Raw genomic sequence first — 438,755 nt, forward strand, 5'->3', positions numbered from 1 at the left:
TGAAAGGGAAGACGTTACAACTGCACCTCAGATACACAATGGAGCCTAAGAGAGTACCACAATTAATTAGATGCCAACAAATCAGATAACTCAAATGAACAAATTCCCAGAAACATACAACCTTCCAGGACTGAATCATGAAAAAAACAGGAAATGTGAATAGTCTAATCACTAGTAAGGACCAGGTAGCTTCACTGGTGAATTCTACCAAGCGTTCAAAGTGGAACTAACAACAAACCTTCTCAAAGTCTTCCAGAAATAGAAAAGGAAGGAACACTTACAAACTCATTTTACAAGGCCAGCATTACTCTCATACCAAAACCAGACAACAGGTCAATATTCCTGACAAAGAGGCAAAAATCTTGAACAAAGTATCAGTAGACTGAATTCAACAGCACATTAAAAGGTTTACACACCATGATCAAGTGGAATTTAGTACAAGGATTCAAGAGTGGTTCCGTATCCACAGATCAATGTTATATACTACGTTAACAAGATGAAAGATAACAAAGATAATCATCTCAACAGATACAGAAAGAGTATTTGACAAAATTCAGCATTCATTTATGATAAATGGCTATAGAGGAAATGTACCTCAACATAAAAGCCATAGATGAGAAGTCCACAGCTAGCATCTTATTCAACAATGAACACTGGAAAACTTTGAGCAGGAAAAGAAACAACTGACCAGGGTTCAGTCCTTGGTCAGGGAACTATTTAATAAGATCCTGCAAGCTGCACAACACAGCCAGAAATAAGACAAGGATATTAAGAGAATCCGTGTGCACTGCTGGTGAGAATGTAAATTGAAATAGCCACTGTGGACAACAGTATGGAGGTTCCTCAAAAAGTTAAAAATAGAACTACCATATGATCCAGCAGTTCCACTTCTGGGTATTTATATGAAAAAAAAAAACCACTAATTTGAAATCCCATATTCACTGCAGCATTATATATAATAGCCAAGATACAGAAATGAGTATCCATCAATGGATGCATGGATAAAGAGGATGATGTATATATACACAATACTATTCTGCCATAAGAATGAATGAAATCTTGCCACTTGTGGCAATATGCATAGATCCTAAGGGCCTTATGTTAAGTAAGACAAAGAACGACAAATACCTCATGATCTCACTAGTATGTAGAATTTAAAAAATAATAATGAACAGTTACAACAGGAAAGAAAACCACGCTTATCGCTATGGAGAACAAATGTGGTGGTTGCCAGAGGTGGGGGTTGGGGAGTAGCACATACAGATGAAGGGGGTCCAAAGGTACCAACTTCCGGTTATAAAACCAGCCATGGGGATGTAACGTACAGCACAGTGACTGCAGTGCTGTATCACATATTTGAAATTTGCTAAGAGTACATGTTAAACATCCTCCTCATAAGGAAAAAAATACTTTTGTAACCGTGAATGGCAATGTATAACTAACATAATGACCAAACCTAATTTACCAAGAGAAAATGGGACAAACCTTTAGCCAAAACCTATAAAACGGTAGGTACCTGGAACAGGGCACAGCTGCCCAGTGGTAGAGGCTCAACTTGTCTCCAAAGACAGAAGAATATCTTCTGCACATTATATAACTGAAAAGTATAAATACCAGTATACAGCTATAACTACCAAAATCTAGTAGAAGCTTCTTTATATGGTTGCTAAAGTATTGTTCTCAGCACATGCTGGAAAACATTTTAATGGACTCTCGGCTGGCAGGCCCCAGACAGAAGTCCAAGCCTTCCCTCCAGAGGGTCTCTATTACCCACAGAAGTTGGTGCGTGGGAGAGCCCAGCGCAGGGGCGGAGCTGCTCTTTCAGCAGCTGCTGCAGGCCAAGCTCCTGGCTTGGCTTCTGAGGCACCTGTTGTCCAAATCAAGACCATCAGACGCTACTCCTTTGCCTCGTCCTAATGCTAGGAAAGTAGCTCAGAAATATAGCTGCTTCTGCTTAAGCCCTGAAGAAAAGTGGCTTCCCTATGTCCTTTTCTTCCCCAGGCCTCCCGTGTTTTCCAGCTCCTCCGAGATCACATGAGTAGCAACGTTATTAGACCTGACATCAACACAAGAACTTGGATCCTTTCAGCAGTCTGGAATGAGGGACCACTTACTGAGTCATCTATCAGGCAGCCTTCAGCCAGTGACTGCACTTTTATGGATGATTCCATAGAAAGTGAAGCCTGGGATGCTGAGTCTGGTCTTCTGTACCGCAGGGGAACACAAAAACAGGGGGTCTCGGTCATCCCACCCCCTTTCTCCCAGTATTGCCACTTAGGGCCCTGGTGAAGGGTTCGGCCGGGGATGAACACTGACTTTACAAGGAGAGGCAGGAAGCCTTGCAGAACAGCCCCATTCCTTCTCCAAGCTGCCCAAGTGGCTGTTTCCAGACACGATGAAATGTTTAGTCCCACAGATGATATGCCCCCCAGCTCAGAGAGCTGACATGAGCTGAAGACATGCCCCAGCCCCCACAGAGATTGCTATCTGGGGTGAGAATTCACACACATGACAACACCAGTCGAGAAACAAAGGCCACGGCCTCCAGATGACACCCACATGTGGCCCTCTGGTCTGGATCGTTCAGCACCCACAGGAACATGACGGCGGGCAGCCCTGGGCCCCGCAGCTCTGAGCCTTATGGGTCTAACTCGTCAGAGAAGACAGACAACGCCCTGCCATTATATTTATGGGGGCTACACGGAAAGGCACTGAATGTAGATTTCTTGGTCTGTTAATTGCCCTGGATCTTGAGTGTTTTGCCTTCCCTAAGCATGAGTTTAGAAAAAAACAAAAAATTTCACTTTAAAAAAAATGTCCCTCTTGGAAATTACATCCTAGGTGATGCTTCTTAGACGAATGTCAGTGTCAACATGATATGTAAACGTCCTGGCCCAGCAGTAAGGCAGCCATACCACCACTACAGGAAGAATTTGAAAAATAGTACCACCTTACACTACATCAAGCTTTACAGGGTGTAGAGTGCCTTGACCTTCATTATCTTATTTGGTCCTCATGAGTCTGATGAAGAAAGCAAACATGATGCCCTCTCCACTTTACAGGGGGGTAACACAGCTGGTCCAGGGCAACTGCTACTGTAAATTTTAACTGCCCCTGCCAAAGATGAACTCAGAACCCACGGAGAATTATCTGTGAGTTCCTTTCTCGTAACAGGAAAGACAGCAAGAGTGATGCCAATATAACACACTACCCAAAGAAAGGCTTGAGAAACCAGTGGCTATTACGTAGAAAATTTTCCTGTAAATCATAAATTCTGCCAGGTAACTCCGACTCATCCTTAAAAATCTTAGCTCTAGATCACGCCCTCTAGGAAGCCTTCTCTAAAAGCCTAAAGTAATAAACTCTCACAGCGCTCTGTATTTCATCTTGGTGAGACTTGCCGGTTTTCATTACACGTGGAAACTGATGCAAACCAGTTTCAGTGAAGACAGGACCATGATGTTTTCTCTCACCATAACTGACACAGTCCTAACATCCTCGGGTAACAAAATACTTGCTGAATAAAAGAAGGTAAAACACTTGGTGTTCTACTTAAGTTTCTTTTTGTGTGAAGAACAGAAAAAAAATTAGAAGTGAAAAGTTATTTAAAAAATATAAAAAGGATTGTTGTAAGAATATAGGTATCACAGAACCCAACAGTAAAACAGACACACTCATTCCTCAAATATGATTACAATTAGTCCTAAGCTGTTTGAAGAAAAAGGAGGGAGGGAGGGGAATAAGAGGGGGAGGATGGAAAAGAGGGAAGAAACTACAATAATTCACATTTTAATAAGCAGAAATCTTACTGTATTTCTAATAATATGAAAGTAACCTTAAAATATTAAGTTAGAATAGTATTGATCATGTGCATTAAAGTTATAATACTGTAAGTAACTGTGGGAGGGAACCAAACAGTTGATGGTACCAGTAACATCAGCATTTGTCACTTGGCAGATTTTTCAAAACTAGGCAAAATTAGGAATGTGTAGAACTCACCTTGTTTTTGTTTTTCCAAAAAATAACACTAATTTTTAAGGACACATTGCAATGCAAGGACCTAAAATATGAACTATCCGTAGTGATGTCACCACTCCTGTTGCCGAGAGTGGTGTTAATAATTTGCGTCCTCTCTTTCTGGCCTGGTCAGTATGGTTAGAGAATTATCAACTCTACTGATCTCTTAAGAACATACTTTTGGTTTCGCTGATTTTGTTTGTTGCTGTTTCATTTGTTACCACTCTTTATCCCTTCCTTTCTTCTGCTTACTTTGGGTTTGCTTTTCTTTTTAAGAGGAGGCTGAGGTCATTCGTTTGAGCCCTTTCATCTTTTCTAAAAGGCATTTAGTACCATAAATTTCCCTCTGTTTCCACTCTTGACCCCGTAGTAGAAATGGGCACATGAGTACAGAGCTCATGTAAACAAAGATGATTCCTTTCTGAGGGAAGAGGGTACCAGGAGAAATTCAACAGCTAACAAGTATCAGGTAGGTTCTGCATTTACTCTCTTCACCTTCCAGAGGCCGCACAGACTCTCCTCTTGGCTTCTTGCTGCCCCATTCTGCCTTCTCTGTAGTCTCTCTCTGCTCCTGACACAAGGCTCAATGGTGGGTTCAGTCCCCTGGCTCGTGAGTACCCATCACAGACTGACTACGATTCCTCTGTTTCTTTATTTAGAATTTTAAGAAAGTCTAATTGATCAACAGTCTTGTATCCAAGGCCTAACTAAAGCCCAGTTAGCCATGGCTGGGCCACAGGGTGACAGTATACAGAGGACTACCCTTTCCAGGGCTAAGTGAGGCACGACAGGGCGTCTCTGCAGGCTGGCCGTCGCTCTCAGTGTGGACGTAACCTGTTTAAAGAGAACTATGCACCTGGATAGATCCCTTCAACCTATGAAATACTCTGCAGAGCTCTAAGATTTATACTTAGTGTTTGGGAAAAAACATGGGGTGCTTGTTAAAGTAGAAGATTCTCAGGGCTTAGTGTTAGCTTTGGGGTAGGGTATAGAAATACCTGCCTTTTAAAAATCCGCACCTGTAGGCAGTCCATAAAGAAACCGAGTAACAACCTCATTTTTGTCTTGAAAGCTCATCTAACAGATCTTAAACACTACCCTTTCCCAACTACTAGCTTCATAACAACTTTTTCCGCGAGAACTATAGTGCCTCTGGCTTAGCTCACCTTACTTGGAATAGAACAAAAATTTGAAAAGCAAGCCGGGAGCAGAAGGTGCCACGAGGGACAGGAACATCATTTCCGGCCTCACCCACATCCTGCCCACTAGCTCCGTGTCTTCCCTGACACACAGACCCTTCCCCAGCACACAAACTCCTGCAGAAAGTTTATCTGGAACTAAGGCAATGAGGCTTCAGCTTTTCTGAAGGCTGATAGCCAAGTTTTCGATTTCTAAGGCTGCTGTGTATTCTCAGACAAGGTTCTTTTATTGATCAGGCATTTAATAACATGCTCAGTTTTACCTAAAAGTCATGGACTTGGAACATTTTCCTTGAGCGATCACACATGCATGAAAAAGATGTGAGTTTAAGCTGTCACCTCCCAGCCCATTATTCAAGGATTCTAACTTGTGGTAAGATACCTCAGGGTGCTGCTCCAGAATGACTAGAACTTTAGCAAACTTTCTCTCATTTGAAAATCAGAACATCCTCTGGATCAGAGTCCCCTAGAACTCCAGAGGAAAGGAGCTGCGCAGAGTTTAGTTAACCTCCTGTGTCCACACAGGGTGGCTAAGCGAGGGGAGGGTGCACACACGGCCACAGGCAGACCTGTGGCTGCTGAAGACGGGAGCAGTCACGGTAAGCCTCCTTGCTTAGAAAGATCAGAACCAGCTCTCCTGGATCAAGGAACTCCCTCCCAGACACAAAGCCAAAACCCAACTTCCCTGAAGTGTACAGAGAGTCCTGATACTTTCTGTTTGTGTGCCAACATTTAAAAAGGCCACTACTCACCTTTCTCAGAAAGGGGAAGAGGAGCCTTCTGAGTTCAGCTGCCACCAAGTGGGTCACCAGCGACTTTGGAAACTAATACGAAGATCAGAAGGTCTGTCATTTGCCCAGTCAGTCTCACCTTATAAAGAGAAAGATCTGCCAACAAACAAACCCAAAATGAAACCCCAAACTACCAACCTCTAAAAATCCAAAAACCAGGAAAAATTTAAAAACCAAAAAATCCTACAGATGGAATTAATACATTCAACTGACAGCTATTTAATCTGTCCACTCCTTTCCACCACCACCCCTTAGCCCCATTTCTCACCCCATCCTTATACAAACCTGTTTTCTTTTTTTTTTTCAGTGTGTTTTGTCATACATTGATACGAATCAGCCATAGAGTTACATGTTTTCCCCATCCCGGTCCCCCATCCCACCTCCCTCTCCACCCGATTCCTCTGGGTCTTCCCAGCCCACCAGGCCTGAGCACTTGACTCATGCATCCCACCTGGGGTGGTGCAAACCTGTTTTCTTAATTAAGCACTTAATTAAGCAAGTAGTGATTCACACCAGGCAAATATATACTTCCAAGAATTTGCATACTTAGTTTCCCGTGTTTCTTTGGAGAGGCTCATCCTTAATCAGGAAGCAAAACTCCAGCCTCCATGAAGTATTTAGTGGTTCCTAAGAACTGTGACTTCTTGAAGCTATTCTTCTAGTGGATCCAGGGAATTATCTTACTAATTGCAGTGAGAACACGAGGTTTGGTGACCTACCTTGTCAGCTTCTTGCATGCAACAGAACCTGTAAATGAAAACACAAGTAGGCATCTCCTCTGTAACTTAGTAAAACCACTTAAATGGAATGCTAAGTGAACAACGATAGGATGATAGAGCGCTCTGACATCAAGCCTGTCGCCTTCCATTTCCCACAAATCCCAACTCTACTAACAGGCCTGATTTCAGTTGAACTGCCCACTACAGACATTCCGATGGGCCCTTACTGGGCAGTTTTACTGAAAACCAGGGTAAAGCTTACAGGGAAAACTGGTGCACAGGAGGGCCATCGTTTATTCACTCACAGAGCGGCCATGGGCAAGCTGCTGGACTTCAGTGGGTTTCTGTCTCCTCATCTGTAAAATGAGAGTGTTGACAATACCTGTCTCATGGCGGGGATCTGAGGTAATACATATTAAACTCATTAGAATGATGCCTAGAACATGGTAAGCACTGTGTCTGAATTTGCTATTACAGTACAGAAGGTCCCCAACTTAACAACAGTTTGACTAATCGTTTCTTGACTTTACGATGGTGTGAAAGTGGTATGCATTCACTAGAAAATGTACTTGGGATTTTGAATTGTGATCTTTTCCCAGGCTAGTGATATTTTTTTTTGTTGTTTATGAAGGTAAACAACCAATATACTTATAACATTCTGGGGAAAAAAAAAAACATTCCGTACCCAGACAACCATTCTGTTTTCCACTTTCAGGACAGTATTCAATAAATTACATGAGATATTCAACACTTAACACACTTTGTGTCAGATGACTTTGGCTGACTGTAGGCTAATAATGCATGTGTCCTGGGGAGGTTTAAGGTATGCTAAGCAGAACTATGATGTTTGGCAGGTGATGTGTATGGAATGCATTTTTGACTTACTATATATTTCCAACTTATGATGGGTTTATCAGAACATAACCCCACGGTCAATGAATAAAAATCTGTATATGATGCTTCCCTGATGGCTCAGTGGCAAAGAATCCACCTGAAAATGCAGAAGACACAGGTTCGATCCCTGATCTGGGAAGATCCCACACCAAGCCCATGTGCCGCAACCATTCAGCCTGTGCTCCAGAGCCCAGGAGCTGCGACCAGAGGCCTATGCACCCTGCCTCCTGCGCTCCACAGCAAGAGAAGCCTCTGCAGTGAGAAACCCGAACCCCACAGCTGGTGAGTCGCCCTTGCTCAACACAACTCGAGAAAAGCCTGTGCAGCAACAAAGACCCAGTACAGCCAAAAATAAGTAAATAAAAATTATATATATAATAGGTATTTTAATATGTATTATATATTTAATATATTTATATATTAATAATATATACATATATAAAATATATATTTTAATAATATATATTATATATATAAACACACATATATAAAAGATCTGTATATAGACTCCTCCTTTCATTCAAAAACAGAAAAATTCCTAATTAGCATCACCTGACAAAGTCCCAAAACAGTGTACAAATCCTTGAGAACTAACTTTGCAACATAAGAATATTCATTTAATTATCAACTGATGACAAATTCCTTGGGCAAGAAGCAAACTCCCTTAAAGGGATAAAAATTCCCAAACATTCCCAACTGCACCTTGGGTAAGTAAACCCAGGCTGAACTTCTAAACTAGATTCTTCTGGATATTTTTGTGAAAAAGACCGATGTTGAGCCATCATGTCTATCATAATATTTTCACTTACAAAGCAGCTATGGCACTTAGATGTTCTCCCCTCCACCAGTGGGTACAGCTTTGCACCTACTCCCCCACCTCCTCTAAGGGTTGGTGCATTAGTAAAATCACTCGTCCCCACCAGGCTTGGAAGCCTATGAAGAGAAGCAGTTGTGTACCCAATCCTGTGAGAGAAGTCACAGTGACTCAAGAAAATACAGATAATTTAACGTTGAAAGTGGTCTAGTTTTAAGAGTGGGAGGGGACCTCCCTGGTGGTCCAGGGGTTAGGAATCCGCCTGCCAATCCAAGGCACATGGGTCTGATCCCTGGTCTGGGAAGACCCCACATGCGGAGGGACGACTAAGCCTGTGCGCTGCAACTACCGAGCCCACGCGCTGCAACAAGGGAGGCCACCCCAATGGGAGCCCGCCCGCCACAGCTAGAGAAAGCCTGCACACAGCAACAAAGCCCCAGCGCAGCCAACAGATGCATTTTCTAGGTGGGAGGCCTCAGGAAAGGGCGAGGTGGTGGAGGAGACTTGCTGAGGAGGGACAATGGTCTATCTTGGCCGTGGTCACAGGGCAGCCACTTCATAGTAATTCTTTACTCACATGCTTCACACACTTGTGTGTATACACTTCATACACCTCTAAATATATGTATATTTCACAAAACAACTGTTTCAGGAATGTGGGCAGATACTCACCTCCAGTTATCTTCCCCAGATGGTAAGGCAAAGGAAAGTGACATTTGGAAGAACAAACGTGAACCATGCAAACCTACTGAAAACTGTCACATTTCAGCCCATGTCCACAATTGCCTTCAAGAGCAGTTCCTCCCACTCCCATGACCTTCTTTTATCCAGTATATTGCCATAAATAAAAACACACAAACATGAACTAACAACTTCAACTTTTAATAATGGAAACAATTTGCCATTCCAGAAACAATTTTAGGGGGAAAAAAAAACTCTTTCCCCATAAAAATAAACTTACACTCATGAAAATTATAAATATTATAATTTTTTTTTTTACTTCTGTGATTTAAAATGCTCCCCTGCAATACCACCCCTTCATTTAACCTCGTTCCTGTACCATCACATACTGAAGAGAAAACAGTATCACAGCAAAGCTTAGATAGTTTAATTTAACATAAGAATTTGTACAATAACTTTTTAAAATCTGTGGCCTCAGTGGCCTCTTACACATTAAAAATGCTGCAGTCACCAGTGTTTGGGAGAGACCATTGGTCTTCAAGAATCATGAACCGACAGGACTTCAACACAGTAAGTTTTCCAAGTTGAAACTTGTAGTGCAGATGACAATGAGCGAGGTCCCGGATCATACAGACGAGGATGCCTAATTTAGACAATCTACTTCAAGTAAAAAAAAAAAAAAATTTTTCACAGATACCCATCAGGTAACTACTTTAAGGTTCGAACAGTGTCTTAATCTGAGAAACAACGGCTTCACAAAATATGAGCTTACTGGGATGGGTAATTAAAAGACCAGGTGGTTGATAACAGTACACTCACACCAAAGCCATAGTCTGAATAGTAAAACCAGTATAAAAATCATGAAGGCATTCCCTGAACAATGAAGGTAAAGAATTGGTTGACAATGTCACTAAAACCTCATTGAGGCACTAAAAGGAACTTACATGCAAAATTAAACAAGATGTGCCATACATATTTTATAGCTAGTTCTACCTTTTTTTTGTTTCTTTCCAACTTTCCTTAAAAAGCTTAGGAAGATATGATTGTCTCAGCAACGTGTGTGGCATAGCAGAAGCGACACATCTGCCTCCAACAAGACGGGTGTTCTCTGAAAAGCCAGAAAAGCCACCAAGAAGGGAACAGAAATGCAGTTCTTAAAAAAGGCACAGTTCACTTAGGAGGCAAAGAACTGAAGCACCGTGGAATTTCAAAAAGAATCCATTAGGTGTCACCAAAGTGTTAACAATTCCTTGGGAATTTATAAACAATATCTAGACTACGAATAGACTGGAAGGCCCCTGTGGAAGCACAACACACCTTTCCTGTTGTTTTCAGATGACCTACTGCGTAAAATGAGACTCTCTAAGCTGTTTTAAGGAAGGCTCCTATTGCACATGCACTTCTTTGGTCTGCAGGAACATGCACTTTGGTTAAAAATCTAAGAAGCCCCCTCCTCTGTGGTCCGCTGGGAGTGGACGCTGCCCCCCGCCCTCACTTCACACTCACCCTTGGGAACTGAGGACCTGATGGTCGTCCTGGGCCTCCTCAATCCACACCCCTGTTCTACGTCAGTCTACTTCAGTTTATGAGACGGGAGGAGAAGGGAGGGCAGTGAGGGGCGGGAAGGAGGAAGAAGGGAGGGGAAGGCTAGACGGAAAGGAGGGAGTGATGGTCAAACAAGAGTGCTGAGAGCCCCTCGCTCTACAAACCGCTCAACAAGTCCCAGTTGGGCGGAGCGGCTTTGGGGGGCTGGGGGGTACACTGCCTCCTCCCGAACTCCTTTTCCGCTTTGAAAAGCAACCTCAGGGGGAAACTGTAACATCACAGGGGTCAGTGCTGGCGCTCACCGCCCGGCCGGCCCAGAGAGGCTGCACCCATCAGACCTTCCGCCCCGGAAGGGCGGGGAGGGCGCCAGCTCACCAAGATGGCGCCAGCTCACCAAGATGGCGCCAGCTCACCAAGATGGCGCCAGCTCACCAAGATGGCGCCAGCTCACCAAGATGGCGCCAGCTCACCAAGATGGCGCCAGCTCACCAAGATGGCGCCAGCTCACCAAGATGGCGCCAGCTCACCAAGATGGCGCCAGCTCACCAAGATGGCGCCAGCTCACCAAGATGGCGGCTCCCCCTGCCTCCCCGGCCTGGCGGCCATCCTCCTCTGGGTCTAGCTCCTGCTTTCTTTGGTTTCCGTTCCCACGTTGTACTCACCAGGAAATCAAGCACTATGACAATGGATTTAATGTCTCTAAACTGAAAGCTTTTAGCCCCTCAACAAGCAAGTTCACCTCCTCCTCCACCATCCACTTACCCAAACCACCTTCCCTCAGGGCTCCCCACCTCTACCCTCCAACTTCTTCCATCCTTCCTCTTCCCTCTCTCTGTCAGACTCCTCCAAAATCCTTCACCAACTCCTCAGCGCCCCTAGCTTCCTGTGCCCTTCAATTCACATGAATTGTTTCCTCTGACATTAAAAACAAAACAAAAAAACCCCCAGTAACAGACAGGTAGTTTCAACGTAAGACAAGTATTCAGAAAGAGTCCTTGTTAAGCTTTTAAAAAATCATTTGCACACCCTTAAGCTTAACATCATCATATACTCAACTAAAAGAAAATAAGGGGAAAAAAACACCTCAAAGTCCATGCTTCCAAGCACTCTAGAATGCTCCAGACGAGACCACAGGTTCACAGCTTGCCAAGAGGTAACACCGGGGTGCGGTTAACAACGAGCTTGCGGAATCCCTGACAGAGGACACCCAAGCTGCAGGACGTGCGTGACCAGTTTGGGGGAACTAGATCTAGAGATGTGTAAAAAGGAGAGGCCCTAGCATCATAGGGCAAGAAAACCGCCCTCCGACAAGAGAGGCCCTGGCTGCCGGTGCACGCGCAGGTCCCGCGCCGTCCCTGAGGGGCAGGGAGCCCCGCACTTTACCCCGGTTTCCACGCCTGGCTGAGGGCTTCTTCCAGCTTGTGTCTGTAGGCCGCATAGCGCTCCTTCAGGTTCTGTAGCTGCTCGTCTTCTTCCTTGTCCAAGATCCTCAAGAAATTCTGTAGCTCTGGCAGGCTGAAGGCTTCCCACTGTGAAGGGAACACAAAAATGAGAAACGCCAGGTGTTTATTGATTCAAGACTTAGGAATGAGGAGGGCGGGGAGCACAGGGGAGAGTGATTGCCTCCCCCTCCTGACTCACACTGCCCCATGCTGCCCGGCCTCCTCAGAAGGCCTGGCGGACAAGAGCTGAGCCTCCTGACCAGCCTTGCATCCCCACCTCGGCTCACTCCCACTGCCCGCCGCTCCCCTCCTCCCAGCCTCCTCCGAAAGGGCTCTAAGAGCAAACACCTAATCCATTAGACACTAACCCTCAGAAGCATGAAATGGAACGCCACACTCCCTCCTCCCTCCCTCTCCGTGGGTTCCTCATTGTCACTGCCTTCTTCCCCAGTTCCCATGATCAATCTCACCCCCTCCTATCCGCCACCATCTTCCACTCCAACCCTGGGATAGCCTCCTAGCTCCACTTTTCCATTCCCTAATCTGTTCCCCCAAACAGCCAGCCTGAATACTCTCGCTTAAATGCCAATCGAGGCATGACCGCCCATGTCTGGAATCATTCAGTGGCTTCCTGTGGTTGTTTCTGCTAAGTCTGAAAGACTGTCCCCTCTCCAGTCCCACCTCTGTCCCTGCGCCCCTCACTCGTTGCCCTCTGTGGCTCTGCACACGCTTTCCCCTCCTCCACTCTGCCGGTGAACTCCTCCTCAACCTTCAAGTCCCAGATTCCATGCCACTGTCTTTTAAGAAGCCTTCCATGATTTCCTTCCCTTCTTGCTCAGTCAGGATTATATCTTTTAGAAACTTTCACTGAGCACTGGAAGCCCTGATCACAGCCTGATCACAAAAGACCTAAACAGTATTATAATTATTTGGTTAGTATTTCTCTTGTCTGCACTGCATCTGTTGTACTTCCAACTATGTGGGCTTTGTCTTTGGCCCTTGAGCTTCTGACTTCATTTTCCCTAATAGCACCTGGTACTCGGCAGGCACAAAATGTTTATGGAATTTTTCTTTAAAAAAAAATTTTTTTTTTTAAGCAGTAAATATCAAGAAGGGTGTGTGGCATCACCTGGGAGGTTTCTTTCCAAACTACACCTCCTCCCCTCCCAAAAGGAGGTCCTCAGTCCTGGGCTGAGCACCACTATCTCGGCCAGGAGCAATGTCTGATGGGGGGACTCCCGGGGGATGGGAAAAAACAGGATAACCTATTACAAGTGCCGAGAGAGGAGACAGAATAAAATCACCAAATGGATCGATGACTGAAAGAAATTGGCTCTTGGAGACTGGCTGAGCTAGTTACTAAAGAAAGTGAGAGGTGAAGCGGGAGAACGAAACTGTCTACATTAGAATACTCAGTTAATTTGAAAATTAACAACTTATGTTTCACATAAGTTCTCCAAAATAAAGACATTATAAATTAGCATCTCCCTCCCACTCTCTGACAGCTATGGAAAGTTTCTTCTCTCAATTCAGTTAACCTCAAAAACTTGAGACACAGGCATACCATAGAGAGGTCAGAAAAGCAATCCAGAACATTAGAACACAATGTAAAGTGAATTTCAAAACTAAGCCAACATAATTCCCTCCCAGACAATGCAGCTCCAATTACACTAACTAAACTATGTGCAACACTCAGAAACTAGGACCAAGAAAGATAAGATGCTGACAAGACTATGCTGATATGACTGACTTGTTTGCAGAGGGCAGACTATCAGTGCAGTTCAGTTCAGTCACTCAGTCATGTCCGACTCTTTGCGATCCCATGAACCACAGCACGCCAGGCCTCCCTGTCCATCACCAACCCCCGGAGTCTACCCAAACCCATGTCCATCGAGTTGGTGATGCCATCCAGCCATCTCATCCTCTGTCGTCCCCTTCTCCTCCTGCCCTCAATCCCTCCCAGCATCAGGGTCTTTTCCAATGAGTCAACTCTTCACATGAGGTGGCCAAATTACTGGAGTTTCAGCTTCAGCATCAGTCCTTCCAATGAACACCCAGGACTGATCTCCTTTAGGATGGACTGGTTGGATCTCCTCGCAGTCCAAGGGACTCTCAAGATCCTTCTCCAACACCACAGTTCAAAAGCATCAATTCTTCGGTGCTCAGCTTTCTTCACTGTCCAACTCTCACATCCATACATGACCACTGGAAAAACCATAGCCTTGACTAGATGGACTGTTGTTGGCAAAGTAATGTCTCTGCTTTTAAATATGGTATCCAGGTTGGTCATAACTTTCCTTCCAAGGAGCAAGCGTCTTTTAATTTCATGGCTGCAATCACCATCTGCAGTGATTTTGGAGCCCCAAAAAAATATAGTCTGATACTGTTTCCACTGTTTCCCCATCTATTTGCCATGAAGTGATGGGACCAGATGCCATGATCTTAGTTTTCTGAATGTTGAGCTTTAAGCCAACTTTTTCACTCTCCTCTTTCACTTTCATCAAGAGGCTTTTTAGTTCCTCTTTCTGCCATAAGGGTGGTGGTATCTGCATATCTGAGATTATTGATGTTTCTCCTGGCAATCTTGATTCCAGCTTGTGCTTCATCCAGCCCAGCATTTCTCATGATGTACTCTGCATATAAGTTAAATAAGCAGGGTGACAATATACAGCCTTGACGTGCTCCTTTTCCTATTTGGAACCAGTCTGTTGTTCCATGTCCAGTTCTAACTATTGCTTCCTGACCTGCATACAGGTTTCTCAAGAGACAAGTCAGATGGTCTGGTGTTCCCATCTCTTTAAGAATTTTCCACAGTTTATTGTGATCCACACAGTCAAAGGATTTGGCATAGTCAATAAAACAGAAATAGATGTTTTTCTGGAACTCTCTTGTTTTTTCAATGATCCAGCAGATGTTGGCAATTTGATCTCTTGTTCCTCTGCTTTTCTAAAACCAGCTTGAATATCTGGAAGTTCATGGTTCACGTATTGCTGAAATCTGGCTTGGAGAACTCTGAGCATTACGTTACTAGTATGTGAGATGAGTGCAATTGTGTGGTAGTTCGAGCATTCTTTGGCATTGCCTTTCTTTGGGATTGGAATGAAAACTGACCTTTTCCAGTCTTGTGGCCACTGCTGAGTTTTCCAAATTTGCTGGCATATTTAGTGCAGCACTTTCACAGCATCATCTTTCAGGATTTATAACAGCTCAACTGGAATTCCATCACCTCCACTAGCTTTGTTCATAGTGATGCTTTCTAAGGCCCACTTGACTTCACATTCCAGGATGTCTGGCTCTAGGTGAGTGATCACACCATTGCGATTATCTGGGTTGTGAAAATCTTTTTCATATAGTTCTTCTGTGTATTCTTGCCACCTCTTCTTAATATCTTCTGCTTCTGTTAGGTCAATACCATTTCTGTCCTTTACTGAGCCCATCTTTGCATGAAATGTTCCCTTGGTATCTCTAATATTCTTAAAGAGATCTCTAGTCTTTCCCATTCTGTTGTTTTCCTCTATTTCTTTGCACTGATCACTGAGGAAGGCTTTTTATCTCTATTGCTATTCTTTGGAACTCTGCATTCAGATGGGAATATCTTTCCTTTTCTCCTTTGCTTTTTGCTTCCCTTCTTTTCGCAGCTATTTGGAAGGCCTTCTGAGACAGCCATTTTGCTTTTTTGCACTTCTTTTCCATGGGGATGGTCTTAATCCCTGTCTCCTGTACAGTGTTACAAACCTCCATCCATAGTTCATCAGGCACTCTGTCTATCAGATCTAGTCCCTTAAATCTATTTCTCATTTCCACTGTATAGTCATAAGGGATTTGATTTCGGTCATACCTGAATGGTCTAGTGGTTTTCCCTACTTTCTTCAATTTAAGTCTGAATTTGGCAATAAGGAGTTCATGGTCTGAGCCACAGTCAGCTCCCAGTCTTGTTTATGCTGACTGTATAGAGCCTCTCCATCTTTGGCTGCAAGAATATAATCAATCTGATTTCGGTGTTGACCATCTGGTGATGTCCATGTGTAGAGTCTTCTCTTGTGTTGTTGGAAGAGGGTGTTTGCTATGACCAGTGCATTCTCTTGGCAAAACTCGATTAGCCTTTGCCCTGCTTCATTCTGTACTCCAAGGCCAAATTTCCCTGTTACTCCAGGTGTTTCCTGACTTCCTACTTTTGCATTCCAGTCCCCTATAAAAAGACATCTTTTTGGGGTGTTCTAAAAGGTCTTGTAGGTCTTCGTAGAACCGTTCAACTTCAGCTTCTTCAGTGTTACTGGTTGGGGCATAGGCTTGGATTACCATGATACTGAATGGTTTGCCTTGGAAACGAACAGACTATCAAGTGCCAGCCAAAACCTCAAATTTTAGACTTTTGTACCAAGCTATCTCTTCAAAGTGAGAGTGGATTTTAAAGATTTCAAAACATAAAATCAAAAGAAACTTCCAAAATGTCCCAAATCACTGTCTTCCTAAAACTCCCCTAAATAAACTTCCAATTTACGCTGACATATAAACATACTCTTTACCAAGCATGTTTACATACATTTCTAATTTGTGACTCAAAACCACCTTTTCAAGTTTGTAGTCCCACTTTACAGATTTTAAAACTGAGGACTGAAAAGAGCAGATTTACCCAATGTTGTGCTCCTAATTTGGCAAAAGCGATGGCAGGAAGCAGAGTCTTGGTTTCTTAACTTTTAACCTAGAAACTATTCTCACTGCATCACAAAATGCTCTACATGGAAAATTCGTGCCATTTCCAATTCTAGACAAAAGGCTGAGACCCAGAGCTTGAGAGATTTACTCAACTGACACTTGATCTAGAAGGACAGTCTAAAGTGCCTTTTCCTTCAACTGAACTGACCTAAATACAATCCTTCTTGGAGAGAAAATGGCAAATAACGCACGTATAGACATAAATTCTTAAATTATCCGGGCAAAGAGGAAAGAAAGAGTCTAGAAAGTTAAATGGCTTTCATAGTAAAGAGACTGTATTTCCCTTTATTCCCTTTAGAGCGAAGGAGCCTGGAGACTTTGATTACCAGCAAACATATGGAGAGTGTCAACTTTCAAAGCGCAGCTGGATTAGAGTAATTTGGAGGTGGAAGGGGTGAAAATGAGTCTGGGAGGTGATAAAGTTTAAAAAAAAGTGTATATCCTCCCACCTCTGAAAATTACAGACCCAAATAATGAGTGTTATGAGAAAATTATACTGTAGAGTAACTCTGGGTTCATTTCTGACAATTCAGAAACGCCCTGCCTCCACAGGACCACCTCTCCTCCCATGACAAGCAGACACACACATTCCCTCTCCCCTCCCCACCCCTCCTCCTGCGCAGTCAGTGGTAGAGTCACTGGACCAGAGCGAAAACAGGACCAGCTGGTCTGCAGAGTTCAAAGCAAGAATGAACAGTCACTTACCTCTCCAATTTCATGTTCGCGAAGAACAAAACTGAGTGTGTCTGTTCTGGGACCTGCTACCAGACGCAGGTAGAGTGGATGTTCCCGGTCCGAGAGCTTGCAGGCGTAGACTGGTGAGAAGGAGACGCATCTCACAAATACTGTAACACGACATCATTGCCCTCCCCATCCCCAGATCAACGCAACAGTGTGATTGCCTCAGCCACCTGGGCACCACCCTCCTCATCTTGTCACCAACAAATAGCCCACAGTGGAATGAATTCTATACTACTTCCATTCTATCTGCATCATGTAAACTGGGCCTTGATTTAAAAAGGAAATCATTCTTGAGAATGAATTGAAATGAGTATCACTCTCAAAATGGGCTTATAATTCATCCCGTTCCTCCTTTTAGAAAGCAAGATAAACCTAAAACAGGATCTGCAATCCCTGAAACAATAAAAATATACCTTCCCAAGAACATGAAATCAGAACTCTAGAAGCAAATTTTCCTACAGATTAATTTAGATTCAGCAGGCACAAACAAAGCAGTCTGTCTGAACACAAGCTCTGCACACACTCTCCCCCCCTTCCCCTCTCCCCGCCTCCCCCTGTCTCCCCCTCCCCCTCTCCTTCCCTCCCCCTCCCCTTCTCCCTCCCCCCCCTCTCTCCCTCCCTCTCCATATCTCTCTCTCCCTCTCTCCCTCCCTTGTAGGGTTGAAAGATTTGCCTTGTGGGTAATATGTCAGTAGATGCTATTACTGTTAGATTATGCAGCTAAAGACCAGGTGGGGCACGCAAAGAAGGTGGCAAGACAAAATGCCATCTGAATTGATCTGTATTATTTTCTCCCTTTCGGAGACCACTGCATTATACACTATATATACATCTCCCCTGGAAATGTAAACTTCCCCCCACTCTGAGCCTGTGGCCTCTGAAGGAGGGGAACCTCGGCCTATTTAGCCCTGTATTCTGCAGGCTCGGCCCACAGTACGTGTTGAAGAACCGTGAGCATACTCAGCATCTAGCTGGGTTTCATCCCCAGGCAACCAAGGGACTTTCCCATCATGCCAAGGTGAGTGGGTTTTCTGCCACAGCTGCTACAGGCTCAACCCAGAAAAACTAGGGAAGGCACAAATGTTCACATATATACACCATTTTCAAATCAACACTCAGTGAATCACTAAATCCCTGTTGTCCACCATCAGTATCAATTTCTGTTCAACGATGACCTGACCTGGAATATCTTATTCAGTAATTTAAGATTCTTTTTAATCCACTGATGGTGGGCATTAAGTTCAGACAGGTAGACCTCAGATCAAAATGTTATTCATCTGCTGCATGTGCCTCTGGGGAGGGGTGGAGGATGGGGGGGTCAGGGTGCCAACCCATCGCAGGGTCACATCTAGCATGAGACAGGCTAAGGGAAAAGGAGAGCCCAGGACTGTGCCATGGACAGAAGCCTGCATGTTGACCAATGACATCCAACGTCAATGTGCTACTGAAAACTTATAAGCACAAAGCACTCTTCCTTGTGCTGGGTGGGGTGGTGGGGGCGGGGGGAGGGAGGCTATCCGACAAATCCTCCATAAATACCCATCACATACTTCACATACAGATACCTCTGGGCTCTCAGACCGAGAGTTGTCCACCTGAAAAACACAGCCGGCCAGGATGCATTCACCATTTATTCCAGAATACGTCCCCGGGCTCTGACATAACTGACACAGGTACACCCACCAGTCTTCCATGAATGAGGTCAAAAGACAGAAACAAAAGCAGGGACCATTTTCATTTTAAGCATGGTACCTTGATCTTCCCGGTGACACCGCTTATAAAGTGCAAACTTGGTAGGGCTCTCGGTCACAAGAAACTTCTTAAGCAGGGCCTCGATCACTTCGCCAACGGTGTTCGTGCTGCTGATGTGAAGGGTGTTCATACAGCCATTGCTACTGAGAGCAGGTTTTCCAGCAGTCTGTGAAGGTTTGCAGAGTTCCATCTGTACTTTAATGAAGCCAGTGTAAATCCCATTTGAATTCTGAGGCAGGAAGAGGAACACACACGTGAGCTGAGCATTTTAGGGCAGGAGCGTATCAAAACAACAACAGAAAAGGAAGGTGAAACACTCCCTCCCTTGTTCTCTTCTTTTATGGCTCCGGGGCAGAGGCTCACTCAAGACGGCCCCTCGGGAGATGACCTCGGAAAGGTTAACACACTCCAGGAAAGGGCTTCTCAGGCAAGGTCTGCAGGGCAGATGTGGGGACCAAAGCCTGCGAAGCTGCATGTGAAAGGTCGGGGCCCACGGGTGAGCCTGCCATCCCCTGGCACAGATGCTGGCCAACCCACAAGGCTCGTTAAAGCTTGGGGCCATGTGCAGGCTAACTGCTCAAAGGAAACAACATCTCCAACTGATGACCAGCTATTACACAAAAAAGGAAAGTCACAATTAGGACTCTGAAATACTCAAGTAACAAGGAGCAGACGGGAAGAAAACAAGCTATTTTCATTCCTAGTGGCTAGCCTATGTACCCGACATTACCAACTTTGCTTAAACTATTTTATATAGTGTAGGATCCCCCCTAGCGTGGATACACAATGAGGCACTTCAGACACCTCAAGCAGCAATATTTTTACAACAAATTCAAGTTACAATGTAAACCATAGACATTATTATACAAACACTTGTGTTTTCTTTTGTTTTTTTGTTTGGCCAGGCCACGCAGCATGCAGGGTCCTAATACCTAACCAGGGCCTCCTGCAGTGGAGTCCTAACCACTGGACCACAGGGGAAATCCCCTGCACTTGTCTTAATTGGTGGTAGAATATTTCAGTTGCTAAAAATAGTTATAATGGTCTGGTCTTTACCTTTAACTTCTAGTATATTCAGAAAAAAACAAACAAACATTGTAATGCTTTATTTAAATAAGCCTTCAGGTTAAGTTATATATAAATGACAGTTAACACAGAACATGAAAAATCTCCTTTATGGGCCATTGCTTTTCTTCCTTTCCACAAGATCAATTTATAATACTAATTCACTCATTATTCTTGTGGAAAGTATTATACAACATTTCACTTTTTCTTTTTAATCTTTGAAATGACATGGAAATTTGCATCTGTTTTAATCTCCAAGGGGGAGAGAATGTTCTGCTTTGATAAAAACCATGTTTGAAAAAGGAGAAGTAAGACTGGTGGAATAAAGAGGAATAATCTTGAGATTATCTGCTGTCTCTCTTTTTGGGTGGAGTCCCACCAGATAGGGATCCTTTCTCACAAGGGTTTATATTTAAAAGCTCCTCCCCAAGGGTCACAGAATTCAGTCGGACCTGTTCTAACCAGGTCGTCCCATCCTTTGCTGAACTCTTGTCAGTTCAGGGTCGCTAGACGGCCAGGCAGGGCTTCAAGGGCCCTGGACACTGGCCCCGAGGGGTGGCAGGTGCCTCGAGGAAGGTCACCCCGGGCGGGGCAAGGCCAGGCCAGCCAGAGGAACCCGCAGCGGGCTCTGCTGTGGGCTTCCCTCCTGTGTCACCAAGCCTGGGCTTTGCCCTTCTGCACCCCTGCTCCCCGCTGAGCTTCGGACAGCTCCAGCACAAAGCTGTAGAAAAGGCAAAGTTGAAACAACAGTGTAGGAAGCTGAGCGTTACTAACACACGCTCCGTCTTACACCCACAACCAGCTGAGAAAACTCTGAGCTCAACTACATCCCAATCCGTGGTCACAAAATCCTTTTCCTGACACTTCCAGATTTATTTGCATAAGGTAAAACTTATCTAAGGCCTTGTTAGAATCTGAGTTACCGCCCCTGTGTTAAACAGGCAAGGATTACACGCAGTGCTAAGAACCCTTTGGAGGTCATAACATCTTTCAAAATAAAATTTAAGGAAGTGTTGACTGATTTTGAGATAAAGGTACTTCAAAATACAGCTCTCATTTGAAAGATGCAGAAATATCTGGTTTTCTGGTCCTGTATACCTTAATCTTTAAATTTCTGCAAGCGTGATTCAGAGATTTTAAAACATACAGACTGTGGTACCAACAACTTATAGTTGTCCTTTGACATTGTCCAGCTAAACAGTATTATTAGCATGGGTGCTCACCAAGGTCATCTTCAACTTGTCTGTGACTGCTAAGTTGTATTTCTGAACTTTCTCTTTGATTTCCTCTTTGCTGAGGTAATTGTGGGTTTCCTTCTCTTTCTCCACATCCTAGAAGAAAAATATGCCAAACCATCCATGAGCAATCACAGAAAAAAATGAAGAAAAGCCAGGATTCTTTTCACATGCCGCATAACGACAGCTATGGAGCACTTTGCCTTCTCTCTTTCTCTCTCTCTCTCTCTCTCTCTCTCTCTCACACACACACACACACACACACACATCCTATGAACTTTACAGTCTTTATCAGCAAAAAGTATGGTAGTTAATGAGTGTTAAACTGGCACTAATCACTTACCTGTCAAATTCCACACAACTGCCAGAAGGTCATTTAATCTTCCAAACAAAGATACAGGTAGCCAGACCTCCTAGACCCACCCACTCTCAACCCCCACCCCTCCGGTCTCTCCCCACACTCTGCAGGGGAGGATTTTAGTGAAATCCTCTCTTGACTGTGAAAAATTCACCAACTGTTTTGTCTAAAGAGCTCAAGCAGTGCATGACGTCATGTGACAGCTGATGTCAATCGCCGATGGCCACACTCCAGAGTCCTGTGGCCCCTGAAGCCGGGCACGCCAGGCAACTGACTTACCCAACAACCTAACCAAGCAGGCATTTTTACTTCCGTTTCTAGATGAGATCAAGTTCTAAGAAGTAAACTAATCTCCCAATAAAAACTGCTCTGTGGAAGTGTTGGCACTTACCTGAGAAACCTGGTCCCAAAGCCCACCCACCCTCAGTAACCCCAAGTACTTGCACCTGGGGTCCTCATTTTAATCTTCGTCAGCATCCCCCCGTTACAGAGACACGGAGGCTAACAGAGGTCAAGTGGCTTGCCGGGGACAACCCAAATGGTTAAGATACCAAGCTCAATTTTAATCCAGGTCCCCTGTGTTGTTTCCACTAAATAGGCCCCCACCATTCCTGTGTAGGTGTTTGAAAACTTAAAAAAAGGCTGCATAATCAGATTCAAACTTGAGAAACAAACTCAAAAAAGAAGAAGGGTCCGAATAACCTTCAAGATAGAGAGGAGACTGGATGATTTAATAACCCCCTAAATAAAACCTTTGAAAAGTACCTCTTTTCCAGCCAGATACATCACCCCATCCTCGCAGCTGCAGGCTATCGGAGTAGGCATTTGCTCCCACCAGGCACTGGGAGCTAGTGTGATGAACACACCCCCACCAGCGAGGAAAGAACCTGCATGCCGGAGCTCTTTAAGGGCATCAAATCCATTCAGGTCTCCCGTTTCCTTGCCTGGAGACCCAGAGAGGGCTGTGCTGACTGTAAGTCATCTCAGGAACTGTTCGATTCCAGTCCTGTCCCAGTGAGGTCGGCGGGTCAGTGTTGGGAGGCCAGCGCGGTCACTGCCCAGCTTCAGAAGAAAACCTCAAGTCCCTTGGGGAGCATTCTATCTACCAGTGTCAAGTCCCAGAGCAATCTTATTTTTGGTGTCAATGGTTAGGGGAGGAAAAAGCTGTAGATTAAAGTAACTTTTCAGGAGCTTCAGTGACTATTTCTAAGGAAATTTAAAACATGTCTCTCACATCTCTCTGCCTGACCCACTCTTTCCAGTCCACAATTACCAGCACCAGGTCATGGCTGGAGCAGAAAATGAGAGTCTTACAGCATTCATTATTCACCATAAACTATTCAAAGACTCTTCAAAGCACACCCTAAAAAGTATACAATAAGAGGGGGCAGGGATAAACTAGGAATTTGGGATTCACAGATACACACTACTAAATATTAAAGATAAACAAGGACCTACTGTATAGTACAGGGAACTATATTCAATATCTTCTAACAACTTATAATGGAAAAGAACCTGAAGAAGAATCTATCGGAAACAGAACCACTTTCCTGTACATCTGAAACACAGTAAGTCAACTACACCTCAATTGGAAAAAAAAAAAAAAGAGAGAGAAAATAATTATAAGATATAATACATGGTACTTCCCTGGACATCCAAGGGTTAAGACTGCGTTTCCATTACTGGGGATGAGCATTCAACCCCTGGTTGGGAATCCCAACTAAGACCCCACATGCCACACACTGCAGCCAAAAAAAAGGTTTCATTAAACAAAATATATATATGTAACTTTTTTTAAAACAAAAGTATACAAGGAGAGACTTTCCATTTCATGGGTGTGGGATGTGATGTTGGCAGGGCAAAGGGTGCTGGGAAAGTGGCCCATTCCAGCCAGACCTGGGACTCAGCCAGGTCACCGAAACTAATGCTGAGCCCTGGGCTACCAACCCGAGTCTGCTCTCTCGTTTCCTATCAGATAAGAAATGATACTGGAGTCGACATCTCCAAAGTGTTTCCCTGCTTTCCGTTTGCAAAAATGTGCTTCCACTAGTGCGACCAATGGGACAGGATGGCTCCACTCAAGGAATCAAGGAAACCAAAGGCTCGCCATTAAAAATGCACAAAAATAGTAAGCTGTCTGAATACTGGAGCGTACATGCACTCTAGGGGCTTACTACTTGAAGAAAGAAGAAAAGGAGGAAGGCTGAGGGGAGTGCAGAAGAGCAACGGGCAGGTGGTCAGATCGTTTCGGTCAGTCCTTGATCACAGGTTTTGCTGACGACACTGGACTTGGCACCCATCCTGAGGCCTCCTCGGGTCAGCATTCCCAGGAGCTTCAGTCAAAGGAGCAGGCCAGTCTGGGAAGAGAAACTTGCCCTGGGTCATCCACACATGCATAACTGAGACATGCCTGTGTAAACCACTCAGCCGACTTCCTCAGAGATTAAAAACCCAGCAAACCATAGGAAGCAACAACAGAAAAGAGATGGATCCAAAGATCTCCAAGATCTCTTCCAAACCTAAAATCTCATTATTAAAAGATCAACTGCAAAGCAAATCTCAGAGAAGCAACTAAACCCTAAAGGGCTGTGAGCCTGTATTTTCTTTAAATACCTATGAAAAGAAAGTGAAAGCGAAGTCACTCAGTCGTGTCCGACTCTTTGCGACCCCATGGACTGTAGCCCACCAGGCTCCTCTGTCCACGGGATTTTCCAGGCAAGAATACTGGAGTGGGTTGCCAGTTCCTTCTCCAGGAGATCTTCCCGACCCAGGGATTGAACCTGGGTCTCCCACATTGTAGGCAGACGCTTTACCATCTGAGCCACCAGGGAAGTCCTTAAATACCTATATATACTTGTAAATCAAGTATAATTGATGTACAATGTTATAATAGTTTAAGGTATATAACATAGTAGGCTTCCAGCTGGTGCTAGTGGTAGAGAACCTGCCTGCCAATGCAGGAGACACAGAAGACTCGGGTTCGATCCCTGGTTCAGGAAGATCCCCTGGAGGAGGGCATGGCAAGCCACTCCAATATTCTTGCCTGGAGAATCCCTTGGACAGAGAAGCCTGGCGGGTTACAGTTTATAGGGTCGCAAAGAGTTGGACACGACTGAAGCGACTTTGACATGTAACATCCTGTTTGTTTCAGGTGTACAACATAATGATTTTATATGTACATAAAAATGGTCACCAAAGTAAGTTCAGTTTACATTCATCACCACCCAGTTAATTTTTTTTTTCCTTCTGATAAGAATGTCTAAGATCTACACTCTTCTTCTGTGATCTTGCATTTTTCAGTCAACTGAGGCAGCAACTGTTCAGCAAGGCCTAGTCACTCAGCAAATATTTTCTGAACAGAAGCTGTGGGCCAGGCATGCCCCGTGTGGGGACATCACACAGCACCTCCACCTTCATGGCGCTTCCTGTCCGACGCAGGTGTGAGTGAAGAGACTTCCAGGAGGTTAACTAAGCTCAGTTCCTCCGAGGAGAGGAGTCTGGCAGCCAAGGGAGAGGCCTAGGAACCATACCTGAGGCCCTGGCGCGGAAGACACTGGTTTCTCTTAGTGTCGGAACTGGAGAAAGTCTCCTGATTTGGGAAACTTCCAGATTGTTTAACCCTTTAAAAGAGGACACCCTGGCCCTTCCTCTCACACCAGGAAGAATCCTCCTGCATGTCCTCCAAACACAATGCATGCCTACAGGCTTCCCTGGTGGTTCAGATGGTAAAGAATCTGCCTGCAAATGCAAGAGACCTAGGTTCGATCCCTGAGTCGGGAGGATCCCCTGGAGAGAAGGGCATGGCAACCCACTCCAGTATTCTCGCCTGGAGAATGCCACGGACAGAGGAGCCTGGCGGGTTACAGTCCATGGGTCTCAAAGAGTCGGGCACGAGTGAGCTCCCAACACTGCTACTACACTAGCAGGACAGAGCCCAGAAGGGAGAAGGCAGATTCCCTGAGTACAAAGGCAAGGAGGTTAAAAAAAACAAACCACGTGGTGGGCGTGGGGCAGACAGCATGGAGCATAAACATTCATCTGCAATTGCATGGTGAGGAGGAAATGGCATGGTGGCCCGAGTCTGTGAACGCTGTTGTTCTTGGCAGCAGGGGAGGGTATGGTGCCACGCCTGAGAGTGTCTGTTTGGGAAGTTACCAGTCAGCTTTTTTATAAGCCATTTTTCTTTTACATTCCCCAAACCCTCCAGTTTCTCAAAGGGCAAGCTCTTCCATGCAAAACTATAAACCCTAGACTCTTTGCTCATGTTTACACCTAGCAAATCTCTGGAAGGCTGCTCTTGGGTTTGCCTCAGTTCCTGGGTGAGGTCACATTGCTGTTTTTACACCGGTGAACTTTCATAAGGGGCACGCCCTACCTCCCAGACACACAGGAATCCCAGGCAGCGTGGCTCAGACTGTGTGAAGGGAGCGTGGCCCGGCTCCAGGCTGGAGGGGCTCACAACCCCACTCTCCAAGAATATACAGACCCCTGCGAACCTGGACACTGCTTACACCCTTCCTGCCATTTTTTTTGTAATTCTGAAATCATATCACAATTAAAGTTTTTTTCTTCCAGTTTTATCGAGATATAATTGACAACAACACTGTATAAAATACAGCATAATTTCTTAAGTTAAAAATATAACAATTAAAAAAACCTAAACAAGTATAAAGCATCTGAGGGTAACTACGAGGGGGGAGCAGGGAGAAAGGGAGAGAGATGGGAGGGCAGAGGGAGGGAGAAGGAGAAGATGAATAAGGCCCTACCGCTCCCTCTGTCTGAGCCTAGTGAAGGCAGGTGGTCTAAGGCTTAGGCATACTTAGGTCTGAATCACGGCTCTGCCGCATTCCAGCTATGTGACCGAAGGTGAGTTACTTAACCTGAGCCTCAGTTTTCTCATCTTTTTAAAATGTACGGAACAATATGAACTTTATAGAACTGTTATGAAAATAACAGCCACGTCTGACTCTTTGTGACCCATGGACAATACAACCCATTATTCAACAATTACTTATTACATGCCTACTGCTGCCCAGCTCCGCACCGAGCACTTAAAGCCCGGAGAGCCCGCTCTGGTCCCAGTCTTCCTGCCTTTTCTCGGTTCTCAGCTCAGTCAATCTGTCTTACTCCCTGCCCCATCCCCTTGCATGTGCGACACTGTTTTCTTTGCATCACAGACCTCTCCAAGAAACAAAACAATCGACTCTTTAAAAAATGCAAATAGCACAGATTCCTAGATGGAGTAGACAGTACATATCTGCATCATGCCATGACAGGAGTGAAGAGTGTCATCCCCTCCCCACTGGTGGTCCTGCGGCTCTCATGGGGAGCAGTTCTGACTCCTGACCAGTTTGGGGTCCAGCTTCTCTCAGTGGAGGATAAACTTATCAAGTCAACAGGTGAGATTCCATTCCAAACTCATGAATTCCTACTTTTCATCTCCTCTCCAGCGGAAGAAACAGGCAGTGACCTACTGACGTCCCTAAAAGACGGGGATGCTGGGCACAATTACAGCTGGAAAAGGTGCCAGCCTTGTACCGTGTAGAGGATAAAACATCAAGCACCCTCCTTCCTAAAACTACACTTCCCTGGGCCAGCTGGCCACGCTGCAAATGGAATTCACAGGTAGCTTTGAGAGAAATGTAGTCTAGGTAAAGACTTCACACGTCTTCCTACCAGGTTCTGTTCCAACAAAGACATCATATAAAGTATCGTGGACCTAAGCAAAATAGAAAAATCTCCTCCAGGAGAGATTCTTCTACTGCAATCAAGGAGGAACCCATAAGCAAACCAAAGCAAGTCTGCACATAAAAGCACAGGATGAAGCAGTGATTTCCAGGAACTCGTGAGCAAGCCATTTGTGGGGCTCAAAAGACACTTTCAAAAAACAAAACAAAACAAAACTTTCAGCAAGTCAGGTGCGATGCTCCTGAATTGTATTTTAAAGCACTAGATTAGCAGGTAGGAAAACACTGTCCCGAGATGTCCTTTTTACATGAGCAAAGGGGAAATCCTGTGATGAATACAGAAACGCTGTCACACAAAACTAAGCCTGCAAAGTCCCAAGAGGGTCAATTCAGGAGCTGCAGGAGCCTGAGGTTCGATCCCTGGGTCCAGGAGATCCCCTGCAGGAGGAAATGGCAACCCACTCCTGTGCTCTTGCCTGGAAAGTCCCATGGGCAGAGGACCCTGGCAGGCTACGGTCCAAAGGGCTGCAAAGAGTTGGGCGCAAATGAGCAGACACACAACATGCCTTGCTCAACCCTGATGAATGGTCGTAAGAAAGTCCGTGGGGGGCAGCTTCATATTGATAGTCAGCATCTGTCAGACATTCCTCGCTTGCGGTACCACAGCCTCTAAGTGTTAAAGCAGGCAGAGGCGTTGCGGGAACTCGGAAAGTTCCATCCAACACCATGATCTGAAATGATGGAAATGTTCTATATCTGCATTGTCCAAAATAGAACAAGCCGCACGTGGCGCCTGAGAGTTTGAAATGGGGAACTGACTTTTAAATTTTATTTCATTTAAGATAATTTAAGTATACACAGCCCCAGGCAGCCAGTGGAACTCCAGTGGACAGTGTGAAGCTGAACTGTGATGTGGGCAGGTGTGATGATCGAGGGAGGAAAACCCACAAGAAAGCAAAGCAAAATACATTACGGTAAAAAGACAATTGTTCTGGAATAGTGAAAGTGTTACTCACTCAGTCGTGTCCAACTCTTTCTGACCCCATGGACTGAAGTCCACCGGGCTCGTCTGTCCATGGGACTTCCCAGGCAAGAACACTGGAGTGGGTAGCCATTCCCTTCTCCAAGGAATCTTCCCAAATCAGGGATCAAACCCAGGTCTCCTGCTTTGCAGGCAGATTCTGGAGTAAGGAAGAGTCTATTCCTGAAGGAAAGAACCAGAACACTTGTTTCTGGAATGTTGGGTGCTGCTGGCTTTTGTTTTCTGTTTGTCTCTTTTGTTTAATTGGGTTTTTTGGCTGCATGATGGGGCAGGCGGGATCTTAGTTCTTAGCTCCCCGACCAGGGATGGAACCTGTACCCGCTGCGGTGGAAGCACAGAGTGTTCAGCACTGGAGCACCAGGGAAGTCCCAGGTGCTGTTCTGACCTTAAAAGCACAGCGTGCTGCTTGCTGCCTCATTCTCATGGCACCAGGGTTGACGGGTGCCATGGCGAGAGATGTCTGGCCATGGCATACTCATCCATTCTGGCCACTCTCGGGTGGTATCCCCACCACACAGAAAGATTTTTTTTTTTAGTAGCAGGATATAGAGCTAGGGCTCTATTTCCATTTATATGAGGATTCGGGGACTTGTCTTGACCAAATTTAGTTCAGTTTATAGTCTATGCAGCCATCTGTTTGCTGCTCCAAAAGCAAAGAAAAAGGAAGCAGGGATGTAAAAGCCCCCTCAACTTCCTTGGTTCAAGAGATGCGTCACCATTGTCTTAAGGCGGGAAAAGTAAATGGACCAAGTGGAGGGCGGCCGAGGGAGCAAGGGCAACGCACAAAACACTGTCAAACGGTAGCTAATCCTCCAAGATGTCCTGTGGACAGCAAGGGCCGTCCGCCTCCTCCTCCACCAGCGCCCTCACTGATTCCCAAAGACCTTCAGAATGCTGACGTCTCGGAGGAGTCCTGCAGGTGGAAACCGGCATGTGTCCACACGCAGCAAGCAGACTTGAAGAGGACAGATCTTTAATAATGTTCTAAGTGTCACATTCATCAATCATGAGCAAATGGGTACATTATACAGGAACAGATATTTCTTTTCTCGTCCATTATTCACTGAGCGGCTAGATTGTGTATTCATCCGAGGATGTTCGCATACCCAAACCACATCTGCTGAACTCAACAATTTCAAACCACCTCTTTGTCCCCAAGGCTATTTGTAAAACAACAGCAAAGAGTACAGCAGAAGGGAATCGAGATGGGTATTTTAGAGGACTTCTGGAAAAAAAAAAGGGGGGGGTGGCAAAACCCGAACTGGGCAGCAGCCTTATAAGGATGCAGCACTGCCCGAGCTTCCCTCACACGCACGTGTCAAACACAGACACGGATAGATCAAAGTGAGCCTTCTATAGGTCAGCCTCAGCCCTGACCACTGCACCACCTACCCCCCATGAGTGCCCCCCACTCCCAGCCCTCACCCTGTGACCCTCCTATCAAGGCCACCCCACCCAGGAAGCCATTCTAACCACGGCAGCCTCAGGAACCCCTGCACCACCCCATCGATTCAGATTTCTCATCACAGCACCTTCTCTGGTCTGGTGTTTCCTGTGTTTTCCTCTTGCCTCCCAACAACTCATGTTTTCAAAGCTTTCGCTCCAGAGCTGTCACGAGCCGGATGCTGAGCACCAAGGAGGAGGCTCCCTCCCTTTTCAGCTGATTCTGTCTGGTCCCAGAGCCCACAGCTACAAGACCACATTGAAAACCCACCTTCTTTTGTACATCTTATCAATCTGCATCAAGTTTTGTTTGCTTCTCAAAATGGAATGCATCTGCTCGGGCACGCAAAAGGCCTTTCTGGTACCAGATACAAAGTCTGATACGCTTCTGTTATCCATCTGCACCATCAAAGAAGGCAGTCCTTCAAAGCATGCCCTTCCAGTACCCCTGAACACCCGGGGCAGGGCGAGCGGCCCCAGCCCAGCGTGTTAATAAGATTAATTGCAGTTGTGATACACACATTAAAAGTGTTTCATCTGGGCCTTCCATGACCTCGCTCTTTCAACCACCCCCCTCTCTGTTACTAGTCTGCCATACCCTATATGGTTGTACTTTTAAAACCGGGTCGCGTGCCAATCGTCAAACACTCACTCATTTGTTTGGAGCCAGAAAACAAACTTGGAGGTGGACCAGTCTCCCCAGGGTGCCCCAGCTGGAGGTCTCAACCTCAGGGCATACCAGATTACACGGTATACTTAAAAAATCCCAGTATGACATGTTTTCAAAGGGAGTCAATTAAGATGCTATCCCTTTCTGAAAGGTGATACATTTCACAACTGGCTTAACTTTCTTTAAATTCTAAGGCAACAAAAAAAGGAGCGATTATGAGAAGCCTTCAGAGCCAAGCACAACCAAATCCCGCTAATCAGCTGTGATCATTAGAAAAAGAATGTGGCCCTAGGTCAGCCAGCACTCCTGCCCTGGCCCAATCCACTGGGGAGCCCTTTTCGCTGAGGTCTCCATCAGAAGGGACTCGGGTTTCCAAAAGAAGGCGTGGCCTCAAAAACTCAGTTTCTTTGATGATTAAGAGAGCACTGCATCATGGGCCCTTTCAGCAGTAACTTTTCTAAGATTGTGTACCATCTACACCACCATCCTAATCAAATACAATGCTTACAAAGTCCCCTGGGCAGTAGGAAAATTAATGAGAAAAATACATATAAGAGGTGGCCAGGAAACCAAGAGGGAAAAGAGACAAGACGTTACAATGGGGAACGTGACAGGGCATCCGGTCCTAAATTTTAGATTAAAACCTGTCACTGCTCAAGGCTCTAGAGGTCATCTGACAGCCGTCCATCTCCTTCAACAGCAATTACAGTTGTGGCCACAGTCCCCTGATTGAAATTACCCCAAGGATACCAGAGACTCTTTCAAAGGTCAGAGTTTGGAGGTCAGGTCTGGTGACCACCATATCCTTGATGAAACCTTTGAACCCTGGCAATAAGGGGAGGTTCCGGAGAAAGGCAATGAGCAGGCTCATTTGGAGGGGCATGAGGCATGTGGGATCTCAGTTCCCCAACCAGCGACTGAACCCGTGCCCCTTGCAATGGAAATGCAGAGTCTTGACCACTGCACACTGCACCACCAAGGAATCCCCCAGACTCGGAACAATTCTCCAACAGACTAAGTTGAAAGTCTGAAGGAGCCCATGAGGAGTTAAGCTGTTTTATATCACCCATCCTCCTATTAATTCAATCCACTGCCTTGGCCTGAATTCTCCCCTCCACGCTCCACTGCACTGAAGATGGTTCTTGTGATTAAGCTTCTTCATAGCCCTTAAAAGGCACGGCTGAAGTACCAAGTGTACGAGGCCTCATTCTTCTCTGTGTATTCTTCACGAGCAATACATGACGCCCTCCACCCTCAGAAGGACAGTGATCTGTGCAGAAAACGGGCACATGCTCTAGAGTGCGGGCTCAGTACTTGCAGACCATGGGCTTCCAGGCCCTGCAGCATGCGGCATCTGCCCAGACCAGGGATCAAAACCACGGTCCCTATTTGCAGGAGGATTCTTAACCTCTGGACTACCAAGGGAAGTTCCAGCAATTTCTAAAGATACTCTTTTGCTCAGGAATCGCTCCTTGCCCTCCTGCTTGGTTATAGACAAGCTGAGAAACATGAAAGTCATCACGAGAACCTCAAGGCTTGGGGTGAGTTGGGAGACACCAACAGAACGACCAGAAGAGGAGAGACCAGGAAGGCAGACCCCTGCCAGGAGAACAGGCAAGGGCCTGGGGACCCTGGCCCCCACTTCCCACCCCACGAGCCCAGCCAGGGATCCCAGACACCCTGCTCGAAGCGTTCAGGCAATGCTGAAACAAACACTTGAACTTTATACTGGGAGTATGAAAGTCACTCAGTCGTGTCCAACTCTTTGCAACCCCCCGAACTATAAAGTTCATGGAATTCTCCAGGCCGGAATACTGGAGTGGGTTAGACTTTCCCTTCTCCAGGGGATCTTCCGCACCCAGGAATCGAACCAGGGTCTCTTGCATTGTAGGTGGATTCTTTACCAACTGAGCTCTCAGGGAAGCCCTTATAAAGCTGCTGCTAAGTCGCGTCAGTCGTGTCCGGCCCTGTGCGATCCCATAGACCGCAGCCCACCAGGCTCCCCCGTCCCTGGGATTCTCCAGGTAAGAACACTGGAGTGGGTTGCCATTTCTTTCTCCAATGCATGAAAGAGAAAAGTGAAAGTGAGGTCGCTCAGTCATGTCTGAACCCCATGGACTGCAGCCTACCAGGGATCTTCCAGGCAAGAATACTGGAGTGGGATGTCACTGCCTTCTCCACACCCTTATAGTGAGAACGGGAAGAAAATCTTCTCAATATACCTCCCCCATTTTGCTTCGCTATCCTCTCTGCTCTTAGTCCAAAACCCGATGGGCAAAAACCTGAAGCCCTGGAAGGCTGCTGGAGGTGGCGGCAGCTGCGTCACCCAGGTCAGAACCCCACCACCACACCCTTCACACCCGACTCAGAACTCATCTATGATTTGTTTTGAGGAATCACTCTTACCCCTACTCTGCAAATAGGAAAATGGAGGTTTGGAAGAATTCACATGGCGAGGGCATGCAGTTCGTGCAGGGGCTGAGCTCACAGTAGGTCTGTCTGACTCAAAGCCCATTCAGCCAGGAAAGGAAGAGGAGGAGGGAAGGGACGCTGGAGGAGGTGAAAGCTCGTGGACAGACCATCAGGTTTGTGCATCACTGGCTTCCAGAGGGTGAGGCGGCTGATACACAACCTATTTTGGAGGATGAGGTACTAACACAACTAGCAATTACCTGCCAGGGGCACTGGTCACCTGGCTGAGTCTACAGAGAATTAGCTAAAAATCACAAACTATTTGCTCAGTGTTAGGGAAATGGCTAAATGCACTCATCTACCTTAAGAGGGAACCATACAGAAGGTCTTAACATGATGCTTACAGAGAGAGATTAATGGAAGACAAAACAAAACAAAAAAATCAGGAGAAACTGCCCAGCCAACGTAACTATGTGCCTGCAGACAAGAGGAAATATTTCAAAACGTTAAGTGTTTATGTTCGGGAAGATCTGAGGCTTTAATTCTCTTTCTGTACAAAATTTTGACAAAATGTTCAAAATCTTCTCTGGTCTGTATGCCTGTTAATTGGGGCGGAAAGCGCGTTGAGATGTTAGTTGCCCCATCGTGCTCTTTGTGACCCCATGGACTACAGAGCCCGTCAGGCTCCTCCATCCATGGGATTCTTCCAGGGGTGGAGGTAGGGAGGAACATCTAGTGACGGGGCGGGGAGACGTTCATGTATTTAAAAGAATTTTTAAAAACAGCCAAGGAAACAGTAAACAGCAAGGGGCAGCCTGGCAGAGTAACTGAACAGACTTTGATGTGCCGGCCACTCCTGGCAGGCGAGCCACCCCCCGGAAACGACTCTGATGCTGAGAACAGAAAGCATCCGGGCATCCGAGCTCACGCCTGCAGCAAAGGCACTCACAGAGGCCAACGTGTGGAAGTTGCCAGAAGACAGCAAACTAGAGATCTAGGGGAAAATAAGGCACTGCGGTCTGGGAGGAAAAAAGAAGGCTTCTTCTAGCTGTTTAAAACAAAACAAAACAAAACCTGCTATTGCAAAGGACTGAGGAAAGGAAAGGAAAACCAGCTTTCTAAACATCACCCCGTTAGTCCACCCATTTATAAATAAAAGCTCCATTCCAGTCGCCCTGGACACTGAATGGCCATTGGCAGTGGGGGGTGATTTACAAGCAACTGGGATCTGCTTTGTTGTGCAGGAATGCTTCTGTCACTTGCAGGACCTGAGGGCTCACACGCCCTCTGGCTCTGCTTTCCTCCGAGCCACCACAGGAAGCCCGAGGCCTGGAGGAAGCGCCCTCCCGCCCCACCTTTCCTCAGCGCTAGGGGTCAGCGGACTGGCCGCCCAGCCACCCCCACACCCGGGGCCGGATGGGGGAGGCGAGGGCGGGTGGGGGCGCTGCCCCGCTAGGAGGTGTGGACTATAAAGCAAAAGGCTTCGAAGGGAAGAAAGGAGGGAAACTGAATGTAATCAATGTGTTGGCCTTAGGGGTCTGATACAAACAAGTGGATCAAAGTTGAGTGGACCTCACCAAACTGAAGATCTGGACAGGAAGCAAATAGCAGACACTCAGAGTGGAGAGTCAACGCCAGTATTCAACACAGGATATGAGCCACTCAGAGCTGCATCCTTGTCCCCACGTGGGGCACCGCCTGAAACAACAGTGTCCCCGAGGGCAAGGGGGCTGCTTCATCCAGTACATCTAAGGAAACGGGAAGACGGAGACCAACCACATCACCATGTACAGGCTCCAGGCCAGATCCCCGGCACAGAGATGGCTTCACCTTTCCACGCCTTCACTTGGGCCGCTGATGCGTGCATCACCCCCCAACCCATCCCCAACACCGAACAAAACAAAACTCTTCAAACAGCTACTCAAAGAAAGTCCGAGAAAAGAAATGTGAATATTTAGATTTGAAAGACGTCAGCGGAATGCCCTGGAGGTCCAGTGGTTAGGACTCCATGCTTTCACTGCTAAGAGTCCGGGTTCAATCCCTGATTGGGGAACTAAAATCTCACAAGCCATGCGGTGCAGCCAAAGTAAAGACGTTGGCTTCCCAAAGTTAAATAGGACACTTTCAACTCCTGACTATATCTAAAGTCAATTCTAGGTATGAAGCAAGTTTTTCTAGGGTGAGTGGGACATGTATATTTCTTTCAATTTAGGACATAAGGAAGTTAGGGACATTTTTTTTTTCCTTCTAAAACATCAAAATCCCCCAATCACTAAGTTTCCTGAGGCTCCTCGCCAGATTTAAAAAAGAAAAAAAAGAACTGGAGCATTGATAAATGACCCAGTCTTGCAGGGTGATGCGTGTGATGCTCATTTAAAGAAACAGAACACTAGCCCAGCTTACTTAACATGGGATAGAGCTCATGGAACCCTCGAAAGCCCTGAGATAGAAAGTTTAACCCCACTGTACAGATGCATAAACCCAGGCAAAGGTCGCAGAGGTAGCTTGTGGACACAAATCCTGGCCAGTTCCCAAACCATGTCCTTTCTATGCGTACCAAATGACCTCTAGAGTCCAGGAGAAAAATCTGTTGCCAACTACCTGGGTGACTTTAAGAAAGTACAGAACCTTTCCAGGTGTCATTTTCTTATCACTTAAAAGGGAGAGAAGGCGTCCTCTCTCCACCCCATCAGAAGCAGGGGCAGCGAGTCTGGAAGGAGAAAGTGGGCGTGTGTGCACAGTCGGCCCCTCCCTCTGTCCTCGTGGGGGCCAGCATCCTGCTCTTGACCCTGTGGGGGGCCTTCACCAATATAGCACAGGTCAGCCTCAGGAAAGCCCCTTGCCCACAAGGATAAGCCACATTCTCCGTATCGGCTCCAAACCAGCAGTAAAGGTAAATTTTGGTCTCTATCCTCCTCAATCTGGTCTTCTCAATTGATTCAGAACTCAGACAGCTCAATGGGATGAAGTCTGGACCTGTAAAATGGGAACATGTCTAAGACAGAAATTCTACTGGTCTAAAATAGAAGTTATAACCCCCTTGTCTCAAGGAACTGTGCTGTGCTTAGTCACTGGTGTCACTGACTCTTTGCAACCCCACAGACTACAGCCCTTTTCATACTGTTCATGGCGTTCTCAGTATGAGAAGGGCTATAATCCATGGGATTGCAAAGAGTTGGACACAAGTCTCATTGTCTCATTGGAAGGACGGATGCTGAAGCTGAAACTCTAATACTTTGGCCACCTGATGTGAAGAACTGACTCACTGGAAAAGACCCTGATGCTGGGAAAGACTGAAGGCAGGAGGAAAAGGGGACGACAGAGGATGAGACGGTTGGATGGCATCACCGACTCGATGGACATGAGTTTGAGTAAACTCCGGGAGTTGGTGATGGACAGGGAAGCGTGTCTTGTTGCAGTCCATGGGGTTGCAAAGATTCAGACACAACTGAGCAACTGAACTGAACTGGACTACAGCCCACCAGGCTCCTCTGTCCATGGGGACTTTCTCCAGGCAAGAACACTGGAGTGGGTTGCCATAGCCTCCTCCAGGGGAATCTTCCCAATCCAGGGATTGAACCCAGGTCTCCTGCATTGCAGGCAGATTCTTTACTGTCTGAGCCACCAGGGAAGCCCCTCAAGGAACTAGCGATAGGAAATACACACACACCCCACACCCCAACTAAAAAACATTTCCAGATACTTAACAAATAGAATCTGTTTACTGAGTACACATACTTTCATAAAAATGTCATTTCCCAATCAGAGGAGGTAAATGGTATTTTTGAAAGCACATTGTTTTAAAAACAAAACACACCTCACAACTGTCCAAAGCCATCTAGAGGGCTCAGGCAGAGGATGGACAAGTAGTAGCTGTCTCTGCCACACCCCCCTTCCAGGCAAAGGGCTTCTCCCACCACATCCTGACCTTGTCAACATTTTTGAGCCACTCCCCTTGCAACTAGTTTCTCTCCCACTTTCTTTTCTGTCCCCACTTCCTTCTTGATAAGACTCTTTGTCAACACTGCCAACAAATACTTTCCTTTCTATATGCTTAGTCAATGGACCAATTTTAGCATTCAACAAACATTTGTTCAGCACCTAAATATTTGAGAGCCTACTGGTGGCTCAGACAGTAAAGAATCTGCCTGCAATGCAAGAGACCTGGGTTCAGTCCCTGAGTTGGGGAAGATCCCCTAGAGAAGGGAATAGCTACCCACTCCAGTATTCTTGCCTGGAGAATTCCATTGACAGAGGAGGCTGGTGGGCTTCTGTCCATGGGTCACAAAGAACTAGACATGACTGAGCAACTAACACTTTCACTAAATATTTAGCCAACAGCTGTGTGAGGCACTGATGACAGTTAGCAGAGCACAGGGTGTGTCCTTCAGGACAGGGTTGGTCATGAAAAGTGGTACTAGCGGAGGTTACAGTGTCAGAGCGGTCAGAAATGAGTGGAGGAGAGAAAAATCTCAGGAGGGCTTCCTGGAGGAGGTGAGATCTAAGCCAGAACCTGCCTCAGGAGTTTGTAAATTCTGCTTCCCCATCAAACATGTTATGGAGAGCTCTTGAAACCAGGGAGGAGGAGCTGGAGAATCTAACGGAACGCTTTTTGAAAACCAGAGCGCCCAGCTCGAATCAGCTAATTTTAGACAAAGAGAAAATACTTTAGCATGCTGCTAAAGAGTATTTTTAGAGTCTGTTTCAGCTAACTACTCTAATTTCTCAGTAGTTACAGAAAGAAGAAAAATAGATTTCAAATTTGTAACAAGTAAAAAGTTGTTTTCCCTCTTTTGGGTCCCATTTCTTTCATCCTAAAACAGAAAATACACAATTGACATTAGGCATTCTGTAACTAATTCCATTCAATGCCTAAATACCACAAGTATGTGCTTAGTACTTGGGGAAGAAAGACTATGGCCTGAATTTTCTCACTGCCTATCTTGAGAAAACACTGAACAATGTAAATTCATATGAGCAACAGACAATCAATCTGGGCAGAATGCTAAGTTTTCCTTCCATTCTCAATACCACCCAACAAGGGGCTTAAATGCATTTCAATACCTGAGAGCAGCCGTAGGTTTACCCTAGGCTCTTAAACTTAAAAACTAGCCCAGCCTAAGACCAAATCAAATTTCAAAGTTAAGGATGGGACGTTCCAAAAAGCTCAGCTTTCATGATGCACAATGGCACCTGCTTATTTTCTGCAGAGCCTCACTTCCCTGAAAACAACCCCCAAGAACCAGACAGATTTCCCCCTCATCCTTACATTTCTGTAGGTCCGCAAGTCTGCAAGGAAAAAGTAACCCACTTTCAGGTGGCCACTGCTATTCTTACTAGTTCAGCATTTTTCCCATTCCTTCAAGAGAGATTAATGAGAGCCAGCTCTGTGCAAGGTGCTTGGGGGAAGATTCAGTTGGGAGAAGGGACAGAGGTGGCTGGCTGCGCAGGCTGGTTTCTCTGTAATGAATTCCCACTTGGCAAATACTTACTGTGCAGTTACATGTTCAGATACTGCTTCTGGTGCAGGCCCTGCTCTCGGTGAGTTTAACCTCACCCCTGTGTGTAGGGAGTGAGCTTTACGTTTTGCAGAATCATCTCAAAACTGCGGACATGATGACCTCCTACCCCTTCATACTTAAGCATGAATCTCTTAAGAATAAGGCCATTCTGCTGCATAATCAAAACATCCTTATTATCATACCTAAGAATATCAATAATTTCATATCATCATCTAGAATCAATTCCATATCCAGAGTTCCTTATTTGTCCCACAAATATCGTTTATAGCTGTTTTTGATCCAATCAAGGTTCTTATCTTGGGTTTGTCATGTCCATTTGGACTTATTTTCCTAACACTCTGAGGTCAATACAACTTCCCTGTGAATTCACTAAAATGCCGGCATCCAAACAGAGAAATAAGCACAAGTATAAGCATGAGGGGAGAATGCCACATTCTAGAACTTTATATTTTTCATTTGTGGGTCGCTGGAGTATGGAGACTATTGAGAGTTCTAAATTTAATGACCGGCAACTGCTGATTCACCAGAATTCCCAGCTGCCTGGTGAGCCTCAGCATCAGAAATCCCACAGGAAGAGACAGAGTGACAGAAATCATGCACATTTCAGGGCTTCCCTGGTGGCTCGGCGGTAAGACACCCACCTGCCAATGCAGCTTCGATCCCTGATCCGGGAAGATGCCAAGGAGCAAGGAAGCACCACGACTACTGAGGCTGTGTTCTAGAGCCTGGGAGCTGCAACTGCTGAAGCCTGAGAGCTCCGGAGGCCATGCTCCAAAGCAAAAAAGGCCACCACATGAGAAGCCTGAGCGCCGTAACTAGAGATCACCCTCTACTCATCGCAGCTAGAGAAAAAGGCCGCAGAGTAATAAAGACCCAGCGCAGCCAAAGATAAATAAATAAAAATTAGGAAAAAGAAATCAAGCTCCGTTCAGCTTGATCACCAGACACCCTGGGCAGACCTATCTGTTGTGGTTTTCCAACTATTTCCTTCCCTGCAAAACAGAGATTTCAGGCTGAACTCTCATTCCAGTGGGAACTGAGAGTAATCAGCAGTAATCCAGTTATTTCCCAGGTGAATGGATCTGTTGACAGCCAAGTAAAGTTACACACTTCCTGGGAATTTTTAGGAAGACGATGTCAATACACCAGACCTTTAGGATTCCATTCATTCGGATTTCAAACAGCCCACAGTACTTATGCATGAAACGAACAATGGTTCCATGTGACAGCCACAGGAGGTCTGGGCTTCTGCCCTGCAAAAGGCTGAGTTGCTTCCAAATGCTGTCTTATGTAAGCAACCTCCCATGACTTTTCAACTCAGATGTTATCTTAATCAATAAAAAGTGATCTTTCAAGGTAACATTTTTCTTTCTTTACTTTCTAAATCTCTTAACCTTACAAGACCTCAGTCTCTTGTCGGCAAAACGAACATAACACAAATACTTGCTCTCAAGTAGCCCCTGTTCCGAGTAACCAAAATAACACACACAAAGCACCTTATAATGATGGCCGGTTCCCATCATCATCATCATCATTACTATTACTATTAGTTAGTGCTTAATTATTACATTAAGGGAAAATCTAACATTAAAAAGTAATGTTCGTCAATCGGACCGTCTGACTGAGGGCTCTCAAAATCAGTATTTTAATCGATTCCCTGGTCAGGGAACTAGATCCTACAGCTAGGAGTTCGTATCCCACAACTAAAGACCACAGATCCCAAGTGCTGCAAGTAAGACCCAGCACCGCAAAATAAACAAACACTTAAACATTTTTTAAAAACCCGTCAACAAGTCCATCCTAAAGGAGATCAGTCCTGGGTGTTCACTGGAAGGGCTGATGCTGAAGCTGAAACTCCAATACTTTGGCCACCTGATGCAAAGAACTGACTCATTGGAAATGACCCTGATGCTGGGAAAGATTGAGGGCAGGAGGAGAAGGGGACGACAGAGGATGAGATGGCTGGATGGCATCACCGACTCGATGGACATGGGTTTGGGTGGACTCCGGGAGTTGGTGATGGACAGGGACGCCTGGCGTGCTGCGGTTCATGGGGTTGCAAAGAGTCGGACATGACTGAGCGACTGAACTGAACTGAGCATCTACTTTGTGCCAAACACATATATTAGTCCATTTAATCACCATAACAACAACTCTGTGAGATAATAATAATTTCACATGTGAGAAAACCGAGATGCAGAGACTAATCTGCCCAAATCATTACATAACTGGTTGAAAGAGGAGCTGATATTCCAACCCAGATCCATGCAAATTCTAAACTTTCCACAATACTTTGTTGCTTTTCTGATTTTGGAAGATAGTTTAGGCCACAAAATACCTTAACCAACAGCGAGCCCTGTACCTTTTAATTCTGGATCTCTGATTTTTTAAGCAGGGGTGGTCTCTAGTATTTTCAGTGGAGGCCGACTTTTTTTTTTAATTTTTGGCTGCGCTGGGCCTTTGTTGCTGCACTTGGGCATTCTCTAGTTGTGCTGTGCAGGCGTCTCATTGCAGTGGCTTCTCTTCTTGCAGAAGACAGGCTCCAGGGTGCATGGGCTTCGGCAGCTGCGGCTCACGGGGTCTAGGGCACAGCTTCAGCAGTCGTGGGTCACGGGTTTAGCTGCTTCCGGGCCAGAGATCGAACCTGCTTTCCCCTGCACTGGCAGGCAGATTCTCGTCCACGGCACCACCAGGGAAGTCTGGCGGTTTAGTCGTAAGTCGTGTCCGACTCTTGCGACCCCATGGATTGTAGCCCGCCAGGCACTTCTGTCCATGAGATTTCCCAGGTAAGAATATTGGAGTGGGTTGCCATTTTCTTCTCCAGGGGAACTTCCCGACTCAGGGATCGAACCCAGGTCTCCTGAACTGCAGGCAGATTCTTTGCTGACTGAAGTACCAGGGAAGCCCAGAGAAGTCTGAGCCCTACTATTAAAATGTCTTGGTGACCACTGTTAATACTGAGGTACCCACACTGCACAGAAAATTCAAATAATTAGGAGGAGCCGTCAATAAAGTTTCTGAAGTATAAGTTTTAAAACCAGTAATGGAATCCATATTTCTTAAACTAAAAAGCATCGCTGAGAAGTAATGAGAAATTGCCGGTACAAACCACACTGAACAAGCTCACACTTCGGAATGGAGTTCCGTAGTTTCTAAGACCCACACTCAGCCACTCAACAAGATATGGCCAGGGTTTGGGAAAGCTATGTTTGTTTTTTAATCAATCAGCACACACCACATCTTTAGCAGACTTCTTATCCTCTTCCCTTTATCCATGTACATTTTTAGAAACCTGATTATTCTTTGAAAAGCTTCTTCCTTTTGCCTATTGATTCAGCAGACTATCACACAAGGTGGCCTTTGTGCTAACTGTAGTTCGTGCCTTAAAAATTTAATTCTCCAAAATGGCCTCAAGGGATGAAAGAAGGAGAAGGATAGAATACGCAGTATGTGAAAAAGAGAAGTACCAGTGTGGGAAAGATTTGGGGGCGGGGGGGGGGGGGTGTCTACATTACGTGTCTGCTCCAAATCTGGCACTTACGTAATTACTGCTTCTAGCACTGGGCACTTTTTCCAAGAAAGTGGTCCCTCCAGTTTCTATTTAAAACTTTGAGTTTTATAACAGAAACACACACACACACCCCTCTCAAACCTTGTTGTGGGGCCCTCACTTCCAGCCAGGCAATATCCAGAGCCCACATCCTCCCAGAAACAGCATGCCAGGAACAGCGAGGAAGCCCTACTCAACAGAGGGGTGAGTACTTGCCTCCAGCTGGGGCGTAAAGATGCATTACGAGGCTTCCCTGGTGGTTCATCTGTAAAGACCCTGCCTGCCAATGCAGGCGACACCGGCTGGATCCTTGATCCTGGAAGATCCCACATGCCAGGGAACAACTAAGCCTGGTGCCGAGACTATTGAGGCCGTGCTCCGCAAGAGAAGCCCTTGCACCGCAACCAGAGAGCCGCTCCTGCTCTCTCCAACCACAGAAAAACCCACACAGCGACGAAGACCCAGCAGAGCCAAATGCACGCAAATAAGTAAAGGAAAAAATGTTAAAGACTCCTTACATACTGAAATTATACATAGCTACGTTACAAGCTAAATAAGTCAATGTTCCTTCTCTACCAGGGTTCACACACGCACACACCCTCTATCTCCCTTTGCACGCTTTCCTCCTTAGCACGTACCACTATTTAAAATATTGAAATATATTCAGTCATCTTATTTATTACTGTCTCCTGGGTCAGGAAGTTTTCCTGGAGGAGGGCATGGTAACCCACTCCAGTATTCTTACCTGGAGAATCCCATGGACAGAGGAGCCTGGCAGGCTAAACAGTTCATAGTGTCCCAGAGTCGGACATGACTGAAGCGACTTAGCACCTCCCCCACAAAAATCTGAGCTCCCTGAAGAAAAGGATTTTTCTGTTGTGGGATCCATTCCTAAGGGCATGTACACTGGTGGTGCTCAGTAAACATTTCTGAATGAAAGAAACAAAAAGGTTTTGGTGGGCATAACATCCATGGAAAGAATTCTAAGAACTTGCTATGTATCAGATAAATCGGATAATTTGATATAAAAAATTTTGTTACCACTGTGGAGGAAGAATTTGTCTGCCATATCAGTAAACAAAGTATGTTGTGGCCAGCCACCCTTAGTGGTGTACCCTGAGGGGACTCAGGATGGGAAAGAACAGGATACTGCTTCTAGTATCCTATTCATATTTGATATGCTGAGGTGCCTATCAAAGGAAGGATGTCAGCGAGCCCAGATTCTTCCATCTTCTCATACACAGAAAAGTGCTAAATTCATTAACTTGAGGTGTCTGGTTTTCTTTAATTAACAGTAATCTTTTTTTATTTTTGTTTATTTTTGGCTGCGGTGAATCTTCATTGCTGCACACAGATTTTCTCTAGTTGCGGCAAGTGAGGGCTACTCTCTAGCTGCAGTGAGCAGCTTATTGGGGTGGCGTCTCTCGTTGCAGCCTGTGGGTGCTAGACTGCAGGTTCAGTAGTCGTGCAGGGGCTTAGCGGCTCCGCAGCACGTGGGGTCTTGTTGGATCAAGGACTGAACCTGTGTCCCAGGCGCTGGAAGGTGGATTCTTAAAACACTGGAACCAGGGAAGTCTCAAGAGGAACCTTTTGGTGTTCTGACTACCTGGGTTTGTTTGGTTTTTTTTTTTGCCTTTGCAAAACCTCCTACATATCCTGGTCCCTCCCTTACCTCTCCAGAGCAGTCCCACAGGGCTATTCTGAGAGGCTGCCTCCCAGGCTTAAGTCCTCAGAATATCACCAAATAAAACATAATTCTCAATTTTCAAGTTGTGCAATTTTTTCAGCAGCAGCTACAGTTCGGCTGAGAGCAGCTACACTGCTGGTTCCGATGGTAAAGAATCTGCCTGCGATGCAGGAGACCCAGGTTCCATCACTGGGTCAGGAAGATCCCCTGGAGAAGGGAATGGCAACCTACTCTGGCATTCTTGCCTGGAGAATTCCGTAGACAGAGGAGCCTGGGGAGCTACAGTCCCCGCGGTCGCAAAGAGTCGGACACGACTGAGTGACTCTCACACCACACACAGTTCAGCTGCGAAGTGGGCCAGAGTCTGGACCCAGTGCCTCCTGCACGAGGGGTCTTTTCCTCAGCAAGATGCGTCCTGATTGTCAAGCCTCAGTCTCAGACACAAGCCTTGGTGACACATGTTCCCAAGTATGGGGCCACCAAGGATGTTCTGTTCACCAGTTTACGGATTTCAGCGTTTAACAATTTGAAAGACAGAACCTGGGTGGGTGAGAAAGCCATGTGACTGCCTTCCAAGCCCTCAAAACTCAAGAGATCAGACTGGAGGCAGAAAGGACAGCTGTGTCCTTGACAAGCCCTCCACGAAGGAGATTCCAAACCAGAAAGATCTTCTGGGATGAGAAAAAGGCAAGTCAGCAGGAACACAGCTTGCTCAAAATAAAGTCAATCGTTTCCCTGAAAGGGAGAGGTTTTCCAGAAACTTCTCCATTTTTTTCTACTTCCAAGTTGTCTGCATTGAGTATATGTTATTTTAGTCATTGGGGGAAATCTATTTTAAAAAGAAATTCCCTAGCCTTTATGAGGAATAACAAATGATAATGTCACCACCTGTTTTTAAAATACACATTTATTTATGACCTACTCCTTAAAGGTCAAGAAAGCAGAATAATGACAAAGTATTAGCCTTTGTCCCCTAGAGCTGACAGCACCAAGCCAGGTTCAAGCAGCAGTTTTCTCACAATACAGGCCAACACAAACTCTTCAGTATTCACAACTTTAAAGAAAATGAGATAGCACTCTATTAGTTTCCTTTAAAATGCCTATTACAGGGTCCTCCTTGCTGGTTCAAGGGTTAAGACTTCGCCTTCCAACGCAGGGGACAGAGTTTCAGTCCCTGCCCAGGGAGCCAAGACCCCACACGCCTGGGGGGTCAATAAAACCAGAAACATAAAACAGAAGCAATACTGTAAGAAATTCAATAAAGACTTTAAAAAATGGTTCACATTTTTTTAAATCAAAAAAAAATTAAGAAAAATTAAAGTGAAAATGTGAAACTGTCAGTCACTTAGTCCTGTCCAACTCTTTGGGACCCCATGAACCAGAGCCTGCCAGGCTCCGCTGTCCATGGAATTTTCCAGGCAAGAACACTGAAGTGGGTTGCAATTTCCTTCTCCAGGGGAACTTCCCGACCCAGGGATTGAACCTAGACCTCCAGCATTGCAGGCAGATTCTTTACCCTCTGAGCTACCAGGGATAAATTCCAAAAATGCTTACCACAATGACTTCTAAATGTAACTGGTTAACAAGAATGGAATGTGAGCATGTAGAAAAAAGAGGTATCACTAATCTAATTATTTTCTAGTTTTCTTTTCCTGGAAGAAAAAAAAAAAAAAGGCAGAGGACTTATTTCCAGCCACATTAGGATAATAATTCTTAGTATTTGATTTTTCTAAACTTCCTTTTAAATTTTGCTATACTCTGAATTGTTGCAAACCGCTCCCTCACCCTGCCACACGTACACAGTTGAAAACTGACAGGAAAATAAAAACTATGACTTACTTTTACTGTGAAATTCACAACAAATCTCAAATCAAAACCAGGTACTCTAAGGAATTTGAGGTCAGCAGATGCAAAGCAGTAGGCAGAGAATGGATAAGCAACAAGGTCCTACTGTTCAGCCCAGGGAACTATATCCAATATTCTGTGATAAACCATGGTGGATAAGAATATTAAAAAGAATGGATGTACATGAATAAGTGAATCACTTTGCTGTGCAACAGAAATTAACACAATATTGTATATCAACTATACTTCAATTTTTAAGTTTTTAAGAAAAAAAAATATGGTATTCCACAAAAACAGAGTCCCTCCCTTATCCCAAAGCCAACTCTTTTCAAGTGTGCTCAGGAGACACCGCAGAACTGAGCACAACAGCTGGGAAGCCAGATCGTCCCAGCTTCTCCACTTTTGACTTTTTCATTAGTAAGAGCATGACCACACCGCAGATTTAATTTAGGAGGAAATTAATCTTATCAGGAAGTTACTTAGTATCTCAAACTGTTCCAAAAATATCACATCCTTGCCCCACTTCACCTCTACTCCGCCTCCTCCCTAGTAAAGAATCTATTTAACAGATGAGGGCTGCCTCTGCAACCCATCTCTCTCTAAAAACATTAAATGTGTTTTGAAACTGGATTTTCCTAGCTGGAGGTTGTGGTCCCTGACCCACCTGTCTTTCATCCTTCTTCTCTTGTTGCTGCTGCTAAGTCGCTTCAGTCGTGTCCGATTCTGTATGACCCTAGAGATGGTACCCACCAGCTAATTTGTCCTTAATAAATTAATCATCACTTACTTATATACTGTTCTGTACTAGATTGATTGCATCTTCCCAAGGTTCCTATGTTGAAGTCCTAATCTCCAAAGTGATGATATTAGGAGGTAGAGCGCTGGAGAAGCTGTTGGCTAATCATGAGGCCCTTATAAAAGACACCCCTAGACAGCTCCCTCACCCCTTCTGCAATATGAGGGCACAACAAAAATACTGTTGTGAACCAGGAAGTGGGCTCTACCAGACACGGAATTTGCTGGCACCTCGATCTTGGGACTTCCAAGCCTCCAGAATTGTAAGAAGTAAACTTCTGTGGCTCACACGTCATCCAGTCGACAGTATTTTGTTATAGCGCATGAACGGACTAAGACACTCTGTAAGTAGGATCTGCTTCACGTTTGTACTTTAGTCTCCTCCACAGTTCCTTAAGAAATTAGCTGTCTTTCTTCTGCTGCCTCAAGAAACAGTAGCCATCAAATAGACTGTCTCATCCTTATCCTGGGGGCTCCTCTAGCACCATAAGGAATTCTTTCTTCCATAAAGAATTTTTAAGTTATAAGACAAAGTCCTATTACTCTTCTTGAGAAACTGTTTTTTCAAAGAGTTCACCTGCAAGTATTAACTTTCAGTCACATGTTGATCTGACTACTTTAAATTAGGTTTCCAGGCATCTCACTGTCACTCCCGCCCATCCTATCCGCCAGCCCCAGTAACACCTAAATAGTGCCATCCACGCTTCCAACCACAGGTGACCGCAACCCAATGTCACACTCTTTTTTTGAAACAAGCAAATGCATCTCTCCCAACCTCCTACAGTATAAATGCCTCTTTCCCCAGCGCCCAGCCCAGTTTCTGGAACACAGGCAATGCTCCATGAGTGACTGGTGGAAGGACGGGAAAGAAGGTGGAGCAGGTCCGAGGCCTCACGAAGCACTCTGGCTGTCTCTCACACACAGCAGCAGAGGCAAGGCCACCAAAAAAGTGTCCTGTCTAGCGAAGCATCCAATACCCTGTCCCCTTATTCCTCTACGTAATTTTACGTTTACTTTATTATTTTTTTTTATTGTGGTAGACATTACATTGAACTCCTAACATTATAACATTTTTTTTTTTGGTAGGAAGGCAGGGAGCTGTGTGGCATGTGGAATCTTAGTTCCCCGACCAGGGATCACACCCATGGCCCCTGCATTGGAAGGGTGGAGTCTTCATCACTGGACCACCAGGGAAGTTTCCACTCTCACCATTTTTAAATGGTCCGTGGAATTATGCACATTCACATTGTTGTGTAACCATCATCACCATCCATCTCCCCACAATTTCTTCATCTTGAAACTCTGTACTTAGTAAATAATGACTCCCCAGGCCCTGGCAACCACTGTTCTACTTGCTGTGTCTATGAATTTCACAACTCTAGGTACCTCATGGAGGTGGAGTCACATTGTATCTGACCTTCTGTGACTGGCATATTTCACTTAGTGGTGGTGTTGAGTCGCTAAGTCACGTCCAACTCTCTGCAACCCCATGAACGGCAGCACGCCAGGCTTCCCTGTCCTTTACTATCTCCCAGAGTTCACGCAAACCCATGTCCATTGAGTTGGTGATGCTATCTAACCATTTCATTCCCTGCTGCCCCCTTCTCCCCTTGCCCTCAATCAAACCCAGCATCAGGGTCGTTTCCAATGAGCCATCTTTTCACATCAAATGGCTAAAGTACTGGAGCTTCAGCATCAGTCTTTCCAATGAATATTCAGAACTGATTTCCTTTAGGATTGACTATTTGATCTCCTTGCAGTCCAAGGGACTCTCAAGAGTCTTTTCCAACACCACAGTTCAAAAGCATCAATTCTTTGGCGTTCAGCCTTCTTTATGGCCCAACTCTCACATCCATACATGACCACTGGAAAAACCATAGCTTTGACTATGGACCTTAGACAGCAAAGTGATGTCTCTGCTTTTTATTTTTAATATGCTGTCTAGGTTTGTCATAGCTTTTCTTCCAAGGAGCAAATGTCTTTTCATTTCATGGCTGCAATCACTGTCCACAGTAATTTTGGAGCCCAAGAAAATAAAATAAAATCTGTCCCTGACTGCACTTTTTTCCCCATGTATTTGTCATGAAGTGATGGGACCGGATGCCATGATCTTAGTTTTCTGAATGCTGAATTTTAAGCCAGCTTTTTCACTCTTCTTTCACCTTCATCAAGAGGCTCTTCAGCTCCTCTTCACTTTCTGCCATTGGGGTGATGTCATCTGTGTATCCGAGGTTGTTGATATTTCTGCGGGTAACCAGGTCCCTCCATGTTGCTGCCTGAGCCACGATCTCACTGGGACTTTGCACTATTACTTAGCTGTCAGCCTAGCTTTGTCCACAAATTACCGGACCGAGCTTCAGGAAATCTCCGATTTCCCAGGGAGCAGACAGGCCCATCTCTCCGGTCAGTTTTCACCTGAGTGGGCCTTCGGCCTGGTTTTTCTTACCTCTGGGCTTTTACAGCCTCAAAGCTTGTGTAAACAACTTTCCCTGTTCAGGTCTGGGGCCACTCACTCACATGTCCCCACCACAGAAGGGAAGAGAGTTTGGTCTGCTTTATCTTTCATTTCAACTACTTTTGGAGAGCTGGAGAATGGAAAAAGGAAAGCAGGAAATCAAAGGCAATTCTGGAATCTTCACTGTGAAATCTTCTTTGAAAACACCCTTATTAAGATATAACTCACACACCATAAAATTCATCCATTTGAAGCATACAAGTCAATGATGTTAGTACATTCACGAGGCTGTACAACCATCCCCAGGATCCAGATTTACAGTCTCATCAACCCTAGAAGAAACCCTGTCCCCATTAGAGCGGTACCTTACCCCTTCCTATACGATCTTAACCTCTGTATCTAGTTGATAGTCTTATACTCCTCCCGCCGGCATCTCCCAAACTACTCAGCAGGTACTTGAAATTCCCATAAACCTATCTACGACCATACATATGTAAATCACCATTAACCTCAAAAATAACTCCCTCCAGTAAACACTGTGTCAGAAATTTTGTTGCTAGACATACCCCAAGACCTCTTCCTCCCCCAGTAACTTGAGATTCTAGGTAAGAATAAAGGAATTTATATATATATTTTTTTTTTGGAATTTATATTCTTAAAAGGTATATTCCTAAGGAAGTAGCTTTTGTTTTGTTTACAATTAAATAGTTTTAAAGCAGTAACAGGCGGCACTAGTGGTAAAGAATCTGCCTAGCAGCGCAGAGACGCAAGAGATGTGGGTTCGACCCCTGGGTCAGGAAGATCCCCTGAAGTAGGAAATGGCAGCCCCCTCCAGTATTCTTGTCCGGAAAATTCCACCAACAGAGGAGCCTGGTGGGCTACAGTCCATGGGGTCGCAAAGAATCGGACACAAATGAGCAGACAGAAAGCAGTGATGGGGCTAAGATGCGCACTTCAGGAGAGGATTCTGCTCTGCGGGACATCCCGCGCTCTTCTCCGGCCCTGCCTTACCAGCACAACGGAAGACTACATATGCCCTCTGTTCTATGGAGAATCCAGCCTCTTCTCCATCAACAACAACAATACAGCTTATGAAATGACACTTCAGTTAGCCATGCGTTTTAAAACTCTGATGCTGCATCCTCTTAAATAAAACAGTATCACTATCACAGCTTTAAAAAAAAAGGCAAACTACGTGCTCAAATAGTTACAGATAAACAAAATACTAAAAAAACTTGTGAGCATTTTGTGAATTTCAAAACCTTCTATGATCTACAACTGAGCTACTTAGAGGAAAGCCTGGGCTTTCTCTATGAACCAGTTTTGAATTTAAAATCCCCTCACCCTCATTTTTCTTGGGACCTGATTTCTCCTAGGACAGGTACTGTGTGTCCTTCGTTCTCGACAGCCAATAAGTCATAGCATACAAGAAATGTTTTAAAATAGCCTTCCCTGAAGTTAATGCTCTAACAAAGGAGACCACAATGTTTACTGAAATCATTTACTTGGAAGGAAGAGAAGGCAGTCTCAGTAAATTCATTCCAGGTGAAATATAGCACGTTAATTAAAAATTAGTCAGACTGGGACTTCCCTGGTGATCCAGTGGTTAAGAATACCCCTGCCAATGCAGGGGACATGGGTTCGATCCCTGGTTGAGGAAGATCCCAGTTGCCCACGGGGCTCCTAAGCCCGTGCACCACAACTTCGGAGCCGCTGCTCTAGAGCCTGAGTGCCTCAACTACTGAGACCGCCTCACGCAACTACTGAAGCCTTCGTGCCCGAGAGCTTGCGCTTTGCAACAAGAGAAGCCGCCACAATTACAAGCCCAGGCACCGCAACTAGAGAAAGCTGGAGCGCAGCAACAAAGCCCCAGTGCAACCATAAAAAAATAATCTATTGTATGTCTATGTACTAGCAATAAAAAAAAATTCTAAAAAAAAAAAATTAGACTATTGGCAAGATCCAGCTGTGCCAAGGTAGAAATGAGTCCTCCCAGTGCTACCAACTGATAGAGGAAAACTGCCATCTGTCCATGGAGCAGCCAGATCCTCTCCCAAAATGAACCTGCTCACGACCCAGAAAAGCAGCTGCACTGAGCCGCCCCCCGCCAGCCTGGCGATGCCTGGGTCAACCTGAGCCGGCTCCACGGCGGTCCTCTCAGACGTCACTCCGCAGGCATGCTTCAGGGGGTCGCTGAAGATGCCGGGACGTCAAGGCTAAGAGAACTATATACTCGGGTTCTCCAAACACCACATAACTCAATAAAGGAAGTCTGTGATCACTACGGTAACCCTGACAGAATTCCATCACGCATTCACCAGGACCTCTCCTGGAGTAAGAGGCAGCAGAACACTAAAGCGAATGGCGTAAAGGCCTCATTCACCTCAGTCCCGGATGGGCCCTGAATCCGAGGGCCGCTCAAGCACTGGCCCAGGCAAGTAAGCTAATGTTTTCTCTGAAAAATGAACATAAAGCCCATAACTCATGGGATGTATGTCTTAAAAATAGTCTGAACACCTGCCATGAAGAATAACACTCCGCTCTATATATAGCACACAGTGGAAGATGAGTGTTAGTAGCTCAGGCGTGTCTGACTCTTGGCAGCCCCGTGGACTGGAGCCCGCCAGGCTCCTCCGTCCATGGGATTCTCCAGGCGAGAATACTGGAGTGGGCTGCCATGCCCTCCCCCAGGGGATCTTCCCGACCCAGGAAATGACCTCGTGTTCCCTGCATTGCATCAGCTTGATGGACCTGAGTTTGAGCAAACTCCAGGAGGTAGTGGATGACAGGGAAGCCTGGAGTGCTGCAGTCCCTGGAGTCCCAGAGTCGGACAGGACTGAGTGGCCGAATAACTCCTGCACCGCCGCAGATTCTTTACCATCTAAGCCGCCAGGGAAGTCCCAGGGAAAGATACAGAAGTTTTAAAATATACAAGGGTTAAAAATGGACAGCGTCTTTAAGGAAGTCACAAATCAGGTTCTATAAAGCAAAATAAAAATACACTATTCAGAAAGTTACATCATTCGAGAAATCGTAAGATTACAATGTTTATTCTGCTTATTCCTCTAATTTTTTTTTTTCTTATTCCTCTAATTTATAGCTAAGATACCATCCTTCCTCAACTCTATTCAACAAGTGAAGAAAAGGAAATTGCTGATACACTGAAAAGCCTGCTAATCTTTTATCTAATCAATTAGTTTTTTGTAGCAATCTTCAAAACTACTGCTTTTGCACTTCCAATAATTCAAAGCAAGAATGTTTAGTAATTTATACATAATAATCACATCTATGATTAAACATTAAATGGTACCTTAAAAACAACCCTCAATATATGCATCCTAAGGCACCATGGTCATTGTCATTTTTATTGCCTCTCCAAATATCCTGGGTTTTCAATTAGGTAAGCTGCTGCCAAAGCTCCTAACATTTAGTCAGCAGTTTAAAAAAATAAAATAAAATTGAAGGCTCATCAAAGAGAGGCACAGCCTGTCAAAAGACTGCTTTTTCTATTATTAGATTTCAGTGTCTGAAATGCAATAACACACCCTTAGTAAGTTAGCTCTGTATATGGTTATAGGGCACTTTCCAGCGCAGACTTGAAATGTATTTATATCAAATGCAGCCAAGCATATATAGCAAATACCTCTGGGACACTATTCTAAAAGCAGGTAAGAAATCAGTGTCAACAGCAGTAGAGGCAGAAGACCTAGCCGTATAAACAATCTTACACGCCCAAGTCATAAAGTTTGTAGAACAGTATGACTAAAAGTAAACACCCAGTGCGGGGACTTTCCAATGCTCGTAATACATCTGAAGCGGACGTCTAAGAATCTATACAAAACACCCACAACAGCAAATCTCTAGTGCAACTGCTTCTTTAAGATGTAGGAAAAGACCCCCAAAACTCCTCTCCAGTAAACATCTCCTGGGGTGCAAAGGCCATTTTTTTTTTTTAATGTGAACATCCCGAGGACAACTCATTAGTCAGTATTGATTAAATATTAGAATTTGATCTGCCAACTCCTAACTGAACTTACTAAGTGGGTCATGAGATAAAGACACCCAGGAGAGGCTTCCTCAGCCTGGCTTTGAGGCCTGCCTCCTCTTCTGCTGGGAGAGGATCACATTTGCTTACCAAATTGCAAAATAATAGCTGGGAGGGTGGGCCAGCTAACACAATTAAGGTCCACAGGCTCAAAGAGTAGGATGAGTCCAAGATGAGTCAAAGGTATATATAAGGTCTATAACTTGGGATCCCTCCATTCCTTCCAAAAAAAACTGCAGAAGTGTTCTCTCTATTTAACAAGACAGGAACAAACGGTCCCACTCTATCTGATGCAGGTCAAAATGTGTGGATGGGGGAGGTCTTATTTGAAAACCAATAGTGGATTTCCCAGGTGGTCCTGTGGTTAAGACTTTGCCTTCCAATGTAGAGGGTGCAAGTTCGATCCCTGGTTGGGGAGCTAAGATCCTCCATGCTTCTAGGCCAAAAAACCAAAATACAAACCAGAAGCCAGCTTGTAACAAATTCAGTAAAGACCTTTAAAATGATCCACAGCCAAAAAAGGAAAAAAAGAAAGCTTAGAAAAGAAAAGCAATAGTGACAAAGAGGAAGAGTTCAAAGAACATAATAAAGGCTCTGAAAACAATACGAGGGTACACTGGAGGTGTTTCAGTTGGGAAAAAGGAAAACTGGGGAAATGTGAAAACTGGCTTTAAAACCATCAAGAGTATCACATGGAGACAGCACCAGCCCTGTGCTCCCTGCAAGGAAGGCCCACCCCGGGAAAGCTATACAAGGAGACACTTTGGCTTACTTCACAGAAAAGCTTTTCTGATCCTCCAAATTGTCCAAAAACGGCAGCCTGGGAAGTTGGCAAGCTCTTGGCTCTGGAAATCTTTGAGCAGGAACGATGTGCCCACTTTGGAAACAAGACCTTTTTGGAGATGTTTAACGTTGCTCCCTTGACCATCGAGACAGGAAACTCTCGTCTGACTCTCCTGCCCCTAAGATGTGAGTGGGTCCTAGAAGCGTCCCCATTTTCCTCACTGACTCTAAACTGCAGGATGGGGAGGGAAAATGCATTAGAATAAGCAGAGGCTCCTATTAAAATCCATCCCAGAATCCATCCAATCAGAAGCTCCGAGGTCGGTCCAGGCCTGTGTATCTTGAAGAGTTTTTATAAGCAATTCTGGTTAACTCCACTCCTCTAGGGAGGGACTTCCCAGGTGGTGCTAGTGGTAAAGAACCGACCTGCCAGTGCAGGAGACACAAGAGACGCTGGTTTGGATCCCTGAGTCAGGAAGATCCCCTGGAGGAGGACATGGCAGCCCACTCCAATATTCTTACTTGGAGAATCCCACGGACAGAGGAGCCTGGCAGGCTACAGTCCATAGGGTCGCAAAGACTCAGACACTAGGGACACTAGTGAAGTGCCCTGAAGACACTAGGGCGCTAGCCAGAGGCCTCCATCCACTCACACAGCTCCTAGAACCAGTTCTGCGTGCGTTTCCTGCAGCCCAGGCCTCCCTGCTGACCTTGCATCCCACATGGCCAGCATCCTACTGCAAACTTTCCAGGGGCTTCTCCACCTCCACCTGCTGCCATGGTGCTGCCCATTTTCCCAAAGCAGGAAAGACCTCGAAAGGCTTCATAGCCAGACATTCAAGAGCCTCCTCGACCTGATCAGGATCTGGTGGGGCCACGACTGGCCAAGCATATATGCCTGACACATACCTCATGTCCCACCAAACACGAGTATCTGCAACTGGGAGGCGGGAGAGCACAGATTCCATCCCATCGTCCCTGGCCCAGCCTCTAGAGCCCACAAGTCCAAAGTCCAGTCGCTTCAAAGCACAGGGCAGATATCTCCGGCACAAAGCCTGTCCTCGACAGTCACAGGTCTTCATCCATGGTATGCGCTTTCTAGCTCACGCCAGCCACGTGCATCTCTCATCGTGGGGACCACATACAGCACTGCGGAAGACTGACTGGATCCGTTTCCCATTCATTGTGTTCTATATATTCCTCAGAGGGTCAAAAATCAATCTTGGGGAAAAACAAATATGGGCTTCATTCACCTTCTGACAGTATGGGGATGAGGAGGGGAAAATTCAATTAAAAAGAAATTGAATTAGTAAATCATAACTATGTAGAGATCTATCACTTACTTAATGATTAAAAACTAGTAATGATAAGGAGGGAGCCTAATTTTGCTCTTTGTCAGCTAGACAGACTTGAAATTTCAGCTTCTTACCACTGGATAAATCTGGGTAAACTCCTTAACCTCTCAGGGCTTTAGTTTCCTCACCTATAAAATGGGAATAATAACAGGAACTATACCTCACTGGGTTGTGATAAAGGATAAAGAAGCTAGGGAATATAAATCACTCAGCACAGGGCCTGACCTAGAGAAGGCCCTCAATGAAAGCTGTAATAAGTGTTATTATATCAACAAATTGTACTTAGACATTGTTTTTCCTGGGTCTCTTGCTCCATTTTAACAGAAGAAATATGTGCCGGAGAAGGGGAAAATCAAACATTGATTCCTTCTGAAGTGTGAGGTTTCCTATAGGAATTTTTGGAGATTTTTAAAAAATATTTCAACATGAAAACTAGAGAGGAAATGATGAGTCTCTTATCCTGAAAAAATATAAGCATCATCGAGCTAGAATTTTGACGAAGTTGGCTTAAATAAAAAGTGGATGGGTGGGGTCCAACCAACTATTTTTCAGTTGCCACTGAAATAACCACTATGTCTGAAAAAATTGCTGAGCAAAATTTTATGGCTGATTGTATATTGTTAATTTATCTTCATCCTATCCAAGCTGCAGCAATCAACAACATTCTCCCAAGCTCCCTACTTGAAGATGCAGCAAAAATTCAAATGTCTAAAAAGAAAAAAAAAAAAAACTGTTGGCAAGGCAATGCAGCAAAGGGAATTCTCATATGTTGCTGATGGGCATGTACATTGGTCTAATCACATTGGAGCATATCTACTAAAGTCAAACACTAACCCCGCGATGTAGCAGTTCCACTCCTAGGTATATACCCAAGAGAAATGAGGACCCATGTCCATCAAAAGATATGTACCACAATAATGCTCATCAAAGAAGCTGAAGACAATCCCAGCGTTCATCAGGAAAACAGGTACCCCATGGCACATTCATACAATGGGATGACACACAGCAACAAGGAGCTGCTGACACATGCAACAACATGGATCAATGACATGACACTGTACTGGGCAGAAGGCTGCAGAGTGAGCGCATGGTTTCATTCATACGAAGTTGAAGACGAGGCAAAGTTAATTTACAGTGATCAAAGTCAGAATACGGGTTTTAGCCAAGGGGTAAGGAGCTCCCTGACTGGCACTAGACACAAAGGCATCTCCTGGGGCGCCAGAATGTACTGTACTGATTTGGGGGATGGTGTTGGGGAGAGAAAGGGGCAGAGACAGCGTCACCCGCTAAACTGTGCCATTACCATTTCATACCGGCTATATCTCCATTTTTAACCTTTAGCTATCTACCCCAGTACAGATGAAGCTTCTGTGTCTGAAGACACATTATACTCCATTGTTAACCTCAGGAATAAAATTTTTTTCTGACAGACGGCAGGAGATAGGATTAGTAATAACAACTGTTATAAAATAGAAGATATACCAAAAGTACATAAACACTTTCAAGATGAAAATATTTTTTAAGAAAGGATAAATCCTTCCCTAATGTACTCCCTCCTATAAGTGAAGATGATAACAGTACCAGTCTTACGGGATTACGTATAGGGTGATGATGGTTCACTGATAATACAATTAAGCATCCAATACAGTGCCTTTTCTTACTTAGTAATTCACTCATTCAGTACATATTCATTAATACAGTACACAGTATTCATCACTTAATAATTGTTTCCCTAAATTATTTGTCCATTACTGTCACTCTTTTTTGGCCCAACCCACAAAAATTCTCAACACAGTGAGTGTTCAATATTTGTTGAATAAACTCACAGAAGCTCTCTCAAAGCACGCAAACCATCAATAATTCCACCTGAATCCGTAAGAAAATACTCAAGTTCTGTGGGCCTTGCGTCTCATTCCAGCATCTACACAAGCCTCCAGGGGATCCGAAGTACACCAGAAAGTCGAAACAAATATGGCACATATGCCAGAGGCAACGTGACTTAAAATGGAAAAAAAAATGTACTGATGTTTCAACAGGTATCAAGGGACTTCCCTGGCAGACCAGTGGTTAGAACTCCGTGCTTCCACTGCAGAGGCCACGGGTTCGATCTCCGCCCAGGGAATTAGGATCCGCAAGCTGCCAGTGCAGCCATATAAATAAATTAAAATGTATGGTAAAAGACAGTAAACAAAAACTGCATTTGCTAAAATAAACATGACCCTGCTGAGAAACCTTGCTGTTTCCCTCTCTTCACCTCTAGTAGCAGCGTTGACGACATGGGCCCAGGGAATAGACTGTTCTTCGCTCTCTTTGTTGATGTTGTTCAGCTGCAAAGTCGAGTCTGACTCTAGGATCCCCCGGACTGCACGTCAGGCTCCGCTGTCCTTCACCATCTCCAAGAGTTTGCTCAACTGAGTCGGTGACACTATCTAACCATCTCATCCCCTGCTGCCCCCTTCTCCTTTTGCCTCCAATCTCTCCCAGCATGAGGGTCTTTTTGTCCAGAGTCGGCTCTTCTACCGTATCTAATCAAAGTACACCTGGCCTTTTATGCAATTTCAACTGAAGTCGGTTTCCGCTATTTCCTTGAATTATAAACACCACCCCATCTCACTTACAAACTCTGCAGACCAAAATATTTATTTTCAGCAATGTCGACATGAAAAATCAAAAGAACAGGAAACTATAGTTAAGAAAAACAAAATACCACAATAAGATTAACAAACTATACACAAATTTAAGTATACCCTTAAGGAAGTTGCCTTTGTATGAAAACCTGTTTTTGACACAACTGTAGGCACGCCACAATGAACCTGAACTTTATTTAAACAATTAGTCAATCAAGGGGAACAAATGAAACTCTGAGATCAAGTGAAAAATAAAATTGTCCTTTTTAGATTAGCTTGCCAGTAACCTCCGGGTGTTTTTACCCAAAGACTCCGGAATAAAATTTGCATGCGATTTTTTTTTCTATTACAAAAGAAAAACAGGGTAATTATAAGACGGGGGAAAAAAGGACAGAAGCAAGACGAGCCTTTTCCTATCACCCAGAGGAGATAAGAGTCTGCCAGTGAAAATCTTTTCCATTTTAAAAAATTCTGTATCTGGGTATTGAATACTTTAACAATAGCTGTTTGTTGGTCAAAGGGTACAAAGTTATAGTTATGCAGGATGAGTAAGTCTAGAGAACTAATGTACAGCATGACTACAGTTAATAATATTGTCCTAAATACAGGAAATCTGCTAAGAATAGATTTCTGGTCCTCTCATATCACACACCGAAAAAATGGCACCTATGTAAGGAAACCATGCTAATTAGCTTAACTGAGTAACCATTTCACCATGCATATGAAATCATTATAGTGTATGCCTTATATAGAATCTTTGTTTTTAAAACAAGAATATATATATACCCCTGGAGAAGGAAATAGCAACCCAGTCCAGTATTCTTGCCTGGAAAATGCCACAAACAGAGGAACCTGGCAGGCTACAGTCTATGGGGTTGCAAAAGAGTTGGACATGACTTAGTGGCTAAAAACAACAAATACCCATATATATGTACACACTCACACATTTTATTTTTATATGAAAATACAATAGCTAATGTTTACTGAATATTTACTCTATGACAGTCTAGGGGGTTTCCCTGCTGGCTCAGATGGTAAAGAACCTGCCTGTAAGACAAGAGATCTGGGTTCGATCCTTGGATCAGGAACATCCCCTGCAGAAGGGAATGGCTACCCACTCCAGTATTTTTGCCTGGAGAATCGCAAGGAGAGAGGAGCCTGGCAGACTATAATCCATGGGGTCGCAAAGAGTTGGACATGACTAAGCGACTTTCACTTCACTTGACTTCAGGCAGTCTACTCCTTTAACTTCTTTGATACCCAAAATAACCCAAAGAAAGCTGTTAACTGTTACAAAGATGAATTCCATTGACTACAAGGCAAGGTGAATGCACTTCTTCTCACTTAAATGTATGCCTGAAGGGGATTAAAATGGTAAATTTTATGCTATGTATATTTTACAATTCAAAAAATTTAATAAAAGAAACTTGCCCAAGGTCACAGAGCTCTAAGTAACAACACTAGAATTAGAATGTATACAGTCTAGATCCAGAACCTGTCCTTTTAATTACTATATAAATAATTTTAAATAGTTGAATGTTAATATACCTGAGAGGTTTGGTGTTGGGTCTTTAAGTTGTGTCCAAATTTTTCACTGTTAAAAACGAAACTGTGATGAGACTTCTCGTAAGAGATCTTTCCATAGGTTTGTTGTTTTGTTTTGTTTTTAGGATAAACTTTAGTTGAAGTACTAGGTCAGAGGATAAAGCAAACAATTTAAATAACCAAGTCAGCTGATCAACTTACAAGGAAACCTCAAAAGATAATTTGCAACAAATAATTATAATTAGATGGTTCCAGGTATAGGAATAAGAATCAGTATGTACTTTACATGACTAACGAAATGCAGGTGTTCAAGAACAGATGAACTGCATAAATACCCCTTGGAGTCAGTTACTTCTCAAACCCAGCATCAACAATTGCACAGATTCACAGGATCCCACATCCACAGGATTTCCCATTTGTTATCAGCTTTGACCGTCATTCACTTGCAAGTTCCAAGTCCAAACCAGCAAGACAGTGGAGGAGAATATAAAAGGCCCTCAAAAGATCAGATGAAATCAGTCGAGATTTACATTAAATCCATAAATACAACGTTTACCCCTCATTTCTTCATCACAAAAATAACATCATCCATGTTGCTCAAAAGGTTGCTGTCAATAACGACACATTACAATTTGTGGCCAAGAGTTATGAGAAGTACCTCTCGTATTGATTCCTGCCAGAAGAAATAAATATTTGGAGAAACAACTAAACCATAACAGGACATGGTTTTAGGATCTTATTGAAAAGAGTTACAAAGAAGTTCTAAAAAATAAGACATGGAAGGACTTCTCTGGTGATCCAGTGCAGGGAAAGCGAATTCGATCTCTGGTCGGGAAATTAAGATCCCACATGTTGTGTGGTGCAGCCAAAAATAAATATATTCTTTTAAAAAAAAGATGTGGAAGAAAACATGAAGGAAGTGATATTATCAGCCTAAAGCCAGTCCAACGGGTATCTTGTAAGCCACAAATTCCACATAGGCAGCTTGAGCAGGAAGAGGAAATGATAAGAAAACAGAACCCTCTTTCACCCAAAGAGAGGACACCAGGTCATTTCAAAGAGATTCTGTCATGACTTACGCCATTCTTCATAATTCAGGCACCTGCTCCCTCCTACCTGATCACCCTGAGAGATAACAAGGATTTAAAAAGAGATTTTCAGGACAGCATGGTGACACTAATTAATGCTGTATTGCATACCTGAAAGTTGCTAAGAGAATAAATCTTAACTTCTCATTGCAAGAGGGAAAAAAATTCTGTAACTATGGTGAAAAATGTTAACCAGACTACTGTGGTGGTCATTTTGTAATAAATACAAATATTGAATCATGATGTTTGTACACTGAAACTAATATAATGAATGCCGCATGTCAATTATGCCTCAATAGGATGCTTTTAATTTAAAGAGACTTTCAAGTAAACTGAAGAAAACTTAAACACCAGCAAAAAACGTTATTTTCTATTCAAACGTCTCCCTTGTCCTGTCAAGTCTAACTTCACCTGAGTATGTACTGGTAATCAAAGAAATAGAGTTGAAATTTTTCTTTTTTTTAAAATAGATCCTAGGTGAAGATACGCAACCATGCATTTTTCAGTTAAATGGAACTTCATATAAATCACCAATAAATTAACGCATAACAAATAGTACCTATTCTGTACTCTTTTCCCCAAACCACAAGCTTCAGAGGCTCATTATGATTATTTTAAAAAATCACTACACAAGTTAAAAAGAGATAATGTTTTAATTCTCAAGCTTCCATTTCAAAGAAGGGACTAAGGAACGATTACCCAAAGGACAGAAAGATGCATTCCCTTCCCTATAACTAAGCAGGTCCACTCCTGAGATTACAACCTACGCAAAGTCTCACGCACATGAAAGGAGACACGTAAAACTGTGTATTGCAATATCATTTGTATTAGAGAAAAATGGGAGGAAATCATAATTAAATGTTCATCAACAGGGAAATGGATACACTATGGTGTGTTGAGCAGTTAAAAAGAATGAACTAGAGCTGAAAAAGTTCTCAAAAACAGGGCAGAACAATAGCAGTGAGCGATGGACAGAAACATGTACTACAACACCGCTGCTACAATCTTTAAAAGCAGGTGAAATAGCACCATTGATGATGAGTGTTTACACAGACACCCATGGAAAAAATATAAAATACATGGGTGGCAGTAATTAAGAAGAAAAGAAAAAAAACTGGAGAGAAAGGAAGGGAGAGAGAAAATGAGGCCAGAAGTGAGACCCAGACAGAGGCTTCAATTCTTATCTGCAGTGTCTTATCTTTTAGGCTGGATGGCAATTACAAAGGTATTCCTACTCCTTTTATATAATTACTGTAATCAGAATTATTTTACAATAGTAAAAAGAAAAACACGCTTTCCTAGCATTTCTACCTGTCTCAAGAAACTGACATTTACTTTGACAATATAACAATTAAAAAATAATTTCCTTTTGTACTATAACCCTGGATTCTCTGGCAGAAATATCTGATTTAACAATTATGGAAAAAGAGCAGGAAGAAACATCCCCATTTAAGATTGATTCCAATCGCTAGACTCTGCAATGTTTCTAGAAAGTACTCACTATACACCTATCCCCAGAGATAACCTCTATTAGAGGCACACAAGGTATTTCTGAAAATAAGTTTATAAAACTCATAATGTTTTGGAGACAATCTAAACATTTTCAAAATACACACTATTGCTTTTTCTACAGAAAAGTAAAAGACACACCCACTCCATCAACTGCTTGAGCTTTTATCTTTCCAACACTCAAATCCAAATAAAGTTTTACAACCTTCAGGAGGTATTCCTAATTAGGTCTGCCCTTTTCTCTGTTCTGCCTCCTGGCACCCCCATACTTATCAAGAGTTTCACAAATGAATAGATCAGGGGTGGTATTATAACGTGTTTATTTTAAATGTCTCCTCAATGTACCTGGGCTTCCCAGGTGGCTCAATGGGTAAAGAATCCACCTGCCAAGCAGATGAGAGTTTGATCCTTGGATCAGGAAGATCCGCTGGAGGAGGGCATGGCAACCCACTCCAATATTCTTGCCTGGAGAATCCCACGGACAGAGGAGCCTGGCAGGGTACAGTCCATAGGGCTGCAAAGAGTCAGACATGACTGAAGTGACTGAGCACACACACAAATGTATTTATTTTAATCCCCTCTCCTCTATATTCGTTTATACAGCTGCTGTTACTGTTCACAAACTGCATCCTATTATGTGGGTCTCCCCATGCAACCCCAGACTTCCTTAAAGGGAGGGAGCAGCACTCTTTCACAGTGACCCAGTTACGTACAGTACTAAGCTCTGCGCACGGTCTGTTCTCAGTAATCCTTACTGCAAACATCGAGCGATCTCAGCGTGCCAATAAGGGCGAGTAGCCGACTTTAACTCCTGGAACCCACCCAAGATCCTTTAAATTTTCTTTCTGATCTGAGAGGAAAACAAACACGCAGCAATATACAACTAGCCTCTTGAGGGCCTTCCTCTCCCACTCCTTGAAACAAATTTCCAAAGTTTGCTAATTACAGACTGCTCTCTAAATCACCATAAACCACGCAGAAACCCCCAACTTCTCTGGAGTTGCAAGAGACAATCATTATAATCACTGTAACTTCCACCCATGTGGTACAAGCAGCATATTTTTTTTTAGCCGGTAATGAGTACAACTGGGATGAAAATAAGAATGCTATAAATTCAAACAGCGTCTGCTGAATGTCCACAGTAAATGTGCCACAGACATGAAACTATATTCTTAGGAATTTCATGGTAAATGACGTAAAAGGAGACACTGCCTGTTTTCACAGTCTGGGTCCCTCCCCCTCTCTACCATCACCTTGAGTCCATCGGGCTTAATTCAACCTTAACCTTATGATCTCTCCTCTCACCATTCCCCAACCCCCAGCCCAAGCTCCACACGCTCCTCCCACCCTAACTAACTTCCCCTACTCCCTTCACGACTTTTTCTGTTTTTAACTGTTTATCTTTTCTGTTCTCCTTAGTCCCTTTTGGTCCCCACCCTGCAGCGCCTTAGTTCCCCAGCCAGGGATGGAACTCATGCTCTCTGAGGTGGAAGCCCAGAGTCCTAACCACTGGACCACCAGGGAAGCCCCTTCACCACTTTCTTGGAGTGGGTTCTCACAGCAGACGGCCCAGTTTCTCTTCCTGGTTCCCCTACTCACCAGTTACCAGTGAACCTCCAGTGTACAAAGAGAATGACGACGCCTATGCACCGGGCTGGCATGAGGATGAACTGAAGCAATCACGGAAAAAGGCACTATGATTGGGCCATAAACAGGAGCCACCACGGTTCCCAATGGTCAGCAGCCACAGCGGTCTCTGAAAGGAAAACTTTTCCTGCACTCTCTGCTCCACGGCTCACAACACTGCACTTCTGACTCCCGCCTCGTGGGGCTTTCCCCCGCTACCAAGCAGATCTCTGCAGACACCACCTGGGTACCCTACACTAACTCAACTCTCGAGCTACCTCCCTGGGTAAGCAGACCCCCTGGCTGCAGAGGTCATGACCACACAGCTTCCTCCCCACTCTGGATCTCAATGGCAAGTCCAGGCTGTCACCTGCGCTCCTACCCACCCAGCTGTAAATCGAGGGTTTCCACGATCCCTTATCCGGATTTGATAATTTGCTAGAGTGGCTCATACAACTCACGAAAGCTCCTGACTTACTATTCCCTGTTTATCACAAGGACACAGCTCAGGAACAGGCAAATGGAAGAGAGGCGTAGGACAGGGTACACGGGAAGAGGCTCAGACTGCCCGCGGCCCCCCATGGGCGCCACCTCCCAGCCCCGTCCTTGGTGACCAGCCAGGGGGCTCTGCAAACCCCTGCATGTAAGTTTTTATGAAGGCTTTATTACATAGGCATGACTGATTAACTCACTGGCCACTGGTGACTGAACCCAATCTCCAGCCCCCTCCCCATCCTAAACCCTCAATCCCCTGCTTGGTCCCGCTGGCAACCAGCCCCTCAAAGCTTAGGGGCTTCTCAGACTTCACCTCCCTAACAGAAAACTCTAGTTGGTTGAGAGAAGCTCTTTGTCGTTCAGTCCGATCTGCGACCCCATGGACTGCACCACACCAGGCTTCCCTGACCTTCACCATCTCCTGGAGCTTGCTCAAACTCAGGTCCATTGAGTCGGTGATGCCATCCAACCACCTCATCTTCTGTTGTCTCTTCCTCCTCCGGCCCTCAATCTTTCCCAGAATCTGGGTCTCTTTGCCTCAGAGTGGCCAAAGTATTGGAGCTTCAGCATTGGTTCTTCCAATGAATATTCAGGGTTGATTTTCTTTAGAATTGACCAATTTGATCCCCTTGCTTATTATTATTATGAATAATAAAAGACACTCCTTTCACTTTTATCATCTTAACACTTAGGACATTCCAAGGGCTTTTAGAATTTTTGCACCAAATACATATTTCTTTTTATGTCACAAAATCACAACAGCTCTTTATGATTTTCCACTGGACTGAGCTGTTGAGGGAAGGAATACTGACTTATTCTTCTCTGAGTCCATCCTCAGAGCCAAGCATAGCTCTGGGTGTAAGGCAGGAACTCAGTATATGTTTGTTGATACCATAAAAGCAGGCAGACTCATCTCTCTTTTGAAGCATTAAATCAAAAGGGAAGTAGTAGAGATAATTCGACAGAGAGCAGCTGGGGTTGGGAAGAATAACCACTCACATCCTTCCACAAATTCTAGAACGCCCACCACACTGCTGGACATTCCAGAGATTTAAAGAATCTACTTCTGTGTAATTAACATTTCCACAGAACAGCAATATTACCAGCTTATACGTTTTCCAAAGGAAAGCAGGAAAACATAGATTTTCTGGGAGACCATCCCAGGGCAAGACTCTCCAAGTCAGCATTTAGCTAAACGCAAACTGCAATCAGCCTATTTCCTGAAAAGAAGTATAAACCACTTTAGTTGCTTTCTCCTTAAATCCATCCCTGGACACTGCGTTAGATCATCTCATTATTAAGTATCCACTGTTGCCAAACCCAGAGAATAAAATGCAATAATACCACACTTAAAACAGTATATTTCACCTTCAAAGACTTTTCAAAAACACAACCAGCTAGCTAGTCCCCATGAGTCTTCCAATGCCTATCTCATCAAAAAGAAAAAACAAAAGGATTGAAGAAACAGATTTTAACAGCAGAAGAAAAAACTATCAAGATAACAGCATTTCTAGTGAAACTTCTTATTTCCTAACATCTTATCTTCTTGTCATGTTAATTTCGAGGTATTTGGGGGGCAGGTCCACATTCCAGTCATCAAAGGCCTTATTCTAAGAAAGATAAAAATATACTGCAGTGGTCTGAGAAGTTTACATTTACAGTTCCACATCAAGATTTATTTTTCTCTTGTTCCTTCAAATAAATCTTAACCACCTCTAACTCAAGGATGATGGCTTCATGCTGCCAAGTCTTTGCCTGTTGCCTTGACCTCCCTCCAGAGCTCCAGAGCCCTGGTACCGGTGGTCGGCTGGATGCTCCGTAGATGTTTTGTAAATGTGCCTAAAACTGAACTGTGCCGCCTCCACGCTAGACCTGTGCTATTTGCACAACAACGCTGTCAGCTCTCAGCCACTTTTCACACCTCCTTCTCCTTTTTCCTCCCCGCTTCCTCTCCCTCCCTCACCTGATCAGGCAGGTGCCAATCTACTCACTCAACTTCTGGACTCCTCCTCTCGCCCACCGCACCTGTCCTATTTCTGGCCCTAACGATGTCCACCCAGGTTACGACAATAGCCTCCCAGAGGACGGCCCCGCCTCTCTCTCAACTCTGCCATAAACTGCTATTGGTCTCAAAGCCAGAGACCACATTATTCCTCCCTAAATGGCACCTCCTTACCCAGAAAACAAAGTCCAAAGTCCTCAGTCTGGCAAGCAAGCTTGTTCAGAACCAGTCAGCCTTCCTCTTCCAGGCGTGGCTCTCCCCGCCCCGCAGGGTGAGACTGGCTGCCATGCCCACACACCAGTCAGTCGTCCAGGTAGACCAGCACTCCCTCTTCCTGCCTCTGAGGGTTTCCACCCATGTCTGCCTTGAACCTGTGCAAACCTCCTCCCTCTTCCACCCAAATCCATCTGCCACCAACTCAAGTTTCTAGTCATCTCCTGTCGTATCTGCTGTATCACGTGCGTTATTTCCAGACTTCACTGCCCCAGACCCCGTTCTCCGTCTGTCTAAGCAGTCCCTTCCACTCCGGTCCAAATACAGTCCTTTCCTCTGGGGAGACAGACACCCCCTTCAACAATCCCCTCATCCTCCCGGCTCGTGTAATCTTCCTACAGGTCTCCAGAGACCTCCTACTGGCCCCGCTCCAGTCCTTCTGTGCTTTTCTGCAGTACTTGTCCTACTGACCAAGCTCTTGTTCTTTTTATTTTTTCTTTTCAAAGTCGTTCTTTTTTTAAATTGTAGTTGATATAGAATATTACACAAATTAAAGGCATACAATACAGTGATTCACAATTTTTAAAAGTTATACTCCGTATTTAAAGCTACTCCAGTTACTATAAAACACTGGCTATATTCAATGTTGTACAATATATCCTTGCAGCTTATTTTATACCTAGTAGTTTGCACTCCTTACTCATCTACCCCTATACTGCCCCTCTCCCCATTGGTAACCAGTAACTCGTTCTCTATATCTTGAGTCAGCTTCTTTTTTGTTAAATTCACTAGTTTGTGGTATTTTTAAGACTCCTGATATAAGTGGTATATACAGTATTTGTCTTTCTCTGACTTATATCACTTAGCATGATGCGCTCCAAGGACATCCATGTTGCTACAAATGGCATTATTTCATTTATTTTGCATCTGAGTAGTATTTCATCGTATGTATGTACCACTCTTCTTTCTCCATTCATCTGCTGATGGACACTTAGGTTGCTTCCACATCTTGGCTATTGAAAACAGTGCTGCTATGAACACTGGGGTACATGTATCTTTTCAAATTACTGTTTTTATTTTTGTCAGATATCTATCCAGGAGTAGCACTTCTGGGTCATATGGAGTTCTATTTTTAAGTTTTTGAGGAACCTCCACACTGTTCTCCACGGCAGCTACACCAACTTACATTCCCACCAACAATGTGGTAGGGTTCTCTTTTCCCCACATCCTTGCCAACATTTACTGCTTTGTGTTTTTTGATGACAGTCCTCTGACAGGTGTGAGGTGATAGCTCACAGTGGCTTTGATCTGTATTTCCCCGATGATTAGCAATGCTGAGTATCTTTAAATGCCAAGTCTTGTTCTTGAGGCAGGCCCTTACCTTGGTTCCCAGGACACCTGCTCTCTCTGGGTTCTCTTCCCTCCCCTCCAGCCACTCCTTCTTGATCCATTTCCATGAACACCCTCTGCTCTGACTGCCCCTTAGACCCTGGAATCCTCCACGCTTCTGGCTGAAGACCCCATGTGCATGCTAAGTTGCTTCAGTTGTGCCCGACTCTCTGCCACCCCAGGGACTGTAGCCCGCTAGGCTCCTCTGTCCAAGGGATTCTCCAGGCAAGAATACTGGAAAGGGTTACCACTCCCTTCTCCAGGGGATCTTCCCAACCCAGACATCAAAACCAGGTCACCTGCATTGCAGACAGATTCTTTACTGTCTGAGCCACCACGGAAGAATGGAGTCAATATACTATCTGAACTTACCCTCCCTCCCAAATCTGATCTTTCTGCTATATTCCCTTTCTTGGTAAGTGATAGCATCATCTTCCGGTCACCCGAGCCAGAAACTCATGAATTCCTCTCTGATTCCCTTCTGTCACTGCCCCAACACATTCAACACAACCAAATCCTCCCAAATCAGCAGTATCTCCAATCTCTCCTTCACTTTATCTCTACTCTCACTCAACAGCCACTGGGGACTAGAACTGACTCCTGAGGCAGACACAACTGGATGTAACATGTTCTGACAGTCATAAAGAATGGTTTGGCATTTCCAAGCAGCTTTTTCTTTTTTTCTTTTTCTTTCTTTCTTGCAGCACCAGGTCTTAGTTGCGGCACATTCGATCTTTTAGCTGCAGCATGCAAAATTCTTAGATGCGACATGTGGGATCCAGTTCCCTGACCAGGGATTGAACCTGGGCCCCCTGCACTGGGAGCGTGGAGTCTTAGCCACTGGACCACCAAGGAAGGCCCTCCAAGTAGCTTTTGAACTTTATATTTCCATCTTTTTTGAGATATATATTTTACATCTGGGGAAATCTATTACTTTATAGTTCAGCCCACACTTTGCCTTTTGATCACTAATTGTTAAAGATCAGTGAGTGTCTAAATGAATGGAATGTCTTATGTAAATTCAAAGATACTTCAAATAATGCTTAATGACTATAACATATAGAATCTGGAGACTCGGTGCTTTACTTGCCACAAGATGCTAACATTTTAGTTCACATAAACTATTATGACACAATATTCATTTTTATGAGGCCAACACTTCGAATTAAAACAAACACAAAATGTGAGCAGTTAACTAAATCAGTCATCTCTTCTGTTTATCACATTGCACATTTTCCAACCCGAAAATGCACTACAAAACTTCAGGGATACTATGGTATGTTTAATGAAAAGAACAGCTGTTGCTAGAAAAATAATTTTCAATGATTTCCATGACTGAAAGCAAACCCTGATGTAATGAAACATTAAGCATATTCCTTCTAGCTAAAATAATAGCCAAAAACCTCAGACTCCTCAGGTTAAAAAGACCAGTCCACCTAGATTTACATTGTTCTAAATTATCAATAATCCCTCAAATATTTAAAAACCAATTTTAAGGAAATACCTTCCCTCTCAGGTTCTTGAAGAAACACCCCCTGAAGTATATATGAAATTAGAAACATATGAGAGCCAAATTCTAAATAAACTGCCCAGATTAAAAATAATTCTCGGGAATTCCTGGCAGTCCAGTGGTTAGGACGCTGGTGTTCTCACTGGCCAGGGACTGGGTTCAATACCTGGTCAGGGAATTAAGATCCCACAAGCTGTGCAGCACAGCCACTAAAAAAAACAAAACAAACAAAAAATTCTCTGGAAAGACAGTGTCTCAGTAATGAACCAAGTTAATCATCACATTCATAAATCATTCGACACGGCCTCTATAGCAAAAATCCTCAGCCCCCAATTTTCATTCTCATCAGGACAGCCATATTTAAAAACACATAAAGCAATCAGAGGACAAGAGATTCTAAAAAATGAGCCTTAAACTGAGTATTTTAGGAGCAGTGAATGGAGAGGCTGGTTAAGGCACTCAACACGGAATGTGGGCAAGAGGATAGGTGCCTCTAGAAGCCTGGCATTTGGGATGCTGTAGCCAAATTTCAGAGACAACAGACTCTGAAATGTTTATAGTAGGTTTTACTTGCTAAAAGTTTTCAAGGAACATTGACCAGGCAAGAGTATGTGCAATTGGAATAAAGGAGATATTAGAAACAAAAGAAAAAATTTAATTTTCCAAAGGAAATGTATATACTTCCTCACTCCCAAATGCCACACCAACCCACAAGAATGCACCCTCAGCAAGCACAGTGGCTCCTGGACTCACGTTCTCAGCAAGCAGAGGACTCTCAAACATTTATCCTGCCCTGTCTTTGAGGAATGTGGCACTGCTGGTGGGTTCTTTCCTAAGTAGCTCTTGACACTATATTTATAACTCCAGCAATACAGAAGTTCAGAACAATTAAGTGTTCCCTTCAGCTTGCATGACACCCATTCTTGTTGGCACTATATATGGATGAATTAAATACATCTCAAGAACTTCTCTGATTCTTTCCCAAGCTGTTCCCTCTTCAGAAGAAATAATTCTACATATTCTAGTCATTTCTCAAAAAGCAATGACTAATCAATACACTTAAATTCAACCCCATCCAACCAGATAAGACTTCAGATAGCTGTTTCCAAGCTAATTCATTTGGCATCTCAATACATTTCACTGAGTCCCTTTCAAGACTTATCTGTTACTTTCCCTCCAATATGGAATGCAGCTCTAGTATAAATAAACTATTTGTCCCAGAACTGGACAGGACCATCGAGGAACAAACTGAAGCCCAAAGTGGCTAAGTAATTCCCGAAGTTATCTTCGCTATTTAACAAAGAGCAAGGCTAGGTCTCCATGGATCTCTTGTGGCTCAGTCAGTTAAGAGTCTGCCTGCAATGCAGGAGACCTGGGTTTGACCCCCGGGTCAGAAAAGATTCCCTGGAGGAGGAAATGGCAGCCCACTCCAGTATTCTTGCCTAGGAGCTCCCATGGACAGGGAAGCATGGCAGGCCACGGTCCACGGGGTTGCAAGAGTCAGACATGACTTCGCAATTAAACCTACCTACCTAGGAGGTCTCTACCATCCCCAGTCCAAAATACTTTCCATTTCACCGAAAAGTCTCACTTTCACTTGATAGAGAATCTATTGTCGTTGCTTACTATTACTATTCTTGAAACCAAAAGAAATCTATTCCACTAGGTCACCCAACTTCTTTTTCTTGATTATAATTCTGATGTGAGTCTGATCAAACAACAACCAGATGGCCAATCAACAAAAATCAACAGCCCCCCTCTGTGCCCTGAGCCAAGTACCACATTAACAACGAAGATACAGTGGTGAACAGCACAGAAGTGGCTCTCCCTTGTAAAACTTCTTTTTGTTCAGTCAGTCATGTCTGACTCCGCATCCCCATGGACTACAGCACACTAGGCTTCGCTGTCCTTACCATCTCCCGGAGTTTGCTCAAACCCATGTCCATTGAGTCGGTGATGCCATCCAACCATCTCATCCTCTGTTGTCTCCCCTTCTCCTCCTGCCTTCAATCTTTTCCAGCATCAGAGTCATGAAGTTTACAGACAGGATAATCTGGAAGGCTTAAAACTAATGAAATTTACTTGGGTCCCTGATTCATCTGACAATGAACTAGAATGTTTTTTCCCCAAAGTATCTGAGTGCTTCCTAAGTATCACAATCCATTAATAAAGTAATTAAAACTTGCTTAGATGTAACTATTCAAACACAAATCACCACTTTGCAGATAGACACACATGAATGAGACGGAGGAATAAATTCATTTTTCAACAACTATTTGTTAAGTGTCACCTCTAATACCATGATAAGCTGAGAATATGTAATCAATTTATAAGAGACAAGATATATATTAAAAATAAAAACTTTTATAGTCTCTAAACACACCTGTGATGTTGTCATATTTACAATTATGTTACAATCTATAATCTAAGAATTATAACACACATTTTCTCATTTAACCCCTCTATGAAAATTTGTTGTAAAGATTACCAAAATGATACTCAAGGAAGTTAAGGAACCTGCTGCAGCTCTCAAAACTGACAGATGACAGATCCAAAAGCAAGAGCTTCCTAATTCCAGATTCCAAGACTTTTCTACTGAACCAAACTGTCTCAGTAAGAAGGTGTTAGTCACTCAGTCACGTCCAACTCTTTCCAACTCCATGGACTGTAGCCTGCCAGGTTCTTCTGTCCCTGGCATTCTCCAGGCAAGAATACTGGAGTGGGTAACCATTCCCTTCTCCAGGGGATCTTCCTGACCCAGGGACCGAACCCGGGTCTCCTGGATTGCAGGCAGATTTTTTTACCATCTGAGCCACCAGTCTGAATAAAAGTTCCTACCAAACTCTTTTAAACTGATAATGCTAATAATGCTAATACCAGTAGAAATAATACTAGTTAATATTAGTGTATTAAACATGCACTCACATACCAGATACTGTTGAAAGTCTTTTACACAAATTGATGATATTATTTATAACAGGACTTCAGTAGGGACTTTCCTGGTAGTCCAGTGGCTAAGATCCTGTGCTCCCAATGCAGGGGGCCCAGGTTTGATCCTCACTCAGGGAATGAGAGTCCCACATGCCACAACTAAGACCCAGTGCAGCCAAACAAATAATTTTCATTTGTTTAAAAAAGTGCTTCAGTAATACTACAGCTCAGTCGATTAGAAGTTTTTAAAGCGATTAAAATTCTTCACAACGGTATTCAGAATTAATATAAAGCCAGTTTCAGACAACCAACTAATTATAAAAAAACATACAACCAAAGAGAGGGATGGTTGAGAGCAGAGAGGGAATAGCAACAAACCCCAGGAGACTCATGTGACCCAGAGGAAGAGGTTTCCCACCATACTATGAAACTAATGCCACTTTCACAGAGCATAAGTGACCTCTGAAGGGTTAGCCAAACGGATCACATGACTCATCGAGCTTCCTCCATGCCTACATTCAAATTCTGCAAAAGCAAGCTTGTCTGCAAGCTGCGGATGTGTTCAGCAACACAGAAATGCCTTAGAGAGGAGATAGACTCTCTGTGGGTGGGAGGCCAGCCACAGCCCGTGGAACCAGGACGCTAACCACAGCGCCCCCCCTGCAGCGTGTTACAAAGTTCATGTGAATTACCTCATTCGGCCTGACCTTAAGAAAACCAGAAAGAAGGCAGTGACTAAGTCCCTAAACGCCGCGCGCAAGGCGATTGAGACCTTCTGGAGGAAACGGAAAGCCCCAGGAAGAAATGGAATTTGTCACCGGGTCAAGCCAGCAGCCTCCAGCAAAACTGCAACTCAAACCCTGCACTCTGAGGCAGATAAAATTGGGAGAACAGACAAGGATGAAGAGAAAAACGCTTTCATGCTATGTGTTAACTTTTACATAAAGGCTTGGGCAAAAGAACCCCACTCGCATATGCCTGTTCTCTCTCTTTCCAATGGAATGGCTTGCTAAAGAAGAAAGAAGTGGGTGAAGGCTTTGAAGGGTGGCCTCAGGCTTGGTCAGGAGGAATCAGCCCTTTTACCAAAAAACAAAGACACCACAGTGATACAGAAGGAGGAAAAAGAAGAAGAAAATTAAGCCTCTGGGAATGACTGGAGTGCCTTCCCGATCAATTACATTAAGAGTCCCAATTTACTTTGGTCCATAAAGCCAAAGAGAGACAACCTAATTTCCTGCTGTCTTTTATTCTCCAGCTAGATTATTAGGTTCAAATCTCTCAACCACCGTCAGTTCTCTATTCAACCTAGCAAACTCAAAGTACATAATCATATACAAGAGAACCTTCCACAAATAGCAATGACTAATATTTGTTACTGCTTATTATATGCCAGGCATGCACGTAATACACAGATGAAGAAACTGAGGCTTAAAAAGGTGCAATGACTTGCCCACAACAACACTGATTTAACTCAGGCTGCCTCACACCACTGATTGCAGTTAGTCTAGAAGAACGCCATCCTTTTAGCCCGTAACAAAATCCAGTCCCTTTTTTAAAAAATAGTAATAGCTTCACCTGAAAAGATCAAGATCCATTTTTTCTTCTTAAAAATATTGATTTACTCTTCAATTGAAGTATAGCTGATGTACAATATTCTGTAAGTTACAGGTGTATAATACAGTGATTCAAAATTTTTAAAGGTTATACCTCATTTGTAGTTATTATAAAATAGAAGCTATATTCCCTATACTGTACAGTATATCCTTGTAACTTATTTGATATGTAACAGTTTGTACTTCTCAACCCCCGATCCTCATCTTGCTTCTCCCTGCTAAGATCCATTGTAATTAAAACTGCACAGAACTATGTGCAGTGAGAATGACATTCAAGTTAATTTGCTGATACTGGTGCTAGATTTGCCTTTTTAAAAAATACTCATTCTACACAACCTACCTCCAAACCCTCTCCACCAAATGTCAGGTACAATTATGCTTTGGGTACAGTTCACAAAACAAATTCCCTCTAGCTGAGACCCACAGGACAGCGAGGATCCAACCCCACACCTCAGCAGGGCAGAGCCATCACCCTCACGCCGGCCGACTGGGCTGCGTGTCCCACACAGGTCATTAGGAAAAGCAAGAAAGGAATTCTTAAACTTCAGAAAGCTCTGAAAGGGCAGCACTTCCCCTCAAAGGAAAACTGGCAAGAAAAAGCAATCCACAAGCCCGTTTAAACAAACAGAAACAGGCTTAAACAGACAAAAGTAATATTATTGTTTCTTTAAGCCACCTACATAATATTTACATTTTCCCATAGCTGGGAAATCACTGACTACAGTCGAGTAACCCCTGAATTCACCTCTGCCATGCCATTAAACCTGGATCTGCTTAAGGCCTAAACCAATAAAACTTCTGTTTAACTTATCATCTCAAAGCTCTGCTGAAATTAAAGCCCAAATAAACCAAATGAATCTTAATTCCCTTGGAAAGCTCCTTTAACTGTACAACGTTATGAAATGTTAACTTCATTTTAGGATTGCTATTTTTTTTTTCTCCAACGCAGTGCACCTAGTTATGCTTTCTGTTTTCAAAAAAAAAGAAGTTTGGTTTTTGTTTGTTTTGCTATTGGAGAACTATGTCAGACACACATAAATTTCTATGATCTTACTGGCAAAATATCAAAAAATATTCCTCGAAACAAGCATCTGTGGGAAGTTTTCAGGGTAAATTTGAATTGTCTAAGAATATGAGGATTGAGAAGGGTTCATCATCTATCTAAAGTCAGAAATAACTCTCCACAGCCTTTTAAAAGATTAACTTACTTAAAATATTCTGAAAGAAGGAAAAAATTAAATGAGAGCAAAACAATCAGATTATAAAACATTAAGCAACAATTTTGGACACAGGAGAACCTTAAAGTGGACTATGGGGTCAGATTCTATCTAATTGCAATTTTTCAACCAAAGACAATACGCTTATAAGTAAATGGTATAAAAACCCTCTTTCGAAGGTGGGGTTTTTACTAGTTTGTCCTAAACTTTTTTCAGTTCCCAGTACATTTATAAGATAACTTCAATTCCTCCAAATTCTACCACAGTGGTTGGAAAGCTCATGCTAAACTTACTGAAATTCAAAGATAAACAGGCACTCCTAGTCACCCTTTCTCACACGATTAGTAAAAGACACATCACCCAGCTCCCCGCCCTCTATATTCTGCAGTGTATCCACAGGACGCTGATGCTGTCTTAGCAATGCTTTTCCTGTGCCGTAATTATAGGAGTAAAAAGTATTTTGCTCTGAGTTTCAGTGATGTCAGCCTGAAACACACTCTAATGTATTTCAAAAGGACACAATATGCAACCACCCTTTGGTACAAAGTCAAAAATAACCTGAAGTTCAGCTGACCACAAAAAAGGGGAAGAAGCATTTACCCTGCTAAACAGACAGGAGACGCAAAGAGCAATGCTCTCCAGACTTCCACCTACCTAATGGTCAAAGGCATGAACACTGCACACACCAAGAGGAAGATCCACGCAAAAGCACCACAAAATATTAAATCCACTGGGTGCTCACTGCGGCACGCGGCTTCTGCAGTTGTGGCACTCGGGCTGAGCTGCCCCATGGCATGTGGGGTCCTGGTCCCCCCACCAAGGGTCCAACCTGTGCCCCCTGCGGGGCAAGCGGAGCCCTAACCACTGGGCCACCAGGGAGGTCCCTACACTCACCATTAACCAAGGGGATGCAAAGTAAATAACAATGAGGTGACTTTGCAACGATTTTCCTCTCTTAGTGACTGCATCCAGTGCAGCTGAGGGTGCAATGAAACCAGATTAAAAATAGTCTTAAACTGACAATAAATAACTACTCATAAAAATGGTTACACCCTCATGCTCAGTAAATTCTATTTTGTATATCTATCCTAAAAAACATCCATAAATGGTAAAGGTTTCTTGCTCTTGTTCACTACAGTGTTATGTATAGTAGCAAAAATTAGAAGCATCCATGTTTGTCCTATTTTGGGAATGAGAGCCTATTCAATAAAATACAATACAGACATCAAAATGATAGCTGAAGTCACACAGCTATATCTCATAATTCTAAGTTTAAATAGCAGGAAATCTATCAGTACAATATTTCTCAACAAATTACCAGTAGAATTATATGATTCAGCAGTGTCACTTCTGGGTACATACCTGAAATAATAGCAAAGTTTCTAAGCAATAATAATAATAATTTAAAAAGCAAGGTCTCTAAGAGATATCTGTACACTCCTGTTCACAACAGCAGTATTCACAAAAGCCAAAAGGTGGAAGCAGCCAAATGTCCACTGGCTGAGTAAATGGATAAACAAAATGAGGTATACATATACAATGGAATATTACTCAGACTTAAAAAGGAAGGAAATCTTGACACATGGATGAACCTCAAGGATATTATGCTAAGTGAAATAAGACAGTCACAAAAAGACAGATATTGTATGATACCACTTAAGAGAGATATCAAACAGCCAAAGAGAAACAAAAAGTAGGGGCTGGCCGGGAGGAGGAAAGGGGAACTGTACTGTAATTTAGTGAGGACAGAGTTTCAGTTCCCAAGAAAAAGTTCTGGCAACTGAATACACAACAATGTAAATACACTTAACACTGCTGAACGCTGGAAAATGGTTTTGCTGGCAAATGTTACCTGTATTAAACTACAATTTATTTGTTTTTTCCTTGGTGGGGCCACACAGTTTGTGGGATCTTAGTTCCCTGACCAGGGATCGAACCTGGGCCCTCTGCAGTAAAAGCACAAAGTTCTAACCACTGGATTGCCAGGGAATTCCCAAATCACAATTTTTAAAAGTAACAGTACAGTAAGATTATATATGTGCAAAACAAAAAAGCCTAGAAAAATAATTCTGCAAAATATTTATGTATTAGTATCATCCGTGCTGTGATTTTTATATCACTATTTTAAAAAATTTAAAAATATTGCTCTAGCTAACCCACAAAATCTTAAAATCTTTCCAGTGCAAATGATACACATATGAGAAATTACTCATTTTTTCAGCATATATATAATAAACATGGAACCAAAGTTTGAACTAAGATTGTGCTCTTTACCATGGATAAGAATTGATCTAACTAAACTCCATGAGAGCAGGTTTCAATCTGTTCACTGAATCCCCAGCAGCAGTCTAGCCCATTGTGAATATTCATAAACACTTGGAAAATGAATTTAGAAAGCTCCTTTCACAATCCACACACACACTTTGGCCAACTGGCATTAATTTCCAAGATCTTCTAAATCTATTCTTCTGGCTTCCAATCTCCCACCTCACCCTTTTTCCTCCTCTAATTATCTCACTTTGTTTAGTATCTGGAAAAAGAACTGAGTGTTGCAATATATAATTAGTAAATTATCTTAGCTGATGGAATCATATGTAGCAGCACTGGGCAATTACCGTCTATAAAATGCAGATTACTCTGGCTGTTTTAATACTCTGTGAAAGATGAGCCCTTGCCTCTGTACACTGAAGGCAGATTTGAAGCTAGAATGCTACTAGGATGGTTTTATCCTTCCAGTTCTTAAAGTGAAAAAAAGGAAAGTCCCATATACACCAGTTTCACAACCTCAAAACGCTCATTTAGCTCATATGTGTGACTCGAGCTAAGCTGAGAAGAAACTATTCCAAACAGCAAAGGGCACGTTTCCTGTCACAAAGAAAAATCCTCCCAGTGGGCTTGGCTGGTACCCAATCCATCCACCTGCAGCCATCCAGAGGATGGAGATTCACACCCTTGGCAAGAGTCCGCAGCTCTGCTTTTGCAAACAGCACTGTCCAACAAAGGTGTGACACAGCCACTAACTTCACTATTTACTGGCTGTGCCGGGTTTTCAGCGCTGCACAGGGGCTTTCTGCAGTTGCTGGCACGGGCTTCTCACTGCAGGGGCTTCTGCTGCAGGGCTCGGGCTCCCGGGCGCTCAGGCTTCCCAGGTGTGGCGCACGAGCTTCGCTGCTCCTCCACATGTGGGGTCTTCCCAGACGGGGATCGAAACCGTGTCCCCTGCACTGGGAGGCGGACTCTTAACCACTGCATTTACCAGGGAAGTCAGGTATTTTAGGAAGTCACTAATTTAACATTTTCCAATAGTCATGTTAAAAAACAAACATATAAAAATTAATTTTATGGAACTCAATATACTCAGAGTATTATTTCAACATGTAAACCAACAAAAACAAGTATTGTGATGTATTTCCTCTTTCCTTTATCTTGGAAATTCAGGACGTATTTCAGACTTGACAGCAGCTCTCAAATCAGGCTAGCCACATTTCAAGTATTCAACAGTCATACCTGACTAGTAACTGCCCTACGCGGGCAGCACACTTTTAGAATGATGGTCACTTCCATTGTGTGACATGTTTACATTCATTTCACATGCTAATTTTTCAATAGGCTCTGATAATCTCTCTCCTGGTGTGTAACTGGGCCTTCTCCATTAAAAATGTTTGTATATGTGTGTGTGTGTATATATATACAAGTAAGCAAAAACCATTTCAACTAGTCACTGACAGCCAAGCCAACACTAACTATAGGATGATTATATATTACAGTCCTCTACAATTTTAGGACAGATGTCAACAGAGAAATGTGGCTTGTTTTACAGGGATATACATCTCAGCCAACATTTCTATCTAAATAGACATAATAGCCTTACCAGACTTTGCACAACAGGGGTATTCCTGAAAAAACTAAACAGTTAAAAGGCTTCCTTTTATCAAAGAAGTAAGCTCTTTAAAGAAAAATGAGAGATGCTTTAATTTATGTATTTGATAAGCTTTTTTTTTTTAAAATTATTGCTAAATGAGGTTAGGGACATTGTTTTTTCATTGCTCTATTCCTAGAGCCAGTGGAGGTGGTCACATTTTTCTCCTTACAGTTCACCTTTTCAGAGAAGTCCTTCTGAATCACTGATCTGAAGCAGCCCTCTGCTCTTTCCCTTCATAGCAAAAATAAACTCAGTTGTTGCATAAATGAATGAATGATTGAAGCTTAAAATAAGGAAAAATAAAGTGAGCTAAACCAGCAGTAACGGTTACCACCAATATTACTCATTTTTAAATGACTACCCTCTATAAGATGCAGTGGAGGCTTATGGTCTAGTTGTAAGAGAGGAAATTGTGTACTTGTGTTCAAAGGAAAACTCATAGTACCTAGTACTGGGACTTTCATTCAAAATGATGCGTAGGCTTTCACTTACTCAAGCACCTACCAAGTGCCAGGCATTTATTTCAGACCCTGGGTAAACACGCTAGTATCTGTTCTAAACAAACTATAACAAGAGATTACAACTTTCGCTATGAAGGGAAAGAGCAGAGTACCTTAAGAGGGAAGGGTGTCTAGTTTGGATTGGTGGTTCAGGAAGACTTCTCTGAGAAGGTGGCATGTGAATTGACAAGGGAAGAACTAAGACAAAAGCATTTCCAGGCCCAGGTTCTGTGATGGGGACCAACTTGAATCCTGAAGGGAACTGAAGAAGCCTAATAAGACCAGACTGCTAGTTATAGACTCTTAGTTAAAGTTGTTGCATCAGGGACTTTGCTGCTGGTCCAGTGGCTACGACTCTGCATTCCCAATGCAGGGAGCCTGGGTTCGATTCCTGGTGGAGGAACTAGATCCCACATGCCACAACTAAAGATCCCGTGTGCTGCAACTAAGATTGGGCACAGCCAAATAAGTAAATAAATAAAAATAAATATTTTTTTTAAAGTTGTTGCAACAGAGAACAAACAATGAGCTAGGCCTTCTCATATACAAAATATATAATAACAGGCAAGGCTTTGCGTGCTCATTCACTCAGCTGTGTCTGACTCTCTGCGACCCACGGACTGTAGGACTATAGCCTGCCTGCTTAACCAGAATAATAGCCTCCTACAAGGCAACATATATCAGCTCTTCAACGAGACAAGGACAAAAATGGGCCAAGTTAGTCAAGATGTATCTTTGCAAACATTTACCTTATTATACCCTAACTGTCTCTCACCATCCATTCCAAAGAGGGTCCTGGCTGGCCAATGACCCTGGGACAAATTAGAAGCCAAAAGCAAGCCTCCAACTGGGGTCTTTATCAAAAGGCAGCAGTTTATCTGGAAAGCTAAGAGTAAACAAGAGTTGATGCTCTAGGCGAGGAGCTGGTACACGAGAAAGCATTCGGCCAGTCTCACTTTTTTGTCCAAAAACGAATATTTACAGTACAGCACGCACTGACCGCCAAAGGAAATCTAAGAAGAATAACCACATCACTGGATGCGTTTAGCTTTCCTTTTTGTAAATGTTTGTGTCACTGCTTTCCAAATAATTCTAACTCTTGCACGTTAGCCAGAAAAAGAAATGGGGTAGAGTGTGTATTGTTCATGCTTGCTGGTATATGACTGGTGACTAATTTTCTTCTGAAATTCAGTTAAAGGAATGTGTTTCTGTGAGTCCTGCTCACACAAACACAAAATTCCATTGGATTAACACTGCGTAAGAACAGAATATATCAGACATGATGACGAGATGTGCAAATAACCGTACACTGGGCAAAAGAACTGCTGGGAATGTTTATATTCAGTAGTACAGGGACTCTGTCAGTAGAGGAAGTTTAAGCAAAATACCTTTGATGCTATAAATTAGCGCTCTATCACCAAAACTTCTAATGGAAACACTGAATAAAACAGTGCAACTCATTACTGTTGATTCTAGATGTAAGATGCAGAGCCAGGGAACTACAAAATGTTTAAATTATAACAAGGAAAAAACCTATGGGCGAACTTAAGATCTGTTACATGGAGTCTAACAGGCTTGCCTTATTAACCCATTCTTCAGCAGAACTTCTTAAAAAGTGTGGATGGTTCAGAAGACAATTTCAAGCTTCTAAATAAGACTTCTTTATCTTTTTAAGAATTTTTTATTAACTCCCTTTTATTATAATTGCTTCTTAATTATTCTACTTCTAAAGCAAACAGAGTCATTTCTTTTTCCTATTATGTACCCAAGGCTCAGGAAGAAAAGTGACCACCTTGGTTTAGAGAAGAAGCAGAATATGCTCTGATAGATTAATGATTTTAGTCCATTTCTACTCTTGGAAGCCTGAATATGTAGAAAAGGAAAATTATGAGTTAACACACTGTTAACATTCTTGCTTCTGCACAAAGCATAACAGTACATTCATAAGGATGACTTATGAACACTGTAATGAAGATATATGAAAGTTAGGGTGTCAAAATGTTAAGAAACTCCTAAATTATAGATATCCATTTTGCAAAAGTAAACTGGAATATTAAAATTATTTTTATAGCCAAGAAGCAGTGAAAAGCAGACAGGAATTTTGAGTCGGGAAAACTTGAGTACTGCCTTTTCCCTACCTAAGTGTGGGTCTTTAGCAAATCACTTAACGAGGCCCAACCTTTCATTAGGTTAATGCCGCAGAGGATTCTTGGGAGAATCATAAGACAGGGTACACTGAAAACCCATAAAGAGCCAACAATTATCAAACCAAGAAAACATTCATTCATTCAACTAATACTCACTGATGGAAGCCCTGGGGATACAGCAGTAAGCATAGCATTCAAACTCCTAGAAAAAGGCCACAATTTCTTTCCTTTGTATTTTTCAGACAAGTTTTTAAGCCTTTTCCTTTTTTTTTTCTTAAAGAGGACACCAATATAAAATAAGAAAGAAAAAGTTGGACCATGTTCCTTTGCCTGGCAAGAGAAGAAAGAAATTTCTCACCCTCTCCCCCCCTTTCTCACCATCCTGCATTTACCACAGACATCTTGTTTTCCCTGGATATTTTCAAGAGTTCTAGAAACCACGTTTTCCTGGCCTTTCCACCAGGTGGTATAGCACTTTTACAAAATCACTATTATCCATAATAGATCCTTCTGGCAACACTTCTCTTTCCACCTCTTTAGAGAAAACATAAATTTCACTTCTAAACTATATGTCAGAGGTGCCTACCTAATTCTTACAATCACTGGCATAAAGAAGGAAAAAAGATTTATCTAACCTTAGGTAAAAGACATGTTCTGTATTAAGAGTGCCTTGTTTTAAATTTACGGTTAAGTTTGACTTCCTTAAGTCATAAATCTTATCAGGAATTTAACAGATTCACTCTTTAGATAAACCAAAATGCCCACAAATTTCAGCTGGAACACCTTCTCCAACTGGTAAATAAGTCCTCTAACTCAGCACCCAGTAAGTGTTATGTTAGAAGGGGAAATACACAGGCAATAAAGTTTCAGAATATACTTTGAAGCTCTTTAAGCAAAGATCTAAGACTTACTGTTCTGATTCTCACTCAGCACAATCTTCAAAATATATATTGATGGTAGGACAGGCCTAAACACTAAATAAGTATCATTAAATGAGTATGTTATATATACTAGATGAATATTATGTAAGTTAATGAGTATAACATAGACACTGTAAGTGTATAAACCCTGAAAAAAAATTATTACTTTTTAAAGCACTAAAACTTTTTCATACAAGCTCAACCTGGATACCTTGGCCCTCATAAAGGAGCATCTCAGGCCTGGAGAATTCAACACCAACTAGTTTTCTGCAGCTACTACCAGCCTCTGGGATAGACTTCAAATGAGCACAACCATCTCTGACAATCTCTACTCAAAAGTGTCAAATGATGACAGTGACATAAATGGAAAAACACACACACACACACACAAAGTAGAGAAGAGAAAGGAAGTAGAGCCCAAGAAAGAGAAAAGCAAAGTGAAGAAAAAAAAAAAAGCACAAGGAAATCCAATTCTTCAATGCACTGACTGGAGCGGCAGGCATTCCTGACTTCAAAACCTTACAGCAAACTCATGACATCAGAATACACTTCACTAAAAATAAGATTTCACTTGCTATGAACTGTTTGCCTCTGCCCCCCCACCCCTCAATTCATATGATGAAACTCTACTGTGATAAGATTTGGAGGTGGGGCCTTTGGGAGGTAATCAGGTCTTCAGAGTGGCCGACAGGATGGGATGAGTGGCTGGGATGAGTGGCCTTATAAGAAGGTGATAGGTGGCCCTTTCCCTGGAGTGAGGGCACGGCCAGATAGCCATCAGCTGTCTAGAGCCCGGAAGGGGCCCTCACCAGAACACAACATGCTGGGACTTCCCTGGTGGTCCAATGGTCAAGACTCCTGGCTCCCACTCCCTGGGGGCAAGTGTTTGATCCCTGATTGGGGGGATACCCTGCATGCCCCTAAGGGCCAAAAAAAAAAAAAAAAAAGAAGAACCCAACATCATGCTGGCACCCACACCTCGGACATCTAGCCTCTAGAACTTTCAGAAATACATGCTTTGTTGTTGAAGTCACCTAGCATATGTTATAGCAGCCTCAGGTTAAAGTGACTAAGCCTTAGAACAATCAAAAGCCGGGGACTATTGACTCGGAACTTCACTTGGGATCATCAGCTACTGAGTAAGGGCACCTGACTCTTGCCCTTCCCTACCCTTCGCCCCTTCTTCAGGTTTGGGAAGTTGAGAGGTTCAAAAGACTAAAACTTCCGAAACTTAAAAAGAAATTTGACCTCCTAAAGTGGCTAAGTAAACTTAAAAGGTCTGGCAAGGAAATCCTGACACATTACTCCGTCCCATAAGTCATCATCCTGCCCTGATTTTCCTTGCCTCTAGTCTCCAGAAAGAAGTCTGATGGCAATGTTGGGCGCGCGCCTGCTGTTTTTTAAGAAGCAATCGATTTGTTCCATTCCAGCCTTCTCTAATCGGATACCAGCGCGGCTGCGTTGGCAGGACTTCCCCGCTGAGGCTCCCAGGGCCAGGAGGCCGCGGGGTTCAAGCACCGGACTCAGACATCAGCCCAAGCGTCCCGTTCCGGGGGAGCCTCCCTGAAACACACAATCCTGGTCGGCGAAACCAACCCGAGTTCCCTTCCAATCTTTTCCCAAGTCATGCTTTCCACTGCACGCTTCCTCCAAAAAAGGAAGAAACCGACCGAAGGCTCAGCTCTCGCCGGCTGCGCCTACCTAGGGCCGGAACTTGTTTGCAAAACATTGGAGGCACCTATAAACTTGACTTTATGGAAACGCACCACCGTGACTCCTGCCACCCAGATTTAATGAGCGCCTGCTCTGGCGAGGCCCCCCACCCGCCACGAGAGGCGCACTGACCGAGAAGGTAGGGGAGGCTGGGTCCCCACGTCCACCCCTGGCCGTTACACGGCCCCCAAACACTCCGGGGGCCACAGGCCAATGAACGGACTAACAGAGGGGCCGCCACGAGGAGGACCGCGAGGGGGCGAAGGGCGTCCCGGGCACAGGGGGAACGTGGGGAGTGGCCCGGGGACGACTCCGGGCTCTCTGAACGGCTCCCCAGCCGCCGGCCGCCCGAGGCGGAGTCACAGAGGCCATCTGGCGCGGCAGGCGCGAGCGGGCCGTCCGCCTCCCCGCCCTTCCTCCGGCTTCCCTCCCCCGGTGCGCCCAGCGCAAGCCCGCAGGCTCCAGCTCGAGGCACTACTCCGGGACTCGAAAAGACAGAAGCCCCTTCTCGATGGCCTCCTCCTCCTTCCTCGCGAGCATCCCTCGTGCACCCCGCGGAGACACGTGGAGTTGGGGTCCTGCCGCCCCGGGGTTCCCGGGAGCGACTGGGCGCCGGCTACCGCGCCCACCGGGCACACCACTCACTTGCTGGCCGGTGCGGAGCTTGCCCTGGGGCGCTCTCCTGAAGAAGGAGGTCCTGGCGGTGAAGAAGAAGTCCTCGGAGTCCTCCTCCAGGCTGCTGTAGCCGCTGCTCATGCTGCTGGTCCCGTCGTGCGCGGGCCGCCTCCCCGGGGCGCTGGCGGCCAGGCAGGGGGTGCCGCGCCCGCCCGCCCCGCGAGGTTCCCGGCGCGCGGCCCCAAGCCGCCGGCGGGCCGTCCTGCTGCAGCTGCGGCCGCCGCTCAACCCGGCCGTCCCGGCCCCTCCCGCCGCCTCCCGGCTTCCCGGCCCGGCTCCCGGCGCGGCGGGGGCCCCAGAAACGCCCGGCGGCCCCGCCCCCTGGGCCGCGGCCCCGCCCCGGCCCCGCCCCGCGCCCCGCGGGCCCCGCCCCGAGAGGCCCGGGAGTGGGGGCGGTGTAGCTGGGCTGATCTACCAGCGCTGCTCTCCCCGAGCAGTATTTGGGGAACCCCCCGGAACCCTGCTTAGACGGCTGCGTCTGTGCTCCGGGTCGCTGCCCCAGCCTCCCGGAAACTGCCAATTCCTCGGAGGTCAGTCCCCCCGCCCGGTAGCTCGGGTTTGGGGGAGGGCCCAAGCAGAGCCGGAAACTTTGTCCGCCGTCTCGGCCCTGCTCGCCTGCTCCCGGGGGTCCAGCGGGCGAAGGCTGCAGGGCGCAGGGACCCCCCACCCCCGAGACCCTCAGGAGCTCTGCAGTCTCGCCCCGAAGAGAGCTCTGGCAACCCGGCCCTCCAAGGAGGGTTAAAACTTAGCTGAGAGGCGTGGGGAAGTAACGACTGGGTGGTTTATTCAAATAAAAACATCCTTTCCGGAAATTCAGTTGAGCATCGGTCTTTCTCTCTCGCCCTCCTTTCTAGTGAGGATTCATTCTGAAATAAGGACGGCCAAGGTCATCATGATCTTTGAGGCCACTTGGTGCGAAGCAGGGTGAACGAGTTCTGCAGTTCGAGTGCTTATTAATTAAAAGTGCTTTTTAAATCTTCCCTTCCAAAATCCGCTTTACCTACAAGGCACGGTTTCAATCTTGGGGTGAAGGGTTCAGGGAACTCTATTCACCTTCCTCAAAAAACAAACAAGTTCCGTATTTTCTGAATCCTTCCAGTCAGCTAATCCTCTTTTAAAATGCAAAGTTTTTCTCCAGGCCACCTGTGGGTGATAGTCATTTACATCTTGGTGTTATTAAATTGATTTAAACCATGCTAATTCCCTTGCTGAGATCCTGACTGAAAGGTGGTTTTGAAGTTTTCATCTCTGCTGTGGTAAGCCGGCTTTAGGAGAGGTTATATTAGGAGGGAAAGAGAGGGTTAGAAAACAAAATTTTCAGCCATTATAGCTAAACTTCCTTGCATTATCTCCTTTAGTCCTGAAAACAACTGCATAAGATAGTTAGCAGGCTTCCCTGGTGACCCTACAATAAACAGTCTGCCTGCAATGCAGGAGACCCGGGGTTCGATCCCTAGGTGGGAGAGATCCCTTGGAGAAGAGATTGGCACCCACTCCAGAATTCTTGCCTGGAGACTTCCATGGACAGAGGAGGCTGGGGGGCTACAATCTGGGGGGGTCACAGAGAATCGGACAGGACTGAGCAACTGCAGGGTAGTTAGTACTATTTTATGCTCATTTTACGTGAAAATTTAAAGGAACAGGAGCTATTAATTCCCTGTAACAGTCCATGCAATACTCCTATTTTGGGTGTAAAAAAGTCAAATGATAATTGGAGACTTGTTTTAAGATATACACCTAATCCTTATACTTTATTGTCTGAAATTCCTGAAGAGGCCAATATGTTTCAGTCATGGATTTGAAGGATGCTTTCTAGAGATAGCTTCCCTTGTGGCTTAGCGGGTAAATCTGCCTGCAGTGTGGGAGAGCTGGGTTCCATCCCTGGGTTGGGAAGATCCCCTGAAGAAGGGAAAAGCTACTCACTTCAGCATTCTGGCCTGAAGAAATCCATGGAGTGTACAGTCCATGGGGTAGCAAAGAGCTGGACATGACTGAGCGACTTTCACTTCACTACATCTAGAGCAACTGAGGCTTAAAGAGAGGAGGGGAGCTGTAAGGATTGGGACCGTTGTGATCTGAAGAGCTTCAGATGCCCTTCTAGTTTCTCTCCTCAGCCATGTGGCATAGTTGGGAGGGAGAACTGACCCAGAGATGACAAGGATAGAATTGCAGTCATTCTCTCCTCAGACAGGAAGAAGGCTTGCACGCCTTCAGGCTTCCTCACATCCAGTTTGCAAAGTTGTGTATTAACTCAAGGGAGTCTCAGTCAGCCTAGGCAGCAGGCCTTGGAGTTACAGCCAGTCCACTTTAAAGATCTTGCAATATTGAGGCCTTTCCAGCCTCACAGCCATTGAATAATTAAAAACCAGATATTCTATGTTGTTTCACCCAATCTAAGCTGACCCTGTGTGAAAATGTTAGTCACCCGGTCATGTTCCACTCTTTTGTGACTCCATGGACTGTCGTCTACCAGCAGGCTCCTCTGTGTATGGAATTCTCCAGGCCAGAATACTGGAGTGGGTAGCCTTTCCCTTCTCCAGGGGATCTTCCCAACCCAGGGATCAAACCCAGGTCTCCTGCATTGCAGGCAGATTTTTCACCGTCTGAGCCATAGGGAAGCCCAACCCCTGTGTGTGCCATGCACATAAACTGATGTAAGGAAATCAGATGATCTACTTACTTTATGATAGACTTTTGTCATTTGCTTTCCATTATTTCATAAACACAATCCTGACTAATTGCGCTTCCCTGGTGGGATACTCCAATTTAAATACTTAAGTACTCCAATTTAAGGGTCATGTGTACCTTAGAGAATTTATATAACTTGTTTGATTGTAAATGGAAAGAAGGAAATAACCCCACCCAGAACAAATTGTTTTGCACAATTCCTGAATACTCTGAAGAAAGATATTAAAAGAAAAAATACATTAAAGTGCTTTGTGAGCCACCATACCATAAATAGGATATTTTCCTGGTATTCTTTTTAAGTTCCAAAGGACAGAATTAATTTTTATATTTGTCAGCGCATCACCAGAATTGGGTGTAACAAAAACGCATAACTGAATAATGAAGTAGAAGCACTGCTTTAAACAACAAAAAGCAATAAGTAAATAAAGGAAAGAAAAATTGGTATTCTGTTTCCTAAATCAGCATAGTAGTCATATATCCATATTTTTCTGATAGTATTTTTTTAAAACACTTGGGCAAACTTTAGTATGCTTTTTTTTTTTTACCATGCCATGTGGCTTGTGGGATTTTAGTTCCTGACCAAGAATTGAACCTCTGCAATGAGAGCGCAGAGCCCTAACCACTGAACTGCCAGGGAATTCCTGATAGTATTCCTGATTAAAAAAAAAAATCACAGATTTAAAATTTGGTTCATGAAATTGGTGCGTGCTTGATCACTTAGTCAAGTCTGACTCCTTTTGACCCCATGGGCTGTAGCCTGCCAGGCTCCTCTGTGCATGAAACTTTTCAGGCAGGAATACTGGAGTGGATTGCCATTTCCTCCAGGGGATCTTCCCAACCCAGGGATCGAAACTGTATCTCCTGCATTGGCAGGCAGGTTCTTTACTGCTGAGCCACCTGGGAAGTCACATAAAACTGGAACTTATCTGTAAAAAAATGAAAATGTCATATCAAGCAACTAGACTTTTTAACATTTAAAATTCAAGCAAGGGGAGTAAATAAAATGTATGGAACCAAGTTCAATTTTGAATGGACTTACTATCAAATACAGAGTAGAATTTGTTAAGTGGACTCTGTTATCATAAATGTCCCACTGACACAAGATCCTAATGATTGAAATTTATAGCCTAGTGACCTTCTATCTCTATGCTAAATGGGGAATATACTGAAAACAATAAATACATGTAAATATTATAAACACACACAAGTATTTCATAATTTTAATCATCCTGTACCATAAACCATTTTCCTTGAATTAATGCAGAAGAGGAGGCTCTTGGAACAGTTTTTACCTTTCTTGCTCACCAAATAAACCACCCAGGAGAAAAATAAATGTGATTACAAATCACAATGTTTAAATCAGATTCTTTAAGTAGTATATGTCCACAAATAGTAGAAACTCAAATATAATAAATGTAGAAAAAATTTAGACCACTCACGCTTTGACTAAGTACGCATGCATGTGCACTAAGTCCTTTAGTTCTGTCCAACTCTTTGTGAGCCCATGGACTGAACAATTATAGGGAATTTGATTTTGCTTTTCACTCCGAGTTGAGAAACCCCTAGAGGTTTGAGACAGATAAATGACATGATTTGACTTAACCTTTTTATTTATTTATTTTTTATTTTTGTTTATTTATTTTTTTTGACTTAACCTTTTTAAAGGAATCCTTTGGTTGCTGGGCATAAACAAACCACTAAGGCTTCTGAAACTCCTACAAATGAAAACAGCAAGGTACATTTTTCACTCACGAGATTAGCAAGTATTTTCTAAAGCAGGTCATGAAACAGCATGTATGCCGTGATTACATTTGTGTAACCATAATTGTCGGTAGTATTCTTAGGATATGCTAAAGACCCAGATAATTTATCGAGGAGATTTATAATAAAGGTCACATTGAAAAACAACCGCTTTTTGGATACCTTTGTCATATGGAAGGAGCATGACCATGGAGGTTAGTCTGACAGGAATTTGAATAACACTGTCACTCTTGTGTGATCTTTAATAATTTAATTAGCCTCTCTGCCTCAGGTTCATCATGAGTAAAATGGAAATCTTTAACCATGTCCCTGTTTAGCTCCTTTAGTTTACTTTAAGGATGAAACAAGAGAATCCACGTAAAGCCCTTGGCATAAAACAAGGCCAAGCAAATATTAGCCTTTCTTGCCCTAAACATTAGACTTTGTTACATACTCAACATCCATGACTCACTTCGTTGTTAACCAAACAAGGGCTTTAGTTCAGGAATCCTCCCCTCCCAGGGAAGGTGGTCCAATCCCAGCTCAGAAGGAAGGCCTGATTTTCAGTCAGGTGTGGTGCCCCATGAGGCTTCCCAGGTGGCGCAGCAGTAAAGAATTAGCCTGCCAATGCCAGAGCCACAGGAGACGTGGGTTCAAGCCCTGGGTGGGGAAGAGTCCCTGGAGGAGGAAATGGTGACCCGCTCCAGTATTTTTGCCTGGACAGTCCCATGGACAGAGAGCCCGGTGGGCTACAGTCCACGGGGTCACAAAGCGTCAGACACAACAGAGCGACTGAACAGGCGTGCACGTGGTGTCCCATGGCTCTTGCAATCAGCTCCTTTAGGTGTGAGCAGGTCCCTACAGACCTGGTCGTTGAGACTTTGAGGCCTGAGGGAATGTTCGCTGGTGGCTTTGGGGGAAAGTTTCCTCACCTTGTAAAGAGACTCCCCAAAAGAAGACTCTCTCCTTCCCCTGGGTCTTGTCATGCCTGAATGCGGTACCTGGGAATTCTGTAGCCATTTTGGAGACAAACATTACAGACTAAAGGTGGCAAAAGCAGAATGATGCAAAGAACTGGCAGGGGTCCTTGAATTAACCAACTCTGAAGCTGCCCTAATTAGGACTCCTTGCTATGTGAGATAATGTTTTTTAAATTGTTTAAGCCAGTTAAGTCAGCCATATTATCATGAGATAGTCCCATCATATCTTTTTCTTTTTTTTTCCTTGCCAGAAAAGTCCCTCTCATCATGTTTCTGCCAAGTTCTGTTCTCTGTTGACGCTGGGTGGAATCAATAGAGACACAGAATCAGAAATAAGACTTTCAAAATGATGACTTGTTCCCCTGAAAATAATTTAGAAAGGTCATTCTCTCACATTGAAACAGAACTCTTCCTAAAGGACTGGTCTTTAAAATGGCTTTAAGGTATTTCCCAGTGGCTGAGACTCTGTGCTCCAAATGCAAGGAGTACAGACTCGATCCCTGGTTGGGGAACAAAGATCCCACATGCTGCACAGAGAGGCCTAAAATAATAATACTTTTTAAAAAATAAAATGTCTTTTAAAAAGGAAAAGAGATATGCTAAAATTTGTCTCAAAAATTCTATGACACTCAGATTCAAAGGTGATGGAAGTTGGCTACCTCAGGGCTGATATTTAGAGGATATGCACTGGGGTAGCTAAACTGGTACAATCAGTATCTCTTCTATTTCAACACCAGCAGGGCCTGTGGTATCAATGATCACTCTTGTTACTCCAGTTTTTTTCATGACAACAGAAATAAAAATATAATAGCTGGAAGGCTGTGTGTTTGGTAGTAAGTGGGCTTGGAAATCAGACTGCCTGGGTTGAAATGTAGCCTGAGATCACGTACCCAGCAGCACATTGTCTAACCTGGTTAAGCTTTGGTTCCATCTTTGGAAAATGGGGGAGAGTAGTACTTATCTTGATGAGTTCTTACAGGAAATAGACAAAGTGAGTGTCGTAATACACTGTGCCTGGCACATAATAACAACTCAGTTAGTGTTAGCTAATATGATTATAGTTAAGTATAGTATCTCCACGTTTGGGCCTATCTCCAGTACCCAAGAAAATGATACACTCACTACCTATTATCATGAAGGTTACCTAGGTGTATGGGACATGTTGGAAGAAAAGTCAAATGGTCCTTCCCATCCCTAGATTTGCCAATCCAACTAGGACCTACTAGAACAAGCCAAAATATTTCATGCGAAGGACACTACGTGGCATGAATATTCCAGAGTTAACCCCACGTTTGGTGTCTATATCCAAGTAGATTTCATCTTGCTGTGTTGCGCTTAGTCATATCTGACTCTCTGCAACCCAACGGACTGTAGCCCGCCAGGCTCCTCTGTCCATGGGGACTCTCCAGACAAGAATACTAGAGTGGATTGACATGCCCTCCTCCAGGGGATCTTCCTAATCCAAGGATTGAACCCAGGTCTCCCACACTGCAGGTGGATTCTTTACTGTGTGAAGCCCAAGAATATCGGAGTGGGTAGCCCATCCCTTCTCCAGGGGTCCTTCCTGGCCCAGGAATCGAACCCAGGTCTCCTGCATCGCAGGCCGGTTCTTTACAAGTTTAGCTCCCTGAACTACCAGGGAAGCCCAGATTTCATCTTAGGCTTTTGCATTTCCTCATTATTTGGATAAGAACAGGCCAAGGGAAAGCACATATCTGATGAAAAATCCCTTCATCATTATGATACTTAATCATGTTATCTTCTTTCTTTGGACCCTCAAAGCCATAGACATTAACAGGAACTCTTAAGTGATAATTACTTGTCTCCATTAAAAGACAGACAAAAGAGAGATGAGAAGGTTATGCCCCAAATATGAGAGAATGAAGGGAAGAAGAATGGGGAGCAATCTCTATCTGTAGTTGTGGCATTTATTTCTTAGAGACAAAAAACTAAAACAAATATGTTAAATTTTAATAAATAGTTTATTAATATCTAGATATTGAAGAGAGTTTTTATGGTATTGTCTGTACTTTTTGTATGCCTGGAATATTCCTTAGCTTTATAAAATCAAATGAAACTAAAAAATAATAGCTGCAACGTTTTAAACAATTGAGTTTCAACGCTACAAGGAACTTTTCCCACAGATTATGGAATGGAAGAAGGGGGCCTCAGTCCTAAAACCTCTGAAAAGTTAAGTCGTAATAGTAAAATAGGCTCTCAATAATAACTCTGTGAAAAATATTTCATTTTAAAAAGGCAATAACTACAAGTATAGTTTCAGTAAGCCTGAAAAACGTTGAAAGTGTTAGCTGCTCAGTCTTGGCCAACTCTGTGACCCCATGTACTGCAGTGCACCAGGCCCCTCTGTCCTTGGGATTTCCCAGGCAAGAGTGCTGGGGTGAGTAGCCATTCCCTTCTCCAGGGGATCCTCCCAACCCAGGGATCGAATGCCCAAGTCTCGGGCATCGCAGGCAGATTCTTCACCATCTGAGCCCCAGGGAAGGCCCTGCTGATGCTGCTAGGTCGGTTCAGTTATGTCCAACTCTGTGCAACACCGCCCCCCCGACCCCACGGATGGCAGCCCACTGGGCTCCTCCGTCCCTGGGATTCTCCGGGCAAGAACACTGCCGTGGGGTGCCATTTCCCTCTCCAAGGGAAGCCTCTAGATAGATAAAAATCTAATATGATCTTGGTTTAGACACTCTGGGGGTTGGTGAGGGTGGTAAGAGAAAATTATGAAGACTCGAAGAAAAACATTTAGCACTTCTACACCTAAACATTTCTTTTCTCATGCAAATCTCAAAAGAAAACAAGCAAAAGTAGTCCAGGGTAAAAAGTAGTTTAAGATTGAAAAATCAAATGTACTTAACAATTTAACAAATAAAACAGTAAACTTTTGTTTGTTATAGCTTCATAAATTGTAAAGACCCAACACCACACAAAACCACCATGGGAGTCTATGATGTTCATTGGTATTTTCCACATACCATTAACTACATATGAATCAGTTGAAATTTTTTATAAGTCAAGCTAAAAAGATGGATGTATATGTATTGAATGAAAATTTTAGAATGAAAACTCTAGTTGCCCTCAAAGAAGCAAAACAAAAAACAAAACATTAAAAACACAGTTGAATCATTTTGGCAAAGATACAGGACTTCCAAAGGACATTTGAAGCTAAAACTTAATTAGGTGGATTGTTCCTCAAATAGTTGGGAGTTTTACTGAATAGACATACTTGTTTGCTTTCATTAAAGTACTAGTTAAGTCACATTCAATGAAAGAAATCCTATAGAAAAAAATCATGACACTATTGGTATCTCATTTTTAACTTCCAAGATATTATTATCAGAAAGAATCCCTCAGACAGAGGCAAAAAATAAATATAAATAAGGACCAACTGTATAGCACAGGGAACTACATTCCATATCTTATAATAATTCATAATGGAAAAGAATCTAAAAAAAAAACCACCCAACAACACACCAAGCTACACTTGTCAATATGTTGTCAATAAAAATCCAAAGAAAACTAAAAAGAAAAACAAAGCCCAAACATTCATAATGGAAAAGAATCTGGGAAAAAAACACACACACACACACACATGAATCACTTTGCTGTGTACCGGAAACAACATTGTAAAGCAACTATCCTTCAATTAAAAATAAATAAAATTCATCGGACATTTATTGATCTACCACTATGTGCCAGGCAGTATTCTGAATGCTTGGTTTGTATTAGCTCATTTAATCCCCAGAAGCCCCATCATTGTCCCCTGATAAAAAAGAAACGGGGTAACTCTAACCGCTGCTCTGGGTGAAGCAGTAGTAACTCCTATATCCACCTTCCTTACCACTGTATAGCCTTTGAGACTTAACCAGAAATGATTTGCAGTGAACTGATTTGAAACGCGTTATAACAGAATGCATTTGTGTAAAAAATATATATATATTTGCTATTTGGAGTTTTTAAATGAGAGAAATGATTATTCTTATTGACTGGGACTCTGAACTTTCCAATATTTATTTTCACCTGTCCTTCCAAGTAATTTAAGTCTCCACCCTATTCCCACACTTCTGCCAAGGGCTTTTTAGCTCTGAGTCCTTTATTTTGAACACAGGTAGAAAGAACCTGCACTCATTCACCACGGAATAGTCATCCTTATTATGGCCCATTTACACTGGCATCAGAGTAGGAAATGTCAACCCACTCCTGGCAGGCTACAGTCCACGGGGTCACAAAGAGTCAGACAGAACTGAGCATACACACACACCTGCATTGTCTCTTGCAGTGGTCTCTGAAAGCAGAGCTGTGACTGGGAGATTAAAAGAAAGGAATCAAGGACTTCCCTGGTGGTCCACTGGCCAAGACTTCATGCACCCAATGCAGGGGGGCCTGGGTTCCATCCCTGATCAGGGAACTAGATCCCACATGCTACAACTAAGATCAAAGATTCTGTGTGCCTTGACTAAGACCTGGAGCAGCCAAATAGATAAATAAATAAAAAGAAAGAAGTCAATCAAGCAGGCCACTGCTGGGCCTACTTGTCAAGTGATGTACTCTCTGCGGACATGCTCATTTTATAACCTATGAAGAATAAAAAGACATTTTCTGCCATTTTTGCTTGAGATTTAATTAATCTCAAGGGGCTTGGAGCTGGAGGGAGGAATGGAGACTTGGGACAGTTCTGTGGTGAAGGGGTTCAAGGCAAACCTCCCCAAAATGTGCCACTTTGGCATGTGGCTTATTTTGAGCTAAAGGCAATCAGGACTCTGTGAGCTGGAGAGAAATTTCTGCCTCTGCCTTAACTAGCAAAAAGAATTTAAATTGAGTGCCTTTCCCAAAATGAGAATGATTACCAGAGATAAATTTATCTAAGTGACTTCACATGCACAGCAAACGTCTCCCAAATGTCTGCTCTCCTTCTGATTGTCCTGTGACTTGTCTTCCTCCATGTGAAGACTCAGGCTCCTTTCCCATTCCTTAGCTCAGGGTGGCATATATACCTCATTTTACCTTCTGTCTTCCAACTGCTCCTGTCTGTGTGGTTCTCATACGTATGGAATTCAATTTGCTTTATGGGACTTTCTTGCTGGTCTGTTGGCTAAGGTTCATTACTCCCAGTGCCCGGGGGCCTGGATTCGATCCCTGGTCAGGGAACTAGGTCCCACAGGTCGCAACTAAGATCGAGGATTCTGTGTGCTGCAGCTAAGAACCCGGTGCAGCCAAATAAATAAGTAAATTTTTTAAAAAAGCAAACAAACAAATGTGGACATTAAATAAATAAATGCATTTGCCTTTCTCCTGTTTATCTGTCTGATGTCAATGTGATTATTAAACCAGTCAAAAGAACCTTTGAAGGATAGAGGAAGATACTCCTCAACAGGGGCTGACTATGGAACATTTATCACAAACACAAGACAGCGGTCTGAGGACTGTTTTTCAGTAAATGGCACCTATTCCCAGAGCTCAAAATATCTGACTTTGAAGTCTGTGTTTTAAGATAACTGCTTTAGCTAGATATTAATGCTTTTTTTTGGTCTAGGAAAGGCTCATGGTGGCTTCAGAATTTCTATGAAGGAAGCCTTAAGGGCAGCACATAAATTGTCCTGGGCTACATAAACTACATACAAAAACTACATAAAACACGCTTACTCCTTGGAAGGAAAGTTATGACCAACCTAGACAGCATATTAAAAAGCAGAGACATTACTTTTTCAACAAAGGTCCATCTAGTCAAGGTTATGGTTTTCCAGTGGTCATGTATGGATGTGAGAGTTGGACTATAAGGTAAGCTGAGCACAGAAGAATTGATGCTCTTGAACTGTGGTGTTGGAGAAGACTTTTGAGAGTCCCTTGGACTGCAAGGAGATTCAACCAGTCCATCCTAAGGGAAATCAGTCCTAGGTGTTCATCGGAAGGACTGATGTTAAAGCTGAAACTCCAGTATTTTGGCCACCTGATGGGAAGAGGTAACTCATTTGAAAAGACCCTGATGCTGGGAAAGATTGAAGGCAGGAGGAGAAGGGGACAAAAGAGGATGAGATGGTTGGATGACATCACCGACTCGATGGACGTAAGTTTGAGTAACTCCGGGAGTTGGTGATGGACAGGGAGGCCTGGCGTGCTGCGGTTCATGGGGTCGCAAGGAGTCAGACACGACTGAGTGACTGAACTGAACATAAACTGGGCTACATAAAATTGTCAGCATAGAAGGGAAGAACTGGTCATGGGGATAGACTTCCAGAGCTGAGTTAAAGCTCTCCCCTGCTGTCCTCTGGTGCTCTGCCATCTCCATTCTTTCGTTATGTTAAGTAAGAATTCAGATCTCACGTTTCTCTGGTTTCTCAGCATCAGAGAAGCCAGATAAAGTATAAAAGAAGTGACAGAGGGGCTTCCCGGTGGCTCAGTGGTAAAGAATTCGCCTGCCAATGCAGGAGACGTGACCATCCCTGATCTGGGAAGATCCCACATGCTGCAGAGCAAATAAGCCCAGGGGTCACAACTGTTGAGCCTACGCTGCAGAACCGGGAGCTGCAGGGACTGAGTCCACAGGCCCTCGAGGCCGTGCTCCACCCCAAGAAAAGCCATTGCAAGGAGAAGCCTGCACGCCATGAGAGTGGCCCCGGCTCACAGCAGCTCGAGAAAGGCAGCAGCAAAGACCCAGTCCAGCCAAACATAAATATATAAAAGTTACTTTTTTAAAAAAAAGTGGTAGTTTCCCTGTCCTCCAAAATCTTACAGTTTAGTGAAGAAAACGATAAAATCTTATATTTGGTGAGGAAAACATACCCAAAGAAACAATGACCTACTAGTGACAGATAGACAGTGGCAAGGCCCTCTCTGAAGAATATGTGAAAACATGAACCGAAGATCAGAAAATGGGAAGATTTGGTGAGTCATAAAGGAGAGAGACAGGCAGAGAATAGAGTAGGAATTTCAGGGACGAGAGAAAAGGTCACTAGCAAAAACTGAAGCACAGCCTATTTGATGGCTGAATCAAACACTCGGAGATGAGAAGAAAAGTTGAGCTGAGCAGATGAGGGGCAAGGTGTAGAAACATAAGCCAAGGAGGTAAGACTTCATCTGCCAGGAATTCACAAACTACCAGCCTGGGTTTGACATGAAGGAGAGTGTTGGGGCCGGTGGAGGGGGGTGCCGGGCAGGCAAGGCCACGGGGCTTGTGTTGTAACACCAAGCAGACAAGAGAGGACAAACAAGCGGACCATCTCTTGTGAAACTTCCTGTGGTTTGGTTAGGGACTCACACAGTGTGAGCCCTGGTTTTGCATTGTGAGACAGGACTTCAAATCCTTGAACTTTGTATCACTGACTGCTCTTGTCAAAAACAACCTAGCAAAACTCAATCTCCTGCTAAACTCAAAAAATGCAAGTGATGAGGATAGTGCAATGAATTTTGACAATTGTATACAACTGTGTAACCCACGATGACCATAATCTATATATATATATATATTTTTTTTTCCATAATCTATATTTAGGACAGTTTCCATCATGTATCTTTGACTACTGTATTCTATTTTACCATGATTTTGTCTCTCTCCTTTTTTTTTTTTTTTTTTTTTAATGTAAATAGGTTTCTTTCAACAAATTTCTCATGATTCTCTTCTGGATTTTAAACAATCATTATACAGCCTAAATGCACATTCTACACAGGGAGGTAATAGGGGGAGGAAGAAATTTTTCCTCTGTTTTCTTAGGTCCAGGTTTGAAGGTCCTACAAATTAAGCTGACAAAAGGATTAACAGGAGAAAAGGATTTGTTAGTAGAAGAAAATATTTGTTATATGGGGGCTTCCTAGGTGGCTCGGTGGTAAAGAATCCTCCTGCCTATGCAGGAGATGCAGGTTCGATCCCTGGGTCTGGAAGATCCTCTGGAATAGGAAATGGCAACCCACTCCAGTATTCTTGCCTGGGAAATCCCGTGGACAGAGGAGGCTGGCAGGCTACAGTCCATGGGGTTGCAAAGAGTTGACATGACTTAGCGACTGAACACGCACATACGTTTGTTACATAGGCATAAGGGAGCTTTCCAGAAAAGGACTGAAATCCCAGGGCTTAAATATCTTCATGTCAGTGTGAAGGGAATTTTGGCCTATGGCAAGGGAGGAGGGGGAGGTTGTAGGATGGTCATCAAGTAAATAAGGGTTGTTAAGTAAGATTAGTTAAGCAGACTCAAGTCATCTTAGATAAGAGTCGCTGCTCATTCTCTTTCTACAGGAGAGCAAGACGTGTACAAATGTAAATTTCCTTTATAAAAATGTAAATTTCCTTTGCAAAAGGGAAATTTACACTCTGGTTTTAGAGTTTTTCTGGAGTTGGCTGTTCCTCAGTTGCTTTTGACTCAAAACAATCTTTTATGTTAGAGTGGTGTATTTTGGGGTGGTGTATCCTGATCCCTCTAAGTAGCATGTTGGAAATAGCAACACTACCAAAGGTCCTTTAAAGGCTGCCATAGTTCTTTTTGTACCTTCAACTTACTGCTTGCCCCACAGCACCTCAAATGAAAAAGAGCAATTCTATTCAGTTTTGCTTTAACAACTTTAACAGAAAAAAAAAAAATGCATTTTATTAGTTATATGTGTCCTCACCTCCCCAGGTGGAAGGTACCTTTAGGCTATGTAATGTTTGTTTAAAACTCAGAAAAAAATTATGAGATATTCACTGAAAGAAACAGCTTACATTAAGTCATGGCTGTAGTAGCTAAAAAAATAAAAAGTACCAAATCAAGGCAAAATAGAACACAATGGGCAGAGTCAAAGATAAATGACAGGAGCTATTCTAAATCCTGATTGTGGTCATGGTGGGTTGCACAATTGTATACATTTGTCAAAACTTGTTGAACTGTGCTCTATAAAGGGTGAGTTTCATTGTGTATAAATTATGCCCTAATTTTTTAAATAAGGAGAAGAGTAATTAACAAACCAGGAAAAAATAATGAAAATTTTGTCAAAAACGGAAAATATCCATAATCTAAAAAACACTCCTAAACATCAAGAAGAGCAGGAACCCAACAGAAAAGTGGGCAAAAGATAAGTTGGTTCACAGAAAAAAGAAAATAGCCCTTAAATCTACTTAAAAAGAAGTGCACCCTCACAATAGAAATGCAAATTGGGGGTAGCAGAGGGGCAATTGGTTGAAGGCAATCAAAAGTTATAAACTTCCATGGCTGATTCATGTCAATGTATGGCAAAAACCACTACAATTAAAAAAAAAGTTATAAACTTCCAATTATAAGACAAGTACTAAGGATATGATGTACTCGATAAAGAAAATTAACACTGCTGTGTGTTATATGATGAAAGTTAAAAGAGTAAGTCCTAAGAGTTCTCATCACAAGGCAAAAACTTTTTTTCTGCTTCTTTAACTTTCTATCTGTATAAGATGATGGATGCTCACTAATCTTATTGTGGTAATCATTTCAGGTATGTGTAAATCAAATCATTATACCAATACACCTTAAACATATACAATGAAAGTGAAAGCCGCTCAGTCGTGTCCAACTCTTTGTGGCCCCATGGACTACAGGGTCCATGGAATTCTCCAGGCCAGAATACTGGAGTAGGTAGCCTTTCCCTTCTCCAGGGGATCTTCCCAACCCAGGGACTGAACCCAGCTCTCCCATATTTCAGGCAGATTCTTTACCAGCTGAGCCACAAGGGAAACCTGAGGGAAGCCACAAGGGAAACCTATGCAGTACTGTGTGTCAATTATATCTCAATAAAAGTAGAAGGGGGGAAAAAAGCAAAACTACTGCAAAATACAGCTTCTTTCCTATCAAACTGGCAAAAACCCCAAAAAAGTTAGGCAACTTTGTTACTGAGGTCGCAAGGAAGCAGACATTCTCACATATGATTGCTTTTTGTTTTGATTTTTTTTCAGCTATATAAAAAGAGATTTATTATGAAGAATTGGTTTACAAGATTATGGAGGTTGAGAAGTCCCATGATCTGGTCTGCCAGCCAGAGGCTTAGGACAGCCAGTGGTCTAGTCCCAATCCAAGCTTGACAACCTTGGAACCAGGGTAGCCAATGATGTATGCAGTCCCAATCTGAGTCTGATGGCCCAAGAACCAGGAATGCTGATGTTCGAAGGCAGAAGATAAACGTCCCCACTCAAGAAGAGAGAGCTAACCGACCCTCTGTTCTATCTGTGCTCTCACTGGATTGGGTGATGCCCACCCTCACTCATGAAGGGCTTCTTTACTGTGTGTGCAGACTCAGATGCTAATCTTCTCCAGAAATGTTCAAAGACATTAAGAAATAATGTTCTGGGGACTTCCCTGGTGGTCCAGTGGTTGAGAGTCTGCCTTGAGGTGCAGCAGACTTGGGTTCGATCCCTGGTCAGGGAGCTAAGATCCCACATGCTATAGAGCAACTGGGCCCATGCACCACAACTAAGAGTCTGTGGGCTGCAGTGAAGAATCCCACGTGCTGCAAGACCCGACACAGCTGAATAAATAAATAAATAAATATTTTTTTAAAAAAAAGAAAGAAAGAATTTTGTACCAACTATCTGGGAATCCCTCAGCCCAGTCAAGTTGATGCATAAAATTAACCACCACAGTGACTACTGTTTTATTTTTTTATCATGAGATTATTTTACTCAATTACTTGATTTACTCTTTTACTCGATTCTTGTTATATTGCATTTTCAATTATACAATCCTCTTTTAAAATTTATTTATTTATTTGAAGGATCTTAGTTTAACCAACCAGGGACTGAACCCAGGGCCCCAGCAATAAAAGCACTGAGTCCTAACCACTGGACCATCAAGGGATTCTCTCTCTCTCTTTTTTAAATTGCAGTATAGTTTCATTCACATTATGTTAGTTTTAGGTATGCAGCACAGTTTCAATATTTTTATAGACTAAATTCCATTTAAAGTTATTATAAAATAAAGGCTATATTTCCCTGTGATGTACATTCACCTATAGTTGTTTGAACACAAAGTGGGTACAACTCCAGCTCCAGGGGAAGATAGTCTAGCAATACCTAGCAAAATTACATATTTATTTCCTCTTGTGGGAAACAATGTCAAAGTCACAGGACAAAAATATAAAATGTTTCATGGTCAAGGTTATGACTGTATATCATTATTTATGATAATTTAAGAAGTGGAAATAACCCAACTATCCACCAACTGGACAATGGGCTAAATAATAAATATGCTGTAGCCCTGAAAAGAAATGAGAACAATCTCAGCACACTGTTATGGAATTATCTCCAGGATTAACCATTCCATTAGAACAGTGTAGAACAGTTTATCATATGCTATCTACTTGGAGAATATTTTTTAAAAGAAGCAACAGAAGATAAACAAAAAATAAAAAATAAAATTAGTTACTTTTTAGAGAGTTAGAGGGAACCAGTGGGGACACAGGGAATAGAATCACAACTATGTGAACGTATCTTGGTATATGATTTGGATTTTGGAATTGTGTAAATGTCTACATACTTAAAATTTAGGTTTTATCAGAAGGAGGGAAAGGCGACCCCCCTACAAATTGAAAATACATTAAGATAAATGAAACTAAGTATTTAGTATCAAAGACACACACACACAAAAATTGTTCTCAATGTCTTTAAAATAGTATTTTGTCTGAATGTCCCTTAGTGTGAGATGTTCTAAGTACATAAAATATTTACTAAATAATCTTAATCTCCAAAAGTGTTATAATGGCATTATTTTTAAATGATTATAGGAATATTTGTAGGATAAAGTAATTAAGTGATAATGACAGCATTGGTTTTGTTTTCTTTCTTTTTTTTTTTTTTTTGGTTTTGTTTTTATGTTTGTTTTAGCCATGCCACAAAGCATGTGGGATCTTAGTTCCCCAATCAGGGATCAAACCCATGCCCACTGCCTTGAAAGCACAGAGTGTTAACCACTGGACCCCCAGGGAACTCCCTAAAATATGCATTATTTACTCACAATCATTATTTTTCATGTGCATATTTCTTAGAAATGTATTTAGAAAGATGTATGGATGAAATGATATGCTGTCAGGGAATTGAGCAAAAGGGAAAAGATAAAACAAGGGTGGCAAAATCTTGAATGTTCCTGATGGGTATGTGAGAGTTCATTAGACAATTCGTTCTCATATTAAGTTTTTTAATAAAAAATTTTTAAAGATGTTAATTTTAGTAACTCCATGTGAATACAATCACTAACTCTCTTACACTATTTAAAAATAAATTCAACTGGGACCAGATCTGCACTCCTATGAAGAAATTTCTTAGCACTCTTTCATCTTCAAAGCTGTTTAAAAACCTTAAAGATATTGAGTTTCCTTGTGTCATTGAGGAGTATTTCAGTTAATTGCTATATTTCTACTTGGAGAAATCAAACAACAGGAGTATAATAATAACAGCTTGATGTATCTTGGTCCATAGTTTTGTAAATGCTCGTGGCATTTTCTCACAAAGTTATCTCATATTCTCCTAAAGGCTCTGTAATTACTGTCACTTCACAGGTGGGAAACTGAGTCTTAGAGAGTTTTAGCCGAACTGACACTAGGACTCAGATTTCTTACCAGCTTCTTCAGCTATTTGATAAAGACTACAGAGGAAATGAACATCAAGTGATGAGATTAAAATTCATGTTATTTTAGCTTTTACTTGAGCTCTTTGGTTAAATAGTATACACATTATAAATATAAACATCACCTTAAAACCCTAAATTTCGTCTATAAAGAATAAACTAGTTAAAACCTTGCTATACATTTAGGCTTTTCCTTCGTGTGTCTGAGTGTTTGTCCACCTGCTTTCCTCCTGAACACTACTGTGAAATTAAGGGTGTCCCTTCCCCTTTATTTGAAAGTCAGTTTCATGGGTTCACATCTACAAAGTAATCATAGTAGAACACGGTGGTTATTTAACGTGTTTGTGCTATTTTGGCCCCTTTCCTGTATATAATATGGAAGAATTGGGCTAATAAATTAATGGTCATCAAATTGTCACAGAAAACATTGCTACCAGGCAAGTCTAGGTCTGGAAGACCTTTTCCTTTATGGAGAGAAAAAGGATGTTGATTTAAATTGCCTCTAAAAGGCAAACCTCTAAACGGTTTAAAATTATGCTCATGTTTATTGAAGCAATACTGGCCCTATGGGAAAGCCCTAACTACAGGACGGCTGCTTTGGTCTTTAATTAGAGAGTATCATCTTGAACTGTTCAATGATTCTGACACTTTGAATGCGAAAAAGAGAATTAACTTCCAACCATGTTGGCATTGGCATGTTGCCCTTGTTCTTTGACTTATGTAACAGATTTGGTATTATCTAAATACTCTGTTTTACTCTTTTCCAAAAGACAAGTGTAATTATTTCTAATTTTTCCTTCAGTTTTTTAATTTTTTAAAATTATTTTTACTTTAACAAATTTAACTAAGGTATAACTGATGTACAATATCGTATGTTTCAGGTGCATAATATAGTGACTCACAATTTTTAAAGGTTATATCCCATCTATAGTTATTATAAAATACTGGCTATATTTCACCTATTGTAACCTGCTGTCTTTTTTAAAAAATATTTGATCATAGCAACATTTTACACATAAAAATTAAAAAGAAGTCATGGAAAAATTAAAGGAATTAAAAGGTATGTAATTGTATCCCATTAAAAATATTCAATCACATTAGAAGTTACATAAAACAGGTTTTTACATATGTACATTATATAGACATTAAAATCATCTTATTTAATATCATGGAGAAATAGTCATGATTTAATATCAAATAAAAAAATATATGATACAAAACTAAATAGTTAACATGATCCCAATTTTGTCTAAAAATAATTTATGCATAGAAAAAAGATTAAAAGGATAGAATATTTGTTTTATTTTTTAAATTTTTAAAATTTACTGGCCACAGCACACGGCATGTAGAAACTTAATTTCCCAACCAGGGTTTGAACCCAGGCCCCCTGCAGTGGAAGCCCAGAGTCTTAGTCACTGGGCCACCAGGGAAATACCAGAAGGCTAAGATATTCATAAATATCATCTTAATCTGGAGGAATTATCAATAATTTTTAGTTTTTTTTCTGTTTTCTACATTTAATGGATTTTCTATAATTGATATGTATTGCTTTTATCATAAGAAAAAATATTTTTAAATACATATAGTTTCTATGCTGGATTTTAATCTACAAGAATGAATACTTTAAATAGTGATATACACAGCTCCCACCAACTCTATGACGTGTAGAAGTGGATACATCATGTACAGTTGACTGGGCAGTTCATAATTCACTGTCCTGATTTTCCACCCATCACAGCAGATATAAAGAAATATTCCCCTGTGACGTTTTACTCTATTCCTTTTCTTTATTCTCAGTAACCACGTGAATAAAACTATAAAACGTGGGATAGCTTGCTCTTCCTTGATGTACTAGTTTAGCAAATGGATTTTGATAAATATAGAAACCTAAAGATGCAGTGGGGTAGGGCGGGGGAGGCGGAGCGGTGTATTTGTGTGTGTGTGTGGCTGTTTATTTAATTAATACCATGAGAAAACCAAATATCATGGTCTTGAAAAAATATTGGGTTGAGATACCATTGTCTATGTTGGGATATTTTCAGCTACAGCTAAAGCAGAACTGTTACAGTTTCCATTTTCTTCAAACAGTTACATGTTGTAAGCAGTTGGAATGATAAAAACCAACCAGGACCTTGCCTCCTAGTATAGAAGCCACAACTGTAGAAGCTCAAGTGCCCGGCAAATACCAGCAGACTACCACCACCCTCTGAACTAGAAGCATCTGTCCCTTATCCCACGTGTGAGACGGAGGGCGGAGGAGTGGGGGGTGGAGTGGGGCTGGGGCAGTGGGGAGGTTAGGGGGAGTGGGGGGTGACACCACCAGGCTTCAGGAACATTAATCCTCTGGAGTCCTCTGGATGGTGACCCACCATCAAAACCCACTCCACCATCATCACCCACCAGGGAAGGCCACCAACACCCAGTCCTTTAAAATTAAATTATAAACACAACATTATAAATCAACTATACTTCAATAAAATATTTTTTTAAAAAATAAGTAACATTAAGAACCCATGACATTGTAAATAACTATATTTCAATAAAATATAGTTTAAAAAATAAAAACATTAAAGTGAAAGTCGATCAGTCGTGTCCAACTCTTTGAGACCCCATGGACTACATAGTCCATGGAATTCTCCAAGCCTGAATGCTGGAGTGGGTAGCCTTTCCCTTCTCCAGGGGATCTTCCCATCCCAGAGATCAAACCCAGGTCTCCTGCCCTGCAGGTGGATTCTTTACCAGCTGAGCCACAAGGGAAGCCCAAGATACTAGAGTGGGTAACCTCTCTCTTCTCCAGTGGATCTTCCTGATCCAGGAATTGAACCGGGATCTCCTGCATTACAGGCAGATTCTTTACCAATTGAGCTATCAGGGAAGCCAAACTAAATACTATATTTTACATTTCACCTAGCAATACCCTGGCCAGGCAGCATGACAGTGTTGTAGATAAAACAGCCACATTAGGTTATTCTCAAACTATTAGCCATTTTTTCCTTTGTCAGTCAGTTCAGTCTCTCAGCTGTGTCCGACTCTTTGCGACCCCATGGACTGCAGCATGCCAGGCTTCCCTGTCCATCGCCAGCTCCAGGAGCTTGCTCAAACTCATGTCCATCGAGTGGGAAAAATTTTTTTTTTTTTTTTTTTTTTTTTTTTGGGAAAAATTTTTAAATAGGAAAAAGGCAAAGACACAATCACTATCACTCCACAAAAACAGAGGAGAGGGTATGGAAAATAAACATAAAAAAGCATACAAATTTGGAGATAGAACATTTGGCTTTGGGTAAATTATTTTACTTCTCTTGAATCTTGGTTTTCTCACCTGTAAAATGAGGATGATAATACTATTTAAAATATGTATCAGTGATTATCTCTCAAGAATAAGTTTATGCATGATCTTCACTTTCTAATTTTTAAGAGTGTGAAAAATGCCTATTTCACAAGGTTCTAAAGAGGATCAAGTGAGACAGTGAAGGTCTCTAATACCCTTTCACGACGACTGCTAAAGACACATCTCCAAAACTCAGCAAGAGTTAGAGTATTGATCAAGCATTGGGGAAAGAAATATCTAATTTTTACCCCTCTTCATTTACTGGCATCTGAGTTAGGAACTATTCTGTCAAATCTTAGTGCTTAAAGCACTAGAACCCCAGTATAATCTCCCCAGCCTGATGCTCAGAGAAAGAACTCTTTATAGTCTTAAGACTTTTCAGTGGTTACCCAAGAGATCCTCAGTGGTGTCTCTAGACTTAGAGTGGTAGCTCCATCCAGCACCAGAGCCTGAATCTGAAGAACCTTTTGAGCTTTTCCAGAGGGCTTGCTCCTATAGAATAATACTGCAATGGACATAGTGTAACTAGCTACACTCCAGCCAACCAAATCTTTCCTCCTTCCCAGGCATTTGCTAAGGATATAATGCTTTGCATTAGAAATCAGTTCTCAGACCATAGTCACGCTGGGGGAGGGAGGGCTGAATTGAGACAATAGTATTGAAACCTACACGTTACCGTATGTAACGTAGATAGCCAGTGGGAATTTGCTATAGGAGGCAGGGAACCCAAAGCCGGTGCTCGGTGATAACTTGGAGGGGTGGGAGTTGGAGGGAGATGGGAGGGAGGTTTAAGAGGGAAGGGACATATGTATACCTATGGTTGATTCATGCTCATGTATGGCAGAACCCATCACAATGTTATAAAGTAATTATCTTCCAGTTAAAAATAAAATTGAATTTAAAAAAAGAAATCAATTCTCTGGAAGGACTTTTCTTTCTAATGTTTATTTTATATTGGACTGTGGTTGATTTATAATGTTGTGTTAGTTTCAGATGTACAGCAAAACGGTTCAGTTATACATATACATATATCTATTCCTTTTCAAATTCTTTTCCTGAAGGATTTTTTTCTTATAACTTCTCACCTCCGTCTCCCAAGGATGACAGTATGACTTTCTTGGCCCCTTTGGTTAAGTGTATTTATTGTGTGCGTTTCCCCCGGAATTGATAGGAAAGGTCACAATCATAAGGATTCAAGAATTTTGAAGAGAAAGAAAGAAGGTAAGAAATGAATAACTTGCTTTGGGGTTTTCTTGTTGCTTTTGGATCTCGTTAGTCGAAGGCAGCAAGACCTCTGAGGGGATGGAAAGCTGGCAGGAAAGGTCAAAAAAGAGATCTGGACTGCAGAGGAGACATGAGCTCTTCACAACCAACTTTACCTCATAATTTTGTCTGACTCTGGCTCCATAAACAGAAGGTTCCTCTGCCCCTCTGGGCAAAAGAGGCAATCAGAATAATTAAATGTTCAGGGTTTGTTAGATGTTAAGAACCTGCATTTCAGCTGAGGAAAGAACTCGTGCATCAAGTGGGGATCTCTCTGTTCAGAACTGCCCTGCAGGAATCAAGCTGGCACGAAGACCGCTCCGTTTCCCTCTGAGCTGTGCTGCAGCCCGTAAGTTATCATCAGAGGAAGGAAACGCCCGAGAGATCTGAAGGTTTTAATCGTTGCCGAGCGCAGATGGCTCGGATTACTGCAGAGCAACGCAGCTCAAGGTCAGGGTCTCTGGCTTCAATCAGCTGCCTGAATACATGGTTTTAGTTGGACAGCAGGATTTCTGGGCAAGAGCTGCAAGCAACACCGGAGCGAGATCAGCGCCTGGAACGTGGAGGGACAAAGGACGAAATGTATGCTTCTCGGAAATTGATGGCACAGATAAACCCACCACGTTTTCCATGCAGAATAAGGTCTTGCCAGTGAGGTTCAAAAGAAAATAGGAGGGACTTCTCCAGTGGCACCGTGGATAAGATCCGCCTGCCAATGCAGCGGACACGGATTCCATCCCTGGTCCAGGGAGATCCCACATGCCACAGAGCAATGAAGCCCATGCAGCCCAACTGGGGGGCCCGCGCTCCAGAGCCTAGGAGCCTGACCCACGAGCCCACTGCTGCAGCCACAGCTCCTGAAGTCTGCGCGTCCCAGAGCCCATGTCCCGCCACCAGAGAAGCCCTGGCAATAGGAGGCCCTCCCGCCGCAGCTGGAGAGTAGCCCCGGCTCGCCACAAATCCCAGCATCGCAGTGAAGAGCCAGCACAGCCTAAGCAAATAAATAAATAAAGTTTAAAAAAAAAAACAGCAAGACATCTGGGGGAAAGGGACAGGATTGGGGGTCAGGAAGCCAAGGAGACTCCACGCAGAAGCCTTGGTCACCTCTGTAATGGTTTAGCACGATGAAGGCTGTCAGGATGGCCTGAGGGATGGGGGACGTGCGTGCTGTCAGCAGACATTACGTGGATGGCTGAAATACAAGTCTGACTTCCCCTAACCTAACTCAGGACCCTTGAGCTCTTTACCCCACTGTTGGTTCAGTTGCTCAGGCAGATCCAACTCTTTTGTGACCCCACGGACTGTAGCCTGCCAGGCTCCTCTGTCCATGGGGTTGCCCAGGCAAGAGTCCTGGAGTGGGTTGCTATTTCCTTCTCCAGGGGATCCTCCCGACCTCAGGGATAGAACTTAAATCTCCTTCAGGCAGACGGATTCTTTACCACTGAGCCCATAAACAGCAAGTAATTAAAGGGATTATTTTTAATTTTAGAAAAAGCCCAAACAATGCAGCTGCATTAACTATGCCAAAGGGTGGAGACCTTTTTTTTTCCCACTTGAGACAAAGGCTCAATACTTTGTGCTGTGTGTATGTTCCCAAGTGCCTCCTGTTGCCTTGGGTAGGGAGTGGAGTGGAGGTAGGCTAAAGGAAATCTCTGGAGGTCTGAAAACTGCTCATGCTGAAAGCAAAAAGAAAGTAGGGGGGACTTCCCTGGTCGTCCAGCGATTAGGAATCTGCTTGGCAATGCAGGGGACAGGGGATCAATCCCTGGTTGGGAAACTAAGATCCCACAGGCCACGGAGCAACTAAGCCAGTTAGCCACAACTACTGAGCCCATTTGCCACAACTGGAGACTCCATGCATCGCAACAAAAAATCCCATGTGCTGCAACTAAGACCCGAGCAGCCAAATTAATTATGTTACTGTATACTAGCATGGATCAAGCCCTTCAAAAACGAGTGGTAGCTCAAAGTTCCTCTGTATAGTCAGCCTTCCCTGGTAAAGATGAGAAAATAAATGAGCATACAAGTGTGAAAGTGTTAGTCGCTCAGTCGTGTCTGACTCTTTGCAACCCTATGGACTGTAGCCCACCAGGCTGCTCTGTCCATGGGATTCTCCAGGCAAGAATACCGGAGTGGATTGCCAGGCCCTCCTCCAGGGGATCTTCCTGACCCAGGAATCCCAGCCTTCCCATGGAGAGCTACCAGCATACAAACTGGTAGGGAAATCACTGGCAGGGCCACATCAAAACTCTGGTTTAACCCTCAGTGGTTTTCCTGTCCTGGGGTCCCCAGAGCACAACCAGGAGCCACCAGTGACCCAGGTCTGACTCCAGGGCAGGTGTGAAGGTGGGTGTCGGGGGGGAGGTTGTTTCAGAACGAGATATTTTCAAACTCCATACCGTCTTTCCTTCTAAAATGTAGCCCCACACCACCCCGCTAAGTCCCACTCCTCCAAGAATCTCGGCAGGGTGATGAGTTGTCATTGATAGGACTATTTGCAGCTTTAATGTCTCAGGGACAAAAAAGGATTGTTACCTGGAGTGTCCTTAAGATCTAACAATGATCTTCTATGAATCAAATGGTAAAGCTTTTAATGTAGAAATAGACACAATGATTTATTTAGACATTACCTAAGGAAAGGTCAGACTAGGTAAACTTTTCAGGACAAAGCCTTTTCATTAGAAAGAGCAGACGGGTGCGGGCCGCCAGGTGTCTAAGTAGAGGAGGAAAAGATGGTGAATTTCAGAGAGCTGGGCAGGGTGGTGGCAACACGCTGAGAGATCTGTAAAGGTAAGGCTTCACAGTTTTACAGCAGACCTAGATCTGTTGGTTGGGGAGCCTTTAACCTAGTTCATTTTCTCTGTCTTCTACAATAAAAAGTATCTTGATCTCCTCTGAATAAGCCTTTCAGAGTTTAAAAGATGCATCTTTCTTCGAGCTTTGGCAATGAGATCTTCCTTATATGTAACATTTAAAACTCGCCTCTAAAATTGGTTTTTGTGTATATAGGGCCACACCACACAGCTCATGGGGCTCCCCTGGTAGCTCCGCTGGTAAAGAATCTGCCTGCAATGCAGGAGACCCCTGTTTGATTCCTGGGTTGGGAAAAATCCCCTAGAGAAAAGCTACCCACTCCACTCCAGTATTCTTGGGCTTCCCTTGTGGCTCAGACAATGATGAATCCGCCTCCAACTCAGGCAACCTGGGTTTGATTCCTGGGATGGCAAGATCCCCTGGAGGAGGGCATGGCAACCCACTCCAGTATTCTTGCCTGGAGAATCCCCATGGACAGGGAAGCCTGGTGGGCTACCATCTATGGGGTCGCAGAGTCAGACACGACTGAGCAACTAACCACAGTACACAGCTTAGGGGAATCTTAGTTCCCTGATCAGGGATTGAACCCAGGCCCTCGGCAGTGAAAGTGCCAAGTTTTAACCACTGGACCATTGGGGAGCTCCCAAAACTGATTTTAAATTTTTTTCCATCACTAAATGTGACTGCTTTCTGGTACTATACTTTTATATAACAATGCTAATTATTATTCTATGGAAGCTGTTGTTCACTTGCTCAGTCCTGTATATTGTTGTTGTTGTCAATTATTATTTCCATATTATACTTTGTTCTGAAAGAGCACATTATCTGTAACCACTGCTACCAAAAAACCTAACCTGATGGTTCAAGGTGCTCTGTTAGATCTCGTATTAGCTGTGTATACAATCCTAATAAGTTCTTCCCTGATAAAAGCACTGTCAACAATCAGGATTGTCCATAGACCCACAGGGTAAGTACTGAGGTGCTCAGCCACCTTTGATGGGCTCCATGTGGACCCTAGGACTATTGTCAATATATTACAGAAAAGTCAAGAACTGGATGACTGGTTAGATTAAACAGTGTTTATTGAGCTGTTTCTTTTTTAATCACGACTAATATTAAGTACATTTAACACTGTGACTCAGCACACAGGCTTTAAATATATATGATTGCTTTAGATTAAACCATGTCCACTCCCCCACTCCCGCCAAAGATATATTGAAGTTGGAACCCGAAGTAGCTGTGAAGGTGACTTTATTTGGAAATAGGGTATTGTATATGTAATCAAGTTAAGATGAAGTCATTAGGGTGGGCCTTATCCAGTATGACTGATGTCCTCAGGAGAACAGGGGAGTTTGGATACAGGCATGGGTACAAACACACAGAGAGAACGCCATGTGACCCCAGAAGCAAAGATGAGTGATGCAGCTGTAAGCCAAGGAATGCTAAGGGTTTCTCGCTAACATGGGAAACTAGCAAAATGAAAGGAAGCCTTCTACCCAGAGTTTCAGAGGGAACATGGCCTTACTGACACCTTAAATTTGGACTTCCAGTTTCTAAAACTGTGAGAATAAATTTCTCCCATCCTAGTACTAACCAAGCCCGACCCTGCTTAGCTTCCAAGATCAGATGAGATTGGGTGCGTTCAGGGTGGCAGGGACATCGATAAGAATAAATTTCTGTTGCTTTAAGTCTTCCAGTTTGTAGTACTTGATTATGGTAGCCCTATGCAACCAATATAATAATTAAAACACGGGCTTCCCTGGTGGCTCAGATGGAAAAGAAATCACCTGCAATGCAGGAGATTCAACAAATCTCCTGCAATGCAGGTTTGAACCCAGGGTTGGGAAGATCCCCTGGAGAAGGAAATGGCAACCCACTCCAGTATTAAAACAAGTTTTTTCTAAATAATACTTATCTTTACCATGAGCAACTTTATTCTAGCCTGCTTTACTTGTTGAAAATGCTTGTCATAACCTAGTCCATTGATTTCACAACCCACAGTATGAAAAACACTGGACTAGACATGACCTTTAGGCTCTTTTAAAACACTAGAGTCTAACTCTATGGTGAACTAGGGTATAGATCAGAAGAACCAGAAGACAAAAACCTAGTTTTGTACTCCATTCACAACATAATCAAAATTTACCCTATAATTCTTTACAGATCCTGGAAAAAAATTTAATCTTGAACAAGACCAAGTTATAACACTAAGAAGAGTTTTGTTTTCTTTTTTTTTTTTTTTAACATTTTGCTATGACTCATGACCCTCTTCCCCAAATAACATATTAAAACACCTAATTGTAACTTAAATGCTATGATTTTATCACAATATTCTAGATCACAATTCCAGAGCTGTTGGTCAATGGATATGAACTTTCAGTTAGAATCATTGGAAGACTGCAAGCTCCCTGAAGGCTTGATTCAGACATCCTTTATTCCACTGAATAACTGACACAATACCTTGCACAGGGCAGTTGTGCAATAATATTGGTGAAGGAATTCACTTCTGACACCACTCCTACTGTTTCTTTCTCCTTCATAAATATCGCCGATTTCTCAAAGGAAGACTAATCTGATATGCCACAATGAACTTTATGGGCATTAAATGTACCTCATTAATGTAAATGGCAGCAGCAAGTGGAACTGTTCTCAGCTTCAAAGATGGGAAAAACTTAAAGGACCTGCGTGAACTCCATCATCTGTCTGTCAGCAAGGCTGAAAATAGAAGCTAGCATTCCTGACCACACAACCCCTAAGGGATAGACTAGTCCTTTTTAAAGAAACTCATCAGAGTAGACCTTTACAAACTACAGCGCATTTCTTGGGGGAATGGGACTTCTCAAAGAGAAGAAAGGCTTTCCTTTTTTTTTCTTTTTTTAATTAAAAAAAAAAAACAAACATTTTGGCTGCGCCACAAGGCATGTGGGATCATAGTTTCCTGACCAGTGATCAAACCCACGCCCCTGCATTGGAAGCATGGAATCTTAACCACTATACCGCCAGGGAAGTCCCCTTCCCTTCTTTTAATGTATCATTCATAGAAAGACCATGCAACAAATTTAGGAATTGGTTGGGGAAAAGAAAAAAATTATCACTACCAACTATTTTTGCTTTTGCAAAATACTTTTCAGTCCTTGGTCAGAGGCATGCACAGTTTACATATCTGTCATCATAGCCTGTACACCTCCATGCACCCTGCATCCTTTACTTTGAAAAAAGCCATGCATCTTTTTCCAGGTTCCTACACTTCATCAGAAATATTATTATTATTTTGGCCATGCTGTATGGCTTGCAATTCCTCAGCCAAGGGTTAAACCAAGGTCAAGGCAGTGAAAGTGTGAAATCCTAACTACTAGATCACCAAGGAACTCCCTTGATTAGGAATTTCTTGATCTTGATTTCCCTAACACTGTTGAGCACATTTTAACATATGTGTTAACCAGCAGTCCAGTGGTTAGTTCCAGCAGTCCCTGGCAGTCCAGTGGTTAGAACTCTATGCTTCTACTGCAGGGGAGAAGGATTGAATTCCTGGTTAGGGAACTAAGATTCTGCAAGTCCACATCAGTTCAGTTCAGTCACTCAGTCGTGTCCGACTCTTTGAGACCCCAGGAACTGCAGCACACCAGGCCTCCCTGTCCATCACCAACTCCCGGAGTTCACCCAGACTCATGTCCATTGAGTCGGTGATGCCATCCAACCATCTCATCCTCTGTCCCCTTCTCCTGCCCTCAACCTTTCCCAGCATCAGGGTCTTTTCAAATGAGTCAGCTCTTCGCATCAGGTGGCCAAGTATTGGAGTTTCAGCTTCAGCATCAGTCCTTCCAATGAATACCCAGGACTGATTTTCTTTAGATGGACTGGTTGGATCTCCTTGCGGTCCAAGGGACTCTCAAGAGTCTTCTCCAACACCACATTTCAAAAGCATCAATTCTCTGGTGCTCAGCTTTCTTTATAGTCCAACTCTCACATCCATACATGACCACTGGAAAAACCATAGCCTTGACTAGACGGACCTTTGTTGGCAAAGTAATGTCTCTGCTTTTTAATATGCTGTCTAGGTTGGTCATAACTTTTCTTCCAAAAAGCAAGTGTCTTTTAATTTCAAGGCTGCAATCACCATCTGCAGTGATTTTGGAGCCCCCCCCAAATAAAGTCTGTCACTGTTTCTGCTGTTGCCCCATCTATTTGCCATGAAGGGATGAGACTGGATTCCATGATCTTAGTTTTCTGAATGTTCAGCTTTAAGCCAACTTTTTCACTCTCCTGTTTCACTTTCATCAAGAGGCTCTTTAGTTCTTCACTTTCTGCCATAAGAATGGTGACATCTGTATATCTGAGGTTATTGATATTTCTCCTGGCAATCTTTTATTTTTTTTATTTTTTAAAAAATATTTATTTACTATGTGGCTGTGTTGGATCTGAGCTGTGTCATGGGGGATCTTTCATTACGGCACACGGATTCTCTACTTGCATTGCAAGGGCTCAGGAGTTGTAGCACACAGGCTGAGTTGCTCTGTGGCATGTGGGATCTTAGTTCCCCGACCACGGATCAAACCCATGTCCTTTGCATTGCAAGGCAGATTCTTAACCACTGGACCATCAGGGAAGTCCCTGTCCTGGCAATCTTGATTCCAGCTTGTGCTTCCTCCAGCCCAGCGCTTCTCATGATGTGCTCTGCATATAAGTTAAATAAGCAGGGTGACAATATACATCCTTGACGTACTCCTTTTCCTATTTGGAACCAGTCTGTTGTTCCATGTCCAGTTCTAACTGTTGCTTCCTGACCTACATACAGATTTCTCAAAAGGGAGGTCAGGTGGTCTGGTATTCCCATCTCTTTCAGAATTTTCCACAGTTTTTTGTGATCCACAGTCAAATGCTTTGGCATATTCAATAAAGCAGAAATAGACGTTTGTTTTGGAACTCTCTTGCTTCTTTGATGGTCCATCAAGCCCCCATAGGTGGCCAAAAAAAAAGATGTGTTGGCCATTCTTCTTTTGCGAGATAAGTACCTAGTCATCTCTTTATCCCATTTTTCTATTGAGCTTTTTTATTATTAATTTCTTGGCATGCAGTATACATTTTAGATAGGAGACCTTTATCAGTTATATATGTTTTTCCCACTCTGAGACTTGCCTTTTTATCTTCTTAGTGATGCTCTTCAATGACCTGAAATTCCTAATTTTAATTTAGTCTAATTCAGGGGTTGGCAAACTTTTTCTGAAAGGAGCCACATAGTAAATATTTTAGGCTTTGTGGGCCATTAGATCTCTTACACAACCACTCAGGTCTGCCATTGTATCATGAAAGCAGCCCTAGATAATATGTAAATGGCTGGGCATAGCTGTCTGCCAGTAAAACTTTATTTATAAAACAAGTGGCCAGATTTGACCTGTGGGCTGCAGTTTACCAGCCTTTATTTATTTATCAATTATTTCCTTTCCAGTTAATGTTTTTTTCTTACATCTTATTTAACAAATCTTTACCTACCCCCAAATCCTGGGGTCATCTTTGATACCTTCTAGAAACATTATTGTTTTAGTGTTCACATTTAGATCAGCAACCTAACTGGAATTTATTTTTTGTGTAACACTAAAATAGGAGTCCAGCTACTTTTTCTTTTTTCAAACAGATAGCCAACTGATCCAGAAATATTTATCTTAAAGACTGTTCAGAGCCTCACATTTGTCCTAAATTAAATATCCAAAAATGTGTGACTCTGTTTCTGGGCTCTCAATTTTGTTTCATTGGTTTATTTGCTTATGCTTAAGCCAAAAAGCCACACAGCCTTAATTATATTGATTTTTCTGAGGAAAAAAAAAAGTTTCCATGTTGTTTTCTTCAAGATGGTTTTAGCTATTCTTGGCCTTTTGTATATCCAAATAAATTTTGAAATCGATATGTAAATTTTCACAAAAGTCCTGTTGAGAATTCTATTGGGATTGCACTGGGGAGATCAATTTGGAGGTAACTGACGTATTTACGATGTTGAGTCTTCCAATCCATGAAAACAACATAGTCTTCCTTTTTTCTTTTATTGTAGTTTCTTTAATTTCTCTCAATAGTCTCTGTACAGAGATGCTGAAAATCTTTTGTTTTATTGCTGGCATATAGAAATACAATTGTTTCTGTATATCGACTTTGAATCTAGTGACCTAGATAAATTCACTTACTAATTCTGATCATTGATCTGGAGATTCTTTTGGATTGTATGTGTACATAGTCAGATCATCTGCAAATTAGGACAACTATTTTTTTCTTTCTATTCTTCTTTTATTTCTGTTTCTTGTTTTTTGGCACTGGTGAAAATGCCCAGAACCAAATTAAAAAGAAGTATGAATTGCAGTCAAACTTAAGAAATTTCTAGTCTCAGAGGAAAACTTTTAACATATCAACTCTAAAGCTGATATCTGCTGATGGTAGCTTTATAGATAACCTGTATAAGTCAGCTTTTACTGCGTAACAAAAGAACCACAAAAACCCAGTGACACATAACAATTGACACTTCTTACAGATTCGTGGTCGTCAGCTGACCTGAGCTGAGCTTCACTGGATTGTTGGGCTGGTCTTGGATGGGCTCTGTTCTCACCTGGGTTTGACTGCCTACTTTAGCTGGGGTAGCTGCATTCCACCTGTTTCTCATCCCCTTATGGAGCCAGTGGACTAGCCTGCTTAGGTCCCTCTCCTGGTGAGTTGTAGAAGAATGAAAGAGCAAACCCCAATAGGCAGTCTCATTTCAGAACTCCACTGGCATCACATCTGTTAATATGCCAAATATTTTAATGGCAGTATATGGATTGCCAAAGTGAATCATATGGCTGAGTACAGAGTCCACAATAATCTCGCCCATGATGGGAGGGTGTGGTACAGGAAGGGTGAGGAAGTCAGGGTATTAACGCAATCTATCACATGTTTTTATCAGAATAAGACCAGTCACTTTCATTTTTTGCTCTTGTCATCAGTGGTGTCACATTTTATCAAATACTTGTTTTTTTTTTAAATCTATTGAGGTGATCATACTTTTCTTCTTTGTTATATTAATGTGGTTAATACACTAATTTTGGGTTATTAAACTAACCTTGCTGTGGTTGGCAGATTCTAGGATGACCTGTCATCCCTGCCTCCTGTTATTCACACCCTTGTGTAATACTCTGTCATTGAGTGTGGGCTGGACCTAATGGCTCACTACTAATGAATAGAAAATGATGGGACTTGCCCAGTGGTCCAGTGGTTAAGACTCTGCTCCCACTGCAGGGGGCCTGGGCTCAATCCCTGGTCAGGGAACTAGATCATACATGTGACATCAAAAAAGTTTCATAGACTTGAACAAACCATTTACCTTCTGTATCTTCATCTATTGATTGATGGCACTAGACTTACTCTCCATGATTTCTCTAAGCTCCATTCATTAATTCATCCATCCATTCATTTACTTGTTCACTCATTTAATAAATATTGATTGGACTCCAACCACAAGCCCTTCTCTGTGTTTAGGGCTGGGAGTCAATCATGAGGAGAGCAGATGTGACTCATGCTCTCATAAAGTTGACAGTCTAATGAGAGGAAAACATAAATAATCACACCCACACAGATCTAGTCACAAACTGTGATAGGAGCTGTGAAAGAAAATTTCAGGGAGTCATGGGAGAAATCCAGCGGGGAACTGGGCCTAATTTAGGGTAAGAGGAAGTTTATAAGCATCATAAACTACGAAGTCTGAGCTTGGTAGGAGGACATTTGCCCTTTGCCTATCAGAAAGGATAGAGTGAGTGACTCTAGCACCAACAGAATCTCGAAACTCACTCTGCTTGCCCCCACCATCCTCACCAGCATGCCTTGGTTTGTGTGCGCAGCCATTCATGGCCAGGCTGGCCAGCATGTGGGACCTGACAAGAAGAGAGGATAGACCACATGAACAGAATTCATCTCCCAATTTTAACGAATGCCTTGAAACCATAAGGGTTTCCCTTGTGTCTCAGCTGATAAAGAATCCACCTGCAATGCTGGAGACCTGTACGGAACCATGTAAAGAAAAATGCCACAAATCTCTCCACAGAACATCTGAGATGGGAAGATAATTGCTGGAAAGAGCCTCTGTGATGCTGTGAACACTAGATCTGAGAAGGTTGCCAACAGCTTGGCTTCTCTCCCTGCTCAGGGTAGCCAAAAAACACAGGTGTCTGAAAGAAAGTGCAGCAGAAAGTGTTGAATGATCCAGAGACATTAAGCCTGAAGCCCGAGCCCATCTCCAGGCAGAGCTCAGGGCAGCGCGTTCTCCTCCATCGCCAGGTAAGACTGAGGCTGCAGAGCCGCCTTCAGGATGGAAGGCCTGTGTTCTCATTTCCGGTTACTGGTTGGCCTCCCAGGCTTCTGAAGCCGTTGTCTTGAAGAGCTGACAGCCTTTCTGCTCTGTGTCGGAGGTCAGGGCCCGGTATCTGCAGCGCGTCATTATAAAGCACAGAGCCAGACAGACAGTGATGACATTCCCCAGACGCCTCTTCCACAGGCCGGTTAACATCTGGAGCCTGACTTTCAGGAACTGCCTGTTTCACACCCACCCTGCCTCTCTATTCCTGTAGCCCTTTTCCTGTTACGGGTTATTCTTGTTGCTGGAATTAAAAATTTTCTTATTGCTTAGGTAAAACCCGGTCTCCCCTCAGAGCGGCTCGTGAGTTAGGGTTTACCTCCGCAGCACTCACACTGGTGTACGCCTTTCTGGAGTCAGAGTCCCTCGAGGTACAAATATTTGCATGTTTCAGGAAAATGCTTCCAGATGAAGCCACTGCCAACTCCTTGACCCTATCCTGTGTAGTGTCTAAGGAGCCGAGAAGCAGGCAGATTAAAAGGACAAAACCTTGAGCGAGGTTTCCGGAGGCATCTTAACCTGGAGGCTAGCTTGGCAGATGCTTTGAGACCCTCTGAAGACCACCCCCCCTTGGCAGGCTCCCTTAAGACCCAGGCTTCAAGGTGCAGTGATGACCCACGCTGCAATCACAGAGCCCCCACTTTTTCAGCGCTCAACAGACCACTGTGAGAAGTGCCATGACTGACGTTAATACAAAAGCAGCTGGATTCTTGCGGGGGTTGTTCACATAGGACAGGGCGTGGGACAGTGGGGGCATGGAAATGCGGGCAGCTAAACAGCTCTTTGTTTCTGCTACCAGCTAGAAGTGTGTTTCAGTTTTCTAGTCAGCAAGTTAAGCCAGAGGCGCACATGGTGTCTTGACAAGAAAGAGGCCAGTATGAAAGGATATTAAAATTCAAAGCACTTCAGAGACAGCTTTCTGCTCAAACTGCATGTCTGTCCCTTGGTATTAATATGATGCCCAGATGAGAAATGCCCAGGATAAAAGGCTAAGGTAAAACTCCTAACCTCCTAGCCCAGCAGCTACTAAACCTCAGCTTTAGGCTGGCACCCAGCAAGCATTCCAAGAGGAGACATGCTCTCAGCATCTGTCAGAGATGCTCATCAGCATCTGTCCACTTTTTAAAAACTCTTTATTTATTGGTGGCTGCGCTGGGCTCTCACTGCCGCGCACAGGCGTTCTCTAGTTTTGGCGAGTGGTGGCTACTCTTCGTTGCAGCGTGCGGGCTTCTCCTTGCAGCAGCTTCTCTTGTTGCAGAGCACAGGCTCAGTAGGTGCACAGGCTTAGTCACCCCGAGGCAACGTGGACTCTCCCTGGACCAGGGATCGTGTCCCCTGCGTTGCAGGCAGATCCTTAACCACTGGACCACCAGGGAAGCCCTGTCCACTTTTGAATTAAATCAATCACATACAAAGACACCTCCTGTGCTTGGGGTTCAAGTTACAAAGGAGCTCCTACCACCAGAAGCCTGTTCTCCAAAGCTTGCACAATTTGTGGAGCAGAGCCTGAGAGCCACAGTCAAATCGGAGCCAGGTAAGGCCAAAGTAAGTCAGCCGAAGCTGTTCACGAGCCTGAGGGTGAGAAGAAGAAAGTGCCTGCGTTACAGGTCCTGTGCTTCTCGTGGGCAGATTGTCCCCCAAAGGCTTATTTTTTTAAGGCCAAGGTGGCATTAGTGGTAAAGAACCTGCCTGCCAATGCAGGAGACATAAGAGACGCGGGTTCGATCCCTGGGTCAGGAAGATCCCCTGTAGGGGGCATGGCAACCCATTCCAGTATTCTTGCCTGGGAAATCCCGTAGACAGAGGAGCCTGGCAGACGATGGTCCGTGGGGTCACGAAGAGTCTGACTCAGCTGAAGCGACTTAGCTCGCAACTTTTTATTTTTTGGGCGTGCCATGTGACTTGTGGGATCTTGGACTCATGGCAGTGAAAGTCTTCGACCAGAGAATTCCCTGCTTCTCGTAGTTTTGACGGTTACAAAGTCCAAGATCAAGGTGTCTGCTGATTTAGGTCTGGTGAGGGTCTGCTAAGATTTATTTCTAAGTTGATAGTTGGAAAAGACCGAGGGATACATTTCCCCATAGGAACAATGGTGTCAAGGTAGCAGTGTTCTCTGATCAGTCCACAGCCTTCTGCTTGGCACAGTGTGACTAAAATCACCTCTGGCTACCTTAAAATCCCCAAGCCTGTGCCTCTGAGCCCCTAGGGTGACAGTGATGAGCTGGAGGAGGGAGACACTCGTTATTTAAGACTCCTGGTGGAACTTCTCAGGCAATTCAGTGGTTAGGACTCAGTACTTTCACTGCCAGGCCCAAGGTTTGACCCCTGGTAGGGGGAAGTAAGATCCCACATTCGGCACAGTACAACCAAAAAACAATAATAAAAGTAGAAAATATAACTCGTGGCAATGTTTGGGGGAAGACTCCAACAGCCAGGTGGAAGGATCCGGTGGAACACTGTACAAAGGTCCAGGCTGAAGCCAGGCAGAGGCTGGGATCCAGCCCGCCCTCTACCAGCCAAGCTGGGGCACCTGTGGCTGCCAGAGGAGGAGCCTTGTTCTAATTATTGCTAAAAATCGATGCCCCAGAGGAACTCTGGAGGCTTCAAAAGCAACAGTGCAAGACAGCTTTTCTAGAAGGCGTATCAAGAGTGGGAAGAAATTTGGGCAGAAGAGGACATCACTGGGGGAGGAGCAAGAGAGAAACTGCCCCCCACACAGACAGTTCTGTGTCTGGGTCGCTGAATGTTGGGGTGGGTATGAACATGTCCTAACCAGAAGCTGTTCTGGGAGCAACACTTGGGCCTCATCAACTGTCCTCACATTCCACTGTGAGACTTCCTGACTACTCCAGGGAGGGCCTGGTGGGCTGGTGCTATGGGATGAATGAAAATGATGGACCTTGGGATTTTCTACACAATGGGACACCCAAAGAGGTGAGAAAATGCGTGCCTGTAGCTCCTGCTGAGGTGGAGTCCAGAGGCTGTTTTGGAAACAGGGGAGGGTTAGGAGGAACGGCCTGGAGAAGGCAATGGCACCCCACTCCAGTCCTCTTGCCTGGAGAATCCCATGGACGGAGGAGCCTGGTAGGGTACAGTCCATGGGGTCGTGAAGAGTCGGACACGCCTGAGCGACTTCACTTTCACTTTTCACTTTCATGCATTGGAGAAGGAAATGGCAACCCACTCCAGTGTTTTTGCCTGGAAAATCCCATAGGTGAAGAAGCCTGGTATGCTACGGTCCATGGGGTCTCGAAGAGTCAGACATGACTGAGGAACTTCACTTTCACTTTTCACTTTCATGCATTGGAGAAGGAAATGGAAACCCACTCCAGTGTTCTTGCCTGGAGAATCCCAGGGACGGGGGAGCCTGGTGGGCTGCCGTCTGTGGGGTCGCACAGAGTCGGACACGACTGAAGTGACTTAGCAGCAGCAGGAGGAACGGCCACTCTGTGTTGGGGGTCGTGTGAGGAAAAGTGGTGTGATAAAGGACCCCATCCCAACTCCACCAGGGAGCAGTGACCCTTCCGAAGGCCTAGAGCCCTCCCTCTGTTGTAACAGCAAGAAGAAAAACAAGCAAGACTGGTTAAAATGGCAAATTTTATATCCTGATTCATGAAGTGTTTAGGGGCCTTATGTTATTTTACGTAGTTAAATAACCAGAGGTTCATTGTTTCATATTAGGTAAAGCCTAGATATTTCTGGAAAGAAAGGTAGAATATCAAATATGTGTGTGTGTAACTTTTTTTAACTTTCTATTTTTCTGTTGGACTATAGTCTTTTGACAATGCTGTGATAGATTCAGGTGGACAGCAAAGGGACTCAGCCATGCGTATACCTGTGTCCATTCTGCCCCAAACTCCCCTCCCCTAGAGGCTGCCATGTGATATTGAGCAGAGTTCCCTGTGTAAAATAGCGAATTTTATGTTATACACACACACACGCACAAACCCAAAAAACCAAGCAAACACACAGAGAGACATATACAGAGACATACTTGGGCACAGCCCAGGTTGTGAGGGGAAAGGCAAGAGGGTCTATCCAAAGACTCTTCCAGCATCAGCTCGAGCTGCAATCTGGGAAGCCGGCTCGCAAGTGGAGGCCAGGAAGCCCTGTGGAACCAGCATGCAGAGGGCCAGTGTCTGGTGTATGGAGACCCAACTCCTAGACCAGCAGCTCCCTCAGTGAGACTTTGTGAGACTTTCAGGGAACAGGGTTTTCAGCAGATGCAGTTCCAGAAGGGTGTTACTCAGGTTATGTTAACTATCATGCATGCGTGTGTGTTCATTCGCTCAGTCATGTCTGACTCTTTGAGACCCCATGGACTGTAGCCCACCAGGCTCCTCTGTCCATGGCATTCTCCAGGCAAGAGCACTGGATGGGTTGCTATTTCCTATTCTAAGAGTTCTTCCTGACCAGGGATTGAAACTGCATCTCCTGCCTTTCCTGCACTGGCAGGAGGATTCTTTTACCACTGAGCCACCTGGGAATAGTAGTTAGCTGTCATAGGGAACCCCCAAATCCTAGTTCTCCTGCCTATGGATGGGCAGTCATTCAGGGGCCCAGGTTCCTGCCACTCCTGGTTCCAGCATCCCTGGGTTTCCCAAAGTCCTCTCTATTCAGCCAGCGGATGAGCAGTGAGGGCTGGTTGCAAGTGGGGCCAGGCCCGACCGCAGCCAACGGCATGGCCACCACATTTCCTGGGCAGGAGCTCAGGTATCTGGGAAATGAAGGCAGCTGCGTGTCTGGGAAGAAGGCCAGGGCGTGGACACGTGAGTGTGGCTGGTCCCTGTCTCTCTGCACAGAGGACGTTCTAGCTTGTGGGCCGTGGTGAGGCTGGGAGGTGTGCCTTTCATTTCTCTACACTTGCACCTGTTCAAGCAAGAGAGTTGCTGCTGCCGCTGTGACTGATCAAGGCAGGACCAAGAACCAGGGTGTGACCGTCACCCTCTCAGCCTCAGGTGAAATGTCACCCAGGTTCCTCCCCTGGGCATTGCACCCAAGCCTTTGTCTCCAGCCCAGCTCCTGCCACAGCTTCTGCTCCCTACTCCTCACTTGAAATTGATCTGCCACAACAGTTGCAAACCCCAGCTGCTCTCTTACTCCTTGACTAGTAGCAAGAGGATCAATTATCACCGCCCTCAGCAAACTGCAGCATCTGCTGATCTGCCCGGGGGTAGGATTCAAGGTCTCAGCCTCCGCCCATAAAGCTGCACTTAATCTGGACCTAATCACTCCAACAACTGCTTTTTATCCTGGTCCCCACCTGGCAACAAGAAAACAGCACCTCAGACTTTCAAGAGCCGAGGATCCCCAGCCCTTAGGGAGGAGGGGGCAGGTCCTTGTTACAGATGCCACCTCCACAGAAGGCTTAGAAAAGCAAAGTCCTCTTTGTCAGCAGCAAACTGGCTGCCATCTTGATATTGAGGTCTCACTACGGGCTTCCAGCAGCAATAGCCTGTGGTCTATTGATCTCTGTCTGGGAACATTCCCGGTGCCTGCACGTGGAAGCCTCAATTCACATTTGATTAGAGTTCTCATTATTGCCATTTTAGGATGTGTTTACTACCATCTCCGTCCCCTCCACTTCCACCTACCCTCTTGGTAGTTTCGGCAATGAACTCATGAATGAGTCACTGGGAATTGGGGCTCTGTCTCCCTTCAGGACCCTCTCCGGACGTCTGGCCTGGTTAATATGCTGAAGCTGAAGCTCTAGTACTTTGGCCACCTGATGCGAAGAGCTGGCTTTTTAGAAAAGACCCCGATGCTGGGAAAGATTGAGGGCAGAAGGAGAAGGGGGCGACAGAGGATGAGATGGTTGGATGGCATCACTGACTCAATGGACATGAGTCTGAAACTCTAGGAGATGGTGAAGGACAGGGAAGCCTGGCATGCTGCAGTCCATGGGATTGCAAAGAGTTGGACACGACTGAGCAACAACACAACATGCTTACTGAGCGCTCCCTGAGTGCCAGGCACTGCTGGACCCTGAACTGTGAGGCCAGTGTCCCTACTTCCGATGAGTTCTGCTTTGGAATGTGTTTTTCAGTTGTTCTGCAACAGTGCCATGCAAATGGATTAAATGATAAAATAAAAAATGTAAAACAAGATAGTTCACATTCCTCGGGGGGAAAAACACGAGAAATGTCTAGGATGGCGAGCATTCTTAGAGAAGCTTCTCTCCTCTCTTATTCTGGATAGAGTTCCAGCAGTAAGACTTCAGTCCTTTGGGGATTGGTGACAAGTACAAAAAGAGGTTCCTCCAGTGTTCTAACACACACACCATATTGAAGCAAGAAGACTTTCTCTGCTTATGAACCAGATTTTTCTGGCTTTTGCAGGATAGTTGTCGTTTACCTTCCTCCATGCATGCAGAATTTAGTTTTGAGGTTGTTAAAAATGTCTGAAAGGGAATCCCCTGGTGGTCCAGTGGTTAGGTTTCACTGTTGAGGGCCCAGGTTCAATCCCTGGCAGGGGAACTAAGATCCCCCAAGCCACGTGGTATAGCTCCCCCAGAAAAGAAAAAAAAATGTATGGAAATATATTGAGGGAGGACCAATCATGTATTTCTAAAACATGATTGTTTCTCTCTTAGAGATGGCAACTTGTAGAAACGTGATGAGGAAGAGGAGGCATTTACTATACTTAGGGCCTGCAATGGAGGAGACTCTGGTTTGATTCCTGGGTCAGGAAGACCCACTGGAGAAGGGATAGGCTACCCTCTGCAGTATTCTTGGGTTCCCTGGTGGCTCAGCTGGTAAAGAATCTGTCTGCCATACAGGAGACCCGGGTTCGATCCTTGGCTTGGGAAGATCCCCTGGAGAAGGGAATAGCTACCCACTCCATTATTCTAGTATTCTGAGCTGGAGAATCCCATGGACTGCGTAGTCCATGGGGTCGCAAAGGGTCAGAGGAGGCTAAGCAACTTTCACTTTTGCCCAAGATTTAGCCTCCAACCTAAAAAGACACCACAGAAGTTATTAGAGGGCAAGGGCTCCTCACTTGTTCATCTATAAAAAATTGTTTTGAAATTACACATGTTCCAGAGTCAAATAGCCAATATTGTCTGTCAGTTGAAAGTTGAAGTCAACGCTGACAATTGGCAGGGCTTAACACAACAACCCCGCCATTTGGGGAGGTGTATATGTCGAAAGTCAAAAGGTCTAGTCAGTTGACTGGAATCGATGACTGTGTACATCCAAGGCATTACTGACATTTTTGAGAACACAATCTGCGCAGGATGAGATAGGCACAAGGGATGAATCCATGAATAAAACAGACAGAGTCCCTCCTCTCATGAAGCTTACATCCTACAACGGAGAGGCAGAACTAAACAAAGTAAAGTCAGATGATGGCATGTGACTCGAAGGAAATAAAACAAGGTAATATGCTATAGTGCAATGGGGGGGGGGAATGCTTTATTTAGCTTGAGGGGTTCAGTAAGGCCTCACTGAGAAAGTGACATTTGATCTGAGTCCTAGATCAAGGAGCCAGTTGGGACATACCTGGGGGGAAATATTCTAGGCAGAAAGAACAGCAGAGGAACTGAGGACTGAACTTGGGCCATTTAAGAGATGGAGCACGAGTCGGGGAGCTAGTATACAGTCGCTGAGTGAGGCAGTGGTATGAGCCATGTCAGCATAGGAGGTAGGGGCTAGGTCACAGACCACAGAGGACCTTGTAAATATGGTTAAGAGTGCAAATTTTAGGGACTTCCCTGGTAGTCCAGTGGTTAAGACTGTGCTTCCACTGCAGAGGGCATGAGTTTGGGGCAACTAAGATCCCGTCCAAAAAAAAAAAGAATGTATATCTGATTCTAAGGTATTTAACAGATATGCTAAACAGATATGTGTTTAAATAGGTGTTTAAACAGATACGTGATATAATCTAGGTTATATTTATAAGACCAGATACTGAAAAACTTTTAGAGAAAAACTTACAGAGAAAAACTTACACAGAACACTCTTTGACATAAGTTGCAGCAAAATCTTTTTGGATTCACCTCCTAGAGAAATAACAATAAAAACAGAAACAAATGGGACCTAAGTAAACTTATTTAATTAAACTTTTTTAATTTAAAAGACCTAATCTATTGCACAGCAAAGGAAACCATAAACAAAATAAAAAGACAACCCACAGGAGAAAGTTTTTGCAAACGAAGATACCAACAACAGATTAGTCTCCAAATATACAAAAACTTATGCAGCTCAATATCCAAAACCAAACAACCCAGTCAAAAAATGGGCAAAAGATCTAAAGAGCCATTTCTTCAAACGAAACATGCAGGTGGCCAAAAAGCCCATGAAAATATGTTCAATATTGCTAATTATGAGAGAAATGCAAATCAAAATTATGAGGTATCACTTCACACCAGTCAGAATGGCCATCATCAAAAAAATCTACAAGCAATAAATGCTGGAGATGGTGTAGAGAAAAGGGAACCCTGCTACACTGTTGGTGGGAATGTAAATTGGTACAACCACTATGGAGAACAGTTATGGAGGTTCCTTAAAAACTAAAAACAACCATATGATCCAGCGATCCCATTTCTGGGAATATATCCAGAGAAAACCATAATTTAAAAACATACATGCCCCCCAATGTTCATTGCAACACTGTTTACAATAGCCAAGACGATGGAAGCAACCTAAATGTCCATCAGATAAGGAAGATGTGGTACATATGCACAATGAAATATGACTCAACTGTGAAAGAGGATGAAATAATTCCATTTGCAACAATATGGATGGACCCAGATACTATTATTCTAAGTGAAATACCTCAGACAGAGCAAGACAAATACCACAGGACATCACTTATATGTGAAATCTTAAAAAAAAAAAAAGATACAAATGAACTTATTCACAAAACAGAAACAGACTCGCACATGGAGAAAATAAACTTAATGGCTACCAAAGGGGAAAGGTTGGGAGGGGGGAAGATAAATTAGAAGTTTGGAATTAACATAAATGTACTACTATATATAAAACAGATTGATTAACAAGGACCTAGTGTATAGCACAGGGAATTCTACTCAATATTCTGCAATAACCTCCATGGGGAAAGAATCTAAAAGAGAATGGATATATGTGCAACTGGATCACTGTTGTTTACCTGAAACTAACATAACATTGTAAATAAGATATACTCCAAATTAAGGAAAATTTTAATTAAGAATAAACCTGGTTAGCATTTTGAAAGATACTCTCAGGCTGCCCTGTTCCCCAGCAGGGAACACAGGAGGTATCATCGTGCTGCAAAACAGATGATGCTGTTTTGGACAGGGTGGCGGCAGGGCACGTAGAGGAGAGTAGATGGACATTTGTTACGTTCCGGACACAGAGCCAATTGCATCTGTTCTTTGGATGTGGGGAGAAAGAGAAGAATTGAGGAAGGTGGCCAGGTTTTTAACTTGAGCAACTAGCTGCCGGGAGGTGTCACACAGTTAGAAGGGAAAGAGGAGGGGAGAGGTCAGAAGGAAGGAGCCTTATGGGGGAAGGATGGAAAAGTCACGGTTTGGTTCTGAGATACTTTTCACCCATTTGTGAAGCAATAGGAAGAATGCAAGTTGAACTAAGCACCGCATTGCCTAGAGTGGTCCTCCTCACCAGCAAGTCTAAGGAGCATTTATGTAAAAGACAAATGCTATCAAGGTTTCCTTGGTGGCTCGGTGGTAAAAAAATGGCCTGCAATGCAGGAGATGCAGGTTCAATCCCTGGGTCAGGAAGATTTCCTGGAGAAAGAATGGGCAACCTGCTACAACAGTCTTGCCTGGGAAATCCTTTGGACAGAGGAGCCTGGCAGGCTGCAGTCCATGGGGTTGCAAAAGTGTCAGACATGACTTAGCAACTAAACCACCACCTTAAAATGCCATGGAGATGCAGAAGCAGGAATGGGGGAGGCTCCTTGGGGCATTTTTTGTTACATATGCTCTTGGTGTCACAGAAGTGCATTGTGTAGTGGTCTTATCTGCATAATAATTCTGTCTTGGGTATCAAGTATCAATAATGAGTTGTTCAATGGTACATCTTGGGACTAAACTGCCTCCAAGGAGCTTATAGAAAAGGAAAGAGCAGTTTTACTTGTCAGGATGGGGAGTCAATTGGCATCCAGTCTCTGGGGCCAGGATGGCCTTCATACAAGAACAAATGTCCAGTCCAAAATTTCTGTACCTTGGGAATATTTATTTAAAATTGCTGCCTCTCTCTTTCTTCATCTTTATTTTTGGAGGTGGCGGAGCCATGCTGCCTGGCATGCAGAATCTTAGTTCCCTGACCAAGGATTGAACCTGCATCCCCCTTGAATTGGAGTCTTAACCACTGGACCACCAGGGAAGTCCCTCTTTCTTTCTTCATCTTTAAAATGAAGACATTAGATGAAGCCATTTCTGAGGTTAGAGACAGCTTCCTTATTCAGTGACTCACAAGACACATGAGCAATAGTGGTGTAAGCAGGCTTTAAGGGACTCGGTGGGAGGTTGCGGTGGCCACGACAATGCGCTGCTCAGCTTGCCGGCAGTGGGGCGCTTGCAGGGCTGAGAGCCGGAGCCGCTAACATGCTGAATCGCAGCCCCTCTTCCCACTGGCTGCTTCCAGTCAATGACCGAGCAAAGACGAGGGACTAATGTGGGCCCATTCCTGCAAGATGCAAACTCCTTTCAGGATCAATTTTTTTTTCAAGTCACCATCCTTTACATTTGTTTAAAAACCACTATTGAGGTATGATTGACATATTAAAAAGTTGCATAGGGACTTCCCTGGAGGTCCAATGGTTAAGACTTCACCTTCCAATGCAGGAGGTGTGGGTTTAATCCCTGGCCAGGGAATTAAGATCCCACATGCCTCATGGCCAAAACCCAAAGCATAAAACAGAAACAAGATTGCTGCAAATTCAATAAAGACTTTAAAAACAGTCCACATCAGAAGAAAAAAAAGAAAGTTGCATATATTGAAGTTATACAACTGGATGAGTTTGGAGGTAAGTATATACCTGTGAAACTACACCACAATCTATGCCCAATCATAACTATCACCTCCAAAATTTTCCTCTTTATTATTATTTTTTGATGTACACACCTAACATAAAATCTAGTCTTTTGGCAAAATTTTAATCCCTTATAGCTCAGTTGGTATAGAATCCACCTGCAATGCAGGAGACCCTGGTTCGATTCCTGGCCCGGGAAGATCCACCAGGGAAGGGACAGGCTACCCACTCCAGTATTCTTGGGCTTCCCTTGTGGCTCAGATGGTAAAGAATCTGCCTGCAATATGGGAGACCTGGGTTCTCTCCCTGGGTTGGGAAGATCCCCTGGAGAAGCGAAAGGCTACCCACTCCAGTATTCTGGCCTGGAGAATTCCATGGACTGTATAGTCCATGGGGTCGCAAAGAGTTGGACACGATTGAGCAACTTTAACTTTCACCTAAGTGTCCATGTGTTAGTCGCTCAGTCGTGTCCGATTCTTTGCAACCCCATGCACTGTAGCCTGCCAGGCTCCTCTCTGTACATGGAATTCTCCAGGCAAGAATACTGGAGTGGGTTGCCATTACCTTTTCCAGGGGATCTTCCCAACCCAGGGATAGAGCCCAGGTCTCCTGCACTGCAGGCAGATGCGTTACCATCTGAGCCACCAGGGAAGTCCAAACAGTGTTGTTAACAACAGGCATTCTACTGTACCTAGATCTCTAACTTAGTCACCTTGCATAACTGAAGCTCTCTGCCCTTTGGCTAATACCTCCCCACTTCCCCACCCTCCAGTCCATGACAACCACTTTTACACTCTTTGCTTCTATGAGTCTGTCTATTTTACAACCCTTATACAAGTGGAATCACGCAGTTTCTCCTCCCGTGTCTGGTTTATTTCATTTAGCATAACGTCATCCAGGTTAACTTCATCCATGTTGTCACAAAGGGCAAGATTTTTTTAGTCCATTTTAAAAATGGACTCAAGGTTCCTCCACTCAAGGATTTTTCAGAACTGCTGCAGCCTCCGACTCTTCTACCCAAGATCTTTCCTTCTTCCTATTCAAGTGTCAGACCTGTTGCTGCCTGGAGTCTCTCCTCACTTTCCCTGGCTCCCTCTCCTTCACCCATTGCAGATGGACTCACAGTCAATCTCTTACCTGGATAATCCCACCCTGACGTCTGCTTCTTTAAGTTCTAAACTAACACAGGAGCATATCATGAAATCTCATTAATCTACTTTAAGATGGAGACTTTTGAAGGTATAACGAAGATAGTCTTATCAAAGAGCTCAGTTAAGTCGCTCAGTCGTGTCCGACTCTTTGCCACCCCATGAATCGCAGCACGCCAGGCCTCCCTGTCCATCACAAACTCCCAGAGTTTACTCAAACTCATGTCCATTGAGTTGGTGATGCCATCCAACCATCTCATCCTCTGTGGTCCCCTTCTCCTCCTGCCCCCAATCCCTCCCAGCATCAGGATCTTTCCCAATGAGTCAACTCTTCGCATCAGGTGGCCAAAGTATTGAAGTTTCAGCTTCAGCATCAGTCCTTCCAATGAACACCCAGGACTGATCTCCTTTAGGGTGGACTGGCTGGATCTCCTTGCTGTCCAAGGGACTCTCAAGAGTCTTCTCCAACACCACAGTTCAAAAGCATCAATTTTTCAGCGCTCAGCTTTCTTCACAGAGTTAAAGAGATATAAATCTGTTGTTTAAAACTTTGAGGGCCAGATTCTTAGTTTTCAATTATAGTTGTAGCACACCAAAATTCATTATTCATTCATCCAAGAAATATTCACTGAGCCTCCACCATGTGCCCCACACTGAGATCACAGGGATGGGGAGGACAAAGACCTGCCCATGATGGAATGAAAGTCTACAGCTTCCTGTAAGGAGGCAGATGTGAGCGCATCGGGGATACACCAAACCCCACCTCCCTCCCTTACATGCTAGTGGAGGAGACAGCCTCTCCTGCTCAACTGTTTATGTCTCACTTGGCCTCCCCGTCTCAACTGGTGGAAAGCCCATCCTTCCAGTGGCTCATTAGAGTCAGCCACACCTTCCAGCTCCGTGAGTGTGAGTCTGACGTTCCAGAATCAGACCCCATCTTCGCTCTTTTACTGTTGCGCGGTCTGAGCCCCCACAGACTCCTGCTGGAGTTTCTGCAATAACCTCTCAGCGAGTCTCCTCAACTCTACCCCTGCCCCCACCTACAATTTATTCTGAACCCAGAAACCCCAGTGATCCCCTTAAAAGAAATTAGAACACATCACACTCTACTCAAAGCCGTGAGCTGTCTCTTCATTTCACTCAGAATAAAAATCAAAATCTGTGGAGGGGCTACTCAAGTGCCCACCATCACCTGCACCTCCGCCCTTACTTGGCCTCCTCACTCACCCCGGCTTTCAACAAACCAGGCCCACTCCTGCCCAGGGCCTTTGTGCCAACATCTGGGATGCTCTTTCCGCCGTTATCTGTAAGGCTCGCTCTGCATCTTCTTCAAGTTTTTCTAGACGGCTCCTTCTCAGTGACACCCACTCTGACCACACTAAAACATTTTTTAAACAACTTTAAAAATATTTACTTATTAATTTGTCTGTGTTGGGTCTTAATTGTGACGTGAGAGAGCTTCGTTGCGGTGCACGGCTTCTCTAGCTGCTCCATGGCATGTTAATTCTTAATGCCCTGACCAGGGATCAAACCTGTGTCCCCTGCAACGGAAGGCAGATTCTCAACTACTGGACCACCAGGGAATTCCGTAAAACATTTTCTAAAATATTTATTTTTGTTTATTTATTTAGTTGTGCCAGGTCTTAGCTGTGATGCAAAGGATCTTTAGTCATGGCATGCGGGATCTAGTTCCCTGACCGGGGATCAAACCCATGTCTCCTGCATTGGAGCACGGAGTTTTAGCCACTGGACCACCAGGTAAATTCTCAAACCAAAACATTTGAAAACAGCTTACCCCTTGGCGCTCCAGATTCCCTTATCTTTTTTTTTTTTCTACCTTTTCTTTTTCCAAAGCACTTATCAGCATTTATTATACTATGTAGTTATACGTTTTGCTTACTATTGATGGTTTCTTTTTTCCCACCAGAATGTAAGCTGCACAAAGGTAGGTATTATTGTCTATTTTGTTTACATGGTTGGTATTCAGTGAATATTTCCTGAGTGAAGACAATCCTGCCTTGAAGACGGAGACGGGATTGCTCCCTGGACCATAAGCGCCTTGAAGATAGGGCCATGTTGGCATCAGTGTCCTGCTCAGAGTGGAGACGCAATGAATACTTGCTGAATCTCCTTAGTTGAATTGAGCCAGAGACAAAACGAGGCATCTCCTTAGGATGGTCCTAAAGGAACCGACCATTTATTGGCTCCTCTTACCACTTACTTGGTCATGATACCTCCATGAATCTGCTCATGTCTGTTTCTCTACCTGCCAGAGTTTCACTCTTAAGAAAACCTTTACACCAGATCCCTCTGCATTCTGACAGCACTGGCCCTGAACCTCTGCAGTCACATGTTAAGGGAAACAAGGACCCAGAAAACAGGGATAGGCTCAGAAGTCTGAAAAGAGAAGAAGGATATGTTCTGTATTGTTCCTTGGATCAGAGCTCCGGCCAACGGACTGCCCCTGGTGGATGACTAAGACTCCATGCTTCCAGTGCAGGGGGCCTGGGTTTGATCCCTGGTCAGGGAACTAGATCCCACATACAACAACTAAAGCCAGGTGCAGCTAAATAAATTAATTAAAAAAAATTTTTTTAATTCTTAAAAAAAATTGGGCCAACGTGCTAAAACTGAAGGGAGACATATTATGTTCAGCATGAAGAAGCCTAAAGCCCTGACCGTGTAGAAGATGACTTCTTAAATTAGCAAGCATCTCTTTAAGGGAAATGTTTAAGCAGAGACTAGATAGATAGCTGGCTTAAACCTGGCTGGGAAGGCTATCAGGCGTATTGCACCCCAGGTCCAGTCTCCCTCAGAGGTGTGGTGGTTCTGTGGCGCTGAGAGAGCATCAGATATTTGTGTCCTTAGGTAGTATATTCCTCTTTGGGAAGGACGTATCACCAGGGTCCATTTTACTGTAATTCTTCTTTAAATTTATTTTTTGGCCAAGCCACATGGCACATGGGATCTTAACTCCCTGACCAGGGATTGAACCCGTGGCCCCTGCATTGGAGGCGTAGAGTCTTCACCCTCAGACCACCAGGGAAGTCCCCTCATCATCATCATGTAGTCACTCACTCCTGCCCCATTCTTTGTGACCCCATGGACTATAGCCCACCAGGCTCCTCTGTCCATGGGACTCTCCAGGCAAGAACACTGGAGTGGTGTGCCATGACCTCCTCCAGGGGATCTTCCCAACTCAGGAATTGAACCCAGGTCTCCCACAATGCAGGCAGATTGGGAATCCCCCAAAGGGCAATGACTGTCCCCATATTTTACTGTAATTCTTGATTAAAAGTGCAAATTTCCTGGCAGTACCTTACCAGCACCACAGTGCTTATAAACACTGTCCTATCCGCCCTCCCTAACCCAAGGTCAGGGCCATTTAACACCCTGGTCTACTCTCGCGGCCTGGTGGTAGCTCTGTGCCTCAGAATCATTAGACATACAGCTTGCTTACTTCCTATTTATTGCTCACCCAGTTGTGATCTACAAAAGGAACTTACCTCTTCTCTTCAGTTACGGACTGAACCTGGTGTCATTATTGAGTAGCCCTTTAAAGAGTATAATAAAGTTGTTGGGAGGAAAAAAGTGAATATCTTTTACACCTTTAACACTGATCCTGAGAATATAAAGCATTGTGTGATATCTTTTTTTTTTTTTTTTGATGGAATTGTGTGATATCTAAAAGAGAACGTGGAAAGATCTGCAAGATAAAGGCAGAAAGAATATATTCACGTCATAGGACTCAGAGGTAGAATCCAAGTTGCTCATTTTGGGAAGAGAGGACAATGAAGCCCAGGGCTCAGCGTTCTTGTTCAGGGTCTTCTGAGCCTCAGTTCTCTGTGTTCCCACCACAGTTTATTTCTCTTTCTCCCTCTGCCTTCTACCTAGCTCCCCAGCCTCCAAAATTATATTCTCCCACACCCTTTTAAGGAGCATCCCTGTTGGCTCAGATGGTAAACAATCTGCCTGCAATGCGGGAGACCTGGATTCGATCCCTGGGTTGGGAAGATCCCCTGGAGAAGGGAATGGCCACCCACTCCAGTATTCTAGCCTGGAGAAGTCCATGGAGAAGTCCATGAGGTCGCAGAGAACCAGACACAACTGAACAACTAACACTTTCACATCCTTTTAACCACAATCAAAGCATAAAGAAAAAGTTAACTGTTCAGAGAATCATATTACAATGTTTAAATTAGATCCATTTCAAGGTTCCCCTAAATTTGGGGTGTCGTTTCCCTATTAAGCAACACCAGGGATTTTCCGAAGGCTGTTGGAAGGCCTTAAGCACTTGTGTAAGGCGTGCATCTTGTGCACATGTGATAAGGTGCACATGTGAAAATGATATTGCTCAGTCTCGCCTGCTGAAAAACTGAAAACAATGAAAAAAATTTTGAAAGTACTTTATAGTTGTAATACTAGCTGTGGACCTTTGGCAAGTCACTTAGCCCCTGGGGAACTCAAATTTCCTCTTCTATAAACCACAAGAACTCAAAGAATCATGGTCTAAGGCAGGTTCTCTGAGAAATGCCAACCTTATAGGATTGTTGGGAGAATTAAATAAAAGAGCAATATTCAGTTCAGTCGCTCAGTCATGTCTGACTCTTTGCAACCCCATGGACTGCAGCACGCCAGACTTCCCTGTCCATCACCAACTCCCGGGGCTTACTCAAACTCATGTCCATTGAGTCGGTGATATCACCGAACCAGCTCACCCTCTGTTGTCCCCTTCTCCTCCCACCTTCAATCTTCCCCAGCATCAGGGACTTTTCCAGTGAGTCAGTTCTTCGCATCAGGTGGCCAAAGTATTGGAGTTTCAGCTTGAGCATCAGTCCTTCCAATGACTATTCAGGACTGATTTCCTTTAGGATGGACTGGTTGGATCTCCTTGCAGTCCAAGGGACTCTCAGGAGTCTTCTCCAACACCACAGTTCAAAAGCATCAATTCTTCGACATTCAGCTTTCTTTAAAGTCCAACTCTCACATCCATACATGACTACTGGAAAAATCATAGCTTTGACTAGACAGAGCTTTGTCGGCAACATTCATTAAATCAGTTCCTGCCAAGCACTGGGCTAAGTGTTTTCCTATGCACTGTTTAAATCTCTACAACATCCCTAAGAATAAGATATTACTACATTTTTTACATACAATTTTTTGGCAACATTACATGACTTGGTAACCAGGCCACCCAGCTAGCAGGGGGCTGCATGATGATCTCCTTGCCCTTGGTCGCTAAGGGCTATTGAAGTAGAGCTGCTATCTTTGAGGGTGTGGAGGTTTGTAACATTCTCCTCTTGTCTGCTCCTACTGCTTGAATTCAAAGAAGGGTGAAACCAAGATCAAATAGTCTTCTAGGGCAAGCTGGGGGGCGGGGAGAGTCCTCGAAATAGCAGACTGAGAGATTTGTGGGAGCAGGGCGGTCCTGGGCGGGATACTGTGTCCTGCTTTGCAGGCAGTCCGGACGGGAGAGCTCACTGACCTACGGGACACGAGCTTCTGCTTCTTTGTCTTTCTCTCCCTCTCTGGCTTCTTCTTTATTTATTTAACAACTTTTTAATTTTTAAAATTAAAAACAGTTTTAAAAAAATTGAAGCATAACTGATTCTTTTTTCTTTTAAAGAAAGAATTTTTAAAAAGGAAAAAACAGGATGGAGAAGCAAGACTTTTATCAGCTAGCTGAGCCTCTAGATAAAATCTAGTTTTCTCATTTGTAAAATCACTCAACGCCTGTAAGCCTTGATCTCCCCACCTGTAAAAGCGAAAATATCTTGCTGATGGAATTGTAGTAACCATAAAATCAAATATGTGATAAGCACACAGACGCTTAACTAATGTTAGCAATAAACACAATGGTGATGTATCTAAACCTTACTTCTGTCCATGCGTGCTCTATAAACGCCGTCTTGGTGTATTTATTGCTTTTTTCATCGGTGGTGGTGGTGGTGATTTAGTCGCCAAGTCGTGCGGACTCTTGCCATCCCGAGGACGGTAGCCCCCAGGCGCCTGTGTCCACGGCAAACGCGCGGACACACGGTAGCCAGTGTTAGCGCGCCCTCTGGCGGCCCTGAGATCACAAGCGAACCCCACCATCCCGACCCTGGCCTCGCAGGGCCGGGACGGGAGGCTCTGCCTGCCTTGCGGTTGACCCGCCTGCAGGCCCCGCAGGGAGGGGAGCTCGGCGGAGGCCAGGCTGCCGCAGGTGCTCCCGTTAGAAACGGTACCATTTTAGATCCTGCAACATTACTGTGTTCACTGATTAGCGCTAATAATTTTCCGGTAGAGTCTTTAGGGTTTTCTATGTAGAGGATCATGTCGCCTGCAAACTGAGTTTTACTTCTTCTTTTCCTATCTGGATTCCTTTTATTTCTTTTTCTGCTCTGATTGCTGTGGTCAACACTTAAAAAAAAAAAAAAAAAAAAAGTTACCATCTGCGCATAATCATTAAGAATAATTCCCTTAGTCTGAGTTTGAACCTTATGAAATTAGCTGCTATTCAGCCATTTATAATCTACAAAAATGTCGATTTCCTGTGACTGCACCTGATCATTACTGCTAGATAGGGAGTATGCAGATCAAGAAGCAACAGTTAGAACTGGACATGGAATAAGGGACTGGTTCCGAATTGGGCAAGGAGTACATCAAGGCTGTAAATTGCCACTCTGCTTATTTAACTTATATGCAGAATACCTCATGTGAAACTCGAGACTGGGTGACTCGCAAGCTGGAATCAAGATTGCCAGCAGAAATATCAACAACCTCAGATATGCAGATGAAACCACTTTAAAGGCAGAAAGTGAAGAGGAACTAAAGAGCCTCTTTTCTTTTTTTCTTCCAAATATTTATTTGGCTGCACTGGGTCTTCACTGCACCATGCAGAATCTAGTTTCTGACCAGGGATCAACCCTAGCCCCCCACCATGGGAGCTCAAAGTTTTAGCTGCTGGACCACCAGAGAAGTCCCTAAAGAGCCTCTTGATGAAGATGAAAGAGGAGAGTGAAAAAATTGGCTTAAAACTCAACATTCAAAAAGCAAAGATCATGGCATCCAGTCCCATCAGTTCAGTTCAGTCGCTCAGTCATGTCTGACTCTTTGTGACCCCATGGACTGCAGCACACCAGGCTTCCCTGTCCATCACCAAATCCCAGGGCTTACTCAAACTCATGTCCATTGAGTTGGTGATGTCATAGAACCATCTCATCCTCTGTCATCCCCTTTTTCTCCTGCCCTCAATCTTTCCCAGCATCAGGGTCTTTTCCAATGACTCAGTTCTTCGCATCAGGTGGCCAAAGTATTGGAGTTTCAGCTTGAGTATCAGTCCTTCCAATGACTATTCAGGACTGATTTCCTTTAGGATGGACTGGTTGGATCTCCTTGCAGTCCAAGGGACTCTCAGGAGTCTTCTCCAACACCACAGTTCAAAAGCATCAATTCTTCGACATTCAGCTTTCTTTAAAGTCCAACTCTCACATCTATACATGACTACTGGAAAAATCATAGCTTTGACTGGACAGACCTTTGTTAGTAAAGTAATGTCTTTGCTTTTTAATATGCTGTCTAGGTTGCTCATAGCTTTTCCTCCAAGAAGCAAGCGTGTTTTAATTTCTTGGCTGCAGTGATTTTGGCCACCAAAAAATAAAGTCTCTCACCATTTCCATTGTTTCCCCATCTATTTGTCATAAAGTGATGGGACTGGATGGCATGATCTTAGTTTTCTAAACGTTGAGTTTTAAGCCAGCTTTTTCACTCTTCTCTTTCACTTTCATCAAGAGGCTCTTTAGTTCTTCTTTACTTTCTGCTTTAAGGGTGGTGTCATCTGCATATCTGAGGTTATTGATATTTCTCCTGGCAGTCTTGATTCCAGCTCGTGCTTCTTCCAGCCCAGCATTTCTCATGATGTACTCTGCATATAAGTTAAATAAGCAGGGTGACAATATACAGCCTTGTTGTATGCCTTTCCCGATAGTCCCATTACTTCATGACAAATAGATGGGGAAAAATGGAAGCAGTGACAGATTTTATTTTCTTGGGCTCCAAAATCACTGCAGATGGTGAGTGCAGCCATGAAATTAAAAGACTCTTGCTCTTTGGAAAAAAAGTTATGACAAACCTCAACAGTGTATTAAAAAGCAGAGACATCACTTTGGTGACAAAGGTCCGTATAGTCAAAGCTATGGTCTTTCTAGTGGTCATGTATGGATGTGAGAGCTGGACCACAAAGAAGACTGAACACTGAATTGGTGCTTTTGAACTGTGGTGTTGGAGAAGACTCTTGAAAGTCCCTTGGGCTGCAAGGAGATCCAACCAGTCCATCCTAAAGGAGATCAGTCCTGAATATTCAATGGAAGGACATTGTCCACCCAATGGGAAGAGCCACTCATTGGAAAAGACCCCGATGCTGGGACAGATGGAGGGCAGGAGGAGAAGGGGATGACAGAGGATGAGATGGTTGGATGGCATCACCAACTCGATGGACATGGGTTTGAGGAAACTCAGGGAGATAGTGAAGGACAGGGAGGCCTGGCGTGCTGCAATCAATGGGGTCACAAAGAGTGGATACAACTTAGTGACTGAGCAACAGATGGGGAGTAATTCAAAATCAGAGTGTATCACTTAGAATGCTGGAAACGGAGGAGATAAGACACAACTTACAGAATGACATTATGGCCTGTGGAAGCCAGAACTGAAGGAGGAACAGACAACCTCTCCTCAGAGATTTTTATAATGGGCTGTTTCACTGAAGCCCTAAAAATTTTCTAGCATTGTTCATTCTTCAATCCCGTCCTTACCTACATCAGAAGCACAGGTGGGGGTGGGCTTCTGTACCCCCACTTTTCTGCTAGCTCACTCAGACCTTGCATTTCTTCCCCTACTTTGGGAAAAGATACACTTTCAGAGCCTCAAGAGGACAAATAACTGTGAAGCCTACATCTTCTGTGTAACCTTCTGAGAATGACCAGATATCAGGGGTAGGAGATCACAGAATCACCAACCTCTCTGAGTCCTGACTTTACTAATTACAATTTTGGAAAACTGGAAGAGGTTCAACCATTCAATCATTTCCCCAAGTCACTCACCAAATCTTAAACTTCTATGTAGTCTCCTGCACATTGTACTGCATTCAAAACTTGGTGGTGGTGTTTTTAAAGGCTTAATCCCTTAAGATTTGGTGAGTGAGATGGAAAAATGATTGTGTGGTTGGGTCTATTCCATCCACCATCTTTCAAAGCCCTCAGCATATCAAGAAGCAGTTGCAAGATAAGAGTGAGTGAGAGAAAAATTGTATTGGTTCTTGGTATTTCTAGTTGGGGTCATTCTTACTTTAATATAGAGAAATTTTATACTTAGGCTGTTGGGAAGCCATTTTTCACATCTTCTGCTTTGGCTCTATCCAGCAAACCAAATTGGGAACTCCCCAGAACATCAACTTTTAAATCTTAAATTCTACAGTTTAAAAATAAGTGAATTAGGGACTTCCCTAGCAGTCCAGTGGTTAAGACTTTATCTTCCAATGCCGTGGCGCAGGTTTGATTCCTGGTTGGGGAGCTAAGATCTCACATGCTTTATGGCCGAAAACCCAAAAATATAAAACAGAAACAATATTGTAACAAATTCAATAGAGACTTTAAAACTGGTCCACAAAAAAAAAATTTAAATTAAACTAAAATCAAATATCAAATTACTTTATAATTATGAAAAACTTTTAGAACCACATAAGATTGCTCAGTGTTACTTTTAAAAAATGTATATAAGAAATATATGAATTATTCAGCATTGGTAGTTCAGATACCTTTTGAGAAACTTCCTAAAGAATTTGTTTAAACCCTACACTTGAACTCTACATTTTTTTTTTCAAGCCGAACAAGTATATATTTGTTCTCCCTAGAGCCTCTCACAATACCTCTATTATTCTCTCTGCTCACTCCAAAGTCATCCTATTAAATTACAAACTGCCTCCCTAATCCAAGCTTTTCTTTTGGAGATGAAGGCATTTTCTGAAATTAGTTTTAAAGCTGGTACAACTCTGCAGGAACTCCATCGACTCCTGTTGTAAAAGTCCCATCAGTCCCTAGTTAAAATGAAGCCATCAGTTTGCCAGACAAGCTATTATTCATGCCCTTTACTGACTCCCCATTCATTCCTTATGCCCCTGCCAAGTGTAATTAAATTGAACGGAAATTTAACAGATGTGAGGCCCACACATGCTGAACAAACTCATCACAGAAGCCATGCCTGCTCTGACCAAGAGTTAACTTTGTTAGGGGAAAAGCAAGTGGCAAAAATCACCCATCTGGTCTTTGGTGCTCAGCATTGGTCAGGGGGCTGTACAGAATCTGTCTCTTGGCCCCAGACTGAATAATAACTTCAGACACACGTAAAGGAAAGATGTATATTGTTGCATGATTTCAGTAGTTCTATTCAGACATGAAAATGAGCTCCCAGAAATCAACAAGACACTCAAGGATCATTTAATGCCACTGCCCCCAACTTTCTGGGGTGGGGAGAAAAGATGACTTTTAAAGAAAAATCTTGAAAGGTCAGGAGAGAAGATGCTAGAAATAGTCAAGGTAGCAGAGGAGTAGGCTTCACTACTGGTGGTACCCCCTTTCTTCTGGAAATCTCAACAAACCAGGGAAAACAGTGAGGAGGGAGGTCTGCCAGAAACCAGGCTGAGGACCTATCAAAAGTAGATCTCGACCAACTAGTTGGAGACCCTGGCTTTAACGGAACCAGTAAAAAATGATGGATTCCTGAAGAGAGTGTTCACGCTGAGGCTCTTCATCAGATGTAGAAACAACCAACACACTCATTCAAAGTTCAAGTCCCATTGTCAGTTGGCAGTGAGTACACCTGTCAGTCACACCTCATCCTAAACGTGGACTAACAATGGTACAGACTGACGCCTTGTATCTTTTCCAAAATCTGTTGGATAAACTATTCGCACATTCTCTCCTATTATTTCTAGGATCACAACCCATGGTTAAGCTTCCGATGCAACAGAAGAAAGGAGTAACGGCAAAGAATAAACACGAGCTAGCACTTGTGAAGACACACAGGTCAGCCATGGGGTAAGGAGCCCATTCTGTTGGCATCAGGTGACGGCGCAGCCCCCAGTTCGGAACACTGCAAGCAGTCTGCGGCACCCACCTGCGGGCTGTCTCGGCTTGAGTGTCTTACTTCACACATGGGCACGCCGCTTGGTACTTTCCCATTTTGTGGGTAATCCAGATGTACCAGGTCTTGGCAGTAAGAATGGCATATGTATTTACCCTCTGAAAGAGAAAGGGCAGGAGCTTCTTGGTTAGAGGTACATGAATCTCTGTCCATCTGATGGGCAGAGGGAAATTTAAGCCTCCAAACCAAAACCCAGTGTCTGATGTGGAGTAATAGAGACACATGTTTGTGTAGGGCCTATTCTTTCATAGCGGTATGCTGAGCCATTTATAAAAACCTGGTCTTCTCTGAAATCCAAACATGATACCAGTGAATACATTTCGCAAAGACAGATTAGACTACTATCAATGTCATTTTCGCAATTTAAAAATTGAGATAAAATTCACATAATATAAAATTCACCATTTATGGCTTAAAGAATTAAATATATGTATAATAAGACATGACACCATAAAACTCATAGAAGAGAACATAAGCAAAACATTCACTGAACATAGGCAAAACATAAATTGTAGCAATGTTTTCTTAGTTTAATCTCCCAAGGCAACAGAAATAAAAGCAGAAATAAACAAATGGGGCCTAAGCAAACTTACCAGTTTATGCGCACGAAGGAAACTGTCAGGAAAATGAAAAGACATCCCTACTGACTCAGAAAAAATTGGCAAATGATGTCAGTAGACAAGGGCTTAATTTCCAAAATATACAAATAGCTCATAAAACCCAACAACAAAAAATAAACAACCCAACCAAAAAGCGGGCAGAAGATCTAAAGAGACATTTCTCCAAAGAAGACCTACGTAGAGATGGCCGTTAAGCACTCAGAGAACTGCAAACCAGAACTCCAATGAGGGTCACCTCACAGGTCAGAATGGCCATCAGTGAAAGTCTAGTCTCCAGATAATAAATGCTGGAGAGGTTGTGGAGCAAAGGGAATGCTTTTCTTATTTGCTTATACTGTTGGTGGGAATGTAAATTGGTGCAGCCCCTATGGAGAGAAGTATGGAAATTCCTCAAAAAACTAAAACCAGAGTTGCTCTATGGTCCAGCGATCTCACTCCCGGGCTTCTGCCCAGATGCAACTCTAATTTGAAAAGATACCTGCATCCCTATGTTTGCAGGAGTGCTATTTACAATAACCAAGAAATGGAAATAACTTAAATGTCCACTGGTGGATGAATGGGTACGGGAAATGTGGTATAAAAATACAACGGAATATTACTCAGCCAGAAAAAATAATGAAACCATTCCGTCTGCAGCAGCGTGGCTGGATCTAGAGATGATCAGACCAAGTCAAGTCAGCCAGAGACACAAAGACAAATTCCATATTATATCATTTATATCTGGAATCTAAAATACAACACAAACGAACATATCTGCAAAAGAGACACAGACTTGCAGACACAGAGAGCAGACTTGGGATTGCCTGTGGAGGAGGGGAGTGAGGGAGGGAAGGATTGGGAGTTTGGGGTTAGCAGATACAGACTATTATATATTGGGTGGATAAACAAGGGCTTATTGTATAGCACAGGGGACTATATTCAACATCCCGTGATACACTATTGATATAATGGGGAAGAATATGAAAAAGAATATATATGTACAACTGAATCACTTTGCAAACACTTTGCTGTGTTTGCTGTAACACAACATTGTAAATTAACTATATGTCAATAAAAATTCGCCATTTTAAAGAGTAGAAAGTTCAGGGAACTTCATGGAGCTCAAGTGGTTAGACTTGGTGCTCTAAATGCTGAGGGCCCAGGTTCTATCCCTGGTTGGGGAATTATGATCCCATAAGCTGCATGGTGTGGCCAAAAAAATAAATACAAATTAAAACATAAAATTAAATGATTTTTAGTATAATCATAATGTTGTACAGTAATCACTATTATCTAATTCCAGAACATTGCCATCATCCCAAGAACAGGCCCTCTATCTGTTAGCACCCACTGCCCATTTCCTTCTTCCTCTAGCCCCTGGAAATCACTAATCTACTTTCTGTTCCTACAGATTTGTCTATTTTGGACATTTTGTTTCAACAGAATCATATAATATGTGGCCTTTCATGTCTAGCTCCTTTCAAGGTCTATGTATCAGAACGTTCCTTATTGTTGAATATTTCACTGGCTGGAAGCGCCACATTTTATCTTTTCATCACTTGATGGACATTGGATTGTTTCCATTCCTAGGAGAGGAGTTGCTGGGATATATGGTAGTTCTGTATAGTTTTCTGAGCAACTGCCAAACTGTTTTCCAGTGTAAATCTCTCTAAAAGGTCTCTTTCAGCCAGATCACAACACATAGATAAGAACTTCTACAACTCTATTCACCAGCTAATAGACTTCTCTAAACAGTAGTCTAGTAATGAAACACATTCAAGAGGCATCTTACATGATGAAATACATAAGGGGCCTTATTATGAAGTAACTTTATCTATGAAAGTGGTGTCCAGGCAAGAAGAACCTGGAGGAAAATGTTGAGTGGGGCTCTACAGGTAGTTCTTCTAGCCAAGGATACAGCAGCCTACATCATCATTATAAAAAATGTTTTGTCTGCTGATGCCAGGATTAAACCTACTGGAGAATAACAGGGACTTAGCTTTCCTAATGGCATCCAGAGGTGACCTAGAAGCCAGTTTCTAGAGTCAGAGTCAGCTAATTTGCAGGGACTTTCTCTGCATGCTTGTCCACATTCTTATATCCATGCAAGAAATGTTCATGCCTACTTCATTCCCCAGGCCTGTTGGACAGTTCAGTACACAGTCACAGAGGGCCAGTCTCTGCCCTCAGTGTGAGAAACGGTTAAGAAATGAACCACACAATACAGTGTGGCAAATGCAACAACAGAACGGAGTGGGGGCTCAAGACAGATGCCTAAGTCAGCCTCTGAAAGCCAAGGAAAGCTCCTAGAGGAGGTGATACTTGAGGCGATGTGGTCTAGGAATTAGGCAATTGGCATTGGAGGAGGTGAGAGAGAACAACTCAAAGCAGAAGAAGCATCATATCTATGCAAGTGATGGAGGCTGGACGGAGAAAGTGCTGCTGGCCCTGGGACTGCCTTTAGGAAAACTGCGAGGTGGGATGAATTCAGGAGTAGGAGATCCTGAAAAACCAAACCAGAGGAAAACAACGGAAATATTTTAAAGCACAAGTGTGATAAAATCAGGTCTATATTTAAAAAACAAAATCCTTCTGGTAGCAGTATGGAGACTGGATGGGGAACCAGCAGGATTAAAGGAGGGAGATGGATTAAATACTCAGATCATCAGCTTATATAATTCCTATGGTGAAGTCTTTACCGTTTTGAACCTACTCTGCTGTCAGTTAAAAAAAAAAGAGAGAGGGGAAATTGAATGCATGTCTCTAATGCATGCAGGGTAAGCAATATATTTATTTATCATTGTATACATACATTACTGCATTAATACATTACATATACAATAAAATGTATTAAAATAGAAAATTTTGAGGATAATACTGATAGAATGTCTAAATCTTTTCAGTCTCTAGTGGATTACCTCGCACACTGGCAGGTACTCATATAGTATTGCCTAGATGCCTGTCTTGGCCTCCCTCTGGCCACGCTCTCCCCACGGAGCTCACAGAACACGCCCACCTAGAACCAACATGGCCAGCTTCTGGGTATCACTTGCTGGGTGCCCAGGCCTCAGGGTTTCTCTGCCCAAATGGGCTCCAGCCTGCTCCCAGGGCCCATGCAGTCTCCTTGCCTGGGTCCTCCTTCAACAGGGGATGCCAGCGTGATCACCCTGAAGCCCGAGAGTTGGTCAGGAGCAATAGCGTTGGTTGGGATCGGTCAGGGCCGCTTGTGCAAGGCCTTTTGTGCTCCAGGACAGAACTGAAGGCTGGGGAGAAGGAGGGGTGGGCTGCAGGCTGAGCGCTCAGGTTTTCGGAGAGTGAGAACTGGCCTGCGAGCTAACTCTGTTTTGGAGACTACTACAGAAACGAACTCACTGGAAGGAAGCTGGCCCTGTCATCACCCACTGAAAACCGAGAACATTTCAGCTAGAAAATTAGCACACACGTGGTGCTGGTGAGAATGCGGAGAATCTGATACTTTCAGGCAGTGCTGGCTGGAGTCCGAACTGAAACAGCCTTTTGGGGAAGGCAATTTGTGAACATATATATCAAAAATCTTCAAACTGGACTAACATTTGGACCCAATAACACTGCTTCTAAGAACTTATCCTAAGGAAATAATCATGATGTGAGGAAAGACTTACGATGGGGGATCTTCACTGTAATCGTAGACATGCAGAAGCAACGGGAAGTCAGTTAATATGTTACATCCGTGTGATGGAATACTGTGACATGATAAATAAGTGATGTTGGAGAATAACATTCACTGGCATGAGAAATTGTTAAATCATACTGTCAAATTACTAAGGAGAATCTATGTTATGATTCAGTGTTTAAAATACGTATGCATAAAAATAAAATAAAATATATATGCTTAGAAAAAAGGTCTGAGAGGGAGAGTGGCCTGCTGGAAGGAGTGTGGCTTGCTGGTTGGACCGTCCGGGTTTGAACTCTGCCTCTGCCTCACTGTAAACTCCGCACAAGTTAGTAGCCCATCTGAAGCCACAGTGACCCGCTGCGAGCAGAGGGCATCTCGGAGCCTCGCCGCGCTGCGGGGAGCCTTCAAATGATGTAGTGTGTTAAGGCCGAGAACGCTCTGGAATAGGAGCTCACACCAAGTGGCAGCTATTCCACAGTAAGAACTGGGAGGAGGAAAGCTCACCGATGCTGAAGGGGTTGCTGTGAGGAAGACAGAAGTAAAATTCTGAGAGGCAAGAGGAGAAAGATGCAAGAGTGTGGAAAAGGAAGCCGAGACAGGAGAAGGTTTCAGGAAGACAGCTGGGTCGGCCCTGGCGCGTGTCCCCGAGAAGCCGGGAAGACAGGCGTGGGGCATCGGGCAGAGAGGCGCTCCAGTCCCTTATTCCGTGGCTTTCCTTTCCAAGGTGTGCACCATCTTTTTTTTTTTTTTTTTAAGAGCTCCATCGCTCTCCTTTCTTATCTGGGAACTGGACTGACACTGTTATTATTTATATATGTTGATGTTCTAATAAACCCAACATAGGCCAATTGAATTAGAGAGATGTGTGATAGTCAAATATTCTACAAGCTCTTCAAGGTTTACTAAGGATATTAGGAAACATATTCTCTTTTGATGTATTTTTGTCCCTCATTCATAATTAATTTTAATCTCTTTCACTGGAATGTCAAGCCTACAGCAGGCCCACTATTTCCTTTTATGAAAAGCATACTTTGAAAAAGAGAAAGCAAAACCCAATTTGGGAAAGTTTTATCTACTTCTTGTAAACAAAGTTTTAATGGGATGGGGATACTTTTATGAGGAAGCACTGTTTTACAAGACTAAAAGGAACTTTGGAAGGCTGTCTACCAAATTTCATCTATTCTAAAGGCACTTTTAAAAAACATGCTGGGATTTCCCTGGTGGTCCAGTGGTTAGGATTCCATGCTTTCAATGCAGGGGGCATGGGTTCCATTCCTGGTCTGGAAACAAAATCCCACATACCACAACTAGCCAAATAAATAAATAAAAATATTTTAAAAACATGTAAACATCTCTGAAGTGAATTGTCTTACAATGAATGATGTATCATCTAATTGACAACATTTTCCTTTCTTTTTTTCCTTTCCTTTTTTAAAGGTTTTTAAAAAAAATCAGTTTACATTTATTTACTTACTGATTGCTCCACTTGGCATGTGTGATCTCAGTTCCCTGACCAGGGATTGAGCCCACGACCCCTGCAGTGGAAGCACGGAGTCTTAACCACTGGACCACCAGGGAAGTCCAGCATTTTCCTTTCTTTGTGGTTCATAAAGCATCACAATCGACAGTGTCTTAGATGTGATCAAACATGACAATGATTTGCCTGAGGACAAGGCAAGCAATTCTAGAAACACAACCACTTATTGGTTTCGTAAGAACCTCTAGACAATAGTAATAATACGGTCATGTGGCAGACACACACCCCTGGTGGCATTTTCCACTGCTTAGCATTAAGACCAGCATCTTGCTACTCACACCAAGAAACAAGACAGCTGATGGCTTAAAACCAGGTAGAGTTCCTCTCTGGGTCCATCCCAGCCCCTGTCACCTTCTCACTCTAAATACACACATACACACAACAGCGCCACCGCCTGCTCCCCCACAACGTTGCAGAGGCCTCTTACCATCCTCAGGATGGGTAATCTATCCGTCACTGGCAAGAGAAAAGTGGGAGGATACCCCTCTTTTACTTAATCTCTGTTAAACCCTCATGTTGATTTTGTTGCTAATGAAGATCTACCGACAGCTGAAGCTATTAGAAACTCCCCTGATTATACTGGTGCCCCATCACCAGATAGCTCCCATCACCTCCTGCCTACACCGTGAGCCCAAAGGCAATTTCTTTTGCTTCTCAGGAAAGATTTGGGAGCGGAGGACTAATGCCTGGAGGTCCTTGAATCCTTTTAGGCAGAATCTAGCCAGCAAAACACATGTCTTTGATATTTATAACTGGTCAAAATAATGCTGGAGTTACTGTTCCATCTGTTATGGAAAATTAAACCTCTGGGCTGTCCTGTAATAGAAAGAAGCTGCAGGGCTTTGCTGTCAACACCCTTTGTTTAACTCAGGCAACATTTGAAAGCACATTGGTCTACAAGAAAATAAAGCTTACTTGTGAGCTGGCTTATAAACGAACTCAGATGACAAGAAACCCAAACAGCAGTCCCCATTGAAGCTTTTATCCCCAGCCCTGAAGGCCAGCTGGGTCCCTCTGTGACATCAAAGGCACGAACGACTGAACCAACGTTCAGACGGTCCTCCCAGTGGCCCGGTTGCCGTCAGATAGTCAGAAACCAGGGGGAACCTACCGGGTATGTGGGTTTTCTTCACCCGAAAGTTGATTTTGCCTGAGAGCTTATAGATCGCAGTTCCCATCTCTGAGCCCTGGCTCCGCGTGCAGCAGAGAGAGACAGCTGAGGGTGACAGGCTGAGTGGGCCAGCTCCTGCTGACCTATGTGCTCAGAGCCCACCAGGCGGCCGGGCCCCCTTCCACTCCCTGGCTTCGCGTGTTTTTCCAACTGGCCACCAGCGTGCTCAGTGGCCCTGCTCATCAGAGCTGTCAGACGCTCACAGCCAGGCCTATAAATCAGGCCAGAAGAGGGCAAGGGCTTCCCAGTCCACGGTCTGAACTGCAGATGCCTGCGTTGTGGTTAGGAAGGCCTCTGGATACAGATGGTCGAGGTGAGCTGTGTGGCTTTTGGCAATCTGTTTACCCTCTCTGTGCCTCCAGTACGTCTTCTGTAAGATAGTCCGCACTGCACTGGCTTTTCATAAGGACTTAAAGGAGTTCCAGCGTGGTCCAGCAGTTAAGATGCCCCTCTTCAAATATAAGGGGCATGGGTTCAATCCCTGGCTGGGGAACTAAGATCCCACATGCAGAGTGGTGTGGCAAAAAAAGAAAAAAACTGCTTAGAATGATGCCCAGCATCATAGTCAGTCTCTCCAGACAGTTATCCCCTGATACTATAACTGCTGTTGAAGGAAGCCCTGTGCTTTTCCTATTAAGAAAATGTGCATTTATGAGCACGGCTGTTAATTGATTGGGCAACAGGTTTTAACGACTTCCAAGGATACTAGGAAAGTATCATGCACTGAGTCAGGCCACGAGTCCCACTGTCTGGGGAAAAGGAGCCCCTTACAACAGCAGTGAAGAATTAGAAGCGAGGCTGCCTTCTTCGGGCAGGTCCGTCAGTGGGACTGTTTCATCTTTGCTCTGAAAACCCGAAGTTCCTGAGAGCACAAGCTGCTGTTTGGCGTCGCTCCCGCCTCCTGTGAGAACTGTGGGCTCCCCTCCCGAGTGGCTGTGCTGTTCTGACCCTGATCACGCCCTGTTGTCAACTTTGAGGCCCTTTTATCCCTTGGTTAAACTCAGGTGAGTCCTGTGAGGGTGGTGGTCGGCCTGCTTCACTTTTCTGGTGCCTGGAGGCAGAGAGGGGAGCTGATTTCCCCAAAGCCGGATCTCATAGAGGGAAGTGGCCAGGATTTGGTACAAAACCCTGAGGAGCCCCAAAATAGCCTTTCTTATTTCTCAGCTGGCTCTGTCATTTACCAGTGTGTGATCTGGGCTCTCAGTTTTCGCATCTGTAAAACGAAGGGGCGCGCCTAGGTGACCTGTGAGGTCTCTGTAGTTCTGACTTCCCCTGAGTTGGGGTTTGCACAAACAGGGAGGGAGGCATGCCGTGGAACCCTCCTAAAGCTAAAGGCTAATATGGCTCATCTTCCTGAAGCATCAACATTGCTTTTTACATTAAAATAAAACTGGGAGTGTGATGGAATGCAGTTCAAAATTTCCAAGTTTTTTTCAAGGAAAAAGTGATATTTTAAATATGTTCACTTTTTCAGTGGAAAAAGTAGTGATGATGGTTGAACATTGTGAATTAATGCCACCCAACTGTATATGTAAAAATGGTTAAAATAGCAACATTTCTGTTATATATATTTTTACCACATTAAAAAAAAAAAACAATAGTATTCGGGTAGAGAGTCCAGCAATAAACCCACATGTACTTGGTCAGCTGATTTTCAATGAAGAACAACATTCAGTGGAGAAAGGATAATCTTTTTAACAAATGGTGCTGGGGCAATTGGACATGCATATGTTTTTTGCATATTTTAAAATAAACTTCATACCTTTCATGATGTATAAGAATTTACTCAAAATGTATCACAGATCTAAATGGAAGGCCCAAAACTATACAATTTCTAGAAGAACACATAGGAGGAAATCTTTATGACTTTGGGTTAAGCAATGATTTCTTAGATAAGATACCAAAAGCATAATTAATAAAAGAAAAATTGCAAATCAGATTTTATCAAAATTAAGAACCTCTTCTCTTCAAAAGACTCTTCTCTTGAAAACACAAACCACAGGCTGAGAGTCAGTATTTGCAAATCTGATACAGAAAAATATAATGAATCTCAAAACTTAACATCCAGAAAGTAAACAGTCAATATAAAAAATGGACCAGGACTTCCTTGGTGGTCCAGGGGTTAAGAATCCGGCTGCAAGTGCAGGGGACACGGGAGGATTCCACATGTCAAAAGGCAGCTAAGCCTGCGTGCCACAACTCCCGAGCCCGTGCTCTGAGCCCATGAGCTACAACAAGAGAAGCCACTGAACTGAGAAGCCCACGCACCCACAGCTGGGGCACAGCCCCACTCGCCAGAGCCAAAGAAAGCCCATGCTCAGCAATGAAGATCCAGCACAGTCAAAAGTAAACATACAATAAAAAATAGATTTTAAAAAAGGGCCAAAGATTTGAACAGACTTCATCAAAAAAACAGAAGATAATAACACAGATAGCAAATAAGTACATGAAAAGATGCCAGATATTATTAGTCACTAGAGAAATGCGAGTGAGAAATACAACGCGATCCTGCTAGACACCTATCAGAACGGCTAAAATGGAACAGAGACCACAGCACGTGCTGGGGAGGACCTGCTGGAACTTTCTCACATGCTGCTGATGCAGAGGTGAAGCGGTAGGACTACTTTGGAAGAATACTTGGAGAGTGTCTTAGAAAATTAAATATACAGCTACCATATGACCCAGCCATACCACTCCTCTGTATTTACCCAAGAGAAAGGGAAGGCTTTGTTCATACAAAACCTTGTCCAAAAATATCACAGCAGCTTTATTTTTTAATAGTCCTAAACTTAGAACTCAAATGTCTATGAGCAAACAAACAGATAAACACATTATGGCACATTGAAATACTGTTCACTGATTTTAAAAAGAAACTATATTGATGTACCCAACAATATAAATGAATTTCAAAATAATTATACTGAGTGAAAGAAACCAGGCCCTCCCCAAAAAAGAGTACATGTTGTAAGAATCCATTTATAGAATATTCCAGAAGGTGAAAACTAATGTACAGCAACAGAAAGTGGATGTGGTGGGGGCAAGAGGGGTGAAAGGATGATAAAGGGGCATGAGGGAGTTTTGGGGAGTGATGGATGTGTTCATTATCTTGCCTGTGGTGAGTCCCAAGTTACGGGGTTAAGCTCTTAGATGGGAGTAGCTTTGGTAGAAAAGCGTATAGGGTCCCAGGGAGCAGGGCGTGTGCATAGAACTTGAATGGAAATGTCTCACCCAGCTTGATTGCCATAAGATACGAAAATTGAGCCCCTCGAGATTTATCTCTTCTCTTCACTTGTCATAGCAATAATTTGAGTGAACAATCTGTTGGTTAGGCTTCCCTGTATCTTTGCAGACAAATGATATTGCCTCTAAGTGCAATGATACATTAGATTCAGGCGTGGCTGGATCCAGTGATCAAACGAGATCCCTGGCCCTTGTTGTATCTCCATCTCTTCGTTCTCCTGTCTGTGATGGCTCCATCTTCAAGAAGGTCTTCTCTAAGGGTGGCAAGATGACTGTCAGCAACTCCTGGCATGCATCTAGCAGACAGAGTGCCTCTGGATTTCTTAAGTTCCATCAAAAGATCCAGGACTGACTCTGGTTGGATGGACTCACATGTCTATGTCTAGGTGTTAAAAAATGCTGACTGGCCAGGCTTGGGTCATGTCTTCACCCTTGGCTCAACTCCAAGTAGGAAATGAATGGTTTCTCAAAGAAAACCAGAGACCCACTGCACCTTCAACATGAACCCCTGCAAAGAACTACAATTAGATTAACATAGTGCTTGATTGCACTCCCTGAATGCTTGACTGTGGGGGAGTAGCTGCATTCTGTATTAAAGATACATAGAATTATGAACTCACTTGATTGGGAAAGACACTAAAGTTCTAACCATTCAGTGTAGCAGATTTTCTATACCTTATTCCTTTCAAGCTCTGACTTCAAAGCTAATTGTCTTTCTTTGCATATGATCATTCAGTCTAGGAAAACACACAAGAGACTTCCCTGGTGATCCAGTGATGAAGAATCTGCCTTCCAGTGCTGGAGACGTGGGTTCAATCCCTGGTCGGGGAACTAAGATCCCACATGACTTGGGGCAACTAAGCCACAACTAGAGAAGCCCGTATGTGCCACAAAGACCCAGTACAGCCAAAAAAAGGAAAAAAGAAAAGCACCCCACCCCTGCTGTAGTAAGCATTTTCTCTAGATGGTGCTTAAAATTTCCTACAGTCCTATGAGAATATTACAGACAGGTCCAGAAAGGTTGAGTAACCTAGGTGAGGTCAAGCTTGTGAGGGGGAGGAGAGCCTGCCCTGGGCTGCCCCCCTGCAGGTGGAGGCCTGTCTGCCCCGTTACCAGGAGCCCCAGACGCACAGTCCGTCCCAGAAGCTTGGCTTCAGCCTCACCTGTCCTGTGTGGTATTCTCCAACACCCGCTAAGAGGCTATTAGGGATAAAATGAGATGAACCTGCACTTTCAATGTCTTCTTCTCAAGGCGAAAGAGAGCTTTCCTTTGTAGCCAATTTAATGTATAAGGGTATTTTCCGTTTACTGACATCAGACTCAGGAAGGAATGTTCTATTTTCAGTACATTTCAATGTGTCTTTTAAGAACACTGCAGAAGCACCAGGTTGATGTGGAGGAAGGAGCATTGCCCTAGTTAGAAGGAGACCTGAATTCCTCTAGTTCTGCCTTTACCCACCACTCCCTGTATGACTTCTGAAAATCCACTTAACCTGAGTTTCAATTTTCTGAACTGTTGGATTTGATCAGGGTTTCCTGCTGCATGGTAGGTAGACTTACCATGGTGGTACCCGAAATGAACACTTTACATTTTCCTAAATCATATACACATTTTAATATGTAAAAATATAATAGTACACCAAGCCAATTATTTTCCAGGTATTTCTTCTTAGGATGATGCTAAGTAAAATGGGTATATTATGTAGTAATATATATATATGTATTAAGTAAATTCTAGTAGAGGTTTATGCAAATATGACAAAAAATTGCAACAAAGGCCTATGAATGATGGAAGTTTAGGAATTCCTGGATTGGGAAATGGAGCTACAATTTACCAAGCCAGGAACCTGGCACTTTGTAAGCTTAATTCTTACAATCCTAAGCAATAAGTACTGTTATTATCATCTTTATATTATCAAAGAAGATGCTGTGGCAGAGAGAGGGGACGTTGCTTCTTATCAACATGTGGCCGAGCCAGGGTCTGACCTCAATCCATGTTCTCGGTCCCGGTGCTCTGATGGCAACCGTGGACGGCGGTGCAGCGTGGAGGATTTACTGGGACCCGAAGGCAGGGGTGTGTGATTCAGCAGGCCCGGGATGAAGGCAGTATGGGCATCACCTGGGGAGCTTGTTAAAGCTGCAGCCCCTCCTCCAGAAATACGGGTCCTTCGGCTGGAGGGCCGGGGAGGTGAGGTTTTAACAATCACCCCAGGACATTCTGAAGTAGGAGGGCCTGTGGTCTCACATCGAGAAGTGGCTGTAGTCCTCAGAATAATGAGAATAGTGAGTAGCTGTGGGGATATGAGCTCATTACTAACTTCTCTCCCTCCCTGTTCACCTGGCTTGTCTACTTGCGGCCGTTTGCAGCCTGTGGGCCAGAAGTAACGAGCTGACATCATGTCTCTTTCAACTGTTCCTTTTACACATCACAGTGGCAGCAAGGAATCAATTGATCTGTATTCTCAAGTCGGTTCTGACAGCAGATCTCTATGTTCCAGATCACCCTACCAGAAGAAAAGAAACTCCAGAACAGATAACAGTAGAAAAGTAAGCTTTGAAAAAATTCAGTGCAGACTCAAATAAATTCTAGGTCTGCAGAATCTCACCCACACTCACTGATGCCCCCTGCCAGCCTGTTTTCCCCCTTCCACAGTCGAAGCTCATTATGATCGCATGTAGGCTGAGTATGCGGGGCTTTAAAAGGCTGAAAAATAGTGGAAGAATGTGTATGTCTCTTCCAAAGAGACAATGAGGACAAGAGACGCCTGTGCTCCAGGACAGCTTTGCTAGTCAGGTGTGCCAAAAAGTGAGAGAGAAAAAAGGAGGAGAAAGAGGAGAGGATGCTTTCAGAGCTTCTGAAAAGGAGGACGTGGACTTTTGGTTAGTCCCTCTCAGATCAACAGTTTAGAAAAGAGGTGAGAAATGTACACAAACAATGACAAAGTACAAGATGGTAACAGGCACCGTAAAAGAAGTTCAAATCTCTTGAAACAGGTATAAAGTTTGATGAGCAGATGAACAAAAAGGGTTCTGAAACTCTAAGACCTGATGCCCAACAACTGGATGAACAGGATGAAGCTGGAACCCGAGCTCTTCAGGTTGCCAGAATCCCCCCCATTTCCGATTTTTCTTACACCCGACACCTTTCCTTTTGGTTAATGAAAGTGTTAGTCGTTCAGTTGAGTCCTACTCTTTGCAACCCCATGGACTGTAGCCCGCCAGGCTCCTCTGTCCATGGAATTCTCCAGGCAAGAATACTGGAGTGGGTAATCATTCCCTTCTCTAGGGGATCTTCCTAGCCCAGGGACTGAACCCAGGTCTCCCGCACTGCAGGAGGATTCTTTACCAGCTGAGCCACAAGGGAAGCCTCTGCTTTTGGTTAAGTCACACCTGGAGTTCTGTGGGCATCTGAGTTTGTGTATCAGCACGATGGACACTGATGTAGTTACTGCAGAGGATGCGATGCAGGAAGGATGTGGAGATGGGGCTGGCCGTGTGGGCTGGATTGAGCTGGGCCTTGGACGGCATACAAAGGAGTCAGTCGGTACCTTAAGAGTCAGCGGATCTCAAATAGAGCATTGGTGCCCTCTTTAGACCCCGCACCTTGACACCATGGAGCATCATGAGAGGTGTTCTGGGCGTGAGTGGTGCAGGAGAACGAGAAAAAAACCCCAAACTGTAAGCAACAGGGAGCTACAACGCAGTGTGTGACTCAGGAGGGACAGTGACGGGAGAACACACATGCTTTAGAAACCACTCCGGCGGAAGCTGGGAGCATGATGGAAGGAAGGAAGGGAAGAAGGAAGAATGACTGAAGCCAGAAGAACAGCTAGCAAGTGACAAGAGTAATCCGATGGGACTCGGGCCCTCCCTCCCACCACTGCTTTCCAGCCCCTCCCTGGTCAACTGACCCACTCAGGAACCGGGTTATGGGCAGATGAGCCCGAGGTGAAGGCCACTTTGTTAAAAACATCTGTGCTTGTTGCAGTTTGCTTTTTCCATCCCCAAATTCAGAGACTTTGGTCTTATGCTAGAAGTGACTCTGGATCATATACAAATTTGGGAGCTGGTCTTTACAGAGGGCTCCTGCTGAAGCCTGGCAGACCTGGGGGGCAAAGAGGGGTTTTCTGGGCCCACAGAGGACGTTTTTATCTACACAGTAGCGTCCAAACAAGGAAGCCCATGTGGTTTTAAGCAAATGAACAGAGAAGTGATCGCAGAGAAAAAAACGTGGGCATCTTTCTTTCCCCTGGAATCAATCAATGCTCAGCTCCTATCCCTTCACACCACATCCCTGTGCCTGACACCTTGGGTTTGGAAAATGTAGCTGCTCTAGAAGCAACACTAATCTGGATTCCCAGAGGGGTTCAGCAGCCCAAAGCAGTGGGAGGGGACAGAGTTGAGGAAATCCTTGCTCTTCTTTCTTTCCCAGGGAATCAGATTCTCGGGATTTGTTCTGTAAATGTTTTGTTACATCTTAAACCCGTCCTGGGACAGAGAAACTGTGGAATCCCCAGCTTCCTTAGCTGAAACCAAGTAGGTGGATGGCTATAGAAATCATAGCCAAATAGTTTGGGGGGTGGGAGAGGGGGACACTTCTGGCCCCTTAACTTCTTGGTTTGGCACTCCTGGTACACTCCTGGTCGTTATCATGAATGAGTTCTCAATCCTCTTGGCAAATCATCCAAATCATTTGATGGTGACCAGTCCTAAAATTGCTGTTGACAAAAGACTTGATTACAATGCTGTGTGTATGTATGCATAACATGTTTGTGTTCTTTTGTGTGCCTTCTGGGCCAGGTGAGAGGGTGGGATGAAGAATTAATACATCTTAACCACACATTTCATCAATAGCACTGAGCATGTCCTACCATGGGTCTATCACCGTGCTGGGGTTTTGGTGACTAAAAGAAGCTAAGGGCGGGTCCTTGCCAATTTCTCCCTATGTCCTCCAGCAGGAGCTGAGATGAAAAATAATAGACTTGACATCTGGGAAACAGAAGCTTTGTTGTGGTTTCTATTATTACTTTATATGCTCTCAAAAAAAGAAAGTTTTGAGCCTAGAGAAGATTCATTCTGTAACCAGGCTTTTTGGTATTTTCAAAGGTGTTCTACTTTGAACTTTGCAGATCCGTCTAGAACACCATGTCACAGGAAACACTGCATTTCCAAAAGTACTTGCTTTCATGCCTCCTGGTGTTCCAAAAGGTCTGCTGTTTCTAAAGCACTTAGAAGTATGGAATTAAAAATTTGAAGCTTCACAAGTTGAACTTCTCGTAGTTTCAGACTCTCCCTCTCTTCTAGAGATGAGATCAACGCAGCAAGAAGGGCTATGTTCTCACTATTTGGGGGAACAGATCCAGGAGCGCACTGAAGGGGGGTGAAGAGCTCAAACTCAGGCAAAACAAAGAGGAAGCCAAAATTCACTTCCCCTGACTATGCCACTTCTCAGCTGCGTGTCTTGGGCAAATTATTAAGCTTCTTTAAGAAATCCCACTTGTTTATAATTTTGCATTTGTTCTTGGGCTCACAGACATTTAAGGTCCGTCTATTCTAAGACTTTAATGTACCCAGAGACTACATCAACACCCCCAATTTCAATCATTTTGTTGTTATTGTTTTTTTTCTTTTCAGTGTTCTCTTTTCAGTAATGACCTCAATACTTCTTAGCTAGCAGGAATAGTAACAGGAATCCAGAGGAGTGAAACACCACATTCATATTTAACACATGTATCTAGGCTCCCATTTGAGAACCTACACTTTTTTTTTCTTGCTTTCAAGGATCAAAAATTAGCTTTGTTGAATGCACTGTTAGGACTAGAAATAGAAGCTGACATCTATTCAGAACTTGTGTGGCAGGTTTTGATCTAAATGTGCTATTTCCATCAACATGCTTAATAATTATTGATATAATAATTTCTAATTTAGATTAACTTCCTTGCAATATAATTCACATAAACTGCATAGACTTTCAGTTGGATAAGTTTTGATGCACACCCCTCAAGTAGTCATCACCCCAATGAAGATATCACACATTTCCATCAACTCTCACGTTGTCCGATTTATACATTCACATTCTCTGATGTTTACAAACCATAGCACTGTGAACTGGTAAAAGGCACAGTGGACAAACATGATTTAGGATAAAGTTCTGGTTCTTCCCATGAAACGGTATTGGAAGTTAAGATATTTAACTTTGGGGGGGCAGTTCACTCACCTTTAAAATGAAGGGATTGGAGAAGATGATGTTTCTAAGTTGCCTTGGGGCTCTAACATCCCCAGTTATACTATTCCATATCTGAGGGCATGCATGCACACACACACACAACCCCTCACACACACACACACCCACACACACACACACACCCACCCATCCCCTGAGAGTTTTAAACTATTAAGATAGATTATACATATTTTGATAGTGAAAAAGAATGGAAGTATCAATTTAAGGAAAAAGAGATGACTGAAATGTGCTAGGCCCTATATTTTGTAAAGTTCTTAATCAGATACCCACAGTCATTTCTGTATCAGTTGAAGGAAGATGTGGTGGTGGGTCTTCTATCATATCATCAGATTATGCTGGATTACCTACCAGACAAAGGGTAAAAGCTAAGCTCTTATGTATCACGCAGAGCTACACGGGTGTCAAGAAGCTCCAAGTTTTTAGTCAACAGCAAGATGGGCCACTGTGAAGGAAGAGCATCCGCTCACCTCGCTCCCGGGGGCGTGTCCAGACGGCCTCCCGGACGCAGAGGAGGAGGATGAGAGCTGGGCTCTGCAGAAGGTGTCAGGGACCCCTTCCCGCAATCCCCCGTCCTAGGACCACTCATATTCCAGCCAGGCAGGACTAGACGGAAATGGAGCGGTACACTTAAGGTGCTTTAAAATCTTACCTTAAAGCTTGACTAAAACAAGCTGTATAAACTGACCCAAAGAAATAAAATGGTCCATTGACTTTTAAAATTTTCTATGAGAAGGGGAATGCATTTGATTATTCTTTTTCGCTTATTCTAAGGTATTTTAATTCCACAAGCAAATTGAGATTCATTGATAATAAGAGCTACTTTTTTCTTTTTCTTTTTAAAAAGGCTAAACATTCTCCCTCTCTCTTTAGAAAACTTCTCCGAACCCAAATGCCTATAGAGCATAAACTGGATTATAAGATGTTAATGGCTTTAAAAAAAAAAAAAAAAAAAAAAAGGCTTTTAATATCTCACCTTCAAATTGCTTTCTCTTAATTTTCCCTCAGAAAACCATGTCAAATAACTTTTTAAAGGTTTTAAGACCTTTATTTTTTCTCCTTACTTGAGAGAGGCTCCATTTAAGTAACAGAAAAAAAATGTATTTCAAATGAAGCGTTAGCCTCAGATAACTTACCTCGCCCCTGGCTCCAGAGCAACTTGGATTTCCGGTTCTTCGAGCAGGTTAGTGACTTGGGGAACGAGTAGAAGAGCCGGGCTATTCTTCTGACTGTCCTGCTAAAGTCACTTTTGACGGCCATAGCCAGCACTACCGAGTGTTTCAGAGCAGCCCTCCACCAGCGTGGACGAGGAAAACACAGTGAGACCCGCATGTGACACTTTAGCTGTGAACTCTTCCAGCCAATACGTCTGGGGACCACCTGTCAGCCCTAAATCCCCTTCCCCTGTCATCCCTCTGGTCTGTTCTTTGGACCTTAGCCCTCGTAACTAGAAACTGTATTAACAGACGTTCTTTCTAAACCAAGAGTTTTAAGCTTCAGAAACTCTAACCTAATGCAACACTTGGTAACTTTTAAGTATAGACGCCACCCCTGCCCACCTCCTCCAAAGAATCACAATTACTTTCACACAGCGACAAAGTCACCAGTATCCACTAACACAGCATCCAACGGAATCGTCAACGGCAGTCTGCAGGACCTGCTGGTGTTTAACCAAGCTACCTCTATAAGCCATAGCCTTGATCCCATTTGTTTTGTACGTTTTTTTTTTGTTTGTTTTGTACATTTTTTATTGGAAAAATGAAATGTATTTTAAACCTTGGCAGGAATCTATCACAGAAAGAAAGAATTTGACTGATTCTTACAAGTGAAGAAGTAAATAAAAGACAAAGACCCATCATCACTCCTAGAACTACAACTAACAACTGATCTTTGTGCATTCTGTTCATGTCAAAAGAAATAAACTTATTCATACATTATTCCTTAAAACAGCCTGATGTAATGTTTGGACAGGCTTTTTTTATGGGACACACTACGCTTTTGGAGCTGATTTATACACACCCATAAAAGGAAACTATTTTATTACCAGTTTCTGTTTCCAAGTCAGATGTTTTGGTTTCCTACTCTACTTCCGTGAGTTCTTATGAATTTGCTTAGGAGTCTGCTTCTAAGTGACAAGTGGGGGAGAAAGTCCAATTAAAACCATAGTGTAAGACTTTCTGATACTCTCCTCTTCCTAAAAATAGGATGTAGCCTGGTGGATCTTGCCCAAAATGACAGCATTAAGACTTCTTTATGTTTTCAGTGTCTGCCCCCGCACATTTTAAATGTTTGAGTAACTGTAAATTTTCTACAGCACTTCCTCAAAGACAAAAAGTGCAATGTGAAAAATGCCCTTCTGGGTGGAGTGAAGTCAAAGATAAAAAGACTAGCTCTGGTTGTGGTTGTGATTCTGAAGGGACAATAAAAGTTCTGACGTTTCAATTGAGACTGTTTGTTCCTACTGATAATTCATAATTCCTTTCTTAATTCCAAATAACAAACCTCTTTTAGCATAGAACACCACAAAAAGCAAACTTCATCGCTTAAAAAAGAACTCAGAAAAACAAACAAAAACACATTCTGGATAACTTACTGATGCAGGTATTATATTTTTAAAGGAATATTTTGAGGAAAAGATCTTTTTATATCTAATAAGAGACACTCTGACAGTGTAACAAGGGCTATAAACCACTTACACAGTATTTGGTCATTTCCAAAATAATCAAAATGGGACCTTTAGAAGACATGATGGGATTATTTTCCACATTTCTTCCCTAGCCTCTAATTTTTTATTTACTAAAAGACATCTCTGTTTTTCCCACATAATTTACATTCACTTATTTCATTTTTGATTATTTCTTCTATCAGAACCATAATCTCTTTTTTACATTAAGAATTAAATCCTACCTCACACCTGTCAGAATGGCTATCATCAAAAAGAACACAGATAACACATGTTGGTGAGGATGTGGAGAAAGGAAACCCGTGCACACTGCTGGTGCGAACGTAAACTGATGCAGTCACTGTAAGAAACTAAAGCAGAGCTAAAAGGAGAGCTATCGTATGACAGCAATCTACGCTGAGGTATACACCCAAAAAAACCCAAAAACGCTAACTTGAAAAGATATGTGCACCCCAATGCTCACAGCAGTATCATTTACAGTTGCCAAGATACAGAAGCAATCTAAGTGTGCATCGACAGATGCATGGATAAAGATGTGCTGTCTGCACACATGATGGGCTGCTACTCAGTCATTAAAAGGAATGAGATTTTACCGTCTGCAACAATGTGGATGGACTTGGAGGGTATTATGCTAACTGAAATAAGTCAGAAAAAGACAGATACAGTGCGATATCACTTGTATGTGGAATCTAAAAAATACAACACATTAGTGAATATAAGGAAAGAAACAGGGTCCCAGATAAAGAGAACAAACTAGTACTTACCAGTGTGGAGAGAGAAGCAGAGAGGGGCAATATAGGGTAGGGGATTTAGAGCTACAAACTACTATGTATAAAATAAGCTAAAAGTATACATTGTTCAAGAAGGAATATAGCCACTATTCTATGACTATACATGGAGTATAACCTTTAAAATTGTGAATCCATACTGTGCATCTGTAACATATAATATTGTATATTACTGTACATTAGTTTTAAAAAACTACCAAAAAAAAAGAAAGAAGAATTAAATTCATCGACTCTTTCACTTGTTACATTTAATATTTTTAATCCCCGTCTTTTGGAAATATATCCAAATACTAAAAAAAAAAAGTTACTAAACTAGAGATGTAACTTATTTTAAAGCTAATTTTACTTACATAGTAACTCTGAAAATTTGGTTAGCAGACCAATGTCACTATGCATTTATTGACATAAGGTGTTCTGAATGAACATGCATTCTTGACAGTAGTCTAGTGAAAGCAAGTGTGCTTGATTTACACGCTGCCGTAACGAGGAGCAGAGCAGTAAGTCTCACCCCCTCTAGCGTGGCTCAGCGCCGATCTCACCAGGACAACCTACACAAGTTACACAAACACAGTCCCCACAACAAGGGTGTGTTTACTGGTGTTCTTTTCTAGAGGGCTTGAATAAAAATGAAATTCGCAAATATATTAACTGACCATATAACTTAGGTAAAATTTTTACCTAGTATTCAGTGAAATAAACTTTTAAACTACACAATTAAAGACATTCATGTGAGATGGTCAAATGGAAAATTAAAATTATAAGAGATTAAACACCCCCTTGCCCCACACATTCTCTGACTAAACAGTTTTTGATGATGATCACTGTCACAATCAAAGTAATGTCAAAGTAAAGTAACGTCATTTACCCATGTATTTATTTCTACAATGTGTACATGACACTTAAAATTCCCCACCACAATAAAGTATCAGTTTGAGATTTCAAATAACATCCTAATCCGTTTTCAGTTTTCCAATGTCCATGGGGGCCAAAATTTATTTACTCTTTAGAACATGGTCTCTTCATGATATACAGGTTGTACACGGTCATACTTCAATCATCTAAGAAATCAGAAACCAAAACCAAAACCTAATCTTCAGGGATAAAATAATTTCGTACTGAGCACAATTCTTTTGTCTAGAACCTTGGGTACATTTTTCAAAGAGAAGGCTCTCTTGAATTTGTACAGTGTATGTTTATGAAAGAACTTCTACTAAATTTGGAATCAATGGTTTAGAAAAGACACTGAATTGCCCCTCATCCAATTTCTGAGGTTAATTGACCATTACCACCCACATTATTTTTCAAAAGATAACTTTTGTTTCTCAAACTGTTGTACACAGAAAAAATACAAACTGTTACATTAAAATCAAGAAATTTATTGATATTTCTTCATGAAATAGTAAGCAGAATTAAAGTAAAGAAGAAATGTACAGCCTAAAACAGTTGAAATGATCCTAAAATTTTTATCACAATTATACATTTATGGCCAAAATAAAAAATGAACAGTTTTTAATAATTCATCACTTTAAAAATTTTGCTCAGTAATTTACCTGAAATTAAAGATAGGAGGATAACTGGGATAATGCCACTTTATCCTTCTCAAAAAAACTGGGATCCTAGTACAACAGTGGTTCGGTTCTGCTCTCCACTCACAAAAGCTATCTCACCATTCTGTCACTTACAAACGTGTCAACAATCAGCCTGTACTGATTTGTAAGGATGCCAATTTTGGTTCCACCTGAAAATGTTTTCAGCAGGCAGTCGGAGATACATGACTTAATTGGCCTTACTCAGAAAAGTCGACCATCAGTATCTCAGAATACAGGTCATGGCTTTCTTCTAAGTGCTAACTGAGGTCAAAGTCCTCATATAATTATGAATGTTAAAAGGTAAAATTACATCTTAACAGCAGCCAAAAATTTATATATTTTTATGTATTTACAATATTATACATATTTACATGACCACATCAAACAGTGAAATATAGAAACAAGAGACCACCTATACAGGCATTCATTTAATGCCTCGACATTACTTTCTTGTGCAAACCGAAACTTGCCTCGAACTTCTTATAAAGCTAAAGACAGTCAACATTGCGAAGGCCACCGTCCATGGTTAATGAGCCAAACCTAAAACACAAAAGAAAAAAAGGCAATCTCACAAGATTCATTTATTTGACCTCTAATATTTTAAAGAATATAAAACACTTCTTAGATGAACAAACTATTCTTTTTAAAGAGTTAACCAACCATAATTTGCTCTATTTTGAAAATAGAGCAAAATAAACTTGCTCTAATTTGAAACACAGTGGTATTATTATAAATATTTGAAGAAATACAACTCAATGGCTTGGGAAGACTTCTTAAGAGAAAACGAGGAGTGACATAATCTAGAAAGCATTAGGAAGAGTTGGGTAATTTCTTCGGGATGGGATTTATAAACACAGATGTGGAGCTGGGAGTCAGGGACAGTGAGAAATGGAATCTTGCTAGAACAGAATGTTATTTGGAGGAATAAAATTGGATGATTAGGCTGGCATCAGACTATTATATTCTTTGAATTCAGTACAAATTTATACTTGACTTTTTAGGTAGCAGGAATTTAGAAATTTTTGAGTCAAAGGAGTGGTATGATCAGATTAGATCAGTGTTTGGGAAGATTAGTTTGGCTGTAAAACCCATGACAGATGAGAAGGGCTGGTTAAGCATATAGGTGGGAGACTAGCCAATGGCTCACGAGGGCGGGGGAGAGGAGACCTAGATGAGGTTGATGAGGGCAACAGGGGAACATTTTCAAGGAAGACTACCAAATATGATGAGAGGAGGTAAAAAAAGAGTTAGTGTCTAAAATAATTTATGTTCATGGAAGGAGAAAAAAGGGGAAGAAGATGAGGAAATTACAGGGGAAACTGAGTTGGGAAGGATGATCATTGATTTTAGATACAAAAAAATCTGAAGTGACAGATATCTATGTGGAGACAGTGCACAAGACTTGGTTTCTATTACCTGTTCTGGCACAAATCCTTAAGTGGTCACTCAGACACTTAAGTCATGATTCTGCCATGTCTGGTTACCCGTGAATTGTCAAGCCAGCAAATAAAACATGACTTAGTGGACATGCTTTGGGAAGTGGGGATTTTCTTTCACAAAACAGAAGTGATTCAATATATCAATAAAATTTTGTTAAAAAATTTTAATAATCTTTTCTACTTGCTAATCTTTAGCCTTTCAGGATAAATTAAGAATTTAGCTCAAGTTGTGAAGAAACTAGTTTGAATAAATTTATGAAGTTATAAAGAGATAATTACTATGTAGATGCTATAAACCAATAGGAAAAGACTTTAAAACCTAACATAATTCACAGGAAAAAAATAAAAGAAGGAACATGTGAAAAGACGTCTGACATTACTATTAACTGAAGAAATGCAAACTAAAATAAGATACCAGCTTCTACTAAACAAATTGGCATTTGAAAAAGTGGTAACATTCAGTGTTGACAATGGGACAACAAGCAAGTCTTTTAGAGAACTAACAAAGCTGATTCAAAATTTAAATGTGCATAACCTTAGACCCAACAATTCCGTATCTAGAAACGTCAAGAAATCAACCCTTCAAAAATTCTTACACAAGCACATGAAGAGGTATGTGAACATGTGTGTTCACTGAAGTATGGTTTGTAACTGTGAAAAATTAGAAACAATTTAAATACCCAATAAATAGGGATGCACTAAATAGGTATGGTAGATGAATACGCTAGAATACCAGGCAACTGCTGAAAATGAGAAAACTAAAGCTATAGGTATGGATGTGAAAAAGTGTTCTTGTTATATAGCCTTAAGTGAAAAAAGACTAAACTAGTGTGAACAGAATGATTCCATTCTTATAAAATAGACATGCACAACAAACTATTAATACTGATTACTTCTATGGGGGTGGAGAAGTATGAGAAAATAGATGAAGAATTTTGTTTCAATTTTTACAATTACATATGGCTAAAAGTTGATTTACCAATTCATTAAATTCATTAAGAAGGCTGATGATACTACAGAAGTGTCTGATAACTTTCTGCATGTAGCTCGAATATCATGTGATTTCCTGACATTTAATCTTTTCAAGCCTTAGGAAGCTGTGTGGTCTTTTATTTGAGAGAACAGGGCTAGTAGGGGGAAGATGATGTAAGATAGGAGGCTGGGTTCCAGCTCCAGTTCATCTTCTCAGGTATGAACGTCACATCTGTGGAACACTGACAAAGACTATCTGCTAGACCCTGGAATGCAAGGCTGGAATGCACGCTTAGAGAGGCCATACAGCATGCAAGTGCCCTTCAAGTGTACAAAACACCCATGATGTCCTTGCATTAACATCCTGGTGGTGAGAGGACCTCTGGAGAAACACCTAAGGGCTGGAAAAAGAAGGCTTTTCCTTCATGAGCCAAATATGACTTCACTTCTCTGAGAAACACAGACAAGGAATCTCAGGAAAACAGCCAATAAAGTGGCTTTATTGGCTCTGTATGTTTTCCAACTTTTTCTCCTTGATCTATTAGGATTCTGGAGATAAGCAGACACTCAGCTCCTAAAGAACTCAATGAACAGATGATGCTCAGGTGCAAGGAGGTGTGCAGAGGGTTCTGTGACTTACACTCTCAGAGAGCTGTCATCTCCTAAGCAGCTCTGATTTCAGAATTGAAAATGACGATTCTAATGAGAAAATGTTTGGAAAAATGATATGCAAAGCATTTTTGTTTTTGCAGACTGATTCAAAGAATTCTATTAGGTTGCTGCAAAATTGTGGTTTTACACTGTTGAAATTTGCCATTTGATACTGGAATACATTCTTAGATAAATGTGGTTATGTTGTCAGACATCATATTAATGTGCATTTCTCACTTTATGTGTTTTTGCTAATTACTTATTACTTGCTGTTTATTTTATATTTATTTTAGACTATGGAAATGTTAGACAAAAAGCAAATTTGAGCGATTCTCTTATTTGAGTTCAAAATGGGTCATAAAGCAGAGCAGACAGCTTGCAACATAAACAAAACATCTGGCCCAAGAACTGCTAACGAACATACAGTGCAGTGGTGGTTCAAGAAGTTTTGAAAGGAGATGAGAGCCTTGAAAATGAGAAGTGTGGTGGTTGGCCATTGGACATTGACAATGACCAATCGAGAGAATCATCAAAGCTGATCCTCTTACAAATACACAAGAAGTTGGCAAAGAAGTCAACGTCAAGCATTCGATGGTCATCCACCATCTCGAGCAAACCGGCAAGGCGAAAAAGCTCGGTAAGCCGGTACTCATGTGCGTGCGTGGTCAGTCACTTCAGCTGTGTCTGACTCTTTGAGACTCCATGGACCGGAGCCCACCAGGTTCCTCTGTCCATGGGATTCTCCAAGCAAGAATACTGGGGTGGGTTGCCATGCCCTCTTCTAGGGGATCTTCCTAACTCAGGGGGATTGAACACATCTCTTAAGTCTCCTGCACTGGCAGGCAGGTGACACATGAGCTGACCACAAATAAAAAAAACTGTCGTTTTGAAGTGTCATCTTCTCTTAATCTACGCAACAACAACAAACTATTTCTCGATTGGTTGTGATGTGTGACAGAAAAATGGATTTTATATAAACAACCAGTGATGACGACCAGGTCTGTGTCTGGACCAAGAAGCAGCTCCAAAGCACTTCCCAAAGCCAAACTTACACTCAAAAAAAGTCATGGTCACTGTCTGATGGTCTGCTGCCCAACTGATCCACTACAGACTTCGGAGTCCTGGCGAAGCCATTACCTCTGAGAGAAGTATGTTCAGCAAATCGATGAGATGCACAGAAAGCTGCAACAGCTGCAGCCAGCACTGGTTAGCAGAAAGGGCCCAATTCTCCACGACAACACCCAACAGCATGGCACACAACCAACATTTAAAAGCTGAACAAACTGGGCTATGACGTTTTGCCTCATCCGCCATATTCACCTGACCTCTTGCCAACCGACTACCACTTCTTCAAGCATCTAGACAACTTTTTGCAGGGAAAATGCTTCCAGTAGGAAGCAGAAAATTCTTTCCAAGAGTTCGTCAAATCCTGAAGCATGGATTTTTATGCTATAGGAATAAACACACTTATCTCTCATTGGCAAATATTTGTTGATTTTAACAGTGCTTATTTTGACTAATAAAGATGTGGTTGAGCCTAGTTATAATGATTTAACATTCAAGATCCAAAACTGCAATTACATTTGCACCAACCTAATATTAACCAGTGCTTCTATAAAATGAAATCAATCACAATTGACTTTTCTTTATCCAAACAACCCCAAACATTAACAGGCATCATGAAATTCACAAAACCTAAGGGTTCTGACTTAATACTCCTTTCTCACTGCTTAACCTATTGATACAGGAAGACAGACAGATACAAGTATAGATATATATGTACGCACTCAATTGCGTAATCACCAGGAAGAATGATTTTTTTAATTACTCACCTTTCTAAAATATGATTATTTTCAGCAAGTTCTTTAACTACCCCTTCCATTTCTTCCTTTAATTTCTTCATACTATATTCAAAATAAAGATAAAAGTATCTCTGCTTAAAGAAAGTAAGCAAATGTTCTATGATTATATTTACAGTATGTTTAGTTCTCTAGATTGATCTAAGCCACTAAATAACATTAGCAAATGTATTCCTAACAAATATAAAGCATTTAAAATAAAAGAGCAAGTAAAACAAAATAAAAACAAATAGAAACATTACAGCTACCAAATAATAAATTTCTTACCCAAGAGTCATTTCTACTAATGTGTTAGAACACGGATAAATTGGGGTCATGGTATGTTTGATTCCACTGGAGGCTGCAAACATTTTCTGTGGCAAAGTTTCTTGTAACTAAAACATCAGAAACAAACAAAAAAGCCCACATCAATCACAGAACAGAATACTTACTACAGATCTTGGAACAAATGTTACAGGTTTTAATAAGCCCATTATAGCCTTATGCTTAATTTCAAAACTATCAATAATACAACACTTCAACCAAAACTATTCTTAAAAAAACTTTTTAGATGATAAAAAATGATCTACTAGATGTTTTATAATTAAAAACATCTAAGTTCTTGAAACCTGGCTCAAAGAACGTGTCACACAGACTTCCCTGGTGGTCCGCTGGTTAACAATCCACTGTGCGGTGCAGGGGGCCTGACTTCTGGTTGGGAACTCATAATCCCACCTGCTGTGGAGCGGCCGTAACCACTCAGCCCACTCGCTCGAGAGACTGCACCACGAGAAAGCCCGAGTGCCAGAACTAGAGTCTGTTCACCGCAACAGACGATGCCTGTGCGACACTGTGGCCAGACACAGGCGCGTGAGTACGCGTGCGTGTCGGCCGCTCCGTCACGCGCACCTCCCTGCCGCCCATGGACTGCAGACCGCCAGGGTCCTCTGTGCATGGGCTCCTCCAGGCAAGAATACTGGAGGGGATGCCATGCCCTTCTCCAGGGGGTCTTCCTGACTGAGGGGTAGAACCCGGGTCTGCTGCGTCACAGGCAGACTCTTTACTGTCTGAGCCACCAGCGAAGACTAAATAAGCAAATAAATATCTTTAAAAAGGATTTCAATGGTAAATGTTACACTGTGTACATTAAAAAAATACATATCACAAATGAGCAAGTGGAACTGAATACAGGCGTATTATATCCTATTTCTCTCTTTTCAATCATTATCAGATATAAACTGAGAAGAATTTTAATTTTTCCTAATAGGAAAAAGACTTTTTTTCTAGATAATTTTGAAGCTATACCTCATTAGTATAGTCTTGATACTTTGATACTTCTTCTTCAATATCAAAACACTGATTAGTTAGGGATAATAACTGTTTCCTAAGGTGAAGCATCTTTCTGAAAACCAAAAAGAATCAATTAATAAGCAGTCTAAGGAAATATTACCCTTACTTAAAATATGTAATATAGATTAGATTGTATATTGTGCAGCCAACCACTAATCACCCCCCAAAAGTTTACTTACCTCATCCATTCTTCTGACTTATCCAAAAAAGTCTCATACTTTTTAACACATTCATCCGTAAAGTGGGTCATAGCTTTTGTTGCATGATAATACAGCTTTTGCCTGTAATTTAGAAATGATCAGACTTAAAGCAATGTCACTGTCTCTATTTCCAATATTAAAGACTCTTAAAATATATGAAATTTATTTCCTGTAACGACTGTTGTGGGTTTAGGATATTTACAGTAGAAAGCGCCTAAGGTTGCTAAGACAGACATTAGAGCAGCAAGAGAAGAAAAAGAAGGTTCATAGTGGAGAATGGTCAAAATCTATTTACTGAATGAGGTGAAGGTCAAAGAGGTGGTTAGGTGTGCCCTCGCCTATGTTCTCTACTGTCTGTCCTTCTGTAGTCAGAGGACAGGGGGCAGAAGACTGTCCCCCGTATCCTCCTCTCTGCAACCTCTGAACCAGGGAGCCAGGTGAGTAGGCCTCAAATATGTGCACGAGTCACAGTTCTATATGAGGCCAATATTAAGATGTACTTTTTATGTGATTAATCACAACTTTAAGAAGAATCTCATTAACAATATAACCAAAAATAATTATTAAACATAATCTGAGAGGAAGGAGAGGGTGAGATGAATGGAGTGAGTAGCATGCAAGCACATAAACTAATACATCAAACGGCTGGCCAGTGGAAATTTGCCATGACTCAGGGAACTCAAACTGGGGCCCTGTCACAACCTAGAGGGGTGGGAAAAGGTGGGAGATGGGAGGTGGGAAGGAGGCTTAAGAGGGAGGAGACAGATGTGCACCTATGGCTAATTCAGGCTGATGTATGGCAGAAATCAAACCAATATTGTAAAGCAGTCATCAACTAAAAATAAGTAATTAAAAACCATAATCTGAACACTTACTTATCAAATTTGTGGATTTGTTCTTCATTATAAGCTAGTCCTAAAAATAAAAATTTATATTACTTTTATAAAAGTAGAATCATAAAATCACATGCAATTGTTTTCTGAGATTATTACTTCAAAAAGCCTAAGAGCTTAAAGCAGATGTTACAAATTTGTGACCCACAGGTAGATATAACCCACAAATTCTTTTACTTGGTCTATATAGTCCTAACATTAAAAAAGAATTGTTGAAAAAAAAACTGTCAGCATTTAAAAATCAGGGTATTTCTAGTAAAGTCTGTTTCTAGCTTCTCGTGAGATCCAGGAAGACTGGAAAGACACTAGGTGACCTGAGCACTGGCTCCCCCCGGGGGGCAGGGCCGGAGGGGCTCCTCTCTGGCTCCCCGCGTCCCCACTGCGAATCTCGCTCCTTTGCTTTACGTGCATGGCCCCCAGAGGTTTGAGAGACCATGATCCCTGACTTGAAATACTCAAAAGGTTGAATTTTTAATACATTCAACCTCTTTCCTGACAGAAATCAAGTCTCTGAAATAAATCATTTACGTAAACATCTTTACTAAATATAGCAAATAATTCAACTGAATTACAACTAGCAGGACTGACTCATTAGATTAACAAATGGGAAATTTTACTTACTACGTTCTGCCTTGTCTTTTTTGAATTGATAGTAAATCTCTGTGATGCAATTTAACAGGACCTGTAGCTTTTCTACACTGTTTTAGGAAGAAAAATCCAAATAAATTAACAGAGTCAATGTGAAAAAGGATATTTAATAATAAGAGCAGAAACTACCAATGCACTTATAACCTACTGTCTATCCTTGGGATGAGTGCCTTCTTGATGGGTCCATGTATCGGCAAGTAATCCACCTGGAGACAATTTGCTTTCAATATCCTGGAGACTGGTTTCTATTGTTCCCTGAGAACTGGAAAGCTAAATAAAACCAAAGTGTTTAGATTCAGGTTACCAAATATCAGAAATGAAAATTACAGTGCCAATGGAGCTGAATGTCTGAATAGTATTTCTTTTGTAGATTATTTCAAGGTCAGAATAATTATCTTTACCTTTAAATTCAAGGACAATTTCTTAGGTTGTATTCAATATGATAATGACAATTATCATATGACAATGTGATAATAAAACATGAGTATGAATACATTTTATAAACACTGCTTACATCAAATATTCTTTTTTAAAAAACACACAAAATACTTGTAATCATTCAATTAAGCTTCTGTTTCTTTAGTTACAAAGTATGTGTTAGTACTCTATCTCATGAAAATCAAACAGGGGAACAACTAGCATAACCCCAAGTATAAATGCAGGTATGCAAAATCGTGCTCTCTTTGTTTAGAGATTAAAAAAAGGAAGTCCTCATAAAACCAAAAAATGCAAAGAAACCTCATCTAAGACCCTGTTCATTTTAAGCCTAATAAATTTATCACTTATCTACCAAAGATCTGAGCATTTGTATAACTTAAAAAGAAAAGATGGTTAGACTTAAAGGATAAATATATTTGAATATTTTACATGTCCTGATACATATTATTGTTTTTCAAATAAAGTTTTAAGCGATGGTTTAGGCAGCTACTAGCAACGAACAAACGTGCCCTTTCCACTCCACTCTGTTAGCATTGGTATTATACGTTTTTTTCTTTAATACAGTTTTGATATTTACTTATTTGCCTGCCTGCTTACTGTGCTGTGTGCTTTCTGGGATCTTAGTTACTGCGCCAGGGACTGAACCTGTAACTCTCGGCAGTGAAAGCATGGAGTCCTAACCACTGAACTGCCAGAGAATTCCAGTATATCATTTTAGAGGGCACAATCCAGCCCATAACATCACGCATAGCAAGGAAAAGGAGATAAAGCCTTAAGCCAGTTTAGGATAGGAAGTCAGAACTGAATATTTCACAAACATCCGTAACTCAAGGAGGGCAGGGATCTTAGTCACCGTGGCTATTCTGCTGCCTGGAACAGGCCCGGCCCAGAGTTATGTGTGTGCTCATTTGTTTAAATGGACAGAAAAATAAATAGACACGGAGTGAAAAGAGGCAGGAAAAGACTGAGGGGAGGTTGGAGAGCAGGGATAATTTTTAAAGCCTTGTTAATTTGAAAGACAAAATGGTATCTTACTGTTACCCTAATAGGCAATTTTCTATTACTATTGGGGTTGAACTTTTTCCCCAGGAATTTCACTTGCATCTACTCGTTTTTAAATCACTTCTCAATGTTCTATGTGCACTTACTGCAGATTCAGTGTTTTCCTTACGCATTTGTCAGGGAAAATTCCCTGGCGGCTCAGTCGGGAAAGCGTCTGCCTGCAATGCAGGAGACCCAGGTTCAATCCCCAGGTTGGGAAGATCCCCTAGAGAAGGAAATGGCAACCCACTCCAGTATTCTTGCCTGGAAAATTCCATGGATGGAGGAACCTGGTGGCTATAGTCCACAGGTTCACAAAAAGTCAGACACGACTGAGTAACTTCACTTTATGCATTTGTATGAGCTGTGTTTATTAAAAAACAACAACAACAAAAAACCCTTTATCTTATTTTCTCAATCTATTTGTTTTTTAACTTTTTTTTTTCTTTTAACATATATGGATCTTGAGAATTCCATGGCACTCCACGCTTTCACTGCCAATGGCCAGGGTTCAATCCCTGGTCAGGGAACTAAGATCCCACAAGCCATGTGGAACAGACCAAAGGAAAACAAAAGATTTTAAATTCTTACATAGTCAAATACATATCTTGCTTTTCATGTTTTATATCTTTCTTAACACTAATGTTAAGAATGTGTTACCTTATAGTTCTAAAATATGGAAAATTGTTTACGGACAAAGTTATTTTTTTATAGCACAAAAGTGTGTGAAATAGCAAGCAACCTGAAGGACCAACATTAGGGGGGTAATAAATAAAACTAATAAATCAATTGGCTGCAATATTATTAAATGTCTATTTAAAAAGTAGTGGGACTCTTGGGCCGTCCAGCAGTTAAGACTGCACTTCCAATGCAGTTGATGTGGGTCTGATCCCTGGTTGGGGAACTAAGATCCCACATGCTGAAGTACAGTCAAAAACAATAAAAAGTAGTATTACCAACAAAACAAAACTGGAAAATGCTTTTACTATAATGTCATACAAAAAAAAAATTGTGTGTTCACAGGGAAAAAATCATTTAATTATGTATATAAAAAGACAACCACTGATTGACAAAATTTTAGCAGCATCGGAATCATTTGGAGAGCCTGCAACACTGATTGCTGGGCCCTACCATCAGCTCCTGACTCAACAGGCGGGGCCCCAAATGTGCATTTTCTAAGAAGCTCTCATGTGAGGTGACGCTGCTGCTCTAAGAATTTCTCTGAGAATCACTGCTGCAGGACACTGAACCGAACTTCTAATCATCATTTTTGACTGGTGTATATATACATAACCTTTTCTAACTTATATATCTTACTTTTATGGTGGGAAAAAATTTTGAGGTCTCCATTAGGAAAGGAGCCACAACAACTCAACATGTATGAGGAAAAACACTGAAATCTGGTGAAAAATAAATGGCCTGAAGTTAAAGCTCTGACTTTGTAAGACTCCGTGAATATAAGCTATTTAACCATCCATGCTTTGATTCTCCTAGGAAATCTAAATCCTCACAAAAATGTCATAAAAATGAGAAACATTTTGGACTCCATGAAAGAAAACATACAATTTCAATTCAAAGTGCTGAAATGACACTGGCACTTGAAAGTGTCATGAGGTCTATGAGCTGGTAAGTCAAGTTCTAAAACAAAAGCAGAAAAAAAATAGAAAACATTTACAACAATATGACTGCCTGTATTTTAATATGGACAAATACTGGGGAAAACTACTTCCTGTTTCTCTGACTTTTCATGTCTATTCTATTTTTCAAACTTTTTTGATCATGACCTATAGAAAGAATTTCACTTTGTTTTAACCCAGTATCAAAGTATAAACAGTAAAACTGAACAGAAAGTTTCATGGACTAGAAATATCCTTATATGTGATGCATTCTGACTTTCTATTTCATTTTTAAAACATTGCTGGTTGCAACACATTAAACTTTACAACTACTAGTTGTTCATGGCTCAGATTTTGAAAACCACTGTTTCAGATCTAATACTGAGGAAAAGAAATAACTAAAAATCAGCCTAAGCTTGGAAAGAGAAAAGGAGTATAATAGCAAGTTCTAAAACTTTTAACATCCATTTCATGAAAGAATAATTAAAATACTAAAAGCTTGCAGGAGTATATATAGCATTTTTATTTATCTCATTTAATTGGTACAATAACCTGTGAGGTAAGCAGAGTAAGAAACTACCCATTTTAAAGAAGAAAAAAGCGAGAATGCAAAGAATTGAAGGCCTTGCTTAAGTAGCCAGGCAGGAATTGCTGGGTAAACAGGGACATGTCTAGGATTAGGAGTCAGTTCTCAGTACATAATTTCATGCTCTTCTACCACACATTTTAATAAGAGATTCAGAGATTACCTGAAATACTATTGCATTTTTCAGCAGAGATTTTGTCCTAATTTCTTTTTTAGTTACAGAAACAAATCATTGCCTTGAGAAACTCAAATCTTTCCTTACTTTTTATTTTAGAAAAGACTGGGTATTTTCCTAACTTGCATCTATTTCTAAACAAGTTTATACATTTTGCATGTCAAATTACATGAACTTGCTATAACTTCCACAAAAGCAACACAAGAGCACTGTGAATTCTAAAGACAGAGAGGGAGAGAAGAGAAGAGAGAGAGAGAAATGGGCTTAAAGCAAAGAAGGCATTTGGAAATATCATGAAGAACTTCATGGCAGTAAAGGGTATTTAAACAATTATAAATAGTTTTCTACAGTGGGAAAAGGCTACTATTTCTCCTGGGATCTTTAGGTACATCATCTCTCCAGGAAAGTTCATTTCTAATCTTGTCACCAAAGGAACAGACTATGAACCTACAATTGTCATAATTTTGTAAACACTTACTCTCAACAGCTTGGTGTGTATGTCTGAAATTTCACCTAACTCTGCTGCTTCTAGGTTGATCTTCATCAACTTTTCATATCTGTACAAAAACAAGTACAGAAAAATTAAATGACCATAGATTTTAAAAGATGTTTCATAAATTATATTTGACCTATTATCATAACCATTTAAGAACAGAATATTGAATGCAAAGCCTATAATCAACAATTCCAAGAAAACTTGATGTCTCTGTAAAAATGAAATTTTATATATTTGTATTTATAAATGTGCAGATTAAGTGATAAACTATAAAAGACAACTTTACTTCAGTCTTATGCCAGGATAATTGTCAAAATACTAGATTTCTGATTTAATGGAGGTCAACAGTATATACAGGTTCAGTTATTATATTTCCTATGCAGTACAAGTAGTATAGCCTAGGAACAGGGCAGTTTAAAATATCGCTGTGTTTCAAAAGGCATTCTCAGGGATAAGTAAGAGGAAACTAAACAATAGTAAGTAAGAGTAAACTAAGTAACAGTAGGTAAGAGTAAACTAAAGAGTAAACTAAATAATAATAAGTAAGAGTCAATTAAATACTAATGTAAGTAAGAATAAACTTATTAATATAGCGCTGAAGAATATGCTTTTGAACTGTGGTGTTGGACAAGACTCTTGAGAGTTCCTTGGACTGCAAGGAGATCCAACCAATCAATCCTAAAGGAAATCAGTCCTAAAGGAAATATTCATTGGAGGGACTGATGCTGAAGCTGAAGCTCCAATACTTTGGCCACCTGATGCAAAGAACTGACTCATTGGTAAAGACCCTGATAATGGGAAAGACAGAAGGCAAGAGAAGAAGGGGACAACAGAGGATGAGAAGGTTGGATGGCATCACCGCTTCGAGGAACATGAGTTTCAGCAAGCTCCGGGAGTTGGTGATGGACAAGGAGGCCTGGCCTGCTGCAATTATGGAGTTGCAAAGAGATGAACACGACTGAGCGACTGAACTGAAGAATAAACTGGAAGTAATCCCAAAATTCTAAAAATACTTTTGAAATACAGTTTTAGAATAGCTTCCTACTTCCTTTGATTACAGGTTTTATATTTCCTATGCAGAACTGTCTGTTTAGCAAGGTAAAAAATTGAAATGTTTCTATTTCAGATTCCTTTTCCTTTTCAAAGGGAAAGAGAAAATGCTACCAAAGAGATGGCATTCATTTCTTACTGAGACAACTGTATTTCTGCCCTTGTGAGGAAATGACTTAATCTAACAGAAAGACTTGCATGGCATGCTATATCATGTTAACAATAACTAAACAAATTAAACAGAAATGGAATAATATTTAACATTTTAACCATTACCAGTAAGACAGCAATCTACTCACACTTTCACAGTTTTTTCAATGTTTCTGATGCAGAAATCCAATGTGATCACAACTTCTGTCTTTTTGTGAACAGCTTCATTATAGTCATCTTTAACTAATTCTCTAAAAAATAATAATATTCTCATTAGTTTATCCAGGGAATTATTTATTTGCGGTTGTCTTTCACTAATTACACTGCTGTACTACCGTCTGTTCAAACAAACTTCTTAACAGTCTTGATATATTATGAAAGTCAGTTATCTTTTTATTACTGAAAGCATCTCTGTAATACTTATTCAGAGCACAAACCATTACCAGGTCAATAGTTTGGAAATCTAAGGTTAAAATTACATTAAGGACAAAAATTAACCTTCAGCCACACAAATAAGCTGAACAGCATTACATTTTATACCACCAGAATTAATTTTTACTGTTCACAGTAGACTACTGATTTATACTTTAAATCAGTTAATATGATCTCTAAGGAAACATATAATGAGATAGTATATAATATAACTGAAGAGCTTTTGATCTGTATCAAGTCAGCAAACTAAGGCCTGATGCTTGTTTCTGCCAAAAGGAGTATCTACATTTTTAAAGTTTGTATAAACAAAATGAAAACAAAGAGAACTTGTGGTCCACAAAGTCTAAAATATTTACCATTTGAAAAAATTTGCCAACAGTGGTCTACATGAAAAACTATTTTCTTATGACTTACTGAACTAAAAACTAATAAGTAAAGAAAAGCTTCATAGAGCTGTGACTTGGACAGAAAAAAGCAAGAGAAAACAAGAGCTGCTAGTAGCAATGCTATGATACTGAATGAAGTCAACATTCAGATTTTTCCAGAAACCATTTAGTAAAAACAAACAGGCTTCTTAATGGAAAGAGAAAAGCACAGGTTTACAAATTGGCTATCTGTGGCACAGATGGTAAAGCATCTGCCTACAATGCGGGAGACCCAGGTTTGACACCTGGGTCAGGAAGACCCCCTGGAGAAGGAAATGGCAACCCACTCCAGTACTCTTGCCTGGAAAATCCCATGGACGGAGCAGCATGGTAGGCTACAGTCCATGGGGTTGCAAAAAGTCAGACATGACTGAGCGACTTCACTCACTTTATGTGAACACATAAAAAATATTAAAAGCATAAATGACAGGTTTAAGATAAAGGTGACAGAAAAAAAAAGAGCCTTATACTTTTTTCTTCTTAGAAAAAGCAGCAGAACAAGAATGATGAAACGCTTCATGTATGTTTTTGCGAGAAGGGAAGGACAGGTGTGAGGTGGGTATACATAAATTGTCACAAGCATTAAAGCATGAGTCCATTATTATGTGTCTATAAAATCCAAAAGCTTCAAATGACGTTGTCTAGAACTAGAGGCATGATTTTTAAAAGAGACCATTCATTCTCCACTTCTGTGAGGACATATATACTCATCCACAAAACATTTCTTTGGGTTATGGGACCATGGCAGTGAAAGCATGAAACCTAATTACTGGACCACTGGGGAAGTCCCATTGTCTCCTGATTTGTTTTAAAATTTAATTAAAAAAATTTTTTTAAATTCAGATACTATTTGTCCTGTCTTATATTTTGTAGAATAAAATTAAAGAAAAAAAAAAGCTGCTAAATATTTTGTAAACTAAATGTGAAACAAATATACTACAGTAAAAGTCACCCAGGTGACCCTACCTAGTCGAAGAGGTAAAGTACCCATGAAGAGATCATCAGTTATTTAGTGAGGCCTATGTGAAGATCAATTTTCAAATTTCAATCCATTACTTACATCAACCATCGTATCCCCTTTCGCATTAATTCCTGATAAAGCAGCAAGGTACTGGCAATTCTACAGGCATAACACACAACTCCTGTCATCGCCTAATGAAGAAATACAAAGTGTTAATATTTGGTGCTAAACTGTGGTATAGGGTAAGAAAAACTTTCACATAAAAATTTTCAAACATGCCTATTTTTATCATTGAAAACAGGATAAGCTACTAGTTCCTAAAAGCTAAGGACAGATATAACTGCAATAAACATTTCATCCTTAATATAATAATGGTAAACATGCATTGTCTCAATGGAGAACATTTTCTTGTGAGTTCAAGAAAAGATATAAAGAGAGAACATGAAACAATTTGTAATGGATAACAATCTAAATGAATAATTTCCTAAGCTATACAGGTGTATATAAAGATACACTTTTTATTGCTCCCACTATTGATAATTTTAATTCAGATGTTTAAATAGTAATTTAACTAAATACTAACCTTAGCCATGCTGGCATCCCCATCCAAATCATAACGTGGATGTACTTTAGGGAGGGAAACTGAAATATGAAATAAAATAGTTAAAATCATAAATAAAAAATGCATTATTTTATCTTTTATATATCAACCTCCAAATTAAACATTAACCTTTAAATTACCTTTAAATTAAACATTAATGATAAAACTCTTTAATGTTCCTTCCCTGGTTAAAAAAAAAAGCTCATTCCTTAACAAATTACTACCTGGACTATTTCTAAGAAGTTTCACCTCTTTTTCTTAACTATATTCCAACATAACAAGTTCAATGCTTTTCTTTAAATCTAAATCAAATCCCAAAGGCCTAAATAGATATGTAAACATCCAGGTAATTTTTTGTTACCATCAGAATTAATAATTTAAAAGATTCCAAAATACAGATCTAATTATTCTTAGATTCCAAAGCTTGGCAAAGGGTCCTATTCACCCTGGAGACAATAGACATTTGTTGCAATTTATGATACAAAAGGTTTTTCTGAGGATTAGTAAAATACTAAAAGCAGAGAGCTACAGTAAAACATGTATGACAAAGTATTTTACCATTTTATAAACAAAATATCTAATGTCAAATCTTGTTACTGATGAGGATTTTAAATTTTACTACTCCTCTCAACTAACTTACAAATTTTAACATTTATAAAAGTTCCACATTAATGTCATCACTAATCAAGTTTATGAAGATGACAATCATTTTTATAGCTTTTTCCCCCTTTGGCTGCGCTGTGTGTCTTGTGGGATCTTATTTCCCCAACCAGAGACAGAGTCCAGGCCCTCAGCGGTGAGTGTGGAGTTGTGACCACTAGACCACCAGGGAATTCCCAGTTTATTGTTGTTTTTTAACAACAATAAAAAATAAGAACAACAAGAAAAATCCCAACTTAAAAAAAAATAAAAGAAAAACCCCAGCTTACTTTTTTCATATGTCAATCCTACGGTACTCAGAGGGTCCCGGCTGACCACAAAGATGGGGTTTTCCTCAGAAGTCTTAGGGAAATGCTGGGCTAGTCTTCCAGGTTCGAGAACTAAACGTCGTCCTTCATATACAAGCTCTTGATTTGAAGAAATAATTTTGGTTTGTTTATACACCAGTTCATGAAATACAGTAGCACTGTGTGAGAAAAATCGAAAAGGACAACAAAATTGGGATAAAATGAGAGGTAAAATCTTTTTTTTTTAAACCAGTGCCACGACATCCACTTCTCAGTAAAACTTTAGATCATGTCCAGTCCACAGAAACGCTGCTTTGTTGATGTGGACACTATAGAGTCTACTAAACTGAAAATTCCACATAGTCTGCTGATATGGCAGCCAATTCCAAGACATTTTTATGTCTGGACACCTATACTGGATATGTGCAATTCACAGGAGTCTTAATATTTCAATAAATGGGAGCCAGTGCAGAAGACAGTTTAAGGTCACTGACTGGAGTCAGAGTAGCTGGGTTCAGATTTCAGTTTGTTTGCTTTCCACTTACTCAGACCTTAAACTACTTAACTTCTCTGTGCTGTTTCTTTATCTACAGAATGGGAATAACAGTCCTCACCTCACAGAACTGTCGTGAGGACTAAATGACTTAAATATATAAAGAACTGAGAATATCACTTACAACATGAGTATATAATATGTGTTAAATAAGCTAATAAAATCAGGTATTTTCAAAATGATGTTTTGGGGGAAAAGGCAGATTCTCCCTAAACAAATCCATGAAAAAAAGAAACAAACCAACATTCCAGCAGCAATGTTGTGATTTTTCTCTGCCAAAAGTCTCTGCTGTGATTTCTGGCTTGGGCTCAGGTGGGCTTTCTATGTACACTATACTTTTACAATGAAATAGTGGCCAACACCTAACTAAGTTACATTTCTATTCAGGCTATTAAGCACCAAAATACAGATGATGATTAATGTATTTTAGACAGCATATTAAAAAGCAGAGACATTACTTTGCCAACAAAGGTCCGCCTAGTCAAGGCTATGGTTTTTCCAGTAGTCATGTATGGATGTGAGTTTTCGACTCTAAAGAAAGCTGAGCGCCAAAGAATTGATGCTTTTGAAGTGTGGTGTTGGAGAAGACTCAAGAGTCCCTTGGACTGCAAGAAGATCCAACTAGTCCATCCTAAAGGAGATCAGTCCTGGGTGTTCATTGGGAGGACTGATGTTGAAGCTGAAACTCCAATACTTTGGCCACCTGATGCACAGAACTGACTCATTTGAAAAGACCCTGATGCTGGAAAAGATTGAAGGCAGGAGGAGAAGGGGACGGTAAAGGATGAGGTGGTTGGATGGCATCACCGACTCAATGGACATGAGTTTGGGTAAACTCTAGGAGCTGGTGATGGACAGGGAGGCTTGGGGTGCTGTGGTCCATGGGGTTGCAAACAGTCAGATACGACTGAGCGACTGAACTGAACTGAACCTAATGTTATATTATTTTATTCACTCTATTTATATTATTTGCAATGTTTATAATATTGTAATGTTAGTTGGTGTTAGTCACTTAGTTGTGTCTGACTCTTTGCAACCCCATAGACTACAGACCGCCAGCCTTCTCTGTCTATGAAATTCTCCAGGCAAGAATACTGGAGTGGGTAGCCACTGCCTTCTCCAGGGGATCTTCCCGACCCAGGGATCAAACCCGGATCTCCGGCATTGCAGGCAGATTCTTTACCATATGAACCACCAGGGAAGCGCCTTATTGGATAGAGATATTAGACAAAGTGTCAAAAGTATTATTCCATCGAATTGATTTTATTTGTTAATAAATAACCAGTGAAAGTTTCTTTTTTAATTTCATGAGGCATCAAAATGGCTACCCGAGTCTTGTTAAAATAGAAACTAAGGCATGTAGAATGGGTGTAATGCTTTCCCCTTTCATTAAAAAAAAAAAAAATTTTATTTTGAGATCACTGTAGGTTCATGTGCAGTTGAAATAATTTGTATAGACACTAAATAGTCTTTACTCAGTTTCCCCCCAGTGGTAACATCTTGCGTAAGTATAGTACACTATTACAATCAGGACCTTGATACTGATATAATCCACCTATCTTATTTAGATTTCCCTAGTTCCACATGTTAAGGGTGTGTGTGATTTAGTTGTATGTAGTTTTATCACATGGGTAGATTTTTATCACGTAGGTATAATCTATTTTTTTAAGATAAAAGGAACAGCACTCAAGGGCTTTAGGCCACATATGCAAATAATTACATGAACTATCTTTAAGACTTATGCTTTAATATTTTTAAGTGACAGGACAATACTCTTAATAAAACATGGCTCATTTATTAAAAATGCTAATTGTAGTTATGTGGTTATGTAATTTGAGAGAAGGCACATAAAGGAAAATAGTCTTGTAAAATTTGTAGTTTAAGAACAAGTTAATTTACCTGTAAATTTTAGAAAATTAATCCTTTTACTTCCAAGATAAGTGAAAAGTAATTTACTAAGCACTCAAACATTTTCTAACACTTTCTACCCAGAAATGGGTACATCTGATGAAGATGAATTATCTTTTCTGTTTCTTCTCCTGATTTGTGAAGATATGTAACTATTATATAACACAATATCATGATATAGGAAAAAATATAAAGAGGTACTTACGTATTATATCCATGAATATAAATTTTATGAGCTGTCATTTGTTGTAGTGAAAAAACATGAACTATCATCCGGTGAAGTATATCACTAGTTTCTGCAAAAAACTGGTCAAAACCCCAACACTTTTCCTGATCTGCCTCAAGGATGTTTGCAAGAACAGGAGTAAGTAGAACTTGAAGACCCCTAAAATAGTATTGAAAAGAGTTACATGAAGAGTGAATGTGTTACATTCTAAGTACAAAATCATAACCTTTACCAACAAATCAAAGGAACTGCTATTACTATTATCAGATAAGATTAATTTAAAATTGCAAAAAATCTGCCAACTTTTTGGAAAGCCAGGTAACCTTGATTTAATATTACTTGTGAATGAACCAGGGCTTATGGTATTTTTATGTTGACTTTTACATTTTATTTTCTTTGATTCTCTCCTTCCCAAGTTTCCTCACTTTTCCAAACATCCTAACATTGTATACAACACGGCTATCCAGGTGAGATCAGTTGACTGGAACCCTGTGGTCATTGAGGATAATGGTTTAACTTCAGGGTCACTAATGTCCTTTTAACATGTCACTCCAACACCTAATTTTTTATGCTGAATTCATATGCCTTTTGTAGCATACTTCTTCAAGAAGGAAAATCACTATAACCATTTAGCAATCTATTAATGCCAATTAAACTAGGAATAATCTTTGACTCTGTTAGTCGCTTAGTCTTGTCCGACTCTGTGACCCCATGGATTATAGCCCGCTAGACTCCTCTGTCCATAGAATTCTCAAGGCAAGCATACTGGAGTGGGTTGCCATTTCCTTCTCCAGAGAATCTTCCTGACCCAGGGACTGAACCTGGGATCTCTTGCATTGCAAGTAGATGATTTACCGTCTGAGCTACTAGGGAAGCCCCCAATCTTTGACTAATAAACTTAAATACTTAAAAAAAAAAATGAATGGAAGGAACTTAATTCTCATGCACTACCTGAATTTTAAAATATGTTTAAATAGACTCAATTATGGAATTTCAAGTCATCTTAAAAATATATTCTTGACTACATGGCAGACACTGAAATAACTGTTAACAGGTTTTAAGGTATGTGTACGCAGCATGTGCATGCTCAGTCCTGTCCGACTCTGCGACTCCACAGACTGTAGCCCACCACTCTGTCCATGGAATTTTCCAGGCAAGAATACTCAAGTGGGTTGCCATTTCCTTCTCTGGGGAATTTCTCTGACCCAGGAACCAAACCCAGGTCTCTCACTCTATTTCCTGCATCACAGGTGGATTCTTTACTGCTGAGCCACCAAGGGAAGCCCACCAAGCCTTGATGACAATCTGAATCTGAGGATTCGGTGGAGCTCTGAGTTACATACACACATAAACTCTGAATTACAACGTCAATCCATTTTTCACTCATATCTGTCTTCACTCACAGCTGAGTTAGGTTTGTCTCACTGGCTATCTAGTCTTGACTAATTAATACGTATAAGAAAGAAGATGGTTATCTTTTTTCTGTAGTTCTTACATTTTTGGTAGTTGTTTTCATTGCTGATTTTGAGTACTTAAAGTCCTTAGTATTTAAAAAAATTATATAACATACTTTGATACCTAAGCAATTTTTATAAAAAAATTCATACTTTAGTGTACTAAAGAATAATTAGACAGATAAGGCCTGCTACCCTCCTGAGACATGCAATCCATAGTTCAGACTGACAAAACGCTGTGTGAATGTCGGCAATGCAGTTAGACACTAAATAGCAACTGCTCATTTCCTGACCCTTTTAAATTTTATCAGTTTTGCCCAAGATTTCCAAAATGGGTACTTTTCTAAATCAAAATTTTACAAAGATCACTATTATAACATTGAATTTCTGCTCTCCAATAAAGTGACTTTCTCTTGGTAATTCTAGTTGCATGACACAATTTAGTTTTGGAGACTTTTAACATACAAAAATGAAATTGTCAGGCCAGTGGTTTTCAAAAATCATTTCGGCACAGGTTTAAATGAGTTTTCACAGATATTAATACATAAAATTATAGGACATATTTCATTAACTTGTGGTATATGTATTATAAATGTACAGTCTAAATAAATATTTTGAATAAACATATTTATTTACTTATATCACAGATATTAATACATAAAATTATAGGACATATTTCATTAACTTGTGGTATATGTATTATAAACGTACAGTCTAAATAAATATTTTGAATAAACATATTTATTTACTTATATGTTGAAAGTAATACAAAAAGCACCCACAGATTTTAAAAGGCATTAAACCAATAAAACATAACCTATATATGTTCACTTGTGGATTATACAATCCCCACACTCAAGAAAAATGGAAAGTAATTCAGTAATTACAAATTCTAAATACTGATGATTGCCTTGGCTTTACTTCCAGAGTAAAACCTAAAATAATTTACTCCCAAATTAGCACAACTTTGTAAATCAAATATACGTCAATAAAAAAAGATATACAACAGAAAAAAAATTTACTCTCTACTTTTAATTTCCTTTACCTTAAATCTCTCTCTGTGATAACAGGATTCATGTATAATTTGAGTTCTGGCTGCTATATTAAGACCCATATGAACTTTTGAAATGCTGGAAAAAGCAGTAGAAAACTGTTATTTCTCACCTTTTGAATAATATGATTACTTTTTGAAAATGAGGGTAATATTAGACTTCTTCAATGTTTGTTTCTTAGAACTCTAGTTATTCCTATCTGTACCACTATCTGTGCTCTGCTATAATGAAGGTCAGCACAAGAGACACCAAAGTCCCAAGCTGGACACAATTCTAAGATAAGTGATTAGCAATCTGAAGAATGTATGTATGCTCTATGTCTTAAAAGAGATCTGGCAAAATTATTTACATAGACCCAAATCAATCTTTACATTGCCACAAAGACGAAAATTACAAATCAAGGCATGCTTTAATAACACCTACTGAAAAATTAAGAACAAAACTACACTTAAGTATTGGTGACTTTAATCAACAAAGGTCCCAACACCAAAAAGAACAGGGTACATATGCTACACTTACCGAGAAAGACTACAAGAAACAGGCATGTCTCCACTCCAGTCAATTGGTCCATTTTCTGCTTTCTGTACTCCAGATATTGCACCAGAAGGCTTTCCAGTAATTATTTTATACCTTGGGAGGAATAAAAGTAGATTAAAATAAGCAGCTTGTTACTGCATATCCTATCAAAGGGCTCTGCAAAAATATTTCCTCAGTTGCACCTACAATTATCTACTATACAAAACTTTGTGACTGATGTTCACAGGATCCATAAAACAATCAAAATACTTTGAATCTGACTGACTGAAGTAGAATTGTGGCTGTACGATTATTTTACATAGGCCATAATTAATTTTCATTTGGGCTCTCAGACTGCCATATAACAGCATCTTGATGTCCACAACAAAAATATTCATTTTTCCATCTGAAAAAATTGAGCAAACACAAAAAAAGTTATGTTACAGAATGTCTCTAGACCATAAAAAAGCATCTCATCACTCTTACCCACATTATCCAAAGGCACAGTCAACTGGACCATGAAATTACTATAGAATAAACAATAGCTTTCTTTAAAAAAAAAAAAAAGATAAAACTATACATAGCACAGTATCAGAAAGTTTTTGCATATTGAGAAAATATACATACATGACAGGATTAGATGCGTGTACCAAAATTAAAAGCCAAGCTTAATCTGTTTCTTGATGATGGTGATAAAAATAAAGACAAATTCAAGAAAGAGATGAATGAAGAAGTGAAAGAATACTAATAATGATGGAGGCGGGGCAATAAAAGCAGCTTTACAAGTGTCAGCCCTTTCTAAAACAAAACTTGAAACTAGGAGAGAAATAAGAGGTTCATGCCTTCAAGATGAAAATGTAAATCATAACACATCAGAATCTTATATAAGTTTATAGATAGTATTTCTGACATAATTTTTCGATTTGTTTAATGGCTACATAAATGTGCTCTGAGCAGATTAACAAACTATTTAAAAAAGTAAAAGAAACCAGAACAGCTGATCTGAGCTGCTTGCTGCTTCTTCAGTAGAGGCAGCCAGGATTTGTGCACTAAGAGATTTTTCAAAGAAGGAAATTAATGTGAAAAATATAAGTTGCATTCATGTGAGAAGGATCAGATTGTGGAGAAATAAGTAGAAATACGTGACATTAATGCAAGAAGAGAAGTGAATAGAATGAATGGCAGAATTCTTAATTAAGGTAATGCTTATAAACTCTTGAAAAAACTTATTTTGTTAAGATACATATCTAAATACATTTATTAATATGTAAATAAGATTCTGAGGGATCAATACTCCTATAATGTGAGATGAATACATTACTCAATAGTCAAGCACAACAATCCTTATTATTTCTTTTTTTTTTTTTTAGTTCTACCACTTTATTGCTACCAACCCATCTCCCTCCACCCTCATGCACACATGCTCAGTCATGTAACCCTATGGACTGCAGCCCGCCAGGCTCCTCTGTCCATGGACTTTTCCAGGCAAGAATACTGGAGTGGGTTGCCATTTCCTTCTCCATCCTTATTATTTCTTAAAGCACTTCTGAACAGTCATTAGCATCAATGTTCATAAACAGTTTAGTTTCTGTGCAAACAAAGAAAAAAATTCTTCCAATGGTATTATCTGTCTATATGGTGGGCAGATAAAAACATCAGGTATTCCCACTTGTTTATGAGTCATGTTTCCTTTATTACAGAGCACCACACTTCTATTTAACCCATTCTCAGTGCAGCGATGCGTGCTGATACTGCTTTAAAACGCCTATGACAGCAAAGCATGATTAACTGTTGGGCGCACTTTATGTTTAATGAGGAAAGACAGTAACTGACTCTCAGCCTTCATTAATGAAGAGATTTTATAAAAAGGACACTGCTGTAAAGTGGGTTCAAGATGATGCTATACCAAAATCAGTACACTAATAGATAACTTCTTCCCACAAATATGTATGCTCTCCTTGCTGGAAAACATTTAGATACTCAGGTTTCAGCAAAAGTCATGGTATCAGTTGAACTAGTTTTACCTCCTCAAACAAACAAAAGAAAAAATACGCTTCTCCTAACTTTCTGAGATGAGATTAAAGATTGTATGTTTACATTTGTGATTATTACTTATAAAGTGTTAGTCAGTCATGTCCGACTCTTTGTGACCCCATGGACTGTAGCCCACCAGACTCCCCTGTCCATGGAATTTTTCAGGCAAGAGCACTGGAGTGGGTGGCCATTTCCTCCTCCAGGGAATTTTCCCCACACAGGGACTGAATCTGGGTCTCCTCATTGCAGGCAGATCCTTTCCATCTGAGCCACCAGGGAAGTCCCACTTATAAAAGGCGGGGTCAAATATATAAAGATCTGAGATCTAAAAAAACAGCTGAACACGTTAAGGCTGTCAAGTGAGTTACCTCACTGAACTGAACAACATTCATAACCTCACCTTATAGTTTTATGTGTACAGAGGTTGGTATTTCCCATGAGGCAAGGTCAACCACTAACTTCTTTCAAAACAGAAAGATGTGTGGTCAATGTACAGATGAGTTTTATAATAAATTTCACATCTAACAACCCATCCCTCTTTTCTTCCATTATTTGGTTTATAACAGTGACTTCATACATAGTAATTATTTCCTAGTAACTATGGCAGTTGCATAAATGTATAATGTACTAGTAAAATGCATTCAGCAAAATGTTTTCGACTGAAACAGCAACACTAGAAAAATATTACATTAAATGTTATTTTTCAAAAGGTTAAAGAAATCAGGTCAGTTCATATTTCTTTTTGATCCACTAATGGTTCTATTACTTCATGAAAGTACTTTTTTATTTTTTTAGTTATATGGAGGGAAAAAACTAATAAGCACACAAAAAGAACTAAATAGTGCTGAAATAAATTTCAGAAGGCACAATATTTTTAATATGGACCAAAGACTGGATGGACCAAATTTGGATGCCATTTATACTTTGTACGTAAGATAGTTAAACACAGTATGAAACATTATCTCTACGCATTTTATAAGGTTGTACTCTTACTAAAAAATCAAATAGTTTAAAATATCAGAAATGATGGCTAGATCAATATTCAGTAGTGTACCTGATGAAATAAAGATAGATACACATTGAAAAAAAATTATTTCTAATTTTAGATGGAGAAATCACTTACATCACTTCCTTATTCCTACGTGGCCCTTCAAATGGTCTAAATGGCAGTGATCCAGTAGCTGCGTGGTAAAATGTTACCCCAATGCTCCAAAGATCCACAGTTGCTCCGTATTTCTTCTGATGATCTTTTCTTAGCACTGCTCTCTCATACATATCAGGATGCTTTAAAAAGAAAAGAAAAAGCTACTAACTTGTATTCTATGAAATACACTACACAAAAATGGGTATTCAATAATGTCTGCAAATTCTATTTTCCTAATAATTTTACTTTTCCAATCTGAAAAGACCATTTCATATCTTCCTCTCTCTCCTCAAACCTTCAACACCACCTCCTTCGACCCTCAGTTTTGATGACCTCACTTCATACTACAGTGAGAAAATGGAAGCAGAGATTAACTCTCCTTTGTATCCTTTACCAAAAGCCAACCTACCTGAATCTGTGTTCAGAACCAGTTACAATGGGACGGCTCTTATCAAAGGCTTAACTTTCCCACCTGTGATGTACCAAGTTGCTTCAGTCGTGTCTCTCTGCACTCCCGTGGACTGCAGACCTCCAGGTTCCTCTGTGCATGGGATTCTCCAGTCAAGAATTCTGGAGTGGGTTGCCATTTCCTTCTCCAGGGGATCTTCCCAATCCAGGGATTACACCTGCTTCTCTTATGTCTCTTGCACCGGCAGGCAGGTTGTCTACCACTAGCGCCACATCTGTGCTGTGGGGCCCATCATATCATCTCACCAATTCTAGAAATCATTTCCTGAAACTACCCTTTTAATTTTATGCATCATTTCCCCCCTTTCTATTGGCTCATTTCTTTCAACTTACACACATGCTTTCATATCTCCCATTAAAAAAGCCCCTAAATTGACCTTACAATCACTTTGACCTATCATTCAATTTTCTGCTTCCCTCCATAGCAAAACTCAAAACAGCCATCCACACTTAACAACTGCCTTATTTTTTCATCTCCCATTCAGGCCTATGGCATTAAGTGTTACCTATATCCTTTAACTTTCCAAACCATTTCTTGTCCTGAGTTCTGGATTCACATAGCTTACTGTTTTCTCAAATGTCTAACAGGTAGCTTAAACTTAAGGTATCAAAAACAGACTCCTGGTCTTCTGACTCAAACCTGTTTCCTTCTAATCGTTACCCTTTAAGTAAATGGTTTCATCATCTACCCAGTTGCTCATATCCAAAACATATCAGGCAGCCTCAATTCCTTTCCCTCATACCATGCAACCCATGTGAGCAAGTCATAAGGGCTCTGAGATGAAAACTAGTTTTCTAGAATGAATTCGGAGGACTAGCCTGATTGGGTATGTTGGAGGATACAGCAACTCAACTAAGTAGCTGGTCTGATGTTCACCACACGGTCCTTAAGCACAGAAGACACTACCATACAGCTGTGAAGAACGATGGAATTTATAGGGCATGGCTTAGGAGCTTACAGGTCCAGACAGAGACTCTTATGGACATTAAGCTCTGCAAAGGACAGCCAGGGGTCATACATGCTTAGCCTCCGTGACACTGTCTTTATGTAAATTATGTGCTTTAACGCCAAGGTTTTTGGTAGATAAACCTATCAGAGTGTACTCTGGACCAGAGCAGAGTCATCTCCCAAATGATCCCAAACTAAAACAATGCCTTATGACACTGTGGTATACGGCAGTGGCCCAATGGACTGGGAACCAACACAGATAACAGTGCTGGGAGGGTGTCTCTACTGTAAATGATGCAGTTTATGAATTCATCTCTCAAAGGGTCACAAGCACTGGATTATTTCTGGGGGGAGGGATGGGACTTTTTTGGGAAATACATTTTAATGAGGAATCAGAAGAGGTGACAAGCCTGAGGGGCTTAAGACGTGTGTCCAAACATGGCTACCAGATGCACAGGGTCTGAGTGGTTTTGCGGATTCTGTGGCATAGTACGTAAGGCATTATTGTCTAAAGAGGCATGAGCCAGACCTCTGTCCTAGCAGAAGGTTCTTACTTTATCAATGGCACTGTGAAGAGGCCAAGAGTACCTGGACATGCCTGATATCTCCAAAGAACATGAGGCCGCCAACCTGGGAAGAGCAGATACAGCGATTCTAGAAGACAAAGCAGGACCTCCTCAACAGGTGCACTAACATACCCCCTAAATAGTGCAGCTGGAAGGCCTTCCCTAGGCTGAGAATGATTAGCTGAGAATGGCCTGATGCATGCTGGTCTGACATATCTGGGCCCACAGGCTCTCTCCTGAACGTGCTACTTATATTTGCATAGGGATTAGTATTACTGCTCCCGGGCCCCTGCATCTGGGACAGGAGCTTAAGGACAAACCTACTGTAAGTTCTCAGGTTAAATCGGGTTGGCCAGAAAGTTCCTTTGAGTTTTCCTGCACTATCTTATGGAAAAACCCCAATGAACTTTTTGGGTAATTCATATTAAGAAAGCCATCATACTAAAAACAGAAGAAGAAAAAATGCTGGTGCTTCCTTTGGTCTTCAACACATAAAAAAGAGAAGATTCAACATCTGGTCCAGGAATTCCAAAATGAGGAGAGCTTTCATTTAAATACAGAAATATTTCTCGACTACTGAGTTTCATAACTGCTGGTGTAATTTATTAGAAAATAGAGTTGGGAATAACCTGAAATAGGAAAACAGACTACAGTAAAATTTCAGCCAAGAGAACAGCATGGACTTGGAAGTTTATTTATTTAATGTGTGTTCTTTCCATTTTACTAATCTGTTAGTAGTGGAGGCTAAATTGTGGTCTTTGGAGACTATGAGAAAGCTGACAGTCGGTAAGAGGGATCACCCTCACAAAGGCTAGTATGGTACTGCCGTTGTTTCTTTCGATCACCACAGTCATTGAGAAGGGCTACTGGAATTTAGTGGGCAGAGACCAGAGATGAGAGACATCCTGCTGAAAACGAAACAGCTCTGAAAAAGAAGCTTCTGACTTTCTGCACGACTTTTAAATATCCTGCCAGATATTTGTGCACCTAAGAAGTCTGTTTATAATGATCTCACTTCATTTTATATGTAAACAGTGTATTTTTGAATATAAAGTAAACAGTATTTTTGTAGCTATAGGAATGCAGTATACATAAATCTACTTTGTTAAGTTAGAAACTTTATCAGGAATTCTTCAGTGCTTTGGAAAATGATGTCAGTAACAACACAAGACTTATGGTATATGACTCACCAATTCAATATACAGGTTATCACTGCACTGGAGGCAACGTTATACACAGGTCAGCACCTAATTATTTCAGTTGTTTGCTAGTGAAATTGACAGGAAACTTTTACATACTAAACATCTATGATTTTATTATATTTCCCTTTATATTATCATTAAGATACTATGCTCTTCCTTTAATTAGGTATGCTGGTTGATTATATTATCTAAGAATTCCATTTCAAGATACTGAAAAGAATATTGTAAAACATTTATTATTAACAGGGGGTGATCATACAGGGTAGAAACCACTAGTCCGTATGCTCTGGTTGGCTTCTGCTTACTTCTTCAATTCTTATCACCTGCCTTTTCACTCACTAAGTCCAGCTATTCTGTCATCCTTTCTGTTTCTCAAACATCTAAGGTCATTTCTGTTTTTAGGCCTTTGTTCAGTTCAATTCAGTCACTCAGTCATGTCAGACTCTTTGCGACCCCGTGAACCGCAGCACGCTAGGCCTCCCTGTCCATCACCAACTCCCGGAGTTTACTCAAACTCATGTCCACCGAGTTGGTGATGCCGTCCAGTCATCTCATCCTCTGTCGTCCCCTTCTGCTCCTGCCCCCAAGCTTTCCTTTGTAGTTGCTTGTAATGCTCCTTTCTCCCCAAATCTTTGCATGACTTGCTTGTTTTCATCATTAAAGAATCAGTTGACTTAAGAGTGAAAGGAAGCTTTCCCTAGCTATCTTTCTTCTGCTTTGTTACCTTATTGTCTTTCCAACACTTTAATTATCTGAATTTATCTTATTTACTTGTCTACTGTCCTCACTAGACTGAGGGTTCCATAGGAGCAGAAATCATGTATTTCTGGTCCACCAAAGAAGTCTCAATTCCTACAACAATGCTTGGTACATAGATAGCTGTTGGATGAATATAACCCGTTTTTAGGTGTGTGTGGGTTTTTTTTTACCACACTGCACAGCAGGATCTTAATTCCCTAACTAGGGACTAAATCTGTGCCCCCACACTCTAAGTGTGAAGTCTTAACCACTAGACTGTCAGAGAAGTCCCCATATTTAAGTACTCTTAATAAAAGATTATCCAAATACAACTGCAGATTAATTAGTGGTTTCATATTGATAGGACAAGTTAAGATACCTTAATTCATGCCAGGGTTAGAATAATCTGAATAAAGCTATAGGGGCACCTTGACTTCATTCAAATTATAAAATTACAACCACAGAATCCAACTGGAAAAAAAGTCACAGAATTTAAGACTTCTAAAATAAAACTCAGAGCCATAACCAATCAGTGACAGCTATATATTATAAACTTTCTGATTACATGTTAAATGTACTTATTTTTAAGTGCCTTTCTTAAAAGTTTCAAATGTTTACTAACTTCACACAAACACATCTATATAAACTGTTTCAACCATGGAGCTTTTCTAGTTTTCTAGTATTTCAAGTTAGATCTTTTAGAGGCATTTCATTTTTTGTGTGTGTTTCTAACAATGGTTCTTTTCATCTTTCAGTAACCAGCCTCCCTGAAGAGAGTCTTCTGCTTCAGAATTATAATGAAGTCTGCTCTACAGGGAACAGTATTATAACAAGCTTGTAAATATATTAACTGCTCTGATCCAAATAAGGAAGTCTTTACTAGCTAGATGCTTCTGGAGTGTACAGATAGTTCTTTCTTTTAACAAAGATGCATAACATTAGTAAAATTATTTAAGAGTATTATAAAACTTACAAGAATTTTTTTAACAGAAAGCAACACCCTTAGAAGCCAATATCTAATTCCACATTACATACCATATTCATTAGAATAGAAAATTAAATTTTTGCCATAAGAGTTAAGACATTTTATAGAGTGATCTGGTTGATCAACTACCCATATTTATAATATATCCAGCTTCTTAAAATAAAATGATGAGTGACGCATGACTTACCAAATATTCTTCTGTGCCATACAGAGAAACAAACTGCTCATCATCTTCTAGTTCTCTAGCTGCACCAAAATCTGTGAGTTTGTACACAGACTGTCCGTCTTCCCCTATCACACGCATGATATTTCCTGGCTTGATATCACGGTGAACTATGCCATTCTCTCGGAGATGATTCATTCCACCCACTTCAACAATAAATATAAAACAAAGGAAATCATAAGTGGTATGTGTGTGTGCATCAGATTCACTAATGAACATTAATTCATTCTTATTCACTCAATGTAAGTTTTTACATAAGTTGGTCCAGTCATTTTAATCAAAGAAGTAATAGATTATACTTAAGATTTTGTATTTCATGCTTGAGTAATGAGAAATTTTAGAAGGACAGGGATCAATATGGTCTAAGGAAGAGTCTCTCTTAAATACTGTCAAGAAAATGGAACACAATGATCCTAAGCCTATGACTTCCTGATTACTTTTTGTTATATACCTGTGGGCCATCTACCTAAACCCAAGAATACAGATTCCCAAGAAAAATAATCTTTAACCATAATTTAAATTTTTACTTTGGGGAAAAAATTCCACAAAATAGTAAACTGAACTCAATACACAATATAGTAAAAAAAAAAAAAACATTAATAGCAACTGCTGAAATTAAGCTGTTTGGGCTAACTGACATGCAGTGTCAAAGAATGATAGTCTGAACCATTTGTGTGACAGCTGATAGGTGAATGTCCAAGCATGACATATAAACATAAGTTTAAAGATATCAACATTCAATTACGGAAACTCAGGACTACCAGTGTACTTAGGAAGGGGTCAGTTATCTGCCTCTTCTATGTGACTTCACAGGCTGTAGCACATACGGCTTCTCTTTCATTTTACCCTCACCTATGTAGTCTCTACAGCTTCCAGTATCAATTTCAAGAATTCCCACTAACGTCATACTTCGTAACACTGGGCTTCTCCTATTCTTCAAATAATGATTCATTTCTTTCCAAGAAGATATTATTCCCTGTGACTGCCATATCCTTTTTTTTTAATAACAGGTTTACTGAGATAAAATTCACATATCATAAAACTCATTTTTTTAAAGTATACAATTCAGCAGTTTTTAGTACAGAGCCACAGAGTATACAAACCATCACCACCAATCTCAGAACAGTTCCATTATACAAAAAGAACCCCTGTATTTATTAGCAGTCACTCCTTGGCTCCACTCTCCTCTCAGGGCCTTGACTACCATTACTCTGCTTTCTGTCGCTAGGGATCTGCCTATTCTGAACATTTCACATAAATGAAATCATACAAATATTGTTGCCTTTTGTGTCTGGGGTTTTTCACTAAGCATAATTTTTCAAGGTGCATCCATGTTACAGCATGTATCACTACTTCATTCTTGTTACAAACAAATAATACTCCACTGTAGGTACCCCATTTATCTATTCACCCGTTGGTGAATACTGGGCTTCCTTTTTTTGTTGTTGCCATTATTATAAATACTGGTATACAAGGTTTTGTGTGGAAATATTTTAAATTCTTTTAGATAAACACCTAGTAATGGAATTGATAAGTCATATAGTAATTGTTTAACTTTTTGAAGAACTGTCAGTCTACTGTACAAAGTGCCTGCACTTTTTTTTTGCATGCACTTTTTTTTGTAATACCACCAATAGTATATGAGGGTTTCAATTTCTCTATATCCTTACCAACACTTGTTTTGTCTTTTTGATGTTAGCCATCCTAGTGGGTATGCAGTGGCATCTCTTTACGGTTTTGATCTGCATTTCGCTAATGCCTAATGATCTTTTTATATATTAGTTGGGGACCTGCATATCTTCTTTGGAGAAATGTCTACCAAATCCTTTACTAATTTTTAAATCGGGTTGTCTCTTTGTTGTTGACTTGTTGGGATAAAAATTCCTTATCAGACATCTGATTTGCAAATATTTTCTCTCCTTCTACGAGTTGTCTTTTTACTTGACGCTTCCTTCGGACACATACAAGTTAACGATAAAATTTATCTACTTTTTCCTTATTGTACTTGTGCTTTTGATATCATATCTAAGAAAGCACTCCATAAAGGTCTTTAGCTTTGAATATAAGAAATTTATGTTTAAAAATTCTTATGTCATTAAATTATATTTACACACATATATAATCATATAAACAAATAAACATACCCACATCTCGCAAAACAATCAGAAACTCAGACTCTGGTAGTCCGTAAGCATTAGATGGTTCTTCTAAAACAGTGTATAAACTTCCACATGGACAGAATTCCATAATAAGTACTTTATGTCTTGTTGTTGTCTGGGAAAAAAAATCACTGACATTGACTCAATCTAAAAAATAAATTTTTAATATATGCCAATACTCATCTGGTTTCATTTAAAAGTTGGATTTGCTACAATAATGAAGGTACTTTGAACTGCTTTTTACCTAGGGTTTGTTAAATATTTGTTGACTGTACAGATGAGAGTTAACATTTTTCAAAATTAACATTAAAATTAGATTTGTTTTTAAAGACAAACCACAGTAAAAGCTGGCTAAATCTAATTAGAAAATCACTGCTACAATGTTATAATGGATTTTTCAAAATTGTTTAATTTCTAACACATAATAGTACATTTAGGATATTAGTTTTGTAATGAAACTCTTAAAACACTTGAATTCTTCTTGTGACAAACACTTTCACTGCTTTTACTTCAAAGAATGGAGTTTCAGCGTTTTTTTTTTTGGCAGTACAATGTGGCATGTGGGATCTTAGTTTGCCGATCAGGGACTCAACCTGTGCTCCATGCAATGGAAGCCCAGAGCCCTAACCACTGGACTGCTGGAGAGTTCCCAGAGTTTTAGCCTTAAAAACAAATAGGTAGAATAACTGAGTGGTCCCCTTGGAGCGAAGTTCTAGTTAGCTCAGGAATCTGAGCTGCTAATCTGTTTTAAACCATGATTTTAATGTACCATTGATTATAAGATACACCATCAATTTAACAATAGCTTTATAGAGGAATAAAAGAAGTATTACCAAATTACAATACACATTGATTATAAGGCCCATTTCAGAAACTTGAAAATGTGATTGAGTCTTAAATACAGTAGTCATTATCATTTTTTACTCTTTCTTCCTTTTATAATTTTTTTCTATATATCCCCAAAATAAATCTATAAAATATATTAAAAACTTCTTTACTATTGGGTGGTATGAAAGAAGTAATTTTAAAAGAAAAAAACTGTTGCTTTTAAATAATGAAATAACTTGAGTTTTGAGGAGTTGAAAATTTGAGAAATACCTCTAATTTCATCACCAAGATAACTATGTTTATATTTGGTGTGTTTCCTTTCAGTCTTTTTTCTATGTAATGAATCACATTATAGACACGTAACACTTTGTATACCATACTATATTTATCAAGATCATACTGCATAAATATTTTTAATACTGATTTTCTCACAAAACATTATATGTAAGCATGCTCCCAGGTGATGAAATTTTGTTAAATATTTCTTTTTATTACTGCTTAACCACTGTGCAGTACAGAATTAATTTTAGCCAGAGAGGTCTAGCACTTGCCCTTGGCTACTAGGAGCTGATTCAATAGACCTCTAGAATGTCCTATCTGCTAAAAGTGTCTCTGTCCGGGGGTTTTGGCCAAGTGGCAGTCTAAAAATGTGATTTATGATGGGGATCTTAGGACGTGCACTTCCGTTTCGACTTCCCGAGGCTGAGGAATCAGCCAGAACCCACAGGAAGGGCTGGAGACAACTCTGGCCATGCAGACAGTATGTGATCGAGCCTCAGTAAAAACTGCACACCAAAGGCGTGGGTAAGCTTCCAGGGCTGACAATGCTCTGCGCGTACTGTCACAGCGAGCATCAGTGCCAGGAGGATAAGGTATCCTTGTGGAAAGGAAGATTTGTGTTCGGAACCCTCGTATATTCTGTCCTATGGCCCTATGGATCTCTTCCTCTGCTTAGTTCTAATTTATAACCTTCTGCTTTGCTATGATACTAACTTGTAAGTAGAGTCGACCCTTGAACAAAGCAGGGGTTAAGGGTGCTGCCCTTCCATGCATTCGAAAATCTACATGTAACTACAGTCACCCCCCTGTATCTGTGGTTCCGTATCTGCAGATTCAACCAATCTCAGATTATGTAGTACTATAGTTCATATTTAGTGGAAAAAAATTCACAGTATTATTGGTGGACCCGTGCAGTTCGAGGGCCCACTGTATAGCGCTTTCCTGAGTGCTGTGAGTCATTCAGCATTCGAGTAAATTACCAAATCTGAGGGCAGTCATGGGAAGCTCCAAATCTGTAGCCAGCTGGTCTTAAGGGAAGATGGCCCTGAGGACTCCTGAGCTTGCAGCTCATGTCTGAATGAGCAGTCTGATGAGGACTTCTCCAACTGCAGTTTGCGAAACTCCTCTGTGGCTCGTCTAAGAAGTCTTGAACAGACTTGGTAGTTCAGAGGGCTATGCTTTTAATCTTCAGTATAGCTAACTCTGGGTAACAATCCATCAAACATTCTAACTTATTTAACCATTCTTTATTATAAATAGGACAGCAACGAACATCTTTGTGCATAAAATTATAGTTTACATTTCTGATTACTTTCTAAGAAGTAATCACTAAAAATGAAATCACTGATAGAAGGAGTATAAACTGCCAAATTGGTTTTCAAAAGGTGTGATTTGATTACCCATACTAATGAGATTTCTATTTTTCTAATAACATTTTTATTTTCACTGTTTCCCACTAAAACCAATTCTGTCTTTGACAATTGGATTCATATATCACTCTCTGGATTCCTCAGATTTTTATTCTTTATAAAGCCTTCCTTACATTGTTTGATATTCTCTTTATGTAATTATGTCAATTTAACTTCACTTAGCTTTTGCTTTCAGTAATAATACTGGTAACCACATTGTATATTCTTTTATTACTTATACTACTTTTTCTGATTCCATGAGTTTCCATTGTTATATATCTGTTTTTGAGAATAATTAGCTGATTGTATGAGTCCTAATTTTCAGCATTAAAAAAAACCCACTCTTTATAAAACAATTTTTATGTCAGATTATTTCTCCTGAATTGTATTAACAACAATAAACATGACAGGATTAACTAAAGCTTGACGACTTACCTCCTCTTCAATAGCAAATAATTTGACAATGTTTTTGTGATTGAGTTTTTTTAACACTTCAAATTCTCTCATTTGAACATCCACTGGACGAAGGAAGCTTATGTTATTAAATACTTTGATAGCAAATAAGTCACCAGTTTTCTAAGAAAAGGAGAGAAAGCTTTTATTTACTTATAATATAAAGAAAATAAAAAAGGTAGCATTAGAACTAGATACAGCAATTTATTTTTTTTTGTAGAACACCCTGAATATTTTTAAGCATTGGTAGTTTGCACTAGGACTCCTGATCTTTTTTTAAAAAAAGTTAAAATACGTCAATCAACTGCTCAATATTTATTTCAAATTGTATGCTTTGGAATGTAGAAAAGGCTACTTTCTTTCATATTATAAATAAAGCTTCCATTGTGATACATGTGGCAAAGACAGTCAACAGTAGTAAAGGTCAACATGTATTTTGAATGAGAAATGGAAAGTGAAATTCACAAGGTTTCTCTGGGAACTAATCATTTTAAACTAATCAAAGCAGGAAGAGAAAGATTACAGATTATATTCCACATATGAAATTTTTAGTAAGAATCTCAAAGTAAGGCAATTAGCTTTTAAGATTCCCTAGCTGGATAAAATGTGTACGCATGTGCATGTGGAAGTAGAGGAGTTGAAAGAGTAAGGTTAGAGCAGACCCTTCTTGCTGGACTGCTCCATGGCTGCTGCTGGGAGCTTTCTGCAACTTCACCTAGATGACTAGGGCAGCTTGCTGCTTCCCACATCATTTCCGAAGGATCAAAGACATTTCCTTTCCTCCACCAAAGCAGCTGCAGTAGCCCAACTCTCACTCTCCCAGGGCACACGGAAGTACATCAAACACAGAATTACAAAGCACAGCCGAAACTGGGAAGGTATCTTAGAAGTACAAAACACATGCTTCATTCCAGGTAAACATCACATTCTCACGTTCTTCACAGAATTAACCTTAAAGGCTCTCCTGCAGACCCTCTCACGTCTTTCCAATCGCTCAGGCCAGATTCTCTGAGTTTAACCTTACTTTTCCCACAACCCAAGGCTGAACCCGCCTAGAGTTAGTGGAAAGCTCGTTTCCTCTATGAGCCTGGGGTTCAAGCATGCCTTAAGTAAAGCTTTCTCGTGGCTGTCTTTGAGGACCCTGCGCTTTTCCTGCTTTGAAGCCCTCTCTATAGCTTCTCACACAGATTAACCACCTACAGCTCGTCACCCTCCTCCCCTCACGTTAGAATTTCATGATCTTCTTCTTAAGACCATTTAGCTGTCTCACAAGCTCAGTCTAACTGCACTCTGGACACCATTATCTGTGTGATGAGACCACTCCTCCCTTTCTCCCGTGCTCCCTCCACACCAGATACACGTATATTCTTTACAGAGGAAGAGACCCACTGACTGTTTTCAGACAGAATGAAAATGGAACAATTTAACCAAGGCTCAATCATACTGTTTTACCATTTGATCAGCAGGATAAGAACACTGTCAAATCTATTACCAGCCAAGAGAGATTTTTCTTGAGGACGCTTGTCTTAAGCTTAGCCTGAAATGAGGAGAATCCTAAAAGAGGAGCAAGCAGGGGAAATAACACAGGGCTGCAGTGTATTCACTGTGACCGAGGCCAGTATTTTCCACTCTTCTGTGGTCTACAACATAGCCGTGAGTTCACTGGGACATGTGACACCATGTCCCAGTTTCCCTCTATTCAACTGCACAGTCACCTGTCGGTCACTGTCCTTAAGTCAAAGCACCACGAATACCATCTAGAGACTCACCAGCACACATACATACAACGTGCAGGTCAGCATGTCCTTCCTACAGCTCTCCACCTTTAACTCCACCTAGTTATGACATGCATATACACCCATCCACACATGGGAGAAGCTCCAGGCAACTTAATGAAAAAGAGACAAATTGAGTAGGTAATAAAACTTGGCATGGGGCTTCCCTGGTGACTCAGACAGGAAAGAATCTGCCCGCAATGCAGGAGACCTGCGTTCGATCCCGAAGCTGGGAAGATTCCCTGGAGAAGGGAATGGCTACCCTCTCCAGTATTCTAGCCCGGAGGATCCCACGGATAGAGGAGCCTGGCGGGCTACAGTCCATGGGGTCGCAAAGAGTCAGACACGACTGAGCAACTAACACTTTCACTTTCATATTTTGTACAGGGCTTCCTGGTGGCTCCGTGGTAAAGACTCTACCTGCCAATGCAGGGGACATGAGTTCAATCCCTGGATTGGGAAGATCCCCTGGAGAAGGAAATGGCAACCCACTCCAGTATTCTTGCCTAGGAAATCTCACGGAGAGAGGAGCTTGGTGGGTTACAGTCCATGAGGTCATAAACAGTTGGACACGAATTAGCAACTAATCAATAACAACAACAAATGGTAAACTTAGGGACCTGGTCACTCCCAGCAATAACATAAAAAGGGTTTAGCTAATACAATGAAAGATCCTTAAACAAGCAGTAATTAAGGGCAAGCAGGATTTTGGGGGTATAGTCCTAAACCCTTGAAACTGATGTCACTGAGAACAAATGTGGTTTCTCAAAACACGTTTTGAATACTAAACTAGGTGTTGGCAATATTATAAGTCAATTCTTATGCCTCTCAAATTCTTATTTGAGATTTTTGAACTCTACTGGATAAAGAACATTTTTACTTCCTTTGAAGAACTTCAGGCCATGTTAGGGTAGTCTACTGTACTTTGTCCTCATTCATTCATTTATTCTTTCAGTCATCAAGGATTTATACCACCTACTAAATCTAAGTACTACCATGAAGGACACTGGATATCTACGTAAGGAAAGGCACTGGTCAATAGAGATCTTTACTAGCCTCAGGCACTTTAAATATGCCTTCCTCAGCTCCTGTCACTACTGACTACCTGTCACTCCCTCAGTTTCTAGTTGACGTTCCTTCCAATGCCACCTTGCTGCTAAACCCAAAACTCTTCATGCACAGGAGTTGTACTTTATCTGTGGTTAAAATCACTAGGTCCACTCATAGTGTTTGACATATACCAGATGATTATTAAAGTCTGATAAGTTAATTTGGGTCGCAGGAAGACAGAGGGTCAGATGTGTCTCACTGCTAAAATTCAGTGCTGCCACCCATTTTCTCTTCTTGGCACACTGCACAGAACAAAAACAATTTCGAGGACAGGAATATATCCAAGGCTGATCACTATCAATCTGACCAAGGACCGGAACTTGTGGATAATTCTAGAAATTGGTGGTGAAAAAAAGCTAAAAACGGTATGACACTTCGGATTCACTCCCTAAGATCCACAGAGGAAATAGCACCCGTCTATGAATATTTATTTCACTGTCACAGACAGAACCGACTGGTGGTCTCAGGGCTACAGAAAAATATATAGAAACTCCTCCTTACTAAAGTGTTTTGAGCTCCTGGGCTGAATTCTTAGTGCTGAAAAACAGTGGCTGATTATTTGCAACATAAAAGGATGTTTTTATTTTATTATTTTTCCAGCTTCCTTCCCAGAACAGAAATTTTAATGATTTTAACTTTCTTCATTTTTAAATGACTTTATCTTTCATTTCATTCTCCAGTATAGAAGCTGACACAGAGTCCTTTTGGTTCCTGAATTGCCTCTGGGATTAGCCCTTTTATTCTATTCTGCCTTGCCACTAACACGTTCTGATTACCTCATACCAAGATATAGCCTTTGAAACCTGGGCTCCTTGTTGGTACCTTCACTTCACACCAATCTACTCTGCAGAATGTTGGTTTACTTCAGGGGCAGGACGCCTTACTACAGCAGAGCAGAATCATCCGTGGGTTTCCCTCCAAAGTTCCCATTCTGCTCCTCACCACGCCCCCCTCTCCTGCCTCCTACCCCAAATCACCGATGCACTGAACGGTCAGTGAGCTCACTGTCTACCGCAGGAGGACCAGGTGGAGGAAAGAACCAAAAAAAAGGCCAACATGAATTTTCCCTAGTTCCTTTTTTCATACAACCTTCTGTTTTCTCCTTTCCCCAGCACATGACCTCTGCCACCACCAGGTAGATAACACTGCCTCTGACACAAGCAATACCTTAAATAACCACAAAAACACATACTCTCTTTAGACAAAATAAGCAAACCCACCACGTGTAAGCGTACATCTCAGAAAACTGCACATACAGAGCTTTCACAGAACTCTCCACACCAACCTTATGTCTTCCACGAAAGACATTTGCAGTAGCTCCTTGGCCTAAAATATCAGATAAAAGCCACAGATGATTAGAAGTGCTCTGCATCTCGGTGTAATCAGGCGATCCTCCTGTTATACTAAGAGAAAAGAAAAAAAAATTGCATGCTTGTTTTAAGAGAATAATACATTTAAGAAGCAAATGTTAGCTACTTTTAGTCTCAAGAAAGAGCACCTATAATTTACTGCTAAATTGAAGTGTATAAACAGTCCAATAAAAATCTAACTTTCTAGCAATATTAAAGACTAAAATGCTGCGTGGGCTCTAAAAAACCTTTAACCAATGACATCTTATATGTTTTAGTTTAATTCACTTATTCACAGGGCTGAAAAAAATATCTATTTTCCTTCTAATTTTTTCTCTGTCAATGAAAGTGATATTTACCTCCTTAAAATGTTTTGAAAGATTAATCACTGATGCATCATATTTTAAAGTGTTTTAAATAAAATAAGGTAAAATACAACAGAATATAGGAAAAAGTAACTTTGTTTCTTTCAGGTGCAAGGCAACACTAACAAAAGCAATTGTTGCCACTACATAACACTTTCCTAATTTAAAATTTCATCTACTCAGAGCCTGACAACCAGGATTCAAAGGAGACCTTTCAGTCACAAATTCTGAAATTAACTTAAGGATAGTTTTTCCAACCTCTAAATACATAAATACACACATATGAAGTGTATATTAACAAGTCTTAAAAAATAAGCAGGGGAGACTACGTACGTTTAGAGGCAGAAGTATATGGAAAAATCTCTGTACCTTTTGCTCAATTTTGCAGTGAACTTAAAACTGCTCTAAAAAAATAGTCTATTAAAAAAAAACAATACCCCCACCTTTGTCCTTCAATATTGTAAAGCTGTGTATCTAGAAGGATACTGTGAATATTTGTGCTCCATGATGGAGTAAAAATGAGGTATGCTAAATAGCATAAACATTTGTTCCACCATGCCAATATAAACTTGATGTAATGTCACATTTAATCTTAACATCCTTTCACAGTAAGTTAGAAGTAGATATTCAGGAATGAATTAATGAATGCCAATATTCCAAGTAGGGTTAAGAACACAAAGAATGGGCAGGGTCCAAACTTCAACAATCTTTGATATATTAAGATACACGAATATAATTTTACCCCCATCTAATTCAGATGAATAATTTTATATACAGCAATTTATGGGAAATAAGCAGTAAAAATAAGATTCTGTTTTCAAAATATGGAATACACATTTATCAGCTACCGATATAATAAAATTCTCAAATACCTTTTCAATAGTATCTTCAAGTATTTCTCAAGAATGAAAAGCTTCCCTAATTAATGTAACTTTGCTGCTTGAGCTAACCATAACTGACAAATAATGTCATTAGCTACCTACGTACATCCAATGGGTAATATAAAACACATTGATCAGCTAAGATACGGTGCTCTCTATATGCTGATATTAAACTACAGTGTCACAATGATTGGGGAAATGCCTTTTCAAACTATCTACCAATTACCCCACAACAACAGCTTGCTAAAACATGACTCAGCACACCTAGAAGGTGCTTGCTATATAAATCTTTCCGAAATGTTGACACAATATAAGCAGGCACTCAACAAGTACGAGATTGGTGATCCTGCCTTAAGTCTACTTCCTTTTACCGTCCAAAATGAAAGTTACCATTTGTCCATAGATGAAAACCGGCCTGGTGACGCCGCATATGGACAAAGTTCCAGGATTTCTAAACTCTACCACTACGTGAATCATTTATTAAACAAAATATTCAGCGTTCCACAGCGAAAAAAGCCGGGTTTCGGTTACGCACTGACAATTACTGGGGAGAACTTGTTTTGAGGACACCAATTGAAAACACCTGGGAAACGGACTGGAAAATACACTCAAGTCATTTCCCAAAGGAAACGCTTGGGAATTTGCATTACATGTATGTACATTATAAACGTCTTCGGCTTCCAGCTTCCGGTGAGCCAACCCTTGCTGTTTTCATTAAAACCCTAATGACATGTCTTCTTAGCCATCTGAAAAATCAAAGGACCGCATTCGCGCTCGGGAAGACGGGAGAAAGCAGCCAGTCTAACTCCAAGGGAAAGCGGCATCGATGCGCGCCTGCCCGGGCGGCCAGGGCCCAACCCCGGTAACGGTACATCCTCTTTCTCGGTGCCCAGCGACACCAGACCCGAGAGGGCCGGGTCAAAGGGCCGGCCACGGGCGAGGAGTCCAGGCGCAGCGGACCGGCCCGCGCGACCATTCCGGCCGGCTGCGCACGCCCCGGGCACCCGGGAGGCGGTATCCGCCCAGCCAGGGTCGCGGAGGGCTCGGCCTCGGGTCCCGCTAGGCTCCTCGGGTCGCTCGCCCCGCCTCCGCCCTGACTCAGCACCCCAGTTTCCCACGCGGGCGGGACTGCTTCTCGCGGGCCGTGCCTGGCTCCGCGGCCCGTGCCCCAGGCGTCCGCAGCCCCTCCGCCCGAGCCTGCCCGGCTTACCTCGCCCGGCCTCCGCCGCTCCACCGCCAGCGGGCTCCCGCGGCCTCCCTGCGCCTCAGGCCACTTCCGGCTTCGCAAGCTCGGACAGAGGCCACGTGACCGGCGGCCGGCGCGCGTGCGCGCGTGCGCACTGCCGCCGGACCGGCCTGGGCCTCAGCCTCCGCCGCCGAGGCTGCTCGCGCGGCTGGGTCCGCGACTTTCTGCGACTGGGAACCAGGAGGCTGGGTGGGTGTCTGAGTCCGACCCAGTCCACATCCGCCGCCTGCCTCCCGCTTACTCAGAGGGTAAAGCCGGAGAGCCCTGCGCGGTGAGCGCCAGAATTCAGATTCCCACGCGGCAAATTCTGCCGCGTCCCCCAGTGCAGCGATAGTGGGGCAGACAGATAGGGACCGATGATTACAAACACATAATAATCACAGCTGTGCAGAATACTGACACGTGCGGGGCCATCGCTGCAGGGATAGAGTCGTCCGTCTTTTAAAGTCCACGTTGGCTGCAGGGGAGCCCGATTATCGAGTGTAAACAAGCTCATTTAATTCCCGCTCTTTAGATGGTATTTTGGGCTTCCCTGGTGGCTCAGATGGTAAAGTGTCTACCTGCAACTAGGGAGACGCAGGTTCGATCCCTGGATGGGGAAGATCCCCTAGAGAAGGAAATGACAACCCACTCCAGTACTCTTGCTTTGGAAAATGACAATATTGGAGAATCTAGGGGCTAAAATCACGTGCCCTGCAATATTTGTGCCTCTGAGAGTTCAACCAGCTATCCCCCAGAGATCCCTCTGGCCCACTGACAGCACTGCAGCCTTTCTCAGCTAGAGGCTAAAGAGACTTCTGCTGCTGAGGGATAAATAAAAAATCTGCTGAGGGAAGGAGGAAGGCGGGAGGCCTTCCCAGGTGAGAACTACAGGAGCCCGGAGTGAAAGAAGGAAACTGGCAGAGTGGTTTAAGAGCAGAGGCTCTCGAATGGAGCTGACCTGGATTGCAGTCCCAGCGCTTTTTCCTAAATGCTCATGTGCTGCGGTTCACGGGGTTGCAGAGTCGGACACGACTGAGCGACTAAGATGAGCTGACTTTAGACAATTTGTTTTTTAACCTAAGCCGTTTTTTAGGGCCTCCTCGGTAGCTCAGAAGGTAAAGAATCTCCCTGAAATGCGGCACACCTGGGTTCGATCCCGGGGTGGGGAAGACCCCCTGGAGGAGGAAATGGCACCACACTCCAGTGTTCTTGGCTGGGAAAATCCCATGAACAGAAGAACCTGTCTGGTTACAGTCCATGGAGTCGCAGAGTCGGACACGACTCAGCAACTAACACTTAAGTCCTTAAGCGTGTTTTTATCATATATCATAGGAACAAAACAGAGATAACAAAAGTCCACTATAATGTTTGTTACAAAGGAATTTACATTATTAAATCATTTAACAATGTTTAAGGATGGAATCATTCTAACGGTCTATTCACTGCTTACAATTCCCACTAATTTTAGTTCACCCCTATCTAATGCCAAGAAGGCAGCCTTGAGTCAAAGTTCCTTACAACAGTATAACCTACATCTCAAAGCTGAATGGGAGAAAATGTGGTTAGCTGAAGGCCTTGATTCAAAATGTTTACTGCATTAAGTGAGGAACGCTGAAATACTTTTTCTGGAAGATCAAGCCGTTTGTGAAGCATTTAATGTGTTTAAGATTTAAATAAACTGTTAGGCCCAGAACTATACCAGGCCTCATAAAACTTGTAGTTCCTTAGTTAAGACATACAAATCCCCGTCTTTTTGCCTCAGTGAGGCTTTGTTAAGGTGAGATTCACCCTTGAGACAAATATTGGGGTGTTTGCTTTTGGAGACTGTTATACAATACAGATAAGGCAATTTATGATGAAACAGTCTCCTAATTGCTATGGCACCCCCTAAGTGAAGTGCTCTAGACAACTTCAAGGAAGGAAGGTGTGAAATATTACGGGATTAGATAACATGAAGTTTTAATCTCTATTATAGACTCTTAATGCCCCTGTTTTGATTTCTCTTAGCTCTGAACACTTGTGAATCTTCCGAAGGGTTTTAAAGAGCCAGGAAGGAAGAATGAGGTGTCACCTTTACATATATGGAATAAACAGTACAGTAACAATGGCTATTGGGGGCTTCCCAGGTGGCTCAGTGGTAAAGAGCCTGCCTGCCAGGCAGGAGACTTGGGTTCGATCCCTAGGTCAGGAAGATTCTCTGGAAAAGGAAATGACCACCCACTTCAGTATTTTTGCCTGGAATATCCCATGGACAGAGAAGCCTAGCAGGTTACAAAAAGAGTATATAAAATAGCATGGGGTCACAAGAGTCAGACACCACCTAGTAACTAAATAGTTATTATCAATAAGCAGATGCTGCAGTAAGCTTTTTTCATGTTTAACTTACTGAATTCTTAGTTATAATGCAGTTACCATTATCCCCCCCATTTTACAGATGGGTAAACTGGGGCAGAGAGAACTTACCTAACTCGTCAAAGGTTCTAAAACCAATTACTGGCATAACTGCTATCTGAACCTACTGAATCTGGATCCCGAGCCTGTCTAAGCTCTTAACTATTATGCTATGCAATTCTGTATACTCTGAACAATCAGTTCAAAGATCATTGGAATATATGCAATGATCTCTCCCACTGTACAGGGGAACTTCTCAAAGGAACAATAGCTCGCACGCATCTATTTTTAAAATCATTTTTACTGAAGTAGTCATCCCTTAGTATCCACAGGGTATTGGCTCCAGGACCTCCCCCCCAATACCAAAATCCTTGGATGCACATTTCTTATATAAAATAGCATAGTATTTGCATATAATCCATGCACATCCTCTCACATACTTTAAATGATTTCTAGAATACTTACAATACCTAATACAATGTAAACACTATATAAATAGTTCTCAAGTACAGCAAATTCAAGTTTTGCTTTCTGAAACCTTCTGGAAATTGCTTTTTCCAAGTATTTTTGATCTAAGGTTGGTTGAATCTATGGATGTGGAACCTGCACATACAGAGGGCTGACTGTATAATATACATCTCACTGATCTATTTTTACAATTAACTGTTAACTTAGTTTAGCACCTTTATTCTATGATGTTAGGAAAATGTTTAAAATCATTTCTGAAATTAACCCCAGGAGAATATTTATATAAAATTCAGGATACAATTTTAGGGAATTTAGAAAACCACTGAAGCCCAACCATGAAACCTCTAGGGACCACATGTGCCAAGGTTAAAAAGAACCCTTAGCCACCCTAACACCCTACTTGGGAGTTTGGAGTTTAAACTGAAATGACACCTGTAGTGATTCTGCTGCTCAATTCTGTCCATCCTTTCTTATTTTTCCAACAGTACCACTGGTCTTATCCTCTTGGTTTCCTGCATGAAAGTGAAAGTGTTAGTCGCTCAGCTGTGTCCAACTCCTTGTAGCCCGCCGGGCTCCTCTGTCCATGGAATTCTCCAGGCAAGAACACTGGAGTGGGTTGCCATTTCCTTCTCCAGGGGATCTTCCCGACCCAGGGATTGAACCCAGGTCTCCCGCACTGCAGGCAGATTCTTTCCTGTCTGAGCCACCAGGGAAGGTTTCTTGCATAGTTGTGAATAAAAATGGGGGAAGGCAGGGGAACTAAACCGGCAGCTACTACTTACAAGCATTATAAATACTCAGGTATATTGTACCCTAACTAAATCCAGTTAAGAAGGAAAATATTAGATTTTTAATTCTATCAACATATGCACACAGGCTTTTTGTAGTGCATTTGAAAAAAGATTCTAAATTGTTTAATAGAACAAAGTAGGATATACTCTTTTAGAAGCATAATTAAATCACCCAGACACTCATACAGTATGTGCAGTCCCTTAAATGGAAAATCAGGGAGAGATGGAAAAATAAGGCTCAAGTATTTAAAATAACTCCAAAAGACTTGATATATTTCACTACGTAAAATTTATTTGCTTTTTTTTTTTTATAAAAAATGTATAACACCAGCACCTACTCTTCAATCAGTTAATTTATGAAACCATTCTGTTTTGTAGAATACACATTGGCATTGAAACAGTTTAAGGAAATGTAATAGCTATCTACAAAAAAGTTAATTTTGATTTTATTCCCCCCACTTTTTTATGAGTCTGCACACATAAATGAAACAGTTTATGAGTCTGCACACATAAAACAAAAATTTAAATTTTCAAACATTTTATATTCAGTAATGAAAAAGAAGTACACTGCTTTCTTGCTATGGTCTTTATAAAGGACTTAAAAGTTTCAAGTTAAAAAAAAGGTACTAGGATAACTCTGCTGTATCTTATAACAGCATTTTTTATATAGAACGATTTAATCGGCATGCAACTTCTCTATGTTGTCACATACCTGTAATTTAGGGAAAATTACACCCATTTTACAGAAAAAAATCCCAATACATATACTGCAATAAGCTCAAAGCAATGTTAAAAAGACCAGTGTGAACGGCACACAAAAAATTGTTTCTCTATAAATTATTAACTGGAATTCCTGATCATGAAGTAGGCACGGGGAGATCTAGTCCTCAGGGCTTTGCTCTCTGGAAGAACACCTGTAAATAAAGTATTAGTTCAATTAGTACTGATGCCAGATGATTATCACCTTTTACCTGAAGAAGGGCTCCATGTTACTGGGTGCTAGCCACTCTTCTAAAACATTTCATATACTCCATAAATCCACACATGATACAAGACAAAAACTTTCTCTTCTGGACAACTTGGCAAAGTCTAGAGATAACTAATGTTGCCATTACTCAATTGGGAAACTAGTGAAAGTATGGTGCCACCTCCAGCGCTATGAGAGTCAAGCAGCGAGAGGAAAACGCGCTCTGGACAACAGTTTGCTGACTGGCACTCCTGTCCAAGTCAGTGCCAGGAAATTAGACTTTGAGGAAGAAACAAGTCAAAGCTAAAGATAGCAGGGGCTATCCCATAACTATTTATTTCTTTGATTATAAAAAAATACTTCCAATTTAACATCTAAGACTATGAATGTGTAGGCTAGAGGCTGTGCTAAGCACTGGCTCATTATTACTCCCTTCCATAGTTGGGTTCCTGTTAAGTAAGCACCAGAAAAAGTAAATAGAAGGCAGTAAACTCATTATGGATAAGGACCACATTCGTCATTATATCTCTAACACCTAGTAGATCAGACATTCACGTAAAAGTTATTAACTATTTATTGACTAAATGGAGAGAAAAGAATCATCACTATATAAGCAAAAGATAGCCTTATATAGAGGCCACGATTAAGATTACCCTTGAAGAATGGGTAGAATTCCTAAAGGAGAAGAGTGCTAATAAGGGAGAATATTTGAAGAACAGCAGGAATAGTAAGGGATATTCCTGCAAGAGAAAACAAAAAGGTAATCTGAGCTCAGAAGCTGGGAAAAAAAAAGCACCTAAACGCCAAATTAAAGAATATGTTACTGTTTAGTCAACAGTTAAAGCATATGAAGATCATGAAGAAGAGGAATGAATTTCAGAGAACTGTTCAGTGTTTTCAAATGGATCAGCTTGGAGAGAAAAAGGGAAGGGAAATCAGAGTGAGAGAACAGAAGCCTACACCAGAGTGGGAGCAGGGGAGACAGAAAACAACTGAGACAGCGAGGAGGAGACAATCAGCAAGATCTAAGGATTAATCAGACAGGAACAGAGGAGGCTCAAAAGAAGGAACTTCATTTTTTTTCCAACTAGAAGAATAACGCCATAGAGAAGTTGCGCTTGGGAGGAGGACTTTATAAATGCTGTTGGGATGAATATACTTGGAGCACAAGCCTCCTACAATGTACCTAGACCTGCTGGAACAGATACCTCTAACAGAGAGTTACAATTTATTTTTAGTCCTTTAATCCAATGTGATGATCAGTTACTTAACAGAGTAAGTTCACAGGTACTTTGCTTTTATGGGGAATTGGGAAAGGGGAGGGTTCCCAATGATAAACAGTAACTCTCTTCTCACAAACTCCTTGGTCAGCTTAAGCTGACAAACTATTACTAGGGGAAAAACTGGCAAGGGAAGATGGTAGAACCAAAGTTGAAGGATAGCACACAGTGACATCCCTTGACTTGAGTGCCTTTGGCAAAAGGTCCAGGGAGCCATTAAGTTACTTATCACTAAGAAATTTAGCACATGCTTTACCCTGAAGTTTGTTGAAGATAATTAAAAAGTAAAGAACAGTTCCTCAAGCTGTCACACTGTAACTTTAATTCCAGCCCATGAGCTCCTTGTGGGCAGGGAAAGTCACTCACACCAGCGTCTGCAGCGGTTAGGAGAGCGTGTGTCACGTAACAAGGCAGTCAGAGTACTGACTGAGGGACTAGCCGGGTGAGGGCAAGACAGCTGTTTCATGCACTTAACTGTAAAAATGAATACCAAGTAAATACTTGGAGGCTGGTTTGGTTAATTCAGTGGTTTTATGAATGTAAAAAGAGACTTAGTGGCCAAATCTGAGGATTCTACTTTTTGTCCATTTTGCAAATTCGAAAGTTTCAAGATAAGATACAACCAAGTAACTCATACTTGTGTTTTTTTTAGTTCCTTACTTTCAACTCTATATGGGCAGCTGTTCTTAAATATTACTTGTTCTCCCAATCCTCTAGTTCCTATTTAGTTACATCACAGAATTGTAAAAGGAACTGACATTTTCCTATCGCCATGGTCAGGCATATACAACTCAGTGTGCTTATCTAACTCCCTTTAACCTTCTGTAGGAGCTCAGCTGAAAGGGCCTTCACATAAAGCTGAAGTGTAGTAATAGCTACTGATTGTGGATTCTTAGAAGCAGGTTTTAGAGCAAAGAGATTCCCAAATATGTAACTATGTAACTGTTGGTCAAACTACAATATGATACAGTATGCTGTAGTATGTATTGGCTCTGAAATATCACCTAATTGTATGAAGATATGTAAGTTTTACAAATACCTACCTTTAAGTAGTTTTTAAAAACTTTAGCATCAGGCTGCTGAAGCGCTTGACAAAACTCCTGAGGGGCCAGGAGGGGAGGAGAGGTAAAAGAATGAGTCATTTGTATTAAATTCATCAAAATTCAGAACCACAATATTCTTTTAAAATTGTGATAATAAAATCATAAAACTGACCATCTTAACCACATACACAGTACAGCACTGCTAACTATATGCACTGTCATGCACCAGATCTCAAGAATTTTTCATCTTGCAAAACTAAAACTCCACACCCACTGAACAAATCCCCGTTCCCCCTTCCTCTCCAGCCCCCACGCCCTGGCCACCAACATTCTACCTTCTGTTTCTAAGAGTTTGACCACTTTAGATACTTCATTTAAGTGGAATAATGCGGTATCTGTTTTTGTGATTGGCTTATTTCATTTAGCGTAGTGTCCTCAAGGTTATTCATGTTGTAGCATATGACAAAATTTCCCTTTTTGTTTTAAAGGCTGAACCATATGTGTATATGCTTCATTTAGGAATCTAGGAAACTATTTGAGCTATTCAAAATTGAATGGTATACTTCTGTTTCTGATGCATTAAGATCATAAGTAATTAGTAACATAGTTTTTATAAAATATTAATTTACTTATGTAACAAATGGTAAGTGAGAAAATTAATATCCAAGTTAAAGATATGTCACAAAACTAGAGATCATAAATGCATTAAAAATGAATTTTGTGAGTACTCTTATGTGAGGTCTATCTTTCATTCAGTTTCTCCAGTGCCTCTTACAAACAGCATTATAAAATACTATTGATAAAGAAACAATCCTTAGAATCTACACGAGAGATCTTAACTCGAGTTTCAAAAGGGACTCTGATAGCTCATTAGAACTATGTGCTACTGCACAAGAGGTCTGGATAACTAGATGCTCAGAAAACAACTGATTGTCATCATAAAAATGATGTGCCACTTACGTTAAAATATGATTTCAAATTCACAAGCTAAGCACAGGTGAGCTTGGCCCGTGTGAAATTAACCACCTGGCACAAACTTTCAGACCACGCGTCTGTATGCCACAGTCCCCTCTGGCAGACTGGGGGAGCCTATTAGACAACTCTCAGAATGTTTTAAAAAATACTCTTAAAATACATGGGGTTACAAAGGAAACTAATGATAATGAATTATGCTTATGAAATATATTTGTGATGTGTGGCAGAATAATAAGACTTACCGACTTAGATAACAAGGTCTAGTGGCTATTTCAAGATCTCTGGAATAATGTAATGTGATATAAAAATATCTGTGATTCCTATAAGTGACAAAATCACAGGCAATGTGAATACTACTATGATCTGTTACCTACACAATGGTAGGAAGTTAGATTTGTTAAACTGAAAAAAAAAAAAACAAGTTTTTTTTCCCATTTAATTTCACAGGCCCTCTGATGTTTGGACTTTGGCTATCCTATGTGTATTAAGTCAAGGTGAATGTAATAGTTCTGGCTTTCTTTTTTCTTTTAAAGCCTCTTTATTGATTTTGTTACAGTAATGATTATGTTTTGGTCTTTTGGCCAAGAGGTATGCGGGATCTTAGCTCCCTGACCAGGGGTGGAGCCTGCACCCCCTGCACCGGAAGGTGAAGTCTTAGCCACTGGACCACCAGGGGACTTCCAGGTCTGGCTTTCTCCAGTCAAAATGTAAATTGATTACAGTGGCTCAGTGGTGAAGAATCCACCTGCCAAGCAGGAGATGCAGGTTCAATCCCTGGGTTGGGAAGATCCCTTGGAGAAGGAAATGGCAACCCACTCCAGTATTCTTGCTTGAGAAATCCCATGGAGAGGAGCCTTATGGGCTCCAATCCATGGGATCACAAAGAATCGGACATGACTTAGGAACTAAACAACAACTTCTTTAATTAAGATTAAGAGGAAAATCTGCTACAACAGCTCTTACCTGAATTATCTCTGGAGCTACCTGCAAGGAAGGCAGGTATTCCTGTTGAAGATACTGAACACATTCTGGGCCCTGAAAATTAAATTGGAACAATATATGAATACTTAAAATACAATATGGTATTGTGATTAAGAACACAGATTCTAAAGCCAGACTGCTTTGAAGCCTGGCTCTGGCTAGCTTCTAGTAGCTTGGGTAGGTTACTTAATCTCCCTGAGCCTCAGTTTCTGAAAAAATGGAGTTATTGTGAGGACTGGAAGAGTTAACAAGCATAAAGCTGCTATAATAACACTCAGCACTCAGGACACATTCACACGCAGTGTTATGCAGTGCTAACAGCTAAACAAATATTCTTCTAAATGCAGGAGATCACAAACCAGAGTCTGGCTCACAGGACTGAAAAAGAAAGCAAAGAGGGGTGCTCCTGTTCAGTCTACCAGAGTGGACCACAGGCATGCTGGGGGAAGCCCGTGGGTAGTGCCAGGGTGATTAACATCTTTAGAAATGAAAATATCAGCAAGAAAGAAAATAATACTATATAGGAGATAATAGCAATAAAAGCACACCTCCTTCTTCCTATTCAATAAACTAGGAAACAGGAATTTAGTAGCCAGGTGAGAAAACTAAGACATAGGAAGATAGGGTGATTTGTCCAGTTTGCTGTTAATTAAGTCTGTACTATATACTAAATGCCAAAGCCTTTGACTGTGTGGATCACAATAAACTGTGGAAAATCCTGAAAGAGATGGGAATACCAGACCACCTGACCTGCCTCTTGAGAAACCTACATGCAGGTCAGGAAGCAACAGTTAGAACCAGACATGGAACAACAGACTGGTTCTAAATAGGAAAAGGAGTACGTCAAGGCTGTATATTGTCACCCTGCTTATTTAACTTATATGCAGAATACATCATGAGAAACGCTGGGCTGGAAGAAGCACAAGCTGGAATCAAGATTGCCGGGAGAAATATCAATAACATCAGATATGCAGATGATACCACCCTTATGGCAGAAAGTGAAGAGGAACTAAAAAGGCTCTTGATGAAAGTGAAAGAGAAGAGTGAAGAAGTTGGCTTAAAGCTCAACATTCAGAAAACCAAGATCATGGCATTTGGTCCCATCACTTCATGGCAGATAGATGGAGAAACAGTGGAAACAGTGTCAGACTTTATTTTTTTGGGTTTCAAAATCATTGCAGATGGTGACTGCAGCCAGGAAACTTAAAGACACTTACTCCTTGGAAGGAAAGTTATGACCAACCTAGATAGCATATTAAAAAGCAGAGACATTACTTTGCCAACAAAGGTCCGTCTAGTCAAGGCTATGGTTTTTCCAGTGGTCATGTATGGATGTGAGAGTTGGACTGTAAAGAAAGCTGAGCGCAGAAAAATAGATGCTTCTGAAGTGTGGTGTTGGAGAAGACTCTTGAGAGTCCCTTGGACTGCAAGGAGATCCAACCAGTCCATCCTGAAGGAGATCAGTCCTGAGTGTTCATTGGAAGGATTGACTCCGAAGCTGAAACTCCAATACTTTGGCCACCTCATGCAAAGAGTTGACTCATTGGAAAAGACCCTGATGCTGGAAGCGATTGGGGCAGGAGGAGAAGGGGATGACAGAGGATGAGATGGCTGGATGGCATCACTGACTCAATGGACATGAGTTTGAGTAAACTCTGGGAGTTGGTGATGGACAGGAGGCCTGGCGTGCTGCGATTCATGGGGTCGCAAAGAGCTGGACACGACTGAGCGACTGAACTGAACTGAAATACTAAATAAAGAGCAGGTCATTTGATATCTTAAACCACTGTCCTTCATTGCCAACTGCTAGTACTTCTAGATGCAAAAACTTTCGTAATAATTATCTGGCTTTTTAAGGGTAAACTTGGTAGAGGGAAGGGAGAAGAGTTCCACAAACTTACCCCTAATCCCCACCCCTTCTCAACACCTACAAAGGAACTTAGGACACAGTTTGAAAACGGCTTTCTTACAGCACTCTGTTGCTGAGACAATGGCCTCAACCAAATACAATAAATCCAATACTGAGAAAACAAACAAACAAAATCCCTGCTAATTTCATCTTCAAACTTGAATCTAACTTAAATGCTTTGATATGTTAAGGACTCCAACCTAGTGAAACCGAAAGGATGCTATCAAAACAAAAGCAATCCAACTCTCCTCAATGTTCTTCTCCCTGCATTAATATCTGGATTTCCTGTTCTGCTCCTGAATCAGAGGCTTTCTTTATGTTTCCTTATCTACGTTGACTCCTGACCCACTAGCCCAATCAATCCAGTCACAATTTAATGATCCTTCTAAGGAAACTTGTTCCTGAGAGGAGATAATACTGTACTGTTTGTGCAAGTTTCTCATATCAGTTCTACTTTCCTTCTCACTTCTTTCTTCTACTCTTCTCCCTGTACTAACTGCCCATTCACTGCTCATCATTGCATATAGCTCCACTGCTATCACTTAAAAATGGAGTATAGTTTTGTTTTTGTTTTTTTAAATGAGGAATGTAAACTTTGACTTCAAGAGGAGATCAGTCAGGTAAATAAATGAGAAAATAGAAAAATGAAGTAAATAATTTTCAAATATTATGTTCCACTTGATTCACTTCTGTGTGTGTCCAAATAACAACTCTGAGGACAAGATAAACACTTCTGAAATGTAAATATCATTCTTACTGTTATTCCTCATTCTCCTTGACTCTCTAGCATCTAACAATGTTAACCAGTCTTCTCTTTCATGACTCTATTCCCCTAACTTTTTTTTTTTTTTTTTTTTTTACCTTACAACATTGTATTGGTTTTGCCATACATTGACTTGAATCCGCCATGGGTGTACATGTGTTCCCCATCCTGAACCCCCCTCCCAACTCCCCCCCATTCCCCTAACTTTCACACCTTTGGTCCTACTTCTAGCTTTCTGTGACTCTTGCTTTAGCCAAAGTTCTTTGTGTCCTGGTCTTAGAAACTCTCATTCATTCCTACTACTCCATCTTAACAAACTACAACCTGAGAACTCCAAAACCAGTATTTAGCTCTAACTGCTTTTGACCCATGTTTCTAAGTGCTCTGTGTACATTTTTTCTACCTAGCTATTCCAAATTACAGTCACTGCCTACTGACTTCCCAACTTCTCACATGTAACACATGCCTAGTCTCAATTAGGTTTTTAGCTATTCTACCCCATGCTTTAGTTAAACAGAATAACATTATTTTCTACTAAGTCTACACTACAACACCTCATCTGTCTTCCTACACCTGTCACAGTATTTTTGCCCAGAGTGTCAGCTCCTCCTGGTCAGTCAAATGAACCCACATTTGTTTCACAGTCTATAAAAAAACAGAAAAACACTCCCTCTTTTGGTATTGACTTATATACTGCCTGGGCAGATCTGCTCATTCATCTTTAGTCCCACCATGTTACACTTAATACAAATGGATTGAACCCAGGTCTCCCACATTGCAGGCGGATTCTTTACCAGCTGAGCTACTAGGGAAGCCCGATTCTAAGCTCCACATATGTTGGGGCACTTTTTATTCATGTTTATACAGGACCTTTGCAGCCCCAAAACACATAGCCCTTCCTCCCTAGCACATAATAGGTGTAGAGAAAATGCTGGATTGAAAACCCTTCAAGTCTCTCTTGGAATCAAAAATTCAAGTTCAGACGAGGGAGCAGGATGTATGGAGACTCTGAACAAAATCTCACGTGTTTATTTTGGGTGGCTGAGGGAAGTTCCTGTTCACTAGATGACTTCAGCTATGTGGAACTGCTAGTCTCTGCTGGCATCCTGGCTTTGAGAAGTCGGAGGGAGAAATTTTTGTTTAAAAAAAAAAAAAAAAAAAAAGGACCTGATTTTCAAATGCTGGCATTCATTCACTAGTTAAAAACACTATATAAAGCAAACAACACACCAGCTAGATTCAGCCCAGAATTACTTATGATTTATACAAATTGTTAGGTTAACAAGGGGACTACAAACTTCTGAAGTAGTGAAGTGCTCTAACCAACCTGTAACACTAAGAAGTTGGACAAATCTGTGAAGAACCTACCAGGTAGTGAAACCTGGGATTGTGAAATTCTGGTTAAAATGTTTCTTATTGTTTGCCAAATGAAACAAATATACATTTTAACTTCCTGGTTATCCCAAATGTGGAAGACAATAAAGGATACTATTACTTTCATTCAACCCCGCCCTCACATCAAGACAGTCGAAAGTGAAGTTAATCAATTTTCATAAAGACAGTTTTCAAGAACAAGACATACTCAATTAAAACTATAAAAAATAAACATGCAAGCTGAAAGTAAGGGGGCAGGAAGTACAAAGCTTACCCGTTTGAGATGAATTGTTTTCAGTGTCACCGCACACTCAGATAAAGCCTATGAAAAGCAAGTTTAAGAAATTTAATATAGTCAATTCTTAAATACTGATCCTACATTTCTTTCCCTCGCCACTGTTCATTAACATTTACTGCCAAAGAAAAGATGGAGAAAGGAATGCTAACAGACAGGCAAAAGGAACAAATGGGTAGACAGAAAAATACAAAAATGCTGTCTTAATGTAGTGCGTTTTAATTAAGAAATCAAGCTTTTACTTGGTCCTAGGGAAATGACTAAAGGGCAACTGCTTGACATTAAGCATTCTAAAGATGAGATTTGGGGAAACTATCAAACAATGAAGAGAAAGTTACTCTCTTAATGATTAAAAAATAAAAAAAAAAAACACCAACAACATTAAGCACAAGTTTTAGAAGAAAGAAGTGGCAGGAAACTAGTTAATCAAGGTTTAAAGAATGTCTGCATCATGTACCCTTTCACAGTCCTAGAAAAAGTCCTGGTTATTAAAACTAGAGGAGCTAGATTTTATATAGTCAACTTTAATACCAAGATTTAGTAAGAATTCACAAAAGGTCCAAAAGGTATCATCAACGTTTTAAAAAAAATTTAAGTTAATATTCTAATTTGAAATTATTATTATTTTTTAAAGGCACTGAAATCTAATATAGTCAGCCTGGCATTAAGGAAGAAATTGTGAGTTAGAACACATGAGATCTAAGAAGGTCTAAAGAGATTCCGAGGTGCTTACCAATACTGTTTGTGCATCTGCCAGGTCAAAGGTTTGTTTTAAAGGTGCTAGGAAACATGCGGGGACAATGTGCTTATAAACAAAATCAGCAAATCCCACCGGTCCATCTTTACCTCCTGTTAAGAAAACTCAAATTTTCATCTTGCATAATAATGAAGTCATTTAATTTATCACCAGTGAAAATCAACTCCCAGCTCCTGTCTATGTTAGGACTAGGATCCCATTTCATCTCTCTTGTCTTAGGAAACAGGTTGGGGAATGAACAATTTTTTAAAAAAAATTATATTTGTGCTGGGTCTTCGTTGCTGTGTGGGCTTTTCTCTAGTGAGGCACGGGCTCTAGGGCACGCAGGCTTCAGCAGTTGCAGCTCCTGGGCTCTTGAGCACAGGCTCAATAGTTGTGATGTACGGGCTTAGCTGCTCCAAGGCATGTGGGATCTTCCTGGGTCAGGGATCAAACCTGTGTCTCCTGCATTGGCAGGCGGATTCTTCTACCACTGTGACACCAGGGGAAGCCCCAAGATTTTTTAAAAAAGAATTATCTTACCCCAGAGTTCTACCAACTTGGAAAGGATAATAAAACATGTTTTCTGAGCAATGGGATCTGGATATTCAACTGCTCCTTGAATAACAGTAACCAGCACTCGTTCTACATTCTCTGCACCTGAAGAGAAAAACCTGAGTTCAATCTGAAAAAGAACTAGAGAGGCAATCTGAAGTTCTGATTTCATATACAGTAATAAGACAAAAGCATTTACAGGGTTGATAAGATCTCTCAATTTTTATTATCCTGGCTCCTAAATTTTAAGCATAAAACACTGAAAAATTACTATTCCCTCATTATCCTGCCCTCTGGATTTCTATATAGCAAAATTAACTACGTGGACCCCTGCAGTCCATTTTTAATAGTTTACTGACCAGAGACAATTCAATATTCAGTTACATAACTAATTGCAGGCCACAAGCATTAAATTTCTGCAAAAGCCCCCCAGACACTAATGTGTTAATTAAAAAAAAAAGCAATGTGGCCAGTAAGATTCAATTCTGGCAAGAAGCCATCACAGTAGTATACTATAAAGGAATCAACTAATATAGCTTTAGGCAAACAAAGAACATTCTCTAGAATAAAATACATACTAGAATATACAACCAACCCACAGTAAATGTAAAAGGATAGACATTATTTCAAGTATCTTTTCTGACCACAATGGCATGAAACTAGAGATCAACCACAGAAAGAAAAATGAAAAAAAAAAAAACTATGTGGAAATGAAACAGCATGCTACTAAAAAACCAATGGGTCAGTGAGGAAATCAAAGAAGAAAAAAGAAAAAATAATACCAAAGCAAGTGATAATGAAAAACAACCATACAAAAATCTACAGAATGCAGCAAAAGCAGTCTTAAGACAAGTTCATAGTGATATAAGCCTTTCTCAAAAAAACAAGAGAAATCTCAAACAATGTAACATACCACCTAAAAGAATTAGAAAAAGAACAAACAAATCCTGAAGTCAACAGAAGGAAGGAAATAAATATCAGAGAGAAGACACAGATTAAATAGATAAAAAAAAAAAAATAGAAAAAGGCAATAAAAGCAAGAGATGGTTTTTTGGAAGGGATAAACAAAATCAACAAACCTGTAGCCAGTCTCATCAAGAAGGAAAAGGACTCAAATAAACAAAATAAAAAATGAAAAAGAAATAACCAGTACTGCACAAATTAAAAAAAAAAATTATAATACTACAGTTATATGGCAACAAAATGGACAACCTAGAAGAAATGGAAAAATTTCTAGAGACATACAGCCAACCAAATCTGAATCAAGAAGAAACAGGTAACTTCAACAGACTGATCATTAGAGATGAAATAGAATCTGTCTTAAAAAAAAAAAAAAACTCCCTGCAAAAAAAGTCCAGGACCATTCAGCTTCACCGGGGAATTCTACCAAACAGACAAAGAACTTACACCTATCTTTCTTAAACTCTTACAAAAGACTGAAAAGGGAACACCACCAACGTCATTCTATGAAGCCATCATCACCCTGATACCCAAACCAGACAAAAACACTACAAAAAAAGAAAATCATAGGTTGGTATCTTTGATGAATATAGATGCAAAAATCTTCAACAAAATATGAGCAAACTGAAGCCAATAACACATAAAAAGGATTACACTCCATGATCAAGTAGGATTTATTTCAGTGTCACAAGGATGGTACAATATATGCAAATCAATCAATGTGACATTAACACCCCAACAAAAGAAAAGACTAAAACCACACAATTATCTCAGTAGATTCAGAAAAAGCATCTGGTAAAATCAACATCCCTTCATGATAAAAACTCTCACCAAAGTGAGTAGTACAGACGGAGTATATCTCAACATAATAAAAGCCATTTATAACAAACCCACAGTGAATTTAATACTAAATGGTGAAAAGCCAAAAACCTTCCTGCTCTATTTTGGAACAAGAGAAGAATGTTCATTCTTACCACTTCTAGTCAATATAGTATTGGAAGTCTCAGCCACAGCAATTAGACAAAAAAAAGAAATAAAAGGTGGTATCCACACTGGAAGGGAAGAGGTAAAACTGTCATTGCAGGCTAATGACATGATATTCTATATTGAAAACCCTAAGGACTCCACAAAAAAATATATTAGAATAAATGAGTTCAGCAAGGTAGCAGGATACAAGTCTTATAGAAATCTGTTGCATTTCTTTAATAATGAAATATCAGAAAAAGCAAAAAAAAATCACACTTGAGATTGTGTCAAAAAAAAAAAAAAAAACAACAACTAATAAATAAACCTATCAAGGAGGTGAAAGATCCATATGCTGAGAACTATAAAAAACTGATAACAGAAATTAAAGATGATTCAAAGAAATGGAAAGATATCCCATGTTCTTGGTTTGGAAGAACATTGTTAGAATGGCCATACTACCCAAAGTCACCTATGGATTTAATACAATTCCTATCAAATTACCCATGGCATTTTTTCAAGAATTAGAAGAAATAATCCTAAAATTTATATGGAGCCATGAAAGACCCGGAACTGCCAGAGCAATCCTGAGTAAAAAGAACAAAGCTGGAGGCACAGCCCTCCCAGACTTCCAACAACATAACAAGTTATTGTAGTAAAAACAGCATAATGGCACAAAAACAAACATACAGATCAATGAAACAAAACAGAAGCCAAAAAAAAAAACCACACAAACACCTACAGTTAATTAATCTTCTACAAAGGCACGATTATATAATGGAAAAGACAGTCTCTCTGGTAAGTGGCATAGAGAAAGCTAGATAGCCACTTGTTAATCAATCAAATTAGAACATTCCCTCATGCTGTACACAAAAGTAAACTCATAAAGACCTAAATATGACACCATCAAACTAGAAGAGAATGTAAGTAAACATTCTCTGACATAAATCACAGCAACATTTTCTTAGGTCAGCCTCCCAAAGCAAAAGAAATAAAAGCAAAAATAAATGGAACCTAAACAAACTTATCGGCATTTGCACAGCAAAGTAAATCATAAATGAAATGATAAGACTGGAAGAAAATACTTGCAAATTATGAGATTGATGAGGGCTTAAATCCAAAATATGCAAACAGTTCATACTACTCAATAACAAAAAAATAAACAACCCATCAAAAACTGGGCAGAAAACCTAAATAGACATTTCTTCAAAGACAAACAGATGGCCAAGAAGCACATTAAAAAGATGCTCATCATTGCTAATTATTAGAGAAATGCAAATCAAAACTACAATGAGGTTATCGCCTCACAGAATGGCCATCATCAAAAAGCCTCCAAATAACAAAGGCTGGAGAGCGTACGGAGAAAAGGTAGCTCTTCTACACTGACGGTGGCAATGTACATTGGTGCAGCCAGTATGGCGAATGGTATGGAGGTTCTTGGAAACCTATACGTGGAACCACCATGTAATCCAGCAATCCCACTCCTGGGCATATACCCCGAAAAGATGGAAACCCTAATTTGGAAAGAAACGTGCCCAACATGTTCACAGCAGCACAATTTACAAAAGCCCAAACCTTGAGGCAACCTAAACGTCCACCGCAAGGTGAACGGATAGAGAAGATGCAGGTTACATATACAAGGGGTATGCTCAGTCATCAAAGACAGTGGAGTATTTCAATCTGCAGCAACATGGATGAACCTAGAGATTATCCTACTAAGTGAAGTGAGTCAGACAGAGAAAGACAAGTATTATATGATACCATTTATATATAGAGTCTAAAACATGACACAAATGAGCTTATTTACAAAAAAGAAACAAGACTCATAGACATAAAAAACTTATGGTTACCAAAGGGGCAGTGGGGAGGAATAAATTATAGGTATGAGATTAACCTCTAAAGACTAGAGATCTCTTCAAGAAAATTAGAGATACCAAGGGAACATTTCATGCAAAAATGGGCTCAATAAAGGACAGAAATGGTATGGACCTAACAGAAGCAGAAGATACTGAGAAGAGGTAGCAAGAATACACAGAAGAACTATACAAAAAAGATCTTCATGACCCAGATAACCATGATGGTGTAATTACTGGACTAGATCCAGGCATCCTGGAATGTGGAGTCAAGCAGACCTTAGGAAGCATCACTAAGAACAAAGCTAGTGGAGGTGATGGAATTCCAGTTGAACTACTTCAAATCCTAAAAGATGATGTTGTAAAAGTACTGCACTCAATACGCCAGCAAATTTGGAAAACTCAGCAGTGGCCACAGGACTGGAAAAGGTCAGCTTTCATTCCAATCCCAAAGAAAGGCAATGCCAAAGAATGTTCAAACTACCACACAATTGCACTCATCTCACACGCTAGCAAAGTAATGTTCAAAATTCTCCAAATCAGGCTTCAAGAGTATGTGAACCGTGAACTTCCAGATGTTCAAGCTGGATTTAGAAAAGGCAGGGAAACCAGAGATCAAATTACCAACATCTGTTCAATCATCAAAAAAGCAAGAGAGTGTCAGAAAAACATCTACTTCTGCTTTACTGACTATGCCAAAGCCTTTGACTGTGTGGATCACAACAAACTCTGGAAAATTCTGAAACAGATGGAAATACCAGACCACCTGACCTGCCTCCTGAGAAATCTGTATGCAGTGGCTCAGAGGGTAAAGCATCTGCTTGCAATGTAGGAGACCTGGGTTCAATCCCTGGGTCGGGAAGATCCCTTGGAGAAGGAAATGGTAACCAACTTCAGTACTCTTGACTGGAAAATCCCACAGACGGAGGAGCCTGGTAGGCTACAGTCCATGGGGTTGCAAAGAGTTGGACACAACTGAGCAACTTCACTTTCATTTTCAAGAAGTAAGTTAGAACTGGACATGGAACAACAGACTGGTTCCAAATTGGGAAAGGAGTATGTCAAGAATGTATACTGTTACCCTGCTTATTTAACTTATATGCATGAGTACATCATGAGAAAAGCTGGGCTGGATGAAGCACAAGCTGGAATCAAGATTGCCAGGAGAAATATCAATAACCTCAGATATGCAGATGACACCACCCTTATGGCAGAAAGTGAAGAAGAACTAAAAAGCCTCTTGATAAGAGTGAAAGAGACGAGTGAGAAAGTTAGCTTAAAACTCAACATTCAGAAAACTAAGATCATGGCATCTGGTCCCATTATTTCATGGCAAGCAGATGGCGAAACAATGGAAACAGTGGCCGACTTTATATTTTTGGGCTCCAAAATCATTGCAGATGATGACTGCAGTCATGAAATTAAAAGATGCTTGCTCCCTGGAAGAATAGCTATGACCAACCTAGATAGCATATTAAAAAGCACAGACATTACTTTGCCAACAAAGGTCTGTCTAGTCAAAGATACGGTTTTTCCAGTGGTCATGTATGGATGTGAGTGTTGGACTACAAAGAAAGCTGAGTGCTGAAGAATTGATGCTTTTTAACTGTGGTGTTGGAAAAGACTCTTGAGAGTCCCTTGGACTGCAAGGAGATTCAACCAGTCCATCCTAAAGGAGATCAGTAATGAATATTCATTGGAAGGACTGATGATAAAGCTGAAACTCCAATACTTTAGCCACCTGATGCGAAGAACAGACTTAGTTGTAAAGACCCTGATGCTGGGAAAGGTTCAAGGCGGGAGGAGAAGGGGACAACAGAGGATGAGATGGTTGGATGGCATCACCGACTCAATGAACATGAGTGTGAGCAAGCTCCAGGAGTTGGTGATGGACAGGGAAGGTTGGCCGTGCTGCAGTCCATAGGGTCGCAGAGAGTCGGACACAACTGATCAACTGAACTGAACTGATGAGATTAACAGATACACAATACTATGCATGAAACAGATAACCAACAAGGACCTACCATATAGAATAAGAAACTAGATTATCTTATAATAACCTATAATGGAAAATAATCTGAAAAAGGGTATGTCTAAATGTGTATAACTGAATCACTTGGCTGTGTATCTGAAGCTCACACATTGCTCGTCAACTTAAAGAAAAAAGGAACATTGCTTTAGGAAAACAGGAACTGAATACAAATTAATTTTAAGGGCGCTGAAGTGAAAGTGATTGCCACTCTGATAATAATAAGCTGTCATCCTTGTGGCCAACATACAACTACTTGCAAAGTTCAGCTTTTACTTCGACGAGCTCTTGCTCATACAGATGCAGAACTGCGACAGATAACAGACAACTCAGGCACTGCATGCATCCCCACCTTGATTTGCTATGACTTCACTCATTCCACTGCCCGTGACTGTTTGCAGGAAGGCAAAGTAACTCCTCCGCAACATCTGCTTCTCCAAAGCAGCAGATTGGTCATTTTCTTCTGCTGGTCGGAGCAAAACTTCAAAAATTGCATGAAGAAGAGGCATGAACATCTGTTGTAAAAATGGGGATACCTGTATCTGAAGAGAGGAAACAACTATTACTATCTGAGAAATAAGAAAATTACTAATATAAAATTTAGGAAAAACATGTTTTGCATAAAGCCTTTTTCCAGAGTTTCTATATTTAGAATACATATTTATATAATTCAGCTAGCAAATATCAATATTAAGACAAAAATCTACATAGCATATACAGTACTGAAAGCCTAAAAAATCATTAAATTCAAACCATTTCCTACAATTCAAGATTCAGGTTCAAGTAACATGGAATCAAACATATTCCACAATCAAATATTGTCAAGGAATATTTTCAAATTTAAATTCTCAAAAAATGAATTCTACTGCTAAATTAGGGCTTCCCTGATAGCTCAGTTGGTAAAGAATCCACCTGCAATGCAGGAGACGCTGAGTTCGATTGCCAGGTCGGGAAGATCTGCTGGAGAAGGGATAGGCTACCCACTCCAGTATTCTTGGGCTTCCCTTGTGGGAGCTCAGCTGGTAAAGAATCTGCCTGCAATTCGCGAGACCTAGGTTCTCTCCCTGGGTTGGGAAGACCCCCTGGAGAAGGGAAAGGCTACCCACTCCAGTATTCTGGCCTGGAGAATTCCATGGGTCGCAAAGAGTCGGACACGACTGAGTGACTTTAACTGCTAAATTAAAAATGAATTTATATGATTGAACTCTGTGAAGGCTTTACATGGCCTTAAGCAAATTCCTTAACTTCTCAGTCAAGTGTCTTAGTTTCTTCACCTACAGAAGAACAACACTTAACTTCCAGGGTTGTTACAAAGATCAAACGAATGTATAAGAAAATACTCAGAACAGATTTTGAACACAGAAAACACTATGTTAAGTGTTAGCCAATTTCATTAGCCAGCTAATTTCATTAGCTTTGCTTAAATTTCCTTGTACATAAAACTGACATTGAATTACTTTTAAACTACTTGGATACCAAATTACAGTGCTTTTAACTTATTCGTTAGACATTTAGTATCCAGTGCTGTTTCATTTGCTTTTCTAAAACACGAAACTAATAGTTTTCTTCTGCTGCATAGAACAGAAAAGATCTGTTCTTATTAAATATCTATCGATCATGCCCTGAGTGTCAGGGAGTGTTGTAGACATTGGGATGATAAAAATGATCCATGCCCTCAGATAACTCGTACTTTAAAAAAAAAAAGTCAAATGCTAAAATACACCTAAAGAGAAACACATCTAATCTTGCGGTCAGGAGACCGTACAGTCAGGACACTCTCCGCCCTCTGAAGGCGTGTGGTACCTTAAATTTGGCTGTGATCTGGTTGATGAGAGGGATGAATTCCTGGAGGTCCTTTGCTTCACAGTCTTTGAGCATGTGTTCTGAAGCGGATGGAATGAAGGGAAGGACTTCTTCCTCCAGGCAAATAATCATGCGATGAAGGAAAGTGCGGACTCCACTTCTGAGAACATCCTTTTGTAAGGGACAGCTGAGAGCTGGCAGGAACGTCTGTAAACAGTCCAGGTAAACTTCCGAGCAGCCACACTGCTTCACAGTCTGCTTGTTGCTGAAAGCTTTGCTGGTTCGACTATATAAACAATTATCAGGTAATTGGTTTTAAGTTTATTCTTCAGGTGTTTTATGGAGTAATAAACAACAATGCACAACAAATTACAAAACCAACAAAACAAAGCAGCCAATTCTTTACTTTCCATGTCACAGTTATGTCCACTTTTAGCTAATGGTTGCTTCCAGTTACCATTCCAGAAAGGGCCCAAGTTAAATGAATGAAATGTAATTGATACAATCACTCAAGTGTGAGTCCATCTAAACATTGTGCTAAAATCCTGCTGAGAATATATGCAGTAAAGAGAAAAAAAAATCTATTTACTATGAATACGCTATACTACACAAACTGTAAACCACCAATTTATATTAGAAAACAATCTTAGAATTGAGTTATTTATACACTATCTCTAACATACGCTTTTGCATGGAAGTCTTCTGTAGAGCAATTTCTCTAAATGCTTATAATTAAAAATCACTGTAACTTTCATGCTGTTATTGTTTACCAATAAAGAAGTATGTGTAGAGAGAAAAACAACATCTTGGGTGGTTGGGACCCAATGCAACAACTAAGAAGAAGCCTCAGCACCTTCTCTTTAAGATTCCATAACAGATCCCTGATGTCATTGGTATATATACTTAAGCAAATCTCAAATACATTCTCAGCTTAAACCAGAGAAATCAGAGAAGTTAGTGATTTAGAAAGATGTCAAGTTGAAATGCAGAATGTTACGAGATCTATTCCCTTCTTCAGCTAAACCTCCTAATTTAAAGAATTTAGAAAAGAAATGTTCACACAATTCTCTGGACAATCCAGTTTTGGAAACACAACACACATGCCCAATTCTAGAAAAATCTAAGCAAATGATTCTGTACACATTGAGAAAATCGCTTCACCAATTTAAATGCCAATCTTCACCAATCACACTCACCTAGCAAATCCAACAGCATGGTTGAGACAGTCTGCTAGAGATGCCTGCCTTTCTTCGTCCTGTGCCAGCATCAATTTTTCTAACAGAATTTTAAACTTCTCCATGAGTGGAGTCAACAGATTCCTCATTAATGCCTGCTTCCGCTCTGCTGGATAGTCACTGTTAACAATTAGCACTCCAGCTGTCTCATAGATAAATAATTGATCGTCGCTGCTCAACAAGGACTGGAAACCATTCTCCTAAAATGAAATTTAGTCTTATTGAAGTTTCTCTTTGTTCAGTTCCTCCCATTTAAAAGTAAAAGAGGGACAGAAGATGTAATCTATCCCATCAGCTCATTAATAAAAAGAAGACTGAGTACTTATAAGTAAACTGAATTAGAAGTCAAAAGATGATGGGTCTGTTAAGACGACTTCGTAAATGGTCATGTAAGGTAATAATCAGTTTTCTAACTTGTTTTACTTTTATTATAAAATTTATCTGTTATTAGGAGGCTAAAAGTCAGTTATTCAAAGTCTTTGAAGGTTAAGACAAAGGCCACACAATTAATATTTTGAAGTGTTTAAGATTTAAATAACAACAAATGCCACATAATAAACACATACACAAGTTGTTACTTTCACATGTTTGAAAATAAGACTGCAAATAAAAAGAAAAGATCTTATTCAAGTGTAAGCAAACATCCATCCATACATTGAGCCATTTTATTAATGAGTTTTGTTATTTTTCACCTTTATGCAATCTGAGAGGCCAGGGGGAAGGGGAAAGTATCAGAGGCCCTTCTACATTCAACACCAAAACTCCTTGTTAAGAAATTATTGGAGGTGGGATGGGGGACCGGGGTGGGGAATACGTGTAACTCTATGGCTGATTCATATCAATGTATGACAAAACCCACTGAAAAAAAAATAATAATAATAATAAAAAAAAAAGAAATTATTTACAAGCCTAGTCTTAAATCAGATAAATTGTGTGGTGGCCTTATTATACACACACACACACACACACACACACACACACATAAAAGAAACTTCTATCTTTTAAAAGAGAACGTCCTTATTTAGAAGTAACTAAAACACTTATTAACCAACACTATCTAGTTGTGACACTATCACAACTGTTAAGATAGTTGTGACACTATCACACTATCTAACAATCTAACAATCACTGCTCTAGGAGTTGAGATCACAAAGTTAAAGTTGCTAGATAAATACAAGGTACTTATACCACTACTAAGCAGTCAACATTCAGTAGAAGCACTGTGAATCAAGTCTTTTTACACCCCAAAAAAAGGTTACAGGTATAGTACAAGTTCTTGTTTCTATGTGCAATAAGAAAAACAAAAAATTTTCAATATCCATAAATATGGCATGGCTAAATATGGCTCTGTGAAAGTCTTTTAATATATATATTTCTTTAGTATGTAGGCAAATTTAAACATATAATTCACTAGTAACCTTTCATGCAATGAAATTAAATAACCCATATACTCTAAAAGTTGATATTTATTTTAAAAAACAAAATATTTTATGTTTAACATTTTTCAAGTGTGGCTCCATTAATAACTCTCATCAAAATGAAAAAAAGTCGATGTTCGTAGTTTGCTGGCATTGCCAGTATTTTACACAAAAACAGGTATCAGTCAAAATGTGCCTTGCTTACAAGGTATCTTTTAAACATTACTTAAATCCAAAAAAAAATAAAAAAATAAAAATAAAAATAAATAAAAATTACTTGAATCTTTCTAGTGAAATAAACAACCGAGATATTCAGATCAAGCAGTGTTTAAATTCTTTTTATCTCAAGCCAGAAGTTTAACAAAAAAATTTCAGTCTACTAGTAGCAGTCACTGGGAATGGCTCATGTGATCACAGTACTAAACAGAGAATAATTTTGAAACTGAATTTTTCTTCTCCAAAAAATACTTCACTGGCATTTAATAGTATAGAGAGTAAACCATATCTCACACTGCTAAATCTATCAAATTTTGATTCCCTTCTATTTCTTTTTTTCCCCTTCTATTTCTATTACTGTTTGTTTACTATATCTCAACAGAGCTTTAGTAAATAGATTTAAGCCCTATATGCCCCCCACCCCAACTTAAAACATATCATTTGGTAAGAAAGATACTTACAGGTGGAGAAAGCTCTAATAAATCTTGTATTCTATTCAGAATATCCTCAATGAAAGGATTCATTTGTTTACTGAATAAAGGCAAAAAGGAAAACCACAATTACATAAATATATTAGTGCTTAGAGAAGTGCTGAAATATCAAATTCCTCTTTAAGGCAGAACCAAAAAAAAAAGTTCAGTTCTAAGGTAGTCACATGTCACCATTCAGACTAGCTATGATTTTTTTAAATTACAATATTATATCCTAAGAAAAAGTAGTTTTCATACCTAAAAAAATGGTACTAGTAAAGAATATAACAGATTAAGTTAAAAATGTATTTCCAAGGAATATCATCTTAAGAATTTCAAAGAAACCATACAGTTTTATCTACAGCAATAAAACTGTGAAATAACTAATGCCACTAGTAATGACAAGTGTTGCATTTAAAAATATTCAAACAAATCAGTTTAATAATGAACAGAGCACCTGGCTGAAGAGAAAGAAAAGAAATCTTAGCACAATACGGAAAGGAACGTTTTTTTAAAAAGCCTAAGAACGGAAGCAACCAGATCGACCATGGGCTCTTAGACAATAAGTTACATCTTATTAACAATCTTAAAAGTAAGAATTAAACATAACAGCCAAAATGTTTTACTTACTTGAGAGATTTAACAAATCTGGAGAATAGGTAAGCGGTTCTGCTCCGGACTTTAGCACTAGAGTGCCGCAGACCCCTGTGATCTAAGAAAGCCATCTAAAGAAACAGAGACACTTTTACTATTTCTGTACTTATTTAATGTCTTTTATTGCTTTTATTGCTAACGTCATGACATGTTTTTGTTCACAAAGAATTTTACTTTTTAGCTCTGGAAGAGGAACCAGGTACATATATAAGTAACCCTACACTACACACAAACAGGTTCTTGACTATTTGTTTTAAATATCTGTCTAGACACAAACTCCATTTTAAAGAAATGGAGGAGTTTTAGCATGTTCAGGAGTTTTTGAGAGCTCTGGAAAAAAGTGATAAAAGAAAGAATACTATCTGTTCATTAGCTGAAACATATGGAAAATAACAAAAGCTGAGATTAAAGTGTATACTTACTAGTACACATGGAATGTGCTGAGGTTCAACTGTGAAAAACTTTTCGTATCTAACAACCGTTTCGAAGAACTCCAATGTCACAGATGTGTGCTGATAGGAGCTAACTCCTGATGTCACCAGCTAGAGCAGGAAAAAGTTAAGAAATCTATCTTCATTTAGTGCAAGATCAAAATGTCCCTGTAATAATGTATATTATAAACTCTAACAATTAAGAAACTCACATTAGCTTATATGAAAACAGAAAATTAGGTTCAGAATAATTTGTCTTTAGTATACTTACAGTTCGCATCATATCCTGCAAAGCACTAGCTTTTGAAACATCACCTGAGAAGTGAGCACCATGGGATACTGGAAGAGCTTCTGCCAACATATACAGCAATCTTATTGCCACTTCAACTTCCATAAACCGTGTAGTCTGCCAGTTCCTACCAAGGTATAATACATCACCGAGATCAGAATACAGACTTTCTATACAACTAGTGATGCACCGGATAAAAACATACCAACAAAATCCTCTTTAATTATTAAAAAGTCACAGCAATTGTTAATTCTGCCAGGGAACATAATTACTACCACCGAAGTATAAATAACCAACGTAATCCATGTTATTGTTTATGTTCCAAAGAGCAGCATTTCCTCTCAAGGATCAAGATAAATCAAGGAGTCAAGTGCATTGTTTCAGAGATACACATAAGATCTCAGAAAGTAACATCAACAAGTCAGTCACGTGAATCACTTATGGTAGGCCATCATCAGAGAGAAGAGAAAAGAGGTGATTTGTTAGAAACAGATGAACAAACTTACTGCAGTGTAGAACTGAACACTCTGCGAACAGAAGCCAGCAGTAACTCTGGTGAAACTTGAGCAAGCCTGTCCAACAATAACTTCAGTTGTTTTCTATATTCTACAAACATGGCTTCGTCTTCACCCTATGGTATTTAAAAAATCCCATTAAAAAACTTAAAAGACCTTAAGACACATAAAATGGTGAGTTCTCATTAGTCTTTTACATTTATAAATGCAATACACTTTTATTTTTTCATAAATTTTACTTATGTAGGAAAACACAGTAGTCTTTCCCCTCTGCTCACAAATAATTATTTCCCAGCCCTAGACCATGAAAGCCTAGAGCCAGAAACAGCACAGGGAGGAGGCTAAAAACAAGAGTCACTGTAACAGAAGAGAGTGACTGAGGGATGATCGGGCAAACACCAGATAATGGAAGGCTTTGGAAAACAAAAGCAAAAGTCTAAGCCACGAAGGGTTCACACAGGGCTTTATGAGAACCTTAGCACCTTATGTATACTTTGTATCTTACTGTCCACTGTAAGAACTGTAATAATATCACATGATTAAAGATATTATATGTAATGAACCTGGCACTTTGCAAGTGCACGGTGTGTTGGTGATCATCACCATTATCATCTTCGTGCAGTTCAAAGTTTCTGAATGTCTGAAGTGGATAACAGAACACGTTAGCACACAGCTAGATAGTACATGCCGTTACTGTGTTGCCAGAAAGCACTCATGACACTTGTGACTGATGGAAAGCTGACTCATGACAACCCTGGAGAGGACTTTAGCCAGAACAAGTCCAGAGACAGTGAAGTGCCTCATTCCCACTCTCCCGCAGACAATTACAATCTGAGGTCCACCAACTGGGCCTCAGTTCCTCTCTTATTAAATATAAAGTGAAACATGATCACGAACAATACTGTCAATGTTTTACAAAGTTCAGCGCTACAGTGCCCTTAAAAGGGTCATTTTAAAGAATTAGAGGACAAAATACAAAAACATGAAGAATTGTGAAGTTTCCATTAATCTAAGAACTCGTCAATATAAACAAGACTAATTTTTAAGACACTTCTTGTTTTAAAGGACTCTAAGATACTCAAAACTTGAAATAGTAATTTGATGTGGGTACATAATAAAATTAAAACTGTTTTCTCCTCAATCCAAAATTCTTACCTCATTTTCAAAGTTATATTCTTCATCGTAAGTTAATTTTTTCATAACGGCCAACATGATTGCCTAAAATTAAGAACAAAATATCTTTTGTCAGTCTCCTCTAATTTCACGTAATTTGAAATTAGGCTGTATTTCAAGGCAGACTGCAGATACAGAGTCTATTATTGGTTTAAAAAAAGCAAAAAGAAGTCAGTTACCTCTACATTAGCTTTTTGTTGATCTGAAAGCACTGTAAGCTGTTGAAAAGAAAGCAATCATTTATTAGGTTTCCTAAAGTAATACTTGCTGATCAAAATATTTTTCTAATCAGTATCTTTTCAAACATGCACACAGCTTTTCTGGAGGGCAGTTTGATAGTACCTTTCTATATGTGAAATGTACCTAATCTAAAATCTATCAATTTCACTTCTAGTAACTAACTTGGCATACAGGCAAAAACATGTAGATAAACTTGATTTTTAAAGATACTTATAAGTGCTCAGGTCTGGTACACTGGGAAGACCCAGAGGGATCGGGTAGAGAGGGAGGTGGGAGAGGGGATCAGGATGGGGAATACATGTAAATCCATGTAAATCCATGTAAATTCATGTCAATGTATGACAAAACCCACTACAATATTGTAAAGTAGTTGGCCTCCAACTAATAAAAATAAATGAAAAAAAAATAATAAAGATACTTATAAATGTACTCAGCAAAGAAGCAGATTACAGAACAGCAAAGTATGATCTCACCTTGTTTTTAATTAAGTAAGGCCATAAAAGCCTAGAAATCCACTGAGATACAGTGGGATTACCAATAGTGATTTTAACTTTCTTCATACCTTTTCACACTGCCTAAAATTTCTTCAAGTATGCATGCAGAAATATGTTATAACAGAAGCTAAACTCAGCTTGGAAAAATATTATCTTAAGCTTGACTCAATTCAACTAAATCAGTGTAAATAAAGTAGGCATAGCTCTCACCTAATGTCATAATGAAAAGTTATTAATTCTTTAAAAGGCTAAATGTATAATATATGAGATTCACAACCTTCTACGTTTTAAGTTCTATTATTGGCAGCAACTCTCTAGGGGGAAATTTTTAATTATAAAAAAACTTTATAAGAAATGATGCATATGTAATTAAAATAATAAACCATCTTTAACAAAATTTCTACTGTATTTAAAAACAAACACAGGGGACTTCCCTGGCAGTCCAGTTAAGACTCTTATGCTCCCAAGGCAGAGGTACAGGTTCAGTCCCCAGTCGGGGAACTAAGATGCCACATGATACAAGGCCGAAAAGAAACACAGATTAAAAAGACAAGAAACAACCTAAACCTATAACTAATTCTGAAGCTTTTTAGTCTAGTGAATTTTAGAACCTGGACATTTGTTTTCCAGCTAAGAAGTTTAAAGGAAAGAAAAAAAATGAAAATATATTCATAATTAACAGTAAATGTCATTAGAATAGATAACTAAGTATCTTATTTTCATTTTCCTATATTTTCCAATTCTCTATGGCTTTTCTATATTATCTACAACAAAGATTAACATAAGGACTTACCTGTTTCAAAATATGAAGATAATCGTAACAAAATCCAATAATGTTAGAAGAGATGTCATCATCCTCATGAATTAGGAGCTGCAACATCAGTGCCACCTTTGTTTCAATAGCTTGCAGTGCCTCCTGAGCATTTTTGATATCCCCATTTTTAATTAATTTAGTCCAGCTAACTATCAATGACTGTCCCATTCCATTGACCAGTTTAGAAAATCTGGCCAGGAAGTCAACATCTTCTTCCTACAAACAATACAGATCTCAATTTAAAACCAACTACCTGAGAGGAAAAACTCTAAATTTTAGAATGGATCAAGTGCCAATTATAGGAGTCAATTTTAAACTAACATTAGACATTAACAATACTACCATTTTGACTGAGAAGTTTTAAGAGTCTGAATTCTTCTACTGTTATTATCTGCTAATACTAACTCTCAAAATAACTATCTTTAATGATTATAGTTGTGTAGACATTGTCAAATTATAAAAGTTTAAAAAAGAGGGATTCAACACCTTCTTTCTAAACTGATGAATTTAGTAAATACCTTCTAATCAAGTTAATGCTGCCATATTATGCTTTGTGCAACAATTTACAACAGTCCTTTCTGACACTATTTGAACCTCAACTACATCACAAAGGGATAAAACTGCTATTAAAATAACCTGCCTAAAGTTAACCAGCATTAGTGTTAGAACTCAAAATCAGGTTTATTTTCATTAATTATCCTTATGATGTTCTCCTACAGAAAGATTTTTTGGCTTCACCATTTTAAGTCTTTTAATAAGACAATTATTAGCAGTGTAACTGACTACACTTTGTCAGTTAGGTAAATACCAGAGGTATACTTCTGATATATCAACAATACAAAGACTTCTTAGTAATTCTTTATCACTGTCACAGGTAAAAATAAAAGTAAAAACCTTCAAATTCAGTTTCTAAATTATTAATTTACCACACTCACTCAAGCCCTAATTCTGCTGAGGCTAAACTCTAATCACTCAAATAAATATGGTGAAAATGTAACATTAATAGTGGAGCCTAATTTAGGTCAAAATGCACTGCCATGCTTCTTAAAGTACGGTCCGTGAAGAGCAGTATCACAGCAACACCTGACAGGCTGTTAGAAATCACAATAGTAAGTACTATCCCGGATATTCAAGTTTAAGTCTGGTATAATCCACGGCCAAAGAAAAGGTTACACATGACATTACAGCCTTCTGGACAGTGTTTCATTATTATAAGCTCAAGGGAGTTTCCAACGCTTAAAAATAAAAATAAAGAAAAAGGAAACTATATTTAAGTTACTGCCTATCCTAGTTTGTTCTAACAATTTTCAAAACCTTATACGTAAATTTACTGACCCGGTCAATGCTGAAAAATCCAGCAGACTGTAACACTTGACACAAAGATTCTACCAGTTTCATTTTATCAACAGGATCCATTCCTTTATTTACAATTTCAAATAAACAATCACATGCTTCTTCCCGTAGAACTTCTATTGACATATGACCTAGCAGCATATTTATAAACCTGGCAACGGAGAAACAAAAATTCTTACAGTATTTTCAAATTCATGAGTTTTACACACTCTATTCTGCAGGTTTCTATTCTTAAAATATAGATTTACTTACCTATCATTGGCTATGAGGGATAAGTCTATCCAAGAGACATAAGCCCCAACTACTTCAAGGCACTGGCATGTCACTTCTGAATTGGTATACTGATAATTTTGTAGGATTTGGTACCATGATTCCACCAAGTTTGGAATGCACTGTTCCCTCATGGTATCCTTTATGAGAGTATTCCTACGAGCCTCCTAAAAAATACCCCAAAATACCATATATACAATCAGATTACCTCCCAAGATAATGTTTGATATCTGTATAATAGTTGCACACAGTAATTTCCTCACCACTACATTTCCTGACTTGTTAACACATTCCCTGCCAGTATTTCCTATTTATCTGCTCTAAAATCATAAGCTGTGATTCTAATTCTTCCTTCCATTCAACTTAGACATAATTTATTAAACACAAACTATAAAAAAAACACTGCTTAGAAATTTTAACCATGTGATAAAAGTTATTTCTCAGTATTACACAAACATAAACTATTTAAGAGAACAGCAATAATATAAACAATCCTCTTTATAAATGTCATATTTAACACACAATAACCTTAAATCGTCATACACATTTGAATGAAGCTATTTCCATTGTGTTCTTTAAGAAAAAGGAGAAAGTTATACTGGGTAATAAAGAAATAGAGAAAGACTAAGGTCGTGGCCTGTGTGACTAACTGAGAATACAGGAGAACCTAGCACTGGTGCGCGGCAATGCTTTTTCCTCACTCGGCAACTATAAAGTAACAGTAAATATAGGCCACATTTCTCTACAGATTCATAGGGAAAAAATCAAATTGCTTGTTTCACTAGAGGAAGTTCCTGTCTGGTTTAAAAAAAAAACAAACATGCTAAATGCTCTAATTTCACCCTATACCTGGGGAAAAAACCCCAATTTAAGTTCCTTTGTAAAACAAAATTCAAAATGTTGAGCAAATTTGTACATATTCTTAATAAAGTTTTATCAAAAACAAAAAATCCTTCTTGATTCTTTTATTATGTACCCAATATCTCTTGCAATATCTAAATTTAAAACTTATTAATAAGACGTGACTTGCCTCTGAGGTGTGAACCACATCACGATCCACCAACTCTGAATCAATAGCCATGAGAATTCGGAGGTACAGATCTACTCCCCTTGGATTTAGGTCCACTACTGAGAGAATGTCAAAAAAAAATTTGGGCCATTTAGTGAGATACTCTGTAACAAAAAGTAAGGCGAAGACTTGGGCAGCTTTATTTCGTATGAAGGTCTTCTCTGGTTGGGGATTCAGCATCTGACAAACAAAGATACAGTTCATGAAATTAAATGTAAATGGAAAAGACTCAAACACTGTTCTCCTATTTATCATCAACAGGCAAATTCCACTAAACTGCATCATGGTCTCCTACAGCTGTGCAGCAAACACACCTGAGAATTACCTAGGTATTAAAGTTTCATGGGCAGAGTTTTAGTGGTTCCTAAGGCCTTTTCTAAGAAGAAAACAAACACAATGATTTTTCTTCTAGCTGCTTGCTCTGTAAGATAATTATTCTAGCTACACAACTGCTTTAATATGTTAAAATTAGCTAAAATTAATGAAAAATAAAATACTGTGCCAAAAGAACTCTATTGGCTCCTTTATAAAGGGCTCTTTGTGAAGAATCATTCCAGAAGGGTTCACCCTAAATGTGAAAATTGACTTTTTTATTTAGTAGTTAAAATTACATTTTAAAACCAAAAGTTTCCACCATGTGTCATGGAAAGAATGACAGCTTCAATTACTGATATAATTTTAAGTTACTGCTAATTTTTTATCACTCGTACTCTTCAAAGCCAGCACTTTCTAAAAGAGCTACATGATCAAACGGAGGATAAATGAGCGACATTTTTGAGGTGACGCTGCAAACTCTTCCAAAAATAAAAACTGGAATATCTGGCAATTTGAGGTACTAAATGTAAAAGCTACTATTTTACCTGAGCTTGAAGCCAAGATACAAGCGTCTCTCTAATTAGTTGCTGTTGAACAGTGGTTAGTTCTGAGTATCTGTTCAAAATATAGAAGAAAAACAATAATGGCAATATTTAGTGTATGTGGTTTTTAAAAAGTAATGGCCTTTTATATTTGAAACAGAAAATTTGTATAGCAATTACCTAAAATTCCCTATGATAAATTGGTAATAATTCTCACTACCACTTTAAAGACAGGGGTGGGAGTGGCTGGAGAGCTATCAATATTGATTTAGTTTGATCTGTGGTCCAATTCATGCTAAAACAAAATGGCAGCTACACAATTTTTCAAATGAAAATGAGTCCATGGTTTCAGGTCTGTGATTTCCAGAATAAATCAGGAGGCAAACACAGGATCCCTGGGGCAGCAATTCACGGTTTCTGCTTAAATCAGGCAGGGGTCTTTGGAAAAGTCAACGGCAGCCCACTCCAGTGTTCTTGCCTGGGAAATCCCAAGGACAGAGGAGCCTGGCGGGCTACCGTCCATGGGGTCACACAGAGCTGGACACGACTGACTGACTAGACAACAGGCAGGGGTTCCAAATACAAGTGCCCACACTGCCACTCAACTTAGACAGAGAATGGTCATGTACTGATACAGGCGCGGGGTTGCCGTATCTTTTAATTCTTTCCCAGAGAAACTGAATTTAACTTTCTCCTGTGTACTGACTGGATTCTTTTATGGAGTCAACAAACTCGATATTTTTAAAACACCTTGGGATAAATCAAAACATATCTCAAAGCTGGATATGACACATAATGTCAATATACAGCCAATGTTATGATGTCCCCAAAGAAGGAAAAACTAATTTCAAAAATAGCCTCTCCACGCAAATCTTAGTGAGAAAAGCCATACTTGTATTTAACTTGATGTTCCAGTACTTGGAAGCAGAAAAACTTAATATGATCATCACTGAAAAAGAAAAAAAAAGAAAAATTAGATAAAGCAAATATGAATTGGGAAAAACAAATCAAAGGTAACTAGTAATGAATAACTCAGTTGAAAGTTTCTCAAACCAGACTTTTGGCTTATTGCTCTCAAGTGTTACATTCACATCCATTTGTAAGCTAAGAGAACTTTATATAATATTCAACAGAAATCTGACAAACATAATAATCCCAAATTAAGATTCACTTTAAGTACATATAGCGCTTTGCAAACACAGCATTCCCCCCAAATTCTAGATGTTAGGATTCCCAAAGCAATTCTTACATTTTACAACAGAAAGGATAGATGTAAAATGACAAATGGTAGAACAGCCAGAAACTGTGTCAAGTCAGAGATGGTCATCAAAGCCACACTTAAACTTAAAAGTTTTACTGCAGCAAAATCCAAAACAAGAGAAGTCCCCTAGACTGGCAGTCCAGCCCCGAAATTCATAAAGAAAACTAGGTTACAAACATGTTGCCTTAGGGCCTTCCCTGGTGTTCCAGTCGATAGGAGTCTACACTTCCACTATATGGGGTATGGGTTTAGTCCCTGGTTGGGAAACTAAGATCTTGCACACTGCATGGTGAGGTCATTAAAAAAAAAAAGAAAGAAAGTAAAAACAGAAAAATGATCTTAAAAGGGGGGGACTAAAAATCAATATCCATCCACTGTCCACTTCTAAGTGTCTCCCTAGGAGTGACAACAGAGATGCAGTGAGCTAGCTACAAGCTCTGACCAAGTCCCTTTAATGAACAACAACTTTCGTTTTAGACAGTTGGTTTGAGTCAGGCATAGTCAAGGAACAATTTTTCATATACAAAGCTAACTATAGTCAATGTAAGAATGGAGGTATTGTCTTCATCCTGACTACATCCCTTAACCCCTCCACCAAAAAAAAATTCACACTTAAGAAAATAAAACCTATTTTTTAAAAGGTTTTTAAAAAGCTACATTTAATTAGCATCTTTTCTAAGACCTTAGGGTTTCTATTCTTATCATGGATTGCACTGAAGTTTTAATTATATAAGACTTAGATTTTTCACTCAAAATATAAACTACAGGGAGCCCTTAATTAAAAGCCAGCTCTCATTTACTCTAAGACATATAGATATTCTTCAAAATCAACTTTCACCAAATTGGAGCACTTGCTTTCAGCTGTAAAAGGTAGTGACTGATACTACCAGCATGCAAGAAATCTAGGTAGGAATTCTCACTGACCCCTATAAACTTACTTACACGCCCACTAGTAGAGTTGTTTGTTCACAACTAGTCAGTATGCTTCCCCGAGTCTCACTAGGTGCACTGTACTTCTTTTACATTTAAGTAACTTACTTACCTACTATATAAAATAACAGTGAGTATGATGAGTTTCTGTTTTTGTAACAGTTAAGTTGAAAGCTTTAGAAAGAGTTCATAGAAAGTCACAATGCATGGGAGAAAAAAAACCTTGTACATGTGTATTGTGGGCCAGATAACCAGAAGACTTGGAGATGTGGGAACAAATAAATGAAAGGTTTAGAAATCCACATTCACTGTTCTTCAATCCACTACAAGGACCCAAAGCAGAAATTGGAGAGGATCAGTTATGGGGGATTTCAATATTTTCAACACTAAGAATCACAAAGTGATTTGTGGCACATACACAAAGAAAAATCGTTGGTTCGACATCAAAAGATTAGTAACTGAATGTTTATGCACTTAAATTAAAAATTAAGATACATAATTTCTGATTACCTTCTTTACCACATTTTTAGAAAACCAACTATCCCTCCTCATCATAAGAAAAAAAGGAAATTTCTACTGTACTACATGCCAGCTGGAATCTACTGCCAGGTACTCAGAATAAGGCAAAGAAAGGATAGTTTTAATGAAAAGTGAATTCAGAATTGGCCAAAATTTTTAGTTTACTATTTTTCTCATTCTACATTGAATAGTGTTTTAAAACTAAGTCATAAAATGTTTTTATGAAAGCCTTTTTCAAACAGATAAATAAAACAATCCTGCCAAATTCATAAAAATTTAAAGTCTTCTACAAGTTATGTATATTTTGCTTTAATTACCTGTATGTCCTCTGAGCCAGAGCTTCTGCACACACCTGCCAGGCATCTGGGGAAATCTTTAACTGTTCAAAATAGGCCAGGGCCTGTATAATTGCAAAGCAGAATATGCATTTGGAATAGTCAACCTCAATTCTTGCCAATACTCAACAAAGTTTACTGAGAGTGGCAAACTAACTACAGCGACTAAAAAAAACAGCTGAACGTTGAATTCAGGCTTCTGAGTAGGTGCAACTGAATGATTACTCCTAGGAAAAAGGTTAAGTAAAAAACAAATTCCATCTAACTTCTAACTTCTAACTTGTTTCCTTATGGGAAAGGAGACAACACAAAAATGCCCTGCAGACCTCACTGGGTTACTAGAAGATTGAAGAGGAAACGTGCCGGTGCTCTGTCAAGTGCTATATTCCTGATGTACATGCAATTATAAAATGGGATATAAAGAATACTTTTCCTAATTAATAGCAAACATGCTATTAAAGAAGTGACTACATAAGAAGTGACTACATACAGTTTCACATATGAGAACAAACAGCAATCTCAGTAACTTGCAAAAAATATCTCAGTCAAGAAAATAACACATAATCTCTAGAAACATTGCTAAATGAATCTGAAGTAATTAAGCACATACCTTGAAATGAGTTGAGGAATCTAATTTCAAATAGCTAATATATATTTTTTTAAATGTGGTTTGTGCCTCATCAATGTTGTGAAAACAATTTTATCAGTCTTGATCAGCAATTTAAAAAATGAAACAGAATAGAGATATTAGAGTGCACTGCCCCTAACAAGAGTAACTATTATTTTGTATGACTTGTTTTACTTACGTGTGTACATGTCACATATTCACGTGTATATACACATACATGTGAAAGTGAAGTGAAGTCGCTCAGTCATGTCCGACTCTGCAACCCCGTGGACCCACCAGGTTCCTCTGTCCATGGGATTCTCCAGGCAAGAATACTGGAGTGGGTTGCCATTTCCTTCTCCAGTATACATACATACGATATAAAATTATTTTTTCCTTTGGGTTAGAGGTTAAAAAAAATAAGTTAGAATCCTTGAGTCACAATGAGAGACCTCACACACTCATCAAAAGATTCTGCTTGCCACAAGTTAGACCCGAGGCAGCCAAATAAATATTTTTATTTATTTTATAAATATACATATATTTTTAAACTTGCAATAATAATGGAAAGCTACTGAAATGGAAACACACTCCAGTATCCTTGCCTGGAAAACTCCACGAACCATGGAGCCTGGCATGTTACAGTCCATGGGGCTGCAAAGAGTTGGACATGTCTGAGTGATTGATGCGCGTGTAGGTAGGTGATGGTTTCCTGTGTTATACAATTGTATGCATGAGGAAATGAGGTTTTATATGTTGTCTCAATGGCTATTCCCACTGAGAGAGGACCAGGTGAAAGAATTGAGTAGATGAAGACCACCAAATACTATCTTAAGTGTAAATAACGGCTGCCTTTAGAATTAAGAATATAAGAGCTCAAGTAGCAGAAAAAAATCTAGTTCAGGTGTCTAACAATACCTACTCGATAAAGCCTCGAGTTTCCTTTAGGAGTATCTCAGGGGCCTGGGCGGGGACAAGTTTGAAGTCAGTCTTGCAGACTGCATTACCATCTAATAAAACTTACCAAAACGGGTGGGGGAGGTGTGATTCAGCTGCTAGAATTGTCACTAAGTTTTAAGCCAAACACAGATATTCTATTTTTTTAAGTGATAATAACTTGAAAATTTTCAGTTTTAACTATTCTTTGCACTCTGAATCCATGTGATACTAGCATTAAAAAAAAAAAAACCAAAAACAACACTGTAACAATGATGAACAAGTCCATTTCCATCGCCCAGTTCTTCTGTCTCACACCTTTCTACTGCTCCACTGTCTCTAGGTGGCAAGAGAGTCAGTTCAGTTACTTAGCGCCCAGGGAGAAAACAGAGAACTATAGACAGACAATTGGGAACCAGGGTTGGTGGTCATTTATCCTATTACAAAACTGAATTAAGTTCCTGCTACTCCTCAATTCCAGCATCAGGACTATCAGAACTTACTTTTCCTTACAATTCCTTATTTTTCATTCTAATTATTACTCAGGGTGGCTTAAAGGAGTATCAAATTAGGCCTGGATCAGGATGTCTAACATATGTCTCTGACTGACAGAACCCATTTTTATTGCTAAAAAATCTAACTTCTATAATATTAAAACCACTGTCAATGTACTAGTTTTACTTTCTGGAAAAGAAAATCATGGCACATTAAAAAAAAAAAGTTCTGACGGTGGAATTTAATTATAAAACAAAGGATTTCAAAAAAGGAACATAAAAAATAGCAGAGAAGCTTATTTAATAACTAAACAAATAGTCAAAAGTTATGTAAACCAAGCTAAACGAAAGGTACAGATTTATTATGCTTCAACTATGTTCATGACTAAGGGTTTGAAGGTAGGTAGCTAAAGCTCCTATGAAAAGAAATATTTGTCTATATACACAAGACGTAGACTTTTAATGACTTTTCATGTCCTAACCGGTTTGATAGGTATCTTGTAATTAGCTATTTAAATCTCAATTTTTGTCTTTTACCTCTATCTGGAAGGCTGGTTACTTCTTTTAACAGCAGAAACAAGTACACAGTACTATCCTGGAAATCCCTGCAGATTTTTTTTTTTACTATTTAAAAAAATTTCTGTAAAATTGTTGACTTTTATATTTTGTAAATTTTTAATATATTTTGTAAATCATTAACTTCATTTAGCTCATTTATTAAAAAAATATCCTTTACTATGAGAGCAGAAAGAAAATGACTCTTCATCCATTCACCTTATACTTCAAACCACCCACACATCTTTAAAAAGTTTAATTACAGGCTTGCTCTTTAGATTCTTCTTTTATCATTCAGCCATGATTACAAGTGCATGCTACAAAATGTTTAATTGTTTATACTTACCCAAGTATCCCAGCACCTCATAATGGACTCTTTGTCACGTAATCATTTTAGGTAACCTGAGACATGGTATATAATACCTGCTTATTTACATGTCTGCCTGATCGAAGTAACAAGAATGTTAACCATCACTAACATGAGGGTTAAACACTTGTTTAGACTAAATTAAACCAAGCGATGGAAAGACATAATATGTACGCCTGCTACTATGGCAAGTCCCTTGAACAATACTTTGCATTACAACTTTCAAATAATTATAATGATGTGACATAAAGACTTGCCTTGAATTACATGAGATTTTAATACTGTTAAGCCAACTACAGAGAAGATAAATCACAATCATTCATTGTTTCTGTATTCAGAATATAGTGAAATACCTCAGATTTGTTTCTCTATTCATTTCCATCCAAATTAAACTTTCCTCAGATATGTATTTTTGATTCAAGCCCTCTAATGAAAATGTTTATGTAACATGCTTTAAAAAATGATTAAGCTGACATGACTTACCCTTTGTCTGAAGTCTGAATCAGCATTTGGATTTAGACCTAAGAGAGCCTGTTCATCCATTCCTGCTGCTATACTTGGAGTTTTCTGATTACAATAGGCGTCCCCTCTAATCCCACAGAAGAATCCACAAACATCTGTACACACACACAAAGTTGAAAGAAAAAAACACTTGATAAGCAAAATAGATGCTTATCCTGAATACCATTACAAGCAGATAACATTATACAAAGACATTTTAACATTGACGAGTTCAAAGAACTTCCTTTGAAACAATCCAAATTACAAGTATAGGAGCCTGTCTCAGCAGAGTGGGTCTGCTAAATAGTCCACTAATGTGTAATTTCTAAGGTATGTCATTAAGGTTCTCAAATTTCTTTTCTTCAAGATCATCAATAAAGTATAGAAAGTAATTCTTTTTACCTGAAATAGAAGCATCTAATTTACGTTGTTACTACCTCCAATAAAGTGCAACTGTGCAACCACATTAAGTTAAAAAAGAAATACAAATTCAGATTATGTTACTGATGATTTAACACTTACTTAAGAACTTTTTTTAATCTCTGGAAAGCACTGCACTTTTTCACAATTTAGAGTCTAACATTTTCAAGTAAGAACATGATCAGCCCCAAAGGCAACTTGGTTTCTGATAAAATGTGTATTTATTCGCAGAAATAAAGAACAAACTCTACCTGAGGTAAGGAGGCCTGGTCTTACTACTCTTAAAAGGCAAGAACCTGGGGGTGGGGGGTACAGGGGGTGATTAGGAAGGGGCCACAGCCTTTCTTGGGAACGGTGAGGCCCGGATTGGATCCAGGTTAGAAGATTCTTACTACAACATGCTTTTCTGTCTCCCCCTGGTTCTGCCAAATCAATGATAAATCAGGATGTCTTCTGAGCGCCTTGGAGAAGAAAGCTCAGCCCCTTCTCTTACAGTTAAGGTCATACTTGCAGATTACATCAAGGCAGTGTAACTCCCTACTGCCCTCAGGATTAAGATCCAAACACTTTTCAATGCCTGTAACCATTCTGCACGCTAACCAGGCAAGACAACTGGCAGTCTGCCTTTCATCTTCTTTGCACACATTGCTCGTTACTTGGTTAACACCTGCTTGTCCTTCAGAACTCAGCTTAGAGGTCACCTCTTTCAAGAATGCTTCTTTGACCCCTATTCTTCAACTCTCCCAAACTGGGTGAGAAGCCCCTCCAAGTGCTGACAGGTTGTCACTGTCTGCTTTCTACTTTTCTCTCATTAACCTTAAACGGAAGGAGTGACTGAGTATTTGTCACTATGTTCCTAGGATGCAATATAACATAGATTTTGGATTTGCAAAGATTTGGATTGGCACTTTAATCTTATTTTCAAACTGGGGCCACGTGGAGAACTACAAAAACTGAGAGAGCCCTTTCTATGAAATAGGAAAAAAAGAGCACCTGCCTCATAAAGCAGTAAAGACTTCAATGAGACAAGGTATGTAAAGCATGACTGGCACATAGTGGGCCCACAACTCATAATTCAGAGCTAGGCACATGGCAGAATGGGAACTACTTGGAGCATTCTTGATTTATCATATCACACTAGAAAACTGGCATTTTGAACAGATGGAAAAAACAAAGGCATTGTTAAAAATTTGGTGATAATCCCCCTGAAAAATGCACACACAGAAAGAAAAGACGATCTGAATTTCTATGAATCCCAAATCGAGAAATTCTTAAAAGATTCCTTGAATATGGCATGGCTTTAGAAAATTTCATAAACTTGGTCACTTTGATTCTATCAAGGGAAACAGCATGCGGTACTAAGAAAAAAACACTGCATATAAAATCTAAGGAAACGATCTCGTTACAGTTGTCAGTAGGGAAAGAGTCTCCCATGGAGAAAGCACTTGAATGATAATACGCAATGGTAAGTCACCTACATGAACGCAAAAAAACCTGAAAAGTTGTAACCTGTGCAAAAACGCGACAATTTTCCTCGCAAAAGGTTGTGCATGAACACATATCTAACATGGTATAGAGGTGCAGGCTTAAACATTTGTTACAATATGATAAACCCTTCAGTTACGCATCTAGCAAGTGTTCTGGGGGAAGGCAAGCAAAATACTTAAAATATTAAGCCCTAACTTTACTATGGATACCCATTAAATCAAGAATCAAGACAGTCTGGAAAAATTCCACTACACCTACTGAACACTGTACTTCAGTTCCAAGGCTGAATTTTTCCAGCCTTTTACCACCACGCTGACAAGTCGGTTTAATCAAACGTAACTTCCCCCAGTAACAACTAATTAGCACTTTCAAAAAGTAATTTTTTTCCCCTGGTTACAAGGAAACATCATGTTTCTCTATTCCTGCAGAATTGTAAGGAAGGGAAGAGCAAAAATGGCGTGTCCGAGCTGGCAAATTACTACACAGAAATAATACTTTTTTTCTTTTTTGTCCTGGGACGGGGTGGGGGTGGGGATCAAGTTTGAGGTCTCTGCAGTTGAAACTGCTGAGATACGCTACAACTATTACAAATGGGCTTAGCCACTTTTACTATGTGGGGGCCACAGGCGACGGGGGCCCTCCTCCGCCGGCCTTGCCCCTTTCCTTCCCCCGGATCCCTCCCCTAAAGGAAGCCTCGTGGCAACTGGAGTGATGAAACACCGGGCAACTAGCGGCCAGGCACTGGGGACGCGCTCTGCCGCAGCTCTTACTACCCCCACCCAGGCAGCCCAGCCTCGGGGCGCACCGCCCCGGAGAGCCCCCGGCCCGCACCCCTCTGCGGCATGGGGCTTCCCGGGCCAGTCCTCCCGGCCAACTTCCCAGCAGCCTCGCGTGGACCGAACTGGGTCCGAGTCCCGCCCCAAGCCCCGAGTCACCTTCCCTATCACTCCATCCCGCCTGCCCGCCTGCACTCCCGAGGGCCGGTCAGTGGAGCCGCGCCGCAAGCAGGGAGCGAGAAGAGCGGCCCTCGTCCTCGTCGTCCTCCGCCACGGCCGCGGCGCTAACGCCGGAGACGGAGCTGGCCGGGGCCGCGCGCCTCTCGCCGCTCGGCGTCTCCTGGCGCCTTCTCTTGCGTGGCGCCGGGCAGGCAAGCTAGCAAGCTGGCGGGCGGGGTTGGCGCCCCAGGAAGGATAAGAGCGTGAGGGCCGGCTAACGCCGCCACGGCCGTCGCCGCTGAGTCAGCGCGAAGCGCGCTCCCCGCGTCGGTGTCGCGCGGACCAAAGCCAGCAGCCTCATGGAGAGGGCTGACGACGGCCCGAGGGCCCGGACCGGGAGCCTACGACTCCCAGCATGCAATGTGCAGGCGACGCTTCCGGGCGACGGTGCGCACAGGCGCACTGGGCGCTCGCCGGGAGGCGTGGTCGCCGGGGCCGCTGGTGCATGCCGGGATGGGGGTCCGGTGGGCATCTTTCCCGGCTGTGAAGTCTGGTGAGGCTTCTGCGCCCGGGCGGAGATCCGTAACCACCCTCCCCCACCCCCCCAAGCCGGGCCGGGTTTGCTTAGCTCGTCCGTAAAGACGTAGGGAGGCAGTTGGTAGGTGAGAGAACGGAGTCCCGGAGAGCCGCCTGTCGTGGTCCAAACCACGTGTGAGTCAGTTGTTTAATTTCTCTTTTACGATCGCACAGGTTCCCCCGCGCGAGCATCCCCCGACGAGCGCTGAAGATTTTTTGTCAGTTTAAACGTACCAGTATTTTTGTCATTTGTGGAAAGATACTGTTTACTTCGTGTGATACTCTTACTTGGCTTATTCATTCACCGATTAATTTAAAATACTGAATGGAGACAGTACAGGATCCCTGCTCGTCCCCCTCCCGTTACCCCGCCCGCTGGTTGTTAACCTCAGTTTCAGGCACTTACATAATCTTATCTGTACTTCAGTACGATTGGATTTTTCTCGCTCAGTAGCGTCAGACTCTTGACACCCATGGACTGTAGCCCGCCAGCCTTCTCTGTCCGTGGGATTTTCCAGACAAGAATACTGGAGTGGGTTGCCATTCCATATTCCAGGGGATCTTCCCCGCCGAGGGACAGAATCCACCTCTCCTACATTGGCAGGCGGATTCTTTACCACTCAGCCACGTGGGATGCCCTTGTTTACTCATCAGTAAAACGATGTATGCTAATAGTACCTACCTCAAAGGCTTGTTGTGAGAATTGAGTTAATACTTATGTTTGACATACAGTAAGTGCTCTGTATTTAGGTTTCATTACTGATTGTTAAGTATGTACTGAATATAGACTAGGTTACCCCCAGTGGGACTAGAGTGAAAAACAAAACCTGGGAGAAGGGAACGGACAGAAAAGTAGAATAAAATTAATGTAACCATATAACAGCTACATTTATTCAGTGACCTGCCCCGTGCAAAACACTGCACCAGGCATTTCATATATAAAGTATATTGAGTCACTTTTGCATCACGTTTATAATTTACTTGTTCAAAATCTCAGGCTAGGATTCCTGTTCTATTTCAGTGTATCCCCGGTGCCTAGTACCACCCTGTAGTTACAATTCAATAAGTCAATCATTGCATGGATTCTTACATTAGCTGTGTGGGTCAACTACTGACTATGGAAGTTCAATACTAATCCTGGTCCAAGTGACTCCAAAGGCTATATTGTGTTCAGTATATTCCACTGTATTATCCTAAATAACTTCAAAACACAATCTATTATATTGGTACTATCTTTGCCTTTTTCATTTGTAAACTCATTTTGTGAATACTTTATTACATGAAGTTTATCTACAGCTTATCTAATATCTATACCTTATCTACAGTTTATCTAGTAACACTGGCCTTTCATGGTAGTTCAAATGCCTAGGACTGTAAGTATTTCCATTTTGTAGACACATTATTTCATAACGAATAAGGAACTACTTGGACTCCACCAGAAGAGAATCTGAGAGGGATATGAAATTTGACTATTCCATATTCTGGTTCCCCTACCTATAAAGGGATGAACAGTTTCTCATCTCAGACTATTGTAAAATATCAGTTATCAAAATGTTAACAAAGAACAGTCATTATTTTAAAGTATGTGTGCTTGCATATGGGCTTCCCTGGTGGCTCAGATGGTAAAGAATCTGCCTAGAATGTGGGAGACCCAGGTTCAATCCCTGGGTTGGGAAGATACCCTGGAGAAGAGAATGGCAACCCATGTCAGTATTCTTGTCTGGAGAATTCCATGAACAGAGGAGCCTATAGTCCACGGGCTATAGTCCATGGGGTCCCAAAGAGTCATACATATGTGCTTGCATATGACAATGCTTTCACTAACTGCCAACATTTTCAATATTTCCAAGGCAAACCATTCAATATCACAGTAATCCAAGTCTATGCCCCGACCAGTAATGCTGAAGAAGCCGAAGTTGAACAGTTCTATGAAGACCTACAAGACCTTTTAGAACTAACACCCAAAAAAGATGTCCTTTTCATTATAGGGGTCTGGAATGCAAAAGTAGATACCTGGAGTAACAGGCAAATTTGGCCTTGGAGTACAGAATGAAGCAGGGCAAAGGCTAATAGAGTTTTGCCAAGAGAATGCATTGGGCATAGCAAACACCCTTTTCCAAAAACATGAGAAGACTCTACATATGGACAACACCAGCTAGTCAATACCGAAATCATATTGATTATATTCTTTGTAGGCAAAGATGGAGAATCTATACAGTCAGCAAAAAGAAGACCAGGAGCTGACTATGGCTCAGATCATGAGCTCCTTATTGCCAAATTCCGACTTAAATTGAAGAAAGTAGGGAAAACCACTAGACCATTCAGGTATGACCTAAATCAAATCTCTTCGGATTATACAGTGGAAGTGAGAAATAGATTCAAGGGATTAGATCTGATAGACAGAGTACCTGATGAACTATGGATGGAGGTTCATGACATTGTACAGGAGGCAGTGATCAAGACCATCCCCAAGAAAAAGAAATGCAAAAAAGCAAAATGGCTGTCTGAGGAGGGCTTACAAACAACTTATCTTGCTTGTACCTTTTTGGATTAAAGCAATTTTTTTCCCCACTGTGAATATGTAGTACATTCTTAAAAAAAACTTTAAAAAATGACTGTAATAAAAGGAAAAAAAGGAACAGTCTCATTGACTTTGAGAATTTATTGAATGCTATCTCTCTCATGAAGTGACTCTACATTTCCGAAACCAGGTTTGATCAGTCATTTTTTTGATGTGATTTTTTTCCATACCTCTCATGTCATTAATGTATTTTTGTTTTGTATTAAATTTGAAAATAAGTTCCTTCTGATTCTGTTCATGGATAACAACGTCTCAGTAAGTATCTGTGATATGTAATGAATTGAACCCGAAATAATATAATGTGAGCTGATAAACACTGAGTTCTGTGTCAAATTTTCTTCATCTCAGTGCTTATTAAGCCTAGTGCCATTTGTAATGGGCTTCCTGGCAGAGAAAGAAGGTGGAAAATAGGTCAGGTGAGCTGTCTTTATTGGGTTCTCATTAAATCACTGGTTTCTTTTATAGGAAGTGGGTGTGAAGCAGGAAGCCTGAGGCACAACAGAGCACTGGGGAATTATTTAATAAAATAAATGTTTGTTTAATCCAGCACTTTGGATGGTTCCTAAGACTTCATTATAATGACATGTCTCCTCCATATTTCAGTTGATTGCTAAATGTTGTAGCAATCCCCTTCTCCTCCTGCCTTCAGTCTTTCCCACCATCAGGGTCTTTATAATGAGTCAGTTCTTCACATCAGGTGGCCAAAGTATTGGAGTTTCACCTTCAGCATCAGTCCTTCCAATGAATATTCAGGACTAATTTCCTTTAAGATAGACTGGTTGGATCTCCTTGCAGTCCAAAGGACTCTCAAGAGTCTTCTCCAACATCACACTTTAAAAGCATCAATTCTTTGGCGCTCAGCTTTCTTTATAGTCCAACTCTCACATCCATACATGATTACTGGGAAAACCACAGCTTTGACTAGATGGACCTCTGTGGTAAAGTAATGTCTCTGCTTTTTAATATGCTGTCTAGGTTGGTCATAACTTTTCTTCCAAGGAGTAAGCGTCTTTTCATTTCATGACTGAAGTCACCATCTGCAGTGATTTTGGAGCCCAGAAAAATAAAGTCTGTCATTGTGTCCACTGTTTCCCCATCTATTTGCCATGAAGTGATGGGACAAGATGCCATGATCTTAGTTTTCTGAATGTTGAGTTTTAAGCCAACTTTTTCACTCTCCTCTTTCACTTTCCTCAAGAGGCTCTTTAGTTCTTCTTCACTTTCTGCCATAAGGGTGGTGTCATCTGCATATCTGAGGTGATTGATATTTCTCCCGGCAGTCCTGATTCCATCTTGTGCTTCCTCCAGCCCAGCATTTCTCATGATGTACTCTGCATATACGTTAAATAAACAGGTGACAATATACAGCTTTGACATTCTCCTTTGCCTATTTGGAATCAGTCTGTTGTTCCATGTCCAGGTCTAACTGTTGCTTCCTGACTTGTATGCAGATTTTTCATGAGGCAGGTCAGATGGTCTGGTATTCCCATGTCTTTAAGAATTTTCCAGAGTTTTTTGTGGTCCACACAGTCAAAGGCTTTGGCATAGTCAATAAAGCAGAAGTAGATATTTTTCTGGAACTCTCTTGCTTTTTCAAGAATCCAATGAATGTTGGCAATTTGATCTCTGGTTCCTCTGCCTTTTCTAAATCCAGCTTAAACATCTGGAATTTCACGGTTCATGTACTATTGAAGCCTGGCTGGAGAACTTTGAGCATTACTTTACTAGCATGTGAGATGAGTACAATTGTGCGGTAGTTTGAGCATTCTTTGGCATTGCCTTTCTTCCTGATTGGAATGAAAGCTGACCTTTTCCAGTCCTGTGGCCACTGCTGAGTTTTCCAAATTTGCTGGCATATTGAGTGCAGCACTTTCACAGCATCATCTTTTAGGATTTGAAATAGCTCCACTGGAATTCCATCACCTCCACTAGCTTTGTTTGTAGTGATGCTTCCTAAGGCCCACTTGTTAGGCTATCCCCCAACAAAGAAGAATTTGATATTACTACTTTGTATAAGGGGAACTGAAAGACCACATATGTACCAGTAAATCACATACTGGTTCAATTTATTTTTAAAATACTTATGTAGTGTTCACTGTGTTCCAAATACCTGTTCTAAGTACTCAGAATCATTGCTAATCCTCATAATAACCCTGTGGGGTTGGTACTGTTACCCATTTACAGGTCAGGAAACTGAGGCACTGAACATTTAAAGTAAGCTGTCCAGGAATTCCCTGGCATTCAGTGGATAAGACTCCTCAGTCTCACTGCTAAGGGCTCAGGTTTGATCCCTGGTTGGGGCACTAGGATCCTGCATGCCGTGCAGCACAGCCAAATAAAAAAGTTGTCCAAGGTGATTTTTTTTAACTACCAAGTGAGAGCTGGAATTTGAACCCAGGTCATCTGGCTCTATCCAGATGTCTATCCAACCTAGACAGCATATTAAAAAGCAGAGACATTACTTTTGGTCAACAAAGGTCCATCTAGTCAAAGCTATGGTTTTTCCAGTAATCATGTATGGATGTGAGAGTTGGACTATAAAGAAAGATGAGTGCCAAATAATTGATGCTTTTGAACTGTGGTGTTGGAGAAGACTCTTGAGAGTCCCCTGGACTGCAAGGAGATCCAACCAGTCCATCCTAAAGGAGATCAGTCCTGAATATTCATTGGAAGGACAGATGCTGAAGCTGAAACTCCAATAGTTTGGCCACCTTATGCGAAGGACTAACTCATTGGAAAAGACCCTGGTGGTGGGAAAAATTGAAGGCAGGAGGAGAAGTGGACAACAGAGGACGAGATGGTTGGACGGAGTCACCGACTAGATGGACGTGAATTTAAGCAAGCTCCAGGAGTTGGTGATGGACAGGAAAGCCTGGCGTGCTGCAGTCCATGGGGTCACAAAGACATTAAGTTGTGTCCAACTCTTTGCAACCCTATGAACTATAACTCAACAGGCTCCTCTGTCCATGGAATTCTCCAGGCAAGAATAGGAATGGGTTGCCATTCCCTCCTCCCAGGGATCTTGTACAGAATGTGTTCCAAATGCTTCCTGAGTTCGGTTGGATTTAGAAGATAAGAAGTAAATGCCTATGTAGAGTGTATTTATGTTGTTGTTGTTTAGTCACTAAGTCATGTCCGACTCTTTTGTGACCCCATAGGCTGGAGCCCACCAGGTTCCCCTGTCAATAAGATTTTCCAGGCAAGACTACTGGAGTAAGTTGCCATTTCCGTCTCGAGTGGATCTTCCCAACCCAGGGGTCAAATCTGCACCTCCTGCTTGGCAGGAGGGTTCTTTACCAGTGAGCCACCTGGGAAACCTGTATTTACGTTAACTATTCTTATAAAGCTTACCAAAAGATAAGGGAATACAGACACTTTACATGTCTGTAGTCCTTTCACAATTCATAAGTCATTGCCTTTGGTCTTCCCACCAACTCTCTAGTTAGCAGGGCATATGTTTAGTAGTGGTTTCATTACACAGATGGCGAAATGAAGCTTCAGAGGTGAAGTGACTTTTCAAAGATCTCAGGTACTGAGCAACAGGATTAGTGCTCTAATCCAGTTCTCCTGACTCCAAATCCAGGGATCTCTCTCCTATATTAAACCCCTTTCCTGGGAGCTGAACTTCGCTGTTACCTTGGCAACAGCACAGAGAATGAGTGCCTGGAAACCATGATACCGCCGTCTCTGTGTGCCACAAGATCAAACAGCTAACTGAGGTCAGCTTAGCCCCCAGACCCTCTGCTAAATTCCCTTCTTCATGTGCATCACCTTCACGTCTGTTAAGCCTAGCGCCCTTGTCACCAGAAACTTGATTATGGTGGGCTTCCTGGCAGATATATCAGATATGCTTTCTTTTCTGGTCCTGATCCAGTCATTCTGTTTCTTAGTCCCGGGAAGTGGCTATGAAACAGGGAGCCTGTGAGGCAGGAGACAGCCGTCTGGACTGAGGCCTGTTCCGCACGTGGGCCTCCCATTCCGACTCTGCAGCAGCCATTTCCCTCTCAGCCACTCTCCTGAGGTATGACTCTTTGGCAAACGTGACGGGCCTTTCCTTCTGTTGGTTTGAGGAAGCAAATTTCAGAATGAGTTAGATAGGAATAATCCTTACTTCAGAGGAAATAGCCATGACCCCGGGGCTCCCTTTTCATCCAGGTATTTATATGAAGAGTCAGATGTATGATCAGATCCTCAGAAAACTTCAAATGCTAGGTCATTTAAGAGTTTGTCAGCAGGTGGCACTTCTCTCCTTACTCACCAAATACAGTCTCTCCAAAAGAGAAATATTGTTTCTATTCCTTTGCTGCTATTGAGTTTCTCAGACTTCTTTCGCTACATCCAAACATTTCTCCTCAGTTCCCTTTTGTAACGATTTTGTCTACATTATGTTTATGTGTTTTAATCTATTTATACTGTTTCCACAAAGGATTTGAAATTGCTTACAACATACAGTATGCAATAGTAAAATATGAGGAAAATGAAAATGTAAAATGCAATAAAGAATACATAATTCAGGGGAGGGAGGTGGGAGGGGGGATCAGGATGGGGAACACATGTAAATCCATGACTGATTCATGTCAATGTATGGCAAAACCACTACAATATTGTAAAGTAGTTAGCCTCCAACTAATAAAAATAAATGGAAAAAAAAAAAAAGAAAACATAATTCAATACTGGGTTGCAGGTAGCTGGAACAAATTAAACAAAATATACATATACTGTTTGCATTGTCTCTGGGTCTCTGGGTGAATCGGAAGGGAGAGAAAATGGCTTTTCCAGGATTTGAAATTAAAATGAAAGTTCTCACCTAGGGTTACTGGAGGTAAGTTTCTGTTGCTGTGTTCTCATCTCGTTAACCTAATTTACAATAAGTTATTCCTGGTCAGTAAAAAGTAAGTAGTCCTTGTTACTACCGTGAAGCCTCAAGGCTGCATGTTCAGCATTTCTCAGCCTCTAAGTTTCAATTTTTTAGAGACGCAGGCTTCACCCATTCATTCATCCTACACAGATTGAGCCCCGACTGCCTACGGGGCGTTGTCCTGGGCACTGGGACACCAGCACATCCATTAGGCAGACTTGGGTGTCCGCGAAACTATTTATAACAGGCTCTTCTGTCAGAGAGCTTCTATGTAGGTGCAGAAAGAAGAGCTACGTCTCTACTCGTGAAAAATGAGAGAGCTATGCCAAGCAATCTTATAATCAAACGCTAAATCTGTGTGGTTGATCTTAATAGAGCTATAGGATTGCTTTATTTAAAAACAAATCGGTAAATTTCATCTCGTTCACGTTTGTAATAGAAAACCGGACTAAACCCGAGGCCTCGATACTTGGTCCGCAACAGCTAGGCTAGGGGAGGGGAAGGGGCCGGGGTGAGCAGCGGGCCCCAGGATGCTTGGCAGCGAGCCCGGGAGGACCAGCGTCGGGCCCCGCCCACTGTTGTCGGGGACAGAGACCAAGATTGGGGGCGGGGCCAGACGCGGGGTGTGTGTGTGTGTGTGTTGGTGTGTGTGTGTGTGTGTTGGTGTGTTGTGGCGGGGTGCGGGGGTGGTCCAGGGGGCCGGACGCAGGAGTTCCGAAGCCGGGGGCCCGGCCACCAGCGCCCGGGGAGGCGGCCGCGCGGTTCGGCGGCTTTGTGGCGCGCGCGGGTTCCACCGCGGGCGGCGCGGAGGCGGGGTCCGGCAGAGGCGGGGTCCGGCAGAGGCGTCCGCCGACCCCGGCACTCGGCGGGGCCGCGGGCGCCCCGCATGGCCTGCCCAGCGCGCAAGAATAGCCGCTTGGACGCCTTCCTGCGGAGGCATCTGCCGCCCGCGGTCTACGACGCCGTCCGCGCCTACGAGCTGTGCATCGTGGTATCTGACTCGGAGAAACACACCGTAAAGTACGCGGTGCTCACCGACCGGCTCATCTACCTGACCGAGAACCCGCCCAAGTCCATCCGACGAGTCGTGGCGCTGCGGGACATCGTAGCCATTGACCTGGTGAGGCGCGCAGACCGGCTCGCGAGCACCCCGTTCTTGGGCGCCCCCAGTCCCTGTTACACGCGGGGAGGAGGAGGAGGAGGACCTTCCCCACCCTGCCCTGGGGTCTCGTTCTCTTTACCATATACTTCCCGACTAGCAGCCACAGAGGGAAACTGGATTGCTGTATGCGTTCCGAATAAAGATGCTTTTCCCATGCTCATCTTGTGTACCGCGCATCCCTGTCCCCTCAAGTAGGACGACAGATCTGAGAACATAGCCTCCTACCAGAAGTACGCTTGAAGGCCCTCCTTTTCGTTAATTAAGCACCCACAGTGGGCCAAGCACTGTGCTAGACTCTGAGGATGAGAAACTGAAGCAGGGGGCCTTCCTAGCCCCCCTTTCTGTGGGAAAGACAGAAAACCAAAACCAGTGCAAATCAATGCCATGCGAGAAGTGCGAATATGCCTTGTTTGTTTATTTTTTATCTTTAGGACTTAGACCATGTTAGGTACTCACTATGAGTAAGTGAATGAATAAGTGCATGCATTGATAAGATTTGTATGGGACGCATGGCAATCTCTGGCAGGTATTTCATCCAATCCAGGCCCAGGCCATGCTGGGAAAACTTCCTGGAAGGAGTGTCATTAGAGCAGGAGCCTTGAAGGAGATACAGTCTGTCTCAGTTTTTTAGCTGCTGCTACTGTATCCCTTTCACCCAACAATAGATTTACCTTATAAACCAGCAACAGCTGGGAAGCAGTCTCCTCTCCAGTGACTGTTTTACCCCCTTGGCTCCCTTTGTCTGAGTTGCTCTCCAGGTGTGTGCTTCCTTTTTCCACTGGGGACAGGTGTCTAGCCTCCTGTTTCTTTCCCTCGCTTGAGTCTCTGCGTCTCCCAGGGGAGAACCTAGCAAGACTTGATGGGGTCAAGAAAACCATAGCTTCTTTGGAACATGTCTGTAAGAAAATAATGAAATTGAATGAAAAAAGTGAAAGCTTTTTCTACTTAAGATACCTCTGTGGGCTGATATCACTATGCTGATTTCTTTGCTTCATTTTGATCTCAGGTGGCCTCAGCCTGCAGGGGATTGAAGCAGGATTCCTGGCCAGAGATTGAAGTCAGCCACCAAAGTGAAGCACGGAATCCTAGACTAGGACATCAGGGACCAGTGGGCAGGGACAAGGCCCTTGCCGGTCAGCTGTGTAGAAGTGAATTTCCACATAGAGACAGAAAGTAGTGAAGCAAGTGAAGCATTTATTAGAGAAAAGGGGGACTGTGGGTAGACACACAGGTGGTCTCAGAGAGTTGCGCCCTTCTGGCAGTCTGAATCACTTTAATGGGGCATTTCTTCCGGGTTTCCTCTGGCCAGTCATCTTGCTTTGCCTGGTTGAGTCCTTATTTGGTATGCATCAGGGTCTTTCCATGTGTGTGCACGCATCCCTTAGCCAAGATGGAGTCTAGCAAAGAGGCCGATCTATAGGTTGGCGTCACTTAAAATGTAATATGGGGTGGTGCCCCCTCCCTTTAGACCTCCAAGAAGCCTTTCTGCGCATATATAGTCAAGACGGTCTCCTTGTCCTCAAGAGTGATAAATATGTGGTCTCTTTAATCTGGGCAGGTCTTAGCTTCTCTTTCCTTCTGCTATTTTGGAGTATCTGTTCATAGGGGATGAACTCCAGCTGTTCAGCCTGGGGCTCATCTATCTCCTGCCTTAATTTGAGCAAACGTTGGAAGTAAAAGTACCTTTTCTTCACTGCTACTATTTGCATTCTCTTGAACTAAAATTTTAAAAAATTTAAATGTCTGACCAAATGTTTTAGAAAAGATTAAATGGTCAACTTTTTTCCTTGTGTCTGCAGTGTAAACATGTATTCTATGGACAGAAAGTAATGATTTTGGGATATTGTTACTCTCTCCCAAAAGAGACAGTATACATATTTCAATAGGTGTCATATAGCTTTCTTTTTAAGCTGTCAGAATCTGCAAAGTACAGTAAAGCTCCCTAGGCCTCCCAATCCAAGAATAGTACAAAAAGGCATACCTGATCATGCTTGATGTATAAAGTTTACCTTTCTGGCATATAGGAGAGTGTGTAATGTCTATAAAGGTACTGAACAAGTCTCAAGATTTCAGCATTGTTGATAGAATTTTTTTAATTTTTGGCTGTGTTGGGTCTTGGTTGTGGCATGTGGGACTGTTCAAGTTTCAGGGTGTGGGCTCCAGAGCATGAGGGCTCTGCTGTCGAGGCATGGGGGCTGTTACCCCACAATACGTGGGATCTTAGTTTGCTGACCAGAGATTGAACCTGCATCCCCTGCAGTGGAAGGTGGGTTCTTAACCACTGGACCACCAGGGAAGTCCCTGTCGGTAAATTGAATGTCCATCTTACACAATATAGTTTAACTTTGGTTAAGGCTGTGGAAGGCAGAATAATGGCTCCCCAAAGATAGCTCCAGAACCTGTTTCTATTTTATATTACTTCCTATTTTATATTATACAACAAAGGGGAATTACAGTTGCAGAGCTTCCCAGGTGACGCAGTAGTAAAAAAATCTGCCTGCCAGTACAGGAGGTGGAGACATGGGTTTGATCCCTGAGTCAGGAAGATCCCCTGGAAAAGGAACTGGCAACCTTATATTCTTGCCTGGAAACTTCTATGAACAGAGGACCCTGACAGGCTACAGTTTATGGGGTCACAATGAGTTGGACACAACTGGGCAACTGCACATGTATGCTAACCAGCTGACCTTAAAATCGGGAGATTATCTTGGATTATTTGTATAAGGTAAATGTAATCACTAAATCCTTAAAAGTGGAAAAGGGTAGCAGAAGAAGAACCAGCAGCAGAGTGATGCTCTCGAAGAAAGACTGGTTTTGAAGTTGGAAGGGGACCACAAACCAAGGAATGTGGACGGCCTCTAAAAGCTGATAAAGGCACAGAAACATGTTTTTCCCTAGAGCCTCCGGAAAGAATGCAGTCTTGCTGATACCCATTTTAGATCAGTGAGACCCATTTCAGACTTCTGACCCCAGAACCATTAAGAAAATACCTTTGTGTTATTTAATACCACCAAGTTTATGGAAATGTGTTACAATAGCAATAAGAAATCAACACAGAAATGTTTCTTCTTATGATGTTTTAAAATGGGTAATTGTTTAAAAAATATTATTTCAGTGAGTAATAAGTACAATCATGCCAAGCACAAATGCCTTGACAAATCTCTTTTGCTGAGTTTTTATTATAGTTATTATTATAGTTTAGTGGCTTGTACTAAATTTGCTGACCTATTGAGTGCCGCATTTTAACAGCATTGTTTTTAAGGATTTTTTAATAGCTCAGCTGGAATTCCATCACCTCCACTAGCTTTGTTTGTAGTAATGCTTCCTAAAGCTCACTTGACTTCACACTCTAGGATGTCCGGTCATAAGTGAATGACCACTGAGTTTTCCAAATATGACCACTGACCATCTCAATGACCATTGTGTTTATCTGTGTCATTAAGACCTTTCTTGTATAGTTCTCCCATGTATTCTTGACACTTCTTAATCTCTTCTGCTTCTGTAAAGTCCTTACAGTTTCTGTCCTTTATTGTTTATCTGTCCTTGCATGAAATGTTCCCTTGATATCTCCAGTTTTCTTGAAGAGATCTCTCAGTTCAGTTCAGTTCAGTCGCTCAGCAGTATTCAACTCCTTAAGACCTCATGGACTGCAGCACACCAGGTCTCCCTGTCCATCACCAACTCCTGGAGCTTGCACAAACTCATGTCCATTGAGTCGGTGATGCCATCCAACCATCTCATCCTCTGTCGTCCCCTTCTCCTCCCACCTTCGATCTTTCCCAGTATCAGGGTCTTTTAAAATGAGTCACTTCTTCATATCAGGTGGCCAAACTATTGGAGTTTCAACTTCAACATCAGTCCTTCCAATGAATATTCAGGACTGATCTCCTTTAGGATGGACTGGTCGGATCTCGTTGCAGTCCAAGGAACTCTCAATAGTCTTCTCCAGCACCACAGTTCAAAAGCATCAATTCTTCGGCACTCAGCTTTCTTTATGGTCCAACTCTCATATCCATTCATGACTAGAAAGAGATCTCTAGTCTTTTCCATCCTATTGTTTCCTCTATTTCTTTGCATTGCTCTGCACTCAGTATGACAGATTATTTGGAAAACTCAGCAATAGCCACAGGACTAGAAAAGGTCAGTTTTCATTCCAGTCCCAAAGAAGGGCAATGCTAAAGAATGTTCAAACCACTGTACAATTGCCCTCATTTCACATGCTAGCAAGGTTATCCTCAAAGTCCTTCAAGCTGGGCTTCAACAGCATGTGAACCGAGAACATCCAGATGTACAGGCTGGGTTTAGAAAAGGCAGGGGAACCAGAGATCAAATTGCCAATATTTGTTTGAAGAAAGCAAAGAAATTTCAGAAAAACATCTACTTCTGCTTCATTGACTACACTAAAGCCTTTGACTGTGTGGATCACAACAAACTGTGGAAAATTCTTAGAGATGGGAGTACCAGACCACCTTATCTGTCTCCTGAGAAACTTGTATGTGGGTCAAGAAGCAACAGTTAGAACCAGATGTAGAATAACTGACTGGTTCAAAATTGGGAAAGGAGTAGGACAAGGCTGTATATTGTCACTCTGTTTATTTAACTTAAATGCAGAGAGAGAGAGAGAGAGAGAGAGAGAGAGAGAGAGAGTGTGTGTGTGTGTGCACGCGCTTAGTCATATCTGACTTTTTTTCGACTCTACAGACTGTAGCCCCCAGGCTCCTCTGTTCATGGAATTTTCCCATCAATAATACCAGAGTGGGTCACCATTTCCTTCTCCAGGGGATTTTCTCAACCCAGTGATCAAACCCACGTCTACCTGTGTCTCCTGCATTTCAGGTGAATTCTTTACCACCACTGAGCCACCAGGGGAGTATATCATGTGAAATACTGGGCTGGATGAATCACAAGCTGGAATCAAGACTGCTGGGAGAAATATCAACAACCTCAGATATGCAGAAGATACCACTATAATAGCAGAAAGTTAAGAGGAACTAAAGAGCCTTTAATAAGCATGAAAGAAGAGAGTGAAAAAGTTGGCTTGAAACGCAGCATTCAAAAAGTGGAGATCGTGGTATCTGGTCCTATAACTTCATGCCACATAGAAGGGGAAAAAGTGGAAGCAGTGACAGATTTTATTTTCTTGGGCTCCAAAATCACTGTGGTTGGTGACTGCAGCCATGAAATTAAAAGATACTTACTCCTTGGAAGGAAAGCTAATGACAAACCTAGACAGTGTATTAAAATCAGAGACATCACTTTGCTGACAAAGCCTGTATAATCAAAGCTATGGTGTTTCCAGTAGTCATGTACAGATGTAAGAGTTGGACCATAAAGACGGTTGAGCACTGAATAAGTGATGCTTTCAAACTGTGGTGCTGGAGAAGACTCTTGAGAGTCCTTTGGACAGCAAGGAGATCAAACCAATCAATCCTAAAGGAAATCAACCCTGAATGTTCATTGGAATGACTGATGCTGAAACTGGAGCTCCAATACTTTGGCTACCTGTTGGGAAGAGCTGACTCACTAGAAAAGACCCTGATTCTGGGAAACAGTGAGGGCAGGAGGAGAAGGGGGCAACAGAGGATGAGTTAGTTGGATGGCATCACCAACTCAATGGACATGAATTTGAGCAAATTCTGGGAGATAGTGGAGGACAGAGGAGCCTGGAGTGCTGCAGCCCATGGGTCACCAAGAGTTGGGCATAACTTAGCAACTAAAGGACAATGATGACGGCTTGTACTAACTAAGCTTCACAGGGTGTGTGAAAAATGAGTGTCCCCACATCGCTTTATCTAGTGTCAATTAATATCCACAGGTGTAGTTAGCTTGTCAGCCCTCTGTGAACATTATGTCTGTCCTTAATACTACATGGAGAATTTTCCTGATTTCTGTACTATGTCAACTATATTGTCCCCTCATATGTACAGATGTCTGTTACAGTGGATTACATTGTTAGAGTGCCAGGCAGCTTTGTTTTTTAGAACCGGTTCCTCCTTTCTTGAAAGATCAACTGTTCTAATCTCCTTTTCTACTAGGGTGCTGTCTTTTTCTAAGGCTACGTCTTTAGAATCCTTTTCCATTCTCAAAGGTCTTCTCATTTTACTGTGCAAATTTGTCTCTTGTTATTTAACTTTCAGTTGACTCAGGTTCCCAGTGGCCTTTGTTTTCACAGTCAATAAAGCCCCTAAGCAAGCCAATCCTTTTTGCCTCTGCATCGCTACCCTTCCTGTTCCCCATCTGGCCAGATCTCTCCATTTAGTTCATGTCTCATGTTCTAGTTACACTTCACACACACAAAAATGTGCAAATATACAGATAAAATTCTATTCTCTCCCCTAAGTGGGGAAAGAAAAATGAAAAGAACAGCAACAAAACACAGAGGTGAGATTTCCATTCTAGCAAAGACAAGATTGATATGCATTTGGAGGTCTCAGTAGGGGATTTTTTTTCCAAAACAAATTAATGTCAGATTTATTTAAATAATTTTATGTAAGTTTTTATCATTTATTTTTAAAAACTAATGAATTGTTTTAAAAACTGAAATATAATTGACCTATAACATTGTGTTAGTTCTGGGTGCACAGCACAGTGGTTCAGTATTTCTACACATTACTAATGATCATCACTCAGTTTGGTTAAAACAATGGGTTTCTAAGGTCGCTTAGGCAGAGCTTTTGTGAAAGGCTGATATTTTCTTTAAAAATTACTTTTGAAAGCTCTAGAGTTCTGCTTTTATTGTGTGCATCACCACACTATTTGATACATTTTTCAAGTGTGAGAACCAACCTACCTGAACATTGATTTCCTATGGTTCCTGGAACACTGCCTGATTGATACATGTGACATAGCCAATAACTATTTGTTAAATATTCAACATAATCTGTCTCTTCGTTTCTCAATTTATCATCTGCAGTGTACATTGGAGTATTTAGTAGTACATTTTTATTCAGCTTTTGCTTTCTACCTGTGTGGATTTGGTCAAGTTATTCAACCTCTACTTTATCTCTCCATTTCTTCATCTGTAAAATGGAGATGACAGCATCATCCTTATAGAGCTGTTGGAAGGACTAACTTCATAAATAAATGAAACACACTTAAAGTCATACTTGGGGATTTCTCTGGAGGTCCAGTGGCTAAGACTCCATGCTCTCAACACAGGTGGCCTGAGTTTGAACCCCGGTCAGGGAATGACATTCCGCATGTCACAACTAAGACCTGGTGTAGCCAAATACATAAGTCAATAAATGAATGTGTTTAAATAAAATAGTACTTGGCATATAGTAGGAGCTATATACATGTTTCATGATTATTAATAACCTTTATCCACATACATTAAGTCAACGTAGGTTCATGAATCTGTAAGACTGATATCTCTTTGAGAGATTAGTAAATTCGGGGGGGGAGGGGAAGAACTGGTTTTTGAGCATTGCTTATATATTGGGTGTTTTAAAATCTCACTTGTTCTTTTTGAAAACTTGCCCATCGGGTTTGCCGAGTTTAATTTGTTGAAGTACAGAATTCCTGAGCTCCACCCCTGAACCTGTTTCTCTCTTAACTTTTCCCATTTTAGGAACTAATGTCATCTTCCATTATCTTTAGTTCTATCTTTATTTCATTCCCCATATCCTACATATTAATCTATTCTCTTGATTTGTGTAGAAGAGAAAAGGTTTTCCTTAACCCTTCTAGGGATCCTGATTAGGTCTGAAAATTAAACTGAAAAAAAAAAATAGATGAACAGGAGAAAAGTGTAAAAACTCATTTAACATAAATTTTATATGATAAGGGAGACTTTAGAAGGAAATAAAATTCCAAAGAAGAAACATTTAGACCTGTGTGGGGGGGCGTCCCTGGTGGTCCAGTGGTTAGAAATTTGTCTTCCAATACAGGGGGTGCAGGTTCAATCTCTGGTTGGAGAACTAAGATCCCACATGCCTCATGGCCACAAAACCAAAACATAAAATAAATAATATTGTAACAAATTCAATAAAGACTTTAAAAAATGGTCCCACGTCAATTAAAGAAAAATCTTAAAAAACAAAGCAAAACCCAGTGTGTTTAACACTAGGTTTGATGAAGAATGGAGAGTCATAGAAAAATGTGATAGTTCAAAAAAGTTGAAAAAGCTAAGGGTCATAAACTGGGGACATTTCAGTGAGGCCTGCTTGTTTGGATTCATTTTAGCATCCCTGTCTTGGAGATAAGGTTGTTCCTTTCTTCTGGGTATAGAGAGACCAACTCTCTCATGAGAGCCTTATGACCCGATTCAGGGAGGAGGACTTTTCTGCATCTGCATTTTCTTGAATCCCTTCAGCTCAGAACATTCAGTATGCTAAGGTACCACATTTTGGGGTAGTGTGTCTGAACCCTGTCACTTGTCTGCTAAAATGTATTTAACTATGAACTACCTGGAACACTTTCCCTCACATCTTCAGAGGGTTGACTCCTTCTTGACAGTCATATTTCCAGTTCAGCATCACCTCCACAGGGATGCCTTCTGGGCCCACCCAGTCTAAAGTGCCAGTCCCCAACACAACTACCATATCACTGTTTCAAAGCACTTACCACTATTTGGAGTATGAGATTAATGTGTTTGGTGATTTATTCTTATCTGTGTCCCATAGTGGGCTAAGCAGTAAAGAACCCGCCTGCCAAGCAGGAGACACAGGTTTGATCCCTGGGTTGGGAAGATATCCTGGAGAAGGAAGTGGAAATCCATATTCTTGCCTGGGAAATCTCACAGACAGAGGAGCCTGGAGGGCTACAGTCCATGAGATCGCAAAGGAGTTGGACATGACTTAGCGACTAAACAACAACAATAACAAATGCCCCACAGTAAATATAAGCTCCATGAGAGCAGGACCTTGTCTGTCTGTTCATCCCTGCATCACTGTGCGTTATATTCTCTGGCATATAGCAGATAGTCAATAACTATTTGTAAATTGGCAGAATGAATAAGTGAATAAATGGATGCTCAGATACATCATACAGTTCACTTCTTAGAAAGGGAGATCATATTTCCTTATTTCCAAATACCGAGAGACTTGGGAGATTGGCAACTCATCACACTGGCCAGAGTTACGTAGTCAGTTAGTGGCAGAGTTGGACTAAATTCTCATGGGTCTCCTGCTCCTCAAGTTCAGCTTTCTTCATGTTTTTTGTGTGTTTGCATGAGATGATCCCTGTGTTGTTTATCATGCATGTTGAGAGGTAGTAAAGAGTTATAGAAGGTAAGACCATGTTATGGATACTTCTTTTCATCTTGAACTTTTTTTCCCCCTGTATTTTGACTCATTTGTTACATTTCAAAGATCTCACTGTGGGAGGTGGAAAAAAGTGGTAAACTTTTATCAGTCATTTTGGCTGCTGCTTAAGAGTTTGTTTGCATAGAATATTTTGGATATTGCATTCAAGTCTTGAGAAACTCTGAGAGGACCAGCAGTTTGTCAGCCTGATTCACTGCTCTGACCCTAGTGACTGGTCAGAATCGTTCAGCTTAAGCTGCACTAAGAAATCACCTCAAAGCCGGTGTACTTTCACAGGGCACAGAGTCTAGTCTTAGCTGCCTGTCCATGGTGGATTAGCATGGACTGTTCATTTTACTCACAAGGCATGTGATACTTAGTTACCCATGTTAGCATCAGAGGTTCCCTTTTACCACATGCTTGCTTGATCACCAGGGCAGGGGAGATTACCTCTGCAAATTATCTACTGGGTTTTCATCTTCTACCCAGGGACACGTCTCTACTTTTCACATTTCATGAACCAGAGTCAGGCACATGGCCACGCTTAACATAAAAGGGGGTAGGAAAATATGATCCTACCATGTGTGTGTTCCACGTGTCTGGAAGAGAGGACAGGAATATTTGTGAGCAGCTCTAATGCCTACCTCAAATTGCTGACATTTTATTGAGTGCTTACTATATGCTACCCAGCTGCTGTTCTGAGTGCTTGATGTGAAACTTCTTTATCCTTATAACAAGGCTCAGATGACACTGTTAGCTCAGTTTTACAGATAAGGAGCCTGAAATACAAGGATTGTTAAGCAGTCTGCCCTCGGTCATCCATCAAATGACAGAGCCAGAATTTGAACCCAAGTCATCTGCTCCGGAGGCAGGGCCCTTACTCTCTAGGCTACAGCTGCCTTAGTACATAGCGAATCATTTTTTAAAAAAAAAGTTTTCATTGACTGGATCTCCAGAAGACTCTAAACTCTTTTGAAAACAGAAACTCTGATCTTATGTTTTGTATGTTTCAACTTTGTGCTTTGTATCAGGAGCTCAAAAATTCTATAAGGAGTTGAACTGAATAAATTAGAAACTTGATAATCAACTGCTGAAAGCTTAGGGTTCCTTTTTTCTCTGAAATTAAAAGCTGGTAAAAGAAAATTGAGTGAAGACTAAGAAATCAAGACTAAGAGGTAAGGTAAATATAGGGTTATTCACAGAATACTGGAAAATACGAAGGGTTTCCCCCCTCCCTGCATTTTGAAAGTAGTACTTTAAGAGAAATTGGTACCAGTTGCAAATATAAATATGGTCAAAAAGGATGCAGACTCATTCATAAGTGATATATTATTCTTAGTGTAGTGAAAGTGTTAATCGCTCAGTTGTGTCCGACTCTTTTGCAACCCCATGGACTGTAGCTCACCAGGCTCCTCTGTCCTTGGGATTTCCCAGGCAAGAATACTGGAGTGGGTTGCCATGCCCTTATGTAGGGGGATCTTCCCGACCCAAGGATTGAACCCAGGTCTCCTGCATTGCAGGCCGATTCTTTACTGTCTGAGCCACCAGGGAAGCCCACTTTATTCTAAGAGATTTAGTCAAAAAATTAAGGGATATTTTCAAATAAAGCCTATTCATTTGATAACAAAAAAGAGCATTCACCTCTCTCCCCAAATGCCTTTTGCTGCCATCATCAGAGACAAATGCCAGACGGAGTGGACCATAAATCTGGCTCAGCATGGCGCTACTGAAGTTCTTATGAACAATCAAACATCAAGAGTTACAACAGACACCTACTGGGTATGTACTGTGTGCCAGCCACTTTTAGTGGATTATCTCATTTCACTGTACTGATTCTTTCAGGATGGTGATGCTCTCTTTCTTGCCTAGATGAGAAAACTGAGGCAGAGAAAGGGTAAATACTTGTACAAGTTGCATAATCTGAAAACATCTGAGCTGGAATGTAAATTTAACCTTTGGAAACATCATAGCCAGCATTCTTTAACCACTATGCATATAGTAACAACTGACCTGCAAATTTATGGTATTAATATTACTTGAGAAGTTTTTAGGTTTTGCAATAGGACAACAGTTACCTCAGTATGCACATTGCATGGTTTTTGAGTATCGGGTGTCAGGAAGGAGAGGAGTGGATAAACAAAACACCTTTTCCATTCTCCCACATCACCTCCCTGTATTCAGGATTGTTGTCCTTCACAACTGAGGCTGGCGTCATTGCTGCTGATGAGGTTCAAGGACAGGTTTGGCTGCAAGGACCCAGATGGAATATAGTATCTTTTTCACAGGGCCAGGATTAGCAAGGTTTTTTTCGTTGTTGTTTTTTCTTTTAGTATTCCTGAGGTGTGGCTCTCGGTCCTGAGGCAATGGTTTTTCAAGCGAACGTTAAAATAAACTAGGGACTCTCCAATATTATGTGAGGGCAGTGCCCCATTCTCCTAATGGCTAATTCCTTTTGAAATCTATGAGTGGATCATTCACGCCAGCAATATTCATACTTTCCAAAAATAGCTCACCTACTCAGACTTCCTCAGGGATTGGTGTTGTTAAAGCCCAAGGAGAATACAATGGGAAAAAACCACGTGGTGGAGACTGCACAATTACCACAGTGGAAGGCTTTGCTAAATGCTAAGTGTTACAACTGGACATGCAACAACAGACTGGCTGCAAATCAGGAAAGGAGTACGTCAAGGCTGTATATTGTCACCCTGCTTATTTAACTTACATGCAGAGTACATCATGAGAAATGCTGGGCTGGAGGAAGCACAAGATGGAATCAAGACTTCCGGGAGAAATATCAGCAACCTCAGATATGCAGATGACACCACCCTTATGGCAGAAAGTGAAGAACTAAAGGGCCTCTTGAGGAAAGTGAAAGAGGAGAGTGAAAAAGTTGGCTTAAAACTCAACATTCAGAAAACTAAGATCATGGTGTCTGGTCCCATCACTTCATGGCAAATAGATGGAGAAACAGTGAAAACAGTGACAGTCTTTATTTCTTTGGGGTCCAAAATCACTGCAGATGGTGACTGTAGCTATGAAATGAAAAGACACTTGCTCCTTGGAAGAAAAGCTATAACCAACCTAGATAGTATATTAAAAAGCAGAGACATTACTTTGCCAACAAAGTTTCGTCTAGTCAAAGCTATGGCTTTTCCAATAGTCATGTATAGATGTGAGAGTTGGACTCTAAAGAAAGCTGAGTGCCAAAGAGTTGATCCTTTGAAGTGTGGTGTTGGAGAAGACTCTTGAGAGTCCCTTGGACTGCAAGGAGATCCAACCAGTCCATCCTAAAGGAAATCAGTCCTGAATATTCATTGGAATGACTGATGCTGAAGCTGAAACTCCAATAGTTTGGCCACCTGATGCGAAGAAGTGACTCACTGGAAAAGACCCTGGTGGTAGGAAAGATTGAAGGCAGGAGGAGAAGGGGATGACAGAGGATGAGATGATTGGGTGGCATCACCGACTTTATGGACATGAGTTTGAGTAAACTCTGGGACCTGGTGATGGACAGGGAAGCCATGGGGTCGCAGAGTCAGGCGTGACTGAGCGACTGAACTGAAATGTAAAAATAGCTTCCACTTAGGAGTAAGCTTAAGTACAGTGTGACATAGGTGATAGCTAACATGGTTTAATTTGAGGGAGGTTCATTGATGGCCTCTCCATATATTGATTGGCCATTTCATCAGGATATTAAGTATTTGGGGCTTGTCAGTGGTCCTCCTTCAGATATGCTCTGAAATAATCTTGGAACAGGTGATTCATTACATTGCAATTTGAGTAAATTAATTTTTTTTTTACCTGCTTTCCTCCCTTTTTGGGAGATTGTAGAGTTAGAATGTGCGGTGCAGATGAAGTTAGGTCCTGAAATGACAATGGAAGTGGAAAAATGTCTCATGGTTTACCTGTATCAGGGCCTTAGTTCAACTACCTACTGTCCCATTAAGTAAAAGTGAAAAAAGTAAAAGTGTTAGTCACTCAATCGTGTGTGACTCTTTGCAACCACATGGACTGTAGCCAACCAGGCTTCTCTGTCCATGGAATCCTCCAGGCAAGAATGGGAAGACATTCCCTTCTCCAGGGGATCCTCCCCACCCAGGGATCGAACCCAAGTCTCCTGCATTGCAGGCGGACTTTTTACTCTCTGAGCCACCTGGGAAGCTTATTAAGTAAAATGGTCTCCAAATAGATGTTTACCTTCAGTTTTTCCCTTTTTCTGGTTTATGTCTTTCTTCTTCCTACACTGAATAGTTCTACTGAATGTATGTTAGATTTTATAGAGAGCATTTACCAGTGCTTTGAATCACTTGTATTCATTTATACTACAGATGTATAAATGAATAAAAAATGGAACCTGCTTTTGAGTAACTCATAATTTAGAGAGGAAGGTAAGTCAGATGGAAAAGAAGAAAGATGATAAGCAGATGATTATAATGGAATATGAAAGCAGATTAAATAGAATATTGTGGGATAAGAGAAAGTGACATATTCTTTTAGGTGGATGAATGGGTAATGGTCCACCGAGGAAGTAACTTTTGAGTTTCATCTTGAAGGAAGATTAGAAGTTCCAGGCAAAAAAAAAGAAAAAGGGACAGAGTATTCGTGAAAGGAAGGAATGACATATGCCTGATCAGCTTTCTACAATATGTGTGTGTGCTAAGTTGCTTCGGTCATGTCCAACTCTTTGTGAGCCTATGGACTGTAGCCCTCCAGACTCCTCCATCCATGGGATTCTCCAGGCAAGAATACTGGAGTGGGTTGCCATGTCTTCCTCCAGGGGATCTTCCCGACCCAGAGGTTGAACCTGCGTCTCTTGTCTCCTGCGTTGGCAGGTGGGTTCTTTACTACTAGTACCACCTGGGGAGCCCTTTCTTCAGTATGTTTTACCCAAATCAGTGGAACGTAGTAGAGCCTATTTTAGCGAAGGTCACATAGCTTTTCTGTTTCTACCTGTCTTTTCAGTTTGTTCAAACTAGGATACAGTCAAGAATCACACATCGCATTTGGTTGTTATCTCTCTCATATTTACTTTTTCATATGGAAAATCTCAAGCATAAATAAACTAGAATAAAGGACTGCATTTAATATTTCTTATAGGTTGGCTAGTACTGATACCTTTTACAAGAGTCTTTGGGATATAGATACAGAATTCTTTATAAGGAATGTTCTTAACCAAATGCATAGGTAAATTACATATTTACGTATATTCTCCTCCCACAGAACAGGACTCAGTAGATACCCTTTGCCTGCATCTTTGCAGGGAAGCTCTTGTGGTTCTTTCTGATCATGCAAATACATTTCCTGAAGTACAGTCATTAACAGTTTTAATGTTGTAATGTTATAATTTCATGTTTTAAAATATATACATTCAAGCTGAAAGAGACCTTAATTGATTCTACATTTCTCATTTTAACCTGAGAAAATCACAGCCGAAAGAGAGTAAGTATTATGTGACCAAAGCCACATAATAATAATGGAGACCACGTTAGATATCAAGTTTCTTTTTTTTTCCCAATTATTTTTATTAGTTGGAGGCTAATTACTTTACAATATTGTAGTGGTTTTTGCCATACATTGACATGAATCAGCCATGGATTTACATGTGTTCCCCATCCCGATCCCCCCTCCCACCTCCCTCCCCATCCCGTCCCTCTGGGTCTTCCCAGTGCACCAGCCCCGAGCACTTGTCTCATGCATCCAGCCGGGGCTGGTGATCTGTTTCACCCTTGATGATATACATGTTTCGATGCTGTTCTCTCATATCATCCCACCCTCGCCTTCTCCCATAGAATCCAAAAGTCTGTTCTATACATGAAATCAGATTTCTTAACTGCTAGTTCATAGTGTTTCCCCAGCATTCCAAATTCCTGTCAAGGTGTTGACTGATTACCTAGTTTGGTCATGATGTACTTAATAATTAGGGCACAAAACAATGAATTGGCTCATAAGACTTTAATGAGAATAATTCATACCAGTGAACTAGATTGCTGCCTGCTTAATGGCTTTTCTTTAGGACATTTTAGTACCTTCCACTTAGAAATCTGATTCCCAAGTGATTTTAATCCTGATCTTTGTACATGAGTTTATGTTCATTTTTGGGCTTTCTTAGTCTGAGGTTCTCTTTCATGTTTCAGTCCCTCTTTGAAGTCAGGGCTTTGATAGAAACTCTGTACATGGGCAATTCATGAAAATGGGTAAGAAGTGAGAGTTACCTATCTCTCCTAAAGTAAAGGAAATAAAAGCAAAAATAAAACAAATGCGATCTAATTAAACATTAAAGCTTTTGCACAGCAAAGGAAACCTTCAACAAAACAAAAAGACAACCTCCTGAATGGGAGAAAACATTTGCAAGCGATACAACTAATAAAGGATTAATATCCAATACACATAAATTTCAGTTTAAAAAGAAAGAAAAAAGAAATGAGAACCAAATGGGTCCATTTAGCAATTAGAAAATTTGGAGTTTTTGAGGTTTCTGTGACACTTGTTACCATAGTAATAATGTCTGTACAGCAGTCTTTGTCCTTAAACACTGTCTCACAGTAAGATTACAAAAATACAGAAACACAAAAATCTACCTCATCATACCATTGCACCATCTCATAATAGAAGCAGTTTTATTTTTAGACCCACAGTATGTAAGTTTTTTTGTGTGTGTGCATATATGTTTTATACTTTGCATGTCATTTGCATAAATTAAGAGCGCAGGATTCATTTTGAATCTTCAGTCTGCCACTTACTAGCAAAGGAACCTTGGGCAGGCCACTTCACTTTCTCAGCCTCAGGTTCTTCAAATTCCCTTGTAAAATGGGAATAGTTTTACCTACACTAGGAGTTTTATGAGGATTCAGTGAGGTAATACCTATAAAGAACATGTAATAAGTATCCAATAAATGTTAAATTTTATTACATTTTGTAAGATACTGTTTGAACATTTAATCTCTTTTTCCCATCTTCCCTCTGCTGCAAATCTGGCCTCAAGGATCAGAATCTTATGAGTTCTTTGAGAAGGAAGGACAGGAAGGTGGGCTGACTCCTCAGGACTTAATAGCGTGGGGAAGGGCAAGACTCTGCAGTGCCCAAAGGAAGCATAACCAGTGGTAGAGGCAGCCAATGGCCTTATGCTTGGGTTGCTGTTGTTTAGTCACTAAGTCGTGTTGATTCTTTGTGACCCCATGGACTGCAGCACGCCAGGCCTCCCTGTCTCTTACTATCTCCTGGAGTTTGCCCAAGTTCATGTCCATTGAATCGGTGATCTCAACCATCTCATCCTCTGGCCCCTTCTTCTCCTGCCTTCAATCTAACCCAGCATTAGGGTCTTTTCCAGTGGATCAACTCTTCACATCAAGTGGTCAAAGTACTGGAGCTTCAACTTCAGCATCAGTCCTTCCAATGAGTATTCAGGGTTGATTTCCTTTAGGATTCACTGGTTTGATCTCCTTGCAGTCCTAGGGACTCTCAAGAGTCTTCTTCAGCACCACAGTTCGAAAGCATCAGTTCTTCGGTGCTCAGCTTTCTTTATGGTCCACCTCTCACATCCGTACATGACTACTGGAAAAACAGCTTTGACTATCATGGACCTTTGCTGGCAAACCGATGTTTTTGCTTTTTAATGCTTGGGTATGGCTGTCCAACTGTGTAGGAGGTCCCCAAGACTACCTTCATGCTTGATGGATCATAGAAGGACTCACAGGACTCAGACATAGTTTATTACAGTGAGAGAATACAGATTACACTTAGCAAAGGGAGGTTGTAGGATGGAGTCCAGGAGATAGCAGGTGCAAGCTTCCAGGTGTCCTTGCCCAGTGGCGTAGCATACGCGTGCGTGCTAAGCTGCTTACTTAGTGTCCGACTCTTTGTCACCTCATGGACTGTAGCCTGCCAGGCTCCTCCGTCTTCCAAGATGCAAGGTATGAGCAGCTCAGACCTGGAGAGTTAACGCTTTCCTGCACACCTACCTACTTTTTTTTAACTTCACAGATTGAGAAAAGCTATTCCTGGTTGGTGAGCCAGCATGGCTTTTTTTCTTCCCCCTTCACATAAGCAGTGAAACCTAGCAGGACTCTGTGGGGCTCCTGGCCGTGGAAGTCTTTTCGATGGTTGCTAATCAGGGAAGGGAGGGGAAGCAGAGACAAGGGGGGGCGCAGCCGGGAAACGACACGGCAACCTCGGGGTGGGGTCTGTGTTCCTCCAAGGGGTGCCTGCGTGTGTGCGTGCTATGTCACTGCAGTTGTGTCTGACGCTTTGTGACACTGTGGACTGTAGTCCACCAGCCTCCTCCATCCATGGGGTCCTCCAGGCCCGAATACTGGAGTGGGCTGCCATTGCCTCCTCCACCGGGGATCTTCTCAACCCAGGGATCAAACCCACGTCTCCTGCGGCTCGTGCACTGCAGGCAGGAGCCGCCTGGGAAGTTCCCCCTAAGGGATATACAGAACAATTTCTTTGAGCGCCTTACAGAACTAAAACTCCCCATAAATGGAAGATGTTAGCATTCTTCATCCCAGAGAGGACCACCTGAGGTCAGATTAAAGGAGTACAGGCCCTACACACCCTGATCCTCATAAACACCCCGACCCTTGAACCACTGCTATAAAACCCCTCATGAAATCTTGGGTTGGGATACACAGTTTTTGAGGGGCACAAGCCTGCTTTTCCTGGCATAGCAATGAAGCTATTCTTTTCTATTTCACCCAAAACTCAATTCGGCACCAGTGTACAGAGGCTGTTTTCAGCATCAGTAATACAGGGTTTTTTGTTGTTGTTGTTAAGATTTTCCCCAAGACTCAATTTTTTTGAGGGGGTGGGGGCATGTGGCTTGCAGGATCTTAATTCTCTGACCAGAACCTGTATATCCTGCAGTGGAAGTGTGAAGTCCTAACCACTGAACTACCAAGGAATTCCCCCCAAGATCTAGCTTTTAATGGGAGGATAGCAGCTGGTGCTCTTGGACATGGTTGGAGCATGGGGTTCCACATTAGTAGTGATGGGGGTCAGCACCTTTTTCAGAGGCAAAGAAAGGTCATATATCACGAAGCACTACACCTGATGAACAGTCTTAGTTCAGTTTAGTCACTTAGTCGTGTCTGACTCTTTGCAACCCCATGGACTGCAGCACGCCAGGCTTCCCTGTCCATCACCAACTCCCGGAGCCTGCTCAAACTCATGTCCATCAAGTCGGTGATGACATCCAACCATTTCATGTTGTCTCCTTCTCCTGCCTTCAATCTTTCCCAGCATCAGGGTCTTCTCTAATGAGTCAGTTCTTCGCATCAGGTGGCCAAACTATTGGAGTTTCAGCTTCAATATCAATTCTTCCAATGAACACCTAGGACTGATTTCCTTTAGGAATGACTGGTTGGATCTCCTTGCTGTCCAAGGGACTCTCAAGAGTCTTCTCCAAGACCACAGTTCAAAAGCATCAATTCTTCGGCACTCAGTTTTCTTTATAGTCCAACTCTCACATCCATACATGACCACTGGAAACACCATAGCTTTAACTAGATGGACCTATCTATAAGTAGTGTGGTTTAATTATTTTATTAAGAGTTTGTATGTCAACAAGTCATAGGGAAAAAAAATGTGTCACGTGTCTCAGTTTGGAGTTCTACAGTTATTTTCATGTAGATATTCTACATGAAGCACTGGTATGATTACCTGTGCTAGAAGTAAAAGCAGTTCTTTCAGCTTTGAAAAATGGTCTTAAAAACATAAATTCAGTGCTGTATGAAACAATGGATAACCTTATTTCCAACCTAAATTAGCTAAGAGTTTACAAAATAGAATCTGTCATAATAATTTAAAGCTGATTTGGGACATAAAGTTAGAAAATTTTAAACAAAGGTAATTCTGTAGGACCATTACAATTTCCTTCCTGCCTCCTCCCTCCCCTCCTCCTCCTCTTCCTCCCCTCACCCCCACCTCATTCCTCTCTCTCCTTTAGGCTAAGACTTCGGCTTCTGAATTTCCTAAAGAGGTCTCTGATGTCCCAGTGCAAAGGCAGAACATCTTTTTGTTTTTTCGGATAAGACCACATCTAAAGTAAATCGCTAACAAGGGACTGAGTTCAGCTCTGTCCCCTGTAAGAGCTTTCTTTTCTTTCTTCAGGTGCTCATTTGGACTTAAGTGTCCTTGCCCTGTTCACTGCTGCCAGTGGAGAGGCCTTCTAGTCAGAAAACTAGGCCAACACCCCACGGAGGAGTAAATCCGCCTTCTTTGGCTCCTGGGTGGTCCTCTCACGCTTCACAAGCATGCTGTGGGTCTTGAAAAAAAGATTTTGATTAATTTTTTTTTTTTTTTAAATTTCTAAAAGTGAAAGAAAAAAAAGAGAGACCACCTTCCTTTCTTTAACACTTTGCCCTTCTAATTCAAGTCCAAGTGAATTAGTTGTGTATGTCAGAGTTTTGCTCTGGCTATACATTTGTATTCATAGGACCTGCAACTGAGATTACGATTGTTAGATGAACCAATAAGAGAGAAGAGGGAAGGTGAAAAGTGACCGGTCATTTTGGCACCTCCTCTATTCATAGTTACTGTTTATCACATATGTCATCATCCCCCCTCTCTTTTCCAACACAGATGTATCCCTTTAGCTGTGTGACTGTGATCAGGAATCATTTACCACCCTCCGTTCTCGTGATGGGGTGTCATGGTGTGCATAAAAATGGCTTTTTTAAAAGTGAGGCTACTGTAAACAAATTGTTTTTATTAATCATATTAGATGCTGTCCTTACTGTTCCACCCCTGCAACCCCAACTCTTTGGTGACAGATTTTTCAGGGAAGAATGCACACATCTGTGTTTTATGACTATGAGATGCCAGACTACCAGCTGAAATATTTTTTTTAAAAAAAAGATCAGCAAACAAGATGATTCTTACAATTAAATGAAAATAAATTATATACATATAATTCCATTGTCCAGTGATAATCACAGTTAGCCATACACCCAAGAAAATCTGGAGTACAGTATTACAAAGTGATCAATGAATTAACACACATGGAACCATATTCCACATGAAAAGTGAAAGTGTTAGTTGCTCAGTCATGTGTGACTCTTTGTGACCCCTTGTGACCCCATGGATCCTCCTGCCAAGCTCCTCTGTCCATGGGATTCTCTAAGCAAGAATAGTGGATAGCCACTCCCTTCTCCATGGGATCTTCCTGACCCAGGGATCGAACCCTGGGTCTCCTGCATTGCAGGCAGATTCTTTACAGTCTGAGCCACCATGGAAGCCCTGAGCCACCCAGGAAGTCCATATACTCCACATACTGTTTTATAATCTGTTATTTTTAGTTTCCAGCGTATAGTGGACATTTTTTCATGCCAATGAATACAGAAAAAATTTAAATGACTTCTTTGTATAAAATGTCACCTCTGTGTATTTAAGCAAGATACCATGTTCTAGAAAGACAGAGCTAAGCAAATTCAATGATTACAGCAACTAAAAAAGAGGTCTGACTCTACTCACTTCCAAATGAAGGAATTAGCATAATTTGACTGAAACTCTGACACAATAATGAATCCAGCTGCTTGATTGCTTTTTTGGATTCCTGTCTTATTTTTAAAAGAAATTCTTCTTTGAGAAAATCCCCACCTCTGACCACTAATAGGGCTGTGCACTTAAACCTTAGTTGTTTTTTTTATAAAATTGGCTTTAGAGACAGAGTAACTTGATTTGTAATTCTAGGTCCACCATTTATTTACTAGCTTTGTGAACTTAACTCTTTGAATCTTGGATTTTTCCATTGCAACATGGAGTTAATAATGACTACCTTATAGATTCACTGCAAGTATTATTATGTAAAATGTGTGCTGTTTTTTTATGAACTGTAATTATTATTCAAATAATTATAAATACTTTTTCTCTCCCCCAAACTGCTAATAAGCAATTTGACTCAGAAATGTTTCCAAATTTATTTGCATTCAGTCTCTACTTAAGGCATGATTTTCATCACAGTAACAGTAAATACACTTGGAATCATAGACCGAAGTCTTAAGGAACACTCCCAATAAAGATTCCAGAAGTATTAGAGAGTTAACTGTAAAAGAGAAAACCACAAAGGAAATATAAATCATAGGTGAATATTTATCTGATTTTAGGGTATAGAAGGCAGTTCTTTTTTTTTTTTTTTTTAGAAGGCAGTTCTAAGCAATAAACAAAGGAAGAAATGAGGACAAAAGTTGATAGATTTACCACTTAGAAATGCTATGTTTCTGTATGTTTTTAAAAAACACAGAAAAGTTTTCTACAAATAACAGCATTGTAAAATATGTCAAAGACAATGCAAGACATAGAGAGGTTACCCCAGCAGAATTCCCACTAATCACCCCTGTCCCCACTTCAAAGTCTTTCCCACACCTACTATCATAATAATCTCCAAAAAAAGGTTACTCTTTTTTTTCAGCCAAGCCCGACAGCTTGTGGGATCTTAGTTTTCCCCAACGATGGACTGAACTCAGCCTCCTGCAGTGAAAGCACAAATCCTAACCACTGGATCACCAGGGAATTTCTGAGAAAAGATTCTTTATCACAATAAAAGACACTTTAGGCTGGCCACATTATTTACACAGGTGCAACAAGAGTGTTAATTTACCAGCTAGGCCTCCTTAAGAATACTTTGCAAACCTAGGGTACTGAATAACTACCACTGCTGTAGATTTAACTTCTATCTGGAAGTTCCATAATGAAGCAGGTTAGACTTTTAAAAGCCTGTATTTGCTTTCCCAAAGCTAGGCAATCAAGCTTAAGAAACTCCACCAGATTTCCCCTGCAGTACCTATAAAATTTGAATGATTTTTGAGATTCTGAAATTTCATCTGGAGGGTCTTCTTGAGGTTCAGAAAATTTCTTGAGTTTTCTAGTCTGCCAGGGAGTGACTTTCCTAATACCTGTGAGGCTGGTACACCTAGGTATCAGGCCAGTTTTCCTAGGAAGTCTTTGTTAACATTGGTTCCATAGGTGCAGCCAAACTTTGGCCATTAAAATGGCCTGCCATACCTAGTTAAATTCGCATTCTACTTAAATGTTACACTTCATGTAAGGCTGTAGTTATACAATGTGTCTGTCAGGTTATATCCCAGTAAAAAGGAAAGCAAATCTTTATTCAATCAAGTTATGAGTTTCTGAATTCTGGGGGAGTCAGTAAAGATCTGATATTTAAACATTTTCAGTTTCCAAAAGTAGAATCTACTGAATTTTTATGTTACATACTGATTATTATTTAAGAAGAAAGAGAAAGAGCCTCCTTTCATATCCAGAAAAACAGAATATTAAAACAACACTAATAATAGTCCAAGGAAATAATAAAAATAAAATTGCACTCATCAGTTTCATTTTGTCCTAAACTGTTAATTCTTATTCTGATAAATATTGGGTTAGGAGTCTTATGAAGTCACCTGCTTCTTGATATAATAGAATCCTGGAAATTCTGACTCAGCCCACTGGTGCAGTCTTGAGGGTTAACTACGTAATATTAGGTCAGCGTTGAAGTGTTAATACTTTGAAGAATTATATGTCAATTATACATCAATAAAAATATGTTTATAAATAGTTTGAAGAACCTGGCTCAGTTCTTTTTCCAGGAAGCTCTGAAACTGGCCTTCTTTGTTGAAGACACAAACTCTGACTTTAGCTTATAGTAGAACTCTCAAGCAAGCATCTCAATAAAACAAAAACTGTAGAAGACAGAGACGTTAAATGACTATGATTAGTTTATTACTCAGACATTTCAAATAGGAAAGTCTGATGAGGCAACTGATAAGAAAATTCATCTCACACGCTAGTAAAGTAATGCTCAAAATTCTCCAACCCAGGCTTCAACAGGCTTGAACTGTGAACTTCCAGATGTTTAAGCTGGTTTTAGAAAAGGCAGAGGAACCAGAGATCAAATTGCCAACATCTGCTGGATCATCGAAAAAGCAAAAGAGTTCCAGAAAAACATCTATTTTTGACTATGCCAAAGCCTTTGACTGTGTGGATCACAATAAACTGTGGAAAATTCTGAAAGAGATGGGAATACCAGACCACCTGACCTGCCTCTTGAGAAACCTGTATGCAGGTCAAGAAGCAACAGTTAGAACTGGACATGGAACAACAGACTGGTTCCAAATAGGAAAAAGAGTACGTCAAGGCTGTATATTGTCACCCTGCTTATTTAACTTATATGCAGAGTACATCATGAGAAATGCTGGGCTGGAGGAAGCACAAGCTGGAATCAAGATTGCCAGGAGAAATATCAATAACCTCAGATATGCAGATGACACCACCCTTATGGCAGAAAGTGAAGAAGAACTAAAGAGCCTCTTGAGGAAAGTGAAAGAGGAGAGTGAAAAAGTTGGCTTAAAGCTCAACATTCAGAAAACTAAGATCATGGCATCTTGTCCCATCACTTCATGGCAAATAGATAGGGAAACAGTGAAAATAGCGACAGACTTTATTTTGGGAGGCTCCAAAATCACTGCAGATGGTGATTGCAGCCATGAAATTAAAAGATGCTTACTCCTTGGAAGGAAAGTTATGACCAACCTAGATAGCATATTAAAAAGCAGAGACATTACTTTGCCAACACAGGTCTGTCTAGTCAAGGCTATGGTTTTTCTAGTAGTCATGTATGGATGTGAGAGTTGGACTATAAAGAGAGCTGAGCGCTGAAGAATTGATGCTTTTGAACTGTGGTGTTGGAGAAGACTCTTGAGAGTCCCTTGGACTGCAAGGAGATCCAACCAGTCCATCCTAAAGGAGATCAGTCCTGGGTGTTCATTGGAAGGACTGATGTTGAAGCTGAAACTCCAATACTTTGACCACCTGATGTGAAGAACTGACTCAATGGAAAAGACCCTGATGCTGGGAAAGATTGGAAGCGGGAGAAGGGGACGACAGAGGAAGAGATAGTTAGATGGCATCACCGACTCAACGGACATGAGTTTGAGTAAACTCTGGGAGTTAGTGATGGACAGGGAGGCCGGGCGTGCTGCAGTCCATGGGGTCGCAGAGAGTTAAACACGACTAAGCGACTGAATTGAACTGAAGTGATGATATGCAAAACAAAGATAATAAAGCCATGCCAAAAAATTAAGACAAAATGTCTCTAAGGGTAGTGACGAAGCTTGTTTTCAAAGACATCGTAAAAGTTACATCTCATTTGTAAAAATGAATGAATGAACATAACTTTTATATAATGCTTAATTATAGCTAATAATACTGAGATATTATACTAATAAGGCTTCCCTAATGGCTAAGTGGGTAAAAATCCACCTGCAATGCAGGATACACAGGAGACTCAGGTTTGATTCCTGGGTCAGGAAGATCTGGAGGAGGAAATGGCAACCCACTCCAGTATTCTCACCTGGTACATTCCATGGACAGAGGAGCCTGGCGGCCTACAGTCCATGAGGTCACAAAGACTCAGACATGACTAAGCACATGGCACACATTATACGAATATAATATAAAGAACTGTTGTTGTTCAGTCACTAAGTCATGTCCGACTCTTTGTGACCCCATGGACTGCAGCACACCAGGCTTCCCTGTCCTCCATTATCTCCCGGAGTTTGCTCAAGTTCATGTCCACTGAATCAGTGATGCTATCTAACCATCCTTTGCCACCTCTTCTCCTTTTGCCTTCAGTCTTTCCCAGCAGGGTCCTTTCCAATGAGTCAGCTCTTTGCATCAGGTGGTCAAAGTATTGCAGCTTCAGCTTCAGCCTTACTCCTTCCAATGAATATGCACAGTTCATTTAAAATATTAGATGTTAAATGTACTTATTTTGGGGCAGAAACATTTTACTTATATAAGTGCTCCTTATCTCTACAAGCCATGAGAACAAGAGTTCTTTTAAGAATTTCTAATGTAGGGGCTTCCCTGGTGGTCCAGTGGTTAAGAATCTGCCTTGCAATGCAGGGGACAAGGGTTTGATCCCTGGCTGGGGAAGATCCCACATGCCTTGAGCAACTAAGCCCATGAGTCACAGCTCCTGAGTCTGAGAGCTGAAACCCAAGCTCCCCAACAAAGAGAGGCCAGTACAGTGAGAAGCCCACTAGTCACAACTAGAGAAAGCCTGGGCACAGCAAGGAAGATCCAGCCAAGGCAAAAATAAATAAATACATTTAAAAGTTAAAAACAAAAAGTATTACTAATTAGCACTTTCCTGGTGGTTGAATGGCTAAGACTCTACACTCCCAAATCAGGCAGCTCGGATTTGATCCCTGGTCAGGGAGCCTGATGGACTGCCGTCTATGGGGTCGCTCAGAGTCGGATATGACGGAAGCAACTTAGCAGCAGCTGCAGCAGCAGATAGAAAAAGAGCTTACAGTTTCAGATCAGTAAAGTTAGAAAACAAATTCACACTGGTGCAGATACCCAATAGCTGTTCTTTGAGTCAGATGGCAATGATCAATTCTATTCCACTGGACACAAACAGTCCGTGTCATTATGAACAAAAATCATTTGGATTATTATCAGTTTTTTTATAACTTACAGTTTTAAAATAGCTTAAAGACGATAAAAGATAAACACTGAGATAATCCTTTTTGCCTATTTCAAAGTCTTTCGTAATTTATCTTGACTAAAGCAAAATATTCAGAATACAGTTACACAAACCAGAAAATTTAGCTATTTATGTGTCATATTCTAATTTTATAAACTTTGCAGGTTTCAAAAATAAAGGCATTTCTGAAGAATCTTTTGTGCAGAATTCCTTTATTAACTATGAAACTTTGTATTAACTAAAGCACATTCTCCACTAGGCCTTGCTTCATTAGCCTGATTTGAATTACCCTACATATTTGAAAATAATTTTAAAAATTTGAGTAGGTCCTGACAGTTTTTTATTAATCCATCTTCCTATCTTTGGTTACTCTGTATTAGAATTAAAATTTTAATTATTATCATTAATCACCTTCTTATACTTGTGAAAAGAAAGTGATGGAACTGAATAATTACAGGAAACATTTTTACCCAAATTCTAAGTACCTGTAAAAAGTACAGAGGAATCCTCCTCATGTTTGAATTAATAGTTTTAAGTATGTGTCAGGTGATTCTCCTTTGGCGAAGGAATTGGCAACCCACTCCAGTATTCTTGCCTGGAGAATCCCATAGACAGAGGAGCCTGACAGGCTACAGTCCACGGGGTCACAAAGAGTCAGACACGACTGAAGCTTTTAACACACAGGTACACACGGTGATTCCCTCTGCTCCTAGCTTTTCAATCATGTGCTATCGCTGCCTATCTGTCATAAAAAGGGAAGTAGATTGTTAAGGAAAACATCTAAAAGTCCTAAATATTTATTGAGATTTTCCCCTTTTCAGTCAAGAATAGAAAACAAACACTTTGGAGAGAAGAACAAGCTATTTAGAAGTAGGACCCTTTCAATAGTTTAAACCTTGATGTTTGTATTCACAGCATCTTTGTAGACTGTTCTCTACAAATGGCTATTGTCCTCTGCAGAGAAAAATCCTAGTTTAAACCCAATTAATTATACACTTTAAGACCTTTAAAATTCTTTAAAAAATTAAAAAATGGAAGTGGTAGGGTATATTTTAACAAATAAAAACACTTACTATTTATTTAGTAATCCTATAGTGTAAATAGTTTCTTAGATTTTGTTGCTGAGCACATTTTTAGTAAAGACTAAAACAAATAGAGGAGGAATTGAGAAACCTAACAATAAGAGGAAAGATTTCCAAGGGAAAAAAATAAGAAGAAAGAATGCAAGTTTAAAATTGCCATAAACTTTGGGGGATTTATTATCCCAGAAAAGATGACCAGTTATATTTGTCTTCAATCAGCTCTATTCATTTTGTTTTTCAGATTGATGATTACCCAGAATTTCTAAGTCCACCAGATAGAGAAACCAACCAACACATTCGTATCATCTATTATTCAACTGTTTTTAAAAAAGAGTGTGAAAAATCAAAAGGTGTCAGGAAATTCTTATTTCCATTTCATCATGCCAATGCTAACAACAAAAAAGGTATGTAATATATTTCTTTAGGTGACATAAGAAAAGATACATTTCTACATGAGATAAAAAGATAATGTTCTTTTTTCCTCCCCAGCTTTATGGAAGTACGATTGACAAATAAAAATCTACATATTGATATTTAAGGCGTACAGTGTGATGTTTTGATATATGTATATCAGAGTGGTCATTGTGAAGTGATCACCACAGTCAGGCTAACTAAGATATCCATCACCACATGCGGTTACTTTTTTGTTTGCTTTTTTTTTTTTTAAACACTTGAGATCTACTCTCTCTGCAGATTTCAAATATACAGTGTGTTGTTGTTAACTGCAGTCACCATGCTATACACTTCAGTCTCCAGGACTTATTTATCTTGTAACTGAAATGTTGTAATCTTTGATGCATACCTACCTTTTCCCCTCACCTCCACTTCCCAGTCCCACAGTGGTGACCACCATTATACTCTCTGTTACTGTGAGTTCCTTTTTTAGATTCCACACAAGCGAGATTATGCAGTATTTACATTTCTGTGCCTGGCTTATTCACACAATGTCTTCCAGGTTCATTCACGCTGTTGCAAATGGCAGAATTTCCTTTGTTTTAGAAGCTGGATAATACTACATTATGTTTGCATATGTGTACATATATACACATACATATATACATACACAGGCTTCCCAGGTGGCACAGTGGTGAAGAGTCCACCTGCCAATGCAGAAGATGCAAGAAACACAGGTTTGATCCCTGAGTTGGGAAGATCTCCTGGAGTATGAAATGGCAACCTGTCTCTGTCTTCTTGCCTGGAAAATTCCATGGCCAGAGGAGCCTGGAGGGCTACCATCCATGGGGTTGCAGAGTCAGACAGGACTGAGCGACAAAGCACGCATGTGCGTTTGTGCACACACACACACACACACACACACACACACTCCATTTTCTTTATCCATTCATCTACTGCCAGACACTTCGGTTGTTTACCATTCTTGACTGTGTGTGCTCAGCTGCTAAGTCATGTCCGACTTTTTGTGACCCCATGGACTGTGGTCTGCCAGGCTCCTTTGTCCATAGATTCCCCAGGCAAGAACACTGGAGTGGGTTGCTCCTTCATTCTCCAGGGGTACTTCCCAACCCAGGAATTGAACCCACACCTCTTGCATCTCCTGCATTGGCAGACAGTTTCTTTACCACTGAGCCACCTGGGAAGCCCCATTACACAATTCTTGACTACTGTGAGTAGTTCTGCTATGAACATGGGAGTGCAGATATCTCTTTGAGACAGTGATTTTATTTCCTTCAGATATATACCCAGAAGTGGGATGGCTTTTATTTTTAATTTTTGGGGGAACTTCCATACCATTTTCCAGAATAGCTGTACTAACGTACATTCCCTCCCAACAGTGCATGAGGGTTCTCTTTTTTTTTTTTTGCATCCTTGTCAACACTTGTTATCTTCTGACCTTTCGATAAGTCATCCTAGCAGGTGTCAGGTGATAGCACACTCTGGTTTTGACTTGCTTTTCCCTTATGATTAATGATTGAGAAGATTCGGTCCTTTACACTGAGGATAAGCTGACTGTCCGTGATCAGCAGCGTAGTGCCTGGGCCTAGTTTGCCATGAGTAGAGAGGAAGGAAAGAAAGAAAAGTGTGGAAGAAAGAAAGGGAGGGAGGAAAATAAAAGAAGAAAGAAAAAAAGAGAGGAAAGTGTTTACACTAAATATTGGTTTAAAAAAAGAATGAATTAGACTCGGAATTCCCTTTGGTCAGTGCTTGTTTGATTTTAGTAACCTTAACAATCAGAGATTTTAATGAAAAACCTGGTGAAGAAGTGCAGGGGGTCACCAGAAAGATTGTGAGGGGGTAACCAGAAAGATTGTGAACACCTGGCTTTAGGAAAACTCGTTATAGTCATCTCTCTGAACCCTGGGCCTCTTACCAGCAAGGGAGCCACCAGCCCTGCCCTGATAATTGTGGTCTATTAACAGCATTCACTCTTCATTCAAAAATATTGGTCGGAAATCTGTTCCCAAGAGTGATTCACATCTAGATAAAAACATGAAAAGTCACCTTTAGATCTTGTTTTTAGGGAGCTCAGTGTGTGATTTTCCAGTTGTGCCCAAGGAGATCCAGATGATCTAGAGAAAGGGAGGTGGGGAGTCCAGACTCCTGGCCCTCATTGGGCTCAACCCCAGAGGCAGCCCTGCTTCAAGGTTTCACACTTCGGGCCCTTCCCAAACATTTCTCACGGAGAAGCTTTAAAAATTCAAGGATGACTGGATAAAAATAGATTTTATAATTCAGCATGACACGGCTTACTTTCTTGGTCTTATTTTGTGTATGAAAAATACACATATGTATATGTGTTTGATATATGTATATGAAATGTACGTGTATACAAAGGAGCCCTTTAAAGTATCCATCCCTATAATTGGGAGCTGGTGAAAAGCAGAAAAAAAGGCATAGACTTGGGACTCAGTTAAGCCCAGTTTGCATACTGGTTCTCACCCTTCCCAGAGTGTGACTGCCTGCAAGTCACGCAGCGTTTTTGTGAGCCTCAGCGTCCTCGCTCTGTTACTAGCTTCGCAAGGTCATTGTATTATGTGAACTCGTGGCGAGGGCTGGGCACACGGCAGGGAAGTGGGCAGCTGCAAAGTCTGCACGCTTAGCACGGAGGGAGAAGAAAGGGTGAGATCCACGGAGGCTCCCTGGATAGGCCCTTCCACTTCCGGCGTCTCGCCAGTGTCGCCAGACCAGCCCGTACCAGCCTGTTCAGGCTTCACTGGACTCCACTCAAAATCGGGGTCAACCTCTTGGAGTACTAATAGCTGCTAAGTGTGAGAAACATGTCCGCTGTCTGTACACTGTCCTGGATAAGGACCTTACCACATCCACACTCTAGAGCATGGAGACTGTTTTTTAAAAGCTGCTCTAATTAGCAAACTTGTTAAATCCCTGGTTGCTCACCAGGTCTCCTGTCACACTCATTAGGATATCTAACTGGTGTTGGTTGCCTTAAATCCATATTTATCCTTGTCCACAAGCATAATTATTCTTGGCTTCTTTTCCCCTAACACGTATAAGAAGATGAAAACATGCATGAAAGAAGCCAATTATAGGTAAAAATTTTATGAAATTTAAATTCCTAGAAACTTTGCAAATGATGTTAAAAGCAGTGAAGAGTCTATAAAAAACTTATCCTTTGTTCACACACACATTCATGGAATGACACCTCTCCCCGCCTCTTCTTTACTTTCATCTCCAAAGGTACCATCTGACACTTTGGCAAAGGCATTTTCAAAAACACGAAACGACCGCTGTTTTCAGGGAGTCATACGTAGCACACATTGGAGGATAAAATATATGCCCCCTTGCCAGCCAGTCAGCACTGATGCGCTCAGATTCCTCTTGGCCTCCGAGCTGCCTATCCCTGGGTTAGGTATTGCTCGGTGCACAGGACCCCAGTGGTTCACCTCCTGGATGTTCTGTAATATGTAATTCTGAAGCTCAAACCTATCTAAGCGTCTATTAGACGGTAGTCATTACCAGAGTCCTTCATGTTAATAATGATGATGCCATACCTAGAGAAGCCGCTCACATCAATTACTGAGTATTTAAATAAAGATAATTATTAGAACTCCAAATCTCTTGGGTGAAAGCCTAGGGAATATTTGTGTCATGTGGTAAAGGTGCTCACACTCCAATCAAGTAGATCATCTTAACAAAGGAAGCTCAAAATGGCAGATCATTTGTAATATAAATGCTGAGTTTAATCACCATACTTTAAAGCAGGATTTCTAATTAGGCCCAACTTATCTGGAGTTGCAAAGAGGCTTTTCTCTCTAGTACACATGTATACTTGTATGGGCCACAGTTAGCACTCTGAATTGGACATTTTATTTCCAACCCACTCCAGTATTCTTGCCTGGAGAATCCCGTGGATGGAGGAGCCTGTGGACTACAGTTCACAGGGCGGCAAAGAGTCAGACACAGCTGAAGTGACTTATATGCACGCACACATGGTTAGATGGAGGGCATGATTAGTAAACTCTAAATGAACAGTCTTGGTGACAGCAGTGTGACAGCGGTGAGCTGAACTGACAGTAAGAGCTCTAGAATGAATGGGGTTATTAATGCCCATTAGCTTCAGGTACATGCTAGAATAGCACTGTCCAAGAGAACTTTCTGCAGTGATGGAATTGTCCTATATCTAGTCTAATTATGTCTAAACAGTATCCATCAGCTACCTGTGGCTACTGAGGACCTGAGATGACTAGCTACTAACTGAATTTTAATTAATTTTAATGTTAATAGCCACAGGTAGCTCATGGCTACCAAATTGATCACTGTAGTTCTAGAATCATGGAAAGGACCTTTACTGGAATATTTTGAAACACTGGCATAAAGTGAAATAGAGTAATCCCCAAACCAGAATGAGACACAATAATTTAATGAAACAAGCACAAAATCAAAGGTTTATATGTGTGTGTGCTATGTATACATGTGTATGTGCATAATTTTTTTATTTTAAACCTAAAACCTAGATGTTTTTTAAAACTAGTGATGTGGGGTAAAGCCAAAAGAACAAGACACTGATGAGTCTCTTAGGTTAAGTGGATAACTTTTTAAAAGAAAAATTTTTGGCTGCTCCATGCAGCGTGTGGGATGCAAGTTCCCCGACCAGGAATGGAACCCACGCCCACTGCATTGGGAGCGCAGACTCCTAGCCACTGGACCGCCAGGGAAGTCTCCGGATAATTTTTATCAATACATAAGCTTGTTGGTCTTCCCCACAGGAATAGGATTTGACAAATATAATCAAACCTCCTACAGGCAAAACAGCAGGTTCGTTCTTTCTGGCGTGTGGCTTCTGAAAGTACTCCTCAGCTGACCAGCACCGTGTACCATCAGACTCACACTGCTGAATGGCTGAGGGACTTCCTACCCAGGCTCCTGAAGAGTGAAGGCCGCTGGTGCACGCGAGGTGACACGGGGCAGACCTCTCTATTGTCTGCACTCAGGCTCTCTTGTCATGACTGCCAGCACAGCCCTGCCCGGTTCCCATCACCGGCATCCAGGAGACCAGACATCCCACCAAGTGCTGAAACACAACTCGAGCCCTATTTCATTTCTCAGTGGAGGACAGATGATCCTAAGTTTAGCCACTCCATTGTTACAAATTAAAAAGCTAATACACAGAGGCAGGGACATTGACACTAAAGTTTTGTCACAACCTTAGTGTCCTCATACACAGAAAGAGAAAGTTCAGGTTTGGCTGGTGAACTTGGATGAACTCAGGCTTAAGAGATGACTTGAAGCTAGCTAGGCACAGGTTGACTGTAGGCAGTATCAGCTTCTTAGTAAGGAAGCCCCAGCACTCTCTTCCCCCTTTCCAGCATGCCAGCAGCGCAAGACTGTGTTTCCAGTTCTCCAAGCTGCCTGTTTCCTGGGCTAGGTACTGCTCTGTACATGCGTCTCCTGTGGTTCACCTCCTAGACATCCTGAAATATGTGGTCCTGAAGAAGAGATAGGCTCAAACTTGTCTGACCCCCTAGGCCACAGGTGTTCTACTAATATGTTCTACTTAATTCTAGCAAAAACCAAAGGTGTTATTTGTACCACATTTAGTACCAAATTTGTGAAATGCCTACTATTTCAAGCGCCTGTGATGACTGGGGTCCTAAACACTTACGTATTAGTAAAGGTTATTCGCTTGCAAGTACAAACAATTTGATTCTGCCTTAATGCCAAAGAGAATTTATTGGAAAGATTTTGGAGCCTCTTAGGGAATCCAAAGGGGGAACAGAAGAACCAAATAGTGGAAGACACCCGGGGGCCTGCTCCAGGGACTGAATAACCTGTGAGGAACCTTTCTCTAGGGTTCAGGCAGCCCAAGGGCCACAACTACTGAGCCTGATCAATAGCTAGAGAGTCTGTGTGCCGCAATGAAAGATCCTGCGTGAGACAAGACTCAATGCCGCTGAATAAATAAAGAGTCATCACATCAGTACCTGTAACTATATCTTCTTTATCAGCTCAATCAAACTATGTAATTAATGACCAGTTAACTTTTCTTTTTTCCTTAGTCAAAGAAGAGAATAATGGGCCTGTCTTTTGGAGAGGCAAAAAGTCTAAAAGTCCAAATGAATCCTTTTTCAGGTGAGATTGTTGGTTTATGTTTTTAACTTACTGATCAAAATTTGTTTTACATTTTTAAAATGCTTTTGCTCTACTAAAATCTTCAAATCTTCTGTTTATCTCATATATATAATAATGAAGGTATTTGGGGAGGCTTTCTTCTACTTTCAAATCCAGTTAGTTATAAACTATAAATTTTCTCATTTCAATGGAATATACAGTATCTCAATATGAGTAAATGATTAAAATCAAATTCAAAAACACTTACTGAACTCTGATTCTGTGTAGTAGGAAGTCGGTCCCTGTAATAGATACAATGAGTGAGATATAGTTCTACCCTTGAGAAGTTGATTCTAACCAGGACATATGATATTTGCATAAATGAAGACACTACAAAGTACACATGCCAAGTGTCCTCAACGAGTCTGAGCAACTTGTCAGAGGGATGTAATGAGGAGAAAGGTTTCATTCAGTTTGGGGGAGCAGTCAAGATGTCAGATGACAGTTGTTGAAGGAACATGGTGCTTCAGATATTGCAGTTGTGGGAACGGTAGAAGCTACAGTAGAGGCAGGAAGAAAATGGAACACGTGTAAATTTAAGAAGGAGTTTCCTAAGCTGCACAGCTCAAAGTATGGTTCTGTTACACACCCTAAGTATCTAGGCACGAGAAGGAGGAGGGGAGCGTGGGATTCTAAGAGCTCTAATCCAGGGGATGACAGGCAGGGGAGAAATTAAGGTGTGTTGGGGCCTTGAAGGTCAGGTATGACATGGGGGGAGTAGCCAGGTTAGGAAAACACTGTAAAACGCTGCAAAGGAAAAGTGAACTCCACTTGGGGAGTACGCGCAGCCCTGTGGTGGCCCATGCTGTGTGATAGCTCGGGATGCTGGGGAGGGTCCTTTCCCCACTGGACTCACTCTCACACTCGCCTTCTCTCACTGCACAATGATGAACAAAGGCCTTCTAAACCTAAATGTCACTAGGATAACTTTTTTTCCTCACCAAAAGAAAAAAAAATTGGTTTAGGAAGCCTTGGGTCAGATAGGCTTAGAGGAGCATGATTTGGTCTAAATCCATGCAATAAGACGCCATGTTTTAAGGGGTTGCAATTCCACTGTTACCCTGAGCACCGTAAGTTACTAGATTCTCGGAGGAGGGGTCTCTGCCTGCCTGTCTCAAGGCACTAAGTGATGTCCCTAACATGGCTTGTATAACTGGAAGTGCTGAGGGAGGGGCCATGCCAGTGGATAGCCCCACATGCTCTCAGATTCAACATTCTTCATTTCACATTTGGTGTACAGAGTCCTAATTTTCCTACACCACGCTGATAGCCTCATTGTTTTCTTCCAATTTAGAAAAATAAAAGAGATTTACAAGTAATGTAGCAGTAGTTGTTGTAGGTTATCTTGGAGGTTAAAACTCTGTTAAAAAGTGGCTAAAGTCCAACATAGGTTAAAAGGGGAATTTAGGCAATATTGGAATTAGAGGGTAATGCATGTTATTCAACATTCATTCAGTAGATATATATAGATATAAATGTAGATCCATCTATCCTACCTGTTAAATCTGGTGTTTTCTATTTGTTGGGCTCTGTGATTGATTTCAGATGTACAACAGTGAGAAAAATCAGTAAAAGTTAGAAACCACACCACAGGAATGTAGGAATGGTAAGCAAGAAGTTGGATTAGGCATACCTGGAACTGGGGACTTGAGTGCCATAGACATTTGTCTCTGTCTCCTTGCATGTTTGTGGATTGACTTCCTTTTCTTTCACTGAATAACAAGTCCTCTCTGGGACAGCAAAGTCAACAGCTGTCTTAACTACACTTTCTACTGCTCCCACCACCAGATGGTGGCTAACTCACATACTTTCTTGCACCAAATTAAAAAATCCTGGGACCTCCCTGGTGGTCCAGTGGTTAAGAATCCGCCTGCCGGTGCAGGGGACACAGGTCTGATCCCTGGTCTGGGAACTAAGATCCCACATGCCACGGGGCAAATAGGCCTGTGTCAGAACTACTGAAGCCCATGTACCCTAAAGCCTGTGCTCTGCAACAAGAGAAACCACAGCAAAGAGAAGCCTGCACGCCTCTATTAGAGAAAGCCCACGCACAGTAACGAAGGGCCTGAGAGCTTCAACGAAGACCCAACCACAACCAAAAAAAAAAAAAAAAAAAAAATTCCTGGGACGTCTCTGATGCCTAGCTTGAATAAATGATTCACTGCTGAAAATATCCACTATAACCAAGAAGTTTAAGAACATGGCAGCTTCTGTGCGCTCCATGTGTGGAGGAGAGGAGTGAATATAGGTTGGGGTGGTAGAGTTAGGTCTGCTTATCCATAGTTTTCTAGGACTGCCATCTTCGTAATTAAACATTTGAGTCAAAAGTGTAAACAAAAGGCAGGCTATGATAAACACTAATTAGAGGGCTAAAGAATGTTATCGTGTAGAGGGCTTTGAAACACCTCTGTGGTATAAAGTTCTAGGCCTAATTATGAGAAGCTGCAGGTCATAAGAAGGAAGTAGTTATCTTGGGACATCAGACTTACATAAATATGATTTCTTTTCAAGGTAATAGTAAACAACAGACCTTTTAACACCTGAGGGATGGAAAACAGACTAGTGATGATCTCTGATAATGAGATTCAGTACTTTGGTTTCTCTATCTTTAGTATAGCTCTTCATTAGTGGATAGTTTCACACACTCAAACATTTTACAGGAGAAAACCCAAGCAGATGTCTCCTCAAAATGCTCCTTGAGGAAAAGTTTATTGTGACCAATTTTAAGAGTCCCCTAAAGCTGGCGGCGAAAACACTGCCTATTGCTTGCACATATAAAAGGAAAACATAGAGATCAACAGAACATTTTTACAGTGCTGGCACAGAGTCAGATTTATATAAATTAAACTGAGTTCACCCTGAATAATCCAAAAGGAAAAGAGTGACAATGCTTAGTCCTCAGTCTAGATCTGTTCGGCTCATACCCAACTAGGGTGGATTTTGATATGAGTTTACACCTGTTTATAGCCACTCCAGTACCCTTGCCTGGAAAATCCCATGAACGGAGGAGCCTGGTAGGCTACAGTCCATGGGGTCGCGAAGAGTCAGACACGACTGAGCAACTTCGCTTTCACTTCATAGCCTCTACTGATATCTAGCTAATGGAAAGTTAAAAGCAGATTTTCTAACCATAGGGCATGGCAAGTAGAAAGATGACCTGAAGAAACCGATCTGTTTAATAAACAGAATTCACCCGGCTTCAATCCCTGGGTGGGGAAGATCCCCTGGAGAAGGAAATGGCAACCCACTCCAGTGTTCTTGCCTGGAGAATCCCATGGACAGAGGAGCCTGGCAGGCTACAGTCCATGGGGTTGCAAGAGTCAAACATGACTGAGTGACTAAACCACCACCACATGACAGAGGTGACCACCTTGGTATCCTTATGAAATGAGAATATGTTGCACTTAATATCATTAGCAAAATAGAAGGGAAAAAAAATAAAAAAGAAGTTGAACCTTCTATCTTTCTCTAAGAAGAAACATTTCTTGGCAGAAAGTAGAAAAAGGGAGCTGTGTTATTCTTTTCTGCATAGTAGAGAAAAACATGCAGGCTCAGTAGTCACCCTGGATAATCTCAAGTCTGGACTCTGTCTTGGACTATTCCACCTTCCCAGGGTTTCAGTCCTCATTGTAGGATGGGGCTCACAATGGTACCTATCCCACAGGGATGATACATAAAGAACTAAATCACGTACGGTTGACCCTTGAACGACACTGGTTTGAACTTTGCAGGTTCATTTATATGGATAATTCTTTAATAGGCTCTGTAATAGTACTATAGTCCTACACAATCCTCAGATATGGAACCTTGGATGCAGAGGGGTGACTCTTTCAACTGTGCAGAGGGTCAGCGCCCCAACCCCATGTTGTTCAAGGGTCAACTGTACATGTAAAGTGCTTGAACTGTGTGTGACACTTAGTAAATCCCTATTAAACTTAGCTCTGTTGTTATTGCTAATTATCTGTAAGTCAGTCACTAAACAATAATCTATTCAGCGCCCTCAGAATCCTTGATCAAGTCTTAGAAAAGAATAACTTTCCTCTTTTCTACTCTCACTAATAATGTGGTATTTAAAGATTAAAAATGCGAGGGAGGAGCCAAGATGGCGGAGGAGCAGGACGGGGAGACCACTTTCTCTCCTAGAAATTCATCAAAAGAATAACTGAACGCAGAGCAAACTTCACAAAACAACTTCTGATCGCTAGCAGAGGTCACCAGGCGCCCAGAAAAGCAGCCCATTGTCTTCGAAAGGAGGTAGGACAAAATATAAAAGATAAAAAGTGAGACAAAAGAGCTAAGGACGGAGATCCGTCCCGGGAAGGGTCTTAATAGAGGACGTTCCCAGACACCGGGGAACCCTCGCACTGGCGGGCCTGGGGGAAGTGTTTGAATCTCGGAGGGCAACCTGACTGGGAGAGAAACAATAAATAAAACCCACAGATTACGAGCCTAAAAGCAACTCCCAGCAGAAAAGTACCCCAGACGCCCGCATCCGCCACCAGCAAGTGGGAGCGGAACGGAGAGGAGCGGGCGGCATTGCTTGGGGCAGGGTCCGGGCCTGAGCGCCCTGAGGACAATCGGAGGGAGCTTCTGTGAGTTCCCAGCTTGAACTGTGGGAGAGCAAGAGAGAGAAAATTAACCAGCCAGAACACGCTGCCTGCGGTTCGCAGAGCAAAGGGACCGAGATTCTGGATGGTCGACATCCGCCGGGAGGGTCGCGGCGAGACAAAGGGCACAGGCACCCGACCGGCGCGGGCGGGGACTGGGGCTGGGGACGCGGCGGGCAGAAGGCGCACGCACCGGACTGGCGCCGGCGGAATCTGAGACTGGGACCGCGGAAGGGAGTGGGCGCGCGCACCCGGGGAGAGTGCGCCCGTCAAGCGTCAAGCCCCTGGCTGCCTGGACCGCTCTGACGGGGAGGTCACAGGGAGCAGGCGCAGATCTCAGTTCGGACCCTTGGCGGAACACCCGAGGGCTGGAACTGCGTGCAGCGCCGCTCCATATAGAACAGCTGGGAGCCTGAGCAGCTCCGGAGCCCGAGCAACTCTAGCCCCTCCCTGCAGCGCGACGGAACTAGCTACCTGAATAAGAGTCCACCTCCGCCCGCTTGGGTCAGGGCGGAAATGAGGCCCTGAAGAGCCTGGCAAACAGAAGCCAAACCGCTTCAGAAGGAACTGGTGCAACAGATTAAAATCCCTGTAGGAAACACTGACCACACCACAAGGGTCCTGTAGATATCAAGAAGTGTAAGCTGGAACGAGGAGCTATCTGAAACTGAGCCGAACCCACACTGACCGCAACAGCTCCAGAGAACTTCCTACATATATTTTTACTTTTTTTTTTTCTTTCTTTCTTTCTTTTTTTTTTTTTTAAGCAGGGAAAAAAAAAGAAATTTTTTTTTTTAGTTTTATTTTTTCTTTTTAATTTTTTCTCTTTTATTTTCCTTTAAAATTCCCTATTACTCCCCCATTACTCCTTAACATTCATTTTCATAAATTCTTACGATTTTTGTAGTTAGGGAAAATTTTTTTTTCCTCTTTTTTTTCTCTTCTTCTTCTTTTTTTTTTTCCCCTTCTCCTCCTCTATTTTTTATTTTTCTTCTTCTCTTATTTCTTTTAAAGTCCTCTAGTACTCCTCTACTACTCCTTAATTATTCATTTTCAATACACTATAACCTTACAAAGAGGAGAGGAAAAAAGGAGAAAAAAAAAAGAGAAGCCTTATTTTTAAACCGAACCTCATATATATTTCTAAAATTTTTTGGGGGGTGTTTTTGTTTTTGTTTTTAATATAGTATTTTTATGAGTCTAACCTATACTCTAGATTTTTAATTTTTGTTCTTCAGTATATGATATAAACTGTAAACATTTAAGAATCCAATATTCAGTTTCCATTTTTATTCAGGAGTGTGGTGATTATTCTCTCCCAATCTTGACTCTCTGTTTTCTACCTCAGAACACCTCTATTTCCTCCTTTCCCCTTCTCTTCCCAATTCAATTCTGTGAATCTTTGCTGGTGTCTGGGCTATGGAGAACACTCTAGGAACAGACGACTGCATAGATCTGTCTCTCTCCTCTTGAGTCCCCCTTTTTCTCCTCCTGCTCATCTCTATTTCCCTCTTCCCTGTCCTCTTCTTCATGTAACTCTGTGAACCTCTCTGGGAGCCCCTAACAGGGGAGAATCTTTTCGCCATTAACCTAGAAGTTTTATTATCAGTGCTGTATAGTTGGAGAAGTCCTGAGACTACAGGAAGAATAAAACTGAAATCCAGAGGCAGGAGATTTAAGCCCAAAACCTGAGAACACCAGAAAACTCCTGACTACATGGAACTTTAAGTAATAAGAGACCGTCCAAAAGCCTTCATACCTACACTGAAACCAACCACCACCCAGGAGCCAACAAGTTTTAGAGCAAGACATATCACACAAATTCCCCAGCAACACAGGAACATAGCCCTGAAAGTCAACATACAGACTGCCCAAAGTCACACCTAACACATAGACCCATCTCAAAACTCATTACTGGGCACACCATTGCTCTTCAAAGAGAAGAAATCAAGTTCCACGCTCCAGATCACTGAAACAAGCTTCCCTAACCAGGAAACCTTGACAAGTCAACCGTCCAACCCCACCCACTGGGTAAAAACTCCACAATAAAAAGAAATCACAGACCTCCAGAATACAGAAAACCCACTCCAGACACAGCAATCTAAACAAGATGAAAAGGCAGAGAAATACCCAACAGGTAAAGGAACATGACAAGTGCCCACCAAGTCAAACAAAAGAGGAGGAGATAGGGAATCTATCTGAAAAAGAATTTAGAATAATGATAATAAAAATGATCCAAAATCTTGAAAACAAAATGGAATTACAGATAAATAGCCTGGAGACAAAGATTGAAAAGATGCAAGAAATGTTTAATAAAGACCTAGAAGAAATAAAAGAGAGTCAATTAAAAATGAATAATGCAATGAATGAGATCAAAAACACTTTGGAGGGAACCAAGAGAAGAATAACGGAGACAGAAGATAGGATAAGTGAGGTAGAAGATAGAATGGTGGAAATAAATGAAGCAGAGAGGAAAAAAGAAAAAAGGATCAAAAGAAATGAGGACAACCTCAGGGACCTCTGGGACAATGTGAAACGCCCCAACATTCGAATCATAGGAGTCCCAGAAGAAGAAGACAAAAAGAAAGGCCACGAGAAAATACTCGAGGAGATAATAGCTGAAAACTTCCCTAAAATGGGGAAGGAAATAGCCACCCAAGTCCAAGAAACCCAGAGAGTCCCAAACAGGATAAACCCAAGGCGAAACACTCCAAGACACATAGTAATCAAATTAACAAAGATCAAACACAAAGAACAAATACTAAAAGCAGCAAGGGAGAAACAACAAATAACACACAAAGGGATTCCCATAAGGATAACAGCTGATCTATCAATAGAAACCCTCCAGGCCAGAAGGGAATGGCAGGACTTAATGAAAGTAATGAAAGAGAATAATCTACAACCTAGATTACTGTACCCAGCAAGGATCTCATTTAGATATGAAGGAGAATTCAAAGGCTTTACAGACAAGCAAAAGCTGAGAGAATTCAGCACCACCAAACCAGCTCTTCAACAAATGCTAAAAGATCTTCTCTAGACAGGAAATGCAGAAAGGTTGTATAAACGTGAACCCAAAACAACAAAGTAAATGGCAACGGGACCACACCTATCAATAATTACCTTAAATGTAAATGGGTTGAATGCCCCAACCAAAAGACAAAGATTGGCTGAATGGATACAAAAACAAGACCCCTATATATGCTGCCTACAAGAGACCCACCTCAAAACCAGAGACACATACAGACTAAAAGTGAAGGGCTGGAAAAAAATATTTCACGCAAATGGAGACCAAAAGAAAGCAGGAGTCGCAATACTCATATCAGATAAAATAGACTTTCAAATAAAGGATGTGAAGAGAGACAAAGAAGGACACTACATAATGATCAAAGGATCAATCCAAGAAGAAGATATAACAATTATAAACATATATGCACACAACATAGGAGCACCGCAATATGTACGGCAAACGCTAATGAGTATGAAAGAGGAAATTAATAGCAACACAATAATAGTGGGAGACTTTAACACCCCACTCACAACTATGGATAGATCAACTAAACAGAAAATCAACAAGGAAACACAAACCTTAAATGATACAATGGACCAGCTAGACCTAATTGATATCTATAGGACATTTCACCCCAAAACAATCAATTTCACCTTTTTCTCAAGTGCACACGGAACCTTCTCCAGAATAGATCACATCCTGGGCCATAAATCTGGTCTTGGAAAATTCAGAAAAATTGAAATCATTCCAGTCATCTTTTCTGATCACAGTGCAGTAAGATTAGATTTCAATTCCAGGAAAAAAAATGTTAAAAATTCAAACATATGGAGGCTGAATAACACGCTTCTGAATAACCAACAAATCATAGAAGAAATCAAAAAAGAAATCAAAATATGTATAGAAATGAATGAAAATGAAAACACAACAACCCAAAACCTATGGGACACTGTAAAAGCAGTGCTAAGGGGAAGGTTCATAGCATTACAGGCTTACATCAAGAAACAAGAAAAAAGCCAAATAAATAACCTAACTCTACACCTAAAGCAGTTAGAGAAGGAAGAAATGAAGAACCCCAGGGTCAGCAGAAGGAAAGAAATCTTAAAAATTAGGGCAGAAATAAATGCAAAAGAAACTAAAGAGACCATAGCAAAAATCAACAAAGCTAAAAGCTGGTTTTTTGAAAAAATAAACAAAATTGACAAACCATTAGCAAGACTCATTAAGAAACAAAGAGAGAAGAACCAAATTAACAAAATAAGAAATGAAAAGGGTGAGATCACAACAGACAACACTGAAATACAAAGGATCATAAGAGACTACTACCAGCAGCTCTATGCCAATAAAATGGACAACTTGGATGAAATGGACAAATTCTTAGAAAAGTATAACTTTCCAAAACTGAACCAGGAAGAAATAGAAGATCTTAACAGAACCATCACAAGCAAGGAAATCGAAACTGTAATCAAAAATCTTCCAGCAAACAAAAGCCCAGGACCAGATGGCTTCACAGCTGAATTCTACCAAAAATTTAGAGAAGAGCTAACACCTATCTTACTCAAACTCTTCCAGAAAATTGCAGAAGAAGGTAAGCTTCCAAACTCATTCTATGAGGCCACCATCACCCTAATTCCAAAACCAGAGAAAGATGCCACAAAAAAAGAAAACTACAGGCCAATATCACTGATGAACATAGATGCAAAAATCCTTAACAAAATTCTAGCAAACAGAATCCAACAACATATTAAAAAAATCATACACCATGACCAAGTGGGCTTTATCCCAGGAATGCAAGGATTCTTTAATATCCGCAAGTCAATCAATGTAATACACCACATTAACAAATTGGAAGATAAAAACCATATGATTATCTCAATAGATGCAGAGAAAGCCTTTGACAAAATTCAACACCCATTTATGATTAAAACTCTCCAGAAAGCAGGAATAGAAGGAACATACCTCAACATAATAAAAGCTATATATGACAAACCCACAGCAAGCATCACCCTCAATGGTGAAAAATTGAAAGCATTTCCCCTGAAATCAGGAACAAGACAAGGGTGCCCACTCTCACCACTACTATTCAACATAGTGTTGGAAGTTTTGGCCACAGCAATCAGAGCAGAAAAAGAAGTAAAAGGAATCCAGATAGGAAAAGAAGAAGTGAAACTCTCGCTGTTTGCAGATGACATGATCCTCTACATAGAAAACCCTAAAGACTCTTCCAGAAAATTACTAGAGCTAATCAACGAATATAGTAAAGTTGCAGGATATAAAATTAATACACAGAAATCCCTTGCATTTCTATACACTAACAATGAGAAAACAGAAAGAGAAATTAAGGAAACAATACCATTCACCATTGCAACAAAAAGAATAAAATACTTAGGAGTATATCTACCTAAAGAAACAAAAGACCTATACATAGAAAACTATAAAACACTGATGAAAGAAATCAAAGAGGACACAAACAGATGGAGAAACATACCGTGTTCATGGATTGGAAGAATCAATATTGTCAAAATGGCTATTCTACCCAAAGCAATCTATAGATTCAATGCAATCCGTATCAAGCTACCAACGGTATTTTTCACAGAACTAGAACAAATAATTTCACAATTTGTATGGAAATACAGAAAACCACGAATAGCCAAAGTAATCTTGAGAAAGAAGAATGGAACTGGAGGAATCACCCTCCCTGACTTCAGACTCTACTACAAAGCCACAGTCATCAAGACAGTATGGTACTGGCACAAAGACAGAAATATAGATCAATGGAACAGAATAGAAAGCCCAGAGATAAATCCACGAACCTATGGACACCTTATCTTTGACAAAGGAGGCAAGGATATACAATGGAAAAAAGACAACCTCTTTAACAAGTGGTGCTGGGAAAACTGGTCAACCACTTGTAAAAGAATGAAACTAGAACACTTTCTAACACCATACACAAAAATAAACTCAAAGTGGATTAAAGATCTAAATGTAAGACCAGAAACTATAAAACTCCTAGAGGAGAACATAGGCAAAACACTCTCTGACATAAATCTCAGCAGGATCCTCTATGACCCACCTCCCAGAATATTGGAAATAAAAGCAAAACTAAACAAATGGGACCTAATGAAACTTAAAAGTTTTTGCACTACAAAGGAAACTATAAGTAAGGTGAAAAGACAGCCCTCAGATTGGGAGAAAATAATAGCAAATGAAGAAACAGACAAAGGATTAATCTCAAAAATATACAAGCAACTCCTGAAGCTCAATTCCAGAAAAATAAATGACCCAATCAAAAAATGGGCCAAAGAACTAAACAGACATTTCTCCAAAGAAGACATACAGATGGCTAACAAACACACGAAAAGATGCTCAACATCACTCATTATTAGAGAAATGCAAATCAAAACCACAATGAGATACCATTACACGCCAGTCAGGATGGCTGCTATCCAAAAGTCTACAAGCAATAAATGCTGGAGAGGGTGTGGAGAAAAGGGAACCCTCTTACACTGTTGGTGGGAATGCAAACTAGTACAGCCACTATGGAAAACAGTGTGGAGATTTCTTAAAAAACTGGAAATAGAACTGCCATATGACCCAGCAATACCACTTCTGGGCATACACACCGAGGAAACCAGATCTGAAAGAGACACGTGCACCCCAATGTTCATCGCAGCACTGTTTATAATAGCCAGGACATGGAAGCAGCCTAGATGCCCATCCGCAGATGAATGGATAAGGAAGCTGTGGTACATATACACCATGGAATATTACTCAGCCGTTAAAAAGAATTCATTTGAATCAGTTCTAATGAGATGGATGAAACTGGAGCCCATTATACAGAGTGAAGTAAGCCAGAAAGATAAAGAACATTACAGCATACTAACACATATATACGGAATTTAGATAGATGGTAACAATAACCCAATATGCAAAACAGAAAGAGACACAGAAGTACAGAACAGACTTTTGAACTCTGTGGGAGAAGGTGAGGGTGGGATGTTTTGAAAGAACAGCATGTATATTATCTATGGTGAAACAGACCACCAGCCCAGGTGGGATGCATGAGACGAGTGCTCGGGCCTGGTGCACTGGGAGGACCCAGAGGAGTCGGGTGGAGAGGGAGGTGGGAGGGGGGATTGGGATGGGGAATACGTGTAACTCAATGGCTGATTCGTGTCAATGTATGACAAAACCCACTGAAATGTTGTGAAGTAATTGGCCTCCAACTAATAAAAAAAAAAAAAAAAAAAAATGCTATTGTGTGGGCTTCCCGGGTGGCTCAGTGGTAAAGAATCCATCTGCCAGTGCGGGAGAAACGAGTTCAATCCCTGGTCCAGGAAGACCCCACATGCTGAGAAGCAACTAAGTCGGTGAGCCACAACTACCGAGCCCGTGCTCCGGAGCCCAGGCGCTGCAACTGCTGAGCCCATGTGCCACAACTACTGAAGCCCGTGCACCTAGAGCTCATGCTCCACAACAGGAGAAGCTGCCACAATGAGAAGCCTGTATACGACAACTGCAGTGTAGCCCCTGGTTGCCACAACCAGAGAAAAGCTCATGCAGCAATGAAGACCCAGCACAGCCAAAAATGAAAATAAGTTAACAATTTTTTAAAAAGCTATTAAAAATGCTATTGTGCAATAATTTGGCATGTGTGTGTGCTAAATCACTTCAGGCATGTCTGACTCTTTGTGATCCTATGGACTATAGCCTGTCAGGCTCCTCTGTCCTTGGGATTCTCCAGGCAAGAATACTGGAGTGGGTTGCCATAAAATGTACAATTCACAGTGCTAACTGTGTTGAATATTATGTTATGTGACTCTGGGTCACATGAAGAGTTTGGTACTGGTCTCTGCCAGCCTCTTCATTACACTTAAATACTGATAATTGCTTTCCAGTTTTGAATTATAGTACATGAAATTTTTTATATCTCACCAATTCTGCTTTAGTAGAGCCTTCATGGGGAATTTTTTATTCAGGAGAGCTGTAATTCTACATCTTGAGATCTAGGCCTATATGATTTTTTTATGGAAGAATCATTGTTCTTTATTGTTCTGTTTGTTTTTTCTATTTTATGCATTAATCTGACTACCTCCTTGAATAGGTGCTTTGCTCTCCATGAAAACTGAATTCCCCGTTTTCGTATTTAACTTCTTTCTCTTCCTTCTTAAGAGTTTTAAAAATCAAATAATTATTATATTTTGTATTTGATTTTAAAACTCTTGAAAAAGATGAGAAAGAAGGTAAATAAATTCTACTTAAATAAAAACACTTTCTTCATTTCTTGATAGAATCAATACGCTAGCATATATGTACTTTGTATTCTTAGTCGACCTTGCATCTAATGGATTTTTCTGAAGCTGTTTAATGTTACCTGTTGCTTTTTGGACTGTGGCTTTAACTTGATGGTTTCAGCCTCGAGGAGTGAATGTGGCTGTGTTTGATGTGGAGGGAAAAATGAGAAAAGTCATTTGTGCATAATTTTGATCTTGAAGTTATCTTTCCCAGTTCTCTCATTGCTTTCTCCTTTATGGCTGGGCTCTCCCTAGAGATACATAATTAGTTCATTAGAAAAACACTTGACTTTTAGCAACCTAGTACTATAAATATGAAGTCGACAAGTGTGGAAATTCAAGGTTCTAGAGCTCTTGCTTAGTAATGAACTACTCTTTAATCAGACTACTAAGAGTGGGTATTACTGAATTTTAAATGAAAAATACAGTTTAGCTTTATGGTTGGCTTGCTTAATTGGTGGAACTATAATGTCTGTGGCATTTTAATTTATGCTGTCAAAAAGGTAATTCTTGTTAGAACTCTTTTAACTCTCTAAAATAATAAATTTTTCATACAACTGAGTAAATTACAGTCACTTCAAGTGGACCTTTCTGTAACTACCTGAAATCATTTTGATGACCTTTCACATTTAAGATCACTTCAGTTCAGTCGCTCGGTCGTGTCCAACTGTTTGTGACCCCATGGACTGGAGCACGCCAGGCCTCCCTGTCCATCACCAACTCTCAGAGCTTACTCAAACTCATGTCCATCGAGTCGGTGATGCCATCCAACCATCTCATCCTCTCTCATCCCTTTCTCCTCCCGCCTTCAATCTTTCCCAGCATCAGGGTCTTTTCCAATGAGTCATTTCTTTGCATCATGTGGCCAAAGTATTGGAGTTTCAGCTTCAACATCAGTCCTCCCAATGAATATTCAGGACTGATTTCCTTTAGGATAGACTGGTTGGATATCCTTGCAGTCCAAGGGACTCTCAAGAGTCTTCTCCAACACCACAGTTCAAAAGCATCAGTTCTTCAGTGCTCAGCTTTCTTTATAGTCCAACTCTCACATCCATATGTGACTACTGGAAAAAACATAGCTTTGACTAGACGGACCTTTGTTGGCAAAGTGATGTCTCTGCTATTTAATATGCTGCTTAGGTTGATCATAGCTTTTCTTCCAAGGAGCAAGTGTCTTTGAATTTCATGGCTGCAGTCACCATCTGCAGTGATTTTGGAGCCCAGAAAAATAAAGTCTGTCACTGTTTCCCCATCTGTTTGCCATGAAGTGATGGGACCGGATGCCATGATCTTAGTTTAACATATGTTGTGCCTAAAATGAACATTTTAACCTAATTTCATAACATTATATCTAACATATTCTATGCACTGGCTATTTAATTCAGTTCCCATAGAGAAAATTTTAGAAAATATCATCTACAAAAATAAAGAAAAGCTATCACTTTTTGAGCAGTTGTATATTCATTCGTGAGTGTTGTGCATGCATACATCTACACATATGTAAAGTCAGTGAAAGAGGGAGCTGAGAGTTGAAACTCAGCCTAGTTCATAGCATTGTACAGATGATGAATTAATTCTACACCTGTTTAAAATTAAGAACAAATACAAACAAAGTGGTTTCCAACTTTCATAGAGGTTCCAGTCTCACAAGGAAGACAAGATAAATTAATATAAAATGATAAACCAGCAATTCAAGGCAATATAGGGTAATATTAATAGCTAGCACCTATTGAGTGATTAATAGCTAGCATCTATTGAATATTGCATGTATTTTCTTACTTAATCCTCACAGAAACCCAATGAGATGGTTCTATTGGTTCCTATTTTAAAATTAGGAAATAAAGGCTTAGGTCAATCAAAGTCATATAACCACTGAGTGGCAGAGCCTGGATTAGAACTTGGATCTCATACTCTGCAACTTCTTAGCCTCTGCCACTGGCTTCCTTGGGTTGCAGAGAAAAGAAATGGGTCATGGTGAGCTGGAGAGAACAGGGAAGACAAAAGATGGAACAAAAGATTGGTTCTGAAGAAAACTGCTGATGCTATTGCAATGATATTGGAAAAATCAGAAGAGTATTAGCAAAACATGAATCAAAGAAAACACCATTTAAGAAAATCTCTCTTCACATCTCTCCATGTGAATAGTTTCTTCTTTATGGTATCCATCAGAAATGCACAATGAAAGAACAATCAGAATGAAAAGTCCTTTCACTGGGAGTATTGGGCTCTGTGAAGCACAGGCACAATGCTTGAGATGTAAAAAAATGCCTCTTTAAATGACAGAGGGTAGAATTCTATTTCTGAAAGCAGGAGCACATACTGAAGGATTGTACCCTGACCCCTCCAGGTCAGTGGTGAAGGGCAGGCGAGAGTAAATCGCTCCTTTCTCCTAACAACACTCCCTTTATGTGAAGACTTTTACTTTCAGACAGCTGCGGTGGGCCACCGGGTTCTCTTTGGTCCTCTCTGTTAAATTCTGCCTATTATGTTGAACTCTCAATTCTACCTGACAGGTACCACCGGGAGAGCAGCACCGCATCCAGGGACTCAACTCTCGGCCCTCCTTCAGACCGGAAGAAGCTGTCCCTTCACGGCCAGAGAGCCTGTGGACCCTTACCTGCCCCCTCCAGGAGAAGCTGTCAGCTCACATCACCCACTAGCAAGGCTGGTGGGCCATTTTGTACGACAGACACAAAAGAACCCCGGGGGCTTTCAGATCACAAAGACTCTCTAAGTGAAATCCCTTTCAAGTGCAATGGGAACGGAAATGAGCTTTACTTAGGAAATTCCACTCTGGCTTCCCCTTTCCAGAGCAACCCAAACCTAGAGAAAAAGGAATCAGAACTTCATTTGTACGTTATTTCCACAACGTCATCAATATTTCTGCACTTAAAAAGCTCATGGAACAATTATATGATAGTAAGTGTCCTCCTAAGTTAAGCTCGGCTTGAGTGCTGTTCTTTAGGATAGGCTTCCCTGCTCTTCCTCCCCATTTTGGAAACTTAACCTTGGGGTTTAAGATGGTGAAAGACACAGTGCACTGGACAATTAAGGAGATGATTTTATCAGGCTACTGCAATAGGGAAGATGCTCATTAATGAAAAGTGTCTTAAAAAGAAGGAGATGGGCCTGAGGTTTCATGAGGCAGGTAATAAATAGGGGAGTTGGCCATAAGTCTCGTGGGAATCAGTAAGGAAGGCTGGAGACAGGTCTTATTTTGGAATATTTGTGAGCAGTGTGGGTTTTTTTAGAGTTAGCTGGGGTGATTTCTCAGGCTTCCCAGGTGGCGGTAGTGGTAAAAAACCTGCCTGCCAGTGCAGGAGATTTAAGAGACACAGGTTCGATCCCTGGGTTGGGAAGATCCCCTGGAGGAGGGCATGGCACCCACTCCAGTATGCTTGCCTGGAGAATCCCATGGACAGAGGAGCCTGGTGGGCTATGGTCCACAGCGTTGCAAAGAGTTGGACACAATTGAAGTGACTTAGCAGGCACACAAGGGGTGATTTCTTAACCATTCAGCTTTCAGTGAGGACAAAGCTCAACACTGTCAATATGTTTCATTATTTCTTAGCTGTGCTACTGAAAGTAGATTAGTGGGAGTCATTGTCATAAGATCAGATAATTTTGTAGAGATCACCTGGCTTATTTTATAAATGAGGAGACAGAAGCAAAAAAAAATTCCAAGTAACTTACTCAACATTATATAGTAAGTTTAGAGGCAGAGTCAGAACTCTCATTTAGTAATCTTTTTATAATGCCAGGATCAGTTTTATAATATGACTCTTTTTAGTTACCTTCAGTGATATATAATTTTTATTACTGATCTTCGAATATAATAATGTTGAAATGAAAGTCTCACAGTCGTATCCAACTCTTTGCAACTCCATGGATGATATAGTCCATGGAATTCTCCAGGCCAGAATATTGGAGTGGGTAGCCTTTCCCTTCTCCAGGGGATCTTCCCAACCCAGGGATCGAACTCAGGTCTGCATTGTGGATGGATTCTTTACCAGCTGAGCCACAAGGGAAGCCCAAGAATACTGGAGTGGGTAGTCTATCCCTTCTGCAGCAGATCTTCCAACCCAGGGATCGAACCCAGGTCTCCTGCATTGTAGGTGGATTCTTTACCAGCTGAGCCATAAGGGAAGCCCTTCCCAGGGAAAAGAATCTTTTATAATAATGTTAAGAGGTATGAAAGACTCTTATCACTCAGAAGGAGCTAGGAAGGAGGGGTTTTATAAGTGGCCCCAAATTTGGAAGACTGGCAAGGCAACTCTAGTTTTCTCATAGCACAGTTCAGAATATTTAATGTTTAAATTAAATGTTAAATGTTTAAAACTCACCTGTAAAATTTTAAACAGCCTTCTTTCTCCAAATTAAGAATGTATGTGAATCATAAATAGAGGGAAAATCTTGATCTCTTAAAAAGAAGGCTTTATATATTCTAATAGAAAATCCAAAACTTAATTGACTTTTAAAAATCTGCCTAGATATTTAAAAGTAACTGCTTATGCTTCCAGAATTAACTAACTCCTAGTTTTAAGTACTACTTTAAAATTCTGCAGTAGAGGCATGCTTGGGATAAGCCAAATGGGCCAACCCATAGCCTTTCTGATAATAAAAGCAGCAACAAATAACTAACATGTGGTGTTATTATCAGTGTTATAAACTGTGCTGATGCTTTCTGTATATTAACTCATTTAATGTGTACAATAGTCCTATGAGGGAAGACTTATTCTCTTCTCATAGATGAGGAAACTGAGGTATAGGGAAATTAAATAATATATTCAAGGTTATACAACTAACACAGAACTGGGATTTGAACCCAGATAGACTGATTTTTTTTTCTATGCACTAAAGTAATGTGGATGGAGGGGGTTATCCTTATGAGTTGGCAGACATTACTATTAAACAACGTTCTATTCCTTGAAAGATGGAAAACAAGTAAGCAAATATTTCATATGCAAATGATGAATCAATTAGGTTAGCATTTATTCTAGTAAAAACAGGGTATTAACTCAATATAAACATTCTAAAAAGTGTGACTTTTTTTGTGACATTGTTGAATTCTCTAATTAGCGTGGTTACCCTTGGTTAGTCTTGGCTATCTTCATAAATTTTAGGAAATGGAAAAAAAAAATCTCCTAAATCAGTCAGACTTATCTTGGGTAATTGATCTGTTGCGTCTGAGATTTCTTTCCTGTTGAGGTATGGAAATGCTCCTGGGAAAAGACATCTTAACTCTCTGTATACTTTCAGGTAAAATTAACCTAAACTATCCAGTTAGAAATTAGCACTCATTCTGATTTTAAGGGTTTCCAAAGAGTTGTCTCTGTGGGTAAGCCATTTTATCTGTAAATTTTACCAAAAGTAATTATGAACGCTGTTGTTTAGCATCTCAAATTCTACGAAGACAAAATATAGCAATTCTTTGCCCTAATGTTGTGAAGATAACTGTTAGAAAGCTAAATAACTAAGGAATATTCTCAAATTAAAATTCTAGATTTAAGGCAAGGATAAATTTGGAGAGGAAAAAAGGGCAGCTTTTTAAAAAAAATAAAAAACATAGAATGATGACAAAAATAGTAAGACAAAGCACCTAATTCCCTCCCTACACACCCACCTACCACCTACCTCTGTTTATAAGGAGTAAGACAGGAGTTGTTTGGAGCTGTAAGTCAGAAACATTTCAGAAATCCCTTCTGACCTGTCTGTTAAGCCTCAAAATAAGCAAAAAATTATTTAGAGAACTTGCCGAACATTACACGCCAGTTTGTTTTAAGACCCAGAATGAATGGGAAATGGCAACACTAACGATTTAAGGAAAAAATAACCCCATTAAAGGGGGAACAGATAACAAAATTATTGTATATCTTGGCAATGTAATACTGGGTAATTATTAAAAAGACTGAAGTAAATCTATATATATAGATATGAAGAACTGTCCACTATGTATTAAGCGAAGAAAAACCCCAGATTAACATGTGATATGTGGCTAGTATTAAATAAATATTATAAATATATATCATCTAATGTGTAAATATTATAAATATATGTTATAATTAATATGTTTTTATCTGCCTGAAAGAATATAAACCAAACCAACAACAGCAAGGTGTTTTGAATATTGAGACAGGAGAGGTAGTGAGGGATAGGGAACTTTTTATCATTTACACATTTCTGTACTGTTTGATGGTGATACACAATGAGCAAGTGTTAGGTTTAAAACTTAAAAAAAAAAAACTAAGGAAAAAAATTCCCTGTGGTATCATCAAATACTGGAATGAGTTACAAATCATGTACTGTAGAAGGGATTAAAGAATAGATAGATATATGATATTGACTAAAAGTAAGGGGAATTAATTTTCAGTCAACAAAAATTCTAACTATTCCCAATTTTTCCCTCTTTCAGAAAGCTACTCTTTTACAAGATCCCCTATATGTTAGCGAGCTCAGCCCTGCTACTGGAAATCAAAAGCCATACAGGTAAGAAGTGATGACAGGTCAGAGTTACATAGGAGGCTGGGGGGGGAGGTTGTTCTCTTTGCCTCTCCTAACGCTGTGTGTTGCTGACCATCATATTTATATCTATATCACTTCTTGCCCTGAATTGCAAATACTATAATCTACGGGACATCACTTCTTGTATGTGTCACAGGAGCCATAACGTCAGCATATTCAAAACAGGGCTCAGCCTCTTCCTTCTGTGACCTGACCTTCTGTCTATGTTTCCTAAACAGGGCATGATGTCAGTATCTCCAGACAGCCTAAGCCAGGGTCCTGGATCCCCAGATGCCCGCCCTCTACATCCAGTGCTCACCACATGATTTACTGTACCTACTGAATATATCTGGATAATACCCACTTCTTTCCACTGCCATATGCTCAGGTCCAATTATCACTGTTTTGGGTTCCCACCAGTATTTTCCTTGCTGGTCTCTGCCTTCACTCTTGCACCCCTCTAGACCTTTCTTCAGCATGACACAGGAATCTTTCAGAAGCACAAATCTGATAATGTCACTTCTCCCTTCAAGTCTTTGAAGAGCTCCCCAGTGCCCTTAGAAGGTCTACACTCTATAACACCTTTTTACAAATCTTCCTACTATCTCTTTATTTTTCTATCCTCAACGGTTGTGTCCCCCACACTCCTACCTTAAATTCCTGATCCAAGAGAACCTGTAGCTCTCAAAAAGCTCCCTGTTCATCTGGGTCCTAACATGATGGCCTCCATTCTAGAACTTACCCTCTTCTCTTCTTCCTCTTCATAGAAATGTCAGCTCAAGTCTTAGCTCATTATCCCTTTTTCTAAAAATCACTTCTCAAAGTAAGTTAAGAGGGCCCCTCCATAACATCCTGTGGTTACACAACTTGTAGCACTGTCCGCTCTATGTTATGGATTGCTTGTTTGTCTGCTGCCCCATTAGGAAATATGCTCCTTAAGCGGGGACAGGACCTTGGTCACTGGGTAGACTGCCAGTAAGCTTTATACAATGAATGAATAAATGAATGAAATAAGACAGAGGCTGGATCTTATGTGCGAGACAAAGGAACTTGGGATTTTATCCAGACTTTACAGTACTACTATGTTCTCATCACAGCCAGCCTTACATTGAAGTAGTTATTTGCGATGTGACTACTAGTTCCGATAGATTGTGAGCCCCTGGAAGGCAGTGGACTTCCTTTGTGGGTCAGGGGTGAAGAATCCACCTGCAACGCAGGAGTCATGGTTTTGATCCCTGGGTCGGGAAGATCCCTTAGAGAAGAAAATGACAATCACTCCAGTATTCTTGCCTGGAAAATCACACGGACAGAGGAGCCTGGCGGGCTACAGTCCACGGGGGTCACAAGAGCTGGACACAACTTAACAACTAAACCACCACCACCCTAGAAGGCAAGAAGGATGTCTTATTAATTTCTGTAGTTTTCTTACTTAAAACAGTGCTTTGCGCAAAGAAAACACACAGTGAATTGATGATTCCAATAACTTTGATATTAAGTCATAAGTGAGTTTTGAGAGATTTATGATAGTGACATATACTGGGGGTGATGTAAATAAACTAAGGGAAAGTTTAATTTTAAAAGATACAATTCATTCCCCATTAAAAGCACCCAAAGTTCATTGGAAGAATGACTGATTCTAGGCCTGCGGCAGGAAATACACAAATGAGCTTGAAACAGCTCGAGGCAGGATGCAAAGAGCAACAGGGCCCAAACTAAAGGACAAAGGAGCACCCAGGAAGGGGCTCCTAACAGCCAAAGACAGGACAACATGAGACCAGAAAAATAATGAATGAGATGGTTAAAACATAATGAATATATAAAAATTCCAAAGTGTATAATGATGCATCATGGAAAGTCCTCTCTCCTACCCTCCTTCCATTAAGAAATAAAAATGCACTAAACTCCATTCAAAGTAAATAGGGTGTTAATTCATTTCTCTGCAAATAAGCAAACAAATGGAAATAACTAAGCATTTATCCTGCCTTTCCTTCATAAACTGTACTTAGTTCAGGGTAACTGAGTAGCTCAGGTTGATGAGGACAAATTTAATTTGTCCCTTTTTCTAAAAATCACTTCTCAAAGTAAGTTAAGAGGGCCCCTCCATAACATCCTGTGGTTACACAACTTGTAGCACTGTCCGCTCTATGTTATGGATTGCTTGTTTGTCTGCTGCCCCATTAGGAAATATGCTCCTTAAGCGGAGCATATAAATATGCGAATAAATTCCCGCGAATAAATATGGAAGGTTTGATAGAAATAGAAAAATTACCGTTTTTCCACCCTCAGATGGAATAAAAGATTCACGCAATGATCTCAATGGATGGAACCATTAGATAGAAGGGTGAAGTGGAACTTCAAAATCGGGGGATCATGTAAATAACTAAACCACTGATCAGTCTTAGCATCACTTAACTGGGATGCTCTAATGAGGCACTTAAAAATTTTGTGCCTCGTTATCTGCCATAACATGAAACAGAAAGCACCACCTGTGGCACACCTTTGTTCAATTAAACTGGTTTTGTTGTGGGTTAGTCCCTCAGTTGTATCTGACTCTCTTGCAACCTCATGGACTGCAGCCCGCCAGGCTCCTCTGTCCATGGGGTTGCCAAGCCGAGAAAAGTGGAGTGCTGTTTGCTTCTCCACAATCAAACTGGAATCTGGCTTAAAGTGTGGGTGTGTCAGCCTTAAGGAATGAAATTCTGATACACGTCACAATATAGATGAGCCTTGAAGACATAATGATATGTGAAATAAGTCAGTCATAAAAGGACAAATATTTTATGATTCCACTTATACGAGACACCTAAAATAGGCAAATTCATAGAAACAGAAACCAGAATATGGGTTATCAGGAGCTAGGGAGAGAGAGGAATGGAGACTTAATGATTGATGGATTCAGAGTTTCTGTTTGGGATGATGAAAAAGTTCTGGAAATAGGTAGTAGTGATGTTGCACAATATTATGATTGCACTTACTGCCGCTGAATTGTATTAATACACCTGAAAATGGTTAAAGTGGTAAATTTTGTGTAATGCATATTTTATCTCAGAATTTTTAAAGGGGTGTGTGTGTGTGTGTGTCTGTGTCTGTGTGTGTAAGGGAATAGATAAAACAAGACTGACAAAATGTTGAAAATTACTGAACCTTAGTGATGGGTATGTGGGGATTTCTTATGTGATTTTCTCCATTTTTGTGTATGAAAATTTCCATAGTTAAAGTTTTTAAAAGACCTAAGAAACACAGCAAGCAAATATAACCATTATCTTATTTAGATCTTGATTTTAGCAAGCCAAATATAAAAATATATTTTAAGGCAAGAGAGAACATTTGAATACGGACTGGGTATTAGACAATACCATAGAATTACTGATGTTTGTTGGTGTGATAATGATGAGTTTGCAAGGAAATGTTCCATTTATTTTGAGATATGTTCTGAGGTATAGGGGTTAAATAACATAATGTTTGGGATTTCTTTTTTAAAAAGATGATTATCTAGATAGCTTAGAATTTCTACATGTTTTCATATGTTTACTCTAAAAAAGTATGAGTTTTAATTTTGATGCTATATTGTATAAAGTGATTTTAAAGTTAATTGTATAATAAAAACAGGCTCTCACTTTGTGTGGCTTGAAATTTATCCCTGAAGGCAAGGAGAGGTCTGCCTCTATCTGGACTCAGGAAAAGCATATTTCTTGCAAAGTTAATTAGCAAAGGCAATATATTTAAAATATAGTAATTTAATGCACCATGAAGGATGCAAATATATGTACAAGACACATAGGAAATGGTCTGTACTTACAAGGCACCTTCAGCTTAAAAGGAGTAAATATTCTCTGGGTTTTCAAGTTAGGATTCTGTCACAGTTGTGAGTTCTGTAATCTGATTATTGTGAACATATACACAGGGCTTCTGAGATAATGTATGAAAAACCATTCCAGCTATAAAGTATGATACAAATATAAGTTATAACTGATGTTAAATGTTTGTAAAAATGAAAAAATACAGGAAAAATAGAACTTGTCATTAAATCAAGAATTCTCCTGCCACATTATTTGGGTGAGGTTTTGTTTTCTAGCTCAGGAAATACAGAATATATGTTAACTTTAATATAAAATTTCCTCTTATTCCTAAACTGAATAATGGAGTCTTCTGGCACTAGACTTTTTCTTATTTAAATTAGTCAAAGTTTGTCTTTTATGTAAAAAAGTTTGTCTTTATATGTAAAAGCAAATATTCTCTGAATTTTCAGAGAAACTGTGATTATCCATAACTTCTCTGTAGAAATATAGACTACTGAATCTAATTTGAATTTATGAGATTAAGATAAGACCTCACTTTACACATGAATTGATTTTCAGTGTGAAGAGATTAGTGTGCTTTCTCTTATGAAATTTGTTTTTGCCTTTTTGAAAAAAATAGTTTGATACTATAATCTATTATCACAGGTGCCAAAAGATTAAAAACAGTTCATTTCTATATGAATCATAGCAAATTGCTGACTCCCAGTGGGAAAAACTGGAAACTCAATTTCAAAATGATTGTGCTGATACTGTATTTTTTGGGGGCTTTTGCTTTTCTAAGCTCATTTGTTTGTGAAAACTACGTCTCTGCCGTTTTTCGGAGTTCTCAAAGAGTAGAGGGATTTTATCGTTTTTTTTTTTAAATGAAATATGGCAATAATTTGAAATAGGCATATAGGGAAGCAAGATCTCAAAGCTTATTCCTATTTAGATAATATTTATTAAATACTTACTGTATGCTAAGCACATGAAGTAACTAAGATATCGAAACAGCACAGTGGGATAGGTACTATCATCATCCTCATTTTACAGATGGGAAAACTGAGGTATAGACACACAAGGAAACTTGCCCTTGGTAGTTACTCAGAGGAGCAGGGGCAGATCTAGGATACTGATCAGTCCATCTGACTGTGCCCCCATGCTCAAAATCATGTTCTTCTGCCTCTATGACTGTTACTACTTAATTCTTTTATTTTTTAAATTCAGGCATAGTTGATTTATAATAATATGTTTTAGGTATACAACATTGTGACTCACAATTTTTAATGATGACAGTCCATTTAAAGTTGTTATAAAATATTGGCTATATTCCCTGTGCTGTATGATATATCCTTGCAGCTTATTTATTTTATACACAGTAGTTTATACTCTTAATGCCCTACCTCTATCTTGCCCCTCTCCCCTTCTCTCTCCTCGCTGGTGACCACTAGTTTGTTCTCTGTATCTGTGAGTCTGGTTTTTTTTTTTGTTATATTCATTAGTTTATTTCTTAGATTCCACTTATAAGTGATATCATATGGTATCTGCCTTTTTCTGTCTGACTTATTTCAATTAGCATAATACCCTCCAACTCTATCCATGTTCTGCAAATGGTGACTCAGTGATAAAGAATCCACCTGCCAATGCAGGAGATACAACTTTGATCCCTGGGTCGGGAAGATGCCCTGGAGAAGGAAATAGAAACCCACTCCAGTATTCTTGCCTGGGAAATCCCATGGGACAGAGGAGCCTGGCAGGCTACAGTGCATTGAGTCACAAGAGTTGAACATGACTTAGCAGCTAAAACTACACACACACACACACACACACACACACACACACACATACCATATCTTCTTTATCCACTCATCTGCTGAGGTTACTTATATCCATTAGCCATTGTAAATAATGGTCCTATGATCATTGGGGGTACATGTATCTTCACATTAGTGTTTTCATTTTTTTTCAGATAAGTATCCAGGAGTGGGTACTTGGGTCATATGGTAGTTCTACTTTTAGTTTTTGAGTAACCTCTATACTGTTTTCCATAGTGGCTGAACCAATTTACATTCCTGCCAACAGTGAAAAAAGTGAAAGTGAAAGTTGCTCAGTCGTGTCCAACTCTTTGTGACCCCATGGACTATACAGTCCATGGAATTCTCCAGGCCAGAATACTGGAGTAGGTAGCCTTATTCCTTCTCCAAGGAATTTTCCCAACCCAGGTATCAAACCCAGGTCTCCCTCATTGCAGGCAGATTCTTTACCAGCTGAGCCACAAGGGAAACCCAAGAATACAGGAGTGGGTAGCCTATCCCTTCTCCAAGGGATCTTCCTGATCCAGGAATCGAACTGGGGTCTCCTGCACTGCAGGCAGATTCTTTACCAACTGAGCTATCAGGGAAGCCCTAACAGTGTACAAGGATTCCTTTTTTCCCCACATTCTTGCCAGCATTTGTTATTTGTGGCCTTTTTGATGGCGAAGTACACATGGACATCACCAGATGGTCAACACCGAAATCAGATTGATTATATTCTTTGCAGCCAAAGATGGAGATGCTCTATACAGTCAGCAAAAACAAGACCAGGAGCTGACTGTGGCTCAGATCATGAACTCCTTATTGCCAAATTCAGACTGAAATTGAAGAAAGTAGGGAAAGCCACTAGATCATTCAGGTATGACCTAAATCAAATCCCTTAGGATTATACAGTGGAAGTGAGAAATAGATTTAAGGGACTAGATCTGATAGACGGAGTGCCTGATGAACTATGAATGGAGGTTCATGACATTGTACAGGAGACAGGGATTAAGACCATCCCGATGGAAAAGAAATGCAAAAAAGCAAAATGGCTGTCTGAGGAGGCCTTCCAAATAGCTGTGAAAAGAAGAGAAGCGAAAAGCAAAGGAGAAAAGGAAAGATATTCCCATCTGAATGCAGAGTTCCAAAGAATAGCAAGGAGAGATAAAAAAGCCTTCCTCAGCAATCAATGGAAAGAAATAGAGGAAAACAACAGAATGGGAAAGACGAGAGATCCCTTCAAGAAATTAGAGATATCAAGGGAACATTTCACGCAAACATGGGTTTGATAAAGGACAGAAATGGTATGGACCTAACAGAAGCAGAAGATATTAAGAAGAGGTGGCAAGAATACACAAAAGAACTATACAAAAAGACCTTCATGACCCAGATAATCATGACGGCGTGATCACTCACCTAGAGCCAGACATCCTGGAATGTGAAGTCAAGTGGGCCTTAGAAAGCATCATTACGAACAAAGCTAGTGGAGGTGATGGAATTCCAGTTGAGCTATTTCAAATCCTGAAAGATGATGCTGTGAAAGTGCTGCACTCAATATGCCAGCAAATTTGGAGAACTCAGCAGTGGCCACAGGACTGGAAAAGGTCAGTTTTCATTCCAATCCCTAAGAAAGGCAATCCCAAAGAATGCTCGAACTACCGCACAACTGCACTCATCTCACACGCTAGTAAAGTAATGCTCAAAATTCTCCAAGCCAGGCTTCAGCAATACGTGAACCGAGAACTTCCAGATGTTCAAGCTGGTTTTAGAAAAGGCAGAGGAACCAGAGATCAAATCGCCAACATCCACTGGATCATCGAAAAAGCAAGAGAGTTCCAGAAAACCATCTATTTCTGCTTTATTGACTACGGCAAAGCCTTCGACTGTGTGGATCACAATAAACTGTGGAAAATTCTGAAAGAGATGGGAATACCATACCACCTGACCTGCCTCTTGAGAAACCTGTATGCAGGTCAGGAAGCAACAGTTAGAATTGGACATGGAACAACAGACTGGTTCCAAATAGGAAAAGGAGTCCGTCAAGGCTGTATATTGTCACCCTGCTTATTTAACTTATATGTAGAGTACATCATGAGAAATGCTGGACTGGAAGGAGCACAAGCTGGAATCAAGATTGCTGGGAGAAATATCAATAACCTCAGATATGCATATGACACCACCCTTATAGCAGAAGGTGAAGAGGAACTAAAAAGCCTCTTGATGAAAGTGAAGGAGGAGAGTGAAAAAGCTGACTTAAAGCTCAACATTCAGAAAACTAAGATCATGGCATCTGGTCCCATCATCTCATGGGAAATAGATGGGGAGACAGTCGAAACAGTGTCACACTTTATTTTTTTGGACTCCAAAATCACTGCAGATGGTGATTGCAGCCATGAAATTAAAAGATACTTACTCCTTGGAAGGACATTTATGACCAACCTAGATAGCATATTAAAAAGCAGAGACATTACTTTGCCAACAAAGGTCCATCTAGTCAAGGCTATGGTTTTTCCAGTAGTCATGTATGGATGTGAGAGTTGGACAGTGAAGAAAGCTGAGCACCAAAAAATTGATGCTTTTGAACTATGGTGTTGGAAAAGACTCTTGAGAGTCCCTTGGACTGCAAGGAGATCCAACCAGTCCATCCTAAAGGAAATCAGTCCTGGGTATTCATTGGAAGGACTGATGCTGAAGCTGAAACTCCAATAATTTGGCCACCTCATGCTAAGAGTTGACTCACTGGAAAAGACCCTGATGCTGGGAGGGATTGGGGGCGGGAGGAGAAGGGGACGACAGAGGATGAGATGGCTGGATGGCACACTGACTCGATGAACATGAGTTTGAGTAAACTCTGGGAGTTTGTGATGGACAGGGAGGCATGCCGTGCTGCAATTCATGGGGTCGCAAGAGTTAGACACAACTGCGCGACTGAACTGAACTGATGGCTGACATTGATCTCTCTGTGTTCATTTCTACCCTGGTATCTTCACTAGAAAAGAGACTACTTTTCGGAAAGTCTTAATTTTTATGTTAATAAGAGAGGTTCATTGGTTGGATAGAAGAGAGCATCTGAGATTTGTTTTTTTAAATAAAGTGGGAGGTAGTGGGCAAGAACCAAGATTCTGTGTAGTATTATTGGAATAAAGGGCTGATATCAAGATTTCTAGAGTAAGTGGTAAAAATATTTTTACTTTAAGTCAGAAATTCTAAGACATTTCCATTGATCTACACAGAACATGAAACAGCTCTCTTACTGTTACTTGGCACTCTGCTCTTCAGAATCACTGGTTGTGTGAGCGTGGACAGGCTACCTAATGTAATGTCCTGTAAGTGCGATAGTAATCCCAGCTCAGCCCACTTAGTCACATGGAGTGAGCTAGTCCATGAGGAGCCCCCAGGCCAAAGCTTGCCACAGAGTCGGTGCTCAGGTAAGTGCAGTTGTTACTGCTGAGCACAGTGGGAGATGGAAACAACGTCCAACCTGTTAATGGTTTTTCAAGTTGCTGCAAATCAGCTGAGGGGCCCAGATAAGTACACAAAGAACCGCAATGGAGTGAAGTATGGAAAAAGGGCTATGGGAGAGGGTCCCCGTGGTTGGTGGGATTAGGGAAAGCCCTAAGGAGAAGGTGTTAACTCATTTCAGTGAAGCCAGCTTTTCCCGAAGTGTGGAACACATGTGGGGCAATGATGTGGGGTGACTTCATGAGGTGTTCTGACATGGCATGAAATGACTTTGAATTCCACGGTAAAAAAGTGATTCTCTTTTCCAGCTCATCTGATCTCATCAGGGAGAATCTCTTGACTTGGTGCCAGCTCTCTAACACTCATCTTCCCTTTTGTCAAAGGGAGAGCAGACTTCAGCCTCAAAATAGGGAGCATCTACTTAGAATTTTGTTGCTTTCAAGCTGTTTTTACAGTTACCTGTTAATTATAGCAAACAGTACTGGTTTTTCCCTTGCGAAGTAGTAATAAAAAGTTTTCTTCGTAAAAAAATTTCTCTAAGAAAAATGAGTTGATTTAAAGGAAAAATAGTATGCAAATAATATTACATATGATTCAGAATTATGGTAAATGGTATACAAGCGAACTCTGAGTAGACTATGAAAGAGAGACAGAAGATTCGGGATATGTACAGCTCGAGTAAAGGGGCATGGTAAGAAATGTGTTTGGAGAGTAATAAACAGTTCAATTTAGGGGCTTCCCCAGTGGTTCAGCACTAAAGAATCTGCCTGCACTGCAGGAGATGTAGGCGATGTGAGTTCATTCCCTGGGTCAAGATCTCCTGCAGGATGAAATGGTGACCTACTCCAGTATTCTCGCCTGGAAAATTCCATGGACAGAGGAGCCTGGAGGGCTGCAAAGAGCAGTTTTCATTACTGATAAGTAATTAAGTTAGAAGTGCAAAACTATATTAATATTCCATTAGTCCTCTTTCCGCCATCTTCCCATGCCGCCATGATGGTGGCACCATGAATATCCTGGTTAATGCTTTCAAGAGTATCAGCAACGCCCCAAAGAGAGGCAAACGCCAAATTCTTATTAGGCTGTGCTCAAACGCCATCTTCCATGATGAAGCATGGTTACATTGGCAAATTTTAAATAATCAATGATCACAGGGCTGGGAAGATTGTTGGGAACCTCACAGACAGGCTAAATAAGTGTGGAGTGATCAGCTTCAGATTTGATGTGCAACTCAAAGATGTGGAAAAATGGCAGAATAACCTGCTCCTGTCACATCAGTTTGGTTTCACTGTACCGACAACCTCAGCTGGCATCACAGACCATGAATAAGCAAGATGAAAACACACAGGAGGGAAAAATCCTTGAATTCTTTTTTTAGGGATGTAATACATACATGCAAATAAAATGCCTCAGGGAACTAAAGAAAAAAATTCCATTAGTAACAAAGTTTTACATACCTGTCAATAATTGTTGATATTCCTCAACTGCTGTTTCTTATCATTTTTCTCCCATGGCACATTTTCTTTCTGTAGATCTGAGGAGAAAATTAAGCACTTTGGTCAGCTTAAATCTGAACTTTTTCTTAAAGACAACACGTTGAGGAGGATACTTTGTCTAATCACGGAACTTAAAGTAGCAGCCCAGAAAAACTTCATTCTGAAAAGACTTTTCTGGAAAGTAGGTGTTTTATTTTTAATCTTTAAAACTCGTTTTACCTGTTTATCAAATGCAGCATATTCAAGCATAAAGTACAATAGAAATAAATATCTTCTATTCTGATGCTGTTTTTTAAAAAAATGTTGATTAAATTTAATGCAATCATCTTGATGCTTGAAATGTTGTGATGTAATCAATGTATATGTGTGTGTGCTGGAGCCAGGGAGATGCAAGAGAGGAGAGCAGTAGCAAAAAGATGGTAGCTCACATGGGCTGGGTTGACAGAGTGAAAGAAAGAGAGAGGGTGGGGGGAAGCTTCTGGCATGCAAGAAGTATAAGACAGTGAGATAAAGCAGATATCAAGAAGTTTTATGTGCATGTTCCCCAACAACAAAAATAGAATTAAATACACTTTTAAGTGTCGGGTTGATTGATTTTAAAAATTTTTTATTGTGGTAAAAGTCATATAATACAAAACTATCTTAACCATATTTAACTGTACAGTTCAGTGACATTAAGTACATTCACCTTGTTAAAGATGACTCCTGGGCTTCTCTGACGGTTCAGTGGTAGAAAATCCACCTGCCAATGCAGGAGACATGGATTTGATCCCTGATCCAGGAAGATTCCACAGACTGCAGAGCAACTAGGCCTGCAGGCCTCCACCACTGAGCCCACACAGCCTAGAGCCTGCGCTACACAGCAAGAGAAGCAACGAGAAGCCTGAGCATCACAACTAGAGAGTGGCCCTTGCTTGCCACAACCAGAGAAAAGACAGAACAGAAACGAAGACCCGGCACAGACATAAATAAATAAATAAAATTTTTAAACAGGTGACTTCTGAGGAGTCAAAGCAATCTAGCTCTCCCACTCGGCAAGTTACAGACTTACTCTGGAAGGCTGACTTGGTGTCCCTGAGTTTTAGGGGAAGGCATTGAGAAGCCCAGGTGAGCACCGGTGCTGGGCTGGTGAGGCCGATTCCGGCTCCTGGCCTCATACATCGTTGCCATTTTACTGCAAGGTTGGGAGGGGCACAGCTTCCCCCACCATACAGGACCGTCTTGGCTATTTCTTAGATTCCGAGTGCTTCGCGTGTCTCATGACCAACCATCCTGGTGTACCCAGAGTAGGGTAACAAACCGCTCCAGTGTCTGGGACTGAGCAAGTTCATGGCACTTGGGGCTTGTAGTGCAGAAGCTGGACCAATTGCAAGCAAATTGGGATGGTTGGTCACCCTAACCAGAGGGCATAGTAGCTAAAGAGAATAGTCTGTCACGTGTTCCCAGCATTGAGGCAGGTAGGGATGATGTAGTGCTAGTCATCTAAAATGCTTGTGCTAGACAGACCCTGTCAGGAATACCCCACATCATTAGCTTAGAGGCAGCTCTCATTTTTGGTTCTTGGGTAAGAGGATGGGAAATTATATATATATATATTTGTAAATTATAATAAAATTAGTATAATGAATAATGGCCATATTCTTATAATTAATAATATAACTATTATAATAATATAATAAACAACATAATATTATATAATTATAATAATATATATAGTTGACCCTTGAACATTAGTTTGAACTGCTTGGCCCACTTATATGTTAATTTTTTCAATAGTAAATACTACAGTACTACATGATCACATTTGGTTGAATCCATGAGTATGGAACCACAGATATGCAGGGTTGACTATAAGTTATACTCAGATTTTTGATGGTGAAGAGGATGAGCACTTTTAACTCCCCCCAAACCTCCACCCCTTGTTGTTGAAGGATCAGCTGTGCATCATTTTCCCTTTTAAAAATCAACTTCACTGGGGTATAATTTTCCTCTGTTAGGTAGTTTTTATTCTTCTATTACAATAAAACTTTTAAAATTTGAAAACACTTTTTCATAGGCTGACTAAACTGAAAGCTTTAGGAGTACAGATATCAGGTCCAGTTAGTCTGTTTTGCTTAAGATGTCATTTGCATTACTTCGCATAGTACTTGCCACATGGCTGGATTAAATAGTTATATGTTCAGTGAATGAATGAAAGAGTTCTCTCTTTTTTTTTTTTTTTTGGTCAAACCATGTGGCATGCAGGATCTTAGTTCCCCAACCAGGGATTAAACCCGTGTCCCCTGCATTGGGAGCTTGAGTGGTATTTATAAATAAAAGGTACTTATACTATACTGGACTGCCAAAGAAGTCCCAAAAGAGTTGTCTAGATATGTTCTTTTCCAACCCTTCATTTTTTATTCGTGTTTTTTTTTCTTCAGTTTTTAAAAATATAAAATTTACCATCTTAACCATCTTTAAGCGTGCAGTTCAATGTTATGTATCCATGTTGTGTAACCATCACCACCATCTATCTCCAGACCTCTTTTCATCTTACAGAACTGAAACTATACTCAATAAACAAAACGCCTCATTTCCCCTCCCACAACCCCTGGCAACCATGCTTTTTCTTTGTGCTTCTGTGAGTTTGATTATCCATGTAAGTGGAATCATACAGCATTTATCATTTTGTGACTGGCTTATTTCACTTGGCATGATGTCTTCCAGATTCACTGAAGTTAAACGCTATGTCAGAATTTCCTTCCTTTTTTTTTTAATTTCCTTCCTTTTAAGGTTGAATAATATTCCAGACATGTAATACCACGTTTTATTTATCCATTCATCCACTGATTAGCACTTGGATTGCTTCCATGTTTTAAGTATTGTCAATAATGTTGTTATGAACATGGATGTGTAAGTATCTCTTTAAGACCCTGCTGTCGATTCTTTTTGGAGCCCAGTTAGAAGCAGAATTGCTAAATCATACAGTAATTCTGTTGTTAATTTTTTTAGGCACTCCCGTACTGTTTTGCACAGCAGCTGTACCGTTTTACATTCTCACCAACAGCGCATAAAGTCTCCAGTTTTTCCACTCCTTGCCAAGACTTGTTATTTACTGATTTTTGGAAGCAGTCATTCTGGTGGGTGTTAGGGTGTATCTAGTAGTTTTGATTTACATTTTCCTAATGGTTAGTGACGTTGAACCTTTGTTCCCCTGCTTACTGGCAATTTGTATATCTTCTTCGGAGAAATACTGGGGTCCAGTTTACATATAATAAAATGCACATATATTTTAAGAGTTTGAAGAGTTTTAACATACAGTTTAAAGAGTTTTAGCAAATGTATATAACTGTATAAACGCCACCCAACCAAGATTTAGAACATTTCTATCACCTCTCAGGGCTAAATTGTGCCCTCCGGCACTCAAGTTTCCTCTGACCCATGTCCTCGGGCAACTATTTTATTTTCTATCATAGATTAATTTTGCTGTTCCTAGAATTCCAGTTACATGGAACTGTACTGGAGTTTGTGTTTGGCTTCTTTTGACATAATTTTGATATTCTTTCATGTTGTTGCTAGTAGGTGGAAGATATTTTAAATGTGAAAATTCCTGACCCACTGAGAGGTGGGCGATTACAATAATCACTGATATTTATTAAGCACGTACAATATGTTGAGTACTGTTCAGGCTTTACAAATAATGCCTTATTTAATCCTAGCATCGACTTCACGAGGTGATTCTATGAATTCCATTGTAGAGATGAAGAGTTACAGAATACATAAGTAATTTGCCAAACATCCTCCAGCTACCCATGGCCAGAACTGGGCTTCCTAGGTGGCTCAAGTGGTAAAGATTCCACTTGCCAGTGCAGAAGACATGGGCTTGATCCCTGGGTTGGGACAGTCTCCTAGAGGAGGAAATGGCAGCCCACTCCAGAATTGTTGCCTGGAGAATCCCATGGACAGAGGAGCCTGGGGGCTACAGCCCACGGGGTCGCAAAGTCAGACACGACTGAGCATGCGTGCAGCCTGGCTCCAGAGTCGGCGTGTAAAGCTACCGTGCTCTGCTAATTTATCAGGGCACCGGGTAAATCCCAGCACTTCTCAGTGGGCCGAGGTGCCCATTTGCCCCTCTTCTCCTCCCCATTCTCCACTTGCCATCCCAGCCTCTCCTCATGCCACGTTAACTAAATAGGAGCACACGTGTACCTGTCTAAACAAGGAGTCTAGGTTGCCACAAGCGAATGAAAAAGTTCTGGGGAGAAAAGGAACAACAGAGGGACAGAAAACAGAAGCGATTACATCCTATTTCTCAGTAGTACCAACTTGCCTGATTTCATGGGCCAGTGCGTATTGGCGTGCTCAATTATCTCATGAGACTGGATAGGAACACACAAAAAATTGGTTCCCCCACTCTTAAGTCAGTGTTTATTTTGGCAGAAATGGCAATCTACATTTCCACTGTTTTAACAGAAGGGTTAAAACCATTCTGCACCATCTTCACAGGCTGTCCCACTGCCATTCATTTGTTTTTGAGTTAGTAAACATCTCACAGTGAGTGCTTTTCTAGACATTATTTCATCATGTTCTCACAAAAGCCATATTACTTTGGAAAGGCCGGATATATAGTGGCCCCCATTTAACATTGTTATTCCAAGGTAACTTAATGACTTGCCTAAATTATACACCTACTTCTGGATGATCTTCAGTATTAATGGTGAAGTCATCTCCCAGCATCACCTGCTCAGTTTTAGCTCTGACTCTGTTCAGGAGGACACTGGTTTCCTGGTTGTAAGTAAAAGTATGTTTTCAATTTGGGTTATGCTAGCGTTAATGAGAGAAGATTGTAAATCCCTTTCTGCCTAATCAAAGAACAAATAATTTCTTATTTTTATTATGGAAGAATTGACAGTTTTGCCAACAGATAACTCAGGGAGGCCTGGCATGCTGCAGCCCACGGGGTCACAACGAGTCGGACACGACTGAGCGACTGAACTGAACTGAATTTAATTACCATTTCTTTCCTGCTTGCTTTCACAGACCAGTGACCTTTTCTATTTCCTAGTGAACAAACTTCATGAATACTTGCCAGAGTCTAGGGATAAGAATGCACTTCACAATAGAAGCCAAAGGGCTGATGAGCTGGTGTAAGTACTAACTGGATAATCAGATATTTTTTCCCTAGGATGTTAAATAAATGGAAGGCACTGCACAAAATATGTACTGTTTTAATGATAAAATAGTGCTGCAAAGTTTGCTTCACATAGATTTTTTAAAATAGCATTTATTTTGTTCTAATTGTGTGGTCAAAAACTACACTAGAAACTAGTAATACTGGCTGTTCCCAAAGGGAAAAAAAAAATCAGTGTATGAAGGAAAGACACCTTTCACTTATCCCCATTTTCACATTTGAAATTTTGAAAAACTACCTACTTGAAACAGTTAAAATGATTAAATTTTGTTTTAAAATAGTGTGATTATCATTAAAACTTTGCAAAAAATAAGTACAGAAATCAATATGATAATGACTTGTAATCCTGACATGCACTTATTAATTTATTCATTCGACAAGTATTTTTGAATGCTTACCATGTAGCCATCACAGAATAGGCTTGCAACCAATGTTGGCAATTTGATATACAGAATTTCCTTCCTATATGTTTTTTCAAATGGGGATCTGAAAGTAACTTTATTAAGGATTACTGATTTTGTGAAATTCTGAACTCATAATGAAGTCATGCCATTTCTGTGATATTTTTCCTCTGTTTTACAGGGTGTGCATTGAAATTATACAGACTCTGGGATGGATGTTCAGAGAAACGGAAACTGAGTCATTGCGCCTGAACATATTAGCAGCTAAGAAGTAAGGCCTTTTAAAAATTGAGATCTTGTAGCTGCAACCCACTAACTACTCTTTCGAGTGTCTTCCAGAACTCACAATTCTCTGACTTCTCTGCTTGATCCCTTTGTAAATATATTAAACTCTTTTGTCTCTCACTTCCTTCTGTGATGAACAGATTAATTGGTGCATACTGAGTTCTCTCTGATTATTGAGGGCACAAAGATTTTGTTATCCTAAGTTTATCTTTTGTCATCATCTGAAGAAGACCAAGGGGCTTTCCCGGTGGCTTAGTGGTAAAGAATCTGCCTGCAATGCAGAAACTGCAGGAGACACAGGTTTGATTCCTGGGTTGGGAAGATCCCCTGGAAGAGGGCATAGCAACCCACTCCAGTATTCTTGCCTGCAGAACCCCATGGATAGAGGAGCCTGGCAGGCTACAGTTCATAGGGTTGCAAAGAGTTGGACACGACCAAAGCGACTTAGCATGCACGCAATCTTGGAGTGAATATTGGAGGGTAAGAGATGTAATAAACTTACTCCAAAATATGTGTCCCGAAGAAGAGAGAAATTTACATCTTTGTTACATATTAGTCCAGAGTAAAGAGCCATGCTTTTTGCTCTAAGATCAGCCAAAAACCTAGGTTTCCTCCCTTTTGTTGTTCTACTGTCTTCTATCATATGCTTTCTTTGTCCTCATGGTTAGCGGGCTGAACTTCTTGCCTTCATCACACCCTGTGGGAATCAGGAAGGGCAGGGAAATTTCTTCTTTTTAGTTAGGAATATATTTTTATTTACTTATTTTTTCTAATTGGAGTATAATTGCTTTATAATTTGGTTTAGTTTCTGCTGTACAACAGCATGAACCAGCTATAAGTATACATACATCCCCTCTCTCGAACTTCCCTCTCACCTGCTTCCCCTCCCCCCGCCCCACTGCTGCAAATCCTACTCCTCTAGGTCATCGCAGAGCACCCATCTGAGCTTCCTGTGCTATATAATAGCAGCTTTCCAAATTTCTTTTTAAAGCAAGGCATAGAAGACTTTTGTTGTTGTTGTTTAGTCACTAAGCCGTGTCCCACTCTTTGAGACCCCATGGACTGCATAACAGTTTTGCTTTCCTTTTCCTGGTGAGAATTTTAGGCATACAGCATTTCTAGTCGCAAAAAAGGCTGCAAAATGTGTCTATGGTTGGACTTCTGTGTGCCTAACTAAACTCTAGATGGCAGTGGGACAGCTGTTATTCAAAGGAAGAATGGGAGAATGTATAGTGTGGGACAACAGCATTCTTTGCCACAGAAAGTGTGTGTTTGCATATTAGTTGTTTGACCTTTTTATGAGATTTATAGGCTATGAATTATATCCTTGGACAATGGTCTGGCTAGAATCTTAATTTCCTCCCACCCTTTCAATCAAATGTTTATCTACATTTCTTGCATCATAAGGTGGAAGAAGGAGGAGCGCCATGGACTCTGAAACATTTGAACCAGAAGGAAGAATAAGAAATTTTAGTACTATTTTGTCCAGGCTATTTATTAGAGACTTTTGCAAATAAATGTTACTGATAATGGTCATTAGCATATCTTAAGCAACTTGCTATGTGCCAAGGACTGTAGGCATACTATGCTTCACAGCAGGGTGGTCAAATGTTTCTGCAAAAGGCTACATAGTCTCTGTTGAAACTACTTAACTCTGCCATTGTCGCAAAAGCAGCCATAGACAATATTCCAGAGGAAAGGGCACAGCAGTATTCCAATAAAGTTTTATTTATAAAAACAGGCTCTGGTCTATTGGGCCTGCAGGCCATAGATTGTTGACCCCTGCTCTACAGCATACAAGGAAAATATACTGCTATTTTCTCTGCATACTTTTTTTTTCTGCATACTTCTTTATGTAGTTGACGATACTGCCATTTTCCCAATATCCAAGAGAGAGATTCAAAGTTATGTCTGATATTTATGTCTTCTCCCACACTGAAATTATTGCTAAATCATGTTACCCTTTTTGTCCACCTTTTGGTCTCTACTTTTCTTTATCCCAATTGGAGAAAATCATTCTTACCAATCTCTGTGGTAAAGTGTTGCATTTTAATTGCTCTGTCTTAACTTGGTTCTGGCACATCAGCCCTACTGTATCAAGCTTCTTTCCTGATATGAGAAATTCTTCTCACATCCTTTGGTACATATATTATATTGCTATAGTACAGTCTGGTTGTAATACTAACTTTTCAGTCAATTTTGATATTCATAGTGGTCAGATCATGTTATCTGTACTATTAGCTAGCACGGTAAATGTCTAATACAACTAATAATCTTCTATTGCCATGTGACAAATTGTTGGATTGGTCAAAAAGTTCATTTGGCTTTTTCCATAGATCTTACAGGAAGACCCAAATGAACTTTTTGACCAACCTAATACCACAAATTTAGTGGCTTCAAACAACATACACTTATTATCTGACAGTTTCTGTGGATCAGGAAATCTGGACACAGCTTAGCTGGCTCCTCAGCTCAGAGTCTCACAAGGCTATAATCAAGGTGGTTGGCTGGGGCTGCAGTCTCAGGCTTGGGGCCCTCTTCCAAACTCATTTGGGTAGTTGTTAGCAGAATTAATTTCCTTATAGCTATAAAACTCATGACAGCTTGCTTCTTGGCAGGAGAATATCTCTGAGCTCAGAAAAGGCCTAAACTCTCTTTTAAAGGACTCGCCTCATTAGCTTAGGCCCACTCAGGATAATCTCTCTTTGATTAACTCAAAAGCCAACTCACTGGGGGTCTTAATTACATTTGCAAAATTTCTTCACCTTTCTCATCTAACATAACTTAATGACGAGAATGAAGGCCTAATATGTTCCCAGGTCCTGACCATACTTTAGGGAAGGGATCATATAGAGTGTATATACTATAGGATGCAAATCTTGGAAGCCATATTAAAATTCTGCTTACCAAAGAACACAGAATGACTAATGAGACCATGAGTGTGCCCTTCAAAGTCTGTACTTTAAGATACTGTAATACATTTTAAAAAATCTTACATTGGAAATAATAACAATCTAAACAATAAAAGTATCAAAATGTTGGTACCATTTTTAAGGGTGTGATGTCAACCATAAGGTATCTATTATAGTAAGTCAGGATGAAATACCATTTTATTTTTTTATTTTTTGAAATACCATTTTAGAATAAAATTTCTTTTATCCATTATTGACTTAATGGATTTTAAATTGAGTTGGCAGAAGGGATAGATTGCAGAAGGGATAGATTTAAAATTAAATCCATTTGAGCAAATAAAAAACATTCATTTCAGCATTTTCCTCTCTTTTTTTCATAAGTAGAGATTTTATTAGTTCAACCCACTTCATTGTATTCTTGAAATATGCCATAATCCTTCCTTTTTTTCAGTATTCTTATGGTTGAATTCATGTATTCAACTTACCACAGTGAGTGACTCAGAATTTGAGAGTTCCTCCCCTTAGCCTAGGATATATGATAGTTTGAAAAGAAGCTGTTGCTGAAAATAAAGGACTATAATTAAATATTACAGTGAATGGAATGTCAATTCAAACCTAATATCAGGAAAGCTTCTAAATGAGTATTTTGTTGATTTTGGAAATGTCTTCTGAAAATAGGCTGGTTGTTTTAAAACAGTTTGAATAAAACATTAGCAAATATCCTGGAGGACATATCCTGCTTTTTTTGAGCAATGTGGTAACTGACAATGTGCTAACTTCTTTTGCAGATATGAGAACTAGATTTGTTTTTTGAGTTGGTGAAAGGAGGGGAATTGCATTTTTATTAGAATTTTGGTAAATTTATCATGGTAATGATTTAAATGATTGTAAAAAGATTAGGAAGCCTCAAATATTACTAAGTGAGAAATAGATTTAAGGGACTAGATCTGATAGACAGAGTGCCTGATGAACTATGGACGGAGGGTCGTGACATTGTACAGGAGACAGGGATCAAGACCATCCCCATGGAAAAGAAATGCAAAAAAGCAAAATGGTTGTCTGAGGAGGCTTTACAAATAGCTGTGAGAAGAAGAGAAGTGAAAAGCAAAGGAGAAAAGGAAAGATATTCCCATCTGAATGCAGAGTTCCAAAGAATAGCCAGGAGAGATTAAAAAAGCCTGTCTCAGCGATCAATGCAAAGAAATAGAGGAAAACAACAGAATGGGAAAGAGTAGAGATCTCTTCAAGAAAATTAGAGATATCAAGGGAACATTTCAGGCAAAGATAGGTTCGATAAAGGACAGAAATGGTATGGACCTAACAGAAGCAGAAGATATTAAGAAGAGGTGACAAGAATACAGAGAAGAACTGTACAAAAAAGATCTTCACAACCCAGATAATCACAATGGTGTGATCACTGACCTACAGCCAGACATCCTGGAATGTGAAGTCAAGTGGGCCTTAGAAAGCATCACTATGAACAAAGCTAGTGGATGTGATGGAATTCCAGTTGAGCTATTTCAAATCCTGAAAGAGGATGCTGTGAAAGTGCTGCACTCAATATGCCAGCAAATTTGGAGAACTCAGCAGTGGCCATAGGACTGGAAAAGGTCAGTTTTCATTCCAATGCCAAAGAAAGGCAATGCCAAAGAATGCTCAAACTACTGCACAACTGCACTCATCTCACATGCTAGTAAAGCAATGCTGAAAATTCTCCAAGCCAGGCTTCAGCAATACGTGAACCGAGAACTTCCAGATGTTCAAGCTGGTTTTAGAAAAGGCAGAGGAACCAGAGATCAAATTGCCAATATCTGCTGGATCATCGAAAAAGCAAGAGAGTTCCAGAAAAACATCTATTTCTGCTTTATTGACTACGCCAAAGCCTTCGACTGTGTGGATCACAATAAACTGTGGAAAATTCTGAAAGAGATGGGAATACCAGATCACCTGACCTGCCTCTTGAGAAACCTGTATGCAGGTCAGGAAGCAACGGTTAGAACTGGACATGGAACAACAGACTGGTTCCAAATAGGAAAAGGAGTATGTCAAGGCTGTATATTGTCACCCTGCTTAGTTAACTTATATGCAGAGTACATCATGAGAAATACTGGACTGGAAGAAGCACAGGTTGGAATCAAGATTGTTGGGAGAAATATCAATAACCTCAGATCTGCAGATGACACCACGCTTATGGCAGAGAGTGAAGAGGAACTAAAAAGGCTCTTGATGAAAGTGAAAGAGGAGAGTGAAAAAGTTGGCTTAAAGCTTAACATTCAGAAAACTAAGATCATGGCATCTGGTCCCATCACCTCATGGGAAATAGATGGGGAGACAGTGGAAACAGTGTCAGACTTTATTTTTTGGGCTCCAAAATCACTGCAGATGGTGATTGCAGCCATGAAATTAAAAGACGCTTACTCCTTGGAAGAAAAGTTATGACCAACCTAGACAGCATATTAAAAAGCAGACACATTACTTTGCCAACAAAGGTCCGTCTAGTCAAAGCTATGGTTTTTCCAGTGGTCGTGTATGGATGTGAGAGTTGGGATTGTGAAGAAAGCTGAGCGCCGAAAAATTGATGCTTTTGAACTGTGTTGTTGAAGAAGACTCTTGAGAGTCCCTTGGACTGCAAGGAGATCCAATCATTCCATCCTAAAGGAGATCAGTCCTGGGTGTTCATTGGAAGGACTGATGCTGAAGCTGAAACTCCAGTACTTTGGCCACCTCATGCGAAGAGCTGACTCATTGGAAAAGACCCTGATGCTGGGAGGGATTGGGGGCAGGAGGAGGAGGGGACGACAGAGGATGAGATGGCTGGATGGCATCACCGACTCAATGGGCATGAGTTTGAGTCAACTCTGGGAGTTGGTGATGGACAGGGGGTCCTGGCGTGCTGCGGTTCATGGGGTCACAAAGAGTCGGACACGACTGAGCGACTGAACTGTATTGAAATGACTGAAAATTGTTTATATTCTTCTTTATTCCACTATGAAAGGAATGCTTAAGAATATAGAGAATTTTTATATAGTCTTATATGTACATTCTTTTATTGCTCCTCTCTGTCAAAGCTTCTCTGATATTGTCTTCAGTTAGGGAACGGATTTTTCTAATGGTCTGCCTTCAAATTTTTTTTTAACCTTACAGGGGTTGTACTATACATATGAAAATCGGATTATTGACCCAGCTTCTCAGGAAGCATGTTTTGAATTGTGATTTTTGTGTGTGTGAGCCTTTTTATTTTCAAATAGCATGATATATTACTCAAGTATGCGGTAACATTTAAGTGGGTTATTAGTATATGTTAGGGGACTGTACACTGCATTTGAAAGACCTGAAGTTTAATACTACTTTTATTCACTAATAGCTAGTGCTCTTTAGTGGAACAATAAACCTCTGAAATGGTTTGTTACAAACAGTTTCTAGAGTCAAAAAACTCTAGGATATCAATATATGTAGAATCTAAAAAATAAGACTAGTGAATCTAACAAAAAATAAGCAGACTCACAGATATAAAGAACAAACTTAAGTGCTCTAACCAGTGGGCAGAGGGAAGGCGGGGGCAAAACAGAGCAATGGAACTAAGAGGTACAAACTGCTAGGTATAAAATAAACAGGCTACAAGGATATATTGTACAAGACAGGGAATATAGCCACTATTGTGTAATAAGTACAAATGGAGTATAATCTATAAAATTTTTGAATCACTATATTGTATACCTGAAACTAATATTATAAATTAATTATACCTCAATTAAACAGTCCACAGTGCTTCATACATTTCAATATAATTACACTCAGTGCCTGCAAACTTGGTGTCACTGTTTTTGTTTTTGAACTTACTAATTGCCTTTATTTTTTTTCAGGGGAACACTATTTAACCTTTTGGTAATCTTAATTAGTGAACCTCAGATTCCAAAATCATGTCCTGTGTTTGACATCCAGTTGGTGGCTGACTCAACTTTAGTTGAGATGTCTTTTGATGCTGAGGTGAGATGAAAATTTTGGGATAGATGAACTACAATATATAGGAGTTCTTCTATATGGACCATGAGTCTTAGAATATAGAAACATAATTAAATCAAAGTTAATATTTTGTTACTAACCTCAAAACTTAGATAGCTATTCGTCAATATTATATCCATTTTATATGTTTTAAAGTATGCATACTGAGAAAATAGTATTCTGTATATATTAGATAAATCTGTTTATATCTGTCTCTGTAAAATATGTATGCATATAATTCCACAGCAGGGGCCTAATGGGTAAAAAAACACTGTCTTAGAGATATATCAGGGTTAACGTTCTTGTCTTAGTTTATCATTTCCTTACCTATCTAAGTAGTGCAAACTTAGCATTACTTGTTTTTTTAAAGTTTTACTAAAACATTAGAGGTATCAAAGTGCCTATAATGTACTTACTCTGAGAGAATAAATCAGGTTATTATTAATTTATTTTGAGGAGGCCAACACAGAATTTCTTTAAAGGGTGGACATGATTTGATAGTTCTTGAACACACAATCAGAGTTATGTTTTAGAAAGTTCTTAAATTCACTCATTTATTTAATAAGTATTTATTGAGTGTCTGTTATGAGCTAAACAGTGTGCTAGGCAGCAGGTTGCAAATCAAAAGCAAAATAGACACAACTTCTGCCCTCATAGATTGAAGAGACAGGCATTAATTGGTCAAATATAACATCAAATATTATTACAGACAGTATATGGAGCATCTACCGTACCAATTTCAACAGCGGGATGAGTGGATTAGGGATAAAAGAGGAGGATGGAAACAAGACTGACAGAGGTGGTAAGAAGCTAGTGCTGTCATCCAGCTGAGGGACGACAGGGGCCAAGAAGCAAGCCTTCCTTGACCCCAAAACAACACGAGGCTTTCTTTTTAGAGTGCTCCTAACTTCTGGTGCCTTTCTTCCACAGCCCTTGCCTCAGTTTGTAGCTGTGCATTTATTTATGTGATTATTAGGCTGATATCTGTTCCCCACTAGATTGTATATTCCACCAGGGCAGTAACCACGTCTCTGTGACTCTCAATTAGTACAGTATGGGACTCCAATGACTCCTGTGTCTGATGCATGTTTGTTCAATAAATAAATGAAAAAAGGAAGATGGTAATTGTGAAGAGGAACGATTCCAGAAATTTTAAGGAAACTGAGTTCATAAAAATATAAAGAGTTAATGTTAGATATACTAGGTTTAAAGGGGAAATAATGAGCTTGGTTTTAGATTAGTTTATTTGATTTGCCTTTGATATTTCCACATGAAAACATCCAGTGAGCAGTATAGACAGGTCTGAATTTCCCGTTTTTGGACCTGCTGGTCTTTTGCACCTGGGCTATGAGTGAAGCCATGAGCAGATTATATAAATTCTGGTTCCATGGTCTAATAGCGCAGGTGGTTTCAAACTAGAACTCTTCCTTGGAAAGAGTACTGTTAGGGAAAATGTGGGGCCTGCAGCATGCCTGCAGACACAGTCCTTATGCACCAAGTGGCCTGTGGGCTAGGAGACAGCTTCACCAACTGTTTGAATTTCTTGAGAACAACAACAAAATGTCCCATTTACCCATACCACAGAAGGAGTTATCCTTCAAGTTGGGCATAAGACTTAATTCCCTGGAGAATCTCCTACTTCAATCCTGGAGAGTCTATTTCTACATCCTTGAAAGGAAGCAGGATGGTTGATCTGACAATGCACATCAGTGTCTGTTTTTCTGCATGTCAGTACTCTGTAGGCCATATCTTCTTTTCCTGATCCACTTTCTTATTCATTATTATATGTGTAGTCATTTTATGAGAGTCACTTTTTTTGAGAATGATTGAATCAAACAGAACAAGAAAATTAACCACACTAATACTTCCTATTGATCATAAATTCTTTCTATAAATACCTAAGGAGAACCAGAAGAAATGATTAGTTTCTGGCTCAGCCTATGATAACGCATTGATTACTATTTAAAATTCTAGTTACAGAAGCTAATCCTGGAATATACAGACACAGCTACAGCACTTTTGTATGAGATACTTCTTGTCTTTCAGCAGGTACAATGGTTTTATTATACATAGTGTATTGTGCCATTATCTTTCACGTCATGATCATTATATGATATATACTGTTGTTGTGGAGTCACTAAGTCATGTCTGACTCCTTTGTGACCCCATGCATGATAGCCTTCAAGGCCCTCTGTCCACGGGATTTCCCAGGCACGAATACTGGAGCGGGCTGCCATTTTCTTCTCCAGGGGATCCTCGTAACTCAGGGATCAAACTTGCATCTCCTGTATTGGCAGACTAATTCTTTACCACTGAGCCACCTGGGAAACCCTGTTATATGATATGTATATTCTGTAATTAAAATGCTTGTATTAGAGATAATCTCCAAAACTGGGTGATTTAAATGACAGGACTACTATTGCTCCTACGTGTTCATCTAGCTTATGTTCCTAAATACTGATCTTAAAGATTTGATTAATCAGGATAAAATGTATTTGAAAATGAGTATCTTTTTAGCTACGTTTGAACTTCATGAATATAACTTGCTTATTTCCTTGCATTTTTTTAGGGAAATCTTGGATTGGAGTCAACACAGTTTGCTATTAGCTGGATAATATCCTTTCTACAAAGTTGTCCTCCCATAGTGAGTACCTCCTAGAAGCAGAAACAAAACTATCACTCAAGACTGCTGAAACAGATGCTCTTGTGCTTAATTAATGACTATTTCTCTATAACAGGTCAAGGTTATAAAACAGAAGAAAATGTACATTTGATAATTTTATTAGTCAAAATAAAATGTTTTTCTATTTGGGGCCTGATGTTTAAGATATTGAAATAACATCTTAAATGTGATTTCTATTTAATGAAATGCCCTAAGATATATGTAGAAAACAGAATTTTAAAACACTGGCTGTATAATTAAGTGAAAAACATGCACGTTCATCTTAAACAGTGAGTGTGAGTTGGCGAGTGTGAGTACAACGCGTTTAGTACTGTGGCCGCTCTGTCCCGGCAGCCACCATCCTGGTCTGTGGTATCCCCATCTCTCTCCTTGGCGCTCTAACTGCATCTACGTGGTCTGCCCTATCTTCCCACCAGACGACAGTCAAAGGAATCTATTCAAAATAAAAAACCTGATTATGCCATCACTTGCTTTAAGTATGAGCACGTGATTTAAAGCAAGTGATGACGTAATCAGAAACGAAGACATAACAAATGAAGACTAAAATCTTCTTACTATGGCCTCCAAGGCTGTGCGTGTTCTGAGCCTACAGCCTCGTCTGGCCCCTCACTCTGCCAGCTATGTGGGTCTCATACCCACTGCCCGCCCCGGGACTCCCAGCTCCATCACATGGTCTTTACCATTCCCTCTGTCTGTCTGCCTGAAGTGCTTGTTTCTTCTTTTTACACCTACTTAACTCCTACTCGTCCTTCAGGCCTCAGTGCCCCTTCCTTGCGTGGGGTGGAGGTGATGAATCTCATTCCGACTGTATCAGAGTCTTCCATCATGGGCACACATTGTCAGAGCCTGGCAGCTTTTTCCTTTTCTACATAGGACTTGTTGCAGTCTACACTGCTGGTGTTACTATTTGATTCTGTCTTGTGGTAGCCATTAGCGTCCATGTATATTCTGGGTTTCTCTCCTTTCAGGCACGGACTAGCAGTACACTTCCCTCCCCACTCGGAATTAGGTGGGTCTCTGTTTGGCTCTGGCCAGGGGAATGTGAGCAGAAGTAACCTACGTCACTTCTTGTCCAAAGGTTTAGCAGCCAGTGCGTGCTTTCCTGCCTTCTCTTTCTTCTGGTAGGGTGACTAGTAACATTCCATGTGGTCCTGGAATGTGGACTAGGTCCTGGAATGTGGACCAGTGACTACAGTGAGCAGAAACCCCTACTGATCCTTAAGGAACATACAGCATTAGCAAATAATAAACCTTCCTTGTGTTAAACAAAGCATTGATATTTTGTGAGATTTATTACCATCACATAACCTAGTCTATCATGACTGATACAGTGTCTTTCTTCCCAAACTCCAAGGGCCATAAGGGTAGGAGCTCTGTGTTTTGTGCCAGGCACATATAGCTGTTAAATAAAATATCTGCTGAATTAACTCTCAGAAAGGCTTTATCCATTAATCTCTTCTCATCTCCCCAAACTTACTTTCCCCTTTATTCATTCATGTATTTGTCTGTGTAGTCAACATAGATTTAATTGGAAATGTTTTCAAAAGGTAGTAATGCCAACTAAATTTTTATTGCTAATGGAGGACTGACATGTGGTATTATGTTCTCTTTCCATACGTGAACATGCTTCTTTTAACCATCAGCGGTTTCCTGCTTTGAACTATTTTGATGTTGAGTCTGTCTTAGGGAATCCAGTTGCCAGATCTCTGTGACATATATCTATAAAAACCGGACTGCAGTCAGAGGGTACACTTGTCAGTTACAGCCAACTGCCTTATACAGAGATTGAGCCAGGAACCTGGGTCCTTTAGCAGACATAGACTCTAACCAGTCTCAGGCCGACTTCAAAGAGTGTTGTAAAGTTACAGTCACTCCCAGCAACGGTAGCTTATATGCGCACAATGCAAGACCCTTACTTTTTATGTGGGGTGTCTGCAGGCCTCATTATCTAAACTACTGTGTGAAATTTGGGGTCCTAAGAACTCTGAAGGACAGGAAAGTTTTCTTATCAACCTCTAGGGTTGGTTCACCAAACAAACTGAGTATGTGGCCAGCCTGTGACCATAAAGCATGTCAGGATGAAACATGGCAAAAGGTCCACTGACAGTGTTGAAAACTTCAGTAACCTATTTCTAAAGAGTGTGGGTAGAAACAGACCATTTGAGAGAAATTTGCAAGCAGGGAAACTTGTGGAATCATTAAATATACCTGCATGCCAGTCAGCTCTGGCTGATTCTCTTTCTTGATTACAGCAAGATGCTAAAGAAATTAAAAATTTAATTCCCAAATGGGCATTGCTTTGTTTCCCCGCTCCAGACTCTCTGATCTCAATCTGCATTTGCCTGACATAATATTTAGTCAATATGTGTAAATGGATCTGGGCTGGGGAAACTTCAGATCACCTGCCTTACTTAGGAAGGGTCAGTAGCCACATGAATAGGAAAGGCAAATTTTGTCAGCGCTGATTTAATGAGCATCCAGAATGACCTTCTGGTTAGAGCCTGAAAGGGCAATAGTATTCCTTTCTGTTATTTACAGTAGCCTAAATTTAGGCTTCCAAAGTTCTCCTTCTGCTTTGGAGTCAAACTCCTTTGACAGGCAGGTCTTGTTCTGATCCAGTTTGTCGGGGGGGGGCAGCTGGCAAACCCAGTCAGTCTATTGTCTGGTGATCTCTTAGTACTAATTCGGTAAGAAATAGGGCAATGCAAGGGCATCGCTGTCAGGGTGGCGAGGACTTCACCCTAGATTTCTAATTGAGATTCCAGCTAAACAGGTGCCCTTGCAGGGGGCATGCAGCATGCGTGTAACTGTGTTTCCCTTGTCTAGATTACTTTTGTGGCCAGTATTGTGAAACAAGTGGTGAAGGGCCTTTCGGCTTCACTTCAGCTTCTAAGTCCCGGCAGAGCGGTTTTGTTGTACCAGCAGTTTTACATCCTCAAGAGCTGCCTGCAATACAGCAAGACTTTAGCTGAGTATATTAGGAACAACTACAGAGAAGAATTCAGGTAAGAAAAAGTCTGACTCTAATCCACTCATTTTTTATTTTTGTGCAAAACTACAACACAGCCCAATATTTAGAAGATTAAGTGACAATGGGAAATTCTAATGTTTGTTTTTAATAATATTTTACTTTGATAAAATAGTTACCTTACTGGGGTAAGGTAGGATTTGGGGGTGGGGGTTGTCTAAGAACTATTGCCACTTGAAGTACAATCCTAGGCCAGAGGAGACCAGTGAATCATCAAGGCTCTCTGGGAAGAACTGTTTCTCACTCACTGTCTTTATTGCAACCAGCATCTATTTCACAGAACTGGTAATGATTTTAGCATGTGAGTAACTGAAAGTAAGAAACCCTACTGGAGGAGACAATATAATTGGCTGTTATTAACCCAGCCATTGGGAATGAAAAACAACTGAAAAAGGAGGAACGATGAATACAGCTATTAGGGTTTTCTTTTCTGTTGTTTCATTTACCCTTCTCTTACATTCAATAACAAAACAGTAAGAAAGAAACAGTAGAGAGCATTGTTTCATCAGCCAGCTTGTTCTGCACCTCAGGGGTTCCCACTTCTATTTATAGGCCGGCAAAGCCAAATGCTCTTAGCGGTCTAGCTTTGCATTAGCACCTTTAAAGGAAAGAACAAAACAAAACCCAGGTTGCTTTTATAATTTAAGATGAAAAGGGTGCAGCAGGCATAGCTTTGTTATTACTTTGGATGGAGACAGACATACAAGGATGGGAAGGCCTGTGTTGTGACCTAAAGGTTTGCTTTAAAAACTTTTACCAGGCCAGTGTCAATCCTGTTTTTCCTCCTTGTGGTTTTATACCATAGGTTCCACTCTGGTTAGGGCTTTGGTTGTCCCGCTACGAGTTGGTGCACGTGACCTAATTTCTTCCTCACTTTTTTTGAAGTAAAATTCATATAGCATCAAATTCACCATTTTAAACATTTTAAAGGGTGCAATTCAGTGGCTTTTTTACTTTTAAAGACTTTATTTTTTTGACCCAGGCCTACAGTAGTGAAAGTATTGATTCCTAATAACCGGACTACCAGGGAACTGCCAAGACTTTATTATTATTATTAATTTTTTTTTCCGTTTTGGTTGCACCACGTGGCATGCGGGATCGCCCTCGGGCCGCTTGCATTGGAAGCACAGAGTCCTAACCACTGGACCACCAGGGAATTCCCTCGGTGGCTTTTAATACATTTCACAGTGCTGTGCAACCACCACCCCTATCTAATTGCAGAACATTTTCATCACTCCCAAAAGTTACCCATAGAGCTGTCACACCCCAGCACCCGGCAACCTCTAATCTACTTTCTGTCTCTGTGGATTTGCCTGTTCTGGACATTTCGTACAAACAGAATCACACAACATATGGCCTTTGTGTCTGGTTTCTTTCACTCAGCATGATGTTTCCAAGGTTCATCCATGTTGTAGCATGGGTCACATAAATCAATGTCTCAAAAATAGTTATGCACACTTAAAAATCAGGACAATGGCAACAACAGTGTCACATGCCTACATGACAATAGTTGGCCAGGGCTCAGAAGCAGCTAGCCCCTTAGGCAGATAACGCGCTGTTTAGTTGGCCACTGTCTCCTCTCTTTGTCCCTAGTGTTATCCTTCTTACATGTGATACCCAGGTCTCACCTACAGAAATGCCGTAACTGTTCAGTTTGTCTGGGGTGGCGCCTGGGCACTAAACTCTCTAGGTGATGCTAATGTGCGTCCAGGGCTGCGAAGCAATGCGTGAAGCCGTCCAAGAGTCTAGCTAAAGATTTTCTTACCTTTGTCTCTTCCCTGGTTTTTTCCTATAGTAGCTGACCCTTGCACAGTGTTGTAGCTAGGGGTGCCACAGCCCACGTGGTTGAAAATCCATATATAACTTTTGACTCCACCCAAAGTTAACAAATAGCCTATTTTTGACCAGAAGCCATTCTGATAACATAAAGCTTATTAATATACATATTTTGTATGTTATATGTATCATATACTGCATTCTTACAATTAAGTCAGCTAGAGAAAATATTATTAAGAAAATCATATTTATTGATACAGGAAGATAATGTTGTCTTTAAAAGATGAACTGTCTATCAGTAAGTATCTACATTAATATTGTCTTATATGATACAAAGCACTGTAGATGTTACACATATTACAATCAATAGGCAAAAGAAATGAAAAGATAAAGTGAAAGAGAAATTTATATTTATGTACAGGCATAATGGTTCATGCATTGGTAAGAAAGCAGCGGCAATATGATCGCTTCATGGTAACCTGGCTTATACAATAATGAATGAATCATAATAAAATGTTTATGGCACACAGTATTACAGTCACATTCATAATATAGTATTGGAAACATTGTTACTTAAAAAAAAACACCTGTGGTGATAGGCTGATACAGTTTCTCCAATTACAAGAAAGAGAAGCATATTGTATGGTATGTAATTCTTTGAAAGCAAAGTTAGAAACAGTAATATGAAAACTAACACATTATCAATTTTATATTAAACATCACCTTATGCCTATGTAAGGATAGGCTATCCACTTGAATACAAGTCTTATGTACAGTGTTCTACACCTATATTTATGTATACTTACTGAAAAAAATCCAAGCCCAAGTGGATCCACGCAGTTCAAACCCATGTTGCTCAAGGGTCAACTGTACTTTCACTGAGGCCATGGGGACAAACCCTCCTCTTCCCTCGACTTGGTCCTAGTGGGGGGCTAAGCTTCACTCAACCCAGCTTGACTCATTTCCACTCCCCACTGTGCGTGGCCTGTGAAAACGAGAGGCAGGAGCCTCAGCTCACACTGCGCTAAGGACAGTCCTCGCTTCCTTATTTGATGCTTTGATAACTGATACATTATTAATGCAATTCACTTTCTTTGTTGAAGTAAAGTGCTTCAGTGAGCTGAAAGGCTCACACATCAGAGGTCTTCTAGGTCACACATGGAGGAGATTGGAGGGCTAAATGTTGGCAGTCTTGTGGGTTCAACTCCCACACTCAACAGCCTTATGCCAGTAAGTATGTATTTAATGATGTGACTGGTGTGAAAAGTCTTGTTTTTAAAACTCTCTATTTTGTTCCTTGTTATGATTTGCAGGTACTTTATTCACATGCCAGCATTGGAAAAAAGGCTCCCATTATGTTACCCTATTACCCAACCTATCACTCAACTTCTTCATGAAGTTCTGAAACTGGTTGAACAGAAACAATCTGTGAAATGTTCATAAGTGCATAAAATGTTAATTGGAAGTCAACTTGATATTTATTAGAAATACAGCTATTCCTGTATTCTACAAAAAAGATCTTATTTGAAGGTTCCATCAATACCTCTCTAAGAGAAGTCTTTAAAGTTTTTAATCTGCTACAAAAAAGAAACTGTTCAATACAATGACATAAAGTGTTGCTGAAGACTAGCATTTTTCTAAAAGAAAAAGTTTCTAAAGACATAAAAGAAACAGAAACCTATGAAGAGCAAATGTAGAAAGTGCACCCTGATGAGTTTTGGTGTAATAATGGTGACTGGCATGAAGCCACTGACATATCCAAAAATAAATTGTGGGGCATATAAATACTGGGCAACAGGATGACACCACCTGTAAAAATTCTAGTGATATAAGTATTCATGGAAGAAGGAGCAGAAGAACATAGACACAGCTGTAACAAAGGTCAGTTCCTCATTTATCATGGGGAAAGAAGCTTGGACTTGCTTCAACAAAGCTAAATGCATTCTGCCACTCCTAAACGAACCCGGGGCTAATGAGAGCAGACTTGTAGAGTTTCTATGAAAGAGAAACTGTCTATAAGCAGTTATGGCTCTTCCAATTATTTTTAAAATGTCTTACTATATATCTTATGGCAGTAAACGAAAACCTTCACTTTGGCATCCCTGCTGAGCTATTGGATTTGGGCTTCTAAGAACTCAGGAACTGGATCCTCCCTTCAACTGACATGAGGGAGAATCAGAGAAGAATCCAGCACCAAAGAAAGAGCTCCCAAGCCAGACTTGCCTGTGCTGCGCAGTGGAGACAGAATTAAACTCAGGACATCTGATTTCTGGTTCTGGCTAAGCCACTAACCGGCTGTTTGACCTGGAGAAAGCCAGATCTCCTTTCAGGGCCTCCTCTGCTATGTGGAAGGCTAGGTAGAACTTGTTCTCCAAGTTCTCTTCCAGCTCTGACAGTCTCTGCTGGTGATGAGACACGTCTTAGCATTCTGTCATGGGCAGTGCATCCCTCTGCTACCCTGGCTCAGTGCCTGGTTGTACACTGATTTCAACAATACTGTTTTCTTTGGACTAAGCATTTTCCTCCTGGCTGTCATCAGCATCGCCCCAGAAAGTGTCTGAGCCTTCTGCACTGTCACACATCCAAGATTACTAGTCTTCTGCTTTCTAATCTAGTGACAGAAAAGGGAGCAAAATGGTGCTCATGAGTGTCCCGGGCTGTCAGATGAGGGGTTATTCCCAAGAGATGGTTAAACAGGAGAATTTGAAAAGATTCTTAAGATAAAGGCAGGCAACACTTGAAACTGGAAAAATGATGGGACAGTAGGCTGACTGCTGATGAGTATGCAGCCTGCAGAATGACAAGAGGACCGCCTCAGCTCTGCTCGGCTTCCAGGCGGTGCCCTGGCTCTGGGCTAGGAGAGGCGAGGCTCTGAAGGGGGCTCGGGGGTCTCTTTCCCATCTGCCTTCTTGTCCGTGTTGCCTCTTCTCTCCCATTAGTTTCAGACCTTGGGAAGTTACTTAACATCTCTAAGCCTTAATCAAAACAAAAGTATAACCCATCCCAGAGGGTCGTTAGATTTAAATGAAAAGGTATTGCTTAAGCACACAGCGTGGTATGTGGAAGCAGTAAGGATTCAGTCCATGCATGCTCAGTTGCTGAGTCATGTCTGACTTTTTGTGACCCCAGGAACTGTAGCCTGCCAGGCTCCTCTGTCCATGGGATTATCCAGGCAAGAAATACTGAAGTGGGTTTCCATTTTCCCCATTAGGAGATCTTCCCCACCTAGGGATCAAACCCATGTCTCCTGCATCTCCTGCAATAGCAGGCAGATTCTTTACCACTGAGCCACCCGGGAAGTTTTAGGTTTTGGTACTCATTAAACTACTATCAAAGCTGGCTGAGAACTTAGAGATTAATAAGTACCGCCCTTATTTCCAGGACCAATTTGGGGACTAGCTATTATACTCAGCCCCTAATCTATACATCACTGAAGAACAGATTCATTTCATTATTAAACTGAAAATTCAATTTTATATTAGCAGGAGTATGATTTCATTAGATGACTATTTCTACTGCTCATTACCAAGGACTTTAGGCTCTCATTGACATTCACAATGCAAGAGCTGCGTGGGAAATATTCTTCCCAAGGGTGGACAGAAAGCTTTTCAGTCGTGTAAACTTTTTTTAACCTTTGATTTAAACAGCTAATTACTAACTGATCAAGCAGACTCTGCTATTCTGTCCTTATAGTGTTCCTAATTGATTCACAGACAGGGTGAGAATACATATATGAAGAGTTTCTTCATTTTACTGAAATCTAGAAACTATGTTAAGAGGGAAAAGTCTAAAGTCTCTATGATTGATGATGTATTTTACTTATTTCCATACTGACTCGCACTCACTGGTAGTACCACTTTTCAGGGTATAGAAATGCCCGAGTATGATATTAAGTATGGTATTAAACATGCTATAAGGCATTCGCTAAAAGTGGTCACAGCTTGTTGACTGGTGACATGTTTCAGCCGGTTGCATTGTATTTTCTCTGAGGTTAGAATCACTTGTTTTCTATTTAATGTATTTGTATAGTAGAGGGTTTTCAGTGGTAAATGTAGAAGAGAAGCTAGAAATTTCTTGAAAAAATGAATTTAATGGGAATTTCTGAGCAACCTTTAATAGTATTAACTCACTCTGATTTCTCTTTGTTCACTGTATTTACTTCTAAAATGCAATCCTGACTTGTAAGTTCCACTTGAACTTGGCTCTCTGTAGGAGGAAGACAGTCAGCAATTCTTCATCCCATCAGACCAAGCACTCCTGTATATCTGTCTTTTGGATCTGAAGATTTTTACATTGAGAGGAAGGCAGAATGATTCTGGCTGGAAATAGGGGTGGTATAACCTTGTGACCAAGAGTTCAGATGCTTTGTCAGCAAGACCTTGTTTTGATTCTTGCCCATCTACTTGTTAGCAGACTTTCGGCAGGTTATTTAACTTTTTTCAGAACTTCCATTTTGTCAAGCATAAGTTAATAGAAAGTCTACCTGAAGGGTTTTTGTGAATATTCATTCATTCATATGTAAACAAATAGTTCTATGGCCAGAATACAGAGACAAGCTGTATGGCATTGCCATTTTCAAGTTCAAAATTACCAATATCTGCAATCTCATACGGTTCAAACAAATAAAAACCCCCTCAATCGATGGTAGCAATTATCCTAACAGAAACACTAACTCACTTTAAGAACTTATACTTTAAATACATGTCATTAATTCTAGTTTCCCAGGTAGCATGGCACTTTGTTATAACATGGCTTATTCTTGCAGATTTGGGTGAACCTTAAGTCATGTACTAACAGTTCAATTACAAATTATTAAGTGGGCATAATATAATTTAAAATGTTCAAATAGAATTTAAAATTTTCTTTCCTGCCTTCTCCCCGAATAAAGAAATCTGTTATTCCACCAGACGGCTCCTCCTCAGTGAATTTTACTTCATTCACTCTGCCACTCAAAAGAGACAGTTGGGAGACTTTAGTGTTTTCTCCTTTCTCTTCATCCTCCAAGCACAATCCATCAGCAGTGTTTATTGGAAATTCCTTCAAAATATATGAATAATCTACTGACTTCTCTGAATTACCCTACTCTTGTCTAAACCTCTATCACCTAATGCAATAAACTATTTCATTACCGTGTTTTCATCCCTGACTCTTAACAAAACCCTGCTCTAAGGTGAGAGTGGACTATTCTTCTGAACAAGGAAATCAATACAATGTATGACTTTAAACCTCTTTTCTTCCCATGACCCAAGATGAAATCCAAAGTCCTTCCCAAGGCATTCAGGACTCTTAATGACCTGACCGCTGACTACCTTTGGGACCTAATCCACTCACTCTTCTCACTCACTACTCCCTAAGCACAGGAGCCTTTTATGGCTTTCCTTTAAATCTCCAAGTTCTTCCAAGCCTTGGACATTTGCACTAGCAAATGCTTCCCCCCACCCAGATCATCAAGTGTCACTTCAAAAAGGGCTTTTCTGACCACTCCAAAGTGGCCTCCCAATCACTTACCTCACTTTATATTTGTTTACTTACTTATTTTCTGCAATGCCGGAGTTTAAGAATGTAAGCTTCATGAGGGTCTGGCCCTCATTCGTCTTATTCATGACTATATCCCAGCGTCTGGGATAGTGCTATCATAATATCTGGCTGTTCTACAAAGTGCCTCTTCTATGCTGAGTTGAAAGCATGGGCTAAAGAAACATGTAGAAGGAGACCACTCAGGAGCGCCAGCCCAGCTGCAAACTCATGAGAAGGCCCCAAGTAAGACCTCTAGAAGAACCGCCCAGGCCAGCCACAGAACTGTGAGATATAATAAAGGGCTGGATCTTTTCCAGCTTTACTGAGGTATAATTGACTAATAAAACTGCAAGGTAAAGTAAACAATGTGATGATTTGATATTCTTGTACTCTGTGAAGGGATTTTCCCCACCTTCACCCCTCACCCCCACTCAAGTTAATCCATCCCTTACCTCCCATAGATATCTTTTTTTTTTTTTTGAGGGGGAGGAGAACCATTTAAGCTCTCTTGTCTTAGCAAATTTCAATTATATAATACAGTGTTATCAGCTCTGGTGACCATGTTATACGTCAGGTACTCAGACCTTATTCATCTTGTAATTGAAAGTGTTTGTACCATTAAAAGCTTGGAGAAGTACCAACCTCTCCCGATTTCCCCATCCCAGCCCCTAGCAACTACTTTCTACCCTCTGTTTCTATGAGCTTGACTTAAAAAAAAAGTGTGGTTTTAAGTCTCTAAGTCTTGGGGTGGTTTATTAGGTAGCAATGGGTAAACAGAACAAGGACATTTTCATTTATTTTAAATACATTTACAGCATTTTGTCAATGTTAGTGTAATTCCAAATTAAACCATTGGCCACAGTCAAGCACTGTAACCAGCATAAGTATTTTACTTATCTCTTCTTCCAACTTTTTCCTAAAAGTTGGCTAAACATGGCTAAAATCATAAAATCATTTTCCCTTTTGTCATTTTAAATGGACTAGACGGTATCCCACAGAGTTCTCCTAATCCTTTAAAAATGGGATTTATATTTGTCTAAGCACAACAGGGTCCACACTGTCACGCTCCCTTACTGGGGAGGAGCCCTGGAATCACACAGCCAACAAATAACAGTCGGCCACTTAAGTGCTGATAGTATTTAATGAACACGAAGAGGACCAAGACTGCTTCTGCCTTCAACCCTTCCTCTTTGAGCCAGTCCCTAGGAGGGACTGATGAGAAAGTTGTAAAACTTGGAGGAGATAAGGTTTTGAAGGTGTACTGGTTGTATATCAAGAGATTTCTGGCTTCTAAGGTTAGGAAAAATCTTGGGGCAAAGGGTTTTCTTTCCTTTCCTTTTTCAAAAATTTTTCTTTTCCTTTCTTGTTGTCTTCTACTTGGAAGGTGACTTTGGAGAACTAAGAGGGGCTAGGGGTGGAACAAGAGAAAAGAAAGCAAGATTAATATTCGCCCTAAGATTCTGAGAGGCAAAGGGGACCGTTAAGTTTCCTTCTGGGTGCTCCACTCCTTTGAAGACCCTAGGAGAGGTGTAGGATTGCAGGGCCTAAGTTGTGCCTATAAATAAAGATGTTGGATTTGATGGAGCCACTAACTCCCTTCCTTCCTCTTTCTACTTGTGGTGGGGATGCAGACGGAGTCATTAGCGGCGATGGTAGGGACAGGGGTTAAGTGACTTGTTTTGCCAGCACGGAGGACAGAAGAGGCTTCCCAGGTGGTGCTAGTGGTAAAGAACCCGACTGCCAATGCAGGAGACAAAAGAGATGCAGGTTCGATCCCCGAGTTGGGAAGATCCCCTGGAGAAGGAAACGGCAACCCACTCCAATATTCTTGCGGAGGAATCCCATGGACACAGGAGCCTGGTGGGCTGCAGGCCATGGGGTCACAAAGAGTCCAAAAGGACTGAAGTGACTTAGCAGGAGCAGCAGGGTAGAACAGGAGGGTGGAGGGTGTAGATCAAGTAGAACAGGGCCACTGTGGGGTTTTGTAGGCTATTCTGCAATATTAGCCATTATTTAGGACATTGTTCCTACACAGAAATTACTCTGTCTTCAGCACAGCTAATCTGCAAATGAATTTGGAAAGGACACATTTATAAAGGGGGTATTTTACATCCTGGGGCTTCACAGGTGGCTCCATGGTGAAGAACCCGCCTGCCAATGCGGGAGACATGGGTTCTGTCCCTGGGTAGGGAAGATCCCTTGGAGAAAGAAATGGCAACCCACTCCAGTATTCTCGCCTGGGAAATCTCAATGACAGAGGAGACTGGTGGGCTACAGTCCATGGGGGTTGCAAGAGTCAAACACTACTTGGCAACTATAAACATTTTACATCTATTACCAACTGAATCCACCAGGGGGCAAAATTGGATAAGGAAGACAGAAAAACACAACTGCTCTAGGAGTTTTGATTGCTAAACTTTTAATTCTTGCTGATCTTCAACATGAAATTAATTTTTATTGTCAGTCTTCTTTAATATGTGCTAACACAAATCTAGGTGTGAGAAAACTGTTCTTCTGTGCTCAGTCGCTTCAGTTGTGTCCGACTCTCTAAGCCCATGTACTGAAGCCCACCAGGCTCCTCTGCCATACTCCGGGGGATTCTCCAGGCAAGAATCCTGGAGTGGGTTGCTATGTCCTCTGCCAGGGTAACTTCCCCACCCAGGGATCGAACCCACGGCTCCTGTGACTCCTACATTGCAGGTCTATTCTTTACCAACTGAGCCATCTGGGAAGCCCCCATATGTTCTTATAAAATCAGCACAAATGTATAGCTTAGAAGTTTACAGAATTAAATGTAAATTAAATCAATGTCACATGCGATGTTTTGCTCAAAGTCCACCTCTCCTCACAACATGAAGATGGTAGAATGTATCACCAAGGCCCTTAAGTTCTTCAGTCTCCTGAAACCACACTTCACTGTGCTCTTCAGAACTGCTGCACATCTTTATGTACAGGCCACGCTAACCTCGGACTGTCCCGTGGCTTCAACTTTTCACTGTGTTTGAAATCTGCTTGTGTTCTTTTTTTCCCCCAATGTATTGCTATTTTTTAAAATTTTCTTTTAAATTAAAAGAAAAAATTTGAAATATGGTTGATTTACATAGCCACAGTATTTATTTTTCACCGCGCCCTGCGGTATGTGGGATTCTAGTTCCCCAACCAAGGATCAAACTGGTGCGTCCTGCGTTGGGAGGGCAAAGAAGTCTTAACCGCCGGACCACCAGGGAAGTACCTGCTTCTGTTCTCTTTTTGGCTGAGGACACTCAAAAGTTCCCCCACTTAGGGACAAACAATGACCCAACATAAACAATGCAAAAACAGGCATTCCACTGAAATAAAAATGAAACTTTAAACTTCCTAAGAAACTCCACAGACTTCCAAGCTGAAGTCCAGACCTCAATTTGAGAGGCTCTGCTGCAGAGGCTAAACAGCTCACAATATTTTAAGTATGGTGACTTAACATCATGGTGTTCCTGGATGGTTTACACCTTTTTTTCCCCCCAGCAACTCTGCTACATTTTCAATAGTGTCCTCATTTGGATGATAAAGTAATAAGGTTATATCTGTACCCTGGCTAGAAGCCAGTCTTGGTGTGGAATTTTAGAATCAGGAAAGATCGGTGCCTCAGCAGTGGGAGTTAAGAAGCAAAAGTTAAAGCTACTTAGAAAAGTTTCTCGGGCTTTGTTGAGAAGCATATCCAGTCTAATATGAGTAAAGCTTTGGGAGTTCAACCAAACTTTTAATATGTTCTGATCTTCTTTTGTGACTCAGAAGCATCAGGGGTTCCCCTGACTCCCCCATATTAACAAAACACCACCTCAAAACACAGGCTGTAAGAAAGGAAATACTAAAACATAGAGTGAAAGATTTCATCACAATGAGGATTCTCTGATACTTGAGAGCATACAAGGTCATTTTTGGGTAGGAGGGGTGAAACTTCTGAGAAGGCCATATTTACTCAGAGAAGCTGGAAGACTGGACAGCAGTTTGGTAACTGTGTGACATAATTTGGCTAGCATGATGCTTTGGGCTTGCTACACGACAAAACGATTCCTCGCCGCCAAGTCTTAAGACCAAATTCAGTTGCCAATTCAGTTGACTTCAGATGGTTCTGTGTCAACAGTAATGAAAAGATGCCACAAAACAGTGATTTTTAAGGAGGTGGAGAAATATTTCTCTAAAATGGCCCATAGACTGAAATTTGCTGAGACTGGTCTGTTGAAGTGGATACGAATGACAGCATTCTGGCATCTCTGAGTTCTCATTCCTTCAGATGATGACTGTTATTAGCATTATTTCATATTTATCAAGTCCCAACTGGGGCACCTTGTCATAATGGACAGGGAAGAGACGGGGGAAAAAAGCAACCATCTGTCCTTGGCATACGCGCTGGGGACGCTCAATGTGGTGACAACGTCTAAACGTGGTCTGTCAGAGGTTTGGGAGGTTTCACATAATTTTCAAGGATCTCGCTGTCCCAGAGGGTGTGGATTTACTTCAACTTAATTTGGAGTTAGTTGGATACTTAGGATATACAAAAGTTAAAAAAACTGGGTCTCTGTTTTAAAAAGCTAAATTCTCTAAGCTAAACTGAGTACAACCTTCAAAACTTTTACCATATCATCTGTATTTTTGTTTACTCCGTGTTTTTCTAACATGATTTACTCCATATTTTTCTAACATAATTATTTACTCCATATTTTTCTAACATCACTATTTACTCCATATTTTTCTAGTACCCCTACCTAGTTTAGAGTATCTGGGAAATCATGGAGTTGATGTTCTAGATATACATTTTTAAATATTTGTGCTTACATATTTCTAATATGCATTTTTAAATAAACACAATTCTAAACATTTTAAATGCCTTTACCTTGGACTATCTAAAATCATCTTTGTACCACTCTATGGGAATGATAACGGAACACTTAAGATATTACAAGGGTAGAATAAGTAAGATGGTATAGGTAGAAAGAAAGGGTTACAGGAAATCACAGAAAGAAGTTTAATTCTGATTAGGTTCATTAACAAGGCCGAACTTAGAAGATTTAGTATTTGTGGAGGTTTTAAAAGTATCTACGAAGGTAATATTGTTTCGTAAGTGTGCAATTTTTTTTTCAAACTAAAGAAGATGGCAAAAGATTTGACAAAGCTTGGTGATGAGTGCACAGATATCCCTATATTATTATCTTTGTATGCTTGATATATTTTATGATAATAATAAAATGTGTCTAGGATTTGGAGAAGAGAAAAGCATTCCAAGTAGAAAAGAAAGTATGAGTGAAAGCACAGAATCCTGAAATTCAGGTGAGGTGTCTCCAACAGAGGGCTTCCCCGGTGGCTCAGTGGTAAAGTATTCTTGCCTGGAGAACCCTATGGACAGAGGAGCCTGGCGGGCTACAGTCCATGGCGTCGCAAAGAGTTGGACACGACTGAAGCGACTTAGCGCATGCACATCTTCGATAGAAGGTACGCGTCAGAAAATTAACTTGGGCAGATCATGTGCGACACTGGCTAAGTGTTCCTGAGGAAGAGGTCTGCAGGCATGGGACATCTGGAGCTTTCTGATGAACAATATATAACCAGAGCAGTAGATTAGGAATAGAACTCTGGGCGAGAACTGCAAGATGTGGAGAGCCCAGATATGGAAGGATCTTATAATAATGACTCAAGTGAAAATACGGTAGTCTCCCTAAGACCCATAACATCCTGATTAGCTCCCTTGCTCTGCTCGTTTGTATCCATTTTTATTTTTTTAAAAATCCATTTCTACAGGACAGTGATATTTCCTCCTTCCTATCCTAGATTCTTTGCAGTCTCACCAACTACATTGTAGGCAAGTCTCATCCAACTATATTTTCTGTAAATGAACATACAGTAAACATTTTAGGCTTTGCAGGGCATGCAGTCAAATGTTGTAACTATTCAGCTCTGTTGCAGGGAGAAAGGCAGCCACGGACAATACAAAATAAATTGGTGAGACTGTATTTCCCTAAAACTTTATTTATAGACACTGAAATTGAAATTTCAGGTAAATATTCTTCTTTTGATTTTTTTTCAACATTAAAAAATGTAAAAACCATTCATAGTTTTCACACTGTATAAAAATAAGCTGTAAATTACAGAAATGCAAAACAAAACCTAATGAGATATCATTCTTCACCCCTTGATGGCTATAATCAAAAAGACAAATAACAACACGTGTTGGCAAGAATATGCAGAAGCTGCAACCCTCATACATTACTGTGGGAATTGTAAAATGTCACAGCAGCCTTGAAAAACAGTTTGGCAGTTTCTCAAACATCTAAGCAGGGAGTTATATATGATCTAGCAATTCCACTCCTACGTATATACCCAAGAGAAATGAAAATATATGTCCACACAAAACACTGTACACAAATGTTCATGGAAGTATTATTCATCATAGTCAAAATGTGGAAACATCCATTTCATTCTTTTGGCAGTAAAAAAGAAAGAAGCATTGTTGTGCCACAACCTGGATGAATCCTGAAAACATACTAAGTAAAAGAAGCCAGTCACAAAAAAACCACCTATTGAATGATTCCACTTATAAGAAACATCCAGAAAACACACATCTATAGACAAAACACTAAAAAAGAATACGAGGGCTGGCAGGTTTTGGCAACAGGGAGAGGAATTGCTCATGGGTGAGGGTTTTCTGGGGATATGTGATGAAAATGTTATAAAATCAACTGTGGTGAAGATAGTGCAACTCAATAAATACACCAAAAAACCATTGAACTTAAAAGGGCAACTGTAGGGTATGTGAATTATATCTCAATAAAGCTGTTAAAAAGTAAATAATGGGTTACAGGCTAACTGGTCCCACAAGTGGCAGTTTTCCAGCCTCTGCAGTAGACACCAGATGAACTGGCTGCTTTCAGCTTACTAGTAGACTCGGCTATTTCAACTTGGAAAATTCAGTTTAGGAGAGCTGGAAGATGACTGTAGATAGGCTTTTGTTCTTGGGTTCTGCTGATGACGCAATCTATAAGTCTCACAGATGTGTGATATAAGCAATGATGAATTTCCATTTATAATTAAAGTCAGGAATTTAGCCCACACACTCAGATACACTCAGATTCTCTGTGGTTTCCAACAGTGAGGTCCTGCTAAGCCACTAGGCTTCGAGGACCTTCACCTGGTCCCAGCCGAGCTGCCCAGGCAAGTATTTTGTGCATCTTTATTCCTATAGACCAGCTGGCTGCTTAGCTTAAATTCTCCAGCTTCCCATTATTAAAAAACAAAGGTTTGGGACTTCCCTGGTGGTTCAGGGGCTAAGACTCCATGCTCCCAATGCAGGGAGTCCAGGTTTGATCCCTGACTAGGGAACTAGATCACACATACCATAACTAGAGATCCCATGTGCCACAACCAAGACCAGGAACAGCCAAATAAGTAAATAAATAAACAAAAACAAAGCTTTCTCTCATTGCCTCTTTAGAGAGACAATGTGAGGTGTGACGGCAAGTTTGATCTAAATTTTACTTCTTATAATTAGAGTCTTGGCAGACTTAGATAGTTTCTGTACTGTAACTTCGGCACTAGGCAGTCATTCCACAAATATTTATTTAGTAGGTATATATCAGGCACTATTCCAAACACTAGAGATACCGTAGTAAACAAGAAATTAAAAATTCCTGGCTTATGGCATGGCATTTATATTCTAATAAGATGAAGTCTCCTCTTCTTTTATTCACATCTTTCCATCATGAACTACTATATTATCATGAATTAATCTTGGGTAAGACTCTTATGCTTCAAGAGAAGTCATTTCACCTCTCCCTCTGTCTCTAGACAGGACAGATCTAAATTCATCCACAGGGAAGTGTTAAGTCCTGTGAATTCTGTCCACAATAGAATTTCAAAACACATACTTCTTCCCATCTTTACTAGTCCAAACCAATGTCATTAACTTCCATGTTACAGCAATAGCGTTTTTAGGGGTCTCCTGAATCTTAAATTTCTCCACAGTTACTTTTAAAATAATAAAATCTGATTACATCTTTTTTATTTATAACTTTCCAATAGCTTTTTCACTTTTCTTAGGATTAAGTCCAAAATATACAACCTGGCCCATAGTGGCATTTCATGTCCTGGTTCCTACCTGCTACTGCTAAGTCACTTCAGTCGTGTCTGTGCGACCCCGTCCCTGGGATTCTCCAGGCAAGAACACTGGAGTGGGTTGCCATTTCCTTCTCCACTGCATAAAAGTGAAAAGTGAAAGTGAAGTCGCTCAGTCATGTCTGACTCTTAGCGACCCCATGGACCGCAGCCTACCAGGCTCCTCCGTCCATGGGATTTTCCAGGCAAGAGTACTGGAGTGGGGTGCCATTGCCTTCTCTGGGTCCCTACCTATCTCCCCTCAAATCACTCTACCCTTGGCTCAAAATTTTCCCACCACATCTGTCTTCTCTCTTTTTTTCCCATCCTTCCCCCCCCCCATGTTTTCTCTTTATTTTGAGCATGCCAAGCCCCTTCATACCTCATTCATACTTGGATTCACAAAATTCAGCTTAAATATCACTTTCTCAGTAAAGCTACCTTCAACTCCACTCTATCATAGCCTCTGAGTTATTATACAAATAAGCTATGTTATTATTTACTTAATGAATGCCATCTCCAGCAGACTATGCGCTCCTTACAGGGGCCTTATATCATTTGTTTGTGATTATATCTCCTTACCTAGCTCAGGATCTGACTGATCACAGATGCTCAACAGATGTTTTCAATAAGAGATGGATATTCTGAAAAACATCAATTAAGACAGGAAGACTATGAAATTACTTTAAAAATGTAAAAGTATTTTAAGTGCATACATTATAACTTAGAATAAAGAGAATGAGAAGAAGGACAGAAATATGATTAGAAAAGAAGGAAATGAGATGGGGAGAGAGTAACAAAAAGAGAGGACATAGAGAGTCAAGGCTCTAAGCAAGAGAAGAGGTGTGGTAACGAGAATTTCATTTAAAATAAAAACTGGTGAGGGTTTGACTGAAGCAGCATTTGTTTTAGGAATAATGCTTTTATGAGACTTGGAAAGTTATAATTTGGGACTGCTACTCAAGTAGCGGTCAGAATAAAGACCTTTGCATCTTTGTCTTAAATCCTTAGAATCTTCTGAATGAGATAGTACATGCCTTCCTCAGGAGAACTAGAAATTTTAGGAAATAAAACATATAATGGTGTGCTTGCTTTTAAGAGTGAAGCTTTCAATTCACTTCCAGTCTTAATTCTTGGATAATCTGTGCTTCATCTCCTCTCTCTTCAACCTTTGCATGTGGTGATAGCTAACTATTTAAAAATGGGAGAGAATTTTCAGTTTTATTATTAAGTGTCAAGACGAGATCATTTGTAGAAAAAATGTTTAATAATATGCAGAAAGCACAGCTCCAAAAGTCTCCATCAAGACCTTTGCCCTACATGTAAATGGATAAATGGATGGAAATGCCAACTTTAAGTAACATAGGTGAGAACAACAGAAATGAATGATCAGAGGAATTAAAATTTAATGATACATACATACTTAGGAAAAAAAATACTCAAAAGATCTTCTCTGAGGAACACAAGATACAAATTTTAATGATGTCACTAAAAGAACTAAACAAGTCCATGATCATTTAAAACACAAAGGGAGAGTCCTTTTGTGTTAATGAGGGCTCCAATCTTTTACAGAATTAACTGGAAAGAAAATGTTGACAAATACAACTCCAATCTATTTGGGAGTTTAAATAGTGTCCATTTATGAGAACAACATTTATATTTTATTAAGAAAACTGATAAAAACAATTTTCTGGGGTTCACAGTACAGCATTAGTAAAATTGAATACCGTAATTATTTCAACAACTAATTACTGAGTTCCTACTTTTGCATTCCAGCTGAGCTATTTCAAATCGTAAGCAATGATGCTGTTAAAATGCTGCACTCAATTTCCCAGCAAATATGGCAACTCAGCAGTGGCCACAGGACCTGAAAAGGCCAGTTTTCGTTCCAATCCCAAAGAAGGGCAACACCAAAGAATGTTCAAACTACCACACAATTGCACACACTTCACATGCTAGCAAAGTAATGCTTAAAATTCTCCAAGCCAGGCTTCAACAGTATGTGAACCATGAACTTTCAGATATTCAAGCTGGGTTTAGAAAAGGCAGAGAAACCAGGGATCAAACTGCCAACATCCATTGGATCATAGAAAAAGCAAGAGAATCCCAGAAAAACATCTACTTCGGCTTCATTGACTATGTTAAAGCCTTTGACTGTCTGGATCACAACAAACTTGAAAAATTCTTATAAAAGAGATGGGAATACCGGACCATCTTACCTGCCTCCTGAGAAAACTGTATGTAGGTCAAGAAGCAACAGTTAAAACCGACATGGAACAATGGACTGGTTCCAAATTGGGAAAGGAGTATGTCAAGGCTGTATATTGTCCTCCTGCTTACTTAGCTTATATGCAGAGTACACCATGCAAAATGCTGAGCTGCATGCAGCAAATGCTGGAATCAAGATTGCCGGGAGAAATATCAATAACCTCAGATATGCAGATGACACCACCTTAATGTCAGAAAGCAAAGAGGAACTAAAGAGCCTCTTGATGAAGGTGAGAGAGGACACTGAAAAAGCTGGCTTAAAACTCAACATTCAAAAAATGAAGATCATGGCATCTGGTCCCATCACTTCATGGCAAATAGATGGGGAAACAATGGAAACAGTAACAGACTTTATTTTCTTGGGCTCCAAAATCACTGCAGATGGTGACTGCAGCCATGAAATTAAAAGACACTTGCTCCTTGGAAGAAAAGCTATGACAAACCTAGACAGTGTATTAAAAACAGGGACATTACTTTGCCGACAAAGGCCCACACGGTCAAAGCTATGATTTTTCCAGTAGTCATGTACGGATGTGAGAGTTAGACCATAAGGAAAGCTGAATGCCGAAGAATTGATGCTTTTGAACTGTGGTGTTGGAGAAGACTCGAGAGTCCCTTGGACTGCAAGGAGATCAAACCAGTCAATCCTAAAGGAAATCAATCCTGAATAGTCATTAGAAGGACTGATGCTGAAGTTGAAGCTCCAATACTTTGGCCACCTGATGCAAACAGCCGATTCATTAGAAAAGACTGATGCTGGGAAAGATTGAAGGCAGGAGAAGGGGGAGACAGAGGATGAGATGGTTGGACGGCATCACTGACTCAATGGACAAGAGTTTGAGCAAGCTCTGGGAGATGGTGAAAGACAGGGAAGCCTGGCGTGCTGCAGTCCATGGGGTCACAAAGAGTTGGACATAACTGAGTGAATGAGTAACAATAACAATTACTGAGTATCAACTATGTGCGAGTTACTGTAAAGGTGAATGAGACACAGTGCCAATCTTCAAGATTACTATATGGCAAGCTTGTAATACACTAACTACAGAGGTAATTATGTGATAAAATGGTTGAGAATAAATGACCAGGAGGTACAGAGTTTTATGAGTTAGAAGGCAAAGAGGCTTGGATTTACCTTATTGAGATCATCAGTAAAATTTTCATGAAGGAAGTAGCATTTGAGATGAGGCTTGAAAAACAGTAACTTTTGCATATTCTGGGATATGAGAGAAGAATATTCCAGGCCACTGGTACAGTAACAGCAAAGGTACAGAAGTGAGAAAGCAGGAGAGATTTTTAGGAAACTCAATAACTATTTTGCCAAAGTATAGATTGGATGTTTTGGGGAGAGGGCAGTTGGATATACCACAACTGCAAAAGTAGGTAGGAGTCAGGTTGTGAGGAGCTTTTCAAATTCGTTCCTTCACTTCTTCAACATTGACAGAGCACATGTGGCTGCCATTGTTTTAAATACAGGGGTCAAAAGATAGGAGATGAGAGTGCTGGAAGCATGTCAACTGTGTCTCCACAGACATTCACCGCTATAAAAGCCTAAACACTCTTTTCATAAAATGAAGTCATATTATTTGTCTGCTCCCCAGACTTCATACTGAATTAGTCAAGCTTATTAACGGTGGTACCTGAGTCCATGAGATCCCTGTCTCACAGGGGTTCAAAAGTAATTTTGAGAAAGAAAGAAACACATTTGCAACCAAATATACTTTTCATCATACACTCTAATTTCCAGAAACTAGGTCAGATTCCTTAGCAGGTTTGGAAGGATTTAACCTCTTCCTCTCTGGCAATGGTGACCTCCGCGGCTTGTTCCATGAGAGGCTGGTCCCATTTGGTTTGTGCCAGTGGGGTGATATCATGACGGTAATCACATCCCAGTAGCTGATCTACCAACCAGCCAAATTTGGACTTTATCAACTAGAAGCAACTGCTAAAGAATTCTAAGGACAAATTCTTGCAGCTGTTTTCAGCCTCAAACATGACTGGAATATCAATCTGTAAGCTGGAGGTGGCACATGCTGAGAATCTGTTGAAACTACAGGAATTCAGATTTAAAAGTGGCAAATTTAGGCACCCCCCCCCCCCCAGCTATTAAAACAAAGAGGCTATGTCTACATTTAAATACTTTAAAAAAGAAATGTGAAATAACAAAACATTAAGAGTAGAAATGAAAGTTATTGACATGCAGGGCAATTATACAGATGACAAATTAAAATGAAATGTTAAGAATATATTAGGGAAAAGGCTACACTAAAAGATTATCATTCACTCAAAGCGTTATAATAAGGCGGCTTCCCAGGCTGAGTGTTCATTGAATGTAAGGTGCCCAAAAAGCTTTCTCAGTTTGAAGTTCAAATTTGGGGAACTCCTTGTCCTCTGGGCTTTAACCCAGGCCTGACATTACTCACTCAGGAACCGCTGCCAACCTTGTCTTTGCCATCCACGCAGAAAACAGCACTGCAAGTCTTCACAAAAAGCTTCTGGGCCTTGAACAGCCTTACTGATGCAAGTGAATTTACTTACTCATCTATCTACTCACATGTTAGTCTTCTAATAGATAAAAAGCCTTAGAGGACCTAACCTTTGTCCTTTCACCCCCGCCAATCTGAAATGCACGTTGGGGCAGTCCAATTAGGAAAATGGCCTAGTTTTGATCCTCTAGATACATATAAGAGTTTTTTTTTTCCTTTTTCTTTTTTTTTCCAGGGTGGGGAGATTGTTGTAAGGCTTACAGGATCTTAATTCCCCAATCAGGGGCTGAACCCACCCCCACCCCACCACCCCGCCGGCAGCGAAACTGCAGAGTCCTAACCACTGGACTGCCAGGGAATTCCCAGGAGTCATTTTTAAAATCAAATTTCGGTTGGGCGACTCTCTCTATAGCTTAGAAAGGAAGACACAGCAGAAATATAATTTATTCAATTCAGTCAATCAGTATATGTGTTTTAGTGCCTAATATATTCTTAGCACTGCGCTTGATGCTATTAGGAGGAGAAGTGTCGGAGGCTAATAGTCAGAGGTATAGGATCAACACAGATAAATAAGGGAGGTATGTGACAGTACATGACGAGCTGTTATCTCTCTCCTTTGTATGCACTGTGCTAAGAAGGCACCCCGTCGGACTGCCTCGCTTCCATGGTGACAGTTACTGAGGATGCGCAGATCCACATGCGAACAGGTCACACAGTTCTGTTTTGTTGTTATGGTTTCTAAATATGCAGTTTTTCTGGCTCTTTTTTCTAAATATGCAGTTTCTTCAGTGAGATGAATGGTTCTTAATATCAGTCTCCAATTTTCTCTATGAATTTTCTGTATTCAAGTCCTTAAAGAGCACCTCAGCCCCTCCATGCTGATCCTGCACAATCTGGAGGCAGGGGTGGAGGTTGTTCCTGTCCTTGGGGATCAGGCTTTATTTTAACCTTTCATGTGTAGCGTTGAATGACCTCAAGGGTCCCAGGCCTCGAGGTTTACCTGGCCCTTGAATACATAGGTGATGATTCCCCAAGGTTACCCCAAGGTTAAGAAGGAATTCTAGACCCTCTCTAAATTTCTCCTTTTTAGTGGCTGCTATCACCTCTTTGCCCCACTTCATCCTAGCCGTCACCACTGCCCCCCTCGTTTATTCCCCAAGAACCATTCTGTACAAGTGGTTGTTTATAAAAGACTTACTGAAGGTCTGGGAATTACAAGGGGAATTAGGGTACTGTAAGCACATGCAATGGCACCCCACTCCAGTGCTCTTGCCTAGAAAATCCCATGGACGGAGGAGTCTCGTGGGCTACAGTCCAGGGGGTCGCCAAGAGTCAGACACGACTGAGCGACTTTTCACTTTCACAAGCACAGGACAGAAAATATAACTATCCAAAAGTTCTATGGTCACTTTCAACACAGGGAATTTATCACTGTATTTTCTTCTCAGGTCCTGCCTGCTGCCAGTTTGCTCAGATTTCCTTCTCCTTCATCTCTTTTCTGAGTTCCACAGGTCCAAATCACTGTAATTTTATTACTCCAAACAAAGCATTAAAATTTCTCACTGTCAAATCGTCCCCATAGAGACTAGCTCACAATCCCAAAGGCTGGTCTTTTTTTTTTTTTTCCTCTCCTCAAACAGAATCTCCATTTACCCCAGAGGTGAATTTTGCTGTTCCCCTAGAATGTAATATCAAAGTGAAACTCACTCAGTTGTGTCTCTTTATGAACCCATGGACTTAGCCCGCCAGGCTCCTCTGTCCATGATATTCTCCAGGCAAGAATACTGGAGTGGGTTGCCATTCCCTTCAGGGGATTTTTCTGACCCAGGGATTGAACTCAGGTCTCCTGCTTTGCAGGCAGATTCTTTACCATCCGAGCCATCAGGGGAGCCATAATGTAAAATAGCAGCTAAATGTAATTATTTTTTTAAAAGGTACTTGTTTTCTTTCCCTTTCACATGCTTTTGGGCTTTGTTTAATCTGCATTCATGGTAACTTTTTTTCTTGAGACTGACGTAAGTCAAAGTTTCAGAAACATTATGCCTTGTCCATAGGTCATTTATATGTTTAGAGAGAATTTCATTTCCTTTTTTCTTTTTAAACTTCATTTCCTAAAAAAGTGATTCCTCCAAGATTGAGAAAAACTGTTGAATGATCTTGTGATTTTATGACTGCCCTGTGTAAGTGACAGGGAGCAGAATAAAAACTGGTTCCCTATAGAAAACTCCCTACTATATCTGGCATTATCCACAGGCCAAGAGTATTTTATATGCATGCAGCACAATTTTCATAAAAGAAATCTTTACATTCAGTCATAGGAATAAACAATTGGGCAGTGAACACAGCCCTGCTCTAAGGAAAAGAATCTCAGCTCTGACTACAGAAACATTTCCAAAAATGTTGAGGACTGATTTCCCGGAGGCATACTCAAATTACATTTGAATGTCACCCCCAAAAGAAAGTAACATATGACAGTAAAGAGGAGAAAACTTGATGAATATTTCCCCTTGGAAAGATCTCAATCTATATATTTATTTCTTACCTCTTAAGAGCCTGTTTTGTACTATGCAGGACACTGGACTAGGTATCATGGAAGATGTGAGGAAACAAAATTGAAATCCCACAGAAGCTTAGACTTCAGAGGGTAAAGAAAGTTCCACTGTCCAGAAGTAATAATTGTTGAATGAAAAGCAAAGTAGAATTTATACACAGAGTTCTGGAATTTTAGAACTTCAAGTATTTTTTAAAATTAATTTTTATTGAAATATGGGGCTTCCCTTGTGGCTTAGCTGGTAAAGAACTCACCTGCAATGCGGGAGACCCGGGTTCAATCCCTGGGTTGAGAAGATCCCCTGGAGAAGGGAAAGGCTATCCACTCCAGGATTCTGGCCTGGAGAATTTCAAGGACTGTACAGTCCATGGGGTTGCAAAGAGTCAGACATGACTGAGCGACTTTCACTTTACTGGAGTATAGTTGTACCTATATAGGTGCACAGAGAGTCAAATAAGGATACACATATAGAGAGCATTGGTGGAACTACTCTTTGCTCTGCCAAAAAGCCAGAAAGTTACCTTTTTTTGCTTTTCCCATACAGATATCAGCACACAAAAGTTGGAGCAAAGAAAATAGGAAAAGAAACGCTATTTGGGATGCTATAATACAGGAACTACTTATTTTTCTTAACAAATAATACACCAAGTTTCTACTTTTAAGGTGTTTATAATTTAGTGGAAGAATAAAGTGAAAGCCACTCAGTCATGTCTGACTCTTTGTGACCCCACGGATAGTCCATGGAATTCTCCAGGCCAGAATACTGGAGTGGGTAGCCTATCCCTTCTCCAGCAGATCTTCCTGACCCAGGAATCAAAGAGGGGTCTCCTGCATTGCAGGCGGATTCTTTACCAGCTGAGCTACCAGGGAAGCCCGGAAGAAGAAACCGGGCTATGATGATATAGAGAACTAATAGGTCACACAGCTAGAGCTAAGGTCTAGGGAAGCTCACAAAGGGCATCCCATTCTGTAAGGGTGGAGGCAGAGAAGGGGGTGTCAGAGATTCCTCAAGGAAAGGAATAAGGAACTGGTCAAAGACGAGAAGGAGCCTAAAGCCACAATACAGTTGTGGTGGTTGCTCTGAACTGGCTCTCAGCATTTATGCCAAACCTCTAGTATTTTTCTTTTTAATATTTGTTTGGCTGGCTCGGGTCTTAGTGGTGTCACACAGGATCTTTTGTTGAGGTGCACAGACTCTAGTTGTGACAGGCGAGCTACACAGCACGTGGGCTCAGTAGTTTCTCTGTGGCGTGTGGGATCTGAGTTCCCCAACCAGGGATCAAACCCGAGTCCCCTTCATTACGAGGCAGATTCCTAACCGCTGGACCACCAGGAAAGTCCTCTAGTGTTCCTGAGACTGCAGGTGTCACTGTTGCTGTTATTCAGTCACCAGGTCGTGTCCAACTGTTTGCAACCCCGTGAACTGCAGCCCGCCAGGCTCCCCCGTCCCTCACCATCTCCCGGAGTTTGCCTGAGTTTAGGTCCATTGAATCGGTGATGCCATCTAACCATCTTATCCTCTGTCACCCTCTTTTGCTTTCAATCTTTCCCAGCATCAGGATCTTTTCCAATGAGTTGGCTCTTCATATCAGGTGGCCAAACTATTCCAGCTTCAGCTTCAGCAGCAGTCCTTCATTCAGGGTTGATTTCCTTTAGGATTGACTGGTTTGATCTCCTTGCTGTCTAAGGGACTTTCAAGTGTTTTCTCCAGTCCCATAGTTTGAAAGCATCAATTCTTCAGCACTCTGCAAGTGTTAAAGAAGGATAAAAACCACACGTCCCACATCTCTCTGCAGTTAGGGTTCTGCTTCTGCCAATTAGAAGCACTTGGAAGATGGATCAAAGGCTGGAGCCACCTGCTTTGTTTCTGCCAGTAAACTCAGCTGTGAACACGTTGGGCTTTACTGACTAGTCTAGGTACTAACTTCGTGCATGCTGAGAAGTAGTCCCAGGAGCAGCAGTGGCTTCCTGACAACAATGACAGCGTCAAGTCTTTGAACTCAACAGCACCAGTGGTGTCCCTGGACGCCCCAGCTCTCTGTCTACAGCAGAGATCGCCTCTTGCTTGGTAAACCAGTCCAGCAGTCTTGTCCTAGGAAGCACTCCTGGAGGCCCCACTTTTATCTCTTCAGCCTTTCCAGTAACCCTGTAAGCTCCTGATTCCCTGGATTAAATCTCCTGTTGCTTAACACGATGTGAGTGGGTCCGATTTCATGCACCAAATACACCAAATAAAAAAAAAAATAAACAGTGCGCCATGAGTAATATTATTTGCAAGGGTCATCAAATAAGGGGCTAAGATAGTGAATATGTATTTTAGGCATTGAGGGACCCTGCGATCTTGATCTACTTTTCTTTCTCCACCACTCCTAAGTGTTAAGTACATTCACATCATTGTGCAACGATCTCCAGAATATTTTCATTTTGTAAAACTGAAACTCTATACTCCTTAAACAGCAAGTCCCCATTCCCCTCTCCCAGCCACCGGCAACTACAGCGATTCTACTTTCTGTCTCTGTAAATTTGACTATTCTAGATACCTCACATAGATGGAATCGAATATTTGTCTTTTCTCAACTGGTTTATTTTACTTAGCATAATGTCCTCATAATCCATGTTGTAGCATGTGACAGGATTCCCTCCCTCCTGTCCTTTCTAAGGCTGAAAAATATTCTACCATATGCATATACCATATTTTCTTCATCACTCATCTATTTATAGACACCTGGGTTGCTTCCACCTTTTGGCTGTTGTGAATAATGCTGTTATGAACATAGGTGTGTAAGTGCCTCTTTGAAAGCCTTTCAGTTCTTTTGGATGTATACCTAGAAAGGGGATTACTGGATCCCATGGTAATTCTATTTTAATTTTCTGAGGAAGCAGCACACTGTTTTCCGTAGGGGCTGTACCATTTTATGTTCCTACCAAGAGGGCACAAGGGTTCCAATTTCTCCACATCCTCGCCAACATCTGTTATTTTGTTTATTTGCTTTCAATGGTAGCCATTTTGATTTGCATTTCTCTAAACATTAGTGATGTGTATCTTCTTGCCCATTTTTATTTATTTTTTTTTAATTTTATTTTATTAGTTGGAGGCTAATTACTTCACAACATTTTAGTGGGTTTTGTCATACATTGACATGAATCAGCCATAGAGTTACACGTATTCCCCATCCCGATCCCCCCTCCCACCTCACTCTCCACCCGACTCCTCTGGGTCCTCCCAGTGCACCAGGCCCAAGCACTCGTCTCATGCATCTCACCTGGGCTAGTAATCTGTTTCACCATAGATAATATACAGGCTGTTCTTTTGAAACATCCCACCCTCACCTTCTCCCACAGAGTTCAAAAGTCTGTTCTGTACTTCTGTGTCTCTTTTTCTGTTTTGCATATAGGGTTATCGTTACCATCTTTCTAAATTCCATATATATGTGTTAGTATGCTGTAATGTTCTTTATCTTTCTGGCTCACTTCACTCTGTATAATGGGCTCCAGTTTCATCCACCTCATTAGAACTGATTCAAATGAATTCTTTTTAATGGCTGAGTATTATTCCATGGTGTATATGTACCACAGCTTCCTTATCCATTCATCTGCTGATGGGCATCTAGGCTGCTTCCATGTCCTGGCTATTATAAACAGTGCTGCGATGAACATTGGGGTGCATGTGTCTCTTTCAGATCTGGTTTCCTCGGTGTGTATGCCCAGAAGTGGTATTGCTGGGTCGTATGGCAGTTCTATTTCCAGTTTTTTAAGAAATCTCCACACTGTTTTCCATAGTGTTCTTGCCCATTTTTACAGTGGGTTCTATTTGATGTTGTTGAGTTCTAAGAGTTCCTTATAGATCCTGAATATTATCCCCTTACTAGATACATGATTTCCTTAGGCTGCCTTTTCACTCAGCTGCTTCTGCCAGGCCAGTTTTAGTCCATGCTCATGAATGGAAGTCTAGTCTGTAGCAACTTGCTGGCAGTCTGGCCAGATCTAGAGCCATCTTCCATCCTAAAGACACCAATGGGAATGAGCTAGAGCATCTCTATCTTGGACACCCCAGGTCTTAGATACTCTGATTCCCTGTGACCTGTAAAAGTATACCCATGCTTTGAACCTGAACCAGCCAGCCTGAGGTTTCTGGGGCTGTCAAATCAGAAACAGCCTCAAGACTGGGTAAGTGGGACTCATGGGGGTAGACTCACTAGATTTAGGTTCTGACAATGTCAAGTGCCTGCCACTGGACAGCTGAAATCAAATACAGTCTTCACATCTGCTTTGTAATTTAGCACTGCTCCTTTCACTTCAAACAGTAGTGCAGTTCCTCTTCTTTGATTCTCTGTTTATCCTCAAAGGATAAAATATCCCAACCTTAGAGACCTTAATGACTTCCAGGCAAATATACAGAAAATTAAGCTTCCCTCATGGTTCAGATGGAGAAGGCTATGGCAACCCACTTCAGTACTCTTGCCTGGAAAATCCCACGGACGGAGGAGCCTGGCAGACTGCAGTCTATGGGGTTGCTAAGAGTCGGACACGACTGAGTGACTTCACTTTCACTTTTCACTTTCATGCATTGGAGAAGGAAATGGCAACCCACTCCAGTGTTCTTGCCGGGAGAATCCCAGGGACGGGGGAGCCTGGTGGGCTGCCGTCTATGGGGTCGCAGAGTCGGACATGACTGAAGCGACTTAGCAGCAGCAGCATGGCTCAGATGGTAAAGAATCTGCCTACAATTCGGGAGACCTGGGATTGATTCCTGGGTTGGGAAGATCCGCTGGAGGAGGGCATGGCAACCCACTCCAGTATTCTTGCCTGGAGAATCCCCGTGGACAGAGGAGCGTGACAGGTTACAGTCCATGGGGTCGCAGAGAGTCGGACATGACCGAACAACTAAGCATAGCACATACAGAAAATTAACGCAGGACTTAATGCAACCCAGTTCATGCAACACTTGCTCCAAAGAAACTCTTGCTGATTCTGCAGTGGTGGCTATGAACTCAATGGCATGCTGCCTTTGGTAAAATATCCTATTTGAAGAGATATGGTTATGATCTATAAAAGATCTATTTCCTTTTCTAACTACTACTGCCTTTTGAAAGACTTTAGGAAGCCTTACACGCCTTATTTTTCTGGTCCCCAAAGAAAAGGAAAACAGGATGGGTAAGGACAGAGCTGCACAAGGTCAAAAAGAAGAAACACTGGAAGAGAAGGATCCTGATTCCTCTTCCCTGACTTTTACGTTAAACCATTGCTATTCAAGTGTTTATCACTGCGTTACTTCTAATCATGAACATCAAGGATAGTGACATTTATAAATTATTTCAGCTATAAGCAACAGAAAACCCAAACATAAGCACATTTGAAAAAATATAGTTTTTTCCCTCATCATAACAAGAAATCCAGAGATAGGTAGTTGCTTTTTAAAAAAATTTATTTTGGCTGCATCGGGTCTTAGTTGAAGTATGCAGGATCTTCAACCAGGGATTAAACCAACTTCCCTTGCATTAGGGAAGTCCCGTGGTTTAAATGTTCAATGATCTTAAGGCCAGAAGCCCTTCATTTTCTTGACTTTTTGCTCACGGATGAAAGATGGCTACCACAGCCCCTGACATCCTATTCCTTACCAAGCAGAGAAAACAGGGAAGAGATGATACCATTTTTGGTTGTGCAATTTTATTTGGAAGGCAAAAGGTTTCCTGGAACTTCCCTTCAACTTCAGAAATCTTCAGCTGACTTCTCAAAGGCTGAAATTTACACCACTGCTAGCAAGGTTAGGAAAACAAAATACATGGGAATATTTGGTTTTCCCATCCCATAGGCAGGCAAGTGAGAGAGAAGTTGGGGATGAATGCTGGTCTAAGTTACAGGGTTTGCCACAGTGAAAACCAGGAAACACCAAAATATTCAAGAATGTAAGTATGAGTATAATGTATTACATGAATCCTGGGGAGCTGTTACAAACTGTGGTATAAAAAAATACTTTGTGGCATGCAAAATTATTCATAAAATGTCATCAACTAAAAGTTAACATACAAAACAATAGATGAGAAAACATCAAAGTTGTTGGGGTGACCTAAGTTTGGATAGGTTTTTAAAAGTAACATAAATATATGCAAAAATTAAAAAACTGGAACTGATCCTCTGAAATGTTGACTGAGGTTGGGTTTTGCAGGAAACCGACTCTGAGGCAGAGACCTGCAAGCAGGTGGGTTAGCACAGAATACTCTGAGAGGCAGCACCTGTAGAGGAGGCAGGGCTGGGCAGAGGGAGAGGGTGAACCACAGGGCAGCTGCCACAGCGTTGTTTCCGAGGTGAGTTCTGAAGCTGGGTGTCTCAGACTGTCCCTTGCTCCTTTTTCAAAAATTTATTTTGGCTGCACTGGGTCTTAATTGCAGCATGCAGGATCTCCCACCAGGGATCAAGACCACATTGAACCCCCCCCGCCTTTTTTTTTGTAAAATAAGCAATTATTTATCTTTGAGGGACTGTGCCTTGTACCTTTACAGGTGACCAGTCATGGGATGTGGGTTGTCCCCAGGGAGGGGATGTAACCTAGTGTGAGGCAGTTGCCTTCACAGAAGGTAATTCTGGAGAACAACTCAACTGTGAGTCATCGGCAGCCAAGATTCCTGGCAGCTGTATCCTGCGCTCCAGGCAGGATACCACAGTGTTCACCGGAAATGTCAACAGTGATTACCTCTGGGTTTGCGGATTAACGTTGGTTTTCTCTCTTTTAGAAATATTTTTGTAATGAATATAACATTGTTCTAAGGATTAAATGAGTTAATACACAGAAGGCACTTAGTACAGTTCCTGGAATTTATTAGGTACTCAATAAACTTAGCTGTAATTATTTTGTGTGTGTGAATAGCTAAGAAAAGAAGAGAAGCTAAAGGCAAAGGAGAAAATGAAAGATATTCCCATTTGAATGCATAGTTCCAGAAAATAGCAAGGACAGGTAAGAAAGCCTTCCTCAGTGATCAACCCAAAGATATAGAGGAAAACAATCGAATGGGAAAGACTAGAGATCTCTTCAAGAAAATTAGAGATACCAAGGGAACATTTCATGCAAAGATGAGCACAATAAAGGACAGAAATGGTATGGACCTAACAGAAGCAGAAGATATTAAAAAGAGGTGAACAGAAAACACAGAAGAACTGTACAAAAAAGATCTTCATGACCCAGATAACCATGATGGTGTGGTCACTTACCTAGAGCCAGACATCCTGGAATCTGAAATCAAGTGGGCCTTAGGAAGCATCACTACAAACAAAGTTAGTGGAGGTAATGGAATTCCAGTTGAGCTATTTGAGATCCTGAAAGATGATGCTGTGAAAATGCTGCACTCAAAATGCCAGCAAATTTGTAAAACTCAGCAGTGGCCACAGGACTGGAAAAGGTCAATTTTCATTCCAGTCCCAAAGAAGGGCAATGCTAAAGAACGTTCAAACTACCGCTCATTTCACATGCTAGCAAGGTAATGCTCAAAATCCTTCAAGCTAAGCTTCAGTAGTGTGTGAACCGAGAACTTCCAGATGTACAAGCTGGATTGAGAAAAGGCAGGGGAACCAGAGATCAAATTGCCAACATTTGTTGGGTCATAGAGGAAGGAAGAGAATTCCAGAATAACATCTACTTCTGTTTTACTGACTATGCTAAAGCCTTTGACTATGTGGATCACAACAAACTGTGAAAAATTCTTCAAGAGCTGGGAATACCAGACCACCTGACCTGTCTCCTGAGAAACCTGTATGCAGGTCAAGAAGCAACAGTCCATGGGATTGCAAAGAGTTGAACATGATTCAGTGACTGAACAACAACAACAACAAAAGTCACTAAGTTTCAGGGTCATTTAATACGCAGCAGTAGATGGCAAGCATATTGTCAACAGCAAACATTTATTGCTACTGTCCAAAGTGTCTTGCTAATAGACTAAACCGGATGACCCTTTAAGGTAACCTGTATTTTTACAGCATCAATGTTTTAATAGCCTATCATGTCAGTGACTCAGTATCTTTCTCCTACAAAATTCCTTTCTCCTACAAAAGGAGAATCAGCCAATCAAATATAAACAGACATTAATAAACATCCATTAAGTTTGTAGAAATAAAGAACCTCAGCTGAAGCTGGAGTCAGAACATGTCTGTAGGGAGAGCTCTCATGGCTGTGCATCATCAGTTACTCCAAACTGTAAGAGACATACCCCTACCTCTTTCCCACACGAAGGTATTGCCTACTTTACTATTTAGCAGGAAGAAGCAAACCATCTTTCTGGCCAACCACTGCCCAGTCAATCAAAGACTATAGCACCACAAACAATGAAAAGCCTCCATAGGCCATACTTTGAACTCTTTGCTTCCTCCCTTCCTCCTGAACTATTTAGTTATGACAGCCCCTTCAGTTCAGTTCAGTTCAATTCAGTTGCTCAGTTGTGTCCAACTCTTTGCGACCCCATGGGCTATAGCCTGCCAGGCTTCTCTGTCCATGGAATTCTCCAGGCAAGAATAGTGGAGTGGGTAGCCATTCACTTCTCCACGGGATCTTCCTGTCCCAAGGATCGAACCCAGGCCACCTGCATTGCAGATAAATTCTTTAGTATCTAAGCCACCAGGGAAGCCCTTCCATGTCCTCTGGACTTGCCAGTGGTCCACCATAGTTTCCATTACCTGAACTGCAATTCCTCTGGCTATTTCTGGGTAAACTCTTTTGCAGGTAAAATAATTGGCTACTATTAAATTTGGTAAGTTCAAGGTATTATTCTAGGTGCTCTGCTGATTAACAGGTCGGATGTTGTGAACCATAAAAGCAACAATAGTAACAATAAGCGTTAACTAATATTTACTAAGCATCTATTTTGTCTCAGTGTTTTAGACACTGTGCATAACTCTCATTTAATCTTAATATATCAAAGAAGGAAATGGCAACCCACTCCAGTATTCTTGCCTGAAGAATTCCATGGACAGAGGAGCCTGGCAGGCTACAGTCCATGGGGTCACAAAGAGTTGGACACAACTGAGTGACTAACACACAACCTTAATATATATTGCCAAATGTTTTCCAGGAAGGTCATACCAAGTTACACTCCCATCTGTAAGGTATAAGAACAGAGTCCCTGCATGTTTACCAGCACATAAAAAAAGATTTTTGCAAAATCTGGTAGGTGAAAAATATAATAATCTGCATTTCTCTGATGACTAGATCTTGATATGTTAAGCACATCAGACCTCTCCCTGACATACAGTTACAAAGATCTTTCCCCCAGGATGGCACCGTGTTTTCTTGACATTTTTACAAACAATTCAATCCCTTCCTGGAATTGTAATTTCTTCCAATTCTTTCATAATTACGTTCTTCTATTTCTAGGTCAATTAAATTTTCACTTGTATTTCTTTCTAGTTTGTTTACGATTTTGTTTTTTACATATGCAATTATTTTTTGTTGCAGGATACAGGGGGAAAGTTTTTTTCTTCTTCCCCATAATCATGTCTCCTTCACTATTAATTGAGTTTTCCTTTCCCCACTCCTCTATGATGCTACCCTTACTATCTAAGGAATTCTTACATATCTTGAGTATGTTTATGAGCTTTAAAACTGTCTTTCACTGTCTGTCGGTTTTGGTGCTAGTACTACTTTTTTTTTTTTTTTTTTATTACTTACTTTTCTACTCATTCATTTAGAACCATCACATTGTCTTCCAGGAAGCCTTGATTCCTCCAAAAAGACACCACGGCTGCCTCCCTTTTTACCTTTATAACATATAAAATTCTGCCTTGCATCACAGTTAACAGAGTTGATCTTACTCAATTAGATTCTTGAGAGTGAGCAACAGATACACTATATATTCATTAAAATCAAATTATGGGGTGTTATATTAAAAGGTAACAATGGCAGAACAGATCTCATTTGACCAACAAAATGAAAACCGGCAAGTCCCTCACTTGACTAAGGAACATCATTGTGCCACCCATGATGAAAAGATTGTAAAGTCTAGGTTACCCTAGACTCTGCTTTAGGGAAATCACCACTCCATAGGGGAAAGAGACATGTAAATTTATGTGACTAAACACAATGTAACTAAAGAGTATAAAATAAATTTTAAAAAGCATGTACAAGGAAAGAGAAAAGTAACAGCGAAGTGAGGAGTGGGTAGTGTCTCAAGCAGGGGACATACACATGAGCTGGGTTATGGAATTTCTTAAATGTCAGAAAAATTTGTAATTAACCTGAATGGCAAAGTGGATCGATTCAGATTCTTTAACAGAAGTTTCAGTAAGGCAGCCTTCATTCTGAGAACTTTTTAAGGAAGCCTCATGTAGTATGAGGCTTCCTGGGCCAAGCCAGGAGCAGCTCTGCGCGGAAGCCCTTTGGTTAGCACGAACTTGCGATGACTAGAACCCCCACAGAGGCGAGAACTAACTCGTGTGATTGGGTGAAAATCAGACACATGAGGAAAAGAAATAAGCTTGTACCCACGTGAGGCTTCTATAAACCACTTACTGGGGTTGGCTTGAAAGCAATGGCTACAGAGTCCCTGTTGTGAGAGCCAGGACGCTTCTAGGCCTCAGCCTCGATTCCTAGCCCCGCGCCTCAGGCTCGGCGGGGCCCGGGCCAGAGGTGAGCCCAAGAGCTACTGACGTCAAGTAACCGTGACGTCATCAGCACTGACGCAGTCTCTCGGGGCGGGGCCTCTCAGCTCACCTCTGAACTTCAGCTCCACGGAGCAGCGACTTGGCCTCTTAGCGCTCTGCCCTGAGGGTCCGAATAGTCAGAGCTGCGGGAACGGAAGCGCCGAAGCGGCCCAGGAGCTGAGGGGCGGTCACCCGTCTCTCGCCTGAACTCTTATCCTCGTCCTCTCTGAGGCCCAGGCTCAGTCCGGGCAGCAGCGCGCTCACGAGCCCGCCGCTTGCGGCGGTTACGCGCACGCACGCTCGCGCGCACGTTCCCTGAGAACCCGGAAGTGCGAGGGAGAGGCGAGCCACGTGGGTGGAGCTGGAGCGCAGCTCGCATGGGGGAGTCTATCCCGCTGGCCGCCCCGGTCCCGGTGGAACAGGCGGTGCTGGAGACGTTCTTCTCTCATCTGGGTATCTTCTCTTACGACAAGGCCAAGGACAATGTGGAGAAGGAACGAGAGGCCAACAAGAGCGCGGGGGGCAGCTGGCTGTCGCTGCTGGCGGCATTGGCCCACCTGGCCGCGGCCGAGAAGGTCTATCACAGCCTCACCTACTTGGGGCAGAAACTAGGTACCTCCGCCCCGCCCCCCGGTGCCCCTGGAGGAGGAAGGAAAGGGAATATATTCCCCGATCGGCAGAGGCTTGGGTTCCCAGTCTCTGTCACTGGTAGCCGCTGGCTCAACTCTGCACTCCCAGGTCTCCTCCCACCGATCCCTTCCTTCCCTCGGCTTCCACAAACCCCGCCCACCGGCCTGCGCGGCGGTTAGATTGGCCAACTGGGTGGATGTTCTTTGCAGGGCTGTGCTCCGAAAGGATGGCTGTATCCATTTTTCTCATGCGTGGATTGGTGCCATAAGTGAGAAGTTGCGCAAACTCGCTCTCTAACCAGTGGCACTGCGGCGACAGGAGCAAAACTTGGCAGTACAACCTAGTTAGAATTAATAAACACTGTTGTCTGGCCTCTTAAGGCTAAGGCCCCAGATGGAGTCCTACCCCGTCTACGTAGACCCTCAATAAACATTTAATGAATGAAGGGAAAAAAAATGAATACTGGACAGGAAAGGCAAGAAATATGCCTAACTCTAACAAGAGGGGTATTACAGAGAAAATGGTAAACACGCTTATCATCCCATGATAAACCTTGCCCCTGAAAATCAAATGCAGGAGCTGATTCAGCTGATTTTCACTAGTAGAAACAAACAGTATGAGTAGATCAGAAGGAAATAATATATGTGAAAGCCAAAGGCTCTACATATAAAGTATTGCTACTAATAATTACCGATGTTATGAATTCCAGAGTTTTTAAGAGTCTTTTTAGTGCCTTGGCCTGTTTTAGACTCTTCAATATCTGAGGCACGGGGTCTGGTATGAATGAAGGACACATACACAATATAAACTAGAAGAGTACAACTGAGCACAGATTCCAGTTTGAGTTTTTTCCCCTACTTTCCTTCTGTTGCCAGAAGGTGACCCTGTATATCTTGCTTTCTGTAAACACCCAAGGGGCAGGACTTTCTGAGATCTTTGCTTTAGCTTTTCAAACAGTATCTTGTTATTTAATGGGTTGACTTGTTGGCAAGAACTAGTCAGGTAGTTTCACCTTCTGTATTTTTTCCTCCTTTCCTACAGTGGCATTTTTCATAAATTTAAATTGCTGTTGCATTATTGTAATTCCCCATTTCTATGGATTGGCAAATTGTGTGTGTGTGTGTGTGTGTGTGTGTGTGAAGTTGTGTGAGTAGGTGACAGAGCCTGTACCAGAATACCAACTTTTGAACTGTCGGATTGTGTTTGTAACCATATGATTTATAAAAAATTGTAGATGTGTTGTAATTTACATACTATGTATTATGTCATTTACATATTATTATGTATATATGAAAATGGAGATGATCCTGGCTATAAAATTGATGGTGGGTAATTTTCTGGTGGTTTTAGTGTTTTTAGATCCCCTACCTCATGAAGATTGGTAATTGATCCCAGACTCACGTTTCTTAGGTTTTTTCTTTTAACTCACCTCTGAGAATTTGGGAACCTGTGGCCTCACTCCCCAGAAAAATATATGTGTAATACAATTTTGCATATAACCTGAAAGTATTCAGTCGGATTTCCTAAAGCCTATGTTTGTTCTTGTTGTTGTTTAGTTGCTGAGTCATGTCCAGCTCTTTCCATCTCATGGACCCTAGCTAGCTAGGCTCCTCTGTCCATGGGATTTCCCAGGCAAGAATACTGGAGTGGGTTGCCATTCTGACCCAGGGACTGAAACCACATCTTCAAGCGGATTCTTTACCCGCTGAACCACCTGGGAAGCCCATAGCCTATGTATAGACCTCAGTTAAGAAATCCACTCTAGAGTGGATTTCTTAAAAAAAGAAAAAAAGAAAAGTCTACTGTAGTTTATGCTGTATGTGCCTGGCTTTATGTGTCTGATGTGCATGAGAACATGCACAAGGCCATCACTGTCTCTGACTTGGATTCTGTGAAGTGGCTCTTATTATGTAAAGTGATTAGTTCTGCAAGGACCCCAGCTTGCATGGGTGAGCCTGAGGGCTGTGCTTTGAAATTGATCCACAGAGCAATTTACAGTATGAAACATCCTCAGGGCTGTTGAGGCTCCCAGCTGATCTGTCATTTCAGAGTAAATGTTCTGAAAATGGCATGTTTAATGCCTTATAACTTATTCCCATGTACAGTAAATGTAGGTTCCAGATGTAAAATTTTAACTTTGCAAATACCTTATGGTCTTTTGGTATGGGAATGTTTGTGCTATCAACGTGCTTACAATATGACTTCTTGATTATTGAGCTGACTCTCCCATTTCCTTAAAAACTTGGGAAAATTTTTACATTGTCACTTAACACAGTCCCATGTTCTTCAATTACTTTGCTATTTAAAATACTTACCTGGGTCTCTTTAAAAAGCAAAACAAAAAGTTTATGTATACCTTTTAAACATGTAGAAAGCATGGTTTTAAAAAGTGAGTCTTTTTGACCCTACTTTTGTGACTGTTTATTGGAGACCTTAGCCGTGCGTGAATCCTGATTATAGATGGAAGGATGGAACTTTAGACAAAGGACAGAACGGACAGGGAGCCTTCTGTTCCTGTCTTGGCTCAGTTGAAGAACTTTGGGGGAAGCGCTTATCTTATGGCCTTCTCCATACTCTGAGGGGAGAATATACATATTTGGGAAAAGAAAATACCTGTGAAACCGAAACCAACTGGTGTCTTTTCTGGGGGCTCCAAAGAGCTCTCAGGCCACAGTGCTTTACTTTACAGCATGGAGAACTCAACGAGAGCAAAGTGATAGATAAGAAGTGGTTTATAAGAATAGGACCCTTGTGAGGCTTACAAGCGGGTGGGCGAGAAATGCTGCCCCTTGTGAACTTACCCGAGCAATAGTTTTATAATCAAAGGAAAAGTAGCAGGGAGAAGAACTTCCTTGTCTTCCTTGAGTAGGTGTCATGGTTCCATCATCGGCTTCTCCTCCAGATTGTGCAGGGGAGTTTTCTTGTCCAAACATGGTCAAGCTAGGTCCACAAATCATTGTTTTTTATGTGTCAAAGAGCGTGTCAAAGTGGTGATCATTAACTTACTGAGCTCACTGGGCAATATGTGAGTCTCATGCCCTCATTGTTTTATTGTTTGGGGGCATGTGTCAGGCTTCTGCAGCATGGTTTTGTTGCTAAGCAAGCCTGCTTGGTTTCGTGATTAAGCAAACCTACTTTTTTGAATAATCAGTAACTTACAAGGGTCTCCCATATTTTTCTACTTATAATTGCCTAGTGATTTAACTATTTAATTCCCTACTTTGCCCCTTCGCTCTGCTGTTATCACTTGTGGAGGACTTTAGAAGGTCAAAGGAGAAAACCCCTTTGTTTTGTTGTTGGAGAGTTTCCTCATCTGGTTGCTGGAAGTTACCATGGTAGAAAATGATTTAACTTGAGAACTGATATTTAAACATTACAATTAGCAAGTAGCTGTGGAATAAAATATGCTTAGAAATTTTGCATGCTCCTTTAATATACTTGCTACTTGAAATTTCATGATACGAGATAGACTGTTGAAATCTTGAAAAATAAGGAGCTTTCATGAAAATAGACTTCTAGAAATAATTAAAAATAATTATATTTTGTAAATTCGAAAAACTGAGACAAGAAAGAAGCCCGGTGTCTCTGGCTCCGTGTTTCCCAGCATGAAGGAAGCCCTTTCCCCATTGGGTATTCCAGTCTGTGTGTGTGTGTGTGTGTGTGTGTGTGTGTGTGTGTGTGTGTGTGTGTGTGTGTAATGTGTGTGCTCGTCATGTCTGACTCTTTGCAACCCCTAGACTGCAGCCTGCCAGGCTCCGCTGCCCATGGAATGTTCCAGGCAAGAATACCGGAGTGGGTTTCTTTCTCTACGGGATCTTTCCCACCCAGGGATCGAACCCGAGTCTCCTGCGTTGGCAGGTGGATTCTCTACCACGGAGCCACCAGGGCCTCCCATTCCTCAGCAGGACAGTCACCAAATAGGCTTGTGCTCCTGAGAGCTTTGAGAAAAAAAAATCCGTTTAAAAGAAATGCGTTGGTGGTCTTTCCCTTCCTTAAAGTGTCAGTTAACTTGATTTCACATACTAGTAGTGTATGTTTATTGATAAGCTTTAAAAGGTATTCTTTATATTTATGTGGTGTTTCCACACCAAATGCCTGTGTGCATGTTTAGTCGCTCAGTTGTGTCCAACTCTTTGCGACCCCGTGGACTGTAGCCCGCCAGGGTCCTCTGTGCATGGAATGCTCCAGGCGAGAATACTGGAGTGGGTGGCTGTTCCCTTCTCCAGGGGATCTTCCTGTCCAAAGGATGAAATCCAGGCCTCCTGCATTGCAGGCGGGTTCTTTACCAGCTGAGCCACCAGGGAAGGCCTTCCACGCTCCCTAGATAACCCAGTTATCTATCAAGTAGCTAGCTGTTCTTTTTCCAGGACTTGAAGCTCCCAATTGACCACAGAGTTGCGGAGGCTGACTCTGGAGTATTGGGAGCTTCTTTTGTTTTTAAAGTGAAAAAGAAAAGTCGCTCAGTCATGTCTGACTCTGTGCAACCCCATGGCCCGCAGCCTACCAAGCTCCTCTGTCCATGGGATTTTCCCGGCAAGAGCACTGGAGTGGGTTGCCATCGCCTTCTCCATCTTTTGTTTTTAAGAGGAGGATAATTGCTTTACATGTTGTGTTTGTTTCTGCCACACAACCACTTGAATTAGTCACATGTATGCATATGTCCTGCCCCTCTCGAACCTCCCTCCCACCGCAGCCCCCATCCCACCCCTCGGGACTGTCTTGGAGCGCAGGTTGAGCTCCCTGTGTGATACTGCAGCTTCCCCCTGGCCGTCTGTATTACAGATGGCAATAAGAAATGTTTCAGTACTAATTTCTCAATTCATCCCACCCTCTCCTTCCCCCGCTGTGTCCACAAGTTTGTTCTCTGTGTCTTTGTCTCTATGCCTGCCCTGCAAATGGGCTCATCAGTACTATTTTTGTAGATTCCACACTTATGTGTTAATATATGATATTTGGGGCCTCCTAGGCAGCACTAGTGGTAAAGAACACATCTACCAGTGCAGGAAACATAAGAGATGCGAGTTTGATCCCTGGGTTGGGAAGATCCCTTGGAGGAGGCCATGGTAACCCACTCCAGTATTCTTGCCTGGAGAATCGCATGGACAGAGGAGTCTGGTGGGCTATGGTCCATCGGGTCACAAAGAGTCAGACACGACTGAAACGACTTAGCACCCACACAATATTTGATTTTCTCTTTCTAACTTATTTTAATCTGTATTACAGATTATAGGTTCATCCATCTTAGTTCACCTGACTCAAATTCATTCCTTTTTATGGGCTTCCCAGGTACTGCTAGTGATAAAGAACCTGCCTGGCAATGCAGGAGACATAAGAGACGTGGGTTTGGTCCCTGGGTCGGGAAGGTTCCCTAGAGAAGGAAATGGCAACCCATTCCAGCCATTCTTGCCTGGAAAATCCCAAGGACAGGGGAGCCTGGCGGGTTTTAGTCCATAGGGTCACAAAGAGTCAGCAATGACTGAAGCGACTTAACACAACACACACACACACACATACAGAGCATTTCATTGTACATATGTACCACAACTTCTTTATCCATTCATCTATTGATTGATACCTAGGGTTGCTTCCATGTCATAACTATTGTAAACAGTGGTGCAGTGAGTGCTGGGGTACATGTGTATTTTTGAATTATGGTTTTCTAAGGGTCTATGCCCAGTAGTGGGATTGCTGGGTTGTATGATAGTTTTATTCCTAGTGTTTTAAGAAGTCTCCCTGTGGTTCTCCATAGTGGCTGTATCAATTTACATTCCCACCAACTGTGTAAGAGGGTTCCCTTTTCTCCACATACTCTCCAGCATTTGTTGTTTATAGATTTCTTTTTTTTTCTTTTTTGTAAAATTTTATTTTATTTTTCAGTGGGTTTTGTCATACATTGATATGAATCAGCCATAGAGTTACACGTATTCCCCATCCCGATCCCCCCTCCCACCTCTCTCTCCACCCGATTCCTCTGGGTCTTCCCAGCCCATTAGGCCCGAGCACTTGACTCATGCATCCCACCTGGGCTGGTGATCTGTTTCACCACAGATAATATACATGCTGTTCTTTCAAAACATCCCACCCTCACCTTCTCCCACAGAGTTCAAAAGTCTGTTCTGTACTTCTGTGTCTCTTTTTCTGTTTTGCATATAGGGTTATCGTTACCATCTTTCTAAATTCCATATATATATGTGTTAGTATGCTGTAATGTTCTTTATCTTTCTGGCTTACTTCACTCTGTATAATGGGCTCCAGTTTCATCCATCTCATTAGAACTGATTCAAATGAATTCTTTTTAACGGCTGAGTAATATTCCATAAAAAAATGGAACGCTTCACGAATTTGCGTGTCATCCTTGCACAGGGGCCATGCTAATCTTCTCTGTATCGTTCCAATTTTAGTATATGTGCTGCCGAAGCGAGCACTATAGATTTCTTAATAATGGCCATTCAGAATGGTGTGAGGTGATACCTCACTGAGATTTTTATTTGCATTTCTCTAATAATGAGCGATGTTGAGCATCTTTCATATGTTTATTGGGAGAGCTTCTTATATCAGTTAGAAATGGAAGGAAAGTGAAAGTCACTCAGTCGTGTCTGACTCTTTGTGACCCCGTGGACTATATAGTCCTTGGAATTCTCCAGGCCAGAATACTGGAGTGGGTAGCCTTTCCCTTCTCCAGGGGATCTTCCCAACCCAGGGATCGAACCCCAGTCTCCCACATGCAGGTGGATTCTTTACCAGCTGAGCCAGGAGGGAAGCCCAAATGAAAGGGAGAGGGATTAGCATTATTGATTATGTGCTTTGCTCCAGGCTTGTTACAAACCAAGGGTTATTTCATTGTTTCTTTTTAGTTTCATGTTAAGACAACAACTCAGGCTCAAAGTGGCTAAGTTAGTGCACATCACACAGCTTGTAAATTTGGAAGCTGGGATTTGGAACCAAGTGTTTCAGCCTTCCAGAGCTTTCAGCTTTTACTCATTACTCTCGTCACCTTCCTAACCTAACAGATTTTGTCCTAGACCTCGGCACAAATGTCCATTTATTTCATACCATCCCTTTACAAAATCTGCAAAGCTAGACTGAATACAGATGGAGAAGGACTGTAACCTGTATTCCAGGATACAGTCCTGTATAGGATGTTGGATCCACCTGTGTGTGCTAAGTCACCTCAGTCGTGTCCGACTCTTTGAGACCCTGCGGACTGTAGCCCTCCAGGCTCCTCTGTCCACGGGATTCTCCAGGCAAGAATACTGGAGTGGGTCACCATGCTCTCCTCCAGGGGATCTTCCCGACCCAGGAATCAAACCCACATCTCTTAGGTCTCCTGCATTGGCAGGTGGGCTTTTTACCACTGGTGCCACCTAGGGATCCATCTGTACCATATCGTTTTTGCTGCTATTAGTAAGAGAAGTGATGTGAATGCTAGCCAGTGTGATTGGGCAGTATATTGGAGAAAACACTTTTTAAGTATCAGTAGTTTGCCTGTGGAATCAGAAGTTAAGTAGGGTGATCATCCACATGAAAGTAAAAGTCACTCAGTTGTGTCCGACCGGAGTGGGTAGCCTTTCCCTTCTCCAGGGGATCTTCCCAACCCAGGGATCAAACACAGGTCGCCTGCATTGCAGACGGATTCTTTACCAGCTGAGTCACAAGGGATGCCCAAGAATACTGGAGTGTGTAGCCTATCCCTTCTCCAGTGGATCTTCCCAACCCAGCAGCTGAACCAGGGTTTCTTGCATTGCAGACAGATTCTTTACCAACTGAGCTGTCAGGGAAGCCTGACCTTCCACATAGACTTGCTCAAAGTTGACGGGGTTTTCAGGACATGGCCCTAAGGGTTTCCTGAGAAGCTAGATTTTCAGTACTAAAACCTGGACAGTTGCAGATAAACTGGGGCAAGGTGGTTGCCATAATAGTAAGGGTATAAAAATACTTTCTTGGAATACAAACTGGGCAATGAATTGTGAAATATTTCATTCATTAAGAGAACATTTTACAAAAGCCTTGATATGTAACTTTCCCTCCTAACTGGTATGTTTAGAATACTAACTCATTCGTTAAAGCTTTCTGTGAATTTTCAGCAGAGAATTTAAACTGTCCCTTGTCTCTGAGATTTTTAATATTCCTAAGACTTCCTGTTTTAAACCTGCCCTGTTTCTTTTTGTTCTCCTAATGTCTTGCCTCTGATTCATTGTTGGGGTACAGAATTGCTTAAGACAACATCTATGAAACTGGCCCCAGAAATATAGTTTTTCATGTATTCATACAAAAGTAAAGAAATGATGTATATGCCATTTGAACCTTTTCAACTGTTGTAAAGAATGTATTTGGCCTTACTTCTTGTTGATTTCCTTTGGAATCCCTGAGTTACAGCAGCAGTTATTTATAATTGCCTCCTACTCTTAATAATTCACAATGTGGTGCTTATTGTGATATAACCAAGTGTCAATCTTGCTAAGAACACTAACATTTCCTTTTTTCCCCCTCGGATCCCAGTAGGCTGTGTTTTCCATTTTCTAGTATAGCTTAAAAAAAAAAATACAACTCCAAAGCCAAAATGAAGTTTTCTGGTATACCAGGAATAACAACAGTGTCTCATAATTGGGTATTCTCTTTTATTTTAAATTCCTAAACGAGGAAGGAGGGCTTTTTAGAACCAGGTTCATGTCACTTGCTAGGTTAACTATCCTCTGAATTAGACCTGAATCCTTCATTGAAGAGGGATTGGTATGTGGGTAAGGAAAACTCAGTGTTAGATTCCACCTGGGTCAGGAAGATCCCCTGGAGAAGAAAATGGCATCTCATGCCAGTATTCTTGCCTGGAATACCACCAGGGAAGCCCATTCTTGCCTGGAGAATCCCATAGACAGAGGAGCCTGATGGGCTACAGTCCTTGGGGTTGCAAGAGTCAAACACGACTTAACGGCTAAACGATAAGACAACAAGAAAATCATACACAGGTTCATTGCTACACAAATGAGGGGTTCCAGGCATCCACTTAACTTACTCTCCAGTGAAATTATGAATCACAAAATGTTGTAGAAGTCAGAGAAGATGGTAGATGAGAAATCATTGAGTGCAGTGGTTTGGATTATTTCCTTCTGGATGCTGGCAAGCATTTAGTGGGTCTGGTTTCTCTTCCTTACCTGCTTCTGCCATTTGCCTTCCAGGGGGCCAGTCTTTCTTCAGCAGGAAGGATTCCATTCGCACCATCTATACGTCCCTGCACAACGAGCTGAAGAAGGTGGTGACCGGCCGTGGTGCCTTCGGGGGGACCGCGCCCCACGTGGAAGAGCTCCTTTCCCACCTGTCAGAGCAGCTCTGCTTCTTTGTCCAGGCTCGCACAGAGATCGCAGACTTCTATGAGAAGATGTACACTCTGAGCACACAGAAGTTCATCAATGCCGAAGAGCTCGTTGGCCTCTTGGACACCATCCTCAAGAAATACAGCTCCAGGTCAGTGTAGGTGAGCGGGGAGGGATGGGGTGTGGCAACCTGGCAATTCCATGCAGGGTCTCATGGAATAACTGTGAAGAAATGGCTGTATTGTGTTTTATATATGTTAATTCATCAACAGGTGTCCATTAAGCAGGGCTTCCCTGGTGGCCCAGTGGCAAAGAATCTGCGGGCCAGTGTGGGAGACACAAGCTACCTGTAAAGAAGTGAGATGGGTTGTAATGTGTTACTTCCTGCCAAATCCAAAAGGCAATTCCAAAAGAATTTGAATGGTGCTGTGGACATCATCGACTGTGAATGACTCAGTTTTATTTTGGGGGTCCTTGGAACCCGTCACAGAGCCTTGCACATAGTAGGTGCTCAGTAATTTTATGACGAGCTAAATGGAAAGTGACAACTTGAAAAGATACCACTCCTCTGGACATAATGAGTTCAGATATGTTTGCTTAAAAAAGAAAGGCTGATATTTTAATTTATAGTCCCAAATGAAGGTTAATTAATGCTCATCTGATTAATGGATGAGTAGTATGGTGTTATCGACTCGATGGACATGAGTTTGAGTAAACTCCGGGAGGTGGTGATGGACAGGGAGCCTGGTGTGCTGCGGTTCATGGGGTCGCAGAGAGTCGGACAAGACTGAGTGACGGAACTGAACTGAACTGAGTGGGCGAAGTACAGAGATTAAAAGAGACCGTATGGAGGAGGTAGAATCTGAGGAGACTTTAGTGTTAGACGGTGCATAGTTGATGGACAATGTTGCGTTAGTCTCGGGTGTCCAGCAGAGTGTTCCAGTTGCACAAGTATATGTATCTGTGCTTTTTCAAACTCTTTTCTCATTTAGAGTATTACAGAATACTGAGCAGTGTTCCCTGTGTTATACAGTAGGTCCTTGTTGGGTATCTATTTTATTTATTTTTTGTTTTTGATATTTTAACTTTATTGGCATGTGGTTATTTACAGTGTTGTGTGAGTTTCCGATGTACAGCAAAGCGATTCAGTTATACACATGCATGTATTTATGCTGTTTTAGATTCTTTTTCCTTGTAGGTTATCACAGAATATTGGGTAGAGTTCCTTGTGCTGTATGCTAGGCTCTTGTTGATTACTTAGCTTATGTTTATAGTTCTGTGTGTATGTTCATCTCAAGGTCCTGATTTATCCCTTCTCCCCATCTTTCCCCTTTGGTAACCTGTAAGTTTGTTTTTGATATCTTTCCAAGTCTGCTTTTATTTCGTAAATAAGTTCATCTGTATCTTTTTTAAAATTACATTCCACATATGAGTGATATCACATGGTACTTGTCCTTCTCTGACTTACTTCACTTAACATGATAGCCTCTAGGTCTATCCGTGTTGCTGCAAACGGCATTATTTCACTCTTTTTTATAGCTGAGTGATGTGAGATCCAACCAGTCCATCCTAAAGGAGATCAGTCCTGGGTGTTCATTGGAAGGACTAATGCTGAAACTGAAACTCCAGTACTTTGTCCACCTCATGCGAAGAGTTGACTCATTGGAAAAAATCCTGATGCTGGGAGGGATTGGGGGTAGGAGTAGAAGGGGACGACAGAGGACGAGATGGCTGGATGGCATCTCCGACTCAATGGACATGAGTTTGAGTCGACTCCGGGAGTTGGTGATGGACAGGGAGGCCTGGCGTGCTACGATTCATGGGGTCGCAAAGAGTCGGACACGACTGAGCGACTGAACTGAACTGAACTGATATTCCATTGTATATGTATACCACATCTTCTTTATTCCTTTGTTGATGGACATTTAGGTTGCTTCCATGTCTTGGCTATTGTAAATAGTGCTGTAATGAACATTGGGGTGCATGTATCCTTTTGGATTATGGTTTTCTTTGATACACACTGCTATATTTAAAATAGATATATAGATGTCAATCCCAAACTCCCAATATGTCCCTCTCTGAGAAGATTTTTAAAGGCAGGTAGGATTTTGAAAGCTAAGGTTTGTAGAAAGAAGGGTTTCTTTCTTTTTTTTTTTTTTGAAAGGTTTCTTCATATCTGTGGTTTCTCCCTATTTGTGACTCCACATCCAAGGATGCAAAGTATTTACTGTTGAAAAAAATCTGCATATAAGTGGACCTGTACAGTGCTAACTCATGTCATTCAAGGGTAAACTGTGTTCTAAATTATCTTTTTATTTACTTTTAATAGATAATATATTGTTGCTGTTCAGTCGCTAAGTTGTGTCCGACTCTGCAGCCCCATGAACTGCAGCACACCAGGCTTCTCTGTCCATCTCCCTGAGTCTGGTCTCCCTGAGTTTGCTCAGACTCATGTCCATTAAGTCAGTGATGCCATCCAACCATCTCATTCTCTGTTGCCCACTTCTCCTCTTGCCCTCAATTTTTCCCAGCATCAGGGTCTTTTCCAGTATATTAACATGGCTCAAAATTTATAAAAGTGCAAAAGAATACAGCAGTGAAAATTTACCTTCTGCCCCTGTTCTTCAGCTAAATTCCCTTCCTAAGAGCCAATGAATGTTAACAACTTTTTCCTGTCATTCTCAAGGGATAGTGTATGCATATCAATCCACACATTTTCTTTTTTTAAACAAATTTTGCATGTTTTCAAATGTTTTATATTTGGAGGTGTTGTTTTATTTCTCCCTCAAATCTGATTAGTATATGTTGTCTTTTAATAATTTTTTAAGATCAAAAAGTATAGTATAACTGGAAATATGATTCTTAGGGTGAAGTATCTTATGTGGTGATTCCCAAATGCTAACATGAAAGTGGTTTTGTTGAACCATTTAGGGAGCTTAAGAAAAATATTTATACTGGGGCCCTTCTTCTTTCCCGAGAGAGTAAGATCTAGCAATTCTGGGTTGGGTATCCAGACATCTGTCTTTTAAAGGTTTCCTGTGATACTGATACATAAATCTGCAAGAAAAATGGAATAAATAAGAGAATGATGCCAATACTGGTTATATGGGGTATGGAGCCTTCCCAATGTGTGTGCAAGTGCCTGGCATTTGTTGTGTCATAGTAATGAAGGCAGTAGTGATGTAATTGCTTCAGTCGTATCCAACTCTTGCGACCCCATGGACTGTAGCCTGCCAGGCTCCTCTGTCCCTGGGATCTCCCAGGCAAGAATACTGGAGTGGGTTGCCATTTGTTTCTCCATGGGATCTTCCCAACCCAGGGATAGAACCCACATCTCCTACATTGCAGGTGGATTCTTTACCACTGAGCTCCAGAAATTCCCCATAATAATGGAAGGTTATTGCTATTTAACTGTTTTTATTTTGTTAGACTTGTGGTATATCAACTTTGAACCTTCTTTGAAATACCCCAACTTCTCAAAGCCCTGGGAATTTCTTCCACTGCAGTAGCAGAAGCCCAGCTTTCATTCTTGCAGATCTTAGGGCACTTGTCTGTACCCCTCATCCTGTTGAGTGGACACTGATGGAGTTGGGCTGTAGGATAACACATGATCAATAAGTATTTTCAGCTATAGACATTCTCCACCAATGCTACCTTTGTCTACTTAATAGGGAATTACTGATCACAGACACATCCTAGTCTAAAAATGATCTACATTTAGATGCTTTGGGTTAATTTGAGCAATATAAATTCATAGTTTAGAATTACTGAAAAGTTGTAATTTTGTATAATATATTGATTTTGCAGAGAAGGCAATGGCAACCTACTCCAGTACTCTTGCCTGGAAAATCCCATGGATAGAGGAGCCTGGTAGGCTGCAGTCCATGGGGTCACTAAGAGTCGGAACCAACTGAGTGACTTCACTTTCACTTTTCACTTTTATGCATTGGAGAAGGACATGGCAACCCACTCCAGTGTTCTTGCATAGAGAACATAGGGATACGGGGGCCTGGTGGGCTGCCGTCTATAGGGTCGCACAGAGTCAGAAAGACTGAAGTGACTTAGCATTAGCAGCATATTGATTTTGGGGGAGAAAGTGGAATTATTTTAGATACAAATTAACATGATTTACCCTTTGCTTTTAGAGTTGAAGAGGAAGCATGTTTTGTTTTTTTCCCCTGGAAGCCAGTTCTGCTCAGAGTAGAATGGTGTTAAAGGTTTCCTCTTTTGGCAAACTTACTACATTGTTAAGCAAATACAAATTCTTGTTTAAGAATCACAGTCATTTGTGATGTTGCATTTCAAATTGAACAATTAACATTAATCATTTGATTAATCATTAACATTAATCATTCTGTGTGCCCTATAGAAAGAATAATACAGATTTAATTCTTTCAGGGTCAGTTCAGTCGCTCAGTCATATATGACTCTTTGCCACCCCATGGACTGCAGCATACCATGCTTCCCTGTCCATCACCAACTCCTGGAGCTTGCTCAAACTCATGTCCATCAAGTCAGTGATGCCATCTAACCATCTTATCCTCAGTTGTTCCCTTCTCCTCCTGCTTTCAATCTTTCCCAGCATCAGGGTCTTTTCCAGTGAGTCAGTTCTTCGCATCAGGTACTGGAGTTTCAGCTTCAGCTTCAGTCCTTCCAATGAATATTCAGGACTGATTTCCTTTAGGATAGACTGGTTGGATCTCCTTACAGTCCAAGGGACTCTCAAGAGTCTTCTTCAACACCACAATTTATTATTATTATTTTTAATCATTTGATTTATTTTTATTCATTGGAGGCTAATTACTTTACAATATTGTAGTGGTTTTTGCCATACATTGACATGAATCAGCCATGGATTTACATGTGTTCCCCATCCTGATCCCCCCTCTCGCCTCCCTCTCCATCCCGTCCCTCTGGGTCATCCCAGTGTACCAGCCCTGAGCACCTGTCTCATGCATCCAACCTGGGCTGGTGATCTGTTTCACCCTTGATGGTATACTTGTTTCAATGCTGTTCTCTCTGAACATCCCAACTTCTCCTTCTCCCACAGAGTCTAAAAGTCTGTTCTGTACATCTGTGTCTCTTTTTCTGTTTCGCATATAGGGTTATCGTTACCATCTTTTTAAATTCCATATATATGCATTAGTATACTGTATTGGTCTTTATCTTTCTGGCTTACTTCACTCTGTATAATGGGCTCCAGTTTCATCCATCTCATTAGAACTGATTCAAATGAATTCTTTTTAATGGCTGAGTAATATTCCATGGTGTATATGTACCACAGCTTCCTTATCCATTCGTCTGCTGATGGGCATCTAGGTTGCTTCCATGTCCTGGCTATTATAAACAGTGCTGCGATGAACATTGGGGTGCACGTGTCTCTTTCAGATCTGGTTTCCTTGGTGTGTGTGCCCAGGAGTGGGATTGCTGGCAACACCACAGTTTAAAAGCATCAATTCTTTGGCGCTCAGCTTTCATTATGGTCCAACTCTCACATCCATGCACGACTACTGGATAAACCATAGTATTGACTAGACAGACCTTTGTCGGCTAAGTTGGTCATAGCTTTTCTTCCAAGGAGCAAGTGTCTTTTAATTTCATGACTGCAGTCACTATCTGCAGTGATTTTGGAGCCCAAGAAAATAAAGTCTCTCACTGTTTCCATTTTTTTCCCATCTATTTGTGGTGAAGGGACTGGATGCCATGATTTTTGTTTTTTGAATGTTGAGTTCAGGGTCAGGGTGTCTACTATTCTTTGAATACTTCTGAAGGGAAGTAGAACTTGGGTTTTTTCTCCAAGGAAATGTCAGTGGAACATTTTTTTGATTCTGTTGAATTTGTTTTTAGTTTATTTACCTGTTTTGTACAATGGGCATAAGAGAAAACTCTGGCTAATCTTCCTGTTTCATGGTTAGAGCAAAACTAGAATATTGATTATAAGTGCGAATTAATATATACTCTCCTAAAACAAGAGCTTTTAATTGAAGTGCAGTATTTTATGTTATAGGGATACAATGTAGTGATTCACAATTTTTAAATGATATATCCCTTTTATAGTTATTATAAAATATTGGCTGTATTCCTTGTGTGGTATCATGTATCCTTTTTATGCCATGCCATGCAGCATGCAAGATCTTAGTTCCCCAACCAGGGATCTGCAGTTACTCATTCTAGACAGCTTTTTAAAGCAATAATATTCTATTACATGATTTTTATTCTTTAATCATAATTTTATAGCTAGTATTTAAAGGACATTTTAAAAAATTGAGTTACATAAATTTATTTGCGTTTGGGAGGGAGGGTTGAAGTAAAAAAGGATAGCTTTAACCTTTGCCTGGCAAAGGTAGGCACACCAGGCTTCTGCCTTGAAAAACTATGTGTTTCCTGTTTGCATTTTAGGAAGCACATTTTGTTTTTCAATCTGAATGCTTCAAATGACAGAATTCTCACCTTAGGCAGAACTGTGATTTGATTTATTGGCTTTAGGCCCTTTTTCCTTTAAAAAAGGTTTGTAATGATAACACTGTTAATGAAACAGTTGGCTGCATGTGTGTAGTTCAATAAGGTTAACTCTTGCCCACTGAAAGTTTCATAAGCAAAACCAATGACAGTGCAATTTCTGTGGGACACATTCTACTCTCGTTAATTGACATGCCTAGATCTTAACGGTGAAGACTCTAGGCTTTCCTATGATCTTGCCCCAACCCAACTGCTCAAATTATCTAAGACCCATCAAATGCTTTAAATTGCATTCAAACTATGAGTGAAAAGGAAGCAGCATCAAAGATAAATACAGGAGTTTAAGCAGAAGCCCCCTCCTGCCAAAAAAAACCAAAACCAGTCCACAGTCTAATGCATTCCCCATAAGTATTTGCCATTTCCTACCTTAGTTCCTGTTACTTAGTTCGCTTAGAATATGCTTGAATTTGTATTGGAGGAAATACTACCTCTTCTCTTTACCCTTTTTTCCATCTGGGGACCCTTTAGCAAAAGACAGATTAACGAGAGAAGAGCATCCAAATGTATTTAATAGTTTTAATGTGCCCTGGGGACTTCCCTCATGGCTCAGCGGTAAAGAATCCACCTGGCAATGCAGGAGACCCAGGTTCAATCCCTGGGTCAGGAAGATCCCCTGGAGAAGGAAATGACAACCCACTCCAGTATTCTTGCTGGGGAAAGGGACAGAGGAGCCTGGTCGGCTACAGTCCGTGGGGTTGCAAAGAGTCAGACACGGCTTAGCAACCAAACAGCAACGTGGCCTGGAGTCTTCTTAAGGAAATGAAGACCCAAAGAAGTTGTTAAACCTGTGTTTTTATACCAGAGTTGATGATGAGTGAGAGTTGTGGGAAAAAGTGGTATGAGCCAAGTTTCCTGAACTGGGAGAAACAGCAAGGCCTGTTAGTTCAGATTTCTCTCTGTGACCTTTGTCCTTGGAGATAAGAATGTTCCTTTCCTCAGGGTACAAGGAGGGTACTTGAGGGTTTTATTACCTGCTTCAGAAGAGGGCCAGAAAGTCCTTCTTGCACATGTCATTTCTCAAATTCATTCAGCTTAAAATAGTCAATATTACCAGGATGCCATAGAGTTCTATCTTGTATCAGCTGTTGCCACAATCATTCTGTATAACAGACCATCCCCAAAGTCACGCTTTCGGGCAGACAGGTCTGCTGGGAGTTGTCTGATATAGGCTGGGCTCAGCTGGGTGGCTGTGCTGAACATATTGCTCTCAGTGGGCTTGGCTTTTCGCTGTGAGCTGTGGGCTTAGTCAGCTACACGTGTGTTCATTCTGAGCCCAAGGTTAGAGAGGAAGCAGCTACCTAGTGGTGAGGACCCAAGCGCAAAGGAACAAGCCCAGTCAAGCTCATGTTAAGCTTTTGCCTGCATCAGATCTGTTAATATCCCTTTGGCTAAAACAAATCACATAACCAGTCCATGGTCGGGGTGGGAAAGTACGCCACCTTTGGTGGGAGGGCTGCAAAATCACACAGCAAAGGGGCTGGAATTGGGGTGGTTAGGAATTTGGGGCCTGAAATTTAAGCCCTCATCTTCACATGGCTAACTCCTACCAGTTCTTTGAGCTTTGTGGGTCAATTTAAACCTGTCTCCTCCATGGCCTGCACAACCTTTCCACCAAAAGGAATTGTTCCTTTTTCTCAACTGTTACTTGATCTGTATCCATCCTAAGAGATGTATTACTTCCTACCTGTACCCATTATAAATGCCTCCTTCCACCAGGTTAAGTCCTGTAGGGCAAACCTTTGGCTAATTCATCTTCATTTCGTCAATGTGTTTGTCTCTAAAAACTAGTAAAATAGTTGTTTTAAGTGGGATTATGGATTTTTTTAATGTGGTGAAATTTACGTAACATAAAATGTACTGTTTTAATCATTTTTAAAAATTTTTTAAATTATTTTTTTAAATCATTTTTAACTGTACAGTTCTGTGACATATCCTATATTCACATTGTGCTACAGCTTTATTTTTCATCAGACTTCTGACTTCTCACATGCATGGACCTCCACACTTCTTTCAGAAGGAACTGCTTGATGGGGATCTGTGAAGGAAGGAGTGCATGCTTGAGTTCTCTCTCTCTTTTTCTGTCTTAACTTTTGGCTTTTTTTTGGAGCAGATGTTCTCTGCAAATAATTGTCAATGTATTCTGTGTTCAGACTCTTTCAAGCTCGCTGCCATAGCTGAGGTGTGTGTTTTTGGATTACGATCTAACAGACCACCACCACCACCCACCCCATGGTCTGAGATGTGAATAGGTATAAGGCACAGGGTAGAAATGGGAAGATGATACAACATAATGCTAATCTCAAAGTCTTAGCAGAATAGCATCAACATGCATTTTTAGCTCTTCTTGAAAAGATGAAATGTAGCTTCGCCATTCACATTCATCCTAATAAACATTGAACACTTAAAACAATTTTATGATGTTTATGGAAGAGCTTGTGCGGAATTCTTTCTAAAGGTTGGTACAGAGAATTCATTTTCTTTCAAGAATATTGGATATAAATTATTTCCAATTGGAAGCAGAAAAATCACTTTGAGTACTGTTACTTGTGATAGAATGATACCATTTTCCCGTTATTAACAGTCTTACTGTGTTCATAGTTCCTTGGCAGATTTTTCTTGATACCCATGATTACAGAATACTGTGATGCTTAAGGCTTATTAAGTGTCAAGTTTCCTAAAGGCTAAGGTGGTAGGAGCATTTCTTAGAATGCAAAGATTTTGAGACATGCTATAGCATATGTGTGTGTGTGTGTGTGTGTTAGACTTTCTTAATGTTTATTTCGAAGCATGTAATGTTTGAAGAGTCCAAATTAGTTAATTGAGTACTTGAGCCAGAGGATTTTTAAAAAACACTTGTATTTATTTTTCTGCACCAGGTCTTTCATTGCAGCATGTGAACTCTTAGTTGCAGTGTGTGGGGTCTAGTTTCCTGACCAGGGATTGGACCCCTTCCGCATTGGGAGCACGGAGTCATAGGCACTGGACCACCAGGAAAATCCCTGAGCTAGAGGATTTGAGATCCGGTTTATTTTCCAGTGGTCATGTATGGATGGGAGAGTTGGACTATAAAGAAAGCTGAGCGCCGAAGAATTGATGCTTTTGAACTGTGGTGTTGGAGAAGACTCTTGAGAGTCCCTTGGACTATGAGATCCAACCAGTCCATCCTAGAGGAAATCAGTCCTAAATATTCATTGGAAGGACTGATGCTGAAGCTGAAACTCCAATACTTTGGCCACCTGATGCAAAGAACTGACTCATTTGAAAAGATCCTGATGCTGAGAAAAATTGAAGGCGGGAGGAGAAGGGGCCAACAGAGGATGAGATGGTTGGATGTCATCACCGACTCAATGGACATGAGCTTGAGTAAACTCCGGGAGTTGGTGATGGAGAGGGAGGCCTGGCGTGCTGCAGTCCATGGGGTCTCAAAGAGTCGGACACGACTGAGCGACCGAACTGAGTTTATCCTTCTGATTCTTTCAGTGCCTTATTAGACTACACCCTCCATCCATGTTTTAGCTTCCCTTTCCTAGAGGATGTTGACTATAAAATGCCAGTAATACAAAAAACAATGTATTATTGTTAAGTGAATAACTGCATCCTATTTATCACATGATAATCAGTTTCTGTCTTATAACATTCAGCCTAGTTTGGGATCTCATAATCATAATCTCGTTTTTTTAGGGTTTTAAAAACTCTAGATATACTTGTGATGATTTTTTTCCTAATTGTTTAGTTGATAACCAAAATTTTCCTCCTCAACCAGGGCCAGAACAGATGTGTGTGAATCTTCTGTCTCTTTGAAGTATGTTGTTGCTGATGTTCAGTCACTAAGTCACGTCCGACGCTGCAACCCCATGGGCTGCAGCACGCCAGGCTCCTCTGTCCTCCACTCTTTGAGCTTGCTCAAATTCATCTCCATTGAGTCAGTGATGCCATCCAATCATCTCATCCTCTGTTGTCCCCTCCTCCTCCTGCCCTCAATCTTTCTCAGCATCAGGGTCTTTTCCAGTGAGTTGGCTTTTCACATCAGGTGGCAAAGTACTCAAACTTCAGCTTCATCATCAGTCTTTCCAATGAATACTCAAGGATGATCTCCTTTAGGATAGACTGGTTTGGTCTTGCAGTCCCTGGGACTCTCAAGCGTCTTCACCAGCACTGCAATTCTTTGGTACTCAGCCTTCTTTATGATCCAACTCTCACATCTGTACTTGACTACTGGAAGTGTAGCAGTTAAGTTACATGGGGTCATGCCTGTAAATCATTTCCCATGGTGATTGGAGCATACTGGAGTCATCAAATTAATTTAGCGAGTAGTAACCTAATTACAAATATATATGTATAATAAATAAAGAGTACATTGTGCATAGTAAGTGTGAAGTGAAGTGAAGTTGCTCAGTCGTATCCCACTCTTTGTGACCCCATGGACTGTAGCCTACTAGGCTCCTTGGTCCATGGGATTTTCCAGGCAAGAGTACTGGAGTGGGTTGCCATTTCCTTCTCCAGGGGATCTTCCCGACCCAGGGATCGAACCGGGATCTTCCGCATTGTAGGCAGACGCTTTACCATCTGAGCTACCAGGGAAGCCCCATAGTAAGTGTAAATATGAAATTTATCTATAGGTATATATATAAAGTATAGTATGGTCACAGTACTAAGTCACAGTATAAACTGTATTTCTTACTGTAGATCATGGCTAAAATTTTTAAAAAACATTTCGTCTAGGACAAATAGGAATGAAATCACAGTATTACTTAACTTTCTTTGTGATATCGTCTCATTTTTAGCTATGTAATTTCTGGGGAAACTGAGGAGAATGGGAATGTGGATCAAACTGAGGAGGGTGTAAGTTCAGGGAAGGTGAAATTGCACAGGTTATTAAAAGGCTTTTAAGCCTTTGTTAAGGATTTTAGATTTTATCCTGAGATAAATGGAAAGTGATTGAAGTATAAAATTTTTAAACTTAGCCACCATTTTGTTTGTAACTGTGATTAAATTATGAAGGGAATTTGGGAACTAGGATTGAATAAGGGCTTTCTGGTAAGTGTTCTATTCCTTTAATAAACATTTATTGATTGCATACTGTGTTTCAGATATTGGTTTATCATCTCTACTCCCATCTGCAAAATAGGTTTTATAATCGTTTTGGAGTTACTGTGTGCCGGAGCCTGCCGGCAAACGAACTGGTCGAGAACGCAATTAGCAGAGTACCTAGGAAAACAAGACTCAGAAAGAGAAAGACGGGGTTGAGAGGGACGGAGTCCGCTTGCGTCTGACTCCGCCAACTTATTGAAGAATACCACGCCTATATATACGCTAACAGGAGTTACTAAGAATAGATCGAGGGTTTGCATACGTGCAGAGCTACAGATGTTTTAAATTCCCACACTCAAGATCAGTAAAGCATTAATTACCCTAGCGCCCAACATGATTAAGATCAATAGAACATTAGAAAGAAAACAGGCTTCATCAATAGATCATCTAGATGGAAAACAGGTTCAGGCATGACGAGTTTATCAGCACCAGGAAAACAGGCAAAAGGTCACCGGGGTGTTTTTTCCCTGAAGGAGACAAATGCCAGTCTATACTTTAACAAGAAGGGGTGGCAGGACAAAGAGAGACCACCCTTTGCTCTCTCTTAAGGCTGTAAGGGGCCTGTACGTTCAGGCCGGCTCCCTGCAACTGTGAACATTAAATAAGGTGATATGTGTTATGTGCACATTTAAGAGATATTTCAGTGACCTTTTCTTTGCCTCTTTAGGACCTAAGCCTGAAATAGAATGTCTTGTTTCATCATACAATTCCTGGAATAAATAAACTTCAGAGAGACCTATAACAGAAATTACCTGCAATCCAGTGTTTAAGCCTCGGTGCTTTCACTGCCGGAGTTCAACCCTGATCAGGGGATTAAAATCCCACAATCCTTGTGGCATGGCCAAAAACAAACAAACAAAATGAAACAAACAAAAGCTGAGAAAGACTTACAGCTAATTCAGTTTCTCTTTATTTGAAAATAAAGTAGCGGCTATTCTCAATTTCTTTTTGTAACATCAGGCTCTTCCCATGGGAGACTATAACACCGACATAATCCTGAGATGGTGAAGTTGTCAGAACGATTCTTTAAATAAATCAACATGGAATCTTTCTGTCTTTCCCTTCCCTGCCCCCAAACATAATATTGTGTGTCTGACCACATTGGGGTTTTCTTTTTTTTTTTTGAGGATGGAAAGCGTCACCGTGGGGTCACACTTCCACTGAACGTATTCATTTCCCTTCCCACTTTAGATTTCACCACCCCATCCTCAGTCCCCTGGAGAGCAGTTTCCAGCTGGAGGCCGACGTCCTGAGTCACCTCCTGAAGGCCCAGGCTCAGGTCTCCGAGTGGAAGTTCCTCCCATCCTTGGTGAATTTGCACAGCGCTCACACCAAGCTGCAGACTTGGGGCCAGATCTTTGAAAAGCAGCGGGAGACCAAGAAACATCTGTTTGGAGGGCAGTCTCAGAAGGCCGTTCAGCCCCCACACCTTTTCCTTTGGCTGATGAAACTCAAAAACATGCTCCTTGCCAAATTTAGCTTCTACTTTCACGAGGCGCTGAGCCGGCAAACGACTGCTTCAGAAATGAAAGCGCTGACTGCAAAAGCCAGCCCCGACCTCTTTGGAAAGATCTCCAGCTTCATCAGGAAATACGACGCTGCCAACGTGTCCTTAATCTTCGACAACCGAGGTTCTGAGAGCTTTCAGGGCCACGGCTACCACCACCCCCATTCCTACCGGGAGGCCCCCAAGGGCGTGGATCAGTATCCGGCTGTGGTGTCTCTGCCCAGCGACCGGCCTGTCATGCACTGGCCCAATGTCATCATGATCATGACGGACCGCACGTCCGACCTGAACAGCTTGGAGAAAGTGGTCCACTTCTACGATGACAAAGTTCAGAGCACCTACTTCCTCACCCGCCCGGAACCTCACTTTACCATTGTTGTCATTTTTGAGTCAAAGAAATCGGAGAGAGACTCCCACTTTATCTCTTTCCTTAGTGAGATCTCACTTGCCCTTAAGAACCCCAAGGTCTTTGCAAGTCTAAAACCTGGATCCAAAGGTTAGCAGGTGGTTTGAGTGAAAGGCATTCAAGACTGGGTGTTGTGTTCTTAATTGCCCTAAGGAGCTACAGTGGTCTATGATTAGAGGTTCCACCCACCCCACCCCGCACCCCCCCACACACCCCTCCCCCACCCCATGCTTCTTGCAGTTCTAAATTCAGGACAAACCCTGCCTGATTGCATTGCACCCTTTATAAGCAATTATGGCCAAGTGAATAACATATCCAAAGAGTAGCTTAGGAGGTGGTCATGGGCGCTGGTCTCTGCAGTACAGCAAGGTATTTTTTTGGTGTTTTCTTCTGTTTTCCTGTATTTCATGTAGACTAGTATTTATTGGCCTTTGATTTTTCTTTCCAGATGTTTTATATTGTTCTAAACATTGTATTCCAGTGTAATTTCAAATGCCCTGTCTTTCCCTCCCCTCCTTCCTGGATGAGTAACTGAGATACTATATAAAACAGTTTTTTAAAATCAAGGAATATTTTGTAGCTCATGAATTAGCAAATTAACATGAAACTTTAAGTTTTGTGATCAGCAAATTAATATTTTTGATGCCAAAATTAGGGTCTTGGTGAGAAAGTTCTATCAGCTGTTGAAATTGACAGTGAATCAGAATGGTAGCAATAGCATCTGGTTTTTAACAGTTCCAAAGACTCTCAGGGCAACTTTAATAGCCAAGGTTGCTTTTGGAATGACCTGCACATCTAGCTGCATTTGTCTTTACCCTTAAAACGTTTGAATTTTTCACTCTGTTTTAAAGTTTGTGTAAGCCACTAAGTGGTCGTTTCTTCCTCCTTCAGCTATTTGGCTCTCGGTTTATCACCTTTCTGTTGAAATGCATGCTTATGTTTGGCTCCACTCCCTGGTTATCTTTAGGCTGAAAAAGCAGGCAGTCTTGATTTTTCAGCCACTTTTATGCAACTTAACCTACTTCTATAAAATCAAAATGAAGGTCTTGATACTTTTTACTTGCTAAAAATCTATTGCGCATTCAAAAGACCTCTTCGTAATTGAGTAATCCACCTACAGTTAAGCACATCTCAACCTGGGTTTCATTCCTGTCTCCTCCACATTATTTTTAGAAGCAGTGATGCATCTTAACACATGCTTCCTTGACGCTTTCCTTCCTAGGTGTTCATGGGGAAGGAGACAGATCAGTGAAGACATAATGGTCTGTGGAGACCTTCCCTTCTAGGTTATTGATTCAAAATAAAAATAAGCCACAAAGAGTAATTGCATTGTTACTATTTGATAGTTCCTTCAAAGCTTGTCTGCAGCATAATGATCAGAGCAGTCCCCTTTCCCATGATTGCGTGGAGTCACGGATTTTTACAGGGTGGCCGTAGCAGGCAAGCTTGCAGCATTGGCTGAGACCAGTGTCTCTCGAGCCCATGTAGAAGGCCTGCCCAACTCAGACTGGACCCCCTGGTGGAAGAGCCCCCCGGCCTGTTTTCCGTGGAGAGCATGTGTTTTTCTTTTCTTTTTAAAAAAAAAATATGATTTGTGAAAAGCCAGTTTGCTTTACATAGGAAGTAGAGATTTACTTCTGCATTTTACTCAGGTTCAATAAAAATCTGGGCCAATTTCACAACATTTAACTTACATAAAAAATTGAAAACAGGCTGATTCATGTCAATGTATGACAAAACCCAAAAAAATAAAAAAAAATTTTTTTAAATTTTAAAAAATAAAAAAGGTACAATAATTAAAAAAAAAATGAAAACAGTTGGAACTAATTAGTCAAATCATTTTTCTTCCTTTTTGTGTTTCTCCAAGAAGCTGAGAAATATTCCTTGGTGTTCATGAATTTTTTTTCCCCCTAGATGAAACCACCATTAGCCTTAATGATACGGTGTCCCGTTTACCTAAAAGAAATAGACCTCAGCGGAGCGTGGCAGAGAGTGTAAAGAAAACATATACAATATTTAAATACTGAGTCCTCGCCTAGAACATATTTGAATTATATATTTAGTTTTAAACCTATTTTGGTTCAAGCCAGGAAACAAAGTCATTTTACTGAGATGTGTCCTTTGAAATCAGTAATGAAATGATCTATAAAGTCTATGCTTTACTAATGTGAAGTGAAGTGAAAGTCGCTTAATCGTGTCTGACTCTCTGCGACCCCATTCTCCAGGCCAGAATACTGGAGTGGGTAGCCTGTCCCTTCTACAGGGGATCTTCCCAACCCAGGGACTGAACCCAGGTCTCCTGCATTGCAGGCGAACTCTTAACCAGGTGAACCACAAGGAAAGCCCAAAAATACTGGAGTGGGTGGCCTATCCCTTCTCCAGGGGATCTTTCTGACCTAGGAGTCGAACTGGGGTCTCCTGCACTGCAGGTAAATTATTAACCAACTGAGCTATCTGGCAAGCCCCATGCTGTGCTAATGGAAAGAGTAAATGCTCATATTTTCTGTAGACCGTTTGCTTTGAAATATGTTTCTAAACCACAACTTGGCCAATGTTTATAGGTGACCAGAAGTGTAGTGAACACTTACCAAGTTTGCCAACAAGCCCATCAAGGAGTGTTCATTCCAGAAAGTTGTTTGGACAGAGGGTGAACATTTATGATTTTGTTCTTTGGGTCCAACCTGGTGTCTGACTGTGTCATCTTAGGGAGTGTGACACTAAAGCTAAATTCTTAACCCAAGAGCCAATATCCTGTTTATAATGCTCTGTACATTCGAAGATACTAGAGAAAATTTGCTTTGAAGAGAGAAAATAGTTATTTCAACCTCACTCCCAGTAGAGTCACTCAGGTGATCATCAACATAAGTTCACCCTTTGATCTAACAGCCAACTTGCAATTTTCTTTGGCAAGTTGGCCTCTGAGTTTGACTTCCTTATCTGTAAAATGGGGATAAGGAAATATGGTCTGCTTTTTCCAAAGGATGTGTAAGAATGAGCCGAGATCACGCATGTAAAAAACGCTTTGCAAACTTACTTGAATTTGAACGCTGTCAAAATAAAAGATGAACCACTGTTTCTTTAAACTTTCCTGTTCTCATCTTTCTCTTCATATTAGTGACAAACCTGTACTTAAGACATTAAGTTTGAATGGTACTTAAAGAACTAGTTTAGAAGAGGTGGCAGATAAATGTCTAATCAACCCACCTGCTCTACTTATTTTAGAATCTTTGTGGTTCTTACCCAAATTTTTATCATTGGTGGAAACATCATTTCATTTCTGTTTTCTTACTGATATTTCTTAGTCTGGTTGCTCTATCAGTTATCGAGAAGGGTAAATTAAAATCTCCAGTTGTGACTGTGGATTTATTTTTGTCAGTTTTCTGCATTTTGTATTCCTATTATCAGACCCATACACATTTATAGTTTTTCTTTCTCGTGTATTAAGCATTTTATCATTATAAAGCTTCCCACTTTATTATTTTTTTTAAGCTTCCCACTTTATTTCCATTCCTTGCTTTGAAGTCTTTTGCCTCTTCTTTTTTCTTTTTTTTTTTAAAGAAAAATTAAGAATAGTTCCTTTGGCTGTGCTGGATCTTCATAGTTGCATGAGCTTTCTCTAGTTGTGACGAGCAGCACCTGCGCTCTCGTTTCAGCGCGAGGGCTTCTCATTGCGTTGGCTTCTCTTGTTGTGGAACACAGGTTCTAGGGCTCCCAGGCTCTAGAGCGTGGGCTTAATAACTGTGGCATACAGTTGCTCTCCAGCCCATGGGATATTCCCAGATCTCCTGCACTGCAGGCAGATTCTGGGCCTCTGCGCCATCAGGAAATCCTTTGCCTCATTTTTATGACCATTCCAGCTTGCTTATGTTTCCTGTTTGCATGGTGTGTCTTTTTCAATCCTCTCACTTGTCATTTATTTGTATCACTGTTTTTAAAGTGTGTGTAGTGAGAACTAGAGAATACTGATTAAAAAGAGCAGTATCTGACAGTCTCTGCCTTTTGATTGAAATGTTTAGTTCATTTCTCCTATGAGGTTTTCACAGTCAAGGTTTTGCTGATGGTATCCTCAAACCATTATTTAACATGCTTTCTGTTCTCTTTTTCTCTTCATGTTGGGAGTTAGATCAAGATGTTTGATCAGATTCAGTAATTGCTTTTTTCTTTTTGGTAGCAGGTGTTGTGCATTTTGGGCTTCCCACATGGCGCTAGTGGTAAAGAACCAATGCAGGAGATGTAAGAGAGATGAGAGATAGGGTTTCCATCCCTGGTTGGGGAAGATCCCCTAGAGGAGGGCATGGCAACCCACTCCAGTATTTTTGCCCAGAGAATCTTATGGACAGAGGAGCCTGGCAGGCTATGGTTCAAAGGGTCGCCAAGAGTCGGACATGACCGAAGTGACTTAACATGCACACACACACACACACACACGTTGTATGTTTTATTAGACAGTTAATACCTGGCATTGCCTAAATTGGTTGTATTAGTAGAGGTTACAAAACTGTTGGATTCTAAATATGTCATTCCAATTTCATTTATTAGACAAATATGCAAAGAGGAACTACACCTCCAACTCTTTAGTTACCTTGAAGAACAGCTCATAAAGGGGTGGCTATATAAACGCTTAATTCTTTTGTCAGTTCTTAAAATAGGGCATTGTACAGCATCTTCCAGAGCCATTGAGGAGTTTGTAAAGAAATGTGTAGGAATTTATAAGGATTTCTGCCTTTTGCCTCTTAGCTTTAACCTTGAATCTGAATCAAAGCAGCCATTTTTTCTGCTTACCATAGACACTTTCATATAAAATATTACAGCCTTCCCTTATATCTTCTTCATAGTTGATTTTTCTCTCTTGATTCCTGTTAACTCCTCTCCTCTACTTTTTCCTCCCTCTCTAGTTTCTAATACCTTCCTCAGCAATTCCCCTTTAGCCACTAACATTCTTCCCACTATGGCCATAACACCCTGAATGCGCCCGATCTCGTCTGAAATTCTTCCCATGCTTCAGGGAGCCAGTATCCTAGTGGTCTCTGACCCAATTTTGAAAAGCAGCATCTGAAAATATTTACTTTGATTGCTTTTACAGCTAGTTAGGTTTTTTTTTTTTTTTCCAGGCAGTTGCAAACGAATACATAGAGGGGAAAAGTTCAGTATTGACACTAATGGGGTGACCACAAAAAGCCCAACCACTTCATGAGCACACAAGACATTTAGCCAACTGTCTTAGCCAAATAGCCAAGCAGTTTTGTGTATATCCAGTGGATTACTCAGCAAGAAAAGCTACTCAGAACTAAAATCTTTCCAAGCATATTTTTACTGTAATTTTTTTATTATTAGGTAGAAAATCATTCTCAGTCTATTTTCTGTAATTAGTTTATATAAAAACATCACATTAACTTCTGATTTTTGTTTTTCTTTTAAGTAAGTTTAAGAAAATAAAAATTTTTTTCCCCTATCCAAGTGAGAAAGAAATAACATACCATGTGACTTCCCAAGAAAGCCCTGTAGATAGAGTTTAGCAATTCTCCAATGCATTTATTTAATGGCCTTTTGCCTGAATAATTCTAAGCTGCTTCTCCAGAGGAAATGAGTCAGAAGAAATATGCTTGTCATGTCCTTCTTCCTTGGGAGACTTCTCTTGATATCTTGTAGATCCATGAGGCTTTATTAAAGCAAGTCTTTTGACTTGCCTGCATATTTTTTCAATCTGATTTTGATCATCTGTTTCTGGGATACTTTAAATTTAAAACCATATGGTATGTATAAGATATCAATGTTAGGAAATGAACAGATGCAAATGTGTTTTGCTTTCTGTAGCCCTGTACCTAATGTCAGACTCTGCCTGCTAATGCAGGAGACTCGGGTCCTGTCCTTGGATCAGGGAGATCCCCTGGAGAAGGAAATAGCAACCTACTCCAGTATTTCTGCCTGGAGAGTTCCATAAAGACAGGAACCTGGCGGGCTACAGCCTGTGGGTTCACAAAGAGTCAGACATGACTTAGCGACTAAACAATAAGAACCTAATGTCAGCCCCTGGAGGCAGGAGTTTGCCCGAAGGTAGGACTCAGGGAGAGGCCACGAGAGGCAGCTGTGTTGAGAGGCATTCTGAAAGAGAACTGCTTGGGTGGGCAGCGGCAACAGCAGGAACATGCAGGATGGTACCTGACTCTGATCTCACAGAGGAAGATAGTCATGGGAACTTTGGCTCACTTTGTCCCTTGGGAGCTTTGGCAGGTCTTAGAAACTGTCGAGTAATTCCTGAATTTGTTTAAATTTGAACATTGATGTCTCATTTGATACGAGATTTATAATGACTCAGCTGATTAACGTTCTAGATGAAAGCTAAACTCATTTTTAGTGTATCAGGGTCTGGCCGTGTAGGACACCCTTGGACTCCAGAGCCGGCTAGACCAGTAGAGCAGTCGGTCCCCAAAGCAAAAGCAGATAGAGGATATGAATGGCTCTCTGCTGGTATTTAACGTATATTCATTTAACAACTGTTAAACATCAACTTCCTGGCTTCCCTGGTGGCTCAGATGGTAAATAATCTGCCTGTAGTTCAGGAGACCCAGGCTCAATCCCTGGGTCAAGACGATTCACCTGGAAAAGGGAATGGCTACCCACTCCAGTATTCTTGCCTGGAGAATTCCATGGACAGAGGAGCCTGGAGGGCTACAGTCCATGGGGTCACAGAGAATCAGACATGACTGAGCAACTAACACAAATATTAACCACGCCAAGAATGGTCCTACAGCAGTCAACCATGATATATATGAGGCCTGCTTGATTAGTGCTGGTATTGAGGTAAGCTGGCTCCAACCACCCAGGCAGGCCCAGAGCTGAGGAGATTGTAAGCAGGAAGACAATGAATAGTCTTCAAACTTGTTCTATCAATTTTGGAAAAACCATGATTCCTTGATGGATTTTTATTTAAAAATCTGAAATCATCATCATTACATTTAAATGTCTCAGGTGATATACTTTATCATGCATTGTAGATGTTGACACTGGAAATAAAACTATTCTTTTAAATCAGTGAAATCTTGTTATAATAGACTTAATAGCTACCATTTTTATATTTAAAAACATCTTAATAAGCTTTGTAACAATTGGAAATATTGCTCCCTGAATTCCATTCTGTTTCTCCCATAGAAAATTATTCTAGGATTTAAAAAACAATTTTTTTTCAGCTGCACCTTTTGGCATACAGGATCTTAGTTCCCCAAACAGGGATCAAACCCATGCCTCTTGCAGTGGAAGCTCAGAATCCTAACCCCTGGACCACCAGGGAATTCCCAGAATTTTGTTCTAATGTTTTTTTTTCCTCTTAAAAGTCTTATTGATCACCCTATTAAATACTTATCAGCATATTTTATATATATATATATATATATATATGTTCTATTACCATAAAGCTCTAGGAGTCTAATGACCAAATGACATACATACTAGAAATTTTATTTGAAATATCTCTTTCAATGAAATGAGTAGGTACTGCTTATGGTGACTTGGTTAACGCAGGCAATTGTCTAAACGTTCCTCTGGTGAGCAGAGATCTTTATCTCTAGTAATACCTCATATTAAGAATTGTGAGGGGTCTGATATTTTACAAGTTACCATGCCATAATTTCATGGGTGCTGGCAGCACACAGGAAGTAATTACAGCAGTAGCAAAAGCCAGAATATTCCCGTTTTTGCACTGGTTCTCTGAGCCCCAGTTCCCTCAGGGTCAATGTGGATGGGTCCAGATGGATGCCTGCTCACACAGTACGTTGCATTTCAGGAGAGAATTCTGACCTTAAGAAACCCAAATCTTTTTTAATGGTCAATAAGCATGCCTTCCATTTGCTCAAGTATTATTCTGGGCAGTAACTATGTTAGTTTCCAAGGGTTGCTGTTACAAAATACCTCAAGTCGGGTTGTTTAAAACAGAAGAAATTTACTGTCTCTCAGTTCTAAAGGCTACAAGCCTGAAATCAAGATGTGGCAGGGCTATCTTCCCTCTGAAACCTGCAGAAGAAGCCTTCCTTGCCTTCCAACATCTGAGGTTTTGTTAGCAATCTCTGGTATTTTTTGGCATATAGCTGCATGACTCCAGTCATCACTTGGCATTTTGTCTGTCTTCACAAGGTTGTCTTCTTATAAGGACACCAATCATGTTGGACGAACGGCCTGCGTACTCCATATGTGTGTGTGTGTGCATTTAGTCACTCAGTCATGTCAGACTCTCTGCGACCCCGTGGATTGCAGCCCACCAGGCTCCTCTGTTTATGGGCATTCCCCAGGCAAGAATACTGGAGTGGGTGGCCATGCCCTCCTCCAGAGGATCTTCCCAACCCAGGTCTCCCAAATTGCAGGCAGAGTCTTTACCATCTAAGCCTTCAAGGAAGCTCAAAATACTGGAGTGGGTAGCTTATTTCCAGGGGAACTTCCTGACCAAGGACTTGAACTGGAGTCTTCTGCATTGCAGGTGGATTATTGACCAGCTGAGCTACCAGAGAAGCCCACTCCAGTATGACCTCATCTTAACTAATTAGATCTCCAGTGACCCTGTTGCAAATAAATTCCCATCCTGAGGTACTGGGGATTATGACGTCAACATGCTTTTGTGGGGAGGGACATCATTCAGCCCTTCAGAGTGGATGTGTCTGCTCTTTAGGTGAAGGGGTGTGCTGTCTTCCAAGGGTGCTCACCGGGACACACGCATCTTTGAAAGATAGTCCAGAATTAAGGGCATTTTGTGCTTCACTCAAGACCCATAAAAAGTCTTCTGATACACCACATAAACTTATGGGTGAGAAGTGAGTTTGCTTTTGTGTAAGAGAAGAGCCATTACTAAAGAAGACAGAAAGAAAACATAACCTGTCAAAGGCAGGGAAAGAGTTTATACAGAAGTTGAGGTTGAAATTGATTTCCTAGAAATGACCTTTATCCTCGTATTTCTTGGGGCATATTCACATACCCCAGGTGGTGGAGTCTCAGTCTGAAAGATCACTGTTATAAAAGACATGGAGGTGTATCTGGGCTCTGAGTAGCTACATCTAGTACTGCTTTAAAGTGTTCCGGGTGTTGAAATGCCCCTTCCATCTTTCTGAACTTTGAGAGGTGTCTTTCCTAAAAGTTGGGCTGAGCAGTGTCATCAGAGAATTAAGAGAGTCTCTGCATTTGCTTAGGGAAAAGATCAGGAGTGGGCACCAGTAGGGAGTCCCACGGAGAAGGCAACGGCACCCCACTCCAGTCCTGTTGCCTGGAGAATCCCATGGACGGAGGAGCCTGGTGGGCTGCAGTCCATGGGGTCGCTAAGAGTCGGACAGGACTGAGCGACTTCACTTTCACTTTCACTTTCATGCATTGGAGAAGGAAATGGCAACCCACTCCAGTGTTCTTGCCTGGAGAATCCCAGGGACAGAGGAGCTTAGTGGGCTGACGTCTATGGGGTCACACAGGGTCGGACACGACTGAAGTGACTTAGTAGCAGCAGCAGCAGCAGCAGGGAGTCCCAAAATGTGTAGGAGGTGGCTTGCAACAGAGCAGTGAATAACCTATGCAGATATAGCATGGGTTGATGAGGAGCAGACCTGTGGCTAAGGCAGCAGACACCTGGTGGGGTCCTGATTCTCAGAAACAGTGAGGAAAGTGTCAAGACCCTGAAATTCCTACAGTTACACAGTATGGAGAATTGAGGTTTTCTTAAAATGGGTATTAATAAATCCATGTGACCTTATTTTACACTCTCATTGATGCAGTCTGGACATGCCAATTAAACTTTTTTTTTAACTTTATTTTTGGCTGCATGGTGTCTTCACTGCTACATACGGCCTTTTCTCTAGTTGCGGTGCACAGGCTTCTCATTGCAGTGGCTTCTCTTGTTGGAGTGCACAGTAGTTGTGGTGCACAGGTTTAGTTGCCCCGCAGCATGTGGGATCTTCCCAGACTAGGGGTAGAACCCATGTCCCCTGTATTGGCAGGCGGATTCTTAACCCCTGGACCACTAGAGAAGTCCCAGTTAAACTTTTTGACCCAATTGTGTATGACTAAATTGACGTGGAATCATACAATTCCACAGTAGATTGTTAATGCAGACACAATGACTTATTTGCATAATTTTTTCAACTATGCCTTTTGCATAATGAGGCCACTTTCTCAGACATGTGTTTGTCACCATCTGGCTTAGCAAGTACATTTGTCCTTGGAAAGCTTGAGAAGGTTGAGATTCTTTACCTTTTTTTTTTTTTTTAATGTTATTTTTAGCTTGAAAATCAGCAAAAATCTCCAGGAGCAATGAAGTTTCATTTCATCAAAGTTGAGTCGCTGTGGTCTTGTTTCGTTTTTAAAGGGATGGGTGATATTGAGGAAAAGTTTCTTGTCTGTGTCCTCAGGGAATTAACTTCCAATGAAGGACGGCCTACAGGAGCTGAAGAGATACCCAGCTTCAAAAAAAAAAAAAAAAAAATTGTAGTGATTTGTCAAACTTCAGTTAACTACAAGTGAGAGTTGTTAACAGTATTGAAAAGCCGTCAAATGCTTTATTATTTTCCAATAATAAAATTCTTCTTGGGGAAAGTATTAAATGCTTGGAAGAAACAGTTTGAGAAGTAGGATTGTTCTGGTTACCTGCAGGGTCTTCCTTTTGCTTTTCTGGAAGAAGAACTGGCATGGACCAGGAAGGGGAGAAAAGGGATCGCCCTGCCGTATATAATTAAGTAGGGAGCTTTCCAGGTGGCGCTAGTGGTAAAGAACCTGCCTGCCAATGCAATAGGTGCAAGAGACACAGGTTTGATCCCTGGGTCGGGAAGATCCCCTGGAGGGGGAATGGCAACCCACTCCAGTATTCTTGCCTGGGAGGAAATCCAATGGACAGAGGAGTCTGGTGGGCTATAGTCCATGAGGTTGCAAAGAGTTGGAGACGATTGAGCAACTAACACTACAGAGTTTCTTAGAGCAGAAGATGCTGTTATAACTGTGCGCCAGCTCGTGGGAGAGCTGAGGCCTTTCTCGGGCTAGTAGCCAACTTTCGTAGCCTCAAGACAAAATTCCTGCTGGAAGGTGGCATGGAGTGATTGGTTAGGATGCTAGAGGGTGGTAATAGGGTGGATGTTTTACCTAATATGGGGTCAGGGAGCCAGCCGGTTTAGATCAGGGTGGTCTCATGACAACGGTTGCTGTGGGGCTTGGTCAGTTCCGGGGATGACCTTGGTATATATAGGGCTCCACATCTGTGGCCTTGGTGCAAGGCTTTACACCTGTGATCTTGGTACAGGGCTCCACATTAATCACTGGACCACCAGTGTGTGTGTGCTCTTTGTCCGACTCTTTGCAACCTCATGGACCGTGGCCCACCAGGCTCCTCTGTCCGTAGAATTTTCCAGGCAAGAATAATGGAGTGGGTTGCCATGTCCTCCTCCAGGAGAATCTTCCCAGCCCAGGGGTCGGACCTGCATCTCCTACATTGGCAGGCAGATTCTTTAAAGCCCCCAAAATGTGTAACGTGAGACAATGCTGTAGGTACTTAATAACATTGTCGATATTTTGGTATTATGAGTTTTGTTTGGGTTTTTGTGTTTTTTTTGACACTAATAGATTTCTGTTAAATTTGGGGGGCATCTCTTTGGTGTCTGAACTCCCTAGAAAGGCTCTGTTGAAATTGACATAATTGCAAAACCTTTCATTTGGTGGCAAGAAGGTTGGGAGTGAGAGTAACTTGGAAGTAGCCAGCAGAGGGCAACAGCTCCTGACCTGAGGTTTTGTTTCTGTCCTGGCGACACCGGTGTAGTGTGGCTTCTCCTGGACAGTGGAAAGTTGAGCAGTGCAGGAATTATCACCAAAATGACCATTTTTAGCATTTTTAGTGTGCTTTGATGACTGCTCTTGTACAGACAGGTATTCGGGCAAGATTTAGTTCAAGAACTGACTCAGAAGCTCTACTGTCCTTGAATTTTGAATTGAATTTTGACCAAGAAATTCCAAACTCTCTTCTCACCTGGTGACTGCGCGGTGAGCTGTTCCTGACTCAGGACCGGTCCCCAGTGACTGGCGTCTGGCCGTTGCCGGGTTAGAGGCTTTTATGGTTTGTTCTGAGGCTTGTGCCTCCTCCCCATCAGACCACAGCGCTTCCCGTGCCTGGGGTGTTTAGAAGGATGATTAGGGAGTTATTCCTTAGCGTTTCGGGAGGAGGAGGGAGGGTCACATCCCTTTGAGTTTGTACTAATGTATGTTCTTCCTCCCAGAAAATGTTAAATTTGGGGGGCATCATGTTGTCCATGATGACAACATTTTCTTTTTTTTAAATTTTATTTATTTATTTTTTTATTGTAGTGGTTTTTGCCATACATTGACATGCCTCAGCCATGGATTTACATGTGTTCCCCATCCCCATCCCCCCTCCCACCTCCTTCCCCATCCCATCCCTCTGGGTCTTCCCAGTGCACCAGGCCCGAGCACTTGTCTCATGCATCCATCCCGGGCTGGTGATCTGTTTCACCCTTGATAATATACTTGTTTCAATGCTGTTCTCTCTGAACATCCCACCCTCGCCTTCTCCCACAGAGTCCAAAACTCTGTTCTGTACATCTGTGTCTCTTTTTCTGTTTTGCATATAGGGTTATTGTTACCATCTTTTAAAATTCCATATATATGTGTTAGTACACTGTAATGGTCTTTATCTTTCTGGCTTACTTCACTCTGTATAATGGGCTCCAGTTTCATCCATCTCATTAGAACTGATTCAAATGAATTTTTTTTAACGGCTGAGTAATATTCCATGGTGTATATGTACCACAGCTTCCTTATCCATTCGTCTGCTGATGGGCATCTAGGTTGCTTCCATGTCCTGGCTATTATAAACAGTGCTGTGATGAACACTGGGGTACACGTGTCTCTTAACATTTTCTTTTTTAATTTCAAGGATTCATGGAAGCTCCTATGGGTCCACGCATCCCAGGGTAAAAATCTCTGTTGGTGACAAACCCTTGAAATATTTTGAAATAACGCTACTTTTAATAGAGCCTTTTTAGAAAGTTCAGACGTCAGAGAGATCCAAAAAAGATTAAGCTGAAACCTACCAGCTCCAAATAAATTATTCAAGAAGTGCAATATGTCTTGAAGTTTAGGACCTCAAATAAATTGTTGTTTTTTAGTCACTAAGTCATGTCCGATTCTTTTGTGACGCCGTGGACTGTAGCCCACCAGGCTCCTCTGTCCGTGGGACTCACTAGGCGACAGTACTGGAGTGGGTTTCCATTTCCTTCGCCAGAGGATCAAACTTTCATCTCCTGCATTGGCAGGTGGATTCTTGACCACTGACCCACCAGAGAAGGCTGATCTTAAATACTGAGTGTTTTCACCTGGATATCCTATAGGCAACTTAGCACTTTTCTTTCCCAAACTTGTTCTCCTTGGCTTCCCTGATTTTTCTTGGGTAGACTTCTGTTCCAGTGACCCTCACTTTAAACTTTGGGGTCGTCTTTGATTCCTCTCTGTCATACTCAACACTAAACCTTCAGAGCACTTTCACAGTCATTTCCTTTTTCCGTTTTGACCTTCATTTGGGGCTTTTATTAGTCAAGTCTGTATTAGAAATTTAGCCTCTCATTTTCTGTTTCTTTGTGTTCCAGGCCATCCTTTTTACCTTCACCAGGCAATTATTTTAAAACTCTGGTTTGATGGGGTTTCTCGTGCTCTGATCCTTGTCCTGCCTTTTTTTTTTTTTCTCTTCACTGTTTTCTCACAGTTCAGTTAAAATGGAATATGGGAGGGAAAAAGTAGAGAACGGGCTCTGCCCTGTATTTTCTTACCTCTTAGCCTTTGCTCAGTTTCTTTGTCTAGACTCGTTCTAGTCTAGGAATTCTTAATTTTTTTTGTACAATGGGATGGATCTCTTTGGCTGTGAAGTCTGATGGACACTTTCTCAGAATGTTTTTAATACCTCAAATTACATACACAGAATTACAAAGGAAAACAGTTATATTAAAATACAATTATAAAAATATTTTAAAGTCTGTGATATCATATGTATTTATAGATTCATTTATAAATAACAGGACCTTGCATTTGTCCTAATTGTTATCACAGCAGTTAATTGCCCACATCTGCATTGGAAAAAGAATATTAAGTATCAGCTAGAGGTTAGTGAAAATAAAGATGTATTGCTTTCCTCAATTAAGTTCACTGACTCCAGATTCAAAGTTTTAAATCTAGATCATTGAAATTCAAACAAGGGTATGTACCAGAGTCACATGGATACTTACTAACCACGGAATGCTAAGACTCATTTCTGATTGAACAGGGCAAGCGTGGACTCTAGAATCTGCATTTCTAACAAGTTCCCAGGTGTTGCTGATGTTGCAAGCCCAGGATCTACACTTTAAAAACCTCCACATCAACAATAGATCTTTACTTCATGCTATCTTTACCTACCAAAGTCCTATGCCTCCCTAAACCCAGGAAGACTCCATCTTCTGTGTTGGGTTTTCCCTCAGCACTCCTATCAGAAGAGATGACTTCCCTTTCAAGGACTCTCGCCCCAGTTTATTCAGACCATTCTCACGGCATTTAGTTTCCGACTTTGTTTTATGGTCCCTGGGGTGCAACGCACCTGGAGCTCCAGTCTCCCAATTTATTCCTGTGACTGGCAATGCTGTGATGCTTCAAACCTTCCCGAGGGAGTAAATGTCTTTTTTCACTCATTAGCCTATGAGATCTTCTGTAGTTTGAAACATGTTCCGTTTTGTGGGAGGGAGGAGTTTGAAAGGGAGGGAAGAGGGGAAGTTCCAATGGAGAACTCTTCATCAGGGAAATTTAGCAGCAAAGAAATTAGCGAGGGAAGAAACACCCGTTTTATTCACTTAATACTGTTACGGAGTGTCATGTGTTGAATATCCTTTATCCTGATTTGAACATTTATAACAAAGTGGGTTACCTACTGGGCCTTCCAATAAACGTTCAGAAAGATGTCCATTGGCCCACAATGACTGTGTAGCATATGGCCTTATCCCGGTAACCGGTTAAGAATGCTGTGTAAATCACAGTCCTGGGTGTGGGTCTGGATTATCTAACACACAGTTTCCAGGGTAGTACTCGAGTTATTATTGAAGACAGAATGAACCCATTGAGGCCTTGGCTACAGTATGGCTTCTCTATACGCGGCAAAAAGCTCCCACCCAATGGCTGTTCATGGTTTGAAGTCAGCCTGAGAGGAGACACAGAATTAGGTAAGTAATGAGTTGCCAGGTTCTGAATTTATCCCTGAACCTCTTCCTCCCTGTATGTATTCCTCCCTCTCTCCCTTTTTAATCCAGTGACCAGGATAGTGATCCTGTAGATTGGAAGTTAATCTATAGGGTCTTGTAAAATTTCTTCCAAACTGAAAATTCTGAGACTCTATAAAACCAATCCACAAAGGGTGTTCCCCCTTGCAATGAGAAAATTGAGTTTGTGGTATTGCTTGTTCCTTTGCTTTGACTCATGTATTTAGCAGAAACTATGCCTTTGTGAAGAAGCGTGCTGGAGAATTCAGCTCGGATCTTCTGTCTCTATCTTGCTGTGTTTGTATGAATTGTGGACCCTTAGTTATTCTGTCATATTTAAGTAATGACTATATAGGCAAAGTAATAATTATTAACAGTAAGGATGATAAACATTTGCCCATAGTTTTTTCAGTTCTAGATGGCCATAAGGAGACTGAATGCAGTCTGCTAATATTAGTCATTCTGCTTGTGTTATTCCTTATCTTGGGTCAGAGGGTTTCTCTTGGATGGTACTCTGTTCTAACTGTGTAAAAGGGCTCCTCTCAATAGTTACTGAATTTTTTCAATATTGGGCATAATCCCAAACTCTTACCTCATTCTTTGTGGGTGTAGTTCTTCTCTTAAGATGTTAAGAAAGACCCATTCTCTGTCGCTAGCTGTCCATCAATTTCTATTCTCACATATGCCTTTAAAATGAATTTATCCTCCTCTTGCAGTTACATAGGAAACCACTATTAATAAGTTCTTTACCATAAGGGAAAAAAGCAGAAATTTTTTGAAGGCTTTGAACAGAGCTGAGAATAAAATCTGATCTTTGGTAATTCAGCACTTTTTTTTTTTTTTTTTTTTCCGTGTCGCTCGGCTTGTGGAATTCTTAGTTCCTGGGCCGGGGATTGAAACCAGACCTCAGCAGTGAACGTGCTGAGTCCTAACCACTGGACCGCCAGGGGATTTTCTCAGCAGACATTTTGAACCCCTGCTTCCCTAAGATAGTGAACTAACAACGACGGCTCACCTTACTTGAGTGCTCACTTTGAATTTGGCTCTGTGCAAAGCTTTATGTGCTCTATCTTAACCTTCCTACCATCATATTTGATAGGAAACTAATCTCATTTTTCAGGTAGACAAACTGGGGCACAGAATAGCTAAATAACTTGCCCAAAGTTATACTGCTAGTAAGGAAACAACGCTGGGCCTAGAATCTGCCCTTATCTGACTCCATGACCTGAATTTCTAACTACTTCTTTATACTGTTAAGTACTCCAGGTTCCGGGGGTGAGTAAGGCATGCCTTGCCTTAAAGAAGTTTACAATTTTGAGGCCCTCAGTTCAGTCGCTCAGTCATGTCTGACTCTGTGACCCCATGGACCGTAGCATGCCAGGCCTTCCTGTCCGTCACCAACTCCCGGAATTTACTCAAACTCATGTCCATTGAGTCAGTGATGCCATCCAACCATCTCATCTTCTGTTGTCCCCTTCTCCTCCTGCCCTAATCTTTCCCAGCATCAGGGTCTTTTCAAATGAGTCAGCTCTTCACATCAGGTAGCCAAAGTATTGGAGTTTCAGGTTCAGCATCGGTCATTCCAATGAACACCCAGGACTGATCTCCTTTAGGATGGACTGGTTGGATCTCCTTGCATTCCAAGGGACTCTCAAGAGTCTTCTCCAACACCACAGTTCAAAAGCATCAATTCCTTAGCACTCAGCTTTCTTTATAGTCCAACTCTCACATCCATATATGACCACTGGAAAAACCATAGCCTTGACTAGATGAAACTTGGTTGGCAAAGTAATGTCTCTGCTTTTTAATATGCTGTCTAGGTTGGTCATAACTTTCCTTCCAAGGAGTAAACATCTTTTAATTTCATGGCTGCAGTCACCATCTGCAGTGATTTTGGAGCCCAGGAAAAATAAAGTCTGTCACCGTTTCCATTCTCTCTCCATCTATTTGCTATGAAGCGATGGGACCGGATGCTATGATCTTAGTTTTCTGAATGTTGAGTTTTAAGCCAACTTTTTCACTCTCCTCTTTCACTTTCCTCAAGAAGCTCTTTAGTTCTTATTCACTTTCTGCCATAAGGGTGGTGTCATCTGCATATCTGAGGTGATTGATATTTCTCCTGGCAATCTTGATTCCAGCTTGTGCTTCCTCCAGCCCAGTATTTCTCATGATGTACTCCGAATATAAGTTAAATAAGCAGGGTGACAATATACAGCCTTGATGTACTCCTTTCCCTATTTGGAACCAGTCTATTGTTGGCCATGTCCAGTTCTAACTGACATGCATACAGGTTTCTCAAGTTCAACTAGATGCAAATGTTCAGTGAATGTTGCCCCATGCATGTACCTCTCACTTTGGTTATTTTCTGAATGTCCTAGATGGTTTTGTTTAGTTCTGGATGTATGAATAAACCCTGAGGACCATCTTACTGGCCTGGTATCTCTTTTCAACTAGTGCCAGCCATGTAGATGGTGCTTGAGAACTGTTTGTTGAATTGAAACCTTCTTTATTCTACTTCCAAACCAAACTGAATTCCATTTATTACAATCCCCAACCAAAAGCAAAGAATTATTTTCCATGCATAGATTTAAAGTAGAACTATGTTAAATTAAGGAGTGAGTTCTTAGTATCAAAAACATGGTTTAAAGAGCTAAACCATATTTTAACTTTATTTTTTAGTAAATACTGCAGTTTGGGTGTTTTCAGGGGCATGCACCCTGCTCCCTTCCTCAGCCTCATCTCACTCATTCTTCCAGGGGTTCTTTTGGGGCCCTGGGACAATCCATGATGTTCCCTGTGTCTTGAATGCTCTTCCTTACACTCCACCCTATGTCACCCCGTCATCTCTTCATCATCTAGCCCTCATCCCAATCATCACTTCCTCCAGAAGTCTTGACCCCTTCTCTGCCCCACCTTGCTCAATCTCCTTTGGCTAAGGGCTCTTCAGTTCCTTTTCTTTTCGGTGCCCTGATCTCTGTTATAAATGGTCATTTCATTCCTAAGCAACTCTCACCTTCTCTATTCTGTAAACTTCCTAAGGCTAGAGAGCCTGTTTTTGTTAACCTTTGTGTTTTTAGCACAAAGGCTGGGATGTGACATGTGGCAGTACCTAGGAAGGTTTAGGGTTGGGGCTCTCCCATAATTTCCATCATCTGCCACAAAAGAGTTCTGTTCTTGGTTAGCAATTCTTGCCATTTTCTCAATCTTATTAGGTTGGTACAAAATAAACTGTGGTTTCATACCATGAATTTTTAATGATTGTAACTAGAATTCAAGCACATCTTTATTAATCAAAATAGGAACAATTACAGTCAACACATTTTTGCCAATGAGAAATGAGTTTGTTTATTCCTGTAGCAAAAAAAAAATCCATGCTTTGGGATTCAAACAACTCTTGGAAAGCATTTTCTCCCTCCTGCTGGTTGTAGAAGTGTTTTGCCTGCAAAAAGTTGAGACGCTTGAAGAACTGATAGTCGGTTGGTGAGAGGAAGGGTGCATACAGGGCATGAGCAAATGCCACCATCATAGCCCAATTAGTTCAACTTCTGAAGCGCTGGCTGTACAATGTGTGATCAGGCATTGTCATGGAGAAGAATCGGGCCCTTTCTGTTGACCAGTGCCAGCTGCAGGCGTTGCAGTTTTCGGTGCATCTCACTGATTTGCTGAGCATACTTCTCATATGTAATGGTGTCACTGGGGTTCCGAAAGTTGTGGTGGACGGGTAGAAAGATGGGTAGCAGACCACCAAACAGCGACCATGACCTTTTTTTGATGCAAGTTTGACTTTGAGAAGCACTTTGGAGATTCTTCTCGGTCCAACCACTGAGCTAGTTGTTGCCGATCGTTGCTTGAAATACACTTTTTGTAGCACATCACAATCCGAGTGAGAAATGGTTCGGTATTGTTGCATAGAATAAGAGAAGATGACACTTCAAAGCAACGATTTATTTAATTTTTGGTCAGCTCTTGAGGCACCACTTACTGAACTTTTTCACCTTACCCATTTGCTTCAAAAGTCAAATGACCATAGACTGGTCGATGCTGAGTTCTTCCATGTCTAGTGTAGTTGTAAGAGGATCAGCTCTGATGATTGCTCTCAGCTGGTCGTTGTCAACTTCTGATGGCCAGCCACTACACTTCTCATCTTCAAGGCTCTTGTCTCCTCTGCAAAACTTTTTGAACCACCACTGCACTGTACGTTCATTAGCAGTTCCTGGACCAAATGCATTGTTGATATTGTGAGTTGTCTCTGCTGCTTTATGATGCATTTTGAACCCGAACAAAAATATCACTCAAATTTGCTTTATGTCTAACATCAGTTCTATAGTCTAAAATAAATATAAAATTAACAGTAAGTAATAAGTCATTAGCAAAAAACATAAAGTGAGAAATGCTCATTAACATGATGTATAACATAACCACATTTAAGAAGGCATCCCAATATCAAATGGCAAAGTTCAACAATGCAAAACTGCAATTACTTTTGCACCAACCTAATATGTAAACCATGAATATAACTTCACAAATGCTGAGCTCATCATCTGTTCACTTCTGTGTCTCAGGGTCTGGAGGAGTTCTGCTGGGTGGCAGGTGCTTTGAACTATTTGTTGAATTAATCAAGACTTCTTGAGAAAACCATTTTCCTTGGTCTACAACATTCAGTTGTGCATGTTCTGCAAACCCATTTTGGAGACAAGTCCTCCTCCTCCCTTCCCCAACTCCCCACCTTCCAACTACATTGCACTTTCAGGCTCCTCCCTTTGCAACTTTGTTGTTGTCCACTGGAAATTTCTCAATATTTTATGAGCTCAGAGCTGGAAAACATCAAGGAAGTTTCCCAACAGTAAACAAAAAGCCTGGACCAGCTAGAGAGGAGGGTAGGCTGGGGCTGGAATAGATTTCTCAAGGTATCTCTGCTTCCAAGAGCATGCCAGGAAGGCTCATGAATACATAGGCAGTCTGCTTTGAGCAAGCACCAAGCAAGAATATCAGCTGGAAAATGTTTATCTTTTAAAAACTCAACAGCTTTTCGAAAGGACATTTTTTAAAAACCATTTTTTGCTTTGTAAGTCGTAGTTTATGTGCATATGTAAATAAGAGTGCTGCTACATGCATGAGTCCTCCCCCTGAGTCTGTTATTTTACAGGAGTGGCACTCCCCAGCCTCAGATTTCCTTGTAGTTCAGCTTGTCAGTGACCTCGTCAAACAAAGAAGACAGCTTGTTGTCACCAGTGACCAACATCTGGTTTAGATGTGGGCGGCTTGCCTTGTTGCTTCAGCAGAGGGAATGTTGTCTTTAAACTGTGAGGCATGGTGAAGGGAGTATCTGTCAGCTATTACCACACTTTGGAAAACGAGAAAACACGTGGTCTCAAATGGAGCAGTGACATAGGGGAGTGTAATTGTTATACACTTCTCGAAATGGTCTCATTCCAAAAAAAAATTGTTTGGTTTAGAGAAACACACGGGAGAACTGAAACACGTTGGAAGGCTAGAAATGGGTCAACGTGATGGCAGAACACCCTTTTCAGCATTGTTGTGCGGCACCTAATGGCTTCCACTGATCACCAAATCAGAGAGCATGTCTTTAGACTAATGCTATTCAGCTGGTTACTATGGCAATGATGGAATACCAGTTGTCATGACGATGAAATGGAAATTGAGGGGACCAATCTCTTTAGAGGAGGTGGATTCATTAAGCCCCGTCTTTTCTTCTTCCCTTAAAACTTGACCATGTTGTATGGTACTTGTAAGAGGGGTCCATTTTCAAACTCTGCACATACATTTCAAGATTTATATTTTCTTATTCTTAGATCACTTGGCTTAAGTCTTTTCAACTCTATGTGGAGAATAGACATGCTACCCCCACCCCCACAATATTTTATAGCTCACGTTAAGAATGACACCACAGAAGCTAGGTTTCTTTTTATCATCCTCAAAGCGTTTCTGCCAAACTCCACTGAATTCCTCCAAAGTTAATCTGATGTGAGATAGAACAGGGTCAAAATCAGTATAGTGGACTGTAAATTTTAAAAGATATTTTCTCCCAGATTTATTGGGGTATAATTGATGTAAAAATGTACATGTATAAGGTGTACAGTGCCATGTTTTACATAATCATCCATTGTGAAATGATTACCACAATCAAACTAATTAACCTGTCCGTCATCTCACATAGTTTGCTTTTTGAGTATGTGGTGAGGACACATAAGATCGTCTCTCTTAGCAGTTTTAAGGACATAATATATCGTGTGCTCTGTTGTGTCTGACCCTTTTGTGACCCGCCAGGTTCCTCTGTCCGTGGGATTCTCCAGGCAAGAATACTGGAATGAGTTGCCATCTCCTTCTCCAGGGAATCTTCCTGATCCAGGGATCGAACCCGCATCTCCACTTTCTCCTGCATTGCAGGCAGATTCTTTACCGCTGCACTACCTATGATTAACTATAGTCACCATGCTGTACACTAGATCCCCAGAAACTTACATTCATCTTATCTTTCTAATTTTATTTATTTGCCTGTTTAAATTTGGTTGCACTCAGTCTTTGTTGCTGCATACGGGCTTTCTCTAGTTGAGTTAGCAGGAGCTACCCTCGCTAGTTGTGGTGCATGGGCTTTTCATTGTGGTGTTTTCTCTTGTTATGGAACACAGGTGCCAGACACACAGATTTCAGTTGTTGTGGTGCATGGGCTTAGTTGCCCCATGGCATGTGGGATCTTCCCATATCAGGGATCAAATCTGTGTCCCCTGCATGAGTGGATTCTTAACCACTGGACCACTCAGGAAGTCCTTATATTCATCTTATAACTGAAAATTTATTTCCAGTCTTTTAAGAAATCTCCACACTGTTTTCCATAGTGGCTGTACTAGTTTGCATTCCCACCAACAGTGTAAGAGGGTTCCCTTTTCTCCACACCCTCTCCAGCATTTATTGCTTGTAGACTTTTGGATAGCAGCCATCCTGACTGGCGTGTAATGACCCAGCAATCCCACTTCTAGGCATACACACTGAGGAATCCAGATCTGAAAGAGACACGTGCACCCCAATGTTCATCGCAGCACTGTTTATAATAGCCAGGACATGGAAGCAACCCAGATGCCCATCAACAGATGAATGGATAAGGAAGCTGTGGTACATATACACCATGGAATATTACTCAGCCGTTAAAAAGAATTCATTTGAATCAGTTCTAATGAGATGGATGAAACTGGAGCCCATTATACAGAGTGAAGTAAGCCAGAAAGATAAAGAACATTACAGTATACTAACACATGTATACGGAATTTAGATAGATGGTGGCGATAACCCTATATGCAAAACAGAAAAAGAGACACAGAAGTACAGAACAGACTTTTGAACTCTGGGGGAGAACGTGAGGGTGGGATGTTTTGAAAGAACAGCATGTATACTATCTATGGTGGAACGGACCACCAGCCCAGGTGGGATGCATGAGTCAGGTGCTCGGGCCTGGTGCACTGGGAGGACCCTGAGGAGTCGGGTGGGGAGGGAGGTGGGAGGGGGAATCGGGATGGGGAATACGTGTAACTATATGGCTGATTCATGTCAATGTATGACAAAACCCACTGAAATGTTGTAAAGTGATTGGCCTCCAACTAATAAAATAATATTAAAAAAAAAAAAAAAAGAAAATTTATACCCTTTGACCAGCATCTCCACATTGCCCTGACCCCCAGTCCATGGCAATGACCATTCTATTGTTTGTTGTGCAGTCCCTCTGTTGTGTCCGATTCTATGTGACTCCATGGGCTGCAGCACGTCAGGCTTCCCTGTCCTTCACTATCTCCCAGAGTTTGCTCAAACCCTTGTCCGTTGAGTTGGTGATGCCATCCAACCATCTCATCTCCTGTAATCCCTTCTCCTCCTGCCCTCAATCTTGACCAGCGTCAGGGTCTTCTCCAATGAGCTGGCTCTTCGCATCAGGTAACCAGAGTATTGGAGCTTCAGCATCAGTCCTTCCAATGAATACTAAAGGATGATTTCCTTTAGGTTTGACTGGTTTAATCTCCTTGTTTTCCAAGGGACTCTCAAGAGTCTTCTCCAACACCAGAATTCAAAAGCATCAGCTCCTCAGCACTCGGCTTTCTTTATGGTCCAGCTCTCACATCCATACATGACTACTGGAAAAACCGTAGCTTTGACGAGATGGACTGTTGTTGGAATGTCTCTGCTTTTTAATGTGCTATCTAGGTTTGTCATCGCTTTTCTTCCAAGGAGCAGATATCTTTTAATTTCATGGCTGCAATCACCATCTGCAGTCATTTTGGAGCCCAAGAAAATAAAGTCTCCCACTGTTTCCATCATTTCCCTGTGTATTTGCCATGAAGTGGTGGGACTGGATGCCATGATCTTCGTCTGTTGAATGCTGAGCTTTAAGCCAGCTTTTTTATTCTCCTCCTTCACCTTCATCAAGAGGGCTTTAGTTCCTCTTCGTTTTCTGCCACTAGAGTGGTGTCATCTGCATATCTGAAGTTATTGATATTTCTTCTGGCAATCTTGATTCCAGCTTGTGCTTTATTCAGCCCAGCATTTCGCATGATGTAGTACATGTATTTAACTTCTATGCAGACATAGTGCAGTTGTGCAGTAGTTTGAATATTTTTGGCATTGCCCTTCTTTGTGATTGGAATAAAAATTGACCATTTCTAGTTCTGTGGCCACTGCTGAATTTTCCAAATTTGCTGATATATTGAGTGCAGCACTTTAACAGTATCCTCTTTTAGGATTTGAAATAGATTGGCTAGAATTCTATCACCTCCACTAGCTTTGTTTGTAGTGATGCTTCCTAAGGCCCACTTGACTTTGCATTCAAAAGTGTCTGGCTCTAGGTGAGTGAGCACACCATCGTGGTTATTTGGGTCATTAAGACCTATTTTGCACAGTTCTTCTGTGTATACTTGTCACCTCTTAATCTCTTCTGCTTCAGTTAGGTCCATACAGTCTCTGTACTTTATTGTGGCCATGTTTTCATGAAATGTTCCCTTGGTATCTCTCATTTTCTTGAAGAGATCTCTAGTCTTTCCCATTCTATTGTTTTCCACTATTTCTTTGCATTAATCACTGAGGAAGGCTTTCTTATCTCTCCTTGCTGTTCTTTGGGACTCTGCATTCAGATGGGTATATCTTTTCTTTTCTCCTTTGCCTTTCACTTCTCTTCTTTTCTCAGCTATTTGTAAGGTCTCCTCACACAACCGTTTTGTAGTTTTGAATTTCTTTTTCTTGGGGATGGTTTCGATCACTGCCTCCTGTACAATGTTACAAACTTCCATCAACAGTTCTTCAGGCACTCTATCAGATCTAATCCCTTGAATCTATTTGTCAGTATTGCTATTTTATATAACCATAAAGGATTTTATTTGGGTCATACCTGAATGGTCTAGTGGTTTTCCCTACTTTCTTCAATTTAAGTCTGAAATTTGCAATAAGGAGCTCATGCTTAGAGCCACAGTCAGCTCCTGGTCTTATTTTTGCTGACTCTATAGAGCTCCTCCATCTTCGGCTGCAAAGAATATAATCAATCTGATTGTGGTATTGACCATGTAGTGACGTCCACGTGTAGAGTCATCTCTTGTGCTGGTGGAAGAGGGTGTTTGTTATGCTCAGTGCGTTCTCTCGGCATAACTCTGTTAGCCTTCACCATGCTTCATTTTGTACTACAAGGCCAAACTTGCCTGCTACTCCAGGTATCTCTTGACTTCCTACTTTTGCATTCCAGCCCCCTATGATGAAAAGAACATATTTTGGGGGTGTTAGTTCTAGAAGGTCTTATAGGTCTTCAGAGAACCATTCAACTTCAACATTAGTGCTTGGGTTACTGTGGTATTGAATGATTTGCTTTGGAAACAAACTGAGATAATTCTGTCATTTTTGAGATTGCACCCAAGTACTGCGTTTTGGACTCTTGTTGACTATGAGAGCTATTCCATTTCTTCTAAGGAATTCTTGCCAAGAGTAATGGATATAATGGTCATCTGAATTACATTCCATTCCCATTCATTTTAATTCGCTGATTCCTAAAATGTCAATGTTCACTCTTGCCATCTCCTATTTAACCATTTCCTATTTACCTTGATTCATGGACCTGACATTCCAGGTTCTTATGCAATATTGTTCTTTACAGTACCCGACTTTAGTTTCAGCACCTCTCTACTTCTGTGAATTCAACTTTTTTGACTCCATATATTGGGAACCTTTGCATATAATCCAATCATGTATTTGTCACTGATGTGTTTATTAGAATCATACATGGAAGCGAATTCTTTTGAGAAGCCGCAGAAGCCTGGCTCTTTTCCCCTCCTTATGTTGATGGTGGTTTCACTCCTCTTGGCTTAGAGTCTGCCGTACGGGATCAGTGGGAAATGTGTGCTGTCCACATGTTGCCAGAGATGTGATTGACCTCTTTCTTGAATGCTACTAAATGACTCCTTTAGACATTTATTTAGGGGTTCTGGAAAAAGTGATAATATGAACATTTGGTTCAATTTTACTCTCATTAGAGAATTTAGGGAAAATACATTGCAACAAATCTGAATTCATGGGCTTGTCCATTTTTCTGAAATTACATTTGGTATATGAACATGAACTCTGTGGAAAAAGCTTTTTGGTATATTTTTATATTAAGAATTTGCTTCTATACAATTTTTTCATGTTATTTATGACAGTAATTCTCAAACAATCACAGGAAAATCCCCTTGAGAGTGTGCGAAATGCAGGTCCTTTTAAAAAAAAATTTTCCAGATTAAAACAATTTAAATATAATAGTAACATTTTTTAGTTTCAGATGTACAACATAATGATTTGATTCATATATAGTGAAATGACCACGACAATAAGCATTCCAGAGCTATTGAATCAGATTTTGGGGCCTGAGGCCAGGAATTTTCATTTACATAAATATCCCAGATAATTCTGAGAAAGTGTGTGGTCCACATGATCATTAACTAACTGAAGTGGGAGGGAAGACGTGTCTCGGGTGGAGGGTGGCGGACGCTGGATGTGGAGGGAATCCTCCTCCCTCCATTGCTGCCTTCCTCGGCACATTCAGGAAGGCGAGAGGGTTGGCCAGTCTGGCCTGAGGACAGCAGCTGAGCTTTCACCAACAGCCACAAGGCTTCCTTCCTCTAAGTAATGAGCCCAAGCAGTATCTTTATGTTCTTTCTTCCCTTTAGCAGATGTTGCTGGTGACATTTTTCTGACAGACTTGTTTCTTACAGGGTCACTGGGAGCCTTAAACATAACAAGTCAGCCTAACCGAGATGAGTGGCTCTCTTCTCATTAGTAGCCCTTCACTTCCTGCTGGGACCTTCTATCATGGCGTCTTACAGCCAGCATTGGCTTCACCGCTTTGAGCTGAAGCCAGTCTGCTGTACCTTCTTTGAAGGCAAAGAAAGCCATTTTGATAAATCCCAAGAAGATTAGCTGGAATACAAGTTCATCTCCTATAAACAGAGGCCAAAATAACAGTACCTCAGCCAGGTAGAAATGGCTCCCTCTACCTTATTGCTCTGCTCTACTCAACAAATGGCATCCATATTGTTGTCTAAGATCCTTAGTCCTTCCTTTCCTCCTTCCCTCCCTCCTTCCTTCTTTCCTAGTGCAGTGTGGGGAGGCTGTAGGTGTGAGCTCAGCATCAGTGGAAGCAGCAGTGGGATCCTGACCTAGTCATTTCTGTGGCATTACTCTGATGGAGTTCCTAGATAGGTAACCATCAAACTGGTTATCTGGACTTCCTAGAGGTTCTCCAAGCTAACTATTCACCTTTAAGTAAATTCCCCTTTTGCTTAAGTCATCCAGAGTGTTTCTTTTGCTTGTACTGATGAACTCTTGACAGATAGCCTTTGTATTCGGCACAGACTTACTGATCACTGAAAAGAAGTACTTGGGGTGGTGTCCCAGGCCTAAGAAATTGATACCCAACCTTCCAGAAAGATCCAGACCATATCCTAAGGAACCCCAGAGGATTCAGTCCCAAGATTAATTCCATCACTCTTCCTGGTAATAGCATCATTTCCTTGACTGAGGAGCCAGAGTTTTCCCTTAAGGTGAACAATTCCCTCCAACAGCAAGTGACGCTTATTTTCATTTGTTCTTTATACTTTGAACATGCTCACCATGGAGTTTCTGGCCATGAATGTCTAAAGTCTTATCAATAGCCTTTTCTTCTTTTTTTCTGTAAGTAAGTATAAGAATATCTTCAGGAAAGAAAAGAATTTCTCATGTTTCACACTTTCCTCTTGCAAAGAAAAATATAGCACCAACATCAGCTTTAACTGGAGTACAATTATGATCCATGCAGAAATAGAAGTCATTCTGAAAAATTATAGACATGCAGAGACTTTCAGAAATCATTGGTGCTGTTCCCATATTGCTGGATTTTAAAAGTAGACTGTGCAAGTGATCTGTGTCGGGGCAGGGGGCGTGCACACAGAAGAACCCTATTATTGAAGTAGGGATTGGAGATTGCCACCGAGGGTCTATCTGTTGATTCTACAACCTCAAAGACATTCTAACTCTCCCCTCCATTCATTAAGTAATTTTTGATTTTAATTTTTCTTTTATTGCAAAGTTAGTAAATTTGTCAGTACTGAAAAACAAAGTACATGTAAGCAGAAAAGGAAAAGAAACAATAACCCGTCGTCTCACCACTGAAGGGAATTATTGTTAATGATTTGGTGTCTGTACTAATCTGAATTCTTACTAATCACAGAAACCCAACTCAAACTACTGAGAATGACAGAAACCCAACTCAAACTGTTGACTTAAAAAAAAAAAAAGGAAATATATCCGTTTTCAAAGCTGATAAATCCAGGGTTATATATTTAGGCTCACCACATTCAAGGGCTCACAATATGTCATTAAAATTTGTTTCCTCTGTCACTCTTTCTTTCCCTCCTGGGGTCTGTTTTCCTTGGTATTGGTGTCATTCTCAGATAGGGCTCCCTGAGGATGGTGGCCCTTACATCCTATTGGCTTAGCAACCTCAGGGGAAAAGAGGGCAACTGTTTACCAAAAGTGAAACACAAATCCCCAAACTGATCCTAATTTGGCCCAGTTTGGGCAATGTACCCACCCTCAAATCATTCAATGTGTGAGAGGGATAGAAAATAGTGATTGGGTAGGATTAGGTCCAGTACCACTTACACATTCAGCTCATGTTGGGTCAACTCTCCTGCCCTCTATAAATCTTCCATCCCCCTGAGAAGAGAAACCAAACTCCTCACTGTGTCTGCAAGGCCCACCATGTCCATTCTTGTCTCACTTTCCTGCTTCATGACCTCCACTCTTGCCTTCTTGCTCTGTCAGTCAAATTGGGTTCTTGCTGTTCTGCGGACCTTTCAGGCACACTCCCTGTTCAGGAAACTCTGTTGTTCTCTCTGCTTTGGAAACTCTTAGAAGTCGCTTAGATCTCAGTGTGGTTTGTCTTCTCACCTCACTAGGGTCGTTTCCTCAGACAGGCTTCTCCTGATCCCTTGCCACCTGCTTTATTCTCTGTCATGGTGGTTATTCTGGTTATTATGAGATAATGAAAATCCTGTGATCCCTTTCAGTTACAAACAGATCCTTTTCAGTTACAAACAATCAAGACTAGGGTTTAGTCCCTGATAAACAATAGCAACTCCAAATTTAGTTTGAATGAAACGTTCTCTTTCCCAGCTCCAGCTGGGGTCCGCTGCAGAGGGGGGCGCTAGATCAAGTGGAGAAGTCAGGCAGGAGGAGAAAGGGAGCAGGAAGACTCTTACCTGATGGGCACCATCTGCTCAAACCGGCTTTGTGCTTAAGGCACAGATTGAAATCAAGTCTTTCCTTAGAGACGTGCTTTGAGCTTTCTGAGACCCCAACCCCCCATCATCTCTGTGGGATCTCTCCCAGAAATCCCCTCAATATGTCTCTCTTCTAGCTGTTCGCTTACTACTTCTTTAGCACTCAGGAATCCAGCTCCATTCGGCTACGTTCTATTCTTCTCTCCAGGCATTCCTTAGAGCAAGACATAAGATACCACTAACGCCGTTTTCTTCTGCATACAGTTGGGCCCACCTCACACATCCCTTGTCCTGACGCACTCTGGACGTGCAGGCAGCGCATGCTGCCGCCTCTCCTTCATCTCCTCCATCAGCACGTGTCCTTCAACTGCAGGAGACATACACCACACTTTTTGGGGATTCCCATCGATGCCCTTCTCTTGAGGGTCGAGGGGAAGACCATGCAATCCCCCTCTCTTCTCCCATGAGGGGAGTTCATACCTCATTCATGCTTCTCTCTCAAAATCTTCATAAATCATTCTCCTAATATCCATAGTCTCTGTGACTAAATGAGAGTGAGGCATTCATGGGCTTTTAGTGAAATCCTTTAAAAACTTGCATGTTGATTTGGTCTCATGCAATACAATCTGAGGTACTCGGTGGAACTTCCATTTTATACCCTGTTACCTAGGAATAGGGGCTTCCAGGTGGCTCAGGGGTAAAGAATCCACCTGCCAAGCAGGAGACACAGGTTCAGCCCCTGGGTCAGGAAGATCCCCTGGAGGAGGAAATGGCAACCCACTCCAGTATTCTTGCCTGGGAAATCCCATGGACAGAGGGGCCTGGAGGGCTGAAGTCCATGGGGGTTGCAAGAGAGTTGGACATGATTAGTGACTAAACAACAGCATGGTAGTAAATGCCATGGAGCAAAGAAAGCAGGAATTCCAATATCCAGTATGTGCAGACAAATACTGTTTAATTTCACTTATATGAGGTCCCTAGAATGGTCAAATTCATAGTCAGAAAGTACATCAAGAGATGCCAGGGGTTGGGGATGGGGGGTGGGGGAGTTAGTGTTTAATGAGGTCAGAGTTTCAGTTTAAGAAGGTGAAAAATCCAAGAGATGGATAGTGGCAAGAGTTGTACAACGATGTGAATTTACTTAGTATCACTGAAATGTATAGTGAAATATGGTTAAAATTTAAAAAACAAAACAAAGCAGGATAAGTTGTGACAACACAGATGGACCTGGAGGGCATTCTGCTAAATGAAATAAGTCAGAAAAGAAAGAAGATAAATACCATATAATTTCATTTATACGTAGAATCTAAAAATAGAAATGCAAACCAGAAAACTGAGCAGATGTTAATAGAGAACAGATTGGTGGTCACCTGAGCTGGGGGTGGGGATTGTGGGCAAAATGGGGGAAGGGGTCAACAGGTACAAATTCCCAGTTATGAAACGAGTAAGTCATGGAGACGTAATGTACAACCTGGCAACTATAGCTAATAATTACTATATTGCATATTTGAAAGTAGCTAGGAGAGTAGATCTTGAAAATTCTCATCATAAGAAAAACCTTTTGTAGCTATGTAAGGGGTTGGATCTTAACTGTGCTTCTTGTGGTGATCATTTTGTGATATACAAATATCAAGTCATCATATTCCATACCTGAAAGCAATATAATGTTATATCAATTATGCCCCAATTAAAAAAATTTTTAATTTATTTTTGGCTACACTGCGTCTTCATTACTGTGCTTGGAATTTCTCTAGTTGTGGCAAACCAGGGCTACTCTCCAGTTGTGATGCACCAGCTTCTCATTGCAGAGGAACTGAGAAATGAAAAGAAAATAAAGAATAATAGAATACAGGGGATTGGGAACTAGTTTTGTTTTATCGCAAAGTAAAAACCATTTAAAATTAATTTGAAAAGGTCACATGAATCAGAATACAGTCACATGAATCAGACATAAAAACATTCAGAAAGTCTTCTTCACATCTTTGTCCACCATCCACCTAATTTCCCCACTCATTCCACCTAGGTAACCTCTGTAAATATGTTTTATGTGTGTTCTTATAGTTTCTTTATATAAACAAGCCAGCGTTGGGTTGGACAAAAAGTTTGTTTGGGGTTTTTCCAGAACATATTACAGAAAAACCCAAATGAACTTTTTGGCCAACCCAATACAAGCATATAATGTTATTTTAGCTGCTCTTGACACAAGTGGTGGCATATACCACATACACTGTTTTGCATTTGCTGTTTTACAAAAATCATATGTCTTGGAGAGCTTCTCATATCAGTACTTGGAGGTCTTCCTCTTTCTCCTTTGTAGCCAAAAAGTAAGTAGCCCATTGTGTGAATGTTCTCTAATTTATTTAACCTGTGTCTTACCGATGAACATGTAGGTTGCTTGCAATCTTCTGTTATTCCAGATGATACTGCAGTGAATCACCTTATTCATATATCATTTCCCATGTATATGAATTTGTCTGTAGGATAAATTTCTAAAGCTGGAATTACAGGGGTAAAGGGGGCATGTGTTTGTGATTTTGATCACTGTTGTCAAATTGCCCTGCAAAGGGACAGAACACATGCACATCCATCAACCTGTGTCTAGGCTGTTAATTTAGCAGGGTTGGTGTCGCTTCTCTGTAGAGTTGACACTTGTGCAGTACCCTGATCGTCAAAAAGGACCCATCTGTATGAAAACCTAAGGGAGGGTCATCCTAGGCAAAGGGGGCTGGAGCAAAGGTCTGAGGCAGGGCCTTCCTGGTGGTCCAGAGGTTAAGACCCTGTGCTTCCCCTGCAGGGGGCATGGGTTCAGAGATGGAGCTTGTTAGAGGAACAGCAAAACTGCCAGTTTGGCAGATGTGTCATGAATAGGAGGGGGCACTGTGCGCGATACAAGGTGGAAGTTCAGGGCAAAAGCAGAAGCTGGAACACGTGGACTCGGGTGGAGAGTTTGAATTTTATTCTTGGTGGCATGGAGGGTCATTGCAAGGGGTTTAAGTGGGAAATGAGATGATAAGTTTTCTATTTTAGGAAAGTGAAAGTGAAGTCGCTCAGTCATGTCCACTCTTTGCTACCCGGTGGACTGTAGCCTACCAGGCTCCTCCGTCCACGGGATTCTCCAGGCAAGGATACTGGAGTGGGTTACCATTTCCTTCTCCAGGGGATCTTCCCAAGCCAGGGATCGAACCCAGGTCTTCCACACTGGAGGCAGACGCTTTAACCTCTGAGCCACCAGGGAAGCCAACACTATATTAACTGCTTTTTTTTTTTTTTAAGTCTGTAACTGTTCATCTTATTTGTCAGAGGAGACCAAGTTCTTAAGTGCAACATAAATGCTCATCCTAAAAGCCTCTTCTCAGCAAAGATCTAAGAAAACTGTAGATACCCAGAGAATTAGACAAGCAGATCTGGATGAGGTACTATTCTGGCCTGGAGAATTCCATGGGCTGTATAGTCCATGGAGTCGCAAAGAGTCAGACACGGCTGAGTGACTCACTCACACTCACACTAAGACCTATGTCATGCTGTAGGTCCAAACTACATAACTTAAAAAAAAAAAAAAAAAAAAAGGTGGGGTAGGGCTTCCCTGGTGGCTCAGTGGTAAAGAACTGGCCTGCCAGTGCAGGAGACGTGGTTTCGATCCCTGGGCCACGTGCCGTGGATCTAATAAGCCGTGCGCCACAACTACCAGGCTTGTGCTCTAAGAGCCCGGGAACCCCAGCGACTGACGCCTGAGCGCCCTAGAGTCCATGCCCCGCAACAAGAGAAGGGACTGCGATGAGAAGCCTGTGCACCAAGCTAGAGAGCTGCCCCTGCTCACCGCAACTGGAGAAGGCCTGTGCATCAGTAAAGACGAAGCACAGTCAAAAACAAATGAATAAAAAATGTTTAGAAAAAGGAAGAGGTTGGCCCCATAAATAGTGAAGACCTAGAACCATTATGAACCAGTCCTGCTTCCAACTGCACATGGAAATGTAACATGAATTTTTTTTTATCATTTATTTCCCGGGTACTTGATTTCTTAACTGAAGGCAGAGATTCTGTAGTTCAGGGGAGGACTTGACTGAAGCATACCTGATTCTTCCTCTTGTTTTCCGTATCTATAACACAATGACAAAAGGACAAATAGAAAACTTCCATATTAATAAACTAGCTTTATATATCTTGCATCACTTAAAACAACATTAAATTTTAGTTTAGGACTTTTCCCTAGATTAGCTGGAAATAAAATGATTTCCTCTGTGGTGGTGGTTGGACAAATTAGCAAATAATCACCAGCAAGTAACTACTGAGGGAATAAGAGCTTTGTTCACCCAGTAGGCCCAGTTAAGGGACGTGTATTGACATACATTACCTCTGGTATCTCTTTTTACTGAAGGGCTCATTTACTCTTTCAGGGAAGTAGTTTGGACACCTCAGCCATGTGCCAACACGAGCCTCTGTCAGCACTGTCCATTTCAGACTTGCTCCTTTAGAGGATGCTGCCACCTTAGCACGTGCGTCTGCTCTGAGATGAGGGACTTTGTCCAGTGCTCTGCTCTGGGCGTGACTCAAAGACGGCAGCTGCTCTCTGCTGCACGCCTGGGGTACTGACACTGGATGAATTCAGGCAACTTCTGCATCCCCTGAGGCACTTGGAAACAAACCAGGACATCTAGGGAGAGGAATGGGAGCCTGCAAGAGGAATAGAGGGGTTTGGGAAATTTTATTTTCTCTGGCAGTTGGGGGTTGGGGCTCAGGCAATTTGTGTCTAAAAACAAGAATGAATTGCACCATCAAATTGGGTTGTTTAACAATTACCTCCTCTCCTCACTGTGACCACTATTTTCAGGTGTATAACTTTGGTAAATAGTTTCCCCTCAACCAGTACTGTCAAAACTCAATTATAATGTCTTCATTCCATATATATTTCTCCATTCCTGTAGACTTTTAAAACTCATGACCTGCATTTGACCTACGTATGAATCCCTATTTTGAAATTTCCTCTAGTCAATGTAAATTATTTCCAGAGCCCATGGGTAATTTTTTTCAGCACATAATCATGTACAATTGACTTTTCCTTTTCCCCCACATAGATCACTGGGGACATTTGGTTCTCTGACTAGGAAGCTTACCTTTTTTTTTTTTTTTAAATTTTTGTCATTAACACACTCCCATTCTAATGTACTTTTTTCCAAGTGGAAATTTCTGAACTCTAATGGATGGTCAATTTACTCACTAATCTTGGTAAGATGTTTTATTTATTAAGCAAGCATTTGTTATCATGTATTTTGCTTCATACCACATGAAAAAGTATTCCTCATTGATTATTTTTTTAAATTAAAAAAAAAAAAAGAAAACCTAAAATATTCCAAGATAAAATGAAACACTTTCTCCCACTGTTTTTTTCCTAAACACTAAAGTTTTAAACCTAGTAAAGCAAAGGTAAGTTCTGGCTGTGTCTTTTTCTAAGCCATCTTCTCTTGAGGTAGCATATGGGAAGGTCACATCCCCCTGAAGGAAACAGGTACCATTTGAAACTGCTGTGGTCTGCAGAATTTGGGATGTTAAACAGTAACTATGGTACCTTTATTAGGAAGAAAATTCTTTCTGAATGTGTTTATTAGGGCTTTCAATTGCAGGAAACAGAAACCAACTCTGGCTGAATTAAGCAGAAAGGATTTTGAGAGGCTGAAGAAGCAGCCTGAATTCTAAATTCTTAATTTGAAGACAGGACATTCACTTCTGTTGCCTCCTGACACCTCTCTAAATGACGATGTGAAAGTGTTAGCCACTCAGTCCTGTCTGACTCTTTGAGACCCTGTGGACTGTAAAAGCCCATCAGGCTCCTCTGTCCATGGAATTCTCCAGGCAAGAATACCGGAGTGGATTGCCATTCCCTTCTCTAGGGGATCTTCCCGACCCAGGGATCGAACCTGGAACCTGGGTCTCCCGTATTGCAGGCAGATTCTTTACGGTCTGAGCCACCAGGGAAGCCAAAAATGACAGTGAAGGACATTTTAAAAAATGACATAAATCCCCAATTACAGAGACTGAGAGAGGTAACAACAGTAACAAAGTTTTGGAAAACAGAGAGGAAACAGCAACATTTAGCATCTGGAAAAAGTTGAATCCTAACCTGGAAAACTGACTTGCACTAAAGAAACTCCTTGATTGTACTTGGTATTTCTGAGGGGAGGCTGAAACAGAGGTTTGTGGATACAAGAAGCAGTTAGGTCCTGCTATTTTTCCCAGCCCCACATGCTCCTTCCTGCTTCAGCAGAAGATTTATCACTCTCGTGAGGGAGGAAAGCAGAGTGCATTAGTCAGAACAAAGCGAGGCTGCTGTGGCAAAGCTGAGAATGATTCAGTGGCTTAAAGGAGCTATCGGTTTACTTCCTCTTATGAAACAGAGGTTTCAACTGGCTTGTTGAGGGTAATAACTTAATTGAGATATAATTCACAGGTCATATAAGTCACCACTTTAATGAGTACTGTTCAGTGGTTTTTTAGTATACTCAGAGTTGTGCAACCATCATCAAAATTAGAACATTTAATCACCTCTCCCAAACATCCCACATCCCTTAGTAGTCACTCTCCTCCAACTCCTGTCCTCTAATCTCTAGGCAACTGTGAATCTATTTTCAGTCTCTCTCTATTTGGCTATCTTGAATTTCGTACAATTAGAATTGTATTTTAAAAGTTCATCCATGTGGTAACAAGTATCAGTACTTCATTTCTTTTTATTGGTGAATACTGTTCCATTGTATGGTTATACCACACTGTAATTTTTTAGAAATTTTATTGAAGTATAGTTAATTACAATGTGTTAATTTCTATTGTACAGCAAAGTGACTCCAGTTTTATATGTATATATACACACACACACATATATATTTCTTTTTCATGTTCTTTTCCATTATGGTTTATCACAGGGTATTGAGTATAGTTCCCTGTGATATGTAGTAGGTCCTCATTGTTTATCCATCCTATGTATCATGGTTGGGTTTCCTGGTGGCTCAGATGGTAAAGAATCCTCCTGCAATGCAGGAGACCTGGGTCCAGTCCCTGGGTTGGGAAGATTCCCTGGAGGAGGTCATGACAACCCACTCCAGTGTTCTTGCCTGGAGAATCCCCATGGACAGAGGAGCCTGGTGGGCTGCAGCCCATGGGATCACAGAGTTGGACATGACTGAGTGACTTAGCACATAGCACACACATATATCATAGTTTGCATCTGCTAATCCCAAACTCCCAGTACTTCCTTCCTTCACTCCCTTCTCTCTTGGCAGCCATAAGCTTGTTCTCTGTGTCTGTGAGGCTGTTTCATAGATATGGTCCTTTATGTTGTCCTTAAGTTTCCACATGTAAGTGATACATAAGGGTATTTGTCTTTCTCTTTTTGACTTACTTGGCTTAGAGTGATGACCTCTAGGTCCCTCTATGTTGCTGCAAATGGCATATTTTCCTTCTTTTTAATGGCTAGGAAATATTCCATGGTATACATGCACCACATCTTCTTGATTCATTCATCTGTCAGTGGACACTTTGGTTGTTCCCATGTTGTGGTTATTGTAAATAATGCTGCTCTAAACATACGGGGTGCATGTCTCTTTTCACAGTATAGTTTTGTCTGGATATATGCCCAGGAGTAGAATTGCTGAATCATATGGCAACTCTATTTTTAGTTTTTTTTTGAAGTAATTTTATTTATTTATTTGTTGGCTGTGCTAGATCTTCGTTGCTGCGTGTGGGCTTTCTCTCTTTGCAGTGAGTGGGGGCTACTCTCTAGCTGTGGCGTGCAGGCTTCTCATTGCCGCAGGCTTTCTCGTTGCATAACACAGGCTCTAGAGCATTCAGGCTTCAGTAGCTGTGGCACGTGGCCTCAGCAGCGGTGGCTCCTGGGCTCGGGAGTGTAGGGTTAGTAGTTGCGGCCCGTGGGCTTAGTTGCCTTGCAGCGTGTGGGGTCCTCCTGGATCAGGGGTTGAACCTATGTCTCCTGCATGGGCAGGCCAAGTCTTTACCCCTGAGTCACCGGGAAGCCCTATCCTTAGTTTTCTGAGAAACCTCCATGTTGCTTTCCATAGTGGCTGCACCAATTCATGTTCCCACCAGCAGTGTACAAGGGTTCCCTTCTCTCCACCCTCTCTGGCGTTTATTATTTGTAAATTTTTAAATGATGGCCGTTCTGACAGGTGTGAGGTGATACCTCATCATCATTTTAATTTGCATTTCTCTAATAATTAGCGATGATAGCTATCTTTTCATGTGCATATTGACCATTGGTATATTTTCTTTAGAGAAATGTCTATTAGATCATCTGCCCGTTTTTTGACTGGATTGTTTGTTTTTTGTTATTGAATTGTATGAACTGTTGGTATATTTTAGAAATTAAGCCCTTATGGGTTGCATCATTTGCAAATATTTTCTCCCAGGCTATAGGTTGTCTTTTCATTTTGCTCATGGTTTCCTTTGCTGTACAAAATATTATAAGCTTGATTTGGTACCATTTGTTTATTTTTGCTTTTATTTCTATTGCCTTGGGAGACTGAACTAAGAAAATACTGGTATGATTTATGTCAGAGAATGTCTTGCCTATGTTCTCTTCTAGGAGTTTTATGGTATCATGCCTTATATTTAAGTCTTTAAGCAATTTTGAGTTTATTTTTGTGTATGGTATAGGGGTGTATTCTAACTTCATTGATTTACATGTAATTGTCCAACTTTCCCAACACCTCTTGCTGAAAAGACCGTCTTTTCCCTATTATATAGTCTTGCCTCCTTTATTGAAGATTAATTGTCCATAGGTGTATGGGTTTACTTCTGGGATTTCTATTTCATTAATCCGTATGTCTGTTTTTGTGCCAATACCATGCTATTTTGACCACTGTAGCTTTGTAGTATAGTCTGAAGTCAGGGAGGGCTATGCCTTCTCCTTTGCTCTTTTTCCTCAGGATTGTTTTGGCAATTCTGATCTTCTATGTTTTCATATAAATTTTTGGGTTATTTGCTGTAGTTCTGTAAAAAAAAATGCCATGGGTAATTTTGATAGGGATTACATTAAATCCATAGTACTTTAAATACTATGAGTGCTATGGCCATTTTAATAATATCAATTCTTTCAGTCCAAGAGCATGGGACATCTTTCTATTTCTTTGAATCATCTTCAGTTTCCTTTATTCATGTTTTTATAGTTGTCAGTGTATGTCTTTCACCTTCTTGGTGAGATTTACTCTGAGGTTTTTTAAATTTAATTTTTATGTTAGAGTTGATTTACAGTGTTGTTAGTTTCAGTTATGTACAGCAAGGTGATTCAGTTAAATGAATACATATATCCATTCTTTTTTCAGATTATTTTTCCCATATAAATTGTTGCAAATTATTGAGTAGAACTGCCTATGCTATATAGTAGGTCATTGCTGATTTCCCATTTTATATGAAGTGGTGTGTATAAGTTAGTTCCAAAGCCCTAATTTATCTTTACCCCCATCTTTTGCCTTTGGTAACCACAAGCTTGTTTTCGAAGTCCATGAGTCTCTTTCTCTTTTGTAAATAAGTTCATTTGTATCGTCTTTTTAGATTCCACATGTGAGTGATATTTATCATATTTGTCTTTCTCTGTTTGTCTGATTTACTTAGTATGATAATCTCTAGGTACATCCATGTTGCTGCAAATGGCATTATTTCATTCTATTTTATGGCTGAGTAATAATCCCTTGTATACCACATCTTCTTTATTCATCCCTCCGGATGTCCATTCCATGGATGGACATTTAGGCTATTTCCATGTCTTGGCTAAATAGTGCTAACAATGCACATTGGGGTGCATGTATCTTTTCAAATTATGGTTTTATTCAGATATATGCCCAGGAGTGGGATTCCTGGATCATAGGGTAGTTCTATGTTTAGTGTTTTAAGGAACCTCCATACTGTTCTCCATAGTGGTTGTACCAATTTACATTCCCAGTAACAGTGTTGAAGGGTTCCCATTTCTCTAAACCCTCTCCTGCATTTATTATTTGTAGACTTTGATGATGGCCATTCTGACTGGTGTGAGGTGATACCTCACTGCAGTTTTAATTTGCATGTCTCTAATAATTAGCAATGTTCAGCATCTTTTCATGTGCTTTTTGGCCATCTATATGTCTTCTTTGGAGAAATACCTGTTTAGATCTTCTGCCTATTTTTTGATTAGGTTTTTTGTTTTCTGATATTGAACTGCAAAAGCTGTTTGTATATTTTGGAGATTACTCCTTTGCTGGTCACATTGTTTGCAAATATATTCTCCCATTCTGTAGGTTGTCTTTTCATTTTGTTTACAGTTTCCTTTGCAAAAAGGTTTTAGGTTTGGGACACCTCTGGTTGTCCACTGACTAAGACTGTGCTCCCAACACAGGGGCCTGTGTTTCAATCCCTAGTTAGGGAACTAGATCCCACATGCTGCAAATCTCACATGCAGCAATGAAGACTGTACAAGCAGCAAGTATGACCTAGTGCGGTCAAATAAATATTTTTAAAAATCTCTTAGGTTTATTGGGTCCTGTTTGCTTATTTTTGTTTTTATTTTCATTACCCTAGGAGGTGGAACCAAAAAGATATTGTTGCGATTTGTGTCAAAAGGTGTTCTACCTGTGTTTTCCTCTAAGAGGTTTTGTGTGTGTGTGTGTGTGTGGTTAACACTTGAAATACATTTACTAATTAAGACAACCAACACTTTTATTTTTATTTGCATTTATTTTCTGCCGCATTTATTCCCGGGCCATAAGTTTTTGTTTCTTCAGTTTCTTCTGGGATCTTTTTCTTCTGTGCAGCCTCCTCTTCTGGTTTAGGAACACTCTGTTCTTTTTCAGTTAGGATCATCTCAATGTGGCAGGGAGAGCTCATGAAGGGGTTGATCCGACCGTGAGTTCTGTAAGTCCTGCGCTGCATCTTGAGGGCTTTGTTCACTTGGATGTGCTCAATGACCAGAGAATCTACTAAGCCCTTAAGTTCAGCATTACTCTCTGCAATTTTGAGCATGTGTAGTAAAAATTCAGCACTCTTTTTGGGCCACCAACCCTGCGTCCAGCCCCACTGTTTGGCCTGTGCACACCTACCAACTCCACTGTTGTAACAACGGAATGGCGCACATTGCTTCTTTAAAGTGACATCCTTCAGATACTTGGTGGCTATTTGGATATGCATACCCTTTATGGCCTGGGCAGTCTCACGAGTGTTCTTAAAATGAACATGAAGATTTGAACCTCTTGATTTGCATGATTTTGTGGGGTTTTCTGGGTTGAGTGAATAGTGCACCATTTTTAGGAATCAGCTCAGGCCGCTTACCGGAAAAGCCCTCTAAGAGTTTTATAATAGTATCTGGTCTTACATTTAAGTTTTTAAATCATTTTGGGTTTATTTTTGTGTACGGTGTTAGGAAATGTTTTAGTTTTGTTCTTTTACGTATAGCTAGCCAATTTTCCCAGCACCACTTGTTGAAGAGATCGTCTTTTCTCTACTGTATATTCTTGCCTCCTATGTCATAGATTAATCGACCCTAAGAGCATGGGTTTATTTCTGGGCGCTCTGTTCTGTTACAGTGATTGATGTGTATGTGTTTCTGCTAACACTATACTATTTTGTACTGTAGCATTACAGTATGGTCTAAAGTCAAGGAGCATGACACCTCCAACTCAGTCCTCTCTCAATCAAGATCGCTTTGGCTACTCAAGGTTTTGTGTTTTCGCACAAATTTCAAAATTAATCTAATTTTATAAAAAAAAGAGCTGTTGGTATAATATTTTGACAGGGATTGCACTGAGTCTGTAGATGGCCTTGGATAACATGGCCATCTTTAACAGTATTAATTATTCCCATTTAAGAACATGGTCTATCTGCCCAGCTGCTTGTGTTGTGTTCAGTTTCTGTTATCAGTGTCTCATAGTTTCCCGAGTATCAGTCTTTTACCTCTTTAAGTAGGTTTATGACTAGCTATTTTATTCCTTTTGATGGGATGGTAAATGAGACTACTTTATTAATTCTTTCCTGATAGTTCATTGTTAGTCTATAGAAATACAACAGATTTATGTATATCAGTGTGTATATTACTTTTGTATCTTATAACTTTACAAAATTTGTTGATGAGCTCCAATAGCCTTCTCGTGTTGTCTTTAGGATTTTCTATGTATAGTATCATGTAATCTGCAAACAATGGCAGTTTTACTTCTTCCTTTCCAGTCTGGGTTACTTTTCTTTTTTTTTCTGATTGCTGTGGCTAGGACTTCCAAAACTGTTGAATGAAAGTGGTGAATAAAAGGTGGACATTGTTCCTGATCTTAGAGGAAATGCTTTCAACTTTTCACTTTTGAATATGTTAGCTGTGGTTTTGACATATGTGGCCTTTATTAATTTTGAAGTATATACCCTCTATGTCTACTTTCTGGAGTTTTTATCATAAATGGATATTGAACCTTATGAAAAACTTTTCTGCATCTACTGAGATGATCATATAGTTTTTTTCCTCAATTTGTTGATGTGGTATGTTACATTGATTTTGTAAATATTAAAAAAACCTTTGCATCACTGGAATAAATTCTACTTGATCATGGTATACAGTACTTTTATTGTATTGTTGGATTTGGTTTGCTGGTATGTGTTGAGGATTTTTGCATCTATGTTCATCAGTGATATTGCCGTATAATTCTCTTTTTGTGATATCTTTGTCTGGTTTTGGTATCAGGCTATGATGGCTTCATATAATGAGTTTGAAAGTGTTTCTTCCT

The 438,755-nt window shown here is 41.2% G+C and overlaps 5 protein-coding genes, 1 non-coding gene and 3 pseudogenes across 9 annotated transcripts; 3 read left to right on the forward strand and 6 right to left on the reverse strand.

The window, feature by feature from the left end:
- Positions 1-9,300: 9,300 nt before the first annotated feature.
- RASSF3 (Ras association domain family member 3) lies at positions 9,301-85,156 on the reverse strand. The gene is made up of 5 exons (XM_065934710.1): positions 84,873-85,156; positions 21,600-21,707; positions 19,312-19,540; positions 17,524-17,633; positions 9,301-12,189 (listed from the first exon to the last, which is right to left on the reverse strand). The coding sequence occupies exons 1-5, from the start codon at positions 84,981-84,983 to the stop codon at positions 12,040-12,042; spliced, it is 708 nt and encodes a 235-aa protein (XP_065790782.1). The 5' UTR covers positions 84,984-85,156; the 3' UTR covers positions 9,301-12,039.
- A 78,062-nt stretch (positions 85,157-163,218) lies between these two features.
- TBK1 (TANK binding kinase 1) lies at positions 163,219-206,290 on the reverse strand. The gene is made up of 21 exons (XM_065934711.1): positions 206,198-206,290; positions 203,678-203,795; positions 199,490-199,630; positions 196,524-196,653; positions 194,344-194,525; positions 189,228-189,388; positions 186,074-186,184; positions 183,028-183,207; positions 180,344-180,540; positions 179,397-179,455; positions 178,913-179,004; positions 177,145-177,246; positions 175,778-175,856; positions 171,592-171,713; positions 171,417-171,493; positions 170,778-170,817; positions 169,882-169,983; positions 169,658-169,754; positions 168,641-168,747; positions 168,347-168,418; positions 163,219-163,992 (listed from the first exon to the last, which is right to left on the reverse strand). Exons 2-21 carry the CDS (start codon positions 203,762-203,764, stop codon positions 163,941-163,943), a joined length of 2,190 nt encoding a protein of 729 aa, XP_065790783.1. The 5' UTR covers positions 203,765-203,795; positions 206,198-206,290; the 3' UTR covers positions 163,219-163,940.
- Positions 206,291-210,135: 3,845 nt separating this feature from the next.
- Positions 210,136-373,751, reverse strand: XPOT (exportin for tRNA). 3 transcript variants are annotated; one of them, XM_065934713.1, is made up of 27 exons: positions 373,608-373,749; positions 356,195-356,256; positions 321,676-321,752; positions 246,337-246,470; positions 242,877-242,959; positions 240,742-240,798; positions 239,853-239,922; positions 238,954-239,172; positions 237,906-238,090; positions 237,636-237,804; positions 236,280-236,516; positions 234,932-234,970; positions 234,735-234,797; positions 233,571-233,695; positions 233,047-233,191; positions 232,767-232,886; positions 232,321-232,415; positions 231,682-231,751; positions 229,548-229,786; positions 228,352-228,637; positions 226,901-227,090; positions 220,732-220,848; positions 220,186-220,301; positions 219,432-219,479; positions 215,094-215,165; positions 213,156-213,212; positions 210,136-210,779 (listed from the first exon to the last, which is right to left on the reverse strand). In XM_065934713.1, the coding sequence occupies exons 4-27, from the start codon at positions 246,394-246,396 to the stop codon at positions 210,753-210,755; spliced, it is 2,889 nt and encodes a 962-aa protein (XP_065790785.1). In that variant the 5' UTR covers positions 246,397-246,470; positions 321,676-321,752; positions 356,195-356,256; positions 373,608-373,749; the 3' UTR covers positions 210,136-210,752. The 3 variants fall into 3 exon arrangements, with proteins under 3 accessions (XP_065790785.1, XP_065790786.1, XP_065790784.1); XM_065934714.1 differs by lacking the exon at positions 356,195-356,256 and having other exon boundaries at positions 373,608-373,751; XM_065934712.1 differs by lacking the exons at positions 321,676-321,752; positions 356,195-356,256; positions 373,608-373,749 and adding an exon at positions 249,198-249,596.
- On the forward strand, positions 258,099-344,487 carry C4H12orf56 (chromosome 4 C12orf56 homolog). Its single transcript, XM_065935094.1, has 13 exons — positions 258,099-258,332; positions 285,429-285,591; positions 291,664-291,736; positions 307,194-307,599; positions 311,093-311,166; positions 321,751-321,895; positions 326,734-326,840; positions 327,467-327,556; positions 334,346-334,469; positions 336,459-336,533; positions 337,054-337,128; positions 339,994-340,172; positions 343,285-344,487. The coding sequence occupies exons 1-13, from the start codon at positions 258,099-258,101 to the stop codon at positions 343,412-343,414; spliced, it is 1,875 nt and encodes a 624-aa protein (XP_065791166.1). The 3' UTR covers positions 343,415-344,487.
- LOC136166380 (small ribosomal subunit protein uS8-like) lies at positions 321,226-321,583 on the forward strand (annotated as a pseudogene).
- A 140-nt stretch (positions 373,752-373,891) lies between the features above and the next one.
- Positions 373,892-403,962, forward strand: KICS2 (KICSTOR subunit 2). 2 transcript variants are annotated; one of them, XM_065934717.1, is made up of 5 exons: positions 373,892-374,149; positions 383,341-383,626; positions 396,277-397,088; positions 399,979-399,981; positions 402,515-403,962. In XM_065934717.1, exons 1-5 carry the CDS (start codon positions 373,915-373,917, stop codon positions 402,583-402,585), a joined length of 1,407 nt encoding a protein of 468 aa, XP_065790789.1. In that variant the 5' UTR covers positions 373,892-373,914; the 3' UTR covers positions 402,586-403,962. The 2 variants fall into 2 exon arrangements, with proteins under 2 accessions (XP_065790789.1, XP_065790787.1); XM_065934715.1 differs by lacking the exons at positions 399,979-399,981; positions 402,515-403,962 and having other exon boundaries at positions 396,277-397,193.
- LOC136167972 (U6 spliceosomal RNA) lies at positions 380,486-380,592 on the reverse strand. Its single transcript, XR_010663142.1, has one exon. It is a non-coding gene; the product is annotated as a U6 spliceosomal RNA (small nuclear RNA).
- Positions 403,963-415,526: 11,564 nt separating the features above from the next.
- Positions 415,527-426,340, reverse strand: LOC136167581 (histone-lysine N-methyltransferase SETMAR-like; annotated as a pseudogene).
- Positions 426,341-436,668: 10,328 nt separating this feature from the next.
- On the reverse strand, positions 436,669-437,540 carry LOC136166158 (large ribosomal subunit protein uL22-like; annotated as a pseudogene).
- Positions 437,541-438,755: the final 1,215 nt, after the last annotated feature.

Source organism: Muntiacus reevesi, chromosome 4 (genome assembly GCF_963930625.1).
Source record: "Muntiacus reevesi chromosome 4, mMunRee1.1, whole genome shotgun sequence".
NCBI lineage: Eukaryota > Metazoa > Chordata > Mammalia > Artiodactyla > Cervidae > Muntiacus > Muntiacus reevesi.

Excerpts from the sequence above, each read along its gene's own strand:
- RASSF3 (XM_065934710.1), bottom strand. The coding sequence starts at position 84,983 with ATGAGCAGCGGCTACAGCAGCCTGGAGGAGGACTCCGAGGACTTCTTC. Across the intron at positions 19,541-21,599 it reads ACAAGTTGAAGATGACCTTG|AATTCAAATGGGATTTACAC; the intron begins GTGAGCACCCAT and ends TTCCTGCCTCAG. Across the intron at positions 12,190-17,523 it reads GCGAACATGAAATTGGAGAG|TGGGAAGCCTTCAGCCTGCC; the intron begins GTAAGTGACTGT and ends TTCCCTTCACAG.
- TBK1 (XM_065934711.1), bottom strand. The coding sequence starts at position 203,764 with ATGCAGAGCACTTCTAATCATCTGTGGCTTTTATCTGATATTTTAGGC. Across the intron at positions 183,208-186,073 it reads GTTTCTTGTAGTCTTTCTCG|GGGTCTTCAAGTTCTACTTA; the intron begins GTAAGTGTAGCA and ends ATACTATTTTAG. Across the intron at positions 163,993-168,346 it reads AATAATCATATTTTAGAAAG|GTTTGGCTCATTAACCATGG; the intron begins GTGAGTAATTAA and ends TTTGTGTTTTAG.
- XPOT (XM_065934714.1), bottom strand. The coding sequence starts at position 246,396 with ATGGATGAACAGGCTCTCTTAGGTCTAAATCCAAATGCTGATTCAGAC. Across the intron at positions 232,887-233,046 it reads TGCAGGATATGATGCGAACT|CTGGTGACATCAGGAGTTAG; the intron begins GTAAGTATACTA and ends TTCCTGCTCTAG. Across the intron at positions 220,849-226,900 it reads TGAAGTCATAGCAAATCAAG|GTGCAGAGAATGTAGAACGA; the intron begins GTGGGGATGCAT and ends TTTTCTCTTCAG.
- C4H12orf56 (XM_065935094.1), top strand. The coding sequence starts at position 258,099 with ATGGCCTGCCCAGCGCGCAAGAATAGCCGCTTGGACGCCTTCCTGCGG. Across the intron at positions 291,737-307,193 it reads CCAAATGAATCCTTTTTCAG|GTACCACCGGGAGAGCAGCA; the intron begins GTGAGATTGTTG and ends TCTACCTGACAG. Across the intron at positions 340,173-343,284 it reads AACTACAGAGAAGAATTCAG|GTACTTTATTCACATGCCAG; the intron begins GTAAGAAAAAGT and ends TATGATTTGCAG.
- KICS2 (XM_065934717.1), top strand. The coding sequence starts at position 373,915 with ATGGGGGAGTCTATCCCGCTGGCCGCCCCGGTCCCGGTGGAACAGGCG. Across the intron at positions 374,150-383,340 it reads CTACTTGGGGCAGAAACTAG|GGGGCCAGTCTTTCTTCAGC; the intron begins GTACCTCCGCCC and ends TTTGCCTTCCAG. Across the intron at positions 383,627-396,276 it reads CTCAAGAAATACAGCTCCAG|ATTTCACCACCCCATCCTCA; the intron begins GTCAGTGTAGGT and ends TTCCCACTTTAG.